The sequence below is a fragment of the Equus caballus genome, chromosome 18 (genome assembly GCF_041296265.1).
Source record: "Equus caballus isolate H_3958 breed thoroughbred chromosome 18, TB-T2T, whole genome shotgun sequence".
NCBI lineage: Eukaryota > Metazoa > Chordata > Mammalia > Perissodactyla > Equidae > Equus > Equus caballus.
Genome location: NC_091701.1, coordinates 72,912,228 through 73,479,311, shown reverse-complemented (window position 1 = coordinate 73,479,311; position 567,084 = coordinate 72,912,228). Strand labels below are relative to the sequence as shown.

The following is a 567,084-nucleotide window of genomic DNA, read 5'->3' as shown; positions in this document are numbered from 1 at the left end:
ACTATATACCCCACCTAATTCCAGGAAGATTTTTAGTACCTTGCTTTCAAATATTAATGGACAAACAAGAACCATTAGACGGTTGAGGAAGCCGTCAATGTGAAGGATGGCAGCAAAACCCAGAAGGGACCTAGAGGAAACTTAAAAAAAATCATAATTAATTAATATCTTAAGCAAGTTGAGGTCTTGTTTCCACAAAAGAAGGAAGCTATAAAAAAGGAACAAGTAGAGGCTGGCCCTGAGGCCTAGTGGTTAAGTTCAGTGTGCTCTGCTCCGGCAGCCTGAGTTTGGTTCCCAGGTACAGACCTACACCACTCCTCGGCGGCCATGCTATGGTGGCAACCTACATACAAAAGAGAGGAAGATTGGCATGGATGTTAGCTCAGGGCTAATCTTCCTCGGGAAAAAAAAAAAGGAACAATTATAAAACATTCTTGGAAATTAAAACTATGGCAAATATAAAATTAACAAAAAGGGCTGAAAGATAGAATTAAGTAAATCTAAAAGGCAGACCAAAAAGATGGACAATAGGAAAAAAGATAAATATTTAATACAAGAGGTAGAATGTCTAACTACTTAGGAATTGCTGAATGAGAGAACCAGAGAATACGGATAAGAAGAAATTATAAACACATAATTCAAAGAAGTTCCCCAGGACTCGAGGAAATGAGCCTGTGACTGAAACGGCCCACAAAGTGCCCCAGCACAATTAACTAATACAGGGCAACAGGGCAGATCAGCATGCAATTTCAGACTACCCAGGGCAAAGGGTAGATTTTAAAAGCTTCCAGAGACAAAGAGAGTGAACGCTATACAAAGGACTGGGAATAAGAATGGCCACAGACCTCTTGAGAGCAGCTCTGGATGCCGTTACAAGTCAGAGCTTCAAATTTTGTGGGGAAATTATTATTATTATTTCTGTGTGTGAGGAAGATTGGCCTTGAGCTAACATCTGTTGCCAATCTTCCTCTTTTTGCTTGAGGAAGATTGTCGCTGAGCTAACTTCTGTGCCAGGCTTCCTCTACTTTATGTGGGATGCTGCCACAGCGTGGCTTGACAAGTGGCGCTAGGTCCACACCTGCGTTTGGAACCGGTGAACACTGGGCTGCTGAAGTAGAGCACAAACTTAATCACTACACCACCAGGCTAGCCCCGGGAAATCATCTCTAACGTGGAGATGTATACTCAATCCAGAGGGAGTATAAAACGGTGACATATTCAGACATTCAGGGATTCTAAAAATGTAGCTCCCATCTGCTCTTTCTCAGGAAGCCACCAGATTTCCTCAACATTTTGAGAGTAAATCAAAAAGGAAGTCCAAAGATTCAGGATGACTGCAGGGGAGCCCTAGGATTACAGTTGCACAACAGCCTAGAGAGCGACCGGTTCAGACTGGAGCAGGATACAGCCGCTGCAAGTAACTGAATCCCTGACTTCAAGCGAGAAACACCAGAGGCCAGTCACCTCATGTAACCAGAAGCGCAAAGTGGACAACTACAAGGTTGTTCATTCAACTTTGGATGATGTTAGACTTTTGAGTCGACTTCTCTGGAATTATCTCGCCTCTTCCCTCTTGGTGAAAAGACGGCAGATGTAGCTGCAAACTTCATGCCCTCATGCAATCAGGCAAAAACCAAGGAAGAGAAGTTTCTCTTCCAAATTTCTTTCCACAGAGAGAAAAATCTTACCTAGCAGCCCCATCCCATCGGGCTTCCCCTCAGATTCCACTGACCAGATGCCACTTCAAGAAACGTTCCTAAAGGTGGTGGTGTTTTCCCTTTTACAATATGGAGAACACAGACGCCAAGTCAGTCCACAGGTCTTGGCTTCCACACTGACGTACTAGATAAAGCAACAGCAGAGATACTGGGGCCACAATGCCTGGGTTTGTATCTTGTCTCTATCACTTATTGTGACCTGGGTTCTCACCACACTTAGGGAACCTCCTGGGTCAAAGGGATGGCTAGACTACGGCAGTATTTGGGTATTCCTAGGCTCCCTCACCAAGATGCCATCTACACACTATCATAATACCAGCCCAGTTACATTCCCACCACTAGGTGAGATTCTAACCTAAGAGTCTTCCCATGGCATTTGTAAGCATAGCGCTAAAGCATAGGTTCTTATTTTCCATCAAATGAGTAGTACTGTACAGGGAAAAATGAAAGTATCTGGGTTTTATCTTTGCCATATTTTAAAAGCTTTGTTATTTAAAAGGTATATAATTATACACAAACTATCTATGCTCTGGGAAGATACCTCATCTGTAAGTGGGAAGACAGTGCTTTACCTGTGTGAAGCCAAAGGCAAGCTCCATGTGAGTAGACTGTATGAGTCCTGGCAGAGAGCAGGTACTCAAAACACATTTATTGAACAAAATGATGTAAACACGCCTTTATGTAGCAGTAATTATTGAAGCTCCTTGTTGATCTGAGGAAACAAAGTGAATAGCACTGTGTTCGAAAGGGCAATGCAAGAGGTTGCTGGGTGTGGTGTGAATGGAGGGAAGGAGGTCAGTGTCGACTAAAGAAGACTGAATTCTGCCCGGATTTGTTTCTGTGAAAGTGTTTTAAGACATAAAATGCTATAATTAACTTTTACTGTGTCTATGTAAATACACACTGAAACAATATAGGATTTCAATAAGCAAAATAACTGTACAAAAAAATAAACAAATTAACTTTATTAAGTTACAACTTCAGCCCTTACATTGATTTGTTTATAAAAATATCAGTCTGAAATATATTATTGAAAGTGAAGACACATAATAAATAGAAAATAGGGATGCATGGTGCTGGGGACACATCAACTGACTTATCTTCATCTGCTGCCCACTGTTACAGAAAAATCTGACACACAATGACCATTATTCAAAGAGCAGTCAAAGCACCTGTGAGAGAGTTGCAAATTGTGAGAAAAGTAGCTTAAAGTTCTGGACCACTCACCAAAAAAACTACTCACTTCATCCGAGAGCTAACCTCCCCAAAGCACTGAATTCTCTACTGCTACTCGTAAGAACAATTTAAAAATAAGAAAGGTGCCAGGGAACCTTCATTAACAGTATTTTTAAGTCAAAGTTTCTACTTTAAATATCTGATGATTACTCAAATACCCTAAGCCATGAGGCAGGCCCTATGACAATAAGTTATAAATAGTCTGAACTTAATAACTTAAATGTGATATGGTTAATATAATACATACTATGTGAGTATCTCAACTAACCTTTCAGGTAAGGTGATAATTAAAAGGTTTAAACTGACAGTTTCAATTTCTGCTCAGAAGAGTGATGTCACTATTCTAGCAATAGTGATCCCATTACTGTAAATACGCTAATATACATATTGCTTTGAATTACACTTGATTGAATTCTATGTACATGTGGTTCCATATTCCAAGTGCAAATGTTCCACGGTGCAGGTTTATAATCAAAGCTGGGTTTAACAAATGCTTTCTGACTTCTGAAAGCAAATGAAGAAAGTACTTCCTAAAAGTGAATAAACTAAAGTTACAAGCAGGTGACCAGTTCTTTTTCTCTTTATGTGTGATGAACTTCATGAAGCATTAATTCCCGAGGTATATTTGTTTCTGGACCATACAGCTTACAAGCTCTTCTTTCAAAGGCAGTTACCATCTGCTTTACGACTTCATCGAAAAACAACGTGGCAAGCTGAGAATGTAGAAGTGAGCGAAATTCAAAAGAAATCTGTAGGAAAATGTTAATAATTATTTTAGGAAGATCTTTCTTTTACTAAATCTCTACTTAGGGTAGTGGTGCTCACACTGTGAAATGGGCCCCTTGGCTCAGTATCTAAGGCAGAGCTGTGTAGGTATATCCAGCTGAGATTTTTTTTTTTTGAGGAAGATTAGCCCTGAACTAACATGTTTTGCCAATCCTCCTCTTTTTGCTGAGGAAGACTGGCCCTGAGCTAAGATCCGTGTCCATCTTCCTCTACTTTATATGTGGGACACCTACCACAGTATGGCTTGACAAGTGGTGCCATGTCTGCACCCGGGATCCGAACTGGCGAACCCTGGGCCGTTGAGAAGTGGAACATGCGAACTTAACCACTGTGCCACGGGGCCAGCCCCCCCAGCTGAGATTTTTTTTTTTTTTTTAAAGATTTTATTTTTTCCTTTTTCTCCCCAAAGCCCCCCGGTACATAGTTGTGTATTCTTCGTTGTGGGTTCTTCTAGTTGTGGCATGTGGGACGCTGCCTCAGCGTGGTCTGATGAGCAGTGCCATGTCCGCGCCCAGGATTCGAACTAACGAAACACTGGGCCGCCTGCAGCGGAGCGCGCGAACTTAACCACTTGGCCACGGGGCCAGCCCCCCAGCTGAGATTTTTAACATCCCTCAGAAGAGAGAGTCTTATTAACTGCAGTGAGCACAACCCTTTACAGGGACAACGAACTTAAGGAAGCCAGGCCAGTGAGTCTCATTTCAAGGCAAAGAGTCTGCTTTTATTAAGTTAAAGAAAACTGGAGGGGCCAATCCTGTGGCCGAGTGGTTAAGTTTGCACACTCCGATTCGGCGGCCCAGGGTTTCCCTGGTTTGGATCCTGGGCATGCACATGGCACCACTCATCAGGCCATGCTGAGGCGGCGTTCCATATAGCACAACCAGAAGGACCCAGAACCAGAATATACAACTATGTACTGGGGGCTTCGGGGAGAAGAAGAAAAAATAATAAAAATAAGATTGGCAACAGATGTTAGCTCAGGTGCCAATCTTAAAAAAAAAACAAAACTAGAAAAAAGCTTTGATGAATACCACTTTTATCATTCTGGCTTCTTATTAATGTGCCCTTTTAGATCTACTCTACCTCCCAAAATGAAATAAAGGAAGTGATCCTTCTGACAGGTATTCCCATGAGAAGTAACAGTAGGAAGATGATATTGATCCACAAAACAGAGGGGTAGGCGGTTTAACCTTACAGGAGACAGTGATTTAGAACTTTATTTGTATCCCCTCAAGATAGAATTCAAGGCAAATGGTTTGAGAAATAGTATTTTAAGGACCAAATAATCACTAACTTTTAAAACTTTTAATTTTTCATTTTGAAATATTTCAGATTTTTTAAAAAGTTGAGGGGCCAACCCGGTGGCGCAGCAGTTAAGTTTGCACGTTCCACTTCTCAACAGCCCAGGGTTCGCTGGTTGGGATCCCGGGTGCGGACATGGCACTGCTTGGCATGCCATGCTGTGGTAGGCATCCCACATATAAAGTAGAGGAAGGTGGGCACGGATGTTAGCTCAGGACCAGGCTTCCTCAGCAAAAATGAGGAGGACTGGCAGATGTTAGCTCAGGGCAAGTCTTCCTCAAAAAAGAAAAAAAAAAAAGTTGCAAAAACAGTACAAAGATTTCTCATACACTCATCACCCAGATTGCCCTATTTTAATATCTTATATAACCACAGCACAATTATTAAAATCAGGAAATTAACAGAGGGAGTTAATACTACTAGGTAGTAATGCTATTATCTAATCTACACAAGCCTTATTCAAATTTCCCCATTTGTCCCATTAATGTCCACTAATTTTATCTTATTATTTTTGGTGAGGAAGATTGTCGCTGAGCTAACATCTGTGGCAATCTTCCTCGTTTTGCTTGAGGGAGATCGTTGCTGAGCTAACATCTGTGCCCATCTTCCTCTACTTTATGTGGGATGCTGCCACAGTGATGAGCGGTGCTAGGTCTGTGCCCGAGATCTGAACCTTCGAACCACAGGCTGCTGAAGCGAAGCGCACGATGAACTTAACCAGTACACCATGGGGCCGGCTCCAATGTCCACTAATTATTTAATGAAAGCAACTCAAGAGATGAAAACAGCATACAGTAATAATCAAAATTATGACCATTTCTTAAAATGTAATGCTTGAGTTGCAAATACAGAAATAATTCGTATATTATCTGTTGGCAAAGAAAAAGCCACAAGTGGCTTTAAGTTTTTTATAACGAGGTGATGCGAATAAGAAAATACCATAGTCCCCAGATTCTTTTTTTTTTTAAAGATTGGCACCTGGGCTAACAACTGTTGCCAATCTTTTTTTCTTTTCTGCTTTATCTCCCCAAACCCCCCGGTACACAGTTGTATATCTTAGTTGCAGGTCCTTCCAGTTGTGGGATGCGGGACGCCGCCTCAACGTGGCCTGACGAGCAGTGCCACGTCTGCGCCCAGGATCCGAACCCTGGGCCGCCATAGCGGAGCGCGAGAACTTAACCACTCGGCCACGGAGCCGGCCCCTAGTCCCAAGATTCTAAAAACATATTTTTCCCCTTTGCACTTTATTTCTGCCTCATAAAGTACAGATCAATGTGCAGATTTCACTTGGTGTTAAACTGTTATTAAGCTGGTAGAAAGTCACAGCACGTGTCTTATTTATGGACTTGTAAAGATTGGAAAATAGAGAAGGGGGGCGGCCCCATGGCTGAGTGGTTAAGTTCGCGTGCTCCACTGCAGGCGGCCCAGTGTTTCGTCGGTTCAAATCCTGGGCGCGGACATGGTACTGCTCCATCAAGCCACGCTGAGGTGGCGTCCCACATGCTACAACTGGAAGGACCCACAACTAAGAATACACAACTATGTACCAGGGGGCTTTGGGGAGAAAAAGGAAAAAAATAAAAATATTAAAAAAAATTTTAAAAAAAGAAAATAGAGAAGGAACAACTATTCAAGGTTTCAAAAAACAGAAAAAGGGTAAGGTTCATTAGCATTCCTTCTTATAAAGTCAGTACAGAAAAAGTCCAATACTTAGAAATTTGAGATTTTTTAAAAGCGTCTTTCAGTAATTGCTATGCACCTAAGATTATTAGTTATGGCATCTGGGTTCTAATAAATAGATTATTCCTTCTTTCCCAACTTCACTTGATATTTGGAAGAAATCAAAGGCTTTATGAGAGACTTACTGAAAAATCCAAGGTACAAGTTCTGGGGTAGCCAGGAAGACCTGGGCTAAAACGCCAAACACTCTCCAGATGATTAAAGAGCCTCCCATCGGTACACGATGCCTAGAACAAAATGAAACATAAAACCACAGTGAAGGCCCGTTGGGACTGTCCAGAATCTATGACTGAGGATGATTTCTTCGAAAAGTAAACACTTTAACAGGTCAGACCACAGGTGATAAAGATATCCCATTTTTGGCTTAGTACCAGGAAGCGACCTCTCGCCAGTACAAGCCCTTTTCTCTTCTGCTGGGCTCCCAGGACTGCCAGTTCTCTCTTACACTGTCACCCACTGGGCTACTCAGAATTCTCTCCTCATGCAGCAAAACAGGGTGTGATTTTCTGGAAGTTTATTTCCAGCTCTGCCACTTATAAGTGATGCTGAACAAGTTAACTCCCTGTACCATATTTCCTTGATCTGTAAAGTGAGTATAATACCTATTTAAACTATCAGTAAGAGCTGGCTAAAACATTTATAAGGTATCTGGCACAGATCCCTAGCACGATGCTATAATTCTTCTTTCCTACCCGAAGATTTTTCTCTTGTCAATCATATTTAGTCTTTCCTTCACTTGCTACTCTTCATTTCCAGAGGCCTCTACGGTTCCAGCTTTCCTGAAAGTCTGGCCCTGACCCTTGTCCCCAACCCATTGCTTGCTGACCTCTAATCTCTGCAGTGTTCATACTTTATGTGTGTATACTCGATGAAACACAGGATTTAGCAATACTATGTGCAGTATATCTTGATATTTCCCTTTCTACATCATTAAAAAAGATGCTGACTGAGACCCACTAAAGAGTTGCCTCCTGCAGTGTGAAAAATGGTGGCCAGAATATAGTCACTAGTCCATTGTTAGGACTGATTATACCTTGAATGAAGTACAGCTTCTTTATTTACTAACCTAAGATGCCACCTGGGCCTTATTATCCTAGTAGACAACTGACCTCAAGAATACATATCACCTTCCCTCAGCAGCACACCATTTTCCAAATTGCTATTTCAAAGTCTATACTCCTCAATGAAGGCTTAAGTTTTCAGTTCTGCTGGTATATCCTGGGGCCAACAAATGACTTTAAGACGTATGGTATTAGGTCCTACAACTAGAATATACAACTATGTACTGAGCGGCTTTGCGGAGAAGGAGGGGAAAAAAAAAGATTGGCAACAGATGTTAGCTCAGGTGTCAATCGAAAAAAGAAAGGACGTATAGTATTGCTTGAACATTAAGTGTGGTGTTGGGGGTGAGGGGCGAGGGAGGTTGCATGAGCCTGTGAGCAGTGATAAAGCAGCTGACTGTATCCTGTATGTGTTAAGAAGCCAGGGGGAGAAAATTAGATTTTTTAAAGAATTCTTTTAGTTAGACACAGCATAATATATTAAAATTTAAGTTATAAGAGTTTGAATCCTAAGAGATTGAGGTGAGGGAATAAAAGACATTTTAAGATTATAGAGATATTCCTAGGGGTCAGATAGACTGAGCTAGAACCTTGGTTGTGTAACCTTGGGCAAGTTATCTAACTCTTCTAAGCCTTAGTTTGCTCAACAATGACATGGAGAGTAATAACATTTGAATCTCAAGGGCCTGTTGCGAGATTAAGTGAGTAATTTACATGAAGCACCACAAAGAACTCAATAAATGTTAGCTGGTCTAAGAGAGGCAGTGCAGTGCAGGAGGTAAAAACTCCAAAACCATGGTGAAAACATTCATTAGAAAGGCAAAGTCCCAGAGTGGGGTGGAGCCTTTTAAGCAGAATTCAAGTTTCGAGACAGAGACTAGGGTGGACTTCAAGGTCTTAGCTTCAGCGGACAGTGCACTCTTCTGGTATGGGAGCTGCATGTCCTTGAACGCCTGACAAAGAGCTGACAAAGGCATTTAGCTCTGGCCAATAACCAAGAAATGACATCACCACTAAATCCCGTGGGCACAAAACATAACTCAGCTTTTAGAGTCTTTAGTCATCACACTCTAGGAATTCAAAAGAAATGGGTATTACTCTATGGAATTCTGCCTTTTTATGTGTCTAAGTCTGAGTACTTTTCTATACGCATACCCTCCTCTGACAAGGGTAAGATGATTCACACAGTGCATGTAACAGTACCTGGCATTTCAGTACCTAGAACACGGCAGGATGCCCTCAGAAATGTTTATGTTCTCCACATTTACATCTTTTCTACCTTTCTTCATATCCTCTCACCATTTTCCCTTCCATAACTTCAGAAAAACTAGTGCAAACACTGAATTACAAAACTTCTCACTTGTGTGGCCCAGTCTTTCCTGTGGGTCAGGAGTCCTCAACAGAAGGAAAAAAGAAAGAACTTCTTATTGCCATATTCTAGTCAAATTTCTACTTGGAAAGAATAATGCTAATATTGTATAAAATAAAGGAGATATAATAAATGGTTTGGTTTTTTCCCTCCTCCTATTAGTTCAGGGAAATCTTTTCAAGCTATTATACTTTAACCCACTGGATAGGATCAATATTTGGGGAATATTTAAAATCAACAAAAAATAAAACTATTACCTTTACCAAATGTGGTTTAACCAAGGTTACTACTGATGTATAGCGCTCCAACACAGGTGGAAACCCAATTTCTAACCGTGTTTTGCAGTATCCAGATCTCTTTGATATCACATCTGATTTTTTGCACCAAGGAACAAAATGCTTGTAATCCTCCATTCCTGATACTACATCATACATTTCCTGCATAGAGTATCTTTAAAAAAAAGAGAAAGGTGTTAACTGCATCCAGTTACGTGGTATATGTATACTTCAAACTGAATATGAATAAAATTTATTGTGTATGAAGCAATAGATCATTTGGCACACATGCTGAGCCACACTCTGGAATGACTTCAAAGCAACACAGAAAACAAAAGGGAGCTAAATACACTATACAGTAGAGGTCGTAACTTGGCAGACCACAGCCTGGATCTGGCTTGCAGATCTTATTTTAAAATTTTAACTAGTGGCCAGCATTTAAAAACCGAGAGTTTGAGGGGCCGGCCCGGTGGCGGAGCAGTTAAGTTTGCACGTTCCGCTTCTCGGCAGCCCGGGGTTCGCTGGTTTGGATCCCAAGTGCAGACATGGCACTGCTTGGCAAAAGCCATGCTGTGGTAGGCGTCCCATGTATAAAGCAGAGGAAGATGGGTATGGATGTTAGCTCAGGGCCAGTTTTCCTCAGCAAAAAGAGGAGGATTGGTAGTAGTTAGCTCAGGGCTAATCATCCTCTTCTTCAAAAAAATAATAATAATATAAAAACTGAGAGTTTGAGAGAAGAAAAACTGGAAGCAACCTAAATGTTTGTCAGTTGATAGATGTTAATAAATGCTTAATATAATAAATGATCAGTAAATTATGATATATCCATATTGTGGAACTTGGTATCAGTTATTTAAAAGAATTAAGATCAAACATATACTTTAGAGCAAAGAGGTTTACAGTATACTACATGAAAAAAAGCACACTACAAAGCAGACAGGATATGTACGATTCTATTATCTATTTAATGAAAATTATAAGAATATACCATATTTCCTAAATTTTAAACATTTGGTATTTATTTTTTCCTGAAAGTAATTAAGTTAATAGGATGTCTGTAATAAAAATACATTTAAAAAGTCCTAGGACACAGATTAAACAATTAACAGTTGTTAACTCAGGAAAAAGAGGGAGTAAAGTCAGACTAATAGTATATATACATCTCTACTGTTAGATTTTTAAACAATCACGTAATATTTTTGTAATTAAAAAAATCGAAAAGAAACTATTCTAGAACACAAAGAAAGGAAACTTCATTCTTTTTATGAGCCAGCATAACATTCTGGCAACCCAAACCTGACAAAGAACGTACAAAACAAAATCAATAGGCCAACATGACTTGTGAGCACTGAGGCAAAATCCTAACACCGACACATGTAATCCAGCAATGCATCAAAAATACAACAATCAGGGGCCGGCCCCGTGGCCGGGTGGTTAAGTTTGAGCGCTCTGCTTCGGCGGCCCAGGGTTTCGCCGGTTCAAACCCTGGGCGTGGACATGGCACCGCTCAACAGTCCATGCTGAGGCGGCATCCCACATGCCACAACTGGAAGGACCCACAACTAAAAGAAAATAAACATCTATGTACCGGCGGGCTTTGGGAGAAAAAGGAAAAATAAAATCCTTAAAAAAAAAAAACAACAACAATCAAAAACAACTCACTTAAGGATGTATGGGAGGTTTAACACTAAGAATGATATTATTATAACCACACTGACTAGCCAAAAGAAGAAAAACTCTATCATTCCCTCCATAAATGGTCAAATACCAGAAAAATTCCTATTAGAGTTAAAATAAGACAAAATGCTGACTATCATCATTGTTATATAACATTGTTCTGAAAGTATCAAAGTAATTAAATCAGAGCATGAAATATGAGGCATCTGTGTGGCTGAGAATTAGGCAAAATTATCAATCACCAAGTGATATAACTATCAATTCCAAAGAGAATCAATTCAGAATTCAGTAAGGTAGCTTGTTACAAAATATATAAAAATTAGTATCTTTCCTATACTAACAAGAAGCATAGAAACACAAAATACCTAGAAATAAAGTGAAGAAAAACACTTTAGAGTTTAAATGAAAAAACAAACAAACAACAACAACACTCTATGGATACATGTAAAAAACCACTGAATAACGAGTCAGACACACGTTATGTTTGGTTATAAAGATTCAACACCGTTAAAACGCAATTCGCCTTAAAATGCTACAGTAATTTAAACAATCACACTCACAACCTAATTACAAAAGGGTATCTTTGGAATATGACAGAATGAGTCTTTACATGTTTAAAGTAATCTTCATGATCGTGAAATGAGACCTACAGCTGGGGTTGGGGTGGAGGAGCTCCCATCCCCAGGTTTTCAGACACTTTGAAATAAATGCTAAAATAAGTCCCATGGAAAAGTATAAAACCTAGTAGCCTGGAAGCTGATTACCCTGAAAGCAGTTTACAACGACTAAGAAAGCAGTACAGCATAGCGGGCAAGGGGACAGACTTCGTCAGAAAGGACTGTTCAAACATCAACTCTAAAACACAGTAACCTCTCAACTCCATTTTCTTCAACCGTATTTGAAAAATACCTCTACAGGGTTCTTTTGAGGGTTAAATGAAAGTTTCAGGGGCCGGCCCCATGGCCCAGTGGTTAAGTTTGCGCCATCCGCTTCAGCGGCCCAGGGTTTCGCTGGTTCAGATCCTGGGCACCGCTCATCAAGCCATGCTGAAAAGGCATCCCACATGCCACAACTAGAAGGACCCAAATCTAAAAATAGACAACTATGTACCCGGGGGCTTTGGGGAGAAGAAGGAAAAATAAAATCTTAAAAAAAAAAAGTTTCAGCATAGTGCACAATGCTTAATATGCACTTAATAAATGGTAGTAGCTGTTATGTGTTTATGCCAAATATGGGGGAAAAAAGATAAGATGAAGAGCGTTAGATTAGGCCAATTTCTAATACAAAGAATTTTAGCATGAGAAAGAATAAAGCAGCAAGTAAGAATAAGTAATTACGGTGGGGAAAATAAGCTTTGGAGTCACGAGACAATGTACATTATCTTTCTGAGTCTCAGTTTCCTCATCTCTAAAATGGGAATAAGAACATCTAGTCCACATGGCTGTTGTGAGAATTAAATGAAACAACAAATATGATGGGTAGCAGTGCCTGTCAAATGGCAGGTAAACAGTATAAGATAGTAGCAGCAATTCAAAAGCAAAGCAGATCAATTCACTATTTCACCTCTTATCTTTTCATTGCCTTATCTCATTTTAGCAGATGCCAGCTGTGGCAAAGATGTCTACCTAACCAAGTACTTAGGCTCGCTTGACATGGCGCTGTTGCTGGGAAGTAATTGCCCATCAGGGGGCTACAATTCTCAGTCCCCCTCCTGCATTTAGATGGTGGTCACATGACTACTTCTTGCCAACAACATCTGAGAGTAAGCACTGTGTGTCACTTCCAGACCAATGTGGTTAAGAAGCAGGAGTATCTTTTTAAGAGACTCTGAAGACTAAAGAATTACAAAAGTCACAACATGGATGGAGCCTAGGTTCCTGATTCCCTACTTGGGAGAATTGCTCCTTAAGGGTCTGGAAGGCCCCCTTGAATTTTAGATGAGAAAGAAATGAACTTTTGGGCTTTATCTGTATACCTGCTAGCATTACCTTAACTAATACAGTGACTAGCCAGTAATAAAGGTAACTTTAGTGACAAAAGCTATGAATCTGCCAAAAGTCCTTTACTACAGAAAAATCAGAAGGGGAAAAGCAACAGGACAAAATTAATTAAACGCACTTTTACAAGAATTCATGTAATACTTAATGGCCTGTTGGGATGTAAGATCCCCTTGTACAAATTCCTATATGAAGGGATGCTGTATTTCTGTTTTAGCAGAACTGCAGAGTCTCTATCCTCTGATCTAAATACCCCTTAATCAGTGGCCAAACCTGGCCCACTGCCTGGTTTTGTAAATAAAGTTTTATTAGAACAAAGCCACCCTTGTTTGTTTATTACATATTGTCTATGGTTACTTTTGGCCTTCAAAGACACAGCTGAGTAGTTCCAACAGAGACAGTATGGTCCACAAAACCTAACATATTTACTATCTGGCCCTTTACAGAAAAAAGTTTGCCAAGCTCTGTTCCTGATGGTAGGATGTTAGCATGTCTTTATGTACTTTATGTATGTGTGCATGTGAGGGAGCTATATAAACATGTTTGGCCCAACATCTCAATAATGTTGCCACTATAGAAAAGAACAGTGTATAAAAATGCAGGTCATAAACAGTTGAGTTATCTCCTTTACGTGTCAAGGTTCAAATCTATCCTGTAAAGTTACCATGTAATTATATTCATTCAACAAATATTTATGAAACAGCAAGGGCTATGTATGGAAAGGCCAACCTAGAAAAACCAGAGCTGAGTCATTAAGAAGAAAATCCAGGAAAAAAAGAGTCATAATGCTCTATAGAAAATTACGAATGTGCTCTTTTAGTAGAACTATTATTATATACAAACCCTATAATTCTCCTCTCTGAATATTCTTTTCTTTTGTTTATTAATGGTGCAGCAATTCTGAAGAAAGTTCTTGCATACATCTCCTTAGGCAACACCGAGGCATGAAGTGGAGGAGTTCTGCTCATCAGTATACCACAGGACGCTAAATATCTAAAAGACAAAAATCACCTGATTTAGAGTGACACTGAAAATTAAGAGGAAACATAAATTATAGAGATTGTAAAATAACTGGCACACTTTAGAACATTCCTGGAAAAAATACACACACACACAGGCACAGATACAGAGAAAAATAAGCTGCTTAAGCACCATAAAGAAAACTAAAAATAACAGTTTACAGTTAGGCTTAGAAGCTTCCAGCACAAAAGGTCTCTTTCCCAGAAAGTTGGCTTTCAGTCTGCAGTCATGTGTTACAACATATTCCTGCCATATGCTTGCTTGAATATTTATCATTTATTTTTCAACTAAAATCTCATCTACCCCGGTTTTTTGCAGCTGAATCCACAGAGATTCCTTAATTTCTTTTATTTCAACAATACATTTTTTGAATTTTTACTTATTTTTATTTTTAATTTTTTTGTAAGGAAGAGTGGCCCTGAGCTAACATCTGTTGCCAATCTTCCTCCTTTTGCTTGAGGAAGACTGTCGCTGAGCTAACGTCTATGCCAATCTTCCTCTATTTTATGTGCGATGCCACCACAGGGTGGCTTGACAAGCAGTGCTAGGTCCATGCCCGGGATCAGGATCTGCCAACCCTGGGCCACCGAAGCAGAGCACGCAAACCCAATCATTATGCCACTGGGCCAGCCCTGAGGTTCCTTAATTCTTAATCTACTCTATGAGACTTGAAACTAGGTCTCACTCTTGGTCTAGAGATCTGACGGCCCTGTCAGAACTGTTGCTCTGTTCTATTTTACCTTCCAATTTCCACTGCAATGCATATATGTAAAAACATATGTCAAGGTAATTTGAAGGTTAATTGTTTGGCAGTACTTCTAAACACAGATGCCAATGTACTCTTGCTCATCTAACTATTTTTAGCCCTTCCCTAATAAAACTATCACATAACTATTTTATACTATGATTCACACATTAGTTCACATCCTTATTGAGCTTCTATTGTGTACTAGGCAGGAAGGATATAAATGAATACATTTATTCATTTTAATAATACATGAATAAATGCATTCATGAATAAAACAAACACGAACCTTACAAAGATTACATTCTAGCTGAGGATTCAGAAAAAAGTGCTAAAAAGAAATGGGAGTGGGGACATGTGATTAGGACCTCCTTTACATAGGGTGGTCTAGGAAGTCCTCTGAGGTTATATTTCAGCTGAGACATAATGGATAAGAGGATTCAGCCACGCAAAGAGAGAAATAGGTATGTATGTACATAACAAGTGTGTGTGCTTATATATGTAATCTCACACACACGTGTGCCTACATATTTGGGAGGAGAGGTAGACCGGGGCATTTCAGGTAGTAGGGAATGAGCTTGGCAATATCCAGACACTAAACAGACTAACAGAAAAGCAGGGGTATAGCGAGCCAGGAGAAGAGTACCAAGAAATAATGTTGGGGAAACTGGTTGGAGCTGGATCATCCTGGAGACTACTGGCCAGGAAAAGCAATTTAAAATTTATTCTCAAGGAGAAGCTGTTGAAGAGTTCCAACTAAGAGAGGGCTAGTTCATTAAATCAAGTCTTCAAATCACTTTTTAAAAGAGGATTGTGGAGGCCCGGTGAAATCTCCTTATGTTATTATATATAATATTTAATTTATATAAAACATGATTTATACAGAAATAAAATTTCTTTAAGGACACTGAAACTGTACAGTCTGGCTGGGGAGGAAGAGAAAATCAAGTCAGACAAACAATGAAGAAATTTACAATATGCAGCCAGAAGATAAGGGATGTTATCTGAGAATATGGCTCCAAATTGTAAAAGAAAAGCCCAGTTAGAGACAAATTTGGGCTCCATAACACAAGAAACAACTTTTGAACAATTAAAACTGTTTGTAAAAATTGGATGAGCTTATTTCAGAGGCAATGAAACAGAGGTCAATGAAAATGGTTATGCTAAAAGCTGCATGACTATTGGTTAAAATGTAATGGAAAAGAATCAAACACATGAACTGCATGGATGGACTTACTGGCCCCTTTTAAGATTTTAGGATTCTTATGTATCCAGCTGTAAAAAACAACTTCAAAAAATGAGTAACAGGGAAAATATGGTAAAGCAAGATGGCTTTGTGAATTCTAGGGTTTCTGTAAAATCACAAGTTGTATTTGATTTTATAATGAAGGTAAGAGCATATTTCAAAGATATCTATGATATTCCTTTTTAGTCAAAAGATATTTTAGATAGATTCATCTATAGAGAATAAGAGCGTTGTTACATGTTCCCTAAAATCCTTAAAAACATGACTAGTTATGTGAAACCTATTTTAAAGGCAGAGAGAATGTTAGGAGAAGCCTATTGTGATTTTTTTTTTAAGTAAACCTACAGAGTTTGCTTAAAAGTGGGAATATACCAATAAAAATGAGTAACAGTTACTCTGCTAAATGAAGCAGAACAGTGCAAATAAAATAATTAGTTAATTTAGCTTCCTCCTTTAAAAAGAACCACAAAAAATAATTTAGGATCTCTGTTAGTCACATTGATTACAAAAACCAAATCTGATGTACACAATGCCTAATCATCTGTTTCCCTTTTAAGACATTCTTTGGGAGCCGGCCCCGTGGCCAGGGCGGTTAAGTTCTCATGCTCTGCTTCGGTGGCCCAGGGTTTCACCAGTTCGAATCCTGGGTGTGGACATGGCACTGCTCATCAAGCCATGCTGAGGCAGCGTCCCACATGCCACAACTAGAAGGACCCACAACTTAAAATACACAATTCTGTACCCGGGGGGGGTTTTGGGAGAAAAAGGAAAAATGAAATCTTAAAAAAAAAAGACATTCTTTAGATATCTTTAACAGTTATAAAAGTTTTATCTATTTTTCTCACTTTTTGTATAGATACGCTGTTATTCATTATGGGAAGCCAATTATGTGGTAGATACTATGCACAATTGTTAACAATTTTATGATAAATCAGTATCAGAAAAGGTAGCATCTCTGAGATAAACCTTTAGTTAAAAAAAGATAAGACCCTTGCTTCTGAAGAGGTGAACTGGATGCCTGGTTGACCAGGAAGCTTATGTATGTATACATATGTATGTATACGGTGTTGAATTTAGTACCAGGTTCATGTAAGACTGCCCACCAAACTCCCAAAAAGAAACCCTACACAATCTCATTATGATCATAAGGGAAAAATACCTGTGTTTAAAGAAAGCTAATAGTTTTCCTGATCAGTTTGCATACTACGGTTACAATACCTTGGACAGCACATCTATTTTCACACACTATCAAGAATAATATGAGGCCAGCCCCGGTGGCCTAGTGGTTAAGTTCAGTGTGCTCTGCTGTGGCAGCCTGGGTTGGGTTCCTGGGTGTGGACCTACACTACTCATCTGTCAGTGGCCATGCTGTGCTGGCAGCTCACATACAAAAAGAGGAAGATTGGCAACAGATGTTAGCTCAGGGCGAATCTTCCTCAGCAAAAAAGAAAAAAAAAGAGGAATATGTCTTCAACAGTAATATGAAGAGCCACACAGTCATACACATGGTTAAACCATGAAATGAAAACTAGACCAGATGAAGGACAGCTTTTTTGTCACAATATGACATCTCAAATACTCTGTTATAAGCCCTGAATCTAAGTTAATGCTTAAGCCTTGCAATGAACTCACCAACTCCCTCCCTGTTCATCATCATAAACAGTAAACATTTATCTTAGAATTTAAGCCTTAATTTGATGAGTAAAACAATCGTATTTGTTTTTTGCTCAAAAGTAACAGTTTTGTTTATTGGTAAGCCAACATTTTGTAAGAGTAATACAAGCAGATCTAAGGTATGGTGTGTTGTGCTTGGAACTACTTTTTCAGATTATTTGCTAAAACAGGAGTAAACGATAGGAGATGATTTTATTTCAGTTTCAACCAATATTTTTCTAAAAGGATTTGGAGCTGGCAGGGTTGGTGGTATTTTAAAAATTCTTCATCGAATCCAAATGTCCTGGGGCTCAATCAGATTTGTGCTTTCTCCCTCCATCCCGTACTGTTTACAACTGAATTCATTTTAAACACTAACTTTAACTTCCGAGCATAATTTATTACAATATCATTAGTAACAGGAAACTAAGTGGTGGAAGTATGAAATCCTTCATGCCTCTACCTCCAACCACCAAACAGAAACCAACCAGCAATTCTCGTTCAAGGTTAGAGGCCTCTGGCTACAGTGCAGTGTGAAAAAATCCAAGTGCCCCACTTCGGCTGCCTTCAGTTTTGAAAGCACAAAGGGCGGGGGCAAAGACCTCTACCAGAAGTTGGGAAGGCACGGCTGGCCACCTGGGACGCTGGAAGGACAGAAGGGGGCCACCGCCAGGCCACAAACTCCCACACGCCCAGCAGCCGGCAGCCCCGCGCCGCGGGCGAAACTCCGACATCAGCAGCAGGCCGCAGGGGAAGACACCGGAAGAGCCCGACGGCACCGCTCGCAGAGCGCCTTTATCAGCTGCTTCCAAACTCGCTTTGCCGACGATTCCACGCCTCTCGCGAGAGCAGAGAGCCGCGAAAACAGACGGGGCGTTCGGGACAGGCCGGCCAGCCTCCGCTCCGGGTGATGCGGGGCGCCCCAATCCCTCAAATGCCGAACCTCCAGCGACGCGGAAACGCATCCCGTTCGGCTTCCCTCACCCCAACCCAGCCCCCCGCCCCGATCCCTCTACTCAGTAGGCCCAGGCAGAAAACTACCCTCGTCGCGGCGCCGCGATGTTTATTACCTGACATCCCGCGCCGGCCCCTGCGCCCGAGCCTGGGCTCCGGCTGCCGCCGCCGTCTTCGGACGGCATTCCGACACCACCTTTCTCAGGGCCCTTTGACCAGTCCGAGCTGCCATGATCATCTCACTGAAGCCGGCGGCCACCTCCTGGATGGGGCCCACGGCACCGCCCTCCTCCGGCCCGGCCGGGCCGCCCGGCTCCCGTGCCTTCCAGCCAATCGGCGGGCCCCCTGAGCCTCCCGACACGCCCCTCCCTCCTTCCCGATTGCTCACCTCTGACGCAAGCTCCCTCGGGCGTAGGGCCGACTGCAAACTCCCTACGTCATCCTGTGGGCCAATCAGAGGGGGCGCAGGGCCGTCTGGACGCCCCCCCCCTCTCCCCCGCCGCCTTCGAGTTCCCGCCGCGCGCTCGGGCGCCTTGCGTGAGACTCTCCGCCGCCCGCCCCGCCTCCCGCGCCGGAGCTCTTCCCGGATTCGCCCACGGCTGCCGTGCTCTTGGGAGCTGCTTCCGCTTGCCAGGCCCGGCACGTGAGCCCCGCCCAGGGGCGGGAGGGAGCCCGAGGGCCTGGTTGTCAACCAGGTAACTCTCCGGGGTGGGTGGTGAGCCGCCCCGCCGTCGCTCCCGGCTGCGCGGTCTGGCCGCGGAGCCCTGCTGTGACGACGGCCTGATACGGGCCCTGCCGCGCTGGCCCTGGGCGTGGTGCGAGGGCCACGCAGGGTCACGCCCCCGGGGACGGGCCTCGGTGCCCTAGGCCTTGGGCCTGCGTGGCCGGCCACCTTGTTAACTGGAGTTCGCGGATGGTTTGCCTTTCCCTTATTCCCTACAAAGCCGACGCCTTTGCTTTGATTGACCCATTTTAGAAAGCAGTCAGTCATCAAGTCCTGATGTTCTTTCCCTCCGTTTGTTAACCTTTGTACAGCATAGCTTCCTGTAAACTGTAAAATGAGGGTAGCCATGCTACCTACTGCATACAGTTTTGAGCAGTAAATGAGATCGTTGGTTAAATGTAGTCAATAAATATTTATTGGGCACTTCTGGTGTTTTAGATGCTGGGTAGGTGAACAAAAGTCTTTACCGTCATGAAGCTTGTATTTTAGTGGGAAAATCAATTAGTATATAATACGGTGTCAGATAATCATGAGCTGTAGAAAAAAACTAAAGCAGGATAAGGTGGTGGAGAGGGGTAAGATGGGGTGCTGTTTTATATAGGGTAGTCAGGTGGGCCTCTGAGGAAGTGATACTGAACAGAGGCCTAAATGAAGTGAGGAAGTGAACTATGTGAATATTTGGGGGCAAAGTGACTTCAGGTAGAGGGAACAGCAAGTGCAAAGGCCCCAGACAGGAACAGTCTTGCCCTGTTTTATGCACAGCAAGGGCTTTGCATCACAGTGAGGGAGGAGGAGAGGGGTAGGAAACGAGGTCAGAGGTGGTGAGGGCTTTATCATAGTGCCTGGGAGGCAATGGGACCAACTTTGGATTGTATTCTAAGTGCAAGGGGAAGTCATTCAAGGTTGAGGGCAGAAGAGTGACTTGATCTGATTTATATTTACAGAAATTTTCCAGCTGCTGTGTGTATGTGTGATTATTATTTTCTACTCTTGCTTTGTTCGTTGCAGTCATCCCCTACTGGATGCTTTGTGGAATGAGTTGAAATCACCAGCTACAAGTTTTGTCAAACACTTTTCTGTATATATAACACAGGATGTACATGTTGATTGAGGTTATTTGTAGCTGCATCCAAACAATTCTATATCAGATTGCCTTCAGATACACAATCCCTGCTCTTCTTGCCTTAAATCTTCAATATTTTCAGTAGGGTCTTCCTTTAGAACTCATTTTCATCATATTTTACCCCTGCTCAAAAAAAACAGTGGTGGGGCCAGCCAGGTGGCATAGTGGTTAAGTTCGTGTGCTTAGCTTCAGTGGCCCAGGGTTTGTGGGTTTGGATCCTGGGTGTGAACCTACACACCGCTCACGAGGCCATGTTGTGGTAGCGTCCCACATACAAAATAGTGGAAGATTGGCAACAGATACTAGCTCAGGGCCAATCTTCCTCATCAAAAAAAACCAAACTACAGGGCTTACCAGTTGTCTACAAAATATAGGCATTACACTGCCACCTCCTACTAAATTCTATTTCAAACTATTGGTATTGTTAACTAAAAGGCTTGTTAAACATATTTTTCAGTACAATACATGACATACTTATGTACTTAATATAAGGCCTTCTTTTATTAAATTCACCATTTTCTTATTCAACTCTTCAGACATATGAAAACACCTACTGAGTTGAGTCACCCAATTGAATAGTTTCCAAATAAAAACATTTTTAAGGGAAAATAAAGGAATCTTTGTAACATGACAGTGTATAGTACTCATTTGACTTCTCAAAAGAAAATGTCATAAGCTTAAGGGTGATAAACTCTGGTTCAGTTTCAGTAGATGACACTGCTTCTATAAACTGGGGGTTAAAACGTCTGTCTATACAATATGAAACGATGGGTAGTAAAATTAAAGCCCAGCAGAGCAGAGACCTGTGGGAAACAGTATCTTAAGAGTGCAAACCAACTATACTGTCAAAAATATATTTGACACAACACTGCAAATTAGGCATTCTTGCCAAAATAATTGTATCTGAATCTGGTCAAGCTTTTAGATATGCCGGTTTACACCGGGGATAGAAAAACATATTACATGACACCAAGGGTCTACCATCTGCCAAATACAGAAAGTGGGAAATTCTGCAGGACAAATGACCCATTTTCTTCAACAAATAAATGTCAAGTAAAGAAGGAGGAAGTGGAGAACTCTTGTAGGTTTACAAAATTCAAGAGTCTTTATTTGGATTTTGTTTTGAACAAACCAAATATAAAAAGACATATACAAGACTGGGAAATTGAACTGAAATCTCTACTTCAGTAGAGATTCATACGGAAGATTTTACAAGTAAAATATGTCTGATTTGCTTTAAAATAATCCACTGGGAGTGGAAGAATAGAGTGGACGAAACAAAATTGATCATTTGTTGATAATTATTGAACTGAATTATGGGTACATGGGAAGTTTATAATAGTATTATATCTAATTTTTATGGATGTTTGAAATCTTCCATAATAAAACTATGTATAAATATATTTAGTTCCTGCCTTTCATGTGATCTTTCCAAATGAAATCCTCCTGATTGACTTCCACTTAGAATCATACTGTTGGACCTTTTGCTCACATCAGAACCCCAAATATAGACTGAACAAAACCAGAAAGGCTTCAGGTAAATAGAGATGGCTATGACTTTGTGTTAATACTTTTTTTAATCAACCCTATAGTCAAAACAAATACAGGCTGAATTTTAACCACAGAACAAGACCTTTACCTGAACATCACTTATATTTTTTTCCTGAAATAAAGCAAGCTTTTAAAGTTAACAGTCTCATTACTGGCAGCTTTTAGATCAGTAGAATAATCTTCCCAGCATGCTCAATGATTTCATACAGGGATTACCTTTGTGAAATGTTTGGTTGAAAGAACACCTTCCTTGACTGAATCAAGAACTAAGTTACAAGAGGCCAGTGCTATTACAGATGTTAGTTTCTGATAAAAATTGGACTACCAAAGGGGATTAACTAGACAATTTGCCGTTACTGAGTGGCCATGTCAGTCAGAGACCAGTCAGGAAAAGTACACCAATCATTTTAAACAGGAAATTAAATATAAGGATGTTCTTAAACAGGAATTGGAGAACTATCGTGACAAAAATGGGATACTGAGATAAGAAAGCAATAATAACCACAAGGAGTAGGTACCACCCCACGTACCCAAGACCACCAGTAGTTTTGATGATTTGCCAAGGATTCACAGGACTCAACATATAGTTGTGCTCATAGTTATGATTTATTACAGTGAAAGAATACAAAGCAAAATTGGTTAAGGGAAAAGGAGCATGTGGGATGTCTGGGGGAACCAAGTGCAACCTTCCAAGGGTCCTTTCCCAGTGAAGTCTTGGAATCATACAGGACATGCTTCATTGTTCTGACAAGTTCTGACAGTGTGTGTGAAATGTTGCCAACCAGAGAAGCTCATAGAGACTCAGTGCCCAGGGTGTTTGTGGGGGCTGATCACATAGGCACCCTCTACCTGGCACGTAGCCAAATTCCAGACTCCACAAGGAAAGCTGATGTTCAGCGTAACCTACATTGCTTGCACAGTTTAGGCACAGCGAGACAGTTCTGGGAATGGTGGCAACCCACCTGAAATTCAAGTTCCCAAATGTCAGCCCAAGGCCAACCTTGTAAGCAGGTCTTTCAAAGGATAGCTGGCAGGCCTGTCTCTTCCCCGCAACGCTGCTCTGGGCTGGGGGAACAAGGAAGAAGTTGTGGTTATTCGAACTTAGAAACTTGGTGGAGGGGTCCTGCAATGCTGGACCCTGATCTCTGAGGCGAGGGCATTGCTTGGCTGGTGCTAGTGCCTAAGAAGTGTGGAGGAGCACACCCCCTACTGCCAAACCCCACAGAGCTTGGACTCACTCTCTGAGGAGGAAACACTGGTTGATATGGGTGCATCTGAGGCCTGTTTGAATCAGTCCTTCAGCACACATTTACTAAGACCTTAGGAAACAAGTTTAGGAATGTTAAGCTACTTGCACAAACTAGCAAGCAGTGCAGCCAGCCAGTAAACCCTTGTTTTCTGACTTAGAGTCAGAATGCTCTTTTATGCTGTATGACTTCTTTTTTGAGGAAGACGAGCCCTGGGCTAACATCTGCTGTCAATCTTCCTCTTTTTTCTGAGGAAGACTGGCCCTGAGCTAAGATCCGTGCCCATCTTCCTCTACTTTCTATGTGGGACGCCTACCACAGCTTGCCAAGCGGTGCCATGTCCACACCCGGGATCCAAACCGGCAAACCCCGGGCCGCCAAAGTGAAACATGCGAACTTAACAGCTGCACCACCCAGCCAGCCCTGCTGTATGACTTCTTGAAAGATGTAGCAGCAGCATTGTAATACTGAAATATTACAACTGTTTTTTGAAACAGCTCAATTAGGGGCCAGCCCCGTGGCTGAGTGGTTAAGTTCACATGCTCCGCTTTGGTGGCGCAGGGTTTTGCTGGTTTGGATCCTGGGCGTGGACATGGCACCACTCATCGGGCCATGCTGAGGCGGAATCCCACATGCCACAATTAGGAGGGCCCACAACAAAAAATATACAACTATGTACTGGGGCGCTTGGCGGAGAAAAAGGAAAAATAAAATCTTAAAAAAACCCAACTCAATTAGAGTTAGTCCAAATTAGAAATCTGAGCAAGTGATTCAAACTGGAAATTTGATCATGAGAAAAAAAGATGATTGACTACCCTGGGAGGGCCAGAAAGGATGACAACATAGTTTAGAGGCTTTTCTTGGATTTCCAGACCCAGAAGTTTTTAGTTCAGGGCACTCAGAGTTTATCAAGAAAGCAGATTCTTCCTGGTTGTGTGACCAGCCTCTTATGTAATTCTGGAATTCCTCTTTTGCTACTCCCTGCCACCCACTGTGGCATCTAGCCCCACAGAACCGCTTCTAGATCCTCTACAGACACGGTGGTGTTTGTTGACTACACTGTCCTCTCACCCTAGGAATTAGACATAGGTAGCATGGTTTGATATTTCTGTACAGTCCTCCTAGAATACCACAAACATCTCTCTAACTACTCCGAACACTTTGTATTATAATTGCTTCTATGTGTCTTTCTCCTTGACCTGGACTATAAAGCAGCTGAAATATTGGAGTTCTGTGGGTTTTTTTTTTTAAGTGTATCACTGCAAATTTTATTCAGAAACCCGTCTTTGTTTTTTGCTTTCCGTTTTTTTCTGGGAAAGAATCACCCCAAGCTAACATCTGTTGCCAATCCTCCTCTTCCTGTCCTTTTATTTTTTCTGTTTTTTCTTTTCCCTTTCTTTCCCTTTTTTCCTCCCCAAAGCCCCAGGACATAGTTCTATATTCTGGTTGTAAGTCCTTCTAGTTCTTCTATGTGAGCTGCTGCCACAGCATGGCTACTGACAGAACCTGGGCCGCCGAAGCAGAGCACACCGGACCCCAACCGCTAGGCCATGAGGGCTGGCTCACTATGTTTTTTTTAAGATTTTGTTTTTCCTTTTTCTCCCCAAAGCCTCCCGGTACATAGTTATGTATTTTTAGTTGTGAGTCCGTCTAGTTGTGGCATGTGGGTTGCCGCCTCAGCATGGCCCAATGAGCAGTGCCATGTCCGCACCCAGGATCCAAACCGGCGAAACCCCAGGCCACCCAAAGCGGAGCGCGTGAACTTAACTACACAGCCACGGGGCCAGCCCCTGTGTTTTGTTTGTTTGTTTGTTGTTTTTTGAATTTTTAGTGAGTTAATGATAGGTTACAATCTTGCAACATTTCAGTTGTACATTATTGTTTGTCAGTCATGTTGTAGGTGCACCCCTTCACCCTTTGTGCCCACCCCCCACCCCATCTTTCCCCTGGTAGCCACTAATCTGTTCTCTTTGTCTGCATTTTTAAATTCCTCATATGAGTGGAGTCATACAGAGATTGTCCTTCTCTATCTGGCTTCTTTCACTTAACATAATTCCCTCAAGGTCCATCCATGTTGCAAATGGGACGATTTTGTTCTTTTTTATGGCTGAGTAGTATTCCATTGTATATATGTACCACATCTTCTTTATCCAATCATCTGTTGATGGACACTTAGGTTGCTTCCATGTCTTGGCTATTGTAAATAATGCTGCAATAAACATTGAGGTGCATAGGACTTTTGGAATTGCTGACTTCAAGCTCTTTGGGTAGATACCCAGTAGTGGGATAGCTGGGTCGTATGGTAGTTCTATTTTTAGTTTTTTGAGGAATCTCCATACTGTTTTCCATAGTGGCCGCACCAGTTTGCATTCCCACCAGCAGTGTATGAGGGTTCCTTTTTCTCCACAACCTCTCCAACATTTGTTACTATTAGTTTTAGATATTTTTGTCATTCTAATGGGTGGAAGATGATGCCTTAGTGTAGTTTTGATTTGCATTTCCCTGATGATCAGCGATGATGAACATCTTTTCATGTGCCTATTGGCCATCCATATATCTTCTTTGGAGAAATGTCTGTTCATGTCTCCAGCCCATTTTTTGATTGGGTTGTTTGATATTTTGTTATTGAGTTGTGAGAGTTCTTTATATATTATGGATATTAAGCCTTTGTCAGATGTATGACTTGCAAATATTTTTTCCCAGTTAGTGGGTTGTTTTTTGTTTCAATCGTGTTTTCATTTGCCTTGAAGAAGCTCTTTAGTCTGATGAAGTCCCATTTGTTTATTCTTTCTATTGTTTCCCTTCTCTGAGAAGGCATGGTGTCCGAAAAGATCCTTGTAATACTGATGTCAAAGAGTGTACTGCCTACATTTTCTTCTAGAAGCCTTATGGTTTCAGGTCTCAGCTTTAGGTCTTTGATCCATTTTGAGTCTATTTTGGTGAATGGTGAGAAAGAATGTTCAATTTTCATTCTTTTACATGTGGCTTTCCAGTTTTCCCAGCACCATTTGTTGAAAAGACTTTCTTTTCTCCATTGTATGCCCTCAGCTCCTTTGTCAAAGATAAGCTGTCCATAGATGTGTTGTTTTATTTCTGGGCTTTCAATTCTGTTCCATTGATCTGTGCACCTGTTTTTGTACCAGTACCATGCTGTTTTCATTACTGTAGCTTTGTAGTATCTTTTGAAGTCAGGGATTGTGATGCCTCCTGTTTTGTTCTTTTTCCTCAGGATTGCTTTAGAAATTCGGGGTCTTTTGTTGCCCCATATGAATTTTAGGATTCTTTGTTCTAATTCTGTAAAGAATGTCATTGGGATTCTGATTGGGATGGCATTGAATCTGTAGATTGCTTTAGGTAGAATGGACATTTTAACTATGTTTATTCTTCCAATCCATGTACATGGAATGTCTTTCCATCTCTTTATGTCGTCATCCATTTGTTTCAGAAAGACCTTGTAATTTTCATTGTATAGATCTTTCACTTCCTTAGTTAAATTCACCCTGAGGTATTTTATTCTTTTTGTAGCCATGGTGAATGGTATTGTGTTCTTGAGTTCTTTTTCTGTTAGTTTGCTATTAGAATATAGAAATGCTACTGATTTATGCAAATTGATTTTATACCCTGCAACTTTGCTGTAGTTGTTGATTACTTCTAAAAGTTTTCCAATGGATTCTTTGGGGTTTTCTATATATAAGATCATGTCGTCTGCAAACAGCAAGAGTTTCACTTCTTCCCTCCCTATTTGGATTCCTCTTATTCCTTTTTCTTGCCTGATTGCTCTGGCCAGGACCTCCAGTACTATGTTAAATAAGAGTGGTGATAGAGGGCATCCTTGTCTCGTTCCTGTTTTCAGGGGGATGGCGCTCAGTTTTTGTCCATTGAGTATGATGTTGGCTATGGGTTTGTCATATGTGGCCTTTATTATGTTGAGGTAGTTTCCTTCTATGCCCATTTTGTTCAGAGTTTTTATCATAAATAGCTGTTGGATCTTGTCAAGTGCTTTCTCTGCATCTATTGAGATGATCATGTGGTTTTTATTCCTCAGTTTGTTGATGTGGTGTATCACGTTGATTGATTTGCGGATGTTGAACCATCCCTGTGTCCCTGGTATGAATCCCACTTGATCATGATGTATGATTCTTTTGATGAATTGCTGAATTCTGGTTGCCAAAATTTTGTTTAGAATTTTTGCATCTATGTTCATCAGCAATATTGGCCTGTAGTTCTCTTTTTTCGTGCTGTCCTTGTCAGGTTTTGGTATCAGTGTGATGTTGGCCTCGTAGAATGTGTTAGGAAGTGTTCCATCCTCCCTAATTTTTTGGAATAGCTTGAAAAGTATAGGTATTAAATCCTCTCTGAAAGTTTGGTAGAATTCTCCAGGAAAGCCATCTGGTCCTGGGATTTTATTCTTTGGGATGTTTTTGATTGCTGTTTCAATCTCTTTCCTTGTGACTGGTCTGTTGAAATTGTCTGCTTCTTCTTGAGTGAGCTTTGGGAGGTTGTAGGAGTCCAAGAATTTATCCATTTCCTCTAGGTTATCCATTCTGTTGGCATATAGTTTTTTGTAATATTCTCTTATAATCTGTTGTACTTCTGTGGAGTCTTTTGTTATTTCTCCTCTTTCATTTCTGATTTTGTTTATTTGAGCTTTCTCCCTTTTTTTCTTTGTAAATCTGGCTAGGGGTTTGTCAATTTTATTTATCTTCTCAAAGAACCAGCTCTTTGTTTTATTGATCCTTCCTACTGCCTTTTTCGTTTTAATAGCATTTATTTCTGCTCTGATTTTTATTATTTCTCTCCTGCTGACTTTGGGCTTTGTTTGTTCTTCTTTCTCTAATTCGGTTAGGTTTAGTTTAAGATTGCTTATTTGGGATTTTTCTTGTTAAGATGTGTCTGTATTGCAATGAATTTTCCTCTTAATACAGCTTTTGCTGTAACCCATATGAGTTGGTATGGCATGTTATCATTTTCATTGCTCTCCAGGTATTTTTTGATTTCTTCTTTAACTTCTTCGATGATCCATTGCTTATTCAATAGCGTATTGTTTGGTCTTCACATCCTTGTGTCTTTCTCAGCTTTTTTCTTGTGATTAATTTCTAGCCTTATAGCATTATGATTGGAGAAGATGCTTGTTATTATTTCAATTTTTTTAAATTTGTGGGGGCTTATTTCCCAACATATGGTCTATCCTTGAGAATGTTCCATGCGCACTTGAGAAGAATGTGTATTCTGCTGTTTTTGGATGAAGTGTTCTATATATGTCTATTAAGTCCAATTGTTTTAGCTTTTCGTTTAGCTCCACTATTTGCTTGTTGATGTTTTCTCTGGATGATCTGTCCATTGATGTGAGTGGGGTGTTGAGGTCCCCTACTATTATTGTGTTGTTTTTAACGTTTTCCTTTAGGTCTGTTAATAGTTGCTTTATGAACTTTGGTGCTCTTGTGTTGGGTGCATAGATATTTATAAGCGTTATTTCTTCTTGATGAAGTGTCCCTTTGATCATTATATCTTGTCCCTCTGTGTCTCTCTTTACCTGCCTTATTTTGAAATCCGTTTTGTCTGATTTAAGTATTGTGACACGTGCTGTCTTTTGTTTGCTATTAGCTTGAAGTATTGTCTTCTACCCCTTCACTCTGAGCCTGTGTTTGTCCTTGGAGGTGAGGTGTGTTTCCTGGAGGCAACAAATTGTTGGATCTTGTTCTTTAATCCATTTTGCCACTCTGTGTCTTTTTATTGGCGAGTTCAATCCGTTTACATTGAGGGTGATTACTGATGCATGAGGGCTTAATGCTGTCATTCTGTCGCTCATTATCCGATTTTCCTGCGTTACCTTTGTTTCTCGTCCTGTGTGTTTTAGCCTACCCATTGACTTCTGCAATTTCTTATGCTGGGTTTCTTAGATTTTTCCTTATTTATGTTTTGTGTTTCTGTTCTCTGTTTTAGTTTAGTGGCTAGCCTGAAGTTTGTATTTAGAATCTCGTGTATAATATAGTGCATTTTCTGGTGGTCTCTTACTTACTTGGCCTAGACGGATTTAGTCCCTTTCCTCTTCCCCTCCAAAATTATTATTTTCATCTCTTATTCCAACTTGTGTTATGAGTTTGTGGTTAGAGTGATAAGATCGTCTTTGCTTTGGTGACTTCCTTCCCTTTATCCTAATGCTATAGTTGAATATTTGCTATCCTATTCTGGTTCTATCTATTTGTCTCCCCTCTCTGGTTTGTGACCCCTTTCTCCCTTTTTTTCTTTTTTCAGGTATGAGAGCCTTCTTGAGGATTTCTTGTAGTGGAGGACTTTTGGTTACAAATTCCCTTAACTTTTGTTTGTATGGAAAAGATTTAATTTCTCCCTCATATCTGAAGGATATTTTTGCTGGATAGAGTATTCTTGGCTGAAGATTTTTATCTTTTAAAGTTTTGAATATGTCATTCCGTTCTCTCCTAGCTTGTAAGGTTTCTGTAGAGAAATCCCCAGAAAGTCTGATAGGAGTTCCTTTGTAGGTTATTTTCTTCTGTCTTCCTGCCCTGAGTATTCTTTCTTTGTCATTCATTTTTGCCATTTTTACTACTATATGCCTTGCAATAGGTCTTTTTACATTAACAAATCTAGGAGATCTGAAAGCTTCCTCCACACACATTTCTCCCTCAATCCCTAGATTTGGGAAGTTCTCTTCCATAATTTCGTTAAGCACACTTTCTGCTCCATTTTCCTTTTCCACACCCTGCGGTATTCTGATAATTCTTAAATTGGTTTTCCTCATTGAATCTGCTATTTCTCGGAGATTATTATCATTCTTTTTAATTCTTAGTTCTCTTTCTTCCTCTTTCTGGAGCCATTCAGCCTGTCTATCTTCGATTATGCTAATTTGCTCCTTTATGGTGTCTACATGGCCATTCACGGAATCCGTATTCTGTTTTATCTGATCCATTGTATTTTTCATCTCTGATATTTCTGATTGATTCTTCTTTATAGTTTCTATCTCTTTTGTGAAGTATCTCCAGAACTTGTTCACTTGTTTCTCTATATTTCCCTTTACCTCATTGAGTTTTTTGATGATAGCTACTCTGATTTCATTTTCACTTAGTTTACCTATTTCCAAGTCCTCAGGACCTACTTCTGTGTTTTTATTGCTTTCCTTCTGGTCTGGAGCTTTTATAAATTGCTGGATGGTAGAGGAGCTGTTTTTGCGCATGCTGCTATTATTTGGTTGCAGTTACAGTCTGTCGCCCCTAGATGGAGGTTGAGAGCCTTGTGTTCTGAGCCCTCCACCTTGAGCTGTGATGGCGGGCATGCACTGTGGGTTGGGGGAGGAGGGTCACTTTCTCTCGCGGGCTGACCTGGCTTCCAGTCAGCTCTCCCTCTCTGGTCTCCCAGGGCCCCGGCTTGATGGGGTCCCTGCACACAGAAGCTTTCCCCAATTAGCAGGTTTCCACTGCACAGGCGGTGGGAGTCCTGGATGATCCCTGGACGTGTGGCCCCTCCCCAGCTCCTTCCCTCACCCGCGGCAGCGATCCCAGTCTCTAGGGGAGGGAGTGAAGTTCTCTCTTACCCTGTTCCAGCTCCTCCAAGGGCGGCTTCAGCCTCTCTGACCTCTGTCATTTTGCTGCTGTGGGTCTCTGACAATCTCTGTATTAGAGTTACTGGTTGAAATTCAGTTGTTCCAAGTTGTACTTGTAGTTTGGAGGGGAGAGAGTCATCCCAGGTCAGCTTACCCTGCCATTTCGCTGATGTCACCAATCAAACCCTCTGTTTTGTTTTTTAATATAGCTGTCTTAGTAGGGATGAAATGGTGTTTCATTTTAGTCTTGATTTGCATTTCTCTGTTGGGTAGGGATGTTAAACATCTTTTCATGTGCTTATTGGCCATTTGTTTATCTTCTTTGGAGAAATGTCTATTCAAGTCTTTTACCCATTTTTTAATTGTGTTGGGTTTTGTTGTTAAGTTGTAGGAGTTCTTATATATTTTGGATATTTAATCCCTTATCAGATATATGATTTGCAAATATTTTCTCCTGTTCTATGTGTGAGATAATAGAAATATATATTGGTCTCCGTCCCTGGTTCCTGGGTACAGAGCTCCTAAAAACACTTGTAAATTCCTAAGTGATAAGAGCACTAGGAGTATCTCTTGTTCTAATATTTGGTCTTTGACCCTGTCCCTGACACAGGATTTCTAAATCCCCTATAAATTCCTAAGCAATAAGAGCACTACAAGCATCTTTCATTCTATTGAGGCGACTGAGTGGGCTTCTGGATGGCTCCTCAATGGAGACTGGTCACCAGAAAGACCAAGCCATGATTAGAAGCTTGGGATTTTCAGCCTTGCCCTCCACTTCTCCAGAGAGGGGAGAGGGGCTGGAAATGGAGTTAATCATTGATCATGCCTGTGTGAGGAAGCCTCCATAAAACCCCAATAGTGTGTGGTGCAGAGAGATTCTAGATTGGTGAACACATCCACATTTATTTCTTTTTCTGACCATGGAACAGTAGGGATCTGTCTGCCTTCTCCCAGAATTCAGATACAGATGAGAAAAGAGGCTTTGATATGCGGTGCATGGTAGCAGGCCACTTGTAAAGAATTAGCAGCTCTTGGGCTCCACTTCAAGCTTCCTGAATCACTCTGGAGTTTGGGTTCACAGCCTGCACTTTTAAGAAGCTCCTCAGGGGATCTGGGTGCTCTTAGAGTTTGAGAATCTGCATTAGTGGGAGAGAAAGGAGGTTTCAGAACTGGCAGCACAGGCGTGTGCCCTCCCTATGACCCGTCCCCCCCCCCCCCCCCCCCCCGCCTTTCCCCCTGCCAAATTCCACAGACAGAGATTCCTGGAAAGGCATAACCATTTGTAAATTGCAATGAAGGAGAAAAAGAGACTTTAAAAGTTATTTTCAATTAGTCACCATTCCAAGAAAGCAAATGTTTTTTGAGAATTTTGGGAAGGGGCATTTGCCAACCCATGTGCTACCTATGTACTATCCATGTACTTGAAGGTCAAGAGAGCAGGACCAGTGTGTCCCTCACTCCTCACTACTGCTTCAAGACCACTGTTTACCCACCTTTTTGTTAAAGACCAAATTTCTTTGAGGTTTATATCCTTAGGGGATAGTGTCATCTCTTTCTGGCTGCATCACTGTCATCCCATGGAGACACTTGTGTACACTTGTAGTCGATGCTATATGGTGGGCTGCCCAGAGACCCTTCTTTCTCCCCTCATAACCAGAGCTGTTGGGAGTTCTGTCAAGGACAGCTCTCGGATGCATCCCTTTCTGGGGATTGCTTGTAGTTAAAAGAAAGCTGCCTCTCCCAAGGTCATGCCCTCTTCCTGGGGAAGCGCACACCCCAAATCTTATTGATATGGGAGTATAAGAGCCCAACTTTCTTGCCTCAGTTTAGGACAACTGTGAAGGGCCATCTCATCTCCAGAGTTCCCCACAGAATTGGTTGAGGTCTTTGTTGCAACTGTGGCAGGTCAACTTCTTCCTCTTCCTAGTTCTTTTTTCTTTTTTCTTTTTCTTCTTTTTATTTTTTTAAAGATTGGCACCTCAGCTAACAACTGTTGCCAACCTTCTCTCTTTTTTTTTTCCCTGCTTTTCCCCCCGCAAATCTCCCCAGTACATAGTTGCATATTTTAGTTGTGGGTCCTTCTAGTTGTGGCATGTGGGACAGCACCTCAGCATAGCCTGATAAGTGGTACCATGTACATGCCCACGATCCGAACCAGTGAAACCCTGGGCTGCCGAAGCAGAGTGCTTGAACTTAACCACTGGGCCACGAGGCTGGCCCTGTCTTCCCAGTTCTGATTCCTTCAGTGCCTTAAAGGTGTTGATCCTGAGAGGATTCCCTGACAAACTTATTGCATGCAGATCTCCACCTCAGAGTCTGCTTCATAGGGAACCCAACCTGTGATTCAAGAAAGAATACACTAAAATGGGGTTTTGAGATCTGGATCACGTGCAGTCTGGCTGGCAGTGAGGACCCTCTCACTGGTGATGGGCGAAGCACTAATAGCTCCTGTTGTGATCTTGGGAGAAAGACACTGAGAGCTTGGAGTGATTAATCACTAATTAAAAGTTGTGTAAAAGCTGGAGGGCATCCTTAGTAGCATATAAAGAGAGTTTCATTGTCTGCAATAAAAAAGCTGATGGTCAGGTCCAGGACTTAACATTAAGAGTAACAGAGTTCCAGGGGGTGGCCCAGTGGCGTATTGGTTAAGTTCGGCCTTCTGCTTTGGCAGCCTGAGGTTCACTGGTTTGGATCCCGGGCACAGACCTACACACTGCTTATCAAGCTGTGTTGTGGCAGGTGTCCCAGATATAAAACAGAGGAAGATTGCCACAGGTGTTAGCTCAGGGCCAGTCTTCCTCAGCCAAAAGAGAAGGATTGGCTGTGGATGTTAGCTGAGGGCTAATCTTCCTCACATACACACAAAAAGTAACAGAGCTCCAGGGACCAGCCCAGTGGCATAGTGGTTAAGTTCATGCCCTCTGCTTCAGCAGCTCAGGGTTTGTGGATTCAGATCCTGGGTGTGGACCTAGCACTGCTTGTCAAGCCACGCTGTGGCAGTGTCCCACATACAACACAGAGGAAGATTGGCACACAAGTTAGCTCAGCGACAATCTTCCTCAAGAAAAAAGAGGAAGAGTGGCAACAGATATTAGCTCAGGGCCAGTCTTCCTCAGCAAAAACAAAGAGAGAGAGAGAGTAATAGAGCTCCAAAAGTGGACAAAATTTCCAGCCTCAGCATGTCTCTTACACAAAGTGAGGGCCCTGACTGGGAAGGATTACAGTCCTAAGAAACAGGACAAGGACATCTGGGTCAGTGCACTCAAGAAACTTGAAATCCTAGATTCCCCTGAGTCCTCTGGGCCTACAGAAGTGGCCTAATCCTCCCTGTTACGAAGCTAGTGCTTCCTTTTCTGTTGAAGAAGATACAGAGACCTCTGACTTATAAGACAACAGGTGTTCCTCTCAGGAACTTTCCTTACTTTCCCTCTTGGACATCAGATCAATAACTGGGATTAAGTCATATATCAGTTGGCCCAGGAAATGCTGGGCCTACTAAGGGAGGAAAGGGACATCTCAAAGGAGCCGAAGGACCTAGCCAATATGTACCATCAAGAGCTGGAAGATGACATAAGGAACTAAATTCTGAGGGTCCTAGATCAGGGGGCACGGGTGGGTGGTAGAACATAATGTTGGATAGGGAGGGTTTATCAGTATGGGAGCACTATCCACGATATGGAATACCCTGATGAGGATCCAGGGAGGCAAGGCTAACACGCTACTAGGATAGCTCTTAGACACTCAGAGAAAGCAACAGCCCACATTAAGTGGTATAGAAACGGCAGAACTGTGGAAGATAGTGGAAGCAGTGATGAAAAGGCTCAGAGAAGTGCGTATGGTAGAGTAGATATTCTATGCTAAGGCTAGAAAACTTACCAGATGACTGTGTTCAACGGGAAGGCTCAGAGGACACTGTTCCCTTAAACAATAAGGAAAGTGAGAGGGGCACCAGCATCCCTGAACAGGACCGAGACTAGGGTTGAAGTGAGTGAGGTACTTACCTGAGGTGCAAAATTTAACGGGGTGCCAAAAAGCTCAGTAACTAAGATAAATAACATTTTAATATTGAAAAAAATTTAAATCAAAATTAATGCAGAAAAATTCACGATGAACACGACATCAAAATTTGAAATAACAACAGGATCAATATTGCTGATTTTTCCTTTTGCCTCAGACTCCAAAAAGGCTCAGCTCAGCACTGTCACTCATGGTGGCTGTCCTTTACAGGCCTCAGGTGATAGCAGCAGATAGTTACAGAGCTGAGCTCCATGATAGCAATGGGGATGATGAGAGTCCAAAGTGGAAGCCAAGTGGGGATGCTTAACCGTCAGAAGCAAAGTGGTCACAATTACAACCAGCACAAGGTCGGGATGTCTGCCCAGAGGGTCCTGACCTACAGAAAGATACGGAGATGGTTAATGCAACAGCGTGTGCTTAGAAGCAGGATTGATGGGCAGCCTATGAGGGTGTTGTTCAATCTATACAACCAAGAGAAATCAAGGATGGGATGGATGTTCAGGAGGTTGAAGGCAGCTATTCCAGTAAAAAAAAGATAGTGATCCTTTAACTAACTTTCAGACCTAGAACTATTTGATTTCAGACCATTTGATTGAAAGAGAAGCTAGGTCCCCTGGAAGAAGGATGATGTAACACCATGGTAAGTATGTGTTAATGAATGCCCTAGTACTTCCCCAAAGGCACTTGCTCTGGCAACTATATACTGGAAAAAGTGGAATAACCTAATGTTTTGAGGGCTGTGGACACAGTGTCCAACTTGACATCGATACCCAAAGTGTCATAGTGGCCCTTGTTGGGGTGTATATGGTCATAAATGGAGTCCTTACTCAGGTCTGGCTCCAAGTACCAAGTGTCATTTCCCGAGTTCCCAAATGTATAATTGGAATTAACATACTTAGGAGTTGGCCAAACTCCCATATTGGTTCCTTGGCCTGTGGAATAAGAACATAGTTGGGAAGGCTACTGAACAGTTCCCTCCACACCCTGCCAAGATAGTAAATTAAAAAATCATTATCATATGCTAGGAAATACAGCAGAGATTAGTGTCTTAAAGATCTAAAGAATGCAAGGATGGCTGTCCCTATCATATCTACACTGAGGTCTGGCCCTTACAAAGGCTACACAGATTCTGGAGGATGACAGTGAACTATCACAAATTCAACCAAGTAGTAGCCCCAGTTGCAGTTGCTGTGCGAGATGTGGTATCTAGAGCAGATTAACATGACCTCAAGTACATGGTAAGCAGATATTGATTTGATGAAAGAGCTGTTTTCCATCCCTAACGATAAGGATTTAAAAGTGTGCATTCTTTTGGGCTGGACAACAGTATACATTTTAAGTTTTACCCCTGGATTATGTTATTAACTCTCCCGTAAGATAGGCTAAAATAATAACTCTTTCATGATATAGTCTTAAGGGACTTGGACATACAGCTGACCATCTTATTAGTCTATCATATTGATGGCATTGTATTAATCACATTAATCAGACTAGATGACCAGGAAATGGTAAGTACATTGGAGGTTGGAAAGACGCAGATGCTCCGGAGGGTGGAGGGGACACCCAGTGAAAATTAAGGGAGCGCTCCATTAGTGATACTTTTAGGGCAGGATTTCTCAGTGGTGGCACTATTGACATTCTGGGCCAGAAAATTCTTTGTTGTGGGGAGCTTTCCTGTACAACATAGGATGTTGAACAGTATCCCTGGCCTCTAGATGCCAGTAATCTCTCCCTTTAAGTTGCTTTAGGTGTTAACAGTCCAGTTCAGGGAGAAAGACACATAGGAACAGTTAGAATACAAAGTGGTTAGAGTAGTTAGATGTTAGTGGGACTTTAGGAGCACAGCATAGCAATATCAAAGCATGCTATCTATATCTCACTCCTATGGTAAGATTTCCAGGGTAGGGAGACATCTAGTCAGTCTTATAGGATGAGAAGGAGTTAGCCAGGTGAAAGAGAGTAGAGGAGAGGAGGAGGGGAATAGGAAGGAGGACCCTCAAGGAAAAGAGGATATAGTTGTGATAACTAAAAATGTCTCTAGACATTGCCAAGTATCCCTGGGGGACAAAGTCACTTCCACGTGAGACCTGATTTAGGGGCATAGTGGACTGGGGCAGGCCTGGACATCCCTCCAAAGTAAAGGACAAACTATTGCACCTTATACTTCCCACCACTAAGAAGAAAGTATTAATAGGTCTCTTTGGGTTCTGGCCGGCATAAAGAACTGCTGGCTTTGTACTGTAGCTATTGTTGTTACTATTACTGCCAACTTCTCTAGGTTGATTCTGGTACCTGCCTACAATAGAGCATCTGTCACTGACCCCAGAACCCTAGTCTGCCCAACATCCCTTACCCTGTTTCACAAATCCTATTTCTCTGGTCATGACCATCCCACCTTCTTCACCTCCTACCAATTTCCCAGTTCAGCTAGTGACCACAGCCAGCTTAAGCTGAATCATTAGTGACAATATTTCCTGCTCTTGTGTTGTACATCTATCATTGAGAATCCAGTAGCAAAAATTCTGTGGCAGGTCTCTTTGAGAGGCAGTAGAAAGCAGGGAAGTTTGGAAGATTCCTTCATTCAACATTCATTCATTCATTCAACAGTGTAGTACTGCCAGGTACCACAGGTATCTGGCCTCATCTCATGCCACTCTTGCCCCTTTACTCCACTCTAGACACACCAACCTTCTTGCTGTTCTTGGAACACCCCCAGCTCATTTCCACCTTGGCACATTTACATTGGCTATGTCTGGAATATTCTTCCCCCAAATCCTCATTCCCTTACATCATTTAGTTATCTGCTCAAATGTCATCCCCTCAGATAGCCCACCTTTTCTGTCCATCCTGTCCTGCCATCCTGCCCACTCTCCCCTTATTCTGCTTTATTTTTCTTCATAGCACTTGACAGTACCTGAAATTATGCAAACACACACACACACATAGATTTTTAATCTCTCTCCTTCAAAGACTCTAAGCCCCATGAGAACAGTGTCTTGTTCAACATTGTATTCTCAGCATCTAAGATCTAAGATGGCAACTAGACTTTAGTGGTAAACAAGATGCAGTCTATACAGAAGTCGAAATATAATGTACCTTTGAAATGTATATAATATTATAAGCCAGTAAAAAACAACAGAAATAAATAATGTACGGCATATGATAGATCCTCAATAAATAACATTTTAAAAAATTTTTTAGTCAGAATTCTTTTTTTTTTTGAGGAAGATTAGCCCTGAGCTAACATCTGCTGCCAATCTTCCTCTTTTTGCTGAGGAAGACTGGCCCTGAGCTCACATCTGTGCCCATCTTCCTCCATTTTATATGTGGGACGCCTACCACAGCATGGCTTGCCAAGTGGTGCCATGTCTGCACCCGGGATCTGAACCGGTGAACCCTGGGCCACGGAAGTGGAACGTGCACACTTAACTGCTGCACTACTGGGCCAGCCCCAATAAATATTTTTTGAATGAATGGTGAATTTTCCCTTTGGTATTTGTATCAATCAGGGTTCAACTGTAGAAACAGACCAGTAGGAGATACATATTAAGAGATTTATTGCAAGGAATTTGTTTATGCAATTGTAGGCACTGTAGGGCAGGCCATCAGGCTGGAACTGTTGGGCACAGGCTGAAGCTGTGTCCACAGGTGGAATTTCTTCTTCATCAGGGAAGCCTCAGTTCTGCTCTTAAGGCCTTTCAACTGATTGAATCAGACCTACCCAGATTATCTAGGACCATCTCCTTTACTTAAAGTCAATTATTATGGACTTAAAACACATCTACAAAAGCGTTCATAGCCCACACCTAGATTAGTATTTGTGAGAATAACTGGAGACTGTAGCTTAGCCCAGCTGACATAGTAGACCATCACAGCATTCCAGGCATCTGATGCTTCTGTGCCACAACTCCCTTGGCTGTCTGAAACACCGACTCAGACTTGACTTATATGTGCTGTAAATCTAGCTATTTCACCATTGTGAATCAAGGAGAGCTCTTGGCTGACTTTTAACTAGAAAAAGAAGCTAGTTAATGAATTCACACTAAGATGTTGGTATACTGCTCTTCTGTTCTAGTTAGGCCTGGTTTAGCTGAAAGGAAGAGAAATCCACCCAAGCTAGCTCAAGAAAAGCAGTATTATTTAAAGAATGGGCCTTCACATGCTTGGAGCTGGAGGTGGTTCTGGATTCCAGGTGGCTGTGGGGACTCATTCTTCACTCTTGTCTTCTGTCATTAAAGTGACATTTTCCTCTGATTCTCTCTGTTTCAATAGCAACTGCCAAGTTCCTTTCATACTTCCAGTCCAAATTTCCAAGAGAAGGAATCTTGGCTCAGCCAATAACTTTTGTCATCTGTGGGCAGTGTGTCCTGTATTCTAGGCCAGGTTCTAGGTAGCCAGCCAGGTGCCTGTCTCTTCCAGGAGAAAACCCAGTGCTATTTCCCTGAGCAGAGTTTGGTCAGGTATATTGAAGCTAGAAGGGAAAGTCAGACATGACAGGCACATTGACTGACATATTCAGAACGTCATCTCAAGTTATCTTTTATTTAACTGAGTAATGCCTTACATTTTCAGAATTAAAACTCTATAGTTTTAGACTTGTAGGCATAACTGGTAGGCAGACGTAAATAGATTTTTGGCCTGGGGTAGATAGAGTCTGATATCCCTTTGATATAAGACACTTCTGGAAAACTCAACACTACAGATCAAGACTAAGGGCCATTTATCCCCTGACAGTCCTTCTTTTACCTCAGAAAAGAGGGCTTGATAAACTGTCACTGGTTTTCCTATAGCACGGAACTTCAAGGCCTTTATAGTGTCATCCCCAAAGGTAATTTGTGCAAGTTACAGCTAGCATTTAACATTCTGCAAAATTATTATATCTTGGTTTTTGTCTAGAAAAATTATGTATGCTTGCTACTTTGTAATATTTTTTTGAGACTTGGAAAAGCCAGCCTCCAAGTGCCCCTGATAAGAAAAGGAATGGATTTTTCTTTTAATTGGATGTCATCATTGTCCATTATCTAGGTCATAAAAGAGAAGGGGCCGATCATCCCTTCTGACATTTTTTTTTTAAGATTGGCACCTGAGCTAACATCTGTTGCCAATCTTTTTTTTTTTATTCTTCTCCCCAAAGCGCCCCAGTACATAGTTGTATATTATAGTTGTGAGCGCCTCTGGTTGTGCTGTGTGGGATGGCACCTCAGCATGGCCTGATGAGCGGTGCCATGTCTGCACCCAGGATCTGACTGGCAACACCCTGGGCCGCCAAAGCGGAGCGCATGAATTTAACCACTCGGCCACAGGACCGGCCCCCCTTCTGACTTTTGAAGCAAAAAACCCTCACTAGAAAAGGGTAGGAAACTCATTTTAAGTAATATCTCATTATTTATTAATATTAAAAATGGAAAGTAAAAGGTACTTATTGAAAAACCCTCGTTTCTTACTGTCTGAATGTCCAAGTCACTGTTATATTAAACACAAATTAGGGGCTGGCCAGTGGTGCAGTGGTTAAGTTCACATGTTTCGTTTTGGCGGCCCGGGGTTCGCCAGTTTGGATCCTGGGTGCGGACCTGGCACCGCTCATCAAGCCATGCTGTCGTAGGCATCCCACATATAAAGTAGAGGAAGATGGGCACGGATGTTAGCTCAGGGCCGGTCTTCCTCAGCAAAAAGAGGAGGATTGGCAGCAGTTAGGTCAGGGCTAATCTTCCTCAAAAAAAATTAAAATAAAAAAAATAAAATAAAATTGATCTCTTAAAAAAAATAAAGACAAATTAGTCTTTAGAAGAAGACTGAGAGAAGGCAGTCTCCCTTGATCTTTGTCAAAGTCTCTCACATCTCACTATCCCATATTTGCCCCTGCCCTACCAAAGTACTTAAAGCCTGGGAACCTAGAGAAGTATGCACAGAAGACAAAGTGGCCAGCAGGCGCAGCTTCTTTCTCTCCTGGAAAGACAAAGGACATGTGATACCCACTTTGCAGATGCTTTTTATTTCTTTAATACATTTTTTTCCTGTTTATAAAAATAATACATGCTTATAGCAGATTATCTGGAAAATACTAAAAATTATAAAGGAAAAAACACTCCTAATTCCATCATTCATAAACATCCACTATTAACGTTTTGGTGACTTTTCTTTGCATATATTTTTACATGACTGATTGCTTCATATATACACATTTATCATTTTTTAAAACATGAGCCAAGAAATGCAAAGTCCTTGTGATTCTTTTCATCAACATGTCTGGATTCTTTTAGTTTGTTGACTATTGATGGGTAATAAAAATATCCTTCACTAATTTCTTATTTCTCATTCTTTTTTCCTTTTATTGTTTTAAAATATGCTATTTTGCATATATAAAAGAATACATGTAATCTATGTGTAGGTTATAAACCAGATAAGGAATATCTATGGACCCTCTGCCAATCTAAGACCTAGAATTTATCAATAATTTATGTAAGAATCTACATGTTGTTCTCCTATCTCATCCCCTTCCCAAATATTGTTTAACCTAAATTAAAATAATCAAATCAAATTAAACATTTGAAAATTTTAACCCATCAAATAGTTTTTCATTGATGCTAATATAAAGCCCACTTTTTTTGTTTTGTTTGTGTGTGGGGGTGGGTTTTTTGTTTTGTTTTGTTTTGTTGGTGAGGAAGAGTGGCTGTGAGCTAACATCTGTGCCAGTCTTCCTCCTCTATTTTGCATGTGGGATGCCGCCACAGCATGGCTTGATGAGTGGTGGATGCGTAGCTGCCTGGGATCCCAGACTGCAACCCCAGCTGCTGAAGCACAGCACCTGAACCTAACCATTACGCCACCCTGGCCAGCCCCATAAAGCCCACTTTTTTGTTAGTAAAGTTTCCATTAAGTATTTGTGTTGTGAATTGACCACACTGCAAGGTATAAACTGTTTTCCTTGTGGTGGTTCTAACCTTGATCCCAACCTGTTTGCCTAGGCTGCTTCCTGTACCAGCTTCTAAATTCTTCTGTTCTGTTTCAAAGTCCAAGGCCAGTGTGACAGTCCAAGGTTTGCTAGTACTGTATAATTGATGCGTGGAAAAAAGAGACCGCCTGTATTCTGATCTTTTTAAAATTCTCGATTTAGGAATGACGTGTAGGATTAAGAGAGGCATTCATCAGTATTAATGCTGACGATCAGTGGTTTTCTAAGAACTCATGACGTGAAAAGGCTTTAAAAGGGTGGCAGAGTTCCTGCTCTGTAACTTAACTGTGTGACCTTGCACAATTTATACATACCCCCGCCCTAGTTTTTCTCTCATTTCTTAATAGGAATTACAACAACTTGCCCACCTTACTGGGCTATTTGTGAGGTTCAGTAGTGTTTGGGAGCATATGTTGTAAACGAAACTCCTACCAAATGGTAAGTCATTATTTAAAAAGAAAGAAAAATGCCCTTGAAGTACTGCGCGAAGGATGAGACTGTTCGGCCTGTTTCCGTAACTAGGCGCTGCCAACAGCTGAGACGCTCGGGAAAGCTGCTGTCTGGCCCTTAGGCGCCTTCCGTGAATGTGCAGAAAGGGGGTTTTCTTCTCGCCCCGAAACCGTAGTGTTTCTGACAGTGACTGTTCTTAACTGTCCCCGTGGAATCCACTTTCCTCCAAGACAAAGTTACCCACTACCGAACACCTAGTCCTTTCCAGTATCACCACGAAAATCGCCTCAGGATCGGACCGGCCCCTGGCTCCTCCCCCTACCCACAATGCACCTCTCCGTTCCCTATAGGTGGCTGCCCTGACTCGTGGCGCCCGGCGGAGCGCGCTCCCGCGTGGCGCATGCGCAGAGAGCAGCCCCAGCTGTTTTTCTTCGTGGCAGCGGCGACGAGCGGAAGTTCTTGGGAGCGCCAGTTCCGTCTGTGTGTTCGAGTGGACAAAATGGCGAAGATCGCCAAGACTCACGAAGGTAAGCGGTCTACCCCTAGTTACGCGTCTTCTCCGCCGCCCAGCCGGCTAAGACTGTCTTCCTAGGGTTCTGCGTCTTGCTGTGGTTGCTTTGGTGGGTGCCGAGCCCGCGCTTCGGGGCCCGGCTCGTCTCCTCGGCGCCAGCGGCGCAGGCCACTGCCCCGCGTAATGGCGTCCTCTTGGTACACCCCGACAGGCGCTTTGTTCCGTGTTGGGTGCCGCTGCTTCGGAGTAGCTTCTCGTCTCTGACCAGGGGCGTCGTTTACACGGCCGCTGGGGAGGCGTCCAGGCAAGGGCTCGGGAGGCGGGCGTGCGAGCAGGGTCACTGGTCTCTCAGAACTGTCGTCGGCGCAGTTTGCGCACAGGCGAGTCGGGAAGCTGTGGCGGCGGCCGCGCTTGGCAGCCCTGGGTCGGCTTCGGGCAGCCCAGGCCCGGTGCTCTTCGCCTCGGCTGCTTTCTGTGTCTTCAGGCGTCTAAGATACTTTCTTCTTCTTTTTTTTTAACAAAATGATTTGGGAATAAAATGTGGTAGTTTTTTCCTTCCTTGATCACTTTTAGTATAATTTTGGTCTTTTTGTTGGGATACTGATTATTGGTGGAAGAGGGAAAGGCACATTACTTGTATTAATGGTCAAAGCTTTCGAAATAGTTGATCATTTTATGGAATACGAAGTATACAAAATTAGGAAAATGTTGGGAAAAGGCTGGAGTCTATCAGGGAGTATCCAGAAGTGGCAGGAAATAGGATCACTTTTCAGAAAAGATGAGGCATGGGAAGTTGGAGCTGCGTTCCTTGATTTCTGACTTGGAATCTGAAATTTTCATCAAGCACGAGTTTTGTTTCACAAGTCGTTTCTAGGTGCACGGCTCCGTGTTAGGTCTGTGAGATGTAACAGAGAGTAAGGCCATCAAAAGTTTTACAGTCTAGTGGGGAAACAGGTTTGTGTACTTCTTCGTTCTTTTATGAGGCAAATGAATGCTTAAGTAAAAGTAGAAGCAGCATGTTCTGGGAACCTGGGTAACGGAGTGATTAATTTATGCTTGGAGTTATTTGTAGAGGAGGTGGCCGTAGTCTAAAAAGATCAATTGGTTTTAAATTAGGGGAGGACATTTGAGCCTGACGGAACATCTTGTATCAAGGCAGTAAGTGCTGAAATGTGTGTTTGAGTAGTTGGCTGTGGCAGGAAAAGAGGGTGCAAAGAGGGAAAAATTAGATGAATCTGGAAAGATTGGTTGGGACCAGAATGTGAATGGCATTGAATAGTTGCATAGCCCGTACGAATTGAAGTCCAGCTTTCTGCAACTTAGGAAACATGCTAATGAATTGGCGATGACTTTAATATTCTTATTCTCGTTTGGTGTTTAGGATTTAAACATTGGTTAAGCCACAAGCGTTTTTAGGTACTTCTTATTCTGTCTTTAGGCTATCTCAAACATACTTTCTGCAGAATATTAGCAAATGTAAAGATGTTGCTATTTTTGTTCATTCAGGAGTAGATTATTCATTTGGGGCATTTTTTGGCTTTGATTACTCGTTTATTGATATTTTTATGGTACAGTACTTTAGGACAGGAAAATCAAAGTTCTGATCAGTTTTCCTACATTTTATAAACCTAGTTAAAACCTTTGGTCTACAGAAGATTGCAATTCGTTGGCCAAGATGATTTTATTTGGGATTATGCATCAGTATGAATTAACTGATGCCATAAAGAAAATATTAGAACATTGAGTTTAACACCTGAGCACTATCTGTACAAGACACTGTCCATCCCTGTCAAGTGTAACACAGAGGGTGATAAATGTTTAGTACAAATAGACATAGTGTTTACATAGTTTCTTGCTCCCTTCCTCGTGACATTTTCCTGGAGAACTCTAGTCGTTCATGGTTCATCTCTGTTTTCACTAAGCCATCTCTGATAACCTGGAACAGAATTCGTTTCTTGGGTTTTTTTTGTGCTACTATAGCACTCTATAAATCTTTATTGTATTACTTAGAATATTCTATTGTATTAAGGTTTTCTCTTCCACTTTGAGATTATTGTGTACAGGAACTGTGCCTTAGTATCCCCGCTACCTGGTACATAATGGGTGATGAATATCTTATGAATATTTATTGAGAGATTATACTGAAAGTATTCAGAGAATTTCACAGAAAGAGGCACTTAAACGGGCCTTTGAATGATTGGGTAGGTTTGGGTACATCTCTTTGGCTGAGATAGATGGGAAGTAAGAGTTCTTAATATACTGGGAATCTCCTGAGCTGAGATGAAGAAATGTTAGGTAGTATCAAATTAGGGATGGCTTTGAATGCTGAGCTAGGTTTGACTTTGGCTTTCCAATGACTACAGAATAAAGTGCCCTCCTCCTTTTCCCAGGTAACAGGTTACTTCTGTGTTTTAGGAACGCCATTGGTTGTAGCATGAAGGATGACTTAGAGTAAGAGCAACCATTCTTCGGCTTTTGAAGTAGTTGAGAGGAGGACTTGAGTTTGAACCTCACTGGAACAACTTTTAAAAATGTGTAATACTTGTTTAATTTTTGTTTTGGAGCTGTCCATCATCATGTTGCTTTATTATATAATCTTTTCATCCTAAATGTTGCTGGTAAAGACATTTCTTTGTTGTACTTTGTAATTTATTTTTAAAGTTATGGCTGCATCAGTAGTTTGTAATTGAGTCTTGTGAGGGAATAATATTGATTATTATACCTTCCTATATGGTTCTTTTCTTGGGTTATTGCATGAGCCAAACTGATTAATTTTTTTCTTGCTGTTGTATTCCTTTCATATATTTCTGTTAGGGTCAGCCCTTGACATCCTCTTGAACTAACTCAGTTATTTTTTACCCTGGTCATTGTGCCTTGTGCTTTTCCGTATTGACGTACAAAAAAGAGCTGGACTTACTCAAATCAAATATAATCTTTTGGACCTTCCTGCATGTTAAATTGTGTCAAATGTATACAGTTATTAATGTGCATAATCTTGCCGTCCAGCAGTTCTTCAGGTATTGCTGACTTTGGCAGACAAGGGAACACACTCTTTTCTGTTTTGGAAAGGGGGAAATGGATTATCCAAAAATCACAAATATTGGCTTGTTTTGCCACTATTCTTTAAATGGATTTTTGGGGACATCACACAACTGAAAAAGTTTTTTCCCGTAATTCTTTGCTTGTAATATGGCTGGAATAGTCATTTTATTATTCTGCTTCTGAGATTTTTATTTTCCTGTGTTTGAAATAGCTATTGTTTTGGTTTTGTAGTCTTCAACTATGAATGTTGCTAGTAAAAATAAAAAGGGGGAGAAGTTGCTTAAAGATTTTGAAAAAGGTTTTTTCCTGTAGGATTATTTCAAAATTGATTTAATTAATGTTAGTTAGTAATTAATCATTTAGGAATTGTTGTCTGTAGTGTTCAGTAAAATGATTTACCACTATAGTTAGTTGTAATATTGGGGTTTTGTTTAAGGAACACACCCAGAGTTGGCATAGGGAATATACTTTCTATTTTTCTGGATCTTTTAGTAGTCTCATATTTGAGAAATCCTTGCTCCACATTTTGCTTCTGGCTGGTGGAGAATAGATGTCACTTATGGACCAGACTAAAAGGTGTCATTGTGTGTTAACATCTGAAGACCTCTGTAACACTTAAGGGACAGTGATCAGAACATTGCTACAAGCTGGGCTTAGCAATATCTGAGACACAAAAAAGAAAAGGTACAGAGGGGAAAGCAGTAGAGGGACAGAAATGGTGGGGATTAGGTAAATATTTCCATCTCTGTCAACTGTGGTAGTTTATCTCAGAGTTTGATATTTAGGTCTTAGTTTAAAATATAAACAGTAGGTTAGATGTTGTCCACTTGGAAAAAGCCCCCCAATTCTGCAGTACTTTTTTTTAAGAGATGTTATTTTTTTCTTCTTCTCCCCAAATCCCCCCAGTACATAGTTGTGTATTTTTTAGTTGTAGGTGCTTCTAGTTGTGGCATGTGGGACGCCGGCTCAGCATGTCCTGATGAGCGGTGCCGTGTCTGCGCCCAGGACCTGAACCGGCGATACCCTGGGTCGCCTGCAGCAGAGCTCGTGAACTTAGCCACTCGGCCACAGGGCTGCCCCAGTCAGTACTCTCTTTTGATATCAAATTCAATTCCCACATAAAACATTTGATATATTTATGTCAGAAAATCTTTGTAATTTTAACATTTATTACATTTTTCTGGTTATAAAAGTAATATGGTAATTTTTAAGTAAATTAAAAATGGAAATGTGTTTATTTTTTTAAAGCTTCTTTCTTGTGAGGAAGGTTGGCCCTGAGCTAACATCTGTTGCCACTCTTCTTTTTTTTTTTTTTGGCCTTCCTAAAGCCCCAGTACATAGTTGTGTATCCTAGTTGCAAGTCATTCTAGTTCTTGTATGTGGGATGCCACCACACCGTGGCGTGACGAGCGGTGAGTAGGTCCTGCTCAGGATCCGCCCCATGAACCCTGGGCCACCGAAGCTGGATGTGTAGACTTAACCACTCAGCCACGGGGCTGGCCCTGGAAATTTATTTTTTGACTGTATTGAGATTTCAGATAGACTAGTTCACAAATACATTTTAATCATTGATTCCCGTTGTTAAATAACATCTGTCTTCTAGGGAAGGGTTTATTCTCTGATAGTTGAAAGTATTCTTAGGCTCAGAATTCCCCTCCAGAAAGAGGAGTCTCAGTTGAATAAAGACGTTTTGTTTCTGTAGATCGTTGGAGCAAATTTAGTTTTTAAAATGTATGTTTCTATCTGACATTCAGAAGATTTTACATTACCATTAATTAGCAAGATCAGTAAAACCAGAGAAGAAAAAAGATGACAAAGATTCAGTGGTGTTGGAACTTTTAAGGTTAAAGGTATTACATAAAAGAGCTAAAAATTATTTTATGTGTAGCAGAGGACTCCATTTCGGAGAAGAGAGAGCTTTTATTTTCTGTTGTGTGGAGTCAGAAGTCTTGATTTCAAGGGGCTGGAAGAAAGAAGAACCAAGAATGGGAAAAAAAGGGTGAAACTTAAGAAAACCGTGCTTACAATTTTTTAAACTTTTTATAGAAAACTGCAAACATATACAGAAATAGAATAGGGAAGTGAACCCATGTGTTTTCCCCTCACCTAGCTTCAACAGTTGTAAACATAGGGCCACTTCTGTTTAATGTGTACACTATTCCCTTCCACCTTTCCCATTATTTTCAAGCAAATCCCAGATGTATCGTTTTATTGATTCATTTTTCAATGTGTACCTCTAAAATGTAAGGACTTAAACATACCATTATTGCATCTAAAATTAGTGTAAGAATATATCCAGTCCGTGTTCAATTTTGCCAGTTGCCTTATAAACATTTTTTTTCCCAGTTTGTTTCAGTCAAGTTCCACATAAAGTCTGTACATTGTAATTAGTCTTAAATCTTTATGTTCCTCCTCCATCTCTTTTTCTTTTTCCTTGCAGTTCATTTGTTGCAGCACCCGTGTCCTGTAGTTTCCCTCCGGTCTGGAGGGAAAGGGGGAGAGGGCAATAAAAACACCCAGGACTTCCTCTTAGACTCTCCCACCGCTACTGCTGCCATCAAGATTGTCAGGAGGCCCGCAAGCAAGGGAAGCTCCAAGAAGAGCACAGTTCTGAAATCATACCTCAGGTTTAGGTTGGGCTAGCCATGGCAAGGAAATCCAACAGAGGACTTGCAAATTCAGGTGCCCTCCCAGTATAATTTTAATGGCAGTGAATGTGCTTCTCACAGTTTTCCAACAAGCTTAACTGCTACCTGAAATACTTTTTTGTGTGAGTCCTACTGATAACATGTACCTTAAAATAGGAATACCAACTTAAGAAAAACCTCATTGTTGACAATTTACCCTCAAGGCTCCTCCTTTAGTGAGACTCTTGCAGGTGCTCTGGTAAATACAGGTCTGATACTTAACTAGTACTTTGATTTCTTATCTAAGACTTTTTTTTAACCACTTCCTGGCATAAACTGGAGATTTGAAGGACTACCCCTAACTTGAATTTTAGGATTCCGAATCTATTGTCAAAATAGAGAATTTCTGCTGTCTTTTTGTTTGTTTTCTTTTCTAGATTGGCGCCTGAGCTAACATCTGTTGCCAATCTTCTTCTTTCTTTTTTTCTTCTTCCAAAGCCTCCCAGTACATGGTTGTATATTCTACTTGTAGATCCTTCTGGTTGTGCTATGTGGAATGCTGCATGCCTCTCCATGGCTTGATGAGCGGTGCTAAGTCCGCATCCTGGGCCACCAAAGCAGAGCATGTGAACTTAACCACTTGCCCCTGTGGCTAGCCACCCTGCTGTCTTTTTAAATATTCAGCATCGGTAACCAAGAGTCCTACCATATATGCCCCTTCCCTTCACAGGTTTTACTGGAGATGTGGGTCAGGTCAGGTCAGCTTGGGTGGGGAACAGAAGGCCTTCATCTAGAAAGTCAGGTAATTTAGAAATTCATATTAGGTATTTCTGCCTCCTGATACCCTTTTGTTTAACACCATAAAATTGGAATTACTAATCTCACTTATCCCAGCTTTTTTTCATTTTACTTGTTCTCTTAATCTCTCTCTCCCGTTTCATCTCTCAGAATTTTTCTTGCTGTCTTGTTCAGAATAATTCAACTCTCTTCTGCCTTTAAACTTGTATAAGTAAATCCACCAAACGGACGTTCTAAGTTTCTTAAAAAATTAAATAACATTTACTGTTAAGACTCAGCAATCCTACTCCCAGGTATTTCTCCATATGGTATTAAAACCCATGTTCACACAAAAACTTGTACACAGATGTTTACAGCAACCTTATTTGTAGCCTCTGCAAACTGCAGACAACCTGAATGCCACTCAGATAGAGAATAAACACACTGTAGAACAATGGAATACTACTTGATAATAAAAAGGCACAAACTTTTGATACACACAACATGAAGACTGGAATATTTATGGATTCAGATGGATTAAAGACTGCCAGCTCTTGGCAGTTGTACTATGTGGCCGCTAGGAGATCCTTGTCTCTTCTTGTCCAGTTCCTAGCAGACTGTATCCATTTTTCTTTTATCGTCCATTTAAATATCAAACTACAGGGAGTCTAAATTGGAAAAGGATTAGGCAGGATCCGAGAATTTGTTCTTGTTGGTCATAATTGAAATAAGGAGAGGTTAACATATATCATGTCCTCCTTTCTCTGCTTCCTCGTCTTTAATATTTTGCACTTCTAGCTATTCTTTTTGGTATGTTCCCTCTCATTTCTTTTTCATACTTGCCAGTAAATCTTATGTGTTGATCATTTGTTGTCAGAAATTATCTATTTGCTCATCTTTAGTCAGTTCGTGTTTAAGAAAGTACATGAAGACCTACATATCAGTAGCTATAGTTTAGTGTTAGAGAGCTTTGAAAATAAGGAGTTAGAGATAGCATTTTTGTCTTTCCCAGAGATGTAAAATGTTTATAAAATTTGAAACTGGAATTTTACAAAACTGCTGGCGTGGATGGAGCGGATAAAAATATGGAAAATTACTTTTAATGATTTCCACAGATAGAATGTTGCCTTTTTATTATGAAATAGTATAACTTGTAGAAAAGTGTAGGAAAAAATATAAAGAACACAGTGTAAACCGTTGCCCAGCTTTACCAGCTCTTAATATTTTGCCGTGTTTATTCCACAGGTTTTATTTATTTTGGAAATGAAACATCACAAAGTTACCTTATTTATGAATGTTATGATATATTTGTTCATAAGCATTTGAGTGCTTTGGTATTTTGGCACATAGTTTGTTAAGAAATAATTACTGAATTTTCTAGTTTTTATTTATTCTTGCATAACAAACTGCTGAGTTTCATGGGATCTGTTGTCTTAATTTTGTGGATAACATGTTTGTGTAAATGTGCTGCAGTTTACAATGCATAAACAAAACCAACTAGCTTTTTGGACTTTTTGTCCGTAGTTTCAAGCAGATACAGAAACATTGAATTATACAGTGTGTAGAAATTTAGTAGTGAACTCCTCTCAGAATTAGTTCACTACAAATAGCTGCCTAGCCCCAGAAGACCTTGAGCTAGGTAATTTTGTTGCTAAATTTTTGTTTAATAGGAATCCAGTCATGATATACATAAGCTTTATACAAACACCAATTCAATTCAGTACATTCATAGGTAGAAAACTGTTGCTAATCAATAAGTACGTGAAATCAATAGGTAAAATTCAGTATATGAAGGTAGCTCCTGAATTGAATGTGTTATCCAAATAAAGGACTGGCCGCTGACAACTTAAGAGTGGAAAAATTCTTTAGAAGGAAAATAAGAAAGTTGTTTGTGATATATTAAGTGGGGGGAATCAAGCCGCACAATGATATGTATAGTATGACAATTATTGTGAGTCGATACCGCTTTCCTGTTTTTTAGTTGTATACGACCTAGAAAAAAGTATAGTGATCTTCTAAGTTGGAAATTTTGGTAAGGATGGGCCGGGTCTGGAAATGGAGCGGTGAAGGGCTAAGTACCAGTTTCCTGGGGGTATTTGTTAATAATGCAGAAACCTGGGCTCTTAAAGTGAACATTCTGACTTGGTGTTTCTGAGGCCTAGGAGTCTGTTCTCCTAACAGGTGCTTTCAGTGTAGGTGGTCAGTAGAATACAGTGATGCTGTAAAGGGAAGATTTCAGACTATTTGTCTGGCGTGATTCAGCCGTTTGTGTTTCCTGCCTGGATCCTGATGGCAGTAGCATTTGTGGTCCTGAAAAAGAACTTATTTACTTAAAAGTGGTACATGCACCTAGTGGTTTTTAAAAGAAGTGTCAAGCATTTCAGAAATGAAAATGTTCAGAAAGGAAAAAAAAGGAAGAATGAATCTACACTCACCCTTTAGCCAATCTTGCTAACCACTGAAAGAAAAGTTTCTTCGGTATTCCAGGAAAAAGAGGGGTGGGGTAGGGGAGCAAATATGGATTTAAAACTTCAAAAAAATAATGCTTTAAACATAAACAAGTAGAATAATAAAATGAAGCACCCAGCTCAATGAGGGTGTTTCTTTCTGTGATTAATAATGGTAGAGGCCCCTCGCTGCTTGGGCTGCTCTAACAGTTTTGAGGGAGCAATGCAGTAAAAAGTACTAACTATGGGGATGGTAGTGCTGTGACACACTAGAATTATTTTGAGATCTGGTTACAAACTGGGGCTGCTAAGTTCAGTAGTGAACCTCTCCATTATTTTAAGTTTCTGAGACTTCCTCCTGCTCTTACCAGACATTCCTGCTGTGCCTTGGACTGGACAATGTTATTACATTTTCTGCTTTAAACCACACTCATCTTGACGCATTAGGGTTTTCTCACTTAGCTGGGACTAGAGGTTGGGTATTTGCGTTATGCCATTTGAATCTTTTCCTTTTGGTCCTTGCAAACTAGTAAATGAGCTTTTTTTTTTTTTTTTAAAGATTGGCACCTGAGCTAACATCTGTTGCCAATCTTCTTTGTTTTCTTCTTCTTCTTCCGAAAGACCCCTGGTACATAGTTGTATATTTTAGCTATAGGTCCCTCTGGTTGTGCTATGTGGGATGCCGCCTCAACACGGCTTGATGAGCAGTGCCATGTCCACGCCCAGGATCCGAACCAGCCAAACCCTGGGCCACTGAAGCAGAGCGCAGCACTTAACCACACGGCCGCAGGGCCAGCCCCCGTAAATGAGCGTTTTAAAGTACCTGGTCAAAGGGTTTAGTTCAGTTGAAGGTAATGAGCTGGCGAGAATCGAAACATCTATTTGTTGGGCCACAGAAATCACTGGCAATAGAAACTCTTTGTTTCTTTACACACTTACATATTATTCAGATTATTAAAATGAAACATTAGTTTGTAATGTAAACTACAAACCTGTGGTACACAGGTACAGACAGGTAAACGCCTGTTACCTGGTGTTAAGAAACACTAAAAAAAAGTTGGAAGACTAGCCTTTATTTGAAAGAGATTAAAGAAACATGACAACTAAATACAATGCCTGGTTCTTGATTGGATCATGAGTCAAAAAGGGAACATCTATAAAGGATGTTACTTGGACAGTTGGGGAGATTTGAAGCTGGATAATATATTAGATGATATTGTATCAAGGTTTAATTTCTGAGCATGTTAGTGCTGTTGTCCTTACACAGGAGAATGTCCTAGATTTAGAAATAACATGCTGAGATGTTAGGGATTTTAAATGGTTTAGAAAACTTATGTACGTACATTTGCTTTATCTCTTACGTACAGAAACAGTTGATGAATATAGGTGAAGAGCATGTGAGTGTTCATTGTTGTACTTTTAAAATTTTTATTTAGTCTTGGAAAAATTCTAAATTCAAAATTGGACGGAAGTTTGGGAAGCACTTGAGAAGAGTTCATATGTCCTTCACCAAGTGTGTGTCTTGTAAATGTCAGTAGAACATAGTGCTTTGGAGGGTGAGAGATGGCAAGAGTTCATTTATTCATTGAGTGCTTGAAGTGTTTCATGTTCATTGTCTCATTTAATCCTTAAAAAAAACTTTATAGTTTAGGAAACTGAGACCCATAAATTAAATAACGTATTAATTAGTAGAGAAAGGGCCTTGATTTGAAGGCAGACATTTTGATGCCAGAGCTCAGACTCTTATTAAAACTAATGTGATGATGGTTTCCACTAAATTGTGTAGGACTCTGAATTCCGTGGTAAAGAATTTAGATTTTATCCTTTATTATTTTACTATTCAGAGTGTGATCTTAGATGTTTAGGACATCACCTGTGAGCTTGTTAGGAACGCAGAAACTTGGGTTTGATCCGGGCTTACTGCATTTTAACAAAATCCATAGATGATTTGTTGCACATTCAAGTTTGAGAACCACTCTCCATAGTACTGTTGTTTTTATGTTTCTAGTAGTGTTGAGTTTAACTAATGTTGAGTGTTGTTCTTGGTCCCTAATCAACATTGACAGTATTTTTTCAGTTGGGGAAAGATTTAGAATTCAACAACAATTTAATAAACTTCAGTAACCCACTCTGAAAGTAAGAGTAATTTGCAGTTGATGAAATATAAGCATCTCTTCTGTACCTGAGCATTGTCTGTTGAGGTGGAGAATGTATTAAATATATTAAAAATCAGTACTTGGTATAGTTCTACTAACTCTGTGTATGGTATAATTATTCTGAAGTTTCTGTATTTAGAAGAGTATTTTGATAATACCTAATAGAGAAATGCATTGTTTTGAGTGCTGTTTGGAAAATGAAATTAAGAAAGTCTGTATTAACTTTCTTACAGATATTGAAGCACAGATTCGAGAAATTCAAGGCAAGAAGGCAGCCCTTGATGAAGCTCAAGGAGTGGGCCTTGATTCTACAGGTTATTATGACCAGGAAATTTATGGTGGAAGTGACAGCAGATTTGCTGGATATGTGACATCAATTGCTGCTACTGAACTTGAAGACGTAAGTTACAAAGTATTCAAGAATCGAGTATTTTTTTGATGGAGAGCAAGAGATACAGAGGAATTTTGTGTTTGAGTCATCTGATTTAATCTGGCGAGACATTTTGGAGACTGGGAGATCTTTCTTTTGGAGGATAAAGCTGTTGAAGGTGTCCTTCCTCTCTGAAGTTCAGAAGCTTCTGGAAGTGCTCAGTTCTGAATCTTTATGTTAAAGCTAGTTTGTTTATCCAGCAAAGCACCTGCAAATCATTAACCATTGTACAGTAACTCCTGGTGTCACCTTTGGAGCTCTATCTGTAGTAGTCCATGTGAGAAGTGACTTCATTGTAATGTCATCTGTCCTTGTGACTTTTGATTTCTCACTTGTTCTTGATGATGTTTTTTCCCCTTTGGCACCTTAATATGAATGCAGTGTTTCTTGTTCCTGATATTAGTGGGATTTTTGTGCCAGTTACTCTGGAGGATGGTCACCTCATTTTGAAACACATCCCTCAAAGTGTTTCTTATATATTCCACGTCTTGTATTTTGTCAGACCATCCCACACATCCAAATTTGGTGAAATAGCTATGCATTTTAGTGTGATTCAGTAACAAACATTTTATCAACAGATAAATCTGTTTTTATCAACAGATAAAACAGATATACAGATTATCAAACTTTATTTTTATGAAATTCAAGCCACATTTTATTTTGTAGTTGGCACTTTTTAAAGAAAACAAAAAAGAAAAATTACAAAGTCCCGAAGGTAAAATTTCTAGGAGCCAATCAGACTTCTGTTTTGCATTATCATCCCGTAATGGTAGGAGACATTGACAGCTATATGTTCCAGAAACTGAGGGGAAGTTATTATTAATTTTTTTTACAGATTTTATTTTTTTCCTTTTTCTCTCCAAAGCCCCCCCGTACATAGTTGTGTATTTTTAGTTGTGGGTCATTCTAGTTCTGGCATGTGGAACGCCGCGTCAGCATGGCTTGATGAGCGGTGCCATGTCTGCGCCCAGGATTAGAACTGGTGAAATCCTGGGCCGCTGCAGCAGAGCACGTGAACCTAACCATTCGGCCATGGAGCCAGCCCTCATTTTTAAATAAAATAAATGAGGTATTAAGATCTTCTTGTGAGTTACCCACCGTTGCACATTTTATACTAGTAAAGTAACACCAACAGTATTGTGTTAAGACATGCTACTAACAAAGCAAATACATTTAAAATTAATTACATATTCTTTGTTTCTGTGATTAAATCATGTTAAAAAACCATGAGTTAGGAAAACAAGGAAACTGGAGACCTCTGAATAATCTGTTTGTAGTTTCCAACTTTGAAAAACAAATTTCATCATGCCTTCTGTGAGAAAACAAAATGCTCAGGTTTTTCTAGTCTGTACCTACTTTATTTTAATTAACTTCCACAGAAAGCATTGTTTAATATTTTTAAAAGAATGAAGAGAACTAAATTTAATGTCTTTAATAGCTTTTTGAGTTGAAAAGAAAACCCAAGTATTTATAAGTTTTACGAACAAGGATTTAGACATCAGTCACACTGTCAGTAAGTCTTTTGATTTCATGTAGAATCTTTATTCTTTCTAGTTTTTAAGTTCTGATGTTTTGTTTGTGGCTTTTTGGGGGCGTTTCATTGCAGGATGACGATGACTACTCATCATCTACAAGTTTGCTTGGTCAGAAGAAGCCGGGATATCATGCCCCTGTGGCATTGCTCAATGATATACCACAGTCAACAGAACAGGTGACTTTTTTCTTTTTTTATTAAAGCCAGAGTTTATTCAGTGAAAGAAAACTCAATGTCTCAATTCCCATGGAAGTTCTCATATTTTAGGAATCAAGTTATTAGAATGTTTTGAGGAGAGTCGATTTGAGAGAATTAGAAATAATAGTTTATTTTATAAAGGTAATCATTTCATAAATACTTAAACTATGGAAATGTGGACATGCATATTGTCTCATTTACACATACCTTATCTTTTCATATTAACATTTATCTATAAAATGATAGAGCATATTTTTTTATCAGTAGGTAGGCATTTATTAAACATTTTTACATGTTTTATAATGTTCTGGTTTTTGTTTATCATACTCTGGTTATTTAATAAAGTGAGTATTAAGTGAGACATATCTTTTCTCAGTATGATCCATTTGCCGAGCACCGACCTCCAAAGATTGCAGACCGTGAAGATGAATACAAAAAGCACAGACGGACCATGATAATTTCCCCAGAGCGTCTTGATCCTTTTGCAGATGGTAATTGTTTCCCACTTTTCTATAAGTATTCAGAAATTTATTTGTATTAAGTTGTCTTTAGCCCTTTGATTTTTTTTGGCATGCTTCTGAATTTGCTTTTCTTTTTTAAAATCCCCCTTATAGATTTGTATAGATTTGGTTGAAGTCACAGATGCCATATTCTTCATCTTTATAATGCAAGTTTTCTTTCCAGGTAGAAGGACAAGAAAATAATGAGCCAATGCCATAGAAACGCAAAGGGTTTAAAGGTTTTTCTTTTACTTTTGTTTTGGGTACGCTTTCTATACTTTGAACAAATGTGTTTTTCTGCTCAAAATGCTTTCAAATTATTGAAAGTTTCCATTCCAAATCCTAGATTTTTAGGATTGTTACTTTTGAGAAACTGTTTCTCACATTAGAGCTCCCCCCATATTGCTCTAAATATAGTTTAGTAAACGCACCTACTTTGCTTTAAGCATAAAGTTAAGACAAAAGTATGTATACAAAGACTTTGATATTTTTAATAGTTGGAGTCTGTTTTGCTAATTTTAGGGGCATAGTGAGCCTGATGGAAGCTTTCCTCAGGTGAGTGAGTTTCAAAATCAAAATTAGGTGCCTGTTTCTTAAAATTAGATTCTGCTGCAGGTTTACAAGTTAGACTTTCAGCCTGCATGAATTAGTAGGGATATTCTTTTTTTTACTTGCATAATTGTAATTGATTTAAACATGTATGTCAGAATTCACAGGCCCATACTAACTGTCCTTAATTTCTTTCCTACAGCAGTACTGCTATATGCCAGTCCTGTCTGCATTCTTAAGGGTGCAGTTCAACACATCCTCTCTAGATTATGGTGAAAAAGTATTCCAAAGGAAGTCTTATCAGAGCTAGTGTCAGAAAGAATGACACTACCAATTGGGCATGATCTTCAGCATAGGAAATGTCTTAGAATTTTATTATTTTTTCCTAAATTATGATGCTATACTACTTTGTATAGCTAATTATCACATTTCTAAAACTAGTGTGCCTCTGTGAATCGTGTTATATACTGTTTGGGCTTCTTTAAGATATTTTGAAGTTTGAAAAGCAAATACTGAAACTTTAACCAAGAGACTAACACATCTCTTTGTACACCACTTTTCTTCTGTGTGCATCATAATAACTGGTAGAAGTAATATATTTCAAGTAATATATTTCCAGTTGTAATTTATACTTTCTAAGAAAGTAAAAATATGTTTCTGGGTCAACGAAACTTAAAAAGCATGAAGCCCTTTTTAGTAACGTGACATCAGAATAAGATTATAGGTATATTTTTAAAAATCAGATTTTCTGAACTATAACTGTTTTAAAACATTGTATGAAGAACTTACCTAGTCATAGTTATTTGTAGTCAGGATTTTAACAGCTTGCAACAGGTAATGTTTTGAATATAAATATCTTTCCAAAGTGTTACTAATGGTAAAGAGATAATTTTCTAGGCTTCTATTCTGCTGCTTGAAGTCAGAACTGCTGATGGAGACAAAGGCACGAAAGTGTACGTATTCCGGATTAGCAACCCAGGAACCCATCACTTCTGAAGACTAAACTGTGCTGTCATTTTGTTTTTATATGCATTAAAATATTTGTTTTAAACTGCTGTAGATGTTTGTGTTCAAACAGGTTAAATTGATCAGCAAACTCAATAAAAAGTAAGATGTATAATTATTAAAGTTTTCCATCAAAAAGTAAATTAAATGATTATGGAATAACGTAATATTAGAGCAGGGCAGATAAATCACTTGAACCTAATTATCTTTTATTTATTGTACTCTTGTCCTGTTGCTGTTCTTTTCTGCAGGAGGGAAGACCCCTGATCCTAAAATGAATGCTAGGACATACATGGATGTGATGCGAGAACAGCATTTGACTAAAGAAGAGGTATGTGAACCTGCTTAATATTTTGATGGTTGTGAAAGAATGTAAAGAAAGTAGAGATTGAGAGACTTTATTTCCTTTTTATTTTATTTGTAGAAGTAATACTTTGATAGTATTAATAAAAATTGAGTTGAGAAAGAACCTTATCAAAATTCTGTCCCCTCCCAAATTAAACTTTTCATATTTCTATATCCTTTTCTAGTCCCTCGTCCCTTAGCCACGTATATATACATACTTATCTTATAGTGGATGTATAGTGGTGTGTGTCTGAAACCAGTGTGTAAGGGAAAAGTCATAGTTAAATCATTCCTTGAAAAACCTGTAATTCTACCCTAAGATTCAGTTTGGATATGGGTGGAGAATTCTGAACAATTCCTATTGGCCTACAGATTGCTCCATTTTGTTTTAATAGCCTCCAAACTTTATTGTGTATATATAATAGATTTGTCTGTTGTATGGATTAAATGGGGTAATGGATCCCTTCTTTAAAATCATGGCGTAAATTAAATGTGTTTGTTATGACTACGTTACTTACATAGTTATAGTCACTTTTTACCACTTTTCTATCTTGCTCCCTTGTCTTAATTGCTGTATGAGTTTTAAATAAAACTATTTTTCATTGAAAGTATTTTGATTCTCTACCGTTGACTGAAGATTTTACTTCACCAACTGTATAAAGTAGGGTGGTCTATGTTATAAATTCAGTCCTTGCTCATCTGTTGTGCAGAAAGACATTGTATAAAACTGAAAATATAGGGGCCTGCCTGTGGCTTAGTAGTAAAAGTTCAGCGCAGTCCACTTTGGCAACCCAAGTTCGCAGGTTCCAATTCTGGGTGCAGACCTACATTGCTCATCAAGCCATGCTTTGTCAGCAACCCATGTACAAAATAGAGGAAAGATTGGCATGGATGTTAGCTCATGGCCAATCTTCCTCTCACACACACACCAAAAAACCCCCTGAAAATACGAAAAAGAGAGGGAAAATAAGGAATGGGACTACCAGTAGCATAGAAAGGAGAATGAGTGAAGAATAAAATGACATGAACCAGAAATGACTGTACTAACGATATAAAAAGATATTGAAAATGTTTTAAAGATGTTCACTACTTATTCAAATGTTTTTCAGAGAGAAATTAGGCAACAACTAGCAGAAAAAGCTAAAGCTGGGGAACTAAAAGTCGTCAATGGAGGAGCAGCGTCCCAGCCTCCCTCAAAACGAAAACGGCGTTGGGATCAAACAGCTGATCAGACTCCTGGTGCCACTCCCAAAAAACTATCAAGTTGGGATCAAGCAGAGGTAATTTCTTATTTTTTATTAGACTATTTTTAATCTCATGAAGTGTGTTTGCTCTCATTGACATAACAAGATAGCAGAAACTGCGCAGCTTAAACAGACATTTATTTTCTCACAGTTCTGGAGGCTTAAAGTCCAAGATCAGGGTGACAACAGGGTTGGTGTCTGGTGAGAGGTCCCTTTCTGGCTTGCAGATGGCCGCCGCCTTGCTGTGTCCTCACTTGGTCTTTTCTCTGTGCTTGCGTGGAGAGAGCAAGGGAGCTCTGGTGTCTCCTCTCTTCTTATAAGGACATCAATCCTATGAGATAAGGGCCCTACCCTGTGACCTCTTGACTTCACTGAAAGGCCCAGTCTCCAAATAGGCACCATGGGAGTTAGGGCTTCAGCATACGGCTTTGAGGGAGAGGCAGTTCAGTCCATAACATGGAGTGAAAGAATGTTTCTTTTGGAATAATAAAGGTAGATGTGTAAGTATGTCACGTTGTGGAGGTCGAGGACAGTATAGTGAGTGGTCTTCCTCATTTTCTAGATGGATAATTTAAGCCTGTGACCACAGGTGTCAAATGGGCAATACTCCTGCATTTCCTTGGACAGTTTACTGTTTTTGAGAATTTCTTTGGGTTTTTTGGATTTTTTTATTTTGGTAAATTATGTATAACATAAAATTTACCATTTTAACCATCACTGAGTGTACAATTCAGTGGCATTAATTACACTCACAGTGTTGGACGACCATCACCACTAATTATTTCCAAAACTTTCGCCTCAAGCAAACTCTGTAATCCTTAAGCGATAACTCTTCCCTCCCCTTGGAGAACTTCTTTATGTTATGTCAAACCTGTAATACGTCCCTAGCTGCTTCCTTTTTAGTTGGTGACTTTGATTCCTGTTTTTCCCCCAAATAGAAAAAATAAAAAAAACTTACGCATGTTTCCTCTATGAAATTTACCAGTATGCCTCTGTCTGTTCTCATCTACTCTGCTTTCCATTCTGTTAAAATATGAACGGTTGGTGCAGGTTGACCATCTAAAGCTAACCCTTCCGCTTCTGTGCTGTTTCCCATGCCCTCTTACTAGTCAAGGGCACTCATGTAGCATCAGTTTTTCCTCTGTACTCTAGGTTATTACCATCTATAAAAACATGTTACCCGTTTTCTTTTCTTTTCTTTCTTTCTTTTTTTTTTTTTTTTTTACTGAGGAAGATTGGCCCTGAGCTAACGTCTTTGCCAGTCTTCCTCTATTTTGTATGTAGGTCACTGCCACAGCATGGCCGCCAACGAGTGGTGTAGGTCCACAGCGCCTGGAAACTGAACCCAGGCTGCTGAAACAGAGCACACTGAACTTTACCACTAGACCACGGGGCTGGTCCCCCATTTTCATCTTTAAAGAAAAACAAACAAAAAACTGCAGGAAACCATCCTTTGACTTTCACATCTCCTTTCAGCTGCCATCCCATTTCTGTCTCCTTTTGCCACAAAAACTCATGCTTTGAATCAGTTGTCTGTACTTGCTCTCTTGGCTTATCTAGTCTTTCGCTTGCACCACTCCACCAAAACATCTCTTGTCAAGATCACTCGACCTGCTTGTTGCTAAATCCAAAGATCAAGTCTCAGTCCTCGTATTACCCAGCGTATCAGTAGCATTTGACATTCCTTGATACCCTTTTCTTTCTTAGCTTCAGTCTCTCTTGATTCTCTTTTTTTTTTTTTTTTTTTTTGAGGAAGATTAGCCCTGAGCTAACTACTGCCAATCCTCCTCTTTTTGCTGAGGAAGACTGGCCCTGAGCTAACATCCGTGCCCATCTTCCTCTGCTTTATACACAGGACGCCTATCACAGCATGGCTTTTGCCTAGGGGTGCCATGTCCGCAGTTGGGATCTGAACCGGTGAATCCCGGGCTGCTGAGAAGTAGAACGTGCGCGCTTAACCACTGCGCCACCTGGCCGGCCCCTCTCTTGATTCTCTTAATATCCCTCACTGGCTGCTGTTCCTCAGTCGTGTTTGCTGGATATTCCTCAGCTTGCTTGACTTTGTGGTCTTCTAGGGCTCAGTCCTTGGACCTCTTTGCTATCTAAACTCACTCTGTAGGATCTCATTCCTGTCTTTGCATACTATCTCTGTCAGACAATGCCCAGATTTACAAATCTGCCCCCTAATTCTGTGTTCCTTGGACCTGACATGTTTACTTGAATGTTTAGTAAGTGTTTCTGAGTCAACATTTCTAAAATAAAATTACTGATTTTCTCTACTCATTCACCCCTCTCCACCCTACTCCCCTGTCTGTTGGCTCAAACCAAACCCTTAGGAGTCATTTCAGGGCCGTCCTGTACTCCTTTCTTAGTTCTCTTACCCCCTATCCTATCCATAGTTAGCCCCACCTTTAAATACCTTCAGAATCTAGCCACTTTTCATGACGTCTGTACTGTTCCCACTATTGACTCTAGCATGGCTTGACTACTGCAGATTTATTTACAAATCAGGAACAATCTGTCAGACCATGGCAGTATTTTCCCAAATCCAGAATTGGGAAGTACTAAACTTAATACATAATTTCCAAATAATTTAGTTTAAGAGAGTTCCTGAGGACTTCCCATTTGCTTGCTGACTTGTGAGAAGATTTGGTTCTGCAGAATATGAATTATTATTAACTTCAATTCTGTGGTTGACATTCAGCACTAGTTTTAAAAACTTGGGGGGCCGGCCCGGTGGTGCAGCGGTTAAGTGCGGATGTTCCACTTCGGTGACTCGGAGTTCATCGGTTTGGATCCCGGCTGTGGCCATGGCACCGGTTGGCAAAAGCCATGCTGTGGTAGGCATCCCACATATAAAGTAGAGGAAGATGGGCATGGATGTTAGCTCAGGGCCAGTCTTCCTCAGCAAAAAGAGGAGGATTGGCAGCAGTGAGCTCAGGGCTAATCTTGCTCAAAAAAAAAACTTGGAAAGAGAAGCTTGTCCTGCTGGTATCTGTTTAACTGTATGCTTGTGATAATTAGACGCAAGATAGATGTCTGTCTTATAAAAACTAGAGATTCAAACCATGTTTTCTTTTGTTCTGTTCATTTAACACAACTCTATCCTAATCATGACTGTGGGAATTACAATGGATAATAGGAAGAATTTATTTCTAACCTGATTGAATAGGAGGGGCAGTTGCCAGAAATGAGATTTTGAACAATTTATGTGCTTTACCCACCTAATTGAGAATTTCTCAACATTTTTAAAGAAAAAAATACCAAGTCTTAAATTTGTTCTGGTATTTATGCACATTTGCAAGCATAAAGTTAGATAAAAGTCTTGTGTTGGATAGAGCATCCAACTTTAAAACAAATACATAAAAGTATATTACAGGGGCTGGCCCCGTGGCCGAGCGGTTAAGTTCGCGCTCTCCGCTGCAGGGGGCCCAGTGTTTCGTTGGTTCGAATCCTGGGTGCGGACATGACACTGCTCATCAAACCACGCTGAGGCAGCGTCCCACATGCCACAACTAGAAGGACCCACAACAAAGAATATACAACTATGTACCGGGGGGCTTTGGGGAGAAAAAGGAAAAAATAAAAAAAATCTTTAAAAAAAAAAAAATATATTACAAAACCTATACTAATGAGTGTAGGTTTATGCATACTTCTATGAGCTATTATTTAAATACAAATTTTGTTTTGCTTACAGTAAATCTCCTGCTACTTTGCTATGACACTGTGCGGGTTCTTTTGCTGTCATGTGCTGTCTGATGCCCTACATCATGCTCTCCTTGTCTCTATTTGAACTGCAGTGGAAGCTTTGATTACTTAAATCCACTTTTAATCTTTTTTCACTAATTTTTCCAGCGTCAGTTAGAGTAATAGTATCACACACATGATTGTAAATGTAAAATATCAAGGATTGAAATCATGTGGCAGTATCTAGTTATAAAATAATTTACCCAGATCATTCAGAACATACCTATGTTAATTAAACACACTCAACGAAAACACAAAAATAGTTATTTCTTAGTGAGGACTCATCAGTATATGTCCCTATATTGGTACAATTAAACATTGATATAATTAAAGCTGAAATTCTTTGATTACAGATTACAGAGAGAAGCTGGAGTGATTTTCCCAGTTATGGAGCCATTAGTGGCATATCCAAGATTCATACCCAAAATACATTGTTTTGTATTTAGGAGTTTTTTTGTATCTAGAGATTTTTCACTGCTTCAGATTAAGACTTTATGAATTGTTCTTAGCCATAAACATATTTGATAGAAAGTAGGTATCTTTTAAGCAGAAGGATAATCTACTCTAATTCATAGAGACTAGAACTGAAACATTTATTTTTTTAGAATTTAACAGAAATTTTCTAGTTATTTTTATGTGAGTGTGTAGGTGTTTGAAATAATTTTGTTTTTTGCTTTGTTAAGACCCCCGGACATACCCCTTCCTTAAGATGGGATGAGACACCAGGTCGTGCAAAGGGAAGTGAGACTCCTGGAGCAACCCCAGGCTCAAAAATATGGGATCCTACACCTAGTCACACACCAGCTGGAGCTGCTACTCCTGGACGAGGTGATACACCAGGCCACGCGACGCCAGGCCATGGAGGCGCAACTTCCAGTGCTCGTAAAAACAGATGGGATGAGACCCCCAAAACAGAAAGAGGTACTTCTTGTGGAGTCTGAGTGTGTGTTTGGGTGAAACCTTGATTTGAAGAGTGGTATGTTTGTAGGCCGATAGCTTGCCCTCTTGTTCTGGGTGGACGGGTAGATTATATGCCTGTTTCTTTTCACTTTGTGAACATGTTTAAGATTTATTTTAGGAAGAACATTAGGAGAAAGTCAAGTTTGTAGACCATAACCTTTTGTTTTTTATTATGGTAAAATACACATAAAGTTTACCCTTTTCACCATTTTAAGTGTACAATTCATTGCCATTAAGTACATTCACAGTATTGTGCAACCATCACCACTATTCATTTCTAGAACTTTTTCATCATCCCAAACAGAAGCTCTGTACCCATTAAACAATAACTCCCCATTCCCTCCTCCTCCTAGTCCCTGGGAACCTCTGTTCTACTTTATGTATAAACTTGTCTCAGTGTCTTGTTTTTTGTGTAAACTGTCCGAAGCTGTATTTCATTACCATTTATGAGATTGGCTTTGGCAAGTTAAGATTTAATAGTACATTTCCTATATTAAAATTTCATAAAGAATTTTTAATGACATGGGAGAGTGTTTAATTTGTAATGGATGAAGGAAGAAGTGTAGAATTGTATGTGTAGAGTAATCTCATCTCTATGGGCAAATGAAAAGTGGCTCAAGATACATAAAGTGGCTATCTCTGGGTTGTGATAAAAGTGCTTTGTTCTATTGTCCTTTTCCTCAATGGCTACTGTGTATTGTTTTTGTAATCAGTGGAAAACAAACAGAAAATAGTGAAGGAGGATAAATATGAAATGAAACATTAAAACTTTTAATGGATCTCCATTTTAGATATCTCCCGTTTTTGAACTTGATCAGTTTGAGTATGTTAGCTGTTTGAGAGTAAACAGTAATTTTTTGCTGATTGTTAAAATTTTACACTTATTCGCTCTTTTTCTTTAAAGATACTCCTGGACATGGAAGTGGATGGGCTGAGACTCCTCGAACAGATCGAGGTGGAGATTCAATTGGTGAAACACCAACTCCTGGAGCCAGTAAAAGAAAATCACGTTGGGATGAAACACCGGCTAGTCAGATGGGTGGAAGCACTCCTGTTCTGACCCCGGGAAAAACACCAATTGGCACACCAGCCATGAACATGGCTACCCCTACTCCAGGTAGAAAGAAACTCTCTCCTTGAAAATAATATTTTTTTCCTAGAAATATTTTGAATTATTTTTTTGTGGTTTTCTGTGTGCTGTTAATGCCTATTTTTAGCAAGAATGACAGGATATAAAAAGAAATCTTGGTTCGAGTTTATGATATAAAAGCAGTTAAATATTAGAGTTGATCTTAACTGTCTTATATCCCAAGCACTTCAGTAAGGATAAAGTCTTGCATTATAGATTGTTACAGAAATTTCCTTTTTTGGTAGGCCACATTATGAGTATGACTCCTGAACAGCTTCAGGCTTGGCGGTGGGAGAGAGAAATTGATGAGAGAAATCGCCCACTTTCTGATGAAGAATTAGATGCTATGTTCCCAGAAGGGTATAAGGTAATAAAAGTCAATATGAATGTGGTAGTGTTTGGGGTGTGAATTTTATTTTAAATATTCTTTGAAAAATTAATTGGTCAAGTTTACGTTTGCCTTGCCCAAGTTTACTGCTACCATTCCATTCTTTTAGCTGTTTCCAAGTATATTTCAGTTCCAAAAAGTAATAGAGATGAAAAGAAAGGAATGACTTGAAGCTTTTATTACTTTTAGAAGGTGAGAAATCTCAAGGACTTCTAGGACCATATTTTGAGAACTGCTGCCTTAGGGGTATGGAATAGCTTGCTGCTTCAGTTTATCAGCACTCCCAGGGTTAAGCTCACATTAGATCTGAGTTATTTTACTTGGTACCTCACAAAGGTTTGTGTATTTAAGTTCATGGATTGCCAATGAACACAAAAGAATATTCTCTCTTTACCATAGCAGCTTGAAGAATTTTCTTTTGAACTATAAAATTTTCTAGATACCTGGGACTCAGGGACCATTTGCTGGTCTAAAGGTAGTCTGTGGTCATATAGCTGGTGTCCTAACCAGGCCTAGAACCTGAGTCATCTGATGGCCTTTACAGAGCCTTTTCTGCCAATTCCTATTATTTTTTAATAGTTTGTATTTTTCCCCCATTAGGTTTGTATTAGAGTATTTATTTCAAGTATGCATGAATGTCTGTTTATAACTTCTTGTAGCGTCCACACGATGCTGTGGGTATAGACACTCTGCAACCTACCATAATTACTTGTCGCTTAATGATAGGGATACATTCTCAGAAATGCATCGTTAGGCAGTTTCTTCACGGTGCACATCATTGAGTATACTTACACAAACCTAGATGGTATAGCATACTGCACATCTAGTACTCCTCTTTGGGGACTACTGTTGTATATGTGTTCCATCAGTGACGGAAATGTTGTTATGCAGTGCATGACTGTTGACTGCCTGAGTGTGTCTCAATTGCAGTCATTGATTTCCTTAATATAAATAGGAAGGAAATATCCTCCTTAGTGAATCTTTAATGATTTTTTTGCTTTAATCAAATGATGTCTATTTTACAGGGCTTTGGTAAATATTTTGGTTTTAGTTTTTATGCACTTAACTCATTTTTATAGAGTGACTTGAATATTAAGATTTACTTCTATAGTTCAGAAATTTATGTGAATGATTTTTCATTTTGTTATTAAAATATAACCTCTTATGTTATGTGCATTTTGTGAGCTTATTTCCATTAATATGACGTGTTGGCTCCCCAACGTGTTTATGTAAATTGATAGTTGAAAATGATCAGAATTTTATTAGCCTGCTTCATGTATCTCCTCATTTCTCTGCACTCATAATATACTTCAAATTTTAATTAGCAGATGAGGACTATGAGTATTTGTCATACATATTTTAGTCTTACAATTAACATAGAAAAATAGGCTTGATGTTAAGTCTTGTCTCCAAGCAAAAAGCTTCCTAGCTAGTAAACTAAAATATTTTAAGTGCAAATATTATTCATTATGTTATTCCTTACCTTATAAAGTCAAGACAATCCTAAACTGTCTTTTAATTGTATTAGGTACTTCCCCCTCCAGCTGGTTATGTTCCTATTCGAACTCCAGCTCGAAAGCTGACAGCAACTCCAACACCTTTGGGTGGTATGACTGGTTTCCATATGCAAACTGAAGATAGAACTATGAAAAGTGTTAATGACCAGCCATCTGGAAATCTTCCATTTTTGAAGCCTGATGATATTCAGTACTTTGATAAACTTTTGGTAAGTGATAATAGAAATAAAATATTTTTTATTTAGGAGTTACAAATCGTAATGTTTCAAGCTATCTTTAAATTTTTTTCTTTTTACTATTAGGTTGATGTTGATGAATCAACACTTAGTCCAGAAGAGCAAAAAGAGAGAAAAATAATGAAGTTGCTTTTAAAAATTAAGAATGGAACACCTCCAATGAGAAAGGTAAATACCAGTTAATTAAATCATCATGTTCTTTGTAATTCTGTTTAGAAATTTATAGTTAACCTCTTCACCTTTACCAAGGGCATAGAATGAGGAAAAGAAAGATGTGCAGTATGAAGGATTTAGCTTTTTAATCAAAGAATATTATGCTCATAAGGATGTTTAAAAATGAAAACATGCTGAAGGCTCTAAGACAATTAGTGGAATCATGCGAGGAAGTGTATTAGCATCATACGTGGCTTGAAGATGGGCGATCCTGTAGGGGAAGTTAAGAGGGTGTTTTATGTTACGTCCCTGTGGCTCGTGTTCTACTAAATTACTCTTTTGGAATTAACTGAAAATATTGAACTTCTGTCATAGGAGTTCACACTTCAGAGTAATTTTGATGGGAGCGAACTCGTGCTACTACTGTCTGTGAAGTTTACACTAAAATATTAAGTAACAGAAAATCATGGAGTAATTTGTTCATTCAAAATGCTTAATTATAAAGAAAGACACCTTTTACTCTTTTTTTCCCCCCAGGCTGCATTGCGTCAGATTACTGATAAAGCTCGTGAATTTGGAGCTGGTCCTTTGTTTAATCAGATTCTTCCTCTACTGATGTCTCCTACACTTGAGGATCAAGAGCGTCATTTACTTGTGAAAGTTATTGATAGAATATTATACAAACTTGATGACTTAGTTCGACCGTATGTGCACAAGGTTGGTTTGTTGTTGTCCTCAAGTAGAGTTTCTCATGGTTTGGTATGTTTTAATATAAAAGGAATTCATGGGTTTTTTTTTAATAGCTTATTTTGTGTATTTGTGAAATTTAAAAATTCTAAAAAAGTAATACCCGATGCTATGCATTCAAAATAAAAAGGGAAGTTTCACCCCCTTGTGCAAAACACTCAGAGTTAACCAATGTTAACACAGAGTTAACCAATGTTAAATTTACAACTTCTCCCAGACCTTTTTCTTTGCACAAGCGTGCATCACACATAGACAAACAGAAGTGTACATAGATGTGACCTTTTGCTGTCTTTACCATAATGGGTTTGTATTATTCATATTTTTCCTTTGCTTTTATTGACACTAGATTAGGATGAGAAAATGTTTCTACAGCATACCATTTAGTCCATTTAGTGTTAAGAACCATTTTTTTGCTTGTGGTAATTACGACTTACAGTTGTAACATGCGGATAGATGTGTAAGTTATCTTTTTTAAAATACTGAATATTTGTTAGTTTATGTGGTTAACAGTTCTCCCAAATTTTCATATGGAGTTTAAAATCGTATAATTAAAATTCTTAATTTGTCTCTTGATTAACAAAGTCCTGTAGTTATAAACTTCCTAGTAAAATGGTTTTGTATACTTGTGTTTTTAAATTACATAAATGATATGCTATGATAAGAATATTCCCTATATGTATTTAATTCTGTTACATGAGTATGGCGTCAGTAATTGTGTGAAAACATAGCTCCTTCTCTTTTTCAGATCCTTGTCGTCATTGAACCGTTGTTGATTGATGAAGATTACTATGCTAGAGTGGAAGGCCGAGAGATTATTTCTAATTTGGCAAAGGTATTTACGTTAATTGTATTTCTAGAGAAGAAAATTTTATATCTGTTGATGGGATTATTTGGTTATAGAAGGAAGTGGTTGAGGGTTAATGTTATCAGCTCATGACCGTGTCCTTTTTCGTTGGCCTTTCAGGCTGCTGGTCTGGCTACTATGATCTCCACCATGAGACCTGATATAGATAACATGGACGAATATGTCCGTAACACAACAGCTAGAGCTTTTGCTGTTGTAGCCTCTGCCCTGGGCATTCCTTCATTATTGCCCTTCTTAAAAGCTGTGTGCAAAAGCAAGAAGTCCTGGCAAGCAAGACACACTGGTATTAAGATTGTACAGCAGATAGCTATTCTTATGGGCTGTGCCATCTTGCCACATCTCAGAAGTTTAGTTGAAATCATTGAACACGGTAAGTTCTAATATAACTTTGTCTATCTTTCATAAGATAGGTGTTTTGAAATTTTGGCTGCTGATTTAGAGAAATGGAAAGGCTTTAACTACATAAACACCGTATAGTTTATGATGGGATTTGTAATATCTCCTAATAGGCTGTGGTTCATATGGGCTTTTGTTGAATTTTGTCTAATGTGCACAGATTCTGCAATTTGACTAAATGGTTAGATGTATTGCTAGAATTTGAATGATGTTGTGGCAGTTAGGTAACATTGCTTAGTTAAAACACCTGTGTTTGGTTTTCTAGGTCTCGTGGATGAGCAGCAGAAGGTTCGGACCATTAGTGCTTTGGCCATTGCTGCCTTGGCTGAAGCAGCAACTCCTTATGGTATCGAATCTTTTGATTCTGTGTTAAAACCTCTGTGGAAGGGTATCCGCCAACACAGAGGAAAGGTAGGTCCACCAATTCGATTTTATTTTTCTTTTGATGTCTGCTCACTGATGCTAAGGTGCCCTAAATGGAATATACTAAGGATATGCATATTTTATTTTGAAATAGGGTTTGGCTGCTTTCTTAAAGGCTATTGGGTATCTTATTCCTCTCATGGATGCAGAATATGCTAACTACTATACTAGAGAAGTGATGTTAATCCTTATTCGAGAATTCCAGTCTCCTGATGAAGAAATGAAGAAAATTGTGCTGAAGGTAATTGTTTCAAATTGTTGTTCATCTAAATTGGGTGTGTTTCATGGTTCAAAGAGAATTTTAAAGCATTTTTTAAAAAACGAAACTATTGTATATTAAATCTGGACTGTGTTTACTAATATTATTTTTTAATCTTTTAGGTGGTAAAGCAGTGTTGTGGAACAGATGGTGTAGAAGCAAACTACATTAAAACAGAGATCCTTCCTCCTTTTTTTAAACATTTCTGGCAACATAGAATGGCTTTGGATAGAAGAAACTACCGACAGGTGAGCTTTTATTGTAAAAAATATTTTCAGAAATTCTTTCAGCTGATTCTCTAGTCAATTTGAATGCATGTTACACATAATTTTTTGCCCTGATTACCTCACAGTTTGTATGTGCTTGATTGTAAAATGGAGATGGATTTTAGTCAGCAAATTAACTTCCATTTTGACTTTGCATTCTAGGATAAACACCCAGTTATGAGTTGAGTCTTTGTCTAGTAAATGAAACACTTGGTCTGGCTAAGTGAAACAGATATACAGTCTTATCTTGATTTTTAATCACCTTGATTTAGACTCACAGTAAAATCTTTTTCGGAGCCGGCCTGGTGGTGTAGTGGTTAAGTTCCTGTGCTCTGCTTTGGCAGTCCAGGGTTTGCAGGTTTGGATCCCAGGCACAGACCTACACACTGCTCAAGCCATGCTGTGGAGGCATCCCACATACAAAATAGAGGAAGACCGGCACAGATGTTAGCTCAGTGACAGTCTTCCTCAGGCAAAGGATGTTAGCTCAGGGCCAATCTTCTTCACCAAAAAAAAAATTTCTTTTTAGTCACTTTTTTCTTAAGGTTTTTCAAATTGGAGTTAATCCTTCTCATCTTACTAGCTGGATAGTACTTTCGAATGTTCAGTTTTTGTAATATCTCTCTATTTTCTTGAGAGAGCAATAAATTTAATACTTTTTCCTCCTCTCTTTAGTTAGTTGATACTACTGTGGAGTTGGCAAACAAAGTAGGTGCAGCAGAAATTATATCCAGGATTGTGGATGATTTGAAAGATGAAGCTGAACAGTACAGAAAGATGGTGATGGAGACAATTGAGAAAATCATGGGCAACTTGGGAGCAGCAGATATTGATCATAAACTTGAAGAACAACTGATTGATGGTATTCTTTATGCTTTTCAAGAACAGACTACAGAGGTAATGATACTAATTCTTATGGCAAGTTGCCACTGACTTTCATGTCTGTAAAAAAGCATATTACTTTTTTAAGCAAATATTGTCACTAAAAAGCAATTTAATTTGAAAGAATTTTTTAAATGCTCATGTTCTTACTCACTTGGCTTTGAGGAAATATTCTCCTACCTCAAAGTTTTAGATATGGTTTTGTTTAAAAAACTAAATATTAACATATTTCAGCTTTAGTCACAAACTGAATTCTAGTTTCCACTGAATGTAGTTTCTTAATTTAACTTAGTTTTTCTTTTTTAGGACTCAGTAATGTTGAACGGCTTTGGCACAGTGGTCAATGCTCTTGGCAAACGAGTCAAACCTTACTTGCCTCAGATCTGTGGTACAGTTTTGTGGCGATTAAATAACAAATCAGCCAAAGTTAGGCAGCAGGCAGCTGACTTGATCTCTCGAACTGCTGTTGTCATGAAGACTTGTCAAGAGGTAAACTTTTGTGTCAGATTCTTATTTCTTTGCCAGATGGTTTAATGTGAATAGTAACATTTTAACATTACTTGTTTTATTACAGGAAAAATTGATGGGGCACTTGGGTGTTGTTTTGTATGAGTATTTGGGTGAAGAGTACCCTGAAGTGTTGGGCAGCATTCTTGGAGCACTGAAGGCCATTGTAAACGTAATAGGTATGGAGTTTGCTGGTCACGTAAGAATTTGTTTTGTCTTTTAACTTTCTTTGGTTTTTGAAGGTAAAATACAGAATCATAATTTAGGAGTTGAGTAGTGATTTCTGATGCTTTGTTTTAAGCACTTGAAAATTTTAGTTAAGTCAGGGGATGTCACAAAAGTCTTGTCTCCCAAAATCCACTTATATTTTACTTTAAAAGAGAAAAGAGGGCAAATTTAGGACCTGCAAGAGAGGTGGGAATAGTCACAACTGAAAAATCTTTGAAGTCATAGAATAGAGGACCCTAACAAAAATTAGCGTCTCACCTGAAGCATATTCTGTGTAGATAGGGAGAAGACCGCTCATAAGTTTCAGGACAAAAGAGTAGATATTTACTCAACCTTGAACTAGTAAATGATTATCGCAGGTTTTTGTGCTTGATAATCAAGTTCCAGGAACATAACCAGGGAGAAAAAAGTAAATTGCTCAAGATTATCTTATCTTTATTTCTATCCAATTCCTTAAAACTGTCCATTCAGTTTTCTAACTCAAAGTAAGACGTGTATATTTCAAATGCTTTTAGGTTTGGAGAGCTAAGATTTTATTTTTAAAGGGCTTTATGATGAAGTGAACAAATAGTCTCTTGTGTTTAATCCTTTATTCTGATTGAGCGTGACTGTTGCAAAAGTAACTTCTGCAGAGTTTAGAGAGGGCACAACAACCTAGCAGGTCATGTAGCTGGCTGTGATAGCCAGTGTTTTTCTCATTTTAGCAAGGGGTTTTTATGCAGTATAGGAGATCTTTGAACCTTTGCATTTATGTATAATCCCAGTTCAGCCCTGTCCTCTACACTTGAAGATAGCTACTTGCTGGAAATCAGTTACGTGGCCACTTGTGGGGCTCTGGTTTGCAGGGAGTTATAAACCATATTGTTGGTCCAGGGAAACATGGGAAAAAGAATGGAGAGAGAATCAGAGCAAGCAGTTCTAGTTAGAGCAAGAGCCCCTGCCAGCTGCCTCCTTTTTTCTCTCTTCATAGGTGTAAATACCATCCAAGTATGCCCTGCATTGCAGGGAGACTGGAGATCTGTTTGTTTTGCAGTTAAAGGGTAAGGGGGCCCTTTCTGGAAAATTTTGCTTTAATTTACATGTCTACCTCTGGCATATATTGTTGTGTATGGCCGGAACATAAGCTGTCCCCATATTTTAAATATCAGTGTACAAATACATTTCAGAACCAAATAAAACTTTTTTTGTTGTTGAGTATCCATCATTCTTTAAATCACTTCGCTAATTTTTTTCATTTCTGTGCATAATCAGAAGTTGTTAATAAAACGTTAAAAACAATTCTGAGTCTGGTCAGAATCTGGGGCTTTTTTTTTTTCCATAGGCAGCTGTAAGTTTATATTTATGCCTAGTCATGTATATTACATTACTAAATAAAAGGTAAAATGAACAAAGTTTGCAGTTTAAATGTTGATAGTGTGTTGACTTCTATTAAATAGGTATGCATAAGATGACGCCCCCAATTAAGGATCTGCTGCCTAGACTCACTCCCATCTTAAAGAACAGGCATGAAAAAGTGCAAGAGAATTGTATTGATCTTGTTGGACGTATTGCTGACAGGTAAGCAGATTACCTAACATTTTTATAAGCAGTTTTGGTTTTCACATTGCAAATTTGCTTAAGGTTGCTAACCTAATTATATATGGTCAGGCTATCCAGTATTAGTATTTTCCATGAAATTTCTATTTGGGTGGTAATGGGGGAGGTGGCAATATAATTTTAAGACTAAATCATCCTTTCTGAAGAGGTAATAGTATTTTTACTTAATGCTCAAAATGAGTTGGATCATGTTTTGAGAACTGAATTTGCAAATTTGCCTTTTAAAACTTATTGTCACAAAAAAATTAACTTTTTTTCTTTAAATTAGGGGAGCTGAATATGTCTCTGCAAGAGAATGGATGAGGATTTGCTTTGAGCTTTTAGAGCTCTTAAAGGCTCACAAAAAAGCTATTCGTAGAGCCACAGTCAACACTTTTGGTTATATTGCAAAGGCCATCGGGTGAGTATTTACTTCCATATGTGTATTTTTTTACTTTATAATCAGCCCTTTGTGGTGTTGAAAAATGGTTCTGTTTCTGTAGAAATCTCTTTTAAGGCATGGTGTGAGTAATGCAGCTGAGAAAGCACTTTGTTTAACCACTGACCTTCAGCTTTTGAAATTCTCTTTTTAATTTTCAATTGAATTAAAATAGATGGGAAGTTGTAAAATTTTATTTAATCACACCAGATATTAACAGAGAGAAGCTACAGTTTTCAGAATAATTTCAAAGTTTTGTTGGTCCTTTTTTGAAAATTTCTTAAAACATTAAGGCGAGTTCTTAAAACAGCATAATTTAAGCCTCATGCTAATGCCTTATGTGTTTTTAAAATATTTTTCTAAAATTAATCAACAGACGACTGAATTATAGCTATTTTATTAGATAATCTGTGGTTATTTGCTTCCACTCCATCAGAACCACACTAGAAGAAACAGTCGTTGTAGAAAATGAGGTATTACACATGTACGTGTGGCTTAATAACAAAGGAAATGTTTTTAAGCAGTAAAACATAAAAGTCAGATTAATTAGTTGCCTCCTCCCCTTTTTGGTAGCAGTGATCTTTATTTTAGTGGTGATGTAGTCAAGAAATTGGCCACAAATAGCTGTTGTGCTAACTTTTTTAGGTCCTGTGTCCTCTCAGTTTGTGATAAAATAAATGCTTGAAGAAGGAGCATAGATACAGTAAAGGTGTATGGAAGGAAAGATAAGAAGAGGAAAATAGATTTGTGTGTTGTAGCCTGGAGACCACAGTTTGGGTGCTACTGTAAGGTTGCCTGGCTCTAGTGGCAATATGTTGACCACTCAAAGAGTTACTCGGTCTAAACATTCAATTTCTTTATATTTCAGGAAGTTTGCTAAAGACTGAAAATTACATTTGAAAATGAATCCATTTGAATTTTTTTCTTTAAAATGGGTGTTTTAATTTAAAGTTCTTAAGTAGAGACAATAATGGCTGGTGACTTGAAAGTATTGTATTTTATTGTAAAGTTACTAAGTTCCCAGTGATTGCTTACCATAAAGTTTCATTCCTTTGCATTTTTTCTTTTTCTTCCAAAGAAATTTTGACTTGTAATCTGTTTGCTGACACATTTGTTTTTTTCAGCCCTCATGATGTATTGGCTACACTTCTAAACAACCTCAAAGTTCAGGAAAGGCAGAACAGAGTTTGTACCACTGTAGCAATAGCTATTGTCGCCGAAACATGTTCACCCTTCACAGTACTACCTGCCTTAATGAATGAATACAGAGTTCCTGAACTGAATGTCCAAAATGGAGTGTTGAAATCTCTTTCCTTTTTGTTTGAATATATTGGTGAAATGGGAAAGGACTACATTTATGCTGTAACACCCTTGCTTGAAGATGCTTTAATGGATAGGTAAGTGACTTGCACTAAATGTAAGAAAGTAGTTACAGTTCTTCCTTTCTTTTAGAACTTATTGAAATAATTATTGTATGACCAATTTCTTGTGACGCAGGTAAAGAAGGGGAATACTGCCTGGCTTTTTATAAAACTGTAAATATGACTATAGTTATCTTCAAATAATATGTATGATATAGTAGTTCCCTAAATTTTCTCTTCCAAGTGCCCCCTCTTTTAGGCTAAATTCATTTCAAAAAACAGTAATCGATCAGCTTTTGTTTTAAAAATTAAAGTCAAATATAATTAGAGGAAATGATGAGCATGAACTTCTTGGTGTAGCAAAGAGTCCTGATCTTTCTACATTTTTGTCATTCAGGTGAAGCAAAAATATCTGTTAGGCTTTTGAACTATTGAACTTAGCCTGCCAGAGCCACACGATGCCATTGCAGGCCCCGTTTTTCAGATGGTGGCAGCCGATACAGTACTGCTTGAGTTATTTGACAGTCAGCTTCCTGATGTCTTTAACCATCTAGACTGACATATAGCAGTAAACACAAAAGTAACTGAAGAATGTGTAAGAGAAAGTTCGAGTCCAAGTAGTAAGGGAAAGGACTGTTTCGTTGGCTCTTTATTTTTCAGGAAAGCTATCAGGAAGATGTCTTTATCAAACATATCAGGAAGATTTCAGGAAAGATACTCAAGTTAGACCCCATTCAGTTACTTTTATCTACAGATTAAAATTACTCATTAATGACCTTTCAAAAGGGAGACTTAACAGGACTCAGCAAGTTATCACAAGGTATATGTGCAAGATATGGAAACAGAGTAAGAATTGTGCTTTGTAAAAGCCTATCACCTGGGGCCCAGTACAGTAAGAGTAAATCATACTCATACTCGCTCCGTATTCCTCACTGAGATGCGCCTCAGCATCATAGTGCAGTCATTGATGTATGTGACCTGCAGTTAAAACTTAGGTTCTGTGTACCAGTAAGCTGAGGGAGAAGCTCTGTCAAAAATTACCAAATGAAAAGAAACAGTACTTTATTTGGGAAATTTACTAGTGAAGAATATACTGCTTCACTATGATACCCAATAGATTAAACATTATTATGGTAAATAAGGAATGAAGATACCAGTAAGTTCAAGTATTTTTTTTTCTTACACCTTTAAGGTACTCTTACTACCTTTGAGGGCAAAGAGCATAAAATCATTTTTATACCCATCACAAACCCGTTATCTTATATTCATACTCACTTGAATAATTGTGAAATGAATAACTCAATGATTTGTAAGAAACAAATTCAGTTAACATGGGAGATGTTAAAGTTCTTATCTCTGTAGGTTTGAAAAAATTATTGATGGTTCTTCTTTTTCCCCAAATTGAGTTCTTCAGTGAAACAAAATTTACAAGGGAAGGGATTGAATTTTAATTTAGTTATCTGTTGTATACTAGTGTCAAATTACTTTCAAAGATTTAAAATGAAATATTGTTAATTATTGATATGTAAGAGTCATGTATCCCCTTTTTAGCAGCATACTAAAAGTATACTGCATAGGGCTCTCTTGCTCATATTCCTTTCAAAGGTTAATTACAAAATACAGCTTATTTTTGAGCCACGGTGAGGTTTGAGTCATCAAAGCAAAAATTCTCAAGTAGAATCCTAGTCATTCTAAAGGCATTTTATATCAGATACATGAGGTGTGAGGATGACTCTGAATCTGTTCCATGCACTGAATTTCTAACTTAGTTTCTAATGAACAGGCAAATATTTCCTATTAAACTAAGATTGTATCTTAACAAAGCATCCACCCTCCATTACAGGGACCTTGTACACAGACAGACGGCTAGTGCGGTGGTGCAACACATGTCACTTGGGGTTTATGGATTTGGTTGTGAAGATTCGCTGAATCACTTGTTGAACTACGTATGGCCCAATGTGTTTGAGACATCTCCCCATGTAATTCAGGCAGTTATGGGAGCTCTGGAGGGCCTGAGAGTTGCTATTGGACCATGTAGAATGTTGCAGTACTGTTTACAGGTAGGTTAAAAATTTTCAAAAGATTACTCAATGAAAAAAGTAATTTGGATAAATTAAATCCCTATTCCTAATCATAGTAGCTGTATTGTGCCATATGGGAAAACAGTTGTAGGGAGAGGGGGCTTAGATTTTGTCTTTGCCTACTGCAGTTTTAAGCAATTGTCAGGGCTGTTTTCTCTTAAAGGGAAATGTTTGGAATCATATCTTTATGGTTTGTTTGTTAGTTGTGTTAAGGTTATGTATGTTTTTGAAACTGAAATAATATAACCTCTTAATTATTTTAGGGTTTGTTTCACCCAGCCCGGAAAGTCAGAGATGTGTATTGGAAAATTTACAACTCCATCTACATTGGTTCACAGGATGCTCTCATAGCACATTACCCAAGAATCTACAATGATGATAAGAACACCTATATTCGTTACGAACTTGACTATATCTTATAATTTTATTGTTTATTTTGTGTTCAATGCACAGCTGTTTCACACCTTAAACTTGCTTCAATTTGGTGATGTAAACTTTTAAACATGCGGATCAGTGTAGTACTGGTCATAGAGGAAGAGCTAGAAATTCAGTAGCATGATTTTTAAATAACCTGTCTTTGTTTTTGATGTTAAACAGTAAATGCCAGTAGTGACCAAGAACACAGTGATTACACACACTATTCTGGAGGGATTTCATTTTTAATTCATCTTTATGAATATTTAGAATTCATTCCTTGTGTTTAAAGGGAATGTTTAATTGAGAAATAAACATTTGTGTACAAAATGCTAACTTGTGTGTGTTTTTTGAACATGACTTGTAAAATGCGGAAATTTGATAAAGTATTGGTTTGTGTAGAATAAGTGGCTTAATTTCATTTTCTGTCACTTGGCTTATAGAAAGTAGTTAGAATACAGATTATATAAAGTGATGGCATCTTTGTCAAAATTCCATTGTTCTGTTGATAATGACAATGAGAAGAGTAGCTGTGGGAGTGTTCACCTCAGACTAGCACAACCATTCCATCACCCTAGGAAATATAGCACCTGTGCTGAACTGTCTTGAATATTATTTTGCACTTACATAGCGCCTTTCATCTCTTGATTTCTCAAAATGCTTTATGAACACGTTTAAGGGAAGTGATTCAAGTCACCAGCTCTTAACGAGTCTGTGCTTAGAAAGTGGGGAAAGTATCTATTTCAAAACTGCCTTCTACCTATTGGGAGTGAGGCCACCTAAGTAATGCTAATAGAATAAGACAATCTTTGGGTTCTTTTCCGTGTCATAGGCCACTACTCAACAATGTATTTAGTAAATACCTGTTAAGCACCCACTGTATACCAGCCACTGTGCTTAGAATAGGGGATGCAAAGGTGCTTTTGACTTGCCCCTTGCCCTTAAGAAACGCAGTGTGATGATAAAGGGGAGATCCATCTAGTTACATAGTGCTTATGTGCTGTGATAGTACACAATGGCAGCAGCTAAAATGCCCACGTTTGCGTAGTTGTACATTTAGTAATTAGGTAATAAGTTGAGGTGTTAAGCATAAACCAAAATACCACTTAATTCTAGAGGAACCAAGTATTAAGGCAGTACTTAGATTTTTTGGTAACTATTTTATTTTCAGCTTTTCCTAATTTTCTGGCCACGAATTTCTTAGTTTTAGTCCTTTTACTACTAGCTATTTTGTTTTGTCTCCCTATGTTGGTACTTCTGTGAACTCTGACGGGAAATGAGATTCTGCAGCAGCGTAAGCCTGGGATGGCTCTGCCTCTGTAAGGAAAATGTTATACTGGGACTCGGAGGTTGGTTCTTTGAACTGGTAACGCTTGGGGCTCCCCGTTTGGAGGCTTACATGAGAAACAGCTTGTAATTGACTTCTACAAAATTGATATTGAGCATTAACTCATTCTCCAGGCAGAATTTCTAACTCCTTATTGTCCCTTAAGTGACATAACTGTGACATGCCAATGTGTACTAAAAAATTTCCAAAATCATGTTTCTATTAGAAGTTTTTATAACAGTATCCCCCATGCAACTTTAAATGTTGCTGTTCTCTATAGTTGATATGAAATGACCTTCAGTAATAACTAATCATGAAAACTGAAGGATATAATTAGATTTCAAAGTCAAAATTTGACCTCAAACCAGTCTTGGGAAAATTTAGTTATATTTTCACTTCAGATACTTGCGTGACTTCAGTGTTCTTGGGCCCTTGCTATTTATGAAAAGTAGCAAAGTGAAGGAGACAACTGCAGCTTACGTGACTTTTTACTGATTCAAATAATCTGAGGATAGAGATGTGAGAGAAATACTGAAGGCTAGAACCTTAAAAGTTGGGACCAAATAGAGGCTCAAAGATGTTTGGATTGTTTTATATGCTTATTGAATAAGGGAAGCATTTTGTGATATACTCATGTGAAAGACGCTATGTGAAGTTTTACCTATCTTTCAAGGACTTTTTCTTTCTCATTTTCTTTTAGTGTTTCTTAAAGCCAAACTAAGCAGGAAGAAATTAATGTTCTTAAAGGGACAGTGGGTGGGTTTTTCTGTGGGCTTTTGTTGGTTTTTTCTGTGGGCCCTCTAATGGAATTGATCTCTTTGGCTGTTCAATTTTTTCGTATTGTATTTTTTAAATTTGTTGTACGGTGCCCTGTGAGCATCAAGTACCACCAGATGAATAAACTTATATATCTAAAGTCTTAGCCCAGTTTTTAATCTTAGTTGACTCTGTTATTGGACTACACTTTGTTGTGGTTGTGCCATTTTAATATTGAGCTCTTTGGGTTGTTTTCCAAACGAGAACTTAATGTTGAAAAACCTAAGGACTTTTTTTATTATTATTAAATAAGAAACTGAAAAAGACAGTTGTAGCTAGAGTTTCACTTGTTTGGTTCTTTGGTTTCTAATGCTGCTTAAATCGCATAAGGTTAACCACAGCCGTCACAGGGCTTTTCAGTGGTCATTACTGACGTGTTGAGCCAGATACATCTTCATTGCAATGGCATTGCCCTGGGCGTTATAAGATGTTGAGTAGCATCCCTGACCTCTGTCCACTAGCTGCCAGTAGCACCCCCATCGCGGTTGTGAGAACCAGAAATATCTCCAGTAGTGTCTCACGTCCCTTGAAGGGCAGGCAGAATCTCCCTAGGTTGAGAACCACTCAGACTGTTTGAGCAGGACTCTCGTATGTCTAATAAAATTAAAGCATGATGTGTAAAGCGTATCATTTTAGGCAGCAGTTGCTTAGGAAGTAACTTGAAATACTATTTCGCAAATACTTGAATACTACCTTGGGTAAAGCTCTGCATCAGTCCTGGGGAAAGCAAGCTAAAAACATGTAAGATGTCGATGCTCTCTGGTCCTCAGAGCCTCTTGCAGCACAGTTGGAGCCAGGTGCACAGCGCAGGGGCGGGAGCACTGGTGGCTTGATGCTCCTTTTGGAATGCAGTTGTTCAGGGGCCTGGTTGTCACCTGTGAGGGCTGGGGTGTATGGTATGATTGGAGGAGGAAGGCAGGCAGGGCACAGAGACACTTTTAAAAAAACATGGATAGGAAGCCATAGAATTTAAGGCAACTTGATAGAGAATTTAGATTCGCAAGGTAGTCAAGATTTATAGGCAGGAGGGAGTAAGTTTAGAGTATAGGTCAGTGACATTTCTAGCATTCATGCTAGAAAAACTTTAAAAAATTTATTCTTAATAGTCTATTTTGTAATCTAAAAAGAATATAAAAGGACATACTTGCATGTTACGTGGGACAGATAGACTTTGTTTTTTATGGCCTAATACTAAATTTTTTTGGAAGGAGATTTTTAGCAAGTGAGTGAGAGGCTCTAGAGGGGATTTAGTCTGAAGTGTTATCCTGGAATATCTTTGTGCTAGGAAGAAACTTGCAAATAGGATCAATTGTTAATTGTTCCTATGTCTAACTACCCCCGAACTTTGTAAAGTTTTTCCAATATTGAGAAAAGTTGAAAGACTAGTACAACGAACACCTGTATATTCTCCCTCTAAATTCAACAATTAAAATTTTGGCTCATTTGCTGTATATATGTTTTTAAAATACTGTAATGAGACAGTTCTCTATCAGTATTACTGTAGAGAAATTTGGGGCTAGATGAAATAGAGGAGGCTGATGAGCGAAAGAAAGCAGGGAGCTGCTTGAATGAGCTGCTGATGAGATGGAAACAGGTAGAAGTCAATCCCTAGAGGGAGGGATTTTCTTCAATGGGAAGAGAAACATCTTTCTCCGAGTCTGAAAGGAAGACAATGGGGTGGGGGATGTAGGCATGAAAAGTTTGTCCGTGGCATGCCAGAGTCTCAAAACAGAAAAGCAGTTTTATTGCTACATTAGAAACAGACCTAGAGGAGGAAAATCAGACATACAAAAAATTCAAAACAATTGAAAACCCTGGTAAAGAACAACTGGTGTCTATAGTATGTAATATTTAGAAGATGTAATATGCAACTGAATGATCTGCATGGTTTTGATCACCAAAGCAGAATATAATTTACACGTTCGGAAAGAAAATCACTTAGCATCAACATGATCACCAAGGAAGAAACAGTTCGTGTACCAAGTGGTTAGGTGGTTGCTGCTCAAAGTGTGGTCTGGAGATGAGCAGCAGTGGTCTCACTGGGGGCTTTTTAGAAACACGTTAGACTCCACCCCAGACGATCTGCATTTTAATAAGATCGTAGGTGATTTATACGTACATTAAAGTTTGAGAAGCAGTAGTTTAGGGCACCACTCCATTCCCATTGTGGTAATGATATGGTAATAAAAGGGACAGAAGTGCTTGTTTAGGTGTGGAAGCAACTGGGCCTATGGACATAGATGGCCAAGAGGTGATCAGAACACTCCCAGGATGGTACTTTGCTGAAACCTGGGTGAAATCAAAATGGGACAAGAGGAGAAATTGTTGTATTAAATCAATTGCTTTTTCCCAATAAGGCTGTGCTTATGGACTGAATGTGTCTCCCAAAATTCAAAGGTTAAAACCCTAATTCCTAATGCGATAATATTAGGAGATGGGGTCTTTGAGAGGTAATTTAGTCACGAGGGTGGAGCCCTCAGGAATGGGATGCGTGTCCTAAGAGAAGATATAACTAGCCCTCTCGACTCTGCCTTGTCAGGACACAATGAGTAGATGGCCATCTGTAAACCAGGAAGCAGCCAGGCTCTCACCAGATGCTGGATCTTGCTGCCACCTTGATCTTGGACTTCTGGCCTCCAGAACTGTGAGGAATAAATGTTTGTTATTTAAGCCACCCAGTGTTTGGTATTGTTACAGCAGCCCAAACTGACTAAGACAGGCTGGTTAGGTCAATGTAGTTAATAAACCTCATAGGTGTTTATCCACATTGCTTCTCCTCCTACCTTCTAGTTGACATGGGTTGTAGGAGAACATTGGACTGAAGGGATAGAGGCTCACTCTCTTGAGCTGGTCTGAGCTGGACTGGGGCTAGAGCCAGAAGCCTGTTGAGAATCCTCTCCCTGCCGTTACCAAGCCCCAAGAGAAGAGTAGAACAGGGAGTCCAGATAGTACAGGCTTACCAGTTGGCTCTGGAGTTTGTCATAGCCAAGTCCTGGATTCATAACCTGGATATGCTGCTTAGTGGCTTTGTGACCTCGGGCAAGTTATTTGATCTCTCTATGCTTCAGTCTACTAATTTGTAGAATGGGGATAATATGAGTACCTACTTCAATAAGTGGAGGTCCTTGGGAAGATGAACTGAGATAATGCCTATAAGGTAAAATGCCTAAGCATAGTGCTTGACAAAGGTAACAGCTGTTGCTGTAAATATAGTTCATGAGAGAGGAGATCTCTGTTGTCATTGCTGAAATTAGAGGGGATGGAGATTGGTAAGTGGCTTGAGGAAAAGCACCCTGGAAACAACTCGAGGGAATAAGAGAAGGAACTCCTTGGGGACATTTAAGATTGCCTGATAATCTCAAGAAATTCCCAGGCGTTCTCTACTGTCGCTCGCCAGCCCAGGTGGATGGAGAAAGTGGAGGTGCAATAGTAGGAGCGAGAGGAGTAGGGGATTCAAGTTGAAGACTTGAAAGCGTAGATTTGCTGTTCAAACCTTAAATCGTTTTAGAAGGAACTGGTGTTATTCAGTGGTCAGAAGCACACTCCTCAAACTTTATTTCTCTGGAGATAGTGACATGATTCTGCCTCAAATACTTAACTAATGAGATTCGCAGTTCAACACATTTTCATTTTTGGATGGGCATTTTTACATTTTCATTGCATTGAATAATCTTGAACAAATGGCCTTTTTGGTTTATGAAATCATGCATTTAAGGGTATTTGTGAAATGTATTCTCAGGGGTGTAAACAAAGTATCTGCAACTTAAGTCATGAGGACTTCCTTCATTCACTCATTTACTTGACAAATATTTACCAAGTGCCTACCTCTTAAAGGTGAGCTGCTGTAGGTGTAGTTGACAAGGTCCTTCCCTGAAAGATAGTGGGGAGAATATTGAAGTAACAGTAATAGAGGAGATAATGCTAAAACAAAGCTGCAGGTCAAGTTCTCAGAGAGTTCAGAGGACAGCTTCCTTCATGTGGGAGAGGGAGGAGAGAAAGTGTGGTTAAGAGGGAGCTTGAGGAGGAGGGAGCACCTGAGCTTAACTTTTGGGGAAAAGTTAGAATTGCACATACGGTGTTGGAAGGGAAGGATGAAGAGCATTGACAAAGGAGTGGAAGCTTGGGTTGTGTCTAAGAAAGCGTGGACTGGGGGCAGCCCTAGTAATAAGAAATAGTAGAAGATCAGATGCAGCCCCAAGAAGTTAGGGCCAGTATGTGACATGTCTATTCAAGTCTGAGCCTCCAGTACCAAGTACGGTTCCTTTCTTACTGGGTACCCAGTACGTATGTACTGAACAGATGAACGAATGAGATGTACTTTGGCTTCAGTTTATGGAAAGCCTCCAAGGCTGTTCTTTATAGGCAATGGGTAACCACTGAGTATTCAACATTCATTTATTCAACAAATATTTATTGAAGGTTTTAAAATAGGGAAAGAGCATGAACGGAACCATGTTGCAGGAAGATCAATATCCCTAGTTCATTTCCTTGCCCCAGAGCATAGATTTGTACAAAGAGTTTATCCAGCAAGTGTTCTCAGAACAGAATTAGTTCCAAGAAGACACTCAGACTGACCAAATTGTGGCCCCCGCCCAACACCTTTCTCCCATCTCCTTAACTGTAACTGTGGCTTTGCTGGGTTTGGCCTCAGTGCTAGCCAACCAGTGCAGGAGAACATGGGCCAATTGTGGAGGGAAGCGATATCGAGTTGGTTTCATGTTCTTCAAATTACTTGCTTGTTTGCGTCTTTCCCTAAAAATCTAATCTTTAGGGATCTGGAAGGTATTAGGAAAATGATTTTTTATACCACAAAGGGATCTAGAATATTCTCTATTTTTCAGGGGAAATGGTTGCTAGTGAAGCTTCCAAAAGACCATGGCTGATTTGACGGGCAGGCCGAGGGGCTTCCTGGACATTTTCCACATGAAGACTTGGGATGGATGAGCTGTCAGTGTAGTTCCTGGTATATGGCATTACAGCACTCTGGCCAGCCCCCCCAAGAGACCATGTGTTCATGTCGTTAACAAGGTAAGGAAACAAGCAGCTAATGTTCTGCACATTTTCATAATAGTTCTTTGTTTCCACTGGAAATTATCCATGGATCCTACTTTTTAATATTTCTCTTAGAGGAAAAACAATAGCCTCTTCTTTATAGTAGAGAAAGGAAGTCTCTTCAGTAAATGGTGTTGGGAAAACTGGACAGCCACATGCAAAAGAATGGAAGTAGACCATTGTCTTTTGCCGTACACAAAAATTAATGCAAAATGGATTAAAGACTTGAAGGTAAGATGTAAGGCCGTAAAACTCCTAGAAGAAAATATAGGAGTACACTCTTTGACGTCAGTCTTAGAAGCATCTTTTCAAATACCATGTCTAATCAGTCAAGGGAAACAAAAGAAAAAATAAACAAATGGGACATCATCAGACTAAAGAGCTTCTGGAAGGCAAAGGAAACTAGGAACAAAACAAAAATACAACCCACCAACTGGGAGAAAATATTTGCAAATCATATATCCGAAAAGGGGTTAATCTTCAAAATATATAAAGAACTCATACAACTCAACAACAACAAAAAACCCAATCAAAAAACGGGCAGAGGATATGAACAGACATTTTTCCAAAGAAGATATACAGATGGCCAACAGACACACGAAAAGATGTTCAACATCACTAATCATCAGGGAAATGCAAATCAAAACTACACTAGGATATCACGTTACACCTGTTAGAATGGCTATAATCACTAAGACAAAAAATAACAAATGTTGGAGAGGATGTGGAGAAAAGGGAACACTCATATTGCTGGTGAGAATGCAAACTGGTGTAGCCACTATGGAAAACAATATGGAGATTTCTCAAAAAATTAGAAATACCATATGATCCAGCTATCCCAATACTGGGTATTTATCCAAAGAACTTGAAATCAACAATTCAAAGAGATTTATGCAACCCTATGTGCACTGCAGCGTTAGTCACAATAGCCAAGACATGGAAGCAACCCAAATGCCCATCAACTGATGAATGGTTAAAGAAGGTGTGGTGTGTATATATACAGAGGAATACTACTTAGCCATAGAAAAGACAAAATCATCCCATTTGCAACAATGTGGTTGGACCTTGAGGGTATTATGTTAAGCGAAATAAGCCAGACAAAGGCAAACACCATATGATTTCACTCATATGTGGAAGATAAAGAAACACATGGACAAAGAGAACAGATTAGTGGTTACCAGAGGGGAAGGGGGTTGGGGGATGGGCACAAGGTCAAAGGATAAAGGGTAGAGGGGTAAAGGGAAAGAAAAATAAATGGTATTTAAAGTTTTTTAAAAATAGCCTTTTCTTGCTCTTATAAGAAAAATTTGTAAATAGATATTAACGTTATCAATCACTTCTGTCCAAGAAATGTTATTAAAGGGATCAAGCTACCTAGTCCGTTGATGCAGTCAGTGGGTCCAGTCCACAGAGGTTACCAGGGCCTCCCTACCTGAGCTCTCTCTCTGTCTTCAAGGGTCCCAAACCATTTGGACTTCTGGGGGAAGAAAAAGTGGTCTGAAAAGGGATGGATGATAACTATTATTTAATATTTTCTTGGATAAAAAATAAAAAAGACATGAAGGAAAATCCTTTTTGAATGCAATGCTGGTTTCTTGTGTGCTGAAATTTTTATCTTGCTAGTTTTATAAGAATCACTTAATTAACTGGAGTCTAGCAAAGAGAAGAGAATCCTTCCTGGCTTTGGCAAGGTCCTAAAACAGTGAGATATGCGCAAATAAAGAATGTGCTCATGATTAGAACCTTGGTATTCAAAAGGAAAAATTATGAAACCTAATTCATTCGATAGGCAATTTAACAACATGCCTTACATATGGTTAGTGCCTTGTAATTTCTAAAACTCTTTATCTTCTGCTTGCTCATTTGTTCCTTACAACAGCCTTATGAAGTAGACGTTGGTTATGCCCATTGTATAGAGGAGAAAGTGAAGGCCCAGGGAGGTTACAGTGGCAGTGCCATTATTTGAACCATGGCTGGTCTGACTCCAAGCCTATACTCTTTCCACTGATGCATGTGTGTAGTGTTACTTTTAACCATTTTAACTATCAAAATTAGTTTTTGACCCTGTTATTCTGGACTAATGAGAAAATTATCATTTTTTTGGAGTAGTATCATTTTCTTACCAAAATCCTTTAGGACCGATAAAGTCAAAGGAGTCACCAGGAGACAAGGAGAATGGAAAACCTTATTATAGCGCATTGGAGTAAATGCATGTTTAATGTTTGATGGAGAGTGAACTAAAGGGAGAGAAAAAATTAAATGGAAACATTTTGCCTAAAGGCTGATCAAAGGGAAAACATATGACTCATTGAAAGATGATGCGCTAAATGGAAATGAGATAAATAATGGAAAACTGTAAATGATTAATGATTGGTGGGTGTGTATTCTGACAAAACTTCTTTCTGAGGTGAAGCAATATGCCCAGCACTGAGAGGAAAGAGGGGAAAGGAGCACTAAATTTTAAGTATCTCCATAGGTTGAGTTTTCAAATCCCATAGGTGATCACTGAGGTTTTTCCTAGGTGTTTCTTTCTGTTGTCTTGGAACAGTAGCTCTGATTATGTGCAAATCCTTATTGGCTCTTTAATGGCTCCCTTTCCTGATTCAAGTCTTAAGATGGCGGCTTAGTTAGCTAGCACAATCTTTCACCTCTCATGGATGTAAATGGAACTCATGCAGAACACAGGGCAGCTGGCTCGCACTTTCGTGAGATTTTTTGCTCAACTGGCCACCTTAGGAATCCCTTGCTCTCCTTTTTCTTCACCTGTGGTCTGGCTGTACTCTGAGGCAGTGAGATGAAGTGGCCCCAGGGCCGGCAGTTGTCAGGCAGAGGAATGGCAGCTGGGCTGCAGGGCATAAGCTCACCGCATAATTCACTTCCCCTCTTGCTGTGGCCTGAACTTGCCACCCTCTCCTGGGCTTCCCTGCCCCGGCACATACAATTGCCACTATCAGGAAAAGCCCTATGCTTCCTACTTCACTGGGCTGGCTCCTGCTCCTTCTTCAAGAATGGACTCCTTTCACTTGATTGGGAAACCACAGGCTCAGGTGCTGCATCCGTGTGCTCCCGCAGCACCTAGTACCCACATGCCCCTCCTTGCTCTGTGGTGAAGTCGCCCATTCGCTCAGGTGTCTTCCCCAGTGGTCAGGGAAAAGCAGGAGCCTGTGGGCTGGGCCAGCACCTGTCTGCTGCTCAGTGCCCATGGGCTGAGCGACTCATTGAGTGACAGCTGCCTGGATTATTTCAGGCAGATTGTTGCCACTGTGATTATTATTTCTTTTGCGCAAGAACTTCTAGGCAGCAAAGCAGACAGGCACATTTTTAAGCAAATAGTTCTCTGGTTTTAATTCACAAAGTGTGAGAATATCCTATTTCATCATGTGATTGAGGAAATCTTATAAACTGTTGTTTTGTAAAAACCTTTGTTCAAAAACTTCTATTTCCTGTAACACTCTTAGCTTCTGACAGGGGGCAGCAGAGCCCATGAAAACAAAAGCCAGCTCCTTAACTGGTGGCTTGCAAACCTTTGGAGCCAGTCCCTAGACAATTTTCGGCAGAAAACAGCCCTTGATACCTGACAAACCTCACTGTGGAATAAAGACTTTAAGCTAAAGGTGGATTTTGTTAATTTAATATTCTTTGAAGGCACCACAAATGATTTACTGGGTTTTTTTTTAAGGAAAAATAATTTATTATTTTTAAAATGTAAATAATCATCTCCCTCATTTTATGACTGAGAAGGAAAAACTCACTCTTCCTCCTTTTGTCTCTTTTACTACTCACACAAAACACTTCATTTCTGACACTTCTGGTTGCCAAATGTATGGCGGTTTTCCCCCACCGAGCCATTCTCTGCAACACCAGCTGGATGTCCTATAATTCAATTCAATGCTGACACTATCCGCCTGGAGATAGCTTCAGATCCCCCAGGTTGAAGGCTCAGTCCCACAAGACTGTCCCCCAAGGCTTCACTTCAGATGCCAATCTCAAGTCCCAGGTTGTCGCCTGTTCTTCTGACTGAGTGGCTATAAATCAGGGGTCCCACAACCCCCTCCTTGGGTTCAATAATTTGCTAGAATGGCTCACACAACTCAGGGAAACACTTAATATTTACTGGTTTATTATAAAAGAACATGATAAAGGATACAGATGAACATTCAGATGGAAGAGATGCGTAGGGCAAGGTATGTGGGAAGGAGCGCGGAGCTTCCATGCCCTTTCCATGTGCACCACTCTCCTAGCACCTCCACGTGTCACCAACCTGGAAGTTCCCCAAACCCCATACATTTGGGACTTTTACAGAGGCTTCATCATGTGGGCATGATGGATCATTAACCCCATTTCCAGCCCCTCTCCCCTTCCTGGAGGATCGAGGAGGGGGCTGAAAGTTCCAAGCTTCTAATCATGGCTTGGTCTTTCTGGTGACCAGCCCCCAGCCAGAAGCCCACCAAGCATCACCTCATTAGAACAAAAGATGCTCCTATCACCCAGGACATTCCAAGAGATATACGAGTTCTGTGTCAGGGACAGAATCAAAGACCAAATATCAACAGAAAAGATGTTCCTAATGCTCTTATCGCTTAGGAAATTACAAGAGTTTTAGGATCTCTGTGCTAGGTACTGGGGTAGAGGCCAATATATACATCTATTATTTCACAATTGCAAAGTCTTAAAAAAGATGGGTGCTTATGTTTTGCCAGCAACTTGTAAAATGATGCTAGGGCATGAGATATTTCCAGATGGTATCATCAGAGTGTCAAGATTTGCAAATTATTAGCAGATCCTGGGTCTGTCCTCCCCATCCCCCTTGGGGAAAAAAAGACAAAGTAAATAAGAGAAAAAAATGAAAGCAATTGAGATAATAACTAAAGCAAATAGCTAGAGCCGAACTCGTGCCTCCCTGCCCATCATAGCATGAGTCCTTGGGGTCCAGTCTCATGCCCTACACAGCTTTCTAAGGCCAATGCCCAGTGTGGGGCCTAGTGTGTGGCAGGAAGGTGCCCAGCAAATGTGCATGGAATTGAACGAACACCTCTGGCCTGATCACCTACAAGTTCTCCAGGGGTGTTCCCGAGTTGTATATCACATCTACTTGTCCCATCGGTGGACACGGGTGAGGAACTTAGGCATAGACTGTCCCAGGTCTAACTTCAGGGACTCTGTTAATGCTCCATGGTTTAAAATCATGCAGAGGAGAGCAGGCAAAAGGTAAGGGGCAAGATTCCATGTGTTTGCCTGGTGGGTTTGCGCGGGTAAGAGACCCGCAGCTGGGCTGGATCTGTTTGGCAGAAATTTGGCCCTCAGCCCACAGGGTCAGCTTGAAACCAGGAATACAAAAGAAGTCGGCAGAGTGTCCTCAGGTGCTCTGATGTCCTCCTCCTCTCAGTCTAGAAATCCCAGGGTGGTTCAGTCTAATTCCCTCCTGTCCCTCTTCTAGCGTTGCTGCAGTCCCTTCCTTCCGTGAGGCTTCCCATCTTTTTGTGTTGGTGGTTAGACCTCTGTCCACATCTCTGTCTCCTAGGTTCTGTTTGTACTTTTCAGAGGTGGATTTTAAAACTGGGTTCTTGGCAGTTAATAAGAGTCTGACCATTTCTTTGAATAATAACTCGGAACCTCTTACGTTGACTTCATCTTTTTTTGTTGTTGTTTGTGTAGTAGCTTCCTCCCATTTGTAGAGAGAGCAATTCCCTTAAGGGACAGGACAGGTATTAAGAAACCTCACCTAGCAGATAAGTTAGATGAGGGACATCCTGGGCCTGTGGGTCATCTTGATTGTTAATGACAGACTGCCATAACGGAGATCATGAGGCATCCTGGCCATGGGAGTAGCAGAGAGCATTAGACTTTCATTAGAGGCAAACGTTTCCGCAGAAAGAGAAATGGGGGGAGACAGAGCCAAGGACATGGGGATGAGGAGAATAGTCTCCAAAGGGGGCAGAGCATTGTGAGGTGTCTGTCACTGGGCCAGGCTTTATATGCTCTTCATATGCTTTATTCAGTTGCCACAACAACCTTGGAAGTAGGTATCATTATGCCCATTTCTCAGGTGGGATGACTGAGTCACAAGGAAGTCAACTAATTCCCAGGACAACTTCACTGAAGACCTCCAAGGACACTATTCACACAGCAGTGTGATTCACATGAAGCCCAGTGTAAGCAAAATGCCCTGGAATCATGTACTATCACACAGCTATTAGGAGACAGAGCCCAGATTCACATGTAGCCTCTCTGGCTCCACAGCCCAGCTTCTTAGCACCACTTCACAGTGCGTCTTCTAAGACAACCTTTTCTGGAACCCACCGTTGCCCAGTCAGGCCCTGATTCATGTTTGTCTCCAATCTAACGAGAGAACGTCGCACAGGTTATAGCTGTAGGGAAGAAAAATGAACTCTGGACCTGGAGTCAGAGGCCAGGGTTTGAGTCCTGGATCTGCCCCTGACTTGTGTGACCTTGGCCTGTCACCTCACCTCTTCACACGGCCATTTGTTTGTCTGTAATGTGAAGAGAAGGGTGTGCTTCTCTCAGGCTTAGGGTAAGGACTCTGCAAGATTAGTAAATGTGAAAGTGCTTTGTGAGCTGTGAAGTTCTGAACAAACGTAAGGGTTAATACTAATCAAGGGAATGCATGGGGCCAGCAGGCAGCCATTTATTATTTGGGCTGATACGTATGTGGAGTGGTGACTTTTTATGTCTCATTTGCTTCTGTGAAAAATGTACAAGTGACAGTGTCTTGAGTGTGCAAACAGAGGATGGGGCCTTGTGTGTGCGGCGGGGGCTGTGGGGGCTGAGGGAGGAGGCCAGGAAATGAAAACCATGTGGCTCGGAGTTGGGCCTTGAAGCTTTCAGCTTCCCCACAAGGAAGGAGAAAAAAAGTGTGCTAGATGTTCTTGGGTGATAACGATGAGAAATACGAACCAAGCCGATGCTCCTTGGCTTCTTGTGTTTCTCTGGAGCAAATGTTTCTGTTCCTTAGGCCGCTTAACAGCAAAATCACCTTTCATTTGTCAAAATATGACAAAATTGGGCAGAATCGGAGGCTTAGGATGCGGTAAAATGGGCTATAAAATTTAAATGTCTTAAGTGAATTGGCCTCAGGCATTTTCTGGAGTTACAAAGAAGAGGAATTGTGTGAATGTGGATCTTGCCTTTTGTTACTGTCCTCTACTGTGGTGGCCATAGTGCTCATATCTTCACTTCTAGCCTTTAAGGAGAAAGAGCAAAGAAAGTTCTTTTTAACCCTTCACCTTGTCTCTAACCCACCATTGTGAGAAGGATCCAGCTGGTTGTCGAGAAAGGCACATTCGAAAAGTTCCATCTGTGAGGATCTGTTGTCTGAGAGTTGTGAGGTGACCACATTTATCGGAGAGAATAAAGAACACAGGACGGATGCCTGTGAATCAGATGGAGCTGCTGGGCAGGACGGAAGTCAAAGGATTCTTGACCTCAGTTTGGAAAACTGAATTAGCCAGAAGGATGAGAACAAATGTGTGGGTGTATATGGGAGGGAGAGAGACAGACAGAGGGGCAGAGGTGGAGAGGCTGGGAGAGGAGGGCAATAGAGAAAGAGAATTTAATAGCACACAGGTGCTGTGGTCAGCTATGAGCAATAAGGAGCTCTGACATCAAAAGTGTGGAAGCAGAGCAGAGAAGTACCGATATTTGTCGTGAGAAGCTTTCTAAACCGATTAAAACCATGTATCCGATTGAAAGGCAGCTTCTCAAACACCTACTTTAACAGAGAGCTTTCATCCCAAGTGACTGAGATTAGCAACAAACCCCTCATAAAACCGAAGTAATGAGATGATCCCTGGTTATTAAGGAAAGGAACTGGAAAAAAGAGGGAAAGTGACTTTTCTCATAAAAACCGTCAGAGGTTTTACATTCAAATTTTTGAGGCAATTCATTGACTCTTAGGAGCTGGAACAACTTCAGAGATTCTTTCATCTGACCCCCTCCGATGAGTAAACTGAGACCCAGAGAGATTCAAAGTCTTGCCCAAGGCCCGCAGGGGACACAGGCTGAGCCAGTGGGAGCTCGGAGTCCTCTGCACCCTGGATAGAAAGATCAGGGAGGTTTCCTCCTGAGGCTGGCACTTAGGATGCAGGGGCAGTTGCTCTGGGATAAAAAGATGCTGCTTTTAATATTCCCTCATTTAAGAAGTTTGAATTTAACATCTGCTACAGAGAGAGGAAAATAAATTCCAACTGGCCTCCTTTTTCATTTTGTTTTATTTCTCATTTAAGAGTTGGGGTGGAAAGAGGGGCTGAAAGTTGAAAGACAGTAACGTGAGCCGTGAAAGCACTATGTGATCCACAATTAGAAAGCGAAATGCTTTACAGATGCCATGGAAAAAAAAGAAAGAAAGAAAGGAAGCAAAGAGAAAAAGGCAGTCTTGAACCAGTGTGCACCTCATTCCCTTCCACATCAACCAGGTAAGAGAAAGCAAATGCTAATAAGTAATAAGTATTTATTCACTTGGCACGAGTGACAGTAGAGTATACGTAACATATGTTCTGTATTCAGAAGGTTTCTGTACTTCTTTCTCCTAGGTCTGAGCTCATCAAAGTGGGTGTTCTTGTCCTGGAGGTTCTTTCTTCACAAGTCTAGAATCAGACTGGGAATTCCAAGCATAGAGACGGGCTGATATGCGACTAATTGCTGTCAAAGTATGAGGGCTTGAACTCGCCAACCTAGTCAAAGCAGGTGAGAGTTCATTCTGGAGTCTGTCCCTCTCTTTACACCGGGTACTCACTCCCTCTTCAGCCTGGCAGTAAACCCCCCTATAGTTAGCTGTCTTTCCCAATAGGCCATTATTATTTTTTTTTAATTAAGCCAGAACAAATCTAAGAGAAGCCTGGAAGTTCAGGATAGATGCTTTTTGATGATATTCTGAAGTTAGCATGAGTGAGATTTCCCAATTAGTACTGACTGTGGACAGGTATATTTTCCTTACTTTGATTATAAATGATAATGGTGGATTTTATTTTCCTAGAATATTGGTGATTTAAAGGGTCTCAATTAAAAATGTATTTGGCTGCTAGTAACAGAAAACCCAGTTTACAGAGGCTTAAACACATGAGTTTCAATTTCTTACTTAACAAGAAGTCTGGAAATAGGAATCTGATGGTGTTGGTCTGGTGGCTAAAGATGGTGGCCAGTGTTGTGGTAAATCTCTTGGCCTTGCCCCATGGTTGCAGTACATTGAATAGTAGCCAACATGCCCAAATATAGGGCAAAAAGAAGGAGGGCGGGGAGGAGGCCGGGTGTGTTCAACCCTTTTTATCAGGAAGGCTAAAGCTTTCTCAGACCACACTCCCAGCAGATTTCTGCTTATGCCTCGTTGGCCAGAAGTGGGTCACATGGCCACCTCCGCTTGCATAGGGAGATGGAAAAGTAAGGAAGGATTATCATGATTAGTTTAGACCAATTTTGATCCATGTGAGACTGGATACATTGCTTCTCTGAACCAAATCAGGGTTCTGTCAACAAGGCAGAAGGTGGAGGATAGTGGTAGGTTTTGAGTAATCACTAGCAGAGTGTGTTGTACAATAGAGTTCTAATTTAATACATTTACAAGTGTAATTTTTACTGTTAATAGCACACAAAGCGTATTTAAAATGCAGAGTTTTTGTTTTGTTTTGTTTTTAATGAGACGTATAGGTTTATTGGGAGTTATGTACAGGGAAGGTCCAGTGGCGGCCGGCTGGACAGCAATGTGCACCCGCTGCTGGCCCCTGAGAGAAGCTTGCTTAAGTGGGCAGAGGAACAAAGGCTGCATGCTTGCCAAGGGGAATCATTCCTGTATGACTTGCATTCCAAGGACCAGAAACCCCCGTCTACCCCACAGCCTCCTCAAGACCTTGAGGGTCTTTGTACCAATTATCCCACGAGAAAGCAGCTGGGGTGGCCAAGCCCAGGCCTGCTATCATCGTGAGTGTTGGCATGTACCCGGATAAGAAGCCTCAAGGACACATGGCCGTTAAAGGGGCATGCGGGCTAATGCCCCTGCACTCCACGCCCCATGTGCCCGAATGGCCCTTACAGTCTTATTGCGCCATTTTTCCGCAGCTTCCCTCGAGCCAGACACAGAGAGGAGCACTGTAGCGGGAGTCCACGACAGCAATAGAGAGCACAACATGAAAATAAAAGAAGCAGTAAAAAGACAAGGACACCAAAGAAAACATGTCGCCAGGTGGAGGGGAGGGATTGTATCCAAGCGGATGCTGGGTCGGTGGACTGGTTGTCAGTGGCCCGTACATGAGCACATGAGAAGGCCATTGCGGAGGAAATATTGTGGGCATAATCAGGGATATAAACAGCATTCTGCTTTGATCAGGGCACAGGTCCCCCCTTGGGCTGTGGTAAACATGTCCTAGGCCACATGTATTCTATTGTAACGCTACTTGTCTCATCCGGGAATTTCTTCATGTAGTAGAGTTATTGCATGTCAGGTATTATTCAGGGTTGCCATATGTTGGGCTAAGGCAGACACCTGCCATTCTACACCCATAGCCGCAGCCTGTGGAGAAAAGATGGCGACAGGGTAAAACCACCCTGCAGTATGTCAGACACGATGGCGTGCACGGACTGCCTCCCTCTTAGAAGGAAGCTGTTGAAGGCAAGACAGGATGCATGCAGGGATGTAGGGGCGCCCCCAGGTGCATCTGCTGGTCCAATTTTAGGGCAGACAGGGCCAGCTGTGGGCACCACAAGCCCACACCACCCCTGAGGAGAGGCATAGGCCCCCTTCATGGTGTTGTCTTGTTTTCCCAGCCACATACCAGTAGTAATGATAACTGTTTGATTACACATTGCTTTAGGTGTCCACCCCATATATTTTTTTTAAGACTTTTTTAAATCTCTTTTTTAAAAATTGGCACCTGAGCTAACATCTGTTGCCAATCTTTTTTTTTTCCTTCTTCTCCCCAAAGCCCCCAGTACATAGTTGTATATTCCAGTTGTGAGTGCCTCCAGTTGTGCTATATGGGATTCTGCCTCAGCATGGCCTGATGAGTGGTGACACGTCTGTGCCCAGGATCCAAACCGGCAAAACCCTGGGCCACCAAAGCAGAGTGCGCAAACCTAACCACTGGGCCACAGGGCCGGCTCCACCCCATATTTTTGGAAATACTTTTATTTGATGGTGCAGAGTTATTATGATGTTCAATGCACCAGGGAAGGGAACCTCTTAATTCTATTTGTACAGCAGTCAAACCTACACCATCAAAAATAGTCAACCATCCTACACCATCAAAAACAGAGTACCCCACCCTTGGAGTTATATTAATTTAAAAATGCAGAGATTTTTACTACATTATTTCCGCTTGCTTCTTTACCTCTGTCTCGATAGCTTTATAGTTTTCATGCAGTTTTCTTTGATATGGCCATTGGCATCTACTCTCTTTTTTTCATTTTTCTTGAGGAAGATTGGCCCTGAGCTAACATCCATTGCCAATCTTCCTCTTTTTGCTTGAGAAAAACTTGCCCTGAGCTAACATCTGTGTCAGTCTTCCTCTATTTTGTATGTGGGATGCCAGCACAGCATGACTTGGTGAGTGGAGTATAGGTCCATGCCTGGGATCCGAACTTGCAAACCCCAGGCTGCCAAAGCAGTGTGTGCCAACCCAACCACCACACCACTGGGCCAGCCCTGGCATCTATTTTCTTAAAAGAAGCATTGTTAAGACTAGCCCCAGCCGTTTGCCTCCAGGGCTCTGACATTAGCAGAATTACATTAGTTTCCTGGTACGTATATCTTCATGAACAGCTGGAAGTAATTTCCAACCTAAGCATTTCACATTTCATGGATGGGTGAACTTTACAATAACTTTTGAAGCGACTATTCTAAAGCTCATGCATCTTTGATTGGACACTTGACTAATCCCATCTATTTCACTGGTGCTGAAATATTTAAAAACTCTAAAAAGGTCCTTACCCGAGTTGTAAAAGAGATACAGGAAAGGCACACAGAAAAAGCTCACGTCCTCTCTGTTCCTCTCAGCATGTTCAGTCTATTCTCTGCCGACAGCCAAAGCCATCCTTCAGAGCAAAGCGTGGACTGTGTCCTGCTCCCGTTCTCAGTCCCCTGGGGGCTTCCAGTCATCCTCTGACAAAATCCAATTCCTAACTATGGCTTTCCAGGCCCTGTGTGACCTGGGCCCTGCCCGTCTCTCACATTTCCTACCCTCCTCTCTCAGCTGTGGCCACGCTGGCCTTCTTTTTTGTCCCTCAAATAAGCTGACCCTGTTTCCATCTCAGGCCTCTGCCTTCGCGGCTCTTTTGGCCGGGGGTTCTCTATTCCATGTGTTTGTGTGGCGTGCTCCTACCCTGATTCACGTCTCTGCTCGAATGTCACCTTCTCGGAGATCTCTTCTCTGACCACCTGTTTAAAGTACCCCCCACCCCGTCATCCTCTCCTCTAACCTGCTTTATTTTTCTAAAGGCCCTCATTATAAGCTGACATTATGTTATGTGTTTATTGTTGCCTTGTTTATTACTTGCTCCCTACTAGAATGTGAGCTTAACAAGGGTAGCAACTCGGTTTCGTTTACTTCTTTGTCCTCAGTGCCTAGAATGGTGTCTGGTCCCAGTAGGTAGGCAATAAATAAAAATTAATATTTGTTCGATGAATGAATGAAAGTTTAAAAAAACTGGTTCTATTATCATCTATTCAGAAGACTAATAAGTGGATCAGAGCTAGTTGGCAGTTGTTTTTTTCATGAGTACACTAGTATTTTGTTTAATTCATAAGGATAAAACTTAGTGAAAATGCTCAATTAAATGAAACTATTATTACATTGAAACGTGGTTCTTTCTTGAACCATTCATTCAATAAATATGTATTAAGTGCCTCTGCCTTAAGGAAGTGCCAATGATTTTTCACATTTAATGTGTTAGCTCTGTATTTCCCTATAGAGTAACTCTACATTAACTATTAATAAAACGGACCAGGAGAAAGGTTTCTAAGCATTCCCTAAGACTCAGTTTTTGGTCCTGTTTCATGAACATGTTTTACTGACAACATGAATGAAGCTATGGAAGTTCTTGGACCAATTTAGGAAATGATAGGGAAACACTTACCTCAGTGATGTTATAGAATCAGGATCCTAAACTGTCTTGACTAGCCTGAGGTAATGAGATATCTGCCAAAGAGAAAAAATCTGTTGATAAGAGGATATGCTCCAAGAGGGAAACTGAGGCTTAGTAGCAGCATATTGGGAAGAGATTTAGAATTACAGTCACTGTGACTCAGTGGTGTACCTTGGTCATCACTAAAATGAATACAAACTTAGATGGGCTAAGATAATAATATTACTATATTATTAATAGCTAATATAATGTATATTGTCAAATACAACACCAATCCGGACTTGGCAAGGAGATACTCATTATTAGGATGATTGCAAGGAGGGGAAAGAGACTATTGCAATAGGGAGAACACGTGGACCATAAGGTCTGCAAGCTTCTGAACAGTCATGCATGAGAGTTTCCCTTTATGGAGAGAGGGGAACAAAGACCTAGGGGAGGGGACTGGGAGGAAAGGGAGGCCTGACGGGGGCGGAAGAGGAGCGTGTTTCACCCTGAGGCTAGTCTCTGCTCCGGAGGGAGGGCTGTCTGCTGGCTCAGGCTGAGGTGGGCCAAAGGGCAGGGTCTGGAGGAAGGAGAGAGGCTTAACTAAAGTTTAGTTGGGAAGAGCAGTTCAGCTAATCATTTACGAGGCCAAGAAAGGGAATTTTGAGGGTCTGTGTTTGGCCTCGTAAACAAGGGGGGCATCCCTGAGTCTTATTGAAGCCCTGTGGGGAAAGGTGGTTCCTTTTTCCAGAACACAAAGAGGGGGAGCTTTCTGAACCTTCCTGGTTTCCCAGGATCACAGGGATCAGGAAAATTCAACATTTATATAATATATAAATTATGTAATGCATAATATACAAGTTATAATTATAATATATAGCTATTCTATATGAAATATATATTACGTACAACATGTATATATTATAGATACACACACACACATGTAATAGCTAGTGTAATATAATGTCAGCTGCCTCTTTACTGTCAGGGAGGTGAAAGTCAGCTTTACCTTCATCAGATACCCGGTGGCCCAGAAGGGCAAATACGGCTCTCGTGTCCCAATCTTATTTGGCTAGCAGGTGGGTTTAGAGTTTTGAATAGGAAAGCCTTAAGTCAGGGCTTAAGTCCAGCTCCCACCACTCCTGTCTTGACACTGCACCATAGCCACACGTTTACCTTTAGTTAGGGTCTGGTCCCTGGAAGTATCTGAATGTGCAACCCCTAATCAAGAGTAATGCGGGCTCACCCTTTGAAGAATATGGACAAACTGGATCATATTCAGGAAAAAACACACAGATGGCAAAGAAATGGAAACAATGGCACCATATGAGGAGTCTGGAGATTTAGTCTAGAGAAGGTGATGGGGGAGGGATGGGAGAGGCCATCATAACCGTCTCTAAATCCTAGAAGTGCCATCTTGTGGAAGAAGTGCACTTGTTCTGTTCGGTCCCCAGAGGGCAAAACTAGGACAAGTGGAGGAGGTTGCAGGGAAACAGCACGAGGAAGCGCTTTCTAACCGAGCTGCCTTCAGAGCGTAGGGCTCTCCTTGTCACGGTGGGTTTTGCTGCAAAGCTTCACGGTGGAGCTGATGGAGGGGAAGACTGTTGAATGGGCGTATTGGATTAAGTAGTTTTGACATTCCCCTCCTACTGTAAGACTCTGTGAAATAAAGTAAAACCTCATTATTTTGGCCTCCATTGATTTAGAATAAGTATAAATCCTGTTAGTGGGGTAGGATGAACTTTTCCTTTATAGCCTTTTATAACAGAATATAATTAATTATTATTATTTTATAATATTGAATAATTCTTTTCTAAAACATTTAGCAAAATGTTTTAACTACCTAAAATCAATGAATAAGGTAATAATTTATTGTTGATTATGGGCATAACAGTATTCTAAGAGTTTTGTGGAGCGATAACAGAATGTACAAGGAAGATTCATCCTCCAGGGGAAGACGTGATTATATGGGATCTAATAAACTCGTGGAGCAACAAGTGAGTCTGAAATTACGTTTATTTGGACCTTATATATTTACAAAATAAAGTGAAATTAGAAAATAACACTGTGCTGATTCAAAGGAAATCTCAGTAAGAGTAAGAGAGGGCCAGGTGAATAGAGTGTGGTTTATGACCAAAATATCAGGACACAAATCAAAGATTACTAACCAAGTATTTGAAATCAGACCATCTTAAAGAAGGCTTGTATTATCACTAAACAAACAAATTGAAAAGAGTCATCATGGAAAACTTCAAGTAGGAGAAAGGTCTTGAATTTGCCCTTGGATGTGTCTATGAGGAGAGCAACCCGGGCTGTGAGAGCGGCTTAGCGGTAGGAATGAGGAGGCTAGGGGTCAGGATGACGTGCAGATTGCCCGGCTGAGGGAGGATGTGTGCCAGGAGTGGAGGGGAAGAGGATTTGGGGATGGGCCCACTGGGATACTGAAAACCCGGCAGGATGTTTGCACTCAGGGCAGTAGGGAGCCAAAGAATGAAATAGGGTGAGAAATTTAAAAGAGCAGTTTGAGTTCCTTCACTAAACATTTCTTGAGCACAGACATGCACAAGATGCTGAGGATCGCGGTACCCTCAAGGATTTACAAACGAGTGGGTGAGAAGGGCAGGGAAAGAGCATTATGACTTCATGTGATGAGTCCTGGAGAGAGCACAGGGTGTGAACAGTGCAGAGGTGGGTGCGGGCGTCGGCCCACTCCAGGTCGGGGTTGGTGTAACGTCATGGAAGGCCTTCAGGTGAAGCAATATCTGAGCTGAGTTTTGAAAGACAGGCATGTGAGATGTGGGGGATAGGCTGCCAGCAAAGCCATCAGCGCTTGCAAAGTGACCTGAGGGCGTGGGAAGATGACAGGGGCTGGAGTACAGGACTCTGGAGGCGAGCTGAGGTGAGAGGTGGGCCGGGCCAGGTGAAGAAGGGACGTACATCACACCAATTGTAGAGAATTGGTATGTGCTGTTAGTTTTTTAGGGTAAATCAAGCTGCAGGGTGAATGAGATTGTGGAGGGACTGAGAGGAGAGAAGGCAAAGAGGGATGCCTGGGAACCCGGGGGTTTCCTTTTAGATTCAGATCATGCTCACCTAGTACTGAGCATCTGCTGTCAAAGCAAAACTCCAGGGGCTCTGCCAGGCGACACTGGGGGACCTAGCTTTAAGTCTTTGTACCAAGGCAACAAAATACTCATTTTCTTGAAGAGAAGTTTCCATGATTCATAGTTTTTTGTTTTTGTTTTTATTTTTACTACTTAGAATTGGTAATACTTCTATTTTAGGTTAAAATGCTTTCCGAGGATTGGTTAAATAAATTGTGGCATATCCTTACACTAAAATACCAGTCATTAAAAATGATGCCGTAGAAGAATATCTAATGACGTGGGGAATTGCTCGTGTTTCGCAGGTAAAAAAAAAAAAAAAAAGGCTCCTACAAAGCAATATTTATGATACTGTTTTTTTAAAAAAGAAAAACAAACCAGCAAAAAAGGTTAGTCATTCCTTCTTTCAGAGTATCATTTTCCTCTCAGTAAAATAAAGGTAATAAATAAAATAAAGGTAATACATCATGGGCTTTCTCCCCTCCATGAACAGCGATAGAATGGGATGAAACGTATGAAGCAGCTGTTTCAGGCCCTGGATTCGCTCCAGACAGTGCGGGACTGTGATCCCTGCAGAGCAGAGAAACACTAAGGGTGAGTCCCCACCTTCCCGCTGGCTTTCTGTCTGGGACATGTTCCTTTTTTTTTTTTTTAAAGATTGGTACCTGGGCTAACAACTGTTGCCAATCTTTTTTTTTTTTTCTACTTTATCTTCCCAAACCCCGCCTGTACACAGTTGCATATCCTACTTGCATGCCCTTCTAGTTGTGGGATGTGGGACGCCACCTCAATGTTACCTGACGAGCGGTGCCATGTCCACACCCAGGACCCGAACCCTGGGCCACTGCAGCGGAGTGCGTGAACTTAACCGCTCGGCCATGGAGCCGGCCCCATGGGACACGTTCTAGACTGTGGTGCACAGTCTAGACTGCGGCCGCTCTGTGGTTGAGAAGGTGACATCAGAGTCCAGAGGTGCTGAGGTGGAGAGACCTTGGGCAGCAGGATACTAAGGAAGAGGGAGCTGGGCAGGAGTGCCCTGGAGTCTGCACGAGAGTTCTCCTGGGGTTTTAAGCTGGTGCTGGATACTCACCCACAGGACAGACTCCACAGGGCCCAGTGGAGAGAGAGAGGTCTGGCAGTAAGGGTGGAGAAAAGAGATCGGACTGGAGGTAGGCAGTGCAGTGCATGGAGACACTGGGGTTCTAGCCAAGCCAGAGTGAAGAGAGCTCTCTGAACACCTGGGGTATTCAGTTAAGACCCAGAAATGCCATGCCATAGGAATAAGAACCACACTAGATTCAGGACAATACCAAAACAGTCCCACCCTACTGACACCTAAGATTAAATCTGATGTGACGGAGCAGATCTGGCAGTGATTTAACCACTTGCCAGAAACCACTCAACACCTCTAAAGGAAGATAACATATTCCAGATTCAAAAGGAGGAAGGGAGGGAGGAAGGTGTTAGATTAATGATGTCTAAGACCCTTCTAGTTATAAAATTCTGTGACCTAGAAAGAATATCTCGTTTTCCATTTGGCTTCCTGTGTATTCTCTCTTCTTCCTTCCCATTTTACAGATCTGGAAACTAAGCAAAGTTCAGTAATAAAATATTTAATTTATGTAGTATTATTTAATCTTTGAAAAATTCTGTTATATATGAGTAGGTTGTGTGATATGTAGATAGAAACATTTGAGTATTGTGTACTTAAAACTTTGCTAAATGTTAACAATTCTACAAAGAAACTCCACCTTGAAGGAGTTTATAATTCAGTCGGAAAAGAATGGAGATTCACAGATAAACTGGTGAATAAAAATGGTGAGCAGGGCCGGCCCCGTGGCCGAGTGGTTAAGTTCGCGGGCTCGGCGATGGCGGCCCAGGGTTTCGCTGGTTCGGATCCTGGGCTCGGACATGGCACCGCTCATCAAGCTATGCTGAGGCAGCGTCCCACACGCCACAACTAAAAGGACCCACAACTAAAAATATACAATTATGTACCAGGGGGCTTTGGGGAGAAAAAAGGAAAAAATAAAATCTTTAAAAAAAAATGATCAGCAATAAAAACAAAAACCAAACCATACCTTCCATCACCGCATAGAAACAAGACCAGAGAAGAACCCATGACCTTAACACATAAACAGATTTACTCCTGAGGTGACTTAGTCAACGGAGAAGGGGACACCTCTTCTACTACTACCACTGAGGGCCCCCCAGGCCTCCCAAAGCTTTGAGGTTCTGGGAAGGACGGCCGGCCATCCTGCAGGCTGACCCCCCCACCCTACGCGGATGGAGGGAGCTGGCCTGGCCTATAGGATGCTCAGTTTACCCCTCCTCCCTTCGCTGCTGTTCCTGCTCTCAACCTGCTGTCTCCTGGAAGAAGTCCTGCCTGCTGTCTGCCTCCTCCCAGCCTCACCCACTCACCCTCACTCGGGACACAGCCAGGTGTGGATGAGGGCTGCTGTGCCCTCCACTGCGAAGTGCTGAAGGATCTCAGGCTGTGGAGAGTCGTCGCCAATTTTTACCCTCATCAACTAACAGCAGGAAAATACTGGCAAGGTCTGCCCTTCCCAGGTCCTCTCCCTTCTCCCTTCCCCAAGGTTGTTACCTCAAGGTCAGGGCCTCCTTATTTATTCCTAGACTTGCTCAGAGGAGCAAAGATTAATTACTCATAGCTCATTCATTTATCTTGATTCCTAAAGTGGTAACCAAAATATTGTGGCCAGGTCTTGTTGACTTGTGCAAAATTATCTCGAATTTACTCTAAACAATATATCTGAAATGAAAACATGAGGACTCTAACTTTTTTCTACCAGACAAGATTATAATAGCTGAAATCTTTTTTTTAAAGATTTTATTTTTCCTTTTTCTCCCCAAATCCCCCCAGTACATCGTTGTATATTTTTAGTTGTGGGTCCTTCTGGTTGTGGTGTGTGAGACACCGCCCTAACATGGCCCGATGAGCAGTGCCATGTCCACACCCGGGATCCGAACTGGCGAAACCCTGGGCCGCCGAAGCAGAGCATGTGAACTTAACCACTTGGCCACAGGCTGGCCCCATTAGCTGAAATCTTAAAATACCCTCTCTATAAGATTATATGAGTTTTTTATTTGGATTATTTATTATAAATAATGTTTATTATATATATTTTTAAAGAATTCTTATAACTCAATAAAAATGTCAGCAGTGTATTGTAAAATGAGCAAAGGACTCAAACACAGTAGTGGCCCGCATGGTGAATAAGCAAACACAGAGACGCTTAACTAAAGAAGAACTGAAGAAATGCAGATTAAAACAATAAGATGACATTTCACCTACCAGACTGGTAAGGATTTAAATGTTGCTGAGACTATGAGGAAAGATAGTTTCATATACTATTGATAAAATTGTAAATTGGTAAAAACTTTCTAGAGGGCACTATATGTTCAATTAAAAAAATCTATATACCATTTATCCTAGGCATTCTATTTTTAAGAATTTCTAAGGAAATAATTAGACAAAAGGCACAAAGATGTAACCACAAGCATGTTCACTGTAATTGTATGTTAATAGTGAAAGATAGTACTAACTGAGCGTCAACACAAGATAAGGAGGCATATTTTAAAGACACAGTGCTCAGCTCACCCATTAGCTGTGAATTGTGATGATATTTTCCATAAAAGCTTTCCTGAGCATTAGATAATTGGGGCCAGAAAGGTCAGTGAGAAATGTCTCAACAGCTTTGCCATGGTGAGTTGACTGTGTAATAGGCACTTAATGGAAAGGCAACTTGCCAAAATAGATAGCTCTCTCCCATAGTGTCCTGGAGCCTACTATTTGTTTTTTAATAAAGCACATTTTCAACCCACTTAGAAATGGTAAATTTAGTACAAAGCTTTCAATTGTTTTGGTGGGGTGGAGGGCGGGGAAGAAACCCTAAATTGATTGGAAGAACACAGGAACTAGACTTTCAATTGAAACCAGATGTTCTCACTGTGGTTGTATTTTAATGGCTATCAGCAGTCAAACCCTAAAGCCCACGTCTTCAACATGGCGGGGATAATGTGAGTCATCCGGTAATCACTGGGCAAATTTTCTGGTTCCTTCAAGCACGAGAAACAGATAACGACCCCAGTAGCTTCAGTTTGCAGACAACTATGTGCTGGGCCCCATGCTTAAGCACGATATCCACCTTATCTCATTTATTTCTAGAAACCTTTGGGATCAAGTGTCTTCTCCATTAGATAAATGAAAAAGTTGAGACCATGAGAAATTAATGGCCTGCTTAAAGTGAGCAAGCAGGGACTCAGGCCCATGGCCGACTCCATAGCCTGGCTCTTACTCTTTATGTTGTTCAAGGAAGGAGAGACGGACAGGGAAGGAGAGATGGAGAAGAAAGGGTCGTAGCGGGGCTGATGGCCAACTGGTAAACACCAGTGTGGCCACAGTGATTTTCTAAATATCACAGTGTTTCCACACTAATTGGTGAGTAGCTGCTGCCCTCAGCCTCTTTCCACCCCCAGTGTTCTTCCACTGCCCTCCTTGGGCCTGCTGGCCCCAACCAGCCACTAAAGGGGTCACACCTGGTCCAGCGGACCCTCAGGAGTCCTTCCAGGGCCTTCTGTTTGGGCAGCATGGGGATTAAGTGTCTGCATGTGACCCCTGAGGAGAGGGACTCCCTAGTGGGTGTAGAGCAGAGGCAGAGTCAGGCAACTCTGTTTCATACATTCAAGGCTCCCCAGCACCTCAGGTCCGAGTCCCTCCCATGTTTGCTCTTCACTGCCACCCAGAGCCAGGTGCACGAGGTCTGGCCTGTCCCTACCATCTCTTCTTTCCTGGTGGCCTTCTCTCCACACATCCTGCTCGGCACTGTCAGCTCCAGGGCACAGCCTAACGTGACTGTGGCGTTCGGAATTTGGGGGAATTTCTTCAACTCTAAGATATCGCTGACTGTGAGGTTCATCATTTTATGTACCAGGAGGAAAGAAAAAACCTGCCAACTAAACTGTGACACCTGATAGTGCTGTGCCGTCATGAATCAGTCACACCGGCCTCTTGTGGCCCTGAAATTTCTTTCATCTATCCTGAAGGATTTGGCAATTTCTCCTGCCTCTGGCTGCCAGGATAGGCAATCCTGCCCATTTCTCCATAATAAAATGTAATGCAGATTCATCTCCCTGTGGGTACGGTTCTTGCTAAAAATATGTAACTGTGGTCATTCGTCCTAAGAGGAATATTTGCATCTTTAATACCAAATTCACATTCCACTGTTGTTTCCATTTTCTGCTGTAGTTTCCATTCAAGCTTTTCATGTCAATGTTGAATCATAATGTAATCATTCTGGAGACATTTTGAATGGTGATTAAAGCATGTAAACTATCAACAGTGCGTTGTAACTCAATTAAGGGGATGATAATTCGAGCAGCTAGGACCAAGTTCACGCAAGCACGGCCAGGGACAACTCTATCGTGATTACTGCCTGGCCAACAGTGATTGTAAGATGTATTCTGATTTCAAAGATTTTAAATTTGAAAATATGTGCATCTTAGAACTGATTAAAATGCACTTTATTTGAGGTAAATCAATTAAACTTTGCAGATGCAAAAACTGAGACTCAGAGCAGTTAAGCTCTTCAGGGTCACAGGCCTCATTACTGATGGAGCTGGAATTCAAGTCCAGGTCTGTCTGACTCCAAAACCCATGCTTCTTTCCATATAAGTTGATTATCTGAATGGGGAGAAAAGTAGGTCATATGAGACTATCGAGGATACTGCTGGTGTTTCGCCTTGTCCCCTCAGCAGCCTTTACCAGTTCTGTGTTCCTACCCACAGCTTCTAGGAGCTTCCCTCCTAAAAGCTTAAACCTGCAGCCTTCTTTGGAGAACTACCCTAGGGCTACTGAAGCGGCTTGATCGGGACACTTCTCAGGGGTGAAAGTACAGAGGCGTTTAACGCCTTCAGGGCAGCCACAAGGCAGTGACTGACTGATGCAGGAGTAGAAAGCCCAGCTCCCTTGCCTTGAGGCAGGACAGATTCTGTGGGGTAACCAACCTTCCAGAGTTTCCCTCAGGATCAGGCTGAGGCTGGGGCTTCACCAGCCTGGCTCTGGCTTCTTCCCTTCCCTATCCTGCTTCCCCACTTTCTTACTCCTTTCCTTGGAGCCTTCTTATCGCAATCACTTGCACACGAATCCTCATCTCAGAGTCAGCTTCTGGGAAATCTGGCCCAAGACAATGAAGAAATTAGTGAATAAGGCAGCATTATGAATGGATCCACAATGCTGATCGAATCTGCTAAGTGAGGCAAGCCCTCATCACTCTTCCAGTCTGTGAGCAAGTCCTGAGTCTCACTGTTACACTTCTGATCAAGTAAGTCTACTTGCATGTTCAAGTTCTAGGAGCGTTAGGGCTTGTTAAGTCCTGCCCCCTGTGGGTCCCAGGTGAGATCCCTTTGGACTCCTGCTCCTAATGATGACCTTTGCCACATTCAACATCAGCTCCTGGTCTGGAGGCTTTCTGTAACTGCCCCTAGGAATCCTGTTTTCATTCTTGTCACTATTCAGGCCCAAATCTAGATTATTCCAGCGGCTGTGTCCCTGGGCTTCACATTTGGCATCAGTAAAGTCTGGATTTTTCTTCTCTTTTCTTCTCATAAACATTATGATGGGAGTCACACAGTGCTGGAACAGGCAGAGCTCTGAAAGATCATCTGGCCGGCCAGACGGGGGAAGTGACTTGCTTAAGGTCAAAAAAAGAGCTGGGAAATGATGTCTAGAGACCACAGTTCTGTTTCTTGTACTGTCATGTCCCTAGTTCTGGAGTTAACGTATTTCTGAGTAAGACACAGAACAAATCTGGCTTCAAGGAGGAAAATTTCCTCCATTTTGTGTGATAAATTCAAATCCCATTTATATCTAAGAATACGAAGTTCTTCTCCCTTATGACACTCAAAGTCCTCAAGACCGTCACATGTATCTTTCCACGGAGAAACCTGATCCCTTCACCTCCTACCTGGGATGCCCTAGAAGCTTCCGTTTACTTCTTGGGGTGAGGACAGTAATGTCTCCCTCCCTCCCGCCTGTGTAGTGGGAGAGCTGCCTCAGAACTCCGTCTCTTTCCCAGCTCACTGTGTAGGGGCGATCACATGAGATCATTATGAGAAAGCACGTTCTTCTAATGTGTTACTTTCCCTTTGGTCCTTGCTTTCTGCTGGGTGACACTGGGCCTTTGTGAGTGCAGTTGGTAGACCAGTTTCCTAAACTTCAGTTGCTCATATGCCACCGTCATGATTTTCACCATATCTTCATACTACACATTCTGTTATCGACTTAACATTCATATTTAAATGAACTGACTAGGTAAATTTAAACATATTGTTTAAATTCCTAGGTAAGCCAATTTAAATTATTTTAAACAATAATATCTCTGAAAACCCAAGTTTGAGGTGATAGTTACATTTCTTCCTAATACATATTAAAGATAAACGTATAACTATTAAAATAGAAAAAGTTCTGCCTACAATCATCTCACTGACCCCCCAATAAGATGCATGCCACGCTTCAGGAAACGAATCTCTGTTGCATGTTAGCTTGCTAGGAACTCCTGGCAGTTCTCAGCTGGGTACAAGATGCAAGGTGCACCCTTCGAAAGACTAACATGGAACAGTGATTCTTCCTGGGATTCAGTGGACACATATTCATATGATGTCTGTCAACTGGAGTAGGCTGAAGGGATTGTGTGACACAATGTACAATGGCGTAGAGCTTACTATGGGTGGGATGTAAGAGGCATAAGGAAAAGTGCAAGCCAGTGCCTTCTGTTGCTTGGATGTGAGTCATAAGGTCACTGTCTTAAAAACGTATAATAGAGCATGGTTAGGCAGTAAAAGGGTCTGCTCAAATCGTAACACGGTGCTGAAGAGTGACAGTCTTAGCTGTGTCTGCTTTGACAGTCACAGTGACATTGTTACATTGTAGCATGATTGTACTGTAATTATTGCTAATTTGTTTAGTATCGTCTGAAGATGTCTTCCAAGTGTGACACTGGTATTCAAAGATGTCTGGCGGACCAAAAGGTTCATAACTGCTGACATAATGCTTTAGGCCAGTGACAATGCACACATCTGCTTAAAACAGAGGCCCTTAAGGGTAGTGTTATTGATGGAAATTTCTGGAAAACTTGCAGGCTGACAAGATATCAGTGTGAGAAAAAAATCTGCCTCAGTCATCGATAATCTCAGTCTGTAAGTCTTGTCTTTGAACACCATGGATAGGCAACTGGAGGAGCGTGGAGAAAACGACTCATTTTGCTGCTAAAGGAATTCCTGAATGCCTTTTCTGCCAGTTGCCCTAAACTGGCACTGAATTATTTGAGGGTAAATCTACTTTTTTCTGCCTAATTCCAGTTATGTACATGGTCTCTAACTTACTTACTTTCTTATTGAATTCATTTTGATGAGTTACATTTTTTATAGTCATTTATTCACTAAATCTGTTTTCAGGTTTATTGCCAAAAAGTTGTTCTTAGTACTCTTTTAGTTTTAAAACTCTTTGTTGTATTTATAGTAATGCTCCATCGTTGTTCCTAATATTGTCTATTTATGCTTTCTCCTTTTATTTCTTTACCAGTTTGCCACGGTTTTGCCTATTTCTTTTTTAAACCGGCACACTTATTGCGTGGCTAGTGATGGAAGTCCTTAAGATGAGCGGGATGCTGCAACAGCTTACCGTCTTCTGCCCATGCCTGAGTCTGCGGTATACAGTTCTGAGGCCACGCATTCGACCCAACGGGGTGGTAGGCCTTTGAGCCTCAGCACTCCAGTTATGCTTTCTCTTCCTGTTGGCGGGGTTCCTTCCACATCTGCCACAGGTCGACTTCTGAACGTGGTAGCCCTTAGAGCCACAGTGGCTGTGCAATGTGTGCACTGTATTGCGACGCTTTCCAAATGATGATGTTCCCTTCGTCATCTCGCTTCTGCAGCCGAGACCAAAGAGGCCGGAAGAGAAGTTGTCTATTTTTGTAAGTCTTCTGAAAGAGCGAAATTCTGGCTCTGTTGATTCTACCTTAGCCTCTTGATAAGCCATCGTCACACCGCATCCCTTGGCATGCACTGCAGCATTTGTATGTGAAAACTCCCCTAAGAACGCGAAGCTATTGCTCTGAATGAGTGAAAAGTCCCCTTATCTGGAAAAACTTTAAAAAATTTCCTGTGTGGGAGTATTTCCTAATTTTGTGTCCACTTCTCTAAACTCACTGTAACATTGCTCCTTCAGTTCTCTTCCTCTGGGCAGCACTTTCCCCAGTGACGGGTTTGTTCCCTCTCAGTTTTATTGCTGTTCAAACTCTGAAGCACGGTGAGAAAGTCCTGCTTCAAGGGCAATACGTGATTAGCTTGGTTCATTCTGGAAAGCCCAGGCTCAAGCTGAGCTCTGAAAGATGATTAGAATTTGCATATGGGGTGGGGGACAGTGGTATTCTGGGGAGGGTTTGAAGGTCATGTGTGTGGGCCACAGTGGGATGACCTCTCTACCCCTCAAAAAAAAAGCCTGGAGTTTCAAAGTAATCTCCTTCAACCAGCCTCATCTTGACCCTGGCTCTCTGGCTTTCTGTGCCCAGGGCTCAGACCATCTTTCAAAGTCTCAAATCTGCACTGCTTCCTCTTACCACAGGGCATTTGAATGTGCTCTTCCCTCTGCCTGAGACTCTCTTCCTTGTCCTTGCCACTTTTTCCGACTTTATTTCTATTCCCCTCTCAGATATCTGTTTAGCCTCTGTCCTTTCATCATGAATACTTTTCTGATTCCCACCAAAGAAGGTCAAATTCCCCTATTACAACCTATCAAGAGTACAATTTTAGATTAATCGTGAGATCCCGTAATTAGAGTTCCTCTCTCTCTCTGGAATGTAAAGTCCTTGAAGGCAAGAACTACGTCTGCTGTTTTTTCACCTTTGCCCAGTGCCTCAAAAGAATAGGCACTCAGGTAACAGTTGTTTAATTTTATGATTTGCTAATTAGTTAACACATAGCCGAACCATGTAGAGATCTACAAAGTCCATCTCTAGGGACAAAATGTCCAGACAAGAGCTACTTGACCCAAGCCTGCTCGGGATTTGAGAGGCCTAAGTTATTCCCATGTATTAAAAGAAATGAAGAAATGCAAAACAGACTGAGAAAAATTGTGCTGTTTTAAATGTTTACTTGAGGTAACTAACACTTTAACACGTACAACACATATAATATAATTGTGCTACTCACAAGACAATTTTAGGTTTATTAAATTATTCTTTCTTAGTGCATTCAGGCAGTGTGGCCTGGATTGGGTTCAAGCGTAGAGGCATACAATGCACATCTTTGTTTAACCCCGTTAGTGCGTCTCTTGGTTCTCCGAGCAGCCTCCTCCCCTCGAGGCCCTTTGTGAAAGTGATGCCCAAGCCACATCCCCTCCTGGCCACTCACACCTGGTGACAGGACTAGGCTTGACCAAGGATATTAACCCATCCAAAGAGGGAGCCAGGTAGAAGGAGATTTACTCAGCCTTGGAAAAAGGAGAGATAGGGAGACAAACTCTGGCAAGTTCTCTCCCGCACAGCATACACCCTGACCTGGGAACACACCTGTCTCACCTGTGTGGCAGGTCAAGCCCTAGAGATGAGTTGGAAGTGCCCAGCGATCATAGCTCCTGTGGCCCTGAGTTTCGAGTCACCAAATGACACATGATTATAATCAGATTTCCAGCGTTCATACGCTGTGATCCGGGTAATCCTCTATTAATGCCCCTGCTGAATTCCCATTTAGTGTCATTGGAATATTGCTGCATAAAATAGTCCCTTCTTCCAGCAATTCTGGAAATCTCTGAACTACAGACAATTTTTCAGTCACAAAGGTATATTAAGGGATTTAGTGCATATAAAAATTATTGTACAACACCTACTCCAAAAGTATGGGTGGATAGATTACACATGAACTATGAGAATTCCCGGGTTAACATGAATCTTTAATGGCTGTTCACTTTACTCACCTTTTATTCTTTTCCTTGTAGAGGAACGAGGAACCTTGAGATGTACCTGCCTTTGTGTTCAGCTTATATGTTGCGTGACTAGGAACAACGGTATTAAAGTTGAGTGTTCTTAGCCTCTTTTACCCACTAAATGGAATTCTGAGTCTGGAATCCCCACCTTGCCTTTTCCTCTGAGAGCTGAGGAAGATTTTGTCTTTGCTAGGTTGGTTTCTGGATTTTGTGATGTGGAATTGGGACAATGGTAGAAAACAGGACATAGAAGAGATGGGTTGGGGTATTTTCATAGAAAAAGGCCAAGATTTACTTACAAGAGAGAAGAAAGAGGGAGGATAAAAGGGGGAAAAGAAAGTAAAGTCCAGAACTATGAGGGCTTTGTCTTTTTTTAAGGAATTTTGTAGTTGAAGGTTGAAGGTCAAGGAGAGACAACATGGACTTGAGAAGCAGGTCTGTTCCGTGTGGAGGACACCGAAAGAGGTGGAGGTGAGAGAGAGGATTTTTTTTTAAACAGTGTTTTGTTTTGTATTAAAAATATACTTCCTTATTCTTGATGCTTTTCCAGAGAGATGATAGTCATGATTTTATTAGTGTTAGTTTGGTTGCTGGACTGTTGCTTTGAATGCCAAACTGCTCTGAGATTGGGCTTCTTGGGACGCCAGTTCTATTTGAGTTAGAATTAGATAGTGGAATATAGCGGTTATTTCCTCATTGGCTAGTCTTCCTTCTTTTCTCAGACTTTGGGTTTCCGTCCTGATTTGGTCAGATCATCATCTTCCAGGAAGTTGTCGGCCTGGAAGTAGCTTAGTGTCTTAGCCTGGGTCCTCCCAAAGCAGGTCCTGAGGCAAAGATTTGAGTTCAGGTAATTATTGGGACTGCGATCCCAGGGGACGTGAAACTGGAATAAGCAGCCACCACACGGTTGTGGACAGTTGAGGCTGGCACTGTTGTGGGTGGCTGGTGCTCGATCCCCTGGGACCTTCTGAGGAGCTTTATGACATGTGTCTTAAAACTGTCCTCCCAAGGAACCAAAGGGAAAGCGTTTGTCTATTGGTTCTGGTCTTCTCTTGGTCAAGCGTGGCCTCATATGCTTCAATTGTTCTGGGCTTTTGGCTTGAGCCTGCCTGAAAGTTGAGCAGTGCTAAAAGGTAAACTGAGGCATATTAAAAATTTTAAGTTTATCTGAGCAAAAATCGGTTAGAAGAGGGCAGCGCCAAACCAGACGTGGTTAGGAGCACTCTGCCAACAAGAGCTCAGGAAATAGATTTATAGAGAAGATGGGGAAGCAAACCAAGGAAGTTATTTGATTGGCTGTAGCTTAAAGCCTAGCTGGCTGTTTGTGATTGGTTGTCCTTCGGTTTTGATTTTGCAACCTTGAGCATTCACAGGCTTAAATTTTGGTTTGCTTGGTAGGCCGCCAGGGCGTTAGAGCCACCTCAGTCCAAAGGCCTGCTTGTTTAGTTAACTTAACAGAAGGTTCTCATGGACATCCTACTTCATGAGGTTAGAGAAGCCGCAGGGCATAAAGCAAAAGGCTCCTGGTGTGGAACAGAGACAAGGAGGCCTCGGGCTGCACTTGCCCAGAGCTGGTCGCAGTCTGCCTGGAACTGGGCATGTCAAACCGTGCAAGAACAGAGACTCCTTGGAAATGGCAGTGTGTCTGCCTGGACTGTGCATGTGAAGGAGCAGAGGGCGAGGAGAGCATTGAAGGAGACTGTGCAGCATTATGGGCTGAGCCAGAGAATACGGACTTCCTCCTGAGAGCAATGGAGAGCCAGTGAAAAGCTGATGCAGAAGAACGCCCCAATCAGATTTGTGTTTTAGAGAAAAACCTAATAACACCGGTCACGTTGCACAGGACGGCTTAACGGGGTGTGTGGCATGTGGGGTGGGGGGGTGGTGATGGCAATTGTGAGACCTGTTCAGAGCCGACAGGCGACCTAGGTGAGGTGCTGTGAGGATCTAAAATAACACCGCAGCCGGGGTCGAACAGGGAAAAGCTGGCCGTGAACTGGTTCAGTGAGGGGCTTGTGACCCAGGCTGAGGAGCAGTCTCATTCCCTTTGGATCACAAGCAGTAAGGATGTGACCCCAAAGCTAGTGGCTGTCTTGTTCTCCACCCTTTGGGGAGACGGTACCTGAGCTCTTTTTAAACATTTTGATTATTGTTGGGAAAGACAATCTTTCAATACCTAATAATTAATGTACACCATTGTTTTTGTTTAGTTTTTCTTCTGTAGCTGTGGGAATGAGACCAAGCCACATCAGATGCTGAGGGGTTCGGTGTGTGTGCGTGTGTGTGTGCGTGTGCCTGTGTGACTGTGTGTGAGAGACAGAGAGCAAGAGAGGGAGAGAATGACTTGATTCTGTGAGGTTCCCGCATCCGTCTACCCCGAGGCCGGCTCTAAACCCTACTTTCCATGGTTTGATGGTTTGTTTATATGAACATGTAATTTCCTCTTTTTGGCTTAAGCAGCTTGAGTTGAGTTTCTCATAATCAAGAGTCCCGACTAAAATAACATCTTTGTGCCTAAAGCTTATTTCTGCTTTAAGTCATTTCTTCAACATATATTCTTTTGAGAAAAAATAATAGGTCCAAAATTATCACCAATTTACACTATCTCCAGAAATGTAGAATAACTTATTTCACCATACTCTTGCAAGTACTGAGTGATGTAATTTTTTTAAACCTTTGTTAATTTTTTAGGTTAAAAAAATCCTGTTTAAAATTGCTTATTTGTAATTACTGGTGAGGTTGAAAAGATTCCAATTCTATTTGTTTTAGATCTTTTTTGTGTGAATTGTCTAGTTGTATCTTTTACCTATTATATTTACTGGGGTCCAAATGTTTTTGGTTTTTAAAACAATGTGTATGAATTCTCTCCAGCTAAAGCAGTCATGGTTATTTCAAATGTTTCCCCTAGCTTTGTTGCTGCGCTTCATTCTGTCTATTGTTCTTTTGGAGATAAAGAAATTGTAAAATGTTATGTAGGTAGGTTTGTGTTCTCTTTCACAGTTATTATTATTTAGCAGACAGTAAAGCAGATCTATTTTCTGCTCTTTTGCCTTTTTGTGTTGGCTACACATTTTTGCTTTTTTAAAGCAATGACTTTTAAGAGTAGAAATCCTCCATAGTTAATGCGGCAGTCATGGAGGGCCTGCCCAGAACTCCCTTGGAGAAGGAGCTCCCCTCTCAGCTGTGAGGGGCACGTGAGTGGCTCCTTTTGCAGCCCCTCAGGATCCGCCACAGCGGCCGTCCGAGCTGCAGCATCTCAGCTGAACCCACTCTCTGCCTAGGCAGCTCCCAGCCAGTGACCGAGCCTGGCAGCAGGACTAGGCCTGGCCATTCCTGCCAACACAACTGACAACCCTCCAGGAGCGATCTGTGTGCCAGAGCCCTGTTGGGTTGAGGGAAAGGTCCCCAGGGCTGCACTGCTGTCAGGGCAATTTCTCACCAATCTTCCTTCCCCTCTTCTTTCACTGGTGTCAGACCGACATTGCGTCTGAAGATTTTCCCTGCCTACCCCTGTTCCCTCTCCCCTCTACTTTTCAGAGGCATTATCTCTGGCACCTTTATCTTTGTTGTGACGTCTGCTTCCTAGAGGACACAAGTGAAAGTTATTATTAAACAATGAATTAGTTCGGAGAAGAACAACAGAGAAAAGAACAAATCAACTAAGTCCTACCATTTGAACACATCCTAGTGCACGTAAGTAGACGTAAAATAGTTGGGTAGGTGGCTGGATGGAGAGATGGGCCAGGGATGCATGTCCGTTCTGTTCTCTACATATCCTCACATCTAGGACAGTGTCTGGCATGTGGTGGGCACTGACATGCTTGTTCAATGAATGGACAGATTAAATAGTTTTCTAAAAATAGGATGGTACTATATTTTTTCCATTAAACAAAAACAATATTGAGTTTAATTTTACTTGAATTTATCAGAATGAAAAGCTTTAGTAAAACTTAAGGAATTTCTTTTCTTTTTTTTTTTTTGAGGAAAATTAGCCCTGAGCTAACATCTGTGCCCATCTTATTCTACTTTATCTGTGGGATGCCTGCCACAGCATGGCTTGATGAACGGTGTGTAGGTCTGCACCCAGGATCCAAACTGGTGAACCCCGGGCTGCCAAAGAAGAGCGCATGAACTTAACCACTACACCACTGGGCCAGCCCCTAAGGAATTTCTGAACTGCAGAAAAGATTTATCACCATGAAAGGTCATGGTTTCTAGTAGGATCACTCTAAGACATAAAAGTTTAAAAAATATTACTTAATGAATTTTGACATTTTCAATCATTTCCCTAGCCATGGAGAGCAGTGGGAGGTGAGCTCCTTCTTGAAGGGAGGTCGGAGCAGGACCTCCCTGGCTACCACATTAACTACATAAGATTTCTATTTTTAGATGTCATTGCTTTGAAAAACCAGAAATTTGGGGCTGGCCCCGTGGCCGAGTGGTTAAGTTCGCACACTCCGCTGCTGGCAGCCCAGTGTTTCGTTGGTTCGAATCCTGGGCTCCGACATGGCACTGCTCATCAACCACGCTGAGGCAGCGTCCCACATGCCACAACTAGAAGGCCCCACAACGGAGAATATACAACTATGCACTGGGGGGCTTTGGGAAGAAAAAGGAAAAAAATAAAATCTTAAAAAAAAGAATTATACCTCAATTAAAAAAAAAAAATTTGTAGCCAACATAAGGCAAAAGATGTTTGAATCTTGTGATCATCCCTCAAAAAATTCCCTGAGATTTAAAAAATGGAAGTGTGTTAAACCTCTAAATTTGTTTGTGATAAGTTGACATCCTTACAATATTCATTTTTAAATCGAAAAACACAAGATGTTTCTGCATTTAGGCAAATCTCTGTATCTCTTCGACTTGGATTTGTATTTAAAAAAAGTATACCATGCAAATTTTACATAAAAATATTCCTACTGCTAGCTATTTTATAGTTTGTGAGACGGTAAATACCATTTACAAGCAATTATATGATAATTTAAGACAACAGAGCCTGTTACCCGCATAAAGGACCCAGGGTGTGAGGACCACGGAAGACTGAGGGAGGTAAACAGCAGTTGTAGCAATGTGTCCTGGTCAGATGGAGTCCTGTCACCCACCCTGGGCAGCGTGTTCCCAGCTGATCCCCAGACCCTGGGCCTCATTTTTGATCAGCTAGTCTTCTCCTTGTTGGCAGGAGCATTCTTGCCACCAAAGAAGCTAAATGCTAGATTTTACTTTCCAGCCTCTCTTACAATGAGAACCTGCACATTGACTCAAACTGGCCTTTAAAACCTGCTGAGTATCTAGGAAAGATTTTTTTTCTCTGATAAAAGAGAGACAAGCAGGAAGAAAGCCCACCCCCTCACTTTCTTCCTGTCTTTGAACATTGATGTGTGAGAATGCAACGCTTGGAGCTGTGGCAGTCATCTTGCAACCATGAGGGGAAAACCAGGAGACTCACAAAAGCCATCCCAGAGACCTGATGTCATCGTGCCATCGTGTATATCAACTCTAGAATTGCCTATGGAAATACTGGAATGTTATCATTTGTGTGTCTCGTCACATGCAGCCAAAAGCATTTTAACTGATATACTGTCTGGATCTGCCTTTGCCTCCCTCAGCTCTGTGTCATACAAACCTTTTCTAGTTCCCAATCCTTCCACTTAGAATGTCTGGGTGGTCTAATTAATACCTCCAGATCTCTCCATTTCTAGCTGTCTGCCCTCACATACACTCCTCCTCCTACGTATAACCTCCCTGTTGCACTAGGAGCCAGCTCCATCTGCTCCCGTGGAGAGCCTGTTTTCTACCCTTGCTCTATACCCTTCCTGACCATTTGTCAAGAGCTTAAAAACAACCCCAATTTTACACATCATGGCTATTGCACACATATATTGTTTTTGTCTGCTCATCATTTCCTTCCTGCTCCTCCTGGGAGCAGTGTCTTGATTTCCCAGGAGGGGCTGCCTCTCCTTTACTCTCAGTTCCCATCATGTGAATTGAGTAGATCTCATTCATTGTGTTCCGGGTCTGGCTGCTCTTCCATCCTCCTAACCATCATTGGTTCATGCATGAGCAGTGACACAATTTGAGCTAATGAGCTCCAATCCTGGGACCTTTATTTTAACTAAATGGAGATAAACTTATTCTTTCTGCTAAGATTGCTAGTGTCAGACTGATGCAAAGCTGGAGCTTCTGGGGCCTGTAAAAAGTTGGGCTAAGAAGTCAAAAGAGAAAAATATCAAGCAGGAGATAGAGAGAGAAGAAACAGGCCTGGTGACACTGGATGAGCTCCTGGATTTTTCTATCAAGTGACCCAATGATTTTCCTTTTTTGCTTAGACCAGTTTGAGTTTGGTTCTTGTCACTTGGACTTGCAACCAAGGAAGTGCTGATCACTGGAGTACCTGTAAATTAAAAGTACAGGCTCAATGACCTTTGGGTGTTGGCAGCCTATTACCCTCAACTCATAATCCTAGGACCTTGGCACCATCCCCTCCCTAACCTCAGTGCCCCTCAGCTATTTCTCCTAGTGTCTCACAGACACATGCATCCTTCAGTTCCAGTCACTGGGGATGTCTCCTGCCCATAAGTCACTTGAGAGAGGGCCTCACCATTGTCTGAGCTGCCAGGGCCCTCCATGAGGGCCAACCACCCTACTGTATATTTTAAGTTTAGATTCCACTACAAACACAAAACAGCTGTCATGATGAGACGTTAAAGTGGGTTCAGTGTGTAGCCACATTGAAATCCCTTAGAGCCACAAGAAGAAAAAGTTTGTAATTTATTATCAAAAAGGTGCATTGCATGGAAATCAAATTTTAAACAATGAGATTTTTAAAGATATTGACTCCATGAACAAAAAAAACAGCATTCAGAATCAGTGAGGAAACCCACAGTAGTTGTGTGGTAAGCATTTTTGAGGATTCATGGAAACTTGCTAAAATGAACATATGTTTAAGCATCTTTAAAAAAAACTGTACAAAATGCTAAAAGTAAAACTTCATTATTGCCTTAAAAGCCAAGAATATCAAGCATATGTAAAGACCTACTACCTGGGGCTGGATTTTGTCCACAGTTTTAGTAAACAATTCAAAGTGACTCTGCATCTATTGTTAGATTAATGGTTTTTACTGAGGGCAACTGTCTAGATTAACATCAACTCAACTCATGGTTTCTTCATTTTAGGAACATAAATCCTCAGGAAATCTGTCAGTATAAAAGAAATACCTCAGAAGCCAATCTCTTCTGTTCTTTAAAAAAGTGCTTGATGACTGGTCCTTAATTTGTCAGAAGAAATAACTGTAGCAGTGGAAGTTACCCCACAGATTTTTCGTGACATTCCAACAAAATTAAGGCTTTTGACTTAACGCAAGATGGCACCCTGTGCAACCACAGTCTGAGCAAACCTGAGTTCCAATTTCAGTTCAAGGACGGTGTCAAGATGGCTGCGTAGGCAGACTCTGAACTCACCTCCCACAGACACAATGAATTTACAACTACTCTTGGAACAATCACCCCTAAGAGAGAACTGAAAACTGGATAAAAAGAACCCTGACAACAAGGGACAGTGCTGACTGAGGTGGAAGAGGCAGAAATTCCTTTCTGGAGAGAAAAAAAGCCATCTTTGAGCTGAAACACTTCATGGCCAGCCAGGAGTAATCCTCAGGTATGCAGCCTCCTCTGTAGGAGTGGGGGACCTGGGCTGGGGAGTGTTAACACAATGAGTGGCTTTTGGACTCAGCACAACTGTGATGAGTGTCATAATATCTGGCTTTGCTGGCTATTAACTACAACAGGGAATATCCCCAGAAAAGCCATCAGACATAAGGGGGGGACAAAAGGCTGCTCTTAAAGGGCCCATGTACAAATCTCCCCATTTTGGAAAGCCACCTAAAATCAATAGAAAGAAAGATGCACAGTCCTTTGGTGAAAACAGACTCATGTGATAGGCTCAGAGTGCATCTCAGTGAGAGGTGAGACCTCTCCAGGGACTGAGACATTGGCAGCTGTCAACATTGTGACCTAGTGCATGTGTGCTGACACAGACTCTGGCAGACACCATTGGAGTTCTTCCCCTGGCCTGTTAGCCCAGGGGTCTGCCACACCCACTAGAGCAGTGATTTAATCAAGTTCAGCCAGGGCAGGCAGCCTGCCCTAGGGACTGGCGCCAACCAACAACAAGCCCTCATGCTACTTGTGGGCCTGCATAGGTGGGATGCCTGGAAACTCTGGAATTGGGCAAGTGGGTCCACCTCGTGTGTGAGGGGTGGAACCATGTTGGTGGAGTGTGTGGGACCTCTGCAGTGGGGTGACTGGGTCCACTTCAGTGGGTCTGGGCACGTGCAGAGGGCAGGACTGTGTTAACGGAGTGTGTGGCCCTGCAGGTGATGGGACCTGACAGCTGCAGCAGGCCAGTGCTTCTCAAATAGCCACATTGGGGCTGGACCCATGGCTGAGTGGTTAAGTTCACGTGCTCCACTTTGGTGGCCCAGGGTTTCACCAGTTTGGATCCTGGGCACAGACCTAGCACTGTTCATCAATCCAGTCTAAGGCAGCATCCCATATACCACAACCAGATGGACCTACAACCAGAATATACAGTTATGTACTGTGAGGCTTTGGGGAGAAGAAGAAGAAGAAAAAAGAAGATTGGCAACAGATCTTAGCTCAGGTGCCCATCTTTAAAAAAAAAAAGAAAACCAGCCACATAGGGGATTGACCCCATCTTCCAAAGCCTGAAACAATCGAGTGCTTCCATGCCTGGACCCACTCAGCTGCAGTCCTGAGAAAGCTGACAATATCCTTGTAGGCCAGAGGCCTACAGCAATTATAAGCCCCCGAGCCTAGCAACCAGCCACACTGGGGGCCTACTCACTTAACAGAAAAACTGCAACAGGAGTGTGCTATTAGACATTGCAGCCAACTGTGCTGGGGCATTCCACACCTGACAAAGTGATTGAAGGGATCACACAGCCACACACAGTGGAGTGTTACAACCAGCTGGCCAAGTGGACAGCCTAACCTCCTCAGACACCTGCAGCAACAGCAACCCTGCCATGACAGAAGGACACATGTAGCCCATACGGGGGACACCCCTGGAAAATTTGGAACTGGTGATAAGAGGGAAGAACACTGCAGGGCCTCATAAAGCATCTCTTATATAAGGCCACCTCTCCAAGATTGGGAGACAAAGCTGACCTACCTGATACATAGATATAGCACAGAGAAAGAGGCAAAATGAGGAGGCAAAGGAATGCATTCCAAGTAAGGGAACAGGACAAAACCTCAGAAAAGAACTAAACAAAGCAGAAATAAACAATCTACCTGACAAAGAGTACAAACAAATAGTCATAAGGATGCTCACTGATCTTAGGAGAAGGATATGTGAATACGGTGAGAACTCCAAAGAATTGGAAAATATAAAAAGGAACCAATCAGAAATGGAGAATAAAATACTGGAAATTAAAAATTCACTCAATTTTTGAGTCCCTCAATTGAGAGACTCAATAGCAGAGTAGATGATACAGAAGAATGAATTAGAGAGCTGGATGAAAGGCTAGAGGAAGTCACACAAGCTGAACCGATAAAAAAAGAATTAAAAAGAACAAGGACAATCAAAGGGACCTCTGAGACAACATCAAGTACACTAACATCATGTTATAGGTGTCCCAGGAGTAGAGACAAAGGGGCAGAGAATCTTTTTGAAGAAGTAATAGCCGAAATCTTGCCTAACCTAAGGAAGGAAGCAGACACCCAGGTACAGGAAGCATAGAGAGCACCAAACAAGATAAACCCAAAGAGGCCCACACGAAGACACATTATAATTAAAATGTCAACGATTAAAGATAAAGAGAGAATAATCCTAAAAACTGCAAGAGAAGGGCAACAAGTTACATACAAAGGAAACTCCATAAGGCTATCAGCTGAATTCTCAGCAGAAACCTTACCAGCTAGAAGGGAGCAGCAAGATATATTTAAAGTGCTGAAAGGAAAAACCTACAGCCAAGAATACTCTACCTGGCAAGGTTATCATTCAGATTAGAAGGAGAGATAAAGTATTTCCCAGACAAACAAAAACTAAAGGAGTTTATCACCGAGAAACCAGCTTTACAAGAAATGCTAAAGGGACTTATTTAAGTGGAAGAGAGACCACAAATAGGAATAAGAAAATCATCAAAACAAAACAAAAATAGGCAATAATATCACTGGGAAAGACAAATATACAATAAAGGTAGCAGATCAACCACCTATGAAGCTAATATGAACATCAAAAAACAAAAGTACTAAAGTTATCTATTTCCATGACAAGAGGGTAATGGATACACATTCACAAAAAAGAGGTTAGATACGATATCAAAAACATAAAATGTGGGAGGAGGGGAGTAACGGAGCAAGCTTTTAGAAACAGGTCAAACTGAAGAGATCATCAACTTAATATAGATTGCTATATATTTAGGTTATTATATATTAACTTCATGATAATCACAAATCAGAAACCTATAACAAACATACAAAAATTAAGAGAAAGGAATCCAAACATAATACTAAAGAAAGCCATCAAACCACAAGGGAAGAGAGCAAGAGAAGAATAAAGGAACAGAGAAGAAGTACTAAAACACTCAGAAAAGAGTAATAAAATGGCAATAGGTACATTCTTGTCAATAGGTACTTTAAATGTCAATGGACTAAATGCTCCAATCAAAAGGCATGGGGGGCCGATTGGATAAAAAAACAAGACCCATATGTATGCTGCATACAAGAGACACCCTTCAGACCTAGACACTCACAAACTGAAAGTGAAGGGACAGAAAAAGATACTCCATGCAAATGGCAAAGAAAAGAAATCTGGGGTAGCAATACTTATATCAGACAAAATAAACTTTAAAACAAAAACTATAACAAGAGACAGAGAAGGGCACTACATGTTGATAAAGGGAACAATCCAATAAGAGGATATAACACTTGTAAATATCTATGCACCCAACATAGGAACACTGAAATATATAAAGCAATTATTAACAGACTTAAAGGAGAAATAGACATCAACACAATAATAGTAGGGGACTCTAACACTCCACTTACATCGATGGGTAGATCGTCCAAACAGAAGATTGATGAGGAAACATTGGCCTCAAATGACACATTAGACTATTTGGACTTAGAGATATATACAGAATTTCCATCCCAAAACTGCACAGAATACACATTCTTTTCAAATGCACATGGAACATTCTCCAGGATTGATCATATATTAGGCCACAAGACAATTTTAGGGGGCCAGCCTGGTGGCATAGTGGTTATGTTCGGTGTGCTCCACTTCAGCAGCCCAGGTTCATGGGTTTGGATCCTGAGCATGGACCTATGCCACTTATCAAGCCATGTTGTGGAAGTGTCCCACATACAAAATAAAGGAAGATAGGCACAGATATTAGCTCAGGGCCACTCTTCCTCAAGCAGAAAAGAGGAAGATTGACAACAGATGTTATCTCAGGGTCAATCTTCCTCACCAAAAAACAAAAATAAAAAAAATTTCAGTTCAAAAATGAGTTTGACCACCCCATCCAAGCATCTTCTGCAAAAATGGCTTTCCAGGGACTACTTGGACGGACTCTTTCTTGTCCTGATCTATTTCCATTGGACTTTAAAATTGTAGTTTAAAATTGCAAGGAAAAAGAGATGGTGGGTGGGTGCGTGGGAGCATTTGCAGTTTCAAAAAATGTTATCACCCAATACCAATATGTAGACTTTTGTCAAACAAATTGTAAAATAAATTTATGACCCTTATGAAATGATTGAAAATTTTAACAACTACCGAATATTTGATTACATTCAAGAATTACTGTTGATTTTTTAAGGTATGATAATGGTATTGTGCTTATGTTCAGAAAAGAGAGTCACTCCCTTTTAGGAGCCATACTGAAATGTTTGGGCACAGAAAGATAGAATGTCTGGGATTGCTTCAGAATAATAAGGGGAGATGTAGTGGATGGGGCTATGGAAGAAATACAATTATCCATGAGTTGATCATTGTTGAACCCAGGTGATGGGTAAGTGGGAGTGCACTTTGCTATTCTATTTGTTTAAAATTCATTACAATGAAATGTTAAAAATATTGTTTATGTCTTTTGGCAGCATTTAGGATAAGTTTCACCAAAGTATTATTTTTTAAGGAGTTGGAATATTGGACTGAGTTTCTTTTTTCCAGCTTGTTCTCCATTCTTAGCTGTTAGTTTTCCTCAGGGCCTCCTTCCTTTTCGTTCCTTTCCTGTTCCCTTTATTATCTCATTTACTGATGTGGCTTTCATTTTCAACCATATGCTGACAAATCTCAAATCTGAATCTCCTCCTTTATATCCAGCTCTGTCTACATATTTCTCGGCTTGAATGTCCCACAGGCGCCTGAATTAACTGAGCTCATCATCTCCATTCCCCAAACGTGTCCCTTTTCCTGAATCACTCTCTCAGTGATGCCGAGAATCATGAGTGTTTCTCTATTTGGCTCATGCCTGTTATTCTGGTTTTTACAATTAGGAATTGACTGTCTGATTGTCTAGTTATCCATTTCATGAATGAATTGCGTGTTTACTGATTGCCTGTCACTGGGCGTTCTATTATCCTGGAATTATATGTCTCATGACCTAGCACAGTGCTTGGTATAGAAGTAACTGTCAAAGAGCTCTTCTTGACAGATCCTTCTTTTTTTATTTAATGAAATATTTCAAGCCTTCGAGAAAAAAAGAGATGGAAGAATAATAAATAATGATCTGTGTACCCACCACTCAGCTCAAGAAGTAAAATTTTAGAGATAAAATTCAAGTCTCTGTATACCCTCCATGATCCCATCTCTCTCCCTCCTTTCCCAATTGCCCTCAATTTGATATTTATCATTCCAATGAAAAATTTATATTTTTAATACTATGGGGTATTCTTTTGAATATTTCAAACTTCATATATGATATATATGATGTATATTGTTATAGCTTTGTTGGCATAGTGTTACAGTTGGGGATTTATCCACGTTGATGCATGAGACTAGTTTGTTCGTTATCACTGTTGTACAGTATTTAATTGTTGTTTATTTATCCATTGTCTTGCTGATGAACATTTAGGTGGTACTCATTTTTTCACTATTATAAACATGCTACAATGAGTGTTTCTCCTCTTCACTTGTGAGAGTGAAATTGCTGGGTGGCTTTTCTAGATATTACCAAATGAGAAGTGTTTGTAATCCCAGGTGCAAGTAAGATAGTTCCTGTTGCTTCACATTCTTGCCAACATTTGGCATGCTCAGACTTTTAGATTATTTGCTCATCTGATGAGTGACTCTTTGGGGTTTTAAATTGCATTTCTCTGATGATTATTGAGATCAAGCATCGTTTTTATGTGTTTACTGGCCATTCAAGGTTTCCCTTTTTGTGTGTGTGAGGAAGATTCACCCTGAGCTAACATCCACTGCCAATCTTCCTCTTTTTTTGCTTGAGGAAGACTAGCCCTGAACTAACATCTGTGCCAATCTTCCTCTATTTTGTATGTGGCTCACCACCACAGCGTGGCTGACAAGTAGGTCGGTCCCCCCACCGGATCTGAACCTGTGAAGCTGGGCCGCCAGCTCGGAGCATGCAGAACTTTAACCACTAGGCCATGGGGCCACCCACCATGGATTCCTCTTTTGTAAATTATCTGTTTATGGGTTTTTAATTGAGAGAAAATATATATAACAAAATTTTACCATTCAAACCATTTTTAAGTGTATAATTCAGTGGGATTAAGTACATTTGCACTGTTGTGCAACCTATATATTTTATTAATTTTCTGTTTTAGTGTGTTGAAACTGTTACCCACTGTAAGAACTTTATTTTATACTGTCGTCCAATATGTTCACATGCAGACACACATACAGATGCATAACTGAAACAAAATTTCACAAAGTAATACTTATCTTTAATACGTGGTATGTGCTCAGATATTTTCTATTCTAATCTATTTTGTACTGTTTTGTTTTGTTTTTTTGTTTTTCTTTTTAAAGATTGACCCTGAGCTACCATCTATTGCTAATCTTCTTTTTTTCCTTCTTCTCCCCAAAGCCACCCAGTACATAGTCGTATATGCTAGTTGTAGGTCCTTCTAGTTGCACTCTATTTTGTATTGTTAACTAGTAGTCCACAACCCACGAAACTGATTTCAGGACTCACTCATGGGTCAACTACAGTTTTAGAAACAATATTTTATTGGATATTTCCTTATTTTTATATTTTATTTTGGATACTAAGCTTTTATTAGTTGCATGCTTTGTAAATATCTTTACTAGTGTAGTTTGTCTTTTAACATTGTTCATATTTTGATGTACTGAAATTTTCTATTTTAATGTAGTTAGCTATTTTACTTTTTGCTCTACGTTTTGGGCTTTTTTTGTGTCTTGTTTAAGAAATCCTTCCTTTTTTCATAGTCTTAAAAATATTCTCCTATATTGTTCTCTAATTTGCTGTAAATCTTTGATTTTCTACTTAGATATTTAATCAACCTGGAATTGATTATTGTGTATGGTGTGAGGTAAGAATATGACTTCAGCTTTTTACCATTCAACAACCAATTATTCCAGCATCTTTATTGAATAGCTAATCTTTACCCCACAGATCTGCAGTGCCACCTCTGTCAAACATCATGTTCCACATATGAGTGAATCTGTTTTGGGGTCCCTACTTTATTCTGTTGATAAATTTATCTATTTCCTTACTAATACTATATTGCCTTAGTTACTATCATTTTATAATCAATCTTGATGTCTGTTAGGTATATCTCTCTGCCTTCTCATGCTTCTTTGTAATTGTCTTGGCTATTCTTAGCTTTTTGTTCTTTTACAAAAATTTTGGAATCAAGTTGTCAAGTTTCGTGAAAAAACATGTTGGTATTTTGATTGGAATTACAACGAATTAATAAATCAATTTGGGAATAGTGAAATGTTTAAAACATTGACTTTTCTCATCCACTAAGATGGTATACCTTTCTGTTGAGATCTTCTTTAATGTATTTCAATAACCCTTTATAATTTTGTCCAAATAGATTTTGCACAAATTTTGTTAGATTTATTTATAAGTACCTTCTAGTTTGAGTTGCTATAGTGAATGGCACCTTTTATTTTAAAATTATGCTTTCTAATTTTTCATTAATGGTGTATAACATGAGTTGAAAACTATGGCCTGTGGGCCAAATCCAGCTTTCTACCTCCTTTTGTAGAGAAGAATGTAGCCACATCCACTCTTTACATATTGTCTACAGCTGCCTTTATACTACAATGTCAGATTTGATTACTTAGGATAGAAACCATATAGCCTTCAAAATGTAAAATATTCAGGGGCCAGCCCCGTGGCGGAGTGGTTAAGTTCACATGCTCTGCTGCAGGCGGCCCAGTGCTTCGTCGGTTCGAATCCTGGGCACGGACATGGCACTGCTCATCAAGCCACGCTGAGGCTGTGTTCCACATGCCACAACTAGAAGGACCCACAACTAAGAATATACAACTATGTACCGGAGGGGGGGCGCCTTTGGGGAGAAAAAGGAAAAAACTAAAATCTTAAAAAAAGAAAAGTAAAATATTCACTATTTGGTTCTTCATAGAGAAAATCTGCTGACCCCTGATGTACAGGAACACAATTGAGTTTTGTCTATCTTATATCCAGTAACCTAGCTGAACTCTCTTATTAGTTCTAATGACTTATATGTTAATTCTTAGATTGTTTACGTAAAGGACCATATTACCTATGATTAACGATAGTTTTTTTCCCCTTTATCTTGGTTCTTTTGATAATGTTGAATAGAAGCAGTAATAGCTGCCCTCCTAGTTTAGTTCCTGACTAAAGAAAATGCTTCAAATCTATTACCATTAAGTAATACTTCTGCTTCGAAGTTTTGCTAAATACCAAAAATCACATTAAGGAAATTGTCTTCTACTTTTTTCTTTAAGAGCTGTTTTTAACATCAATGGGTGCTGAGTTTATCAAATACTTTTTCTACATCTATTGAGCACCTGTTGACCATGTGCTTTTCTTTAGATTCTTTGGCCATTGTATATTATAGTATGGAGAATCATTAGAACAAAGAAAGTTTATTTATATTTTTCTCCTTGTTTGCTAATTTCCTTTTTCTTCCATTCTTTGACAATGAGACTTCAATTCTGTTCAACCAAAGAAAGTTATCATATTAAAAAGAACCTCTTGGCAATAACTATAGTGGATGCTTCTAGCCTATCTGAACTGAGATTAGCTAAGTGGTGTCAATTCACATTCCACCACAGGAAATTCTGCAAATGGTTTCCTAGAACCAGAGGTGAGAGAGGGAAGGGAGTGGGAGGAAGCACACTGCTTGGCCCCCATCCCCCGGGCCCATGCCATGGATGTGAACTCGCTGGAGAGAGGCATGGTATCTGCATCTCTGCATGGAACACGGCGCAGTGTTGGTACAGTGTGGCCTGAAGAGGACTCAATGGCACATGGCACATCGAAGGTTTTATAGGTTTGGGAGCACTGAAGACTGTGTTATGGGAGGACATTTTCTCTCTGAGCTTCAGCAGAACAATTGCAAAGCCTAGGGGGCTGGCAGAAGATTGTAGAAGCTCGGCAGACTCGGTGGATTCCCCGTGAAACACTGAGAGAGAGTAGCAGCACCTAGCGTGTGTTGATTTATCCCTGAACACTTGTGAGACACCCTTGTGACTTCCCAGAGTCACTTTGGGTCTGGAGTGGAGGAAAGGAGCACTTAGCCAGGAATATAGTTGGGTTTAAATGCTAATGTAACCATAGGCTGTTGGGGCTTGAGGAACTGGGGCTCTACAACCCTACCTGCAACATTCTGAGTGCTTGTTTACTTGGATGAAGTAAACCTTTCGCTTGTCAATAAGAGCTATTGTAGATCTTCCTTAAGGCTCCTAAAGACTTGCCAGTGAGCTACTTGGTGGATTTGATATTTGCCAGCATATTTTTCACTGTGGGCCAAGCACTGGTAATTACACAGCAGAGAAATAGTAAATGTAAAACACGCAAGTGCATTTTGAGAATCTTTGGCCTTCTTCTTGGTGGCTGCATCCAACCACCAAAGTGTCAGACACTAAATCTTAATTCTTTCCTGTTTCTACAAAAATTGAGGGTACTTTCCTATGGGTTCTACCATCACTGGTGGACAGCTATGCGTTCTCAGGCGGGATGGGAAAACCCAGCTGTATCATTTTGTCTCTGAATGTTAACTGATTTTCAGGTATTCAATGAAACCATGGCTAGACTTGGCCAAGCACTTTTCCCCCTGAGTTTTCTCAAATATGCACATTTGAAGAAATGTATTGCATGTGTTCCTTATTCACTTACGGCTAAAGGTTCCAGGTCTTGCATTGCAGGAGTTCGACACTATCCAAGGAGCTTATTGAACTAGTTTTGAAACTGCTCTTCTACAAAAACAGGAAGTCCCAATGTACCAGATGTCAAGTAAATTTGAACTTGAGAGGAGCTGGATTAGGTTCAAAACTTTTGAATTCACAAATTTGAGCTGGTTCTAAATCAGGACATTGATGAGTCCCCTAGTTTCTGGTTATTTTTCCTTTTTATGCTTGTGTGTGTGTGTGTGTGTGTGTGTGTGTGTGTTTATACAATGCCCACTTTGTATGGACTTTACAGTCCAGTGATGAGAAGAAGAAATTTCTCTATTTTGATCACATTGGACTTGAGGAGGGAAGAAAAACAATCCTGACGCTACGGACTTGGAAATTCAGAATGCATATTTAGTCCTCTATGAGCAGTGTGACTTTGGTCCTGTTCTTTGTCACTTGTTAAGGCCACTGAAATGGGGGACATTTACATTTAGCGATTCATTTTAAAGATATAGTTCACAGATAACTTAGCCTATCATTGAAAAGAACACCGTGCAGAGACAATTAAAAAGTGTGTATGGTGTGTGTGTTATAGACTGATCCTATCTTTTGTTTGGTTGGGGGTCAGGAGGGAGACTTGGAAATGTTCCAGGGCCGGAAAACATAGCAAAAAACTAACATGACCGCTATGCTCTGTATTTCTTTAGTGGATAATGAAACTGTAGAAGATAATTTAGACAAAGAAGTTTTGGAGTGTGAAGGCATTAGCTTCTTAACAATGTCCTACATGTTAGAAGAGGTAATTTTAGTTCAGTTAATAAAAATTTAACTGAGGGAGTATTATGTGACCAGGCACTGAGTGTTTTTAGGATACAAAGGTGAATTTGAACTGGGCCCTGCCCTTAAGGAGCTCACAGTTGAGTGAGAGACAATCAAGTGATTGATATTTAAGTGTTATGTCCTGTAGCAGGAGCATATATCAGGTACAGATATTGTATAAAGTGGGGCAGGATTAACTGCGTCTGGGCTGGTGAGGGAGGATGGTGAGGGAGCATGCAGCACCTGGCACTGTGCCTGGCACATAGGAGAGGCTCAATAAAGGTTAGTTCCCTTCTCCTCTTTCTTTAGATGTAACGGATTAACCTTTACGTGTAGAAATTATGATGCCACTGTGCAAACATCAAGGGGATATGGAGTTAGAATTCTTTCCTTGTGGAGTGGTAAGTTAGTACTGATTCCTTTGTGCTTAAAATTTTTTTATTCTTCTGGGAACTAGTGACCATTATTTACAAAAGTGCTTACCAATGCAATGGGCAAGCTAGGAGCAAAGAACAGACCCACAAATCAATACTCCACTACAACTTGATGTTAGTGTACCAGCCACATTTGCAGAAGGTCTTCTGTCTTTGTTTCATTTCAGCAGCAATGGAAAAAAGCAATACTCATTACACTTTCCCCAAGCACCCCCAGAGTGTAGGTGGGTAAAGACTTGCCCCTATGGCTTGGGAGTGTGTAGGCTTGGAGTGGGGAGGGAGATAGTGTGGCATAGTCCACTGTAAATACAGAATGTTTGAAGTCTCAGGTTTATGTAAAAGATGTATGCAAATGCCACCATCCAAACTATCACATATCTATTTGTTTATGAAAATATTGCTTCAAGAGACTTACCAAGTTAAATGATTTAACTCCCTGAATGACCAAGTACAATGAAGGCTCCAGGAAGAAGAGCTTTGTTTATCCTCTGATTTTCTGAGTCCTTCATACACCATTTTGAATAATTTGGTCTTAAAGACAGAAATACAATAATAATAATATATAAATATCACAGATTGTGTGACCAGTGAATGAACTGATATCGTGGCTCCATTACTACATTCCTCATTTCCCCTGTGTTCTATCTTTTGAAGCCTTCTGGCCACTTATTCTAGTTCAAGATGAGACACAGAATCTGGGCTCACGTCAGCAGCATAGTCATTAAGGTTGTTACCGCACGATATTGGGGTTCACTTGCCTGATGCGCATAAAGAAGCCAATTAACAATGGCATCAGCCTTTGGGAAAAGAGATCAGCTTTATTCTGCAAGATCAATCTGCAGGGAGGACAAGGGGCGTGTGCCCTCAGATCTGTCTCCCCAGTTCAGGATTTGGGGTGAAATTTAAGAGGTTAGGGAGAAAAGGCTGGCGTGCGGAAATGCTGGTGGGACCCGTTTTGATCGGTGGGCTTCAAGCATTTACGGTAAGGTTGAAACATTCATGACAGGGTGGGGAAGGAATTTTAACACCAGATCTTCCTGAATGAGGGACCCCTCGCTTCTGATAAGAGTCCGATTTTCCGGAGAAATGTTCTGATCTCCTTAGCCCCTATGGCTGGGCCCCGGTTCTGTTTTGTGATAGCTGTAAGACACCCTTTGGCCTCCTGCAGCTCAACACTTCAGTCAAAGGCCACAACAGCTTCAAAACAGGAGACTCTGTGCTGAGTTAGTGAGGGAACCTCATTCAGATTCTACCCTCATTCAGCAGTCATTTCCATAGCTCTGCTTGTGGGTTTCTTCTGGGCCAGGAAGGTGTCTGCTTTGTTTACCAACAGGGGATCAAGCCACCAGTGTAATGTGGGAATCTGTGATTGGGTTGCGCTGGATTCTTCAGGAGGCAGTGTCTAAGGTGGAGACTTGCATACTGAATTATTGGAGCCTGCCTTTGGGAACACCACCTGTGGGCAGGGCAGAGGGAGAACTCACTCTGCAGTGCACCTGCAGCATGGGCCTCAGCTGGTCCCAAGGGGCGCTCTGGAGCCAAGGTGCCCTGCATGGAAGCAAGGGGGTCTGGCCTTTGTACCCTTGCCCTCACTGGACATGAATAGCCCCCAGGGAGGGGTTGTAAGCTTGGGCGAGGCAGTTACTTTTGGCTGAGGGCAATTCCTGGGGTAGAGGGAAGACTCAACTTCAGGCGGTCGGCAGGCGACACTCCCAGCAGCGGGGGCATAAGGGCTTTGGTCCTGAAGGTGACAACTGGGTGGCACACCAGGGCATCCACTACAGTGATAAATATTCATATGTTCATATGTTATATATATGTAGGCATATATGTATACATATACATATACACACAGAGATATACAGATATATACAAACGTTGATATGTGTATTTATGAAATTTTAAAAAGCGTAAATCAAGTAAATAAAACCACCACAGTGAAATGTGCTGTAGTAACCTGGGCAGATTTATTAAAATCATAGGCTATGATCACTGTAGCGCAGTGGTTCTCAGGATTGCCCCTTAGGGACTATTTTTGAAATCTAAGGGGGCATATTTGTTTGTCGCAAAGAGTGGCATGTTCCAAGAATTTATTGGGTGGAGATCAGAGATGCCAGGTGTCTTGCAATATGAACTTTCAAATGTCTCATTGGATATTTATGTAGGTAAAAAAATCTGTTTGTAATTATCTTAGCCTAGAGCTTAACCCATTCTACATATAAACACAATGTTTTGTTTCATTTTGTTTATACAGTTTCAATATTCATGACTTTCCTTATTCTAGGAATGCAACTATGTTGTGTATCAGTCAGGATCTAGTCAGGAAAACAAACCCCAGAAATAATTTAACACGGGGAATTGCTTAACCAGGTGTTGGCGAGCCAGAGCAGCTATAAGGGAGGCAGTACCACCATAGGGCCAGGCACAAAGGGAAAGGTTAGGGTTATCGGAGCTACAAGCCCAGAAGAGAGGCCCCTTTTCTGGTGAGTCACATCTTCATTCCAGAAGAGTCTGAATCATTTTTAAGTTCCTTTAAAAAATTATAGTAGCTTTCTGTTAACTGTTATTATAGAACATAGAAGAGCTAAGAGGTACCACAGAAAATCCAGAACATGATGTCTGTCTCCATAGTCCTCCCTGTGCCCACTGGGAAGCAGAAAACCAATTTCCTCTTGGTAATTGGAACCAATCACCCCAGCCAGGATAGTAACCCCTTCTTTGCCTGATTTTTCCCATAGCTTGTAGGAGCCCAAAGTGGCCAGGTACCAGTCTCAACTTCTAATTTGCTGGATCCATACTTGTGATCTTTGGTGGAAATATTCCTCTCTTGGGAAGTTAAGACCTCCAAACCAGCAGAGTTCAAAGTTATAGGCACTGAAAACAGAAATTGTGTGAGTGGATTATTGAGTGTAATGATGAGAGGAATCACTTCCACTACCCCCACTCCCTTGATTTTTGGACCTGTGTATTTTGGGAGAAACAGTGCCATATATTGGCTGCTGACTCAAAGCATACGCTGCATCCTATAAGAAGGAACTTCAGTCTTTTACTGTGTTATTTCCCAACTGGCATCAGAACTCAGTAGGTTATTCCATCATACTTGCAGGTCAGCTGCTTCTGGCTGTTGCTGTATATGGCTGTTGATGTATGAGATAAGACTGGTAAATTCCATTTGCAGAGTCCATTGCTGCATTTCTTTTGCTATGAAATGAGTTCCTTGGAAAGAAGTAGTGTAGAATGTAATAGCCTAACAGTGAATAAGGGATAATGAGTTCATGGATGGTAGTACTATCAGAAACATTCTGGGCAGAGAAAGCAAAGCCATATCCATAATGTGTGTCTACTCCAGTGAAGATAAATAGCTGTCCCCTCCATGATGGAAGGGCTCCAGTATAATCAATCTGTTACCAGGTGACTGGCTAGTCCCTCCTGGAAATGGTGCCATATTGGAACTCAACGGGTGATCTCTGATGTTGGCAGCTATAAGCCTTCGTATGGGGAAGCCAGTGTTCTTTAGCCCGTGCACAGCCTTTATTGCTGACTCCACGGCTGATTTGTGCAAACACTGTAGTAGGTGGAGAAAGAGACCAACTCTACCAAGTGTGTCGTGTCCCTGTTTATTGAAAGCCCTCTCTGAGTGGATGCCCTTTGGTGAGCATTCATAGGGATCACAAATATCCTCACACTTGGTGCCCACTCTGGAAAGTGCATCCATATAGCTTTTCCCTAGACCTCCTTGTCATCAGTCTCCCAATCCTTTTCTTTTCAAGTTTCTAACCATTCAGGAAAACCATCAGCCATTGCCCTTGAAAGAGTATAGATGTATACCTCTGGCCATCTCTCAGTCCAGACAAAGTAGACACGTAATACACTGCTGGAAATTCCTTGCACTGAGAGAATTTCCTTTCAGCACTATCGTCAGGGTCATTCCTCATGGGAGTTGTAATGCTAGAACAGACCACCTCCAGCTTGTGCCAGTACATTGAGGAGAACTGTACGTAAATCAGTTAACCGGTTGAAGAATAGGAGGAAATACACCGGGAGTCAGTATCAAAGGAATCGGAGTCACCTGCTAAGACAACGTGTGCTCTCTGGACCTGCTCAAGCTCGGTCTCTTACATACTATTTCCGTTTGATGAGGGATTGCTCTTGTGTGTGCTTAATCTTATGGGTTGATGGGTCAGACAACAGCCAGTTCATAGTGCGAGCTGAGGTTGTGTATTTACTTGATGTCTCATGGCAAGTCATTCAAATTCAGTAGCAAGCTAGGTACAGTTTCTCAAAGGGAGTATTTTGTCTGCAGAAGAGGGCATGGCTTCGCTCTAAAACTAAGGAAGTCTGTATTGTGGCTCTTCCATCAGAGTTTGCCAGAGGCTCTATACGATATCCCTATTTGCCACAGACACCTCAAGTATCATTGGGTTCCTCTGGATCATAAAGTCCTGCTGCAGACTTCTTTTTCTCTTATTCCTGATAAAAAATGCCAGCCTATGGGCTACTAGGTAGATGGGGCAGAGCACCACACTGGTATATATTGCTTCTAAAATCCAAAGTCCCAACAAGTATCCTGTCTCATTTCTAGGGGCAGGTGGTGGAAAGGGCAACAATCTCTCTTTCCCTCGGAGGACTCCCTTGATGTCTTCCAGGTCACTGGACCTCCAGAAACTTCACTAAGGTGATGAATTTTCTCAGGGTTTATATCCCACCCTCTGGTTTGCTTGTGTCTTATTAAGGCATCTGAAGTATTTGTTACTTCTTGTTTATTAGGTCCAATCAGCTTGATGTCTTTAATATAGTGATAAAGATCTCTGCAGACTAGATCATGGCAGAGAGCAGAAGAGTTTATATCCTGTAGACAAGACTGTAAAGGTACACTGCTGGCCTTGCCATAGAAAAGAAACCACTTTTGGTGCAAATTGAAATAGATAAAAATGCATTTGCCCTATCAGTTGATACACCACTATCTCTATACCTGGTATACACCAGGTTTTAAGGCTGTGTTGATTTGCTGCAGTAAAGATAGCACATACAGAACTGCAGTTGCAGCTGGCATTGCCATCTGGTTTGTTGACAACAACTCCTAGTTACTGTCTAAGATGCCTCTGCCTCTGCACAGGCCGGACAGGTGATTTAAGTGGGAAGAAGTGATAGTTTCACCACTTCTGCCTCATCCACCTCTTCCGTGGTGCTACTAATTTCTATATCTCTCCAGGGATGTGGTATTGCTTTTGGCTTTCTATCCTGGTGGCAAGAGGAATTTCCAGAGCCTTCCACTTGGCCCTTCCTACCACAATAGCCTTCACTCTGTGGGTCAGAGAAGTAAAGTGGTGACTCTGCCAGTTATTGAGTATGTCCATTCTAATTATCTACTCAAGAACTGAGGCAATAATCACAGGATGGGTCTGCAAACCTACTGGATCCATGGTCATTTATCCTTGGGAGAAAACTCCATTTATCACCTGACTACCACAAGTCTCCACTTTGATTCGTGGACCCAGTGATATTTTGGATCCTCAGGAATTAGCGTTACATCAGAAACAATATCTAATAATCCCTAAAATATCTGGGTATTTCCTTTTTCCCCGTGCACGGTCACCCTAATAAGTGACATCAGGTTCCTTTGGGGTAGGCTTAGGTGAAGATTTGTAGCATATATTAATGGCAATGCTGCAAGGTTCTTCCTCAAGGGGCCCAGCCTCCCTCTCAGTCAAGGGGCTCTGTGTCTGTGAACTGGCTGAGGAATGGAAACTGGATGAGAAGGATGACTTTTCATTTGGCTCGAGTTGGGTTTCAGGCAGCAGACCTAGAGTTTTGCCTGTTGTAAAGATCAAGGAATATTTCAGAAGTCTGCCCAACTGCTTCATTCCCAGGGTCACCTAGGGCATTACCAAATACCCCTGCAGGGCAAGCCCTTTGAGTACTACTTTGTCCCTGCTTCCCATTGTAGTAGATGTGTCCACCTTGTCCCTGCCAGTTAAGCACTGCCACTCGGCCATTGCCATCCCCGGATCCTACTCTTACAGAAATCAGTGGGCCATCTCAATGGAAGCATCTCCCACCGTCATATCCAGCTACTGCAGAGCTTTTCTGGTGCTCCTCTTACTAAGATATTTTAAACGCCTTACTGTCGAGACCATCAGCTGGGCCTCTAGGGCTTTGTAGCTGTGGTTGCGCGCACAGATTACACATGATAAAATCACCCCAACATTCCCATCTCCACAAACCTTTGGATTTCTTTCTCTACATTACACCAGAGACATTGTCATCTCGATCTCATTGAATATAGAACTTCACTGAGTCTGAGGTTCATTTCACCAATGAAGCAAATCGTTGGAGTCACTTTCAATGCGGGAGCTAACACATTAAATCCAAACTTTCTGTTAAATGCACCTATATCAATACATTTAGCCCAATTCTTAGCTCTTTATTTTGTTTGGAACTTGACCAAGAACTGTTCAAACTTTCACAAAATCCTGTCACCTATGACAACACCAATGTTGATATTTGAGTTGCTAATACAACACAATCATCTTGGTCTGCATTTGTAGCTCTCTCATTCACAGTGGTTTTACATATAGGTGCAAGCATCTTACTGTTTGTCTTCTGAGTTGTGTTATAGCATATATTTATTGAAATACACATTAATTACAAATTACTTTCCTTTTATTTTTCCTTTATTATACAATTAGGACATTATATTGACATTTTTTGGAAATTTGCATAGGTAGGTAATATTACCTATGAATTTCATTTCAGGTTAGTAAGGAGGGTGTTAAAAATACTAGTTACAAAGGGGATGGTGGGTTTGATAGGGTTGAGAACTGCTTGCTCCTCCTTTCACTTGGGCCCCAAGAACTTATGTGTAGCCATGCCCCTGAGGAACCAAAGTGGATCCTGAGTGCATCTACCAAATTAAATCATTTGTTGTCCCTCTTCTAAAAAACAGCTCTGTTTAAGTAGAGAATCCAGTGACCTATTCAGTTTACTTACAAAGCCATGCAGGATGATATTATTAAATAGACATACCAACAAGAGCAGGGAAGAACTGCCTCATAGATGCGATGAAAACAGCCTATTTTGTTTTCCAGGGAAGCCTTGGAGACAGCATTTTTGTCTTTGTGCATCCCTGACGATAGAGGGGGGAGCCAGGAGAGCGCTTTCTTGGTTTCTCTTGTCTGCACGACCGGAATCACAATTCCATGGTTAGATGATACATGGAAGGATGCTATGCAAATGCCACCACTCCCTTCTCTCCTTTCTCACGTGGAATCTTCCGGGAGGCTCTGAAAGTGGGGAGGAGGAGTCCACTTTGGGTTTGTGAATGAAGGGTAGCTATTTGGTCTGGAGCCAGGAACTCTATCTCCGGTTTGCTGCTCAATGCCACCGCCTGCAGGTTTGCTGGATGGCATGCCAGCGACACGTGGGGGCTGCCTGGGAGCAAGACCCCACCCAGTTGCCTAATTAACTCTTCCTCCTCCAGAATCTCAACTCTTGTCACCTTCTCAGTGAAGCCTGCCCTCCCCTACCAGGCTGGTCCGGTTCCTTTGTCATGGATTCCTTCAGAAGCATCTGTCCCCTGTGATGCCTCATCTCAGTTGTAATTACATTCATCAGTGGTGACTATGTGGTTTATGTCAGACACCTCCTAGGAGTTAGGGATCTTGTCTGTTTATGCTCCCCCTTTCACACTGCGCCTAGAAAGTATCTCACACAAAGTAGGTACTCAGTATACAGTTGTTGAATGAATAAGTGTTTGCTCCAAATTCCAGAGATATCAGCACTTACAATGATTATGAATGTTACCATTGTATTTGTATCCCATGCTATTTGACAGCCAAGTCTTCTATCTGTTGGAAGCATGGTAACTGGATTTTGTACAAACGAGTGAGTCAGGACTGGTGGAAACACTCAAAAGCCCCATTTATAATGTCTTCTCCAGTAACTCCACTCCACCTCCACCCTCCCCCAAGCAAAACCCAGTGTTTGAATGTAACGGTGGGGTCCTCTGTGAGTCTAGCTGGAAGGTGGCTGGAGAACAAGGCGAAAGGGCCAGAACCCCTGTCCCCCACCTCCCAAGTGTGTGACATACACTCGCTAAAGAATTACAATGTGTCCAGGGCCTCTCCGCAGCAAACAAAAGAGAGCATCAGAGTTATGTCCCAGACTGAGGTGGGATAATTCGGGATGCTGGGCAATCTGATTCTGGACCAGGAGGAGAGGTTTAGGGGAAGGGGTGCGACTCGGTCTCCCAGGTTAAAGTTGGTGGCATGTGAGTGGCAGCCTTTCTTGCCCGTCGGGGTGTGTCCGCACGGGCTCGCTCATCAGGTTGTGCGCGCGTGTGTCTGTGCGTGTGAGGCGGGGCTGGGAGGACCCCGAACAGCCCCGGGGGCGCCTCCAGCCGCGCGCGCCCCGGGGCCGGCGGGCGGCTCGCCGGGCGCAGGGGGCAGGTGCGCGAGCAGGCGCGGGGCGGCCCCGGGGCGCGCGGGGGGCGGGCGCGGGGGCCGCGGGCTGCGAGGCGCGGCTGCGGGCGGCAGGCGGCAGCGTCGGCCCGGGCTCGCGAGCGAGCGCGCGGTGATGTCAGTGGCGGCCCGGCTGGCAGCGGCCGGTACTTCCTGTATAAAGGCGGGCGGGCTCGGCTGCAAACCCCACTAGCCAGTGTCAGCCTCGCGGCGGGAGGAGGCGGCGGCGGAGGAGGAGCAGGGGGAGGGCTGTCAAATTCGGGAGCCAGATTTTTTCCCTTCTCCTGGCAGTCCCTTCCGCTTCCCCGGCTCCTGGCGTGACATCTGCGCACCGGGGACCTGTATGTGTGTGCGCGCCGAGGAGCGGAAGAATGGCAGTGCTCAAACTCACCGACCAGGTAGGGGGCGGCGGCGCCGGCGGGCGGGACCGCGGGGCTGGGGGCGCGGCGCGGAGGGGAGCGCGCCCGCCGCTGTTTACTGGCGGCCGAGGGGAGGAGTGTGCGCGGCCGGCGCGGCTCCGAAAGCCGGCGGCGGCGGCTCTGCCCCTGCGCCGTCCCCGCCCTGGGCCGTCGGCGCTGCGCGCTCGGCTCGGCGCCCGGGGCCGGGGCCGGGGCCGGCGGGCGCCAAGCGCAGGCAGGGGGCTGGTGCGCGCTGTGCGCCGCTGTGTCGTCCGCGGGCCCGGCCGGGCAGGGGGAGGGGAGGCGCGAGGGGCTCCTCCGGCTCCTCCCGTGCAGCGCAGCGTGGGCTCCCCGGCCCGTGCCGGCCAGGGGAGGCTGGTGCGCGCCGCCGGGAGCAGGACGGCGCGGGGAGAGGGAGAAAGGATCGCAGGCTGGGACCCCTCTCCAAGCCAAGCCGGAGACCGGCCCAGACCTCGCCTCTTGAGCAGTCGGGCTGTCTTTATCCGTTTGACATGACATCCTGACTTCCTCTTTAGTAGCTCGAGGCTCTGGGTGCGTGGTGCGCGATGGGGACCCTTGGAGGCGGCGCTCTCGACTCCGGCCCCATCTCTCCCAGGAGGAGGTGCAGTCCGGCCGGGGGCTCCACTCACAGGCGGTGGGCTACCCTCAGCCTGTGTCTGTCAGCTTTGTTGCTTTCGTTGCCGAGACACCACACAGGGCAGCTCTCGAGTCCTGGTCCGGAGAGGTGGGGTTACGTGCTGAAGCGGTTGACAGTCCTTACTGCAGTTCTGTGGAACAGCAACACCCCACCTTGTCGGACTCTGCTGCTCTGAGGACATGGGCACTCACAGGCGCCCAACCAAGTTGCAGGACAAATTCTTTGCAGCTCTTTCCACGAAAGAAGGAAACAGCTTGCTCTTTTTTCTCCTGCCATTTACTCATGGATAGTGACATGAACATTGTTAGGTGGAGAGGCAGTCTTGACTTTGACACTCGCGGTCCAACATGCCAGTCCTTCGTATTAAACATCTGCTTCTCCAGTGGGTCGCATCTGGTGCCTTGCTGTCTCCGGTTAACATCCAGCCGGAACATCCTGCGACTTAAATACAATCAATCACTACAAGGATTTGCTCTCCTGCCTTTTCGATTCAAAGTTTTGGTTTGTTTGCCCTAAGTATTTATAGGCTTTTTTCTTTTCTTTTCTTTTTGTGGGGTAGGGATCACCAAATTAAAATTCATGTTATCATTAAATTTAGCAGGAGGAGCAGCTGGTAATTGTGGTGCACCTACCTGTTCCCATTGGTTCCAGAGCATTTAAGTGTTTGTAAGTTGTTAGGATTCCCTCCCCCTTTTGGTCACATAGTTCGACAACTCTTATACATTGGCTTGTTTTAAATCTTCCAGGGTTAGTCTGTCTTGGTCTTGACATCTTTGCCGGTGCAAGTTAATTCCTAAATCTTCAAAGTACAAAAAATGCTACTCATAAGCATTACTGTTATCATCACCTACACAAAAGAATTTCACATAGAATTTTAAAGTTGTAAGGGATGCCAAAGCTGATCTTAGCCCAAAACCTTCATGTTTTAAAATGAAGAAACTGAGATCCGGGCAAGTAAAGCCTGTCTTGCTGAAGGACCACAGCTGTCGGCCAGCACAGTGGAGACTAGCTCCTGTCTGCTGCCTTCCAGGCTCTTGTGTTTTTTACTAGAGCTTGTAAGATGCCTCCATCTTCTCATTGGATTTGTTGAAAGGGCTGTAAGAAGGCAGCCTCTCCTAAATCAAGATCAACACTAGTGAAAAGTGTATTATTTAGTCTTAGAAAGGAAGTTATTCTTTAGGACTTAACAGAGTAGGGCTTTCAAAGATGTTTACCTTTAAAAATGTTTCTGAATACATCCCTTCTCTTCTCCCAACAAACTAGTCTTACTGTGGAAAGAAAGAAAGAGTTGCATAACCTTCATTTGGTTCCATCTCCTGATGTATAAAAGGAATCTGAGGAGTTCTAGGATTCAAGAGCAGCTAAAAAGTGTCAGCCTGTCTTACGGCAAAGCCACGGGGAGGCTGGCTGAAGAGGTGGTCTGGGCGGGCTGGGGTGCAGCGTAAGCAACCATGGTTTCTGTGGGGCTTTAGGCCCAGGAAGTGTGTGCTCTTTCTTGCCTTATATAGTCTTACCTTTCAGCTGGAAACTAAATTCTTAGAAGCTGGTTCCTAACGTCACCAGAGGCTTAAAAACCCTTTGCTAAACCCCCAACTCAAGAGTTTTGCCCCATCGTTGTGGGTGGGGGGTCACCTGCTTGGAACCCCTGTCTTAGAGTTCGTGGGGTACTGAGGTCTCCATCCAGCTATTTGTAAAGCAATCACTTCTTCATTCCTCCCTCACCTGGTTAATGCCCTATTTGTGAAGTGACTCTTTTTGCCAGGGCTCTTGGATTTTTAGCTTGAGGAGATATTCTTGCTGTTGATCACCTGAATTACCAGTTGTCATGGTGGCCGATGGAAGGAGTGGAAGAAGACATTTCCTGTGCTGCAGAAGCTGGGTGCAGGAGCTCGTTGGGTTGATGGTGGCCAGCACATAACAGACAGTCCTGCATGACGTCTCAATCATGCATGAGGAGGAAAACTCCTTTTCTGAGCTCTGTTTTGGGAGAAAAGAAAGGGGGAAGGGAGAGGCAAGTGTGGTTTTTAGTTTTGTTTTTTTTTTACTATCAGAAGGAACTAGGAGCTATTTCTACAAACAAACAAACTTCACATTTAGCACTTCTGCATTTGTAACTGTGTCTCTTCTGTTTTCCTCTTCACACACACATCATTTTTCTTGCAGCGTTGGGGGACCAACCATCCTGGTTTGCCCAGGACTGAGGGGTTTCCTGGGAGGTGGGACTTTTGGTGCTAACACTGGGAAAATTTTAGGCAAACCACGTGGAGTCAGTCACCCTGTGCAGCACAGAACACACTCACCTATGTAATTAACATAATAGTGTAATTATTTCCTCACAGATGGACATTAGGAGGTTTATTTTTATCTTTGGTAAATTGAGATAATTTTAAGTTTGTGAAAGAAAATTCTATTACATAGACATGTAATGTATTTTGGCTCAAGGTGGCCATGAAACTCTTTGTAGTTTGATTTGAGATTGAACTTTTGGGGGCTGCTCGTTCTGTCGTATAAAGACACTACAGTGATTTTAAGTGTGTGGTCATATGTCTTCAGCCTCACCCCCAAAGCAGTTTCTCAAAGTTACAAAGCAAGAATGGTAAGTTCTGTTGGACCTCTGAAATGTTCACTGTTCTTATCTGAATTTGCTGGTGACAGCAGATGCCCCCTCCATCTCCAGGGCTGCCTGTGGACAAACTGTGTCAGCAGGTGGCCCTTTTTGGAGCTTCCTGCCCGGAGGCCTTCTGGTTTGGTGTCCCCTTGCCAAGTCCTAGCTCACACTTGAGTCACCCATCTGCCTGCCAAAGGCAGTGGCTGGCAGCTGTGGCAGTGGCAAGAAAGTAGAAATCCTGTCACTTTGCAAGCGGCCTTTCTAGCCCGGAGCGTGGGGCCTTGGGATGCGTTGCATCTTTTCCTGGGCTACCTGGCCTTCATCGCTCCCTCCGGCACTGGGCTTACAGTAGATGCTGTGCTCCAGTCCTGCCTTCACCAGAGAAGAAGGGACAAGAAAGGCTTTATTCTTAGGACCCTTCTCTGGTTGATTTGGGATCCAGTTACATCTAGCTTGGGGAGTGCCCTCGAGCGCTGGTGTTTCACGGCGGGGACCTACTAATGGCTTACGTTTATTGTGATCTGGTTGTATACTGGGCCTTCGAGGTGCATCATCTGTCTTCATCCTCACAGCCATGCCAGGAGGGAGGTGTGATTCCTATTTTATAGATGAGGAAACAGGAATAGAGAAGCTACTTGACTTGTTCAAGGTCACACACCCGGTAAGTGATGGAGAAGCGTGTCCTGCCCTGACAGTCTGATTGCGCAGGTGGGGCTGCAGTCACAAGGCTGTACTTTTAGCAGTTGAAAGGGCAGTGCCGTCCTCGGACTCAGGGATGCCTGCTCTTGTTTCCCGGGCAGCCGTCGGGTGAGCCACGCTCCTCCCAGCTCCTGGGGCCGGACCTAGTTCTGTCAGAGTCAGGAGCTGCTCTGGAGGCCTCTGCTCCTGTCAGACTTGTGCCTGGCTTATCCCGTTAGCCTCTCTACCTCCCCACCCTGGTGAATGACATGTGTTTTGCTGATTTTTTTTCTTCGTCATTAACAAATAAACTGTGATCGTTGTAGAAAAATCAGGAAGCTAGATAAACAAAAAGAAATAGTTAAAACCATCTGAAGTCTCTATCTTCAGAGAGAACTGCGCTTGACATCTTGATTTAGTTCCTGCCAGTCTTCTGTCTAGGTAACCAGGTGAAATGTTTAAATTTCCTGCATGATAATATCACTGTCTTTCTCTTGAGCGCAAAACTGCTATCTATGCTGTCTAGACCAATGACTTTTCCAAATAAACTGAATTTATGCTTCTCTTAAATAAATGTTGGATGCTCTGGTGTAAATCCAGCGGTGACACACAAGGTCTAACCCTGGATTGATTGAAACTTTTTTTTTAAGATTTTATTTTTCCTTCTTTACCCCAAAGCACACCGGTACACAGTTGTATATTTTAGTTGTGGGTCCTTCTAGTTGCGGCATGTGGGATGCCACCTCAGCATGGCTTGACGAGTGGTGCTAGGTCCGCACCCAGGATCCAAACCTGAGAAACCCCGGGCCGCCGAAGCAGAGCGCGCGAACTTAACCACTCGGCCATAGGGCAGGCCCCTGAAACGTTTTTTTTTTAAAGATTTCAACTTTTACTTCCTCTTTTCCTCTAAACAGAGAATAAATATAAACTCAAAAAGGCACAGTTGTTTGTGCCAGAAACAAGACTGAAACATTCTTTAAAAAGATTTCTGTTTCAACAGTATAATGTGAATTTTTATAGGCTCAAGTATAACGTGAAATAATTTAAAAATAGGCAGGAGCTACAGAGATCTGATAATCTTGTGGTTTTCAGGCTTGCATAAGCTATGGCTTTCCTTGTTTTCCCCAAAGAAAATTCCATATGGAAGCTCAATATATAAAAGAGATTGGTGGCAGCAGGGGTCCCTAAGGCCCTTTCAAAGATCATTTGGATTTAGTGTTCTCTGAAAACCCCTTTATATGCGAAAACTACTGGTGAGTGGCTCAGTGGTTTTTCCTGACACATCATATCCTCAAACAAACAAACAAACAAACATTTATAAATGTAGGTGATGAGGAGTTGCATGGAATTTGGATGACCATATCATTTTGATCCAAACTGGGACAACTTTGAGAATGGTAGGGTGCACTATTAAATATTAAGCTGGGGAAACAGATGCGACACAGGACTGTCCCATGTCAACCTGGATCTGTGGTCACACTGCATAGGCTCTGTGTTTGCTCGCCTCAGGCTTGACGGCAGCAGTGAACTACTTTGACTAGCAGGCTAGTCCGTCACTTTCCAGGCAGGCTTACACTGCAGCGGCATTACAGAGGTGGTGTATGACCTTATGCTGGTCCGGAGTTGCAAAATGGCTTCCATCGCATGCAGCGGTGCTGACCAGGTGGTTGGGGAGCTGCAGGAGCAATATGTCAGAAACATTCTGGCTCTTGCAGCCCGGGAGCGGGATAAAGTGATGACCAATGATCACTGTTTGCTGTGGGTATATGATAAGGGAGAGGCCGCATATGTTGTGCAGTAGCCAACCCTGGGTAAGTCAAATTAACCTCTGTGGGCCTCAGGCTCTTCTTTGTCCTCAGGCTCTTCTTTGTAACGAAGAAAGTTTCGATGGCTGTCTTTCCTGTGCCTCGGTGCCCCCTCTCGCTCTGTGCCTCAGCCCTGCAGCGGAGGGTGTGCTCTTTACAAGGTTTGCGCTGTGGTCTTCCTCACACAAGTGGTGGTGCAGGGTGTGCTGGCAAATGAGCTCGAACTTAGCTCTCCAGGTAACAAAGTCAAACACTTAATTTCAGATTCCAGGAGAGGGTTTTAACCAGCGTCAACCATTTAGGAGCCGATTGCTGCCCTGCCCCCCTTCATTTATAGATAATCTTGGATTATATCTGAGATTATTGGATATATCTAAGATTATTCATTGTACAGAGTAGTGACTTTATACATTATTCCTTTACTACCCAACGTCGTGTTTGCCTTCTGCCTGCCATCAGGCTAGGGGAGCAGGTGTTTTCTCTGATCAACGTTCATGCTTGTAAAAGAGTCTATAGCCCAAAAGGTTGAATGAATGATTCACGACTCTAGTTTTTATTATGATATTCATAATTTTTAAGGATGTTTTCACTTGTCTCCCCTTTTGAAAACTGAAAATTTGTCTAGTCCTCTATTAGTTGGGCCAAGTCAGTAAGACGTATGCTGTTCATTTTTGGGCTGTTTCAGGCTTTACAAAGCCAATGTTTGCTCGTATTTCATGGTTTCGTGTATCTCTGATCCCCTCAGTCCCAGCCTCGTGAGTCATAGCATCCCAGTGCAACCTTCCAAGGTATCTTTAGTACCAGGAGACCATTTTGCCCCACGGGAGCCTCCAGAGCTCCTAGTAAAATTAGAGCCATTTGGGGGCTGGCCCCGTGGCCGAGTGGTTAAGTTCGCGCGCTCCGCTGCAGGCGGCCCACTGTTTCGTTAGTTCGAATCCTGGGCGCGGACATGGCACTGCTCATCAGACCACGCTGAGGCAGCGTCCCACATGCCACAACTAGAAGAACCCACAACGAAGAATACACAACTATGTACCGGGGGGCTTTGGGGAGAAAAAGGAAAAAATAAAATCTTTAAAAAAAAAAAAATTAGAGCCATTTGTAGACACATCTGGGGCCTCGACATGCAACATTTAATCCCAGTTCTAACTTGTCTCTGAAGGTTTCAAGGTTAAATTGCTCTCGTTTTGCTTTAGTTTATTTTTAAAATAACACTAGATTGAGAACCCGAAGACCTGGATTCTACTCATGGTTCTTTTTCTAATGGTTGTATGGGTTTGGGCAAGTCCCGGACTTAGTTTCTCTCTCTGTAAAATGGGAGGGGTGGGTGGAGAATCCTCTGAATTCCTTCAAGCTCTGCTGTTCTAAGAGAGCACCCCGGGTATCTCTGTGGCAACCTCTTCTCAACTCCTGGAACCTGGTTTCAAAAGTATCTGCCTTCCGTGAACCTCTGAGTTTCCCCGCAATGTGGGGGTGGCAGCGTTAGAGTTGATCGGATCTGAGAAACACACACTGAGCTCTGCCCCAGCGTCAGGGCTCTGTTCCCTAAGAATGTGGTCTTCTAGCATCTCTAGGAGCTTGGTTTCGGGGCCACAGAATCCCTGGGGCTGTTCCAAGCGTTGTCCTTGAGAAATCCCCTTGAGCCTCTTGCAGGGCAAGGGGAGCAAACCGTGCAGACCCATTTGTCTGTTGTGAGCTATGGGGAGCTGGGGCCCACCCTAGCCTTCCTCTGAGGTGCTGCCCTAGCGAACGGCCTGGGTTCTCCCAGGCATAAGCCTGTTTTAATGAACTCCACAGTAGCAGCTGCATCTAGCAGGTCTGTTTCCCAACTGTTGACCCCAGAGATTGGGTGCGATTGACACAGTGACCACAGACTTTCTCAAGAAGGGAATTCTAGTGTGCAGTCAACAGCCTCTGTGTGTGTAGATGCGCGCCGTCTGTGGAGGAAGCTTGTTTTGCTGTTGAAGACTGGCAAGATAAAGAGAAAGATAGGAAGTGAGCACGGGAGAAATGTCAAGACAGAAAGCCAGGCAGAACTGCAGGTCAACTGGGCCAACTCAACCCACCAATTGTTGTTAAACAATGGCCTCCAAAGTGGTGGTAGGGGGACAGCTCTACCATAGGTGCGAGCAAGATGGCTTATTGAGTTTGGGAAAGTAAATATTAGAATTCATATTTCTTTTAAATAGATTTTTTATTTTTGTGTATTTTAAATATACATTCTATACTAGTATATATATAAGATCCTCTTAGCTCTACTTTTCACTTTTTACTACCTGGCCAGGCCACTTGGATTACTGCAGCAGGCTTCCCACTGGCCTTCCCCATCCAACCTTGGCCCCTACTCGCTACTCTCAACGTAGCCATCAGAGGGATGGAACTCAGATCACGTCGCTGCGCTACTCAAAACCCTCCCATCGCACACAGAGTAAAAGCTAAAGTCAAACAGCGGCCCTCCAGGCTCCCTCCACGTAGCCCCTCCACTCACCTGTCCAGTCATATCTCCTCCTGTCTCTCCTGGCTCCTTGGCTGCAGCACACTGGCCTCCTCACGATTCAGTGCACACGCCAGGTGCACCCCTGCCTCAGGCCCCTGGCTGTCCCTGCTGCCTGTGAAGCTGTTGCCCAGATAGCCGCAGGGTCCGCCCTCACCTCTGTCAGGTCTTTACTCCAAGGTTACCTTTTCGAGGAGTCCTTTCCTGACCACTCTATTTAGAATGCACACTCTACACTTCCTGTCCCCCTTTAAAAATGTTTCCCACATAGTGCACATCCCTCATATCATATATTTTATTTTTTAAAATAAAAGCTTATGTGTAGGAGAGATGCAAATAGCAGGGGGCACAGTTGTTTTTTCTTGGTTAGCTTGGTTAATTCACTACTATATCTTCAGCACTTAGAACAAGGTCAGGCACATGTGAAATGCTCAGTAAATATTGGTTAAGTGAATGATATAAAGATGTATGTGTGTGTGTGGGTATATGTACATGTTCAAATATTTTTCCTGATGAGGCACTCAAACAAAAAATAGGAAAGACTTTTGTAAACAGAGCTTTCATCTGTACACCGGAATATTTGATTTCCCTTCAAAAAAAATTCAGAGAAATTTTTCTGCCCCATCAAAAGATGAAAGGTTACATACTGTCTTCTTTGCTGGTTCTATTTCCCCTCCTTTTAAATTGGGCTTTTGGTGGTGGGGATGGCTTACACTGTAGTTAGTTCTGAGCCAGTTCCATTTCTTTACAGGGGAAGAACCAGGGGGACACTAGGGAGGGGGAGATGTCTACCCTAAATGTTATGGGAAGGGACACTCACCCCCATGGCAAAGTGGATCTCCTGTGTATTCAAGCAATCAAGGAGGGTTTAATGAACTCCGTCTCCATGGCAACGACTCTTCGGGAGTCTTCTGCTCCCCCTCTTTCCACAAAGGAATGAACAGGTAAGAACAGGTACAATGAAATAGTTAGAAACCAGACAGAACTAGGAATGAGGGGACAAGACAATACTCATGCTTTATGTGATTTAATCCTAACAACATCTCTGTGAGAGAGGGGCTATTATCATTCCATTTTGCAGATGAGGAAAATGAGAACTGAGAGATTCGGTAATCTCTTCAGGGTCCATGACTCTGGGATTCGTGTATGGCCAACTTGACTCCCGGGTGCACATTCTTAGCTGTTCTTAGCTGGCCTCCTGGACTAGGCATAGAATCACAAGAGGCCCTTTTCCTCACGGAGCTTATGGTCTTGTTAGAGATGATATTGAATGCCTTGTGCATGGAAGGCCCTCATCAAATCTTTATTGAATACACGTGGTGTGTGGAACAGCTCTCAAACCAGGTATAAGGCAGGTTTAGACTACATTTTGGGGTACCGACGAGGGACTCCAGGAGTCCAGAGGTGGGCAGAGTTATTGAGAAGGGCTTCAGGGAGCTGGAGGGCATCCAGCTGATCCTCGAGAAAGGGAATGATGTAGGCAACAGATGGGGGTGGAAGGCATCCCAGATGAGTGGCATCCATGTACCGGTCAGGTAAGCTGAGGACTGCGAATTTACTGAAGCAATACTGTGTATTTGGAAGGCAGAAGAGGACAGGAAAGAAATATTCAACAAGCTAACTCGGTAGGAGTGGTGTTTGTACATCAACCAACCATCTTTCTCCTTTGAGTTCTGATGGGGACTAGATGTCCTCTCCTGGAGACATAAATTAATGGGTTTGTACTGGACAAAACTCATTGTTTCCATTTGTTGCTTGGGCTTGATCTTTTAAAAATTTATTCATACCCCTCCTTGTTCCAAAAAGTATTGAAGCATAAAGTGAAGTGTTACCTTATGGGTCCTTCTGTCTCCGTGATACCCACTCCTTGAATAGAGTGTTGCGTAAGTTACTTGTCATGGCAACATTTTGCGGACAGACGAGTGTCCTGGAGCAGCACTGACTTCATTGAAAAGGCTGGGTGGTCTTCATGGTGCAGGACATTGATGGAGTAATGTAGTAGGTTTGGAGATGGCCTGTTTTTAACCTTATAAAAATTTTTTAAATAAAAAGTTACTTAAAAAAATCCAAACTATGGGGAATCTACAGGAAAAAATAATCTCATTCCTTAAAAAAAAAAATCAATTGTAAGAAAAAAAAACTGGAGGGGAAATATATGGATTAAATGAGAATTAAGGCTAGTTGGATTCTGATTCAAACAGACTTAAAACACACACTTGTATGAGACAGTTGGGAAATTTGAATACTGACTGGATATTTGATGATTTAAAGTATGAAAATGATGTTGTGGTTATGTTTAAAAAGAGAGTCCTTATCTTACAGAACAAGAAAGCAAAAGCACAAAACCTTAGTATTTGCCCAGGGCAACTAAATATTTTAGTGACTTACTCTTTTTGGAAGTTATTTCTCTTTCTTTTTGCTTCTTCCTGCTCCCTTTGTGCTCCTCCTGACCCATCCACTCCCACTTGATAGAATGTCTTCAGCGGAGTTGTTAGAATCCTTTTTTATTGTTTGTCGGAAAAGCATACGATTCTGCTAGTTTTCTTGCCTAAAGAAATACGCTTCTGAGTTAGTTGTGAGGTTCACCCACCTATTGACTTAAAGTGCCCCTCATAAGTCAAGGCAGATATTTGAGCATCTCCCTTAAAATCACGTCTTGGGCGCCTTCAGGAAGACCTAGATCTGGCTGTCCTTGTACAGTATTTTAGTGTAAGGTATTTCCAGGGGAATTTAGATATTAGAGTTGCCAAAAATCACTTTGTTACATTAACTTTTTAACTGTGTTTCAATTAAAACTGGGTAGATTTAATTTTTTTATTTTTTGCTTGAAGAAGATTCACCCTGAGTGAACATCTGTGCCACTCTTCCTCTGTCTTCTACGTGGGTTGCTGCCGCAGCATGGCCCCTGACATGTGGTGCAGGCCTGTGCCCAGGAACTGGGCCCAAGCCCCTGAAGCAGAGCGCACCGAACTTAACCACCAGGCTACAGGGCCAGCCCCTAAACCAGGTAGATTTTGAAGACGGCAGGCAATTCCAAGGTCTCAGGTTCAACGACCTCGTGCTTCTCCTCTTACCTGAGCAGGAAGTGGGTGGTGGTGTTGCCCTCAAGGATTTTGGGTTGCTCCAGGCAGGCTGAAATATCTTCCTTTATTCCTGCAAGTGTGAGAATCCTTCCATACCCTTCTTAATGGAGTCCAGATTTAAGAATAAGCTTGAGAAATGGCTAACTGCAACTTGAGTAAATGATGTTGTCACGAGTAATTTAGAAGCCAAGTGGTTATTGGGTTTTGGGTACTTTGGGGCCTTGCTGTAGTTGTGTCTGGGGGCCCATGAGGCGAGTGTAACATTTAGTTGCTAATGTTCCTTTTCTTAGCAGCCAAGAAGAAACAATCTTCTTTTGAGGAGCTCTGCTCTTTAGCAAAAAGTCTTATATCAAGGTTCCAGGATATTTTATTACTGGATTGATAACTTTTTTTTTTTTAAGATTTTTAAAATTTATTTATTTATTTTTTCCTTTTTCTCCCCAAAGCCTCCTGGGACATAGTTGTATATTCTTTGTTGTGGGTCCTTCTAGTTGTGGTATGTGGGATGCTGCCTCAGCGTGGTTTGATGAGTAGTGCCATGTCCGCGCCCAGGATTCGAACCAACGAAACACTGGGCCGCCTGCAGCAGAGCGTCCGAACTTATCCACTCGGCCATGGGGCCAGCCCCGATTGATAACGTTTTAACCTACTGTGGCATCTCACTGAACAGTTTCCAAAAATATTACATGGGAGTGGTGTGGTTAAGAGGGTACTGAAGGTGATGTCTAGAGATCTGGGCCGTGGACACCTCTCTGCTCCTAACTAGCTGTGTCTATCTTCCTGTGACACAACTTTCCTTTATTGTAAAATAGCAATAATAATACTTGTTTTATGGGGAAGTTGTGACACGTGGGAAAGTCTTTGTACAGCAAGTGGCCCATGGAGGTACCCAATAAATACTCCTTGAATCTCTCAGTGGTTCCTCATTTGTCATATTAAAGAGACTAATTCTCTAGGATCAATTTCAGCTCTATGAGAATACGATTTTAATTATTTTTTGTTTTCAATTTATGCCCATTTATCTGGTCTTCTTTCTAACTTAAACAACATTGGTAGAAAGTGTTTCTTTTGATCTATTTTTGTGTGAAGTCTCCATCCTTAGGTTTGAATTGTAGCATTTTTGGTTCCTACAACTTTAGGAGGTGCATTTTTCTTTCACTTCGGGTTTCTTAAATCAATTGACTTAGTTTATTTGACTGAAGAATCTTAAATTTAGAAAGATCTAGGAGGATAAATGTGTGTTGAAAAATTCTGAGGAGTTTGCAATCATTCTGGATTTAAGTTGTCAAAAAGAACGGAAAATTACTTATAAGAATGCCACTTCCTCTTCACAGAAGTAGAAAACCATGTCTTTTTGAGGAAGTGTGTAAGAAGAAAATAGTTGATAGGGCAGTTTTCATAAAAAATCATCATGGCAGGGGCTGGCCCAGTGGCGTAGTGGTTAAGTTTGCCCGCTCTGCTTCGGTGGCCTGGAGTTTGCTGGTTCCCATCCTGGGTGTGGACCTACGCATTGCTTATCAAGCCATGCTGTGGCAGGCATCCCACATATAAAGTAGAGGAAGATGGGCACAGATGTTAGCTCAGGGCCAGTCTTCCCCAGCAAAAAGAGGAGGATTGATGGCAGATGTTAGCTCAGGGCTAATCTTCCTCAAAAAAAAAAAAATCATGGCAGAATTTCTGAAAAGCGTTGGTGTAAAATTTCAAGCCTTGATTGAATATTTAACAGGATAGAAAACCATAAATCTCTCTAAAAAAATGTGATTAAGAAAATCAAATGAAGGATTCTTTGTAAAAAGTCACTTTAATTTGGAGTCTTCTTTTTTCCCTCTTCAGACTACAGAATACCGTTTAAAGAGGAGGTAAATTAAACAGCATTGGCTGCGTGTGTGTGTTTTAATTCTAAAATGTCCTTCAGTTTGAGGGTATATCCAGTTAAGATGTAGGGCAAAATAAAAAGGATCACATGAAAACGGAAATGAGAATCAGTGCCAAAAAACCCCCTCAAAACCCAGAGTAGAATAAAGAAAGAAAAATAGGAGAATAGGAGGAAAGAAACATTTTTATAAAAGAGAGAAGGAGCTCGGAACAGGAGGGAGGTTGACCATGTTACTTTCTGAGGGGAACGTCAGAGATGCCCTTGAACTCTAAGCTGAATTGGTCATCCCTGCTATAGTCCCCTCTTTAAAATAATTTTTAACATTGGTCACTGCTCCTCAACCGCATTGACACTTATTTCTTGGGGTTCTAGGATTGGAATACCCAAAGTGGAGGTTGTAACTTAAGCCGCAAAAAGAAATGACCAGAGTGATGTACCCAGAAGGCTGGAAAGAATCGGGCTGATGGTTATCTGGCTCATCCAGCGGGCTCCCGATGCTGGTACAGAACCTTCAGAATCGGCGTAGGGACCGTGGATAGTACGTTATTTTGCACGGTGGGAAGGCAGGTGTTGGAGGCTCCGGTGACTCGTACCTCGTTTCCTGGGACATCTCTGGTTTTAAGCAGCCGCTGCCTGTCCCCGTGAGTTGAACTCTGGGAGGCCTTTCCCTCATCCCTGCTCTACCTTTCCAGCTCGCCTTTCCTGAGGTCTAACCCTTACCCCTTTCTGCCATGAACTGGCCTGAGACCCTGGCCGTGACACCTCTCTGGGCCTCAGTTTCCTCTGGGAAATGGGGACACTGGCTTAGCTGAGCTTGCAGCTTCTCCAGCCTGCGATGGCTCTAACCCAGAGGTTGCAGACCACTGTCCACAGGCCAAATCCTGTTTTTATATGGCCTGTGAGCTAAGAATAGTTTTTACATTTTTAAATGCTTGAAAAAGATCAAAAGAATATTTTGAGACACATGAAAATGATATGAAATTCAAATTTCAGTGTCCATAAATACAATTGTATCAGAACACAGCCCTCCCTCATTTGTTTGTATATTGTCTGTGGCTGCTTTCGGACCATCAGCGTGGAGTTGAGTAGTTGCGACAGAGCCTGTATGGCTGGCAAAACTGAAAATGTTTGCTCTCTGGCCCTTTACAGGAAAACTTTGCCAGCCCTGCATTAAGCCGAGCCCAGACTGGGACCGTGCTCTTCAGAAATCGAGTGCTACACTCTTACAGCCTTGGTATTACCTAAGCTGCACTTTGATCTCGATTTAATTAGATTGCGCTGGGAATTCTTGGTTTTATTATTTTCTCCAGGAGAAAGTAGAAGCTTAGTTAGCTTTCTTGGTATGCTTTTAATTAAAAAAAAATCCTTTTTAAAACAATAGTTTGTTTGTACTCAGACCTTTTTTGTTTCCCTCTAGGAATCACTGTAGAGAAGGAGGCCATATGTTTATATTTTAAATCATTTGCCTTTTAAACTGGATTTTTAAACTCCAGATGTGGACTCAGAAACAGTTAAAATGAAACAGTCCTTTTGATTCTCTCAAAGAGCCGAGATCAGGGAGGGGATCTTTACCTCTTGCATTTGAAAGTAAGACAGAAATCTTGATATTTTCTGTTTCCCATTGTGTGCTAAAAGTACTATTTTTAGTTTCTTTGAGTAGAGACTCTAGATTAATATGGGGATGGAAGTGACTTAAATTTTATGGAGAGCCAATTTACACAATTAAATACATTTTAAAGATACACAATTATTACAAATGGAAATTATAAAATTAAAAAATCTCAATAGTATCTACTTGTCTAATGTTTCTCATTATTCTAGAAAGTTCTCTCTGAAGCTCAGTCTGGTAATTTCCGTGTGAGTTGTGAGTGGGGGTGAGTGAGTGTGTGTGTGGTTTCCAGTGTTCATGTCATAATTGTAGAGGGAATTTGCTTTCTGCTCTCGTGCTTCCAGAGTCATTTGAGTTCTTCTCAAACCCCTTCTAGGCCTGGAGTTCTTTTGATCTTGGAAGAAGATGGGCACCTTGAGCTGGTTAGTGAGGGGCAAAAGGGAGGTCAGTGAACACATGCCATCTTTCATTTAAAAGTTAGCTTCGTTTTTCTCTTCTGATCCTCCAGAGAAAAAGAATTAAGAGTGAAGATGCGGGGCCGGCTCCGTGGCCGAGTGGTTAAGTTCGCGCGCTCCGCTGCGGCGGCCCAGGGTTCGGATCCTGGGCGTGGACATGGCACCGCTCGTCAGGCCACGTTGAGGCGGCGTCCCACATCCCACAACTAGAAGGACATGCAACTAAGATATACAACTGTGTACGGGGGGGTTTGCGGAGATAAAGCAGAAAAAAAAAAAAAAGATGGCAACAGTTGTTAGCCCAGGTGCCAAGCCTTAAAAAAAAAAAAAAAGACTGAAGATGCTTGTTGATAAAGAAGATTTGTAAAGAAATTCGTGTAGTGTGTAGCTTTAGAAAACCTTGGCAGCAGCTCAGTACCGAAGCTCTCTGACGACTGAACAACATGATAAATTCTCTGGGGAGACAGGAGGCAAACATGAGCATCTCCATTTTTCAGAGGGAAACACTGAGGCCAGTGGTTGTCATTTGGCTTGCTGACTCTTAGTGGGGTAGAGCTCTTGTTTTTCCTGGCTCAGTCTGATGTGCATTTCATTTGCCTGTCCTGTTCTTAAACAGCACTTGTAAAGTCACGTGTCATCTCTACAGTTATATTTAGGATCCAGCCTGAAACACTGTATAAACACCCTGTGATAGATTACTGAAGTCGGCCGCCTGGGTAATTATTATGTGGTTTTAGTATCATATCATCTACCTTATCCAGATTAGAATGTATCACCCGCTTCTAAGTTGGTCTAGGAGAGGGAGCCCATTGGGTGCTGGGCCCAGGGGACATTGCCTCCTGGCTCCCCCGTGGGTGAAGAACCTTGTGTTACAGAGGAGGCCGTGGCCTTCATTCTTGTTTGAAAACACTTGTCACTGGTGAGAGTGCTGAAATACTAGGGCTTTTCCATGTCCTCGCCCCCAAAATACCTCCACAGTGTGCTTTGTTTTCTTTTTTAGAATTTCATGAGAAGTATCTGGAACTGCCATCTGAAGGGAATGTTTGTCACAGAACTACTTAATCTTTAGACGTGTCTAAATACAGATGTATTTAATGAGCACTTTCATTTTCCTTCTTACATGGAACGGGGCGAGTGTCTTCACTGAGCCTCTCACTTCTGGTTTTAATCCATTTTTAGCCCCTTGATTACCGTGTGGCTTGGGGAGGTTGGAGCTAAGCCACTTATTTGCTCTTCACTTCTGGGGGGAAATTTTTGCATCCCCGTTTTTCAGCATGCAGGGCTCCACTTAACCTGATGGTAGGTTAGCAGTAACTGTTGAATGAACGAAGGATCTGGTGCCAGTTCCTGCTGCTGTGTTTTCTCCTTCCATTTACCTTCTTTCCTCCTCTTGGAATCTTTCCCATGAAGATGGGGAGGACAGGACGTGATTTTTTTGTTCTATAAATCGCCCTAATAAAAGGATTGGTGGCAGAAAATATTGCCAAGTTTTTTGGTGGATTTTTTTCTTGGCACCTTGTTAAACATGTATGATCAAGAATTTTGCGGCTGATAGCTCAGTATGTCATGACATGAACAGATCTGAAACAGCCCTGCCTCTGCCCCCACCCCCAGTCAAGGAAAAAGTATGGGAAGAAATGTTTGGTTGTCATTTTTTTGTATTTGCAAGATTTTAGACAGGGTCAGCCCTTTAAAGGGTTGCACAGGAAGTCCCTGTTAACAAAGGGTTTTGTGGTTTCAAGTATCTAGCCTAGTTGGGCCTAAGGGAGGCAGATAGAGTCCCTCCGTGATCCTGGGTGGACCGAGGGGAGGGCCAAGCTGGGCCGTCTAAAGATGCCCATGAGCAACTCTGCAACATTTTTACCCCCAACTTCCACCTCTAACAGATGTTTTTCAAATTATGTATCCCCTTGCATGTTTTTTTGGGTTGACATCTAAAGTTTTTCATCGTAACGTTAGAAAGATACAAAGGATGTAATTCCTGGCATAATATAAATGTTGACTTTTAAAGTGAAAAAGTTATATCACTATTTAAAGCGTATTGAATGGAATTTAAACACTGTTGTGATTTGGTGTGCCTCATCATCACTTAAAAAATACCTGAGCAAGCACTCTTTAATAGTTGAAAATTTTACATTTTCTTTTTCTCCTTGAGCTCATACTTCCGTTCCACTTCCTCAAGCAGAATTTTATCCAAATGTAATACATTAAAAAACCCTGGTTATCCTATGATGCTTTGCAATAAAAATATGATCCTAAGGTGCTAAGAGTTAAATAAATTTCTGGATTCAGTTTATCGTCCCAATAATTTATTAACAAACAAGTTATCAAATACTTGATAAATTATTAATAAAACCTGTAAAGTAAAACATTCTTATTTGAAGTGCATTTCTTAATCTCTCCATGAGGCTTGGTTTCTTGTTTTAAATCAGTTCATGTGTTTATGGAGAGCATAACTTTTTGCTGGAATGATAGGGAGGTGTTAATTAAAGGAAGTTCTCTTGACCTGCGGTATTTTGAATGTGCCCTTTCTTGGCACCAGGACGTTTTCACACCTCGGGGGCAATTCCCTCATCAGAATCAGAATGGGCGAGAGTGGGAGAAGGACGATTGTGGATTGTGGAGAGGGGAGTGTGAAAGGGCAGTAGCGGGACTGTCAACCACAAGATGCTTTTTAGGAATGTGTACATATGGAAGCTGAGGATCTAGAATGTGATTCCCTCACAACAACCTGGGCCTGCAGGCGTCTCGAAGTCTTCCCATACTCCAGGGGTGCAAGACCCCCAGCGTGAAGCCCACTGCTGTGGAGAAGCAACCGTGGAAGAGCTGATGTCATCACGGGGGCGGCCTGCATTCCCGTGCCTCTGGAGTCCCATCCGTTGGCCAAGTCTGGGTCACTGGGTCACCTCAAGTGTGCATGACAGACATATTAGTCAACTCTCATAGGCAATACAGATCTCCTTTGAAAGCCTGTGCCTGTGATTTTGAAAAACCAACCTAGTATGTGTTAAAACTTTAACTTTTGAAGGTGAGGTAGAGGGATATGTGATAGGTCTTTACATATGTTCTCACTTAAAAGTATTTTAAATTAATTAACCCACATAACATTTCTTTCATGATCTCTGTATTTCTGTAGGACAAGTAGATACTTGTTAAGTAGATACTTGATGAAAAATCGGTTTTGTGTGTGCAACTATTTGATAGGCAACTTCTCTCTCCAACATTTGAAACTATTTGATGCTCATGAAGTTTCCTCTCAGATCTGTTGAGTCAGGTCTCCGTGTGGCCCTCCTTATATTCCACTCTCTACAACTGATTGAATAATAGCAGGATGTTACTAATGGCGTTACACATTAGATTTTAAAATTTAGTTTAGAATTTGATGTATTTGAAAGCTGATTTCTTATATTTAAAGACCCAGATCCTGCTTTTATAACTGATTTTTGTCAAACCAGTTGCTTGAGGGAGTACCTCTGGCAGCTGCGTCGGTTTGTTTGTCAATTCCTGAATTAGCTAACCAGTTCCCTGATTTCCCAAATTGAAAACAGATATTATATCTGGGTAGTGACTTTACAAAAAATGAGTTGAGATATCTAGATATAAAAATCAAAATGATGTATGGTGGTCTGTGCGTGTGGAATGGATTCGTCTGGCTTTGTGTGCAGTGTTTCCACAGCATCAAAACGGTTCTTCAGAGAAAAGGCTGCTGATGACGCGTGTTGCTGGTTCCTCTCGTGCTCGTCTCTAGACCAAACAGAAACACGCATCCTCTCTGCCAAGTATTCTGTGAAGTCACAAAGCAGGCCCTGCAGCACAGCCGCTTTTTCTTACACTTTTCCTTTTCTGGCTGCAGGAGATTTAACCTCTTCCTCAACTATTTTTACCCACTTTTTTCAGTTGGAGGATATATGCTATTATTTAGTACGTCTAGTAGTATAAATTCTTTTTTAAAAGAATAGATTTTATTTTTTAGAGCAGTTTTAGGTTTATAGCAAAATTGAGCAGAAAGCACAGACTTCCCTTGTACTCCCTGCCCCAGCATACGCGCAACCTCCACCGCCGTCGACGCCCGGAAGCAGACTGGTGCAGCTGTGACAGTCAATGGACCTGTGCTGACGCATTGTCATCCAATCCATAGTTTACATTAGGGTTCACTCTTGGTGCTGTACCTTCTATGGGGGTTTTGACAAATATTTGATGACATGTATTCACCATTGTAGTATCATACAGAATAGTTTCACTGCCTTAAAAATCCTCTGTGCTCCATCTGTTCATCCCTCCCCTGCAACCTCTGGCAACTACTGATCTTTTTATTGTCTCTATAGTTTGCCTTTTCCAGAATGTCGCATGGTTGGGTAGATACTTTTTGTTGTTGTTGTTGTTGAGGAAGATTAGGCCTTAGCTAACACCTGTGCCAGTCTTCCTCTATTTTGTATGTGGATCGCTGCCACAGCCTGGCTGATGAGTGGTGGAGGTCCGTGCCTGGGATCCGAACCCGCGAACCCGGGCCACCAAAGCAGAGCGTGCAAACTTAGCCACTGTTTCACAGGGCCAGCCTCAGATAGATTCTTTTTAAAAGAGATATAATAGGATAAGAGGATTTTGGAATTTTAAGGATCTTAGTTTCCATTCTGTGTCCTTTTCGTGCTTACCAAAGTTGTATATTTTTCAACACTTTGAATAGAAACCAACTTACTTATCTTGACAAACAAAAGAGTACTTTGCATTATGTAAAATCAAGTTAAATATTTCTGGGAGAAGTAAAGAGAAACATTAAAAAAAAATCAAGGTTGAGGAAGTAGAAAGACATTCTTTCTGTCCTTGAGAACACAATTCTTAAGCTGACTTTGGTTGCCATTTTGATAGCATTTAGGGAGATCTTTGCATTAAATAGAAAGAGATTACTTTCAGATTGAGAGAATGAGTATTAAATAGAAATATGCTCAGTTTTATTGCAAGGTGGAACTGGAATCTATTGAGGTGAAAGGTATTTGGAAAGGCTAACGTGCTTTACTAATGTCTTGGAGAACTCTTGTAGAGCAGTGAATGACTGTGTTGGCCAACCAGCTGCAATGGCCAAGTGGAGATGTTCTCTTCTTTGTGCTAAATTGGCCGGCTTGCCCCTTTGCTTTATGAGTTGGGGGTGGGTAGCACTATCATAGCCGCCCAGAGTTAGCTCTGGGGCTCAGGCATTTTGTGTGGGAGATGGAATGGTTGAATTACTTTCACTGGCGCTCAGTGATCCAACTGGCAGCCTTGATTTGTCAGAGGGTTCTCAGAGGTGACCACACTGAAATCTCTTCCTTTGTTCTGAATCTGACACTATATCATTTTATTGATTTCTTTAAGCTGCGTACAGGTTCTGTGTCAACCACAAGTGGGGTTTTGTGTTTTCTTTCCTTTTTGTTTTCTGTAGTCTGTTTAACCAGGGTCTGTTTTGCAGGAACTTGTGACGGGGGGCAAGCTGAGTCTTTAGGGCTGTGACACTAGGCTGTTAATAGCTTAAGAGGCTCTTGGTTATGAAAGTAAGTCATAAAGCCACAGAAGGATTTAGCTTTTTGAGAAAGTAAAAATCTACTTAGCATGTTTATGAGAAAGGAGCGAGAGTCATTACCCCATTAGAGCAAAGCATTAAAGCTCCAGCATCCAGCCAGAATATTTCCCATAGTTTGGCAAGTCGCTTTAACCCATGGCTTCCCACACTTTGAACCTGTTTCCTCCAGTTGCTCCATCACATGCAGGCTGCTACGTACAGATCACAACCCAGGAGAGGAACAGGTGAGAGCTCGATGCCACAGGTAGCATTTTAAGGCATCAGACAGGCCCCATTGACTAGCTCTTGGCCGCCATGGTCCCAGCCACTTTCCTGCAGCAGGAGAGTGTGTGGAACTCCTTGATGGACATTTTGCAATGTGACAGGCCTTCTGTAACTCAAACTCCCTAGCTTTTCATCACTTCCTGCAGAATGTGTTGTAGGTAGGCCGAGGGATTCGACTAGAGACTAGGGGGTGATACTCAAACTTGCTCATGGGGTGAGGCTCCTGGATGGTCTTCAGGGTGCACATTGCTCAGAGTGCCACAAAATAGGAATATCACTACTTCTGCCATATGAAAAAGGTCCTGCTTAACTAGCCGGAAATATATTTGTATTGTAAGTAGTGCAGGTCTTTGTATCTGAAAATTTAACAACTTAAAATCGTTTAAAGAATCATATTTCTAGAATCTTGTTTGAACACACACACGTAGTTTTTGACTACCTGTTGCCTTAATTTCTTGTTAGATCATGTGGTGGTAGGTGCTAAGGTTTTAGAGAAATTGATGGAAAAACTTATGAAAGAGTAAATGTCCTAGGAAAAGGACTCCGTTGTTTGATTTGCATGGTGAGGCAACTTGGATCTGGTCATAGAACATGGATGACCTGGGGCATGATAGTTGGAAACCTCTAGACCAAAATGCAGGGAAAACTGAGAAATCCTGGTAGCCTGCCAGAGGCCTGAGGGACCCTTGCTAGTTCTCTGTGTGAAGTTGCCTGACGTGGTTTGCAAATGGATTTCACTAAAGCGAGTTCCATCTCTTAATGTCACTAGGTATAGATGTCTGCCCATCTTTGCAGGCACTTTGGGAGATGATCTTCTACCAAATGGACGTGCTCCATGCTTGTTTCTAGGAGGCCTGATGCTTTATTTTCTGCAGAAAAAAATGTAGATATTTCAATATGGTAAATTCTTTTCAAGCATTTTGGCTTTAGTTTCCCTGTACCCTCAACCCAGCAAAGAGACAATGTCCTGGGTTTTATTGGGAGATAGTTGTCCAACTTTCCATTCATTTTCTTCCTCTTGGCAGAATGGGAGTTACTTTGCTTAATTAAAACTGGAAAACCATTGTCAGCCCTTGTATAAGGTACTAACCCCTAGGTCATTGACATCAAATTTCTTTTGAGGTGATAATTTCCAAAGCCACTAATAAGATGTGAAGTACCTCTTTGGATCAATCTAGCAGCAGATGTGTTTGGAAAATGCGGAAATGATATTGCTAACTTGCTAACTGCTTTTTGAGGGATAATGTAATGGGGTGTAGTTTGATGGGTATTTCCTCTAATAAAGGAATGCAGGCAAACTTTTTTCCTTGGAGTTTAAAGTGTATATATTACTCTAAAAGTCTCCTGGGAATTTGAAACTGCTACTTGCTTGCTTATAACTTTCTGTCATTTTATTCCCAGCAGTGGAAGCAAGTTTAAATCTTGTTTAAATCCACAGCAAACTTTCTATATTCTGAGACTCGTCGGTAGGTGCTAACTCTGAATCAGTGTTCTATGTAAAACCATGTGAAATGATTCTGATACAATATGGAAACTACAATGTCTACCATGTCGTCCATGATATTTTTTACTTGGAGGCACCAGAGAAAGAAGACTGAAGAGGGGTTGGTGTGGGCAGTTGCTGATGGTGTGCGTGTATCTTGAATGCTAAACTGGGTAGTTTATATTAAAAGGCTGGTGTGTGGTGTGTGGGAGTGTGTGTCTAAGCGTCTGAGGATGAGTCTGGCATTTGGACACAGGTGGTTTAGTTTAGAGGGTTCCCGCTGAGCTGTTGGGGTGGATTTGATGTGGCGCGATGGGGCCCTGGGAGTGTATGGCAGATGTGAGGGCCACCTTGGGATGCTGAGAGGGGAACAGCGAGGAGGCATGAGGTTTGGAATTTTAGAAGGTTGGGAGGAGAGGGATCGAGCCAGGCTTTTTACCTTTTTTACGTTTAGGAAGGGTGAAGAAATATTTGAAATGGAATGACCAATAATTGAATAATGATAAAAACTGTGGAAGTGGGTGAGTTCTCCAAGTGAGAGGAGAACTCAAATGGATGCTCAGTAAAAGGACCACCTACTTTTGCAGGCAAAGACTACACGATAGGACTCTGCTTTTATGAATTAAAAATACAGCAGATTCCAGAGTATTCCTTGGCTAAAGTTAACTAGTGGTGTTCTATAGATGTTTAGAAGCTTTTCTTTCACAATTCTTTTAGAGGAGTTTCCGTAGATTTTTTTAGAGAAGGAAACATCATAGGAATACTTCTATGGAAGTGAATTTTTGTATGAGCTTCTCAGCGTCACTTAGATTGCCCTCTACCCACAGGATAGGTTAATTTCTCTTGGCAGCACATGGAGACTGGTGAGGGAAGTCGATGACCTCTGTCTTTGAACTCGGTTGCCCTTCTCTGACACAGCCCAAGTGACACCAAACCGTACTAGTTAAGTTTTCTTTCAGTGAGGGCTACTAAATTAAAAAAGCCCATTGTGATGAATTCCCCTTGGAACAAACAAAATGGAATACAATTCAGTTTTCCACCAATAAATGTTTATTGAGGCCTGTAAAATTTCATGTCAGTCTCTGGGTAGAGCCCTCAGATACGTCTTTCAGTACCTGTTCTACTGATTTTTCAGGGTAAATCTTGGTGTTTCCATATAAAGCAATTCAAGTAAAAAATTAATAGTGAAATAATTGCTGGTATGATGTGCCTTTTTGATTATAGTAAATATTTAATGTTTCCCTGTAAAATAATTGTATTCTTGATAGAAACCCAACTATTGAAAGTGCAACAAATTAAGTACCTGGATGACAATAATTATTAAATAAATATGTATTTTAATAATTTATGGCAATGATTTCTCAAAAAAGTTTAAAGGAGCAATGAAGTCACTGGAATCCCTGTTACCAAAGTGGATTTTTAAAGTTGCCTATCCCGGGCTGGCCCCATGGACAAGTGGTTAAGGTCGTGTTCCACTTCAGTGGCCCAGGGTTTTCCCAGTTTGGATCCTGGGCGCGGACATGGCACCACTCATCAGACCATGCTGAGGCAGCGTCCCACATGCCACAACCAGAAGGACCTACAACTAGACTATACAACTATGTGCTGGGGGGCTTTGGGGAGAAGAAGAAGGGAAAAAAAAAGAAGATTGGCAACAGATGTTAGCTCAGGGGCCAATCTTTAAAAAAAAAAGGCATTTCCCTCTTGCATCCATGTTTATAGCAATAAAGGAGCAATGACAGGGGGGAGGGGCGGTAAAGCTTGGGCCCTGTATCAGGCCTGAGTAGGTCGGGGTAAGGTCTGATAAGGGAGGCGTTCGGATTTGGTGTGCAGAGATTTCCAATATCGCACTGTTTCAAAGAGTTGCTCAGTGATCTCAGTCTTCTGTTACTTAACCGGGCACCAGATGAGGAAGGGTTTTGTAGAAGGAAGATCACAAAATCATTGTCTTTCTCCCTCTTGCAGCATCTATCTATGGATGGTCTGCTGTATCCCCAATTCATCGAAAGGAAGGGAATATTATTCTTGGAAACATTTTTATGAGCCTAGAGAGACAATGTTGTGAACAGAACCAGGGCTTAGGGATATAATGTAAAGAACATTCTAGTAGTCAAAGACTTTTTTGTTTTACTAAAGAAAAACAAAATCTTAGCTGGGAGGGTTTAAGGAAATAGCAGCAAGATAGAGTAATGGGGAAAAAAAGGACTAAATATGTTGAGAATTGATTGGGAACATGCGACTGATAATTGGTAAGTTAATCTGGTAATCAGTGATTGACTAACAGGCGTAGCTGTGTTGATCAATGATCATGATACCCCTGGGCCGCTTTTACTTTTCAGCAATCAAGTCAGTGCACGATTCCTTGTGGCCACAGTGTCATCAGCGAGGCTCCGCAAGACCCTGAATGTTGGGCAGCCGTCGCTCTGCCCTGACAGACTTAACCACGGAGTCAGCTGAAATCTCTCCATTTCTTTGTGAAGTTTGTGGTTCAGGCACAGGTAACTGAAAACAGATGTGCTGAGTGAAAACTGCTGGTTTTTTTATTGAGCTTTTGGTGGTGGGGGTGGGGAGCGGAATCCGCCTTTTACAAACCCTTTGTGCTTTTGTTACATGCACAGCTTTCCGATCTCAGCACTATTTACCCATATTCCACCAGATGCTCTCTTTCTCTTGGAGGGCCCGCTGCCTGAGGTGGAGGGCAGCTGTAGCCCCCTGTCTTTGTGTTCATCTCTGTCTCCCGCTGCCCGTGTCCTGCTCCTGGGCCTGCGGGACCCAGGCTGGTTTTTCCGGCCTAGCAGTCACCTTGTAGGGGTCTTCTGTTCAATGCTCACTAAGCTCTTGGACAGCCCTAGGGACAGAGTGAATTGGCAGTCCGGTCACATGCTCGGGAGAAAAGAGAGGGCAGTGATTGGACGGCAAGGAAGAGAAACAAGGAGCTTTAAAGACAACTATCTCATAAACCACAGTCCCAGGGAGGACCAAATTCTTACTGTGGTGACCGCAGCAAACCTTTCCTGAGCATCCACTGTGCGGGGGGCGGCAGGTGAGATCCGGGGGAAGCCAGGAGGAGGCATGGGGCCCAGGAGCCTCACAGTTCAACTGACTTGAGGTTGGGTGGGGGCATATGGCAGTAAATAAGCCATGATGCAGGGCAGTCCCTGTACGGTGCCAGCGGATCGCTACCCTGGCCACTCAGTGGGGAGAGAGCATCTAGGGCAGGAAGTTTCCTGAAAAGCAGCTTTGTGGAGGTTATGTGACTGGAGCTGGGTTTTCACTGCCTCATGGACGGAGTTTGACAAACTGGGAAGAAGGAGGAAGAGGGTGTTGGGGCAGGGGTCAGCAAAGCAAGAGAGAAGGAAGCTCTGCGCGGGGTTTCCAGGAGCAATGAGCCAGCGTTAGCCTGGAGCAGACGGTTTGCACTGGCCGCGGGGAGAGGGGGGCTGGATAGAATGGGCAGCAGTTTGTTGAGGCCCCTGAAAAACCGCTAAGGAGTTTGGGTTCTGTGGGGAGCCACGGAAGACTTTTGATCAGGGGTAGTGATGTTTGCCGTACTGTTCCGCAAGCCATCTTCCAGTTAGAAATGCGTTTTTTACTGTGCACAGGCGGGCTGTTGGCATTGTATTAGAAACTGACCCTCGCAGCCTTGTTAGTTAGGAGAGGAAAATGTTTGATCACGGGCTTCTTTTAAATCCACCGGGGCGATATTTTATCAGTCTTTGAAATGTGGGCTGAATGATGGATATGCGATTGACTCTTAAATACTGCACTGCTAAGCTCAGCACTGCAATCCTGTGGGTATGAAATATTATCCCGCCTGAAACCATAAGAAAAAACCCTCTTAGTCTGACCTACTCACAACACGATCTGACAACCTAACCTTTGAAGGGGTGGGAGGAAAACTGGAGAACCGCTGACCGCACGAAATGCAAATGAGAATTCCACACGGAGGGCTTCTTCTCTCGGAGTTTTTGGTATTTTCTTCTTTTGAAAGTTTGCTCCAGTCCACACCACCTGTTTCTGCTCCAAATGTTTCCAAGGCCAAAGGTCTCTGCCTCGGAGATTTGAGGAGCTTGCTGCTGACCCACATGTCGAACCCAAGAGGAGGGAAGAGGATGGATGGGCAGAAAGTCCTTTTGGTCTCTTCAGTTAATAAAAGCTGGGGCCACAGAGCAGTGCTTTGATTGGAAATCTTCATCCAGAAGCGTCTAGTCTCCTGGCAATGTACCTGGAAGTCGGGGGAGCTGTGGGACCAGGATGTGATCCATTGGTGTTAGTCTTGCCCCACTGTAGCAGAAGAAATTCTCACCACCCACAAAGCGTGAATTGGCCCTGCCTGACCTGCGTCACCTCTGCCAGGTCAGCGTAAGTAAGGCTGGTCCAAAAGATACCTGAAGTTTGATGTTCACTGGTTGCCAGTGGGCGCTGACTGTGGGTGATCACACCAAGATTCCATTCATTGCAGAAGACTGGACCTCTTCCAGCTCTGGCCCCGGGGTTATCAGTCTGGTGAGAGCGCAACTCGATAGAGGGAAGGAGTAAGGTAGAGCCAGTGAGTTTTCCTTAGGGTCCTGCACGCAGAGAAGGGGCCCACTCAGCTGTCTCTCTGACCTGGGACCTCTTGTCCCCTGTGACATCTCTGACTTCCCCTTTGATTACCGGTCTCGTTTCACATCCGTGAAAAGTGGAGGACTCCTCTGTCTTCCTTCTCATTTCGTTCCCATTCTCTTGGACATGTGGCAGCCATTACATGACTGCTTATAGTTATAGACTCTTTATTTAAGAATAAAGAGAATGAGAAACAAAGAGTGACAAATTACTACTTTAAGAAATACATGGAAGCTTCCTTGTGTTATCAGGGGGACCCTCCATTGCTTGCTGAGATGCCTCACTCCCTATCCACGCTCGCAGCTGCTCCTTCATCTCTTTCCATCCCCTGCTGCCCTTCCAAGTGGCTTTTGAGACTTCCTGAGCAGGTTCTCAAAGTGTGATCCCCAGGTTCGTAGAATTGTCTTCCCCTGCAAACTGTTAGACATGTAAATTTCAGGGCCTACGCAGGATCTCCTGAGTTGGGAACTCTGGGGGTGGTCCAGTCATCTGTATTTTAACAAGCCCCCTAGAGGATTCTGATGAATGCTAAATTCTGAGTGTCTGAGTTTGAGAAACACTTGTCACACAACGAGTGGCTTGATCTTTCCCTTTATAGAGATAAAAATAAATTTTATATCTACCTGGATGCGTGTCCGGGATGCAGGATAAAAACAGAACCTGATGCATTTCATCTTCATTTCTATTCATTGTTGACAATTTCTGTATGAGAATGGGGAAGCTTAGCAGTTTGCAATTTAACAGCTAGTTAAACACCACTTAACCCCTTAGCACTATCCAATTGCTTTTCCTCCGAGTATGTTTCCATCCTGCCCTCCCCACCAATACCCTCCTGATTGCTGCAGCGGTTCACTATTAGGCTAATTTGCTGCGCTGGGAGACAGTGTTAGGGTGGCTCTCTGATTAGGTGGGAATTGATTAAGCAGAAGCTGCTTTATGTTGTTGCTAGATCAGTGGAAGCAACGAGAGAGCTCCTAAATCCAAGCCTCCTTCCATTTTGCTGTTGCCTCAGTTAAGTGACTTTTCTGTGATTTGTGGCTTATTAGTATCCGTGACTCCTCAATGCCTGTTCTCATCCTCCAGTCTTTTTAGCCATATGTGAATGATATGTGCTCAGAATCCCTCCTAGTGGTGGTTTCCTGTTGTCATCGTGAATGTTGGTGACAAGGCGAATAGCAAGATGGAAATGCAGCTTTTGGATAGAAATCATTCTTCTGAAACTCCCTGGGCCTCTCCCACCCCTGCCCCCACCCTCTTTCCTCCTGGCCAGGTCCTGATATAGTGGATGGTTAAGCCCTGTCCTCTGGGGCTGCAAGACTTGAAGGTACTTGACTTCTCTGGGCCTCAGTATCTTCTTCGGAAAGACCTGGACAGGGATGGTATTTACCCAGAGGGCAGCCGTGAGTTTTGACGGAGACAAAGGCTTTGGCGTATGTCAAAGGCTCCTGCAGTAGCGCTCCCCAGAGATGAGGCTCCTGCTCTCACTGTTGTTCAGATCCCCACTCCAGTGCGTCCTCCTCAAGACACCTCTGCCAGGCTGGCATCTCCCTTCCTTGAATTCCCATAGCACTTTGTTGGTGTTGCTTTCTGCCATTTGACAACTATGTGCCTGACATATGGTTACACTTTACCCTCCCCTTTTAGACTGTGAGCACCTCCTGGCCAGGCGATGGCTCGGTGTCCCCCCCATCCCCCAACTTCTCCATAGCTGTGTCTCTCAAGCCTGGATGAGCATCAGAATCACCTGGGGAAGGTTGAAAAAATAAGGATTCCAGGGTTCTAGCCCCAGAGAACATTCTGGTGAGTCTGGGTTGGAACCTAGGAGCCTAGATTTTTCTTGAGTGCTGCAGATGCTTCCGCTGCAGGGGAACCTCAGACCCCAGTTTGAGAGTCAATTCTGTAAGGCAGTGGTTCCAAATCCATCAAACCCAACATGCCCTTTGTACGTTTTGTAACATTCTCTTTACTTCCTGAAATGAAACTCATAGATAATAGAACTCATTTACATACAATACTAAAGAAAAACAACAGAATACTCTAACTGTAATATAAAGGAGAAATAACATGAAAATAATTTATAATAAAATAGCTGGTACTTCAATATGTGCACAGCTACTTTAGAAGACATAATGAAATTGATATTTGCTCTTATAATAAATTAGTTTGGATTCAAGAAATATTCTACTGAATATTATCATTAATCTTATATATAAAACCTTAGAAATAAGGGCTAAAAAAGTCTTTTTATGTATATCTCTAAGAAGAAGACAACTACAAATGTAGACAACACAGGTGTGTTATAAGGTGTCTCATTGATCGTGAGTGACTTTTCTGAAGCTGTCATGATTTTTGGAAATGGTGAAAAACTCTTGGTAAAGCTCTGAATTGAATAAAGTACACCTTCCCCTCAATTTATAGGGTAATTGAGTTCCTAGAAAATTCAGTGTATTAAAAACTGAACGAAATATTTTTATGAAATGCAGAGTTAAGATCTAGACTCAGATAATTATGTAAACTTTTTTTTCTGTTTTCTGAATCATGTGGGACATGGGACAATCCATCCTCAAGAGGGACCTTCTGTACATTGTAGGAGTCTAGCATTCCTGCCCGCCCCGGACCCCCCCTGCCAAATGACGGCAGAGCCCTGAAATCAGTGCAACCACCAGAGGCCCCTCACCCAGTTCCAGAGCCTTAAGGGGCGGTGCCAGTGCACCGAGAACCACAGCAGAGGAGGCCTCGTAAAGACATCAGCCCTGAACTAGGACCATCGCAGAGCCTTCGTAGCCCCAGGAGGCAGTGTTCTGTACATATTTGGTGAATATGAATGAACTACCAGACTTTGAATACTTGAAATAAATGGCTCATATGCAAAAGAAAAAAGTTGATGAGCTTGATTTTCTTTTCTAAACTAGGATTGGCTTCTGCTCGTTGTCACATTTCAGAAACCCCAAGGTACTTAATACTGCCAAAGGGCTGTGTTGCAGGTTGGGTTCTCTGGAAGCAGATGCCAGCTTGGAGTTTGGGGTGCAGGATGCTCACTAGGGGCCAACCCCGAGGAAGCGAAGGAAGCAGGATTGGCCAGAGGAAGGGGTTAGAAAGACCTCGGCCAACCTGGTGGGAAGCCCCAGAGTGAGGACTTGTGGTCATGGTGTCCTGCTCTGAGCCACAGTTGCTGGGCCTCAGTCACCACATTGTGCAGGCAGCAGGACCGGTGGTCTCAGAGGGGTGGCTCTCTGCCCTTGAGGCTGACCCCCAAGGAGCTGGTGGCTGGAGGCCGCATGCTGACGGCACTCCTCACAGCTGGGTGGAAGTCCTTCCCAAGAGGGGGATCTGGGCAGCTCACCTCCGGTCCCTGCCAGGCTGTCAGGTCAATCCTCACTTGTGCCTCACAATAACCCTAGGAGACAGGCACAATTGTCATTCCCATTTCACAGATGAGGAAACTGAGGCTTAGAGAATTTTCACTCATTTCCCTGGTTTAAGTATCTAACTAGTGTCTCAGTGAGGACTGGATTCCAGGCCTTCCAAATGTCAGGTCCCCTCAGTGATGTCCGCATGGGTTTGATGATTCTCATTCATTCATTCATTCCCAGTCACCTGGTGTGAAGTGCTGTGCCGCATGCCGTAGTAGGACTGAGCTACTGAAGCCTGTCCCATTCATGTTGTTTCATGGTTGGTTGGGTAGCTTACAGGTTGATTACCACAGTGAGGTAGAAATGTCTGAGTCCTTTTAAATTCCCAACTTTTATCACTTGATCAGCTTAAGGAATTAATTTAAAAAATCCTTGACATGACTGAGAGCTGCTTGTTTTGTGATAAGACTTCCCGTATAGGTTGTTTCTGGCAAAGACAAGGACATTTGATTTAGGGCCTCTTGAAAGGAGCGCCTTGGGCCTTCAAGATATCACTTCTCAGGCTCCAGCCAACTGGACTTTGCCGGGAAGCGGCGGCTGGCAGCGGCCCCGGAATCTGACGCGGACACCAGGACATGCGTGCGCGTGCCCGCCGGCCGGCCCCTCACCGTGCCGTCCTCCTCTGCTGGGCAGCCTCAGTCTGGGCTCTCAGTGGCCCATTGAAAAGGCGTTCAGATCATTTCCAGGTCCCCCAGGGGGAACTACTGTCTTTAATCAAAGGCAAGGCATTTCTGCTACTGGGTGTTGGAATAAATTTGGCTTTTTAACAAATCAAATGGGAAATGATTACTAGGCTATGAGGTTGGCCATAGGCAAGTCCAGGGAACACTTCGGATCGTGAGCCTTATTAACTCCAGCAGGTGAAATAAACACTACATAAACATGGTTCTTCGTACGATAGGTTAATATTTTTGAGGCCAAGATTCTTTTAAAATAGTTTAATTTTTAAAAATTACGAAACATACTCTCCTTTAGCCCGTCCCCTCCAATGCCATCCTTCCTTCATGGTCATCAGTGGGCACAGCTGGCTGAGTTTCCTTCCCTACCTTTCTCTCTGCTTGTCCAAACATGGACAAATATGTTCACCCACATTTTTTCCCTTCCTTCTTAATAAAAATATGATTCTAAATATTTTATAAATTGCTTTATTCATAAAACAATGTATTATGGACTTTTCCCCCCAGGTCAGGGTACAGCGTCATCGTATTCCACGGTGTGTGTGTATCATGATTTATTCAACCATTTCCCCTATTGATGGACATTCAGATTGTTTCCAGTTTTTGTTATTAGAACAATGCCACCATGAAAATCGTTAGTCTTAATAGAGCCTCTACAGGCACCCCAGGGCTGGAGGAGGGAGGTGAACAAGAGAGAGAGGCTCCCTGCTTCCTAGAAGTTTCCACTGCAGTGGGGGAAGCTGTGGAGAAACAGGTAAAACAGCTCACAAAAGAGGAAACAGTAGTTAGAGACCAGGGCTCTGAGTCCAGTAAAGCGAGATGCTGTATTAGGAGAAAGGCCTCTTTCAGGGGCACATTTGCGCCGAGACCACAGGACCCCTGCAGTAAGAGGGTGCGGAGACGGAGGGCCCGTTCTCGTCCTGGGCTTGTTCGTGGAGCCTGCCTGCTGATTCACGCTCCACCAGCACTGTCTCGGGGGCCCTGCTTCCCCACAGCCTCCTCAGCTATAGGGATTACTAGTCTTCAAAATTTTGCCAATCCAATATGTGAAAAATGGGTGATTTCCCCGAGGGTTAATGAGGTTAGATGGCTTTTTATATGTTCATTGACCTTTTCACATTTCTCTTCCTTGAATTGCTTATTCATTGACTTTGCTGTGAAAAAAAATTGGATTATCTAGCCTCTTCTGCCCATTTTGTAGGAGCTCTTTGTCTATCAGAGTCCATCGCCTCTTGTGTGTCCTGACTTATTTTCTCTTTATCTTTCCACTTCTGGGACTTCTTCAGCCCCAGAGAGGCACAGCCCTTGTCATCCTTAGGAATTATGGACCTCGGGCCTTGGGCCTATGAGCTTTTCAGAGGCCTAAAAATATGTCTGAAATCAGAAAAAAAAAAGTTTTCGTTTACTTCTTGAATACTAAAAGAAAATTGCAAAATCGAAGGTACTGCATATTAATCAAATGCCCATAAAACATAACTTTATGTCAACTAGTCATTTACAACTCAGTTCCATATATAGTTATTTATAATTCAAATCAAAGTAATGTCTATTTAGTGTGGGAGGTGGATATATTTTTACCTGGTTAATATGGTGTGGGGTGGGGCTTCTAAATGAAAGAACGGTTGGTGGGTTGGAAGATTTTAAGCCACCATCAAATCTCTCAGAATTCTTAAAAAGAAAACATATCCCCCATTCTGCTTCTCCTTCCACTTCCTTGGGCTCTCCTTTTCTGTGCTCAGTCTTCGGTGTCTCTGTTTTGTCGCCTCCTGGTCACTTGGGGCTCTGCATGCAGGCTTCTGCTCCCACCGTGCCACGACTGATCTAGCTCATTCTCTGATGGCCTCGTGACACAGCTCTCGCCTCAGCCTGGTATTCTCTGGGGCTGTTGACCTCATTGACTACTCCCTTCTGGAAGCTCTTGGGCTTCCTTAATTTTGCCCATTTTCTCTTAGTTTTCCTTCTATCTTTCTGACCATTTCTTCTCAAACCCCCTCAAATCTCCCAGCTTAATTTTGGTTCCTCAGGATCTTCTCTGACTCTCCTTCCTTAGCTCATGTCAGCAATTCCTTTGTCTTCAGCTACGTGCACTATTTGCTGTGAAATGCCTCCAAACCTTTGTAGAGGAAAAAGAATATAAATGTTTAAAAGAATCTGCATGCCCCTTCCACCACCACAAATAAAACAAATAAACCTTTAGTATTGACTTAACCCGAGAGAGTATTTTAAAACTGTGATTTACAACTCATTGGTGGGATGTGAATGTAATGGGCTGACTAGATTTAAAAAATAAAATAGAACAGAAAATATAATTTTATATCACATGTAATAAGGTAGATATTGTTTCATGAAATTTTTGTTAAAGGTGTGTATTTGTGTGTGTCGGGACTGGTCTCATAATTTGAGGGATCCAGTGCAAAATGAAAATGTAGAACTCTTTGTTAAAAAATTATTAGGGATTTCAAGATGGTGACAGCAGAGCACCTTACCAAAAGTGGGGCCCTTCTGAGGTGGGGCCCTGGGCAGCTGCACAGCTTGCACACCCGTGAAGCCAGCCCTGGTGTGTATGTATGTGTATGACCTGGGTTGAGATGTAAAATTATTTTCTTACTGTGTGTCACAGGCAAATAAGTTTGAGAGCCATTGCTCTAATGTGTGCCAAGATTCGCATGAAAGGGGGCTGTGGACACCCAACGTGGGGCCGCTGGTTCAGTCACCCCTACTCTGCTCTGCTCACCTCCACCTTGCCAGTTGGCCCACTTTCTCCATTCCTGCCAGCGCCCAGTTGCTGCCATGTGGGTGCTTATGTCCGGCTCTGTATCTCAGCTGTCTGGTCTCCAGTCATCCTCTCCCCAGCTTGTTTAGCAAGTCTGGGAAACAGGCCTCCTGGGGGCGCTTGGGGAATGGCTTGGACACTGCTTATAATTAAATGCTAACGTTGCTCTCACTTCCAACTGGGTGTCTCTCCTTAGCATCAGTCTACTTATTACTTCTTAGAAATTCCACTTGGATGTCCCTTATGTGCTTCAGACTCATTTTCCACCTCGCCTTTCCATCCCCCACCAAACCCGCTGTTACTCCTATATTCATCACGTTGGTTTAGTGCCACTACTGTTTACTCAGTCAGCCAAGCTTAAAACTGTGAGGGTTATTCTTTCTTCTTCCATTCCTCCTTCTTCTCCACCTCCTCACATTCAACGAGCTGCCAAGTCTTGTCTGCCTGGCCTCCTACGTAACCGCTTGGAGTCCATTCTCTCTTCCCCGAGGCTGGCAGAATCTGGCTCCTTGGCAGGGCATGCAAGGCCCCCACTCTGGTCCTCACCTGCATTCGCCTCCTCAACCCTCACCCTCTGCCCACCGACCCCTGCTCCAGCCGCGTATCTGTTCCCCTAAGTCTTGGGCTTCTCAACTGCAAGCAGTAGCGCCCCCCTCCCCACATTTGGAAATGTGGGGGGAGTTACCTTAGTATCATAATGATTGGGAGTTGCTGGCAGCGATTAGTGGGTGGGGTGAGAGATGGCGAATATTCTGCGGTGTGTGGGACAGTCTCTCAAACAGGGACTTGTCCCACCCAGAGCTGCAGGGAGCCACCGTGTCGAGAAATGGAACGCTGCCGTTTCGTGCCTCTGTCCTGTGTACCTGCTGTTCCCTCGGCCTGAGGTGCCTCTCCCTGACCGCCACCTGGGGAATTGCTATGTATGTGAGTTCCAATGAAAAAATGCCGCCTTCTCTCAAGCCTCCTGCTCCCCTTTTCACACTGAGGTTAGTCTGTTACCCCGCTTTGTTCGCGGGTGCTTGTGCCTCCAGTGGAGCACTTCTCTGAGTGCGTCTTTCCGGCCAAAGGCCCACTCTTATCCCACTTTGTACCCCCTGCACCGAGCATGGCGCCGGCCGGTGGGGGGTGTGGGCGAAGTACAGAGGGTGGAAGGGCTGAAATGAATGAGACTCATAGCCTTTCAGCTACCCAGTTCTTGGATTGGGCTTTGCTTGTTACACCTGAATTTTATCTTGTCCTTCCCTCCCAGCCCCTTTTTTTTTCCCTCTCTCAATTGCAGCCTTTCTAACTCTGGCATGCTCTTCTTCATTACTACAGATTGGCTGTCTTCCATAGTTACAGTCATCTGCGGTTCTTCGAGGCATCGAAGAATTGAAATAGATCTTGGCCATCTTTGCTCCCGATGTGTGATTGCAGTAGTTCCATTCCCGTTTCCAAGGCGACAGCCTTCTGGTTACGGGTGGAGTGCTTCTCCTAGTGGATCTGCATTAGGAGAGAGGAGGCTTACGGCTTCTATCTCCATAGACTTTCCCTGCCTTGTTCTTGTTAAAGGCCAGTTTACGTTAGAATAGGGCAGGGATAAAATATTACTCTGCTCTGGCAATTTTAAAACTTTATTGAAGCATCCCATACATACTGAAGAGAGCACATATAGTAAGTGTATATATATATATATATCACCATGAACACAGGTGTAGGTAGCACTCAGATCAAGAAACAGCACGCCAAGGCTTAATGGTTTTTCATGGAAATGTTGGATATATTTTTTTCTAATGTACATTCCTTATTTTATCTAAGAATCACATTTCTTTCCCAAACTGACTTTAATCTAAGATCCTGTGAGATGGGGCCTGATTTAAGACCCCTGGGTAATCAATGCACAGATTGGCTGGGAGCTTTAGACCATTCCTATTTAAAATACCGTTTAACAATGGGAGTTCCCAGCATTAGGGAGGTTCCTGTGAATCAGCTCCCCCAGTCTGATGGACTCGCTCTGTTGTTTGAAAACAACACATTCTGGGAAGGCCTCAGTCGAGGCTGATTGTGCAAACCCACGGGAAACAGACACATGCAAACACCCAGACCCCTCTCCTCGCCCCATCCTCCCGTTATTTTTTTAAGATATAGCTCCTTGTATGTCAGTTGGTGCAAGTAGGATTTTGGAGTTAGATCATTCCAGAGTGAATCCCACCCGTCATCCATACTGTGTGACCATATACAATCCCTTTCACCTCCCTGGATCTCAATTTCCTCACCTGTAAAATGGGAATAATATATTCCTCCTGCAGACTTAAAGTGAGGAACAAATGAGATCACGAATGTGAAAAATACTAGCCTTGTTCTGGGTTCACAGAAAGTCACAACAAATGGTAGTTTCTTTTCTTTTCTCACCCAAAGTTGAACATCGTCAGAGCCTCCGTCACATTATTCCTGGGTAATTGTTGTCCCCTACCTGAGCTCTTTGCCTCCTGCTTCCCCTGCCCCAATCCATCTCCAGTGCTTGTCCCTCCAGATGTGCCTCCTTCCTGAACCTATGCTTCCGCCTTTGCTAGTCCCTTCTCAGAAAGCCCAGTAGATTTTCCGGGCATGCCTGCTGAAGCCTGGCATGGGAGGACTCCTAGGTGGGCTCAGGGGCCTCTGGCTGATGACCTGTAACTGCCACAGTGAGAGCTGTGCTATTTCAGGGAAGAAATATGTTGCCCACACTGTAACGCGTGCAGAGAAGTGTTTGAGACACATATGCAGCCTCCTCTGGGCTAGCCACTTGTCTCTTTCCTGCTCCTTATGTCCTTCTGCCCCTCTACTCAGCCAGTGGCAATGCTCTCTCATTGGTCAACCATTTGGACATTTCAAACACAGAGGGCACTTTGCCCATTGGCCATGGAGAAGGTGATGCCCTTGGGCCATGGAGCAGGGAGTAGTTGGCAGCCCTCTGCCCCTCTTTTCCTGTCATAATTGTCTGGGTTCCTCAGCCTTGCCACAACCAGAGACTTTTGACCCCTACCTGGAGGTGCTGTCCCATTGTGGCTCTGAGGGTGGAGCTCCAGCCTTAACTCTGGGACTCTGTGTCAAGTCAAGTCTAGCTCTGTCTTTGTGTTTCAGGTTGGAAACTTAGGTTTTGATTTTCTTCCCAAGTGGTAATTTCTGCCTTGTGCCAGATTCTGATGACTCTCAGTTCTTCCCTTGGTGACTTATGTGCCCCCAGCCCCTCTGGAATGGCTTCCTCCCTCGGAACCAGTGCTGAGAATGGGATCTCCACTCCCTACAGACAGACTTCCTTGCACTCCTGGTGTCTGTTTTGGACACCCCCACGCTAGCCCTAGACCAGCTGCTTATTTACCATCAGTTGTCTGGGACCATACTTTCCAGTCCCCCGCCTCATGGAACAGTTGCTTCTTAGCCCCTGGAAATGTCATGCTGAAATAGCGTGAGTTCATTTAGTGTGCCCTCTTTGGAACTTGGCTATCTGGCTTCTTACCTATCCAGAACAAGGTAGAGGACTGGGAGCATCTGAAAAACAGAGCTTGTGATCAGCCCAGCGTGGATGTGGCAAGGTCTAAGGACCACATTCTTTACTCTCGGGAGAAGGCCTCCAGCCCTCTCTTAGAGCCTTGTATTCTTACTTTTGACATCCTATTGAGAAGTTGTGGCCAATTGGCTTGCCAGAGCACAATAAATTAGAAACAGCCAATTGTAGGCTGTTTATAGTAGGGAGAAATGACAACTCAACAGAAAGAGAAGGGTGGGAAAAATGATAAAAACATACAGCTGAAAAATTACGTAAAAAATTATGGAGTGATTTAGTATTTAAAGCACCCTAAGAGCATCTTTAAAACATAGGATGAGCACAACGGTGACCCTTTGCTATTGGCAAAACATATGATTATGGTCCTTATAATTTTCTCGAGAAGGTAAGGAAGAGTGCTACTACGCTTTTTAAGGAAATTTCTGCCTGAAATGGCTAAATAAAAAAGCATTCCCGGGGCTGGCCCCGTGGCCGAGTGGTTAAGTTCGCGCGCTCTGCTGCAGGCGGCCCAGTGTTTCGTTGGTTCGAATCCTGGGCGTGGACATGGCACTGCTCATCAGACCACGCTGAGGCAGCGTCCCACATGCCACAATAGAAGGACCCAGAATGAAGAATATACAACTATGTACCCGGGGGCTTTGGGGAGAAAAAGGAAAAAAATAAGATCTTTAAAAAAAAAAAAAAAAGCATTCCCACATTTATATGGGCTAGACCTGTATTCATTCATTCATTCATCTAACACTTACTGAGCAACAGTTATGCGCCAGGTGCTAAAGATATGTTAGAAAGCAAAACATAAAATCCCTGCCTTCTTCGAGATTGATCTAGAAGACTAGGCTATCCAGAGCAGGTAATTCTCCATGACCTGGAGGGTCAAGCTTTTTTTCTTTATTATTTTTAATAGATTATTTAGGGAGTTTTTCTTTCTTTTTTTTTTGATACCACCTATCTGTTTATTTATTTTTGATGAGGGAGATTGTCGCTGAGCTAACATCTGTACCAATCTCCCTCTATTTTGTATGTGGGATGCTGCCACAGCATGGCTTGACAAGTGGTGTAGGTCCACACCCGGCATCTGAACCTGTGAACCCTGGACCGCCGAAGCAGAGAGCGTGAACTTAACTGCTATGCCACCAGGCTGGCTCCTGAAGGTCATTTTGCTATAAGGATATGTCATATGCTTTGCATTCTAGACTGACCTTTAATTACCTCAAACCAAATATGCTTTAAATTTTCGCCCTTGCAGGATGTGATAAAATACTTTTACTACTGGACTTCAATTTGTGAAAACATAGGTGGTTCCTGTTAGAATAGTTATGTTATGCTGCTAATAAAGCCAAAGGGTTGCATGTGATCAAAAACCTTTCCTGTATCTTCCTTTTTAATATCATGGGATTTTGTGCTCTTTCAAGGTTAAAGAGGAGTGATATCCATTGGTTTGTGGTATTCTCATGGCAACATTTAATGTGCTCTGTCGTAAATGGTCTCAATTATAGTACTCTCTGCATAGGAGGAACCCTACACTTAGGAGTTAAAAGAATCACAAAACAAAACACTCAGTCATTTTTATTAGACAAGGCAGAGGCAGTAAAGAAAAAAAGAGACAACTCAAGCTTTTATTTTTAAAAAGCTTTTACTTAAGGAAGTACATTAGCTTTTCTGTGGTGAAAATAAGAGAGAACTACCTGGCATGCAGAATGGGGTAATGATGCGTTTACTCCTATTTGGGTTTTTGGCGAGAGTGAGATTAGGGGTTGAGACTGGACAGAGTTCTATGAGGACTCAGTTCTGCGGGAGCCTCCCTGGATTTTCTCAGTGTTCTTGGCTGCTGACTCTTTCATCATTCTTGTCATCGAAGCTGCTATCATTTTCATTCTGTAAGTGGGAATGACTATTAAAAAATTGAGATAGTTGAGTGTCTTTTAAAGCAGATTTAGGATTCTTCTTTTAAAAAGACTTTCTTCTTTTTTTTTAATTTTATATATATATATTTTTTATTAATGTTATGATAGATTACAGCCTTGTGAGATTTCAGTTGTACATTTTTGTTAGTCATGTTGTGGGTACACCACTTCCCCCTTTGTGCCCTCCCCCCACCCCCCCTTTTCCCTGGTAACCACCGATCAGATCTCCTTAAGACTTTCTTCTTTTTAGAGCAGTTTTAGGTTTACAGCAAAACTGAGAGGGAGGTACAGAGATTTCCCATAGACCTCCTGTCCCCACACATAGACCTCCTGTGCCCACACATGCATAGCCGCCCCCACTATCAACTCCCCCCACCCAGTGGTACTTTTGTTACAATTGATGAATCTATATTGACACATTGTGATGTAATTTTTTTTTTTTTTCAAGGAAAAAGCTTATGAAATCTGACCTGGTAATTTTATCCTAAGTATTTTGTCCACTTATCTGGAGTTACGGATTTTGATTTCCTGAACTAAAAAATGTGATTTTCTCTTCTCCCTCAGGGGTCTGGGAGAGGTTCAGATAAGGTTCCCATTTTATAAATGATGTGAAGGCTTCCAGTGCCCAAGTATGTCCTGCCTCTCTTGGCGGAGGGATGGTGAGGACAAGATGAGATCTTTGTTGGATGGGTGAAATGGATGCTGGGCAGAAGAAAAGGCTTTCTCCTTCTGTGAGGTTGCCTTGAACAAAGGGTCGGAAAGCTACTTCTTGTTATGGATTGCTTATTTTAGATCCTGATTTCAGGGACTGTGAAAATTGATACTGACAACCCCCAAAGATTGATGTTAACATCAAACTAACACCCAACACTGACAATGGATGCTAGAAACATGGTGAGAAATTTCCTTCAGGAAATCCAGGGTGGTTTCTGTTTAAGGAACAGATATCAAAACAAAAGTTGAGTTCAAAGCACCTCAAGAGAAGCATTAGTTAGGATACTGCTTTGGTCAAAATAACACACAAGTTTATTTTATTCTCACCTATACTGGTCTGAGCATAAGCAGACCAGGGCTGAGAAGAGGCATCTTGATGTTGGGGATAAAGGTTCTTTCTCTCTTATTACTATCTCTATCACACATCTTCGACCTTCCCACTAAGATGGTTGCCCCAGTTTCTATCACTGTGGCAAAAAGGAGTAAGAAAGGAGAGGGCAGCCTCCTTTCCTTTTAAAAACATGACCTAGAAGTTGCAAACCTCACGTGGCTCATATCCATTGCCCAGAACCAGTCACATGACCACTTACCTACAAGGGAGGCCAGGAAGTATAATCTTCAGATAGGCGGCTGTGTGCCCAGCTCAGACTTCTATTTCTGTAGAGGAAAGGGAGAATGGGTGTTGGGGAGACAACTGGGAGCCTCTGCCACACAGAATAGTAGCATACGTTCTTCAGTGCTCTGTATTACTGTGGCTTCTAGGCAAATTCAGACTTGACAGTCCCCCTTTTAAAGAGGCATGATCATAACTCACGAACACCACCAGAAGATAGCATGCAATGTTTATATCTTACTTAAATTGCTCAGATGCCCGTGTTAGGTAAGTAGATTTTGAATGTATTGTCATTCTTAAGTTAAAAGTGATTGTGCTTTCTTTAAACATTCTTTTGTGGGACAAATGGGCTCATTTTGGCAAGTTGGAATTTTCACACAGAATTTCCGTTAGCACAAATCCATAGGCATCAAAATGAGAAAAGGCTTCAGAAAGGGCAACCTCCAGGGAGTAGGTCAAAATATTTCCTTCTGGATGGGAATTTGATTCTGGAGTTGTCAGTGGTCGGTAATTAGGGATGACTTTATGATGTTGATTCTAGGAATGGAGCCAAAACATTACAAACTCATTTCTAACTCCTCCCACCCACTGTGAGTAACCATATTAATGAGTAATTTTAGGGTCTGGGTTCTAAAATAATTTTGTTAAAATATAAGAGTGAGGTCTCTTGTTTCTCTACAAGGACACTGTGCCAGAAAGCTCTGCCATTTATTCTTTCCTGCTCCTTCCTGTCTGGACTTTGTTTACTGCTCTCTGTTCAGAATACCCTATCAGAGGGAACTACTGTATGGCCACGAAGGTTTGTTTGTATAAACGTATGTGAATATTCTGTTCTGGTTGTAGGAAGGGAGCTGTTGCTGATACTCAGAGTCTTGTTGTAAAGCCTAGCATACGCCATACATTATAGATTTTCAGTTGAGATTTCTAGCTGTGTGAGTGTTTGCATTTTGCCCTTGGTTTTTCTCTTATCCTGTCACACACAGCAAAGATGATTTTGACATCTGTGCTTTTTCAGATCCTATTTTCCTCGTAGGGGTGAACTAGACTTGCCGGCTCTCCCCTCAGTCCATCCCTGTAGAGCCAGCAGGCCCTATCTCTTGTTTAATAGGAGGCAAATGTTCTTGTTGGCTTAGTAGTATGTACTGTGTCTCCAGCGTTGTTGTGGTCTTTTGTTTGGCAATGAAAAGTCTCAGATACTCTAGGGTCCCTCTTGTCACTCTACCTTAAACATTCTTCAGGAGACTCGGCAGTAATGGCAGCTACTACAGAAGAGGCAGGGTGTCAACTGTCATCAAAGCTTCATCTTTGGTATAGAGACTTGGGGTGAAAGTTTTTAGAAAAGATTGTCTGTTTTTTTTGGTTAGCGAGAAAGCCTTTGATGAATTTCCCTTTAAAAGATCATTTGGTTCAGGTCTCTGCTTCCAGGAAAGTTGTGGTGACCATTCTTCAGCTGAGGCACTGAGCTGAGTGATTTTGCTCAAGGTCCTGTATGGCCGTGTGGCCTCTTCTCTTTACTGCACCACATTGTTGTCAGTGAGGTGTAGCAAGTGACCCTCTGTTCGGAGATGAGCACAGGGTTATGAGCCCCAGGAGATACTGCAGGATTTTAGATAGACTAAGAACCTGGAGAAGGCAGACGCCCTCCATGGCGAGCCCTTCCTGCTGGTGTGGTGGTGTCTCCAGTGCCAAGCTCAGCCCCGGACACACAGCACGTGCCTGCTGCCTGTTCATTTAACGACTGTGAAATGGAGCGCAGCTTAACAAAGGAAAAGGGAGAGAAAAGATTTGAAAGAGGACTTTTCTCAAGCAGCCTGAGGAGACTGGATTAGCTTAGGTGGAGAAGGAGAAGAGAGATGATTTGCAGGAGTTTGGGAAATCCTGGTGGGCTGGAGAAGATGAACCCAGACCCAGAGACTTTAACAAGGAGATGTGGCACAACTGGACTTCCAACTCCAAGATCTTTAAGTGTCCGTGTTTGTCCTTTCTTCTCAGGTTTACGAAGTTATTTTTACAACGAGGAGGTTGAATCTATTGCTGTGTTGTGTTCTCACTGTGTAGCTCTGGGAGGGGTGCGAGAGAATGCACGCGTGCACATGTGAGCAGGAGCTGCCCAACCAAGGCCTCAGGGAGGAGCAGCAATGCCTGACTCAGTGGACCGGCTGCACGTCCCAGAGCCGTGGGACTGTCAGCCGTGGGACTGTCCTGCTTGTCACTCACCTGGCTAGTTAATCTCCTTAGACAACAACACTCACGTTCTTGGCAATATGGAAGGACTGCGTTTAAGGCTGCTTTACCTGGTCTTTAAGAACCTGGAAGGAAACTTTTAGAAATATCTTTTATTCCCAGGCCTAAGGTTTTGGCACCTGGTTGAGACCTAGGTGATGAAAACTTTGGCTTCTTAGTTGTTGTGTTGGAAGCTCTTTTTCAGAGCTCCCAGAACCTTTCATGAGTATCTACTTAGAGCAATGATTACGTTTCTATTCTGTGAAAAGGGATACTGAAACAAAGCAAAAAAGACATATTTTGAAACACCATTTAAAACAAAGTGGAACAATCACGGATCATTAGGGAAATGCAAAATCAAAACCACAGTGAGATATCATTTCACACCCATTAGGATGGCTATTATCAAAAAAACAGAAAACAGTAAGTGCTGGCCAGCTCATGGAGAAATTGGAGCCCTTGTGCATTGCTGGTGGGAATGTAAAGTGGTGCAGCTGCTGTGGAAAACAGTATGGCAGTTCCTCAAAATATTAAACATAGGATTACCATTTGATCCAACAATTCCACTTCTGGGTATCTATCCCAAAGAATTGAAAGCAGAAATTTGAGTAGACAGTTGTACACCTATGATGGTAGCAGTATTATTCACGATAGCCAAAAGGTGGCAACAACTCAGATGTCTATTGACAGATGAATGGATAAACAAAATGGGGTACATACATACAATGGAATATTATTCAGCCTTAAAAAGGAATAAATTTCTGATACACGCTACAATATGGATGAATCTTGAAGACATTATGCTAAGTGACATAAGCCAGACAGAAAAGGGACAAATATTGCAAGGTGCCACTTATATGGAGTATCCAGAGTAGTCAAATTCATAGAAACAGGAAGTAGAATGGAGGTTCCCAGGGGCTGGGGGAAGGAGGCAAGGGGGAGTCATTGTTTAAATAGGTACAGAGTTTCTGTACAGGATGATGATAAAGTTCTGGAGATAGTGGTGTTGGTTGAATAACACTGTGAGTGTATTTAATGCCACTGAATTGTACACTTGAAAATGGTTAAAATGGTAAATTTTATATTATATATATTTTACCACAATAAAAAACGATTTATGCAAAAAGTAAATGGTTTTAAGAAACTAAGAAAAAGAGATGGAAAATGGAACTGAAGAGTGTCATGACTGTTTTTTCCCCAAAGATTTATAATGATCAGTAAAAAGCTGAATAGAACTGTGTGTTGGTTCTGAGTTTTATCAAGTAAAAAGTCTTCTGCCTTCAATTTGTTTTTTAAAGAATTCTTCTTAAAACTATTGTCAAATCATATTGAACTAGCAAATATGCAGCTTTCCTAGGTGGGTCTCTATGGTCCCCACATTTGGCCAACTGACTTCCTTTGCGGAATGACCTAAAAGAGAGCTGATCACCTTTACTGTAAAGAAATCTCATCAGTTTTGGCGGCCACCTCCAAGAGAGTCCTGGAATTTGCTTAAACTCAGGCACCTGCATTTTAAGCCCTAAACCTGTGCAAGCAATGTGCTTTCTTCCTAGGGGTCGGATTTGGTCACCTATTCCTCCATTTTTATGAAGACTGGCTGCTTTTAGAGATTTGCATACATCTACTGACTTCTCTCTTTTCTGCGCCTCCTGAGGCCCCTGCAGCATGAATCCAGTTTTTCTTCCTTCTTCCCTTCGTGTAGACTTTGCTTTAATCTGTGATCTCGGAGAAGGGCGAGGCCCCTCACAGCACAGTTGACTATTTATGGGGATACATAGGAGTCTTGGACGAGGGTCACGTGGCTGCTGGAATTTCAGAGGAGGTGGTCGGCTTCGAACATGAGCCTCCTGCCTTCTGTTCATGGGCAGAGCCTCACATCCCTTCTTCTCCTGTGTCATTTTCTGAAACACCTCGGTCTTTTTAAAAAATCTATTCTACAGGAGATTAATGTGTTTGTATAGACATGATGTCTCTTCAGAATGAATCTTAAAGTGTATTTTTTTTTTTTTAAAAACTTAAGCCTGTAAGGTAGATGTTTAACTTTAGGTTCAATATGTATAAATATTTCCTCTTCATCTTCCCCGCTTGACTGACTGCCTGATGTAATGACTATCCTGTGCTTTGGGTTTGTTACTTTGATGTAGAAACTCGTCTTCAGATTGTCTTATCTTTTGGTTCTGCTGTGCCCACATGTACCTTTTGTGAAACTGTCAGTATATGGAGAATATCTAAATTTTGGAGCCTCAAAGTTAAAAGGTCTTTTAAAGGCACGTAGTCAAAGATGCATAATAGAAGCGCAGGAATCTTCTCTGCTAATGCTCCTGATGGTTAGGGGGCCAGTCCCAACGGTTTTAAGTTCACACACCTAGTGATTTAGAAACCAGCCTGGTCCGCTGTTGGACATTTGCTAGAAACCTGTTTGTTTCTGCATCTGAAATGTCTCCCTTTTTAATTTCTTTCTCCATTTGTCTTAGTTTCTGCCATCTAGAGCAATAAATGAAAATGGTATGAATTCAGTGACACTATATCTTAGCTTTGAAAATGGGTTCAAATTATAGATCATCTATACATTTTATCTCAAACCACATGTACAAAGGACAGCCCCTATTAAAAAAAATAATTCAGAATATTATAGGAATCTCCTCTAATCATTTTTCTAGATTTAGACCAGATGGATTAAGATTCCTTTTTTTTTGGCTGAGGAAGATTTGCCCTGAGCTAACATCTGCTGCCAATCTTCTTTATTTTTTTGCTTGAGGAAGATTAGCCCTGAGCTAACATCTGTGCCAAGTTCCTCTATTTTGTATGTGGGTCACCACCACAGCGTGGCTGACAAGTGGTGTCAGTCCACACCCAGGATCTGAACCCACGAACCTGGGCTGCCAAAGAACTTTAACCACTAAGCCACGGGGCCAGCCCCCGGATTTCTCATTATTTTTAAACTGCACTTAGTAATTTCCCGTTTCCAAGGTCTTCTGCAGTGTACAGCACAGATGCATGAGTGAACATTTCTTTCTTTGGTGGAAATCCTTGTATTAAGCGCAGTGTCCTGCTCTGGGTTTTGTTATGTGACTAGAGGGTGCGTTGCTACTCTTTGTCAGGGCTCCAGTCCTACTATCTCCCGCTTTCTTGTCCTGGTGGATGTGGAGCTGTCTGTGGTGGGGCAGCCTCCTTCCACACTGTCAGCGGTGACAACAGCAAAGCAGGTAACAACCTGGAGAAAAGAGAAGTTCACAGTACTACTAAGGACTAAAGACAGGCCTGCAGTTCTTTCCCTTCTTCTTCTTTTTTTAGACCCATAACTTATAATTTACAGATTCTCAATTCCAAAACCGTGACAGTTAAGGTAAGGCAGGTTAGATTGGTCCCTTCTTGCTAGGTAGGAAGTATGCCTAGTTTATGTCCAAATAGGAGCCTGCATGCGTGTTAATTTGGTTTTGCTGCCCTTGTGTCTTTTTTCGTTTTTTATCTCAGAGTTGTTGGGGCAGGATTGTACCCACAGCAAAAGCAATTCACCTTCTGGTGCACGAGGCCCTGGGTGGCTGTGTGGTGCCTTTTTCCTCACTCAGCTCTTGTTTCTCAGGCTTGAGTTCTCTGTGGTGTGCTGGGGTCAACTACCAACTGCCGTCAAACTGATGGAGCCCAGCTGCAGAAGGACGGACCCCCAGGCTGGACACCTGAAGTGATCTGGGCAGCATTTGCATTCTCTCCATTCTCCATTTCCAAACCTCTCTTCTCTACTTCTCTCTGAATATCTTCTTCATTCATTCCCTTTCTGAAGACCATCTTTCTTGACTCCTCAGACCCTGTAGTGGAACACGTAGCTATAGGTCCAGCCAAAGGAAGAGACCTCTCCCTCACCCTGTCCTTATGTCCCCACAGTCCCTGCGTAGGGAATCTCCATGCTCCCCGAGCTGGGCCTTCCTTGTTCAGTAACTATGGGAGGGCCCAGGGCAGCACGTTGCACAAACGGCTCCCAGGAACTTGCTTTGTGGACGTGTGTGTGGTTGGGAAGGGGAGCATTTTGAATAAGGCAGACACTCTGATAGGTATGCACCCCACTGGGTATATGAAGTGCTATAATATGTCTCATACATCCCCCCGGAGTATCTATTTTTCCTATACTTTTAGAAGAAATATTATTTTGATATTAAAGCAAATGCATAAATATAATATATTTATTATAGATTTATATAATAAATACATTTTTATCTCTAATGGGACTCAGATGGAACATATGCAAGAATTTTTAAGATAACCACAAGGGAAAGTAATTTAATTTTGCTTCTGGGGTATGCTCCTCTGCTGTTTGCATACTTTGGTAGGATAGTTCAGGAAGCACCGAAATTTCTGGCCAATTGTAGGATGGAGGTGGAAGTTTAACATGAAACCCTGTAGTAAGTTATTGAGTGTTTTTGCCTGTTTTGGTTCAATTAGGCCAGAAGATTTGCTGCCTGTGTGTTATAGAATTGGGTACAGAATACTCCCACTGGGGGTGGCTGAGCTAAGAACCCCAGACTGGTTATTAATGTTGTTTCTAGAATGAGGCTGAATAATAAGACTTAGCCAGTTCTGGAGCCACAGTGTACTTGTAAACAGTTAACTCTTTTACTTGTTGACTGCAAGACGTACAGAGTTGCCCGTGTCTCCTCATAGCCCACTTCACATAGCGTGACTTTCTTTTCTGGGCTACAGAAAGAAGATAAAACTCTAACCACAGGGCCTTCTCCCCACCCAGTTGAGGCCGCAGTGAAGTGCTTTTCTGTGATTTAAATACCTACATGGAAATACCCTGGAGAGTTAGTAAAGCATTGATTTCTGAAGGCTTCTACATTAATAGCTTTCTGGTTTTTGAGTTCATCCAAGTTTCTCTTTATACGTATTATTACACACATATGTGGAATAAATACATATAAAGTAACTCATATTAATAGAATAATGCATAAATCAGCGTTATTGAAGACATTAATAAACTATCTACTGTGCTTATTGACGTCTTAGAATAAGATTCCAATAATGCCTGATAGTGAAGAGAATTCAAAAGCGACCAGAGGCTAAATTGGGAATGCCACCCAGGATTTCTATGAATCTGCTTTCAATTTTCCTTGAAGCATAAAAATAATTTCCCCAAAACATTAAGGAAAAGTCTGAAAAAATAAAATTACTCATGGTTGCACCACCCTCATAGGAGAGCTTTTGGTCCTTTCTAAACAAACAAACAAACAAATGACAGCAGCGACCTCTTTGTAATAGGATGAAGGATCCTGAATGCTTCCCTTCAGGGGAGCGCCCAGAGGATGAACTGGGGGTGTTGGTCCTGGATGCCAGGTGGTCCTCACTGTACCATTGCAAAGAGCTAAAAGTCAAAAATGTTTGTGTCTGGCCTCTGCTCGTTCTTAGGTAAAAGATGGAGAGTGTGAATTGTGCTATTTTCAAAGCACTACAGAAGTAAATACAGATCTCTTGCTTTAAGGATTTAAAAATCAAATTTAGCCTTATAATTCTTGTTAAGATTTAGTTTAAACTGAGAATTTTGCAGCTAAAATATTTGGAAGCTTGGGGAATATTTTAAAAGCATAGATTATTAGGCTGCAACCCCAAAGGTTTTGATTTGTTAGACCTGTGGTGGGGGTGGGGGGCAGAAATCTATATTTTTATAAGTCTCTCTTAGGGATTCTGGTCTGGGAATAAATATTTAGGTAACAGAAGGAGATAGGCAGAGTGGCTGAGTCTGAAAAAGGGTGTAACAATGTGACTTATGCTTTCTCTTTTCTGCTCGAAGATCCGAGAATTTTATTGTATATGTTGTTTTGAGGAGGTGTTTTTTCTACTTAAGGAAAACAAAATCTGAAGACATTGTTTTTTCTCCTCTGATTTTGCACCTACTAGCAATTTCAGAATAAAAACGCAAAAGATATCTTATAATGGCTATTACCGCACGGTAAATGAATAATCCTTTATCTACAGACTGTAGGTGACCATGAAAACAAGGACTGGCGTATAAATGTTACTACTCTTAAAATTTTTGAGAATAGTGAGCTTAATATGTATTTTGGGGAGAAAATTAAGCAGTGGAAACATTCCTGTTCATATTTTTATCACTAAGATTGACATTTATTTCTCAGTTGTTGAAATCTAGGAGTTTTGGGAAGCAAGCTGGAATTTGGGTCCGCCTAAGTGTAAGTCTAGACAAACCCGTCGTTTAGTCTGCATGCAGTTTGCTGAAATGAAATTAATCCAACTTTGTTTTGAAATATGTAAATCACAACAGCACTGAGACCCAGAAAGATTAACAGGCAAAGAATAGGAGCAATTTTTCACAGGAGATCCTTCCAGACGTGCCGATGGAGAAACGCTCCATTCCAAATCACAGAAACGGAAGTCAAAAAAAAAAAAAAATGAGAAACCTTCTTTGGCTATTAAGTTAATACAAATATAAATAAAACAAAGCTGACGTGACCTCAGAAAATGGGCATATTCTGACATTTCTGGCAGTGATGCTAATGGCGCAGTCCTCTTGGAGGCGCATTGGCAGTGGATGTAAAAAGTCATACAAACGGTCAGGCCCTTTGACCCAGTCATCCCACTCCTTGGAATTTATTCTAAAGTAAAACCTCTAAAGAAGAAAAGAGCTACAAGAAAAAGGACGTTTATCGTATTGTTATTTCTGATGGTGAAAAATTAGAAAGAATGTAGGTGGCCAACAATGGATAAATAAAATTAGAATATTTTTTCACTGTCTCAGATGAGATACTAAGGAATACTGTGGAAGCAAAGAAGAAGATTTGGAAGAAAGCAAAGTAAAATGTATATACATATATTATAATGAAATGTGTAAAAATATCGTCAAGAAATAAACAATTTGATTATGGTGTTGGCAATATATGTGAATTTTAAAACATAAAAAAATTTTGGTAATAAATAAGAGATATTTTAAAAGGAGCATTATAAAGTTTGCTATACCTGGAATAATTTTCCTTCCTTCTTAGCATAAAAATGTTTTGATTTGAAATTTGAAGCAACCTTTCCTCTTTTACCAGCTTACCACCCAAAATGAATTTTCTAGCCACCTCAGTTGTCTTTTCTGCTTTTAACGTTTTGTAGCCACCCAAGCCAGGTCTTCGCTAGTTTTGGGGTCAGACTGTCTGAATTTAAATCCTATTTCTACCACTTATAGGTGTAGGTCCTGGACAAACTATGTGACCACTCTGTGCCTCAGTTTCCTCATCTGCTACAAAAAAAGAGAGAGGTACAGGGAGATACACACTCCTTACCTCTCTCTGACCCCAGCTTTCCTACTTTGGACATTCTTGTGTGCTGTGTTGTTTGCAGCTGTTGCAGCCATTTTGCGATCATCAGGGAGTGCTTGTCGACAACCAAGGATGGCAGAGCAAAAAGATGGAAAGAGCCTGGTTCTGTGATGCCGTCACTGAGCCACTGAACTACTCAGCCTAGAGCCACAGAGGGTTTGTTAAGAGAGAGAAATAAATGTCCAAATTGCTTAAGCAACTTTTAATTGTCTATTCTGATACTTGCATCTGAAAACATCTTGACTGGTAGGTAAGGCAGATTTAATTGTCATTGTCTAATGTAGCAATTTAAAAATTCTGCCACCAGAAGAAATTATTTTTCATGAATAGATTAAAATTTCTGGGATAAATCAGCATTCTCCTATTAGTCTTTCACCTTAAATGTAAGATTTTCATTATAGAAATAGTACTTTGAAAATTTAACCTTAACGGACACCTGTCTTGTGTATTTGGAGCCTAGGAACTTCTCTGAAAACTACTTAGATAATAAAAGTGAAATGTAGATGGACTTGTATGCTTTTAATTATCAACATGAAAATATTCTCGGATAACAACTGCAGTGATGGCGACATTTTGATGAGAGTGCGTGTCAACCTGTAACTCTACGATTGATGGTCCAGCTGCAGCTGTGATAGGATTAGGGCGTAAATATTTTGAATATCTGTTTAAAAATAAACTTTAGTGCAGCTGATGAAGAGATTATGTGTTTTAATGGATGTGTTTGCTGAAATCACATATCTAAAATAAATAGGAAGTTGTATTTTCCCTTTGCCCTGTCATAAAATCTTTTTGCTCCCCAGTGTGCTGTTTGAATAGAGTCTGCTGGCGGCCACCAGATTCTTCCACACATGGAGCAAAATTGCCAAGTTCTTCCTTTTTTATAATGTGAATCTTGTCCTGTCTGAAGAAGGTTAAATTGATAAAAATTACTTGTCAGATGTATTTTATAGTGGGATTTTCATAACCAAAGTGAGCTTTATACCACATTTTTTTGCATATTATAGAATTTTCTCTGCATAGCTAAAAATGTTAGCTCTCCCTAAGCAGAACTTTTACTCAACTCTAGCACCCCCACCATCATTCCCCAAAGTATGTATCCTTCAAGACTTCCCTCCACGTGGACACCACACGCTGCCTCTGCTTTGAGCAGCTCCTTCTCATCTTCCCAGAGATCCTTCTTTATCTGTAGCAAAGATCTGCTCCCACGATATTTCACTATTGTGAGTTCGTCCCCATATTAGTCAGGGTTCTCCAGAGGAACAGGACCAATAGGAAATATTTGTAATAAGGAATTGGTTCACATGATTATGGAAGCTGGGAGTGTGGGCTGGCAGGCTGAAGACCTAGGAATGCTGATGCAGGTCTCACTGGAATGGGTGCAGTACCAGTCCCAAGGAAGTCTGCTGGAGAATTCCCCCTTCCTCAGGGAGGTTGGTCTTTTTGTTCTAGTCAGGCCTTCAACTGATTGGATGAGGTCCACCCATATTATGGAGGACAATCTGCTTTACCCAAAGTTCACCAATTTAAATGTTAATGTCATCCAAAAACACCCTCCAAGTTGATGCATAAAATTAACCATCTCAGGGGCTGGCTCTGTGGCCTAGTGGTTAAGTTTGGCACACTCCACTTAGGCAGCGCAGGTTCAGTTCCTGGGTGCGGACCTATACCACCTCTCAGCAGCTATGCTGTGGTTGTGACCCACATAAAAAATAGAGGAAGACTGGCACAGATGTTAGCTCATGGCAGAGCTTCCTCAGCAAGAAAAAAAAAAATTAACCTTCACAGTTCCCTCTGGGTTAAAGGTAATTAGATTCTGTTCTCTGTCCTAGTAGCAGCATTAGGCTGGAAGCCAGGAGGGACATTGTGGGTATAGCTGCATTCTTCTTCTCTGCTTCTGGGTTATTCAGGTATTCTGGGGGGGTTGAGGAGGGCGGGAAGGGGAGGGATGAGGAGAAAGAGGCCCTGTCCAGAACCATTTCTTATTGTGTGGAGTTGATGGAGCGAGTGCCTTAAGCCCACAGGAACCTGGACAGAGGGCCCTCTTCCAGGCGTTTCCCAGTTCTTCTTGGGCGTCTCCACTCCTTGGCTTGGGCTGTTGGTCTGAGTCGGGCAGAGCCCTTCCTTACCATGGAACAGGCTGTGCGTGTGGGGCAGAGTCTGAGAGAAAATGACTGCTCTGCACAGCTGGGGCCCTTGGGCTGGACTTCGAGAGAGAGCGGGCTTCTTGTCTTCGCTCCGCTGTGTGGTTTTGGCTATGTTATTTATCATCTTTGCACATCAATTTCCTCATCAGCCAAACGGGGAGAATAATAAGGCTTCAGAATGTTGCCGTGGGGATTATGTCCGAGATCGTGTGTAAGTGGTTTGTATCCTATAAAGCATTATATGAATTAAGTTTGGGTTTTTACTTAATTTCACTTGTTGCCACCAGACAAAACCCAATTTATATAAAGCAACCGATTTTGCTCTAGGTACCCAGGACTTCTTCCAATATGATTGCCTTGTGATAGATTTGCCAAATTTTTCCTTCAAGGAACAAAAGGGTATATAGTAAGGAATTTGTTTCCTGGATTGGGGAGCTGTCTTTCAACAACCTCTGCCCGGCTACCCTGCACCCCCACCCCAGTGTGACTTGTAACGCATCTGGGATGCAGATCCCTTAGCTCTGCCTTGCTTGGAGGCCCCTGCTGACAGTGAGGAGATGAATAATTAACCTAACAAGTTCTTATGCAATTTCTTTGTTGCCTGGTGTCGTGTTCAGAGATTAGACTTCCTGGCAGAAACCGAAACAATTTCTTTTTTCCTGTGGCATTGAAAATAAAGACCGTGCTTGAATGAAATAAAAACTGTTAATTCATTAGCCTGGATGTTCATTCAGTCAACATGTATTCATCGCAAGGAGTGCATCGTGAATGGCTCTGTGCCAGGTAGAAGGAAGGAAGGAAGGAACAAAGAAGAAGAGACGGGGAGAAGCCTGGAAAGAGACAGAAATACTTGATCGCCAGGCTGGAGAGTTTGGATTTTATTCAGGTGATGTTAAAACATGCAGATTGCGGGCATTGCGCTTGGAGTTAGAGCCCTGGGCTTCCAGGCCTGGCTCTGCTAGGTCCTAGCTGTGTAGTCTCGGGAAAATTACTACACCGCTCTGTGCATCAGTTTCTACCTCTGTGAAATGGACAGAATGATAATCTTGTACCTCTGTCACGGCATTGTGGTGAGGATGAAGGAGAGAATGCACAAAAGCCGCTTAGAGTATTGCCTGACCCTGGGGAACTCTGTAGGTGTCGGAGCTGTAGAGAATGTGTGTCAGGAAACAAATCTGGCAGCAATGGGAGGGCATGGTGACCACAGTAGGTGGCAGCTGGGGAGACTGTCGCAGTACAAGCAGGATACTCAGCAGCACCAGGGGCCTGGGAATTCCAGCCCCTTTGTGGGGATGGCTGGGCAGAATGATTGAAGAACGTGGGGGTTATTGATGGCAGGGTAGAGTTATTCGTGGGCTTCTAGCTGGACTCTCATCTTTGCCCATCTCTTCCTTCCATTTCCTTCCTCAGCGCCTAGCCTTCATCAGGGCTCGTGTGGCTGCATGGTGCTCATGTTCCTTAGGTCATTCTCTGGTTTGCGGACAGGATGGAACATTAGGAATGGGGCATGTGGGGAGAATCCAAAATACCTCTCCCTTTTCCCATTTTTTTTCTATCTGTTTTCTGCTTTCACTTCAGTGAGATAAAAGAGGTCGCTTGATATCTGAGCACTACATTAGGGAATGTATGTACATTTTTTTCTCCTGCCTCCTTAGATTTTAAGAATTTTCTGGAAGAATTTGGGTACAACTTTGATTTGGTCAGCTTCACTCTCCTGTCCTTTTAATTTTCCCTGAATGTAAAGATATTCCAGTGTCCTTAGGAGTCACAGTCAGTTGTGGTGGCTCCAGCTGCTTACCGGCCTAGAGTGCACGGCTAAGGAGTCCTGGCCCCACAGTGATTCTCATGTGATGGTCCAGCAGTTGCTACCACTCTTAGGGAAAATTACCCCACAAATAGCTTTGCTCTCAAGACTCCCCTTCCCCTTTACCTGACAAAAACTGTAGCAAATGGCCTTTTTATTTTGTAAGGTAAATGAACACCCTCAAGTTCATCTGCTCTGTAAGTTGAAGTTTTCATATATTTTCCTAAAGCACGGGGTGTATGTATACCTTCAAGACTGGCTACCCACAGAGCTACCCATTATCTGTGTGTTTGAATGGAGTGACAGAGCATCCTGATAGAGCAAGGAGTCAGCTCAAGAGTTGACTGGTGTCACCACTTGAGATGGACAGCTGGCGCTAAGAAATCGTCAGACCAAAGCGTGGCTTTAGTTAGAGTTGTTGGGGGTAGAAAGTGAGTGGTAAATCATCTTTGTAAATGCTGTAATTTTCCCCATCTTCCGTTTTCCTGTCTCCCCAGCCACGATTTCAACTGCCATATGAGACCCACGTGGCATTCTGTCCCAACTCTAGCCTGACATCTGCTTGGTGACAATGAATAGAAATGATTATTAGCAAATAATATTAAGAACATCATAAATGGATAATCCTTCAGAAAGATAGGGAAGTAAACAAAAATTTCTGTCTGCTGTTTATATACTGACCAGTCCAGAGGCTGATACCTTCTTCTTATTTGCTAAATTAATAAGAGAGCGGGAAGCGATTTTCCTCTGACGCCGTTGTATTCTGTGATGTATGCATTTATCTCAATTTCCCCATTTCCCCATGGGTAGTTGCTTAACGGAGTCTGGTCTGAGCATTTAAAAAATTACTCTACTCTTTGTGTTGCTGCTGCTATGAGCTATTAAGAAACTTGAAACTTCCACAGCAGCTGTTTCCCCTGTCATTTATAGCCGCCTAAGAGGGTTTGAATTTCTTTGCGCTGTTGAGGTGTGGCTGCCATGTGTGAGGAGTGTTTGGTTATTTGGATATTTTTGTTGTGGAATATGCTGGCTATGACTTCGAACTCTTAGACGCAGGTCATTGCGTGTCTGTGTTCGTGGGTGACATAATAGTTCCATGTTTATTAGTATTTGATTTCCATCTCCCTGGTTTTGGGCCCACAAATCTTTCCTGTGTCCTCTTTGCATGTTTTCTTAGCCTTCACTTATGTTTTAAGTGAAGTTTTTGGAAGGCCCAACTAACTTGAACTTATTAACACTGATTTTAATCAACATAAAATTTAGAGTTCAGGCCCAAGTTTCCCTTATTTGTAAAACATTTTTCTACTTTTGGTCTTAAAATAAAGCTTCTGTGACACTGGATGCCTTGTTCCTATGGGTCCTTAAAAGTTCTTTTGAGCTAGTCTGAAAGTCTTCCTTGCAGCTCTTGGCTGGAATGGGGACATCTTAAGACAAATTCAGCAGTGTGAACTAGAAACATATTGCATATCTGGGGAACATATGTGTACAGTAAATACTAAAACATGGTAGACTTTTTAGTTTTGTTTTAATTCTTTGATTTGATTTGTGGAAATTTATTCCTTGAGATAAAGAGCTTTTCTAATATAGTTTTTTGGGTCCACTTTAGTCATTAGAACGCTTGCCCAGTGAGATTGAAGGAAATCTCAACACTTTCTAGAAACTCAGTTCCAGCAGAGCTGTGATTGGAGCAGAGCATTATAATTTCCCTCAGTGAATCAGTTTGCTGCTTGTTTGGCTGGTCAGAAAACTTCGGCTCTTTACTCAGGTCTGGAAGCCAGGGAACAGGTACTTATTTGTGGCCCTTACATCTGGCTGCTGTTAGCCTGGCAAAATGAGACGTCCAACACTTGGGCTTTCAGCTGACATAACTTCTCTAGGTTTCTCCTCTTTGAGTTGTAGAGAGACTAGTCGGAGATCTTCTGGTCTCATCTTGGCTGTTGAGGGAAGTAGAAGCCTGTCCTCTGTGTCTCTTGAGAGGCGAATCAAGTCCCAAACTGCCTACCTTAACGTGTCCTGTTGACTATTCTTGACCTTTGCCCCCGCACAAAGGAAGGAGGCCATTCCCAGAACTGTCTGAGATTTTTGCATGGGGAGAACAGCCTAGTGGGGTGAGAAGAAGAGTTCTTTTGTTCACGGTGAACCTGGAGAGGTGGCTGTTTAGTCACCATGGTTGCAACTGGGGACAGAAATGCCTTAGCAAGAAAGCGGCTTGTAGACATGCTGAAGATGGACTTTGATGTCTGGCTTCTCCTGTCTCTTTTGCAAAACCTGGTATAATGGAATTGAAATTTTTTTCCTTTTGCCAGAATTAGAATTTGATTTCATTTTTCTAGATAGTCCAAGTTACTATGATTATCAGACTGAAATTAAGTAAGACAAAGCAACATGTCATATCATCAAACATTTGCTACATAGATCTCTTATAGCTTTAGTTTTTCTATGCTGATTATTTTCTTTATCATTTTATAAACAGTATTAAATTTACTTAGATAACTAGCTACTAAAATAAGTAGTCATGAAGAAGGATCTGTTTTCATGGAATTCTCCAAGAATAATCACATTTCGTGGCACATAATAGGCATTCAATAAACTGGTAAAAGAATGTATGAGAGTTTAAAGGTTTGTTGATAAAGTTTTATTTACAATGCACCCCAGTAAGTTTTTATATTTAGCATCCTATTAAAAGCCTGCTCTGGTGGTCTAGTGGTTAAGACTTGGCTCTCTCATCATCGCGATCTGGGTTTGTGTCCCGGTCAGGGGACCACAGCACCTGTCTGTCAGCTGTCATACTGTGGGGGCTGCGTGTCGCTGTGATGCTGAAAGCTCTGCCACCAGGATTTCAGATACCAGCAGGGTAACCCATGGTGGACAGGTTTCAGTGGAGCTTCCAGACTAGACAGACCAGGAAGAAGGACCTGGCCACCCACTTCCAAAAAAATTGGCCCTGAAAACTCTGTGACTAGCAGGAAGCACTGTCTGATAGAGCGCTGGGAGGGGAGAGGATGGCGCAGAAAGCCCGGGCAGGTTCTGCTCTGCTGGGCGCAGGGGCGCTAGGAGTTGGAATCGACTCAATGGCACTAACAACAACAAAAACTATTAAAAGATAAATCAAGAAGCTAAACCTAAAAGAAAACTCTTAAAAGAATAGGCAAGGGAAAAAAGCACGATCGTGTAAATATATATTTTTAAGATTAATATTGTATAAGTATTTTTATTATGTTTGCAGGCTTTAGTTTATTTATAGTAGTGGGAAAATCTTTAAAGAGTTTCTTTTCCTCTTTTAGGGCACTGGCACTGTGTAGTAAAGCATCAAAATAAATTCTTCCTTTTTATTACTTGTATTAAAATTAGAATCTGGCATTCTGGAGGCATATAATAAATATTAAAAGACAATAAGCCCCTCTTTCTTATAAGAAAGAAAAATCTTACCTTCAGGTACTTCTGAGTTTTAAAAATAATAGAATAAAATATATTCAAATATTATTTTTTCTTTTATCATCTGTAACTTTTTCCAGATGATAAAGGCAATATAAATTCATCATTAAGAACTTGGAAATACAGAGAATTAAATTACCCACAAATTTCAGTATCCAGAAATAGCCCTCTTTGATTTTGATGCATTTCTTTCCAGTCTAGCATCTTGCCTTGTCTGTTCTACAGAGCACTTGCCATATAAGATGAACAAGTGTTGAATTAGAAAATCTGTCTATCACGCCCCTCTTGGAGATCTGGAATGCATATTGGCAGCATTAAAGGCTCTGATAAAGTCTGTGAGGAAGAAAACTTTTTCATTTTTAATTAGCGTTTCCCAAGCTTATTTTACTACTAAGCTCTTTCTGTGTGCGTGAGCGTGTGTGTAGTACTTATTAGCATCCTCACACTTTGACAAATTTAATTCTATTTTCCTCGTCTCCTTTTAAGACATTAGCTTGTCTGAGAGTCTGCTTTGCCTATGGGAAATTCCCCTTTACATTTTCAGGCCTGATCTCTTGGTATACCTCGGAAAGAGGACCAAGATTCAGAAAGAGAAACTTTGCCCTGGAAAGGAGGAATAATCTTCAAATGCATGATTACTGTGGGCGGCATAACAAGATTTTGCATACTTTCGGTCCAAAAATCAAATTTATTCATGGTCAATAGGATGCTTCTGAGTCTGCCAGCTGTGGATTATGTATCTGGGGAAGCCGATGGAGAGACCTTTGATCACAGGCTGGCTTGTTGTAGAATTTCCTGACTGCAAAGAGCAGACAGTTCCTTTTAAGAGAGGATGGGTGTGTGTTGGCAGAGGGGCGGGGGGCGGGGTGTGCAGGAGAACGGGCTGCGAAATTGTGAGGTTTGGTTGTTATGTAGTATGCCGTGCCCTCGGGTCCGTCTTTCCGGGGTGACTTTCATCCACAGGAAAGCATGACCACACGCGGCTGTAGTTGATCAGAAGAACTTCCCTCAGCACTGCTGCAGCGACACTGAGTCTAAACTGGCGCGGAGCACGGTCACCCCCAGAGAAGGGCTTGCAAAAACACGTGAGGTCGCATCTCCAGCAGTTTTGTGGGGGTTTCCCTTAAGCTTCTAGCAACTGTCGCTCGTGTCACTGGATTGCTGTTTTTGGAACAGTTTTAGGGATTTCCATCTTGCTTCCTGCCCAGCTCTTCCTCTTAATTTCAGAAATGCCAGGTTGCTTAGTGGCTGAAGTCTGAAACACTCTTTGTTTTAAAGAAGGTGTCAATCTGATTTGACCTACCTCTTGAATATGTATTTCTATGTAAGTTTTCTTCTGTAAACAACAATTCAACCACTGGTACTTTAGGAAATGTAGAAACAGTATGACCCAAAATGCGTATATTATAAGGGAGTGTGTTTGAGAGATTTGCAGAAACATGAAAAGCTCGTCATCTGACTGAAAACCTCCGTTAGCCATTTGAGAAGAATCAGACTGGGGGCATTTGGTTTTTACGTAAGTGTTCCCCTGGTCACATTTTCACCTTTCATTCGGGTCTGCAATCCATCCAGATGTTGAAACTCCCATAGGTGTGCCAGAGAACCAGCCGGTATATAAAATGTGAAACTTCGTCTGCCTTCCGGGACAGTGTAAATGGAAATGACGTGTAAATGTAAATTATGAAGTTAGAAAATAAAGTCAAAGCAGAATGAAAAGCTCATTTCAGCCCTTGTGTGACGGTGACCCAGGCTGTGTTACGTGGGCACTGACTTGTTTGCTCACGTCAGGGCTCGGGTGACTTCGCACGGTTGAGCAGGCACTTTCCTCCTCCCCTTGCTTAGACAACGTCCACTGGAGGAGAGACCTGCTATTACCAGGAACAGCAAACTAGGTTCCCAAGAATATTTTTTGTGATCTGTGGCAGAAACTGCTGATTGTCCCCCAATATCCAGCTTTCCTTAAAAGTAGTAGAAGCTTCTCCTGGAATAAAGACTATTTTCTAGCTTCCCTTGCCACAAGGTGTGGCTGTGTGACTACATTCTACCTAAAGGACTTAAGTGGGAAATTTTCAGAAAGGGGGAATATCATTCTTTTTTACCCTTTTCTTTCTTCCTGGTGCCTGGAGTTGGATGGGATGGCTAGACTTGAGCAGCCATTGTGGATCATGAAGTAGATGCTGAGGAGACTTTTGCAGCAAGATAGTTGGAACCTGGGTCCTTATCACTGTAGAGTACTATACCAGTCCTGGGTAATTTCCTATAGACTTTGTTTATGAGGAAGAAATATATATCTATCTTGTTTAAGCCACTGCTATTTGGGGTTTTCTGTACTATGCTGCTGAACCTAATTCTTCTATCGTATTGTTCTATCCTTAGAGCTAAGCCAGTTCTTTTCAGTGTCGTGATCATAGCATGGACCAAGATAAGCCAAATTCACTGAAGAGAGTCACCTTACTAGCACTATGCTGAGACAGTTGACCAGGTAGTTTTCAGAACCGACTCTTTATCTTCTTCACTGCATCCTTATTGTTCTGACCATTTACTATGATAGGGTGTCAGGACATGATGGGGTTTGCTTATTAATTTATTCAGCAAATAGTTGAGCACCTACTATGTGCCAGGCATTGTGTTAGGCTCCGAGAATCCAGTGAGAGCAAAACAGCCAAAGTCTCTGTCCTGACGGAGCTTACAGTCTGGTATAGAAGATGGATATTCATCAAAGAACCATGCAGTTATATAATTACTCTACAAACTGTGCTAAGTGCTCTGAGGGGAAAGTCACAGGAAGCTACAAGAACCTATATAACAGGGGAATCTCATTTAGATGGAGGGTGGGAGGGCTAGTCAGGGAAGGGGAGCTGTCCTGGACAAGGGGCTTTTGAATTGAGATCTGAAAGGTGAATTGGACTTAGCTAGGTGAGGAAGGGTGTATAGGATGTTCTAGAAGGCGGGAACTGTCTGTGCAGAAGGTCTGAGGAAGGAGGTAGCTGGTGCATTTCAGGAGCGTAAGGCAGCTGCTGCATTACTGTGCATTACTGAGTGCACAGAAAACAAGGGAAGCAGTGGAAATAAGCTAAACTTATTTGGCAAGGATGTCGCTTTTGTAAGGAGTTAAGTGTTACCTTTTATTACAAAATTATTTTAGAGAATCTGGTCATTTAATTCCAAATCTGTCACAAAAATAGATAAAATAGTCATACCTTTTATATCTTTGGGAGACACGCTCTGGGACGTGAAATTCAGACCCAGGTTTCTTGTGAGATTCTCTTTCGTAGTCATTTACATATTGCATGTCAGCTGTCGTGTGAACGTTTGCACAGGTGGACAGTGGGCACAAATGGAGCCAGTATGAAAGACATCGCACAAATGGAAGCTTCTAGCGAGAACGTTAATGCTGGGAAATATTTTTAATAAGCGCATGCTGCCTGGGGCAGAGCCCCATTCCTGGAGAAAAAGAGTTAAGCAGAGTAGCTTGAACGCAAGTGAGATCGCGAGTCTCATTTTCTGAGGAAAGTATAGCTGAAATGGTGCCTTTTAAGATACTGCTACAGAAAGTAAAAACAGCAGAGGCAGGAAAATATTTATTTTCCAAACATGTTTTATTTATAGATTGGTGAGTTCTTAGAAAAGATGATTTAATAATTGATTCCTTCTTTGTTTTGCACAAATATAGTATTTTGTGCCTTTCTTTTCAGCGTGGTAACTAGTACGGAGACATTGAAGAGTGCAGTTCTCTATGAGAACAAAGGTCTATTCTCAGGGAAAAAAAATAATACAGTCAGCTATTATGCATGGCCCACAATTGATGGTAGGCGACTTAGAGGAGTTGAGTTTGCTGTACGAACGAGTCTTTGCTGCCTCTGAGCAGCTCTGATCTACGCCGTGGCCAGCCCGCGCTGCCGGGGCATCAAAGAACACTTTGTTTCATCTCTTTTCTTGACTTCTAGTGAGGGACAGACAGCAACGTCTTGCTTCTCCCCATTTCCCTCTAATATCTCTGAGAGCTGAGACGCTTTTGCTGCTTCTGTGGGAGTCAGTTAAAGACAGGATGGTATTCAGACCTTCCCCTCCTCTGTGTGCTCGGTGCAAACTTGGACCTGACCTCCTACACTGGTGCTCTTTTCTCAGTAGCTACTGTAAAATTTCTCTCTTTCTTCCCCTTCCAGCCATCCTTCTTTCCCTCCTTTCTTTCTTTTTATAGTAGTTTGTTGAGGGGGGAGATTGGCAGTTTTGGGCTTCGATCAAGACTATGTTTGTGATAAACGGAGAAGGAAAATTGTAACTTTTTTAAAAGCTCTGTAAAAGGGATAAACAACAATTCTAACCGGAGAGTTGAAAGAAACTACTAGGCCCTGTAGACCAAAACAAACCTCAACGTTATAGGAATAAGTTAAAACCAGAAATTTTTTATAATATCCTCTTTTTTATTATCCTACAGAAATATGCTGTTGTCCCTCTGTGTATGAGTTCAGGCTCTACCATTGAGCAGCTGGGGGGTGGGTTCAGGACCCCCTGAGTTTGAGTAGATTATTCAGACACTTGTGTACCCGTTCAAAGTAGGGACCATGCATCTTCTTTTTTTTTTTTTTTTTTTTTTTTTTTTTATTTTTAAATAAACCTTTTATTGTGAAATAATTGTAGAGTCACATGCAGTTGTAAGAAACAATACACGGAGGTCTTAAGTACTCTTCACCCAGTTTCCCCAATGGTAACAGCTTGGAAAACTATAATACACTATCACAATGAGGATATTGACACTGATACAGCCCAGAAACAGAGCCATGCATCTTCTTAATCTGGTCTTAACTTAGGCAGCAGACACGCCATAGACGCTGAGTGATGGTTTTTAATGTATTTATACACAGTCAGCCTTCAAGAGAGGGAAAGCGCCTCAAACTTAAATTCTCATCCCTCCAAGAAGGCTTTGCGGGACGCCCTCTGCAGCCTGTTTGGCCTGCAGAAGAGGTAGGGGTTGGGCGGTTCTTGCCATAGTTTTGGGTCTCTATTGAGCCTCTGTGTGGCGTCCATGGAGTTTTTACCTCTTGGAGCATTACTTCCTCTGGTCCTACTCTCACCAAATGTGCCGTTGTACTTAGACACGTTTCCAGGTGTCTCTTACAGTCTGAGTTTACCATTTTATGGTCATGTAACAAATCGCCCCATCCATTGACCCTGTGTTTTAGCCCTCACTGCGGTGCTGAGGGCCCTATTACAATGACTTGCTTGATGTTACATCCCTTAATTTACTGCCACTGAGAGCTCCTCCTGGAGCACTTTATTGCCCGTATCATTCATTTGCTCACCTAATCCAGGACTACTTTGCATTGTTAGTTAGCTGTTTCATTCATGTGAACCTCATCTCCCCACTGTTTTATAGCTTCTGGATGGCAGCGGTTAGATCTTATACTACTTTTGAGGCCCTCTCAGCACATAGTAGGCAGTCAATGAATATTTGAATTTGGAAATTCCAAGTGGAGATAGTTTTGCTCTTGTAGAAGATTCTGGCAATATCATTCTATTTGGTTCTTTTATAGAACCCAAGATCATGCTTAACTGGGTAGACAATTCCTTATAGAGTGCTAAGATTTTCATATGCATGCCTTCTTTCTTTGATCTTAGCGTTGTTTGGGTGTGAGTGAATGTGTGTGTGTGTGTGTGTAAGGTTGAAGTTTGTAATGCCTAACACAGAAAGCCCATAGGTAGAAACCCATTCTCTCTGCAGATAAAACATAGGATGGATTAAACAAATGCTATTAACAATGATTATGGAATGCAGTTTGAACGGTTTAGCATTGAATCTAGACTGCTAACCCTCTCTTTTTCTTTTTGGTTTTCGGTAAGGAAGATTGTCCTTGAGCTAAGGTCTGTGCCAATCTTCCTCTCTTTTGTATGTGGGATGCTGCCACAGCATGGCTTGATGAGCAGTGTGTAGATCCATACCTGGGATCCAAACCCGTGAACCACAGCCACCAAAGTGGAGCACGTGAACTTAACCATCATGCCATTGGGCCAGCCCCTCTTTAACCTTTTCTTAAAAAGACTTTATTCGGGCTGGCCCCGTGGCCGAGTGGTTGAGTTCGCGTGCTCCACTGCAGGTGGCCCAGTGTTTCGTTGGTTCGAATCCTGGGCGCGGACATGGCACTGCTCATCAAACCACGCTGAGGCAGCATCCCACATGCCACAACTAGAAGGACCCACAACGAAGAATATACAACTATGTACCGGGGGACTTTGGGGAGAAAAAGGAAAAAAATAAAATCTTAAAAAAAAAAGACTTTATTGAGTTCACACTATTTTCAAAAATACTTCTACTTATTACTGGGAGGAAGGGGATATTAGAAAGAACTTTACTGGAAGTGGATTTCAAGTGAAATTTAGAGAGAGGCAATCAAACAGAATCTATTAGCAATTTAACTTTAAAAGTTTAGCAAAGCTTTGTGATTTTGGAAACTGGGAATCACCAAATTTCCATCAATAGGGTTAATTAAAGTTTGGGGTATTTACCTAATAGAAAGCCATATGTTATTAACAAGAATGAGGTAGATAACATGCACGACATGGGAAAATCTATAGTCAAAAAAGCATGTTGTTGAACAATTTGTAAAGCATAATCCTAATTACATAACAAAACAAAATGAGATTTCTATATATATGCACATATAGTCAATTTGCAGAAAGAAGTCTGGCAGGATGCAAGCCAGACACATTGATGGTTGATCACCTCTGGGAAGTGAAGATAGGTGGGGTTTTCTGGTTTACTCTGTGTATTTTTGTATTGTTTGAAACTTTTAAATTGAGAATATATTTATATATTATTTGGTTATTGAAAAAAAAAAGAAAAATACAGCCAATGGTCCATAGACATTCCCCTGTCTTTCCAGCTTTGTGGTGTCTTATGAGAGAACGCTGAAGGAACAGTTGAACAGTGCATAGTTTCAAATTGTTTAATTGCATTACTTTTGTTGACCAAAGGTGAGCATAGTTAAACTTGAGTTACTGCTAAACAATGAGAAGCTGTGATATGAAGTATAATTAGTTTCGGCTTATTCTCTTTGTTAAGTCAATTTAGAAGTCATCAGATGTTGGTTGAAGAAAAAAGTACAGCGCTTAGTTTAATAATATCCTTTATGTACTGTAATTTCTATTTCCTAGCAGTTCTACCCTGGTTAGAGACATTGACTATCTGAGAGGCATATTGATCATTTCTGGGAAGAAGCTATGACACCACATTACAAAATGCTTTTGCATATTTTATCCCATTGGATCCGTTTAAGAGCAACAGGTGAAGTAGGGCAGGCTCTATTAGTTCTGTTTCACACAGAAGGAAACGGTCCTGAGGAAAATTAGTGACATAAATCAAGTCATAGAACCCATAAGAGAGAGGGTCAGGAATTGGATGGGGCCAGGCTCTCCAATTTCAAATTTTTTTCTCTTTCTCCCCAGCATGAGGGTGTGCACCATAGCAGAGCTGCCCAGGGTAGATGTGCTGGGACAATATTTTGTGCTGGGAAAGCCTCAAACCATTGAAAGGTGTTCTGAGAGGACATTAGGCTTGAAGGAAGAAGATAAGGGTCAAATAAAATAACAAATATGAAAGAACTTTCTTGAAAGCCATTTTACAAATATGCAGCGGTGTTTTGGATATCGGTAGTGTAACAACACATTCCATCTCTCCTTGGCATGCTTGGGAGAGGTGCCCAAGGGCTCTGCCCTCTTTTAGATTGGAAAGCTGATGCAGAGGGAGAGAAGCGAGGAGGGAATGGATCCGGGAAAGGAATCTCATAAACTGACTTTCATTTGGATCAAATGGACTCACCACCATTAAGAGAAGCTTCTTTCTAGGAGGAAGTGGCCCTATTTCAGGCTTTCAGGGGCTCCTCTTCTCTTGTCTGGACAGATTTTGAATGGCAAACATTTTTGGGATTGTGCCCATCCCCATGTACCATGGCATTGGAGCTGGGATAGTGGATGCATGTATAGGGCTTAGATCAAATGGAGTTCACCACGCTGCTGCCACATGGGGCCAACCTCCTGTGTCTTTGGGTCTGGATGAGGTTTTGTGACGAGCTAACTTATGAAGGTGAAGCTTTCTTCTGTATCACCAACCTCTAAGGTCTCGTGCTCCTTGAGCACTGCATTTCTTCCGGACAGACTGGATTATCACCTCCTTGTAGTTGTTTTGTAAGGTTTTCAGAATGGCAGTCTTGAGAACCAAATACCTTCATTTATTCAAAAGGTCAGAGCATGGGACACAGTGGTTCAGGGACAAAGTCATCCATCCACTCATTCGATATGTATTCTGTGCCTGATATGAGTGGACACTGGAGGATGGTGATGGATATGAAAACTGATCCTGTTCTGGCACTGTAACTCATAATCTGGTGGGGAAGAGGAAAAAGAAACATGGAAACAACTATTCCATTACAAGGTGCCAAGTGAAGCACTGGGCACATAGTAGGTACTCAAAAATGGCCCATGACTGGCCCTGTGGCATAGTGGTTAAGTTCATGTGCTCCACTTTGGTGGCCCGGGGTTTGCCAGTTTGGATCCTGGGCACAGACCTACACACTACTCATCAAGCCACGCTGTGGTGGCATCCCATGTAGAAGAACTAGAAGGACTCACAACTAGGGTCTATGACTATGTGCTGGGGCTATGAGGAGGGGGAAAAAAAAGAAGAAGAAGATTGGCAACAGATGTTAGCTCAGGGGCAATCTTCCTCACCAAAAAACAAAAACCAAAACAAGAAAAAAATGGCCCATGAATGGAAGTGTTATAATAGATGTGTGAACAAGGCCCTAGTTCCACGGCCTAGAGCAGAGTTTCTTAACCTCGGTGCTATTGACATCTTGTACCAGATAATTGTTTGTTGTGGGGACTGTCTTGTGAACTATAGGATGTTTAGAAGCATCCCTGGCCTCTGCCTACTAAAGCCTATGTCTGTGGCACCCCTCACCCAGCTGTGACAATCAGAAATGTCTCCAGAAATTGCCAAGTATCCCTTGACAGGGCAGAATCGCCCTGGGTTGAGAACCTCTGGGTTAGATGAGCAGGGGACCATCATACCACTTTTGGCAGGGCTGGGGAAGGGTGTGCTTAATTGATTGAGGATTCAGTCTCAGCTCAATTCATCCCCAAGAGACGTGGCTGCTGATAATGACTTAGGTAAAGGCACATCTGTCTGTTTTTGTCAAAATTTGGATTGATCTCCTTCCTCCTCTGCATGGCAGAGATAATGTTATATTTCGTCAAACCTTGTATTCTTTCCCTTCTGGGCCCATTTTCCAGGCTTCTTTTCACTTGGGTAGGGACAGGTGACTGAGTTCTGGCCAGTGGACTGGGGCCACTTCTGGCCTCATCTCTATAAAATCTCCCTCTCCATCCTTTCCTTTGTCGCTCCTGGTTTGTTGACAGTAAGCACAGGACCCAGCAGAGGACCTTGAGGCCCTGGGAGATGATGCAGTCGTTGGAAGAAGAGGCCTGAGACCCCGACTGACTACCTGGAACCCAGCCCTGTCCTGATGCCAGTCTGCATTGGACTGTAACATGAGAAAGAAACACACTCTGACTGTGCTGTCCCACCAAGATTCAGGGGCTGTTGGGTACCGTAGTTAGCTTTCCTGGTTAATATACTCTCTCCTGCTCCCTCCCCTCCATCGGGCACCTGTCATGTGTCATGAAAATACTTCTTAATGTTACTTCTCTTTGGTCACTCTGGTGACATGCATATGGTATAACCTAGGCTATACACTATCTTAGCAGTGCTCATGATAGAATTAACTATGTGTACCTTCCTAGCGCACATGAGTTTCCTTTGCAAATCTTCCTTGAGGTGGATGAGTGATGGATCTGCCTGTAGCTGTCCTTTGAGACTGCTGGGACCCGCTCATGGAATAAGGAGTTTTGGTTACAATCCAAGCAGAAAATTCTTCCTGAATGCTGAGCTCATAGTAGCTTTGTTCCTCACACAGTTCAAACGGTGACATTCTTAAGGCAGAGGAAGCAGGAGGACAGTCAATCCTTTTATTTAATTTTGGCAAGACTGCAGATTATAGTGCTCTGGGGAAATGCAGCCACAGATGTATCAACCTTTTTAAAAAATTCTTGGCAGTCTAACCTTTAAGTCATAAACCTCAACCCAGATAGCACATCCTTGAAGAAAACTTGAATTGGCTCCATTTGACACTGATGTCCCACCTTCCAAGATCATCCTTCCATCTTTGCTTGTGAAATGCAAGTTTTGTTAGTTATTTTAATGCTAGATTATTTGGGTGTGTGGTGGCTCCCGCGTGTTGGACAGTTTTAATATTAGCTCAGCAATCACTAGACGACACATCATTTGCTGCCAAGTTGTGCAGAAACACAAGGGAATTTGTCTTTCTGATTCTACAGTGATAAGGTTGCACCTCTGAGAGGCGGCAGAGCAGAGTGGTTAGGAACGTGGAGGCTGGAGCCCTCCTGCCTGGGTTCTAATTCCAGGTTAGCATTTGACCCACTGTGTGACCTTGGGGCAAGTTGCTTGACTTCGCTGCGCCTTGCTCTCAGGAACAGTAATAGTACCCACTTCACAGAGCCGTTGTGAGAACCAAAGGGGTTAATTGGTATGTGGACTTCAGGTGTGCGCTGGCATAATAGTGCTTTATAAATATTATCCATGAGTATTTAGTAATACCAGGCTCTATGTTTTCATATATTTTAATTACATGGTAAGCAAAAGGAGAAACTAGTTATCATTATTTAATTCATTAGATCTTTAAACCTAATGCTTTTTGAGGACTTAATTGGCCAGAGTTATTAGAACTCATTTTTGACAAAGTTTTTTATTTTTATACATACATAGGAAAAAAGGATGAAAGAATGTATACCAAAATGTTAATAGCATCATCTCTGGCAGGCTAGATAATGGGTAATCTTAAATCATGCAAAATTTTCTCATTTGCATTTTCTAAATCTCTGTATATGAGCTTATACTACTTTTTTTTGAGAGAAAAGAGAGCTCAACTAATATTTTTGACATTTCCAAAGAGAATGCTTTTTGTATTGTATTCACATGTGATTTATATGAAATTTCACATTAGGTGAATGTTTTTGGCCTTAATGTTTTGTGATTTTTCCTTCTCTGTTTCCTCCATTCGAATGAAAGCATTGTGACAAAAATTGCCATCACAGAGCCTTCTAGAACATAGCTGCACATTTCATGTGACTTCACTGCAAGTGGCTTTTGTTCCTTTGTTTGTTTCCCTTGCCCATCATGGCTGGCAATTAGCTAGATTCCTGCCAGCCACCCTGATTTAGCTGTGGATCAAGTACTCTAGGACACGGAGCTAAAACAAAGGGGCTGCTTCCTGTTGAAAAAAGCACTTAACATCTGGGTCCCCGGGGACAAACAGTACACCTGTGACTGAAGTGTGACGCTGGTTAACTAGAACCCTCACAGTCTGCCTGATCTTTCTCAGAGCCTGCAAAGAATTGGACCAAGCCAAGAAGAAATCTCTTGGTGAGAAAGGGGAGAGTTTGACAGTGTGGCCTTCACCAATGTTTCTGGCTCTGTCAAGAGGGAGAGCTGGCGACTCAAGTAGAGTAACAACAACCATCTATTGAACGTTTCCTCGGTGCTACCACTTTGCACATCTGATCCCTAGTACCCACCACAGCCCTGTGAGGTGGGGGAGTAAGGACATTAACACCATTACTATCACAATAATCACCAACAGCTGACACGTGCCAGCCACTGAGCTAAGCTCTTTATGTGATTGTTTCGTGTCAGCCGTGCCTAGCCTCCAAGAGTTATGCGCTGTCATCATCCTCATTGTATGGATGAGAACACTGAGGCTCAGAGAGGTAACTTGGCAGAGCTAAGCCTGGACTCCAAGTCTGTCTGACTTCGCAGTCACGGTTGTTAATCATGACAGACTGCTGAATTGTTCTAGACTAGTTTTTTTTTTTTAGGAATTCAGTACTCCTGAATGTTTTAACTTTTTATCTGGTGATATAAGTTTCTTTTCACCTCCTTTGTTCTTCCTAGTAATGCCCTCATTTATGTGCAGTTTTATGAGGATGTTTTTATATAAATTATTTCTATTTAATTATCTCTCCATTTGGTCTTCATAACCAACCCATGGGGCAGTCAGGACAGGAGTTATCCCAACTTTGCCTATGTGGAAAAGAAAGCCCTGAGAAATGGACTTGCCCAAAAAGAAATGGACTTGCCTCAACATGTGCAACCAGTAAGTGCAGGAGCGGGGCGGGAACTGAGGCCTTGGGACCCTTGGTCCAGTTCTCGTTCAACTTGGCTGTGGTTCTGACTCCTGTTTCTCATAGGTCAGCCATCTTTTTCTTCCTGCCCCAGGAGGATTACTTTTTACCAAAACAAAAACCATCTTTTGGTTATTTGGAGTAGTTGAGCAGGATTGGGACGTGCGCATGGGATCAGGCAGGACAAGCAGAGGAGGTGGCCTTCCAAGTGTTTTCACACCTTAAGTTGTGCGTATCAGGCCGTGTTCACTGAACCCGGTGGGTTAATTGTGCTTATCCCTTTCCAGAATCTGGAAAGGAGCCAGCGATGCAACGTGACCCCCAGTACTTGAGGAGGCTGGCCCTTTCCCAGCTCTCTGCGCTGGTTTCTGCAGTCCCGTTTGCAGTTGCCCCTGAAAGCGAAGCTCCAGACCACCTGTCAGCAAACGATTCCTTTCTCAAGGAGTTGCCCTGAAGCCATTTCTTTATACGAAGCTTTTAGTTCATTCCTACACTAGAAATTCAATTTACCACCAAATGAAGTTTTTTAGAAGAGGTTGTTATTAATTCTTTTAAAGAGAAGTATCAGAGGACAGAGGTTGCTGGAAGCAATAAAGAAAACCATTAATATAGATTGCCAATTAGGCTGCTGTTGTCTGGTGAAGATGGCAGGAGGGGGTGTTTCCATCTCACAGGGTGACTGGGTTGTCGTAACAGCGGCAAACCGCCAGGGCTCAAGGTGGCGGTTAGACTGACTGTCGTAGAGCTGGTCTCTGGAGCTCTCAGGCAATTGGGTCCAAGTTGAGGACCCCTTTTGGAATCAGATTCTGAGATCCAATTTCATAAGGAGAAATGCAGTTAAAAAGGAGGTGATGTACCAGAGAAGAAATAATCTGAAAACCTGGTTCCAACCCTAGCTATGGGACTAATTACCTCGGTGGCTTTAGGAATGTCACTTAACAGCTCTGGGCCTCAGCTTCTTAGCTGTAGAATGAGGTGTTTGGACCAGATCTGTGGTACCTGACCCTCACTATGCAGCAGAATCACCTGGGACCTTCGACAAAATACAGGTGCCTGGGCCCCATCCATAGAGGTTCTGATTTAATTGGTGTGGTGTATGTCCTGGTGTGAGTATTTTTAAAGGCTCTCCGGGGGATTCAAATGTGCAAACTGGTTGAATTGACTCTCAAATTTCCTCTAGCTCTAACAGTCTATTTTAAAATATATATAGTTAGTCTCTTACCAAGGGATTTATAAACTACACAACAGCTTGTAAATGGGTTTACTGTAATGAAGAACACTGATGATTTTTGTCTTGGAAAACACAGAAAAGTTATTGAAGAGTTATTGAAGGTATTCCATTGATTTGTAAGATAATTCTCCGGGGGAAGTCATAAAGGTTTTCTTCTATGCGACATTCAAGATGGGAGAAAGTTAGAGAGTTTAATATATCCAGAAAGAGGAATTGTTCATTTTTAGGTAACTGAAAGGGTTTTTCCTCAGAATTTTATCCAAAGAGAATTTGTTCATAGTCCTAGAAGAGAATGTTTGGGTTGCAAACTATTTTTAAGGTAAGCACAGTAATTTCTAACCCACACTACCTTTGAAGTCCAAAGGGAGAAAAATCGTATTTTTATAAATGCCAGATTATTAGGTCTGTTTTTGGGTCAAAATTCCAGTCCTTGCTGAAGCAAATTACTCTTCCGTGGGAATAAAATTCCCCCAAACCAGATTTATTTTTAAAGGTAATGCACTGACAAACATAAGATTAATTGAGTATTCTTTTTATTTACTTAATTTCAAATTATTTACCCTACAGGAATTGGGCTGAATTGTTTTATAGTTTATACTTGGATATCAAAAGAAAGAGGAAGATGTGTGGCATAAAATTTGATACCGAAGTTTTCCTGGCAAGTACTTTCTGCTCAAATCTTTGGTCCCTCAGGTTCCCAAAGGCTGTTAACATCCCACACATAAGCAGGTCACAGTAAATCCGAAGCCTGAGGTCAACTCCCTTCCCTACCACACACACATGAAAAGCTTTGGCTGCGTAATCCTCTTTTGTATCAGAAGAATCTAGGTACGAGTCTGACCCGTTGTTCCTTCCAAACTGGAAGTAACCCTCTATATCCGTGACAGACTTCACGTTTGTTTTGAATTTAGAGCCTATGATCTATAAAACAATTCTGGACCAGGAGAGTGGGTCGTAAATGACCTCAGGCCACATCAGGTACGAGCAGATGTAATTAGACGAGAGGTGCTTTTAAAACAATCAATGTTTAGACTCATTACTAGCCCTTCACTCTCTTTCCTGAAAATGCGAAGAAAATCAAGTTTCTATTTTAAAATCCTCTCAGGCTTAAAAAAAAATACTGGGTATTAGTTTTTTAAGTACAGAAAATCATAATGAAGAAAACAAAAATGGCCTCAAATTCATGACGTAGGTAGTCCTGGAAAGCATTAGAAACGTAAATGTCCAAAAAGGGCACCACGGACTGCTCCCTAGATATCTACTCTTAATAGAGAACCTTATTTTTTAATTTCAAAAATGAGGCTAGAATGTAATAACAAATATTTTTGACCATTTCTTATGTGCCAGTTCCTGTTCAAACATCTCATTCTCCAGCAACGATTATAAGGCAGATGTCATTATTATCCTCACTTTATAGACACTAAAAGATGCTAAGGAATTTGCCCAAGGTCATGGTTCATATGTGGCCGAGTTGGGATTTGAACCCAGGCAGCCTGGCTTCCAAGGGCCAGCTCATAAACCATTTCTCTGTGCTGCTTGTTAGAGTGTTTGGGACTTAAACTGTAGAATGTCTTAACTACTCTTCCTGGGTAGCCGGACTGCTAGGAAAGTCGAAAACTATCATCTTAGGTTTTTGAAAACCATCTTCTCCTTATTCAGGCCTACCCTTTGGAATTGGTTCAAAAAGCAGAATTTGGTTTTAACAGTGATACCTGAAAGATTATGCAATTTTATATGCTGTATCAGATTGAAATTATAATGTTTACAAGGAGGAAAATGCCACTTGTGGGTACAATTTATTTCAAGTGATTTTCCTGTTTCTCCTCCTTCTTCCCTTTGCATGTGTTCAGTTTTTTTCTTGCTGAGTATCTTCAAACTATGGTCAAGATTTAAGCTGCAGAGAGCCGCTTCCATTGGAGCAATGGGAATGGTAGTGGTGAGGTTTCTGACACCCTGCCTGATGAAGCCTAGGACTTGAGTTGCCTTCTAGAATGCAGAATGTCCTCAGGGAACAGTTTAAGGGACCAAGATTCTTTCTCTAGTTGTAATTAACACTTCAGAAACCAACATTTTATAAATATAGATAGAAAATTCTTTTCCTAAATGCATCCTATTACACCTATGGAAGAGTGCCTACCACTTTTGGGGGCTTGATTGTGTATTTGTGGAATCATGTATTTATTCATTCATCAGTTTTTTCTTTAAATATTTTTTGGCATTTAAAAACTAATTTCTAGTATATGTAATAAGTGAAAGCACTCAACAAATAGATATAAACATCATATTTACAATAATTAAAATCTGAAAATAACAAATGGTGCAGAAGATATAGGAACTCTCATACACAGCTTCTGGGAGTGTAAATTGTTTCAACCATTTTGAGAGTAATTTGGAGGTAGTCAAGTTAAAGCTGTGCACACCACACAACCCAGTGATTCCACTCCTGGGATTATACCCTTGGGAAGCCCTTGCATCTGTGTATAAAGAATCAAGTGCCAGAATTTTCACTGAATCATTGTTTGCAATGAAAAAACAGATGAACAAGCCAAAATGGAAACAAACCTAACTGAAATGTAGAAATAAATTGTGATATTTTTCATGCAGTGGAATACTATACAGGAGTTAAAAATGAATTAACTAGAACTACATGCTCCAACATAAGTAAATCCCCAGAACATAATGTTGAATGGAAAAGGAGAATTCCAGAAGGATATATACACTATAATTACGTTTATACAAACCTTTAAAACACTACATTGTTTATGGTTGTAAACACATCCAGTAAATATTTAAAAACATGTATGGGATTGATAACTACTGATATCAAGGTAGTGGTTTACTGTGAAGTGGGAGGATGGGCAATGGTTCTGGGCTTTCCTTATATCTGTAATGCTTCATTTCTCAAACTGGGTTATAGGTACAGGGGTGTCTGTAGTATTACTATCTAAACTGTTTTGTATACTTCAAGCATTTACAGTTTAATAACAGAAAAGAAAGCAACTATCTTGAAACCCTGTTGTAGTTTTATCAAAATAACAGTAGCAAAAAAAATCAGGAATAAGAGAGGAAATCTGATGGAGTTACATGAGATGCTCGCTTTGCTTAGGGACACCTGTTGAAAGCAAACAGAATGACCAGAGCACTAGATGGTGAGGATGATGCCCTTTCTTCCAAACTTCTCCCAACCCCAGAACCTAGTGAAAACCAAAGAAGGGAAAGTGGAGGAAAGAGGATGCCTCCCTGGGCTGGAGGAGGAATCTAAACCTTCCAGAAGAATGGGAGCCTGAAATGTTTTTAAAGCTACATGACTCACAGGTGATGGGCATCTTGAAGGTTTAAATAAAACCTCCATCTTCATGAAAGTTTCCGATCCTTAAGGAAATGTTTAGATGTTGTTACTCACCATTCTCGGGAGCGCTTTGTTTGTTTGTTCTGTCTCCTGCCTAAGGGGTGTCAGCTATGGCAGACGTTGAGGAGCCTCCTTCCCTGCCATCTTCCTCTCCTTCCTGTGTCTGTAGTAGGCACTTTTGGTGGATAATGAGAAATAAAGGTGCAAAGCAGATGCTGCTGGGCAGTCACAGCACACAGAGTTAACATCGTCCACCTTTGAAGACCACGCTCTTGTTCTGGAAACCTTCATTTATTCTTTGCTTTCCACTCGGTGCTGTTCTTAGCTAGAGCAGAATCACAAAATAGAGGATTTTAGTCCAGAAGTATTTTAATACTGGGATTGCAGTATAGGAAGAGATCTTAGATATGCAGCACAGCGTTCTCCTTTTACAGATGGCAAAGGCGAGAGTCCCACGTATGGTAAGTAGCGTGACCCAAGAGGTGGTCCAGCGAGAGCAGAACCCCGCTCTGCCGCCCTTCACGCTAAGGACATCCTGCTGCTCCAGGTTGCCTCTCTGCATCCATCTTGCTTTCCAGGCCTCAGCTTTGGCTGAAATACCTTATCTTTTCCCCCTGTGTTCCAACTCTCACTGTAGGAATTTTTCAGTTTATCACCCTGAAGAGAGACAGATTATAACATTATGTTGTCCTTTTGCTAACGACTTTCAAAATGAGTGAAAGATGACACTGAGGGTGGTGGAGGTAAATGTGTTTATCCCGAGCCTTGCTTGGCCTCTTCACATCCTCAGGGAGTTGGTCCCTGGAAGAGATGAACAGCTCAGCAATCTGACTTAGGCTTTGCTCATAGGAATGACTTTCCTCCCCAGTAGAGGCTGAAGCAGGAGTTTGAGGTCAGGCGTGCTAGTCAAAGAATAACCAAACTGTTCCATTAAAAAAGATTTCCTTATCTAGCAGCCGCGTTTTACAGTAATTCAGATTATGTAAATTTAGGAGAAGAATACGTTCTCCCAATTGTTTTTGGGAAAATAACTTTCACGTCAGGTAATAGGTCTCACAAGCAAGCCATCAGTTGTAAGCCTACCTACTAGTCCAAACAGAGCGGGCTCCTGCTGTCCCTTTAATGAAGGCTGTAAGTATCTCAGAGGTTCTAATGCTGATTTGTGTTACCAGGTACGTTTCTGAGGCAAGATTCTTCTGAGACTGAGTGCTGTGGGCAAAATAAATGTTTTAGCTGGGAGCTTGCTTATAATCCGCGGCCCCCAATATAATCAGCCTGACACAGCAGTCAACTGAGACATCCGTGTTCTGACTGTGGAACCTCCTGGCCAAGGTGAAGGGTGTTTGTGATGGAGCCTGGCCACCAAGCAATGTCCACCTATGACAATTCTCCGTCCCGTTTCTTTCCCCAGGGCGTATTCTTTGTCTCAAAATACACACTGACAATACTTTGATGAATGGAGAAAAAGGCAGAGAAATAAGGAAATCCCGTTAGAACCCATTTTAGAGGCTAACAAACATGATACCAAGAAGATAATAGTGGCTAATCTAACTCCTTCTTGGATCATAACACTGTAAGATTTATACTCAAATATTTAGGCATATTCATGACAGAAAATTTTGCTCCTGGAGAAAATGGGAATATAGTGTTATTCAAATTTAAATATACGATAAAGGAGAAGAAGTAAAAGCTGTGAGGGAATTAAGGCCTGCTATGAAAAGGGATTGCGTTGTGACTACTGTTGTTTTTTCAACATTTAAAAATATTGTATCCTTTCATTCTTAAGTCGGTTTTCTAGACTGATTTCAAAGTAATTTATGTCACACAAGATTTTCTGCTGACCTGAAAAAAAGTGGTCCTAGGATATTCCTCCGTTACCCTTTTAGTAAGTTGTCTGTATATGTAAGGACAATATGGCGAACAGCTTTCTAAAGGTTGTTTAAAGAAAGGGAATCTTTTTTGCTAGATTGTCCCTCTCTTTTGTTACTTCCTGCCATATCTCTGAGGCTTCTCTCTGCCTCAGGAGATTTGGTTGTTTGGCTGGATTCTAATTTCCTCTGTAGAATGTCTTCTCCCCTTGGGAGATGAGAGGCGAGCTTCCTCTGTGCATTAGTGCTTTCTCCTGTTACAAAGATAAGGGTAAAGAACGCATCTTTAGTCATTTACACCTCATGATCCATTTGGTTAATTATCTTCTCATCTTCCCAGACCCCAATTATGCTCAAGAACCTTAAAAGATGGTCTCATTTGCTTTCACAGTGCTGAAAATTTTTGCTTTATGTGTTGTTTTTATCACAGCCCTCGTACCCTTTATGAATTTCTTATATTTACCAATCTATACTCTCCATTTATTTAGTAGTCAGGATTTTGTTGGATGCAAGTGACAAATCCCACTCAAACTAGTTCAAGCAAAGGTGATGTTACGTTCTGGAGATGGATGGTGGTGATGGTTGCACAACAATGAGGATGTACTTAATGCCACAGACCTGTACGCTTAAAAAGAGTGACTTTATGCGCCCTCTATTCTGGGAAGTCTAAAGGGGCTTCAAGAAACTCTGTTTTTTCTCTATCCTTGGACATCCAATGTTTAACTTCTTGTCATTCCTTTCTTAAGCTCCAGAAGTGCATATTTCCTTCAGTCAGTGACAGAGTTATGTGGGAGGCAGGGAGTGGACTGTGGGATGGGTCACAGGTGGCTTCATGGAGAAGCTGGCTGTTGAACTGTGGTTGTTGGCTTGGGAGCAATTAAAAGAACAGTTCTCAAAGTGAAGTGACGAGCTTGAGCAAAGGGTGAAGATGGGAAAACGAAGGTAAAGAGTTCCCTCTGGCTCTAGAACTCCGTGCACAGTGTGTACAAAGTGAAGTGCAGTGACAGCTAAGCTCAAGAAAGGGTGACTGGGAATAGCAGTGCGTCCCCCTGGTTTTCCAGACATTCCCGGAGTGTGGAGGGGTGACTCTGAGCATCAGGAGCGTGGCTCCTCATGCAGAAAGCAGAGAGTCCTGCTCTGGGGAATTTGAAACGTTTTTCATTCCTTCCACTTGAATGTCTTTTTTATCCTTTCATTTGCAGGGTGGTCTTCCCATCTCTCTGCCCTTTTATGGAACCTCTCCTAAGGTCTCCCAAACAAATAAGAATCCATCCTGTTCTGGTGTCCCGATCTCAAGAATTAGTCTTTCCTTCTATCTCATTCTAGTATTTTAACCCTGCTTATAAGCGTTCTTATTTGTAAGCTCAGCCCTCGTGCTATTGCCAGTCTTATACTATCCATCCATAGGAAGCAGAACGATTGTTTTAGTCCAGGAGTGAAGGGCTTTGTTGCTAAATATCCTTTCCTCTGGGGCCAATTACTCAAATGTTTTTCTGGAAATTCTGTGGGAGTTGTGTATTCTGAGCTGAACTGTAGACTTTTTAGATCTGGAAAGGACCTAAAAAAACAAAAAGCATGCCATCCAACCCACTCATTATTTAACAGATGGGCAGACTGCATCTCACCGTTGTTAAGGAACCCTATGGTACTTTTATTACCTCAAAGGATAAAAATTTCAAGGGTGCACCTCGAGGAAGAGCAGGTGAGTGATTCAGAGCCATTATTGCTCTGCCCCAAAGTGGAAAATAACCTCTTCTGGACTTGTTACCCAGCCATTTTCCTGTTGCTTAATTTCTCAATTGTTTTACACAGCAGTTTCAAGTGTCTTTTCAGATACAGAGTAGAGTGTGCTATTTTTGCTGCCTCCCTCCAGGAGAATCTGTTATGTCATCCAAGCAAATACTAGTCTTTCTCTAAGTGGAACCACTTGAGTTTGGTGGGCTCTGATGACACCAACATTTTCTATGTTAAAGAACACTAACGTGTTCCCCATGGAAGTGCGTTTGGGGAGCTCTCCAACCTTAGATGAATCTGAATCTCTGGATGTTTTGAGAGCCTTTGCATGAAGTCCTGGTGGTGTTTACATCATATCTGACACCCTCCATCTCTCTTTGTGTCTTTATGGGTTTTGACTGACTGAAAAAACACATGAATCAGTCAGGAAGCAGGAGGTAGTTGTGATTATTTAGATAACCTAGTAATGTGGAAGATCATTGGGCCATGAAAAAAGTGGAAAGTAAATGAAATGATCTCTATTCATCAGTAAAACCAGGCTCACTTGGCAAATGGTGATGAGAAAAATAGTCAAAACTCCTTCGTCTTCTTGCTCCTCTTATGGGCACACGATCTTCTTTGGGAGCTTTTACAGATCAGCCAGCTCTGCCTTTTGTTTGTGATGGTAGTTGAGTCCCTTTTTTTGTTTTTTGTTTTGCCAAAGGAGTGATTTTGGTTGTTTTTCTATTAATGTGCCTGCTTACAAGCCAGCCACTGGCTGCCTTAGGTTTCCTGCTTTTTCAGGGTGGTTAGGTCCTCCTTCCTATAAGTTGATGCTAGTGAGACGGAAATATTTTTCTGCTGGAAAAAGGCCAGAAAAGGTCGTTATGTGTGGGCTGATGTTGGTGCAGGATGGAAGGTCTGTTCCCACCCAGGTATAGAAGGGGAAGAGGAAGATGGTGCGGTGCATCTTCACTGGGTATCTTGGAGAGAGGTCTCCTCCCAGGATCCAAATCAATTCCTAAAAAAGAACTCTGACTGGTCAGCCTGGGTCATGTGCCCGCCCTGGTGGTGAGGAAAGCCGAGGGACGTGTTTAAATGAACAGTTTCATTTGAATCACAAGGATGTAGGAGGACAGTTCCTAAAACGGAGGGAGGTCGGATGGACTAAGAAGTCACAGATTTCCCCTGCAGCGACATTGATCCCTTGGAGCGCATTGATTAGTTCACAGTAGGTACTCCAAAGAACTTGTGGGATCACTGACACAATGAAGCATGGGGGAAATATTGCTGTTCTCCCTAAAGGAGAGACTTTTAGGGTGAGACGTCAACTCATTTCCTCCTTTGAATAGAAGCACCATTCTTGTAAATTACTTCCACATTAGGACAATAATTTTTGAAAACCATACCAAACACTCTATATTTTGAATGACGATTTTGTACTCTGTTCCTTCACATGATTTGCAGCCAGAAGAGGTAGGTGATGTCCTCTCAGTTTTATAGATGAGGAGACAGGCACCAAGGGGCGAAGTTTCAGAGCCGGCAAGGGGCAGAGCAAACCCCTGGGCGATTTTGGGTCTGGGTGACTTTTTGGGTTCTTTCCTCTACAGTCCAGCTGCTTGGGAGGGAACCGGGCAGATGCTGCTGTTAATCAAGCTTGTGAATTTGAATACAAACTGGGAAGGAAACAGCATCATAAATCCTGACACAAAAGATTGAGGCTTGTATCTTCAATAGGTCGTGGCTTTTAGGATCTCTCTGTTGCCGTGTAATTAGCTCCAAAGTCCTCGTTGCAGGTTGATTTCTAAAACTCCGTGCCCCTGTGCCAGCAGGATGTGTGTGAAACATTTCCTTTAATTAAATGGCTGCTTAGTGACAGGGCTTAATATATGTCTTTTAAAGTATCAGATTTTTTTTCAGATACTTGGATAACCAATAGTGCATTTCTTCCTCATTAGCAATACATGGAAATATTTATTTCAGTTTATTGAAGCCATTTGAGGCCATCAGAAATTATCTGCGTAGATTTGCTCTAATCCCTGGTTATAGGGATGTAAGGTTAAGTTGGCCGCTGTGGATTCATTGCCTCACACTTTCCCGTTTCGAGTGTTAAACTGAGGTATTGGTACAGGCTAATCCTCTGCACCGAAAGAGCCTCATGCTGCCAAATCCTTGGACTTCTGTAGCCCAGCCAATGCCGCACAAAATAGCCTTTTCTCTGCAAAAAGCAAGAAAAAGCTTCAGTTGAAAAATTGGGGCTGGCTATTTACTTCTTAATGTTTTTCAGTAAACAGAGGAAAATAGACTAGCACATTTTGCTTAGATTTAATCTATCATCCCAAGCTAGAAAATTCTGATATAAAACTAAACATGAAGTATAAACTTGCTTTTTGAATACAGCTATTGGCTCTCCTAGTCCTTGAATTCTGGTTTGGCCCAGCTCCGAGCATCCGTCCAGGAAGAAGCACCTGTGGCCTCTGGTCCGAGGCTTTGCTTCTGCCGTAGCTGTTGGTAACGTCAGCTTGTGTGTTCTAGCTACTCTTTAAAAATCCCATTTAACGTACAATTTCATTCAGACTTCTGTTTTCACATTTAGTTTTTATCATGTTTCTTTTCTCTTCCAACTATATCAGTGATGGACATTAACTGGAAATTTGGAATATACACATGAGAAAAAGAAAAAAAGGAGAAAATGACTCACCTGTAATCTAATCACTAAGAGATAAATATTCTTGACTTGTTGGTATTTTTCCTCTAACTCTTCTCTTTGTATTTATTTACGTATGTGTATATGTACTTAAAATATAGACTTGCTATCTCATTGTGTATTACTTAATGCGACAAAATTCTTTTTGCACATCCACTGTGTGCCAAGCCTTGGATGTGGTTTTGTTTACTTTTTTTCCCACTTAATATTATCTAGCAAATATTTCTCCAAGTCTTTAAAACTTCTTTGAAATGTCATTTTTAATAGTTGTGTAATACTTTACCATTTGGATGTGCCATATTTTATCTCATTACATCCTTAAGATTGCTAAGAAGATTTCAATTATTTTCTGTAATGAACAACACCCCAATAAACATCTTGAATATAAATCTTTGTGCTCATCCCAGATTGTTTCTTTAGGTCAATTTCCCACAAGAATTACAGGGATAAAGATTGTGAAGATGGGTACAGCTCATTTAAATGCCCCCCTTCAGCTGCAGCCTCCATCTTATTATTTAATTCTTTGTCCCTTGAAGTGACTTGATTGCCTTAAAGTGATCCTAAAATTCACACGGCATTAAACAAATGTAAAATATGTCTTAGGAAAGATTCTATACTTCCAAAGCTACAACCATGCAATCTCTTAAAGTGGCTGTGGTTGAGATATGTATTTTTCTAAGAAGGAACGAAAGAGTTCTAAGCTTGTTTACTCAAAAAATCTAATAAAACAGATCATTAAAAGTGTTAGAATTGTCTTGTTTATGAAAACTTGCAGTTGGTTTAAATTGGCCGTTTAAAGATTGGATGACTCAGTTGCCTAGAGCTTAGCAATGTACAGGTCCAATTCCATTATTTGCTCAATAGCAGTTTTATGCTTAGGGCTAGTGCATAAGGCTGATAATTGTGGCGTGATAAGACTGCATGAGAAGTGCTCAAGTGTTATAATAAGCCCTGCTTAGCTGGAAGAGAGAAATATTTACCAGTGCTCTGCTAATGAGCTCTTCTTTATATCATTTAATTAGCTAGATTTATTTTAGCTAAGGTTAAACGTGTTTAATATATTTAATAGAGGTCTTGAAATAACATGTGTTGAAATCAATGAGAAGAAATGCAGAAAAATTCTAAGCAGGCTTTCTGTGGAATAATTACCAAGCAGATCTTATTTTGGTTCATCTTAGAAAAACCAGAAAGTTGGTTGGAAGAAGATACACTGAATCGTAATCATGCCAAAAATAATATTGTCTATATTATAGACACTTCTTTTATAGACCGCTTGTGTAAGCAGATGCACAATCCTCTCCTTTGGAAGGTACTCCTTAGTCGACCTAATCTTGTTTTGGGTGATGTGCTAGTGTGGAGGGTACAGCTTATGGAGTGGCTGGATTTGTAAGTCTGTATACGAGGCAGAAGTCATGTAGAGTCAGAATTACCCTGGAGAATCTCTTTGGAAGGCTCCACCTTGGAGGCCTACGCACTCTCTCTCAGTGAGGCCCACACAGCCAGTTTTGCCTGCAGAGTTGGAACAGATTGCTGTTTCTTTGAGCACCAGATAAGCAGTTGGCTTGTGTGTAGGGGCCAACTTGTATGAAAAATATGTTTCTTTAAACACTAGAATCCCACTCAGCTCTGTGAGATGGCCACACTGTGAGATGTTCACATTGTGAGAAGTTCGCTGGAATGAGACCGATTGAGGGAGCTGGGGAATCCTGCTTCCTTCCCTTTTCTCTCTATCCTGGGGCATGAGGTCATCGAGTGGGATGGCTGGTGTGTCTCCCCTCCCTCCCTCGTGGTGGGTGTTACTGAATTCTTTTGAGAGAAAGCATGTGTCGATCTGATGCCACAGCAGTTGCTGTGATACAGTATTTTTACCCATGCAGAAGTTCTTCTGGGAGGCCCTACAGTGACCTTATTGGTTAATACATGACATAAAAGCAGAGTGGAAGAGGCAGGGTGAACAAGTGTGTTATTTTGAAACCAACTTATAATGATACTATAACCTTCCTTCCCCTACATTTAATGAGCAGAGATTTACTGAGGGCCTACTATGTGCCAGGAGTTAGGGACATGGTGGTGACCATGGTGGACCTAATCCCTGCGCTTCTGGAACTTAGGGTCTTGGTATGTCCCCAAGAATTTGCCTTTGCCTAGGCAACAATGGTCTCACTAGATAGCCATTAAGTCTATAGTATCTCAAATATTTGGTGCAGAAAATGCTTATTTTGGGTTCTTGATTTGAGACTGTATGATGAAAATGGTTTTTTTGAGAACTATCAATTACCTAAGCTCACATACCTACTGGCTTATAATAACCAGCCTCAGCGGCCAGCTGACCTTCCTATGAGATGCCAGCATGCTCTCACTGGCTCACCATCTCCCTGGTTTTAAACACTTGGTTCTGGTACTGCCTGATCTGTGGCGTCTTCTGTATCCACCAGCACCAGCACCTTCCTGCTCGAGTTCCTCCTTCTCAGGATCTGCATGCCTGTAATATCTCCTCTCCTTCCCCCAAAGTGCGGTGGTGGGATGTGTGTGTGTCTGTATAAGTGAGAGAGAAACAGACTCAACAAAGGAAATTCCTATGCATGAGAATTTACTTTTGATTACTAATCCGTCATTGTTAGTGTTGGTTGCAAACCTGGAGAAGAGGGCAAGGTGATTGGGTCCCCAGTGTGTGTATGTCCTTTTGGCTCTCTTGGTCTTGACCTATTGACCTTCCATGGTGCTTCCTTGTGCTGTGTCGTCTTTGCTTGCTATCTCTCACTGTTCCTTTTATCTGAGCTGTGGGTTAACCTCCTGCCTTTCTTAATGAACATATGCAACCTCTAAAGTTGGTAAAAGAAGGAGACTCTTATGGCGGGGTGGGGCAACAGTACTGTATGGCCCTGACTTGGTCCAAGATTCTTGTGCCCTCAAGATGGATGCCCTCAAGGTGGGCCAGGGTCTGCATAATTCTCTGGATTAACATGATTTATTTTTCCAGACAATTTTTTTCGTCAGTCAACTAAAAACATTATTTTTAAATTGAAACAAACATGAATAACTTAAGGCATAGACTGAAAAATTTACAGGAATTTTATTTTAATAATTTAATTTGTTAATTAATTTAATTTAATTTTAATAATTTAAAGAATTATTTTTGAGGCAGATGCCCAGAGGAATACATTTTCTCCTGTCTTCTGTTACAAGTGCTTGGGAGGAAGGGTTTCAGAAGGCCTGGTGGAATCCTGGCTCCTTGGCCAGTCGTCTGAGAAATGTAGGAAACGCGCCATGCGTGTGGGTTACCCTCCTCCGCTGCTCCCCTGCGTGGCACCAGAATGGGAGGCATGTGCTTGGAGAAGGGGCCCGGGGTCTGGCTGGCCTGTTACCCTCTCTTGGCATACAGGTGCGCAGTGGGGTCTACTGTGAGGGCGTGTTTGTTGTCCCCAGGTAACCCGCTGATGGAACAGGACAGGATTAGCTCATAAGCTACAACACTCGCTGGAGCAGATTCTGCTCTAGATGCTCTGGCTTCATCAAAAGCTACAGGAGGACATTTGTCCCTGCAGCCTTCCCCTCTCCTCTGTGTGGCACTGAGGCCATGCTCAGCTTCTGTTTCTGACCTCCTTTGAAGCTGCATCTCTCCACGAGGGAGGAATGACATCTGAGCCAAAGGAAGCCGACACATGCCATTCCAGTCCATGGCTCCTGGCCCCCTAATCTTGCCCAGACAAGATGTTCCAACAGATGGGGCGATCCTTCTCCCCTAAGGCTTGTCTTGCAAGAGGAGAATTTGCTTCCTTCCTAATCTCTGGAAGAAGGCGATGGGGTTAAGACAGGCATCAGCCTTAAGGAAAATTTCTGAGTGTGCCAAGTGTGTCTTTGATGTCTTCCCAAAGGAGCCACCTCAGTGTCAAGTCAGTGTAGACAGATCTGGATCTGGATCCAGCCTCAGTCCCTTGCTAGCTTTATGTCATTCCTGAGCCTCATCTTCCTCATCTGTAAAAGGATGACATTAGTAATAACTCATGTTAGTGGTGAGGTGGAAGCTACATGATGTATGAAAGTGCGTAGCATACAGTTGCAGCTCAGTAAATGCTCCTCACGGCTGCTCTACATCCTCAAGCCCAGTGATGGATCCAAGGGCCAGGGTGGCCCTTCTTAGGAGGCTCCAAATCAGATTTATTTTCTTTCCTTGTCTCTGTTGAAAAAACTTATCCTCCCCTTGCTGCTGATCTGTATTTAGGAATCAAGGAAAAACACCGCCTAAATAAACGAATTCTCCTTAAGATGTGACTGAGATAATCTAACTCGCTCAGAGGTGATTTCAGCCTGAAGGGGAAACTTTAACTCAAAGGAATTTCTGTGACTCAGAGAAGTCTTTTCAGTAGAAGGAGTGGGTTTCTGAGCAGTTTCGTGCTTTGCCCATGTCCCCAAGTGAGGCCCCACAGTGCCCTCTCTCCCCACAGCCCTTATCTTCTAGCCGTGGCCATGTTTGCCCTCCCTCTTAGCTAAACTCTTGCCCAGATTCTTTGCTCTCCCGATTCTGAGGCAACGTGTGCCTTGTGCCAAGGCAGCGTGCTTGTCTGTCTGTCCTACAGAAATCAGAAGCAACTGTTTTAGCATTTAACCCTTTCTAGCTTTTCATGGCCATTTCCATCAACTATTCCAGTTCTTGGAGGAAAATAGAATAAAATAGTTAAATAAAAGACCGATCAACTTTTTATGTTTGTAAATAACTGATGGATCATGTCGGTTTCTCTTAAACTAGAGCAGCAAATAGGCCAACTGTTCTTGATTGTTAGCTGTTGCCTGACATACTTGAGTGTTGAGAAAGCTTCTGATGTTGTGTCTATGTGAGATGGAAAAGAGTGTCATGCTTGATTAGTGATGTCTGCTAGAGGCACAGGAAGGGAAGTGGCAGCTCTTTGTCATATTTGTCATGCCTTTCTCCAGCTCTCCAGCCACTAGTCATTTCATCATTTTTCTCCTCATTTGCTCTCCCACTTGAGAGCAGTTGGGGAATCAAAGAAGGTATTTTCAAGCTAGGTTTACTCTGGTAAATGATTTAGTAGGGCTGAAGCATGACATCAACTAAAACTTGTTTTCTGTAGATTTCATATTTATCCTATTCTTGGTGTCTATTCACATGAATAATTAAGAGTTGTTATGAAGTCAGGTTGTTGGATCCAGAGATCCATAAACAGCATCAGAATTGAGTCCATTCGAAGAAACTACTCAGAACATCTTGCCTTTTCATCTCTGAAGAGTCGTGAGCATGTGAACCGTAGGCAAGAAATGAATTGCATTCATGAGTCGCTTGAGCAGCACAAAGCAGAGCAAAGAGCTGCCTCTAATGGTATGGGCTGTTGTGTCCGCTTTGCCTTTATTCTAAGTGCCTACTTTTCAGATAGCCTAATGGATGAATCACACTATGTTCTGAGAAAGGCAGACAAACAGCCTGGAGAAAATGGGTCACTTCCGCGGGGTTTTGGGTTATTCTTCTCCAAGGTTACCATTAGAACCCATTTGAAAGCATTAAAGTGAAAGCTCTTCTTGAAAAAGAGACACCCGGTGTGTGGCCAGCGGGCTTAACTTTGCCCACTCACCTCTCCCAGTGGGACACTGAACTAGTCTTTGGATGTTGAAAGTGGGGGGGGGCTAACAGCTCTTTCCTCCAGTTTTGTTTATCTTCCGTTCTTCCCTGGGGTTGGGGAGAGGAGGAGTGGATAGTCTGACAAGTTTTCCCAACAACTGAGGCGAAGCCGGCTAGCTCTCTCGCTGACCTCCATTTGGTTCTGGCCCCGTTGGCATGCGTGTGGGTTGTTATTGGCACCAAGTGTTCTCCACGAGGACACCTCTGGGCAGGTTTAGGTCACACCTTGGTTTTGAGGGTCTTCTGTGCAGTTACATAGAGAGAAAATATCTAAAATACTTAAATGAAAATTGAGCATCTCTCTGAGCATCCAGAGTAAAGCATATGTTTAGAAAGTCTGAGGAAAGCCATTTTTTAAAGCTCATCAGTACTGTCCAAGATTCCTGTAAAACTATAACCCGATAAAAGCAACCAAAGCCCCCATCGCCATTTGGCATCTCCTCTTCTTTCCTTTCTGTACAATTTATAAAAGGGCGACTTGAACATTTTACTTTTAGGAATCTGCTACACTTATTATAAGCCGACTCTGTTTGGAGGCTGACTCGTTAGTACCCAGGGAATGTATACCTCTTCCTCGTTTCTGTTTTTCTCTGATTTGCCAAATGTAAAGGTTAGGATTATTCAACCGTATAGGACATGATTTCTTTCTTTCTCTAACATTTTTGGGAAAGCAGATTTTGACTCAGTACTACCAGCCTGTGGGATGTGCTCCCCTTTGCTGGTGCACCAGAGAAAAGTGTACATACAACACCGTGAAAGATCAGCATGGCAAAAGAAGAAACTAGAAGAGGGCCTTTCTCAGTGACCTGAGATCAGTGGTAATTACGTGAGCTGGTGTTGTATGAGGCGTGTTTCAAGTGAAGAACGGAAAGGGGAGAGAACAAGTTCATTTGCTAACGTACTTTTTCTTTTGCTGGCCATTGAGATGCCGGAATGATAAAAGATCAGAGACATCATCTGAGAGGTCACAAAGATCACCTCTAAAAGAGAAGCCGCTTAATGTGCCAGCCACAGGCACAGCTGTTGAATGGGGGGGGACTCTTAACTGGGAACCACTTTACTGGGATCAAGGAAAGGAATGAAAAGAATGTCGTGGCTGTGACTTAAACAACAAGGGCTCGGGGAGGGGCGTCGCGCGTCGCAGCCTCACCTGTGACCTGCGGCTGAGACTGAATGGAGTTACTCAGAAAATGGAATAGTGCAGACTTCTGCGATCAGATCAGAGCACGAGGCGCCCCCCGCCCCCCCCACCCTGCCCCGCCCGGCCCCAGGCCTCTTCAACGCTGCAGCGAAGACCCTTCCGACACCTGCCGCCTCCCCTCCGAGGGGAGGTTCTCTGGTTGCTTGTTCCGTGGCCACTTTTTGGGTGAATCCGAACCTGTTCCCAAAGCCGCTAGCAACTGTCCCAAAACACAGCAAGAGGAGTTTTCATTTAATTTAGTGTGAGGCCACATTTAGGAAGTTTTTAATAATTCTTCTAATTTATTAATTTAATATCTCATCCCCATTTTTTTTTTTTAGTCAATCATTCTGTTCAAGGAATAATGAATTACAATGTAGGCACATCCTTCTTAGTTTCCATGAATGAAATATACCAAGAGCAGGCAGTCTGATTTGCATTCTCGTATGTGAATATTAGGAATATAACTCTGAAGAGTACTGGCCTTATTAGGAGATAACTTTCAGGTTTACCTAATGGGGCTTTTATGCTTAATGATTTTCAGAATTAATGATGGAGGAGAGAGGAGCCAGCCCCCTAATGTTCTTTACCTACTGTATTATTATTGATGACATAACCAACCAGCAATCTTTTTGCATATTATTTAATACTTTTGAAAATACTTCCACAAACATCTATTGCCTAGCAGAGGGCGAACTCCATGACAGCAAAAACTGTGCTTGTTTTTGCCTGTCTTTATGTCTAGGCCTGGCAGAGTGGCCAGCACATAGTCAGGGCTCTGTAATATTGTTTATTGAAGGAGGGAAGGAGGGAGGGAGGAAGGAAGATCATGGGTCTGTGTCTCAGCATCTGCCCTGCCACATCACTGTGTGGATGACCATCCTCTGTGAGCTGAAATTACTGCCACAGCCTTCTGTATGGTCCCCCTGCCTCCAGTCGGTCCTGGCCTGCTGTCAATTTCTGCACCCACAGCCAGTCTGATCTTTGTAAAATGAGATTCTGAATACATCACTCCCTTGTGTTGAGCCTCAACTGCTTCCTGTTTCTTTGAGGATAAATAACAAAGTCTTAGCATGGCACATGAGTGTTTGGGGCTCTGCCCTGCCCACGTTGCCAGCCCCACATCTTGTCACTCCTCTCCTTCTCTCCTTGCACACCGTGCTTCAGCCCCCCTGAGCTGGTCACATTTCCCCACACATGCCAGGTTCCCTCTGGCCTCTGGGACTCTGTAGATGTTGCATCCTCGGGCTAGAGTCCCTTTTCCCTTGTCCCCATAGGGCCCGGGCTTTGATATTGTCTCCTCCCAGAAGCCTTCCCTGATGCAAGGCTGGGTGGGGTGACCTTCCTGTGGGACCCACGACTTCTTACTGTGATGTAATCGCCTACCTTTCTGCTTCCCACTAGATTCCTAAGCTTCTTGAGGCTGGAGACTGTCTTAATCAATCATGGCTGAATCCCCTCCACCTAGTGCACTGCCTGGCTCATCAAGGGCACTTGAGAAATGTCTGGTGAAAGGGTGAGAAGAGGGCGTTGTGATGTAGTTGGACTAGCGTGTGATTTGGAGCCAGAACGATCTTCTCAGCGCCTGGCGGTAACCTTGGGCCATACTCAAACTCCCCAAGCCTTAGCTTCTCTCTCTAGGAAATGGGATGGAAGGCATCACTTCTGACCTCACACATGAGATGACATAAGGAAAGCATTTAGCACAGGCCCTGCTCCATAGTGAGCTCCAGTACCTTGTTCTTCCTTTCTTCCGTCTCTCCTTGCTTACCCTGCCAGTTTGGTAAAACCATGGACTAGAGCAGTAGAATTCTGCCTCCAAGTCAGAGGTTCAGTGCAGTGGTTTAAATCACCTGCTGGGCAGGTGAGCCACATTTTAAGAAATACACATTCCTGGGCCTCACCCCGTGGTTGTAGGATGGGGTCCTGGAATCTATTTTTTTCCAGGTTTCTGATGCTCTGCCACAAATGGGAGCCTTTGACCTAGTCCAATTTCTGACCAAAGCAGGAATCTTGCTTATATGACCTTTGCTGGAACACCTCGGGGATGGGCAGCTCGCTACATTTGAAGTCTCCTATTTATTGCTGGACAGCTGCTCTAATAGTTAGAAAGCCTCCCTTCTCCACTGGGCCCAGTTCTGCTTCCTGACAATGCCCGGGCTTTGGCTGGGGTTCTGTCTTCTAGAGACATGAGGATTAAGTCCACATGGTCTTCCATGTAGCCATTCTTTAGATATTGGAAGTTACTATTGCGTTCCTTCAGAGGTTTTCTTTTCCAGGCTAAACATTCCTGTTCCTATAAACTAGAGTTTGCTAACTGGCGCCTGTGGGCTACATCCGGTCCACACATGTGTTTTGTTTGGCCTGTGGGGTTTGAAAAATATGGAGTAAGTTGCCAACGTTTAAAAATCGGGCATTTCACTGAAAAGTCTGAAGCTCCAGCATGTCTTGAAGACCCAAAAGATCTGGATTCATAATTCCAGCTTTGGACAGGACATAAATTCTTCAAATTGTTGCACAGATTTCCAGATTGTTGATTCAGCCACACTATAACATTGTCTACCCCACCACTTAAATGGTCACGTCACGTGTTTTTTAGACCTTTCGTTATTCTTGTCTTTTCCTATCTGAGCTCCGAAGTGTCAAGTGGTCCCATCGTTTTAAAAAGTTGTTTATTTTTATGATTACAAAAATAGTATTTAACGATATTTGACAATAAAAACTGTTATGGAAAATTGGGGAAATTACAGAAAAATATGACAGAAAATGTATCTGTCGATAGCCCTGTTTAGCATTTTTATAAATTTCCTTCCAGTATTTGTTTTTCTGTACACGTTTATATATTATGAAGCTGGGGTCACACTGTAAGTTTTGTAGACTGCTTTTTCTCCATCTCATTAAACTCTCTCAAAAGATCAATTTTAATAACTAAAGTATTCTGGTTTATGTATTTATGTAACTTTTTAATGCATTTTATGTATTGTATTGTTTTATGTATTATAAACTTTTGCATATTGGACTTTTCATGTATTGTATGTATTGTACATGTACATTTTATATATTGTACATTTTATGTATTGTAACTTTTTTTATTCTGGTAAAGTATATATAACATGAAATTTACCATTTTAACCATTTTATTATTTTTTATTTATTAATTTTTTTAGAAAGCTTAGCTCTGAGCTAACATCTGCTGCCAATCCTTCTCTTTTTGCTGATGAAGACTGGCCCTGAGCTCACATCCATGCCCATCTTCCTCTACTTTATATGTGGGACGCCTGCCACAGCATGGCTTGCCAAGCTGTGCCATGTCCGCACCTGGGATCCGAACCAGCGAACCTCGGGCCGCGGAAGTGGAACATGTGAACCTAACTGCTGCGCCACTAGGCCGGCCCCTTAACCATTTTAAAGTGTACAGTTCAGTGGCAGTTAGTACATTTAAAATGTTGTGCACCCATCGCTATAATCTACTTCCAGTATGTTTTCATCATCCCAAAAGGAAACCCGTTATCCATTAGGCTATCACTTCCTGTTCTGTCCTCCTCTCGCTCCCTGGCAACTACTAGTGTGTTTAATGTCTCTATGAATTTGCTTAATATGGGTACTTCGTGTAAATGGAATCATACAACATGTGGCCTTTTTGTGAGTTTTGTGGCTTCTTTCACTTAGCATCATGTTTTCAAGGTTCATTCATGTTGTAGCATCTATCACTATAGTCATTCCTTTTTATGGCTGAATAATATTCCATTGTGTGGTTAGACCACATTTTGTTTATCTGTTCATCAGTTGATGGATATTTGGCTTGTTTCCACCTTTGGCTATTGGAATAGTGCTTCTATGAACATTCATGTACAAGTTTTTGTTTGAACACCCACTTTCAGTTCTTCTGAGTATATAACTAGGAGTGGAATTTCTAGCTCATATGGTAATTCTATGTTTAATGTATTGAGGAGCTGCCAAACTGTTTTCCACATTGGCTACACCATTTTATATTCCCATCAGCAATGTTCCAATTTCTCCACATTCTCACCAACACATATTTTTTGTTTTGTTTTGTTTTAGCCATCCTGGGCTGTCTGAAGTGGTATCTCATTGTGGTTTTGATTTGCATTTCTATAATGACTGATAACGTTGAGCATCTTTTCATGTACCTGTTGGCCGGTTGTATATATTCTTTAGATTTATGTATTGTAATTTATTTAATAATTTCCCCAGCTTTGACATTGGTTCCTTTCTAATTTTTGGGGTCATGAATATTGTTGTTATGAACATCTCTATACAAAAATTGTCTGCATGTCTAGTTATTTCTATAGGATAGCTTCCTTGATGTGGGATTATGAGGTCAAAGGTATAATGTTTCTAAGGTCTTGATGTGAAGGATCAGATTCAGTACTGCATGTTTGAGGAGCACATAGAAGTTGCCTGGAAATCCTCTTTAAGCACGTGTGCTGGGATTTCCATCTCTGTCTTAGCATCTCTGACCCAGACTCAGCATAAGGCTCATTGGAGTGGGACCCAATTTCCCAGGAGATTCTGATATGTAACCCAGCTATGAACCATTAGCCAAATTTCTTCTGCACCCATGTAGGTCTTCCAAAAATTAAAAGGGGGCAATCCAGAACTGCACATATTGATCGTCCCAGCTCTCTGACCAGTTCTGAGCAGGTTGGTCCTGCTGCTTCCACTGCCACGGGCAGCGTGCTTGGTGGCCCTGCTGTTCTCCCATGGTGGGCTTACTTGGACCCCTCCGTGGGCTTTTTCCTCATAAAATCTAATCTTCCCCTTCTTGTTCTTGAGGAGTTGATTGTTCTGAACCCATCTTTTCTGGTGAGGAAGCAGAGGTTTCTGTTAGCTTTGTGACTCGCTCTGGTTTTAAGATACCTACTGACCCCGTCTAGAACAGGCCAGGGTCTCCTGGGTCCTCAGATAATTTCTTTCCACTTCTCTCAGTGGCCTTGTTTCAACACTTTTGATTGGTCTTGATTCAAGAGGCGAAGTGTCGCCACACATGCCAAATGCACTCAGAGCACTCTGAAATTGAGAGCAGGCCTCGACATGTCCCGGCAGGCCGTTTCTGTCACACGAGACCCTGGGGTTCCTGCCTTTGGCCAAGCCAAGTTCTGTCCCTGGGAGGAGGAAGGGCAGCCCAAAGTCCCCCTTCGTCGGGACAATAGGACCATGATCTTGAAAGAATAATGACCGCAGTGCACATTTTAAACCAGTGGAACGTTGCGCGTTGAGTGGGTAACAATTGCTAAGGGTTTTTTGATGTTAGGTGTGTAGCATGGATTCCCAAATCTACAGTTAACCTGCAAAGACAGTAACGGGGCCTCCACACCACTTAGAGCCAATGGCAGGGAGAGGGCGGGTGAGGAGAAGGGGGCGTGGAACCTCCAAGAAGGGAGCCACCTGTTCTCGTCAGCTGGGCCACAGGAGACATCAGAACACGGGCTCCCTCCCTGCCACCCAGGCTCAGGCCTCAGGCCCTCCATGTTTGGGCTGGTGCAGCGGAGGTCAAGGGATTTTTTTCTTCCTATTGCTAAACAGAAACAGACAGCAAATTAGGTTTCATTTAAACTCAGTAATTCCCTCTCCTTATTAAAAGCCCTATTTTCTGCAATGCGACTGTCAAGATTATGTCTTAACTTGGCGTTCAAGTTAACAAGCTGGGAGTAAATTTGTTTTCCTAAGTTTAAAATATATGTTGAAAGCTAATTTTAGACTGGGAAGGGTGGTGGAAAAGAAGAGAATCTTAGACTTCCCTGTGGTGCCACCTCAGTTAAAAATCAGATCCAATTTTTAGATCTCAAGTCTTTGAGATAAGAGGCACGTTAATTTGCTCATGCCGAATTCCTCTTCAGGACTTTCTCACAGAGTGACATATTTTCAGTATCAAGGCAGAATATACCTCTGGCAGGTACACGGAGCCCTCAAATCTTGTTTACCAATATGACAGTTTAAAACTTGTTATTAAATATGTTTTATACTTCAGTGGGCTTGGTCAGTCTCACACACAGCATTGCAACGCACAGTGAAACACCAGTACTGCTGGGGCTCGTTTATCAATACTAACGTTTTTAACAGAGTTTTTGATTCCCAAAAGAGCCCAGTGTTTTGGTTAAGTTACGATCACTTAAACTTCATTATTACTTTCCTCCATTTTATTCATTTTATTTTCCAGATGGACAGGAACCATGTAAATGAATGCTATTGTTTAAAGAGCACAGAACAAGGTGGTGTGTGTGTGTGTGTGTGTGTGTGTGTGTGTGTGTGTTGGCAGGGGCTGAGGTCGGGCTTGGGAAGGATAGGAGGGAAGAGACTTGGGGAGTATGCTGGCTGGAAGTAGTGCATTTTAAATCAGGGTTAGTGTAATCCTCTGCGTCAGCTAAACTTGGGCTTCTTTTATGCCTTTAAGCAGAGACTGGGTGGGGGTGGAGGAGTATGAGAGGGACTCTTCGGAAATGTGGTGATTTGGGGAAGGGACTGCTTATTGTCACTCTCCTGAGTCTAAAGTCAGTGCTGTGCCTGGGCTCATTTGTCACTCCAAAATATAATTTTTTCCCCTCCATCCATCTAAACCATTCTCAGGCCTCTCCGTTCAAGTCCTGCCTCTTCCACACACACCACTGACTTCTTAGCCCTTCTTGTTTCCCCTTTTTCTGAACCAGAGAAGGCCCCTGGAGTGTTAGGACTTAAAGGACCTCCGAGCTCTGTCTCTGGTCTGCCTGTCATGGTGCTGAAGGAAAACTTGGCATGCATTTGCGTGAAGTCTGTAGAACACGGTTCAGTCCTGTCTTACACAGTTTAATTGTTTTGTGTGGGTTAGGCTTATTTCCCCAGCTATATTTGGCAGTCTCTGAGGAAGGGACTATGTCACACATTTCTTTTGTATATTCCATAAAAATAGCATATAGTATGCGCTCCAAAAATGCCTTCAGCTCTGGTAGCACTTTTCTGTGAAATGCACCAGCCAGGACAGATGCCGATAGAGGCTTGTTTGTTGTGGCACAAACTAGAAACAACCTGAGTGCCCAACCAAAGTGGAATAGTTGAACATATTGTGATATACCCATATTATGGAGTATTATATAGCTATTCAAAGAAATGAGTTACTCCTACATCTAGTGCCCTGAGGGGAATGCCCTCAATATATTATTCTTGCAAATAGCAAAAAGGGAAATAGTAAAATTTCACTTTTGTGATAACAGTGTAACCTCTCACTTCTGGATCTGTATTTCTACATATCAGCAGAAACATAGGAAAAGATGTGAAGGATACACACTGAGGTGTTAACATTAGAGGTGGGAAAGGTTATTAAGTTTCTTCTTTGCCTTGTCTTTGTATCATTGCAACAGGGAAACTATAAAGATTAAAAACCAGCAAATGGGGCTGGCCTGGTGGCTTAGTGGTTGGAGTCACGCGTTCCGCTTCAGCAGCCCGGGGTTGGTAGGTCAGGATCCCAGGCACAGATCTGGCACTGCTCGTCAAGCTGTGCTGTGGTGGAGTCCCACAGAAAATAGAGGAGGATTGGCACAGATGTTGGCTCAGCGACAGTCTTCTTCAAGCAAAAAGTGGAAGATTGGCAACAGATCTTAGCTCAGGGCCAGTCTTCCTTACACACACACACAAAACAGCAAATCAAAGAGAAAGAGAAAATGTGTGGAGCTTTTCAAGCTTCAGAAAGTCCCTTTCCCATAATTCTTCTTTCTGCTTTTCAAACTTTGCATGATTGGAAAAAAATGAGTTTTCTCTTTTGACTAAATTGTAGAATTAGGAAATAAAGATAGCATTATACTTGGATTAGGTTTTTTTTGTTTGTCCGTTTCTCAGCTCATGACATGAAGATAAGATGATGTGAAGTTAAGTTTTCTTCTGACCAAAACTTACACTGTGAAGGTAGCGCCCACCCCGAAAGCCTTGAGGCTCTGGTTTCTGTGGTGGAGTGGAGAGAGAGCAGCAGATTGAACAGATGCAGGATGCTAACTGACTTCGGAGCCCGAGTAACTTCCTGTCCCAGAGCTGAACAGAGCAGAGTAATCAGCTGCAGGGCCTTGCACAAGTGGAAAAGCAAAGAAAGTGAACACTGCAGAACTTCCTCTGCTGATGGTGGGGCCAGCTCTGCTCCAGAGAGCCCTGCATCTCACGGAGGAAGTTGGTGAGAGGCTTTCCGCATGTAGGCAGCCATGCCTGAGTGGGCTAGCTCTTGCTGCATTAAAGGTGGGGAGAGGTCACTTATCTTTTAGATCCACATCTTGGCCATGAAGAGTGCTTCCCTCACAACTCAGGGACACTCCATCCTCAAGCCCTCTCGCCCAGACTGTTGTTGCAGTCTCCGAACTTGTACGACTCGGGTCTTCTTCCAGGTCGTCATACAATCCATTTCCAGAGTGATCATCACTCCCCTGCTCGAGAACCAAGCGTGGCTTCCCAGTTCTATAGAAGAGCCCAGATTTCTTAGCCTGACACTCAAAGCCGTCTATGATATGACCCCTCTCTACCTCTCGCCCTGTCCCTTCTCTCATGCTCCAGCCAAATGAAATTGTTCCCTGTATATGTTCATTCTTCCCACCTTCTGCTCACATTCTTCTGAGGTACGACCACTCCCTTCCCATTCCATCCATCTCTACCTGTTTAAATCCTCTCCAGTCTTCAGTATTCATGCCAAAGGCTGCGTCTTTCAGGAAACCAGATGTGCTCTCTCATTCTTCTTCCTGTACTTCTCCTGTGGTATTTACCTTACACTCAAGTTGTGTATAGTCATTCCTCTTACACCTTGGTAACTCCATCAAGGGAGAGACTGACTATAACATCTCAGTGCCTGAATTTCTTACGCTTGGTAAATTTCTTTTGTTTAATCAATCTTTGTTGGATTGGGTCAAATATGTTTATCTGAAATGTACCAGATTAATTTTTTAAAAACATAGATTTCATTTCTTGTTGGCAGGGTGCTATGCAGAGACATAAAGGAAATATGAACTGGATTGCTGTCTCTGCAAAGAAATATAATGTGACCATCCTTTTTAGCAAAATTTCCCATTTTGTATTATCTAATGTTTTTCAGCCTCTTGGACTCCTCTCTTCCTGCTGCCTTATCATTTCCCGTTGACTTCTGTTGCTGAATGCCCTTGCTATGACATTGGGTGGGGAAAGTGAGAAGATGCTTCCTGGAAGACTACACTGAGAGAATCCCTAATAGATTTGACTTTCTCGTGACTTTCCTGTTTTTGTGGGCAGCAGGGGACCCTCCAGTCATCTCAGGCAGAGACTAATAGAGGTCCTGGTCAACCCCCTGCCTCAGATTTGGGAGTGATTTGAACAGCCCAGGCCAGGGCGGTGACTCAGTTTTGCACGTCTCCTTCATCCCCCATCTGGCCCCCTGTGGAGAGGTGGGGAGAGCTTAACTCCTGTCTCCCTTTCCAAGGAATGCATATGGAATTCAAAGGAAGTGAACTGCAGAAAGGAAGGAGATTTAAAAGAAAACTCTCCCGGGCATTGGAAAGACTTGGTTGGGCAAAAAGTGCCTTTTGAAAGAATCCAGGTTCTAACAAATTTCAGACAAACCCAATTTGGAGTTTGTTTGAGCCTTGAATGACTTTATGTGATTGAGTTAATCCATATATCTCATACCTGGTACTTCCATCCCCCTCAAATATAGCAAGAAATTGCCACCTTCCTCATCAATGCCTTTCATTTCTGCACATTGATGTGATTGTTGTTGTTTTTGAAGGATGCTTGAATTACATTATTTAGCTTCTAATTTCCAATAATTCTCAAAAATTATAATTACTTTAGGCCATAAGAAAATATTACTGTAGTTATAGATCATTTTCTATCATATTTTTTCTTTAGGAATACTATCTTATTGTTGCCCTTATCATGAAAAGGGATGTACATACGAGATATTAATAAAAAGTTGTGTTTGTACAATGCATCCTAAGACTTAGAACCACTTTCTTTATCTAAACAAAGAAATTGCACTGAATACACTTATTACCCTGATAATCATCTAGCTGTATAATTTTTTTCCCACAAAGGTCACTAAAGTGGCTTATATTGATTGGCATTATTAAATAACCCTCCATATTTGAAACCACATGAATTCAATATGCTATAGGATGCAGTTATACAAAGAATGTAACCAAAACTAAAATAGGAAATAAAACTTCTATAACAATTTTTCAAAACAGGACACTGTTGTGGAAGTATGTTGTTGTCCTGTTTGCATTACACTGATTTCAATATTCTCTATGAGCTAACCTCTTGGATCCGTTGTGCTCTTGCTTAAACTAACTTTCTTTAAAAGTTAACTCCTGAGCACCATTTAATTAACTTAGCTAAAGTTGAGATTTGATCTCAAGCCATTTGAAACTAGACAGAGCGAAAAAAGATGTGGGTAGTTGGCAGCAGATCCCAGTAAAAATATGGCATTTGGCAGAGCGCGTTGGCCTTGTTTTGCTTTGCTTTGGCTCTTTATGGATGTGGCCTATTTTTGAAATGCTGTGATTTAAATTCAGTGATCAAGTGACAAGTCTGACAAAACAGAACTTACTTCCGTGGAGGTTCTGTGGGGGGAAGAATGGAAGCGTTCCAGGACCTAAAGGAAGTAACCTCGATTTCACCTGGAAACATTAGTGTCTTGGGGGCAGGAGATTTGGGCTATATATAAAGAGTGAAGGAAAGTGGCCAAGACGCTGAGCCAAACTTGCATCCAGGAATAGAGCAGACATCAAAGAACTGAAAACTGTGTGTGTTGTTTCCACTCCGTTCCTGTAAGTAGCAACTGGGGAGCCTGAGATAAAGGAGGATGGGAGAGTTCTTTCTGTGATGCCTTGGATCGATTGCGGTAATCGTCTTCCAACTGGCTTCGCTGGCTCCATTCTCTCCTCCTCCAAAGCTCAGCGCACACTGTGGACAGATTAAATGTTTGCAAAAACCCTCAGCCGTTTTCTTGCTCAAGACCCCAGTTCCTATTTGCCCACAAGATTGGGTTAGGACTCCTTCCGCTGGCATGGCGCTCCCCCGACCTAGTTATTTACTTTTCCAGCCTTTTCCTCTACTCTTCTCCAACGTGAAAGATTTATTCCAGTGTCATTCTTCAAAATCCAGCTTAACACCTACCTTCTCCATCTTTTTGGTAATTCGAACTCACACTGAGCACCCCTACTTTGAAAGATTATAGCTCTTTGTCTTCTATCTTTTGGCAAGATTGTTTTATTGTTAGTTATTTTGTTGAGAGTAATGATGCCTAGAAATATATACACATATAGAGTGACTATATGATGTAAATATGTACATCAACATGGAAAGGATATATATGGTGACATATTTCCTTAGTGAGTTATAAGGTATATAATATTTCTCCATAGGAAGTACATTGAAACTGAGGCTGAATTCCTTAGTATAAAATATATATAATATATTATATTTATTCTATATTCATCATCTTGTATTGTATTGTATTGTATTACCTGACACACGAGAGAGAATACTGAACTGGGAGAATCAGGAAAACTAAGTTCTTGTCTCAACTTGGCCACTACCAGGCAAATCGTTAGACGCTCCTCACAGCTCCAAACAGGGAATTCATCTCCTTTATGACCATCAGGAGATCAAAAAGGAAAAGTATAACTGTACACATGTGTGATAACCTTAAATATTAAAATTATGATTTCATATTCTCATCCAGAGGACATGAATATGTGCACCCTTTGATGAATCAAAGAAAGATGATGTATTATTCAGGTGAGTTGCTATTATTTTGACTTTTTATATTAGACCACTGAGTACAGAGAGGTTGCGTGACGTATTTGAGGTTGCCAGTGTGACGGAGGCCAGCTCAGGCTTGGTTTGGTTTTGCTCCCCTGCCTGCGAAGGCTTTTCTCCCACTGTCATTGGCCCTTCGGCTTTGTAGGTGGTGTTGAATGGATGATAATCCTAACTTGACTTATTTGCTCTGTAATTTTTTAGGAAATCTCCCTCAGTCCCTTATTTTTCCTCTTGTAGGATGGATGGACTTACATGCACTTGTCTGTGAAAGTTTTTGAGCTTGTTAACTCAAAATCAACACTAATCACTATTTTTATAGATTATACATAGGCATCCGGCCTTGTACAGAGGGCGTTGCATATATTATGTCATTTCTTAAACACATCTTGTAAAATGGCCATGATAACCCCATTTTACAGATGAGGAAACTAAGGCTAGGATTTAATCCCAGGTCAGTCTGATACCCTATTAATCTCCCCACTATGGAAGAAAAAGAGAGAGAGATCTCAGGTCTGTAAAAATGAACATTGCCTCCAGATTTCAATTTAACCAATACTGTTGTTTCATCATTTCCTTTTACCTATTGTGAGTGACTAATAGCAAAGTTGGCGTGCCTGGGTTTCATTTTCCCTTGGGGTAGCTGTCCTCTGGTGAAGGCGCTAGTGAGTAGCATTAAAGAGCAGAGATGCAGCCAAGGAGGAGCTCAAGAAAGCAAGGCGCAGCAAAGGATGTGAATGTTCCCCAGACTGGAGAGTTGGTCCTTGAACAACTATTTCATAGTCAATCCCATGTATTATCTTCATTCTAGAAAAGGTTAGATAATAAATTAATTTTTCCGTTTTCTGATTAAATATAGTCCTTTTTTTTTTTTTTTTTACAGTGTTTAAGTATAGAGTTAAGAAATAGCTACATATAGAGAGGATATTACTGATACTTGGAATTTTATGCTTTTTTTGTTTTTAATAATAATTGGAAATATTATAGACACTGAACGCTGAAGCATAGGCTGTAGGAGACATTTTCAGATATGTAGTCCTGTATTAAAAAAAAAAGTTTATGAGGATTCAGTATATTTTGTACAGTTCTTAAGGGAAACAGGTTTTGATTTTATGATCATCATTACGTTTCTGTGATGGAGTGAACTTCTCCCCAAGTAAAGAGTGCTCTGTATTCAGGGAGCACTTAATGGCATCCTTTCAGCAGATCACACAGCAGGACCCACATGAATAGAGCTAACAAGTTTTGTCCATTAAGTCTAGTGACTTGAACAAATTTTTATTATCCTTTTGTAAAAATCCAAGCACTGCCTCATACAAAAACCGGTTGTTACCTAATGAAGTGTTTCAGTGTGTTCATATAAGTTGATGGTTTTATGTGGCCAGATTATTGCTGCATCAGCTATAAGCTACTAATAACGTGCTCCCATCTTGCATTAATGATGTACTATACTCAGGATGCTCAAGTATGGACAGATGTTTAGCAATATCATTTTTTGCTCTTGGCTATTGATTGATTCCCATCACCCGTTCCTGATTAGAATGCAAGATGTTTTCCTTTAGATTTAGAGTCTTTAATTACTCAATCTAATCAAAAAAAGACAAGCAACACCCCAGGAGTTGGAATGACATGCTGGAGCATCTTCTTGGACTTACCATTGGCTGTAGTTACAGATGCTCAGTGACAGCCTCTATCACTCTGCTTATCTTCCAAAGCCAGTTTTTTCAGTCAAGAACATGCAGCTCCCACAAAGGGAATGTGAAGTGCACTCTACAAGGTTTTAACAAAAAACACATTGGTGGTTTCACTAGGGGATTTTGGAGGAGGGGGTGGGTCCTCTCAACTAGCTGTGCTCTCACTGTAGGACCCATGAGGTACTTTACTCCTAAACTAATGGCATGTCTGGTGCCCCTAGTAGCACTTTTTGAAAGTAGAATTGAGGGAATAATTGAATTGGGTTTTGCAAATGATGAAAATGATACATTAACACCTGAGTTTTAGATAGCTTTATTCTTATTTCCTAAAGACCTGGACCCTCGGGGATCAATAGGGAAGGCTTCTTGGTTTTTTTGTTTTGGTATGTACACAGGGTATGTGTTTACTTGTTACTAAGAACTCTCTCAGAAGCCTGAGTTCTTCTATGTCTTGAATAAAGTGGATCCCCAGCTTCCTTCTTTTAATTACACAACCTGAACATTCACTCTTATCTCCCAGGTAACAAATTACCATCTTGCTCCCCCTAGTGGAATTGTCGTTCTACTTCAAAGTTTGAGAATACTGTCTCAGTACATATTTGATTTAGTGTCTTACTTTTGGAAATCAGATATTTTCCCAATTTCTTTTCAAAGACTGAGAATAAAATAGAAAAATATTGTGTTGGATGGGCTGATAGGGGGATGGGTAGAGAAAGTGGCTTGTTGCTGATAAGCTTTCAGTTCCTAATGTTAGCAAGGTTAGCTACATAACGTATAATGGCTGCCAAATTCAAGGGGCCCCTCTGCTCTGCACATCTGTCTTAGAGGGGTCAAGTGTCATCAGCCTGGCAGACAGTCTCCTCCAGAAGGCAGCTGTCAACACTCCTGGCAAAGATGGGAAGGTGCTGGTATTGATGATGTTGAAAGACAGAGACAGGTCCTATCCTAATATTGAACCCCACTTGTGCCGTTGGTAAAGTAGCCCAGGAAGTGTCCTTCTGCCTTCTGAATCTATGTGAGGGACTGTGCCAATATCCATGCACATGGCAATCATTTCCAGTTTACAGTTGCTAAGCATGTCAATAAAATTTTAGTAATTGAAGCTGAAATTATAGCATACCTTTCTTAAGAATTTAAATTTATTTAGGGAATGATAACCAATGGTTTCATGGCATTGGAATCTCTCTCTCTCCTTTTTTTCTGCCACTATTTGTTTTTCACAACTTTGACCCTTGTTATAAATTTGTGTTTATTTAACTTTGTACCCCGTTGCACACTAAGCACCCTATTTTATATATGCTGGTGTCGAAGTGTGTGAAACTTCAAAAAGAAATACCAGTACTTGCCAAGGCTTGGGACTCTGCTCTTTCGCAGGTAAGACTTATCAAGTTCAAGGCAAAAGCTGCAAAAGATAGCATGGTTGCCAGATTAATGGTCAACAGAGTCAAGTACCTGATACCTATGAGCAACAATATTTAATTAGAATGTCCTCCCTTTCTTAAAATCATGTAATAGAGATAATATTTGGATATGTCTTTTTCCAAATATTTATTCTCAGGGTAAGTGTTTATCTAGGGAAAAATAAAACAGCAGGATTGTGTTAAAATCCCCACAAAAGGGAATGCCAAAGTGCTCTCTGGGCATGTTTTATTTGGGAGCGTGGAGAAAAAAGGAAACACCCGTAATGTTTTTTTAGAAAATACTACTTGCTCAAGAGTCACAGTAATTTTGTTCAAGAATTACATCCATGCAAATGCAGCTTCTTTTCAAGCAAAGAGTGAATCTGTGATGCTCTGGTTTGGAATCCCGTGATGCTTGGATTCACAGTGTGAAGATGATGTCGTGTCAGCCACACAGCACAGCTGGGGCTAGAGATGTCCATCTAGCAAGGCTTTGGGCTCTGGAGAACAGACCCTTTTCTATTCCACAGACAGTGTGAGGGATTTGTCTGTGAATCAACGTGTATCTCTGTGCATACACACATGAGTGTAAATACAGATGTGTGTGTACATTTGCAAATGTAGGTGTGTACATGTGGGTATATGTATTCCACACGTATAATAATAGTTCAGCTTCTTCCCAATGGGTGCTGGGAATTCTGTGCATTGGCAATACTCTCCAAAGCAGCTTCTGGCAGAGCCAGGCCTAGAGGTGCTGGGCAAGTGTGCATACTGGGAATTCTGTGTGTTGGTGAGACCCTTTAAAACAGTCTCAGGGACTGGGCCTGGCATGTTTGGGAAGCCCTACACACCACTCCCTGCTGAAAGACTGTGCTGGCGTCCTTGTCTGGCAGCTTCATCAGGGTGGCTCTCCTTGGGAACATTCCAGCCGTAGCTTGGAACTCTTGTCTTTCTTGAGAAGTGTGAGGACCGAATGTGACAGAATATCTGTACACATTCCTTACACTCCTGAGTGATGAGAGGTTTGCTTACCTAGCTGTGTTCCCTTAAAGTGACTAACCTGTGGTGCATTAACTCCTGGGATATGTTTGTTCTTCAGAATCTTAACTTCTCAACTGTTGATTGATTACTGTTGATTTAACATCAAAGTCTTGTCAGACTCTGCCTCTGCTTGTCATCCTGTGGTTATTGGGCTTTCATATTTGTTTTCTCTTAAGATTCAAAAAGGCAGAAAAGTACACACAAGTGTTTGGCCACCAGCACAGCAGATGGAGAATTATGAAACGGATAAACAAGTTTCAATATTTTTGTTGAAATCCTGAGTTTGTATCTGACTCTGTGTTTTCTATGAAACACAGTCCTTGCTACAGGGCAGATAACCTGGAGACCTGGTTGGCAGGCTGTCAGCAAGCATGTGGAAGGATCTCCTTGTCCTTAGGCAGAACAGCCAGCTGAGACTGAACTGGCAGAACACTTGTGTTCTTCAAGGCTTCTTTCCTGCTGCTCCATTGTTGGCAATTTGAGAAACTCTCTCTGAATCACACACCTCGGCAAGGAGGTTGAATCGAGAGGGCATTTTGAGTAAAAAAGAGATACATCTGTCCACTTGCTGGAAACTTTTATGGCAGAGGGGAACACTGTGGACAAATTTCTGGCATATTGGAGTATTTATCTGCTATTTAACATTTTTCATATAGTACTGCCTCAAGTCCTCATACTATATCCGACTGACAATATTGGTCCCCCCAAATAATAATAAACACTGTCAAAACCCATAAGGCAACAGGAGGTTAAAAAAGAGAGAAGGAAATTTATAAGGAATATGAGGACTCGGATTCTCAAGGAAATGAACAGAAGAGAGGTCAGGTGAGGCTAATGATTGTACCTTAGGCCGGTGTTCACCAGTTCCGAAGATTAAGTGGGCTTTTACGAAAAATCTGGATTCACAGGCCTCTACCCCAGATACAATAAATCGGAACCTGCGGGGAAAGGATCTGGGAATGTTGGCTTCACAAACATCACAAGTGATCCTTATGGTCAGACAAGTTTGGGAAATTGCCATCATCTAATTGCCTACTAGGATTTATCTTCCAGCTGTGTTTCCATCGCCCTTTATAAATCCTCTGCTGTATGTTGGGTCTCGTTTAATGGATGTGAGTTCAATGATAAGCGCTCAGGAGCTAATCCTAGTATCCAGTAACTAATTGCCTAAAGTATTTCCAAAATTTGTGAGTGAATGTGTGTGTGGGTATGTGTGTGTGTTTGTAATCGCCAAGGTTTTTCAAGTTTGAAAAAAAAGAGTCAAATATTCCATACTGGCATCGTTAAACATTTCTTAATGAAAACATCTGTTATTTGTGTAGGGTTGTATGGTCAAAGAGAGTTTTCCAATATATGAACTCATTTGTTCCTAATAACAATCCTATGAGTGATTGGGCAGCAAGGTCATGCTCACACCCCAGATTACACGTGGGAAGGGGGCTCACATGTAGCCGGCGGTGGTGGAGCTGCTTTGAGCAGGACCCTTCACCAGGTGGGGCAGGCCCAACACCAACCCAGGAGCCCACCAGTTTTCCTTTTTTACCCCACACTCTAATCACCAGGTTGACGACAGCATTTCTAATAGATCGAGTTCCTTGCGTATCCACACTTTTGCACACCCTGATCCCTCTGCCTGGAATGCCCTTCCTTCCCTGTCTGCAACGCACACTTATTCATTAAGACGTCTCCCAGGAAGCGTTTCTGGATGCACTCTTCTTCTCACCCTACCTGCCACCCAAGCAGAGCTAGTTTATCTTCCAGCTGTGTTTCCCTCGCCCTTTATAAATCCTCTGCTGTATGTTGGGTCTTGTTTAGTGGATGTGAGTCCAATGATAAGCACTCAGTAACACCCCTTCTTGCTTTGCACCCTGCCATTATATTTTGAGCAGGCAGTGGGATGTAATCCCACCTTAAACACTCAGTGCTTGTTGGCTAACGTTATGGGGAACGTTTGGGAATGATTTCAAGGGTTTTCCAAACATTGACAAAAATGTGTTCAGGTGGTCAGAACATGGCCATTTCCATCTTTTAGGAAGGGAATTGTTTGAGGGTACTGCGGAACATTGTCTAAGAAAAAATGGGGGAACAATGGGGCTGTATGCACAAGACCACAGATTTGGGAGTTTCTTTGATGGAGAATTTAAGGGGCTTTCAAGGACATCCTCAACTATGAGTGATGTTTATGTTATACTCATAGCCCCAGCTTAGATGTGATTGTCATGGCTTTTGAATCGTATTATAGTTATTTCTTTGTGCAAATATCTCCCCCACTAGACTTCTAGTGAGGGTGGATCTGAGCTACATTTATCTTTGTCTGCCAATTGATAATTGTTGAATAAACTTTTGGGGAACAAATCTTTTAGCCATCTGCATCTGAATGCAATCAAATATATTTAATTATAGTTCTCATTCAAATTCTCCTGTGTTTGCAGCCACCACTGGTCCAAGCAATCTTCAGTGGTGATCCAGAGGAGATACGGATGCTCATCCACAAAACTGAAGATGTCAACGCTCTGGTAGGAGATGCTATGGTTTTGCCCACTCAGGCCCTCTTCCCCTTTCCTGTACCATGGACTTCTTTAGTATCTGGTGAAAGCTCTGGACTGCTTCTCAGAATTCTGTTTTTAAATCCACGAAATAAAATCTATAGGGTTAGAAGGGAAATCAATTATATTGAAATATAGTTATCAAATTGTTAAAAATCAAATGTGTGATGTAATAATATATATGTTTCTTTGTTAACACATTTAAATAGCAAGATACAGCAGAAGATCTAGTAATGGCCATAATTTAAAAATAGTGATGAGCATGATCAATATTTTGAGTTATGTGTGACTAGTATAATGGGGTATGAACATACCTGTGATTTCTGTTGGTGACCAAATCACAGTTACTGCTGCCACTACTGAGGTTTGCTGCCTACATTCGTAATGGATGGAAACGTGAAATTTCTATTAGAAGTTAGTGAAAATAAAGATGTAGTGTTTTTACACCTAGAACCCATGCCCTACAGCAGGGGTTGACAGACTGGTCCATCACCTGTTTTTGTACAGGTTACCAGCTAAGAATGGTTTTTATTTTCTAAATGGCTGAAAAAAAATGAAATGAAGAATCATATTTTGTGGCACATGAAAATTATATGAAATTCAAATTTTCATGTCTGTAAGTAAAGTTTTCTTGGCAGACAGCCATGGCTGCTTTCACTCTGCAACAGCAGAGTTGAATAGTTGTGACAGAGACTGTATGTGGCCTGAAAAACCAAAAACACTACTGTCTGGCCTTTTAGAGGGAAAGTTTGCTAACCTCTGCCCTGCAGGGCCTGTGAACCTGGGATTCATGGATGAACTAGGCATCCTGTGTGCGCTCTGAAATTGTATGTAAGGTACATGTGCACTTGTGGACATATATTTTTTTCTGTGAAAGGGTAAAGGCATTTCATTAAATTCTTAAAAGGATCTATGACCCCCAAAATATTAAGAACCACAGGATCTGGAAGTTCTTGAAACAAACAAACCTGCAAGGAAGAAAGGTGAAAAGAGTTAGTCAATAATTTACCCTTTTGATAGTTTTTGAGACCTAGATCGAACAAGCAATTATATGCAGTATATGCTACTAATTCTCTTAATGTAACTCAATTGCCTAACTGCTCCAGTCCATCAGGGAGAAGAGCTCTCTTTGAAATCTCTAGTGTTAGGTAGAAACAGCAAAAGAGTCAAACCCATCTCAGTGTGAGAGCTTTGCCGGGGGGAAATGAATTATGTGCAAGGTTGTCTCTCCACCCGGTCGGCTGAATGCTTTATTCACAAGGTGAGTCATTTGGTGCAACCCTTGTTCTGTGGCCATGCAGGTTGATGTGGCTTTTTGAAAAAGCTGTTGACAGCTTCTCTCCAGTAGGCCCTGAAAACAACGGGGCAATGTTTTGTGACATTTTTGCAAGGTAAGCACAGAAGAGGCGAGGGCCAGACTACTCAAGCAGGCACTTGGGCATTTGTCCAGGGCCTGTGGGGCGTGACCTGTACTTCTGAGAGGAGGCAAGGCAAGGGAGCTGACTGTCCAGTGTTCTGACAGCGCTGGAATCTGCCCAGCCCGTTCTGTGGCTGTGGCTCAAGCCCGGGCAAGCCCAAGGCAAGGTTGCTATCTTTTCCTGATCGTGAGCAAATAGGACTTTTGTTCAGTCATACATACCAAGTGAGATCGTACTGTCTTCTGAATAGCCTTTATTTCTTCTTAGGAAAGTGACAAACAGTTGTTGGCTGGTAAAGGGTAGGAGAGCTTAACTTGAGTTGTAACCCAACTGTATTACTGAATTAGGTAGGTAGGTTAACTACTGTAACATGTAGACTCCTAAATGTATCATGGCTCAAACATAAGAGAAGTTTAGTTCTCTTACGAACAGATAAGAACAGAGGGCCCCTTTTCCACGTAGGGTCCCAGGTATCATCCTTTAAGGTCACCTGAGGGGTCTGCTTCCAGTTCTGCCAGCCACAAGGGAAAATGGAGCATAGAGGCAAGGCGCGGGAGGATTTTTATGGGTCAGCTTGGAAGTGGCATCATCACTTCCACTCACATCCCATTGACCAGAACTCAGTCACATGCCACACCTAACTAGATGAGAGCCTGGGAGATTAGTGTGGCTGTGCCCCGAAAGAGTCAGAGAACACGGACTTTGGTGACTAGTCAGCAATCTTGACCACACCAGTTTTTCACCTTACAGAATTCTAGGGAGTTTGAGCGGTCTCACTACTTCTCTGTGCATGTCTTATTCACTCAGCAGTTGTTTACAGAGTTCAGACCTTGTGCTAAGTGCTAGGGATACAGCAGTGAGAAGACAGCTTTTACCCTCATGGAGCTTACAACATGGCGAGAAGGCAACAAAGGGAAACCATACTGCGGTGTGTTTTTGAAAGGGAAAATCCAGGCCCCTGTGTCAGGGCCTGCGTCAGTCATGAAGGACTGGTGAAGGGTTGTGTAAACTGAGACCTAAGGGCTGTTACTGTGGAAATGGCTTTGTGTTTGTGGTCTGTTGGATGTGTGGCAGCAGAGAAAGGTGGCATAAAGGGAAGGAGAGGAATAAATGAATGAATGAGTGGTTGAATGAGTGAATGAACAAACGCAAGGAGGGGCTGAGTTCCTTAGGTTGATGGAATGGCTCTTCGAGGCTCCCGGTCCCTTTCCTCCACTGTCGCCTCCTCAGACTCCCTCTTCAGTCCCCTTTCCCTTCCCTCAGGTGAGAACAAGAAGGTGGTTTGATCCCCTGCCCTAGTGTCAGGGGTGTTGGGGACACTGAGGTGGCCTCTTCAGGTCCTGCTTTTCTTTTGCCAACACTAATGAGCGGTCAGTCGCCTTGACTATTTTGCTGAAGGTGGATTAGGCGGTTTAGGGGAAGTGGTTGTTAACAGAGGGCGTAGGGGATGGAAGACAAATAAGGATTAGAAATCTCAGCCTGGAGACTCATTTTAGGAGGGAAGAGTGGCTGCTAACCGGCACATTTCAATGTCAAGGAAGGAAAATAAATAAGGAGGAGCCTCCTGTTGGCGGGAAGCCAGTATTTGTCTTCTTCCCTTCTCGCTGTGCTCTTTCTCTCTCTGCCCCTATTGATTCGCTTCCTTTTTCTTTCTGTCCTAGGTTCTGATCTGTGGCCTTTCTTCTTCTCTCCCACCCTCGCTGTGTCTTCTGATGGGTCACAGGTTATTTGGTGTAAATACGCTTTGATTAGCTGATGCTGATCTAGGAAGGAATCTCATTCAGCTTTGCCTCTTGTGTTTTGCCAAACTTTATTTCCCACTAATAGTATTCATGAACCCTATGCTTCATCCAAACCAAATGACTCAACCCATTGGTATTTAGTCTTCTCTCACTTCTCCTCTGTTCCAATCCCATCTGCCCTCCAGACCTACTACTTCCCCTATTTTTTTTTTTTTGGAGAAGATTAGCACTGAGCTAACATCTGCTGCCAATCCTCCTCTTTTTGCTGAGGAAGACTGGCCCTGAGCTATCATCCATGCCCATCGTCCTCCACTTTATATGTGGGACGCCGGCCTCAGCATGGCTTGCCAAGCAGTGCCATGTCTACACCCGGGATCCGACTCGGTGAACCTTGGGCCACCGAAGCGGAACGTGCGAACTTAACCGCGGCACCACCAAGCCAGCCCTTACTTCCCCTGTTAATTCTCCTAATTCTCACTTCCTTTCTGCTGCCTTCTCTGCCACCTTCCAACTCAGCCAAAGAAACCCACCTCTTCTCTCAATTCCCAAAGCTCTTTGTACCTCACTGATCACTTTATTTGAGTTATTTATACCTGTGTTTTAGTTTTCAGGGACTATGTGTTTGATGACACGATCGCTGTCATTCATTCTCATTTGCTCAATAGCCCAGTCCAGTTCTTGAAACACATGTCGAGTGAGTGACTAAACTTCGCTTTATTACTTAAGTGGAGCCAATGTGTCGTGGCCTATTTTTCATTTTTGTCCATGAGGATAAGTTGTCAAACAGTGCCTGACTTAGTGTCTCTCGGGCTTCAGTTGTGAGATTGAAAATTCTCTTCGTAAGAATGAAAATCTGTAGATGGGTTTGAGGAGACTCTCAAGGCTGAGGAAGGGTACTCTGAGTTTTTTTGTGGTTTCTCTGGCTAGTGGCATGTCAGGACCTGGAAATGTTGGAAGACAGTTCTACGCTCTGAGGAATCCATTTAAATTCACCCAGATGTGGCTGATAACAAGAAAGGTTTTAGGAGGCTTCCTCAGACTAACCAAATTGGGCCCAAGGTAGAGCATCTGAATTCAAAATGAACACAGCGATTCTAAAAACAAAGATTTGAGTTCCCTAAAGGCATTTTTGGGATTATGCTATGACACCATGACATTAACAGAGAGTTTTATTGTGCCACGCTGGAGGAGAGATAGCGACAGACCGGCGCCTGTCAGTGGTGAGTGGTGAAGACAGGGAGGGAAGCGTGTCATGTGAGGATTGATTGAAGAAACTGGCGATAGACTTGGGAAGGACAGGAGAAGTGTCCCACATAGTTCAAACACTGTCAAGTTAAAATGGAACCAGGCTTACCATTATGTCATGTGGTTGTAAGCTGCAGAAAATAAGATTTCAGCTCAAAATAGAAGAAATAAGTAAATAGACAGAGCTGTCTAAAGAAGTAATGAGTTGACTTGACAAGTAATAAGCTCCCTGAAAGACCACTGGACGGGAGGTTCTGAAGGCACTGACAGTGGCACGTATGGCTCCTCTCTCCTGTGTGCCCTCAGCCAACGTTGCTAATGGTTCATGACATTTTTTGAGTCTTAAAGACCAAAATTTCTTCTCAGGACAGTGCTATTAAATTGAAATTGGCCTGTTAATTGAAACCTCCTTCCCATGGCTGGGCTAAGTGATGTTTAAAGTCTCTTACAATTGTAAAAGATGACAGTTCCAAGATTTGTAAGTCCCATGTGATAGCAAACCCCTAATACTTATTTCTTTTTTTAAAGCCATCACAAAGAGAATGAATACACACACACACACACACACACCACACGCACACAGGCGTGCAACCATTATCATACCAAATAAATTAAAAATAATCTCTCAGTATCATCTATCCAGTGCATATTCGATTTTATTTTGTTCCAATAGTCTCAAAGATGTCTTTTTACACTTGGGTTGTCCCCAAGTTAATTATTTTAATCCTTCTATTTTATATAAAAAATGATTTTGTCCAGCTGTTAATGTTTGTTATTAGCCCTAACAGGATTTGGCTCAAGTACATTGGTACCTTTTGCTTAGTCTCTCCATTTCCAAGAAGGAAAGGGATGATACGTGAATATAATAGTATAAATCTTGGGGTGAAAAACTTATGTTGGCAAAGAACTTATAGTGAGACAAAGGGGAGGCAGCTAGTAAAGCTGCAGCTCTTAACTGTGGGCATTGATTCAGGTGATGGTAGCCTGCTAGTCCCAAGATCCATGTGAGAAGAAAGAAGCTGTGCCAACACTGTATGATGAGGGTTTGTAAAAATGAATGAGGCAAATTATCAATAGTTAACTGGTTCTTTGTTCTTGTGTGTTTGCATAGAGATGTTGCACTATTTCTTTTTTTGGTATGTATATATATTGCAAAATGGTCACCACAGTAAGTCTAATTAACATCCATCACCATACGTAATTACTTTTCTTCTTGTGATGAGAACTTTTAAGATCTGCTCTCTTAGCAACTTTCAAATGTGCAATACAGTTTATTAACTGTAGTCACCGTGCTGTACGTTACATCGCATGACTTATTTATTTTATAACTGGAAATTTGCACTATTTCTTTTAAAAATAGAATGTATTTTTTGAATCTACTGGGAAGGGTGCAATATGGCTCTACCTAAAGAACTTTGAGTGATAAATTTAATATCTTCTCTAAATTTTTCTCAGCTTGATTCTATCATGTCAAATGCCTTAGAAATACAACCTATATAGCACAGCCTTTTAAGCTTCCAGGTTTTTGTGTATTTTCTCTCACCTACATATATATTACTTGATTTTTCTTTTTCAATAAGGAATTTGGTATGAGGATAAAGACTTGAGATGTTTTGTTAGCTTTGAGACCTAGGTACCCTCTAAATCAGACCTAAATCAGAAGCTGCTGGGAATAAGGAAGCTGCAGGCGGGAGTGGCAACCTCAAGTCCTATAAATGATGGACGTGCATGGTCACTGGGCCTGATGACCCACTCGGCTCTCACCGAGAGTTGCTGCATAGGAATGCAGGCGCAGTGTGGCCCAGACTTTTTAAGTTTTTAAGAGAAAATACAGGAAATCTCTAAATTGTTAAATGTTGGTTCCAAAAAAATGATCCAACATTGTTCGGGCCAAAGAAAACACATCCCTGGGCCAAATCTGGCCTGCAGGCCACCGTTTTGCTAACTGTGAATGAGATCAGCAAATATACAGCAGTTAAGGTTTCTCTGGCCACCTGCCTCTGGAAATCTAAAGCATGGTCCTGAGGCCGAGGGCCCAGTGTTCTAGGGAGAGAGTGGCCTGTGTTCTCCAAGCGTTGACAGCACTTCTGGCTCACTAGGCAGCAGGGAGGCTGGTGGTCCCTTCACAGCCCTGGGAGGGTGCTTTTTGTCCTGAGGGTAGGTGCCAGTCTCTCAGCACATGCCGGCAATCCTGTCACAGCCTCTGCTCCTTGCTGGCCCACTGCCCAGGGTGTGGGGCTGTGGTTTGGAAGCTATGACCTGTGTCCTGTAGAGAATGATTCACGAACTCCAGACGGCCCTGAGCAGGCTGCAGTGATGTGGCTTCACGGCCATTTAAAGTGTGTGAAGGCGGGTCTGGTTAGCATCGTTCCTAATTATCCTCCCGGGGATGCTGAGCAGTTTGAGGCCCCATTTCTCCAGCCCTGGCCTTAGAGGTTGGAGAGCCATCCTCCGTGAAGTAGAAATCTTACAAGGCTATGTGATTTGCACTCTCTAGATAGAGAGGTGGGTGTTTTGGAGCTGTGGAGACATTAAACATAAAGCATAATGGCATTAGTATTATTTTGCAATTGCTGGACATTTTTACAGCACAAAGAAAAATCTTGCAATTAAAACGTACACTTCGTAAATAGCTTGAGAATGTGAGCGTCTCTTGGATAAAGGGCTATGGCTCTTTTCTTCACATTTGACGTTAAATTTGGGGAGAGGATGTAAATGTGAGGAAATGAGCTACGTTGTTCTTAGATGAAAAGAAGACTCAATTGTTTGAAAGTCGTGTATTCGTTCAGTGCAGTTGAATTGGGTGGTAGGACTTGGGGTGGCAAAACTTGACAAGATCGTTCTAAACTTTACCTAGAGGAATAAACATGTGAGAAAATTCTTGAAAAAGAAAATCAATGAGGGGAGAGTTCCACAAATATATTAAAACAAATTGTAAAAGTATAGCAATTAAAACAGTGTGTTACTGGCACAGGAATAAACAATCAAATTAGAGGAACAGATTAGAGAGTCCAGAATTAGACCCAAGTGTATGTGGACATTTGGTATAAAATAAGGACGCGTTAGAAACCACTGGGACAAGATGGATTATTGAGTGAATTGTGTTGAGACAACTGGCTGGTAAAAAGCTGAACCTTCCCCTAATTTCTCGTACCAAGATAAACTTAGAGGTAGAAAATTAAAAGATGAAAGTAGTGTAATACAACAAGGGGGGGATATTTTTTCAGTGTTGGTATGGGGAAGGATTTCCTAAGCATAATGGCAAAGATAAAGACCATAATGGAAAAGTAAATACCTTTCAACATATAAAAACTGTAAACTTTTCTATATTGTCGCTATATACAAGGCTAAAAGATAAAGATATGTATAATATGTGTGAAAAGTGTTAATGTTCCTAATATATGAAGAACTCTTGCAAATTATTTAGAAAAAGATAAATAGCCAAATAGAGAAATGGGTGAAGACCATGCAGAGGACACTCACCAAAGGAAAAATGGAAATAGCCAACACGTATGAAAGGGTGTGGTCCAACCTCACCTGAACTCTAAGAGTTCAAATAAAACAGCCGCCCGTCATCTGTACCCGTCAGATCAGCAAAGGTGAAAATAGGCTCTCAAGGAGGGTGTAAACAAAGGGATGCTCTGAGGCCTATGAGGGGAGTGTCATTTCTACCAGCCTTTGGAGGGCGGCTGGGCGTCTATGTCAACATTCCGATTGTGCACACTCTGACACAGCAACACCACGCCTGGGAATTTGCCCTCAGGGAAATCACTGGACAACTATATATGTATAAGAAGGTTTGTTGCTGTGTGCTTTATAATAAGAAGAAATTAGAAGTCACCAGTAGTTTATTTCTTAAATTTGTTACAGTACATCCATATGTAGTAATATCACACTATTTTTTAAAAGAGTGGTTTGTATCAATTTTTACTTATTACATATATTCATTGATAGGTAAGATCTTCAAGATATATTTTTGAGTGAAACAGCCTGTTGTTAAACAGTATTTATCATGTGTATATATAAATATAAGAAGAGATCTAGAAGAATGTTCTCCAAAAAGTTAATTAAGGTTGAATCTAGATAGTGGGATTTTTGCTTTTTTCTTTATCCATTATGTATTATTAATATTTTTAACAGTGACCATATATTATGTTGATAAGTGGTAAAAACCAATACATTTATATAAAACGCATGTACACAGTAAAGCCAAAAAAACCAGGTTCCAAAGTTGCCCATATTTAGTATAAGGATATAACTTTTTTTTTAAAGATCGGCACCTGAGCTAACAACTGTTGCCAATCTTCTTTTTTTTTTTTCTGCTTTTTCTCCCCAAATCCCCTCAGTACCCAGTTGTGTATTTTTTAGTTGCGGGTCCCTCTGGTTGTGGCATGTGGGATGCCCGCTCAGCATGGCTTGATGAGCAGTGCCATGTCTGTTCTTGGGATCCGAACCCGTGAAACCCTGGGCCGCCGCAGCGGAGCGTGTGAACTTAACCACTCTGCCACAGGGCCAGCCCCAGGATATAACTTTTAAAATGTACTTATTGTATTTGTCTGAATAAGTGTAGAAAACACTTGAGTGGCAAGGTGCTTATTACCCATACTGTGTGCTGCCATCTTTTATCACATGACGAGGGCCTTTCTCGTGGCTTTAGCCGGGGCCTGAGGAAGTGGTGGTGGGAGCTGTTCCATCTCAGTAGAATCCTTTCCTTCTACCATCATGCTCCCCCTTTTTGGAGGAATTTCAGGGGGGACCTCCTTACCTGGTGTTGAAGACTGAAAATGTGTATGGATGAGATTCTAGATGGCAATATCGTAAAATTTAATGTATTTTTACTTAGGAGTATGAATCACATTTTATCTGATAAATTATGGAAAAATAATTTTTGATTGTTTTGATTAGGATAAAAATCAAGTAAAGGTTTCCAGACATGTTTTTGGTTTTCTTTGTTTTTTAATTTCTTTTACAATGACAATTTACTTATAATCAGAAAATTTTTTAAGCTTTGTGGAAAAGAGGTAACTCATTTTTAAAATGAATTGGGCAGATATAACCACATACCCAGGTTATTCCTGAAAGACATGCTTAAATTAAAAGGATGTAAGGCAGGGGCAGGCCAGGTGGCGTAGTGGTTAAGTTCACACGGTCTGCCTCAGTGGCCCAGGGCTCACAGGTTCGAATCCCAGGCCCGGACCTATAGCACTGCTCCTCGGCCCACGCTGTGGTGGCATCCCACATAAAATAGAGGAAGATTGGCACAGATGTTAGCTCAGGGCCAATATTCCTCAGACACATACAAAAAGATATAAGGTATATTTTAGATCAATTGGTTATGCCAGCCCTGATTTTTACCAAGGATGTATACTTTCAGTTTCAAATGTTAAATAACTATATAATTATGACAACCAGAAGACTTTCCAAGTGTAGTTTTATAGATCTGTTATTATTACAACTGACTTGAAAAGAAAGAAATGCCAAGAGCTTAAATGAATGTTGCTCAGTTAGGGTGGAAGCCTGGGCGGGGAGGGGGTGTTCCCTGGGAAGTTGCATAGCTGGTTATAGTCATGTCACTTGCCAACTTTCTGCTTAAAGGATGTTCCTGCAGTCAGTCTAGGACGCCTATGGGTTTCTTGCTGTGGACTTTCTGAAGTCACGCAAGTGTAACGCAGGTCACCTTCTTCTTCATCGGCTCCCTTTCTACACTCCTTCCAGGCTTTCCCCACTCCCACATGTGCATATTCAGAGCTTCTGATATAACACCTTCACAACTAAACTTTGTATGTCTCTGCTTGATCTCTCTTATTTGTTGGCATGTAATGCATATCAGTCACACCAAAATGCAAGTATGGCGTAGTGAAAGGGACACTGGGCTAAGCTCAGAGGCAGAAGCCTTGGCTTCTGTGTCCTTGAGCAGTTAATCTGCTCTGGCCTCACTTCTCTGTCTACAAAATGGGCATGATAAACTTTTTATAAGATTATGATTAGGGAGATGAAATGATATACCTGTATCAGTTAGGATTAGTTTTGGCTGCGTTAGACAGAAAACCAATAACAGTAAGAGAGTAACTTTTAGTAAAATAGAAGTTTATTTTACTAAAATTTAATAGTTTTGAGTAAAGTAGAAGTTTACTTATTTCCCACATACAACAAGTCAGAGATAGGCTGTCCAGGAGTAGCGTGATACTCCACAGTGGGACGAGTCAATCTTTTTCTCTTTGTGCTGCCATCCTTGGCATGTGGCTTCCAAGTCATTGTCCAGAATGACCACTTGAGCTTCAGCCATCGCATCCAAATTCCAGCTAGCAGGAAGGAGGAAGGTGGAAGAAAGATATGCCCCCTCTCTTTAAAGACACTTGCACTAAGGACAGTATTTCTTTTTTTTTTTTTTTTCCGAGGGAAGTTAGCCCTGAGCTGACATCCACTGCCAATCCCCCTCTTTTTGCTGAGGAAGATTGGCCCTGAGCTAACACCTATGCCCATCTTCCTCTACTTTATATGTGGGACGCCTGCCACTGCATGGCTTGATCAGCAGTGCGTAGGTCTGCTCCCAGGAACTTGCAAACCCCAGGCTGCCGAAGCAGAGTGCGCAAACTTAACTGCTACACCACCAGGCTGGCCCCAGGACACGATTTCTTATATTTTGTCCAGAACCTCATCAGATGGCCATGTACTCAACTAAAAATCACTGTCTATTATGAAGGAAATAGAGATGTTGGAGCAAACCAGCAGTCTCTGCCATGGTAGGTAAGAGATTTGTGTGACCTAGGAAATGCCTAAGTACAAAAAAATATCATTTATGTATTTTGCCATGAGGCAACCTCATCTACATTCATCCATTCACCAAAAGTTTACTCATACCTCTGGGGGTGTATAGCGCTAGAGCTGACACTCATTATCCTTCCTGGTGTATTTCTTAGTCAATTTATGTTATCTCCAAAAGAAGCCTTGAGGGATTCATGTAGCTGGGCGTTGTTTTTCTCCTGCTTGGCTGAGTGTGTGGGAACAGAACATCACTAAGGTACCATATCCCTTTCTTTGGGAGGAGAGAGGGGGAAGGGTGATACTGGAGCAGGTAATAATGGCAGCTCACTAGCTCCCCAGTACAGACACTGTGTTGTTTTTCCCTCCAGCTCCTAGAGATCCTGTCTTTTTCATCAATGCTTCATGTTGATTTGCATCTTCGGTCCTCACTTGTCTTGTATATATGCCTCTCCCCCTATTTAAAACACACATGTTGGACTGGCTTTTCATCTTCTGCCTTTCTCTCTCTCAAATAGGGGACACTCAGTGTTTGAACAGGTATGTATTTTATTTTGGAAGCAAAGATAGATGGATGGGTGGATGGATAGATAGGTAGGTAGGTAGATAGAGATAGATAGATAGATAGATAGACAGACAGATAGCTAGATAAAGAAAGCATGTATAACCCAGTGGTCAGGCAGCATTGTTCACTACTGGCTGTTTCTCAGGGGGCCCAATATGTGCAGGGCTCCTAAGGAAATAGGATCTCTAACCACAGGCCCAAGATACTCCATGTAGAAGGGATCTGGAGATGTCCGACATTCTTTCTCCCAATATTCCTGGAATTGATGGTAGTGGGCCTTCTTCTTTTTAATCTTCTTGTTTTATTATGAAAATTTTCAAACATTCAGAAAACAACCATGAGCTCACCACAGAGCTAACAAAAGTGTTAACACTTTTCCATATTTACTTAAAAAAACAAAATGAAATTTTGTACATGTGGAGGTTTTTCCCCACATAAACACACGCTTAGTGTCATTTGTGTCTTTGAATAAAATACCACCTTATCTGGAGCTTCCTGTGTCAAATAGCTCCCCTCTGTCAGCCTCTAACCTCTTCTTGCTGGCACTTTTCACCACCTGAGAGACAGTATATTTATTTGTTTGTCTTCTGAGCATCTCCCTCCACTAGCGTGTCAGCTCCATGAGAGCCGGGATGTGGCTTTGTTCCTGTTGACGCCTCCTGGGCTCCAGGGGGGCTGGCACAAACTGGGAACGGATGAACACAGCTGAAGCCTCTTTCAGGCTTCCTGACCTGTCACCTCCCTCCCTGCCTCTCTGCCCCGGGGGAACCACTGTCCTGAAGTTTTGTCTATCCTCCCCATCCTTGTCTTCATAGACTCTAATTTTACTTATACCTTAAATCTGTGTGTGTGCATTGGGTCCATATGTGCTGGAGCAATAGATGGTGTTGTGTATCTGTAAAAACATTACATTTGCAAACACTCTATCCTCTGTAACTTGCTGTTTCTCACTCAACGTTATGTGTTGGAGATTTATCCATGTGGATATATGAGCATTTTCTTCATATATTTCATATTCCTACATTAATCCTTCTAGGATTTTATCACAGTGGGTCCATTCTTGGCCAGAGACTTTTAATCATGGCTATATCACCCTTCTGTCAGGGACTCTATGAGTCTGACCTGTGGTAACAATTGTAACAGACCTAGAAATGGGTTGGAAAAATGAGTAAGATGATAAATTTTATCACAGTGAAAAATTTTAAGAATTTATCAAATTGTACACTTGGAAAAAAGTAAGTTAGAAGGGGGACCAAGTAAGGGTATTCAATAAGGATCGTTCTCTTTGTAAAAATAAGATCATTGTACGTGATATTTTTACAGAGTGAATTTTACTCTGCACCAGTGAATACATTTAACTGTAAAATTCTATTTTTCCAGGAATTGTCATTTTGTTCTTGTCACCTTAGGAAATAGAATTTCCTCAAGGAAGACATACAAATGGCCAATAGGTGCATGAAAAGGTGCTCAACACCGCTAATCACCAGGGAAATGCAGATCAAAACCACAAGGAGGTATCACCTCACGCCTGTTAGAATGGCTATTAGCGAAAACACAAGGAACAGCAAATGCTGGAGAGGATGTGGAGAAAAGGGAACCCTGTGTGCTGTTGGTGGCAATGTAAACTGGTACAGCAACTATGGAAAACAGTGTGTAGGTTCCTCAAAAAATTAAAAATAGACCTACCATGTGATCCAGCTATCCCACTTCCGGGTGTAAATCCAAAGGAAATGAAAACAGGACGTGGAAGAGATGTCTGCACTCCCATGTTCATTGCGGCATCACTCACAATAGTCTAGATATGGAAACAAACTAAGTGGATGGATAAACAGATACATAAAATGTCGTGTATACACAATAGAATATTATTCAGCCTTAAAAAAGAAGGAAATCCTGTCATTTGTGGCAATGTGGATGAACCTGGAGGGTACTATGTGAAGTGAAATAAACCAGACAGAGAAAGACAAACACTGCATGGTATCACTTACACATAGAATCTAAAAAAAAATGGGAAACTCATGAGGTGATAGGTGTGTTAATTCGAAAAATCATCACATTGGACTCTTTAAATATCTTACAATTTTATTTGTCAGTTATACCTCAATAAAGCTAGAAAAACAAGAAGATAGAATTCTTCTTCTTATATATTTCAATATGCAGTTCTCTTGTATTAGAAAACCTTTAATGGCTCTTCTCTCAAGGAAGGAAATCTAGAGAATAAATATGTTGAGTTGTCCTAAAGTAATAATCAGAATTCTTGGCTTTCAACAAGATTCTAAATGTCAGAGAAGTCTGTTTTTGCTCTAACATGACATCTTGACTTCAGACACAGAATAACAGCAGTGCCTGGGTTTTCTTTAGGACACACTGAAATGTCTTCTTTCTGAGCTTCCTAGTGAAAGAATACTTGAGGACGAAGTTTTATGGATAATGCTTTTGGTAGATTTTGTAGATATAATTGAAAAAATTAAGGAAGATTTTACCACCCGTAATTTTGAATAATGACTCAGCAGTCCTTGGCTAAATATAAAACTGTTCTAGAAAGATCCCATGATTGACCCTGTTTTGCATTTTGCTCATAAAAATCCACCAGGGCTGTACAATGACTATCTTGTTTCTAGAGAGAGAGTCAGACTCTAGTTAGCTATTTAGCAATTTCAAAGCAGGCTTTGTTACTGCATTTCTTAAATTTGATTGGGATATTTCCTCGAACCCTATTAAACTTGAATATTTGAAAAGTGTATTTAACACATGCGGCAGTTCAGTGAGCTATCTGACCACGGCTGTTTCACATCGTCTGTTCAGTCGGCAGACATTTAGTGAGCATCCACCATGTTCCCAGCACTGCGCCCGGAGCTGGGTCTGTGGGATGAATAGGACAGGGTTCCTGTCCTCCTGGACCACATAATCGGGTGGCTGAGACAGATGTTTAACCAAGTTATCAAAAGGAATTGTCAGTGCTACAATAGAAGTAGGAATGTTCTGTCACTGTACCCTCCCTGTGTGGCCACGAGTCCTAGAGCAATAGAGCACTGCCATCAGTGACACTGTCAGGAAGTGCGGGGGTGGGGGTGGTGGGGGAGCTTTTGAGCCCACCCACCATCTTTATCAATCTCCTTCTCCAAGCTACTACTACTGCTAATGGTAATGATAATAACAGTAATTTTTTATTTGGGCAGTTGATGTTTTCTGAATCTTATATAAAGTACGACTAAAAACATCTTTAGAAACTTTGAATTTTATTGAATTAAAAGAATAGACTTTATTTTTTAGAGCAGTTTTATGTTCACAGTAAAATTGAGCAGAAGGTCCAGAGATTTCTCATATACGTACAGCCTCCCCCATTATCAACATCCCCCAACAGAGGGATACATTTGTTACAATCCACGAAGGCACATTGACACATCATTGACACAAAGTCTGTTGTTTACATTAGGGGTTCACTCTTGGTGTTGTACCTGGATGGGTTTTTTTCCTTTTTTTTTTTTTTTTTTTGAGGAAGATCAGCCCTGAGCTAGCTACTGCCAATCTTCCTTTTTGCTGAGGAAGACTGGCCCTAAGCTAACATCCGTGCCTATCCTCCTCTACTTTATATGTGGGACGCCTACCACAGCATGGTGTGCCAAGTGGTGCCATGTCCATACCCGGGATCCGAACCGGCAAACCCCAGGCCACTGAGAAGCGGAACATGCGAACTTAACTGCTGCGCCACTGGGCCGGCCCCTGGATGGGTTTTGACAAATGTGTAATGACATGTATCTACCATTATAGAATCATACAGAATAGTTTCACTGTCCTAAAAATCCTCCGTGCTCCATCTATTCATCCCTCCTCCTGTTTTACTGAATTTTACGTACAACCTAAGTAAAAAGTTTGCCTGAAATGTGAAAGCGGCTCCAGCTAGACTGGGACGCCGAAGCCCTCCCAAACACATTCTGGAATCACCACTGAATATGTTGGCTCCTTTGGTTATCCCTGCCTCTCTGTGAGAGCTGCTCTGTTTAGCACAAATGCCCAAGGTTTATGTCAGGCTCTGTGGCATTAAATCCTGCAGTTTCAAAACCAATGAATGTGTTGGATGTGTTCACGGCCAACTCATTGGTCACCACCCTCCCTCTCCGATCGCACTTTGACCGCCTTCATCTTTGCAGAAAGGTCGGAAGTCCCCAAACAGACCTGCCTCTGTGCTCGTGAGGGTTGGGGGTCTTCTGTGCTCCAGATGTCAGATCACAGCACAAACAGACCTATTTGCTTTTAGGAAAGCAAATGTTTTCTGTGTTCAACTGAGCTTGTAAAATTTCATTAAGAAGCTAATCATTAGTCCTGATTAAGTAAACACTGGATGTTTGGCATGAATATTTTAGCTTCCTATTTCCATGCTGGCTCGGCCTTTTCAAGGTTACTGATTGTTAGCTGGGACCAATAATTTTTCAGTCACCTGTGCAGTTCTCCACTTCATCATCAGAGAATCCCACCCATCCCCCCTCCATCAACTGGGGAAGAAAACCAAGGCTCTCCCAGAACCCCAGACATGAAGCTGGTTCTCCGATGCTCATTGGAGGACTGAACTCTGGATAGTGACTCTCACTCCAGTACAGGACAAGAGACTCAACTCTGCTTCTCTTTCTAATTCAACTTGAAATTGCCATCATTTTCTATCCTTCCATATTTGCCTTTATAAACATTTCAGGCTTTAACAAAGATCAGATTCTTTTTACCGATATTAAAAATATATATGAAGACGTGCTTGGATATTAAGCACTTATTTTCCAATCTAGGAAAGAGCAAAAGAGATAAAGATGCACAAAGCTTAAAGCAGTTGCTGCCAGTGACTCAGACATTATTAATATCTCTTGTAGGCACAGTGAATTGGAAAGGTGTTAGAAAGATTTTCTCTGGAGAAGAATACATTAGGACAACATTTCCCAAAGTGTTTCTCAGAGTCCAGAACAAATCTGACAAGTGTTTAGAAGAGGGAGAAAAGAGATTTCATGGCTAAATAAAATTGGGAAGTGCTGCTGCAAATTTCCCTGTTTTAGGGTTTACCATGAATATTGTCATATCAAAGGCTCTGAGAATTCCTGCCATAAGGAAACCTGTTCAACTTTCTTGAACAAGTGTTTTCCAAAGACATTAGGCTTCGAATGCCTATGTCTTTTTTTTTCTCTTTCAGTTTTAACCTGACACCTGGAACTGTCCCTCAGAACCAGTGGAATACACTTATACTTTGGGACAGACTGTCATCGGATAGGAGTCTCTGGAATAGTCTATGGGCACGGTTCTCAAACTTGAGTGTGCATCAGAATCCTGGAAGTTATGAAAATACGGATTGCTGGGCCTTGCCTAGAGGTTCTGATTTGGGACGTCCGGGGCAGGGCCTGAGAATCTGCATTTCTAATAAGTTCCCAAGTGATGCAGATGCTGCTGGTTGTGGACTACACTTTGAGAACCACGAGTCCATGGTCGGACTGGAAGGAAAACAAAAGTTCGGGGGCTAGGGGTGGTACTACAGGGGTGCTGCTATACAGTGTGCAGGTTAACGTGCTCGTTCCGCCTATACTGATTGAACCTGCTGTGTGCCAGGCGCCAGGCTAGGTGCTGGGGGTACACTGGTGGGGGACGCAGGCCTGGTCTTTGCCTTCAGGAGCTTTCAGTGTAGTGAAGATACGGGCAGTAAACAGGTGAAGGGAGTGAGTCACTCGGTCCATCTAAGTCGAGAAGACCGCTGTGAAGGAAGCCCACCATGTGCTCTGATCCTGAACAGAAGGTGGTCAGGAAAGATCTCTCTGAGTGGCAGTGACATTTAAGCTGAAACTGGCCATGAGAAACAGGGGCCATGAGAAGATGGGGTTATGTCCAGTCTGGATAAAGATACGAGCAAAGGCCCTGAGGGGTGGGGGGGAGAGAGTGGCAAGTTCCAGGAGATGAAAGAAGGCCATTGTGGCTGGAGGACAGTGAGTGAGAGAAAGTGGAAGAAAAGGAGTTTGGAGGGGAGACAGGGCAGGGCCAGGTGATCAGAACTGAAGTGAAGGGCTTAGATTTCATTCTAAATGCAAAAAGTTCTGATAAATACTTTAAAAAGTCACCTTGGGTGTTGGGTGAAGGGAGGATTGTGAGGGAAGGGTAGAGGCTGTGAGGCCAGCGGGAAGCCCATAGCTGGAGAGAGGGTGGAAATGCCCAGTGTGGAGCAGGGCGGTAGCTGTGGGCAGGGCCGTGTGCATTCATGAGCTCTAGGGGGCGCCACTCCGTGGATTACTTGTATCTGCTAGAGGTGGAGAGGCGGGGGTTGCTTCCAGGTGTATCATGGGGGTAGCACATACAGGATTTGCCGATGGGTTAAATGTGAGGGCCAAGGAAGAGAGAGGTACCCAGAATGACTCCTGGGCTCCTGGCTTGAGCAATAATAAATAGAGAAGGGAAGAGCTGTAGGAGGAGGAGGAGCCAGTTCATTTCTGGGAGAGGGAACAGAATTCAAGAACTACTTTTCGAGGGACACTGAAGTGACCGTAGCCACCATTATCCTGCAAATATAGTATTTGGCCATTTACTGGTATACAAAAGAAATGATGTTGGGATTTAATAAATATTCTCATTTGAGAGTTGCTCTGTATATCGTGTATGAATGGCTCCCTGGTTGCCCTGAACTAGAAAACATATAAGGCCATTTAACACTAAACATAATGTTGTCTTTCTCTAATAATTCAGAGAACACTTCAGAATCTCACAGAGACTGTTACTATTGCTGTGTGACAAACCACCCTACCATTTAGTGGCATAAAGCAGCCATTTTATTATGCTCATGGGTTCTGTGGGTGAGGAGCTCAGACAGGGCATAGCTTCTCTCTGTTCCATGATGTCTGGGCTCAGCTGGAAAGACTTGTCAGCTGGGGGGCTTGACAGATGGGGCTGGAATCATCTAGAGGTGTCTTCACTCACATGTCTGACGGTTGATGCTGGCTGTTGGCCTGCACACCTGCTTGTGGCCTCTCCACATGGCCCGGCTTCCTCACGGCTGGGCACCTACAGGGTAGTTGAACTTCTGATGTGGCAGCTCAGGGCTCCAAAGGCGAGTCCTCATTGCAAAGATCTTGAATCTCTCAATTACACCGACAGGTGGCTGAATTCGTGTTCTGCTTAATAGAACGCCAGATAAGAAAGAGGTTGCTGTGCTCAGCGTGATGCCTCGGGGATAATTTGACTTGTAGGGAAGAAGAGCCTGTAAAGAGGAAGAGCTGGCTGTTTTGCATTGAACCAGATGACAGAGATGTTCTCACTTTGGCTGTGAGCCAGTCATGTGGTAAACAAGTACTTTTCCAGTCTCTTCCACTTGCCCAGCCCCGAGAGGTGAAGCAACCAAGCATAGTTCATGCTTATCGGATGGTAAGAGGATGTTTATAAACTAGGACATATAAGAACAGGTTGGAATTACTTAAAAACATTACCTGGACACAGATTTCCCCGAACCCCTACTTTTAGATCCATTCTGGTGGGCTTCATCCATGAAGTGGTAATGCACAGTGTAGAAATTATTCTTGATGTGGATTTTGCGCAGCCTTCAAAGATTGGAAGATGCCAGTCTGAGTTGCATGGTCTAGGCCTAAGGTAAGATCCTTGGTCTAAGGCAGTAGATTCCAAAAAGGGGAGTATAGGCATCTCAGAAAGTGTGCAAGGTGATCCGCTGGGGGCCATGGAATACCTACTTCTAGTTCTTAAAATAATTTTAATTTATATTTTTGTGCATATTTTATAGACTGTTAAATATGATAATAAAGTAGTGAGTTATGAAATTTATGAATGACTAGTTAAATAAATAATTTTGTTTGTGCTCAAAAAATTGTTTTTCTGCTGACAGGGCAGTGCTTGAAGGCAGGTCTTATCACATTTATGCCTTGAAGCTAGTGCTTTTCAAACTTTATTATGCATACAAATCACCTAGAGAAACTTGATTGTTCTTAGCTCAGTGCAAGAGTGATTCGACTTTGGGGAACTGATTTGCGCTGTCTAAGCTCATGAGAGACTGATTTATAAACCAAAATGCCAAATTTATTAATTTCCGTTAGCTTGAAAACTAGACCTATTGTTTATGCATGTTGCGCTTATATTCTTGCACAAAGTGATTTCTCTCAGGATACTGAATGTCAGACAAGAACCTTGAACTAGAAAGAAAGTTTTTGGTTCCCACGGGATATTTTCAAGAAACCAGTACAGTCTAGTGGAAGGTTTCTCCTTGGGATGCAGCATAGAATATGGCTAAGAGTGTGAGCCCTGGTGGCCACACTGCCTGGGTTCCAGCTGTGGCTCGGCTGCCTACCAGGTAGGCAGCTGAACCCACAGTGTGACCTTAGGCTAGGTAATTAACCTCTCTGTGCCTCTGTTTCCACATCTGTAAAATGGGGCTACTCATAGTTCCTATCCACTCTGAGCATAATCCATGGAAAATGCTTAGATCAGGGGCTGGCACATATTAAGAACTCCATCAATGTCGGTGATTCCTCTCTAAGGATGTTTCTTTCTAAAGAATTTAATTTTTGCCTAGAATCAGCAACTCCTACTTCTCTAGACTTTTCTTCTCACATAACATCCTCTTTTTGGTATTCCTCGATTTCACTTGGAGCCTTTGTCAGTTCAGTATCTGAAGCCCTTCTAGAATAGGGATGCTTCCTCCTTCATCTGTGAATGATGGAACCTGCCACAATGCCTGGCTCTCAAACCCACCCATAATATTTATGGCATCACCTGTGCCTCAGAGCACGTCTCTGGATTGCAGTTTATTTGGTCCAAATGGTACTGCTTTTGTTCAAAGGCTTGTGCACACTTAGAAGGAAAAGTACAGATCCCAGTTGTCAACTCAAAAGTGTTCAGAGTTCAGCAAGTGGTGCCAGTGTGTAAAGATGGGCGGCGGGGGGGGGGGGGGGGGGGGGGGCGCGCGGGCTGTGCTGAACTGGAGCGTTAGTGCCCCAAGAAAGACATTCCAATTTAGATTTTAAAAACCTCTGTGCCAGCCAAACAGAACATCTCTGTGCAGATTTGGGTCCCATTTTGAGCCCTGGTATAGATTGAAACAGGTGTAGATGACAGCTTACACATGCATGTTTATTGCCTTTACTAAAGCATGAACTTAAGGGCAAGAACAGTTTCGTTTCTCTTTGTCTCAAACCCCTCTCCCCAGGCCCTTATGAAAATTATTAGAAAATCCTGTTTATTTTATAAAATAAGTCAAATCATTTCCATTATCACTATGTCATTTTAAGTGTATTATCTAAAATAAATCCAAGTTTAAATGCTGTCACATATAAATACATGCTCATCATTAGTATTAAACATTTCTTTCATTGGTTAGGTTTTAGGGTACATGGTTCCTGATGCTATATATGCCGGCACCTTCTCTCATCAGTAACCTTTCCACAAATTGTGTTTTGTGGTGGGTTACTCCTGGGAAAACTCCAGCAGTCAGCTAATGTGTCCATTGTCTTTTAGACACAGAACTGCGTTTTCTGAGCTTCTCTGGTGTTCCAGGGCTCTTCTTACTGGTCTCCTGGTTACCAGTCTTTATTCCTAGCTGCTCACAGATGCTCGCCCACAGGAAACGAGATGCATCCTGTGACCTACTCACTGTGGTCGGTCCTCACTCCACCTTTCTGTCACCCCAGTAATTACAGGTGGCTGTGGCAGCAATTAGATTTTGTTCACCAAAGATGAAAGGCTTGTCCGGTCAGCTCCTCTGTCAGGTGACACCTCCCACATTGTTGAGCATATTTTGATTTTGTTCATCTGATCCTGAGCATCTCCAGTCACAGGACCGACTAGAGAGAATGTTTATCCGGCCCTGGGACATAGGATTATCTCCAATCACAGGACTGACTAGAAAGGATGTTTATCTGGCCCTTGGACATATTTTCCCTCCTCCTGTTTGGATGGCGCTATCTTGATGACCCTGGAATTTAGGTGAGACTAAGTGGACACCAGATCCTTCCTACTCCTGTGCCCACCCTGGCTCTCTCGCTCTTTCCATAAGCCCTCCAGGATGGGCATGTTGGGGAAAGAGTAAAAACATGCATTAAATCATACCAGCCAGCCTTGTTGAGCACTGACCATACACTAGGAACTGTGCCAAGAGCTTTGTTAGCATCATTTCATTCCATCTCACAAGTCCCCAGGAGGTAGGTACTGTTATTTTCCCCATTTTACAGACAAAGAAACAGAGGCTCCGAGGAGGGTCCAGTAACTTGCCTGAGGTCATATGGCTCTAGGTGGCAGGGCCAGGATTTGAACCTGGCTCTTCTGCCTCCAGGGCCCCCTAGGTTGTCCTGCCATCCTCAGAGGTGGCTAAACTCAAGGCAGAATCAACTAAGTGTAAACCAAGTCAGGGGCCACGGAGGGAGGGACTGCTAATTCTGAGAGATGTTGCTGGGAAGGCGTTGCTGGGAGGTCCTGGGGGAGGTTGAGGGCTGGGCCTTCTAAAATAAGTGAGACATCTTAGGGGTAGAGAAAATGCGGAGGAGGAGGCAGTTCTGGTTAAGAGGCAGGCCTGACTGAGCAGAGGCCTGGTGCCAGGAAAGCCAGTGCTCTGGGGCTGGGAGGGGTCCCTTGGCGGGGGATGGGGTTGAGAGGGATGGGCGGTAGGAGCAGTAGGAGGTGCCAGAATCCTGTCGCAGGATGACCTTCCTCCTCCCGTAGAAAATGGACAGTGATCATCACCGCGCATGCTCAGTGTGGAGGCACAGCCCGCCCTTCTTTCTTCCAGTGAAGAGACAGTGCTGTGGGACAGGCCTCTCCTGAGAGCTGCTCTTCAGCTGGGGGAAGTGCATGACCTTCCTGACCCCACAGTGTGGCCTGGAGAACAGAGGGAAAAGGCTTCTTGTAACAGGCCTTCCTGGGAACTGCAGGAACACACAGCTGCGCTTTCCTCCCTCCACTCCAGCCCCCTCATCCCGACACCCTTGACCTTGTGCTGCCAGAGAGGGGTCTTGCTTCCCAGACACAGCTGATAGCATCGGAGGCTAGGTGTGAGCTGAGGAATGTAGAAAGTTTCCGCTCAGGCAGGTTGGAAATAAAGTTGTTTCTCACCTTCTGGATAGAATTTTCCAGGAACTCTGGTCCTAGCTGAGTGACTTGGCTGGTCTGGGATCTGGATTCTCCAGCACACCTCAACCTCTTTGGGAAACCCATCCTTCTGGGAAATTCTTGAGGGGTTGAAAAGAGTTAGGTAGCACCTGTGACCCTGCTTCCTTCTCTTGTCCTTTATAAAGCACTTTGATGGAACCACTCTCCACTGTAATCTCATCAACCCTCTCCTTTTAAGAAATGATGTTGGTTTTCCCCATCACCAGCCCCCTCCCCAGCACTGGGCCTGCACTGGCCTGTTAATAAAGATTACCAAGACGCGCCTTCTACTTTCTATGACTGTTCCGACATCTAGATTTCCTAGGCCTGGAACAATTCCACACTAGTAGTTTCATCTTAATGAGAGCCTCTAATCATTTCATACACAAGTTTGGGCTAGCCAGAGACAAGGAAATAAATGTTCCACATTAAAAAAAATTCATTGTTGGTTCCCTAGTTCCACAAGCCACTGAGTTCCCAGGAGCTGGCATTTGTAGACTGGCCCTGGACATTAATGTCCCTCTCTGGGTCTTACTGTAGGTGAGGTCTTAGAGAAACCCAAACTCCACAGCAGACAGCCGTCATTGGAGAGGTCGCAGGTGAGTTTTCTTGATAAGGAATGCTAACTGAGCCTCATAGCTTCCTGTCACCAGTTTCTTAGCAATCTTCTCACCCTCTGGGTAAATAAGGTACAAAACCAAGACCCCAGTTGAAAACAACAGAATCGATAGTAAGTCTGATAGGGCTGAGAGTTCTGCGAAGGTCAAACAGCTTTGAAACAAGGCCAAGCCCTACCTGTGACGGACTTATGGGATTTCTATGTTCAATGAAGGTTAGAGATGGATGAGAGCCACAAACAACCATGGAACCCACCCATCCAGACTCTTTGGCATCCATAACCCCTTGTAGATAACCAGTTCTCTGTCTCACCTCAGAAACCTGCTGGCCACCCTCATACAGACCCGTTTGTTTTATTGGGGTGTAGGTTTTGATAAAGAGTCTAAGATAAATCAAGACGTTACTCCTTTTTATTCTTCCAAGAACCATATATTGAGCACCTACTGTATGCTAGGTTGATACAGAGATGAATAAGACTATCTCTGCCCTGAGCCTACAGCCCAGTTAGGGGGAGGCAGGAAAAAACAAGGGCAGATAATCAGTTGTGATGGTGCCATGACAGAAGACTGCAGAGTGGAGGGGGAGGCGTTGGGTAGAGGTTTCAGAAGAAAGGACATTTGAGCTGAGTGTGAAAAGATTCTTCCAGGTGATTCAAAAACCCCAAATCAGGGGCTCCCTGATTTGTGAATTTAAAGTAAAATGTGTCCTTATGTCAAATGTCCCTGCTTCTTCTCAAGAGGAAACTGTTGAGTGTCTCAAAGCCTCACACTTTTGCATTTCCATCCATCTGCAACTCGCCTTTGGTCAGGAGGTCACCACGGCCAGCAGTCTTTGCTTTGGTGAGGAGATAGTAGGAGAAGCTCATCACATTCGTGGCAGGAGGAAATTCGGATTCTTAGAAATAAAATGTGCATAAGAAGGGGGCCAAAGTTCACAGAGCTCTGCTGTTTTGTCCAAGGCCATTCAGGGAGTGGAAGCCTAAACATCTTGTCACGGTGAGGATGCGGAGAGAAATCATGGCAGGACAGTTATGCTTAAAACCTAAGCATATCTTCTTAGGGCTGAAGTTGGGAGTGATCTGGGCTAGCATTGACTTATGGTTTGTAGGGAGGAAAATATCACATACCAGAACATACTGTGGGCTAAGCCATCTAGCCAGGTGGATCACTAATGGTGATGTGGTCTCCGGGGGGATTTCAAGGCTGAGCGTGAAGCATGAATCAATGATGGCTGGTGGATAGGAAGTAGGTGATGGAGTAGCCTCTACAAGCCGTGAGATCGCGGCAGGGTGGGAGCTAGTAAGTTGCCCTATGTATAGGAAATAGAAGGCTGATGTGCTAGTGAGATATGCCTGGGTCTGTTCCATCTCGAGGTCAGATTGCCCAGAGAGGGACACGAAGACCTCAGGTCTAGAGCAGCCAAGAGGTGATGCCCCAGGACCCTCATCTGATTGAACCCCATCTCCTCTTTTGATTTCTAGTCATTATTTTATAATTCAATGGACAAAATAATCAATTTTACACAATGTAATGTGTAGACCTCTTTCAGAAATACATATGTTATGTAAAGCAAGATACATTTAAATTGAAAATCATTCCCTTCCATGAATACATAAGCTCAATAGAGAAAAGATAATACTTTTGGTAAGCAAGCAAACCATCCAAATATATATTAGTATTTAATCCATCAGTGGAAGGTCAGATCCGCCTGTCCTCTCTGGTGCTGAGTACATGGTATTTGCGATCTTCTGGGGAAGACCCCGTTCTTGCCTCCTCTATGCTCTCCAAAAGCAGATTGTTGAGTAAGGATCCTAAGTGCTCTTAACCCATGTGAAAAAGTACTAGTTATCCCTGAAAATACAAAATGATTTAGAGTTGGGCTGGGGAAAAGTATCTCTTACAGTCCAAGTTTATAAAGGCCAAGTGCATCCCTAGTGACCATTTTCTCTGATGGTTGTTCTTAAGTGGTACAGGTTTATTTGAAATTGCCCTGGAGGTGGAGAGGTGCATTTCCCATATCCCTTGGCCCCAAGGAGTGCTGTTATGTAACCATCTCCAAGTTCTGGGGCCGCTCATGTCAGTCTGCAACTAAAGATCTTGGGAAGCCTGACATTTTGCAGTCTACCCTTGCTAAGCAGAATGCTCTGTGTGGAATCGCAGCCGGTGCTTGACTTTTATCCCATTGGCTCAATTTAGAAAGGTCTTGCTTCTCGATGTAGAAGGTGGTCCCCTCGTTATCTTCCTGAGGACCTCTAATGAGTCTGTGGTGGCTTTGCTTCTAATAAATTAACAAGGGGGACTCTTATTGATAGCATAGGTGCCTTTGGTGGCAAAACTCTCTTGTGAAGTGCTGGAAAGTTTTGGTGAGGGTATTCTAGCTTGGGGATGCCTGGTTTGAAGGTTTTTAGCTTTGGGGGAGGAGAGAAAGGGCTTAGCATCCAAACCCCCAGGGCAGCTTTTGTCTGTCCAGGTTGCAACCAGATCTGACTCTGCTGAGCTACTGAGACTGGATGAGAAAGGAGGGCTTCACGGCAGCAGGATTACAGTCTGAGCAAGGGTTTAGAGCTGCTGAGGTGTCCGTGTTCCAGGTGGTTCTGTGAGAGGAGAAGACTCCACTGTGGGTCCCATGAGGTAATGGATGACTCATGCAAGGCCCACCTCTGGATCTGGGAGAGGTTCCCGTTACCTTCGGGTTGAGGTAGGACAGGATGCAATGGCCATGTGCAAGGGGGTTGACTGCTTCAGACCAGAGAGGAGGTGGGCCAAGCACTGCTATGGGCACTTGTAGGCAGTGCCAGCCCTTCTATTGGTAAACAAATAACATTTCTTAGTAGTAAAACTGTTTCTCCAGAACTGTTCTGAATCTCCTTCTTGTTTTGTCTAATCACCAAGGGAACTGAAAAACTCAGGATAAGCCACTAAAATATCCATAATAATAATAACAACACTAGAATGGCTAATTGGGCATCTAGATTTTGCCTGCAAGGGAAGTGATCCTATTTTCATTTCACAGAAAAGGGAAATGAGTCTCAGAAAGGTTGCTTTATTTGCCTAAAGTCACACAGCTCATAAGCAGCAGAGGAGGGATTCAAAGTCAGGTCATTCTGGTGCCAGAGTCTATGTTCTTATGGCCACTTGCGGCTGCCTCTAGTGAAAGTGTGTCTGTCCTGCAGGTCACTTGACAGGAAAGATCAGAGTAAGACCAAAGGCCTCCAGAGTGCCCTGAGGAGGGTGGACCAGGTTCTTCTTGGAGAGGAATTCTTACCGATTAGTGAGGCCCTCGGTGGTGTTGTGAGAGAACACAGAGAATGTGGAATCAGGAAACTGTCACCAAATGTTGGTGTGTGACTTTGGGCAAGTCAGTTCATTCCCCGAGTCAGCCTGGGTCCCGCCCTGTGAAATGGGGACGATGGTGCCTACTTGATCGGTCCCCTTGGGTTTTCCCAAGAACCAGGTGAGGAGAGTGCAGGAGAGCGCCCTGGCAGCTCTATGGGGCGTCTGCAAGTTCCAATTTTCCCATGCTTCGTGGAAAACATAATGTTTTGTCATTTGCAAAGAAACACATTCACATAACAATTATTTACAGCCTACTACAAGGTTGTGAAGGCTTTGGACAGGAAATAATGTCCAGCGCTTTACTGTTTCTATGTAATTACTTAAAATTAGCTTTCGTTAGAGCATACCTGTTGTGTTTGCTTTTTTAAAATAGGAAAGTCTTCTCTTACTTGCAAAAGGAATTTTGTTTTCTTGTTTCTAAACTTCATTTCATCCAAGTCTTGAAATAAAGGCAAAGAATGAAGAAGGTAAATACCCATCAAATTCTCCACCCGGAGGTAATCATTGTTCACACCTTGGCACATCGAGCAGAGCCGACCTTGGGTCAGGCTAACTGCATTGGTGATTTTTATTACCAGTATTACATTTAAACTCTATTTCCGAAATATCCACCTGGAGGCTGAAAAAGACTTGTAAAGAGATACTAATCAGTTCAGTTAAGGTGATTTTCTATGGAGCACAGAAACTGTTTTTATAAGCTTTTGCTTTTAATCCACATCCTTTCACGCCGTGCTTCCTTCCTGTTTGGCGTTTTCTGACGCTGTGCGTGGTGTGTCTGCTCTTTGCTGGCTGCTGGGATTACCCTGCCATTAGTCCACTGTAGCAAATAGCCCACTGCCTGGAGTCAAGAGAGCGAGATTGTCTGAGGCTCCATGAAGGCAGGGACGGAACTGTCTCTTGAATGCTACTGCATCCTAGGACTGAGCATGGGCACACAGTAGGCCCCAGGAAGTACTTTGTCATTTGTATGAATGAGGGGTTCCACCACTGCCATTAACAGCTGTGTGACTTTGAGCCAATCGTTTAAACTCTTGGGATGTCTCTAGTACTCTTCCAGTTCAAATATTTTGTAATCTAGGCTTCCTCTCCTGAGCTTTTGATTCTGACACTGTGCGGTCGTTTATCTGATGACAAATTTTCCCCACTGCTGTCCCCTTAAAGCTGTGAAAAACCAGCAGCTGCCTTCTCTTCACCTTTTCATTAACTGGAGATAATTTTCCAACCGATTATGTTATTGTCTTAGTTATCCGCCTCTCCTAAGCCATTTATGTTTGTTGAATAAGTTGGCTAATGAACTAATTAAGAGAGACAGTGAGCCTGGCCGGGGTGGGGTCCTGAAACTAGACTTCTCACCTTGCTGGGTAGCTCACTGGAACCGAGAGCAGCTCCAATGTGTGGGCTCCCTTAAATATCCTTAGCAGTAAAACATTCCCACTGTGTATAGGAGAATTATTGTTTCTTCATGAAAAGCTACTAAACAAATACATTAAAGTTAAAGACACTGCTTCTTAATATACTTGGGATGCTGCACAGAGCAACTGTGAACATTAGCTCCTAGGATGCAGGGGAGGTGGTGCTCTCCAGACCTGCATTGGGTTTCATCAGAAAGTCCTGATGATTGTCTTTGTAGTGAGTGGATGTATATTCCTCTTTCATTGGCAGCACAGCACAGCATCTTGGCCGGTTTTCCATTCTGTAGACCTAGAGGAGTGGAACCCTCTTGCATGTTTTGTTTCCACTGACTTTTAGGAAATGTTTCTGGCCAAATGATATCAGGACAATGGAACAAATAGTTGGTACTCCATCAGCCTTCCCATGCCAGGCTGCTCTAAAACGGCTTCCGTCACTTGGGAATTTCTGAGCACAGTGGTAAGAGCCCCAGAGTCTTCTGGCAAGACACTGCTGACAGGCTGCAGTGTGCCCACAGGTCAATCATAAACCATTCACCTCCCCACTTGGACTTAATTTTCTAGATTTGTTTTCTATATCCTTACTCAATACAGATTTGTCAAAGGTTTTGTTTAGGAAACATAAATGTTCTAGGGTTTTAAAGAGAAATCTTACTTGTGCTTACTTTTAAAGCATACAGACTTTAACCCAATACCCCATTCTTTTGTAAGAACTTCTCTTTTATGACTATACATGAGCAGGACGTGAGTTGCCTCATTTCTTTTCATGAGTTTGCCATTTCTTTTCTCCTCTTAACTGAATTTATCTTGTTGCCTGGCTGTATTTTTTTAACTCTTACATATGCCCTTCTTTCCATTATGTAAGATAGAGAATGTTTTACATGCCTAGTTATGTATTTTAAAAACAGCTTTATCGAGATATAATGAGCATACAATAAACTAGATGTACTGAAAGTGTACAATTTACAAAATTTTGACATGTTTACACCCATGAAACCATCACCACAATCGAGATAATGAATATATCCATCACCCCCAAAAGCTTCCTGCCGCCCCTTCGCATCTCTCTCCCAGCCTCCTCAGGAATCACTCATCTGCTTTCTGTCACTGTACATCAGTTTGCATTTCGTAGAATTGTATGTAAATAGGTTCATACAGTATGTATTCTTTTTTTGCCTGACTTCTTTCACTCAGCATAATTATTTTGATTCATCCGTGTTGTGACATATAGCAGTAGTTCATTCCTTTTAATTGCTGAGTAGTGTTCCATTATATGGAAATACCACAGTTTATCCATTCATTTGTTGATGGAAATTTGCATTCTTTTGCATATTTGGCTATTACAGATAAAGCTGTTATGAACATTCATGTGCAAGTCTTTGCATGGGTACATGCTTTCATTTCTCTGGGGTAAATAAGAGTAGAATATCTGGATCGTGTGGTAGGTCTGCATTTATCATTTTAAGAAATTGCCAAACTATTTTCCAGAGTGGTTATACCATTTATTCCCACCAGCAGTGTATGAATGTTCCAGTTTCTCTACATTCTCACCAACACTTCATCTTGTCAGTCCTTTTGATTTTAGCCATTTTAGTAAGTATGTAATGTGACTTTGATTGGCGTTTCCCTAATGATTAATGATGTTGAGTATTATTTTGTGTACTTGTTTGCTAACTGTATATCTTCTTTGGTGAAGTGTCTGTTCACATCTTTTACCTACTTTTTAATTGTGTTGTTCGCTTTCTTATTAGTGAGTTTTGAGAGTTTTTTGTATATTTTAGGTATAAGTGCTTTATCCAATATATGCTTTGAAAAATATTTTCTTCCAGTCTGTGGCTTATCTTTTTCTTCTCTTAACAGTGTGTTGCAAAGAGCAGAAGTTATTAATTTTGATGAAATATGGCTTATTGATTTGTTGTTTTATGGGTCATGCTTTGGTGGTGTATCTAAGAAATCTTTGTCTAATCCAAGGTCACAGGGGATTTCTCCTGTGTTTCCTTTAGACATTTAATAATTTTAAATTTTTCATTGAGTTCTGTGATCCATCTTGATTTAATTTTTGTGTAGGGCGCAAGGTATGGGTCAAAGTTGTGTTATTTTTGCTCATGGATATCTAATTGTTTCAGCACCATTTGTTGGCAAGGCTGTCCTTCACCAGTGAATTGCCTTTGTACCTTTTTTGAAGATCATCTGTGGTATTCGTGTTTGCGTCTTTGCACCAACACCAAGTTGTCTTGCTTACTGTTGCTTTATGACGTCTTAAAGTTAGCTAGTGTTAGTTCTCCAACTTTATTCTTATTGCCTGCTTATACTTTTTACTTGAGAGAATTTTTTCCTTGAGTCTAGAGTATTAGAACAAGAGTACTGATTATAATAACCAATAACTTTCATTTTGTTTACCAAGGCTCATAACTATTCAGAGTCAGCAAGAGCATGAACAATGGAATCAAGATCTGGTTCTGAATCCTGGTTCTATCACTTACTAGCTGTGTGACTCTGGTCAAGTTACTTATCATCTCAGAGTCTCAGGCTCCTCAACTGAGGATGATGATATTTAATATCATAGTTTTGTTTTAAGGAACAAATTAGAAAATACAAAATCTCTGATATAACTTTTGCTTAATATGAATTATTTTAGTTTAGAAAACTGGTACAATAAAAATATCCAGTGTTTAGTTACCCAAGGCAGATATAATCAAAATGTCTTTGGCATCCTAATTTCTCTTATTCTATCTCATTTTAAAGTCTTTTGAGTGATTCTTGTTTAGTTTTAAAAATTGGATATAGTTTTGAGGTTTGAACGTATAATTTGAACTTTTTTTAGATATAGCAAAAGGTACTAGTTTTCTCATATGTCTACATTACGTTCAAATGGATGAATTAAAATACCAACAGAATGATGGTTGAATAAAGTTGTTTGATCATGGAGGTGTATAGGGACAGAGATTTGCTATCAGCTTTGAGGCGCAGAAAGTTCTAGCCAAGGAAAATCCAGCTCCATGAGATAATGTGTGCGTGAAAGATGAATAACAATTGTAAATCTAAATTTTTCTCTTACGGTGACATAGAGGAGACGTTGATCCATCTCTGCTACTTTCATTGAAAGTAGAATTAAACAATATAAAGAGAATCTCCATACATCATAAGAAAAAGATTAATAACTGAGTTTAGAAATGGGTAAAGGACATGGACAGGCAGTTTGCAGTTGAGGAAGCCAGAACTTTAAATAAACATATGAAAAGAATCTTAACCTCACTTGTCTTTAGTGAAATGCAAATAAAATGACAATGAAATACCATGTCAGGCACATCATATTGGCAAAGAGTAGTAAGGTTGATAACATCAAATATTAGCAAGGGTGCTGAGAAAAGGCACTAATATGTGGCTGATGGGAGTCTAAATTGGTAAAACTATTTTTGGTTTTTTTGAGGAAGATTAGCCCTGAGCTAACTACTGCCAATCTTCCTCTTTTTGCTGAGTGAGACTGTCCCTGAGCTAACATCCATGCCCATCTTCCTCTACTTTATACATGGGACACCTACCACAGCATGGCTTTTTGCCAAGTGGGATCCGAACAGGCGAACCCTGGGCCGCCGAGAAGCAGAACGTGCAAACTTAACCGTTGTGCCATCAGGCAGGCCCCTGTAAAATTATTTTTGAAAGCTATTTGACAATACCTAATAAAATTGAATATGAATATACCCTAAGATCCAGCACTTCCTTTTCTTGGTATCTGCTCTAGACAAATTCTCATACCTAAGCAGAAAGAAACATGTACAGAGATGTATATTGCACCACCATTTGTAATAATGAAGAATCGAGACAGCCTAACCTAACACACTCTCTCTCTCTTTCACACATACACACACACACACACACACACTTCAAGCTATTTTCCGAACCATTTGCAAGTCACAATCCTCATGGCATTTTACCCCTAAAGTTATATTTTAAGACAGAGTTCTGAAGCGGATGTAGAAAAATGTTAACATGTTTGGTTTTGCTGGTGGAAATGTATAGTTTGTTATTTTCTGCACTTCTCTGTATTTGTGAGATGTTAAAACTTGAAAGTAAACATGAAAATTTTAAAAGGAAACATGATTTTGTTTCTCTCCTTTGCTTTCTTCTTTACAGCTTCCTTTAGTGCTCCACCTTAAGACGAAGGATCTTTCCCATTTTGCGTTTTGTTTGATTTAAACCTGTAAACATGTCTTCGGCTCTTCTCCTCACATGATTTGAGGTACCTCCAAGGTACCTATTTTGTGTTCAGAGTTTCTTTAGATTTCTCCTTGCTTCTAGTGATCTCTGTTCAGTATCACGTTCTGCTTATTGGGCCTAAGTTGTCAGTTATTTCCCTGCTTCTATGATATTAGTGGGCGTTTGGAGTGACGATTGGAACTTAACTTCATCTTTCATGACAGGAAGGCTTTGCAGGGCCTGTTTTCCTAACGTTGCTCCATCTGCCTGTCTTGGAATGTGAGATATTTATATGTCGGGAGGGATGTTTGTTTTAGGGTATGACAGATACTTATAATGAAGATTAGCTCACGCACTTCTAGCTGAGAATTTCCAAAGCAGGTAATAAACAATTCTTAATCTTAAAAACAGAGGTTTGGGGTGCCTCCTCAGTCTGCCTGTCTACACAGTAGTTTTAGCTGCCAGAACAGCCTCTCTGCCATGTCAAGCTCACTTTACATGTACGTAGTGCAAGTTCCCTATTTTCTTTCATTTGCTTCTTTGGTAAACAGATGACTGAAACTTCCTCTGCCTGATCTCTCTCTGACTTACTGCAAATGTAGCTCAGACGCCAGCTGGCTGTGTGTGTCTTTGGCTATTCATAGAAAGGGAGGGTTTACCTTCCTTCCTCTAGAGAAACCTGGGTCTTTTCATGGGTCTGCATCTGTTTGCAAAGGGCTATTTGGAATTGGAGCTACTGAGTAATGGAAAAACATCTCTCTTTTTGTGGTACACTCCCCCCCTTCCCCGGCCCCCCCCCCCCCCCCCCGCTTATCTGTGGCGGATACGTTCTAAGACCCCCAGTGGATGCCTGAAACTCTGGATAGTACCAAACCCTATATATATATCATGTTTTCTCCTATATGTCCATACCTATGATAAAGTTTAATTTATAAATTAGGCACAGTAGTTCTGCACTTCATCCTCTGCCCGAGGAGAAGGCCGCTGTGCTTTGCCATAAGCTCGACAAACGGAGCAGGAGACAAAAAGGGAGAAGAAAAGGGGGAGGTTCCGGGGAAAAGAGAACATGAGTAATACTACTATTAAAAATATGTTCCAGGTGGGGGCCAGCCCCATGGCCGAGTGGTTAAGTTCGCGTACTCCGCTTTGGCAGCCCAGGGTTTCACTGGTTCGGATCCTGGGTGCAGACATGGCACTGCTCATCAGGCCACATTGAGGCGGCGTCTCGCGTGCCACAACTAGAGGGACCACAACTAGAATATACAACTATGTACTGGGGGCATTTGGGGAGAAAAAAGCAGAAAAAAAAAAGAGATTGGCAACAGTTGTTAGCTCAGGTGCCAATCTTTAAAAAAAAAAAAAGGTTCCAAGCCAAGGATCCTCCTAGGGTGTCTAGAAGAAGAAACAAGACCTATCTGGTAATTATGGAGTGCTAACATAGCTAACAGAGATCCTTTAATTATTTTTTTCAAAATGTCTTTTTGTTTATCCTACTGTTTGAATCCACAGCATCCCTATCGGGGGCACCCACCTTTCAGAACTCTGTTGTTAAGTCTTATTGTCACCACTTAAGAGAGAGAGACTCTGAGCCCTTGGATAGGTTGCATGACTTGCCCAACGCAGCAAACTGATGTCAGAGAAATGGGTGTCCTGGCTCCCAACCTGAAACTTTTTTCCTTATAAAAATGGAAGCAAGAACATCATCTTAGAAGTTGCCTTGATAGTCCAAAAACCTTTCCGTTGTACTGCCCAGATATTCTGGAAAAAATGTGACAAACATATAGTAAACATCTTTCTAAATGAACTAACAATAAATGAATAGTGTGGGGCCAGAAATGAAGAGTAAACTGAGAAGCAAATCTGGAAGCACATGAGCTTATACTGCAGGGAGAAGTCAATACTCCAGGGCCTTGGCATCCAACACTTGCTCGGGGAGGGGAGACAAGGTGGAGAATGGGAACTGAGACCCTCACGTAGAGAAAGACCCTGGAAGTGGTCTTGAAGAAAGATGCTTGAAGCGAAATGGTGAGCTCGAAAAAAAGCCAAACCCTCCACAAGCAGATGGCACAGCGATGCATTAGCCTAGATTCTTGGGGGGGGGGGATAAAAGTGTCTCCACTGAGCACTTGCATCACCAGAGTCTGCCCTCATGTGGTTTGGGGTTTTGAATTCACAACGTCTGCATAGTCCAGGAAATTTCAAGCTGAAAAATAAGCATAAAAATTCCTTCTAGGCCAAGGATACCCCTAGGGTGCCAAGAAGAAACAAAACCTATGTGAAGAGATGTGCCCTCAATTCAAGGACTCAGGGCAGCCACAGATTAAACCTCCACTGAATATGAGCGGAGGCCTAGGTCCCAGACCCAGGTGGAAACAATTCACCATAAGGAAGCGTAGCAGGCATGACAACCAGCAAGAACTTGAGATAATGGAAGCATCAGATAGCAATATGAATAATGTTTAAAATCATCTAAACATGAAGGACAAATCCCAAGGGAAAAACAAAACATTATTTTTAAAAAATGAACAAAAATTGAGGGAAGAGTTACGAAGGAAGAGGTACAGGAAGCAGTATGAACACACGATGCTAGAAATCATCCAGGACTTTGGTCTAACAGAGATGAAAACGAGAGTCAACAAGGAGAGGAGAAAGATAAGAGAAGTACAGTGACTTAGGGATATGTTTTACAACCATTTATTCAGCCGTATTTTCTAGACATCGACATTTATTGAGAAGTTATCATTTCCCAGACGTTGTAGTAGTCGTTAGGAATACAAAATTTCAAACACCCAGTCCTCGCCCTAAAGAGACTTACAGTCCACTTAGCAGTGTCCGAAGTCAGGACATCAGAACAAAAACAGTAACGGGGAAGTGGGAAGTAATGACATTTGTGATGTTAAATGATTTGCAAAAATGACCAAATGCAGTAAGACAAATGTCTTAGTGAATACTGCCCCGAAACCCATCCAATTCTGAACTGCCCTGAGCAGGAAGTCTAAACTGACAAGACAAAAATCTTTTCTGAAATGGGAAATAAACACATTTTGCCCAGGACTGCCTGGAGGCCCTATTGGCTCCAGCTGATCTGGGAATATTGGAAGCGCTGGGCCAAACTTCCAGGTTAGTCACAGAGCACAATCTATATCGTCTGTCTACTTAAGCGTAGTTTCTGGATCCAAATTAGAATCCAGGACCTGGCCAGGACCACAATAGCATTCGGGCACAGTGGCTGAGCTCTGGGCCGTTTGCATTCACTTCCATCTGTTGCCCAAGTGGACTCTGTGATGACCAACAGCTGATGAGTGTCATGCAGGTCTTTACCACACCCACGGATTCAAGAGGAGAAAATAATTCAAAAGCCAGCACGGTAAGATCAACACGTATTGGAAATGGGTCACCAGAGAATTCTTCTGTTTTTTGTTTTTTAAAGATTGGCACCTGCACTAACAGCTGTTGCCATTGTTTTTTTTTCTTTCTTTTTTCTTTTTTTTCGTCTTCTCCCCCGGTACATAGTTCCATATTTTTTTTTTAGTTGTGGGTCCTTCTAGTTGTGCTATGTGGGATGCCACCTCAGCATGGACTGATAAGCGGTGCCATGTCCACGCCCAGGATCCGAGCTGTCGAAACGCTGGGCCGCCAAATCAGAGTGCGCGAACTTAACCACTTGGCCACGGGGCTGGCGCCCACCTGGAACATATTTTGAATAGTAGTATTACTCGTGTTCTCTTTTCCCCGGAACCTCCCCCTTTTCTTCTCCCTTTTTGTCTCCTGCTCCGTTTGTCTAGCTTATGGCAAAGCAGAGCGGCCTTCTCCTTGGGCGGACGATGAGCTGCAGTCTCCTGGCTGACTTCCCTGCCTGAGTATGGTGATTACTGTGGCTCTCTTATCCACCCCTCAACACATGATCCTGTGCATCACTCAGGTTCCTTGCTAGAGAGCGGGTGTTGGCCACGCTTGGTCAGTAGTGGAAATGCATTGTTATTTTAGTTAAGGTCTTAATGGCACATGAGGTTGTTTATGTAGTTCTGCTGCTTTGGAGAACCAAAGGACTCCCGCCTGAAGACATAGCTTCTCTGCAGTTGCCTGTCCATGGCATGTCCCTGAGGGAGAGTACCAACTGGCACAGTCATTCTGGAAGATACAGGAAACCTTAAGTGCATATTTACAGAAACACTGGGATTTACAATTGAGAACTTACAAGATGATCTCACATACGCACATTTTATATTATAAAAACTTCACTTTGAACAAGCCATATCATAAAAGGGGCCACATAATCAGCAAAACCAGTTATATAATGACGGCTCAACCAGATTTAGACATTGGGGTTTTCTTGGCTTTTCATTTGAGGCCAAGTTCTCAAGCAGAGCACTGACTGCCCTTCAGGTCAAATGAAGTCATAATTTGGGTGGGGTTAGTCCTTGTTTAAATCACTTAGGTAAGGTTTAATTTGTTGAACCAAACCCTGGAACCAGGTCAATTCACAGAAGAACGTATAATTATATAACTTTTATCCCAAGATTCAAGGGAAAGTTTTCAGTAGGTATAGAGGAGATTCAAAGGGAATATGAGGCTAAAATGGAAAGTGCTTGTAGAGCTGTCAATAGAAGAAACAGAAACAGAGAACATTGGTGAAAGTCCGGTCTTAGTTATTTGTATAGTTCATTGCACAAACTGACACTTGATTCTCAAATAAGCAAACGTTCTTTCAAATACTGAGCCTTTATTTTCACAGAAAGGGTGATATGGCTATAAGAGGGTTAACCATGGTTGTATATCTTACTAAACTCTCCAGGGGATACCATTATTTTGTAGGGACTAGTCACAAGACTGCCCTATTTCCACTTATCTGCAGTAATTACCTGCAGCATACGTAGACGACATAAATTCCCAGCTAATTCAGACCCCTCTTTTTATCCACTTAAAATTTAGTTCATCCTTTCATAAAACCTATTTACCAGACCTCCTAACAAATAGACTGGTTTGAAGATCAGTTCCTGTCATGTCCCCTGCCTGCCATCTGTTTTAGATGTTAGTGAGTCATAAAATGCCTAAAAGCAATATTCTGAAAGAGACTGAGAAAAAGCAGAGGGCCTGAACTGTCAGAAAACATAATCATGTCCTTGGGCTAATCAAAGGTTGTTATGTGGCTTGTATAATCAAGTGATAAGAGGAATGATGGTTAAAACTAATGGTGAATCCACAAATCTCAAAACTCAAATGTGTGCTAGTTTTGGGAGAAACCTCAAAGACAGCGTTTTGCTTCCCATTGCTGTGGAGCAGTCGATGGCAGTTTGTGGAAGAGATTATGCGCATAGAGCAGCTCAGTTTGGCCAGTTTATGCTAAGCACCTAGTCTGCTGCTGCTATGGGGATAACGGGGAGTAAGACCTGTTCTTTACCTTGTGTGGGTTCTCACTCTCGGAGGGAAGATATCACACAGCTGTCCATGCTGATGACAACAATGGCTATGCACAGAGCCCTTGCTATGCATGGGCCAAGCTTCAGGCCTGCCTAGGGTTTCATTTACTTACATTATTTTGAGTTCTCCTTTCAGTTCTCTAAGGTAGATATTATTATCTCCAATTTATAGATGGGGAAGCAATATTTTTCCCCCTGCATGCCATTGTGCAGCTCAGCACAATGTGGTAAGTGCTTTGCCAAGACTTAGACTGGAGTCTGACAGGCAAAGGGCCAGTCTTGATGCTGTTATATACCTGTGGGGTCTTGAGGAAATGTCTTCGTTTATTTGAGCCACAGTTTTCTCATCTATAAAACAGAGATAGTAATATCTACCTCAGCTCTCAGCTTCAGTGTCAACATCCTTAGAAAGGCCTTACCCGACCACTCTAAGGAATCTTACTCCCATCACCCCAGTCATGTGATCCCGTGACCCTTCGTTAAACTTGTTATAGCCTTTATCACCGTCTGAAAAGGTCTCCTGTGTCATTGGTTCACGTGACTATTGTCAGCCTCCCCCACTTGAATGTAAGTTTGTGAAGGAAGGGCCTGGGCCCATTGCTGTCACCCCTCTGTCCCCAGAATCTGGTTCTTGGCATATAGTAGGCACTCAATAAGTTTTGCAGGGGCTGGCCCCGTGGCCGAGTGGTTAAGTTTGCATGCTCTGATTCACAGGTGCGGATCCTGGGCATGGGCATGGCACCACTCATTGGGCCATGCTGAGGCGGCATCCCACATGGCACAACCAGAGGCACTCACAACTAGAATATACAACTATGTGCTGGAGGGATTTGGGAGAAGGAGGAGGAAAAAAAAAAAAAAGAATAGTGGCAACAGATGTTAGCTCAGGTGCCAATCTTAAAAAAAAATAAGTATTACGTAATGGGCAGTGGTCTAGGCAATAGTTAATGGGAATAGAAAGGAGAAAATGACTATACTTATGTTTAATGTCCTTGTGAACAATTCCACTATGTTCCCTTAGAAAGAAAATAAATCATTGAAAGCTTTGAACTATACTGTTAAAGTAGATAGAAAGGTTTGAATTTTTTTAAACCATACTGAAGGTTTGAGATAAATTGAATTTCATCATCCAGTGCATGACAGTCCATCCTTGACCTGAGCTGGCCTTCAATAAAAGGAGCAGGGAGGCAAATACGACACACAGACAGAGAAAATGGGATCTTTCGTATATGTGACTGTGGGAAATGCTCAGAGAAATGGCCAACCGGAACTCACCTGAGTGGGTGTTTGGCCTTCAGTCTCTCCCATAGGCATTAACCTCAGAGAAGGTGACACATCTTACTGTGTCTACAAAAGGCCCCTCAGCTTTCACTGACTTGTTTATCTTTGCTGTTCCAGGATTCTGAGAAGCGAACTCCGCTTCACGTGGCCGCGTTTCTGGGAGATGCAGAGATCATTGAACTCCTGATTCTGTCAGGTAAATACCAGATGTACTTAAAAACCAACTGCAGATAAAAATTTAAATGACCACTTTAACAGACTGACTACTACACTGAACCCAAACAAAATTTCTTTATTGTGCTCATGGAAGTTTGTCTGATCAGCGATTTTAACAGTAGACAAAAGACTATGCAAGAAGCTGTTCTTATTGAAAAATGGCTTCTCCAGGAAAACTTTTATATTGCTTTAAAAGTGTGATTCCTGACTGTCTAATCAAGCTCAGTATTATAGGTGAATTCGTACATTTAGATATCTTTTAATTTTTTTCATTGAAAAAAAAGAGAACAAACAAGAAAACTGGTTCCTTAAAGTCTACATGGAGACGCACAAATATGTGTATTTACATATATGGAAATTGCACTGCAAAACTACTATGTTTTGTTTATGGATACAGGACTGTGACTATGAAATCAAAGCGTAAAAACATGGAAGGAAAGGAAATGTCAATTTCTAGATTGTGGTTACCTCTGAGGAGGCAGACTGAGTGACAGATGTCTTCAGGGAAGGGTAGAAAAGAAACTACAACTCTCAAATATTTTATTTTTAAAAAATTGGAAGCAAATATGACAAACGTGTTAAATTGGATTTGTGTGTACACTGGTCTTTGTGATATTGTTCTCTTTATTTCTCTGTGTATTTTAAATATTTCATCAGATTTAAAAATGCCAATGCTTTCATTTTGGAAACCTGTGTGCTTGGTACATCTCACCAAACAGGTTTCTAAAACCAATATGCGCTTTCTTCCTGGAGTGTTTGCAAGACAAATCCTGGGAATGAATCTGAGCCCATGCACGTCTCTCGTCTCTCGTCTCTCTCTCGTCTCTCGGTGTGGACTGAATGCAGACCGACAGGCTTTCCTCCTCTTCCTCCTCCTTTTTGTTTGGGGAGATTCACATCTGGAGGAAATGCTGCTGCATACAAACTGCACCAAAGGCCTATCAGAAGTCTTGCCTTTGTTTACAGTAGTAAAGGGAAACAGAATTCCAGAGTAAGCTGAGCAAAGGTAGGAGCTGATAGCTGTATTCAGGCAGATGGGGAGAACGTTGTGGAAAAGGAACAAGGATTGTGCCGTGATACGCAGGAAGATTCACGTTGTCCTTATTTTTGTTGTGTTCATGTTCTCGAGGTGAGTTTTCCCAGGGAACAAGTGTTCTGTGCCGTAAAACTGGTGCACCCCGTGGTCCTGACGATCGCGTGGGGCTTAGGGTAGATTTCGTGTGGCGTCCCTTGTACTCTCGAGTACAGCCCTTCCTTCTGACAATTCTAAAGACGTTCCAGGGCTGTGTTTTAAACAAACATGTATTGTCTGGTGCTGGCACAGACTATGGCTAAGGGCCAGCGCACACCTGGCCGGTTGCCCCAGCAGTAGAAATTTTGCCCATGAAAAATTGTGGACAGGATCACTGGGGGTGTACAATAAAGAATTTTGTGGTGTGACACCTAATGGTCCCAACTATAACCACCATCCAAGTGTTGTGTTAAGAGACATCTCAGAGTCTCAGAGGAATGTTTGGTTCATGAATGTGCAAGTTCAAAACTTTGTCTTAGACTCCCAACTTTGTTTTTTGTTTGTTTGTTTTTCCACATCTGAAAGGGAAGGTTTTAATTCTGCAGCAATGAACTTGATGCATCTGTTTTCCTCAGGCATCTGGGGGCTGGTGATTGTTTGAGGAACTTGGTTTCACATCCCCTTCACGTGGCGTGGAGTCCACCAACCTCTGGTAAATGGCGCTCATTCAGCGGAGCCAGGAGAAGCTGTTCTGTGTGTCTTCATCTGTACACCTGGCTGGTCTTGGAATTACTGAGCTGTTAGCTTGTCTAGTATAATTTTGGGTGGCACATGCTATGAAATTTTCTTCCTCCCCTCACCAAATTAGGAAGAGTTAGGGCATGGGAGAGCATTGGGAAAGTTGTTTAGAAATTTTACTCAATTCTGGAAGCTCAGGCAAACTCTTAGAATTTGCATGGCTTTAAATCCCCTGAAAGGTCTTTTATTCAATTTGTATATTATATTCTTAAAGAAATATCATTGCAACAGTGTGATGATTTCGTATCTGAGCTTAACTCTGGCAGCCGGCCCTTTAGAGAATCCAACCAAACTGTTTTCCAATTTAATAATGAATGAGGTGCTAATTATTCCCATGTTGGACAAATAATTTGGCCTTGCTGGACTAGTCCATTACAGCCGTGTTGTCCGTTGTGTTAACTTACAGGGCATAGTGTAACCCAAGCCCCCTAAATTCCTGCTGACATTATCTCCTGTTAGCCAGGCAGACTGAACTCTGAATGCCTCTGAGCAGACGGGGAGGAATTCAGGCCTCACAAATTTCCCCTTCTTAAAACTGCCTGTCCAAATTCTGGCTTTATTTTCCCCCTGCCTCTAGCTTCTGTCTGGGAACTGGCTGAGTCAAGATCAAAGCAGAGAGAAGGTCAAGAGCTTGCTAAATCATTTGCCTGGAGATGCATGAACAAGATCAGTGTGCACCACTCAGTGGCTAAGGGTTAGGAGATTTGGGTTGAGATACAGGAAGCAGGGAACACAGAGAAATGGCCACAGGACCAATACCCTGTCGAGAAAGCCTGAGGATGCTCAAGGTTTAGAGGGCCCGGGCTGAAGGACGCAAACTGGAAGTCCCCACCCTCTAACTTGGGAGTGTTTGTGAGCTGTAACTACTAATTAAAAATCATAAATTTATTAGAACATAGAACACCAGACAACTGGTATTCCTGTAAAATTATTTCCTGCGACTTTCCAAAATGTAATTACCACTCCCCATGCAAATGGCCTCCACAGCCAGTGGCAGGTGGTTCTTTTGATTCTCTTATGCGTGACAAATATTTGTCGTTTGAAGTTGGATTTGATATTTCTTTTTGGTCTGGTGAAAGAGGGGTGATTAAATCAGGCAATGCTGATTTTGGCCCCCAATGTGATGTGATTTTAAAGTAATGAGCCGATTTCTGGTGGGTGTGTAAACTGGCCCTGAAGGCAACTCCAAGGGGAGTTTGAAAAATGTTTTGAGCCACTGCCACATACATGGAATTATCATGCACTCTTCCAAGGTCATTGCTTTGAAGGACAGTGCTCCTAGGCTGTAATAAGATTCGGTCTGTTTGTTAGAAAAAAAAAAAAACCAATAGCAAGCTGATCTCATTATATTATAATCATATTTCATATGCTCTTTCTTTCACATTTGTTTCTTTCTACAATTAAAAGCCACACTTTGGATAAACCAGCCTCAGGAATCAATTATTCTCTCTGGCCTGTAAGAATGTTCAGTCACTTTGTCTACCTTTCTTTGTTCTACGTCTTCCTACATGACAGGGCTAAGAGAATGGAAATATTGCCTCTGGAAAAGATGCTCAGAGTTCCCTTTACTCCTGATCCCTATGAAAATAAAATCAAGTAGTAATAGGGATAAGAGGAAGAATGTGCTTAATTTGAAATTGGAGTTTGTGCCTGATAACTTTTAGTTGGGTCTTTGTTTTTGAAGATTCAGATAGCCTAGTGCTTTTTTTTTATGTTTAAGCTTTAAAATGTCCTTGGGTAAAAGCATTTGCCTTTAAATCATTAGACATGCAGACTCTGTGTCCTTCAGTGCACAGTGGCGCCTGACAGGCAGGTAAATAACATGAAGCTTCCTTTAGAAAAATCAGTTATAAATATTCAACTCCAAACCAGCTGATGTCTTCCTCTGACATGTAAACAAGACTCTCGGCGCGTTCTGAGGAAGAGGATGAGGAAGCCAGTGGCACGGGATGACACGGATGAAATGCTGCTCAGTCCCTGCTCAGATAACTCTGCTTTTGTTATAATCATTTTGTTGTTTGGCGAGAGGAGGCTTTCCTGGCAGCTGCCTGTTCAACCTTCTGGAGGAGGCGGAGTGGAGGGAGGGAGGTCCTGCACAGTGACCGAGAGAAGCTACTTCCTAGGTTTCTCATTATCTTTCAGTTCCTCAAGTGACTGTGAAGCTGCCCAGAAACAACGCTGATGTTGTTTGTTACGGGCCGGGTGTGTTGCTTCGTGATGCTCAGCAAGCTCAGGGTCATTTTCCTCCGTGAAAGAATTTTAATACTAAAAGCCACATTTGGATCCATGTAAGACTGAAAATTTTCAGAATATATAAGTAATAATGTAATAACAACATGATATAAATATATAATTGTAAATTATAACAAAAAACAGTAATAGGAAAATAGGGGAAACGGCAAAGAATATGAACAAGCAGTTCTCAGAGAATGAATTACAAATGGCCACTAAACGAGCTTATTAGAAGATGCCCACCTCACTGGGAAACAAGAAAACACAAAATCGTGATACCATTTTCTTCCAATCAGACTTGCAGTATTTTAAATGACTGATAATATCAAGTGTTGATGAGGATGGGGAAATTGAGCAATCTTATACACTGTGAGTGTGTAAATTGGCACACTTTGGAGGCTTGAGAATATCCAAAGCAAAAGTGTGCATGACCTATGACACAGCAAGTCCATTTCTAATTGTCTATCCTAGACAAATACCTGCACATTTGCATAAGGAGTCATTTTATGGATGTTCATAGCAGCAGTGTTTGAATAATGAAATACTGGAAACAGTTGAAATATCCGTCAATAGAGAGAATGTCTAAAAAATGGAATGTATTTATATGTTGGAATACGTGTGTCAATGAAAAGGAATGGGCTCATTCTCTAAGTATCAATGTGGATAGATATACAAAATATATAGTTGAGTGAAACAAGCAGATTCAATGTTATTACAATATGATACAATTTATGTAAAAACATGCTTATGAAACAATGCTATAAATTTTTAAACATGGTTTGTAATATTTTAAATGTACAAAAACATATTATACTGACCACTCAGCTTAATTACCCCGATTTTCTAGGGACACATGTATTTGCATCTGAAGGCATCAAAGAAACTGGAAGCTTATGTACCAAACTCAGAGCAGTGGTTTTCTTCAGAGAGTGGGCAGAGGCCAGCATTGGGGATGATACTCAAGGGGACTTTACCTAAATCTGTAACAATCCATTTTTTTAAAGAAGAATGCGTTCATGTATTGCTCATATGATCAAAACATGAAATAAAATAGTCTGCTCCTGTTCATTGTGATAGGCACATATTCATAGCTCCAGGTCAAGCCAGTTCAGTTGAGGAGACATTGCTGGATCTCTCTTTTAGTCAGAAAGCATCCTTCACTTGGCAACTATTAACTGAGGTCTGCCCTGGGCTTAGACCTGTGCTAATGGCAGGTGCCCCCTAGTCTCTATCCGTTTGTCCCTAACTCTGCCTGTTAATAGTTAGCAAGCAATTACATAGTGCTTACCATGTGCCAGGAAGTGATCTCAGGGCTTTTGTGGTATATCCTTCTTGACTGTTCAATGTTTTTACAAAAATGGGCTCATTCCATATATAATGTTTTATTACTTGCTTTTTTCACATAACAATAGTTTGTGAACATCTCTCCACGTTATAAGCATTCTTATAAAGCATCACAGCCTTGTTGTATGGCTATACAGTAATTTATTTAACCAACTCTTCTTTGTCTAATACCAAAGTTGTTTCTGCTTTTTACTTTTATGACTAACCTTTCATAAAACATCCTTGAACATTAGTGTTAACATTCATCCATAGTTATTTCCTTTAGAAACAAGTTATAGGGCATTCTCACGCACACACGCACAAATACAGAAATGAGTTGTGTATATGAGAGAGAGAGAGAAAGCAAGAAGAAATGGGGGAGGGAGAAGAGAGAGAGCAAGGCTGAAGGTAAGATTCGGACTTGTGGTGGCAAAAGTGGGTAGACACAGCTGTGGGCATGTACGTCACACATGCACTCTCCCCTCGTCACTGTCCTGGTGGTCTGGCTGGTAAGAGAGCTCCTGGGGTGAGATGCTTAGATTCAAAGTGTGGTCATAACAAAATGGCATTTGGAGAGACAGCAGAAGATCCCCTAAGATCTTAGAGTTCTCCCACCTCTGGGTGGGCATGGACCTCGGTGGTCCTGCCTTTCCTGGGTGTGCTTACCTTGCCACTGTTCTGCAGCTGGGGAGGCTAACTGTGGGGTCACTGATAGTGTTTCTGGAGAGGGGAGAGCATGAGAAAAAAATAACAAGACCAGTGAGTAACACATCGTTAACATGAAAATTTCTTTTCAAAGTGTTCTGTACAACCGAGATCAACTACAAATCCAATAGGAGTCTCGCTCCCATTCTTACACCCCTGGGGTGAGCCTTAGGAAAATCCTGGGAGAGACTGTATGGTTGGGCCACTTTATATGGAAAAGATGGAAGTGTCATTTTTCTATCAAGGAGAAGGGCCACTCCACTAACAAGAATAAATTGTGTAAGAGAAAGCAACTTATTCCCCACTTCCCAGTTTTATTAAGAAACGTAAACTTCAAATGCACTAGCTTTCTTAAAAATATTTTATTAGAAAATATTTCAAACTAACAGAAAAGAATGGAGAATAATATAATTAATACCCTTCACACCAAGCTTCAAGAAATCTTAGCATTTTCCATATTTGTTTTACATCTTTCTTTAAAGGAAATAAAACATTGAGGACACAGTTTTGCAGCCCATTAGGCATACTTACTTCATCCTTTTCCCCACCCTCCCTCCCTAGAGGCATCTCTGTCTGGACTTGATATCTGTTTTCTTTAGCCATATTCATTACTTTTATCTCATGTCCGTGCATCTATAAACAATATGTAGAATTGTTTTTGCAAATTTGAAAACCGTATAAAACTGATATTATGCCACAGGTACTAGTCTTCAATTTCATTTGTTCGTTCAGTGTTATATTTTTGAAGTGTATCTGTTTATATACAGATCTTCAGTCTGTTCATTTCCATGACAGTGTAGCATTCCGTCGTGCAAATATACCACAAGTATTTATCCCCTTTCCTCTTGATCAACATTTGAGTCCAGTTTCTTGCTGTTACAAATGGGCTGCAGTGAACCTTCCTGCACATGTGTGAGTTTCTCTAGGGTGTACGATTGGGGTGGAATTGCTGGGTGGTAGGGCAGACACATCATCAATGCTGCTAGGTAGCAACAAATTGTTCGCCAAAGGGGGTCGTACCAGTTCACATTCCCACAGCTCTATGTAAATCTTCCTGTTGCTCCATACCCTTGCTTACTCTTGGCATTGTCACACCTTATAATTTTCACCAGTTTGATAGGCGTGAAATGGTGCATTAATGTTGCTTTTATTTGACTCTCCCTAATGAATTTTGAGGAGAAGCATCTTTTCATATGTGTCTTGCCATTTGGGTTTTTCCCTCTTGCATTAGCTTTTTAAGTTTACTATAGGCAATGCAAAATTTACTCTGTTAAAGACTATAAATAATAAAATATGGGCTCTGCCACTTAGCATTTAGATCTGCACTGTCTAATATGGTAGCAACTAACCAGCTGTGGCTATTGAGCACTTGAAGTGTAGCCAGTTTGAATGGAGGTGCATTGTAAGTATAAAATGCACAAAGCATTCTTGAGAAAGAAGAACAAAGCTGGAGGCATCATGCTCCCTGATTTCAAACTGTGTTACAAAACTACAGTAACTAAAACAGTATGGTATTGGCATAAAAACAGATACGCAGATCAATGGAGAACCCATAAATAAACCCATGCATATATGGTCAATTAATTTACAACAAAGGACCCAAGAATATACAATGGGGAAAGGACAGTCCCTCAATAAGTGGTGCTGGGAAAACCAGACAGCCACACACAAAAGAATGAAACTGAACCACGGTCTTACACCATACACAAAAATTAACTCAAAATGGATTGAAGACTTGAACATAAGACTTGAAACCATAAAATTCCCAGAAGAAAACTTAGGTGGTAAGCTCCTTGACATCAGTCTTGGTCATGATATTTTTTAATCTGACACCGAAAGCAAAAGCAACAAAAGCAAAAATAAACAAGTGGGATTACATCAAACTAAAAAGGTTCTTCACAGCAAAGGAAACCATCAAGAAAATGAAAAGGCAACCTCCTGAATGGGAGAAAATACTTGCAAATCATGTATCTGATAAGAGGTTAGTATCCAAAATATATAAAGAACTCATACAACTCAATAACAAAAAACCAAACAATCTGACTGAAAAATTGACAGAAGATCTGAATAGACATTTTTCAAAGAAAACAGACAGATGGCCAACAGGTACATGAGAAAGTGTTCAACATCACTAATCATCAGGAAAATGCAAATCAAAACCACCATGAGATATCACCTCACACCTGTTAGAATGGCTGTTATCAAAAAGACAAGAGATAATGAGGGTTGGCGAGGATGTGGAGAAAAGGGAACCCTTGTGCACTGTTGGTGGGAATGTAAATTAGTGCAGCCACTATGGAAAACAGTAAGGAGGTTTCTCAAAAAATTAAAAATAGAACTACCATGTGATCCAGCAGTTCCACTTCTGGGTATTTATCCAAAGAAAACAACAATGCTAACTGGAAAAGATATATACACCCCCATATTCATTGCAGCGTTATTTACAATAGCTCTGATATGGAAACAATCCAAGTGTCCATCGATGGATGAATGGACAAAGCAACTGTGGTATGTATACAATGGAATATTATTCATCCATAAAAAAGAATGAAATCTTACTGTTTGTGACAACATGGATGGACCTCAAGGGCATTATGTTAAGTGAAATAAGTCAGACAGAGAAAGACAAATACTGTAAGATCTCTCTTACATGTGGAATCTAAAAAAAAAACCCCAAAATAAAAAATATGCTCAGCCAAGCTCACAGATATTGAGAACAGATTGGTGTTTGCTAGAGCAGAGAGTAGGGGGTTGGGAGAAATGAGTGAAGGGGATAAAAATTCTTATTTCTTCACGACTGATTGGAGATTTCATAATTCATTTAGGAGAATAGAAGTTTTATTCTCATCTCAGGGGACTGAAATCAATTTAACACAAGGGTTAGATTTTAAAGTCAGTGTACACAATCAAAGCTTTATTATGAAAAAAGAACATAGGGCTGGCCCAGTGACCTAGTGGTTAAGTTCACATGCTCCACTGTGGTGGCCTGGGGTTCACTGGTTCGGATTCCGGGCACGGACCTACACTCTGTTCATCAAGCCATGTTATGGTGGTGTCCCACATACAAAGTAGAGGAAGATTGGCATAGGTGTTAGTTCGGTGACACTCTTCCTCAAGCAAAAAGAGGAAGATTGGCAACAGATGTTAGCCAGGGCCAATCTTCCTCACCAAAAAGGAAAAAAAGGAGAAGAATATAAAATAAGTCTAATAATTTTTAAAACTCGATTACATGATAATATTTTGGATATATTGAGTTGAATAAAATATATTACTACAATTAATTTTCCCTGTGTTTTATACCCTTTTTAGTGTGGCTACTAGAAAATTTAAAATTATATAATTACCTTACATATCTAATTGCAAAATTATGCTAAGTGAAATGTCAGACAGCAAAAGCCAAATATCATATGACTTCACTCATGTGTGGAAGATAAAAGGCAACAACAACAAATAAACACATAGATACAGAGAATAGAATGCTGGTTACCAGAAGGGAAGGGGCGGGGCGAAAGGAGTGAAAGGGCACTTGTGTACAGTGACAATGTCAGTTAGACTTTGGGTGGTGAACACCATGTAGTCAACACAGAAGTTGAAATATAATGATGTACACCTGAAATTTATATCATGTTATAAACCAATGTTACCAACAAAACCTAAAATAAAATTACGTACTTGGCTCACATTATATTTCCGTATTTCCATAATTCCAACACTGAGTTAGAGGCTCTGAGTCAGAGCTGACATGCTACCCATAGCAGGTATCACGTCAGACACGTGTGGCCTGCCTTCCTACAGGTATACTGGAGGAAGGGGTGACAGCAGGTGAAAATTCAAACTCAGGCACACAGGGACTTGTGGCCATACGTTCTCCATCTCAGAAGACTGATTGACATCCTGACATGGAAGTCCCTTAAAAGTGGATGGGGAAATCTGAAGGGTTGCCTTGAAACAGCCATGCCTACCAGTAGGGAATGAGACTGAAGCCAGTCCTCCAGGACTGTGTGAGAGCTGGGTGATATTGGTGACAAGACCGCCAAAGAAACAGCCTAGAAATAAATATCCAATGTGCATTTGCCTTACTGGAGAGAGTAAAAGGTCTGTCTTCTGACATGCAGGTATAAACACAATGTGGCAAAATATACATGTTTTTTGACCCAGGTAAAGGCCTCACAAAAAAATGGATAATTTTAGATGGGTTGAATAGCTTCTAGAATGTTGGAAGAGGAAATACATGGGCCTGAGGGGATAAATGCTATTTGTTTCTGAACCAAAAAGTTCGGCTTTGTGACAGTCATCTGGCATTCTCTTGGAACTGAGACTTGGGAAGGAAATCTAAAATTTCTTTCTGGTAGTGGAAATTTTGTTTTAAAATTGACAGTTTCTTCTGTTCTTAATTACACTGGGTTTCCTCCTCCCCATTTTTTTCCAGCCCTCAATTGAGTCTCTCGCTCTTAGAAAGATACCTGTTCGTGCACTCTCCAGGGCTGGGGCTTTGTGTTCTTAAATCTCTGCATTTGACTTGCCCTCTTTTGAAGGGCAAGGACTATGCCTCTCACTTCCTTAAAAATCTGAGTTGTAGATTCAGAGGTGATTGAGCCATTAGAGGGGATTCAGAAGTAAGAACAGCTCATATTTCTCTAGTACTTTGCAATTTACAAAGCACCTTCACGTTCACTTGATTGCCCCAACCACCCAGTGAAGTGGGCAGAGAAGTATTATTATTGTTGTTTTTGTTAGCCTCATTGTACAGATTAGTGGCTCTTGGTCATGGCCAGAAGGTGCTGAAATGAGAACTCAGATCTGGGTCTTCTGCCCATGAATCTCGCTGTGCTTCCAAGACCTCGTTGATTTCACTTTGGAGCATTTCGCCCAGGGCTTCCTGCTACGGGATAGAGATTCTGATTCTTAACATGCCCAAACTGATTTTATTTGATCCTTATTGATGTGAGGGGCTTGAACCTTCTCAAGTAAGCTGCCTGGATGGAGTTGGTAGCGTTAGGATTCAAATAATTTTAAGTTTGATAAACTAGGCAACAATTTATCAGTGGCTCTCAACATTGACAAGTTACAATGTTAGATGTTACAATAGCCTTGGGTCCTGGGGATCTTTTGAAAATACTTGTGCCTGGCTCCATCGCAAACCAATGAGATCAGAATGGGGGGAGGGAAGACATCCTCTTTGTTTTAGGGATTATTACGTTCTTGTTTTCTGTGATTAATATTGTTGATGGTATTTACTCTTCAGTTAAAGAGGAAACATTATCCAAGTTCTATGGTTTGTTATTTCCTTTAGCTGGTGCCTTAAACTAAGTTTCTAGCTCCCTTTTACCCACGAAAGTCTCCTGCTGCCCTTTTTGATTTTTTTTTTTTTTTTTTTTTTACAAGGTTTCTGTTTTTTAGCTGTCAGCTGGCCTCTGCCTCGCAGGCATTAGTCAGCCTCTGCTTCCACTTGACTCGCTTTCTTGGCCTCTGTCCCAGAGGCACCTCCTGGGCACCTCCCCTCCTCTGCATTACTTTCTAGTTTCTTTCATTCATCCCTCCACTATTCTTCCTTATGAGCTTCCTTCCTTGTTGTCCTAAGGCTAAAATAGGCTCCTCTTCTTGTATCTACGAAGATAGCATACATATTTTCTCCTCCTCCTCCTTTGTAGCCCTTTTATAAAGCTTTCCGTCTCTGATCAGAAGACTGATCAAAACCCTGAACCCCCAAAAAAGGGAAGCTCATATTGGGTGTTTTAGCAGTTCAGCTGCAGACGCAGTGGGCTCGCGCTCTTGGAGAATTGTGAGGGTGTCATGGAAAGAGGGCATGCTCAACTTCCTGTGAGCCCTCTCATACAGAGTTTCTGCTCCCAGATGGTGATATGGCTCCTAGAGAGTCGAGCATGAGGCGCATCCCTGAAAGTGAGCTGGTTCTGGCTGGCGTGGGAGCCTGTCTGACCGCCCCGTAGTGTGAGGGAGCTGTGAGCAACCTGCAGACGCTTCATGTCCTGTCTGCCCTAAAGGTCATGGAGGTTGGCTTCTTGCTGCTGAAATAGCTCACTAGTCCCAGAGAAGTCATTGGGATTCTTGGATAAAACAGATTTCTGCTAATCCCCTCAGCCCAGATCAAACCTTGTCAGAACTCAACTTTACAGTATTTGTTTGAAATCCAACTGGCCTTTGATATGTATTTGTTGGAAACCTGCTCATCCCTTATAGTTTGCCATGAAGGGCATCGTGTGCCCTGTGTGATAAATATACTTAATGACTAAAAATAAAATAATATATATGATTATCTATTTTATATTCAGGAATATATATTATATTTGGGAACATACACACACACACACACACACACACATACGTGCACACCTGAAAGTTCTTCATTCTTCAGCACCTTCATTTCCATAGTCCTGGAGAATTTCAGCCTTCTTACAACTGTATCTCCTACCCAATGAGACACTGCATCTCTCATCTGGACTTTGCCCAATTCTTGTGACCCCAGATCTTGCTTCTTCTGCTGTACTGGGTGTGTCCTCCTGTCTGAGGCAAAGAAAACAAAACAAAACAAAATGTAGTACTTGTACCAGGCAAATGAGAGCACGAGATAGAACATTTGACTTAAGATCAGTGGACCACCCCCCCTCCCCCCAGCAATGCCGACTGCATTGTGTCTCTAACCTGTGCTGTTTGGTTCCAGGAGCTCGTGTAAACGCCAAGGACAACATGTGGCTGACCCCCCTGCACCGGGCTGTTGCTTCCAGAAGTGAAGTGAGTGATTATCTTATTTAATCTAGCACCTCCAGTCCCTAGAAAGAGAAAAATGCTTTTTGCTGAATTGGGGATTCTCACTGGTGAGCAAAAGGCTTTTACTTCTCACATAAGAGGGTTACCAAAATTGAATGGCTGTTTATTTGAGCACTCCTCCATGCCAGGCTTGGTGCTGGGGGGGTGACTGGGCTATTCCAAGATGGACAATGTGATCCTTGACTTCAGCGAGTTCTCAGTCTGGAGGGGGAGGCCGCCAGGGAAGTAAATTAATGCAGTCTCGTAACTGAATTAGAGGAAGAAGCAAGTAACTATCTCCTTGAATAGAGGAAGGCTGCCAAGAAGAGACGTCATTGAGCTGGTCCTTAGAGGATGGGTAGGGACTTACCAGGACAGGAGAAGGAGGGAGGGCTGAGGCAGGACGATAAACATGCTAGAGGACAAGAGGCTTGAAAGTCTACGAATGGCGGGTTCAGTTGGATGTAGCTGGAACACAGGATTTAGGGGGAGGTAAGTCTCATAGTAGAGGCTGAGTAGACGGCAGAGGGCTGGGTGTCCTCTGAGCAGGGGGAAGTGGTCACAGCAGAGCTAGGTGTGAACCTGACAGAGTTGGAACCTTGTGAGGATGAGGTGGAAAGGGAGCCAGAGGGTGAATGGCGACACCGTTGACTAAGAAGGCAGAGGCAGGGGAGCAGGGTGGGGAGCCCATCAGTCCTGCTTGAACGTGCCCAGTTTGGCAGACCTGTCACTGGAGTGTAGCTCCATGAGGGCGGGGATCTGTGTTTTGTTCCCTGGTGTGTCCCAAGCCTGGTACATTGTAGGTGCTCAAGAAATAATTTATTTTGAATGCTGGAAATTTAGGTGAAGATGACTAATAGGTTATCTGTCATTATTTATACAGGTCTAGAGCTTAGAACAGAGAGGATGGTTATTGAAACCATGGCAAATGGATCAGCTGGTTCAGGGAAAGTGTAAGAGAATGAGAAGACCAGTGTGGGGCAGGGAGTGGCAGGGAACCCTAGTGGAGCCTTGGAGCCCGGTCAGAGAGGATGCCCACCGTCCAGGGCTACTACTCGGTGGCACTTGACATTGGATGACTCACCTTTGTAGCTGATTTTACCAAGCGAAGCTTCTCCTCTGCTTTTGGAGAAGGTGCTGTTCTCCGGGTACACTCAGGAGCAAGAGATGTTGCTAAGAATGCGTACACCGATGTCGCAGGTGTCAATGGCTGTCATCAACATTGGCGTTTCGCCTTTGGCAGCTATCTGGAAATTTCACAGTATACTTGGTAGACGACAGTTAGGTTAGTGCTCATAACCTTCCTTCTGTACTGTGTGATTTGAGTGGTTTTTGTAAGAGTTTGGTTGTATTTTCTTTTTTAACAGCCCACATGGAATGAGGGAGGTAATGATTCCCAGCTGCCAGGATCAGACCTGGGGGAATTCAGAATCTTTGCATGGTCCCACGTTTCATTACTATTCTGCCTGGGAAAGCAGGTGCAGTGGGCTGTTTGAGTTTGTACCACCAGCTTCATGAGACTAGCTCCTTCACAGAGGGTTATTTCCTGGTCTTTTAAGACCACTTGATCTTCAGTAAATTTATTTTTCTTCTTCTTTTTTTTAACTTTTTTTTTTTGGTTCGTGAGGAAGATTGGCCCTAAGCTAACATCCGTTGCCAATCTTCTTCTTTTTGCTTGAGGAAGATTGTCCCTGAGCTAACATCCATGCCAGTCTTCCTCTGTTTTGTATGTGAGGTGCTGCCACAGCATGGCTTGATGAGCAGTGTGTAGGTCTGTGCCCAGGATCCGAATGTGTGAACCCTGGGCTGCCGAAGCAGAGTATGTGAACTTAACCACTATGCCACCAGGCTGGCCCCCGGTAAATTTATTTTAAGTATATTTTGAAAAATATGGGTTTGTTTCCTCTTTTAACAAGAAGCAGGTCTTTTTAGTTCAAAATAACATTTACTAAGCACTTCCTATATGCCAGGCACTGTGCTTGCCGGTGGAGCTAGAAAGACAAATAATTCCTCTGCCCTTGGGAAGCATGTCGGCTGGTGGACAGAAAGACACAAAACCAGAGATTTCAGTACCATGCGACTTCTTCCAAGCGTTCGCCACCTGTGTAGCTCAACTGGCTGCAAAGCCCTCAATCCTCAAAACTTCCATTTTCCATCCACCACCAGCCCACCTTCTTTACACAGCTTTAGTGTGTTTGAATTCAGTCAACCCACTGATGGATGAACCTTTGTACCTGAGAAAGGCATTTGTTGCTTCTCTAAGAAACCAGCTCCCTCTGCAGGTTTGCTGGGGGAAAAAATCCCTTGCAGGTGTCTCTTGCTAGGAAGGAAGCAAACCAATCCTGAGTTGTAAACAATCAGAGTCATATATAAGCCAGCATGAGAGTATGTCTTCCTGTTAATATCTGTCATGGCAAGTTGAAACTTTCTTGTGAAAACTGGAGTCTCTGTAACTGTTGTTAGAACTGACTGTAGGCATCTTAACCCCAAGCACGTTGCTGTGCTGTGAAAGTCCTAAATTCAGATTCCCTTCTTCTTTTGACTTCAATATATTGCCATTGCTTTATGCCCACCCCCTCCGCACCCCCCCCCCCGCCCCGATAATAGCTGGGGAAAGGGAAGATAAACTGACTTGAAGCTTGCTTATGGGAGTGTGGCAAAAGAAGCCAGTTAAGCCACCAGAACCCGCAAAATCAGGACGACTTTCAAAATTGCATTGCAACACAGATATCAGTACAAGTCAAAATTTCTGAGCCTTCTTTCCATCCAGGCAAAATTTATGTTCCAATTTCTGTGCCTGGAAAAATAATATTCCTTGCGAAGTTCATTTCCTGAGCCTGTTGTAGCAATAGGAGTATCAGATCATAATATTGATTAAACGTCCACCCACGCCTGACATTGTAAAAGCTCCTCCACAGACAAGAACGTAGATCAAGACATGGTCACATCCCTTGAAAATCGTTCAGCATAGGTTGGGTTCCAGAGATAAACCTTCAAGACTTGTTTGGTACTCACGAGGCTGTGTTGTGGGCCCCGCTAGGCCCAATCTTGCATCCTCCTCCCCTCTCCACCCGACATGTGGAATTCCCAGGGAGGAAACAGCCAAACAAATAATTGGACCAAACAGCACTGTCTCCTTATTGACCCCCTTAGGGCTTCACTCATCCTCCTCTTTCTCCAGCTACTCCCACGGCTGTGAAGAAATGAAGATAGTCTCTTACCAAAATATGAGGGAAACATGTTTTGTAATGCTGGCTAACAAAGATGAGCAAGATTCAGGGCTGCCAGGAGGAATTTTCTGAAGTGTTGTGAATTATTTCGGATCGTTTCTCCTACTTAGCTTATTCTTGCAGCTTTTGTGTTTTTCTTTCTTGGAAAAGAGTAGCTGTAGGGAAAAGGAATTAAAGGCATACACGCCTGGAGAGTTGAACACACGTTTACTGAAGGCCACTCAGTGGAAGGCACTGTTAAGTGTGCTTTGGGGACCTTGAGGGGGTAAGAAGTGTGGCTTCTAGGACGTAGTGTTTAGGACAGACAACCAGGCGCATAGCCCGCTGTGGCCTGTGTCCAAAGGCAGCTGGCCTTCATACACGCCTTTTCTTCTGTAATGAGCTGAGTGGCACCAGAGGCAAATGGCTGAACTTTTCACTTCCCTGTTCTAGAGGCCGTCTTTTGGTTAGAAAAGTGAAAATGATTGTGTCCTGTCTTTAGGGTACAGAATTGAGGGTGTTGTCTCCATATATGTATTGTCACTATGAACACTTATTGAGCCCTGACTCTGTGCTAGGCAGTGTGCTAAGCGCTTGCTGTGCTTTATTCCATTTTAACCTCTGAGCCACCCTTTGAGATTGACACTGTTCCTAATCCTAATTTAGGAACCGTGATCTCAGAGAAGGTAAGGAAGGAGTCTGAGCCGCCGCAGCCAGCAAGCAGGGGAGAGTGTGACTAGAGAACCTGCTCGCTAACCACTGTGCTCCCCAGCTTCCCTCGAATCACAAGAACGCCCTATGGATACTGTTCCAACCGATCAAATGGATCTGTTTTTGGCATCTTTGCAGACAGAAGTCCCAACGGGTATAGAGATGTTTCTCAGAGCTGAGAGAGAGAAGCATTTTATTTGATAGCTTAAACTTTAAAAATGCCTGTTTTCCCCTTTTCTCTAAAAAAAATTTTTCATTGTTGTGGGCTAAATGCTGGTAGACAGGAGAATTGGAAGAATTATGTGGAAGACTAGAATGTTAATGCTTTCTTTAAACTGTCTTTATGGTTATAAAAAGATGTTTGTGTGTAGAACATAGGGTGTACCTGGGATGGGAAGCAAGTAGCATTTGATAACCTGCTCGTGAGAAGGCGGACGAGTGTTCTCAGATTCCGTGTGCAGCTCATCATCTGGGGTGCTCGGAAAAGTGCCCGTGCTAGCACCCCGCCCCCAGGGATTCTGACGAAGCCTGTGGTTGGGCCCAGAAATCTGCACTTTAAGAAGGAGCTTCTGATGCCCGTGGTCCACGTAGCACACTGTGAGAGCTGAGGCGGGAGACTGGGCATGCTTTCGTCTCTGCCTTCCCCGTATGTAAATCCAGCGCTTCTTGAATGGTTTCCTTGGAATTCTTTCATATCCCCAAGTCTCCAGGGAGCTCCTTTTGTACTACTAGTTCTTAGAATAATTGTTCTCTAATATTAGTTGAAATAATAAAGGGGGAGTTTAGTTTAATAATGAGTATGTTTAGAGAAAAAAATCCGATTAATTGGACAAATTGGTTGGGCACCAATTTATACAATTCTTATAGAATGTGAAATTGCTATAATCCATACAGAATAAAAGCCTCAAATAATTACAGTAACAGTGTAAATGCCTCCAGGTCTTGAGGGCAGCCTCAGGGACGTCAGCCCACAGTAAATGTCCTGTTGACACTTGCATATTATACTTAGAGAGAGTGCTAATCCTTATAGCAATGTATTTACTCTACCCAAATTTGTTGAATATATGCTACGTGCAAGGCACCTGCCAGGCTTTGTGGAGAGTGCAGAAAATTCTATAAGACTCAGACCCTGGTCTAAAGCAACTTGCAGTTTATAAAATTTGACATTTCTTCTGCCCGCAAGGACTATGGGTAGTCATCCACAATTACTTTTCCACGAACAGTATATGAGACTTAAATTCAAGGCACATTGGGAGTAAAAAAACAAACATTAGAGGCGATGGTTTTTAAGACACATGCTTCGTCTTTCTTCTCATCTTTTCCATGCGCCACAGTATGTGTTTCTACTTCTTCTTGCAGAGTCGGAGTGGCCTTTTGTAAAGAGAAAAAGTCATAAGTACAAATACAGTGACTTCAAATGCCATCTCCAGTTCCCTCCTGTGTGACATCCCGTGACAGTTCCTCCCTCCGCCTGTTGCTTCTGTGTGTCCTGTAGGGCAGCCTCCTACGCAGGGTAGGAACAGCAGCACCTGCAGTCCTGAGACCTCGTGGATTCGGCTGATTCCTCCATGCAGGAGAAATGCCGGACTCCTCACACGTGCTTGTTCCTTCAAAAAGAAGCAAAGGCTTTGGGGCCGGCCCAGTGGTGCAGTGGTTAAGTTCGCACGTTCCGCTTGTCTGCAGCCTGGGGTTCACCGGTTCAGATCCCAGGTGTGGACATGGCACCACTTGGCAAAAGCCACGCTGTGGTAGGCATCCCACATATAAAGTGGAGGAAGATGGGCATGGATGTTAGCTCAGGGCCAGGCTTCCTCAGCAAAAGGAGGAGGATTGGTGATAGCTCAGGGCTAAGCTTCCTCAAAAAAAAAAGAAGCAAAGGCTTTGAAGGAGCGCTGCTCCTGGTGTGGCCTGTGTGCTGGCCTGAGCCCGGGGGCTTTTGTCGTACCTGTCATGGTGAGAGAACAGTCAGTAACCTTCAGTAACCTTTTGAGCAATTTCATAGAGTCATTTCATGCCTGCGAGATTTAATCATAGAATAATTGAGTTTATCATTTGTCATTGTTTTTTTCATTTTGTTATTCTACTATTTACTTTTTATTGTATTTACAAAAGCATTGGCTCATGATGGATTTGAAATAATAATTTTTAAAAAACTGGTCCTTCACTGCAGATAGTTTAAGAAGCGTTGTTTTTAAATTTTTTTCATTTTTTATTGAGGTAAATTGACATACAACATTATGTTAGTTTCAGGTGTACGACATAATGATTCGATATTTATATGTTTCAAAATGATCCCCACACGAAGTCTGGTTAACATCCATCACCATACATGGGTACGGAATGTCTTTTTCTTGTGATGAGAACTTCTAAGAGTACTCTCTTAGCAACTTTCAAATATGCAATACAGCATTACTAACTAGCGTCGCCAGGCTGTACATTACACCCTCATGGCTTATTTATTTCCTAACTGGAAGTTTGCACCTTTTGACTCCCTTCACCCATTTTGCATCCCTCCTCCCCCAACTGGAGAAGTTCTGTTTAAGTATCTTTTCTTGATTCAGAGAGTGTTCAGCTTCCCTTCTCTCACATTAGTTTCTTTTTTACCTTATAAATTTTTGTCAGGGCAAACTCCCAGATATTAACTTTTTAGCCGATGTGTGATACAGGAAAAGAGAGACTCCTTTTGATTACAAAAATCATTAATTCCATAAATTAATTGGCTTGGTTTATAGGTCAGCTCTCCCCTCCTCTCCCTTAGCCTGCTGACTCCTCCCACCCAGAGGCACACCTCTGCCCTGGGGTGCAGGGCCCCGTCCTCTCTCCTCTCTGTCTGTCCTTGCCTCTTCCTTCCTGCCGAGCTCTGGACCTCCCCCTCCCAAATTCCCTATGGAGCCCCCACTGCATAGTAAGGGCTGAACACAGCGGCCTCTGACTCTCTTAACAGGACCTGCCGCCTACCCTCAGAAGACTATTTGGGTTTAAAACAGTATTTTTTCATACTGGTAAATATAACAAAATTTTATTTTAACCAGACTTGGTAATTTGCAGTTTGTAGTAATTCCAACGAGGAGCTAGACCAGGGGGTCTGCAAACTTTTTCCATAAAGAGCCAGATAGTAAATATTTTAGGCTTTGATGTCTACATATGGTCTCTGTCGCAGATATTTACCTCTGCTGTTATAATTCGAAAGCAGCCATAGATAATACGTAAACAAATGAATGAGGCTCTGCCCCAATAAAACTTTACAAAACAGACCAAAATTCAGCTGTGACTAAAATATTTTTAGAAGTATTACCTATTTAAGAATACAGGTCCCCCCCCGACTCTAAAAACACTTATTTATCTGTAAACTATAACTGGCAAGTAAATATATATTTTCTTTGCTTAACTTGTTGCTTTGTGTGAAATGCAAATCATTCCTAAATATTCATTTAAAGATGGGGCCTCTCCTAGGTAATATCTCATTCACCTAGTCTGAGTTATTCTAATAGTAATCACATTGTCACCTTTAAAAAACAAATTTCTCATGAATTCATTGGTCTTATCTCCAAACTGTAAAAATTTGTGAAATGTTCCCACAAATTTTCTGTTTTGTTCATTAATCCTGAATTTACATAATATTTATTGCAAAGCAAGAATCTGCATAAGTACAATAAAATAACACACAAGGCAAAGATATGGCAGTGTCAGAATGTATTGTTTGCTGTGAATGTGTGAAAAGGATGCTATCCCATTTTTGTATAGTATTGTTTTGAGACGGTTATCTCCAACTTTTTTGTCCATATATCTGCAAAACTTTCAGCATCCATCTTCAAAACATGCATCTCATTTTATGTGTAAGTTACGTAGTATAGGACCTACTATCATTAGCTAATATTTCAAGGCGCAATTATTTAGGGTGAGGCTTTCCATTTATCATGGTCTTCCATAACCATGTAGATAATAGACTTCTGATGATTTTTCTCTGTTTTGGCCAAGCTCTTGTCAGATCTGATTAAATCTGTCATTATTTTTACCTTGTAATGTAGGTGATAGAAAGCTTTTGCTGGGAGTAGAAGCGTCAGCTCTGTGACTTCCACGTTATTTGTACTTGCATTGGTGTTATCATCTTTAATCTGTGGGTTCCTTGCATAAATCTTGTCCATTTTAGGATGTTTTTAGTTTAAGGTTACATATTACAATGTGTAACTCGACTTGGCAAGCCCATCTCTGTACATTTCAGCGCACTCAAAGCGAATGAATGGCGAGGGCAAGCCCCACCCACTCTGCGAGGTGGACTCTGCTCTTCCCTGAGGCAGGGTCCTCTCTGGAGCTGACTGAGGGCACAATGCCAACCCAGAAGTTAAATACCGGCTAAAACACTTTCCTTTTTAGGGAAAATAACTATAAGGGGAGGTTCCAATATTTTCTTCCCGCATCACAGTGGATTATCTATGCATCTACATAAACCTCACAATGTTTGAGACCAAAGTTGATAAAAATACTATTTTTTCTTATTTAAATCTTAGCGCTTATATTGTGATTTAACTTTTCTTTTGTTTAGTTTTTGTTCAGCCCACTAGTTTTGAGATAGAGCCTGGCTAATGTTTCTTTCAATCTTCCATAGTTCTAGCTTTGTTTCACACATAGTAGGTGGGCATTAATAACACATGTACACATTTCACTCTGAAATGGGCCAAGGAATGTTTAGTAATCATTACTTTATTGGCAGTCTTGCTGAGGGTGGGTGGCATATATCTTTTTTTTTCCTCCTTGGTAATCCCAACAAATTGTTTGTTTAGTTGGCTCTGTCAATTTCTTGCTCTTTATTTATAGCATCTAAATGGAGTACACCATTTATTTAAACTATGTTCTCTAATTTACAAAGTTAATTTCTTTTTGCTCTCATTCTACTGTCCAAGTTAGCCATTCATCTCAATATGATGCTACTACTGATTCATGGAGCATTCTTTTTATTTCATCATTTATGTCCCTGACAAAAGTGTGAATTTTGTGAGTTCAAATCATCTACTATCTGGGGGCACTTTTCTTTACCTGCATAATAAAGTAGATTGGACAGTCCAGGCCTGTGGGGATGAAGGTGGACAAGGCGGGGTTTGGTCCATGAAGGGTGGTAGGAGTGTGGTACTGATGCTTTTCATTGGCTCATTGATGCCACATTGACAAGATGTCCATAAAGGAGCCCCACTAACTGGTCCAGGAACATGTCTAGAAGTAAAGGGAAACAACAGGCAGCCATTCCCTTCTCTTTTTTTTTTTTTTTGAGGAAGATTAGCCCTGAGCTAACATCTGCCACCAGTCCTCCTCTTTTTACTAAGGAAGACTGGCCCTGAGTTAACATCCATGCGCATCTTCCTCTACTTCGTATGTGGGACGCTTGCTACAGCATGGCTTGACAAGCAGTGTGTAAGTCCACATCCGGGATCTGAACCGGCGAACTCCTGGTCGCCGAAGCGGAACATGCGAACTTAACCGCTGCTCCACCAGGCTAGCCCCAGCCATTCTCTTCTTGAGAGAAGCTATATCATTCACTTGACTGAACAGAAGAATGTTCTTATTCCTGACTGTACAACAAAGTCCCCAGCGAGTTTTACAAAAATTCTGAGGCCAGTTAGAATCTCTAGGGTGGGACCAGGCATCTGCATTTTTTTTTCTTTTTGGTGAGGAAGATTCACCCTGAGCTAACGTCCATTGCCAATCTTCCCTTTTTTTTTTTTTTGCTCAAGGAAGATTAGCCCTGAGCTAACATCTGTGCCGGTCTTCCTCTGCTTTGTGTGCGGAATGCCTCCACAGCATAAGTGATGAATGAAGTAGGTCCGCACCCGGGATCCGAACCCACGAACCCAGGCCACCGTATTGGAGCACGAGGAACTTTGAGGAAGTTTAACCACTCAGCCACGGGGCTGGCCCCAGGCATCTGCATTTTTAAGAGCTCCCCAGGCAATTCCATTGCACAGCCAAGTTGAGAGTTATAGTGTAAGAGGCTGATAAGCTGATTAGGGCAATAAAAGGAAACTAAAAAGTGGGAGACTCTGTAAAGGTGAAGAAACTCAACAGTAGAAAAGAAGTTACCCCATTATAACATGGAAAAGGCTGGGAAGAGACGGAACAATTTTGTAGCTTCAAGCTGACGTAGTAACAGTCATCCTCTTCCCTTGACTGCTTATTGATCGCACAGTGAGGGTGAAGATGCTGGCTGAGAGAACCAAAGGTGTATAAATTGATCCAAGAATGTCTGAAGGGCTTTGAGGCTTTTGGCTTTGGAAGATGGAGGTTCATTGACAACCACCTCCAACCTTAGATGACCTTTGTGGGCCTTTTGGCTTCTGGGTATTTTACCCTGGTGTGCACACCTGCACATGAGTGCTCTCATCTGGCCTAAGGATATTTTATACCTTATAAAGAAACCTTATACTTAGAAGGTTGACTTGGTTTTGGAGATGTGCCACGGCTCTTGGCCTAACAGAGAAAGGGAAAGCGAATCTGCTTTAACCTGTGCTACCCTTTTGATCTCTATCGTACGTTACCTTGCTTGTAGAAGAACATACATCTTGTTCTTGAGCCAGCCTCTGAGGGCAGGGAGCCTTCCGTTTCCGTAGTTCCAGGGGCTGGTCAAGCATCTTCCAGTAAGTGTTGATTGAGCATTTCTCAGTGACCCCTGCAACCTCTGCTTTTGCTGTAGGAAGCAGTGCAAGTGTTGATTAAGCACTCGGCTGATGTCAATGCGAGGGACAAGAACTGGCAGACCCCCCTGCACGTGGCAGCAGCCAATAAGGCCGTCAAGTGTGCGGAAGTGATCATTCCCTTGCTGAGCAGCGTCAACGTCTCCGACCGAGGGGGACGCACGGCCTTGCACCACGCCGCTCTGAATGGCCACGTGGAGGTGGGTGTCCTCGTCACTGGGAACAAGAATCCTTGCTGCAGACCCTCTTGGCCCCAAGTGGAGCCTTGCTGAGACTTTTAGAGAATATGATGGTAATATTTGTACAGCAAACCTTAGGCAATCACACTTATTTTTAAATTTAGAGCCACAGTGAATTGAAAAAGGAGCCATCACTTCAGTCTTTTCCTCTGACACACGTGTCACAGAGATGGCTGTGACGTCGTCTTCCTCATCTATTTGAACCCAGATCTCTGACTTGCCTTTAGATTTGACGTTCATTTGGCTCAGATCACCTGCAGGTGGTAAGCAGCCCTCACCATTACAGAGTGTACACTTGGTTTCATTGTTGGTTATCTTTCAGATGGTCAATTTACTCTTGGCCAAAGGGGCAAACATCAATGCATTCGACAAGAAGGACCGGCGTGCTCTGCACTGGGCAGCGTATATGGGTAAGGATTCCATGAATGGAAAGCAAAGTACAGATAAACTTAACTGAAGAGGCCGTGGATCTCTCCTTGACCATGTGGGTTTTCTCTTGGGCGAGTCTAACTTCTTTTCAACCTTGGGTTTCATTTGAATTAAGATTTGGTCCATTTTACTGGCATGCATGGAGCACTCTAGTTGGGCGGTTGCCTTGTCAGAGATTTATTAATCCTACAAAGAGAAGGAGGGATGAATCATGACCTGCATCTTGTTGAATGTGTTTCAGTCTGGATTGGAAAGCTGCACAAATTGTGCTTATTTTAACTTGTTATGGGGGCAAAAAAAGTTGTTTACAAAGAAAGAGGATTGGCTAGCCAGGCAAGGACATGAATCCCATTTGTCTTCTTATTTATAAATATTTTTGAAAGAAACAAAAAGGAAGGAAGAAAGGACAACCCCTTGACTGTTATGTAGTTATGATGTAGGTTGAGGAGACCAGAGTCACTGTGGATGCTGCGCTGTTTCACTGCCAATAAACTGGGACTTGCAGTCCTTGAGTTGCCAACTCGGGTCCGGGAGATGAAAGAAGACGTCACATTTCTACGTTTTTCTCTTTTAACTTTTATTGGCACAAATACCATGGCCAAATGATAGACCTCACAGAGTTTATTCTCAGTGTAGACTTGTGGGAAGTGAAGAGCTAAGATCCTTCCTTTGTGTTTCTAATTGGAGAACATCCTGCAGCTAGAAAAGTAGACAGGATTCTATCAGCACCGAGTTATAAACAACCTGAATGCCCATCCACAGGAGATTGTGTTGGTAAATTATGGAAGATCTACACAATGGGACACTGTGCAGTAATTCCAGTGATGATGTCATTAGTATTTATGAACATAGAAAGATTCTGTGATACGTTAAATGAAAACAGAGCATAACACCATATGAATAAGATAATCCTCATTTTTGTTGAAAAAATCTATATAATAAAAGCAATCTCGGATATATTATACACTGAGATGCTAACTAATTATCTCTGGGGATTGGGGGTTGGGGATGGTTTGGGTTTCCTTTTAACACCTTTTTGCCTTTTCTGAATCCTTTTTAGCAAGCACTCATGCCTTTTATCATCATAAAAAAACAATAGCAATTGTAGGGAGGAAAAAGAGAGTGGGCTGGGGCAGGGATGAAATAAATGATGTGGCTAGAGATGGGTATGAATAATTCTCTTGGTTTAAACAACCAGAATCCTAAGATTTTTGCAAGCATTATCATTTTTTAAGGGGACGTGACTTTTGAGTTGACTGAGGCAGAATGGATGGCTGCCTGGTACCTGTAGGACTGGAGCCAGCGAACGTTTGCCAGATCCGTGTTTAGGCAGAGCACACACTACGCTGGTGTGAGACGGGACTCAGAGAGCCTGGGGTTCCGAGTTTGTTCTTTGCTGATGTACAGTTAAAACATTTGTGTAGACTTGCTTTAAAGAAGTAAAGTCATTATTTTGTGTGTCATCAGGATACAAATAGGAACAAATATATAGATAACCATCTTTAGGAAATAAAGGACAAAATGGGGAGAAAAGATAGCACCACTTAAGTTTAAGATAGCACCACTCAGAATTGAAAATAATTTTTTCTATATATAAATCTTGGGGGAAAAGAGTCAAATTTTAATTAAAGAAAGCCAAGCCCAAACTCTCTGTCTCTGTCTCTGTCTCACACACACCGACACACATTCATCTCTCTCTCTCTCGCTTGCATACGCACCCACCCCTCTCTCACACACACATTCTCTCCCACACACACACCCCTCTCTCTCTGACACCCATCTCTCTCTTTCTCCCACACACACCTCACTCTCTCCCCCGCCCCACACATCTCTCCCCCACACACACATCTCTCTTTCACACACATCTCTGTCACTCACACACTCTCCCCACCACACATACATCTCTCTCTCTCACAAACACACACACACCTTTCTCTCTCCCATACACACACTACACACAGTGCGCACACACATTTTATACTGGAGTCAGTACTTATCTTCTACCCTTCAATTATGAACTGTGTTTATTTAGAGGTATGACCTGAAGCATCGAACAATCTTCAGTCACAAAATAAAGGTCAAATACGTTTTTCAGACTATGTTTAGTGAGATAGGGAACAAAGGAAAATATTCTAGAAAATATGCCAACAGGACTTGAAACTAGAAGGGTTTTCTGTTTAGCTGGTAATTCACAAGAATACTTTTAAGTTGAAATGGTCATTTTTTTTTAAAGATTTTATTTTTTCCTTTTTCTCCCCAAAGCCCCCTGGTACATAGTTGTATATTCTTAGTTGTGGGTCCTTCTAGTTGTGGCATGTGGGGCGCCGCCTCAGCATGGCCTGATGAGCGGTGCCATGTCCACGCCCAGAATTCAAGCTGGCGAAACCCTGGGTCACCACAGCGGAGCAGGCAAACTTAACCACTCGGCCACGGGGCCGACCCCTGAAATTGTCATTTTTGTGCATTAAAAAATGGTCAAACAGCAGCAATTTCATTCGGTTTAACGATAATCTGGAGTCATTCTGATTAATTGATCTTTCTCCTTTCATTAGTTTTCCAAACAAATTGTCATGGTTAGACTTTTCAGTGAGGAATGGCAACTGATTTCAAAAGCATTGCTTCCATTTTAACATATTTTTGGGGGGCTGTGGTACTAGCATGTCAGCACAGACCTTGTTAGTATTCACTTGTGAACAGTGTCACTTCCGCCACATGGCCTTGAAGAGAAGGCCTCCATATGAATCATCTTTTTTTCCCCACAGAATTGACATAAAGTCTGACACATAGTGGGGCTCCCTAAATATTTGTTGAATGTTTACCATGAACCAGCTTTTTATAAACAGCTCAGCAAAATGCTGGTGGCAGTAAAAGCTAACAGTGATAATTTAGGTGGAATGAATCGTCAAATTGTCCTATAAAGGTTAACGATGTTTTCTGCTGCTTTGTTTGTAAAGGCCACCTGGACGTGGTGGCATTGCTCATTACCCATGGCGCAGAAGTGACGTGTAAAGATAAGAAGGGTTACACCCCACTGCACGCTGCAGCTTCCAACGGGCAGATCAACGTGGTCAAGCATCTCCTGAATCTGGGGGTGGAGGTGAGCCGGGGATAATGCATCACCCCATGGTGTGACTGTGGGTTTTCTGTTATTCTGAAATGAAATCCTGTTTGCATTTTTAACTCAAGAGGAAAAAATCCCTCATTTCCTAGCATCCTGTCTTTTTGGGTTTACGTGGGCAACTGATGAAGGGCAATGGGGGCATATATTTAAGTAGTGGAAAACCAGAAACAGACTAACCTTCTATATCAACATAGAGAAATATTTAAACATATATATTATACATAATACATATTGACCAGTCATTTTTAAAAGACTGGCTAGAGTTCTTCATCCCATCTCTGGAATCTAGCCTTCTAAATTGTGGCTTACAAGCAGAAATGAATGAATGGCCGCGACAAACAGCAGAAGTGTCCAGTGCTGAGCTGGAGGAATCAGCCTGACCCCGCTCTCCTTCAGTTGGCAGACCAGGGGCAGTGGTGAGGCTCTGGACCATCTGTGTCCCTGGACGAGAGGAAAAACCAAGTTGCCATCCTGAGACCATGGTGGTGAAACCCAGCAGCCGGGACAGGCCTGGGAAAGCAAGAGAGAGCCATGTGCTGATGCCCAGGACGGCTTCTTGGCTCTGCTCCTGGAAAGCGGCCTTGTGAGGTGTCCAACCACAGAGAGAAGCCCAGAGCGGCTTCTGAGCCCAACTTCTGAGTCTGGGCTCCACAGAACCTCCCTCGGGGCTCTTTTCTCACTCCCCTGATTCAGATCGCCTCTGGCATTTTGAGGCAGCCTGGCCTTTTACTTTTTCCCCTTTCCTAGCCGAAAATGCCTCTCCACAACTGGAGACCCTCACTCTTCCTCCCCGTTCACTTTTTGTCACATTCACTTTTTGCTGATCTTTACCTCTGGGTGACAAGCATTCCCAGGTGACAGCTGGGGCAAGAGTAAGCTCTGAGTAATTACGTTGGCAGATGGATGTTTCCTTTTTCTGGCTCAGCCGTTAGGCTTTTTGTGAAAAGTGAGGTAAATTGGCTTCAGTGATTTTAATGGCCCTATGTTGGACTTACTTACAGATCGATGAAATCAATGTGTATGGAAACACGGCGCTTCACCTGGCCTGCTACAATGGGCAGGATGCCGTGGTCAACGAGCTGACCGACTACGGTGCTAACGTGAACCAGCCCAACAACAGCGGGTTCACCCCTTTGCATTTTGCTGCTGCGTCCACACACGGTGCTTTGTGTCTTGAACTGCTAGTGAACAACGGGGCAGATGTTAACATCCAGGTATGACACTCTTTGTCTCTCTCAATGTTCAGTCCCTTTGCATTAAGCCTCTGTTTGAGCACAATCGACTGCTGTAAATTAGGTCATGTTTTAGTGAATTGTACTTCTGTGAACCTTGACTCCCGCAGCCTTATCTTGTATTGGGATGCTCTAGAAACTTAGCTGTGTTGTTTCTGCAGGAGTGGAGGGACCAGCTGGAAGGAACTGAAGTTCTAGCCACATGTCCTAGGTAGCTCAGTGGATGTTCCAGAGCAAATACTAGGTCTCAGGAATGTTGACTTGGCCGAGATTCTAATACTGAAGTGGATGTGGAGCTGATAGGGCAGAGCTGCTGAGCATCAAAAGGAACACCTAGTCTAATGATCTCAGATCTGTTCCCAATCCTAGTGTGGCCCTCCATGGAGTTTCTCAGATGCCTTCAATGATGTAACATTAACCAGTCCTAATGGTGATTCCTTTATTTAGAAAACTTACTGAGAACTACCTAGTGCCCCTGTGTGGTACTGGGGGAGTGCTCCAAGGTGAGATGTGATCTCCGCCCTCAAGGAATTTACAATATGGTAAGGAGATAGTGCACTCAGATAATCATGAGGCAAGAGAGAATGGGATGAGTGACATGAGAGAGTAATGAAGCATTGCAAACTATAACAAGCAAGTGTTGACTTGCTTCTTGCTTGGGCATCAAAAATGGAGATTGCTCTTGAGCCGAGACTCCGAAGATTGGTATCAGACAAGATGAGGAGGGACCAGAAGGAATTCGAGAGAAGGCATTCCAGATAGAGAGAACAGTGTGAACAGAGGGGTTGGGAGTTCTGGATAGGAAAAGCTCTGGGTGAACTTTAGGTAACTAGTCAGCTCACGTAGCAGATAACCAAGAGGAACGTACGCACGCAGCCTCCATGGTCTGAGTCATGTCACTTGAATGCATTTAGATTGCAACGGAATATCCTAACCTGCACCATGTGCCCTTACTCATCCTCAGCTTCCCTTCTCCCAACACACGGGAATCCTGAAGCAGGGTCCTGTGTATTCCATCTCTACTTTGAAAAATTATTATCTCCAAGATTCAATTTCAAGAATATTGGATCAATCTATTTTAATGACTTTCTCTATTCACTATTAAAATATGTTAATGTTTTTTCTTGTAATTTCTAATAGTGTGGAAATATGGGACAGATTTTCAGAATAGCAATTTATTGTGATCGAATGGAGTATAAATTGTAGAAAAGAAAGGAGCCAGAAACAAGATGAGCTGTGACCTGACCAAGGGACAGTGCCTATCTACTGGCTGAGGAGTTTGGGCTTCTAGAGGCTGTGGGGACCACTAATCATTACAGAGGTTGGGAGACCAGAGCTGAGCATTAGAAACAGTAATCTGGCCACAGAACACCAGAGACGGAAAGCATAAAGGAAAAAAATTGTTTATATGATTACATAAAAGTTTAAAACTTTTGTATGGCAAATCAAAATAACAAAAAAGCAAAAAAGCAAAAGCCCTAACATAAACAAAACTGAAAAGATGAACAACTCTGGGAAAAATTTCTGCAATATACACGGTAAGCAAAGGATTAATATGTTTACTATGTAAAGAGCTCATGGAAATCAGTAAGAAAGAGTCTAATAACCTACTAAAAAGTATGGACAGAGATGACATGAGAAAGAATGAGATATCCATTAAACCTACGAAAAATATTCAGATTCACTAGTAATTAGAAAAATGCAAACTTGTACATTCATAATACAAATACATTGATATTTGCCTTTAAGATTGGCAAGTATCAAAAAGGCTAATAATACCTACTGTTGTCAATGAAAAAAATTAAAATGCAATAAGTAAATATGATCCAATTTTTTAATTTTAAAAAGTTATGTGTCTGTGTGTCTGCATAGAAAGAGAAAAATATCTGGAATAAACACTGATATGCTAGCAACACTTTGCTCCAGAGAGGCAAAATTGTGATTTGGGTTTTTAGTTTCTTTTGTATATGTTTGTTTTAATCTTCTGATTGTGATGCAATGATTATGTGTTGTTTTTATATCTGTAAGAAAAAACCCTATGAAAATAGGGTTTTCCTTTTTCTGAAAATAAAATTCCAGCAGAGCGGGCCTAGAGAGAGGACAAGTAGTGGAGAACTGGAAGTCAGTAAAACTGGTCTGGCTAAGAGGGATGAGGACAGGGGAGCAGGACAGCCAGCAGAAGGGAGGGGCTGTGCAGAGAGAAAACCAGCAGCATTTGCTTGGACAAGAGACTGGAGAGTTGAAGACGAGTGTAGGAATGGAAATCTGGTTAAGGAGGTAGTGCAGCCTAGTGGTTAAGTGTTTGGTTCTGGAGCTAGCCTGCCTCGATTCCAATCCTAGCCTTGACTTTCAGTAGTTATTTAATTGTAAACAGCCTCTCTGTGTGTCTCAGTTTGCTTATCTATAAAATTAGGGAAACAGCAGTATCTTCTTCATGGACCTGTTGTGAGGATTCAATGTAATATCTCACATAAGTTACTTAGAACAGTGCCCGCCACGTGGTAAGTGCTCAATAAATGATTACTGTTTTTAGGAGGGATGTTGTGAGAAAGAGTAGCCTTAGGAGGTAAGACTGATGAGTTTAGTCTTTGAGAAGCTGATTTTAAGCCTTTGGTATAGCCACTCTGAGAAAACCAATAGTGGAAAATATGATACTCTAGCGGGGAGAGCAGCAGGGAATAGGAGAAATAATCTCGGCTGCCACATTCACAAAACTGGGAGAAAAGGATGAGCTCATCTGAGGAGAGAGGACGTTATAGCAGGAGGAGAGGAGGGAGGGAAGAATCCAGTGACCCTTCATTCTTAGGATCAGGAGGAGGAGGAAGAGCCAGAGAATGGAATGAGAAAAGAAGAGTCAGAGAAGATAGGAAGGAGACCGAGGGCAGTGTGGTGTCTTCATGAAGGTGGAAAGCAGGCAGAAATGAAAAAGTAGGATGGATGAAGAGAATTTCAATGTTTAGGTCTTGTAAGGGGAGCCATGCAAGCTCCCATGTGGCGGTAAGATGAAGGTCTTCGCTGGCATCGAAGAGACTAAGGTAGGGAAAGAGTCATCGTGTGGGCTTGAAGTCACAGATGACGGTGGTGAGAGGACGGTGGTGGTGGGGGACAATTGTCAATATCGCCAAGACTTGTGACACTTGTCTTGACATCTGGTGTCTGAGGGACATCCTGTGAATCCTCCAAATGAAGGAAAATTATTGAAGTTAAATAAAGTGGCGCTCTTCACCAGCCTCCACTTAATTAATTCACAGGGTTGTCTGATGCTCTCCATTACCTCTGAGAAACGTGCCCATTGATGCTGTCCATGTCCCTGATACTGGAGCTAGAAGGCCACTTTCTGGCACACCTGCTTGCTTCTCCCAGGAACTGACTAGTGGGCAGTTCGGATCGGATAAGTGGCTTTGATATATATGGTGCATTAATTTATGGCAGCCTTCTCTTCTCCCCCACAAATTAGACATGGAAAGCATAGTTACTTAATTTCAATATTTCATGTTTTCCTGTGGACTGCTAATCATCAGTAGACTATAAGAAACACCATTTTAAAAACCTGAGACTTGGATTTATATATCATTTAATCTGTGTAAATGGGATTTTGAAGCAAATCTAGCCTTCTCCCTCAGTCTCCCTTCATATACTCTGTCAACATCCCCCGATTTCTTTTCTTGAACCCTTCTTACTTACTCCAGATGCACTCTGGATACACGGATAGTCAAACATTTCCGGAGAGCCATTCTGTCTGACTCTGGAGGTAGCTTTCTAATTGAAGTTGTTATCTCTCCATGCCACATTGCTTTTGAAAGTGTTTGTAGATTGCAAGACAATTTGTACTTGTTTAGATTTTCCAAAGTTTGAGGGAAATAGCATATTGAAATGTAGCCAATACACACATGTCCACTTTGTTTTCCCCTAACCTCACAAAGCACTAAAATTGATGTCTTCATGAGCAATTAGAAGATGGCGGAGAGACGTAGAAGGATATGTGTCCTGCTTGCATGTTACAATCTCTCATTTTGCTTGAATTGACCATGGCCCTGTCGTTGACTTTGTAATAGTAGTTTAATTGTTCAAGTGATAAAATTGATAGAAGTTTAGTTGATAAAATAATAAAGACACAATACTTCATAAAATAATCCATTGAATGTTCACTTGTATTTTGCAAATGGGAAGAGCATGAGAAAAGCAAAATGATTTTTCTTCTCCATTACAGACCACATTGTAATTTCCATAGCGTATCAAGGCTCTTTTTGGAGGCATTCAAAGTAAGTGTTAAAGAAGGCACTAAACACACAAGCAAGCTGGATGTGACTTAGAAAGATGGATTCAGAAATTACCATTGCCAGGTTTCCTACCTCCTCGTCACTGACATTCAGCCTGCCCGTGGTCTCAATTCTTTTCTGTCCATGGGCCCTGAGATAATTTAGCCCTAAGACACTGGAGCTGAAGCCCATCCCATGTCTACTGAAGTAGACCAGCTCCCTTCTTTATAGGTACCAAGACCACATTATAGAATGGAATGCACTGCAGAGGTTGAAGGTGAAAACTGGAATAGGCAGGAATAAGCAGTGACAGGGTCGTGGCACTTGGAACTTTAGAAAGGAGGTGAGGAAAGGAGAGGACGGAATGAGACAAACTTGTACCATCTCCAGCCTTTAGAACCATTAAAAACAACTGGACTATGTATAAAAGTATATTGGCTCTTTTCAAACCAGGGTTTTAGATTGTACTTCCATTGAACTGGGAAGCCCTATTGGGTTTTTTACTGTATCTTCCCCCTCTACAGGGTATCAGGCGGGCCCTAGTGTGTCCTATAGAGGCTTCATTGCTCCCCAGTAGGGACCCTGAGCTGCATGACTCCAGGAGGCACCGTGCCACAGAGAACACGATGCCGCCAAGTTCCTGTACGTTTAGGGAAGGTTTGTGGGATGTTGGAGGCTGAGGAAAGAAGGCATTAGGGGGAGAAGAAAAGAATGAATGGATTTCTGAGGAGAATGGTGGTCAAGAAAAGGGAAAAACTCCAATTAGTTCAAGGATTAACCTTCCTTGGATGATGTTGAATTCTGCCCTGAACGAGTACTAATATTTGTCATACAATATTCTCAGTCCTCATTAGTTTTCCTTCATGATTTATGGCTGAACGGTGCCTAAATCTATAGAAGAGCTTCTTGCTTAATTAAACAAATTCTCAAAATAACAAAATTTTCCAAGCCCTAAATTTGATGGGAAAATGCATCTAGAAATTGAAAAGAGCCTAGAATTTTTTTTTTTTTAATTATAAAAGCAAAGCTTCGAATAAATGGGAGAATTGGACATAGTCTCTCCTTTGAGACTGCAAGGAATGTTTTTTCTTTGATAAAACTTCTTTGTCTGAAGTTCTAGAAACATCAGCAGCTGCAGCGAGTCCCCCTGCATGAAACGTTTCTCAGGCAGATAATGAAACTCGCTAGGGTCCCTCATCTCAACCTGAATATTCTGAATTCTAACTTGTAAAGGCTGAATAAGAAGTATTATCCTATGACCTTCATTGGTTTTCAATGGCTTTTTGAAATAATGAGTTATTTTTATATCCATACCATATAAATAAAGCTGCCCCCAAATGGCTGCCATGATACTCTTAATGCTTCCTGTCCCCACCTCCCCCACCTCCCCCACCTCCCGCCACCCACATCCCTATGAGAGAAAAAAGAATCAGTTAAAGCTGGGCTTCAGTGGAGGATGAGCCCAGGCCAGGATCTGCAAGGATAGATCTGAAGCAAATATCACCACTGACCGGAGAGCCATCCTTTGCATTTTGCCTAAATTTGGTCATCTCCATTTGTTTGTCCCTTACCAAATGCACAGGCACTTCAAGGGAGGAAAGGGTGTGGTATTTCCTATCCCTGAAATGCGACCAGCTCTGTAAACTGCACACCGTAGAAACTGGTTACTTCTGCTTTGGCTCTCTGGCTGCAATTCAGGGCGTGACCACCAGGTTGGTGGTTGATTCCTCGGTAAAGCCTTTAAACTCTTTTCTAGGTGTGGAAAAGCGCTCAGCTAAATATTTATAAAGATATTGTCTAAAGAATGAAATATTTATGGCTTTATATATATTTAACAATGCTAATTAGTTATGTTTTCATATTAAATTTCAGAGAAAATATTGGAGCAAAATTTAAAGAGATAGCACCACCTAGGGACAAGTTAATGTCAACTCGGCATTTCTATTTTCTCTCTCCTTAGCAGTCTCGGACTGTCATCACTTTTTTTATTGGAGGAGGTATGTTTTGAATCCTTATTCCTAAGTAGTTTCCAGGCTTTTCAGTCCTTTGACATGTCTACAGCCCTGACAGCCGAGACCCGGGCTCTGGAATTGGATAGCTTTGAGGAGCCCTTCTCCACTGTGTGTCTCATGGTCAGTGACGCCATGGAATCCTCACTCTTGATTGCTGCTCCTTTTCCTCCAAAATTATCATTTCAGTAAAGCCTCAAGCTTGCTTCCATGTTCCTGTCTCAGTCTTTTCTGATTCAAGTTATAAACATCTAAGATGGGGAAAAGATCCTATTCTTTCTCTTTTTTCCCCCATTTACCTGAGACCCTTTCATGATAAAGATTGTTTTTTCAATCGAGATGCAGGTACTGCTCTGATTAACTCTCCCCTTGGCACAGATTGTGCATAAATCCTTTCTTCCTTTCTAAGGAATAGACTTACAGGATATAATAAAAATTCTTCTGTTAGAAGCTTGTGGTTTTAGGAGCTATTCCAGCCCACTGTCTAAAGCAGGGGCTCCTAAACTTGAGTGTGTTGTTCAAATTAGAAGTGGGGATCCCTTTACCCCAATTCTGTTTGGGTAGGTCTGGGTTAGGGCACAGAGTTCACAGTTTTAACAAGAACCCCAGGTGATTCAGATGCAGGTAGTCCTTGTTGACACTGAGAAATACTTAGTATTTAAATAGGTATTTGTTTTCCACTGTGGAGTTTTTAAAACAAAAAGTTGTTTTAAAGTACAAGTATAGGGGTTTCATCACAAAAATGAACTTGCATTTTTGAAATCTTATATTTAACCTCAGGCTTAGGAAAATGTTTTTCCTGAGAATTAGAAAAATAGCAGTTACATAGATTTCTTCTTCTTCCTCCCCCCTTCCCCTCCCCCTCCTCCTCCCCCTCCCCTCCCCTCCTCCCCCTCCCCTCCCCTCCTCCCCCTCTCCCCTCCCCCTCCTCCCCCTCCCCCTCCCCTCCTCCCTCTCCCCCTCCTCCCCCTCCTCCTTCTCCCCTCCTCCCCCTCTCCCCTCCCCCTCCTCCCCCTCCTCCCCCTCCTCCCCCTCCCCTCCTCCTCCTCCCCTCCCCCTCCTCCCCCTCCTCCCCCTCCTCCTGCTCCTTCTCCTTATTTCTTCTTTGCAATTCCTGAATGAAAGAATACGCTCTCTCTACTGGGGATACTTTTGGTCTAAAACAACAGTAATATTTTCTTTGGAGTATTACTATTTTAGTAGAAATCCCATTAATGACTGTTTCTTAGTTAAATGTGTAAGACTTTGGTATTTGCTATAATGATGATCAGTATATAGATTCTGTACATTTTCCATGTTTTGCCTTAATCTGTGTTAGGAAGTTCCATCATTTATATCTTGAATAATAGAGAGATATATAAATTCCTCACACATTTCCAGGTGATCATTAAAATGGTAATTTGCTAAGCCTTTGCGTGTCTTCATCCTGTGATTTCTAATGAGTTAAGTGAAGCAAGCGTTTCCCTTTTGGAACTATCAGAAGTGTTATTTTTCTGTGGAGTTAGAATGTAGGGAATGGTGGCAGGTTCCAGGTCACTTTTGAGAGTTGCAATGATTTATAGCAGTTTGTCAACTTCAGGTCAAACAAGGCCAAACAAGTAAACACAGCGTTTGTCTTTTTTCATGCACTGTAGACAAAAGTTGAAAAAATACCTTGAAGGAAAGTCTTCTTCTAGATCTCAGGAGAGGAAAAAGATTTTGGATGATTGCCTCAGTGTGAAACAGGGCACTTTAAAAATTGTCAGTGTAACTAGAAATTTGGTATTTTTTCTGTAAAATAATTTTCACTTCTCTAAGCTTCTTTAAAATGTGATGAGGGGTCAGCCAGTGGCGTAGCAGTTAAGTTCTCATGCTCCACTTCAGCAGCCCAGGGTTCACTGGTTCAGATCCCAGACATGGACCTACACACTGCTTATCAAGGCATACTGTGGCAGGCGTCCCACATATAAAGTAGAGGAAGATGGGCATGGATGTTAGCTCAGGGCCAGTCTTCCTCAGCAAAAAGAGGAGGATTGGTGGCAGATGTTAGTTCAGGCTAATCTTCCCCCCAAAAATAAATAAATAAATAAATTAATTAATTAAAAAATGTGATGTTATGTAGTAACTTGAGATATCATAGGTACTTTATCTTTTGTTTTCAAAATTATCTTTTGCCTATTGTAATGTTTTATCATACTTTTTAAAAAATTTAAATTGATATTTTCAGGGCATTGCCAGCAGTGTCCATAGGGATGTTTCAGATTGATATCACTGGTCCATTGTTTCTTTCTCTCTCGTTTTTTAGAGTAAAGATGGTAAAAGTCCACTGCACATGACAGCTGTCCATGGAAGGTTCACGCGGTCACAAACCCTCATTCAGAATGGTAAGAGAGATTCACCCACAGTGTTATTTGAACAGTTTCCTGGCATGACTGAGTTTGGCTGTCAGTCATCTGAATGGAAAGATGATGCTCTGTTTTAGAATTTATTAAGCTTGAATTTACACCGTCCTTTCACTGTCACTGTCCATCTTAGGAGTGAGAACATAGAGCCACTAAGTTTCACAGTCAATTCCCAGTAGTCAATGAACATGTGAGTTCTGAAGCTGGAAATGATATTCTTACATAGGCTCGAGATCTTCCACTTTTCACTCTGAAGCTGATAAAAATAAGTATCATACATTTTCTAGCAGCCAATCTGAATTATTTTTAAATTTTAGAATTCAGCATTGTTCCTTAAGTTAAAACTCATTAAGCTTCCTGGGCAAAGGCAGGAAAAATGAGGTGACTTAGAGGAAAAGCAGGTAAGTACGTGATATAAAGGATCATAAAATCATAGGCTTGATATAGACCTTGGAAAGTCACATAATCTAGTAATTTTTCAGATTGAACCATTGGGTTGTGCCTCTAACCAAAGTACTAGGGAGTGTCCGTTCACATCGTGGTCCACCTTACTATTATTGGGTCATGGCCAGCGTCTGTGAGTGCATTGACCTTGACAAGACAACTTGTGCTATCTTCGCAAACCTTAGAGACAATTGAAAAAAAACAGGCTTAATCCAGATTTTATGCTGACATTCCAGGTGAACTCAGCAGTTTCTAAACTATCTTTAGTTGACCCACATTTCTACTTCTCAAAATTCTGGCATTCATCAATTTTCTTGGACCTATCCTTTTCTCATCTGTAAGAGTTTTGAACAACATACACTTGAATTGTTAGTGGTACTAAGCTGTGTCTTAGGCACTCAAGTCATAAAACCAAAAAGTCTTTTGACGTTTGGATGGGAGACCAGCCAGGGGAATTATGTTTAGGGAGCAAAGTACCTGCAGCAAAGCAAAGCAAGTTTGTAAGAATTTCAGTGAAGCTATAGGGGAAAGGAAATCCTAACGAGTGTGCAGTGAGCAAAGGAAGGTGAAGTGAAAATTAACTGCATAGTACCCACTAATTCTAATTGGAAATAGGCGGCATGCCTTTGACATTCACGTTGTTGAAAAGGCCACTTTAATTATTTTGTTTTGCTTGAAGTAAACAAAAAGAGGTAGGGAGTGACCTTAGTGTCTCTCCTTTGCACACTTTCCTCATCCCACTGTATTTCTCAATTGTTTTTCAGAAATAGTGTCTGCTGGCTTAAAAACAAACCAAACTGGGGAGATATTTGATACCCATTTTTTAAAATTTAATGTGAATTTAATCAACGGGCCTTAGCTCTATGGCATAAAAAGCTTTGTTCCTTGTTAAAGCAATTTCAAGCACCAGTGAGCAGATCAGAGAAAGAGCAGTTTTTCTCCTTGTAAGCACTGCCTTCCTATAGATCCACCCCCATGGGCCAGACCATGCTAGCCTTCTCCTTGGAATCAAGGCCGTGACCCATCTCCACTGTGTCATGCTAGTATGCTTGCAGCAGTTCTGGGGGTGCTGCTGGCTGCTTTGACCTCTCCAAAAGCCATCCCTGTGGACTTGAAGACTTTTAGGCCCTCTCCAAACATGCTTACTAGACTTTTGAGTTGGGACAAGGCCTGAGAGAGACCCCATTTCTTGTCCTCTGTGATTAAGGAGCTTGTATCAGAGCCTGTCTCATTCTTGGCTGGCCTGGCATTTTGCTGGTGGGTTGAGTGGGATACAGGAGCCTGGGATGATGAGGATATAGTGGCTGTAATATGTAGCACATTATGTATAATGATAAGGCTAACATCGATGGGGTGTTGACGCTGTGCCAGACACTTGGCCAAGCACTCCACGTAAATCCTTTCAACCACCGTGAGAAAGAGGTGCTATTACTATCTCCATTTCAGAGATGGGGACACTGAGGCAGAGAGGTTGTCCCTTTTTTGGGGATCTACAGCGGGTATGTTGAGGCACAGAGACTGGAACTCAGGCAGTCTAACATTAGAGACTGAACTCTTAACCACTACACTTATAAATGTGTTCTCTGGACGAACGACAACATGTTAAAAAAGTTGTTTTAACTTGAATCCTATTTACTCTAAGAGTCACTTATATTTGGAATAGAGTTCTCCCTATAAAGGGTGATCTGGCATTCTCTTCTCCCAGCTGACAATTCTTTGAGTTCATAACACATGTGAGAACTGCGAGTTCTTCCATTTGACATTTTTTAAAACGCCCTTAGGGAGAAGAATAGGAAGCATTTTCTTTCGTCCTGTTTGTTGACTTCCTTCTGGGTAAAATCCAGAGGCTCACACCCCCAGGACCGGTGTCCATCCTCCAGAGTGAGTCACTGCCCAGCAGGACCCGGAATGCCGGTCCTACAGGGGACATCGGTTGGCTCCCTAAAGTAACTGGACGTGCTACTGAGGAACATTCTTTGTGTTCATTTATTTGTTTTCTTAAGTCGTTCTGGTGTTTGGGCCTTATATGGCATTTCTGTTCTTCTCTGACTGCTCTCCAGTCAGGGTTATTAGTTCTTCATAATAATTTTTTTTGTCCAGAATCATTCAGTTTTGGTAAGACAATCGTTAAAAGAAAAACGAGAAAAAAAAACCTCTTTTCTTTTTTAGTTAGTAAGCAAAGACTACCTGTGCTGTTCGATCCCATTGTTTGTCATCTGAAGCTGTGTTGTCACAGTCAGGGTGGGAAAGAACTGAGTGAAGATACAGTACGACTTCGGGAGGCATTTGAGCCGGCCATTTGCTGTAGGCAGCTGCCTCAGACGCTGTCTAGCAGGTTACAAAAGTTCAAAACTGATGTTTTTTTCATAGAAGCTTTAAAAATAAACAGAGCTTGAAAAGGAAGAGCAAGTGATAGGTTAGGATGATTCATTGTGAGATTTTTGACCCTGTGGTTCACAATTCTTCCAAGGCGACTTTATAAGATGACCATTCTTGTTTGTGCAATGAAAATCTAATTTCAGATGAATGCCTAGATAATGCTGCATAAATTATCCCTTCTGACACACTCTGCATACTTCTAAATTCACAAATGTTTATTTTCCTCACTAATTATCAATGATCGATTACTAGCATTTAACTTGTGACCCATGAACAGAAAAGATATTGAATTTGCATTCCAAGCAATCAGAGATTTTCAAGTGAAAGTGGAAAGGTTTGGGGAGTGACTATAAAATAGAAATTCATTCATCCAGAAGTTCTTCAATATAAAATATATTTCTGAATAACAACAAACACACAGTCTCTCTTTTCTTTTTCTAATAAGTTATGATGTTTTCCTGAAATATATTTTAAGTGGCAAATGTGGAAGCATATATGGGAGGTAATTATCTGTATTTTTATAATTTTAAGTTGACTTTTGAAATGATAGTAAGAACAACATGAAGAAACTTTATCAGCTCAGCCCCTTTTCCACTCTTTCCAATATTTTTCACTGTTCTCTTTCCCTACCCAATTTTTGGCATATTTGAGGCTGGTAAACATGGAAGCCCTAACATTTGTTAAGAGAGGTTTGGTGGCTCTTGGCTGGGAAGGATGTGGAGAAATGTAGTGTTTGTCCAGGGCAAAGGCTGCTCTGAAGTCCGGGGCCTCTGCCTTCCCAGATCAGCTCCATGCGTGGACATTCCAGGCCAACCACTGTGGGCAGTTCTTAGACAGATACGTGTACCCCAGATTGCTCTGAGGTATCCATGGAGACCAGGTGGCTGCCTGTCCCCAAGGCTACCATCAAATCATAAAAATGATCTAAATTGGATACTTCAGATTCAGATCATAGTGAACTATCTTTTGATTCACTAGAAGATTGCAATAACTAATTTTATTTTATTATTTTTCTTGATTATAAAATTAGAACATGCTCACTGTAGAATAAAGTTAAATCATTAAAGACATCCTCCATGATCCCCATCAATGTGTTTCCGCAGTCCATCTCAAGAATTTCTGCTGAAAATTTGGCGAAACGTCCAGATTTTTCTATGTAGTTAAGAATGTGTATATAAAGATATGTAATTATTACTTTTACTTTTACAGAAATGATCATAGTCTATTTATTTGAACAACTGGTTTAAAAATAACTACTGTACCGCAGAAACAAAGATTTGAGGAAAGATCAGTGTTTGTATTCAAGTTGCCATTTATATTTCTCTGTCACAATCAAAGTAAAAAAAGGATTTACTTTTTTGTAAACAGCTCTTAAGTTTCAAATCCCAAATATGCAAATTTATTGGCAGATTGATTTTTCAAGTTAAACTCTACATGCAGAAGTCTTGGCTGTAGAGTGAAGCATCTTAAATCCTGTGTAAACATATGTGCTAATCGTAGTTTTTAAAGCATTTGCCCTGCTACAAAGCCCCTACATATTTGGTAACTATTTCACTTTGTAGCAAAGATTCTTACTCACTAACTGTGTTTTACCAATATACCCGGCTAAGAGAAATATTATTTGCTGAAAATAAATCTTAGAGAGTTGATGGTCATAACGATCAACGGTAGGATTCATTAGAATGAAGGGCCATGCGGATATTATTGTGAAGATTTTATAATGGTCCTGTTGTAAGAGATGGTGTCTTAGCTTGGAAGTTAATGTTCTTTCCCCAGATCTGAGAAGATTCTCGATAGCTTCCTTTTTGGTGTAGTGCTCAAATATGCTGCTAATGGCAGCGCAAATGGGCACAGCCTTTCTCAAAAGCGATTTACCAGTGTCTACCAAGGGCCTTCAAAACATTCATACTTTTGACCCAGTAGTTCTACTTCTAAAAATGTTGCTGAAGGAAATTATCTGAAATGTGAGTAAACATTATTAACAAATACCGCCAGTCCTGTGTTTTTCTTAATGGCAAAATTTGGGAATAGCCTAAATGCCTAGTAATTGGAGACTTGCTAAGTAAATTCTCTAAATATTGATGTCATCTAGCGATTTACAGTTACATTAATGAAACAAATTAACGACTTGGGAAGTGTTTGTGATATAATGTTAATGGGGAAAGCAGGATACAAAACCTTTCTACCCTATGATCTCAACTATTAGAAATTTGTACATACACACACTCCCAACTGGAAGGAAATATTCCAGAATATTAATACTGACCATCTTGGATCATCAGTGAATTTATAGATGACTTATCTTTTCTTCTTTGTATTTCACTGCATCTTCTAAATTTTCTACAAAGAGAAAATTACTTTCTCAATCAGAAATAAGTTATTTGAAACAAATATATAGTATCTTCCCAGATTAATCTAAGCCATTCATATAACCTTTATATTCTCAAACTAAACATTATAATATTCATATATCTGATAATGGTATATTTTAGTTTTAAAATATCAGCTTCCTTTAGTTCAATATAATTGATAGTGAGAATAAAGCTCAGGATTTGAGGGAAATATGTAGAATATTTTGTGAAACAAAATTTTCTAATGAGACCTGCTCTAAAATACCTGATAGCTGAGCATGTGATCTGACAATTCGGTAACTTACTGCTTTCCATAATACCGCCGAGGTGTGATTCTGAACAGGAAAGCCGGGAAATAAAACCTCAAAAGAGCTCACATTCTGTGCCCCCATAGCCTGGGCGCTTTCCTTGATTAAGGTAGACGTGCGTATTAGCTTACATGAGTACAAGTACGCACTGCGTACTTTCTTCTTCTTGGTGTACTTCCTTTTCCTTCACTTCCTCACCTTTTCCTGTAGCTTTTTTCAGGCCCTTCCTTTTTAATTTGGATATAATTCACATACCATAAAAGTCACCATTTAGAAGTATATAAGTCAGTGGCTTTCAGTATTTTCACAAGGTTTTACAACCATAGCCATTAACTAATTCCTGAACATTTTATCACCCCAAAAAGAAACCTCATATCCATTAGCGGTCACTTCCTATTCTTCCCTCTCCTTGATTCTTCCTAATTGGTTGATTTTCAAGGGTTCTTAAAATATTTGGGAGATTATCCACTTATCAGTAATACATGTTGCAAATATTTTCACATGTCAATTTCTTTATTGCCAGGGGGTGGGGAAAGCCTTTCTAATTACAACTCAAAATCTAAATACAATAAAAGAAAAGACTGATACATTTCCAAAAAAAATTCCAAAGTCAAATGAAAATCTAGGGGAAAAATATTTTTAACATGTATTACTGATAAATGGGTAATCTCCCAAATATTTTAAGAACCCTTGAAAATCAAGGAATAGAAGACCACACACGCACACACATTTAGAAAAATGGGCAAAAGTCAGGAACAAGTTGTTCATAGCAAAAGATAAACAAATGGTCCTTCAATATATGAAAAGATGCTCCACTTCCTTATCAAGAGAAATGCAAGTGAAAACTACACTGAGATACCAATTCTTACTCATCGGTTGGCAGATACTCAAAAGCTTGGCAAGGCTGAGGGGAAAAGGCACTCTCAGACGTCGCTGCTGTAAGTGCAAATTGCACAGCACCTGCAGAAGGAAATTTGGCAAAATCCAGCAAAACCACATATTCATTTACCTTTGACCTAGAAATCCCCTTTCTGGGAATTTAACCTGAAAAAACACCCAACACGTACAAAACAACATACTTATGAGATTATTTACTGCAGGGTTCCCAATAATAGCTAACTAATATTTGCAACCTAAATACTCGTCCATAAGAGGCTAGTGTACTAACTAGTACATCCATGCAAGGGAAAGCCATAAAGCTGTACAAAAATGGGGAAGGTCTCCAAGAAGTGATCTCTAGGAGTGAATTCCAGGAAATATTGTCAAGTGAAAAAAACAAAAGCAAGGTATGAAAGAGTCTATTTGCTTATTTTTGCAGAGAAATGCAGGAAGCATAAACCAGAACTAATGAAAATGATTACTGTAGGATATGGTTGAGGATGAAGTGGAAGGGATGGAAATGAGAGTGAGGCTTTTAAAAAATATAATTTGACTTTGGAAACATTTAAGTGTTTTTCACATTAATAAAATTAAATCAAAACCCAGTAAAGATTTTGAAAACAAACAGAATGAAATGAACGTAGCTACAGTGTGTGTATTAAATTGATAACATAAGGTCACAAAACAAGGAATCCAAGTAACTTTTGAACAAAGTACTCCCTGTGTATCCTAAAATAATTACAGAAAATTTGTTGAGAAATAGGATATTCGCAGTCTCAAAAGATCACCCCACAAATTGCTTGTTAATTACAAAGGGGAAAAGACATTTTTGCAATAGAGAATGCTGGCAGGCATCACCTTAACCAAGTAATCAAACCTCTTTTTTATTGTGGTAAAATATACATAACATAAAACTTGCCATTTTAACTATTTTTAAGCGTACGGTTCAGTGGCACTAAGTACATTCACGTTGTTGTGCAACCAACACCACTATCCATTTTCAGAACTTTTTCATCTTCCCAAACTGAAACTCTGTACTCATTGCAAATAATTAAACTTTGGATCACCCAGTAATGCAATAACTTGACCTTCTGTGTGTGCCGAGAAGATGCAGTGGGTGTGCACGTCGATTCTGGGGGATTCTTGCCAACATGTTTAGCCTGAATCTAATAGGAAATAAGCAGTCAGTTCCAGAATGTAGGACATTCTACGTGACACTTGGCTTGGCCTCCAAAAATATCAATGGCATGAGAGACTAAAAATAAATAAATACATACATAAATAAAAGGCAAGAGGGTTGTTTTAAGTTAAAGGAAACTAAAGAGACATGATAACCAAATGCTATTAGAATCTTTGATTGGATCCTGAAATTTAAAAAAAAATAGCTATAAAGCCCATTTTTGGGACAATTGGAGAAATTGGAGTATGCACTATTTATTACATAAAATTTTGTATCACTGTTAAATTTCTTGGATATGAGGATGGAATTATGGTTATATGGGAGAATGTCTTTGTTCTTAGCAATGAAATGTCATGACATCTAATTTATTTTTAAATGGCTCCTCAAATAAATGGATAAATTGACCAATTATATTTGCATATATGTCTATATGAAAAGAGGAGAGAAAAAAAGAAATGTTGTAAAATAAGAAGTTGGGGATAAGGAAGGGAAAATAAAACCAAATAAGATGAAAATACCATATTATTAAAAGGACTGTAGATGGTTAATGTGATGGTTTTTGCAAATATGGACATTTTTGGTCCATAGTTTATGCTTTTACTCATTCATCATATTTTAAACTGGAAAAGCAAACTACATAAAATATTTTCCTGAACTCTGTATTCCCTTTGGTTCTTATGCTTTAGTATAAGATTTACACAGGTCTTTAATTCAGCAGGTGAAATTGAAATTGTGTGTCTTCAGAAGTACGTTTTATGGAATTTGATTACATCGTTCCTTCAGAGCAGAAATCTCTGCTGTTGTAAGATTTTAGATCCTTAAGTAAGACAATATGGAGAAATTTTCCAAAAGCCTTTCTAATAGACTTCCCTCTGTGCAGATTTAATGATACTCCTACTTCAGACGGTGACTTGTCCCCTTGAAAAGCATTGTTGTACTTCAGAACAGAGATGCACACAGAGTAGAAAAGAAATCAACGTTTGGTCTGTGTGAGTGACTAGTGTAGAATGCAGTATCTGAATCAACTTGAATCCTTATGTTATTCTGTATTCAAACATCTCTTTCAGGAGGTGAAATTGACTGTGTGGATAAGGATGGCAACACTCCTCTCCACGTGGCTGCAAGATACGGTCACGAGCTTTTGATTAACACCTTAATAACCAGCGGAGCTGACACAGCCAAGTAGGTTACTGCGAAAACATGGCAGAATAGTTGCCGCACGTGGGAATCCTGCCACAGGGATTCTGCCATGCAGTGGATAGTTCCCTTTTATCCAAGCTAATGTGGATCCGTACCAGTATGCTAAACACAAATTGTTTGAACTAAATTGACTTTTAATGACAGTTGCAGGGAAGAACCAATTTTATTTTTCAGCTGTAACGGAAAGAGACCTATTTCAGTGGTTTTAATTAAGGAGATTTGAACTTTATTCCTAATTCTGCTTTCTAATATCCTTCTGTCCTTTCTGATGTTCAGGGTTAGTTAAGCAGGAAAAGTAAAACATAATTGGTCAAATTCAGAATTTATTCAGAATGCTTGCTCAGTTTTAGTGATTATAATTATAGGGTACAATTGAGTAAATCTGCTGCGTAGGGAAGGGAGACCTGACTTCATTTTACACTTCAATTCAACAAGAATTCATAAACATCTGTATGAGTCTGTCATGGTGCTGGCTGCCGTGGGAAATTTCACAAGTAAGTTACCTGGTTGGTACCTTCAAGGAGCTCATCATTTTGTTCGAGGTCCAAGTCCCTCTTAAGACAAAGAACCAAGCAAGATAGTACATAATAAAGTTCTAAATGCAACAGGTATTAAGTGGCAAAATGTTTTGTGTGACCGTATATGCCATAGAGTGTAGACAGGAAGGAGAGAGCTCGAAGATAGCCAGAGTTTTCAGAAAAGCCTTCAAGGAGCAGGTGAGTTTTAGGCAGACTTTGAAGGATGAGAATTACTTGAGTAGAGCAGAGAGTGACAGACGTCCCAAGCAGGGAGGAAAGCAGGAGCAAAAGATGAAGAGTATCATTCCGGGAAGAGTTTGGCCTGACAGAGCAGAGGGTGTGTGACGGTGCCGGCCTTGCCCAGAGGCAGTATCATGTCATGGGTTGGGAGCCCACGCTTTTGTGGGCATTACCTGGGCTCCAATCCAAGCTACCTTGCCCGTGAGCTAGGTGACCTTGAGCCTGTTGCTCAATCTCTCTCTGCTTTGCTTTCCTCATTTGAAAAATGGGAGTAATATGAGTACTTATCCATAGGTTTGTTATGAGGATTAAAGGACTTAATTGCATGTAAAGCTCTCAGGTCTATGTTAAGATCTATATGAGTGTGAGTTATATAAATATATCTGTTAAGATTGTTAAAGAAGGTAATCCATGTTCACAGCTCTTTGAACAGTGCCTAGCACATAGTAAGCTATCAATAAATGTTAACTGTTATTTTATTACTTAATACTATGTAGTAGAACCAAGTTAAAGAGGACCTTAAATGCCTGAATAAAGGGTTTAGCCTTGATCACAGAGACTGTGGGTAACAATAACCAAAGTTTCAAGAGAAGAACAATATGAGGGCAGTGTAATATTAGCAATTCTGTTGTGTTTGCCCAGAATCGAATTGAGAATCTTGCTTGAGAAAAGCCAAAATTTAAATGATCCAGGGAAGGCGTGGTGGGTTCCAGTGACCTTCTGGGCCCTCAGTCTAGTGGTGGAGACAAGAGCAACAGCAGATGACTGCAGCAGTGTGAGGTTTGTTATGACGGGGTTTGGAGCAGCCTGTGGAAACCATTAGGGAAACACTGACTCTCTGGGTTCCACAGATTAGCTGACAGTTCAGCAAGGAGTTTGTCAGGTGGACAGAGTTGTAGGAGGTAAAAATATAGAGGGGGAAGAAAGGAAGGACATTCAGGCAGAGGGAAGACTATTTACAAAGGCACAGATGTGTGAACGTGTTCAAAGCAGCTTCCCAAGGCTGGATTATCTGATGTGTGTCGGGGAGGGGGAAGCAATGAGGTGGGAAGGCCAGAAGAGCCACATCTTGAAGGACCTTGCATGTCCTGCTAAGGAGTTGGATTCCATTTGGAGGCATTCGGCAGCTGTTAAAGAATTCTAAGTGAGTGTAGAGTAGGTTGTGTCTAATGACCCCACTGGTGTGTAAGAAAGATCGCTCTGATAGCAGTCCAGACATATTGGAGGTGGTCCAGACTACAAACGCTTGGCAGCCTCTTGCAAATGTCCAGGGGAGAAGAGGTGAGGGCTCAGGCTTAGGACAAGGCTGAGGGCAACAGAGGAGGAGCATGCTGACAGAGTAAGAGCAGTGAGGGGGTCTCCTTTCAGAAGGGAAAGGAATAGGTTCAAGCCAAAGGACCTTTTTTGACCGGGACTTTGCAAGATAAAAGCAGCAGCTCAGCTTTTGTGGAAAGAGCACTGTGCTAGGATTCAGGAGGCTTGTACTGGACTCTGGAGTTCCCAACCACACCCTGGCTGCCCAAAGCCGGAGAGCATATATGCTTAGTGTTCATTTAGTAGAAGTAAAATATCAAGGCACAGACCGGCTTCACCTGTGATGTGTTAATATTTTCAGGGGTATTTTTCTTTCAACTCTGGGTTACTTGGGGAGTTTTAGCCAAATAACCATGAATTTCTGATTTTCTTTCAGATTTTAATCAGTTTGAAGGATATAGATAAACTGGCCCCAATACTTAACTTAAAGTTTCCAAAAGACAAATTTAACTCAAACAGCACAAAGTTTATTCCCTTGTAGTTATTTTGCCTTCAGTTTATGCAAACACATAGCATGTGGCAAAAGTGCCTTAGAAATGGCGTTGTTGTTCAAGGAGCCTTTCCTTCCACTGACTGTGCTGTGTCCTGCAGATGCCGAGGGGGGAAGCATTGTCCCAGCCTCAGAGCCACAGCTGCTCTCTTTTGTCACGACATATCTGGGGATAAGAGTGTAACAACAGTGGTTCATTAGACAGCAACCGTGTGTGTGTGCGCGCGCATGCACATCTGGCTAGAGTATGGGAGGGACATCACCTAAGGAGAAAATACCAAAATGAGGCGGAGGAGATTAACTTTGCTGAAGGACCCCCAGAACATCACTGTTCCCCTGGCTCCTTGTAGATCTGTGTAGGGTAGCTTGTGAAAGAGGAGAAAAGCAGGCCTTTCCTTCTATAAATAAGTGAATGAATAGCATTTATGAAAATAACCCATATTCATTCATAAACAATGTGGCCTAATGTATTTTAAAAGATCTCTGTATGACAAGTTTTATGGTCACTACTTTATTATGAGTTTATTTGAATCTTACTCTCAGGCCTTGATGAATGTTCTTTGTTACTCTTTTTGCTTCTCTCAACTTTAAGTCAGAGAACTTTCTGCAACTTGGCTCAGTGCTCACGCCACTTTATGTGGTGTCAAGCCCTTTGGGGTTTCTTCTTTAACCTTTTCAGGTTGGGGCCCTGTCTCTAGGATTTTAATCTGTCTTCTACCTTACCGATTATGCTCTCACTTCTTCTTCTGCCTCAACTGCAGCAGAATTAGGGTATTGTAGTTATGCAGCCAACTGGTTCTAACATTCATTCATTCACTAAATGTTGAAGGCCTGTTAAGTGTCACCCACTGTGTCAGGTTCTGGGGTTACAGAGGTCCCTGCCCTCAAGGAATGTGTAATCCACTGGGGGCAAGAATTAAACAAGCAGTTACACTCATGCATGCTAAGTGTGATGCCAGAACAGTCGCTGGGTGCCACTGGGACACAGGAGGACGTATCTGGGACATAGCAGGGTAGGGAGGGCGTCTGGGAAAAGCAATGGTTAGTGGAGACTGCAGGGTGGGTAGCGAGTAGTTAGGTCACGGTATGGAGAGTCTTGCAGATCCCCAGTTTAGACTTAAATTATTTTTATTATAATGTTACTTGAATATGTGTAAACATAAGACTACATAGAAACTCCTTAGGCTTTTGACCCTAATATATCAATAAATCCAAAAAAACCCCAAAATGCTTGCAAACAACATTCATGTTAACTGCATAGGTTAGCAATAGCAGCAAACATTCGTGAGGGCTTTCCCATGCTAGGCACACTCTGAGGGGTTGCATTTAACTGTCACAGCACCACAGGGTAAGTGTCATGATTATCACCATCTTACAAGTGAAGTAAATGAGGCACAGAGAGGTCCAGTTACCTGCCCAAGGTCACAGAGCTAATGGGGAGTGGAAATGGGACTCTATCCTTGGCCATCTGGATCTGGAGCCTCAGCTCCTGAGCACAAGACTTGCTGCCTTTCTATGTAATGGGTGATGTGATAGTCTGTGTTTTGCCAACATTAAATCCCCATTTACGTGGCGTTATGGTCCTGGTGGCTAAGGTGCTGACTCTTTAGAGTTCAGTTCACATGTGGGAGTGCAGGTTTTGCAGTGGCTTAAACAACGTGGTGGGACAGTAAACTCATCACACAGCACAAAGGCCTTTATTCCAACTCCTGCCAAATCATTTGCATCAGAAGGCTCAGTGTACTGCGTTTTCATTGGCTCTCCCTAGGTTCAGATATCATTCGTGTGTAAGCCCACCTTTATTCTTTTCTCATTGGTCCCTGCCAGTTAAAGTAGTACACAGCACCAGTGCGATCCTAAATACAGACATGGGTGCGGCAATTGGCAGAGGGACGTAATGATGAGGCAGTTGTTCAGATGAGTCAAAATATGCTTTTATGCCAATTGCTTTAGATTGTCATCAAAGGAAAAGACAACTTAAAAATTCTCACAGAGAACTCCTGAAAGCCCAAAGATATTTCAGCGACCCTCTGAGATGCACTAGTTTGAGAAAGGCCATGAGGAGCAGGGGAGAAAGAGAGTTTCAGGTGGAGGGATCTGCATGTGCAAAAGCTGGGGGCAGGACAGAGCCTGGCTTGTCCAGGAGGAATGGACAGAAGTTCACTGGGATTCTAGAATATGTATAGGTTAAGCAACAGCCAGGTCCAGAAGGGACGTCATAAGCCATGTCAGAGTGTTTGGACTTGATTCAAAAGAAACCCCTGAAAATGTCTGTAGGTTGCAAAGAGCAAGGACCAGGCCTCGTTGTTGTGAGTTACACCTGAATGCCTGTAACTTAGGGGTGCATAATAAATACTTGAACAACGTAGAGAAAATTAATAAGAAATTGATTTTTTGATTTGGGTTGATCGGTTGAGTAAAGGTCATAAAATCATTTGATGATCAAAGTCATCAAATAATTTTTTCTTGTCCACTCAGTGGGCAAAACCAAACGAATGTCCCTATCCCCAGGAGAGTTGTGAGATCAATATTGTAAAGGATTTTGAAGCGTAGAAAGATACCAGACATGCCAGCTGATCACAATTCGTCTTGGCTTTTAAGGAATCATACATCTAAGTTTAAGGAAGCACAACCTGATTACGACTTCAAAACTCACAGACTGCCTATTACCCACCTAAGCTAATGATAATCACAAGGACAATAATACGACTAATATGTGGTAAAGGCTCACCATGGGCCAGACCCATGAATTTAGAATTTAGCACTCTGTGTGCATTATTTCAATTAGTCCTTACAATTTCTCCTTAAGATCGACACTCTTATTGTCTTTGTTTTCTGGATGAGAGAACCATTATGTACTTGCTGAGGATCAAATTGCTAATAAGTGGCAAAAGTAGGACTCAAAACCAACCCATCACCTTAACCACAGTGTTCTTTACCCTATGGCCTAAGGGATGGCTCTAGAAAAGACTAGATGTGGGAAGGGCGGCCGTGTCTCTCTGATGCCAAGGGGAAAGCCTAAAAGAACCTGTATTCTAATGGTGCAGACGCCCTTCACTCCCCTTGGATAGCTCTCTACAATTTATTCTGACCTCATTTATTCTGAAATAACTGGGTTGGAGACGCCAGCTAACAGCTAAATTAGAAATAGCTAATACAAATGTGTTCCATTAATTTTATGACTGGTCAAATAAATGTAGTAATTTAACTGGAATTGGTCTCCTCTTTCCTGTAATTTATTCATTGTTAAGTTTAGGGTTATCTGACGTCTTAATTCTTGATCTCCCCTATGTATACCTGACAAAGTAAAGGTGCTGCTTCTTATTTGACTGAGAGAGTGAAACCCTAATATTCCTGCTAAAGGTTTTATGATCCTTCCTTTATAAGTAGTCTTACTTTATAACAATAAAGGAGTAATTTTGAAATGCATGAGTCATTTCTAAATTGATTCAGAGATTCTGAATTTTGCTTTTATTCTCTTTCCAATCTTGGACTGATCTTTAGTCTTCCTTTTGAACCGTAGCGTCGTATTCAAGTTCAAATGCCAATAGTACTTCAGTCTAAATTAATATGTTTTCAAAACCTACACTGAGGTGGTGACTTTTTATTAACTATGAAAGAAGAGTATATATCAGGCAGCTTTTTTGCTAGACCTTTTAGAGTAGTTCTACCTCCCTTATCTTCTCAGGTTTATAAGTAACAGTGAAAAAAATGAAATAATTAACTAATGTAGAATGTGATGAATTATCTAAGGACAGTGGTGTTAAGGTGGCAGAGTTGATGAGAAGTATTGATGATGAAGGTTGTGGAATATGTTCCAATACTGTTACTGTTACACTATCAGTTATACTTTTTATGTTTTTGCTGATTGGTTTCTTATAGAGTTGGATGCTATTTTCTCTCATTCATTTGCTTGTATCATTTTATATAAAGATATAGATTTTATGTATCTTTATAAAATATATATTATATACTGTGTGCATATATACATATATGTGTATATATGTGTGTACATATAATAATATGTACATAATGTATATTATATATAAAACTTTAACATTTATTTTTTCATATAATATGTATTTGTGTGTATATATATGTGTGTAAGTTTATTTATATATGTATATATATATATATATATATATATATATATATATATATATGTAAAGAATGAATGAAGAAGTCTCAAAGAATTCTTGAGAAATCCAATCCTTGATTTCAGGCATGTTGTTTCAGAAACTTAAAACTGTCCTAGAAAATATTCTATCCATTTTCCTCTTTCAAATGTCCAAAGATATTTAATCATATATTTTTACTTTACCTGCCCAAAACAAATAAAATGGTTAGGTAGAATCCCATTAGCTTAAAGTTCCGTTTAGTGAGGAGCTTTTAAAATATGTAATACATTTAAAAAATTAGTATGTTTACTAGCATCAAGAAAGAGTCATATAAGTAGCAGCATAAATAGAAAAGCTCCTCTCCCATCCCCCAACTCCCTCTTCCTTTTCATGAGCATCAAGGTTGTCACTGAGGCAATTGCTTTCCAGAATTTTTTGTAAATGATGAGGGAGGCAATTACAAGCAGTTCTCCTCCGCGTGGCACTGCCCGGAAGACGGGCAAATTGCGTCTCTTGATGGATGCCAGCTATTATACGCGCTGGGTTGGAAATCTCCATATAGGGAAAGGAAAATGAGCAGAGGGAAGACTAAACAAATACTCCAATAAATAGGAAGGAGTTTTCATGGAAAGAGAGAGGTGGTTAAATGCTGGCAGACTCAAATTTTGCAAAACCCTGAATACTGTGAAATATCTATGCATATGTATATACATTCACACATTCATGTGACTTCACATACGAAGTTATTCACATCGTAATAACTTTTGATATAGCAAATAAAATTCATGTATCTGAAGCTTAACAAATTCAAATCATATGTGTTTTTTTATGAAGCGTAGAATCTGAAAATGGGCCACTTTGTGTTGGAGAAGGAAATTAGGTAATTAATCTGCAGATGTAAATAGACATACTTGCTTGTGTTATGCAGAGGATTTACAAAATCTGAAATATATTATTTGAATATAATGAGATGTTATGAGAAGTGATCACTAACATTATAAATGCTTGTAAGTACACAGGAACCTCCCGATGATGCTGTTTGTCATGAACTACAGTTCAGCACACAGCTTTGGGTCCTTGTTCGAGCAGAGGTGATAGGCAAGAGGAGGAGGATTTAGTTCTGAAGGCAGAAAGCACTGCCGTCAGAAGGCTGCCATCCCCTAAGCGTTCATCCTGGGGACTGTGTTATGGTGGGGGATCAGTCTAAAAAGTCCTTTTCTAGATTCTTTCTCTAATACTGTTAGGGAAAACATATTAGATTTCTGAAATGGATGCAAGGCAATGTTTATTACACCTAACTGCGTTTTTGTGCCTGGTATCTTGATGTGGGTTAATGTGCAATATAAAAGTCTATTAGGAAGCTGAGTTTCACCTGCACAAGGTAAACATTAGTTTTTATTCTCATCCAAAATTTTATTTTCAATAATATAGTCATTATTAACTCTTAGCAAAGTGCTTGGCACATAATAGGTCAATAGTAACTATTTATTTATCAATTCCAGGAATAAGGTTGCTTTTGAAAGTTGAGAGTTTGTCTTGTTATCTCTGGCACTTAGGGTAGTATCTGATGCTTAGAAAGTGTTGAATAGATGAATGAATGAATAAGACACAAAATTGATGAGCTGAAAGAAAAAAGAAAGGGAAATTAATTTTAAATGGAAAGAGTCACTGTTTATGTGAAACATTTTCTTAAAAATATACATTCCTGGGGCTGGCCCCGTGGCCCAGTGGTTAAGTTCGCGCACTCCGCTGCAGGCAGCCCAGTGTTTCGTCGGTTCGAATCCTGGGCGCGGACATGGCACTGCTCATCAAACCACGCTGAGGCAGCGTCCCACGTGCCACAACTAGAAGGACCCACAACTAAAACTATACAACTATGTACCGGGGGGCTTTGGGGAGAAAAAGGAAAAAAAAATGAAATCTTTAAAAATATATATATATACATTCCTGTTGTTATTGGCTTTAAATTCTGGTTTAGGTTGAGGGTTTTATTATTTTAAGGTGGAAAATGATTGCGTAATTATTTCTCAAGTGGAAAAATTACCGAATTATTTCAGCCAAGAGTTCCTAAGTGAGGTGTGGTGGATTTAATTTTCCTCTGAGAACTTCTAGAAAGGTAATCGTCCTTCTGCATGTGTCTTGAGATCTGCTACTGTGAGCTGCTCTGTTTTTCCTCCTCAGGTGTGGAGTCCATAGCATGTTCCCCCTACATTTAGCCGCCCTAAACGCTCACTCTGACTGCTGCAGAAAGTTGTTATCATCCGGTAAGTAACTCCATCCCACAGCTGAGGCTTCCTGGTCCTGTAAACGAGCCCCTTGGCTTCCAGTGTCTGGTCAGAGTGAGCGGCTGCCTGCACTTCATGTCATTCATTACCCGACTTGGCAGGATGAGTTGCGTCCACAGCTAACTGCATGTGACAGCTCCCAGCAGTCCTTGCTGTTGAAGCTGTTTGCATGTCAGTATTCCTGCCCCAGAAGGAGAGTCTTGTCTGCTTTTCAAGTTAAAGTTTTGGGTGAGGCAGAGTGAGAGGCAAGCAGAGATGGCCCTGGCTTAGAGGAAGTTTGTCACAGGAGAGAACATTGTTGAGGCTTAAAATGGTGGCCTAACATTTAATATTTTTAACAAGGGAAAAAGGCCAAATCCCCCATGTTTCAATGGTGGAAAATGTCATGTTGCCTTCCTACTCCGTGGGCTCTGACAAATCAATACAGTTGATCCCCTCCAACTAGGTTTAATTTTTACTTTTTTAACGCGAGGCTATTTGGAACCAAGAAATTCTTTCTGGTGTGGCGCTTTGCTAATCTTTCTTATCACGGCTTCTGCCAACCTCCATGTATTAAGAAGTTCCTGGATTTCAAAGATGATGGAAGTCTGCAAGGCAAAGATTGTTTGTGAATTAATTCAACAGATATTCTAGAGGCATTTTTTTCCCTTTAAGTACTTTACCTATTATTGATTCTGCTTTCACTGCTTTTGGCATGTTTAAAAATAATCCCTGCATGGAAGCATGTTTCCCAAATCTTAAGCCAACTGAAAGATAATAACACACTTAAGAAAATATCTATTCCAGCATGTGAAGATTCCTCCTCTGCCTTCCATGTTTTCTCCATGTGTTCTGTCTGCCTGTCTATTGCCCTACTTATCTCAAATTGGTTTCATAAATTTCTATCCTGGGATTGAAATATGGGGCTGTGGTTCACCCAGGGCTGAATGTGAAAATAAATTCTTCTTGACTTCACGGTTCTTCCTATAAAATTGCCAAGCTTGAGCAGTTACCATTTGTTTCCATGACAACCTCTGTCTGACTACAGTTGCTTGCGTTCTGGTTTTTCTACTAACTGATTTTTCTGTCTCTGCAATGTTTCTTGTGGTTTAACTAGGACAAAAGTATAGCATAGTATCCTTGTTTAGTAATGAGCACGTGCTGTCTGCAGGCTTTGAAATAGACACCCCAGATAAATTTGGACGAACGTGCCTTCATGCTGCTGCTGCAGGAGGGTGAGTAGTGAGCAATTTCATGACTACTAATTCGTCTTGATTGACTCAAGTTGTCTGTGAATCAAAGGCAACTTCCTTAGTAAAATGAGTAAGAATCATTTCTGCCAATACCAAACATGACTATGTTGCATTTCTAGATCACTTGTGTTTTTGTTCTTCCAAAGAAAAATTGTTAGTCCATCTCATATAGAAAATAGTTTTTCTTTGGTTTTCTTTTCTCTCTTTTCTTTTTATTTTTTTTAAATTTCAGATTTTCAGCCTATAGACTATGCATCTGCGTGGTACCTCCTTCACCAAAAGAAAATAGAGATTTGTTCCTAAATTTTTCCTTTTTGTTGCTGGTAGGTAGGTGATGATCAAGCAAATGCAAGATTGAGTTAATTCCTGTTCACTTACAGACATTTTTGTCCCTATTTCAAAACTGATTTTTAAGCTTTTCTAGTGACTAAGTGTGAACCAAGGTCAAGAAAACCCAAAGGCTAGGCAAGAAGTGGCTTAATCCTTCTCTTTTTTTTTAAGTTGTAAAGATAGTTCTTCATCAGATACTCTTTTCCATATCAGCAGTTAGATTAAGGCTCTGATCAGTGTATTGTTGATTTATGACCACACACTGACCAAACATGGCCTCTCTCGGATGACCTTGTTTGGGTAAGGTGTTGGTTCTTAACCAATTTCCTAGTCCGTAAGGAACAGCAAAGCTTCTCCATTTGTCATCTGTATGTTACCAAAGGCATTACCTATTTATCAGAGGTGGATTGACTGTGAAGCTGTGAGGCCCCTTATTTGCATGGTTCCCTTCTGAAGTCTGGTATCTAGTTTTTATTCATAATTTTGTATTTTTTTAAAGACCCTCCATCTCCCTATCGCATCCCCACAGGTCGTATGAGCTTTATGAGCCCCACAACCTGGATCTGTCTCTGCTTTTGATCCTTTAGCTTCATTCAGTAAGAGACAGGTGCTCTGTGTCAACCGGCATGCTACACCAACACAGAATGGTCTCAGAGAGTTCTTATATTTTATGATTGAACCAGCCAGGTCTCTGAGAAAGGTGGCCATAAAGGGTGCATGTGGGATGGGGAGAACCCTGCTCAGGTTTATCATTAATGAAATCATTTCTCTTATTAAAATGATAATAAAACAGTAAGTCCTAGGCCACTTCTTAGCATCCCAAGTTTAGAACAATGATGGCTGATTGTCTCTTTTTATGGCCACATTTTAAAAAATATCAGACCTGTACAGAAAGTGGCAACACACTATTCTGGATTCATGTCTGAAACTCCCATTAGAATTAATGTTTAGCTACATGCCCTTCAGTAGGAAAATTTACTTCAATAGGTCCTTTTCTCTCCACTAAACGTGATTTATTGCTTCTGCAAATGACAAGGAAGCTTTGGAAGATCACTGTGCTCCATTACATCATTCTCAGCCCTGGTTCTGCACATTTATTTACCTAGATTAAAAAGACAGGGAAGTGCAGCTGTTCTATTTTCCATTAAGGAGAGTCTGGGTCGAAAATGCTTATCATGGTGAATTCATTCTGCTGTGATAAAAGGTAATGCTCATCCACTCTGGCTCATTGTTTAAAGGTGACATGAAATTATTATAGCTTTAAGGGGTTGTTTCATAAACTCTTGATGGTTTTGAAAGAAAATTTAGGATAAATGATGAAACCATCGCTGCAAAGTTTAGTCATGTAATAATCATTACATTCCTTAGTCATGGAATGAAAATATTTCATCAAACTCTTTAATGTATTGATTTATTAGCTTTGAAAAAATGGACTTTGAAACTTTAGATTCTTACAGTATGGCGTTACTCTTATATGTTCATGTTATTTTTTGTGCTGGCAGAGTTTAAAGCTGGAGCTATCATTTCCCCTCTGTCTGCATTCTGCAAAAAACAGCTCCTTCTGAAGATAGCCCAGCGCTTGACCTCTACCATCTTAATGATGTTTTCCCTGTCTTTCTAGTAATGTGGAATGTATAAAACTCTTGCAGAGCAGCGGAGCGGACTTCCATAAAAAGGACAAGTGTGGGAGGTATGTAAACAGGGAACTCTGCTTCAAATGCCTAAATAAAAGGGGCAGGGAACAGTCTATCTGGAATCATGTTATGTTGAAATGGTAAGCAGGGAAACTAGTTGGGGGAGCTCCCATCCTCAGAAGGAAACTCCTTCTTGTAGGGAAAGCACTAGCAAAGCAGGCACGAGCCGCCAGGAAAGCATCTCCTCTCACAGCTTCTGTTAGAAGGGCCAGCGGTCTCTCTTCTCCTTCCAATTTTTGTTTCAATATCCTACATGGATATAGTTTTAAAAATTCTATTTGTAACAGAGTAGAATGCTTTAGCCCACCTAACCCAGAATTTGGTCACAAGATCTGGAGCATTTTATTATATTCATTGAACATTTGATCTTGGGATAAATCTTTAGACATGTTTACAACATTAAACATACACACACACACACACACACACACATACATAGCTAGTAGCCCCTTTGGCTATTAGGCTGGGTCATAGAACTTTTATTACCTTAATGGTCCTTTGCATAGCTAAATCATGCCATAATACTTGCTGGTCCATGGATATATATATACATTTTAAATTTAATTTAATTTAATTTTTCCATAGCATCTCTCTAACCCTCCCGTCCACGTGCATCCTGGCTCTTGGAGTTGCCACAAATTTCTCCTCTTACCAACCTACCTGAGACAACTGCTCCTCCTATTTCCAGATTTATGTTGAGAGACACCTCCCTCCCCTCTGACAGGGCTGCCCTGCTCTCTGCTGCCCTAACACCCTCCGTACTCCATGACTGCAGCACACCTCACACTGTCTCGTGGACTCTGTTTGCTTGAGTCTCTCCTCACCTGACTGTGGGTGAGGACAGGGACTGGTCTCATTTTCTCTTTGTCTCTGGGCTCTGCCGCATTAGGTTGATACCTAATAATTTTCATACTTTTAATTAAAACATAAGCAATCCAATATGTAAAATACTCATAATTTGCTTTTTTTGGATGAAAGAGGAGAAAATCAACTCCTAAGAGAGCGCATAAATTGACTACTAATATAAAATAGTGGTACTTGAAAATTGAGAAATAGTTCTTGAGATAAAGTTACTTTATTTCTAGTATTCTATTTGATTATTAGTCTCTGAGTATTGGCTAGGCGTACCAGATAAACTGTTAAGTAATCGAGGACTAAAAGTAAGTAATATAAAACAAATTACTTCATATTTCTGCAATGCCTTCCCCTTGACAAGGTGCTTGTAGTTTCCAGATATTACTCACTTGGGTTCTTCCGGTAAATCTGTGAGAGATATGGAGATGCTTATTATCCTTTATAATAGATGAGAAAGCTGAGCCCAGAGAAACTAAATAAGTTATATATGTACGCAGAAGTTTAGACCCAGAATGGACCTTAGGGGACAGCTGCTCAAAGGTCCTTATTGAAATAAAGATGAGGAACCCCAGGCCTAGGGAGTGGACCTGGTTTGGCTCAGCTTTCAGGTCTCCCCAGACCAGATCCCAGGGCTTCTAATTCCTTGTGCATTTTTCTCCCAAGTAACCTACATCCCTACCTTCAAGATGCTTTCAGTTCAGTAGAGAAGATGAGACAACACCAATAAAGTCAAGGCAATGTGTGATGGGAGCTCAAGAGAGACCCAGACAGGAGCCACACAGTCTCAGACAAAAGAGAAAGAGAACTTCTAGAACTTAGGAAGTTTTGGGGTTTTGGTGGTGGAAGCTTTGAAGTTGGTGGGTGGAAGTGGTTCAGGAAAGGGCATTCCAGGGAAGAAAACGCCAGAGGGAAAGGTAGAGGAAGTGTGAACATGCTCAGGAAAAACTCATTCAGTTTGGATGCAGTAATGGGCTCAGCTAGGGGAGAGAGAGAGACTTTATAAAGATAGATGGGGACCAGTTTGGGAAGGTCTTCAATTCCGGACTACAGAATCAAGACTTTGCTCAGTGGGGAGGACCGAAGGTTTTAGAACAGGGTTGTCACATGTGGGTACTGGACCTTAGAAAACCCAGTTCTTCATTCATAACAACTAGAAATTCTATGGGAGTTTGATTAGAGCTAAGGAGGCCAATAGGGATGGTATTGCAATAGTCCAAATAAGCAGTAATGTAGACCTGAACCATGATAGGCCCTAGGAATGCAAAGAAAGGATAGATCTGCAGGTGGGTGGCCTTGTCTGAAGCCACTATCTTTGTAGCCTCAGTTCCGGCTTGTAAAGTCAGAGGAGGGCATTCCCTTGGCCTCCATACCTGAGAGCTGAGGAGCTTTCCACACCCCTAGGGGTACTGCTGTTGATGCTAGTGCTGATGACAGGTCTGTTTTTCAGGCCGAATGAAGTAATAAATTGCTGTTTGTTTTTCAGGACCCCTCTGCACTATGCAGCTGCAAATTGTCATTTCCACTGTATTGAGACATTAGTAACCACAGGGGCCAACGTTAATGAAACAGATGACTGGGGACGGACAGCTTTGCACTATGCTGCTGCATCAGACATGGATAGAAAGTAAAAACAGCCTTGCTCATGTTTCCGCTGGGGGTAGGGCTGGGAACAGGGAGGGTTTGCTCATTTTTCTTCATACTGCCTCGCAGAAACTGTGGATAAAGAACCTCTCTCACCCAGACCCAGAGGAGTTGGAATTGCTTCATCCCTAGCCCCAGTTTTCCCATTCTCCTCTCTTTATGTTTGATTATTACATCTCTGCACAATTACTCCCCTTCTCTGTTCTTTGGGTTGAATGCCAAGTGGAGATGTCAAGCTCAGGTCTTCAGTTCATTCAAAATCTGTTGTAATTTATCTGGTCATATAAAGCAGTTTTCATCATCACCACTTAAATGCTTCATTTGCTGTAAAACTTACATTTGCTGATATATATGTCATGCGTCAAAAATATTCATCTATGCATAATCCCAATAGCCTTCAAGCGCAGCATCACTTTGTGTAAACTAGGCACTATTGTTCCAAACTGGGCGTGAATGCTCTTTCAGGAGCTGGAGGAGAGGGAGTTGGTTGTCCTGGACACGTTTGGATTCTAGGTGGGTAGGAATGGAAAACAGAAATAAGTGAACCAGTTCAGGGGAAAAGGTAGGAGAGGCACCCACAGTTAATGAGATTGCTCTCAGAGACTTAAGGAGCAGGGCCCCCTTCATAATAATACTTTTTGATAACCCTGTTTGGAGAACTGTTGAGTTATTTGCTGCCCTGTGCTGTGGAACTGATTCTGGGGCAGTGCTAACTCCTTTTCTCATAGAGCAATGGCTTTCAAACATTTTAGACTGTGACCCACAGTAAGAAATACATTTTGCATCGTGACCCAGTACACATGCTCCTCATGTGTATGTTTTATATATATGTGTGTCAAATGGAAACAAAAATTTCCGAAAGCCATGTATACTTTTACTATGTGTGATGCATTCTGATATTTTCTTTTATTTCATTAAAAAATAATACTGACTGCAACCCACTAAATTGATTTCAGAATTCAGTAAAGAATTATGATCCATATTTCCACAGTTTGGAAAAAACACTGCTTGCTTTTCTCTTCCTATTTATATAATATTGGCCAGTCCGATGTAGCATGCAGGATCCCATAGCCATGCAGGTGATTAACTCAACAAATGCATACCGAGCATCTTCCATGTGCCAAGCTCTGTGCTAGTCCCTTGGAATAGAATGGAGGGGCAAGTCTCCATCTGTTAAGAGCTAGAGAAGGAATCCAGGATGATGAAGAATTACCCTGGCGGATGAGGGGTGACTAGGACCCCATTCCTGGATAAATGGCATGCTGAGCTGCCAAGGAGGCAGCAAGGAATGTGGTAGGAGTCAGAGAAGTTTGAGCTAAATTGCCTCCTTTTCACTTCGGGAGTTTAGGATATTTATGGAAGGATGGACTACTAATTTGTCATCTAAATCGCTGATACCTGGGTGGAAGTTTTAGGGAAGTCATGTTCTCAATTGGATTCCTTGGGAGAGAATATATTTACTGGGAGACCTTGGAGAGGACCAGGAATATCCTCAATGAAAAATCAGTAGTGCTCATATCTTATGGGTTGGGAGAAAAATCGCTGAGATATAAATTGCACCCAAGTCGTTAGCAACTTTGACATTAAAAAAATTAATTGTAGGGCCTGGCCCTGTGGCCTAGTGGTTAAAAATTCACATACTCTGCTTCAGCAGCCCAGGTTCACGGGTTCAGATCCTGGGTGCAGACCTACACCACTCACCAGCCACGCTGTGGTGGTGTCTCACATATAAAGCATAGGAAGACTGGCACAGATGTTAGCCCAGGGCTAATCTTCCTCAAGCAAAAAAAAAAAAAAAGAGGAAGATCGGCAATGGATGTTAGCTCAGGACGAATCTTCCTCAGGGAAAAAAAATTAATTGTAATTTTTTTCTTTCCCTTATGCTGAGAAGTAAGACTATCTTAGGAAATGCCCATGAAAATTCAGAAGAACTTGAAAGAGCCCGAGAACTGAAGGAAAAGGAAGCCGCATCGTAAGTTTCTTCTCAGCTTAAGCACGAGGTGCACGTACTGATGCTCTGTCTGCTTCTCTGGGTTGCCATGTGGGCCAGCCTTACTATTTTTGGGTTTCACTTGGGGTCTTGAGGAAGTGATGTGGACTTGCTTTAATGAAGAAGAAACTGTTCTTTTAATACATCTTTCAATTATGCTATTTTCACACAGGGAACTCTTTCTAAAATTGTAAGCTTTGCCTGGACCATCACTGTGATTGGTCAGTGGTTTTTAGGACCAGGTGTCTTAAATATCGTTTCTGACTCTGCTGTGTATCATGTGCCTCAGAGGACATAGTAAGCCTCTTCTCAGGGCCTTAGGCTCTCCTTTTATGGCCTGGGGATAACTATTTAGCAGATTCTATAAATAAATGTTTTGAGATTTTAGTGTGAAATGCACCAGTTGTACTCTCCCTCCCTCCCTAAAACACACACACACAAAGCCACGCACACATCAACTTACAGATAGCCCCCTGCTTCCTGCAGACAGCTTCTGTGGCTTCTGACAGGGGCTTAGCTATTACTGTCATAGGGGCTGGAATGACTGCCATCACCCAGGGGTGTTGATACATGGGGAGCTCTAATGCTTCATCCTCTGAGAGTCCTTCCTGCACCACAGGTCACAGTGATGTCAGTGCAAATAATCTATAACCAATCTAGAAATCAAAATTGGCGTGAGTTTATTATGAGCCAGATCTGAGGACTATATAGCCTGGGAGAGTCCTTTCACAAAGGAAAGGAGCACTCCAAAGAAGTGGGAGTTGACAGAGTGGTTATAAACCATCAAAGAGTATGTGTCACCTGTGATTGGAATGTCCCTTTCACAACAGTCATGAGACTGCTTTGCTGGCGTAGTATTTCACACAGCAGTTGATGAACACAGCAGGTAGCGGGTCTGTGGTCTCGAGCTGGGTGGTCACAGGGTGCAGCAGGCCAGCAATCAATCCTTAGTTTAGGGAGATGCTTATCCTTAAGGAAATGCCACTGTGGGGGAAGTTACATCCTTATCTTTAAGGGCATTCGTTCTTGTCTTTGGGACATAGTAAATACTTAAAACAGATGTACAGTGCATGCTCAACGCCATGTCAGGCCCTTTTGGAAAAACAAGTTCAGGCTAAATTAGTTTTACACCGAATGACTTCCTCATATACTCCAGTGTAGCCTATTGCTTGTCATTTGTTTATCAGTGCTCTGCCCGGTGCAGTGCCTGGTGTGCAATTGATGTAACTGTTTCCTGAGCAAGTGAACAAGTGAGTGAATGGTGCCCACACTTGGTGTCCTGCCCCTGGACCCGGTGGATGTAGTCTCTAAGAGTCTGCACACACACTGTCCTTGCTTGTTTATTCTCTTCTGTGGTCAGAGGAACCAGTTTCTCTGTGACCTGAATGCTGTGTCTACTCTGGGTCTTCCCGCTGCTGACCGGGCTCTCCTCCTGTGTCCAGACCATTGTGGAAGGGTGTGGTCAGATAGCGTGCCCCAGTGCAGGTTGTGGGATGTAACTTTGACTGTTGCCAGGGTGGGGGCGGGAAACACAGCTGTGAGTAAAGCAGAACGACCAAGGTTTTGCCCTAATACTCCAAAATTAAAATAATGATATCAAAAGACTAGAATTTTAAGCTACCTCAGAAAATGCTCCCTTCTCCAGGAAACTGCAAGCTTGCCCTAGGCCAGAGCAGCCCTCTGAGGGCTGATGGAGAGGGCAGGAGAGGCAGGAGGAGGTGGGGGCCGGTCTGTCTGGGAGCTCTTCTCTGCAGAGAGAGGCTACTCCCTTGTCCAAATATTCCCCTGACCTAATGTGCATTTCTGGATTTTGCAGCTTAGGTGCCAAAATTGCTAATCAGGGCCCTGGGAGGAGAAAAGATAAGCACTCCCACTTAGAGCTGGAATTCATTTTCCTTTAAAAAGAATGTGGAGAATATTCAAATTCTGCAGTACCGTTGTGATTTCTAATAGTACTGTTGGTAGTATAGTGCAACTCTATTCTGGGTTAACCGACTCTTTGGGAGCAATTCCAAGTGTTTTCCAAATTACACATTGAATGTGTTAACTGGTTTTTAGAATGTAATCCCTTCAGAAGCCGGGGATTGTGTGTCCACTAGAAAGCTATTTCTATTGAATGATTTTGTTTAAGGAGCCATATTTGGTTTAAAATGAGTCACACCTGGGATCCTGTCCATGGGCATTTAATTACCAAAATAAAAAAGGACTTCCTTATAAGGTGGTATCAGCACTCCAATAATAGTTTGATTTATTATGGAGCATTTTATGGATAAATCGCGTGATATGTAGGTATTTGGTATGAGAAATTTATGCCTTTCATCTGTTTTTCTAGAAATAAAATATCTGTTTTAATTGTCTTTATATGGGATTTGTGATATGTCTTTGTATGTGATGTATTACCCCTCTTGTCTTGTGCCAAAAGATAGGTAAATGTCATTTTAAAGTTTTTGAATAAACTATAGAAATTTTCCGTTGGGAAATCTTATTTACTGTACAGGCTTATATTTAAAATCTTAACATTGTGATTTGAGTATGAAATTGAATCAACTTGGCCTTGTAAAGGACGTGCTTGTCCCACTGTCACAGAAATAAAATGGAACTTACGGAGTACGGTGCCTCGTCATTCCTTTTGTACCAGCAGGATTCTTCCATCTGCAATAGCCCGGAACAGAACTCATTACGTCCCTGAGTCCTTGTGTCCTGGGGTTTGGGGCTTTTTAGCAAAGGTGGAGCCATGCCCCTTCCTCTAACCTATTGCAAAGATTGTGGCTTTTTCTGAAAAAGTACAGCAACTTTGTCAGAAAAGGCTTTTAAAAGTTATTACTTAGTATTTTACTCTAGTCTATATTCCTAATGGTGCAATTGAAGCCTCTTCCTTCATATGTGGTTCCTGAATTAATCTTTTATATTTTTAAAATGTTTATCCCTTCCTTTTATCTTTTATATTGTTTAGGCTATTCTTGGGTTCTTTTGTTTTCTTACTCTTTTTAACTTTCATTTTCTAATGTTTTGATCTTAGAGTCTCCAACAGCAAGGTTAAAAATAAAGCCCCTCTCTTGGGGTTTGCCGTGTTGCAACGGCCTGATCACGTCTTTGTTACATTTGAGACTTCATCTTTTGAACATGTAGCTCTGTCTAAAACTTATTATTCAGTAATCTTGATGACAGATATGTTCTGTACCTCAGATGAGAAGGAAAAAACCTCAATTACCCTCTTATTCCTAAAGCCTTTCCTGAATTCTAGAATAGCTATTTTAAGCTGAAATAAAGAGTGCTACAGAAAACACACATAAAACTTTCAGTACATAAAACCTCACTGCTGTAGGATTTTTAAGGAAGCACTTAAACTCACAAAGTGCTTTGTGGAGCGTTCATAATAGGAGGAAATTTACATTAATTATCCCTTTTGGTCCAGAGATATTTCTAAAATAACACCTCATCTTTCTACTTACAGCTGTCTAGAGTTTCTACTTCAAAATGAAGCAAATCCGTCTATCCGGGACAAGGAAGGCTACAATAGCATACATTATGCTGCCGCCTATGGCCACAGACAGTGTCTGGAATTGGTGAGTTATTTTGTCTTGTTTTGTTTTCTCTAACACACACACACACCTGTACCTAAACCTGGAAATGCTGGTCGTATTTCTCAGCAAGTGCCCTCACTGCCTAATTAAGTCTCCACTAGAAATCTCCTTGAAGATATTCTGTGGTAAGTGATTAAATTGTTTCACTTTACCATGTGTAGGTCTCTTTGTTCCACTTCTGTCCAGCCTAATCTCAGAGCTGACAGACACTTAACTCTTTTGTACATTAATTTGAACTGGGAATGTTAGACCTGTGTGTGGACATAGTTTGGGTTTTAAAGATAATTTGGATGTCTCAAATAAGCTCAGTATGTATTTCCGGCAGCATGCTTAGCACCCCAGTATTCGATAACAGTGTTGTAAGATGAGTTACATGGCTGTTAGTGTATGAGTTTGTCATGGTCCCACATTTGTAGTCAGGGACAGAAGTTGACAAGGGTACCACAGCAGAATTTACTGGAAATTCCAAACCACTAATAATTTCAAACCTATAGTGATCAAGAAACACCTGGAGTGTTTCAGAGGAGTCTGAAACTCTAATTCAAAGGCCAAAAGGGACCATAAATATAAAGTAGATGAATGAAGTGAGCCCAGGTATAGAACAATAGGGAGTGGTGGGGATTGTGGCAAATAGGAGGACATGTTCTGTCTAAAGGGAGAAACAACTAGTCAGTTCCAGCTGCTTGGCCGGTGGAAATGCATACCCAGGGTTGCCAGATCTCCAGTGTTTCAAGAGAAGCTAGAAATCTAGACTTTTTTATGTGAAATTTCCTGTTTCCAAAGCACTAGGTGTGCTAGGATGAACAAATGTGGGCTTGTGGCTGAATCCTGCCTGCAGGGCACAATTTGCCATCTCCTGGGCATCGGCCTTGGTTCAGCTCCAGCAGGATACATGGGGTATCCCAAAGTCACTGTCTCTCGTCCAATGGTAGGCACCATCTTTGCTGACGGGACTCCAGTTCTTTACCTTGTCCCTTTAAAAGGAGGAATCCTACTTTTCAGGGTTACTTGAACGTGTGTTTGGGGAAGCACTTGCACTTTATCAGCTGCACAGTCTGCTGAGAAAGGCATGAAGCAGAAAGTCGATGAGCAATGGTGTCAGTGCCCACGTAGAAATGACTGATGATGCCTGAGCTGTTTCCTTTCCCTTTGGCTTTGCTACTGCCTCTAAGTGGTTGCACTTAGGATCATTCTTACTATATTTCTTTTAACTATGGATGTGGGAAAATGTTCATAAAGGTCACCCAACTTGGAAATAAAAAGGTGATCATTCTAGTGTTGTTTTTATGGCATTCGTTGGTGAATCATACCTACCTTCGTCATTCTTGAAGACTTTGAAGTCTTCTTTTCTGTGGTTCTTGTGGATGCTAAGGATTTCCTTGTTTGACCTAGGGGATGGCATTTTTTCCCCCTCTCGTTTTGATTCCATCGTAGTTCCTCTTCCAGTTACTGTGGCTGCGTAACAAATCACCCCAAAAGTAAGTGACTTAAAACAACAGTAATCACTTATGAGCACTCGCTGTTTCTGTGGGTCCAGAATTCAGGAACGGCTTAGCTGAGTAGCTCTCGTTGAAGGTCTCCTGTGAGACTGCAGTCAGACAGTGGCTGGGGCTGGCATAATCTCAAAGGCGTCTCCACTCATATGTCAGTAATCTGGGTTGGAAGATTCAGACAACTGAGGTTCCTTGGGCCCCTCTCTCGGTCTCTATATGGTTTCTTTATGTGGTTTTCTCTAGCATGGGGGTTTCAGAGTAGCTGGATATCTGACTTGGTGACTAAGGCATCTGCCCAGGAGAGAGGGGGAGAGAGCAAGAGTGAGAGTAAGTGAGAGAAAGAGACCATATCACTTTTAATGATCTAACCTTGAAGGTCACACAGGGTCACTTCTGCTGTGTCTCTTCATTGTGGCAGTCACAAAACCAGAGAGTGCGGTAGACTCCACCTTTCAAAGGAAGAAGTGTCAAAGAAGTTGTGGGCATATTTTAAAACCACCCCATTCCATGGAAAGATGTAGGAAGCCAGTGATTCATAGCCTCTATAAGATGGATTTTAATGTAGAAGCACAAGCGGCCAGGGGGCAGTCCCTTATCTTATCGATGAGCAAAGCAAACCACAGGCGTATTAACTGGTGTGTCCAGTCATGGCTCTGGTCTGTGGAAGAAGGAGGACCATGAATCAGGATTCCTGATTTAAAAAAAAAACGTTTACGGCACCATGCTGCCTTCCATTGCAGGCTTAAGCTCCAGCACCACCCAAGGCTTTTCAACATAGAGCGAAAGCTTGGTAGGAACTGGTTAAGGTAGAAGGAAATATCACTTCTGCCTTGCTGTGGAAGCAGCATTGCTGTGGAAGTTGATTAGACCTATAAGCAAATAGGACTTTGTGTTTAGATGCCACATAAGAAAGGTTCCTCACAAAGTGTGTGTGTGTGTGTATGTGTGCAGCAATCAGTGGCAGAGGGAAGGTTTACTACCGTAACTCCCCATTTGAGCATGCATTCCAAGACGTGCGTAAGACTCGGCTGTCTTTAATCCGTTTTCACTATGAAAACTGTATGTTATGCTTAGACGTATCAACTTTTATTGCAAAGTTTGCTTTTATAGCCTTAATAACTTGTGCTGTTTTAAAGTACTTTGATGAGTTATCTTTAATCCCATAGTACGGTAACTCTGAGAATCATTATCATGTAACACCTTCTTTCTATGTAAATAATATACTACTCATTATTTTCGTTTTTCAGGAAAGCCGCCTCAGGGCCGTTATTTCTGTTATTCAATGAAAAGGTTTTCTGTCCACAAGATTTCACAGGTTCTGTCTCATAGTGAAATTACTCCTGTGATTAGATCAACACTTGCCCTGTGTAATTTACAAAGAGATGATTATTCTTGGCAATTATAAGACATTCAAAAGCAAGTAGGGGGAGGTATTAATTGATCCTAATTTGCACCGTCAGCAGAAGGGCACCAGATTGTCAATATAAATTGGTAGAAATGTCACCATTGTTTGCTTTTAGGAGAGAACTTCAGTGGGTCATTTATAACACAGATGGAATGGAAATTCTCATTTTCCTGAATGATTATAGTTGGATGGAAAGTTCCATGTATTTCCATTTTGGAATGCATCCTAAAATTCCTCTTGGGCGTAATTCAACTAAGCAAAGATCCTAAGCAGGCTATAAGCATTCATGTACTCTACCCCTTCCCAACCAAAACAAAACACGTTCCTGGGCTCTCCCATAGGAGTGGCGTCATAGAGCCAGACCGTTGCCAGTGTGTTATCCCCACCGCTGGCTCACCCAGCTGGGAATGGATTTGGGAGTGGAGGGGACCATCACCAATGGCATTTACTGCGTGTTCACCACATAACAGGAATTTTGCATACACTACACCCTTTAATTATTTTTTTCTTTCAGTTTCGTTGAGATATACTTGCCTTACAGCACTGTATAACTGTATGACTTGACTTACATATATTGTCAAATGATTACCACAATAAGTTTAGTTGACATCCATCATCTCATATAGATACAAAAAAAAAGTTTTTTCCTTGTGATGAGAATAAGGCCTCTCCTTGATACAAGAAGTGAGTTTTTTGAGGGGCATCTTTTCAAATTTATATTCTCTCTCTAAGAACACAATGCCCACCTATTCCTTAAAATTCCCGTTTCTTTGGGTACTAGACATTAGGAAAACAAACCAACTAACCGATACGTCCTAGGGGGTACATTTCTAAGACTCACCACTGCCATACCAATCTTCTCCCCCATCTCATGATATAAATACCCCAATCCACATCGAGGTCCTCCTTTTAACAAATTAGAAGAGGATGGGTGGCCATCAGAGCCAGCTGATTTGTGAGGCTGGTAAAATTTGTCTTTTGCCTCTCTTTCCATCTACTTGAGCAATTACTGTAATTATGATATCATTAAATATGTATCATTAGTTTTGATGCATATTTTGTTTGACATTTAACTTGGTATGCATTTACTTGGCGTTCACGGTTTGTGGGTCTTCTCTGTGATCATAAGCTTAGAATTTATAAACTGTACTTTGTGTTCAATCTGTTTTGCTATAATCAAAAAGAAACAGAAATTATTTAGTTGTTTTTACTCTACTTCTCTTATATAAACTTATATGGAATTTATTCCATGAGCAAAAATCTTCTGGAAAGTAGTATGAACCCCTTAGCCTTGGTAGAATAGCCAAGGATCAGAATTCTGGCAAGTCTGCCTACTGAGGCCAGTATTCTCAGCTGGTCTTGATCAAAGATGTATGTACTATGTGTGCAAGCAAAAATCTGCCCACAAATGTATGCTGAGAGCTGTGATCAGTCATATTCAATTGGGCTCAAAATATCAAAGCAGAATGGAGTAGACTTGGCTAGTACAGCATCTTGTGTCTGAATAAAATTTATGTTTGAGTGAAGTGAGGGAGTTGGTGAAGGAGAGCTCTGTGCCTCCCTTTTCCTTTATCTGGAATGCATTCTTACTGACTCAAGAGAAAAATCAGAGAATCATGCCCCTATTTGGAATTTGTGAGTTTATATGGGCATGCTACTTTTCTTTTACAATATTAAAGATTTGCCTGTGAACATACAGATCTCTGTGGCTTTGTTATTGAAATGGAAAAATGTATTTGCCAATATAATTACATAAATTGCCTATAAAAATTTAGAAAGATTATTTGAAAAATGTAGGCCTCTGATAAAATTCAGTCCGGGAGTTTACAGTGCCAAGTCACTCGGAATCTGGCTGCTGCCCTGGGATCTTCCTCCCCTTTCACTGTTATGAGCTAACTTGAACTTCACTCTGAGAGTACGTGGGGGTGACAAATGCCCCTGCATGTGTATTCTAGGAGTTTCTGGGGTTCTCTGAAGACAACTATATCTTGGGCAACTGAACACTGAAATTATGCCGATTTCAAGCAAACTATTCAATCTTCTGGGTTGTTTCTTGTGTTTATCACAGGACTTTAGGAAACCATTACCAGTTGGCTCTGTATAAGATGTACTTTCATTGGCAAGGTCTAATTAAGCTTCTCAAGACTAAGACAGCAGGATATAGAAGAGGAGTTAAAAAAAGGAGAGAGCTACTAAGCAGTCTTCTGAAGATGAGAAGATGAAAACCCAGAAAACTTGAACCCCAGCCCCAAACAAGTCTCTGATGGCTTTTTTCTGTCCCCAGAAGTGCCACTAAGAGGTGGACCTAGGGGTGCACACGGCCTCCTAGCAGGCAGACTTCCAATGGGCAGTGGAAACCTCAACAATGCTGGTCTTGTTTTTTCTTCTATTTAATTCAGCCAAAGAGAAACAAAATCTTATGAGGAACTCTTATTAATGGGGGGAGCAGAGGGGTGGGCACAGATATTTGATGCTGCTGGCAGCCTACTCACTGCTACGGATATAAATATAAGCCCAGAAATTTTGGATCAGAATTTGGATGTTAGTCTATGCTCAGAACAATGGGATAGACAATATTTTATGACAAAATGTTCCATTTATTTCTTTGTAATATAGCAGAAAAAAAATTTTTTGGCTTTACCATGAGTGAATTTGGCAATTGATGAAAGAACCATCAAGAGGATGTATTAAAATAAATAATTTCAGTTTTACATTCAGTTGGGAGCCCAGGGCTGTGGAGCCATTGTTCCTACATGTCGAAGTATGACACTAGTGTTTCAATCCATGGCCCCCTTACCCATTTAAGAAGTTGAATATCAGAGGGCAGCTTTCTTTGGAGATAGCTCTGCTGAGAATCCCTCCCACCCCCCATGCTTCCCTGCCCCCATAGCAGGGGAGAAAGGATGCTTTCTCCTGATACCAAGCCCAGTGAGAGAAGTTTCAAGGAGATTGCTTGGATATCTGATGTGTGTCCCACGCAATGAAGGGCCAAGTGGACTGGCATGTGATAAATCTAAAGACTAAGTGGCTCTGACCAGAGCTTGCCTGCCAGGAAGTTAAATAAAAAGAGGGCTATGTTTGAGAAATACTCCACCCCCGCCCCACATGGATGGGTCAAAAGTGTATGTTTCCCAATGTCCAAATGTGAGCCAAGGCAAGAGCTGGCCTGGAGTCCTCCTGGATCCCACGCAAGACGGCTGCCTGGAAGAGTAGGGAGACCAAGGATGCCTAGTGGGGAGAGGGGAATGTAAACAGAGAGGTGCATTCACCAAGGGAGAGGGTACTGCAGGCAAATGGCCCCAGTGATGGCGGCCTGCCGGAGAACCTAAATAAACATCCCAGAGAGACAGTTTTAAACATCTGACCTGGTCAGAGAATATCACTGCCAGAAAGTTGCCAGTCACTTAAGACCATTGTCCCTGTCCCCTTCTCTGTCCTCCTTTCCCTCTCCCCTTCAGTCTTAGGGGGAGCAGAGGCAGCCAATGAGGGGAAAGGAGGAGGAGAAGCCCTAAGCTGGGGAACAGGGAAGTCAGCCTTGTCTCCTTCCCCGCTGCAGCCTTTGGGGGAAGCAGAGAAAAGCTTCACCATTAAACAGTGTTCAGAGTTTGTGATTACTGTACTAGAATAGACCTATTAGCTCCTGACATGAAGTTAGGTTTGTAACTAAAGTGCCCAGAGAACTTTCTATTATTTGTTGGAGATTTTATCAGAGACGGCCTAGGGAAAAGGAGAATAAGGTTATTGTTTGATTACACCCCACGATTCACTGGTTCAGTACAAAGTCACACACGTAGAGTCACGGTTTTAGGAAAGATTAATGCCGAGTTCTGAAGAAAAAGAAACTATTATCCTTTAAATATATGTGAGTTTAAATATCAGCTTTACAAGACATAGGTTCTAGTAATGCCAAGCATTTATCAGGTGCCAAAAATTGTTGAACAAGTGAAATACACTTGTGATGATTAAGCCTGATAGTGGTCAAACTTAAATGCTAGTTTATACGTATTGTGGTGACTGCCCTGTTTGTTATGTAGATATTTCATAGAAGACAAAGGAGAGAGAGGAAATGAAAATTTACATTTCTGTGGCTTGACCTTTTCTTTAGATTTGATTACTTCTCAACACCAATTCGTTTTATTGCAATCTTTCCTCCCATTTTTTTTCTTCTTCAAGATCTAAAAACCTATACTAAATTTGTCAAACTGGTATGAAGACATCCACCAAATTAAAACCACACATGCACATTTTCTGTAATTTCTTCCAGATAGATAGTGAGCATTAAGGGGCTCAAAGAAGAGGAGTTATTGCTCCTGATATAGGAGCTTCTAAGGGCTCGATACAGGAGAAAGGGAGATTTCTTAAAGAGAAGGTAGTTTAAAAGTTAGCATTAAAAAAAAAAAAAGATAATCTGGCCTTCCTTCCCTCTTTTTGTCCTTTCTTCCTTCCTCCCTTTCTTTCTACTCAGTTACAAACCCATTAGGCAGGTCTGAGCAGGGCAGAAAAGCAGTCCAGATGGGGCTGGAGGCCAATGAGGAAGATGTCAGGAAGGCAGCCCAGTAAAGAATGGAACCCATTCAAGGAGAGTGTCCTAAGTGTGTAAGCACCAAACAATGAGCTACAATATATGGGAAGCAAAAACTGATAGAACAAAAAATAGAGAAATCCACAATTACAGTTGGAGACTTCAGCACCTCTCTCTCAACAGCTGATAAAACAACTAGACAGAAACCCATCAAACATATAGAAAAACTCAATAATACCATCAAACAAGAGGATCTAATCGACATTTAGAACACTCCACCCAACAACAACAAAATACATATTTTTTTCAAGTGCCCATGGAACATTCACCAAGATATCCTGAACTAGAAAATGAACCTCAACGAATGTAAAAGAATTGAAATCATATAGAGTGTGTTCTCCCACCACAATAGAATAAAACTAGAAATCAATAACAGAGAGATACCAGGAAAATCTCCAGAAGTGGAAATTATATAGCAGACTTCTAAATAATCCGTGGGTCAAAGAGAATATCTCAAGGGAAGTTTTAAAAAAAAACATTGAACTGAATGAAAATGAAAATACAGCAGATCAAAATTTAGCAACATGGTTTAATTAGTGCTGAAAAAAATTTATAGTGCTAAGTGTTTACATTTAAGTTTCCATCTCAAGAGTCTGGAAAAAGGAGAGCAAAATAAGCCCAAAATAAGCAGAAAAGGGAAATAATAGAGATGGAAGCAGAAATAAATAAAACTGAAGAAAGAAAAACAATGGAGAAAATTAAGGAAACAAATATCTGGTTCTTTGAAAAGATCAAAAAAATTAACAAATGTCTACTAAGACTGACAAAGAGAGAGAGAGAGAGAGAAAGAAGATACAAATTCCCAGTATCAGGAATGAAATGGGATATCACTATAGACCTCACAGACATCAAAAGGGTAATAAAGGAGTATTTTGAATAGCTCTGCACGCATAAATTTGACTCAGGTGAAATGGACCAATTCATCAAAAAATACAAACTACCACAACTTATCCGTTGTGAAGTAGATCTTTTGACTAGCCCTATAACCATTTAGGAAATTGAATTTTAAAAACTCTCCCCAAAGAAATCTTGAGGTCCAGATGATTTCACTGGAACATTCAACCAAATATTTAAAGAAGGATTAACACCAATTCTACACGATCTCGTCTGAAAAATGGAAGAGGAGGAAACACTTTCCAGTGCATCTATGAGCCTAATACCCTGATACCAAAACCAAAGAAAGACGGTACGAAGGAGAAATATAGACCAATATCTCTCATGAATATGGGTGCAAAACCCTTAAAATATTAACAAATAGAAATCAGTAATATATACGAAGAATTATGTACTGTGACCAAGAGGGATTATTACAGGGAAAGCCTATTTTGATATTTGAAAATCAATCAATGTAATTCATCATATTAAAAGGCTAAAGAAGAAAAATCTCATGATTATGTCAAACAATGCAGAAAAATATTTTGACAAAATTCAGTACCCATTCAAGATTTTTTTTTTAATTCTCAGAAAAATAGGAATAGAGGTCCTCAACATGATAAAAAAAAAAAAAAAAAACACCTAACAACTTGAAAAAGAACAGCTAACACTCTACTTAATGGTGAAAGACTGAATGCTTTGCCCCCAAATCAGGAACAAGGCAAGGATGTCTGTTTTCCCCATTCTTATTCAACACTGTGCTGGAAGTTCTAGCCAGAGCAATAAGGGAAGAATAGGAAATAAAAGGCATAAAAATCAGAAAGGAAAAACTAAAACTTTCCCTATTTTCCGAAGACATGGTTGTCTAAATAGAAAATCCCAAGGAATCAAGAAGAACTCCTAGAACTTGAAGGTGAGTTCAGCAAGGTTGTAGGATACAAGATAAACATACAAAATTCAATTGCATTTTTATTTACTGGGGGTGAACATGTGGACATCAAATTAAAAATACAATATTATTTACAACTGCCAAAAAATGAAATATTGAACTTGTATGCTGAAAATTGCAAAGTGCTGATGAAAGGAATCCAAGAAGATCTAAAAAAATGGAGGGACATTCTGAACTCTATGTCACCAAACTTCATGCAACTTTGATGAACTATATGAGGTCATCAGACCCTCATTCCTTAAAAGAATCAATCCCTTAAACAAAACAAAACCCTAATTCAACAAACCCTAATTCTCTTTCAGAGTCTTTTCTCATAGGGGAGAAATATGGCAATCATGCTTCAAGTCATAATAATGAACATTTATTGCAAGCTTGTTGGGCTAGGCCCTGTGCCTGCATCATCTCATTTAATTCTCACAGCAACACTGAAGTAACTCCTATTTTTATCTCTATTTCACATACAAATATCCTAAAGTACAAACAAATCACATCGCTTGCCCTGGGTCATACTGCTGGTGTGATGTAGAACCAGAACTCAGACTCTTGTTTATCTGACTCTAAATTCCAAACTTTTAACCATTATACCTCACTGTCTGGAGGACTGCCGAAGACAAAGCTGCGCAGAGCATCAAATTCCACGTCAACCAAGACAGGGACATCCAACCAAGATGTTACTGAGATGAGCTGTCTTTAAGCTTTGTCAAAGAGAAGCAGGAGAACCTCAGATAATACCAATAATAGTTATGCGTATGTCATCCATTTCTTTGGAAAGCCTTGTCTTGACTAGCAGTCTGCATTTTCTTTTTTGTGAGGAGAGCACAACCACCTTATAGCATTCCTCGCCCAGTGAGGGGTAAAACAACCCAGCTAGAGCTCTCAAGTACATCCCAGTTTGAAATCTGCAGCGCCAATGCCTGGACTTCTGTGCATATTTTCATAAAAGCACTCTTACGTGGACCCAGCCTTCCTCCTGAAATCTGTGTTCAGTATTTTTGTAACAGCTGCTGTTGGCTTGGCCTCACTCTCTTTATGATAACAGCTGCCAGGAATGACCCCTTCCAGCCTAGAAATCGCGGGGGAGGAGGGACTTCCCAGCAAGATGGTTTCTCCAAAGATGGTTTATCCTTGCAGCTGCCAAAGATTCCTCACTTGTAAAGTCTAGACCGAGTCCCTTTGATAATCCCTTCCCTTCTTGCTCTTCATTCAATACCAGGAAATGTAGAGGCTTGAGCATTTTATTAGTCAGAATAAGAGCTCACACACACACCTGTGCTTCAGGTCAAGGGGTTGTGATACTCACAAAGAACAAAGAGCCTTTCTAAGATTCCAAAGGAGGGTAGAGGCCCAGCCAGCTGTAACAGCTAAAAGGAGATATTTGGAAAAACCGAATAGCTCAGCAATAACTGAGATTTATTTTCTCATAAGAGCAGATCCCTATAACCTAAGTGGTCCACTGGATTTAAATTCTGTGGACCCTTCAGCACTTGGAAAACTAGTTTTGTTAGTACCAAACAATAAAATTCACTCGGTCCCTGGGAAGGCAATTTAATATACAGTCACAACTTCATAGCATTTTTTTTCTAGGAGAAATTTATAGTTTTCCAAACATATGATTTATTTCACACAAAATATTTTTTTAATTCCATAAAGATTTTTTTAGTTAATAGCAATCTTCTCTGGGTCTCAAATTCCTCACATTGATATGAGACAACCTGTAGTAAGAAATAACCCAAAGAAATCATTCAGACAAGCAGTATGGTTTTGGGATCATTCTCCCTGAAAATATATTTTTTAAGTGAAAGGAATATTACAGTAAAGGTGATACTCCTGTATTTCTTGTGTTTTGGTCTTGTTCAGGCTCTGCTGGTAGTAGCAATTGGTGAGGTTGGAAGTCAGGGTCAACATATCAGCTTTTACAAGTTCATAAACTTTATTAGTCCCCATTGTCAGTGATATTACTTGATAAGCAAGAACATCCTTTATGAATTTACAGTGAAAAGTCCAACTGCTAAGAGAACTGGGGATTCACATCATTTGCTACAGCTGCATTCCCTTCCAAGTAGGAGATCCAGTCTTATAAACTGAATAAAGATTGGAAGTTTTCTTCCTGAATAGAATTAAAATCAAAGGAATTGAGTAAAAGTCAGTGAACTCAAGCTCTCATGTTATCCTCTCCTACTCGAGACTCAGCAATCAGAACACCCTTGGCAGCCTGTCCAGGAGTTCTCTCCCCTGGACAAGGCTAGATAAACCCTTACCACTGGTACTATTGTTCCTAGACTCCATGGAAACTGACCTGGTAGTCCACTGGGACAACTTCCAAGGCGTGACTTCTCTTACATTAGCTGCTTCTAGGATGGCTACTCTGTGGAGATACAGAGTAAATTATAGGGCAATGTGCTAGAAACCATGGCTGACATAGAAATATATTAAATATGAATATTACTTTCCAGGACATTATAATTTAGTATGGGAGATAAAACATGCTATATGAATATTGGCTCAAAATGTCACTCATATTTCCTAGTTCCCCATAGGGTAATAGTAGGATTATAATAACATCCCCAAATTGTTTCTCTTGCCCTGTTCCCACTTATCCTGCCAAAGCTTTGGCTTCAGTTCCTTCTGAAGAGTTTTGGGCATGTTTCTCATGTGTTCTATGTGCTTCTTTGGCTCCCAAGGACACTTGCAACTTTCCTCCTTTCCCCTTCTTACTTGCTGTAGTGTATCTCCCACTACTGTTAGCAGTCAGAAAGCTGTTTGGTCACAGGTGTCCAGGAAAGATACTGCTCCCACCGCTGCCCGCAAATGGCGGTGCAGAGGCTGCCAACGGCTGTGCCCAGTGTGTGGAGTCTGCACTCAGCCACCTCCTGCAGTGCTATGGACCATTTCCTTAGACCTCCCACCCTAGGACTCAGGCCAGAGCCTACGGGAACTGGGCCAGAGGAGGGCCTGTGTGGTGTGGTTGAAAAGTCAAGGACTTTCGCATCACATAGGCCTGGGTTGGAATGCCAACTCTGTCGTTACCTACCTGCAAGGTCTTTAAGCATTTTACTTCACTTCTGTGAGCCTCTGTATCTTGCCTAATCTGTCAAATGGAGATTAAGTTGTTCTGAAGATTAAATGGAATAATGTAAGCGAAGAGTCTAGCACAGTGCCTAGCACGTGGTAGGTACAAGTAGCAGCTATTATTATGTATGCATTTAATGTATCTCTATCTGCTGGGCACTATGCTGTATGCCAGGTCTAGAAAGATGAAGAAGCTGCTCCATCCGGGAGTTTACTGTCCAGTCATGGAAATCAGCATGCAAATAAATAACAGTGATAAAGTACTATAGTTGCTCTATTAGAATTCTGTGTTTCTGTTATTCTTATCATTATCCAAGATAAAATGTGCTGTTCCAGAAGAGGTACAGGTGACACGCTGTGAGAGCTCAGGGAAGGGCACGTCCCATCCTGGGTTTAGTGGTTAATGAGAGATTGACTGACACTCGTCAGCATAATGTGTTTGTCTCTTTAGATTTCTTGTTTCATCACCCTCCATTCGTGTGAGTATGGAAGGTAGACCAAACCTGAAATGAATTGAATGATGGAGAATGCGGGTGGATGTTTGGACTTGGTTTGATAAATTGACCAACACTCTCATTTTCAAAATATCAGACAACCTGTTTTTGTGGTGGTTTCTTTCCCTTTGGTAATATTTGCATCATCCACTAAATAGGAAAGTTGTAACTGACATAGTACCTTGGAAAATGGATGCTGTATCTCAAATTGTGCTCCTGAATCCATTGCCATCTGGGATCAGCCATTCACAAAAGATTAAATGTGAGGCAGGCACATATCTGAATACATGTGTGTCAGTCTCTCCCATCTGGTTTAATTTTGCTTAAAATAATAACAGCTTTCTTTACCCACTTACTTAAATCTGTGCTGATTCTTTTAATGTTCATTAGCCAGAAGTAGTCTTTGTGATGTTTAACTAGCGTTTCAGAAACCCACCAAGATTAGCTTTAATTGAATCAGTAGAAATTTTCTTTAAAGCTGTGTATTTTATTGACTGGGCTAGAATCTCTAAAATGTTAATTGATGCTTAGAATGGGAAATTTATACTATAATTTAACATTAAAAATGGTCTCCAAAGAGACGTGTATGTTGGCTTGCACAGCTTTTACGGAGAATAAGACCAGGTAAGCAAAATGCCTTTCCAAAGCAGAATACGTTTTCTGTTGCATAATTTTTTAATTATTAAAAAATTAATAATTTTGGGGGCTGGCCCAGTGGCACAGCAGTTAAGTTCGCACATTCCGCTTCTCAGCAGCCTGGGTTCGCTGGTTCAGATCCTGGGTGCAGACATGGCACCACTTGGCACGCCATGCTGTGGTAGGCGTCCCACATATAAAGTAGAGGAAGATGGGCACGGATATTAGCTCAGGGCCAGTCTTCCTCAGCAAAAAGAGGAGGACTGGCAGTAGTTAGCTCAGGGCTAATCTTCCTCGGGAAAAAAAAATTAATAATTTTGTATTCAAATTTATTGTCTGCTTTGTTCTCTTTTTCTGCAATTTTTAAAATCCTATTACCGCGTCCCTCAGCTTCTGCGTTCCTCTCCCACCTACCTCTACTCCTCAAATAAACCTCTGTTGCCCCAGGCAAATTTCACCTTGTACCGTGGCAGAGAGTAGATTAAGATGATGATAATATAATTCAGGGTAACCTGAGAATATCATCTAGATGAAAATTATAGTTGATTAGAAGAGGTAGCTCTTAAACTTGAGAATTGCTCTCAGAAGTCACCATGGAAACATGAGGCAAGTATTATTGTTTTCCTGGCAATACACAAAGAACTGTATATGCTCAGCAAGTGGAATTGATCAAATGTAACACCCATGGCCCTGAATATTTTACAGGGTTGACTACCTGTCACCATTTCAATATGTCTGTTATTTAATGCAATCAAGTGTTTTGCGGTACAGAACTTCAACTGAATTAGCTCTCAGACCAGGGCTTTTGTTGATAGCTATGTAGATAATGGACAGGGGACTGATACATTTTAAATAGCACGAAATCCAGGAGGCCTGCCAGTTTATGTCTTAAATGCCAACTTATAGTCGTGATTAGGCCCCAGAGTTGTATAAAGACTCTCTAATAATCAAAGCCTTTGTGGATGCCATTCACATTTTATCAATGAACTAATAATGGCCTGGGAGGTGAAAAGTTAAACCAACTGACATCACATCTAAGCTTCTTTAATTTTCATTAAAATTATCCATTATTTCTTCTCATCTTGTATGATGTCACTTCTCTGCTTAAAAGGGCTTTAATTTTCAAAACACAGAGGAATAACAATTCAAACCTTGCTAAAATAAAAATGAAAAAGATTCACGGTCTGAATGTAGAGAGAACACCCATCTGAATCTCCCAATTCAACTCTAGTGCTTTTCTCTGATAACTTTGAGACATATTGGTTTAAATATTTGGTGACTTTGGGGACCTGCCGTGTCAGGAGTAGGATGAAGGAGTAAATAGTTATTAGTATGTGCAGTTACTGCAATCCCAAGAGATTTTTCTGCATAGTACTTAAAAAGAAAACATTCTTTACTATTGGAATGTAAAAAGCAGACTGTTACCTACAGTGGCACCATCTACTGGTTTCATTTTTAATGTCACTGCATGTTTATTAAGAAGATATAATGTACTAGGTATTGCTCACTATATAGTAGACCCAGCTCCATCCTGATGGACTCAGGATTATTGCCAACTGTCAAAAATGGAGGAAATAAATGAATGGGCTTGTCTGTTGGAAATGTATGGTTCCTATAAGATTCTTTGTCTTGTCCCAACCCCCAGATGTGTTTCATTTCATTTAGATAAAGAAATCACAAAAAATTTTAGATAGAAGCAAAAAAAGCCGTTATGTGGTTAGATCAATGTGGATACATTCCAGAAGATTTTAAAGTGCTTGAGGATAAGGATCCACTCTTTTTTCAATATAATCTACAGTTCTTATATTGTTCAAGGTAGAACAAAAAAGAATATTTTTTAAAATTGAAAGCATCCATCCAAAAGTACTAACAATAGTAAACAAAATATTGGCAAATTAAGTGCAACAGTATACTAAAAAAGGTAAAGTATCACAGTTGAATGAGGGTATTCCAGGAGTACCAAGTAGTTTAACATTAGAAAATTTATCAAGGTAATTTACCACATTAACAGAAAAAGGAGAAAAGTATCAGATTAACATCTCAATCAATGTAGTAAAGGTATTTGGTAAACCTCAATGCCCATTTATAATTCAAAAAAAATTCTTAGCAAACTAGAAATAGACAGGAGCTTCATTAATCTGATGAAGATTATCTGCAAAATATCCATGAGAAACAGCCTACTTAATAGTGAAGCATTAAAAGCTTTTTTATTTACAGTGAGAACAAGACAGATATGCCTGCTATCTCCCCTGCTATTCAGTGTTGGACTGGAAGTGCTAGCTGGTGCAATAAGGGAAGAAAAAGAAATAAAAGTGTGGTGGACAGAAGGGCCCTCCAATCATGGCCACACCCTAGTTCCTGGAACCTGTGAATATGTTACCTTACACAGCAAAAAAGACTTTGCAGATGTAAGTAAGTTACAGACATTAGGAAAGGCAGTAGGTTAATTGAATATGCCTATAGGGAAAAATGAATTTTTTTCCTCTCCCTCACACCACGCACAAAACTTTTTGCCATGAGATACTATAAAGCAAGTAGAGAGTGAGTGGTTTATAGCTACACATAGCAACATGGATTAATCACACATACATAATGGCAAGCAAAAGAAGCTAGATACAAAAGAATACATTCTTTTTTTTTTTTTTGAAGATCGGCACCTGAGCTAACAACAGTTGCCAATCTTCTTCTTTTTTTTTTTTTCTGCTTTATCTCCCCAAACCACCCCGTACAAAGTTGTATATCTTAGTTGCAGGTCCTTCTAGTTGTGGGATGTGGGACGCCACCTCAACGTGGCCTGACGAGCGGTGCCATGTCTGCGCCCAGGATCCGAACCCTGGGCCGCCGCAGCAGAGTGCGCGAACTTAACCACTCGGCCACAGAGCCAGCCCCCAAAAGAATACATTCTTTATGATACCATTTGAAAAGAGCTCAAAAAACAAGCAAAACTAATCTATGGTGCTTGAAGGCAGCATAGTGGTTACTCATGAAAGGGATTAACGATCCCAAGGGGGCATGAGAAGAATTCTGAATCATTAGTCATATGTTTCTTGATCTGTGTGCTGGTTACATCGAATTCTTGCTACTGGAGTGATTCCTCTGGTTCAAGGTATTGTGTTTCAGTTAAACTGAAAATTAATTTCCTGGAATGAAACATATTACTACCTGCTGGCATCTTAGGTCAGAAAGAGCAAAAGCTTGAGAGAATGAGAAATACAACAGGTAAATTTTGCTCTGTGAGGGAGATTGTCAGTGTAAGAGCATTGAGTGGACAAGGGATTATTGGTCGAAAGAGCTGTCTGTTTTCCCAGGTCTACCTCATGTACATGCTACCTGGGACCATATCTTTTCCATATTCTGTGGCCTCAAAACATCTACCACCATAGCATCCATACAGAAGGTATTCTGTCAGTGGTGCTTTAACAACAGAGTTACTAGACTATCATTTTAAAAGAGCACTTAGAATATCCGTAGGGCCCTGTACTCGTCAGGAAACTGTCATAAATCAGATAGGAATTCCCCAGTGGCTAACAATGTGGAACTGGAAAAACTAGTGGACAAGACCACTTACCTGCTTCCAGGATCATTGTAGCCGTACTTTATTTCTCACTTGTTGACTTATATCAAGACAGCCTCATTAACTGAGTGGTAGGCACAGGGATTTTCTTTATTTGTCCTTATACAGGAATTTCATTATCTTTTGCATAACTATCTAGACTTTAATTTTAAGAGGATGTGTTTCTTTTCCATGGTAATACCTATTGATGTTTGATGTGGCTCTGCCTTTGAACCTGAAATAGTTGCTGACTTTTTTTTGAGGTGTAGTTTTCAACTCTTGCTTTGATACTCATAAGTTCGGTCATTTGCATTTTCTTAGGATTACAGTAAAACGAATACTTTCTCTCAATTCTTTGTTGACCATGAAGTTAAGGTAAATCTATGTTCCCTCAAATATTGTGGGAATTTTTTGTGCTTCACGTAGGCCAATATCAGGTACCTTATGTTATCAACCTGCCAAAGAATTTCGCTGAACATATTCATTGCCTACAACTTCAGACATTGAGCTTAAACATAATTATATTTCAGGTCCTTTTCAAGGTTTGAGCCTTATGTCTTCAGCATGTCCTGTAACTGGCCTGGTTGTGACCTGGTATCTATGCTCCTCTTGCATCCTTTCCTTCTAACTGTACATTGATAGAACATAAGGATATGTATACTCTGGAAGATAGAATTTGAGAAGTCCTTTGATTTAACTGATTTTTGAGTAACGTGTTAACATGTTACCCATTAGCAATATGTCATACAGCCAGCTATATCAGCAGGTAATACTGGTTGAGATTTTGATCTGGTTAGTATCTATGACTGGTTATCTACCCTTTGTCAGGATAAGCACTCATGTTAATATTTAAAGGATAGCAGTGTAGGTAGAACTGGATTGTAATTAGGGAATGGAATAGAAAGACAGAAGAGGTATAGTTACCCTATTCCAGGTTGTTTTCTGATTGTAAAAATACTATGTGCTTAACTGTAGAAATTTTGGAAGCATCATAGAAATATACAAAGAAAATTGAAATCTCCTATATCCCCACCATTCAGAGATGTTTAAATTTTGGTCTATTTTCTTCCAGTCTTTTTTCCCATATGTATGCGTATATGTGTGTGGGTGTGTGTTTGTGTGTCAGAGTAGATTTTAACTATCTCAAGGTCTTCAAAACAACAGTAACCACAAGACAGGAAATCATAAAAAAAGAAGGAATTAATTTAGATTCTTACTCAGGAGTAGGGCAGTCAGGCATCAATTTAATTTAAACTTCAGCGTAAGGAATATTTTATTTGGAACTTGGCTAAAAGAGACAAATTGGGGCCATCTGGTTTTAATCTCCCCTCTGCCAGCTGAGCCGGGCAGCTCACCTTCTCCCCAACCTCCACTTCCCGTGCTATTTGGCAGAGCTGTGCACACCCTGGCATGATCACCAAAACAAATTAATGCTTCTCGAGTCTGCTTGTAATTAATAACTCCCGACAGAACATGAGTCTTCTGTAGACTTGGAATCTTGCCTAATTTTCTCTAAGATAAGTAATTAGATGCTGAGGACCTATAAGACTCTTTCCTCTGAGCATCTGCCAAACAGCCTGCATCTGTAATACGGGTAAGATGATTAAAATCTGAAAATGGCTGGAGGTTTTCTCATGTGTCACAACACTGAAGATATTTATTGTACCCCGTCCCCCAAGCCCAACACTTCCCAAAACAAAAAAAGATTTAAAATGGATCAAAAAAGGCTATACCTAAAGTCATTTAGATGGCTTGGTTAACATCTGTTTTCTATTTTGTTCTTCATTCAACTCACCAATTTTCTATACAGTTGAATTAAATGTGAAGGATGGGTTTCTCACTAGCTGTGAATATTATCAAGTTGATGATTCCACTTTTCTCTGCACCTTGGTCTGTATACCGTTGGGTTCATGTTTACTAAACTCCTTTATAGGAATATATTGGGACACTCCCATCACAGGGCTGCTGTTTGGCAACTTATCTTCCTATTAGGAAATTGTAAGTCAGAGGTCTGTACTGTCTGAGTAGTAACCCTTTCCAAAGGTTCAAAGGGAATAATTTTCTTTTATCTACTTTTATTCCGTTTCCTTAAACAAGATTTCTCAAACTCGGCGCTATTGAAATTTTGAACAGGATAATTCTTTGTTGTGGGGGGCTGTTCTGTGCATTGTAGGATGCTTAGTACCTTCGCCAGCCTCTATCCACTAGGCACCAGTAGCAACCAGTGCCCCTTCTAAGTACTGACAATCAAAAATGTCTCCAGACATCGCAGATATCCCCCAGAGGTTATAGTCACCCCTGTCAAGAACCTCTGGCCTACAGAATAGTATTCACATCTCAGTGGTGACCCTATGATAAAGTAGACCTTTATTTATTGCTGAGATGTAGCTGGGATGCCAAGCTAGTACTGTTCATTTATCTCTTCAACATAGTTCCTGTTAAGTAATTCAGAAGGCACATGTAGAGAGCAGTTGATTGAACACATACTCTGATTTAACCAAGCTGGTGCCTCCTAGAAGCAGGTTTTGGTAGATGCTTATAGTTTTGAAAAGGTTGGGTCCTGCTGTTGGTGAGTCATCAGCACTTTAAAGGTAAGAAAGAGAGGCATATGAGTAATTTCACATGTAGAATTGTTCATCCCAGGGGCTTAGCACTGCTTCTGAGAGTGCTGTGCTTGCTCAGAGCCCAAGCGCAGCTGGGGATAACTAGGGTTTATTTACAAGGCTCTCAGTAGGCAGGAACTTTCAAAAAATAACCTGGTGGCTTGCCAACAGAAGGAGGCTTGAATTTAATTGGCCCAAAGTAACTGTAATTATTTGAGGAGAGAGATTTTAATTGCAATAAAGGATGTTGTGAATTTGGAATGAGAGAGAAGTAGAATGCTGTGTTATTGGTGGTCAAGGGATGTCGTGGCCAAGATAAAGAGAGAGGCCACTGGATTCTTTTAGAAGGAAGAGTAGTATATGTTAAAATAGAAAAAGTACCCCAAGAATCTTCTTTCTTTCTTAAAATCGCTATTAAAGTCAAATTCTTGTGGTAGGAATTTAGAAGAGCATCTGATTATCCTAAGACATATATAAAGCATGAAAACTTGAGGCATGTTTGACCTGAAAATATGCAAGCTAAATAAGCAATGAGAATGTTCCCTCAACAGCATAGAACTTAAATATTAGCACCTGGCTGTGTGGATGCTCTGGGAGGTGAAACTAGGATTTAAATATTAGCACCTGGTTGTGTGGATGCTATGGGAGGTGAAACTAGGATTTCTTGCCATCATGCGCATATTTAGAGGCCCCCAGTTGCCCTCTATAGGTGGTGTCCTGTGAACTAGTAAAAGCTATGGAAAAATCTTTTGTGCATAGCTTATTAGAAGATGAAAAACCTTTAATGATTGCATATATGAAAATAGGTCTATTTATAAAAGCACAATGTAAAAAATAATTTCATAATTTGCAGGAAATCCATATAAAATATTTATTCATATAGCTAAAAGTAAAGTTTAAGATTTAAATTCTTAAAGGAGTAGCAAATAATATTCCAACAAAGAAATTGTGGACGTGTAGATTTTTTTTCTCTGCCTGAATCAGATATTTTTAGTTCCAGAGAGTATTTGTTACAGGCATTCAAAAAATTCCCTGAAGTCACTCTTAAATTCTTAACTCTTACCCTGTTACCCCAGCCTCAGGGACCCATCTGGAAAAGGTTGCGAGTCCTTCTCTCCTAAGTTCCTTATAAAGCGTGAGTATCTCTGTCATGACTAGAAACATCGTGGGACCTGTCCTATAAGATGAGAAATCCTTTCTTCATTAATTTATAGTGGTTGTTAGTAAAACGAACAAACCATTTAATCAAGTGATTGCTCTGAGCCCAATCTGTATATTTTCCAAGAAGAGTTAAGCCTAAATTTTAAAATCCAAGCAGACCATTAGATGCCATATTATTTTGTGTCCACTCACGTTTGTAGAGGAGTGCACTTTGATTATCATCTTAAAAATAGCAATTCTAGTTCCTTTATTTACCAACTGGAGATAACTGTGTAAATAAAACTTTCATAGTCTTCTAGAGACAGTTACTCATAGATAGCTATAAGTACTTTTTTTTTAAAGAAAGGCTAACTTTTTATTCATTCCTTTCTTACAAGTTAAAATTCATTTTTATTAAACTAGTGGAAAAGACCGGGGTTTTTTTGGTTTGAGTTTAAACATGAATGAATTCATATTTTACTTCACTTATTAAGGATGAGCACAGTAAGGAGTTTAAAAGTGGTAAAAGTATAAGATTCGTTTTAGAAAATGTGCTTGCTACTAGACAAAGAATTGAACAGCATGTACGCTGCTCCAGCTGGGCGTGGAAGAACAGCTGGAAATGCCCATGGAGCTATTTTTAATGAAGGAGAAACAAGTTTCCTGTTCTCTTTGAGGGTTCAGCAACCAGCTCCTTGGAGAATAACTGCTTTGATGAGCCTTGAAAATATCCAATCAGAGACAGGAGTGAAGAGTGTTGGAAATGATGTACTAAGACTTAGCAAAGCATATCTGCAGGCACCATACCTCAAGCTGCCCCAAAAGTTGATCTATGTTACTAAAAGGATTTTGCCAGTTACAAATCAAAACCCTTGATATTCTGCTTCTTGCAATTTATCATCAGGAAGTCATCATGAATATTCATAAAGATTCAAACACACAAATGTTCAGAAGGGGACAGCCTGAAAGTTCAAAAATAGGGGGGAAAGTTAAATTGTTGAGACATTATTGCACTGACTTATTGGAATGCTGTGTGGCCACTAAAATGACATTGCAAAAGAATATTTAATATATGCAAAAGTATTCACTACACTTTATACACAAGAAGAAAAGTTATAAAATAATACATACATCATGATTTATGTGCGTTTATGGGCTGTCACATGACCAGGGAAGCACATACTAAAATATTAACTGATTGTCTCTGATTGTCGCCATTATTAACTAGGGACCACATTATTCTGGTGGGTGTATTTTAAAGATTAGTTTACAGTTCTTTCATTTTTTAAATTCACGCATTAAAACAAATTTATTGAATACCTTCTCTGGGCCAGATAGTGTTCTAGAGTCAGGCATCATGTTAAATAATGCATGCCTTCCTGAGTATATCTTATTTAAAAATTATATTTTAAAAGTCAGTGGGAAAAAAAAGTTGTCAAAAATTAAAAGTTCATTTTAAAGGAAAATTAAGCTTCTCAGAGTGACCAGTGGTGTTTAGAAGAGTAAGCTTGCAGGCCTGTCTTTGGACAGAGAAGCAATAAGAGCCCCTTAACTTCCAACTCTTTCTCCTTTCTTCCTTCTGACGATGGTTTTAGGCCCCCCGCTGGGGAAAATGAACACAAGGGTGGAAATAACACAGTGCTAGAGGTGGGATTATCTCAGAGTTACGGAGGAGGAGGTTAAGTCTCTGTTCTTAATGGTTGGGTCTTTTATTAAAAATAAAACGCCTTCAGAGTAGCTTAGGTTGTGGCAACCTGACCTCATTATTGTAGCAGAGAAAGCACAACAGGACAACTTCTTTACTGCAGTCGAGGAAGGAAAGTACAATGCAGACAGAATTATCAGCATGTAGAAAGGATGAAAAGAAGAGTTCCTGTCTATTCAGCAGAGTAAAGAGAAGATGGCTGTGAAAGCAATGCAGGACAGGCGTACAGCGCCCCACCGCCAAAGTTCTCTGCCTTCCTATCGCCTAAGAGGAAGAGCAGAGAAGAAAAAGGAAAAGAAAAAAAATCCAAGTTAACAGTTCAAGCTGTGTGACTATTTGTGGAATTATCAGAACCTTTGATAATTCTTTTGGCATTTCAATAAGATGCACCATTAATATTTAATTTTAATAATTTTGAGTTAGTCTTTCCCATCCAGTGCTCTCCCTGAGCATGAACTCGGAAACTTTTTTTAAAGCTGTTTCAGCAAATAAATGCTGAAATTAAGCTATATTTAAAATGTTTTGCTTGGGCATAAAACTTCCTTTTTATACCTCTTTTATGGCATAGCTAGGAATGTGTATGAACTATTTACAAGTTGATGGCTTACTTTAATATTTTAGGACCAGGTGAAATCTCAGTCTGTGCTTTAGTATGTTTGGGCGTTTATCAGGATCGTGTCACTTTTCAGGCATATGCTTAAAAATTGATCATCATAAATAAATGCAAAGCATCCCCTTGAGAACAGCATTCATTATAGGGCAGACTTGAAAACTGGAATAGGCAACTGGAAGCCACAGGAGTTAGTTTGCAGTTCAGCACTGACTGTGTTTATCACCTGTTCAGGCAACTTCAGAATAATTCGGTATTTAAGAAAATTCTGAAAAAACACCTTTCTGTTGTGATGACATACAGAGAAATCTCCCAACATTTTTCTGCAATTATGTGCATTGCCATTTTTATTAGTTACTAAGTAAAATTCCAAGGCATATACTGAGTAAACAAAAAGAAATCCTGCAAGTTGTGACTTTGTTTAAGATATTTTTTCTTGATTTTAATCTTTGATCACTGATCCTCTAATTTAAAAAAAAATCGAAAACTGAAAGCACACTTCTATTACAGTTACTTTTATTTTTGGCACTAGATTTTGTAAATGTCATTCTTCTCTAACTTTCAGCAATCTAATTTATGAACGTGGTACTTAGAAGTGAAATTAGTGCTTTGTTTCCTCGACACTAGATTAAAGAATCCATGATGCAGTGTGGATCCTCAAAGTGAGAAAACAGGGTCCAGATCTGACAACTGTGCAACTGTATAGCAAACAAAGCTAGTTTAGTCTCAACCGTGTTGAGCCAATGGCATCAGTGCCTATTTTTTAAATGGAACTCTGAATTTTTATCAGCTGCTTTTCTGTTGCACACTGACATGTTCAAAGTTCTAAATTTTTAAAAATTAAAACAGAACTGCATTTAAGTTAGATTTTTCCATAGTTTTGTAGAGAGTGCATATAAAGTATTTTTTTTAATATGACTTTTTTTGAATAAAGCCTTGTTAAAACCAGGGCAGTCATTCGGATAGATAATTGGGAACCATCAGGAAACAACGTTGCAAGAGTATAGGTTTCTGTTAAGCTGCTCTTCTGAGTGACATGGAGTTACACAACATTGTAAGGTTTTCTTTCATTGATAGGGATGAGGTAGTGGGGTCAGTCCACCAGTGATACAAAAACTTAATTTTAGTGACTGGTTTCGCCTGCCCTCTTAAACCCTTCCTTGAGGGTATCAGCAGGCCGTGAGACTGGGCACTGAGAATTGTGAGCACCTTCGTGATATACTTTATTACATTAAGTACCCCCGCCTCTTGCACCGTCTGTTCAAAGAGCTAATTAACAGCTAGAAAGAAAAGACAAACAACAGATGGGGAAGGAGGCATAGATACTCCCAAACTGGTGAGAGAACCTCTGAATACCATGAGTGAAATGGCCCTAGTTGCATCCCGGTGGCCCAAATTCACAAACTGTAGTGTGTTTTATATGACGGACACTGTTTGCTGAAGATGCTTCATTCTTGTTCTCAGCTGAACATGACTAACTTTTAGAATTGCTGTGTTTGTGAAACTAAAAGGGAGATAAAATGGTTTAGGACCTGACTTTACAACTAATTAAATTCCTGAGTTATCCGTGGGCTCTCAGGGGTTGTGATGGCAAATTATATTTTGTGTTGTGGCAGGTAGGAAGCAGGGGGCACGTGCTCCCCAAGAGACTAGTAGTTATTTGCTTACATGCCTTGGAGGCTGGAAAGGATTTTGCTTTTGTTTTTGTTTGTTTGTTTGTCTTTGAGGAAGATTAATCCTGAGCTAACATCTGTGCCCATCTTCCTCTACTTTATATGTGCAACATCTGCCACAGCACAGCTTGATAAGCAGTGTGTAGGTCCACACCCAGGATGCGAACTGGCGAACCCCAGGCCACCAAAGCAGAGCGCGCAAACTTGACCACTATGCCACCAGGCCAGCCCCTTTGCCTTTATTTTTTGATAGTGGAGGGGGAAGGTGTGGAATGGGAGAATGAAATTGGAAGGAATAGGAATTAAGTCCTGCAGAGAGTGTCCTTTTCTCTCAAGAATTCTGGCTGCTCTGGAGGGAAAGGATAGATATTTCCTGTTCACAAAAGACGAGGGACAAGAAAACAGGAGTCAGGCTAGGGCGGGTGGATGGCCTACCACCTCGTAGAAATTGAACCCAGGAGGCCTGGATTTACCAAAATGCCAGCCTGTGAGCTGGCTCCCAGTAACCTCTCCCATTAAGGAGAGGCATAGTTATCAGGGCTAGAGTGTGCAGCGAAGGTGGGTCCACAGTGGAAAGACCAATAGGAGGAACTATTTGTTGAACTGACTCAAAAAAAATCAGGCTTTGGAGCATCGTAGTTTCATTACATTAAAGAGAATAGAACTCTATGATTTTTGTATTTGTTTTATCTTTTATAAATCTAAAACCTCATTTCTCTTGTATTTTCATAATTCTGTACCAATAAGATAATTATGGCATAACAATCATCTTACATAAATGAAAACATGATTTAATGAAATGAGATTTTACGAGCTTTGAGAGAAACAATTCTTTGAGTTGTCTTATTTAGCTTAAATTAAATTAGTGTGTTCTTGCTTTCAGTAGTAAATGATCTGTGCTTTATGGTGTATTTCATTTTCTTCTGTAGTGAGGTTTATTTCTGAAGAGCGGTGAGATGGAGGAGGAGAGAGGGGTGTGCTCCTTAGGCTGTAGGTGATCTGAGATTTAAGTCCCGTAGGCGTCTGCTGGGGTCAGGGTCCCTGCAGTTCTGCTATGGAATCTAAATAGGGAAGGAGGCCAGACAGAAGAGATGGTGCACTGTGAGTTCCCCCTGAAGTGTGCTGAGTGAATGTGGCCCTTGGAGGCAGACCTCCTCTCTTAGAGTGGGGGAGAGAAAAAGGGTAGTGTTGGTATCTGGAAACTCCTGTTGGTTCCTGGGAGAAAAATAAGCAAGTGCAGGCCAGAGGGCTTCAGCTCACATGAAAAGTTCTTGGCTATTACCATGATCCTCTGGATAAAGTAGACCCTTGAAGAGGGGAGGGGAGCCCGGGATTCTTGAGTGTCAGAGCCTGGGAAGAGTTCATTGGAAATCCAGTGGGATTGGTTTTCTGATCTTGGGACAGGATAGTCTGTCTGCCTTAACTCTACACAAGTTCCTTTGGAAGGAGAGGAAGGTACCCTGGGAATTCTGTCAATGTTCCCATGAAAAGAGTCAACTGTGGACAAACATTGAAGGGAGGAGACTGTTACAGGCATTTCCAAAGGCCTTTTGAGGGCTTGCGTTTGGATTGGAGCTGATGGGTAGTGTCAAAGTATTTATTTAAAACAAGATTCTTATACATGTGTTAAAGTTTTTCTAATCTCTTTAGGTAATGATGGAACAGGTAAGATGCTAAAGCTTCTTCAAGGAGCATTTGAGGAGCAGGGCATTTATAGGCACTTTAATAACATAATGTTAGAATAAGATTGCTAGGTTAGATACAAAATTGGTTAATGTCCTAAAGGACAAAAACTATAACCTCTGGAGGTATCTTTTCTCCTACACAGAAATAATTTGTCTCTCTGCTGGAAACAAATCTACAAGTAAAGATGTAACTTCATAGAGACTGAGCCCTTAATTAACATTATACTGAAAAATCAGTGCTTGGGTGGGCCTGTTAAAACAATTCTTCGGTATGATTTTGAAAGGACATGGAATTATCCTGTTTGCCTTATTTATAAGATTTGGATCATTTTTCTTAACAGTAGGGAATCTGTTGAGTACCTCTTGATGTTTACCCCTCTTACTCTTTTTCCTAAACTCATGCAGGATAACGGTTGATTAACACAGACCTTTTGCTTTCGTCTTCCTCTCCTCTGCCCCTTCACACACCCCAGCGTCGCCACCACGCACACATGTAGTGCAGGGATCCGAAGAGAAAAAGAGAGTGAAAAAGAATCAAGTGACTCTTCCACTGGTAGAATACACCAATATGTTGAGCTCACTGCTGATATAGAAGGGTGAACTTGACCTTTGAGTTACTCTGCAAAATTCAGGAGGCAAGTAGGTGCGGTCTAGGCTAATTCCTTTACTGTGAATATCAAGGGACTAGCCAGTGTTTTGTTGTACAGAAATTTCCTTGCAATGATTATTGCCAGATCCAAGAAGACTTACAGTACTCATACTCACATCCCTAGCAGATATGGTAAGGGGATACAAGGCATACTTTGCTGGCATCAGCACCCAAGGTGTACGCTTCGTATCTGAGGTTGGTGCTTCTGGAATGTGCTGGTGGCGGCAGCCTGTTTGTGTTCTCTCAGAGATTTTCTCAGAGGCCCTTTTCAGCTCTCTCTCTTTTCTATCCAAGACATAAACATTCCTTCCCTCTTTTGGCTCACCACTCACACAAAAGAATGAAACCAAATTCAGATCTCAGAAACTATGGCACCAAAGAGAATAATTTCTTTATTAAGATGAATTTCCAATTCTGTTTAACTCAGATATAGTAATTTTATATTTTTATTTTGCTTGTGAAAAATCGAATTTAAGAATTCTGAGCATTAGTTAAACCATTTAAACCCAAAGCTGCTGTGGAACCTCCAAAATACTAAGGGAACACTGCTGATTTTCTCCGCCTTTGGGACGGCTTCTACAGTGATTCTCGGCCGCTCCTTCGCTTAGTTAAAATCCTTGTCCCTCCAGAATCAGATGTGGCTTCTTCCAGCCTTGGATCAGCCCTTGTGTTTTCCAGAACCAGGATGCCTTATCCCTAAAGATGATGACTTATTTCTTATAAGTTAATCTTAATACTCTCCCTTCTCTGGAACGCCTGTGGCAAGACGCGAAGAACCATACTGTTTTGTTATTTCAAAAACATATTGTCTGACTTTTTCTGAACTGATTTAGGTATTTACATACTATCATACTTTACTGGTATCTACCTTCTTCATAGTACTGGTCCATCAATCTTATCAAAATTTAATTTGATATTAGTCTTCTCTACCTTCTTATGATGGAAGAACAAAGGGTCACCTCATGATGAGTTATACCACTACCTGGTAATAGTAAGCTGACATTGCAGTTTAGAAAGACACATTTATCCAAGGGCATTTTCCACTTATAAGACCCTGTTCTGTGAAAGGTCAGGTTTGTCTGTTTATTTGTTTGTTTTGCTGGTTGGTTGGTTTTTTAAATGTAGCAAGGAACATGTTATTCAAATTGTTTTTATAAAGGGAAAATCCATCCAAAATATAAGATACCAGCAATGTTTTTGGTAGTTCTGCAGACAGACCAGCAAATGTGTTATCACTCTGTAGTTGATTCCATTAATGCTTTCTTGTTCATTTATCAGATCTAAGTTAAACTCAGTGAACATTTATTGAATGCCTACTACATGGTATAGGGAATTTGCAGTTTAATGGACATGAAGGAATGTACTCACCAATAATAATACTATCCAGACTGGTATTATTGCTTTAATAAAGATATAGTAGTCATGGTCATGAAAACATTGACTCCTTAAATTTTGACTGGATACAATGCAGAATATAGCTAAAGAGACCTTGGGAATGATCTGGCTTCAACATCTCACTTTTAAATAGAAATTGATCTTATTCTTTATTATATTTGTTATTTATTATATTTTATTTGTTATTTATTATGTTTATATTATTTATTACATTTGTTGTAGAAAGCTTAGAATATGGAGAAAAATGGAAACAAGAAATCAAACACCCAAAATCCCACTACCCAAAACAATCATTATTAACCTTTTGGTATATTTCCTTCCAGTCTCTTTCTCACATATTTTATTTTTTACAATATGAGATAATACTAAATAATGCAATTTTGTGCATTGATTTTTTTCCCCATAAAACATTATGACAATCCTTTCTCAGTGCTATTAAAAACTCTTGGTAAACATTTTTTAATCTAAATAATGCTCAGTTATCGGATCACCCATGACTTAGCCATTCTTCTACTATTTAGGTTCTTTACTCTGTTTCACTATTGAATGGCTTTGTGCTTAAAACTTTCTCAGGAGAGGGTCTCTGAAGTAGGTTTATGGGTCAAAGTATATAAACATTAAGCCTCTTACAAGATGGTTTTGAACACCATGCCTTTCACATCTTGTGTTTGGCTTTATCTTCACAGCAGGTTTCATTAGCCTTCCTTACACATACTACAGGGTCTTCTGCCTTTTAATTGGCAAGGAAATCACCAGGAACTGAATACATACTGGAGGGAGGAGATAAGCAGAGTAATCGAAATCAGCTCCCAGGAAGAAATGGAAGCTTAGTCTAGCTGGGCTTCTAGTAGCACCCTCCTTAATTTGTGCTATCTCCTTTTAAAGTTGCCTAGACCTTGACTTACACAAGTGTAGAAACTTAATGCTTCCTTACTTATGGAATTGGGGGGGGGGGGGGCATAAATTAGATTAGATTCATATGTTTCTAGAAACCACTGAGTTTCTGGTAATTGTTAATAACAATTTCAAGCAACACAGCTTTTTCTAATAGCTGTGAAGGGGCGTGAGCAGAATCATGAGAAACAGATAGTCCCTGCTGTTGCTAATGTGCCATCATGAGGAAGATAGTTTATTTTGGGCTAGGCCCAAAGGCCTGGGGTCCACTGAAGTCCACTGTGGCCTGGAACATCGTATCAGTTCTGAGACTGCAAGACCTGCGTGATCCTCACTCTCTAACCTGGGCCCCTGGAATCCTCTGAATCAAGAGTATTGAGCCAGGCTGGGTGGTCTGAAACCTCTGCAGGCCCAGCGCCCCCTTCTGGACTCAGCCAGAGCCGGGTCGCAGCACAGTTGACTCAGGAGTGGCCATGACGTTGCCATTCTCAAGAACAGGCTAGTGGAATGTGAAACAATTTCTGACAGAGGTGCCAGCTTTCCAGGGGCCTTGGCCTGCTCCCACCCCTTCACAGACTCGAAGACTCATAAATGTGCTCTCAGTCCTCACTGCTAAAAGATAAATAAATTCATTTTTAAGCCTTCCCTCAGAGCACCTCCTTTACATGGTCCCTGCAGATATTTTCTGATGGGTTTTCTAGCTCCTCCTCTCCCTCCTAAGTTGTGGAAACTAGCTGTGTAGTCAGAGTCTAACCAGAACCAAGAAGAGAGAGGGTTACCTCAGAGACCCACTGGCTGAACTTTTCTGTTTTTACAGCCTGAGCCATACTGGCTTTCTGCTTTCTTAAATAGCACATTTAAAGACTGGTTTACGTCAGCTCGAGGTCTCTTAGGATCCCTGAATTTTTTCCTGCCATGTTTTCAAATAGCCAGTCATAATCTATACTATTTATAAAGTTTGGGTTTCCAACTCAAGTGTAATATTTATGAGTTTCCTCACAATTTTGGATGATAAGATTACTGTTTTGTTAACCCAGTGGCCAGTTGGCTTACCACTGAGTTCATATTTATTCTTGGTGTTGTTATCACAGATTCACTTTGTAGAGAAAGAGGCTTAAACTTAGCCTCCTTATTATTTTGTTTCTTTTAAATCCAAGACATTGCAATGCTCTTTGTGTGAGTCCCCCAGTGCTGTGGAAATGCGCTCCAGGTTCAGAAAATGTCCTATGAATTGCTGTAATCTCAAATACAGTAATTTTCTCAGGCCCAGAAAAATTATAGAGCATCTCAGTCACCCCCAAGTTGAACAAGAGTGTTCATGTTTCGCAAATAAGATGGTTGAAAAGTCTGCTTGCTCCCTCCTATTTTCTTTCTCTGTGTTCCTACTGCCGACACCCATTGTCAATGGGGGTTGGAAGTAGCTTTAATCCCAAACCTTCTATTTTTTTCACCCAAAGAGAGTCTTGGCAAATACGATGTGGTAGGAGGAGACCGTGGGGGAAGAAGTGGGGTCATGCAGTGCTAGACTCTATATACAACTTCATAAATGATTGATCAACTGAGGAAAGAAGCAATTCTGGGATTTTGGCAATGACAAGAAATAATATTGAGTAGTCCAGATAAAGGTTTTGTATAAAGCAGGCATTTCAATAGCTTGTTTAGGCAGACGACCAAGTCAATCCTTGGAATGAGTGCCAATTTTTTATTGTGCCAGTAGAAGCCTATGGCAGCATACTGGCTGTGGACATTGGATTTATGAGTGTAATTCAATGTGAAAACTAGCATGTGAATGCATGGATGGTGTAAATGTTGATGATAAGCATGAGGATATACTAATTGGAAGCAGTCTTAAAAGAGAGGAGGTTATAACTGGTTTGCTTTACATTATACATATCAAACTGTATCCTTTGATTTATAAGTTTTTACAAGTTTTATGTGCAGAACTCATTGCTTTCATCATGCCGCTTCTTTGGCATGTATTCTTAGCTATAACTGTGTTTCAAAAGAGCCATTCCATTTCTGATTTTGACAAGGTAGATTGAGGTTGATCTCTGTAGAGCCATGTTATTTTCCAGTAATATTGCAGACCACAGGCTGAATCATGAGTTTGTACAACGAGTCATGGTATACGCTCTCTGTGTCTCTCTGGCCCCCATTCCCCCCCCCCCGAGACATTTATGCAGAATTGCCTATCTGAGCGGTGCTGCATATCTGCCTCATCCCTTGGACTTGATATGTTTAGGACCAAGTTTTAAATTGGAAAGGAAAGTTAAGTCTAAATGTAAGTGCCGGTTTTGAATGACTTGCAAATTGCTTTGCCCCCCACTTTTTCACATTGTCTTCTTAACTAACAAAGAAGCATCACTACAGGGTGAGGAATACTTAGAGGAGTAGAATCCAGTTAACGTCTCCTGTGAGTGCTGTGGAGGGAAGATGAGTGCTTCCCCCTCCTTAGGAAACGAGGAGCAAATTCTCAAAGGTTAAAGGAAGCCATTGAAGTTAGAGACATAAAAAGACCCACATACTTTTAAAAAAACAAAAACAAAAAACAACTCTCCATGTTTCCTACCCTCATCTCTACTGCTTTTTGTGAAATATCAGGGAAAAGTTTCAGCTTATCAGTCGATTGAAAGGCATTGCTGCGTGGGGTAAATAACATGGGTTTTGAGTTAGACCTGGATTCAATTCCCTGATCTGTCCTTTATGGGCTGTGTGAACCCGAGCAAGTCACTTAATGGTTTACTGGAGGACTGATCAAGGTGATCCATGTAAGGCCTTATGTACAGTGCTTGGCTCATAGTAAGTGCTTAATAACTTTGGCTGTCAGTGAGAATCTTCATCGTCATCATTTATCACTACCACCACCTCATTACCTATCATGGCAATCATTGCCACCACCGCCACCACCATCATCTCCCTCTCCTGGCTTTCCTCCTACCTCTCTGTCCACACCTCAGCCCCCTGTGCAGACTCTCTTCCTCTTCCAAACCCTTAAATGCTGGGGTTCCTGAGGCTTATGTCCTATGCCATTTTCCCTTTTCTCATCACACACTCTCCCTGGGCAGTCTTATCCACAGTGGGGGCTTCGTGTAGCAGACATTGCTGATGATTCGCAAAGCCATTACTCTAGCCCAGATCTCTCTCCTAAGCTTCAAACATTATATTCATCTGTCCGCTGGTCATCTCCCCTTGTATGTCCCAGCAGCACTTCAACCCAAAACTCAACACATCTTTCCCTCCCCTGATCTTGCTTCTTTTCTTTGTTTCTTATCTTAAAGAAGTCATCACCATTCACCCTGTTACCAAAACTAGAACACTGGGTGTCATCTCCGACTCTACCCTTTTCCCTTCCTCCACTGTTCAATCAATGAATCGTGTCCGTTACACCTTAGATTTCATGTGGATAGAGACCATGGTAGAGCTGCAATCTCCCTGCCTAGCACAGGGCTCAATAAATAATTATTGAATGAATGAAGTAATAAAGATGTGAATGAAATTCTTGAATACACCCACTTCCTTCCATCTCCATTGCCTCTTCTCCAGTTCAGGCCACCATCAGTCCTTACCAACTTAATAATTCACAATTTTGAAATCCTATAGTTGAAATATGCTCATTGATCTCCCTCACTGATATCTTCTAGGGTTGCAATCCCCACCCTCAGCACCACTGTGGTTCATTTTCCATACCGGAACCAGAGTGATTTTTATAAAACCCAAGAATTTGATCATGATCATGCCTCGTCCCTGGTTAAAGCACTTCAGTGACTGAATAATTATCCTCATTTGATGGTCCTGGTGTACATCTGTTGTCCCAGCACAATTGTCACCCTCAAAAATGTCCTAATTGGACATTTCCAGCCTCATTGCTCCTCATTCCTTCCTCACCCCTACATGCTGCTCTAATATTATTGAACTTAAAGTTTCTCAAATTTATTGTACTCACTGCTCTCACACGCTCTTCCTTCTACCTGGAAATTCCCTTCTCTCTTTTTCTGGCCAACTCCTACCATCCAGGTCTCAGGCTAGACCTTCTGTTACAGAGGAGTCTTCTCTGACCCCAAGTTGATGAAAGGTAGCTTTTTGTGTTCCCACAGCATCTTGCACGTCTCCATCCCAGCTCTTACCTCACTGTTTTCATTGCCTGTTAACTTCTGTGGGTTCCCCACTAGCCTGTAAGCTCTCTCAGGTCAGTGACTGCCTCGGCTTGCTGCACAGTTGAGTACTGGTGCTAACCCAGGGTCCTGTGCAGAGATGACACTCAGCAAATGTTTGGACAATGATTGAAGTAAAACATTTCATGATATTAGAATGATCGAAGTACATGTGTGGAAAAATCTTACTACACAATAAATCTTCTGGCAACATTCCCAGTTTGTGGCTATAAACAATATATTGTCTTCTTGCCTCTGTCCATCGTGTTTGTGATCATGGTGGAAATGATTCTCTGTTCCTTTGATGAAAAGTTCATTCTAGGACAGGGTTTGGAGTTGGTACACACTGTCAATTCCAGGAAGTCTTGCAGGTGATAATGTTGCAAAACAAAGCAAAGAACAGATGTTTTCTAGCCTTTTCAAGCACTTTAGGCTCCTTTTATTTCAGCTATGTAAGGCAGATTGGTTTTAAAGTTATTTGCTTTGAAGTTAAAATTAAATTTACTGTCATCATTCTAGCACATCCTAGTTTGTTTAAGTTCTAAGTTCTATTCTCACACTAACAAAAACAAACATAAAATGTCTCATACATCCAATATAATTATTTATATTGCATTATTTGCAAACTTGAAGTTGTGTGGTATTAGATAGTAAATTTTACTTTGTTATTTCGTCTGCCAACGAATCTGAATATTATAGTATTTTGTTCCACGTGCATTGACTAGAAAGGAATTCTGGACCTTTCTAGGGGTCTGTCGACACCATTCTATTAAGTGAAAAGGAAGGTTGATAGCTTTTTTCCAAAGAGAAATAGCTTAGTGTTTTTGTAATTACACAAACAATATACATTCACTGTAAAAAAAAAAATCAGGAAAGATAAAGAAGAAAATAAAAATTATCTATAATCCCACTTTTAGGTTACTGTGTTAAACATTTTAGGGTATGTATTTCTAGGCTTTTTTTCTGCATATATTGTCATGTCAATACAGATTTTTTTTTTTTTGCCATGAAAATGGTATCATTACACACATATGGCTTTAAAATGTATTTTCCACTTGACAAGTTTGGGACCTTCAGGGAGAAAAATGGACAAAGTAGATTTTTAGGGAGTTTTGCTTTCTGGGGTATTGAGTAGCGTAATTTCCCCTTCGCCACCCCCATTAAGAAAACTTCTATCATAATCTGTATTACTCTGAATCAGAGTTCATTTGAGGGAAGCAGAAACCATGCTAGCCATTTTAAGGAGAAAAAGATTTGATTTTTAAAAATAGACAGTTACAAGATTGTTGGAGGTCTCGAAGAGGGGACTTGAGCTGGACCTCCAGAAATAAGGCTGAACTGATGAGCTGGACTGCCAGGGCAGCTGCCCCTTCCCCCATCATGAAGACAGAGAATCAGAAAGCACCTCCAAATGGCTGCTCCGTAGACACCTCACCCTGGTTAACAGGCAGGGACAGACTTGTCACTGCCACTATTGTTGGCCCTAGAATCATGCAGCATCTGCTTGACCCACAGTGCCAAAAAATGGACGTCTTGCTTCCCTACCTCACTAAGCTAGTAGGCTATACACAGGAAACTAAAAGACAGACAAACAAACAAAGTCTCCACTACTGTTCTCGCTATCGGAAATCACAGAGATCTCCTCAGCCTCACTTCTGTCTTCAAAATTTCAAGTTAGTGCATCTACTTAGCAGAACCTAAATCACATCTGGAATCCTAGCTCAAGAGAGTATAGGAAATGCAATTTTTAGCTGTCCAGCCTCTGCAGTATAGGGTAGCCCAAACCCATCAGTCAGGAGGCTGGAGTAGACATTGAATGCCGCCATATTCACCACACATCAAGGCTTTGGGTATTGGGTTTTCATTCCTTTTCGATACATCACTGTATAAGGAAGAACGTAAAGGATCACTTCTCTGAAGGGGTGATATATACCACTACAATTTATTTAACCCATCCCAATAGCTAGTTATTTACTCTTTTTCTATTTTATAGGCAGTGTATTGATTAGTGCTCTTATCAGAGTCACTAGGAGCCTCCATGTTGCTAAACCCAGTGGTCAATTGTCAGGCCTCATTTTACTTGACCTATCAGGGCATTTGATATGGCTACCTGTTCCTTCATTGAAACTCTTTCTTCACTTGTTTTCCAAAACCTCATGCTCTCCTTCATTTCCTTCTAGCTCACCTGCTCAGTCTAACTTTCCTTGCTGGTTCCTCCTCATCGCTCCAACTCTCAATGTTGGGTGCCCCAGGATTCAGTCCTGGGAACCAGTTTCCTCTCTGTTTACTTTACTTCCTTGCTCATCTCATTTAACCTTTTGGCTTTAAATACCCTGAACTCCACACCCATGTAACCAACAGCTGCCCGGTTAACATGCACTTTTGGATGCTTTATAAACATCTAAAACTTAACATTTCCAAAACTGAACTTCTGCTCTTCCCCACTACGTATAATCCACTCACAGACTTCTCCATTTCAAGTCACGGAACGTCCATCCTTCCATTTGCTTAGGACAAAAACCTGGGAATCATTCTTTGTTTCTCTCTCTCTCTTACACTGATGTTCAATCCATCAGCAAATTCTGTTGATTCTACCTCCAAAAATATCCACAATCCAACTACTTCTCTCCATCCCCACTGCTCCCTGCTGGTCCACGCCACTGTACTTTCTCTCTTAGACTAAAGCCCCAGCTCCTCAATGGTCTCTGTGCCCTCCCTAGAGTCCTGAAAGTTAAAACATGTCACCCCTCTTCTCAAAACACTCCAGTGAAATTCCACCTCACTCAAGATAAAAGTAAAATCCTTACAACAACCCACAAGACTCTGTATGACACCATCACCCGTACTGCCACTATCTCTCTGATTTCCTTTCCTGTCATTCTTGTCCTTACTCACTTTGCTCCAGTCTCCTTCATATTCTTAAGCACACCTGTTCCTAAGGGACTTGGCAATTGCTGTCCCCTCTGCTTGGCATGCTTTTCCCCCGGATATACACAAAGCTCTCTCATTGCCCTCAAGACTTTGCTCAGCCATCACCTACTCAGTAAGACCTGCCCTGATCACCTTATTTAAAATTGCAAACTGCCCTCCCCTCCAGCCCTCCAAACCCTCCTTCTCTGTTTCATTTTTCTCTGTAACACCTACCACTTTCTAATTAACTATAAAACTTCTTTCTTTTATTGTCTGCCCCACCCTTCCATGGGAAAATGTGTTTTTTAATATATTGTTTATTATTGAATTCTCAGTGCATGGAACAGTGTCTGGGCACATTGGTTATCATTCATCAAATATTCATTGAATGAATAAATCTCTTTATGTGTATGTTGTTATGCACTTGGCTAATTATTTATTGGGAATTAATTCCTAGGGTCAAAGCTAGGCACAGATCACTCAGAAAGGTTTTAACAATTTGTTCTTTCACCAGGAGTCCATGAGAATGTCTTTTTCCTCATAGCGTCCCAGCATCCCGTCCTGATCACACTGTCCTGTCTGTCCTTGAACTCACCATGTTCGTCCCCACTTGCATTTTCACTGACTGCTCCCTTCTCCCAGACTCTCCTGTCATACCTTTACTGGTTTAATCCTTCTTCTTATTCACATCTCCCTTTCACTGTCACTTCCTTGGAGAGGCCTTCCCTGACCATCAGCTAAAGTAACTTCCCAGTCACTCCATATCACATCACCCCATTTTATTTTCATCTTAGCATGTGTCACTCCCAGGTATTTTCTTATGTGGATGCGTATGTGTCTATGCTTTCTCTCTCTAGAATGTAAGCTCTGTGAGAACGGGAGCTTGGTGTGTCTTTTTCAACACTATCTCCAGTAAATGTGTGTTTCCTAATGGAATAAACCCTGGGTATTGTAATTTTTTTCATTATTACCATCTGCCAGGTAAAAAGTAGATTTAACATGAATTATTTTTCTGGATTGGTGGGGCTGAGCATTTTTTCAAGTATGAAAGCCTTTTTTTTTATTGTTTCATAATAGTTTACAACATTGTGAAATTTCAGTTTTACATTATTACTTGTCTGTCACCACGTAAGTGCTCCCCTTCACCCCCTGTGCCCACCCCCAGCCCCCTTCCCCCGGTACCCACTGAACTGTTCTCTTTGTGTGTTTGTTTCTCTTCCACACATGAGTGAAATCATATGGTGTTTGTCTTTCTCTGGCGGTGAAAGCATTTTTTAAATAGCAAATGCTGAGATGATCTAGAAGTTGAAATATTCAGTTAACGTATTTGTTTTAGATATGCTCTATCAGATTTCTTATATTGCTGATAAGTTTCATAATTTCTTAAGTTTCTGAAGCATCCTTTCTCATTTATGCCAACATTAGTATCCATCAAGTAGGATTCCTTTTGCAAATTGCCCTTACATGCTGTTTTCTTTTCGTCTCCACAGCTTTTGGAGAGAACCAACAGTGGTTTTGAAGACTCAGATTCCGGTGCTACCAAGAGTCCGCTCCACTTAGCTGTAAGTGAGATGCTGTGGGCAGCTTTGCCTGTTACAAAAAGAACCTAAATGTTTCTAAAACCTGGCTGCTCTTGACATGTAAGCATAGGAAGGTAGTCAGAAGTAATAAAGAAAATAGTACATGGGTAAATGTGCATTCTGCAGAGAGCAAGGCAGCCTTGACTTCTAATCCCAGCTTCACCCGCTGGTGACCTCAGACACGTTACCGACCCTGTCTGAGCCTTGGTTTCCCCATCTGTAAAATGACGGCAAAGGAAAAGAGATGATTTGCATAAAGCCCTTACCACGGTGTTCTTAATACATGATTGGTACAAATTTAAACAATCTTTAAAATTACTATTATCTAGTAGTTAAATCAATAAACTGAGGAAATTCAAAGAAAACATTTCAGTTTAAGAGATTTATTATAGACAACAATACACAAATATTCAACCTACAGATAATCCAGCACCACGTTAAAAACTTGTGAGAGATTTAAGCACAAACTCGTGAAAGCAAGATGAGCACATGCATATTTGCAACTCTGCTCTTTCTGCCTGGGCTTGAAATCTGGCTCCCGGAGGAGGGTTCAGGCTCGGAGTCTCGTCCTGGAGGGAAGGGAAGAGGAGGTGTTCCGTCACCAGTAAAGCTTCCTCTCCATGTCCCAGTAATTGAAGGGAAATGCAACAGTTCGGCGGCGATCCTCAAACCCTCCACGGGGCGGGGGGACCAAGCTGGGAAGCTCACCCCCAGTCTGTGTCAGATCGTGTTCTGCTAACAGTTGGCAGTCAGGAGCCATTCCCTAAGAACCTCTCTCAGATTGGCAGCCACAGCCAGCAACAGCCAGCTCACCTGCCCAGCTGGCTGCTGCATTGTGAGCCTCAGTCCACGGCCACAAAGATGGTGTTTGGATGCACCCAGAGGCTGGACGCTGGGAAGCGTGGGAAGGGGCTGGGTCTCTATGTGTAACTGTTAGGACATTCCACTTAATACGATGCACACGTAAGCACTTCGTCAATGTCATTCTGCCGAAATACTGAGATGGAGATTTTGGAGAGCAGGTAGGAGCATTTTATTAATGGGCATGCATAAGCGTTCAGGCAAGGTGAGAGGGGATGAGGCCATCCCCCAAGGATTGGGATGAACCAGTCACACTGTGTGGAGCCCTCCCTCCATTGCCTGTCTCCTCACATACTCATCAGCACATTTGCTGACACTCCATTCACACACCCTCTGCCACACACACCAGCGTATCTACTACACACCCACTGTCACACACTCTCACACACACACACTCACACTCACATACATACATTTTGAGTCCAGTGAAATCAGGCTAAAATGTGCATTAATTTTTGTTCCCGGAGATGAACTTAGAGGGCAAAGTGGATGGATGGTGGGATATTCATATATATAAACCTTCATACCAGTTGGCTCTTAGTACAGGTTGCTCCCTGGAATCTCTGCCCAGCCATCTGCCATGTCTGGGGTCGTTACCCCAAAGCTGAGGGTTCACAAACAGCGTGAGCTGTCCCAGCGAGGCCTAGGTGGAAGGTTATCTCAGAATCCTCCTGGCCTCTGAAAGTGGCGTTGATTGCATTGCCAAGTCTACTGCTAATCTGAGAGGAGACTTGCTTAGCTTCCAAAAATTCTATCATCTCTCATTCTTTTTTTTTTTCAAAAATTATTGTTGAGTGCTTACTGTATGCTAGGTGCCCTGGGTGGTATGATATTGGAAAGGGTTGGGCTTTGACAGTTCTGCGGCTGGCGGGGACCTAACAAGTACACACAAAGAGGAAGTCCCAGCCACCAATCTTCTCATTAGCAACTCACCTGGACATGCTTTTCCCACCTGTAAATTAAAAGGAGTCAGTTAAGAATCCACAAACCCTTTCCAATTTGATAATTTATTTGTTTGTTGTGTGATCTTGACCAAGCACCTAACCTCTTGTGTCTCAGTTCCCCCACCCATAATATGGTAGAACAGCAGTACCTCCATCCTAGGGCCATAGCGAGTGACATGAGTTAATGCACGTAAAGTTGTTAGAACAGTTCCTGGTATGTGTGTGCGATCAGCTAGCTTCATAATCACTATTATTCACATTAATATCGTTCTTTCATTCAACATAGACTGACTGTGTATGTACTAAGCACTGTTCCAGGAGCTGGAGATGTTGCAGTAAACAAAATCCAGCTTCTGTCCCTGTAGAGTTTCCAGTCTAGGAGAGACAATAGGCAAGTCAATATATAGCGTGACCGACGGTAATAGTGCTGCGAGTGCTAGAGACAGATCAGTGGGGTAGAGGATTGAGATGGTGGATGGGACGTATTTCACAGAGCAGAGAATCTTACATTTGAACTGAAACCTTAAGAGCTGGCCATATTGATATCTGATCGGAGAGCATTCTGGGTGGAAGGGCAAATTCCCTGGAGTAAGATCATCCTTGGCATGTTCCCAGAACCACAAGGAGGTCCCGTGGCTGGAGCAGCGTGGTGAGGGGAGAATGGTGGGGATGAGGTCATGGAGGGTGCAGGAGTCGGGGGAGGGCCTCGTACTCCATTGTAAGAGCTTTGACTTTCACTCTGAGCAAAACAGGAAACCGGTTGGAGGGTTTTGAGGAGACAGATGATATGATACGACGTTTGTTTTGAAAGGATCACTTTAGCTTCTGTGTTGAGTTTAAACTGTAAGAAGCAAAGAGCAGAAGCAAGATACCCAGGCAAGCAAGGAGGATGGTGACTTTGATGGGGTAATAGCAGTGGGTTAATTCTAAAACTACTTTATTCTTGCCCTCTGAATGCTGACACTTTAAAAAATATTATTTGCTTCAAAACCCCACAAGTATGCCCGTTAGCCTCTCCAGGGGCCTCTGTAGCAATTAACTTGATGAAAACCCAAGGCACATGATTTCTTCCCTGGAAGCATTCTAGCAATGAAATAGAACCAGATGCCCCCAAACCTTGACTGCCACTGGAAACCTGACCTGCTTTGAGTTACTCTTTCCTGGCTGAAGGATTCAAGTCTCCAGGGTTATCAGCCCCAGTGAATTTCATAAGCATTTCATCTACTTGAAAAAATTAAATCAAGAAACAAGGGTATGCAAATGAAAGGCTCCAGCTGTCAGGATTTCCAGATGGACCTATTGTTTCATGGATTCTGTTGAGATCCCGAATTCTGTCTCCTCGTTGCCCCCAGCTCCTATCCAAAAAGTTCAAAGTAATTAATTATTTTAAAGAATTATTTGTTACCTAATGAGGTTTTTTTGTAAAGATATTTCATAAAACAAATTTAAAATGTTTGATTGCTACCTCTGGTGAAGGCTTAAATTAGGTTGTCTATTGGAAGCCAAAATATTACATGCTTTTTGAACCAGCATATTTGGTTTTATGTGTGATTACTTCCTCCTATAGTTATTTCAGAAATTATTTGTGGAATTACCCACTGAAGACCTGGTTTAGGATGGGCGTAGAAGGAGAAACAGGACAGTTTTCATCGTGTGCTACTGACATGAGAACAATCTCCTTTCCTGACTTGAGTCTCTTTCAGAGAGTTTAAAGCTTTATCATATACTTTTTCGTGTACTCCAAGAACCATGTTAACTGCCTAAAGACAGAATCATGCCTCTAGCCACAAAACAGAATTCCACATTATACAGTAGTTTGTTTCTAGGGTTAAGCTCTGAAGGGTGAATGTAAATGACAATTCTTGTATTATTATTGTTCCCCTCAAATTGCCCTTGAAGTTTAGTATACATAGTCTTACGTCTTCCAATTCTGTATAGTTACCCTTATGCATACCAAGATTTGACAGCTGCGGGCCAGACTACAGGAAGAGACAAGGGGATTCTATAGGTAAATCTGGCCTTTCAATCATTCTATCTTTAAGAGAATTTTCAAGTGCCTGGTGTGGAAGAAAGTAAGGACTGGAATTCTGAAGCTTTCCTAATTTCCAGCAGGGTTCACTCCATTTCATTTTAATATTCAGCCTCTTTAACTTTAACACATGCTAATGAGTTTACTTTTTGTTGTGAGGATTAAAGGAGAAAGTGCAGGGGTCTTTTACAGGCTAAGTCCTTACCCTGGTGCCCTGCGAGGTGACCCTGTGGCTCTCAACAGTGCTCGCTCCTTCACACTGGCCTCCCTCCTGCGCACGTTTCACTGTCCCCTGTGTCTCCTCTTGATTAAATCTAAATATGTCAGCCTTCGTGCTTTGTAGATATGCATGCAGCTTATAAGTTGCCAATTCTGTTTTCCTAGACCCTGGGAGAGCTGGCTAACATCTCTGCCTTTCGGTGTCCTCATTGGTAAAATGGGAATAACGGTAGAATCCAAACCATGGATTGTTGTGACAATTAAATGAGGTGCTACATGTCAGTGCTGCCTGACATACAGCAAGGGCTCCATTAAAGTTAGCTACTGCTTCAGAATTTAGGGTAGACTCAACGCTTGCAATCCTCTGCCGGTACGGTTTGTATAGCAAGTACAAATCAGAGAAGTAGACATACAAGAATTTATTTTCCTGTCTCAAGAAAGGCAATATGGGGGCTGGCCCGGTGGCATGGTGGTTAAGTTCACACCCTCTGCTTTGGCCGCCTGGGATTCTCCAGTTTGGATCCTGGGTGCAGATCTACGTACCATTCATCAAGAGTAATGATGTGCTGTGGTGGCGTCCCACATACAAAATAGAGGAAGATTGGCACAGATGTTAGCTCAGTGACAATCTTCCTCAAGCAAAAAGAGGAAAGTTGGCAACAGATGCTAGCTCAGGGCCAATCTTTATCACCAAAAAAAAAAAGAAAAGAAAAGAAAAGAAAGATGATGTGTGTAATAAAAGAGCAATAGTCTAGAAGTTAGCCCAGAAGAATACCTCCTTGCCTCATAGTTCTGTCAAGTCACTTTATCTCCATGTTAAGTCTTCTAGAGAAGGGGTTTAGGTTTCTGATTCTATATTTGTTATTCTCCACGAATATCACATCAATCTATACTCCCACCAACAGAGTGTAAGATGGCTTTTTTCACCATGTCTTAACTAATCCTGGACATGACCAAACTTAATCACTGCCAATCTGATAGCTGAAAATCGTACCTTAAAAATGTACATATTTTTCCATAGGTTGATTGGCCTTTTATATTTCTTTTTCTGTGAGCTGCCTTTTCAGGCCCTTCCCACATTCTCCTAGTTTTTAAAAATGGTTTGTAAGAGCTCTTTGTGTTTTAAGGAAATTAGTCGTTTGTCTATGCTAAGCCTTGTTTCAAATAAATTGTGCCTTGAGTAGTCACTGCAGTAGAAGCACACGGTGCAGGAGACATGAGGGGACAGACTTGCCACCATCCCTTTCTCCCCCTCCCAGCCCCCATATCCTTATCCCTTGTCTCGCTTTTATTTGTATGTCCTTTGCCTTGTATGTGTGTATACATTTTTTTATCTTATAGACTTAATAAAAATTATCTTTCTGGCTTTTAGTTTTGTTTCCTGGTAGTATGAAGACTCTTATCCTTAACATAGCATAGGAACTCAAAGTAAGTCTGAACTTGGCGCTGGTGCATGGAATATATTTCCATAATTGTTTCTATGTTTTCATTATAATCAATGGAAGAAACAAAGGAGACAGGAGGAAGCATCCACGATGCTCAAGATATTACGCAAAGCCTGTGCAATTTTATCTCTTTTCATCTTCCCTGGGAGGCAGCTTTTGTTGCTATCATTTTATAGATGAGGAAACAAACTCTGAGTGAAATTAAGAAACTCGCCAAGTCACGTGCTTAGAAATTAGTACAGTGCTGGACTGTAACAGAGGGTCCGTATGCCTCTGTTGAATTACAAAGTCCACAATGTTTTTTTTTTGTTTTTTTTTAAAGATTTTATTTTTTCCTTTTTCTCCCCAAAGCCCCCCGGTACATAGTTGTATATTCTTCGTTGTGGGTCCTTCTAGTTGTGGTATGTGGGACACCACCTCAGCGTGGTTTGATGAGCAGTGTCATGTCCGCGCCCAGGATTCGAACCAACGAAACACTGGGCCGCCTGCAGCGGAGCGCGCGAACTTAACCACTCAGCCACAGGGCCAGCCCCAAGTCTACAATGTTTTTAACAGTTTCTTCCTCCAGGTTTAAGAGAAAAGTCTCCTGAAAAAATATTCTGATTATGTCAATATGTTTAGAACTGAACTGACAGATATAAGAATATATTAATTCATACAGCTCCTAGTCTGTATTAGATTATTTGATCAATAGATATAAATATAAGAATACATTGATACATTTAGTGCCTTATGTATTACTTTTAATTAGTGGAGCGAATTATTTGACAAAAGAGAAAGAACATGAAGAAATTTATATGTAACTATGAGGTTTATGCATTATAATGTTTCAGTCTAACTCTCTGGTTTGCCTGTGTTTCAATAATTATCCCAAGCATCTTTCTGACGTGTTCTTTGGAGTGGTCTCCATCTGTGACCTTGGAAACTTAGCCCCTCATGTGGATTGTTGTGGAATTTGAGTCACTGATTTCTTTTTTGCAGGCCTACAATGGGCACCATCAGGCCTTGGAGGTCCTTCTGCAGTCACTGGTAGACCTGGACATCAGGGACGAGAAAGGCCGCACTGCTCTGGATCTGGCTGCCTTTAAGGGACACACAGAATGTGTGGAAGCACTTATCAATCAGGGCGCATCCATCTTTGTGAAGGACAATGTAACCAAAAGAACCCCACTTCATGCCTCAGGTAGGTCTTGTTAAGAGTCTGGTTACCCTACTTTTGTGGCCTACTTATAAGTTTGAGTAAAAGGATGTCAGCGTCTTCTTCTCCTAGTTTTTAAAATATGCTTTCTTTCTTTATCAGATATACTCACACTCTTCCAAAATGCTTTTGGCCTACTATCCACTTGGAGACGATTGATGTTCTCTGGCCACACAGGCTCTGGCCTTCTTTAAAGACTTTGTTTTTTCAGATCAGTTTTAGGCTCACAGCAAAATTGAGAGGAAGGTACAAAGATTTCCCATATACTCCCTACTCCTACACATATATAGCCTCCCCCTTTATCAACATCCCTCACCAGAATGGTACATTTATTGCAATCAATGAACCTACATTGACACATCATATTCACCCAAAGTCCATGGTTTACACTGGGGTTCACTCTTGGTGTTGTACACACTCTATGAATTTGGACAAATGTATAATGACACGTATCCATCATTATAGTATCACACAGAGTATTTTCACTGCCCTAAAAATCCTCCGCGCTCCATCTGGCCTTCTTCTTAGCTCAGAAGAGAGGTCAGAACATTTGACCAAAGGCTGTAACAAAATTCCTGAAAAAAAGGCCAAGGTGTAATGTGATCTTCAGATAAGTCACATAGAACAAAATCATACAGCATTTTAAAGCATAAAGTTATTGATATTTCAGGGCTATTTCATAAAAGGAGTCATCAGACAGCAATCTAATCAGTATCTCATTCTGCCAGCCTAAATGCTGCTTGTTAGCTTTTGCTTAGCTTGATTCTTGATGCATCAGGTGTAAAAATAGAGACTCTTAAAAAGTGCATGTATGTATCAAAATGTAAGTAATTGCCTTTTCTGGGATTTTTCTTCAATGCACATGAAATAAAACTGTGTCAAGGCACTTCCAGACATATGCACAGACATAAAGGCAATGCGGAAGAGTCCTTAGCTCTGCTAAGGCATGAATACCTTTGGGATCAGGAAATTCAAGGACCAGCCTTTGATCAGGATGGTAGACAAAGTCTTATAAGGAGAAATAACTGTCTTACACGGTGAAATGATGGGTGTATTGAGGAAGCAAAGGTGTGAAGACAGTTTTGAAAAGACTTTATAATTCTTGTTACTTGGGAAAATTTTCTCAGAATGTTAGACCTTGTGGAAGTATTTCCATCCACATCCCTGAATTTCCAAACCACTGAAGAAAAACAGTATAGAAATCAAAAAAACATGGTGTTGTCTAATTATCTGGAAATGATTGTTCCTGGAAAAAACTTGAGCCGTGAGGTCAGCAATGGTTGGTATGGTTAAATTACAAATTCTTATTTCCCATCACGTTTAATCTTTTTGCTCCCTAGGCATTCTTGGTATTATTATAAAGTTCAAATTTAGTTCTCTTTTTAAAGGTTAGTTGCCTATTATTAGGGCAAGCATCCTGCTTTAGTTATCATGTACTTCCTGACAATCGCAAAGGGCCTTTTTGATTGTGGAAAATCGCCCTTGTAAACAGATAAACAATGAAAAATAATCATTGTCGCTCATTTACTGTGATATAGGTTATGGGTCAATGGAGCCCCCTAGTGGTCAAGATGACTCACTCCTTTTGGATTTCCCTCCTGTCATTCATGAAAGAGGCACAGCAAGCTGTGGTTTGACTGTTCTCCACAAAATGTCTTCTGTACAGAAGCTGTAGCCTGTGCTTTGAGGATCTGCTTATCCAGAACCTTTTCCAACTCACTCGAGAGGCCAATTTTTTTGTTTCAGATCCTGTGAGGAGCAGGAGCCAGGATGGATCCTAGAGGTTTTGGCGCAGATAGTTGCAATGACGGTTGTGGTCATTGAACAGCATGAAAAATGGCTGTCTGTCACTCATAGCCAGGGAGAGGCTGAGCTGAGTCTGAGACAAAGCTGGACTCGGTAGGGCGCAGCTAAAGGAGATGTTCGCATCTTTTTGCTAGAAGGCAATTGGAAAAGATGTAGCGTGTGAGAAGCCAATGAGAATTCTAGTTTGGCTATACTTTTACCATAAGGGGGAATTATATCTACCTGAGGGCTATTTGCTAAGTTCAAAAAGCTACTGTACAAGCCTGCCCCCTACCCCCCTAAAAAAAGTGCTACTGTAGAAATTGATTTGCTCTCTGGCATACTGGGTGAGTGAGATGAACTTAGACGATTTTCCCCCCTTTTTCTGTCTAGCCAAAAATCAAACGTCCTTGGAACTATTATGATTATGAGTACTTAAAGAATATCACATTAATATAGAAAGAGGAATCAATCAAAATACATTGTATCTGCACTTTCATCAACCCATCACTGTGGTATTTAGCTGCCACTCCTCTGCAGTCGTTTCCTTTTAAGCATGCATTAAACGCCTTGCATATTCTACCAGTAGTGACAGATTTAATGTGACTTTCAAAACAAAACAATAGCAACAACAATACACTGTCTGTATTCCAGTCCACAAAATTTCCTCCTGAGATACATAAACGGAATGTTGCTGACACTGGGCTGAACGCAATGGTCTACCGTGTGGGCATTCTCCCTGTAGTTAATCTGAGTGGTGTCTATGAATGTGAGCTAATTCTAATATGTATCGTGCCTGAAAAATGTGTCGTTGTTCAATTAGCATTCTCTCACGACCGGCACGAAATAAAACGGACTGTAAAACGCAGATCTTAGAAGCGCTTTATCAACCTAACAGAGCCGCCTCTATTCCCTTCTCTCTCCACATCCACAGTGAGGTAAATGCAACGCATTTGATGGTGTTCTCATTGTTCAGAGAGGAGAGAAGGTCACGTTTGGAATTTTAAACATATTTGTTCTTATCCAGCTCCCTGAGCGGAAAGCCATGTCTTTTGTAAGACTGTGGGTTCCGTTCAACAAGCTGAAGGAAAGTACCTCACCCCGGGGCATTCTCATTCTAGGTTTGTTTCCCAGCCCCGGTGGCACCGCAACCTAAAAGAAGCACCTTGCCTGGTGCGCACATGGCGTGCGCACGTGGTCCACCCCAGTCGTTCACGGCCAGCCCCGCTCTGGGGCCGCATTTCCTGCCCCTGGCTAGCCCCCGGTGGTCCGCTGCCGGAGGGAGCCAGGGCAGGGTGAGGCCTGGGAAGGGGCGAGGAGGGGCCGAGTCAGAGCTCGGCAGGGGAGGGGAGGGGAGGGGAGGGGCTGGGGCGAAGGAGATGGAAGAGTGGGAGGCCACCGGAGCGCCGCCCGCTGCAGGCCGGAGACGCTGGAGGGCAGAGAAAGCCCGGGCTGTGGTTTGAGGAACTCTGAGACTGAGTCCTCCTCCAGCCACAGGGGCCATCTGGGAGTCTCCTGAGAGTGCCAGTCAGTCGATGAGCAGGAGCCCGCGGCTCAGTACCCCTTTCCGGCTTGGGGTTTTGCTTTAAATCACCGCTAATCAGTCAGAACTATTGCTGAAATGTCTCCCTCAGAATGTAAAACGACCAGGAAAAGGAGACAAAACTTGTTTTCTCTTCCTTCCCTCCACCCCCCTCCTCCCATCCCATTCCTGCTCCCCTTTTGCTCCTCCTCTCCCGTCTCCTCCCCCTTCTTCCTTTTTAACAAGGGCTGGAGGCAGGCTGGACCAGGATAGTTGTATGGAATGGGGACTCTCTTCGAGGAACAGAAAGGGTAACTGGCAAGTGGGGAGAGATTCTCAGTCCCATCCAAGGAGATAAGAAAAGATGCCACGTTCAAGAAAAAATCCTCAATACAGGAACCAGGAAAAAGTTAAGTGAGGACCAAAGTGCCCTGAGAGGAAGAAGGCATCAGGTGGATTGGTGGCATAAACATTGGAGAGAGCTGTGCCCAGCAGCTGGTGTGAATTGGAAACCTGGGGACGTCCGTCACCAACAACTGAAACCACTGATTTGAACTCCAAGTAAATCTCACTTTGGAGGGGTGTGTGCATGGTTGGTCTGTTAAAAGAATGTCCATTATTTTCCTTTTCAGTAATTAATGGTCACACACTGTGTTTGCGGCTGTTACTAGAAATCGCAGACAACCCGGAAGTGGTTGACGTGAAAGATGCCAAAGGACAGTAAGTGTCTCACGCTTGGCCTGGGGTTGATGTTTCAATCACAACAGGTAACTCGTTAGTCTCTTAAACAGGGAGGAGGTCTGACTGCTGAATTCTAGGTTGGGGGTTTGCATTTGGGTGAAATTCGTGGATGAGGGCTCTGGAATAATGAGGTTGTTTTGTGCTGGAGTATATGTCCAAGAAAAGTATGTGGGCCATGTGCGTGTATATCTTGGTGAAAAAGAGTCAGCTTTTTATGTCTGTGGCCATGTGTCCTAGCCTTTTTTTGTTTAATATTCCTTCCTTTGTTCCTTCTTTCTATCCATTTTTACCCTCTTCTAAAGCTGCTGCATTACCGGTTTTTTCAAATAATAATGGCAATAGGACAGACCTCAAAAAGTTCTCTCTATCATAAAAATCCTTCATATTTTTATCCTTCCTGAATCTGTTTTTCTGAAGTATTTTCCATCTGTTAGCCCATTTCCCCACCCAGTCTTCTCTTACAAATAGGAAATGCAGAGCAGAAAAGCACTCATGACTCATCCCAGGTAGATGAGTGAGTGTTGAAGTCAGACTACAACTCCCCCTCCTGGGTCGCAGCACCCTCTGTTCGTTCCTCTAGACTTTCGGACTTTTCTTAAGGCAATGAAGCTTTGCTCAAATGAAATCTCGAGCGGAAGTCCAACATAGAAAACTATGGAACTAGAACTATTCTGATAGAAGCATCAGAATAAATACACTCACTTCTATATACACACACTCCCTACTCAATTGATAGTTAGTAAATGCTACATAGCTTTGAGAATGATGGGATTAACGTGACCATTCTGAGAAAGAACCTTCTCCTGCCCCACCTGTATTGATCATTCCACTGACACCTTTCCATGTGGCCGTTAGAGACCAGAACACATAGCTTGCTCCATGTGGCGTATAGCGAGCTGGGGACACTCAGAAAATATTAAGTAATTGTTAAGAGGGGAGAGAGAGAGAGGTGTCCTCCCACTGGAAGTGATGAGTATGTTTTTTAAGCTTCTTTTTAAAAGCCTAATTTCTTTCTTTCCCTAGAACCCCACTGATGCTTGCAGTAGCATATGGACACATTGACGCTGTCTCATTGTTACTTGAAAAGGAAGCAAATGTAGATGCTGTTGACATCATGGGATGCACAGCTCTACACAGAGGGGTACGTGCATCTTCTCAGCTTTAATCAAGCAGTTTTGTAGTGAGCTTGTCTCTTTTTTTCCCCATATGAATTTTTAGTAAAAAGATTTGTTTCCTAAGGTAACCAATTAACCTCAGTTAGTGAAAAAGAAATTACAAAATCTTTTGCAAAGGTGAAATAATGGCAGGTACACTTAGGTCCTGCTCTTGCAATTTCATGTTAGATTGTAATCATAGATGTATGAACTCCTACTTTTGGTGGAATTGGTTCTGCTTTCTGATTACAATATACATGCACATCATAGAAAATTTGCAAAATATTTTTTAAAAGCACAGAGAAGAAAGTCACAATCACCACTAATCCTACCTCCTGGAGATAACTACTTTTTGGTATATATATCACCAACCTTTTTTTCTCTGTATATAGATTTGTTTTAAATTTTATTTTGTTTTTGCTTTTGAGGAAGATGAGCCCTGAGCTAACTACTGCCAGTCCTCCTCTTTTTTGCTGAGGCAGCCTGGCCCTGAGCTAACATCCGTGCCCATCTTCCTCCACTTTATATGTGGGACGCCTACCGCAGCATGGCGTGCCAAGCAGTGCCTTGTCCACACCCGGGATCTGAGCCGGCGAACCCCGGGCTGCTGAGAAGCAGAACGTACAAACTTAACCACTGTGTCACCGGGCCGGCCCCTGTTGTAAATTTTAAAAAGAGAGAATACGGAAGACACTATTTGGAACCTGCTTCTGTTTCTCTTAATGTGTCAAGGACTTTTTCCATGTCACTAAATATTTTTCTGCCCCATCATTTTTCAGTGTGCCATTATTGTGTGCAGGTGTCATCATTTATTCCAATGATTATGTAGTTTTGAGTAACCATGCTATTTCTCATTGCTCTTTATTACAAATGTTGGCCCATGTATTTCCTGCTGAAGTATGTATTCTGTGGGCAATTCTTTTACACATCTGCTGAACTGTTTTTTAAAGCATGTCAAATAAACTAACTGAAACAAAAGCAGAAATCATAAAATTGCTGTTTGGGGATGGTGCCAAACACCATGGTCAATGAAAAGAAGAGGAACTCTGAGTGGTCAGTGTCATACCCATAGTTCTTATTTCTTGGGTACTTCCTGTGGGCCATGTAACAGGCTGGGAGCCTTTGCATGCCTTATCCCATTAGTCCTCTCAACAACCTGTGAAGTCATTATTACCAGTCCCATTTACAGGTGAATAAAATGAAGCACAGGCAGGCACATTGACTTGTCCAAGTTTTATAAGGGGAGCCAGGATTTTCCTCCCATTTTCCTGATTCTAAGGCTGATGTTTTCACTATATCATGATACCTTTTACGGTTATGTTTGGAGAGTCAAGACATGTCTCCAGAATGCTGGTGTTCACACAGACTTCTCCATTATGGATCTTGCTGGGGTTGTTCTGTTTCTCTCCTCTGGAGTGGGGTAGAGTCGGCTTCCCTTAAGGTCCAGGCATATGTCCACTTACTCTGAGCCAGCCTCACTTAGGCAACTGCTTCACTTCCCGAATTTTCTGCCATTTTGAGAATTGTTTTGTGTTTTTAATTGCAATGCATCAGATTATGACGGGACACGAGGAATGTGTGCAAATGCTGCTGGAACAAGAAGTGTCGATTCTCTGTAAAGATTCCAGAGGGAGGACCCCCTTGCACTATGCGGCGGCTCGCGGCCACGCCACATGGCTGAGTGAGCTGCTCCAGATAGCACTTTCCGAGGAGGACTGTTCTTTCAAAGATAACCAAGGCTACACGCCGCTGCACTGGGCTTGTTACAATGGTGAGTTGATTGTCCTTTGACTGATTCCAGTAGACTTCCTCCCCCAGCACCACTGTGATCTCAGTGGAGGTGAGAACACAACATATGCTGTAAACTATGATTTCCAATCTTTCTGCATTTAAGAGACTTCTTTTTTTTTGTTTTAATATTTTTCCCTTCATGGCTGCTGTGATGCCTCAGTGGAGTAAAAATTCACTTTCCCCCTGTTTGTTAATCAGTAACACATAAGTCCTAATCAGAACTTCAAATGAGCTGAAATTACAAGTTTCAATCAGGGTTTCTGATCTACATGAGATCAGCAGAGATCCTACAAGAAATTAAAATAATACAGCTGCAAACAAAGAGAATATGATGTAATAACCTGTCACCACTGACTACGAGTAGATGCATGATTTGTCTTTTGGCATTTCTTTTTCATATCTCAAGTCTCCCACTTATTTTGTTGCACTTATTTGAGAGATTTAAAAATTTTTATTTCACTTAAGTGAAAAAGAAATGCACGCTAATCGTAACATTTCAAAAATACTGAAGTGTCTAAAGTTGTTTCCGTGTCCAAACTCACTTTCTGATGTAATTTGGTGTGTGTCTTTCATAATTTTTCCCTTGAGACTATAATTAAATACAAATATATGTGCATCTATGTTTTTAAACTAGAATCGTGTAACATAGTTCTAAAACTTTCTTTTATTATTATTGTTTGCTTAGCATTCTATTGCAGATACCTTATAAGTGAATATGTATCAATACAGATTGATCTTTTTCATAGTTGTATTATTTCATAGCAGATAGATAGATGGATATAGACGTATAAATGTACCAGAATTTATTATTTATTCAACCAGATGCCTGTTGATGGACATTTAGGTCGTTTTAAGGGCTTTTTTCCTTTTACAAACAATGCTGCAGTGTATGTGTTCATATTATGGTAGCTTGAATTGAGTCAGATAAGTTTCCAGAAGTGAAATTATTGAAAAGAGGGCATGTATATTTTTAAATGTTCATAAATCATACCATATTACTTTGCAAAACAGAATATCATATTTTATGACTCTACCAAACATTTGTATAAAACTTACTATTTCCCCAAGCCTTTGCCCACCCAGGATGATATCTATTTTTGTCAATTTGAAGGGCAAAAAAAGGGTATCTCATTATTTTAATTTGTATGTCCCTGTCTAATTGTGTATTTCTTTGGGTATTTGTGTTTCCTCTTCAGGAAATTACCTTTTCCATGTATTGCTCCTTTTTTTTCTATTGAGTTATCTTTTCTCATACTTTTGTTGGAGTACCTTGTCTTAGAGATATGAATCCTCTGTGTGTTTTGTGTGTTGCAAATGTTCTCTCTCAGTCTGCTGTCTGTCTTTGTTCCTAATTTGTGATGTCTGAACTTTGGAACTTTTATGTAGCTGAATCTGTCAGATTTTTTTTTATGTATCTAGGTTTCCAGTCTTGTTTAAGAAGGTCTCCTACTCTTAACGTTATATGGATATTTTCCTGTATATTTCTTACTCTGCTTCTATATTTTTCCATTTTCAATTCTTCTATTAAGGTTTTCACTGAGAAACTATGATTGTTAGATCCAGAAAGATTGTCTTGGTGCTGTAGCGATAGTGATTTAAGACCTTTCGTTACGTTTTCGTTACAGTCCTCATTTTGTCATTGGTTCTGGCCTCAATAAGAACCGAATTTTCTGCTCGTTCAATTGGTTTCACTCTCTCCATGCCGCTGGCAGATTGTGATTATTTTACAAACGAATGGATGAGGGCTCCCTAACCCCCACCTGGATCAATCTGTGAGATCTCTCTGGCACCGGAAAACCTTCAGGAAGGGAAGACACACTAAGGGCGTTGATTATAATGGCAGGCGACAAACCTGCCACAGACCACCTCCTCTCACCCGGAGTTGGGTGGGGTGGGGATGCCGTCTCTCTGTTCTTAGGCCTCTCCAGGTACAAGCAGGGGAGGAGCAGTCCTCCCCTAAGCAATTTACTCTTCCAGTGCAGTCTTCTTCTAGGTTCGAGGTTCAAGCTCCCTTGTTCTCAGAATACCCTTCACTGAGCACTTTGAAATATTGAAAGTAGCTCAAGGATCCCCGGTCCCGCCTACACAGACCCTTAGACTGAGATTCATACAGTCTCCAAGAAATGGTACGTGCAGGTGCTGCCCTAAGCTAGGTCCTTTGCGGGATTCATACTAATAGAGGGGTCAGGTGTCTGAGACTTTTTGAGTGAGGGTTGGATATAGCTGGAAAGCTAACAGTATAACTTGCATTAAATTAGGGGATTTTTATATTCGTTACTTTATATGCTTCTTAATCCTCCTGAAGGCAGTTTCACCATTTCTCTTTTTGGGGCAATAAAGGTTTGATTGTATTTTAATACTTAACATTGTCCAATCTATGTCATTCTGAGGTAGATATTAAGGGAACTCTAACGAATTTAGCACTGAGTTCAGCCAAGAAGAGGTTCCAGGATAGCAATCTGTGTTCCAAAGCCAAGTGGCTTTGTCTTCTTGCCTTAACAGTTGTACCTCACTTCACAAACCACGTTTAGATCCTTTACCAAGCAAAGCCTCCGCCATCCTGTGTCATAGATAGGGCAGGTATTCCTAATCTGATTTTCTATATATGGGAAACTGAGGCTCACAAATCCCAAATGTGTTGCGTAAGATCACAAGCAGACAGAGCTAGGGCCTTACTTAACTCAAATTCAGTTGATTTGGAAACTACTTGTCATTTTATTGAAAATAATTCCTAACCTTCTTTCCTCTACTTATTAAAAAATTAATTATTGGACCCATACTATTTGCCACAAACTGTTCTTGGTGCCATTTTAAACACTTATATAGTGTTTTACAGTACATAACTTCACCTGCCTTATTTCAAATACTATTTTTTTATTAAGGTTATGAAAGTTAACATCCTTGTAAAATTACAGTTGTACATCGTTATTAGTCATGTTGTAGGTGCACCACTTCACCCCTAGTGCCCTCCCCCCACCCCCCTTTCCCCTGGCAACCACCGATCAGTTCTCTTTGTCCATATGTTAACTACCACCTATGAGTGGAGTCATACAGAGTTCGTCTTTCTCTGTCTGGGTTATTTCACTCAACATAATACCCTCAAGGTCTATCCATGTTGTTGTGAATGGGACGACTTTGTCTTTTTTTATGGCTAAGTAGTATTCCATTGTATATATATATACCACATCTTCTTTATCCAATCATCAGTTGCTGGGCACTTAGATTGGTTCCATGACTTGGCTATTGTGAATAATGCTGCGATGAACATAGGGGTGCATGGAACTTTTGGAATTGCTGATTTCAGGTTCTTAGGATAGATACCCAGTAGTGGGATGGCTGGGTCATAAGGTATTTCTATTCTTAACTTTTTGAGGAATCTCCATACTGTTTTCCATAGTGGCTGCACCAGTTTGCATTCGCACCAACAGTGTATGAGGGTTCCCTTTTCTCCATAACCTCTCCAACATTTGTCACTCTTGGTTTTGGATATTTTTGCAGTTCTAACAGGTGTAAGGCGATATCTTAGTGTAGTTTTGATTTGCATTTCCCTGCTGATTAGTGATGATGAGCATCTTTTCATGTGTCTATTGGCCATCCGTATATCTTCTTTGGAGAAATGTCTGTTCATGTCCCTTGCCCATTTTGTAATTGGGTTATTTGATTTTTTATTGTTGAGTTGTGTGAGTTCTTTGTATATCATGGAGATTAACCCTTTGTCGGGTAAATAACTTGTGAATATTTTTTCCCAATTAGTGGGCTGTTTTTTTGTTTCAATCCTGTTTTCCCTTCCCTTGAAGAAGCTCTTTAGTCTGATGAAGTCCCATTTGTTTATTCTTTCTATTGTTTCCCTCATGTGAGGGGTTATGGTGTCCGAAAAGATTCTTTTGAAGCTGATGTCAAAGAGTGTACTGCCGATATTCTCTTCTAGAAGACTTATTGTTTCAGGCCTAATCTTTCAGTCTTTGATCCATTTTGAGTTTATTTTAGTAAACGGTGAAAAAGAATGGTTGATTTTCATTCTTTTACATGTGGCTGTCAAATACTACTTTATTTCCATCACATCTTCTCCCCTTCATGAGGATGCATAACTATAAGTGAACCTATTCACATGGATGAAAGAGAAATTGTAAATTGGACAAACTGGAATCAGTTAGCATCTATCTATCAAGAGCTGAGAGTATCAAAGAATCTATTCTGCTTGCAAATGAGGTCTCTTTTCTATCTCTTTCTTTCCATCAGACCATCTGGCCTTCACTGTTTTATTTCTTCATTATGTCTCAGAACACCTGTGAGCATAGTTAATAACATTTTGGCATTTTGTGAACTTTATTCCATGGAGAATGAACATTTAGCTAATTCAGGAAAAATCATAAGCCAGAATTTCTTCAACTTAATGAAAAAAATAGATTGTGTTGAACAAAATTTCTTTCTGGGAAACTCTCTAAATTCTTTTGATTCCTTGCAGGTAATGAAAACTGTATAGAGGTACTTTTGGAGCAAAAATGTTTTCGCGAATTTATCGGTAATCCCTTTACTCCGCTGCACTGTGCAATGTAAGTAGAAATTCTGGAAGTTAATGGTGTTGCCTTCATTCTTTTAACTACACATGGAGAAATTGCCTTTTAAGGAAGGAAAAGCTGTTAGATTAGAAATAAGACTAATGTATTCCATTTTGGTGCTAAAGGCCAATAGGTCTGATAGCAAAGTGTGGTCCCTAATGTTAATGACTTTCCAGAAGCTTTCTGTGAAATGCCATGGTTCCAAGGAGGCTCACGTACCACCTTAGGGCAACTACATGAAGGGGTGGACTGAGGGGCACAGTACACACCATGTGAAAAGCTCTTCAGATGTACCTCACATTTGTCTGCCAAATTCTAAAAATAAGTTGGGGTTTACAACCATATGCTTATGGATGATTAGAAAGACATTTTATACCAGGAAGACTTTTCATATCTTATAATTCTCCAATCTTCATATCTTCTAATTCCAATCTTCTATGTTGTAAGTTGTTTTTTGGTAAATGTAATTTTGCTCCAGTCTCAGAATGTGAGCTGTTGTTCAGAGAGTACAGTGACTTTAAGGCAGACTTCCATGGTCAGCCTGGGGGCCCTCGTCTGAGTGCTTTGTCTTTGCATTGTCTTTGGGCTTCTCGAGAAGCTGGGTCATTTGACTACAAAGATATTGGAGGCATAAAGTGGATCAATAAAGAAGGGGTAGGAGATAAAGAGTAGGAGTGATTTTAAATCTGAAGGAACCATGTCTTTTTCACTTTGGTATTCCCAAAATACCTGGGATGATGCCTTGTGTAAGTGGATGCAGTAAATTCCTTTCTGGACATCGGGGTTCTGAAGAAATGCTGGAGGCTACAGAGTGTGTGCCATTAGACCTGTTAAAACGATTAAAGACAATTTAGGTGATATAAACAAACTTTATTTAACACTTAATGAAGCAAGTAGTCTTCACTCTCAAGAGTTCAGAGAACTGCAAAGTGTGGCAGAAGGCAGGAAGCTTTTCCAAGATAAAGAATGGGGAACAAGGAAGGGAAAGAATAAAAATATCTGATTGGCTGGGGTTACATATCTGGCGTTATTTGAGGTATCGTAGGAATGGGACGATCAGCCGTGTAACTTGGCAATCACAGCTTGATTACGTAGATGGGCTGACTTCTGGACAGATGGAACATTTACAAAAACATGAAAGCTAAAAGTTAAGTTTCATTTTGCTGACGTGGTTTCCCAGGATCAATGGTGCCCAGCTTACTGAGGAAAGGTTAATTTGAGATCAGTTTGACAGTTCCCACTTTTTGGTCAACCTCTGGTGAAGCAAGAGGTTTGAGCAAAGATGGTATTCCAAGTTACTCTCAGTGACCATTGCTTCTTCAGGTCCCGGAATATATTTCACAGGAGACGATATCAAGTTCGTTGTTCCATTTGGAAGGAGACCATTTGTTGGCTGGCTGCTGGCTGTGTACACACATTTAAAACTCTTGAGAGAATGCAACAGACCAGGGAGATTATTATTATTATTAATAGTAGAAGTATTCCTAAGGTTTGCAGGATGCTCCTGAGCCAAAGTTCTCATGAACCAAACCAGCTAGAATCAAATAAATCAAGAAATGACCCCAAAGAAGAGGATACTTCTTTAAGCCGTTGGCCTTTTGATATATTTCGTGTACCTGTGTCTCCACTTCCCCAGAAGTGTTTATCTAGTGAGCTTGTTTCAGAGAAACTGAGACATTAGAAATCAGAAAGAAGTCTGTGATTGGCGGAACTACAGGATCACCAGCATTGTAGCAAGTCCAACAGTAGGTTAGAGGTTGGATTATCCTCCTTTGCAATGGCCTGAGATATATAAACAGGTCGGGGCAAGGCAAAAGGTAGACAAAAGAATCATAAAGACCTTCATGGTGTAAGAATTAGGAAAAGGATGGCCAGAGAGGGAAAGAGGAAAGTAAAGAAACATTCTCGATCTGACGTCTTGGGAGAAAGCAATCTACTTCCATGTCAGCTACTTCTTTTCCTAGGGCATTTGATTTTGAGGTCTCTGGCATTTACACAGGACTAGATGTTAGGTGGAGCCTTCTACAGTTGTGAAATAGGCACCCAAGGTTCAACACCTGTAATTTGGCAGCAGTATCAGTGGTCAAGAGTACTTGGTAGGGTCCTTTCCATGAATCTCACTTATGCAAAAGCATCAGAGTAAAACAATAACTGTCTGCAAATAACGAAAGACTTAAAAATCCCTATAGTTAAAAATCTGATGAGAGTTCATTATAATTGAATTGACAAAGGACTTTGGTTATTTCTGAGACACACAAAATTTAAGATGATAACTATAATTATGACTGATAATATTATACCAGGATATATCAGTTTTTTAGGAATTTTATACAATTTCTGGAACATATTAATGACCCTACAAATATAACTTAAGAAAGGTAGTTAAACATCACTTTTTATTTGATGCTTCCTATGTAATTTAACATCAAATAAGCCTAATTAGCTTAACATTTCGTTTTATAAGGAAAAGAGAACAAATCTTTTGAGATGTTCCAGGAGCCCTCTGGAAAATCCCGAAGTTAGTTCAAGGTCAAAAAGACTTCATTTTGAATTTAATTTTTGGGAAGTTTGTAAAAAAATATCAAAAGGTTTTAAAACACTTGATCAAGTAGGATCATAGGTCACTGTGAAACAATACTTAGTTATCCATTTAACTAAAGTGACAATTGAAGACTAAAGATTAAAGATTAAAAACAGCAACAGCAACAAAACCCCTTAGCTCTTTTAATGTTGAGAAGACTGGATTTTCTTAAGTAATGAAAGATCTGTTAAATACAGCATGAAGCACAGTAAATTATTTTGGTAAGACACTAAATCTTTGCTTTCCAGGCAGATTAGTTAAAAAGTAAAGAAAAACCTTTGTTTACAATTTCTTATTGAGCAGACCGATAATCTAAAAAAAAACCTTAGTCCTTTCAACAAAGAGAAAATCAAATTTTAATTTTGCACTAGTTTACTTTTCATATTAAAACTCATTTTTTAAAAACTTAAATAAATCCATTCCAATCTTGGCTACACATAAAATTCCTTTCCCAAGATTCCTTTTCCACAAACCTACTACAACTTTTTTATATCCATTCAGATTTTGTCCTATTTTTTCCCCTCTCTTTCTCATTCTGGAATAACCAGTAATTTTATTTTAGGAAAAAATTACTTTCTGTTCTCCCTTAACATCAACAACAAAATAACATTAAACAAAAAATGTGTCCTTCTTACCTTTTCTTGTCCAAAAATTGCAGTCTACTTTCCTTACCTATTTTTCATATACAGTTGTTTTCTTTCACCCTTATTATTTCTAAATAGTTTCAATTGATTAGAATTCTTAACCCTTAGACTCCTTAATTCCTAGTGCAAACTAAGAAGTAAGCAATTGTGTACTGTCTGTAACACTAGCAGTCTATGGATTGGCAAATTTATAAATACATATCATAATTTCTAGAAGTATATTCTTCCTCATAGTAAATTTTTCAGTGTGGCACAAAACATGTTCACTAATAGACCCAAATATCTTTAGTTCCTCTGTAAAAGGAAGTCAAAAGTAGATAAACCTATGTTCAGTAATTCATGTTTCAGTATTTTATCATATTTGCAAATGATCTAGATATCCAATGAATATTCATCATTTAACTTATCTCAGTATAATTTTAAGGTTTCAAGTTACCAAAAACATATTGGAGGGGCTGGCCCGGAGGCATAGTGGTTAAGTTCACACGCTCCACTTCAGCGGCCCAGAATTTGCAGGTTTGGATTCCAGGCACAGACCTAGCACCACTTGTTAAGCCATGCTGTGGCGGCATCCTACATAAAAATAGAGGAAGATTGGCACAGATGTTAGCTCAACGACAATCTTCCTCAAGCAAAAAAAGGAAAAATTGGCAACAGAGCTAATGCTCAGGGCCAATATTCCTCAAAAAAAAAGAAAAATTTGAAAACTATTTTTAAGTAGACATACCATAAAGCATAATTATTGTTGGAAAGTTTATACTTTTATCTTCCTTACATCTATTTAATTCACTTGTTCTTAACAATTATGTTTAGATTACACATGAAAATTTCATGAGATATTAAACAGCTAACCATTGTCTTATCTTTCTTGCTGACAAATTGTGTAACAGAGATAAATGAGCTTATTTGACTTTTAGTAAACCTAGGTAGAATAAGAGTTGTATGTTCACGTTATATTTAATGCTAATAACTTTGAAGACATACCTGTTTTAATGAAACCAACAAACTTAAATTAGTTTTTACTTACCGAAGATTAACCTAGATCATGTGAACTTGTAAAATATTTGTGTTAGTTTCTATATTTCTGAGAGTATACTTGATTTATATAAGTGCATAATTTTCTTTAAGCCAATTAAATAGAGCTCTTTACAAATTAATTTTAGCAGTACCATCCAGAGGTAGAAAAAAACACTTATCTACAACATACATACATAGACATATGTAAACATACAGACAGACATAGAAAGAGATCTTATAGCTTTTAAAATTTTAGCCATGAGACAGGTATGATAATGCAAAACTCGCTAGTTTTAAAAGAACAGTTGGATCCAAATTATGTTTCTGGTAAGAGAAATAAATTAAAGTTAGCAGCTCAGATAGCTTAAACTTTTTACTAATATTTGGGGAGAAGACTTTTAAGATTTTTCATCCCTCTAGATTTTAAAAAGCCTTTTCTTTTTTCTTTCTTCCTTGTGATAAGAATTATCTCCCTGAAGTTTGCATTTCAAAGAGATGGTTCTCAGTTCCTAGAGAGGATGAATAGAATATTTACACCTCAAAGGCACAGGGAAAGAATCCACGTTTCTCCAAGAAGAACTTTTTTTTTCCTAAGTCCAGAATTTTTACAATACCTCTAAGCCTTTTGAGATGAATCAGGGAGGTTTGGGGGTTTGTAAAAAGGTTAGGTGGGCTTTTTCTGTTCTTTAAAGACTCAATTTTTAAGACAAGAACAGTTGATTCTAATTCCTCAAAGAAAGGAGTTGACTCGCCCATCCAACTACATTATCTTCAGTTTGCCTCCTTATGTAAAGGAGAGGATTAGTCCTTCAATTAAGATAGAAATCAAAAGATTCCTATGTTCTAGATTTAGAGCTGTTTGTCTTTGGAATGTCCCCTCCACCACCACCACTCCAGGTACATAATTTCATTTTCAATTAGGGGAAAAGGCCTAAAAAGAAGTTCCTATCAGGCTCTGAATATCAGCTTCCAATTTGGCCAACTTCTGACCATAGAGCTTCTTTAAAAAAAAGAAAAAAAAGTCTTTCAAATATCTTGTCAAGTTTCAGCTGGGACAAACAATAAATATTCCTGGCAATATTGAACAATCCCATGGATGCAAGAGGCATCCACAAAGATGGTACAAAAGATACTACCCTCCCAAGATCCAGAGTCACTCCCAAAAATAGCCAAAAGAAAGGACTTAGGACAAACAAGAAGACAATAGCTGTCCGTGGAAGAGAAAAGGATCACTAACCAATGGGTATCTCAAAACCAAATTCACAATAGTCTGATTTTGGAAAGGAAGGGACAACATGAAATTTACCTTTCTCTCTCGACTGGGCACTACAGAGATCTGGGAGAGCTGACTCTGGTAGGAATTCTCACCCTTTGCCAGCTTCTGCTGGTTTTCCCAGGATCTCATCTGCAGGCTCCAGAATGAGTGGGGCTTAAAGTAAAGTGTAGCCCTGGTATCTATCAGAATTTGGCAAGGTTTTTCCATTAATTTTAATTTTAGTTTCCCCTGGGCTGTTTAAAGGAATAACTGGTATCACTTTACTGGAGAACACTGTGGAGTCCTTTCAACCCTGGGAGGGGCCAATATGGAGGCTCTCCTTTGAGGGTATTTATGGGGCATTTGAGTTGGTGCCAAAGGATTTGCACAAAAGCTTCCGGGACAATCTTTTTTCCAGTATCCCAGTTGATTTCAAATGACCAACTTATCCTAGCACAGGGGTCTTGAATTTAGGTGGCAAGAACTCTAATAGCTTTTAAGTGCTCGACCTGTGCCCATCAATTTTGCAGATTTGGCTCCCGGGATTCATATTAACAATAGGTCTATTACTCCTTTCATGAGAAGATTTCTCTATAGTGGAGGACGCCCTAATGGCTTTTAATGGTCCACCTTGTGCCCATTTAGATTTTGAGGTGCCATTGGTCAAAACAGTTTGAATTTCTTGTCTTGATTTATTTCCCCAAGTCCCATAGTGGTTTATGTTCTGGACCTACCTTGAGGTCCCTGTTAGTCCTTTAGCTGCTGCCACCTGCTGTGGAACTCTCCTGGAACATTTCCCGGATCCCAGAACCTTTCTGGGAACTTTAATAAACCTCTTTCCTTTAAAAAATTTTGGATCAAGTTTGTTTGGATTAGAGAGCTCCACGCAAGGAAGCAGAGTTCAAATCTGAGTGTGACTTCCCACGGCGCTTGGTAACGATGAGAGGCATGGTGAACTCAAAGACTTCGCTGGGCACGTTGCCCATGTGTCTCGTCCCACAGGCCATTAGTAGTCAGTTTCAGATCCCATCCTTGTCACCAAAACTCTTAAAATGATTAAAGAAGACTATTTAAGTGACACAAACTTTATTTAATGCTTCATGAAGCAAGCAGTTCTCCGAACTCTTGAGAGTGGAGACTACCCACTTCATGATATATTAAATTAAGTTTATTTGTATGACCTAAATTGTCTTCCATAATCATTTTACCAGAATATAGACCACAGATATTTGCATCAGGTTTTTTTAATGCGTTGGATTGTTAAATATATAGTGCATAGGAAGATGGAGTAGGAGGGAATATAATTTTTTAAAGAGAGAGATTTTAAAATTTAAATTCAATTTTCATTTTAGAATAAATGACCATGAGAATTGTGCATCATTGCTACTTGGGGCCATAGATTCCAGTATTGTCAATTGTAGAGATGACAAAGGGAGGTAAGTGATCCTAAGATGGCATGCTTCTTGTCTTGATGAATCTTCTTGTCTTGATGAACCACTCAGCTTTGCTTTGTGGTTGCAGAGTAGCCATACATCTATTTTTTTCAATTGAAAAAGTAGTATATAAGCATGGTTTTTAAAAATTAAATACAATAAAGGGTATATAATTAAATTACCCTCTTAACCCAGAAGCCCTAGCCTCTTCCACCGTGAAAGCCACTTTAAACTGTTCTTTCCAAATTTTTATATTCTCCCAAATATTTTCTATTCATGGCTACAAACATATATAAAAATATGTATGCTTATATTCTTTTATGCAAACAGGAACATTCTATAGCAAAGTTCTGCTTTTAGTATATGTTGGAGTCTTTCCATGCAAGAACATAGAGATTCACCATATTCTTCTTAAAGCACATATTATTGCATTGAATGCATATACTATGATTTAATGAGCCTGCCTTATACTGAAGAACATTTAGGTTGTTTCCAATGTTTTGCTACTTCAAAGAGTGATGCGTGAACAATCTAGCACATGTGTCTGTTCACATGACCAAATATATCTAGGAGATAAAGCTCTAGAAGTGGAATTACTTGGTTAAAAGATTGACAGTTTTTAATTTTGATAAATAATACCAAATTGTCCTCCCAAGGAAATCAACTATCCACATTAGATGATGTGGGCTTGTTTTTTTAAATTTAAATATCCAATTACCTACAAATTTAAGGTTTAATTTTCAAAGTATCTTTATCAAAGATGAGAGAGAAGTCACTGGAACTCAAGATTAAAGGGTCAGTAAAGATGCTAATTTCATTATCAGGGCCACCACTTACACCTCCCAAATCTAGGGGGTGCCATTCACATAGCTGACACTTCAGTGTCCACCCTGAGTGGACTTAAGAGTGGGCCTGATCATTATCTCTGTAAACTGGTAAGTTTTAAATCCCTAGGATGACACCATGAACATGTTTCTCGGGCATGTACAGAAAGAGGGCGTGTTACCTTTAAAGGAAAATAAAATCCTATTTGTTTTAAATTGTTAGGACACCGCTTCATGCTGCAGCTTTTGCTGATCACGTGGAGTGCTTGCAGCTTCTTCTGAGACACAACGCTCAAGTGAACGCAGCAGACAATTCAGGGAAAACAGCGCTGATGATGGCTGCTGAGAATGGGCAGGCAGGCGCTGTGGGTATGTGCTCGACTTGTGGCCTTCACATGTGTGCCTATCCAAAACTAAAGCTGTGTAAAGTTGAGATATCAGTTATTATCTTGGTATATACATGTAAAAAAGACCAACATTGTCTTTAAGCCACCTGATTCTACTTGCTAATTGACTTCAGTCCCCTGTTAACTTGATTAGTGGAGGACCTTGTCAAAGTGAGCCAAACTTTCTGCAGTGAAATCTTTCAACATTTAGAAACCAAATATAACAACAGAATCATTTACCTAAAAATAGCAAAACTGTAAAGACAATTCAAATTAATGCCTATAGCCTTTGCATTTGGATAGAATAAATAGGACAATAGATTGCTCCTTTTTCTTTAAAAACATTAAACATGATTATGTGAGCTGTACTAATTTAAATATGTTATTGTTTCTCTAGTGACTTCCTCAGCCTGCGTGTAATTAGCGTCTAGTCTAAGTAACTCTCTTTTGGCTTTTCCTGTAGATATTTTGGTGAACAGTGCCCAGGCTGATCTGACTGTGAAGGATAAGGACTTGAACACACCCTTACATTTGGCTAGTAGTAAAGTATGTAAATGAATTTGAAACAGTGTTACTTAGTGTTGTAATAATAATAATGCCACTTAAATTCTGTCTGTCTGTCTCAGTTGTGTGTATCATGGCTCTTAATTAAGATATGCATTTTCCCAGGATGTTGTCAACTGAGTGGAATGGAAGGGGGAGAAGCAAAGGGCAGACCCACACGGGGCAATGAGGGTGTGCCTGTCATGGCATTGGCCACTTGCGTTCTTGCTCCAATCTGTCTTGGTGCTGCCACTGTATCTGTCTCCATGGTTGTAGTACCACATTTTGGTTTTAAACACAGGTTAGGACTTTAGTTATATGGCTTCGAAAATATGTGCGGTTCCACTTGTTTTCATTTTGTTCCATTTGAAGACATTGTAATAACACAGTCAAAAAATACTCTTCTATGAGGCAAATGTGTTCATGTGCACTTCCACCCTCTCCCTTTTTTTCCTGGTGCATGGTTCAATGCAAAGAATGTGTGGGGTTTTTTAATAGCATTGTGTTCACATGTAGCTCAGTGTTCCTGCTTCCATAAAGGATAAATGATATGTGTAAAAATATATGATTTTACAAAAGTGGGATCACACTATTTTATAACCTGCTTTTGTTACCGAATCATATACTGTGAATATCTTTCTTGTAGACATCCTATTTTATAGTGTTTTAGAAGATGTGCACCATTCCACCTTAGGAATGTGGCATCCTTTATTCAACCTATCCCCTATTTTTAGACATTTGCTTGTTTTCACATATATGCTACTATAAATAATGCTAATTGTAGAGAAATCTCTATTTTAAGAATCTTTACTCATTCCTTTAAAATAAATTCCTAAATGTGAAATTATTGAGTCTAAGGCAATGATCATTTTTAAGACCACATCTCCCCCTAATAAGGTCATAGCTGGTTACACTCTACCAGCAGTGTATCAGAATCAAAACTCCATGGACACTTCTAAAATCGTATTTAAGGGTCTTCCTTATAAAGCGTTAAGTATGATGCCACTTGATACCAGTGATGGTGGGTGGTTTATCTCAACATAGTTATAGTATTAAAGGTGTTATGAATACCCAGTGGTACCGGACATCTCAGCTCTTCCTTTCTTTGGTTGCCTTTTCTCACTTCATGCTCTGGGAAGCCCATGGAAACCACAAAAAGTGCTCAGTTTCATCAAGTTCATTTCAAGGTGTAGTGTTTTTGTGAGTATATGTGCAGTGCTTTTCAAACTTTATTGTGCAAATAAATCACTTGAGGCTCTTGTTAAAATGCAGATTCTAATTTAGTAGGTCTGGGGTGGGGCTCAGATTCAACATTTCTAACTCCCAGGTGATGCTGCTCTTCTGCGGGCTATACTTTGAGTAGCAAGGATTTAGGAAGCCATGACTCCTTAATAGGGCCTAGGCCTGAAATCTTGAAAGGGTCTCTGATTGATCAATTGATTTTTTTTTTAAAGATTGGCACCTGAGCTAACATCTGTTGCCAATCTTCTTTTTTTTTCTTCCTCTTCTTGCCAAAGCCCCCCAGTACATAGTTGTATATTTTAGTTGTGTGTCCTTCTAGTTGTGGCATGTGGGATGCCGCCTCAGTGTGGCCTGATGAGCGGTGCAGTGTCCACACCCAGGATCCAAACCAGTAAAACCCTGGGCCGCCAAAGGGGAGCGTGTGAACTTAACCACTCAGCCACGGGGCCGGCCCCTCAATTGATTTTTGAAAAGTTATCAATCATCTGTTGTCATAAGATATAGAGAGATTTCCCCCCAGAAGGGGGAGGAAGAAATGAATGAGCTTTCATGAAAAAGAGTCTCTGCATAGTGTAAGGCGGTAAACGACTGTGAGTGATACAGGTACGAGGTGTGATGGGAATCCCAAGGAGAGATGGATCACCGAAGTGCTATTTGAAGGTTTGAGGAAGGACATGGGACTTGACTTATGTTTAGAAAGTAATGTTGAAGGATTTAAGGGTTTAAGAATCTTTGAGAATCTGGGGCCCTTTAACTATTTGCTTTTTGCAAGAAAAAAGAATTACTCAGAAAATAACCTTATAAAATGTTTTTAGGCAGAGGATATACATTTTAAATTTAAAGCATAATGAAGTGACTTTTCTGAAACTGTTCTGTGTCTCTGTCCTATGTTTCTTATCATTATTTTTCTTTATTAGGGTCATGAAAAATGTGCCTTGTTAATACTTGACAAGATACAAGATGAGAGCCTTATTAATGCAAAAAATAATGCACTGCAGACGTAAGTGTGGCTCCTGAAGTTTGACTCAGACCCAGATTCATAGTCATTTATTCAAAAACCATTCAGAGCTTGCTGTGTGCCAGGCTAGAGCTGGGGAATGTGGTGGTGAAAGGCACAACCTGGCTTCTCCTTCATGAAGCTGACAGTCACACAAATGCTGACCATGCTAGGCATTTCTAGTTAGAATGTTTATTTTGATATGCCTTCATAGAAATTTGTGAAGCCTGTGTTTTTCTTTGCTGGTATTCCTATGGTAATATTAAAAATTTAGTGGGCTGTTAGAAAATCTTACGAGATGACATATTTGGGGAAACTATTTGTATGAATGTATTAGCATTATGTATTCTTACTGGAAAATGACAGTTTTATAAATCAGGTTCCCAGAATATATTTGAAGAGTTTCTATGCTATTTGTCTTAATTATATTTTAATATAATTCAGTGTAATCCTCAGCGTGAAAGACCTAAAAGCTACTTCATTTTCCATTTTAGGAAATTACTTACACATTTGTTTTAAGGGCAAAAGAATATTAAGATTTCTTTTTCATTAAGATTCTGAAGTAATGTATAAGCAGAAGAGACTGGGTTTGACATTCGTTAATTTCTTTAACGAATTCTAAATTCAATAGAATATCATTCAGTGCATTTAGTAATAATAAAGGTTTGAGATTACATATATCAGTATTATTAGTACCACTTCTATTGATGAACTGTGTGAAACAGTGATTCAAATGCTGGAGTATTTGAAAGCAAGGGGTAAAGAACCTTCTAGAAAACACACCAGAGCTTGAGTTCTTCCTCCGGCTTCCTATTTACTGTCAGTGAGGTTTTTGAGATGCAGACTATTTGTAATATCTGCAGAGAAATCTGGGCCAACACCGGAGAACAGTTGCATCATTGGCACCTGGAAAAGATCTGGTCAACAAATATCTTTTTTTAAAGTAAAAAGATTCATGTACCATTTATAGGTTCTTAAGTACTTTCTTCCTTTTAGCAACGCAAAATGACACACTCTCACACAAATAGGAATCACAAGTGACGCTTGCTGTTGTCCTTTCTCAGCCCCCTGCACGTTGCTGCCCGCAACGGCTTGAAGGTGGTGGTTGAAGAATTGCTGGCAAAAGGGGCCTGTGTCCTCGCCGTGGATGAAAATGGTAAGTGGAAAAATTGAATAGTCCCAGCAGGTGCCTTCCACATGCTGTGAAGCCAGAGGAAAATGAGAAAGATAGGCGCTAGTTAAAAAGGTAGTAAGGATTCTCTCCCCTATGGAAGTTCCCCGTGTGTGAGAAATCAAACAAGATGCTTTGTTCTGTCTGTCTTCACAAAACACACAGTCCACCTGTAGCCCACCGGTGCCTTCCATTTTGCATGTAATGTCAGCAGCTGGTCTCTAACTCCTCAGCTTGGTGGTTAAAATATTTTAAACACACTAAAAAGCTTTCAACTTGGCATTCGAAATTCTAACTGCATACGCTGAAGAGTTAGGGATCACACGTCATTAGTGCATGCTCCAGGGCTCAAAGAAAAGCCTAGGTCTACGTATTTCAGTTCATTCTGAGATCAAACCTTTTTTTTTAAGAACAGATCAGAACTCATCTTCTTAGTATGGATATTTAGGGAACATGAGTAAACATTTTTAATTAACATCTAGGCTTGAAAGCTTCTCTTGATCTATATATAATGTGCCTTTTCTAAGTGAACTAACTCTTAACAGAAGCTTTCTACTCTGCTTCCTAAGAAATTTTGATAGTTAATGAACACTAGAATTGTATGAAACTACCATTTTAAGCACAATGCCTATTAACCTTGGGGAGCAAAAGAGGAACTTCTGGATATTTATGAGTTAAGTAATTTTTTAAAACGTGGCATTAATTTTGGCATTTAATTAAAGTATTATAATAAAATGTATTAACATAACTCAATTAACTGCTTATTACAGGTATTGGAATTAGCAGCTCATGCCTATTTCTCGGAAGTAAGCAGCCACATGACATCAGTAGCTAACTCCTATTAGTTTTGGTTTTGCAGCCCCATTTATCCTGGCATGTACCCTGCTCTGTCCCCAACCTGACTCATCTAGGAGGCACAGAAAGTTCTCTATTTCTCCGTCTTCTTTCTTCCCGCCTTACCTTCCCATACCCTCTGATCACCACTATGTAGATCTTAGGCATACAGAGGCCCACAATTTTTCTCCAAAATGATCAAACAGACCAGAATAAATTAGTTTTGCCTCTCTCCTGTATAAGTCTGCTGCATCTGAGGCTTGTCCAGCCCATGGTGACCTTAGGAACAAGAGCCCTGGGCCATGGAACTGCGGCCTGTCTCAGAGCTTAGCTGCACCCCAAGGCCTGCAAATATTTGGGGCCATTTTGTACAGCATACAATCCTAATGCCTTTACTCATCACCGACCTCTGTGGAATGGAGTGTTAAGCTCTCTGTCCATTCTTGTTGGTTTTCAAACCAGAGAGAGGAATAATCTGTTAAGGGGGGCATGGCGAGGGTCAGGTGCTAATAAACAAAACAACAAAAAGTAAAGGTTTTTTGAGCCAGTTCCTCTGAATAAATGAGTGAGTGGGAGTAGGAACTGTGGTCAGCAGAGAGGACAGCTAACCCTTTCAGGCCAGTAGAACAAAAGGTGGATACGGGTAACAATTAAATGAAAGAATGTACCTACCTCCCATGGCAGGTACTCTATGCGTTGAGATAGCATTCTTTTCTGGACCAGACGCATCAAGTCTAAATGAGAGAGAATGACATAGCTCTACGGCAAACATAGCAATTTTCTCACATCTGTTCCATTGAGGACTGGGGACTTTGGTTGGTGGTGTTGCTATTTTTTTTAAATTCTGTTTCCTTTAAATGGGAGTACATTTTTAATTACAAACAGCCAGTGCCTTCCTGTGTCTGATCTGCTCACATGATTCCATTTTTCTAGAGCAAGTTAATTGGTGTATACTTTATATAAAGTACATATAAAGTGACAAAACTGCCTGACTCACTTTTACAGACATCTGGTTTTCTGTGTCTTTTCTAATCGGACACACGATTACCTGCAATGGAAAGTCCTTGTTCTCAGAATGAGAGTGCCCTGGCCCCAGCCCCAAGTGCACCACGTGCCTGTGCTCTCAACTGGAAACACCTTCCTGGTTGTCCTGTTGCTGTTTGTTGTGGAATTGTGTCCCACCCCCAGCCCCTCGTGTCTCTGTTCACTAGATGAAGACTGGAATCCTGCCTAACTTCGGACAATATAGTGCTTGTTGTTGTCGTGTAAGCTGAACAAAACCCAAAACCCCTCCATAAAATGTCTCCCCCCCAACCCCTCCAGCGTCACCCCCAGCATGACTTGTGGAAGTAACTCTTCCTTTTGCCTGGCATGATTTCTAACTCGACATACATCTCCGCGTGTGAGGTCGTAGGAGATGTACTGTGGAATGCTCACCCGCCTCTGGATTTCCTGAACTAACCACTGCCTTGTCTGCATTTACGCCCAGGTCATACCCCGGCCCTGGCTTGCGCTCCTAACAAAGACGTGGCTGACTGCCTGGCCCTCATTTTGGCTACCATGACTTTATCTCCTTCCAGTGCAATGACGGCTGTCAACTTCGTTTGTTTTAAAAAAGACAATTTGAGCAGGACGACCCTCTCCAATCTGGGTAGCATGGTTAGCCTCTGCAGTAACAACGTAGGCTCGGAGGATGGGTACAATGAAAATGATTCTGATTCCGAAACGTTTTGACTTTGGACTGTAGAAGCTTTTCCTTGTTCAACCATGTTGGAGGAAGGGAAAGAAACTTGAATTCCAGGTTTATGTTGTATTCAAGTATTATTATGGGCCCAGGCTTCCTCTAGAAGCCAGTAGAGAAGCAATTAATCAAACTGAAGGAGGGCAGCTAGGCTGGAGGGCAGAGCACTCACACAGACGGGCCCCGATTTTGATTTGTTTCATGTTTTCCTTAGATCTAAGATGCTCCTGTGAAAGTCTACCTCTCACTTTAAGTAAAGAATAAAAAATGCATTTAACTCTTTCTCTTTGGGGATAATGCACCGAGAGGGAGCTGTTCTCTATAGATATTTTTTTCATGTACTCACTTGGCAGTGAGTTCTCAGAAGTATATCAGTGTGACATTCCTGTCCCCCCAGCAGGGGACGGGTGGATAGGGAATGCCGCAAAGCTCTTCTCACTTTGATGTTTACCTCCTCACTAGAAGCCAAAGGTAAAGAGGTGTTCATCTTCAGAAATAATGCCTGTAATAATCTTTTTAAGGGAGTCCAATTATTCATATCCTCTCTATAGTAAGCACTTAAATATCCAGAACTTCTTTCTGAGGATTTGTGTTAAAGGTGCCAGATGAAGAGAAAAATTCATTGAAAATGGAACTTGTTTTTTTTTCATTTAACACACATATGGCACCCAGTGCTCCCCATAACAAACCTGTGACTAATTTTCACCCGAGTGATTGAGTCCAAATCTAATAACATTTCAGATGAAAATTATATTGCACCAAGAGTTTGAGACATGTGCAAATTTACTATGAAACTACCCTTTATTAATTCGTTCTTAAATCAAAGTACTAACGTTTAAAAACATCAGAACCATCAGCATTGTTTATCAATAGTAAAATGTTAAATGAGCTTCTCAGTCAAGGTCATGCCAAGTGAGTCAAAGTGTGACTGCCAAAGGGAAGAAGGAAAGTGAAAGCAGGAGGTAGAAATGGGTGACATGGAAATTAAAGCCAATTGACGGTTGCTTGATGATGAAATCAACATGGTGAATACTGTGTCTGCTCCCTCTGCCAAAGCTTCTAGGTCAAATGGACCCCGTTCTGCACCTGGAATAGCTGTGCAAAAAGAAGAATGAGACTCTCTAAAAATTATGCACATATACACGCACACATATATGTATATATATGTCTGTCGTTCATCAACCAGCTATACATGAGGACCAAAATGCTTCAGTCTAAAATGGAAGATTCAAATGGTTTTCCTTCAAAATGGAAGTGAAAACTGAAGTAGCTTTTCTATGGAGTTAAAATGTAATCTTTTGCGTAACAGTCTTTGTTGTATTTTATATTTCTTATGACACAGATTTCTAGTTGATGGCTTAACATTTGTAACTGATGATGTGTTGACCACGGCTTATTTTTTTGCCAAACTAGAGAAAATGTTCATATACTTTTGATGTAAATGTGTTTCTATTTATTTGAAATGAAACAAATGCTGAGGAAACATCCATTGTTTGTTCTCTATTTTAATTGCTATGTGTCTTACTTGGAATAACAAAAAAGCAGAAAAATACACAGGACCCTGCCTGGGCTGGCCAGCAGTCCTGGGGCCAAGCCCAGTGTATCCACTGCTAAGGTTCCAGCCAACCCTCAAGCTCTTCAGATACGTTGGAGTGAGGTACAACACCCATCCATCGGTGAGCCCCAGGCTGTAGCCACCTTATAGCTTCGAGGACACTGCAGTACTTACGCTCTTGTGCAAGATGAAAACTGAAGTGGATCATGTGCACAAAGGTGGCCCAAAGAAAGATACAGAAATTATTCTAAATCCACTGAAAGTCTCACATGGTCTCGGTAACCCAATGGGAAACTATGCCTGTGTGTGGGCACCTATACCAAGAGGAGAAATAAAAATCACCAGCTCAAGTGCTATTTTCCACTTTGGGGAGAGACAAGAAAGAAACAGGTTGCTTTAGGGCAGTTTTCTCTGACGTTTTATAAGCAGTTCTGTTTTCCTCCTGGAAATTGCTATTTTATAGTGTGAGATTTTTAAAACAGTGTTCTATCATATCTGGATCAAATGCAGATACAGTATTAGATTTTTCATCTAACTGTAAAAGACTTTAATCTTACTCTTTTAATATCCTGGATTTAACTAAAAACTCATGTTGGGTTCTTCACAAATGAGAACTTGTTCAAAGGACTTATAGAATCGGTATTAATTTCACTGAAAATTTTTGACACTGCTACCGTTGTTTTTTTAATTCTTGGCATTGTGTTCCTCTCCTTCCTCTGTCCTTTTTGTTTAGAGACAGTGAATTTTTTAAAAGTAGATAAATTGCTGATGAGCAATAATGACCTTATCTTTACCAAAACACTGAAAATTAGGGAGATCCAGTGCTGAAGAAGCATGGGATACTGCGTGTCTTTTTCTAGAAGTGATTGGAAATCTTGCTCAGTTGGCATTTAAAGCAGCAAATGAAATGCCTGCTTTAATGGTAAAGCAGTGCTAACATTTCTCCTGTAGAGTAGCACAGAGAATAAGGAATGTGGCAGCAAAGCAGTGACGCCGGGTGACATTGTCTCCATGGAGCTGCGATTTGATTCCCCCCGCCCCACCCCGCTGTCTTACTGATAGAAAGGAGGAGGACAAAGGAACAAAATGAAACCATGCCCACTAGAGAACCGTTCGTTGAATCCAGCTCTCTCGCTCTCTCGCTCTCCTGCTCTCCTTCTATTTCTCCCTACCCCCAAGACCAAATTTTTCCTTTAAGAAATGACTTTAAAAACTATGAGTTCTGTGTTTTTCAAGTACATCTCTTAGAAGTAAAACTAGATTGGCAACTTGGCTTTCTAAGAAAGAAAACAGAAAAAATTGTGCTTTTCATTGAGTCTTGTTGTTTAGTGCTTTTACCAAAATGTGTTATTTTTAGATTGTCTTTTAATCACAGCCACAGGGATCATGTTTCATCCACTTACCTGTGCTCTGTGTCTGCCGATCCTCGGTAAATACATCACTATCTCCAAATTGCCTAAAATCTGCTATGATTCTACAGTAAATAGCTCAGGGGACTTCTATTTATCACTACTAAAAGGGCACCGTAGTATGTTTTGGTACTTTAGGCAGCAAACAGCTGCTTGATTTCTTCTCTTGTTATGAAGCTAGAACAAGAACATCGAATGGATTTGCTGCACTAGTCATTCTCTGTACTGTTGAGCAACTTGGTTTGCTGATCTGTTGCGTTGGTTGAAGAACTCATCCCTTTTTTGTCTTGTGATATGAAGTTAGAGTGCCTTTTTATATTTGTATATTCTGAAGACGTTCTGTGAAATGTTTTGTATTTTTTTCATTTGAGTGTTATCAGAGCAATATGATACCAGTGACTTTTCATTTCGGCCTTTCTTTGAAGGTATAAAGTGTCTTTTTTCCTATTTCCCCTCTTACCTGCTTTGAAATGAAAATGAAAATGCTGAAGTTTTTTATAGGAATTATGTTTGATATTGCAGTGCTAAAATGCTTTCTTCTTACCAAACTGTAAACCATAGGTCAGTGTTATAGGGGAAAAGCGTTTTAAGATAGTGACAATCTGAGTGTGTGTATAAAATGTAATTCTATGCGTTTCTTATGCAGTGATCTAAAAATTCAATGCAAATATCATTTCTTTGGTAGTTTTGTCTGCGTATTTTATGCTTTAGCATGTGCAATATATCTTTGCGAAGCACGATGATACAAATCCGGTGCCAGTGTTATATTTTGCATAACATATTTGTAACAGCATAAAGTATTGTTTGATGATTTCAGTGGGATTTTGTCTGTAATGTTTTCTTATGTAAATTGGAGTTGAATGACTCTGGTAAATGTCCTGACTGTAAAAATGAGGAAAATGATTTTTAGTTCAGTGAGTGACTTTGAACCAGTCTGAATCTTCTCAAGCACAGTTTAATACTTTTTCAACTACTGAATGCTAATAACGTAATGAAGTGCATAACTGTAATATACTGCGGAAGTGCATTCAGATGGTTATTTTTACAAATAAAAACGGTACAAATATTGTTGCAATTTGTGTTGCCTTTAATTTTTCCAATTTATGCTAATTTTACCAATTATTCTGCTAATTTAAATCTTCATCTCCCGCCAAACCCAAATTAACCTTAAATTTTGAAAATATATAATCAAGATAGAAGCGTATCTCCAGATTTGCTGTTTCTGTTTCTATCATCGCAATTAGAGAAAAAATTTCAAACTTGTGTGTTTGTGTTTATTATAGTTATACCTCCAACTTTCTCCATGAAGGATTTGGACTGGCTTGCAACAAAACACATGATAAACTACAGGTAGAAAAATTAGGACAGGAAAAAGAATACAAAAAAAAATATGGGAACCATAAAATTTAACACAGTGACTGTGACTGAACTTGAGTTTGCTCTAAGCTTCCTTGCAGCCAAAGTAAGAGGGGAAATGCGACTAACTGTATAAATCCCATATATCTGAAGGAGGAAGCCGGCTAGGGCCTCAAAACGGTGAAATCAGCCATGCTTATCTTTGTTGCTGCCACCACTACCCTTCCACTGGTTCCAAGCAACACAAGATTCTTGTACTATTTTTAAAGTTATCCACAGAATTTCCTCTCCATCTGTCTCACCATTCACAATTTCTTCCCTTTAGTAGTAACCTCAGGGACAGTTCCTAGAAGCACTAAGGAACAAATTCCTCATGATGGAGTTGCCAGCTGATGAGAAAGAGATTTTGGGGTGGGGCCTTCCTGAGTCCCTCACCTCACAGTGTCATAGAGTGTTAGCAGTTCTGAGAGTCTAGCCCAATCCCATCACCATATTTTTCATCAAGAAACGGAAACCCAGAGAAATTATACAACTTGCTGGAATTTGTATAATTAGTGATCTGAATACACAACTTGTGCCTGTAGATGTTCTCTCCCCTGTGCCATCCTGCCAAATAGTGTTTTGTGGTGGTTGTTGGTTTCTCCTGCTAGGGATGTTCAGGGAGCTTTTGCACTGTGCCATGTCTCACTGTTTATTCAAATATACAAATCTGACTTCTCACTTTTGAAGACTGTAAAGCATGAATCATACCACAGGTGAGTGCTTCCCATAGTTTAGAGCAGACTGGACACATTAGATATCTAATGCTGTATAACAAATTACCCCAAAACTTAGTGACTTAAAGCAGCAAATGTTATCTCACAGTTTTTGTAAGTCAGGAGTCCAGGCATGGTCTAGTCAGGTCTCTGCCACAGCGTCACTCACCAGCTGGAATAATGGTGTCCGCCAGGGAAAGATCCATTTCCAAGCTCACTCATATGGTTGTCGGCAGGATTCTTCATGGATCGTTGGACTGAGGGCTTCACTTCCTCAGTGGCTGTTGGCTGCCCTCAGTTCCTTGCCAAGTGGGCCTTTCCCAAGGACAGTTCTTGACAAGGCAGCTTGCCTCATGAGAGCCAGCAAGCTGAGAAAAGCCAGAGAAAGAGCAAGACAGAAGTCACAGCTATTTAACTGAATCTCGAAGTGACGTTCCATCATTTTTCCCATATTCTATTCATTAGAAGCAAGTCACTAGGTCTGTCCCATATTCAAGGGAAGAGGATGACCAAAGAGTGTGATACCAGGAGGCAGGAATCACTGGGAGCTGTTTTGGAAGCTATTTACCACACTGAGTCTACCACAGTCCTTTGAGAGTAGAACATCATATTAAGATAACTTCCTCCTGGCCATTGCTAAGGAAATTGTTTACTTTGACTTCCTAAATTCACCCTTTCAAGAAAAACAGAGAGATCCACTAATTTCAATTGTGCTCTCATAAGAAAGCAGAAAGGGGATAATGGCCTCCACCGCAGTAATGATACTGGTGAACTTCGCTGTGGCACTTTGCCTCCAAACTGCTTGTCAGAGGATCCCTCTCTCACATTCCATTCAGTAGGTTTAGATCCCTGTGCATCTATCCCTCACTTAACACACTTAATGTGTTCCCGAATTAGCTTGCAAGGCACAAAAGCATTAAGCTAAAAGGCTATTAACATAACACAAAAATACCGTGGGTTAAAAGTGCTGTATGAATTGTCTCTTTAGCAAATTTCATACTGAAGGTACATTTGCTGTAAAATATAAAGCAGCGAAGATAATGGCTGTGCCACTGATTAATTTTCAAGCACTCCAGGGGGTGATTGGAAATGTGTGGGCATTTGTGGCTAGCACAATGACAGGGGGCGGGAGGGGTTGCTACTAACATTTACTGTACAAGTATTTACTAGGCCAAGGATGCCAGCTGTCCCAGCCAGCCTAGTGTACGACACCCCACCCTCAGCACCAATGCACCCTCACCTCACTGCTCATCTACTTCCTCTCCTCGTTTCCGAATCATTTCTTCATCAATTTGTTATTTGTACAGCCAGCCATATTTCAAAATCTATTTTCACAGGGAATTGCATAAACATGCTCTAATATACATCCCCTCATAAAGAGCACCTACAAGCCTAAGAAAAAGAACTTCAGAAGGAATTTCGAGACCGTGTTCCCTGGTTGTGTGTTTTTCTAGGAGAGCTCACATTCAGGTGAGTGGTGAAGAGAAAAGTACTGCATGGATTTGAGACAAATATTTAATTTTCTTGTTGTTAAACACACAAACACACACACGCACATGTACATTCCTTGTCTTAAGCCAAGGATGATGTATCTACTTCACAGGTAGGGAAACCCTGCTCACAAGGATGGGGCACTTGGCTCACAGTCACATAGCAAGATCTGGCGTCACAGCAATGTTGTCTCACATGTTTCTCTAGGCGCTGGTAGACACTATTACTAGGATACTATTTTCTACCTTTAAGTGCCAATTTAATGAAGTATATTTAAATTCTAGAAGATTTTTTATAATTTTCAAAAGTAAAAATGTTGAAGCAGTACTTAGAGCACAAAAAACTTACCTGTGTTTATATTCAGTTGATAAAGCACCCAGCAGATTTGAGAACTTGAATAACTAGTATTTCTTATAGTTGGGTTTGCAAGAATTACAAACATCTAAGCTTAGATCTTAATGACAAGAAGTTGCTAGCCATATAAAGATCAGAGGAGAGAACATTCTAGGGAGAGGGAACAGCCAGTGCCAACAACCAAAGGCAAGAATGAGCTCGGCACGTTCCACAAACAGATGGGGCCAGTGTGGCTGGAGACGTGTCGGGTAAGGAAGGGATAGTATGAGATGAGATAAAGAGCAGTCTGAGGCCAGATCTTCTAAAATTTTGTGAGCCAGGGGAAGGAGTTTCAATTTTTTTCTTAATGTGATAAAAATCCACTGGAGAAATTTAAGCAGAAAAATGGCTGTGGTCCTGTTTCATTTTTAAAAGATCACTGGCTGCTGTAGGAAGGCAAAAGAGGAACCCGAGTGACCAGTTAAGTGGCACTGCAATTGTCTAGACAAGTAAACACAGTTGCTGGGATTGGTGTGGCAACAAGGAAAATGGAGAGAACGTGGGACGTGTCGGTACTCTTGAACATTGTGGGTGCTCTTGAAGGTAGAGTTGACTGAACTTGCTGTTGGTCTAGGAACAGTCTAGAGTTTAGGGGAGAGGCTGGAGCGGGGGTAACGTGAAATTATAGACGACCAGAGGAAACTGCCTTGGAGTGAATAGACAGAAGACCCCTGAACTGTGGGCACGCCAACATTTAGAGGTCAGGAAGAGAGAGGATCTAGCAGAGAAGACCAAGAAGGAGTGGCCAGTGAAGGAGGAGGAAAAGCATGAGACCAAGATATCTGAGAAACCTGGGAAAGAAAGAATGTTATGGAAGAAAGAATTTCAGTTGTATCTACTGTCTCAGTTGCTTCTAGGAGGTCAAATAAGATAGGACAGAGATTGACCATTGGATTCGGCAACGTAAAGTTTATTAGTGACCTTTGCAAGAGCAGATGCCTCAGAGTGGTGGGAGCAACAATCCGAAGAGGATGATTTGAAGAAAGTGAAGGGAAGACGAAAAGCAAGGCAGTAAGCTGGAGGAGGATATGGAGACCAGAGAGGGTATTTGTCGGAATTCTAAGATAAGAGATGCTATAGCATATTGAGGCTGAGGGGATGTCTGAGAGAGAGCAGAAAGGTTTGAGAAGGGATGGGAGAGTGATTTTGTTCTTTTTTTTTTTCTAAAGATTGGCACCAAAGCTAACAACTGTTACCAATCTTCTTTTTTTTTTTTTTTGCTTTTTTCGCTTTTTCTCCCCAAATCCCCCCAGTACATAGCTGTGTAGTTTTAGTTGTGGGTCCTTCTAGTTGTGGCATGTGGGAGGCTGCCTCAACATGTCCTGACAAGCGGTGCCATGTCTGCACCCAGAATCCGAACTGTCGAAACCCTGGGCCTCTGAAGCGGAGCCCGAACTTAACCACCTGGGCACGGGGCCGGCCCTGAGGGAGAGTAATTTTGCAGAGAACATTTTAGAGCAACAGAGGAGGATTGCTGAGTAGGGCTTAGTACATCTGAGATTTATGACCATGCATTTAAAATGATGCCAGTCATTCTGGAGGATTTTTTCATCAGATGTTTGGGTACAGATATAGTGGAATTTAAACAGGGATAGAGCTTTGCCAGGTGAGTCCAAGGGGAGCTGTGGAACTGTGGTGCTTTCGATAGACATGATTATATAGATCATGGACTCCAGGCTGGGTAAGAAGGAAGTGAAGACATGAGAGAGTTGATAGATAGTAAAAAAAAAAAAACAAACGGTGGTACAGTCACTGGATTGAAGGTCTTGGTGAGATAGAAGAATTGCTGAGTAGCACCACAGTTGGTGAGCTGGACGTGGGGTGTGTGGAGTAAAGATTTCGGAGGTGGTACAGTTTTGGTGATGACAAAACCATTGATATAACCACAGAAATGGATGGTTGAGGATGATTGAAAAAAAAACATTGGCGGTGAAGAAGTCAAAAACTGAGGAGGCCAATATAACAAATGGCTCTAAAGCCGTTTAACATAGAATTTGAGCAAAATTGATGCAAAAACTTGGCCACTTCAAGACATCTGTTTTTCAGGTATTTTATTTTAAGTAGATGCGTCCTCAGAGCTGATTTATTATCAGACTGAAGTTTGGTTCCAGGATTTAGGATAAAGCTTTTAAAGAAGTAGGAATGGTCAAGTGCATTTCTGTTAAAAAAAGAACAAAACAGACTTTGACTATAATGCAATGACAGGTTTTACAACCATATGGTTTACCCTAAATGTGTTTATGAGGTTCTCCAGAAAACAGGACAGATGGCTAACAGCAGCAGAATGAACAAAAGGAGTGTGCAGGGCGAATGTCTTAGTGATAACAACGAAAAACTGAATGCTTCCCGCTGGGCCTTCCGCAGAGGACAAAAGGCTAATATCATTGGAATTCTGTCCTGCTCTTTAAGTGAAAACGAAATTTGCTTAAAATATCAACTTTTCCTGAAATCTCAATTTTTACCAAAAAAAAAAAAAAAAGAAGCTAACGGGTTTATAATTCCCTTTTGAATTTCTTTTTTCAGAAATGATTTCTCCATTCCTAAGTCCATGCCGTGTTTTCATTTTACATTCTTCTTCAGGCCTGAGATTTACTCCTTGCTATTTTATTATTACTTAAAATCTGCAAAAATTTTGTTAGAGGAATGTTACCTGAAAATTGATTGATTTTCTGATTAGCTTCATTCATGAGGATCTGTCTATTAGCATGTAAATTTTGATTAGGCTGCTGGGCCCATTTTGTCTTGGCATCCCTGCTAAAAAAGCTGATAAAGGGCTCAGTTGATGCCATCTGGGAGTTTGTTTTGTGATGTCACAGCTAACACTAGAAATTAGATTGAGAAAACTAATTAATTTCCCACAATATGTTTCAGATATTGAAAAAGAAAAGGGTTTCAGGGTTCTAACAATATTTCCTAGCCATAAGAACATATTTTCTAGTATATTGATGATCCATCCTCATTTTCCTTGCTGCTAGTCTCGTGATCTGATAGTGACCTGGGTGGTGCAAAGCAGAGGACCTCTGTTAAAATTCATATATATGTTTATAGGTGTCTATATGTTGTATGATCATGGACAAAGACATGGCAGGACTTACCCCATAATGTTAAAGGAGAAGGGTATAAGGAAGTGCTGAAATTGCAGTTAAATGGGAAAATGTACATGGCATAATGGTAGGTGAAAATATAAAATGTGGAATATAAAAATTGTTTTATATCACAAAAATGGGTAAAAACTGAATATATTTATGAACAAGAACTAGAATGTAACAGACAAATCAAAACTGATTTAATTAAGTGACAGAATTGTGGGCAGCTTTTGCTCTGAATTTATGTTGTTTACTGTTTTGCAATAAGTTTTTTGAAAAGAAAAGAAACTGGAATGCATAAATAGAAACTGGGAGGTAAATTAGTCATTCCAGTTGGTGCTAGGTTACTACTGTTCATTAAAACCGGCTCCAAGCTCCATAGTCAAAGTGGAATGAAGAAAACTTGGAGATGCTCCAATAAAAACCACAGACATATTAAGAATTGAACGGTACATGCTTTTAGGAAAAGTGAGAGGAACTGAACTTACCTTAAAGGTTTCTTCAACTGTAAAATATGGAGATTTGAATCCGTAGTTTCTCATATCCTTCCAGTTCTGACATTTTTTATTCTTAGACTAGATCCATTAGTCAACAGAGTAACTGCCAACAGCCTGCAGCATCTGAAGTGGAGAACTAGGCATATGCGTATGCTTGGGAAAAAACATGGTTAAGGCTGACTGGACCATTAGTCCTTCCACCATAAGAAGAATTTCCTCCAGACAGAAGAGTTTAAGGAGATATGCCCTTCCTCCTCTGACCAAGAAAATAAATAGGCTTTAACCACAGCATGACAAGTTTAGGATCATGAAAAGTTATCTGAAAAATGTGCAGTACATGTAGAGGTGGTTAAAACAGGATGGATTGTAAAGTCCCTTCACCGGAGACTTTCAGAATTAAGGTTGCCACTCATCACTCCAGGGTGGTGTTAGAAGTCACGTAGCCAGTGTTGTCCATAGCTCAGAACTCTTTCAAGCGCTGTGTGCACAACTAGCTCCACCAGTCTGTTGTTCCATAGATACTCAAATACATTTCCTCTCTCTCTTGAATGACCTAGAGTAGCCATCATATTCAGTAGCACCAGAATTCATCCTGTGTCCCCAAGCTGAAAACCAAACAGACATCCTGGACTCCCTCTCCTTTGCTCTCTTATCCAATTGGTTATGAAGTCCCGTTCCTTCTGTGCCTTTTAATTGTCTTTTGGATCAATTAGCTCATTTTCTTACCCACTACTCCTATTTCAGACCTTCATCATAGGATACTTCCATTACTGCAATAGCATCCTAACTAATCTCCTTGCCTACATTCTTGCTCTTCTTCAATCTTTTTTCAAAATTGCTGCCAAAAACTATATGTTTTTAAAAGTTCAAACTCTTTAGCCTGAAAAAGCATCTGCCTCATCTCGTCGTCTTCATTTATCATCTCTTGCACCACTCATCCACACAAACTATAGACATTTTGGAAGGACTCAAGTCTGCCCCTTTCGTATACTCCTGCCTTTATTCATGTTAGTTCTACTTAAATGACTCCTCCCCTTTTATACCTCTTGAACTCAACTTTTCAGACCCACGACAAATGTCGCCTCTTCTCAAGTGTTTCCTAAACTTTAATTTAAAAACAAAAGGCAGAAATAATTGTTTCTTCCTCCATGTTTCCAAGCACCCTGAATGTGCCAATAGCAGTGTTGATCATATCACTTTCCATTGTAATTATCTGATTACATGTGTGATGAAGATGAAATATTCTTGTGTCTATGCTTCTCACTCCCCACCTCCTGCCTGCCACATGCCAAAGGACAGTTTTGATCTTTTCTGGGTGGAAGAACAAGGGATGGTTTAAAAACAAGGATAAAAAGGCAGAAGAAAAACATAAGGACCTATAGAAAGCTGCTAAATCTATCAAGAAAGGGAGTGTTGTCACCAGGGCTGCAAAGGTTTTGCGGGGATTAACATATGAGAGCCTCTGGGTAATCAAAATCTCTAACTATGGGGAATTGAGTTGGAACCACTTTAATATTCTTTGAGAAAACAAATAAATATTGAAGTATATTTTTAATTACTACTTGGAAACTAGATTGTGTTTCTCACACACAGACTAAGCCACGTGGAGCCCTAGGATTTATTTAGCTTACATACATCTATTGCCTCCTTTTCTACTTCGTGTTGATTTCAGTACTTAAGACGGTGCCTGGGTGACTTAATAAGTGGATGTGTGACTGGCACATGTGTATGAGTACGTCATATCTGGCCCTTTCCAAGAAAATGCCCCAGGTTTCCAAGTTAACATTAACGCATAGCGTTAATTAATTATAATTGTTAATGCATAGCATAAATTAATATGTCCAGATGGTGTCACTTTGTGGAATGCTCAAGCACTAGTGGTCCTTGAGGCCAGGTCAGCTGATGAAAGAACTGCCCACAGGTTGGAATATAGGCCAAAGGCCTGGGCGAGAGCTCAGAATGGAAGGACAGTAATCAACGTGAGGAAAATATGTGGTAGTCAAGAGGATAGCTATTAACGTGATGCTAAGAGAAAGACAAGGCAAAAGCTTAAGAGTGAAATAAGCTGTGAGATCAGTGGCCAGGCGAGTCCAAAGGATGGTATCCGGGTCCAAGTGCCAAATGAGTGAGATGTGTTCAGAGATCTGAGAAGGGGATATTCTTCAGAGCGTGTCTCTTATTGGGGCAGGTGCAGCAGTTTAACGTCACTGAGTCAGGCTGTGGATCATCTTCCTTTACGCTCCTCCCCCACCGAGCAGGGCAGTCCGGAGTATCCAAGGCAAGTTTTATAGTGGGTGAAACCTCTGGTGCCCTAGCACAAATCATGTTAGTATACTGGTATCTTACTGGTAGTCACTATATTCTACACCATCACGCGCAGGGAAAAAAAGATGATGCAGTCACAGTTATCTCTATAGTAAGACACATACTCCCTGGTTTTCCACTTTTCCAGCCCACGGCTCTTTGTGGGACCAGTTCCTGGGAGCAATTTCAGTAGTATCCTTGAAGAAATCAAATATTCTCAGTCAACCTACTCTATTTCTACATTTGGTCTTTTCTATTCTTCGTTAGTTACTTTTCCTCTTGGGATAAATCTTTTAAATTGCTATTGTCTTGGTATAGGAAACAACATAAAACTGTGAGAATTATTTTTCAGATTCTTTATTTTAGCGCTTTTATCTGTGGAATTTGTTTTTCAATATATATAATTCTATTGTAGGCTCAGCTTTTGTTGCCATCGTATGAAATTGAGTCCTACATTGTTTATTGCATACATTTATCTGTGTAGCTCATTTTAAAGATACAGTTTGTACCAATTTAAATCACGGACTGGTGTCATGTTTCTGAAATATTTTCCTTATTTGAGCACTCCCCCTCCCCCATTTTGAGAAAACCAACATAATTGCACTTTTCCCCCCCTTTTCTTTCCTTCTTTTTTAAACAGCAACCCAAGCTGTTAACCCTTCAGGATCCAAGAATATGGGTCAGCTGCAGAGCAGGAGCCCTGAGGGGCCAGTTATAAATCAGTGTGCTTTATCCCAGCCACAGAAGGCAAAGGGTTACACTGCCGAAGCTGCAGGGGCTGCGGTGGGGGAGGGGAGAGGTTTTCCTGCCTGTCCGTGCTTGGGAACACTCAGCCTGTATCTTCCTACTGGAAGCAAGGTACCGGAAATCCCCCTTCCACTTATAAAATAGAAGACAAGGGTGCTTGCTGTGGGAATTAGAGAGAACTGGGTAATATTTCTAGAGCATATTGGAATTCTTTCAGGGTAAGTGTTATAAGAAAACAAGTTATTCTTTTATTGTTAAATTATGTTCCTGTCATCAATAACTCTCCAAGCGAAGCCTTTTTTTATTAAAAGTCTCAACGCTGTAAATCACTAAGTAACGAGAGAACTTTGCCATGCAATGAGGGAGGAGTCAAAGGTGTACAGAATCAGCCTCTGATTAAATGAACTTTGTCTCCCTTCTCTCATCACATGTTATGGTATTCTGCCTGCTGGACAGGGGAGAGGGGAAAGGGCGGATGGGAGGTGGGAGAAATCATTCACAATGTGAACCCCAAAGCTCACATTGAAAGGGAGGGGAGAAATCAAGTGTGATGTGGAGACAGAGCGACATGTCTGATGGAAATGAAGTCCACAGGGTGGGAAGGAAAACTAAATCCTGTCCTGAGTTATAAGACAGGAAGGAAGTCAGAAAGTGGAAACTCAAGAAGGACTGTGGGAAAGAATTTGGTCATGTTTTGAAATGAGTTCTGGGCCGTACAAAATTAAAGTACCACATTTTGTAGTCCAATACTAAAGAAAATGGTGTTCTCTCTCTCCCTTGTTTCATTATCCAGATTATGTCAAATGTAAAGAATTAGCTCCGGGAACCCCATGTTAACTAATTTATACTAAGTTGTTCTTAAATAAATAATTAATGACAGTCACATTCGTGGGGCTATAGTGATTGGTACCCCCTTTTTATTTGCTACAACTACCCACTTCCAAAGATGGATTCCATTTAGACCTCTCCCTGTTCCTGTAACCTAAGTGTGTATAATACACAGTCGGACACTCCCCGTTCTCCCATCAATCTCAGTTAAAGGCCCAGGTCCCTGGATTTTATCCCCTCCCAGCCAGCCTCCCCCACCTTACTCTTTTTCTCTATCAGCTTTTCTCAAAATGTGGTCTGCAGATCCTTGACAGTCCAGGGACACTTTCAAAGGGTTCATGAGGTCAAAAACTATTCATAATAATTCTAAGACTAATTGTCTTCTTCACTCATGGTGCAAAAGCAAGTTTTATAGTGTATAAAACTGCTGGTGCCCTAGCACAAGTATCAGTGTATTGGAACTGTAACCAGCTGTCACCGTATTCTGCACTGTCACACACTTGCAGTAAAAAAAAATAATGGTGCAGTAAGAATTATCAATTTTATTAAACCTCAGTCCTTGAAGAAACGAAAGCAGGCATAAAGCACTCATGCTGCACATGAAGTACCGTGGTTTGAGTACTGCGATTCTGAGCTGCTGGCTGAATTAGCTGCTTTCTCATGGAACACCACTTTTACTTGAAAATACAACTGAGGAGATGAACTATGCTTACTCAAACATGCGTATTTGGAGTAATTTTGAAAATAAATGAAGTGAAGTGTTTTCAAGAAAAGCAAATGACAGTATTTTTGGTTTTATTTACTTATTTTTTTTGAAGTCTTTATTTCAATTGTGGGATTTTTTTTGGTTTTTTGGGGGGGTTTGAGTGACGAAGATTGGCCCTGAGCTAACCTCCATTGCCATTCATCCTCTTTTTACTTAAGGAAGATTGTCCCTAAGCTAACATCTGTGCCAATCTTCCTCTATTTTGTATGTGGGCTGCTGCCCAGCATGGCTTGATGAGTGGTGTGTAGGTCCGTGCCCAGGATCTGAACCTGCGAACTCCGGACTGCCAAAGCAGAGAAGGCAAACTTAACCACTATGCTGCCAGGCCGGGCTGACAGTATTTTTAAATGAATTAATGAATAAATATTTTTTTAAATCTCTCAGAGTTAATTTTCTAATGTGGTTAATATCAATTGATATAACGCGCATAAACAAAAGCTCTTTGGGGTCCTCACTGATTTTTAAGAGTGTCAAGAGATCCTGAGACCAAAAGTTTGAGAACAGGTGCTCTATCTAAATGTTTCCCAAAATGTGTTCTTTGGAAGTTTGATCCCTGGGATGCTCAAATTCTGCACTATCCAATATCGTAGCCAGTAGCCACATGTGGTTATTTAAATTCACATTGAATAAAACAAAAAATTCTGTTCCTCAGTCACATTAGCCACATTTTAAGTGCTCAGCAGCCAAACGTGGCTATCAATTGATAGCCCATTTCCATCATGGCAGAAAGGACCCTGCCTTCAGAGGCTTGCACACACCCTCTCCTCTTCTTTGTTCACCATGTTCATTAGCAGCTAAAGCCTCCGCAAAGTGCCGAGAGGAGGAAATTCTCTGCCATTTTGTTTAAGCATTTCTCAAGCTTATTTGAGCACAGAACCTTATTTTTCACATAACACCTGTTCCCATTCTATGAAACATACTTTGAAAAATGATGTTCTGCCTTTTTCCAATATTCTTAACTATTCCACTGAATGTGAGGTTTTGTTATAAGCAATTTTTGTATCTCTTTTGGGAGTAATTAGATATAAGTAATACATTAAATTATAGAAACCTATCCTCTGAATCTAAATTCCATTCCTTTGCTAGCTCACAATTGGAATTTCCCTCTATCAATGTATATTCCAGTTCAGATTCCTTTTCTGATTATTTCTGAATTTTTAGTCTATGTAATGTTTGCCAGCAGGGTATATATTTGGGTTTCCTACATAGCTTCTTAGAGACTGTATCTCTGATTGGGCATCTCTGTGATTTCTGAGTATCCCCTCCAGTCAATAAGATTTTGTAAGCTGTAGGGTTTTTTTTTTAAAAAATAAACTTTTAAATTTAGAAGAGTTTTAGACTTACAGAAAAATTGCAGTAGTTACAGAGAGTTCCTAGATACCCCACACCCAGTTTCTCCTATTGTTAACATTACTATGGTACTCTCATCTGCAAGTTTTACTTTTAAAGTTTCTAATGTAAAAACAGTAAGCTTATTTATTTTCCAAATTAAAAGCATAATATAGAATATGCTTTTTTAAGCCACCAAATGCCAACACCGCACCATGAGAGTCAATAGTCCAAGTTCCCTTGAGCATAGCTAGCTGAGGCTCCACATGGTTTGTGGTCTTGTCGATTAAGGCCAAAAATCTCCCCACACACACTTATCCCAGGTAGGTGAATGGCTGGGCTGGTGACCTTGGAGCCACGGCTGTGAGCACACAGTGCTGGCTAGAAGCTGTGGGGCCACGGGAAAATAGGGACATTGAAGCCCTTGCCTCCAGTGAGGGTCAGGGAGCCAGGGAAGTAAAAATATGGAGTCTGTAGAAGCTCCCAAGTAAAAAGTCAGCCAAGGAGGACGGGTAAGACAGGGGCAGGAAGCCGAAAAGACTAGAAGGAAAGGAAATGCAGAGAAGTCGGCAGCATGGATCGCCTGCAGATAAGTTCACACGTTGAGAGGGGTGGTTAAGGACACTGAACTGGTACGGTTGCATTATGCATTTTCTATAAGAAAATAGTTTATTAAAATAGTATGCATATTGACTAATTTACACGCTCCTTTAACTTTTTTCTCTTGTGAAATCAATTCATGTATATTCATATTTATGTTTGTGAATGTATATACGAAGACAGTCCTGAAGGATATATACCACACTGTAAACCGAGATTCCTTCTGGGAGCAGGTGAGAGGGTGGGGGACTCCAGTGAGGCGGCATGAAAGGAGTCTCACTTCCCTCTATACTTCCATGGTGTTTCAGTTATTTGCAGAATATGTTAATGTATTACTTAGGTAAACCAAGAAAACAAAAAGTAGAATATGTGTTTGTTTACAAAATTGGGAAGTATTGAAAACCATATAGAAAAAAATTTAAATTATTTATATTCTCACCACCCTGTGATAACCACTTCTTTTAGTGACTTTCTTCCCCATCCCTACCCTTTCCCCATAGTATTTTAGATATATAGATGTGGCCTATAATCTATGGGCTGTAATATTGTTCACAAATCCTTGCTGCCCTTCCCCATCCTGTTGAACTCAGAAGAGGTCATATGACTTCCTTCAGCCAATGAAAATGAGCAGAAAGGATTTGTGTCACTTCTGGGCAGAAGGTTGAAGAGCCCACTCATGCTTCTGCAATTGTGGAAACTTGTCTCAAGATGGAACCTCTGTCATCTTTGTGGGTTCCAGAGTGTCTATGAAGAATACAGCAACCTTGGTGACCCAGCATGGAAGGCAGCATGAGGGAGAAATAATCTTGTGGCAATTTTCAGTTTGTTACTGAAGCATAGATTAACTTAGCCTGACTGACAGAAAACATAAATAGATATCTGTGTATAAGTGTATGTAAGTGCAATTGTGTGTGTGTGTGTGTGTGTGTGTGCCTGTGCACAGAGAGAAAAATATACACAAATATATCAAATGTAATGTCACTATGAAGGTGGTTTCATACTGTATATATACTTTGTATACTCCTTTTCTGACTTATTGTTATAAAAATTTTCCTACCTTACCATATAGTTTTTGGAAAATACTATTTTAATGGCTGTGTGTTTTTCCATTTCATAGACTTACCATCATCCATTTAATTTACCTTCTATGGGCAGACGTTTAGGTTTTTCCAGTTTGATTCTTATAAATTATCAACAAACATATTTGTCCACAGCTCTGACTTAGGATAAATTTCATACTCAGGATAAACGACAGAAAATGGTATTACTGTTAATCCTCGAGCTGATTCTGACTCTCACCCTCTTGGCTTCCTATACCTACCCCTTCTCCATAGGGCTCACGTAGATCAACAAGATGAAACAGTTCAGCCTCACTGACCCACAGGAACACAGGCACTGAGCTTCCTGCCAGTTTTAAAAGATGGGATAAAAATCTCCTTATCTTTTCCATTTCCCCTCGGTTCAGCAAAGTCAAAGTTGAGATTTCTTTGACTCAAGAATTTTTTTTTAAATTATTTTATTGAGGTCATAATGGTTTATAACAATGTGTAATTTCAGGTATACATTATTATATGTCAGTTTCTGTATACTGCATCATGCTCACCACCAAGATCTACTTTTCATCCATCACCATATACGTGTGCCCCTTTACCCCTTTTGCCCTCCCTCCCCTCTTCCCCTCTGTGCTCCTTATCCATGTGTTTGTTTATTTTCCACATATGAGTGAAATCATTTGGTGTTTTTCTCTCTCTGTCTGACTTATTTTGCTTAACAAAATACCCTCAAGATCCATCCATGTTGTTGTAAATGGGACAATCTTGTCTTTTTATGGCTGAGTAGTATTCCAGTGTGTGTGTGTGTGTGTGTGTGTGTGTGTGTGTGTGTGTACTACATCTTCTTTATCCATTTATCAGTTGATGGGCACTTGGGTTTCTTCCATGTCTTGGCTATTGTAAATAATGCTGCCGTGAACATAGGGGTGCATAAATCTCTTTGTATTGCTGATTTCATGTTCTTTGGATAAATACCCAGTAGTGGGATAGCTGGATTGTATGGTATTTCTATTTTTAATTTTTTTAGAAATCTCCATACTGTTTTCCACAGTGGCTGCACCAGTTTGCATTCCCACCAGCAGTGTATGAGGGTTCCCTTTTCTCCACATCCTTTCCAACATTTGCTATTTTTTGTCTCGGTAATTATAATCATTCTGACCAGTGTAAGGTGATATCTCCTTGTAGTTTTGATTTGCATTTCTCTAATAATTAGTGATGTTGAACATCTTTTCATGTGCCTGTTGGCCATCTATATATCTTCTTTGGAAAAATGTCTGTTCATATCCTTTGCACATTTTTTTATTGCGTTGTTTGTTTTTCTGTTGTTGAGTTGTATGAGTTCTTTATATATTTTGGAAATTAACTCCTTATTGGATATATGGTTTGCAAATATTTTCTTTGAGATGGCAGGTTGTCTTTTCGTTTTGTTGATGGGTTCCTTTCCCTTGCAGAAGCTTTTTAGTCTGATGCAGTCCCATTTGTTTATTTTTTCTTTTGTTTCCCTTGCCTTAGTAGACATGGTATTCAAAAAGATGCTGCTAAGACAGATGTCAAAGAGTGTACTGCCTATGTTTTCTTCTAGAAGTTTCATGGTTTCAGGTCTTACATTCGAGTCTTTAATCCATTTTGAGTTAATTTTTGTGTGTGGTGTAAGATAATGGTCTACTTTCATTCTTTTACACGTGGCTGCCAGTTTTCCCAACACCATTTATTGAAGAGACTTCGCTTTCTCCACTGTATGTTCTTGGCTCCTTTTGTGAAACTTAGCTGTCCGTAGATGTGTGGTTTTATTTCTGGGCTTTCAATTCTCTTCCATTGCTCTGTGTGTCTGTTTTTGTGCCAGTCCCATGCTGTTGTGATTACTATAGCTTTGTAGTATATTTTGAAGTCAGGGATTGTGATGCCTCCAGCTTTGTTCTTTTTTCTCAGGATTTCTTTGCCTCAAGAATTTTCATTAAAAAACTAATAGTAAAATGAAACTATATTTACAAAATGCAACTTTCTGCTGCTAACATAACTCCTAGTCAAAGATTTCCCTTCAAGGTACCCCGTCCTGGCCTTTTCCTCACTTCTTCTCTGACTGGACTAGATTCGATAGTTGCCTGGCCCTCCCAGGACCATATTCCTCATCCTCTCTGCAGTCCTCATCCTGAGTAATGCGTTCTACTCCATCGTTTGTGGGGCGCCCTGCACTAACCTGAAAGCAGCACTTTCCCGCTCTATTGTAACTTGCTTTCCTTTGCTGTCTTTTCCATTAAGCTAGACTGTGACCTTCTTGAAGGCAGAGACTGTATTTCATCCTGTAGCAACAATGATTAGCATGGTACCGAGAACTTTTCAGACTTAGGGTAAATATTGGGTGAATGCTTGAATGCAAGCTGGAACTAACACATGGATTCATGCATACATGAGTAAATGAATGAGTGAATGAGGAGTCATAAGGAGACATGCAGAATTATCTTTCCATCTCTAGGATCTGAAAGGGAGCATCTTCCTGCCTCAGGGTGTTTACATTTTCCGCCTAGATGAGCAGCTTATCTGTAAGGTGTAGGTGCTGATAAGATAGGTTTTCACAACTTGGAGGGTGCTTGTATCTTTGAGGAACATCCTGAAAACCAAACAAGCATATTCCTTTTTTCCTCTCTTAGAACTAACCTTCAGTTATGAAAAGTAAAGAGAAAATAAAGGAAACTTAAGAGTATGAGGCAAAGGCTTCATTGCCATTTCTTTTTGAAGTGAGAGACACATTCTCCGCTTTCACTAGTCAATACCTGAAGACAAAGTGCGGGAGCAGGTAGAAAAACAGGCATGCTTGGTCATCACGGGTGGGAGTGGAAATTAGTGCAAACATTTTAGGGGTAATTTGGGGGATACTTGTCAAAATTCTAAATGCATATACTATCTGACCAAGCAATTCCATTTCCAGGGGTTTGTCTACCAGAATGCTTGCTTAAGTGTATAGATATGAATGTATAAGGATGTTAATTGCAGCAGTATTTGTAATAATAAAAAATTGGAAATAATCCAAATTTCCATCAATAGGGGATTGGATAAATAAATAATATTACATCAATATATACAGGACTTTTAAAAAAGGAGATAGCCCTTTATTTACTGACATGCAAAGGTATCCAATTTAAATTATTTAGTGATGAAAGCCAAATTGTAGAACAGTTTACATAGTATGATTCCATAAGCTAGATAGAAGAGGTATATACTTAGGAGAAAGACAAGGATATACTGCGAATTTAACAGTGGCTGCCTCTGGGGAGTGGGAATGGAGATAGGAGAGGAAAACACCTTTTTTAATCTCGTATATTTACTCCTGTATTTAAAAAAATTATTTATAACAAATATATATTGCCTTTTAAAAAAATTTCTTTTTTGAGGAAGATTAGCCTTGAGCTAACATCCACTGCCAATCTTCCTCTTTTTTTTCCTGAGGAAGATTGGTCCTAAGCTAACATCCATGCCCATCTTCTTCTACTTTACATGTGGGATGCCTGCCACAGCATGGCTTGATAAGTGGTGCGTGGGTACACACCCGGGATCTGAACCGGTGAACCCCCGGCCACCAAAGCAGATCGTGCGAACTTAACGGCTGTGCCACCAGGCTGGCCCCTGTATTGCCTTTTAAAAACATTTTTAAAGTAAAAATAATAACTAATTGCTACTTTTTCAAGTCCTAGGCTGAGGATTTACCTATTCTTGGGTCTTAGAAGACTTTAATGATTTTAAGTACTTCCTTCTGAGGTTATTTAAATGATGGAAAGAATGAAACTGAGCAAAATACCAGAAATTTCAAAATTTGAGCTGCCTGCTCCACACTCCAGTAATAAATAGTTTCTGGTGTCAGGTGTTATCGACTTCATAGCCCTGTGTTGGATTCTTCTTTACAGTAGTTTAGAGACTTTTGAATTAGACCGTCCTTAGAATACTCAAGGCTCCAGCGGATGCTCAGCCACATGGCGGGTCAGACTCCGTGCAGTTGAATTTATTTTCATTCATCCTCAGCCTTCCCAGAGCAGACCCCTCAGTAACCGTTTCTGATTGGTCTGGTGTCTGACTTTTGTTTGTTTGTTTGTTTGTTTTTGTTTTGTTGCCCTTAGAAGTTGCCACATGTTCTTCCTGACAACACAATTTCTCAATATTTTAGGTTTGAATTCTTTTTCTGACCACGTTTCCCACTTTGCTTTGGATCTTCTAGAGACAACCATACCAAGCCGTTTGCAATTCCTACTTTCAACCCAGTACCACACCCAGCTCTAGACAACCTCAAGGTCCCTTTTATTCATATCTACTGTCAAATAATTAAAGCACTCTACACCAACATCTGCCCATATCAGCCTGTACTTTGGGAAGGCTAAAGAATGGACCAAAGTTCACTGACAAGCTATGTGCTTTTTTCCCATAGCTCTGGGCAAAGTCTTCAAGTGGTTGCATTTTATATGCTACATTGCTGGCCGAGCTTTTGAAGTATGCTACATAATGCAGCAGGCCATTTCAGTTGGGGTTCAGACACACCTAATGCGAACACAGCCACCAACACCTAGTAAATGTTTGCTCTCATTGGCAGGCCTGGTGCTTTAGTTTGGTAACCGGGGTGAGGAAAGAAGAGAGGGATGATGAGGATGGTGGAGATGAGCACGTGACACTGAGCCTCTTGGACTGGTTTTGAGCCCCTAGAGCTACAGAAAACTTTTTTTCATGAAGCAGCCCTGCTTTGGGGCCCAGATGTCAAACAGTGAAACAGAATTGAGAAGGGCCATTTTCTCTGGCTCCTCGTGGAATCCAGCATTCTTCTAACACATAAGGTCGGAGGCTTTGGGGACATTGGGAGACAGAATTCTTAGCACCTTCGTGATCAAGTGTTTCACGGTGGACTTCCTCAGCAGAGGCAGTGGTAAAAATTTCTTCCAGCTGCTTGTTAGCAATGAATGTTGACGAATGTGAACTAGAGCAAATCAGGAAAAATACCATGGCCCCCAAGACAGCCAGGACAGAAACGTCTGTAAGATTCTACTGTGTCCCCTCACACACGGTGTACATATTAAGTGAATGAATGAATGATGCCGTATAGTGATGAAAACTGAGCAATTGGTTTGTGAATGTGGGGAAGGCAATTGATTGGGGACTCCCAGAAATAACCAGGATCATTTTGGAAAAAAATAGCTCCTGTTTAAAGAGGATGGAAGTTAGATCCACTGTAACTTAAGCATAGCTATGCTGTGACCACATTTGTATCTACAGGCTGGTAAAGACAGGTGAAAATTGGGTTAGGAATATTTTCTAAACCACAATTGCTAAAATAACTTTTATTAAATATATGATCTCCAGGCTTTTTGTTTTTTTTAGGAATAACTTTATTTCTAAAATTGGGCAGTATCCATGGTAGTGGTCTTGATTAGATGTTTCTACGGGCAATAGAATCTGTGATTCCAGGCTGCAATTATCCTGCTTTCAAACAAGCAGACACGCGTAGGAGACAGAAGTTGTGTGGATACAATGTAGCTTACTGAATGTTTTTGTCCTCTCTGGATTTGTTGAAACTGAAGCCAAATGTGGGACTACGTGTGACTATGGGTGCTTAGATAAAAAGACTTGGGATAGTTATCAGTCTGTTAAAATGTAACTAACAAGCTCCCTTCTAGTTCTTAGACCTGAATTATCACAGAAGTTTGTGTTTGCATTTTAGAATTTATTTCTAGACCATGTCTTGGCTAAGGGGGAGAAGGAAGGACAGGAAGGTAGATTCTGTTTGGCTTTTAAGGTTACGCAGTCAATTTGGCAGCTAAGCTTATATAACCTTTAACTTCTCCTAATTAGAAGTTTTCAAAGTACCTGGCTCTCCCCAGGATACCAATTTGCTAGAGAATCTGCTTGCAGCCTCCTTGTGAGAAGTCAATTTGAAGCCTTAACCAACAAAAATGACAAAAGCATCAGCTCCACGAGACAAGTTATCCTCCACTGTTTGCCCAGCTCGTTGTGAGGTTGGGTTTTCACCTGACTTACCCTCATTCATCTTAATTAATGTGTACCCTATTCGATCACATCCATTCTCCTACATACAGGTCAAACTTTCATAAACCTTCAGAGGGAAGCCAGTCATAGAGGAGATGTTTTTTCTTCTCAGTGGTGTCAGAAGGTGACTCTTTTTAACATTAATTTCCAGATAAAGGTTTTAAAAATAGTTAAACTTTCTTATTCTTTTAGTATCTGATGATCACCCTTGGATTAAATTCAAGTTAACATTAAATTGAATATTGGCTGCGATAAACTAATCATGTATGCTTTAAACAATAAAAAGGAAATCAAAGGGAAATTTCAGCTCATATTAAAAAGTTTGGAAGCTCAATTTATTTTCGTATAGAATTTCAGGATAATATGCTGGAGAGTGAATATGCTCTAGATTTTACAACTTTATGTGCTTGTCTCCATCCTGTGTAACTTTATCCTCTTCTGTAGCTTTAATTACTATGTACAGCCTGTCTGAAACTGCATTCAGTAGCTTTCCTTCCAAATCCGTTTGTCTTCCTTTATTCCCAATATTAGTGACAGGCACCATCAGCCATTCAGTGCCCTAAGTGAGATATCTAGCAATCATGCTACAGTAATCTTTAAAAAAAAAAAGCTTTAATGAGATATAGCTCACATAACATAAAATTCATCTATTTAAAGTGCATAATTCAATGCTGTTTAGATTATTCACAGAATAAGTGAGATTGGTCTATAATTTCCTTTTTATGGTCAGATTTGGTGTTAATATTATAATCATTTCTTAAAGGATTTAGCATCTTCATACCCTACGGTGGTTCCAAAATGCAAAATCTGTGGAAGAGTATCACCAGGAGTGGGTGTGGGAGGGGAGGGCCTTCAATTTTTTTTTTTCTGGGCCCACACACTAGAGAACTGGGGTAGGGCTGAGGACTCTGCATTAAAGAAAAAAAAAAAGGTAGGGGAATTCTATCAAACCATAGAAGATGAGATCATCCCAATGCTACGTAACCTTGTCCAGAGCACCAGGAAAGAAAGAAAACCAATCCCACATGTGAGATGTAAAAAATCTTAAATATTAGGAGAAAACCAACAGCATATTTTAAAAATAATATATATTTACAAAGTATATTCCAAGAATACAAGAGTGGTTCCATAATAGGACATCAATTAATATGATTCATCATGGTAATAAAGCTAAGGAGAAAAATCAGATTATTGCCTTCATAAATGCCAGAAAGGCATTTGATAAAACTCAACATCCATTCATGTTAAAAATACTCAACTAAATAGGAATTGAGGGGTGCTTCAGCCCATAGGCCAGCTTCTTACTTCATGGGAAAACATTACTAAAAGTGGGAAGAAGACAAAGATGACCACCACATCCAGTATATTTGACATTGGAAACAGAAGCATTAGCCAATGCAATTAGACATGAGGAATCATTTAATTGCACAAGAGTTGGAAGGAAGACAAAAAACTCTCTCTCTTTGCAAATAATGTGATTATATATCTGGAAAACAAAAAATAAATGGAAAAATTAGTAGAAATTATAAGATTATTTAGTAAAGAAGCAGGATATAAAATTAATATAAAGAAGTCAATGTCCTCATATAAACAAACAATAAGCAGATAGAAGAAATAATGGAAGAGCGGACCCTATTTAGAAGAGCAAAAATATAATACTGGGGCATAAACTTAATAAGAAATGCATAAAATCTATATAAGAAAAACTATGAAATATTACTGATGACACAAAAATAGATTTAAAAAGATAAAAAGATATATTAATTTTTGAACAGGAAGATTTACATCATAAAGATGTAAACTCTCCCTAAATCAATTTATAAGTTTAATAAAATTACCATCAGATTTTTTTTTCCTGAATCTAGATGAATTGATTACAAAGTTTATCCAAAAGTCCTAACAAAAAGAATAGTCAGAAAAGCTCTAAGAAAAGAACTGAGGGTGGGGAAATTCCCACGAAATATTAAAACATATTGTAAATCTGCATAATTGAAACAATGTTGTATTGGTACATGATGAGTCTATCTAGAAAGACCATGGGAAGGGGAAGCAAATCCAGAAATGGATGCAAGTAAAGATAGAAACTTAGTAAATGACACAAATTGCGTCTCAAATCAATGCAATATGTAGATCTTATTCGGATCCTAATCCAAACGAATAAAAGTAAAAGACATTTTTTGAGATAATGGAGAAAACTGCACACAGAATGAATATTACATGATATTAAGGAAGTGTTAATTTTGCTTTGTATGATAATGGTATTGTGGATGTATTAAAAATATTTATCTGTGAAGGATATAAATGGGTTTATTAGTGAAATAGTATTCAGTCAGGGTTTGTTTAAAACTTCAGCACAAAAGGGGAGCCTAGAGCGTAAAATTAAGAAAGGAAAATGTTACTAAAATTGTTGTAGCTGGATGATTAGAATATAGAAGTACACTATATTATTTTCTCCACATTTGTATGGGTTTGGAAAACTCTGTAAAGCAATATTTTTAAAATACCAAGTTCCATAACTGATAAGTGACTTTTATGTATTACATGTGTGTGTGCACAACACTAGGAAAAAAAAATACCAGACTCCTGAGGGTATGACAGAGCTTTTTCTGATTTTACAAACCTCAACTAAATTTTAAAGAAACGTATTGCTGAGATATTTTTGTAGTATATTCTATCAGGGGAAAAGCATTCCACAGGTGAGTAAGATTAAGTGATGAGGTGTGGAGGTGGAGACAGCAACTTTGACATTTCATCTTATAACTTTCTGTTTGAATTATTAACAATAAGTTGCAAAACTTTTTAAAAAACGAGTTTGTAATAGGACTAAGAATAACTAATAATGTTTTTTTTTAAGTTTCCAGGGGATTCTGACGGATGGACTAAAATGCAAGACATTATTAGCATGTAAGTCCTGGATGGTCTGCAGCCTCCAGACTCACCTCCTGCCACATCCCATCTCACATCCTGTCTGCCAGCCCAGCCCCACCTAACTGCAGATTCCTGGCCCGGCAGGTGATCTCTCGGCTTTGTGCATGACACACTCTCTGCGGGGCAAACATGGGAGGGTGTCTCCCTTCACAGGCACACTCACAGAAGCCTCTCCACCATCCTCCTCTCTCCAACCCCCACCCCCAGTGCCAAAGAGAACTGACTACTTTCTTCTTTGTATCACTCTGTGAACCTTGCTCATTTCATGTCTGCTTCATCCAGAGAGACTGTCTTAACTCCTTTCCAAGTGTACTCCTTGCCCTAACGTATCTGGTCAATAAATTGAGCGAGAGAGAAAATGTTTGGCTTAATTACTTGCCAGTCTCTATCTTGATTTCTAGAATAAGAGACTGTATATGTCCCTACTCTGGTTCTCCTAGCCAAAATATTTGTCAAATATCATGATGGTGAGTTAGTTTTAAAACATACTATAAAAGAAATATTCATATATCTTTGAAGTAAAAAATACTTCCTTTTTAAGTCGTATCCATTAAAACTAAGAGGTAGGAAAGGTACCATTCATATATGATTAAACAGATTGTCAACTTTTGCAATTGTCCCTATAAGTTAAAGGCACTTATGTGCACAACAGTTGTTGCCACCTCTGACTCTCTGCTCCAGAAGAAAGCTGCAGCTTGTGTGTCCTGAGAGGTGTGCCCTCCAGTGCCTAGCATGCTATCAGTGCCACTGTAATCCAATTGCCCAATCCCCAGTCAGCAGGTGGTTCCCATGGAGTGTGTTGTTACCCTCCCACAGGGTCCATCACTACCTCATCCACCACCGTAGATAAAAATTTTGTCCCCAGTTCCCCAAGAATTAGCTTGAAAGTTCTAGTATAGAGCCTGGGGGAAAAGAGGAATGGTCTCTGCTGGGATTTTGGAATGGGGTGAAATGGGGGAGAATTAGATACGTTTCTGATAGTCTCGGTTGGAACTTGAAATACAATTTAGCGTAGAAACCATGTGATTAAATGTGTTAGATTTGGGGCCCGCCCGGTGGCGCAGCAGTTAATTCGCACAATCCACTTCAGCAGCCTGGGGGTTCGTCAGTTCGGATCCCAGGTGCAGACATGGCACCGCTTGGCAAGCCATGCTGTGGTAGGCGTCCCACATATAACGTAGAGGAAGATGGGCATGGATGTGAGCTCAGGACCAGGCTTCCTCAGCAAAAAAGAGGAGGACTGGCAGCAGTTGTTAGCTCAGGGCTAATCAGGAATTTATCATGTAGTTTGAATTCCAAAGGACTTGCAAGCAAATTATGCTCCAAAACTTCATTTGTAGATTGAGGCTTTTGTACTCATCAAATCAAGAGGAAAGGGCAAATGAAATAGAACATGTCTCTGATGATATATAATTAGAAAAATAAGTCTTAAAAGTAATTGCCAGGTTAGGGGAGAGACTTTTCACCATACACACTGTATACCCTTTGCATTTTGTACCACATGCATGTGATAATTATTCCCCCAATAAGATTTATTTTAATTAAAAAATAACTGCCAAATTACATATTTAAAACATATCTCTAGAGTGCAAGTGAATATATACTGTTTCTTTTAATTCTGGTGTCTTTCTCTGTTCTACTGTGAAACTTGAACCAGATTGATTATGGTGCCACGAACCTCAAGTAATCTACTGTTGCTGTAAAAATAACCATACTATTGTGGGGAAAAATTGACCACTCCAAAATGTGTCTCTTTGGCTTGATTTTATTTATTTATTTATTTTTGCTGAGGAAGATTTGCCTTGAGCTAACATCTGTTGCCAGTCTTCCTCTTTTTGCTTGAGGAAGATTTGCCCTGAACTAACAGCTGTGCCAATTTTCCTCTATTTTGTATGTGGGCGACCGCCACAACACAACTACCGATGAGTCGTGTAGGTCTGCGCCTAGGAACCAAACCCAGGCCACCAAAGTGGAGTGTGCCGAACTTAACCACTAGGCCACAGGCCAGCCCCCTGATTATTTTTAAGAATAAAAGACTCTGAAAGATGGCACCAGCCTGGTGGTACAGTGGTTAAGTTCCCGTGCCCTGCTTTGGTGGCCTGGGGTTCACCGGTTTGGATCCCCAGCTCGGACCTATGCACTGCTTATTAAGCCATGCTGTGGCAGGTGTCCCACATATAAAGTAGAGGAAGATGGACACAGATGTTAGCTCAGGGCCAATCTTCCTAAAAAAAAAAACCACTCTGAAAGAAACTTTGACCTTTCCCCTAACTGCCTAAAAGAATTTAAGATAGACGTCCTGTCCCAGGACAGGCCATCACTATAGATAACTCTGGGTATGGTAGGCCAGGATGATCCTTGCCAAACCCATTTTTATCAACATTTTCTCTTGGGTCACATTGTCTGTAAATGGCTCAGCAGACATTTATTTATCAACGTTTGCTTTTCCATCTCCATGTAAATTACCTTCCTCCCCTTTGAAGTTATAAACCACTACCCACAACATCCTCCTTTGTTCTTAGCTGAAGATGATATTTAAGGTGGTGGCTTCAGACATTTTGGCCAGTTCCTCAGTTTTCCTGGGTTTCTCTCATGTATACATGTTGTTAAACTTTCTTTGATTTTCTCCTGTTATTCTGCCTCATGTCAATATAATTCTTAGATAAGCCAGAAGGACCTAGAAGGTAGAGGAATGTGTCTTTCTCCCCTGCATTATTTTGCCTTAACTATAAAATGTCTATCTTTAGCAGGAACATGTATTCCCCACTCCTGGTGTTTTCTTCCAGTGGAAGCAACATTGATTAGCATAATCCTCTCCATCCCTACATTCTACTCTGAGAAAGAGAAGTGACCTATCTGATCATGAATTTAGGAGCAGGAAATGAGCAATCAGAGCCCCACTCTTCCTCCTCTCCTCCTCTTGGGGGCCAGCTGCCCTCAGGAAGTATCCGTGTCTCCAAGCCACAGTGTTACAAAACTAGCCCCTGTAGGCAGCCAGTGGTAGTCCACACCTGAGAGGGTGTGTCAGTTTAATTCTGGAGTTCAGTATTGCTCACAGACGTAAGCCCCATTCTCTAATACTTTATCAGTAATTACTTTATCAGTAATCATGTTATTGTGATTACTTTATCAGTAAATCAGTAAATTGAGGTACAATTAAAAGCTTCCTTAAGAAGCAAGAAACAGGAATTTATCATGTAGTTTGAATTCCAAAGGACTTGCAAGCAAATTATGCTTATATTATGAATTATGAATTATGAATAACATGTCAATCGCCATCTGTCTCACTCCATGCCTATCTCTTCAAACCTCAAGCAAGAAAAGCAGGGTGTTATGCTTTTTGCTACATGGATGAATGGATATTCAGGGATACATGGATATCCTGCCCCTGTGGATATCACCCGCCATGCCTTTCTTCAGTGATGCCCTAAAGAAAATCAGTTGGAAAAACAAAGATACAAGTAAGATGCATTGAAAGCATATTGATAATTTGGAAAAAATATTAAAGTGAGGAAAATCTAATTTCAGACTGAATTTCCTGTGCTTTGTTCCTTTGTTTCTTCCTATTTTCGTCTCCTCCTACTATTTCCTGGCTCTACTTCCACTCTTATTTCCGTATTCAGTTGTTCACTCACTACTCCTTCATTCATCCATGTAGGAAACATTTAATTGACTTCCACCTTCCAAGCACTGAGGACACAGCATTCCGGAACGACTAAAACAGAATCTGGTGGGAGAGATAGACAAACATATTGCCAATTAAAGCATAATCGGATGAGTACAGTAGCAGAGAAGTGCACAAGGAATTGTGGAGGCATCCAGCCAGGGGCAGTCAGAGAAGACGTCGAACCTGAACAGCAGTTTAAAAGATGAGTGGGAAAAATAAGTTCTGTTAAATAATTAAAAAAATTTTTATTGCCACTTTTATCTCCGAGTGAATTTGCACAAAAGACATTTAAAACAAGCAACCCATGCACCATGAGTGTACTTTTCAAATGTGTTGCCTGGCTGTCATGCTGATGGTGGGGAGGCTTTGGCGCACCCTCGGCCCACTTCTGGTTTCAGCCACAGCTGCGGTGGACAGTTCCATGCACGCCTGCGGGATTTACTTCCTGCGCCACTTCATGCACACTTTCTGCCTCTGCACTCCCTTGGAAGCCGTGAGCCTAGTCCAAGTGCAGGTTCACCCCAGAAGGGTTGGGGAGTTAACACCCCCAGGAGCAACTCTCAACCCATGGGGACAGCAGCTGGTGAGTAAATGCACAGTCTCCTCTTCTTCAGGCACCACTTTGGGAGGCATTCTATGTGATTCTCAAAGGTTCTAGTGAAGTTGAGCCCCTACTGCCTACGGCAAAGACCTCAATAGCACACAATTTATTGGCTTTTCCTCCTTCCCTGTATCAGCCTCTCTGCTTCTGTCTCACAATCCTGCTTCCTGTTATCAGCCCTGGAATAAACTATCTGCTCCCAAGTCCGCATCCCAGGTTCTGTTTTCAAGGGAACCCAAACAAAGATATTAGTCATTCAGAAATAAAGAGCAGTGAGCCCCCCCCCCCGGCCCCCGTTCATGGAATGTGACTTCTATTACAGAACTGAGCTCTTATCTCAATCACGTCAGCTAAAGGATCTCGATAATTTACAATCTCTGTTGTTCTTTTACTTTGACAAGATCTCCTACTGTGAAGTATTTCATCTCTACAGAAGAGTGCATGCAGTGTGAATGTACAGCTTAAAGAAGAAGAATAAAATGAACACTCATGCATCCACCACCCCGCTTAGGAAATAGAGCATAACCAGTGCCTTAGAAGCCCCTTATGTGCCCGCACTCTTCTTCCACCCTTACAGAGGGAACCCCATCCAGAATTTCGTATTGCTTGTTCTCTTACTTTTCATCTTAATATTAGCATATTTACATCATTTAGTTTTTTACCTTTAATTAATTAATTAATTAATTTTATTGAGGAAAATTAGCCCTGAGCTAACATCTGCCACCAATCCTCCTCTTTTTGCTCAGGAAGATTGGCCCAGAGCTAACATCCATGCCCATCTTCTTCTACTTTATATGTGGGACGCCTGCCACAGCATGGCTTGATGAGCAGTACATAGGTCTGCACCCGGGATCTGAACCCATGAACTCTGGGATGCTGAAGTGGAGGGTGTGAACTTAACCACTACGCCACCAGGCCAGCCCGTGTTCTGCATTTTATATAAATTATTTTATATTCTTATTTGACTTGCTTTATTTTCCCTCAACATTGTTTTTCAGATTTCTCTATGGTGATACATTTAAGGGTAGTCCATTCATTTTCACTGTGTTATAGTATTCCACTGTATAAATATACCATACTCTATGTAACCAATTTAGTGCTGATGGACAATTAGGTTGTTTCTATTTTTTTGCAGTTACAATGTTACTGTGAACATTCTTGTACATCTCATACTGTACATGTGCCAGAGCTTCCACTCTCTAGGAGTGGAAATGCTGGGTTATGGTATGTGCATGATCAGCTTTTTTATATACTGCCAAGTCCTTGTCCAGTTTACATTCCCACTGGACCAGTATGAGAGTTTCCATTGTTCCACATCATTTCCAATATTTGGTATCGTCTGAGTTCTTGATTTTTGTCACTATGGTAGAAGTTTAGTGGTATTTCATTGTGATTTTACCTTACATTTCCCAGATTACTAAAAACTTGAGTATTTTTAGATATATTTGCATTCCATTTGTGTTCTCACTTCTTATGATAGTACCTTTTTATCCATGAGCATCATATATTATCATTCCATTTTTATTTAGATGTTATTTAAGGTTGTTCAATAAAATTTCTTAATTTTCCCGTAAAGGACTTGCACATCTGTTATGAAGGTTTATTCCTAGGTATTTTGTCTTGTTGCTATTGTAAATGGTACTTTTAAAATTAATTTTTCTAACTTGTTTCTGCTATTTAGAAATGCAACCTACTTTTATATGTTGATTTTTTTAATCCAGCACCTTATTAAATATATTAAGTCCAATAGTTTATCTAGAAATCTTTTGAGTTATTCCATATAGGAAATTATATTATCTGCAAATGAGAGTTTTGTTTTTTCCTTTTTGATTCTTATGCCATTTATTTCTTTTTCTTATCCTACCACACTAGCTAGGATCAGTGGTTCAATGTCGGATAGTCATGATAGTGAATATCCTCGTCATAAAATAGAGAATATAATAAAAGTTCTGGTAGTGGATATGCTTGTATTGTTCCTGATCTTACAGGGAAGGCTTTCAAAATTTTGGCATTAAAGATAGCATGTGTATGTATCTGTAAACAATATGTCATTATACATATAACGATGTTAAAGCAATCTTTTGTTTCTGAAAAAAACCTAATAACATATTTTTTATACATTGATAGGGCTTTTTTTAATTGTCGTTTAGGATTTTTGCATCTATGTGCATGGATGAGATTGATCTGTAATTTTTCCTTTTCTGGACTAGATTTCATATCACAGTATTTTAATATCATAAAATGAACTGAGGGGCCTTTATTTCTATTCTACCGAAGCATTTGTGAAAGGATTGAAATTATTCTTTTTAAGTCATCTTTATCATTATTGATTTTTTTTCTGCTTTATCTATCAATTATTGAGATAATTGTGATACTCTTCCACTAAGGTTGGATTTTTTTCTCTAAATTGTTGAGTTTAGCGTGTTCTACATATATAGTGAGTATTGAACATGTGGCTTTATTCTTAGCTTACTACATTGTGTTTTTTATTTATCCTGTTTGAACATTTGCTAAAATATGCCTGTAAAAGTTTTCTGGGCATAATGCTTTTCATTTTGGAGCAGTTTTTAAATTCTGCTTTCATTTCTTTAAAGGATATGAAACAATTTATCCTTCCTCCTTTCTTTTTGAGTCAATTTTGTAAGTTATATTTTTCTAGGAATTCACTTATGTCATATAAGTTTTCAAATTTATTGTATAAAGTTGTCCATATGACAAAACTAATAAATATTTCTTGAGTATTATGTACTGCATTATGTACTGTCCATTTGTGGTCTAGATTCTATTTTTCTTTTTTAATGTTTTTTAACAGCTCTTTTGAGATATAGTTGACAGACCATAAACTGTATTAAAGTATACAATTTGATAAGTTTTGACCTATGTAAACATCCATGAAACTATCACCACAATCAAGATAGTGAACATATCTATCACCCCCAAAAGTTTTCTCATCTCCCTTTGGAATCCTTTCTGAGTACTCATCCAGTGCCCGCAAATTCTGAGATTTTCCAAACTGGCTAGTGGTAGCAGGCATACTCTTGGCCCTTTGTGAACTCCTGGCATCCTTCCCTTAAAATGCTTTCAGATGTTCTTTTCTCAGGCCTCAGGTAGTTTCCTCACACTCGTGCAGCTGTCCCGGGTTCTCTCTCTGGGCAGCCTTCTCAAGTCAGGTACTCTGTCCTGCAAACTTCAGCTTCTTTGCTTTCTCTGGACTCTCAGCTCTGCCTTCTCTGAGAAGCAACTCAGCAACTTGCAGAAGCTGCTGGGCTCCACCTTGATTCTCTCTCCCTCCCTGTGCCATGGCCCAGAAATTCTCAAGACACTAAGTTCAATCATAGGGTTCTGCTCATTTGTTTTCCATCTCTTAGGGATCATTGTTTGTTCCCTGATATCCAATGAAAGTTGTTGTTTCATATATTTTGTCTGGCTTTTCAGTTGTTTTAGGCAGGGTGATAAATGTGGTGCCTGTTACTCCACCTTGGCTAGAAGTAGATCATAATATCCTTTTATCTTTTTAATGTCTACTGCATCTCGTCTCCTTTTTCAACTCTTTTATTCCTCCTTTTTTTCCCCTTTGATTAAACGTGCCAGAGGTTTTTCTAGTTAGTTATTTTAAGGAACCAACTTTTGTTTGCTGATCTTTCCTTTATATGTGTATTTTCAATTTCATTAATTTCAGTTCTTATTTTTATTTCCTTTTTTTCTGTTTCTTTATTTACTCTCTTTTTCCTAACTTAGATTAAAAATATCAAGTCCCCTTTATTTTCTGGTGTAAGTGTTTAAGGCATTTAAGGCAGTAAGTTTCCCTCTCAGTAACACTTTAGCTGCACCTCATAAGGTTTGTTATGTATTGTTTCATTGTTCAATTCTAAAGAATTTCTAAATTTTACCATGATTTCCTTTGACTCATGAATTTTTAGAAATGTTTTAAAATTTCTATGTGGATTTTTCCTAGTTCTCTCTTTATTATTAATTTCTAACTTAATTGCATTGTAGTCAGCAAAAGTTATCTTTGAGATACAGTTCACAGATGATAAACTGCACATATTTAAATTGTATAACTTGATAGGTTGTAGCATATGCAAACACCCATGACACCATCCCCACAATCAAGATAATTAAGTTATCCATCATTCAAAAGATTCCTCATGTTCCTTAGTAATCTCTCTGATTGGGCTTCAAATAGATTGGGCTGAGTAGTAGAATTTTTTTTCTCATTAAACTTTCCTTTAATGGGTCCCAAAATTCTGTGACAGAATTTGGTCAAGTTGTTTCCATTAAAAAGTACTGATTTTAAAAACTAATACCTAAAACTGCCACACACAAAAACCACAAATGGTCCACAAAAAATTCTCCTTTCCTTCTGAAGGTTTTACAATGCATTGTTATCATTAACTAGTCTTTTAGTATTAAACCTAAATGGCCAATTGAGACAAACAGAGCTAAGACCATTCTTCCACCACTGATTAAGACTGGGGCGGAAGGTACCAGGGATGATATTCACTTAGCCATCTGAGCTTTCTGGACAGACTTGGTGACCATGCCTGCTCTAGCAGCCTGCTTCTTCACTGCTTTGATGTCACCCACAGTAACCATCTGCCTCATGTCATGAAGAGCAAAACAACTCAGAGGAAGATAGTCAGAGAAGCTCTCAACACACATGGGCTTGCCAGGAACCATATCAATGACAGTAGCATCACCAGATTGAGGGAATTTGGGCCCATCTTCCAGCTTCTTCTCAGAACAGTGACCAATCTTCTCCTTCAGCTCAGCAAACTTGCAAGTAATGTGAGCTGTGTGACAATCCACAGCAGCTGCATATAGAACACTGAAGCCAGCTGCTTCCATTGATGGGTCATTTTTGGTGTCACCAGCAATTGGTGAGATTGGTGACATTGGTTCATTGCCACAATGAACATCTTTGACAGACACATTTTGACATTGAAGTCCACATTGTCCCCAGGAAGAGCTTCGCTCGAAGCTTCATGGTGCATTTCAACAGACTTTACTTCAGGTGTAACACTGACGGAGCAAAGGTGACCACCGTGCTGGGTTTGAGAACACCAGACTCTGAATACTTCCCCTAGTCAAGGATTGGTATCATACAGATGACTTTCAGGATAATGTCTGCAGGTAACAGGAAATCTAACTTAAAATAGGTCAAACAATAGGGAAACTTTACTATCTTACTCAACAAAATCCTGAGGAATGGTGCCTCTAGGGTTACTGAATTCAGCAGCTCAGTGACATCACCAAAGCTCTCAGGATTTTTATATCCTTCTATCCTTCCATCTTTTAGGCTAGCTCCCTTCTTAGTTACAAGATGGCTGCCCCTTATCCCGCTTCAGATGCAGATGTAAGCCCACCAAAGAAAGAACTCACCTCCTTCCTGTGTGCCCCTTTTTAGAGCAAGGAAAGCTTTCCCGTATGTCCCCAGCAGACGTCCTCTTATTTTGTCATAGCCAGAATTGTGTCACAAGCCCTTGTCACATGCCAATCTAGGATAAGAAATACTACCCTGTCCCCCCCTTCACAGAGCTGGAACTGGGACTGGCCTCCCTGAGGCATATGGCTAATGTGGAAGAGAAAGGACCGTTCACAAGGAAAGAAGGAAAGGATTACAGGTAGCTACTAAAGATGTCTACTACATGAAGCCATTCAAGAGACACAATAAAAAAAAGAGCCATTAAACAACAACAACAAACTCTAACCCTTAGAGCACATACCCCAATTGTGTGTCCCTGGAGAGTGTGCTTATGTAATAGAACCATATTGGAGCTTATCTTCTTAAGTGGCAGGTGCAGGTGGAAAGGTTTGCATTCCCCTAAGAGGTTATAGCATATAAACTAGCCTTGAAGCCATGACCTTGAGTGTTCCTTTGTGATATATTTAAGAGAAATGATTAACCCAATCATTTATCAGCTACTATAAGTACATCCTCAAACATAAGAGAACTGGAATTGGTCGTTTATTTGTTTCATTGAAATTAAAATTCTTTTCCCAAATTAATAATCTTTATTGAGTTTATAGATAATGAAAAATTGCATTCCATCCTATCAGCTAGCTTCAGATTTTCATCACAAATGAGAAGACAAAAACCTTTTGCTTTCCTTGCTACGCTTCTAGCACACTGCTGTGAATATAAGATATTGAATAATATTGCAATCGCAAACTAATTAATTCACTCAGGAAACCTCTGGAGCTATCTTTCTCCCTCTCTAGCAACCACTGGAGGAAATACTCAAGGATTAAACATTTCTATAAAGGCAATATGGGTCCTTATACTTTTGCCTATAAATTACCTGCCAGAGGATGAAGTGGTTTCCATGGTAAGTTGGGAGGATCAGTATGTCAGGTTATTATCTCGGCTTTGTTCCTAATATTCAGATTTCAAAAGGCTATACACAAGACGAGTGAAGAGGTAATGGAAACTGGTACAAAAATAGCAGAGATGGATGGTGGGTTGCCAGAAACAAATGCCTGCTACATTTACCACGTGCCGTGGTACTGTGCTAAATCCTCTACATGCATCAATCATTTAATCTTCCCACAGCACCATTGGGTTGGTGCTACATTATCCTAATTTTACAGATGAAGAAAATAGGGTATAGAAAGGTTAATAAACTTGCCTAAGTGCATACTGCTAGACAGTGACACAGTGCAAGTCTGTCTTTCACACTCTTACCCACTGCATTAAGAGACCAAATGGCGGACAGGGTCTACCTGGATTTAAATATTTCCAATACAGTCCCTTACTACAGTTCTTGATTTGGGGTTTCTTTTTAAGCATTAGAAAAAAAATCCAAACTTACCCAACCAATCACCAATATACTATACCTCTTTAATTCTACAGCTGTGGTTCTCACAGTGTGGTCCCCGAACCATACATATCTGGCATCACCTGGGAACTTGTTAGAAATGTGAATGTTCAGCCCCCAACCGAGACCTACTAACGAAGAATCTCTGGATGAGGACACAACCACCTTGATTTTAATGAGCCTTCCAGGGGATTCTAATGCACACAAAAGTGGAAGGAGCACAGTTCTAGAGAGTTTATGTAGATGTTGTTTAGGCCTCCTTTCTCCTCAGAGGATTACAACAGCTCACAGGTCAAAGGGGCTGAGGTCCATGCTCAGTTTTTCTCACGAGTCCTGTTTTGTTCCACAAAATCTTCTCTGCTGAGCTCTTCTGCGGACAGATTATTGCCCCTTAAAGCGTCACAGTCCTTGTTGCTGCGCTTGCTACCGGGGCTTCACGGACTTCAGTAGAGACCTATGGCTACGTTCTCCTATTTTTCTTCCAATTTCACGTTGCTTTCCACTTTTCATTTATGTTTTCTCCATTTCCCCCTTTTTCTTTCTAGATTTTTCCTGAGCACACTGTCCTAATCTACCCTTTTTTCCTCTTCTGCTGTCTCTCGTAGTAGGATGGGCTATTAATTTCTCCTCAGGAAACTATCATTTTGGCAGAAAAGTACTGGAATATTGGTGGTGCCAAAAGGAAGACACTTCCATTTGTAAGCAATTCCTAAAAATTCCTGAAAATATATTTCTATACTTTCTCTTTCCTGAAAACAAGAATCATCAGATTTCTCACTAAACTGAAAATGCTTTGAGGACAGAATTCATATATAATTCACACCATTACCCATTGCTATGAAAAGTGATAATCCTCCAAGGCAATCACCCCGTTTTTTATTTATTTTTTAATTTTTATTTATTTATTTATTTTGAGGAAGATTAGCCCTGAGCTAATATCTGCTGCCAATCCTCCTCTTTTTGCTGAGGAAGACTGACCCTGAGCTAACATCCATGCCCATCTTCCTCTATTTTTTATACGTGGGACGCCTGCGACAGCGTGGCTTGCCAAGCGGTGCCATGTCGGCACCCGGGATCTGAACCGGCAAATCCCAGGCCGCCAAGAAGCGGAATGTGTGAACTTAACCGCTGCACCAACAGGCTGGGCCCATCACCCCCTTTTTTAAAAATTGTGGTAAAATGCATATAACAAATTTCCCGTCTTAACCATTTTTTAGTGTTTTTCAGTGGCATTAAGTACATTCACATTGTTGTGCAACCATCACTACCATTCACCTCCAGAACTCTTTTGTTTTGCAAAACTAAAACTCTGTAATTAAACAATAAGTCCCCACTCTCCCCTCCCCCACGCCCTGGCACCCACCATTCTACTTTCTGTCTCTATGAACTTGACTACACCAGGCAACCGCTCAGCAGAGAGGACTCATAGAAGTAGAATCATATAGCATTATCTTTTTTGTGACTGATTTATTTCACTTCGCATAATGTCCCAAAGTTCATCTATGTAGTAGCATGTATCAGAACTTCCTTTCTTTTTAAGGCTGAATAATATTACACTGTGTGTGCGTGTCAGTGTATGTGTGCCACATTTTGTTTATCCATTTGTCTGTCGATGGACACTGGGGTTGCTTCTACCTCTTGGCCATTGTGAATAATGCTGCTATGAACATAGGTATACGCATATCTATTTGAGGACCATCACCCACTTGTACACGTCATACCAGTACTGTTAATCCATGAGTGCTCCCTATATTTAGGATGGAGAGGCAGATATTAATGAGGAAGGGTAACAGACATGCTCAAAGGAGCATATCCGGGACCTCCAAGACATGCTCACATCTGACCACAGTGGAATGCTCTATAGCAAACTTAACTACAAATGTATTTTCAGTTCCTTTGTTCTTCTCGGTCTGCACCACTAGCAATCATCTTCATTTTATTCCTTAGACTCTGGTTCTCTCCTTTGCTTCTGTTCAGACTTGGAGTCTCTGGTTGTTGTCTTGGTTACTAACTTTGTCCTGCTCCTCACTCTGCTTTTGTTGACTAAACATTGGCAACTAGTCACCTCCTGTTTCTGACCTCAGTCTAGCTCCTGCTGTTTGGATTCTTTTCACTGCTTGACGGGATCCATCTCAGCACCACTTATGAGAAAGGAGGAGCATCCATCATCCTCCATTTGGTGAGGCATCAGGGTAAGTCAGGAGCACTGAGGTAGGACCTGCTGGGCTACACTGAGCAGACCTGCAGGCCAGCACACACCTGGCTGCTAAAGCCCATGGCATGTGACCCACTCCCAAGATGCAGGAAGAGTAACAAGAGGTTGAAAATCAGGCCAACCCCTTCCAGACAGACTCTCTGCTGGCTCTGGCTCTGCTCAAAGTCATGCAGGACCTCTCAGAGGGGAGCTCCTAGAGCCTTTATAAAGTGACTTTTTGAATTGAGGGTTTTGAGAACAGCAGAGCCAGGGACCCTTCTGTGTACCCATCTTGGCATTGGCCTGTGCAGCATCCAGCAAGCGAGCCCAAAATCTTCCCATGTGTTTCCTTTCTTGGGGGCTTCGGCACCAGGCAACTGCTCAGCAGAGAGGACTTAAGAAGCACACCCGCAGCTGGAGGTTTGCAGTAGGCCTTGCAGTAGCAGAAGGGAAAAGGGTCGCACAGCTTTAGGAAGAGCCACTAAACAGAAAAACACAAACATGCTGGACAGCTGCCTCGAACCATAGGTAGGACAGAGGTCCACAATCAACCGGCCACGGAAACTCTTGACTGAAATGTGCTTCCCTCGGAGGGGACTCCCTGGTCCCTAAAAAACTAACAGAGAGTGAATCTTTCTGCTGCCTGTAAGTAAAGTGTACTCATCTCTCCTTTAAGGACTTCCCACCTTTTTTAATTGTCAGTATTTCTGACAATGTTTGACAGAATGTCAATTTGGTGCCATACATCATGTTAGCCTCTTTGACAGATAGAAAGCTGATGGTCCTTGTGTTCAATGAACTGTTAGTCTTTCCTTTTTCTTTTCCTTTTGGTACCAGGAAAGTCTTTTTACTCTATTGGGGCAAGTACTAGTTTTTCTAAATAGCTGATTGCTATGAAGCTCAGAGTAACACTAGCTAGTTTTTCTGAGTGCTTATTACCTATCAGGCGCTTTACACAGATATTTGTATTCCCAGCAATCCCCAGGGTAGAAATATTCTTTCTATCTTGCAAATGAGGAAACTGAGGCTCAAAGAAATGAAATAACTTCTCAAATCATAGAAATAATGAATCAGGGTTAAAAATTGACCCAAGACTCCTTACATCATGCTATTAGTTGAGAAAAGTTCATTTTGGAGTTTGAACTCTTGGGAGCTCCCTCTGTTTCAGAATTAAAAAGTTAACTAATGAATGAAAACAAGATACCCACAACAGTTCTTCCTAGAAATGTCCACTGGCTTCCACCATCATTCCCTTTTTGCTGAGATTGTGTCTCAAACAGGCATTTGTCCCTTAAGTACAACTGAAACCTTCTGCTAACCCTGTTTTTAGCATAAAATTTTTTTACACCTGATTCTTTTCCTCAGTGGCCTAGCTCCAGGACCAGGGAAAGCACAGGTTAAGAATTTTTTAAATGAGACACATAAGAAAGGCAGCTGAGTACTTTGGGCAGGCTTAGCTTTCTGATATCGCTTTCTAATTGTCCTAACATATGAGTGACCATTACTTTGGTCCCTAGCCCTCTAAGAGGAAACTTAAGATTCTTAAAAATTAATAGTATTTATTATGCCTTAATGTTCCTTAGAGAGATTTCCTATATCCATATATGTTTGAATATGCTTCATAAAATATATTAGGTAGTTATTTAAAATGGATCCATTAATAAAATTAGTCATAATACTACATCAAGCAATGTCACAATATTTCATATATATGCACAGTGATACTAAATAGACAGAACTCTGGTTAAATTGATGCGCATTTAGCTAAAGTTTGAATTATACTTAAAGCCTAGGTTTGTCTGCTATCTCACCATTAGTCATATTTCTTGACCAATGTCTAACAAGTTTGAAAAATCAGAAAATCCATGTTGGCTAATGTTATCATTCACTATAAAATATTGAATCTGGAATATTGAATTAAAGATCCTTGAGTCCAGGGATCAGCAAACTTTGGCCCACAGGCCAAATCTGACCCAGTATCTGTTTTTGTAAATAAAGTTTTATTAGAACACAACCACACTTGTTTACCTATTGTCTATAGCTCCTTTCACATTACAACAGCAGAGTTGAGTAGTTGTGACAGAGACCTTACGGCCCATCATGCTGAAAATTTTTATCTGGCTCTTTACAGAGAGTTTGTTGATTTCTGATTTGGTCCAACTTCCTCAATATATAGATAAGGACACATTTCCAGATCCTTTGCTAATATTTTCAAAGGTCTTATCAAGTTCCACACTTTGCTTACATATAAAAATATGTACATTAGCCAAAACTCACCATCTTTTCCTATGTGCCTTACTGTTCTCAAGACAAGTACATATTTGTTTTACATGTTGGTATTCTTTTTTAATATAAAGTCTTTTATGTTAGCTAAGCTAATTTTCTGAATTAATATTTTACTCTTCAAGTCTTTTTCATAAACTTTTTCAAATATTAAGAGTTGTTTTACAACAGTCTGTCTTGGCTATTAGTGTTTATAACTAAAATGTGTTTGAACATCACAAATTTTGCATTTCATAGTAAAAGGCCCAAATGTAGCTAAAACCTTTAATTAAAATATGGAGTATTACTTAAATAAATAAAAAACATTTATTCAAAAACATTCATGGAATACCTCCAGTTACAAGGTCCTGTACTTGGTTTAGGTATTAAAAATGACCAAGACCCTCTTAGAGCCCATGCCTTTGAAAAGCTGGAATCCTTTGGGGGGAAATAGACATATAAGCAGAAAACTGATATAAGGCATACTCCAAATAATGATTACATTAATCATTCTTTCCATTAGTGTTATTATCTGAATTTCATTATTCATTATCTGAAAATATTGATATGCCATCTAAAGCCTCTTAAAGTGTACTTCTATTAAAGCAAGTTTCTATTATCCACTTCATCCCAAAGAGAATCCTCTGGTTTCAATTAAATTTTTAAAATAGAGGAATACAGGGGCCGGCCTTGTGGCCGAGTGGTTAAGTTCACGCGCTCCACTTCAGCAGCCCAGGGTTTCCAATGGTTCGGATCCTGGGCGCAGCCATGGCACCGCTTGCCAGGTCATGCTGAGGTGGCATCCCACATAGCACAACCAGAGGCACTCACAACTAGAGTATACAACTATGTACTGGGGGGCTTTGGGGAGAAGAAGAAGGAAGACAAAGTAGAGGAATACTGCTTTTTTTCTCCCACTTTATTAAATGTCATTGACACATAACAATGTGTAAGTTTAAGGTGTAAAATGCTGATTTGAGAGGAATACTGCCTTTACAAAATACATAGCACCACTAGGTAATATTATAATGCTAAACCGAATTTGTTATCTACAGCTGTTATTTTTCAGGATTGTGATTTTATCCATGGTAAATACAAATCTGTGAAACAAAGAACAATGTTAGACTGGTATTTTGCTCTATTGAATGGAAATCCAATTATTTTCCTGTTGACTCCTATCATTTTTTTCATTGTCCTATCCCTCTTTCTTATTCCTTTAAATAAACATTTCATTCTAGAAGTCTTTATCCTTTTCTTATAAATTTCCATTACGTTCTCATATTATTCCAAAGAAATGTTAAATCTGAGATTCAATAATTTAAACATTTGACAGTTTTGAGGTTAAAACATATTAGGTTATTCAGCAAATGTACATAGTGCTTATACGTATTCAAAAGGTATTCTCCATCCTTGTGAATGAGTTTAACTCTCTCTACAAGAAAACCAACATACAACCCAAGAGATTAAATTTTTTGCCTGGTTTTAATAGTGAGAGAAAGCACAAACAGAATTAAAAATCTAGATTGCAAGGCTGAGGTTATGTCGGCTTTCATTTTGCAGGAATGGAGACTGAACTGGTGAAAAAAGGGTAATCAGGTTGAAAATCCTTATTTTGTTTTTGATGATCTATTCTCTGTTTCCTTGGAAACAGAGCTGGCAGCCACAGAGTTGCTGGCATTATGTTTTCTTTTCTTTTTAAGCTTTGAAGCATCAAAGAAAAGGTGAGCTTTTATGATTGTAATCTGTAGAATCTGACTTATTTTCAAATAAATTAAAAACAAATATATATTGAATGCCTATCACATATAAGATACCAGGATGTAAAACTAACAAGCTTGAGAACGAGCTTTAAACCAACTGAGTGGAATAAATTTTAGTTTCTCAGAGCCAATCTATTAGAGATTTGTAGAGGTTTTTTTTAAGAAAAAGAGAAATTAAAGCTTATTTAAAAACATATAGTGTGAGGGTAGCACATTGAGACCAGCATAGTTCAGTGAAATTAATTTTAGAAAACAAATAGATTCCTACACCAGACAGCATGATTCCTTGTTCCCCTGCACAAAAACTAGGTAATAGGAGGGCGGTTACTCTGTATTGAGAAGACACTCTTTGTCTCCAGTAAATGAAATAAACAAACAAAAACTAAAGGGAGCTTAAACAAACCTAGAAGGTTTTCTGAAAAACTGATATATTAATAAATTTACTAAATATTTCGGTTGTGAGGTGATTGCCAAATGACTATAAAATGGTCTTTTCCTTTATGAAAGGCTGCATTAATCTAAGTTTAAAAAGCCATATCTTTAGGAACGCTGCTGAGATGAGAAGGCAAGAGCTACAGGTGATAGCTGCAAGGAGGACGTCTCTTTTTTTAAATTAATAAGATCTAAGCATATTTATGTCCTTCGGGGGACGGAGGATAGAATGGGAGAGATTGACAGAGACTTGAACTTGACAGAACTAATTTTCTGAAGAGAAGGGAGGGGATGGAAACTAAAACACAACTAGAGGGATTTGCTTTTGACATCCTCTAAGGACAGCAAAGTACGCTAATAATGCTTACTATGTGCCAGGCATTGTTCCAAGCATTTTAGATATATTAACGGAATTAGGACTGGATGGAAATGATGAACCTGGGAATGAAGAGTTGAAGGAATGTGCACCCCAAAATCAAAATTCTGTGAATATGAAGATCAAGTTATGTACTAATAATCTGCTAAAAGAGAAAGAAGAGATAGTGTAGGGAGCTTAAAAAGAGGTGATTTGAAGAATAGGAGAGAAAGTTGACCAGAAACATGTAGAAGTATTTCTGAACAGTATTCAAATGATTGTGTCATTTTCTCCAGCCGTGTGCAGATCCACTACTGTCAGAGCTCAGAGCCCAGACTATACTGACCCAAGGTTGGAAATTTGGAAGCACAGTGGGAATGAAAGACAAGAGTTCAGGAAGTTGACAGGCCTGGCAGAGGGTGGTTAAGTGATGCTCAGGAGGGTTAGGTTAGATATGAAAGGAAGTGAACCCAGGAGGCAGATAACGATGGACAGGAAAAAAGAAAGTTAAAAAAGTAGGAACAGCAAGATTGCGAACATAGAGAGTCCATTGTCTTCTATCCCACTCCTTTCTGAGCAGACAATCAAGGCAGCAGGCTGCCACAATTCATGAAAGCCACCAGAAGAGTAAGCTGCGTCATCTTCAAATTCACGATTTTCTCCAAGTAACAGAGTCCTCAGGCAGGACAGATCCTTGCTACCCAAAGTGTAGTCCACTGACCAGCATCACCAGCATCTCCTAGGAGTTTGTTAGAAATGCAGAATCTTTGGTCCCACTCCAGGACTACTGAATCAGAATCTGCTTTTTTAACAGAATCTCCAAGCAATTCATATGCATATTAAGTTTAAGCAGCACTGGGATAGATACATGAGAAAGTGTAGATTCACTCTTGGTTTATTTGTGGTTGTCATGATATGCTAGGAGAAACAAGGAGCAGACATTCTGTCTGTGATGTTCTCCAGTGCCCAGACTCAATGTATACCCTCTTTTATGTATAACTTAAATCCTTTCCCAAGTGATTTGTCATCCTTGGCACTAACTCCTCCATCATTCCACCCCACACCCCAGATGTTCTCACATCTGAACATCAGGGTATTGCACAAAATAAACTATAAGCTTCCTCTCAGCTTTAAAATTCTTTGATTTTTATGTGTCATAACCAAACTTCCTCTGCACAGAAGAAAAATACCAGAAAATCAGCCCAAGTGAAATGCAATTTAGTCAGTGCCAAAAATAATTCTAAGAAGACTTCTGTAGTTAGCCACACACACCATCTGCTCTTGGGTTAGCTTTAAAGATAAGGTGTCTTTCTTCTCCTAACCCTCCAGTGTTTTGAACGGCTATACGTGATAATGGTTTTTGAGCTGCTTTTTACCCCCTCCTTTGTGCAAAACCGAACTGAAATTCTTCAAAATTAATTAAGTCACTTGAGAGTCTGAGTGGCAGCTTGAGCGAAACTGCCTCCTTGCGTTAAGGTGGCATCAAGTCCCCAAGAGGTGTAGGTTCTGGGGAGCAAGAGGCAAGTCAGAGTCAAACCGATCACCCACAAACCTGTTGGGGGAGTCAGTGTTAGTGGAAATTTGGGGAGCGTTTTTTAAGGACTAACGATGCTTTTTGTGATTCAGACTTTCATCGTATACTAAGAACAGAAGCTTGTCGACCTGCTGGTGGTTTTTTATGAGCCGGTGCTTGTAAGCGCTGTTACCTACTGGGCCAACGTCGGCAGTCAAAAAAAGGCGGGGTACAAGCCATTTGTTCTCTTCTCGAGATAACTGGTCCAGAGAGCTGGGACTGTGCTCTCTCACCGCTGGGAGAAGCGAAATAGCGGAGGCCTGAGGCGGTTCAAAATTGCACAGGAAGGGTTTTTAAACTGCGCAGGGAGAGGTGTTTGCGACGTGACAGCTGACGTCCCCCTCCCCTCGCCCGATCAGCTCACCATCATTAATCGCCTCTCCAGCTCCTGGTTCACCCACCCGACGCCCACCGGCCCTTCCCCCTCCGGCCTCCAGGGCTCCCGCGCTCCGCCCATCCCTCTCGAGTCCCCCCGTCTCTTTCCTCTTTCTCTCCGGCCTGCCTCTCAAGCCCTCCCCTCCCTTTTCCTCCTTTTCCCTCTCCTCGCCTCCTCCCTTTTCTTCCCAGCCCGCTCCCTTCTCTCCCTCGTCCCTCAGATTCTCACTCCCGCTCCGAACGCCGCCTCCGCTCTCCCAGCTAGACGCCAAGGCGGGAGGCGCAGCGGGCCGGCTGCGCGCAGGCGCAGTGGCGGCGGGCGCGCGGGCGCGCGGGCGGGCCGGGAGTCGGCGCAGGCGCGCGCGGCTCGGGCTGCGCTCCGCGAGGGCGGCCGGGCGTCCCTCTGCTGGCTCAGTCCGGGCTCCGGGCCCCGCGGCGGCGGCGGCACCATGTTCCTCCACTCGGTCAACCTCTGGAACCTGGCGTTTTACGCCCTCATGGTCTTCATGGCCACCCTGGGGCTGTGGGACGTCTTCTTCGGCTTCGAGGAGAACAAGTGCAGTATGAGCTACATGTTTGAGTACCCGGAGTATCAGGTGAGGTTCCGCCTTCTCCTCACCTGGGCGCTCGAGACCGGCCCCTCCTGCCCGGCTTTCTGTGGGTTTCCCCGGCCTTGGCTGCCCGCGCCTCTCCGGCCCCCTCATCCCATCCTCACTTCGGCTTTCTCCGCCCCGGAAGAAACTGCTGGCTTTGCAGACCCTGCTGCCCCCGCCCTCCCCCCCCCCCCCCGGCCTTTGTGTCTTCCCTTCGTGGTGGGGTGTTTGATAGATGGTTCCTCAGCATCCTCCCCGCCCCCCTCGCAGCTGCTCCCCTGTCCCTCGGCCCTCTTCCCGGCCCCCAATCCCGAGCACAGTCTTTTGACTGGCCGAGCCCAACCCCCTTTACCCACCGGGGACGCAATCTCATCCCCTCTCCCTAGACCCAAATCCCATCTTCCCTGCGTTCCTGCCTAACAGGTGCCCCTGGACCCTGCTTTGCTTCCCACGCGCCTAGATCTTCCCCTCCCACCCAGTGATATGCGCGTCAGCTCCCGCTTTTCTAGAAGGGGACCGAGCTTCTGCAGAGTGTGTATCGGTTAGATAGTTCCCGAGGCTGTGTTAGAGACTCCAGGGGTTTTACCTCTGTGTGGAAGGCTAACCTGATGAGTAATTAAATGGAAAACTGTTGCGGTTCCCTCCCGTACAGATTGCGGATCCTCCTGTTGTGTAGGTTCTGGGTCCGTGCGTGTGCATGCATGCCTGTGTTTATGCATGTCGCCTCTTTCCAGTTGCATACAAAATCTATTTCATGGTCTTACTTTTGTTTTCTCACTGTGTTTGCAATTTAAGAGAGACCTGGCCCTTCTTTCTCTGTCTCTCCGTTTTCCGTTCCATTTTGAGTGTTTTCAGTCACAGTTGCTTCATCGGAGTAGAATCTAGAATTTCATTCATGACCAGCTGTAAAAAAGAGATGGTGACAAATTGCACAACTGTCCAAAGAAATTTCTTCCTAATGATTCTTTTATTTCTAAACGCATATCCTAATTATGGAATACATATTATAATGATAACTCCCTTCCATAAAAAGTGTATGTATTATAATACAAATTGATAAAATGCATTTTTAGTATACTTTTAAAGCTATAGCGGATGTTTTTTTTAAGGTGAAAGATGCAGGTCGTGATTGCTTCTGTGTACAGGTCCTTATGGAGGAGCATGTATTTGATAATGCTGCTATTATTCAGATCTTAAAACTGCTTAAGATTTAGATTACTGAGGTGCATCCTTTCCCATGGACAAAATTCTAGTGTAGATTTCATTTGTTTTGAGATCCTTACCTTGCTTTTGCATCAGTGCTTACAAGGGAGTGGAAACATTTGCTGTCAGATGCTATTGAAGGAGAAGATTTTAACGTGTTATTGTTGTCTGTTAATTTCTAAGGGAATATGCTGGTTTATGTTTATCAGAGGCTGTATATAAATACGTGGGCTTTTAGTTGAGATTTTTTTAAAACTGAAGATAGAGCCCTTATCTCTTTTCGTTTTTCTATGGCTTAATAATTAGGAAACTCCCCATAGATTGAAGTAGGTCACTTTGGTTTTGTATTGCACTGAAGAGTTTGGTTAAAATAAATTTATTTTGGAACAATACAGTACTAATTCCTGCTTATTTTTAGCCACATTATTGAAGCTATTTTAATATTTGCAGTAGTAGAAATTGCTTAGTGTTGGGAACAAAGCATATGGACCTCAACAGATGCATTCCGTGCCTCGTAAAATGACTGGAAAGAAAGAGAAAATTAGTGTAGCTAATGCAAAAGAGCTGTTTGGCTTTTTGTTGTTGTTGAGTAGTTTGTATTCAATTATTTTGGTTCACATTGCCTTTTTGAGGTTTTATACTTCTGTTAATGATTTGTTAGTACAGTAATAATTACAGTGGCGGAGTTTGTGATCCACATTTTTAGTTTTTATTTTTATGATGTAAAAAGCTGTGTCAATTCACTACAGTATTTATACTCTTAGCCCTTTGTCTCTTAGTCCTTTATTTTGCACACTGGGTCCAGTTATTTTACAAATATGGTTAAAATCTGACTATGGAATCATTTTGAAATATAGTAAGAGATTTCTGGATAACTGAGGTCATTCTATTAAGAATCAATGGTTTTTAATGAATAAAAGTGTTCTAAACATATTATGTTGCTTACTTTTAATTATATTTTATAGTAAGCTAATTGTTCACAGGTTGATAGCTAGCCTATGGGATGTCCTAGTCATTGGATTTTCTTCTCTTTCTTGATCCTTTTCTTATTTTTTTACTGCTTATTTGCATATTCTTTATCTGGCCAGCAGAGGAGATGAAAAGGTAGTTGAAACATGCTCAATTTTATTCTCCCATTTAAAAAATAAAAAGTGGGACAGGAATTTGAAACTTTTTGTAAAAATGAGGTTTTGAATTTAAAATTGTTGGATTATCTCTATCATTCTCTCCCTCTGGTTTTCCTAGATTCACTTATTCAGACTTAACTGGGCATCTCAGGAACCTAGCAGGCAAAACACACGTTACGCTTTAAAGCTTCCTGCCTTATTATGAAAGGCAAGCAAGCTTTGATTTGGTAGCAAACAGTTTTAGGCAAATTGTAGAATTCGAGAAGCATCTGTCTTGTTTTCTCCTGTACAGTAATTTGCTTGGCTGTCTTCAGATATGTGACTAATGGTTGCTTTCTGAAAGGAAGCATTAATATTGGAAAATGTAAATCATATATTTTATTATTAAGTCTGATGTTTATTTAGCGGATCATTTATTGAATGACTACTCTGTGTCAGCTATATTCTAGATGCTGGGTATGGATGAGAGGGAAGTAGAGATGAATCAGACCTTGTACCTTTAATTTGTGTCTTTATAATACAATGGGGGAGACAGGAATGTAATGGATAGTTAAAATATAGTATGCTATATGTTGTAATTTCACTGTAAGAGAGTATGTACAAGCCTCTTCAGAGAGGAGAGCATCCAAATTGGTTTTGGGTAGTCAAAGACTGTAGAGAAGACGTAGTGAATTGGGACATGTTGGGTGTATGGTTCCTGAAGTGCAGAAACAAGAAAATTGCAGGCATAAGGAGCAGCATATGTGAAGGTGGGAAGGCACCAGGCCACATTGCATAAGCAATATGTGTAGTATGTCACCATTTATGTAAAAAGGAGAAAATTACTTAGAAACACATTTGCTTACATGTGTAAAATATTTCTGGAAGCACACGCAAACTGATAGTGTTGGTTGCCTTCTGGATAGGGAAGTGGATGACTAAAGGACCAGGGTTAGGAGAGAGCCTTTTCAGTGTTTACCTCATTGAATCTTGAATTTTGAAACATATTAAAAATAAATTTTAAAGCATAGCATGTGTAAGTTATGAGAAAGTAGGCAAGAATAATTAGAGTCAGATTTTAAAGGCCCTCTCTCTTAAGCCTTTATCATCTGTATATGCAGTGAGGAAACGTATAAAGGTGTGTGTTTTAACAGGTATTTCTTGACAGCAGTATGGACTGTGGGTTGTAGCAGGGAGATTATGACAGGGAGAGAGAGCAGTCTGAAAGACTCAGTTGTGCCTAGGTCTCTTTATCAAGCTGGAGTCCTCAAGCGTATTCGCAGGGGTGGGGTGTGCAAAGGGCTGACAGCTCTTTGTAAGATCTTTAAAATGGTCTGCGTTCGTTTTGATCAAAATCCTTTTTTTTTCATTTTGGTCAGTTCCTTTGGCTCAAACTTTTATTTTCCAGTTTTAATCGTAAGATAAAGACTTTAGTTTCTTAAATCAGTATTTTTCTAGCGCTTGGAAATATATTAGAATTTTTGTCTTTTGGAAGGGGTCTGGGTGAGAGATGGGAAGGACCCGCACTAAGGCAGAGTCAGGAGAGGGTGGACAACAGGGGCAGGATTGTGGAGATATTTTCAGTGTAAAGCTAATTAATTGATCTTAATCAAAGATCTTTTAGGGGGAGGGCTGCTCATTTAAAACTAATCTATTTAAAGTAATTTAAAATATATTGGAGTTCTGTTGCTATAAATGGTTTCTTTTTAAATCCTTTGACCGTCTTCCGTTTGTTCGGCAGCATCCTTTTGTATGCCTGTACCTTTTCTGTCCTCAGTCTGGTCAATACCCTTCCTGTCTCTTCCTGCTGCTTGTTCCCAGCTTGGACTCTGTCTGGAAATGCAGCTTTACCATTTGCCTACAACTCCCACTCTCTTTTTGTTCTACCTCTTTTTCCATCTCCATACTTTTTTCCTTCATATTGTATGCATTCATGTTTTTTTTAAATGTATGCCTTTTCACTACAAAATTGCTTTCATAATAGTATTTTATGAAAGATATCAAGTATATTCTTTTGCTTGTTTTTTTGTCTCCAGAAAATTAAATATTTCTTTTTAGATATATTTGATAATTTCCTCTTCTTACTTTCCAACTAGCTCAAAACTTTGTTTAGCTACTGCCCTAAAAGGAATAATGATTTAATATGCACATACTACTATATCAAATGGTGTACTAAATTGGGAGGAGTTAAGAAACTTTTTCTTTGTTCTCTCACTTTTTTTTTTTGCTTAATTTGTACCTAAAGAAACAAAATATTGCATCACTTTAATTTTTGATTGTATACTATACATAATCAATATTGGGACTAATTTGAGTTGAAGTACATGTACACACATAAAGAAAAAACATGGGGTCGGTATTTCTGTATTTTGATTAATCATTTGAGGAGACGAAGTTGCTAGTATCTTAAACAATATGCTCACAGTCTCTAAGGATGTTTTCATAGTGTTACTGGCACAGATTGTTTATGGTAATGTCCTCAAAGGAATGTTCAGGAATGTGCATCAGTGATCAGATTCTGCTTTTTAGAACAGTGAGGTTTTTCAGTAGTCATTACCATCTTCAGTTTTTAAAATTCATTCAGTAATTAAAATTTTTATCAAGCGCATGGGTAGCACTGCTAGATCATTAAATCTATTGATGTTTACTTAAATAAAATCTACTGTTCATGTAACTGGTTTCCTTTTTAATGGCTTCTATCCTGAAAAAAAAAAAGGATCAAAAGAAGAGCTGGTACTTAACTACTGCTTTTATAGATGTCTACCTTTTTGGGATGACATTAAGACCTAATTTATATTTTGTTGAAAAAAATTTTAGGTGAACTACTGGCTCGTTTGGTATGCAATAATATGAATTGCAGAGAAGTTTAAGGCTTGCTGATAAACCGTGCATCTGGCCCATGAGAACTGAAACAGATGCTAATTCATTGGAATGTTTATGATGAGAAGAGTGTATGGTGTCTTGACCAAGACATGGCTATAAGGTTCAGATTAATTTGTTAAGCACATTTTAGGTCAAAACATACTAGGTCGAGAGGTCAGAAAGCTGCATTATAAAACAAACTTACTTTCCTTTGAATGACGTAACAGCTAGAATATATCATTGGGCCTCAGTAAAAGGAGAGACATAAAACAGTTTAAAATAGCAAAAAACAATTGATTTGGTAATGGAAGGCTTTTATCATTTCTAAGTATAATTGACACTGATACCAAATTAAATGCATTTCCAGTTGTGGTAACATGTAACTTGCTGACATATGCCAGTGTTTTTCTGCCTTTGTCAGTAGCTATTTTGAGTAGTTTATATTCAGTAGAGTTTTCAGGTAGTTCCATTTTATGCTTTCCTGAAGATTGCATGGTTCAAAACTCATATAATTCAAGACTAATTCTCTATATGAATAAACTAAAAGTAGAACTTGTTTTGTGTATTAAGTGCAGTTTTATTAGTAATATTTTTATATTGCACTATTTTTAATTTGTAGAATTCAGAATTGAGTACAATGAGGCTGAATTGTGTTAATAAAATTGATTAAAGTGAAATTGCATTTTTTTTGCTGTAGAAAATAGAACTTCCAAAGAAACTGGCAAAACGCTATCCTGCATATGAATTATATCTTTACGGAGAAGGATCCTATGCTGAAGAACACAAAAGTCTCCCTTTGACAGGTATTCCAGTTCTCTTTCTTCCAGGTAACGCTGGAAGTTATAAGCAAGGTAAGTCTCAGAAGTGAATTTTGAAAGCTACAAAATTCAGTTGAAGAGTTTATCAGAGACATACTCTGTGTTAAGTACTGTGCTAGGCATGCTGGGAGACATAAATATGTGAGATTTTGTCTGAGAGAAAGTACATAAAAAAGTATAGTTGAAGACCACTTTGCAAAGAGTAAGAAGGAGAAAAAGAATAAGATGGAGTGGAGTGGGATAAGTAGATATAGGGATGCAGGAATCAGCAGGAGAAAGAGGTGTGTGTTGGAAATGGAGGTTACAGAGAACAGAACCTGAAGCATTGATTAGAGAAGTAAATCAGTGGTTCATGTTATATTGAACAAGAGAGGAGATTGGCTTCTTTATTTTGGAGCTCTTTAAGTTAGAGAGATCTAGAAGTACTGAGGGGAGTACAGAAAGGTGAGGGTGGGAAATTAGATGTACAGATTCCAAAATGAATGTTGGCTTGGAGAAAGAGCAGTTATTTCTGTTATAACAACCAAGTAATCTGGAAATAACTTCAGCTAAAATCTGCTTTTCTGGTTATTAAATGGTATATTTTTTTATATAATGAGAAAGGAATTATTTCAACATTTAATTTAACTGCTTACATGTTTATTTATCTAGCAGGTATTTATGGGGTACCTACCATGAGCCAGGCGGTATTCTAGGTGTTAGGGATCTAAAACAGACCAAGACAGATAAAGTCTCTCTCCTCATCGAACTTACATTCTTGTTGGGAAGACAGCCATCAAATGAATAAGACATTAATGTTAAAAGCTAGAAAGGAAAATAAACCAGAGTAAGGGATAGAGAATCAACAGGGTCAGGAAGTGGCTAGTTTAGATGAAGTGGCCATGAAAAGCCACTACGAGGAGATGACATTTGGGCAGAGGCTTGAATGTAACAAGAGACTGAGGTACGTGACTATTTGGGGGAAGACCCAGAGGCAGGAAGATGCTGGATGCATTCGAGGCCACTGAGACTAGAGAAAGTGAAAAGAAATGAGGATGGAAACGTAGCCAAAGGCTGTATCACATAACTAAGGGAAATACTTCAAATTGTGGTCTAAGTGTGTTGGGAAACTGTTGGAGGATTTTGGGTAGGAAATGATATAATCTGATGTTTTTGTTAATCATACTTGAAATGTAACACACATACAGCAAAACACATAGAATATTTGGTTAAAAATTATTATAAAGTGAATACCCATGGAAGTAAAACCCGCGTCCAGGAATAAAGATTGTCCCCTGGAAACTTCCTGTATAACTCTTCCTGGTTAAAACTACCTTCCCTCTTTCTAGATGTAACCACAATCCTGACTTTAAGATAGTAATTTCCTTGACTATTCTCTATAGTTTTAGCAGCTAAGTATGCATCTCTAATACAATCTACTTATTTGGGGCTGTTCTTAAACTTTGTAATATAAATATAATCATGAGTTTGTATTCTTTGGCTTCTTCCACTCAATGTTGTTTTTAAAATTCATCCAGGTTGTTGTAGGAGCTGTGATTCATTCATTCTCCTCACTCTATATTATTCTGTTGTATGACTATACCATAGTTTAAACATTTTTGTCTTTGGACATTTGTGTTTACATTTATTGGCAATTACAAATAATGAATATTCTTCTCATCTTGGAGCACATAAGTCCATTGTTTCTGCAAGATGTATAGCATAAAAGCATAATTCCATGTCACAGATAATGTGTATCCTTTCATTTTTACTGGTTGTGGTAACATACTCCCAGAAACAGTACATTATACTTCCCTTTGCTCCATATCCTTGACATTGGAACTGTTAGATTTTTAAATTTTAACCAATCTGGTGGGTGTGATTTATTTTTAAAAAATGATCACTCTGGTTTTGCTGTGTAGAGAATTTGCTGAAAAGAGGCAAGAGGGGTAATAGGAAAGATAATAAACATCATTAGTTATCAAGGAAATGGAAATCAAAACCACAATGAGATTTCATTTCATACCCAATAAAGTAACTACAGTATAAAAGACAGATAATAACACATGTTGTTGAGGATGTGAAGAAATTGAAATGCTCATACATTGCTGTTCGGAATGTAAAATGGTACAGCCTCTTTGAAAACAGTTTGACAGTTCCTCAGAATATTAAACATAGAGTTATATGAGCCAACAATTCTACTCCTAGGTATCTACCCAAGAAAAATGAATACATCCATCTACATAAAAACTTGTATGCAAATGTTCATAGCAACACTATTCATAATAACTGAAAGGTAGAAACAACCCAAATGTCCATCAACTAATGAATAGATGAATAAAATATTATATAACTATATAATGGAATATTATTCAGTAATAAAAGGGAGTGAATTACATGCTACAAAGTGGATGAACCTTGAAAACATCCATATGTGAAAGGAACCAGTCATAAAAGACCACGTATTATATGATCCCATTTATAAAAATGTCCAGAATAGGTAAATCCATAGAGATAGAAAGTAGATTAGTGCTTTCCAGGGCTTAGGAGGAGAAGAGGAATGAGGAATGATTACTCATGAATACTGGGTTTTCTTTTGGGGATGATTAAAAAAAAAAAGTCTAAAGTTAGATTGCAAAAATGATTGTACAACTCTGTGAATAACCTAAAAATCATTGAATTGTACACTTTACAGGGTGAGTTGTATAGTATGTGAATTATATATGGTTAAAAAAAATTGAATGGCAAACAGAGATATTTTGTTGGCTAAGCCATACACCGCTATTTTTAGTGCTAATTTGCGTAATCAATTCACAATAAAGCCCGTTAAAGAATTTATAAAGCAAAACCTAAACCAGTGGAAGCACGGAGGCCAGTTAGGAGACTCTTAGTGCAGGCAGGAGTTGAAGGTGCTTGGATTAGGGAGGTGGTGGTGCACATGGTGAGAAGCCTGGAGCAGGTAGAGCGTGACAGGATTGACTGACGGGTTGGATGTCATGTGTCAGAAAAAGAGACAGATCAAGCATGAGTATCTAAACTATGTTGATGAGCAGACATTTCTTGTAGGAATATTCTCATTCTTAAAATCCTCAAGTGTGACAAAATTCTTATTCTTTTAATTCTTCAATGAATCTGTCTCTCTCTTTTAACTGTTATTATCCCTAAAAGGGAAGCAGGTAGAGAATGACCTCTTGACTTTGTATTTAATTTAAAACAATATTTAGGGCACAGGACATATAACTCCTAGGTTAGTTTGTTCTTCTAAATTGATACTATTAAAGGATTTCACCCTGAAATATGTTGTGTTTATTTAGGGTGTGGGATAAAGTTATCTGTTGAGAGACTTTGAAGCAAGAATACCTGAAACTTCTAAACATTTGTTTAATGTGCACTTTGCCTTTTTCCTCTGCAGTTCGTTCTATTGGCTCTATTGCACTTAGAAAAGCAGAAGACATTGACTTCAAGTACCACTTCGACTTCTTTAGTGTGAATTTCAATGAAGAATTGGTGGCACTGTATGGTGGAAGTCTTCAGAAGCAGACCAAGTTTGTACATGAGTGCATTAAAACAATTCTCAAACTCTATAAGGTAACAGATAAGCTTGCAAATCAATAGTGATCAACCTGTTAGCATCTCTTTTTTTTAATAAAGGACTCAGCATATTTTAAATCATTTATTTGTTTATATGGAAGTTGAGGCGAAGATGGCACCAAGTGTTTTTTTGTGGGAGTCTGTTGTTTTGAACTTAATGGTGGCTTTTGAAATTTCAATTGAATTTACAAGAAAACTTTCTTTTGAATTTAGGAAAAAAATTTTTAACTTTGTATATAAATTAGGAGTGCAGTATGTTACCTAAAAACCATTAGTATGGATTTCTGCCTCTAGTTATAACTAAGTAACTGGTCCTAGAGTAGACCATCTGCATTTGTAAACAACTATAAAACTAGTCAAGATAGCTGAAGCATGTTTTCAGGTATTGGACAACCAAGCAGTAAAGGACCATGACTCCTGAAAGAAAGAAAACATGTGAGGTGAGCTCCATGATCACCCTGGCTTTCTGCCTAGAAGCATTTTCCAGGCCATGGGGCAAGCAGGTGGAGATCATGTAGAGCATATTGATATCACTGAGCTGAGGAAGGTGGAGATTAGAATTTGGACTACTGAAGTGGCTAAATTTCTGGGGCACGGTATGAGAAAGAAGACAACTAGGCAGAGATAGAAGCTCTAGAAATTTGCACTTTTTGGTCTTTCCTATGCTGCATATGCACAGGTCACCAACTAAAGGCAATGGCATAACAAGGAGGAAGTGGGTGGGATGTGTCCACTTCAGGTGCAAGGACTAGGGGAAATTTAAAAGAGCAGTAAAACAGGCTAAATCATTCTGTGCCAGCAATCCTGAACAGTGTCAGTAATAAAATACTACTATCTACTGGGGTGAGCTACTTCTTCCCTTGGCATGCCACTGTGCATGTCCTGGAAAACAACACCTACTGGGGAATTGTGAGCTGGATTGGGATTTCAGAGGCCACATAGTGCTGGGAAACAGGAGTTCGGACCAGCTAGAGCAGAAAGACCTAACACATCGGGCATTCATTTGAGACCCCAGAAAGGACGTGATAGAGAAGTAGGACTACTACAAGCCCTAAAGTAAGAGCTTCTCTAGGATCCACCTTAACCATGCTTAAGAATAAGCCTCAAAAATACCAAAATTGGGAATTTAAAGAAAAACATGCACATAACAAGAGAACAGATGGAGAATCTCAGAGACATGAAAACTATTTTTAAAAAAAATGCAAAGGAAAATCTAGAACTGAAACAGTACATATCAGAAATGAGAAATTCAGCAGATAGGCTTTAAGCAGATTGAACATGACAGAAGAAGAGATTATTGAATTTGAAGTTAGGACAATAAAAACTACCCAAAATGAAGCACAGAAGATAAAAGGATGAAAAGGATAGAGCCTCAGGAACTTGTGGGACAGTACTGAGCAGTCTAACATATATGTAATTGGAACCTCAGAAGAAGAGAGAGAAATAGGAGAGGAAAAAATATTTAAAGACCTAATGGCCCCAAATTTTCCAATTTTGATTAAAAATTTTCAACCCACAGATCCAAGAAAGTCAATGAATGTCAAGCAGGATAAACACAAAATCACACTTATGTATATCATAGTCAAATTGTTGAAAACCAAAATAAAGAGAAATCTTAAAAGCAGCCAGAGGAAAAAAGACCCTTTACTTATAGAGAAAACAATAAAAATTACCACTGGTTCCCATTAGAAATAATGAAAGCCAAAAACAACAGAACATCTTAAAGGTATTGGGGGTGGAGATGAGGGGGACTCTCAACCTAAAATTGCATATCCAGTAAAATTATCCTTCTAGAAGGAAAGAGGGAAATAAAAAAATTACCGGTAGGTGAACAGCACAGTAATTGCTGCAGACACGATCTATACATGGATGCTAAAATTAGTGGGTGAAAAATTGAGAAAAAGGATATTCATATGGTCTCAAAGTATCTTTTCTAAAATTATTATTGACTACCAAGGGAAAGAGTAACTTTATAGTGGAGAAACCTGGCAGACATCATGTTAACCAAGGTTCGCATCACCAGTAATAAGAGAATTTGACATCATTAACCCCCTTGACATGCACGGAGAAGGATGCAACATAATTTTTGTAACGTTATTGTCAGAAATGCATAACCTCGTTCTAATCATGAGAAAACTTCAGACAAACCCAAATTGAGAGACATACTATAAACATAACTAACCAGTACTCTTCAAAAGTATCAAGATCATAAAAAACAAGGAAAGACTGAAGAATTGTCACATATTAGAGAAGACTAAGGAGAAATAACAATAAATGCAAGGTGGGATGCAGGATGGAATCCTGAAATAGAAAAAGTACGTTAGTGGGGGACACTGGTGAAATTTAAATAAGGTCTGCAGTTTAGTTAATACTATCACACTAATGTTAATATTTTGCTTTTGATGTTTGTAGTATGGTTATGTAAAATGTTAGTGTCGAGGGAAGTTGGGTAAGAGCTGTATGGGAACTCTCTATGCTATTTCTACAACTTTTCTCTAATTGGTTCAAAATAAAAGGTTAAAAAAATTGTTTAGAGCAAAAGAAGCATTATGAGGGTTGTAACTTATTTATAAGGAAAATACGTGATAGTGGTGAAAAGAGTGGGAAGAGGAGAAAATAGGATTATTCCACTATGGTAAGAAGTGGTGTAATATTAAGTCACGGTAGACTAAGTTAAGGTTGCATGTTGTAATTTTTAGAGTAACAGCAACAAAATAGGAGATATAGCTAAAGAGCAAATGAAGGAGAAATACTCAATCTGAAAGGAGGAAAGAACGAAAAAACAGATAGAACAAATAGGAAACAAATGGCAAGATGATAGAACTAAACCCAACAATACCAATAATTACTTTAATTGTAGATGGATTAAACACCAGTTAAAAGGTAAGCTTGTCGAACTGGATTGAAAAAACAAGACCCACCCAACTATATGATAATCTCTCTACTAGAAAGTAAAAGCCACTTTAAATATAAAGATCCTGATAGATTAAAAGTAAAAAAATGAAAAAAATATACATACAAACAGATCATATGAAAGTTGGCATGGCTATCTTAATATTAGTTAAATAGATTCTGGGACAAAGGATGTTACGGGGATCTAGAAGACATTTCGTAATGATAAAGGAGCCAGCTCACAAAGGAGGCAAAACATTCCAAAGTAAGTAAGCACCTAATAACAGAGCTTCCTGACTCATGAAGTGGAGACTAACAGAACTAAAGGAAGAAATAGATAAATCCACAGTTAGAGTTGTAGAGTTCAACAATCCTTTCTCAGTAATTGATAAAATAAATAGAAAGAAAATCAGTAAGGTATAGAAGATTTGAACACTGGTTAATAACAGCTTAACCTACTGACATTTGTGGAGCACTACACCCAACAACTGTAGAAACTACGTTCTCTTTAAATGCACATGGAACATTTACTAAGATATACCATATGCCGAGCCATAAAACAAGTCTCAGTAAATTTCAAAGGATTGAAATCATAAAGGATATATTTTCTAAACAGCAGAATTGAATTAGAAGTCAACAACAAAAAGATATCTAGAAAATCCTCAAATACTGGAAGTTGCTTCTGGGTAACCCAGAGATCAAAAAGAAAATCACAGATGAAATTTGAAAATGTTTTGAACTGAATTAAAATAAAAACACATCATCAGAATTTGCAAGGTTAAAGTAGTGGTTAGAAGAAATAGTATAGTCTTAAATGCTTATATTTGAAAAGAACAATGATCTAACCTTCCAACTTAAGAAGCTAGGGAAAGAAGAACAAAGTAAAGTAAATAGAAGTAAGGAGGCAATAAAGATGAGAATGGAAATCAGTGAAATGGAAAATAGGCAAATAGCAGAGAAAAAAATTGATACCAATGGCTGATTCTTTGAAAAGATCTATAAAGTTGATAAATCCATGGCTAGACTGGTAAAGAAAAGGAAGGGGACACAAATTAACAAAATCAGGAATGAAAGAGGGGACATCAGTACAGAGCCTACGCATACTAAGAAGCTATTAAAGGAATATTATGAACAACTTTACGCCAAAAAATTTGACAGCTCTCAGATGAAATGCACAAATCCCTTGAAACATAAATTAGAAAACAGACACAAGAAGAAATAAAATCTCTGACTAGCCCTGTATCTATTTAAAATTTTTGAATTTGTAATTAAAAATGTTACTGCCATTGGGGCTGGCCCCGTGGCCGAGCGGTTGAGTTCGCGCGCTCCACTGCAGGCGGCCCAGTGTTTCGTTGGTTGGAATCCTGGGTGCAGACATGGCACTGCTCATCAAACCACGCTGAGGCAGCGTCCCACATGCCACAACTAGAAGGACCCACAATGAAGAATATACAACTATATACCCGGGGGCTTTGGGGAGAAAAAGGAAAAAATAAAATCTTAAAAAAAAAAAAAAAATCTTACTGCCAAGAAAAATCTAGAGCTAAATGACTTCAGTGTGAATTCTATCAAATATTTAAGGAAGAAATAATACCCATCTTATACAAACTCTTTCAGAAAATAGAGGAAGAGACAACACTTAACAGTTCATTTTAAGAAACCAGCAAACTCTGATTATCAAAATCAGATAATGACACTGTTTGACAAGAAAATAGAGACCTAGTATCCCTCATGAGCATAGATACAAAATCCTCAACAGGGGCCGGCCCAGTGGTGCAGCGGTTAAATTTGCACGTTCCACTTCTTGGCAGCCTGGGGTTCACCGGTTCAGATCCCAGGTGTGGACATGGCACTGCTTGGCAAAAGCCATGCTGTGGTAGGCGTCCCACATATAAAGTAGAGGAAGATGGGCACGGATGTTAGCTCAGGGCCAGGCTTCCTCAGCAAAAGGAGGAGGATTGGCAGTAGTTAGCTCAGGGCTAATCTTCCTCAAAAAAAAAAATCCTCAACAAAAAATTAGGCTATCCAATCCAGCAATATTTTAAAGTATAATACATCATGATGAAATAGGATTTATCCCAAGAATGCAGAGTTGATTTAATATTCAAGTATCAGTCAGTGTAACTTGTCATAGGATCATCTCAGAAGATGAGGAAAACTTATTTGACTACATTCAGCCCCCATTTGTGATTTAAGAAAAAACAAGACAGAACTCAGCACAGTAGGAATAGAAGCAAACTTGCTCAATATGAGGAGTTAGGAGTATTATGCGTAGTATTATGGGAGGAAACAAGCCATATTAGGTGAAGGACCATTTAGGTATCTGATAAGATATCTACTGGATAAGATAAATAAAGTGTGATCACAAAATGAGATTTCCATAAATGTTATTCACAATAAACAATCAAATGTCTTTAATGTTATGTACTAGGTCGTTCTTTTCCTCCATTTTTCAGCTTCTGCTTGCTCCCACCACCCCTGTTCAACATTGTGCAGAGATCCTCGCTAGTGCAATAAGGCCAGAAAAATAAATAATAAAGATTAAAAAAGAAGAATTAAAGTTGTGTCTGGATTCACAGATGACAAATATACAGAAACATTTTGAGGAATTTACAGAAAATTATTAGAATTCATAAGTGAATTTAGCGAGGTCACAGGATAAATGATCAGTATTAAAAGATCAATGAACAAATTGAAAGTGAAATTTTAAAATGCGTTTACAATGGTATAAAAAATGCAATTCTTATGGGTAAATTTAATGAAAGTGTCTGAGATCTGTACACTGAAAACTGCAAACCTTGCTGAGAGAAGTTAAATCCAAAATAAATGGACAGACCAACTTCATGGATTAAGATGTTGATGCTCCCCAAAATGACCAATAGATTTAATGCAATACAAGTCAAAATACCAGCAGGTGTTTTTGTAAAATTTGACAAGCTTATATGGAAATGCAGAGAACCTAAAAAAGCCAAACAGTCTTGAAAAAGAAGAACAAGGTTGGAAGACCTGCAGTGCCCAAATTCAAGACTTAACGGCGAAGCTGTGTTCATCCAGGCGGTGTGGTATTCCTGTGCGTCTTGAAAGTGAAATTTAGACATCATGATTCTTTGCATAAGCCAGGATTTTAAAATTCATTCGACAGCAAGTCGTTACTGAGCTTAAATCTACCCTGATTATTATGAGAGGAAACAAGCCATATTAGGTACAGGACCGTTTATGCATCTGATATTTATTGGATGAGATAAATAAGATGTGATTGCAAAGTGAGATTGATTTCCATAAATGTCATTCACAATAAACAATCATGTCTTTAATATTATACCTTAGGTAGTTTTTTTTTTCCTTCTCTGTTTTTTGTTTTCAGATTTTCTCTAATGATGAAATATTAAATTTACAATAGAACTAATAAACTTTCTTTTAAGTTGAAACTTTTAGAAAGTAAGATTCCTGTTATAAGCAAGTACAGTAGGAGGTAGAGAGAGACAGCTGAATCTTGTGGAATGGATAGAATTTGGATGTGGGGAAGTGAGAGGACATTTTTAGATGGAGAAAACCTCGTTCATTCATCAGGAGTCTGCGTGCAAATTCGGCAATGAATAAAACATAAGTCTAAGCCTTCCTGGACCTTATGTTCTAGTGGGGAGAGGCAGAGAGTAAACATCATAAATAAGAAAAATACATACTATCTTATATGGTGATAAATGCCAGGAAGAAAAATAAAACAGGAAAGGGAGATAAGGAGTCAAGGGTAGAGGACTACAATTATAAATAAGGGTGCTCAGCGAAGACTTCTGTTGAGAAGCAGACAGTTTAATACAAATTAAGGACATGAGTAGTAGCCCATTTGGATATCTAGGAAGAGTACTCTAGGCGGAGTAAACTCATATATGAAGCAAGCGCACGCACACTGGATTTGAGAAAAAACAGGGAGACTGGTATGGCTGGAGCAGACAGAATGAGTTAGTAGAAGGAGAGGTTGGGGGAAAGGCAGATTATAGAGCCTTGGAGGCAATTTTAAGAATCTTGCCTTTTATTTGAAAAAATATTGAAAGCCACTGCAGAGGTTTTTGAGCAGGGTGACATGTTCTGATTTAACAGTATTATTCTGGATGCTTTGAGGATAAACTGAAGGGACATAAGCATGGAAGCAGAGAGACCAGTTAGGAGGCTATTGCAGGACTTCAGGCAACAAATAATGGTTGCTTGAATCAAGTTGGTAGCAGTGGAGGTGATAAGAAATGGTCAGATTGGTGTTCATTTTAAAGGTTGAGGCAACAAAATTTGCTGGGGGATCAGATATGAGGGGCAACATGAGAGAGAAAGAAGAGTTAAGGATGACACCCAACTTTTTCGCTGAATAATTAGGAGGATTGAAATGCCGTTAACTGAGGTGCAAAAAAATGTCAGATAAACAGATTTGGAGGAAATTAAGAGTTTAGTTTTACACAGGTTCGATTTGAGATACACATTAGACATCTCAGGTGTAGCTAGTATGCAACTGGAGTTTAGAGTTCAAGAGAAGAGGTCCAGTCTGGAGATAATAACTTGAGAGTTGACAATATATAGATGTATTTAAAGCCATGAGATTGGATGACATCACTAATAGGGTCAAGAAGAGATCTGAGGCCTGAGTCGCTCCAGTATTAAGAGATGAGGGGAGATGGGAAGGAACCAGCAAGAGACTAAAAAGGAGCAGCTACTGAGGTAAGAGGAGAATCAGGAGAGTATGTTGTCAAGGGAACCAAGTAAAGCATTTCAAAGAGGAAAAAGTGATCAACTATATCAAGTGCTGTTGATAGTCAAGTAAGATGAGGGTGGAGAATTGACATTAGATTCCTTGATGACTTGATAAGAGCAGTTGTTGGGACAAAAGCTTGATTGGAGTGGGTTTAAGAGTGTATGGAAGTTGAGAAAGTGGAGGCAGCAAGTACTGTATAGACAACTGTTTTTGAAGAGATTTGCTATAAAGAGATATAGAGAAAGATGTGGTCACTAAGGGGAAAGTGGGAGTAAAAAGAGTTATTTTTATTTTTTAAGGGAGAATAACAGTATATTTATATACTAGTGAGAATAGTCTGGTAGAGTGGGAGAAACTATGCAAGAAGAAAGTCAGAATTGCTGGAGTGAGGTACTTGAGAAGGCCAGAAGGAATAGGTTTCAGAGCACATTTGTAGAGTTTGTCTTTTGCTAACATCTGATGTGTGTTGGGGATCACCAAGACCATCCCCAGGCTTCATTCTCCAGAAGGACTCAGGACTCAGCATATAGTTATACTTATGATTTATTACAGTGAAAGGGTACAGAGCAAAATCAAAGAGAAAAGGTGCATGGGATGAAGTCCAGAGGAAAACCAGATGCAAGCTTCCAGAAGTCCTCTCACAGGGGAGTTACACTGGATGCATTTAATTCCTACAGCAGTGAATTGTGACATGTGTGAAGTGTTGTCTACAAGAGAAGCTCCTTAGAGACTCAGTGCCCAAGAGTTTTACTGGGGGCTGATCATGTAGACACCCTCTGTCTAGCACATACCAAAAGCCCAACCAGAAGGGCAGCAGGGTTCAGCATAGACCATATTGTTTGCAAAACAGTTTCAGCACTGTGGGCTGTTCTTATCGTTCAGGTAAGGATGAGAACCCCTGAAATCTAAGGTCCCAGAACCAGCCTCCTATGCAGTCTGTTCTAAAGATAGCAGTCTCAGGCCTGCTATGTTAACTCTTTTTCTTCACAAGGTCCAATTTATTCATAGTAACAGGAGAAAAGACTGACATGAAGGATCACCGTGGAGGGTGATGAGCAAGTTTGGTGGTGGAATTGAGGATACTGCATGGAGACAGAAAAGATATTTCAGAAAGGAATATTTGGTGAAAAAATGAAATACATAATTGTCAGTGAATAATGTTATGAAATGCTGGGGGTTTTTTTTTTCAACCCAGGTGCACAATAGAGAGGAATTTGATGAGATAATAAGTATCAATTTGATGAGGTAGTATATTGCTGTGGCAATAATTGTTCCGGCTTTTTTGTAATGTTTCCAATTTTAAATAAATGACTTCTTGTATTCTATAAAATCTCATATTCTGATATATACCAAATATAATTACATCTCTTACATGCAATGTAACAAGTGATAAAACATGATTAGCTAGACAAGGTGTTTTGATTTTGGTTTAGAAAACCAAAGCATAGCTGTTAAAAATGTTTGGCAGAACACAAAATAATATGTATACACTAATCACGAGTATATGAAAATGTATTTCTCTATCTTGTGATGAGAGGTTGTATGAATAGTTTAATTTTCTTTTTTCTATAAAATTACTCAGAGAGAAGTATTTAATATTTTTATTGTGATACTAAGCCTTAATTATGCCTTGGTGAAATTTTTTTTAATAGGGTCAAGAATTTGCTCCAAAAAGTGTGGCAATAATTGGTCATTCTATGGGCGGCCTTGTTGCAAGAGCATTGCTTACACTAAAAAATTTTAAACAAGATCTGATAAATCTCCTTATTACACAAGCCACACCTCATGTTGCTCCTGTGATGCCATTAGATCGTTTTATTACGGGTGAGTACTGTTACATAAACACCAACTGACCTCCCCATTGCTGTTCAGGATTAAACAGATCCTTGCAGCTGCCCTCTTTAGAGTGTGCTACAGATTTATCCATGTGTGAAGTGCTCAGTTTCAAATCTGCCACTCCAATTCTGAGCATCTCTCTTTGTAACTTTCAACTTAGGCTCATAATTGACACCGCTGTTAGTTTTCTTTGTCCATAGCATCTTAACATGGATTGCATGTGTCTTATAATCCCTAGGCACTTTGACTTCAATTTAGTTATTCTTGAGGATAACTCCTGGTCTCTTAAAGTGTGTTTATACCTCCTATGTTTTGTTAACTCTCCCAGTACCCCTCAAAGTAAGGTTATACTTAAGTAAAACAGTAGAAATGTCTTGTTTTAAATAAATAGGTCTGCTAACACTTTTTATAGTGAGGTAGAATTGCTAATATTTATTAAGCTCTTACTGTCTTTTGGTGTTGCGTTAAGGTGTTTACATGATGTGTTATTATGTCACCTAATCTTTACAGCAGTCCTTTGAGGTAGGTACCATTGTTATCCCCATGTTTATGGATAGACAAAAGAGGCCAAGATAAAGTTCTCGCCCAAAGTCACATGGCAGGAGAATAGTGGAGCCGGTATTTGACTCTGGCAAACTTGTTCCTGAGCCTGTGCCCTTAACCTTTGCGTGCTCTACTGCCTGTTAATTGAGGCACATTACTATAACAGACGAAATCAAGTTAGGATTAATTCTATGATGTTGTAGGGAATTTTGAATAAACTGTGGGAGTTTATGATTGCTGTCATCTAATCAAATAGTGATAATGTCACAGAATAAGAATTAAATGCCTGCCATGTCAACTTTTTGTTAAAGAAAGTCAAGTATTATCTTTACTGCTTATTGGAATATTTTATGAGTAGAAGAAAATCTTTAGAAAGAGATCATTCTTTTCAGTAAATTTGCACAACTTCCTACCCTATCAGAATTTGCATTATCTTAATTGTGATGAAAATTTTATTTATAGTTATCTAAAATATATCTTAGTGACTCCAAACCAAAGTGGTTTTCCAAAGCGCTGTTCTTAACATAACGTTGCCAAGGAGTAACTTACTTGCTGGAATATCTGGTACATCAGTACTTACTGTGAAGTTTGATTTTTTTCCTTATTACATTTAAAACTTTGCCTGTAGAAATCTTTTAATAAAAAATTTTAGTTTTCTTATTGAAGTTGTTTAAATCTGTTTTACTAATTCTAATAATTATTAGGTTTAGGAAAAAAATTAAAGGCATAGACAAGTCATAATACTTGTTAACACACAAGAGAACTCTTTCTCTTACTGTGTTTTATATGGTGTATGTAGATGAGCCATGTGGATTAAATTAGTATTACGCAAAATACATTTTTAAAAATTCATTGAGGGGGCCAGCCCCAGTGGCCTAGTCATTAAGTTTGGCGCACTCCACTTCAGCAGCCTGGGTTTGGTTCCCAGACGCAGACCTATACTGCTCTTTTAGTGACTGTGCTGTGTTGGCAGCCCACATACTAAAATATAGAGAAAGATTGGCACAATGTTAACTCAGGGTGAATCTTCCTCAGCAAAAAAAATTCTTTGAGGGAAGAATTTTCAAGAAAGTCAGGTTTTATTGTTTTGAAAGATAGTGATGATCTGTCTCCAAAAATCTCAGACTGAAAGTGATTTTTAGGATCAGTGTGCTTTCCCCTAATTAAGCCTCTTTCCCATTTATTCTGTATTTATTTTTTATTGCATTAAACCAGAATTAGAATGAAAAAACAAAAGCTCATGGGTTGGTGGATTTTAGGTTTTTAGGAGACAGACACTCATATTACCTCTGGAAGTAGATTCCCTGTTCATACTTGGTGGAAATGCTGCCCTTCAGTAGGGGAAATGAAACCCTACAGTGGGCTCTGCACTTTGGAGGGCCCTGCTCTGGTGCTGCCATTCCCCACAGGGGCAGGAGTGTACCGGCCAAGCAGCCTCCCCACTGGGAGGCTGTGCCTTTACTCCTAGACCATGGTTCAGGTAACCAGGCCTCCAGACTTTTCTTGCCCATATGCCCATGCCCACTTCCAGGGCCTATATGGGCCTCTTACCTGAATCTATCCTGGAGGCAGGTGTGTACAACCCTAAGCTTGAGTTTTGCATGAGGAACAGACAGAGCTTGGATGTGCACACAAGGTCTCTGTGATGCAGGATGGAATTGAGGAGGGAAGAGAGGAGGGTAGCACAGTGATGGGCCAGAGGTCTCCTCTCTCTATGCTGCCATGATCCAGCGAGCAACTCCGAGGTGTCCTAGAATTCTCAATTTGAACCTGGTTTTCCAGGTTATTTCAATGATATATTTGTCAAGGTAGGCAGGGAAAATATATTTGATTTAACATTTTGTTAACTGGAATTTTGACTTTTAAATATTTAGACATATGGCCGTATGTACCCCATTGGTACTCTTGTTCTAGGCCCTGCACATTTTAGGAATGGGGCTGCTTGTTCGCAATCTAAGTAAGTATTGCTGAGATTTTTAATGGGAAGAGTTTGCTACCCCAAAATGTTTGAAGCCCTCAATGGGTTCAAATGCCAGGGTCAAAATGCATTAAGTTTTGAAAATCAGAAGAGGAAATGAGAACTCTCCTGCCCTGGCCTCAAATCTTTGACACTAAAATTTTCTCACCTTCCATAGGTAAAGTAGAAAAATTGTCTGCAGATTCTTTCCTTTGAACTACTTGTTACAATAAATGGGTAGAACCTCTTTAACCCTCAGATTTTCTGTAGCAGCATATGTCAAGACTAATGTAAATGTCAGTGTCTTGATAGATTGTATTTTCAGAACTTAAAAAGTACTTTGGTCATGGTGAGCTGAAGTGGAGAGCTGCTAAGCCTTATAAGCAGGGACACTGGCATGATTAGGAACATCTGCAGCTCTTTAATGTAATAAACTCTTATCTGTGAAAGAATTTTAGTGTTTTTTCTTCTTGCTATGTTGTATATACTGTAGCTCATGAATAAGCAGCATCCTCGCGGAATGTAGGACTCACATGTGGGCTTATCAAAGCTAATAAAATTTGGATATCTTTTTTCTTTATTGATACCTTTGTAACTCATAGTATTTGTGCTCTGATTTAATAGGGAAGGCAGAATATATCTACAGAAATTGTTTTACTCAAAATGGAGAAGTATGAATAACATTGTTTATAGGTGATTCAGATGGCTTACACAGAAATTCAGTTCAATACTAGTACTGTAGATAGCTTATTGTTGCAGAGAATGACTCCTAATTTTTAATGTGTGTCTTTTTTATTTCCTACCAGATTTTTATATGACTGTAAACAATTATTGGATTCTAAATGCTAGACACATAAATTTGACCACGCTTTCTGTAGCTGGAGGATTCCGGGATTACCAAGTTCGTTCAGGACTGACTTTTCTGCCAAAATTAAGCCATCATACCAGTGCCTTATCTGTTGTGGTAATCTTTTTTAGATTCTACTCAAATCGTAATATGATGGACACAGTGAAGCATGAAAGGAGAAATAATAAGTAGTAGCTGCTTGGAAATGACTGCTGCGTTGATGTAGTACTGCTCTGTGTGCATGCGTGTGTGTGTGAGAGAGAATATGAAGGAAGGAATGGGACTATGTTGGGAAGGCAGAGGCATGGATGCTTATGTCCACAGAAAGTGAAAAGGATCTTAGAAGCTTTGTGAAAATGGTCTTATTTATGAGGAATAATTATTTCTTGTTCAAAGTAGTTGCCTATCCGTTGATTAGAGTTGTAAGTAAAAGAAAGTGTGGGCAGAAGTCCAAGGGCCTCTTGTTATATCTGAGTGGTATGCTATATACAGTAGTAGTGGAATATCAAACGTACCACATACTCCTGATTGCTGAACTTGAGTCAGGTTTTACCAATTTTAAAATTTAAAAATTAGCTTTGAAAATATAAACAGAACCTCGATTAATTAATTTTTTAATTATTCTTCCCTGCTAGGACATCAAGTATTTAGTCTTTAACTGGGATACATAGCCTCTGTAAAGTGAGTTCAAGTTTCCATTAGGACTTATTATTTCTTAGATATTTAACCTTGAAGTCTTCAGTTAAGATCTTAACATTTTAACTCAGTGTACACATCATCTCCAAATATAGCTTAATTTAATTTCTTAAGAGAAAATCCATAGAGTTCTTTTTGCTTTTTAGGAGATAGTGTTTTGTTTCATAGTTGTTCTCTTCATAGATACTCCTTTGCTCAGCTCATCTACTATTGCCCCATCTTAGATTGCTGTGCATTCATTAAACAGGTATTTACTGAATGCTTACTACACATAGAACAAAAATTATTAAGCTATTCTGCTGTTACCCACCATTTTCTTAAAACTGGAGGAGTTATGGTGTGGCCATAATAGCTTTGGAACTAGACTGGTAAATCTCTTAAACCTCATTATTGATATGAATCTTGTTATTTGATTTTAAATATTGTTGGCAGATATTTGCTGCAAGTCCTCAAAACACTAAATGTCCACTCTTTAGTAAACACAGATATTTTAGTCATGTAAAATTGGATGTGATCATTTCCTAGACTTGGTCTGGAGCATGATGCTGTATTGATACCACATCATGCAGTTTATCTTTCAAGAAACTAGTCTTTTTAATCGTGTGTGTGTGTGTGTGTGTGTGTGTGTATGTATGTATATATATATATATATATATATATATGTATGTGTCCCTCTTTTCTAATCCATTTGATAATGTGTTGCTTTCAAGGCAGCTTGTATTTTCGATGAAAATATTTTACTTCTTAGGGAATTTTCTCAAAGCTGGATATTGTATAATCTGAGTTTTATTCACTTTAAAAAATAATTAGAAGTAACAGTTTTTAATGATTATCTCAAGAAAAGCAAAATGACATTTACGCCTTTTGGGACTAGAAAAATTATTTAAGTTAGAGACCACAGTTGTATTAGGGTAAGCTGAACTGCTGTAATATACTCTAATGAAGGCAACGGCACTCAAACACAATAGAAGTTTATGTTTTACTCATATAACTGCCCTAAGTGTGTAATTAAGTTGATGGGTGGTTTTTGAAGGAGTCCCATTAAGGGACCCAGGCTGTCAGTAGGCACCCCCTTCTTGAATGCTTTACTTCCAAGGCTGCTCTCATCATCACTATTTCTACCATGAGAACGGGGAAAGAGCATGGAGGAGAGCAGTCAGGCCTGGAAATGGCACACATCACTCCTGCTGTCATACTGTTAGAGAAAACTTAGTCACACCCTAGCGTAAGAGAGGCTAAGAGATGTAGTCTAGCCAAGAGTTTAAGAAAGGAAGAATGGATTTTGGTGGACATTCAGCAGTTTTCACCACAGAGATCATGAGCAACTAACTTTATTATTTGTGATGCCTTTCCCTTTTTCAACTCTAGCACAGATGCATTCATTACAGTGAATGCAAGTAAACCAGTTTTGTGTCCTTGGTAATGGTAAATGCTGTCTCCTCTGAGTTCTTACTCTACTGAGCAGCTAATATAATCTTAGAACCACAGTGAACTCTGGTTGTCTCAATTTTTTAGTAGACTGTCAGCAGTAATTGCTAAACATGAGCTCTAACGTTTAAAAGTTCAACACGTAAGATCCCTCTTGCTTTAAAGCCTGGAACCCAAGTACACATTGTTATTTGCAGAGTACAAGGGTGACAATGACTCCTTAGAAGTTATAAATCCCTACTTTTTTTCTTTTTTTAGCTCATTTATTAAAGAGACGTTTTAGGTTCTGTAAATTTTCTTGCATCTATGTTGTTAGTTTCCTATTTTCGTTTTGTTTTGACAGTTTATGGTGAGGGCAGCTCATTGTGTCTTCGATGATGCAGAGAGAGAGATTGTGAAAATAATATCAGATTTATTCAACATTCCCCTGTTGTATGTAAGATGCTATTCACAGGGAGGTCGTTAACCTGGTATGAAAAGGAATCTAGTTCTTGAAGGGTGCTGTGCCATTCTTAGGAAGCCTTTGCAAATAGTTATGTTTTTTAGTATCCGTTGTCCTTATGTCTCTAACCAATAATATATGTCCTAATCGTCTAGGGATTTTTTTTCAAAATAAGTTTGGACCTCACTTGTAAGAGTCTGATTTGGTAGGTTTAAAATTGTCTCCACACATATTTATTTTGAAAACTTCCTGGCCTGGGAATTTCATGGGCACATCCTGATTAAGAAGTAACATCTTAAAATTTATCAAATAGTAGTCTGGTCAGAACTGAAATTACTAAAATATCTATAGTAACTTACACATAAACTGTGATTTATTCAAGAATCTTATACTTAGTTCCTTATTACAGTAGTAAAGAGTTAGACATTAAACTTCAGTGAAGAATCTATGGATAGCTTTAATAAGTTTTAAAGGGTGATTTAAGCTTGACTGAGCAGTAATGACAGAGAATTATGTTATTTTTTGCAGGAAATACCTTAATATTTTTGGACCACTTTTTGTAAGAATGCAACATTTAGAAATGTCTATGCATTATAAAATAGTAAAACTAATGTTACATGTGTCTAAATATTAGCTTGTAAGAATTTCAAACCTTTCAGAGAATAACAAATGTGCTTTGACTTTTGGCTTTTTTCCTTTCCTTTAGAGTTCAGCAGTGCCTAAGACCTGGGTCTCAACTGACCACCTCTCCATCGTGTGGTGAGTTAATATAGCTTATTTTGGTGATTTGTAGTGGTCCTCTTTTCTTATCAGTGCATTGATTGGTTTGTTAGCTTTCTTAGAGCTTTTTCCGTAAATAAATAAGGATTTGTGAGAAAGATTAACTTAGGTACTTAGAACTCTAACCTTGGTTCTTGTCTCGGTTTGATGAAGGTTCCTTTAACAACTCATAAAATCATCTCCCAAAGAACCAGTAGCATTAGTCTCAAATGAAGCTAGTGTTAAATATAAAAATTTTAGAGTTTGTCATAGTTGGACAGAATCAGTTGCATTTGTGGTAGGACTTTCTGAGCCCTTGGCCAATCACCAAACTCAGGGACTTGATTAATGCAGCGTTGACTATTCTAGGCAGCAGCACATGGAAAACTAACTAGGAATTAGATTTACCCTTAATATAAATAAAGAAAGAAATAGCTTAAATATGGGTCAAGAAATACATAGGCCCTATTATTTTCTCTCTCTGTTTTGGCTTAAAGATGCTGTTTTCACCTTCTTCTGGCTGTGCAATAAGTGGTGCCTGCAAGAACCACAACAGTTCAGGCATATAAAGATGGGCCAACAGTTCGTCAATAGCTGGGGTTAGACAAGGAGATCAAGGGGAGACAGAGGGAACCTGACAGTTCTACTGTCAAACATCCAGGAAGATTTAATTTGCTTTATTTTATATGTGTCAGCTTTAAGGTAGATGCTTAATAATGATTTGTGAAATAATTTTAGAGGTTACAGCATTAAAGGAAACTCAGATATTCTGTTAAATAATAGAATTGTGTGTGTTTGTATCAAAAGTGTATTTTTTAAAGAAAGTTTCATTTGTGACAATTTTAATCTTTAGGTGTAAACAGTTGCAATTGACTACAATTCGAGCGTTCTTTGATCTTATTGATGCTGATACTAAACAAGTATGTATTTTAAACTAAAAATTATTTCAGTAAAGTAAAAGCTTTTGTTACAGCAGTGATAGATTTAATACTTTTTTTTTACTTTGGTGAAAATAGAAGCCTACACCTTATATTACTGTAATTAGACTCAAAATATCTTTATTTTTGTCTGCTAATACTTTGACCACTGTTAGTAATTGATAGAATGCAATGAAAATGAAAAAGTGAAAGGATATCTTAAATGTTCCCCCTGTTCTTCCCCTTTATTATTTAAAATTTTATATATGTCCTTCTAACTTCTTTTAACTTAATAGAAATACTTATTACAAGCTATTTTATCATTTTTTTAATACGTTGTAGACTTATGATCTATCTTATTATTTTTAAATTTTTTAAAAAATATCTTTATTTTTCTGATAGGATCAAAATATCTACATTCATTGAGTAACCCAAGCTTACCAGACTTAGATTGTGTACTTCTAGAAGCTGAACCTTTTCTGTAATGAGATTTCACGTATAAAGTCTCCAAACTAGTGATTTTTCAAGTTCTTCAATTAGCAGGAAACCCAGAAATCATAGTGCCCTTTATAGGAACATCATATTTCTCTTTTATCTCTTTCTTGTCTGCTAGCAGATAAATAGTAGTGGGCACCAAAGATTTCAGCATAATTCAGAGAATTCTATCCATTAACAAATTTTTGTTTTATCAATTGGGAATATTTGCTGTTACTCATCTTAAGTAGCCTTTCACCTCAGCTCTTGCAGCACGTCACTGTTCCATAGAAACACGTTCTGTGAACTATGGCTCTGGCCTTTCCTTGTGGAGAAGTTCCTCGTGTATTAGGCAATTCTTTTCATTATGCAAAGCATTGCAACCCAGATATTTATGGATTCTGTCCCCTGAAGGCTCCAGATCTTTGAAAGACTAGTACATGTGACCTCTTCTTCAGTAGATCTCTAGGCAATGCTCTCCTTATCATCGTGTCTTTGAATCTTGCTCCTGTAGCCTTCTCTCTTGGGAATGGGATAGTGTCTGTATTTTTTTCCTTAACCCTCCAGAAAGCTGCTTAACTACTAGTAGAGGGAATCATAGATACATAGCTCTCTCCTGAAGAATGCAACAAAAGAGAGACCCAAATCGTTCTGTGTTTTACCACATTTTAAGCCATAAGGTACCATATTTAAGTTAGTATATTTATTAAAGTAAATCAGCTTCGTAGAGTTATCACTGTGAATTGGTCATGGAATGCAAACATTTTTCATTTTTCAATGTTGTTTTAATTGTGACTTCCAAAGGGACTGAAAAGATTTAGTGGATCTGGTCCTCACTGTCATTTCTTTGTCATTCTCTCACTTTGTTGTTGAGAAAATCACTTGCCTGTTAGGACCTCAATGCTTAAACTAGAGAATTGAATAGTGAAAATTCTAAATGGATTTTATACCCCAGTACATTTTTTTTTCAAAGGGAAGGACTGATACAAGGTTGCCAACATTTATTGTGCTAGGATGTTTTAGGACAGACAATAGAAAAATCCCATTGTCTGCTTTCATTTTCATTTCATGAAAGAAAGGATATTGATGGAAGGAAAGTAAAAAGGACAGAGTAAAGGAGAATATTTTCCAAGGAAGGACAGTTGGCAATTCTTGTTTTCTCTAGTGACCAGGAATTCTTTGTTGTGGGATTGGCCCTGGTCTGAGCTTGGAAACTAGTGTGTTGGAATCACTAGACTGGAGGTTCTCTTAAGTTCTCTTCTGGTTCTGTATGTCTTTATGTGTTTTATTCTTAACTGTTACTCGAGAGGCACTATTGCGTAGTGATTGAAGGCCTGGATTCGAGCCAGACTGCTGGGTTTGAATCCTGGCTCAGACTCTTAACAGGAGTGTGGCCTTGGGCAAGTTCCTTAATTTCTCTGTGCTTTAGTTTCTTCATATTTAAAATGCAGATAAAAAGGTTATCATCCCCTAGAGTTCTTATAATCATTAAATGAGTTAATAACATCTTAAGCACTTAGAATAGTGCCTGGCCCAGAGTAAGTAACTTTTTGGCTCTTATCATTATTACTTGAAACAAAGTTTCATTGAACTATCACAGTGGATATAAAAGGATACAGAATGTATCACTGTTCTTTCTAGATAACTCAAAATCCTAAGAAGAAATTGTCAGTATTGAATCACCACTTTATAAGACACCCAGCAAAACACTTTGAGGAAAACCCAGCAATAATTTCTGACTTAACAGGTTGGTGATAATAATATGTTTTAATTTTAAGTGCAGTTTTGATTATTATTTTTGGGTAAATTTGTTATTAGCAGACGAAGTCTGAAACTGTGGTACTTCAGGTACTATAATCCTATTATATTAATTTCTCTATAATGGTTTCTTATGAGATTTGGTTAAAGAAGGGAAAAAATAGAAAAGCAGTTTTTAAGATGTTGCTGATAAAAGTTTTGTCCTGAAAATAACATAAATGGAAAATTTTTAAAGCTGGAGTTAAATGTCTTCATTCTCCTGCAAGTCATATTTTACATGACTCTATTATTTATGTACTCTGTTATTCTTTACTTAGTTTCTCAGTATCAGTCACTCTTCAGTCTTCTTTTGGATTAACACCTTATTTTCATTGGTAAATTTTGCTTTTAAATATAAAACCTGTCATACTCTACTTAATTACTTGCCTTGTCTGGAAAATAAAATATTAATTTCCATCTGTTGATACTTCCTTAAGAGTTAAAGACATCATTTTAAATCAAGTAGATTTAAAATGCTTAACTTGATGTGATTGCTAGTTGCTGATGAGTATACAGAGAGCATCTTACTAGATTTTCTATTTTAAAATAGTCAGTGTTCCACAAACCACTTCTTTTTCAAATTCTGTTATGATTGAGAAATATTTCACCAACATTCAATAAAAGAAATTGTGTAATTTTTTTTTTAAAAAACCCAAGCAAATCAATTTTTTTTTACTTTAGGAACATCTATGTGGGTTCCAGTAAAAGTGTCCAAATGGACGTATGTGGCTTACAACGTAAGTAGACCACCAGTAGGTTTTTTTACTTAAAAAAAAAAAAAAAACCTGTAGTATTTATTTTTGAAAGTTAAAGACTCTAAAAAAGATAACCACATATCGTTTTCCCCACATTAAAATAATTTAATAATAATTCCTTAATAATAAATATCTAGTCAGTGTTCAATTTTCCAGTTTTATCATAACTGTCAAATTTTTGTTGTTTCTTTGTTTTTCAGTTTGTTTGTTTAAATCAACATACAAACAAGGTCCACAGGTTATTTGTTGATGTCTCTCATCCCTCTTTTAATCTCTAATGCTTCCTCCCCTCCTTTTTATTCCTTACAGTTTATTTGTTGAAAAATACAAGTCATTTGTCCCGAAGAGTTTCAAAGTCTTGATTTTGCAGATTGCATTCCTGTAGTATCATTCAGCGTATTCATTTGCCTGCTTTCCTGTGACTCAGTAGTTGGATCTAGACACTTGATCAGATTCAGGTTTTTAGTTTTGCTGGACTGGCTCTCTTTTTATGTTGTTAGCAGCTATTGATGAAGAATGCCTGAAGTCATTAACTCATTTAAGGGGATGCAAAAATGATGATACTGTAATTTGATTATTCCTTCTTCATATTAACGGGAACACTATATAGAAAAATTTCTCATCTGCTAAATTTATCAAAAGTGGAACAAATCATGAAGAAAAAAATGACAGTTGCTTGGATCTTTGGGTCTCATATTTTCTGGTTTTCAGAATAGTAAGTCGGCTCACAAATGTCCTCCATCAGTGACTGTAAGAAGTTTTAGGGTTATTTTTGTGCGGTATTATTATGAACTCATAGATTTAAACGTATTTGTATTTCCATCTAAACTAAAATACTAAAAGTGTTCTACCTTTGATACTAAAGTTGATATTAAAATTGTTTATCTTTGACCCATGGAAGCCATTTCAAGTTAGGCTCCTGAATCTTTTTGATATAGCTGCTCTTTAGCTGTCTTTGATAGTTTCCTCACTGTCTAGTGTGAGAAGATATTTCAGCTCATTTTGTAAATTTCCTGCCCCAGTCCTTGCATCAGCTTTTCCTATAAGGAGCTCTTTCTATTATTTGGGAAACGATGTCTAAAAACCATAATTTGGGCACTAGAAATGTTTATGGCTAATAGGTTAGCATCTCTAGGCCTTTTCAGTGGACAGAGCTAAGGAATGTATTTTATCTTGACTGTGAGGTCAAAAACCAAACCAAAGCAAAATAAATTCATTCACACTCATAGTTCTGTGACATATTCAGGACTACATGGTTTATACTTGATCTCTCTGCCTTACATCTGGATCTTCTTCCCATTCCCAGAATATTGGTTCTCAACAACACCAAGAATCATAAAATTAGGACAATTATTCATTGCTTCATCTGGATTTTTGAATGATGAAATTATCCACTCTTATGATAGTTGTGTTGTGTTTTCCCTCTTTTTTTTAGGAGTCTGATAAGATCTATTTTACATTTCCTCTTGCAAATCATAGAAAAATCTACACTCATGTTTATTGTCAGAGCACCATGCTGGTAAGCTAATTCATATATTTTATGTCAATTTAAAAGGGTAACTATTGTTCAGTTTTCACATTCAACTAATATCTAGTAGATCTCATCTTTAGCTATAACTATTATTAAATCTAATTAGTTGAAAAATATTTGATTGAAAAGTATTAATCAAAATGTTTTCCATAACTAATAATACACTATTAAATTACACCTTTGGCTCTAGTTGAGGTCTTCCGCCCTGTCTTTCTACCTTAGTTTAACTATGTTTAGGATGAAGGAATTCAATTCAAAGCTACTTTACTTCTAAAGTTCTATTAGTACTTTAAAGAATAGACATATTTAAGCAAAGCTATATTCTGTAGGAATTTTATAAAGTAAATCCTGTTTTTCCATTGGCTTTCATACTAAAATTTCTAGTACTTTTATACCAAATATTCTCTAGAGTAGTTTAGTAACTGTTATCGTTATTTATACTTACAGCATCAGAGTGATGATTTTGTTTGTGTATTTTTTAATGAGTACCTACTGTGCTAGGCATTGTAAAAAATGTTAGGTGCTGTTGCATACTTTTGTTAATTAAGAATGTTTAAATAGGGGGCCGGCCCCGTGGCCGAGTCGTTAAGTTCACACACTCTGCTTCAGCGGCCCAGGGTTTCACCAATTTGGATCCTGGGCACAGACGTGGCACCGCTTATCGAGCCATGCTGAGGCAGCATCCCACATGCCACAACTAGAAGGACCCACAACTGAAAATATACAACTATGGACCAGGAGGCTTTGGGGAGAAAAAAGGAAAAATAAAATCTTTAAAAAAAAATGTTTAAATAATATTTTAATCACTTATCAACATTTCTTACTTTCAGGAATTTGTTTCCCAATTTGGATTCTTTTCTCTCTGTTCTGATTTGTTTTTGGCATGCCCCAGGATTCTTCACTTTATTTTTGCATCTTTCATAGTTTGAGTTCCTCCTTCTCCCTTTTTTAGGGTTATTTCTATTTTTTAGAACTAGGATCTAATGTATCTCTTAGATACATGGTAGATGCTGCCATTTGATATGTACCAAAGTTGGGTTTTTTTTCTTCTGAGGAAGATTAGCCCTGAGCTAACATCTGCCACCAGTCCTCCTCTTTTGCTGAGGAAGACTGACCCTGAGCTAACATCCGTGCCCATCTTCCTCTACTTTATATGTGGGACACCTGCCACAGCATGGCTTTACACGGAGTGCATAGATCTGCACCTGGAATCTGAGCTGGTGAACCCCAGTTCGCTGAAGCAGAACGCAGGAACTTAACAGCTGCGCCACCAGGCCAGCCCCCCAAAGTCTTGAGAAAGGATAATAGGCAGGCGTAGTGGACTAGGTGCTGATGAATACTGATTTTAGTGAAATTAGTAGAGTTTTGCATCTCTCACAAAGACTAGCATCTCTCAGCCTAAAATCTAGATGGGTAATTTATCCCAAGAGAATCTGGCCCTGAGAGTTATGGCTTAAAATATCTATACTCATTACTAAATTTCAAGTCATGATGTCAGTATTATATTGAGAAAAATCCTTGCCAAAGTGCAAATTATCCATTTGGCTTATTGGAGGATCTGTTTTCTGTAGTTAATGTCCATGGGTATTAATTAGCATAAGATCATGTGGTGAATTTTTTTAAATCTTTTCAATTTTTATTATAGAAGTTTTCAAACATACAAAAGTAGAGAGAAAATACAATATTGAGTTCTCACGTAACCATCACACAGCTTTAACCAACATTCTGCCATTCTTACTTCATTTATCCCTTCCTTTTTTTTTTGACTGAAGCATTTTTAAAGCAAATTCTAGGCATTTTATTATTTCATCCATAAATACTTCAATATTTTTTAACAGATAAGAATTATACACATTCCCATAATACCGTTATTTTATCCAACAAAATTACTATTTCCTTAATATCAGGTAGTATCCGGTTCAGTTTTCCTCTGTTGGATTAAATTTTACGTTAGCTTATCTGAATCAGAATCCGCAGTGCACACACATGCATCTGCATCCGCTGCATGGATCTTAAGTCTCTTTTATAACAGCCCTCTCTTCCTTTCCCCAGGCCGTTCATTTGTTCAAGACAGTGAGTTATATGTTCTATAGAATTTCCCACATTCTGTGTTTAGCTGATTGTGTTGTTGTTGAATCTTTAGCATGTATTTCTATCCCTCATGTTTTCTGTAAACTGGTATTTAGATCTAGAATCTTGATTAGATTCAGATTCGTTTTTTGTGGTAGGAATGTTTTATAAGTAGAGCTGTGTACTTATCTCATCAGGAAGTATGTAATATCTGGTTGTCCCACTTTCAGAGACATAAAGACTTACCAGTGAAGTCAGGTGGTATCAGCATGATCTAGCCATTATAAGATTCCTAATCAATCTTTTACCTAAAGATTTTAGCAGCTATCAAGGGCATCATTTTTCACTTAGACAGATTTTTGTTTTAGATCTATAAATTTTATGATCAAGTAGAATTTTCTTTTCTCTGTAGTTCAGGAATGAGTTGGCAATTCCTGAGTGACTTTTTAAAAAGATTTTCAATACAATTTTTGTAATTAGTTGAGTTAGGGGTGTTTACCAGATGAACTGAAATTGTTCTTTTTACACCTTCTAGGTTATATCAGCACAATGTTTTAGGGTGGGCTTGAATAATACTTTATTCGATCTGTTGATGAATTAGTCAGAATTCCCTGTACACCGAAGTAAGTAGTGTGGAATATTGGCAGTTTTCATAATAAGGGCTATCCTTGACGATAGGCTCCCTTAGTAGCTTCAATAACCTATTACAAAAGTGGGTTGGATCTTGAGAGGCTGCTGGTTCTTTGTCTAGGCTGTGCAGATCTGTTCTGTTGCCTTGCTTTATAATGCCCCATTGTTTTGGGAAGCAAAGGCAACTGATACCAAAGTCTCACAAGTATTTCGCCAGCAGTGGAGAGCAGAGAAAGACCACATTGTTTTTTGTTTGTTTCTTTTCAGCTTTCTTTTCTGTGTTCTTGAAAAATGTCTTAAAATTTTATTTAAGCTCCATGAAGGCAGAGACTATTTCCTCCTGATTCATGATTTTCCTTGAGGGCGTAGCATAATTCCGTGGCCCTGGAATAGACTTTATAAATATCAGTTGAATGAAAGGATTGATTCTTTTATTGTCCTACTGTATACTAAGGACAAGTTTATGTAGCTATCTGAGCAGTGTTTCCGATCCTCTTAGGCCCTGGTAGGGCTTCAGTAGTTGGATCATCAGATCATGGGGTATTGCTCTCACTACTTCCTTAAAAGTTGGAGTGAAGTTGTTAGGTCATACTGCTCCTAAATGACTGAAGCTAAATTTATAGTATTGTTAAAATATCACAACCATCTCTAGCATTCCTGTGCTGCACTGATAAATAAGTAACTAGCTTCATCTTTAGCCCTTGGAATTATGCTTCAATACACACACATTCTCAGTTGCATAGAAGTTATCTGCTTGGTAATCAAATTAGAACTCAAATGGTAAACTAAAAGGCTTTATTTTGATTAATTGTTATTTTTTATTACTTGGCTCTAGATTGTTTACTGTTTGTATAAAAGTCCACCTGTAGTTGTTCGTTCTTCTATTTTGCTTAAAATATGGGTTGCTTACTACATAACTGCTGAACTCTGAAAGTGTTGTTTCAAACTCTGGAAATGCTTAGGCAGTATGCTGTGAAGTGACACCCATCAGGTCCCTCCTCCTCACACTGCTGCTCTGGGTTACTTGCTTACCTATGTTCACATTAGACTTCTTTGCTTACCTTTGATCTCTTTGATTTTTCAGAACTCCTTGGATACATTTTCAAATAACAAGTTGCGATTTTGTGTTTTCATTGTGCCCACTGACCCTGTCGTATAAGAGTAAAATGTTGAAGATGCCTATTTTATATAATTATTTTCTACAATATTTGTGTGCTTTGTTTTGTGTTATTAATCAACAGGATACAAATAGTTGGATTTTTGGCTGCATAAACAGCACGTCTATGTGGTAAGTCCTTTGAACCTAAGGCCTTTTCATTGTTCATTTTTCTCAACATAAACAGTCCTCACAAATCACACTTTTAGAATAGTTTCATACATTCCTAAGCTAATTTTGCTGCTATACTAAATTATATTTATTTTAAAATGAAAATTAAAGGAAATGAACACACCAGTACTTTTTGTAAACATTGGAATAGTTTGTTGCTAGGAAAAAAAATTTTTTGTTCCCAAAGGGACTATGTGGATAAAGTATATTGATTTAGACTTCAGTTCATTAGAACGCTCTCTGAAGGGTCTGTACATGGTTTCTTTTTCCTCTGAAGCTTACTTATAATTTACAATGCTTTATATTTTTGTCCTTTAATTCTATTTTCATGTTTATTTCAAAGCCGGCAAGGAGTTGATCTATCATGGAAAGCTGAACTACTGCCAACAATTAAGGTAAATTATGGCTTTAGAATTTTAATATGCAGGTGGAAAAATGCTTGAGCCTATAGGCATTTTAGAATATGTTCTTTTATTAGTTCATCTTGGTATTAAATAAACTTAAGATTTACTAAGAGATATTTTAGAAATATTTTCTCTAGAAATTTAATGGAGAATAACATGAATTTTTTTCTTTTTGGCTTTCAGAGGTAAAAAACTATATTAATCCTCTAAGTAAAATTAAACCTATATGTTATAGTATCATAACAAGAGCTAGATAAATTTTTTAATTCATTTTGAGGGTATGTTTGGAACGATCTGTCTTAAAATATAAGCTGAGTAGTATACTCAGAATTCATTTTGGGAGAGGACCTACAGTAGGGAAGTGAGCATCTCAAAGAGACACAAAGTAATTTTGCAGATCAGCTTCAACACCACTTTGTGGTCAAGCACTTGGATAACTATCTACTTTAGCTAGTACTCCACAGGATTTATTTAATAATTGTTAGTGATTTCGTAAAGGGACTCTAGTAGATCAGCAAGTCTTTATACAAAAGGCTAATTTGCAAACTCTCAAAATCTATTGTTGAGAAAATAAAACAATTCTAAAATTTGATAAAAATATCTCTTCTAATTTCCAAATTGTGTTTATAACTCGTAATCTTATGCCATGATTGATAGTTTTTAGTCTTCAAGTAAATCTGTACTTTAAAAATAAAATATATTTTTCTAATGAGTACTAGTCTCATAGACTTGAAGTCATCTGGTTGGTCCCAGTCATCTCCCGCTCCAATTCAGTTATTTGTGCTCATGAATGTTTATTTATCTGTATTCATAGTCAACTCTGTACTATACCAACAGAGAGGAATTATGACAGGATGAGTAATTGTAAGTCACTTACACTTGACTTTGGAATGGTTGCAGTTACTTTTCTGTCACCTTGGTCAGTCTTTGTGCGTATTCATTCATGTGGCTTTGTGTTTATGAGACGAATATCATAGGGAAGTGATTTGACTTATAAGAATATCTTTAAAGTCTTTCACTGATTCTGTCCTAACCTTCTAGGCAGGAGCAAAACAAACAAAAGTATCAGGATATACTTACTGATCAATCATTCATAAGATATATTAAATATTTTCTTGAATTTCCAGCTTGGATATCCTGTTCAATTTCTAAGAGTTAGGAAGAAATAAATGATTAAAAACTTGATACAATTTGACTTTGCTCCTATTTTTAAAAATTACTTCTTAAATCATAGAATCCTTGTATATTTTTTAGTCTCAAGGATTAAACAATGTATTCATCCAATACTAGGCACCTGTTTTGTTTGTTCTTAATGTAAGAAATAGCTGGCTGAACAGCAAGAGAACAAGCTATTCCAGCTGCTTCCTTTTTACAGTGAATGCTAGTAGATTGCCAGGCAGCGTTAAAAGCCTACTGGAATTTAGGGGGGAAAATGGAAGAGAGAAGTTAGAAAACAAGGATTATAATATTCTGCAATCTTAGCCGTTCTTGGTTGAAGAGGATTGTAATTATTAAATGTAAATAAACTTTTCTATTATAATGAAAATCAAAATTATATATATAATATGTGTTATGCGTTTATAAAAAGCACAAAATTATTTTGCCATGAAGTTGAAGGGGTAGGAAAGGTTAAAGTAAAAAAACTTGCAGATTTTATTCATATTTATATCATCTCAACAAAAGTAATGTCAGATGAGAATCATATCATTTTTGGCATCTCTATTGACTGAACTGTTAATAGATAAATGAATGCCTCCAGCCAAGCACTTGTAAAAATTGAATTTAGTTTTTAATACCAATCACATGGAACTTTTCTGTCATGGTTACGATGAAGAGGTTTCTAAAAACACACACAAAGCACAGCAGGCCAAGAATTTGGTAAGCCCAATGGACTTACTACTAAAAACAAACAAACAAAAATTAACTTTCATAAGAAATCTAAGTTATATGAGAAAAATTACCTAGTCACTATTTTGTCTAAATCATACTTTAGCACCATCACAGCAGAACGTGAAGGGTTTCTGACATCTGACCGCTGATGTTTGATTTCCTGTGTTTGTGGCCTCGGCATAAAAGGGCATTTTACCTTTGCAGTTTTACTAAACTCTGAAAAATTCCCAAACTTCAGTATTAGCCTTACCTGTCCATGTAATGATTTCATGAATATTGTTATATTGTCGAATGCCCACTGACGTTATAACTATATGGGAACTTAACTTTATAAGGAAATGTATTTTGACACTGATATCTTTTTAAAGTATTCTGATCCTAAAAAAAATTCTCAAGACAAAAATTATTCTTGAGAATAAATAACAAAAGCTATTAGAGTGGATAGGTACACAGAGTAACCATGGTTCTTTCTAGTTAATTTGTCTTTCACACTATCTACCATCTGTCTGGTTGATCTCAGTTGCCTGTAGCTGTTGTTTGTGTGGCCCCTTTAAGCTCCCTTAATTTACATTAGAACATAGAATTCTGTTGCGGAGACTTCACTGAGTAAGTTGAAGTGCAGCCCAGGAGTTTAACAAGCACTCCCAGGGGAATCTGGTCCAGGTGTTAGAGGGCCTCTCGTTAACAGTTCTTTAGCATCCGCACCTCTGTCCAGCTTGCCCACATGGGTGTTTCTGAAGAACAAAGGAGAAAGTTAAGTGTCTTCAGAGATTTCTTAATGCGTACAAAGTGTTACAACACGTAACTACTTCCACTCCCACATCTACTTCCAGAAAAAACTGGACTTAAAAGCTGTATTTTATTTGGTGGCTTGGCTTTTCATTCATAGACCAGTCTCGTATCTACTCATTTCTCAAAGTGTGGACTATAGGATCTGGTCTTAATTTTTAGAAGAAAATAGATGTTCGTCTGGTGAGGTGCATCATAAGCTTTATTGTGTCTTCTTGTCATTTGCTGAGTAAGTTCCAGAGGGTGATATTCATAGACATCATTAGCCAGCAACTCTTTACTCCTTGGGCTAGATCAGAGTCATTTGAGATTAAGTTACAGCTCTTCCATCATATTTAGCATCCATTTATTCTTCAACCATTGCATGTTCTTGGTCATATACTACCAAGATAAATGTAGAAATCATCCTATAACATTATATGAAACAGACAGGTTTATAAAAGACACCGAGTCTGAAAATAATTCTGTAAAAAGTGTTAAATATCATTTGTTTTACAAGTAGGGATACATTTTAGGGAACTTTTTTGGCAGTCCGTATTTATATAATATTAGGAATTTGACTTTCAGCAAATTAATTGACCTGATTAATTGACCTGAAAATGTAAACATGGGCATTTTATGAACTACTGAATATAAAGTTTGAAATTTAATTTTTTAGTAACTTCTTAAGTAAGAAGTAAATGTTTATAATTTATCTTTCTTTTAACATGCTTTAAGCTTTATATACTCTAAGAAATATCATTTTTTTATTTTCATCTTTTTTTAGTCTCTGACGTTAAGACTTCAAGACTATCCATCTTTGTCTCATCTTGTTGTTTATGTACCATCTATTCATGGAAGTAAGGTAACAAATGGATTAAATGGTTGTTATCAGAATGTTTTGGGGATACTCATGCTAAATATGTAAGTTATTTTTTGATGAATTCTTCAGCATAGGGCTTATCTAAAACAATGGCCAGTTTGGTGATCCACCTAAGATTGTTAAATCATTAGGATCATACTCTAACTTGAACTAAGCAGAATAAACCTGAGTCTGTTTATTCCGAGTGGGAACTATTTCTACTTTATCGGTCTTTCAAAACCTATTAATTTTTGAGTATACTTTTATGTGCAAGACTCTGGAGGCACACAAATGAGGAGGACACGAACCCTTTTCTCAAAAAGTTACATACTGTCAGGTAGGGAGAGAGAAATATATTTGGAAGCAGGGAGGAGAGTGAGAATAAAAGAGATACCCCAAAATATATAATGCAAATCAGAATATAGCAAATACATGAAAAATGTGAAACAGGGAAGTATCTCTGATTGATGGAATCCAGAAAAGCTTTTTTATTACAAAGTAATATTTGAAATTACCTTAGAGAATAGTTAGGGTGTTTATAGGTAGAATGAGCATCCTAGACCTATGCTGTCAAATGTCAGAGCTAGCAGCATGGGTGGCTATTAAAATTAATTAAAATTAAATAAAATTAAAAATTCAGTATCTTAATTGTACTAGCCTCATTCCAGATGCTCAATAGTAACATCATTGCAGAAAGTTGTAATGAACAGCATTGTCGAGACAAAGAAACAGTGAGATCCAAGCATGGAAGTGTGAAAGTATGGGGGGTCTTTGGAAAACAGTGAATAAGTAAATAGTAATTTTAAAAAGATGCCCCCTATGTGTAGAATAGTAGGAGAAGAAAAGTCTAGAAAAAGTGGATCACAGCCACAATGTGGAGGGCCTTGATTGGAAGATTCAGGAGTCAGTAGGGAGCTGAAAGATTTTTCACCATAGTAGTCATGGAATCAGAGCTATTTAGGAAGATGAATCTTTTTATGGTGTAGGAGACTGGGCACCTCCTAAGGGGTTATGAGGGCTTGTACTAGGGAAGTGGGAGTAGGAATAAAAGCATAATGATTTTTGAAAGAAGTGGGGGAAAAGGAAGAGGATGGAGGCAAAAGACCCTCTACTCCCCTTTCCACGTTTCACCCGACAAATTTATCCTTCAAGATCTAGCCTACGTGTCCTCTGTTTTCCTTTTCCAAGCTCCTCAGTAACCTCTTACTCCCGTGATACTTTGTTTGTTTATAACTTCTTTGAGGAATTTATTACCTGAATTATAATTTGTATGTTTATGTCTGTTGCCATTGCCATATTGTGAATTCTTTGAGAGTAAGGACCAGATAGGTTTTATTCTACTTTGCATCTTCAACCTTTAGTGACTACTGCATAAATACTTAAAAAAAAGATTCTTGAGTGAGAAAGTTGATGAAATTTGGGGCCATAATTACTAGGAAAATTTAAAAGGAAAAGGAAAAGGGGGATGTAGCTGGGAGTCATCTCAAAGATCGAGTCTCACAAGTCCCTTATAATGGATTCGTTGTTTTGTTTTGCTTAGCTCAAGTGAGAGGTAATTCAGCATCTTCAATACTAAAGCTCTCTTTAAGGGTTTTTCTGTCAGGTAAGTTGGTTTTGAATGAATTAACATCCTGCCCAAACTTGGAAAGGCCCTTTTTGATTATTCCAAGAAACTACTGAGCCTTTCGCAAATAGCCAGTCTTAGCAGCCCTGTAAATACGTAATACGTCATAATGCTCTTTGGAAAGTAACACTGCTGACTACTGTTGCACACCCAATCTCCCAAGGATGTTAGTTTAGGCCTTCCATGATTTCTACGTCTCGTAACCCACCATCAGAAGGATACATATATTTAAATAGGCAGTTTTAAAATGTTTTGAGTCAACTGATAATATATTTTTTGAAATGCAAATATGGAATTATCTGCATTTTTTGATGACAGAAAATAAAATAATAAAATCCATTAGAAATGTACTTATCTTGGATGTTTCAGGGACAGACCTTTGAATTTTCTTTCTTGGGTAGGAGTTTATTCCATAAAAGGAATAATCAAATTTGTAAAACAATAATAAAAATTATATTATTTTAAATACCTGTACAAAGCGATTTAAAACTGCTTCCCTGTCTCAGTGTCTCACCCAAAAATGCTTTGTAAAAATATAATGAATAATCCTGTTCAGTAAATGATTGCTCTAATCTTGTAACAGCTATTTTCTATAATGAAAATATCGGACAGTGTTCTTTGCCTCATAAGTAAAGAGGGAGAAACAAAGGCAAAGCCCCTTATCAAGATTTTCCTTTTATTCCCTCATGTATGTGCTACAGTGTAATAGCATTTTTCCTCATCTGTTTTTCACTTTCAAAAGCAATAAAAATATCCACCCAAGAGGCAAGCAAAATAACTCTGCTTCAAACACAACCCAAGGTGTAGTTATTGGAAAAGCCTAGGATAGACCCTGCTGGCTTTCTGCTTTCTGTAGACAGCAAACTACTTGCTAGCTACAGTTAGGCATCAGATTAATTTCTTCTTCAGCTCCTGTAGATCAAAGTAGTTCGGTTGCATTGTGGAGATTATTTTAATAAAACCATTCTCATTGCAGACAGTTGAGAGCAGAGTTCCTTATGCCTTTGTAGGAAGTACTATTAGAAGAAAATGTTGTTACAACAAGTTGTAATGATGCAGATGTCTTATTTTAGTTTTACTTTTGTTGAGAAAGCATTTCTTAAGATAGCATTTCTTTTTCTTACTTCATAGTTAATAGTATACCTTTTTTCTGTTTACTGTAAACACTGTTTAGCCTGAAATAATCTTATACAAATAACATAGCCATCTGCAGATGAAAGCAGTATGTCTCCAAAAGCCTTTTGTAGTCTAATTAGACTGTAGATACATAGTAAATGTGGGATTTAAAAAAAAGTAGCAAAATCACGTTTCCTTTTGACTGTTGAGGTATTCAGAGATAAATTCTCTAAAGGTATATTCTCTAGTTAATTTTGAGTTAACCTTGGCTCTTAATGCTTTGTTCCATCCGTTAAGGTCCGTCTTCTATAAACACCTGAAACTACAAGAAAACTTTGTTATACTAATCTGTTGTTATAGAAATGACTTTCTAATAATTTATCTATTAAATTAAATTAAGCTCATTCATCAAAATTTTTCAGCCTAGCATCTCTCCTTGAGGAATTCTTGCCATCTAAATATAGCCAGAGTTAGTGTGATAGATAATACCTTCTCCAAAACAGAAGTTTATACACTTTTATTTTCCACTCAAACATCAAGTGAAGATATTTTACTATGATGTTAATTTTATTTTTCCCTAATAAATTAATGTTTTATATTTCAGTTTGTTGTAGATTGCGAATTCTTTAAAAAAGAGACGAGATCCATACAGCTGCCTGTAACTCATCTGTTTTCCTTTGGTAGGTACTTTGATTTTGAAAATCTTAAGAATGGCTTTTATTTTTAGCACAGTACTGATTTATTTTGCTAGGTAGTCATAATAAAGCAGAGCCTTGTAACATTAAATATTGTTGTGTATTTCAAGTGTAGTTCTTAGAATAACCGTATGATGTGGTTCAGTGATTAGGTTCTTATTTAATACTGGACCAGCAGTCATCTTCTGGAGTGAACTTTAAAAGGCGTTTCTCCGTGATCACATACATTTGCGGGTAATCGTGTTTGTGTGTGTGTGTTCTCATGTGAATTTATAACACATATTGGCCCTTTTTATAAAAGGTTTATTATAAAGTATAAATTTCTGTCTGACCTATGAAGGTATGAAAATTTCTCTAAATTTTTTTTATTCTGGTAAAATACACATAACTAAATATTCCTTTAAATTTTATTTTGAAATAATTTTAGACTTACAGAAAAATTACAGAAAGAGTACGAAGTTCCCATATGTCCTTAACTCACCTTAACATAAACAATGCAATTGTCAAAACTAAGAAATTAGCATTGGTACAATACTGTTAACTAAACTGCAGGCTTTGTTTACTTTCCATTGGTTTTTCACCAGTGGTCTTACCCTGGTTCCTATGTTGTATTCAGTCTCCTCTGATCTCTGATAGCTCCTGTCTTTCCTTGTCACCATAGCTTTGACACCTTTGAAGAGTACTGACCAGTTGTTTTGTAGAATACCCCTCTATTTGGATTTGTCTAATGCTTTCTTATGATTAGATTGAGGTTATGCATTTTTGGCAAGGCTGTCATAGAAGCAATATGTACTTCTCAGTGCAGCGTATCAGAGGATGCATGATGTCACTAAGTCTAATTACTGGTACTGTTAACCTTAATCACTTGGTTAAGATGGGGTCTGCCAGGTTTCTCCACTATAAAGTTACTGCTTTCCTTTTTTTTTTCTTAAAGATTGGCACCTGAGCTAACAACTGTTGCCAATCTTCTGTTTGTTTGTTTTTTCTGCTTTTTCTCCCCAAATCCCCCCACTGCATAGTTGTATATTTTAGTTGTGGGTCCTTCTAGTTGTGGTACATGGGCTGCCACCTCAGCATGGCCTGATGAGTGGTGCCATGTCCGTGCCCAGGATCCGAACTGGTGAAACCCTGGGCTGCCGCGGCAGAGCGTGTGAACTTAACCACTCGGCCACAGGGCCGGCCCCTTTCCTTTCTGTAATTTATAAATATCTTGGGGGAGATACTTTGAAAATGTATAAGTATCTTATTTTTCTTCAAAATAACCCACTAAATTTAGTATCCAGTGGTGCTAGTCTGAAGCAGTTATTACTGGTATTCAGTATTTATTGGAATTCTTCCTAAGGGAAAGTTGTCCCTTCTCCTCCATTTATTTATTTACTTAATTTTTATTTATGTCAGTATGGACTCCTGGATATTTATTTTATTCATTGGGTTATAATCCAGTACCATTGTTACATTTTTTTGCTTAAGTTGTTCCAACTTTGGATATTGGGAGCTCTTTTTGGGTTGGCTCCTGTGCCCTTTGGCATTCCTCATCCTTTAAATATTTTGTTTTATATTCTGTTCATGAAAAGAATCTTTGTTACTTGAGAGAAGAAACTTAAGATTTTTTATCCCACCCCCACTGCTTTTTTTAGTAGAAAAATACTCAGAACAATACAGAAATGAGAACTCTGAATTGCCATCTCATTGAAGATAGCAAGCTTGTAAAGTAAGAGATCTACCAAGAAAGCATGCCTTTTTGAAATTGGAATATGTACTTTATTTTTTAAAACACATACCTGTGATTGAAAATCCTTATAAATGTTTTTTTCGGAGTTTATTCAAGGAGGATTGGATTTTTAGGAGTTTACTTCTCCATACCAGAAGCGAAAACCTGTGAACTCTTTTTTCATAGTAAAAATCTATTGGCATTATTTAAACATTGTGTAAGTAATCAGTACTTTTTTTTGTTTGTTCTTTACTATTCTAAGTAATACAGTACTTTTAATTCAACAGGATTGTCATCAAGGAAAGTAATATTAAATACAAGCGGCCTGTTCTATAATATAGAGCTCCTGAACTTTGGACAGGTAATTATCCTGACTATAATGAGGATTTGATTTTACTTTAGTTTTAGTTAAACAACCAAATAAACTCTTGTTTTTTTTCTTTTTGTGGTCAAACTCTATTAGATATACCAAGCTTTTAAAATCAACGTAGTAAGCAAGTGCTCAAGTGTCAAAGGTAAGCGTATTTTCTGGAAAAATAGTATTGTCATTTGAAGAATCAATAGGTCTTCAGTTGAATTTCCTATAATATTTATTCTTCCGTATATTTTATGTGAATTAAAATTAAATATATGATAATATAAAAGCTGTTTATATTTCCAACAAATATAATATAGACTCCTTCTTAACAGTAAGCATCTTCTGTTTCAGTTTAAAAATCCAAATTTTAATAATACTGTATGTCATGCAGTCTTATTATAGAGTAATTCAGATTTAGCTGTTTAATGTTTTTCTAGTTTCTTAGTACTTCTCATATGCTCTAATATCTTTTGCAAGTCTAATTAAACATTATTATTTAATAATCCTCCATAATTTCTTATTATGTGATATAATTCTTACTAATTATTTTTTATGAAATGAGTGTGTAGTTAGGTATTATAGTAGCTTATATAAGATTTAGTGTAATATAAGGTTAGTAATACATATTTCTTTTATGTTTTCACAGAAGAAATAACTAGTATCTATAAACTTCATATTCCCTGGTCTTATGAAGATTCACTAACCATTGCACAGTAAGTCTATGAAAGAATTTACCTTAAAATGGTGTTTTTGAATAATACGTTACATAATTACATTGAAGAATACATGTCTTGAATAATATTTTTTTTATTTAAATCATAGTGAAATTATTAAAATGCCTCTTAGTAAAATGTAGGTATCCTTTAGGTAGCATTATGCCCATAAGGTAATATATGATAAGATAGTACATTATAAGATAATGTAAATCTTATTTAAATGATCTAAAATTTAAACGTTACTTGCTTGAAAGATGAACCCTTTCCCACCCTCTCCCCCAACTCCTCTAACTAGAGGGAGCGTTCAGGCAGCTGTGGTGCGACTGGAAAAGTGTCCATCCGTAATAATGTGTCTGGCATCTAGCTTCCTATACATTATTTCATTGTGTTGTGCTGAGGATTGACTTAGCCATGGTTATTTCACAGCATTTTGTATTTGAGAATTGATATATATCTTTTCAGGGCACCGTCCTCCACAGAAATTTCTCTGAAACTGCATATTGCTCAACCAGAAAATGATAGCCATGTAGCATTATTAAAAATGTACACATCATCAGACTGTCAGTATGAGGTAAGTTGTGTGTTTGCTTAATCTTTAAGATTTAGTTATAGAATAAATTGAAAATATATTCTTATATTAGCCTCAGATATATGATGATGTGGAAGTCATTAAATATAAGAAATAGACATTGATAATACTTTAAATATTCTCCATTTTGCCTATTTGTACTACCTCAGTATTTCCTTAGCTGGGCCGTTGAAAGTACACATCTTAATAAGTAATAGGAAATAAAATAAAAATTGAAACTGTAGCTTACCCTTCTAAATTTGGAAGCCCAAAGTCCACAATCCTCTATAAATTGAAGAACATAATGAAGTCAGCTGACGTGGCTTTACTTCAGTGATCGACATGATGCATATTTGTTTCTAGGCCTACCAGATAAGTTTAAGGATCTTCTTTCCTTTTTACTAATTATTTTAAGCTCTGTTAGTCATTAATATGTGCAATTTAGTGCCTCTTGTATTTGTTTTACAATCGCAGTAGATCTCTTTGAGCTAAGAGAAATAAGGGAAATAAACTTGAGAGTAATATTTTGTTTACTTATAGATTGGTGAACTGAAAGTGTCCCTCTCTGTATCAGAACGTGCCACGGTCTAAGGATTCCAGATTTAAGTGTTTGAAGTACTCATTTCAGTGGTGGAGACATCACAGTTTCTGATTTATGTTAAATATCTTATTTCTACTCAACTGCTTTAAAGCAAGCTTAAATATTGGGATTCTTTATTAGAACTAACTTTCTTAGGGTAAACTAGGATTGGTAGATCAAATGAATCTGTTCCTACAACCAAATTTCAGTTGGACCAATATTGTGAGTTATTTTATGGAGTTTATTAATGCTTTGATATCTTGCTTTCTGTTTTAACATTGAAGGATTTTCCAGGGCTGCAATGCTTTTTAACTTGTACCTTCACATTTCTAATATTACAGAGATAGTAAGAATTGTGTTAATAATTTGGCACCAGATACTGCATACTCTCAAAATGTCCAGTTTTTACAAATACTTTATATTTTCAAAAGTCTATATTTTGACAAAATATGGTCATTTAATAATTTCCCTGTGAAATATTTATTTCCTTTTCCCATACTTCCTAATATCAAAAAGGTATATTTATAGTAGAGATAATTAATGATGAATTTTTTAAAAAATACTGTTTTGGCTTAAATTTTATTAAATATGTTCTGTTTGTTCCTGGTCTTATGTGAAATCTATTTTTATGAAATGTACTCAGAAGTGGTTTAGCTTAACTCGATTTAGTGCTATACAATTGTAGGTTTGAGATTTTAAAGTACTGGTTATATAGTAGGTTGATCACTTTGTGCTTAATTTTTTAGCAAACATATATGTAGCTTCTGGACTCAGTCATTCAATAAATTCCTTTAGCTTGCATGATTTGCTAATAAGATATTCTGGTTAATCAAATATTCTTGTTAGTAAAAGTTTACCACGTGTACCATAGCATTCATCCAATTGTCAAAGACTTAGGATATGGGGAAAATACCGGACAGGAAAATTAGACTTGATGCAAACTAAACATTGGTGGTTTGGAGGATTTCTTTTAAGATCTTGAGTGCCTTTAGGTTTGTCCTTATAAAAAGTTAATGATTATTTAGGTTTTTCATTATAAAAAAGTTAATGATTATTTTGGTTTGTCATTATAAAAAAGTTAATGATTATTGCTTAGAGATATGCAGAAGTGTTCAATTTAATAAAATGTGAACTAGAGGAGTTTAGGGAAAATAACCTTTTTTTAATGGTTGTCTTAAACTAGGTGACGGTTAAGACTTCCTTTTCACAAATACTTGGACAGGTAAGAGAGACTCCTGGTTGATTCTTTATTGCCTTGTGAATAGATACTATAAGGCAGGGGTTGCAAACCTTTTCTGTAAAGAGCCAGATAATAAATATTTTAGCAGACCACATATGGTCTCTAGCCGCTGCTGCCATGCTACAGCTGCTTCTTTCTCCTTTTCCCTTCTTTCTTCCACTTTAGTAAAATCTAGAAACCATTTTTGGCACACAGGTCATAGTTGGCCACCTCTGGCTTTACAGTGACACTTTCATGTTTGATACTTCCTAGAAATGAGAGCTGACTCTGGTTCCCAGCAAGTTAATATTTTTGACTAAATGAAGGTCATGTTAAGATTTCATGTTGGCATACTATGTTATAATTCATAGTCCAATAAAATCTGTGGGCTCTGTCATGTAAATGAACATTTTGAAAGAACTTTTTATGTTGTGTATGCTCAGTTTGTAAATGATAAACATGTTGAAATAGTTTATAAATTCATTTGGGGGTTATCTGTCTATAATTCATAGACAAATAGTGTTAGAAAAATAATTTATTAAGTACAAGAACTACTATAATATATTATTCGACATTATAATTTGCATAATTGTACAAGCTGTATGTATGTACATAATATTAATTGGTCAGAGAAATTATATAGTTTTAAAATTCACTAATATTTTTATTATATCTTTTATTACTTTCACTTTATTTTTTGGTCTATTGTGTTTTGCAATCCAGGCATGGTATAATTTTTTTAATTTAAGTCATTTAATTCTATAATTGTAATAAAACTCACAAATCAAAATTAAATTGGAAAATTTTTTTATGCCTTGTGTCATTGGATCCTCACGACAACCTGGTGAGAACTAGATTGTGACTTTTATTAAAGTTGTGAACATTGGAATTAATGTATAAAAATTTCATGCTACATTAGAAAGAGAAGATTAAATGTAGGTATAAATTGGAAAATAGTATCATAGTTATAATAAATACTATAAAATTTTAAGGTACCAATTATTAAGAAAAGTTATCTCTGGAATACAGGGGAAGAATTCATGCCATTGTACTTTTAGTATGTCTAAAAGGCATGTTACTGTGCACAGAGGTGTGGGCTGAGGATTATGACATACTCTCTTATCCATATCATCTCTGGGACTCATAATTCAGATTAGTGACCAGAAAAGTCAAGTTAGCTTGATACTCTATAGTCAAGCATAATTATACGTACACCAAAAAAAGACAGACTAGTATTCTTGTTTAAACATGGAAATTTTTCTAGAAAATGAGGATGTGTGGGTGTTACAGGATCAGAGGTAGGTACTTTTTTAAATGTTGAAGAATTTGTAGTAATTAAGTCCTTCTCAAATTATTAAAAAGATGTAAGATACTCTTCCTTCATATTTGTTTAATTATTTGGCTTAAGAGCAGTAGGAGAATGAACTGAACTTGGATATCTTATTTGTCTTTTAAAAATAATACATATTTTCAATGTTACTGATTCAGTCAAAGAAGACTGGGAAGAGGAATAAAGAGAAACCACTTGGGGAGAATCTTTAGCCTTTGATTAGATATTTTTCATAAAATTAATACTGTTTTCAGAAAAAGAAAAGAAAATATATTTACATATTCTTTAGTTTACTGTTATGAAAGAGAGGGCAAAAAATAAACTGCAAGTTACTTTTCTCAAGAGAATTATATAAACTGTAGTAAATTATTTCCATGTAGGAATGAAGTCCAATGTTGCCAGATCTTTAGATTTTAAGAGAAACTGGAAATCTGGATTTTCAGATAAAATCTTTTAATTTTTCAATGTGGGCATCTAATTCAAAATGTGAGGAAATACTGTGCCAAGTACTAAATCAACTGAAGTGCGTCTGCAATTTGAATATGACCCCTGGAGGCCAGTTCATGACTGTTGATTTAGTTGTATCTTATGTCAGCTGTATCTGTGGCCCAGTGTAATACTTAATACTCACAACAATGACACTCATTTATTGACAAGAAATTTTTGTTCAGAAGACTGTGTAGGATCTCTTACCAAATTTCTAAGGACAATGAAGGGGGTTAAAAGAATAATAGCTAATATTTTCTGATCACCTACTTGTGCCAGTTACTATTTCAAATACTTTACACAAATGACTACATTAAACCTTAAACTCCCCGTGAGGTAAGTGCAGCTTATCTCCATTTTACCATAAGGGCAGAGAGAAGGAGGGGGGAATTGACTTCCCCAAGGGCGCAGAGCTAGTGAGAGGCAAAGCTGTAGTGGAAACAAACCCTGGAGTCTGACTCTGAGCCTGCTCTGCTGCTTGACATTCCTTCCATACTCTTGATAACTAAGGTATGCTGTACATGTCCTAGCACATCATTAAGCAGGCAGAGAGTGTCATTTGGAAATAGGTAGAAAAATTACCTTTTCCCTTTCAACTCCTCTCCCTTCACTCAAAGCTGTAAACGATAAATCATGACTATGGGCTATAAGTTTTTTGAGTCTTTCTAATCAATTTTAACCTGGGAATTCACAGAGGAGCTGCAGGGAGACCTTGAACTTCCTGAAATTTTACGCAGCATTTCATATAAACATGTATTTCCATAACTTTCATCAGATTTCCAGAGGAGTCTGTACGTTTTCTAAAAAATTCTGTGGAATGGAGAGCATGCTTTAAAAAGGAAATTTCCATGGCCAGCCCAGTGGTTTAGTGGTTAAGTTTGTGTGCTCTGCTTCGGTGACCCAGGGTTCACAGGATCGGATCCTGGGCATGGATCTAGCACCACTCATCAAGTCACGCTGTGGTGGTGTTCCACATAAAGTAGAGGAAGATTGGCACAGATGTTTGCTCAGTGGCAATCTTCCTCAAGCAAAAAGAGGAATATTGGTGCAGATATTAGCTCAGCAACAATCTTCCTCAAGCAAAAACAGGAAGATTGGCAACAGATGTTAGCTCAGGGCCAATCTTCCTCACCAAAAAAAACAAAGAAAGAAAAGAAAAAAGGGAAATTTCCTGGGGACCAACCCTGTGGCCTAGTGGTTAAGTTTGGCATGCTCCACTTTGGCAACCCGGGTTTGTACGTTTGGATCCTGGGCGCAGACCTACACCACTCGTCCACCATGCTGTGGTGGTGACCCACATACAAAATAGAGCAAGATTGGCACTGGTGTTAGCTTAGGAACAATCTTCCTCACCAAAAAGAAAGAAAGAAAGAAACTTCCTTTTGAAACTTAAAAGAAGAGCTTAATGCTTTGTTTTTGTTATATGTGTGTTTTTTACAGAGATTGGATCAGCTAGGACAATGACTTGAGACACTAACGTAATGGTTATGAATTTAGGCTCTGAGTTAAATCCCATTCCACAAGATTTCCAAAGACAGGGAAGGACATAAAAGCCTAATAATAGCAGCTAATATTTTTTGATGGCTTGTCATCTTCAAGTTAACATTCTAAATGCTTTTGCGCAAATGAACATATTTAAGGTATTGCTAGAGGTGGTTGTTAAGACCACCTGGAAGGTAAGTACTATTACTGCTCCCATTTTACTGATGAGAACAGAGAGAGATAACAAGTAAGTGAGTTGCTTCTCTGTTATGTTTTTAATTGTGCAAGTTACTTGGGCTCCCTGTGCCTGGATTTCTTCTTCTGTAAAATAGGAATAAGAACCATCTCAGAGGATTTTTGGTGGAGAGCATGAGATAATGCATATGAGATGTTTAGTGTCATGCCTGGGACATATTAAATGCTCATGAAAGTGCCTTGTAAGAAAGTTAGTAGCATATGCTACACAATCATGCATTGTCTTTAATGCCTGAGACACTCAGATAACATGTTTCTAATAAGCTATGTGTTCTTAGCATTTATTTCACTTGGAGTTTTGATACCCATTACTTGAGGTATCTTTGTGCCCATTTCAGGGAAGGTATAAAGTGAAGAATGATGTTTTTTATTTCATGTGAAAGTGCATGTATTTCATTACCACGAATGCTGAGAAGTTTCCCATCCATTTGCCTGTTTTCTAGGTGGTTCGATTTCATGGTGGAGCTCTTCCAGCGTATGTCATATCTAGTATCCTTCTTGCCTATGGAGGACAGTTATACTCTCTTTTCTCAACAGGTAGGAGTGTTTCTATTCCCTCCCTTCTGCCTTCCTCAATGCTTCATCACTACTTTTTATCCCACATGTGGCTAACAAAGAGACATCAGTTTCTTGAAAATTCACACTCTCTCTCTCAAGTTTAGAGGGGTTGGAGAGCCTCTAAGTTTTAAGAGATTCTCAAGAAATTCCTTACTGTTTTCTCCATTTTATACCCTTGTGCTTGAAGTTTCTTCCCTCTATTCTGAGGCCTCTTAAGAGGTAAAGTTTCATTGATGAAGATCTTGTTCATTCTGTTCCCGGTGCCTAACGTAGTGCTAAGCACGTACTAGGCATCCAGTGTAATGTAATTTTGGGCTGTACCAACTGTATCAGTTAGGTCCTGGCAGACTGAATGGAATAATTTGAGAGAGTTTAATGAAGGGACTATTTCAAAGGTGTGTGTAGGGTTAGGGGAAACCAATAAGAAATGATAAAGCACCAGGTTACCAACAGAGCCATCTGATGCTCTTAGGTACCAGGGCAAGGGAGGGAGGAAACCTAGGGAGCTGTGGGGAGGGCAGCATTACTGCAGCTGCAGCCTTGGATACGGGAATGCTGCAACCACTGTCAGCCTACGGCTCAGCAGAGAAAAAGGCTGGGAAATAAACACGCCAACTTTATTTCCTCCTACCCTCCTAACTGCCAGTGCCTCTCATTCACTGAACCCAACTGGAAGCCAATTCACAAAAACCTCCAAGAATTCGGAGTAAAGTAAAGAGTGGAGAGTGGGTCTGGAGAGGCAAGTGTAGAATATGTAGTACCCTGGACAAAACCCTCCCTAGAGTATAGCACGTAGAAGAGTTTCCCAGGAGCCTAAACTGTGTAAGGCTCTCACACACTTGTTGACTTGGACAGTAATCAAAGGAGGCAAAAGATAAGAAAAGAGTCAGGCCAAAATAGATAAAAGCAGTCCAGAAATCCCCGCCACCATTTCCGTCTTGCCAAATCCTTCCACAGCTACTCTTTCCCTTTCTATGATTTTTTTGCAATTTTAAATCTGCCTTTAGTGTTCATTTTAACCTATATTCTAGGACGAAGGGAGCAACGTTCAGTGTGATCTTCCCAGATCCAACCTTTTAATTAAGAGATTATTCTGGCAATATGACATCAACCATGCTTGAATATAAATTATTTTTTAGAGAGACACCTCATTCTTCTTAGTTCAAGTGGCTTGATAATTGATTCTCAAACATACAGGATTCATATCTAGATAATCCACAGAGACCCCAGGGTTATATGACATTGGTTAATCTAGAGGATTTAAGTATGAGATTATGTCTCAAGCCAATTAAAGAAGCAGTTCTGAACCAAGGACGCTTATCAGAAATCACCTCTGGATTATGCTTACTAGAATGCTATAATAAAAAGATAGTAGCAAGTGTTAATGAGGGTGTGGACAAATTGAAACCTTCGTACACTGCTGGTGGGGATGTTAAATGGTGCAGCTGCTTTGGAAAGCAATCTGGCAGTTCCTCAGACAGTTAAGCAGAGTTACCACGTGACTCAGCAACTCCACTTATAGGCCCCAGAGAAATGAAAATGTACACCCGCACTAAACTTGTACACAGATGTTCATAGGAACACTATTCATAGTAGCCAAAAAGTGAAAACAACCAAAATGTTCATCAGCTGTTGCATGGATAAATAGAATGTGCTGATACGTGTTATAACATGGGAAATCTTGGAAGCATGCTAAGTAAAAGAAGCCAGTTACAAAGGGCCACGTATTATCTGATTCCATTTCTATGAACTGTTCAGAAGAGGCCAGTCTGTAGTTATAGAAAGTAGATTAGTGGTTGCCTAGGAATGGGGAGGTGTTGAAGGTGACAGCCAAGGGGAACAGAGTTTCTTTTGAGAGTAATAAAAATGTCCTAAGACTGATTGTGGTGATTAATGCACAACTCTGAATATACTAAAAACCACTGAATTGCATACATTTTAAATGGATGAATTATTTGATATGAGAATTATATGTCAGTAAAGTTGTTAAAAAATTCACTGTGGAGTTTTGTGAAAATACAGATGGTGAAACTCCGGCCTTGGCTTCCTGAATTCATTTTTGTTTCATAACTGATTGAATGTGTATTCTTATATAAGAACTATTGAATTCTAGTAATTTTTAATCTTTTGAAGAAAGTCTCTGTGATTGTATTGAAGGTGCTTGCTGTCTCTGACATGAAATACGTTGCTCTTAGAGACAGTGCAGAATATAATATGTTTCATACTTCATTACTTTGAATGCTCTACTACGTATGATTTTTTTTTTAATCGCCAGGTCATTGCTTAGAATACGCTGCTATGTTGGATAAAGAAGCCAAACCATACAAAGTTGATCCTTTTGTAATTATGATTAAGTTTCTGTTGGGGTAAGTTTTATTATCTGTGATAATGATTTTGATTTTGTTTTATATGTAAAACATTATGTTTGGCTCCATAATGGAATATAAATTTTCATACAAATATGGCAATTGACTTGTTTTAGTAAATGGGATTTTCCTCTTAGGTAAAGGCCTAATAAGGATATCGACATTTACTTCAATAGTATAACCATTTCAAAAGTAATTATTGAACTTATATGTATCAATCTAAACTTGGACTGTAAAATATACCAGGCCTTTAACATTTGTAGGAGGATGTATATGGTCCAAGGTCTTTGAGTACCCCAGATTCATGAACACAAACCATTATAGGATACTAATGAAACAGTGCCTCAGATCACTTTTTCTTACTTCCCATGCAGAGTGTATTTTAGGTCTCTCTACCCTACTTAACATTCCGTTCTTAATGTATTCACATTTTGTTTTTTGATTAAGCACCATTACTTAGATTTCTTCTGTCATTACAACTAGCCATTGGCTTTCTAACTTAGAAAAAAAGATCATATTTTGTTACAAAGATCAGTAGAGAGCAGTAAAGCTCCACTGAGATTCAGGTCCCAGCTCTTGGAAGATCAGTAGAGCCCCTTGGAAGATATATGACTGGTTCCTGACGAGGAACTGAAGTTTGTTTTTTCAGTATAATTATAAATTAAGTACTGTATCATGGACCTTTGGGGACTCTAGTGTGTGGTGTCAAACACTGCAAATATTAAACCCTTGAATGTCAGTTGTTGATTTTTTTTTTTTTTTTTTTTTGCTTTTACTGTATGTTTTCTTTTATCCACAGGTATAAATGGTTTAAAGAATTATGGGATGTATTGTTGTTACCAGAATTGGATGCCATCGTTTTAACTAGTCAGAGTATGTGCTTCCCTCTTGTGTCCTTGATTCTCTTTCTGTTTGGAACATGTACTGCCTACTGGGGTGGCCTCCTCTCGTCCACATCTGTGAGACTCCTTTCTTCCTTGTGGCTAGCTTTGAAAAGGTAAAGAATGAGTATATGAAAAAATTATATTCTGATAGGGAACTTTAAAATTAATTTGCTTTCACTAAATTGTAATTTCTAAGGAAAGATGTATAACTCGCAAAAATGGGTTAGTGTTCAAAGTTATGTCTTTGTCAAAAATAATTATTTATTGCAGGTTAAGTGCTACATTTGATTTTGACCTTAGTGCTCAAGAGTTAATCAAAAAAGTTTGACAAACTACACAAGTATTTTTAGGTTTCACTGTTGTAAATCTTTCCGAGGGCAAAGTATTTCTCTGGCAGTGCTTTTATGTGCTGACTTTCAGTCAAACCTGAGGGCAGGAGACTCCAATCACGATATTTAGGATCAGATTAGAGGAAACATGTAAGAGCTCCAGAAACATAGCCTAGAGTTTTATTATAGGCCCCAAGACACAGTTTAAAGTTGCTGGTAAACCAGTGATCTGGTTTCTGTTGCCGTTGCTCCTCACCAGACCTCTTACGTGATTTCCTGTCACAGAGGATTGTGGTGTGGTGCTGCTTCCTCCACCCTTCTCAGGTGTGCCTGACACTAACACCGTCACATGCCTGAGTGATCTGAGACCGGAAGAAATAGGAAGCTGTTCCCTCTCCTCTCAAGAGTGGAAATGTATGGCACAGGGCCTATAGTTAATGATTATCTTGAGCAACATTTTTTCTTCCTTGGTACAAATATCAGCCATAGTGTATCTAAATGGAAGAGGGGCTATCGCAGTGTATTACAGAACTTGCAAATATGTGTCATCCATTGCCTTTATTAAAAAATAACTTACTGTTTACTTTATAATACTTTCGTATTAATATGCTGGAGAGGCTGAGAGTATTGTATGGTTCTTATATGAGGCTGTATGAATAACTGTTAATATACTTTTAAAAGCTTTATTCTTATTATTCCAGGCCCTCTGAACTTCCTAAAGATATCAAGATGATATCGGCAGACTTGCCCTTTTTAACAGTTGTTTTGATCATAGTTAGTTGGACGACTTGCGGAGCGTTTGCCATACTGCTTACTTATCTTTACTATGTGTTTAAGGTATGTCGAGTCAGCACAGTCAAAATGGCTGGGCTTCATAGCAGGCGGGAGTAAACTTTCTTGTAGAAGCTATTAACAAAAAATTTAATTACTTCTGCAGTGAACTTCCATTACATAACAGGTTTAAATGTAAAGGTTTTTTTTTTAACGTCTTAGTTATTTAAAAGATAAATAGTTAACTGTAGAACTCAAATTATTAATCTGAGTTAGGTTTCTTTGTTAAAAAAAAAAACAAAGGGAGGGGAGAAGATATGTTTCACATTGCTTCATGCTCTTGCAAGTAATGTTAACTTTTTATAAAACGTTTTACTAGAGCAGTTTTTATTCACACCTCCCTTTGCACATGGGTAATAGATAAAACAAAAAGTTTTATCAGTGGGATCAAGCTGTCAGTCATGCTGATATAACGTAGAATGTTACAAACGTTGCTGAAGAATCAGAAGACAATGGTAAAAGTAATTGGGCTGATAATTTTACTGAGGAAGTGGAAGACACTTCCAGGACGGCCGACAGCTGTGCAGAGAGGTCTCGGTTTACAACGGCACACTCTCCACGTTAATCTTATGTAGACGCAGTTGATACCAGAGTGGATAGCTATTATTTTCCCTTTTTTAAACAAAGGTTTATTTTCATCTACATTTAACACTAATACATACACATTATGGATTACTTGTAGTTTTCAAAGGAAGTTTATGTCCCTCAGAAAAAACTATGCTGAGCTACTTCGATTTATAAATGAGATATTTTTGGTTTTCTTAATTGGATATTTCAAACAACTGACCCAATAAGCAAAACTTTCTCAATACTTAAGGAAAATTAATAAATTAAGCTTACAGATTTCTTCAGGTTCTTGTAAACATTTCACCACTGCATGTAATTGAGTTCAGGTTTTCAAAGATTTAGAATATATAAAACATGTTAAACTCTTTTTACTTTACTGAGTATAATCAGATTTTTGACTCACAAGGCACTTTAAGTTGCTAGAGCAAGGCTTCATCCAAACCAAGGCTCACAGAATGTAGAAGATATAGCAGTATATCATGGCCCCAGCATACTCTGGAAGTTGGTATTATTTTATTTCTTTTTTTTAGTTCAGAATAGCAAGCATGGGTAGTCATTATTTAGCTTTTCTAAAAGAATGTTTCTAAATGTTTAAATGGATTTTTAGTTCAGATTTTTTAAATTCAAGATTACAGTGCTTCTCAATTTTAATAAAAATGGTTTTTTCTTTCAAAATAAAAGGAAAATTAAATAATCATTTCTTTCTCCTAGATTGTTCATCTGCAAGCCAGCCTAACTTCTTATAAAAATAGCCAGACTGTGGTAAGTTATATTTTCAAAACTCTACATCACTTTAATATGAAAGAACATGGGAAAATATGAAAGTGTGTTTTTTTAAAAAAAGGTTAGGATTTTATAGTGTTTAAAAGGTATTATGAATTTAAGTAAGTTTAAGAATAGTGAACCTAATGAATATTAAAATAGGCTTAGATTTTCTAAGTTTAACTTGATCTTTGTCAGTACTTATGTTGTTTTTATTGTTACAAATTATCTTTTAAATTTTATTTCGAGTAATTACTTAGAAGATATATTCTTAGCAGGGGAAATAGCAAGTCAAAGGAATAAAAGTGTTGTAACTGCCTTAAAGTACTTTTAAACAGGTAATTTCAGTATTTTATTTAAATTTGGTAATGGGAATCTGTATTTATTTAGCTGTTGAGTAATTGAGTATGATTTTCAATAAAATAAAGTTGAATTTTACTTAGTGTTTTGATGTTTTTACTGTCTTGCTTTACAGAATCCCAAACACTCTAGAAGAAGTGAAAAGAAGTGCAGTCAGCATAAAGACTCTGCAGCGCACCATCGTCGTTTATCTGCCGGCGACGCTGAGGACAGCATCCGCATGCACAGTACTGTGATCAACCTGCTCACGTGGGTTGTGTTACTCAGCATGCCGTCTTTAATTTATTGGTTAAAGAATCTTAGGTGCGTTTTATTTATGTAATTGTGATTTATGTGGTTCAAACAATACATATCTCTACATAGATACTTGCTAGATTCCTAATGATCAATAAAACTTCCTCAAGAATAGGACGCTATGTATCACCTGAAATTTATTTTCAATACATTCACATTTTCTCCCTTACCATAAGAATATAAACTTCCCCAAAATCTGCCCCAAAAAGAGGGAATTATATTTTGTTCATTTACCTTTAACCTTCTTTGAGTCTGGAAATATGTGAAAATGTGCTTTATTTTGTTGGCTTAAGGTATTCATAATCCTAGTACTTTATGTACTTTTCAGTTCATGATCAACTTTATGTTTTCTTAAATTTGGGGTGAAGGAAAATGCTTGCATTTAAAAATATTAGAAATAACGAAGGAAGTTTGTACTTTTCTAATTGTCCCATAATAAAGTAAATGATCCGCGATTTTACTACTGAAAACTGTTGTTTGCTTTGCTCTCTGCTAGGTGTCCTAGGTTAAATGAGAGCCTAAAATGCCCTCCACGATTGTTTCTAGAATATTTAATTATTGTCAAATTACTAAAAAAGTAATAATAATAAGCGACCTTATCCAGTAATAGGTGAACCTCTACTCAATGTAATTTTCAGAAATGACATAAAACTTTCAGATTATCTAAATACTGGAAATTTTTAAGTCAGCAGAGCCAAAATAAGCTTGACAAGTTAAATCACAGGTTACCAGATGTTAATATCCTTCCTTTGTCCCTCATTTTAGTCAAGATCCAGATTTTTGTTCACAGGTTTAGGTAGAAAATTACTTGAGCACAAATTTCTGATTCTGAAAGGCTGTAGATGTCCCACAGTCTGTAAATGCAAGAGATGAGAATTTGGGTTTTAAAAAGATGGGGGACAATTACTTTAAACCTTCATTTTTTTCATCTTTTTTAAATACAGCAGCCTTAATATATTTAAAATAATTTGTTTTATAAAAGCATTATTTATATATGACTTTTCAGGCATATGCCTATTATAAAAAAGAAGTGCATCCATATTGGATATTTTCATTTCCTTTAGTAGTTTCTGAACATAATTCTCCATATAAAAGCTTGAGTGTATTATATGTGGAATATAAACAAGTACTTGGACAAAGAAAACAGTTCAGTAGTTACAAGGGGAAAGGGGCTGGGGGGGCACGGGGGTGAAGGGGAGCACTCATGTGGTGGCAGTCAAGAAATAATGTACAACTGAAATCTCACATTGATGTAAACTATTATGAACTCAATAAAAAAAAACCTTGGGTGTAAAGATGGTGTAGAGCAAAGATTATTTATCAAAGATTTCATGAGCTGTTTGGGGATCTCTTATATCCATATTGTTCCTGGAATGTTTTCAAATTTATATGATTGATTCTGATAATTTAAAATGATCGTGTGCTTTGTTGAGTTATGTTTTACTTTTTCTTTTTGTTGTAGGTATTACTTTAAACTTAATCCTGATCCATGTAAACCTTTGGCATTTATCCTTATTCCAACTATGGCAATTCTTGGAAATACTTACACTGTTTCAATAAAATCAAGGTATAGTAGTTTAATCTTTCTTTTTCTCACATCTGTTCCTTTATCACCCTTTCTTTTGTGTCTGAAACGTGCTCCTAATTTCTAATTACTTTGACTATTCCTAAAGGTAAAGCCATAATAGTAAATATGGTTTATATGCAAGTATATTATACTTATTTTCTTAATTATGGGTTTTACGTGTTAGGATATAAGAATGATTTTTTCTTTAAAACATTAACCCTTAAAAGATATGATGTCTGGGGCTGGCCCCGTGGCCGAGTGGTTAATTTTGCGCACTCCGCTGCAGGCGGCCCAGTGTTTCATTGGTTCGAATCCTGGGCGCGGACATGGCGCTGCTCATCAAACCACGCTGAGGCGGCGTCCCACGTGCCACAACTAGAAGGACGCACAACGAAGAATATACAACTATGTACTGGGAGGCTTTGGGGAGAAAAAAGGAAAAAAAAAATCTTTAACAACAACAACAAAAAAAGATATGATGTCTAAGATTTGCTTCCAAAAAGTACAGGAGGAGTAGAAGTAGAGAGGAATATAGGTGGAGTAAGATTGGCCATGACTTGTTAATGTTTGAAGCTGGGTGGTGGGGACATGAGATTCATTCTACATTAGTCTACTTAGTATATGTTTAAAATTCTTCATAATAAAACTTGACTTTTTATTGACCGGTTCTTTACTCTGGGAGCCTTGTTGGTTGATTCTGGCAGATATTTGCAGATATTCCAGAATCAGGCAGACCTGGGTTTAAATTTAAGGCTCTGTGTCCTTAGGTGAGTTTCTTAACCCCTCAGTTTCTCTATTTTCAGAGTAAAAAGGTAGTATTCTTTCCTGGTAGTCTTTTTCTTTTAAAAATGTTTCTTTCAAAACTATTCGATGTCTTATCTTTAGGGTCCTATTAGGAGTTAAGAATGCTTCCTTTTTCTTTTTTCTTTTCTTTTTTTTTTTTTTGAGGAAGATTAGCCCTGAGTTAACTACTGCCAATCCTCCTCTTTTTGCTGAGGAAGACTGGCCATGAGCTAACAGCCATACCTGTCTTCCTCTACTTTATATATGGGACGCCTGCCATAGCATGGCTTGCCAAGCGGTGCCATGTCCGCACCCGGGATCCGAACCAGCAAACCCCGGGCCACCGAAGCAGAATGTGTGTACTTAACCACTGCGCCACAGGGCCGGCCCCAAGAATGGTTCCTTTTTTATTTGGTTGAGGTGTTTTTGCTATATGAACAGGGTTAAAATGCGTATTTCTGTGTAGTTATGTCTTAGTAAACATTATTGATTTTTTTTGTTAAGATGAATTTCTAGAGTTAGAATTGCTGAATAAAAGTCCAACTAGTATTTTTCTGTTGTTAAAATTTGAAAGACTAAGCAAAACTGATTATTTACTTAATAGAGATTTTTTTCTCCTTCCTAGGCAAAACATGACTTATATTGATCCTTTTCAAAATTATGGACAATTAAATTCATTATATGAAAAATTATTTCATCTAATAACACTTTCTCAAAATGACATAAAAGACATATTCCATTTTTGCTCACAATGTAGATTACGTAGTAATGTATATTTCTGTCTCTTTACAGTAAATTGTTGAAGACTACGTCACAATTTCCACTTCCTCTGGCTGTTGGTGTGATTGCTTTTGGGTCAGCCCATTTATACAGGGTTCCATGCTTTGTCTTCATTCCTCTTTTACTCCATGCGTTATGCAACTTTATGTAAGATTGGATTTAAGGAATGATAAAGATGATTTATGCCTTTAGGGCCAGTAATAAGAGGGAACGCACAGATCCATCAATGTGGACAGCAAGATCTTTTGGAGAAGACAAGTCTATTTTTACAATATTGGAAATAGGAAATTAGTTTTGTAATGCTTGAGGAAAGTAGTTGAAGCATGGTTTTGTTTTGTGGTATGGCATCTGTGTACAAGTCATTTTGGAAAATTTAGTAAAAGGATGCAGTGGCCGCTCTCTGAGGACACCTCTGCATATCAGCTTGTCTGCTCGATTGGCCATACCAGGGATCTTCTCCTAAATGCTCAGTAAATGTAGCATTGCTTGTAATTTCACCTCAGGCATTCTGCTCATTTCATCAAACATTGTTCTGAAAAGTGGGTTACTTTGTATTTGCTACAGTATACTTATTCTGAAATACATCTTAAAAGATTGATGAAATTCACAACTGTTTGGTTTCTCAAAAATGAAATAGCCACTACGAGTCTTTGGCAGCCTCAGTGAACAAAGCAGATCTTTTTTCTTCTTACATCTATGAAAATATAACCTTTAATTCTAAGCAGACATGTTTTCTTGGTAACAGTACAAGATTGATGGACGGAAACATAATTCAAATTCAAAACTTAATGAAATTTTCTTATTACTTTTCAAATATAAATCTTATTTTGTCCTTGGCGAATATCAGGAGACTATTAAAGAGATTTATTGTTAAATTTAAAGAAAATTCTCGTAAATATTTACCTACTGTCATTGAGCAGTTCAGTTGTTCAGTCTATATCATTTTACTTAATTCATTGACCCCCGTGGCTTACAAAAGTGCCTCAGGTCATGATGGATTGTTAAAATAACTAAATTCTGGTGGTCAGGAAAAACTCTAGGTATGCACAGTTTTTGTCTGTTGTGGAAAATAACATGATCAAGTGCAATACCACCTTTGATGTATAAAATTATACAATAAATAGAACAAATATAAACATAAATTGGAGGCTTAGCCACTAAGTGGAATCTTAATTTGCCGTGGTGATTACTGTTTGGCAGATAAGAGTAATGTTTCTATGTCATTTGAGATTTCAGCTCAGCTTTAGCTACAAAAGAGTAGCAAGTAGGTAATGGAGCTAGGCAGCTTTGCCTTAAACTAGCATAAACTCAGGCTGAGGCATACCTGGCTCATGAAGTCCTTCCTTTAGATGTGGATGCTGTGAATACCCAAACCTCCAAATCAAAGTCCTTGAGTCCCAGTAATTCTGCATTTGCTCCTGTAAACTTGTATCCTTGTTAGTGCCCAGGATGTCCTAGAATACCAGGTTCCTTCTGTCTGCCACTGCATCTGGATTCCTTTACAACCTCTCAGCTGTTACTGTCTGTAGAGGGTTCCCCCACTTCTCTTCTCACTCGTTCCTTAGGTCCTTGCTGTTTTGGCATCAGTTGAAGCCGTTCTTGCTGTCATCTCTGAGGGTTTAAGTTTGTTTGATTTCCTTGTCATCTTTCCCAACTTCCTGCCTGTTGTTCAGTATTCATGCTTTCACTTACTGAGACATTAAAGGGAAGTAGTAACCTCATACTAGATATGGCAGACATACCAGGCTCTTGTTTGTTTGAGGGACGTAGCAAAAGGGATAAAATACAAAATGATCGTGTGTTCAGTATCTAAAAGGAAAGAGAATTTATTAGAATATAGACTTATCCCATGGCATACCACATATATATTTAAATAAGGACGCGTCTGCCTGTGTTTAGCTATGCATATACTCATAAACAACTTTTGTACATGTGGTATCTTTTGTTTTTTCCGTGATATTATAGTTGTATTTCAAATTACAGGTTAAATGTGTCATTCAGCTCTTTCTGAATTTGAATTTAGGTCTGTATACAGAAAGAACTTTAGAAAATTCATTAATTCGGATCTTCTATTGACAGCCATAATCATTGTGTTTATGTGATCTAAAGTCTCATTATTTAGTCAGTATTGCTCATGAATAAAATGTAACAAGCTTAAATTTCTCATTTGTGAATAATACATTAGCTTTTAAAAGCAGCAGACTAGACACACTAGTTCTATATTTTCATGAGTGTAGTTAACATCAAGTCCTAAAGTCTTATTTATTCCAACAAAATATTTCATTTTAGGACTGTAAAACAGATTCTAATTAAACATTTTAGAAGCAACATTAGGTTGGATCTTTAGCCATCATATGCATATAGATATATAAAGGCATGTATGTATACTTACATTTTGACGGGGTCTTCATCAAGTCCTGATGCACTTTAAACCCAGATAACCACCAGAGATGAGAAGGTAGGCTCTGTCTGAAGATGAGCCAAACTAATGTTTCTGTCACTTGAGAAAAGGAAAAGTCCTTTTGCCTTTAAATTACACATTGTTTCTGTCATGCTTACAACCTATATTATTAGCTGCTAAAACAGCACAGGTTTATTAGCAATGTTACTAAAAATGAAATTGTTTATTGGTAGTTAGGATTATCTAGTTCAGCAGACTTCTGAGCTCTACTGTTACAACATTTTTATTTAGAATTTGTTGAGTTTTGAGTAAGTTTTGTGCTTATAGAAGTTACTCCTGGGCCCTGTTGTTGATAACTGGATCAAGCGTAGACTGGGCAGAAAAACAGTGAGTGCTTTCAGTGTTTCTGAAGCCCCCTGCTCTGGAGTCACGACTCTTATAATTTGGAACTGATACTATGATAGAAATCATTAATACTCATTTTTCTAGATCCTTTTTGTCCCGGAAATTAAACAGGTTCTGCTAACTCTTTTCTTGGTTGTCACCAGAGTGAAAATATTCAAAATAGCAGTCCTAGAAAAGCCATTTGTGCCTGGTTAACATTGATTTTGGATCTCTCAATGTATATTGATCATGTATTGATTAATTTTTTTTATTATTTTGGTTAGATGAATTCAGATGTATGTAATGGATACCTTTTCTTGATTGAACTACAGTGTGATGTCTACAGGAGTATACAGTAAGGAAAAAGAAAGAACTATAGTAGGCCTAGCAAATGTTTGTTGTTGATGATCCTGTCACTCATGCAGGTGGTGCGCGTTTCCACCACACACATGCTTATATGGTGCAGATTACGTGATTTGTTCATTATCTAGTTCCTGTGCTTTTCTTAACTCTTCAGACTTTCCGTTTATAGCCTACTTTGTTCATTTCACCTCATTGCTCATTAGCACCTGTTCCAGAAGGTGATCAAGGGAAGTAAAAGGAGAGAAAGCTCAATTTTCAGTTTAGTTCTTGAAAGCTCTGGTGAGAATGAGGGAAAAACAAAGATTATGAGATAAACTAGGGCTGTTGCTTCCTGAATCCCAGATAATTCAGTTGGCCTGTATTTTCATCTTAGGCATTAAGTCTAAATTAGTATAATGTCTTGCTTTATTGTGAGGTTTAATGCAAAACTTTACAGTGCTGAATTTGCAATTTTAGTAACTTGTTATTAAAATCAGTTGAGAAAAATCAAAAAAATGTGTTGGGACCTTCTATGACTAGGCATTTGTTGGTTATTTTTCATCATCACTTTTTGTTTTCTCAGTGTTTTAGATTTATATAGCTGCACATATATATCAGAGGAAACAAGATATCTTGTGAAGTTTTTTGGGGAAAGTCAATTTGGAGAGCATGACACTCCCCAGGGTAAAGGAAGCAATAAAAATATCTTTGTGTTATAAAATTAGACCCTGGCAGAAAACTTCCTTGCCACATAAGGTAAATGTATAAGATAGTTTTACAAAATAGTAAGATGATTGGGAGCTGAAACTTTATCCCAGTCTTTTTGAACAAAGGACAACATTTCAAGTTCTGTGAAGGACTTTTATTTATACATATTACTCATGCATTCTTTCACAGTAGGTTTTAACAGGCTGAGGAAACAGAAAGTCTGTGAGGCTGCTTGTGTTCTTTGCTTTTAATAAGGATGATAGGAGGGAAAAGTCAGGTCAGTACTCCAAATCCGGATATGTGTACTGTAAATGCTCAAGAATTCACTTTTTTTTGGGATACATTATATTATGAGTACAAATGACTGAATTTTGTATATTAACTTAGTTTTAAGAATGAAATAAAATTTAGAAGTAGTGAGACTGGACTATTATTTCATTAATAGTATAAATGTAAAAGTACACCTGAATTGATAACATAATTTTCAAAAGTTCGATGATATTCTAAGCTACATCTTGATTACATTGTCTATAGCTGAAAATTTTTAAATCAAATACAGTACTTTCTAAAAGTGTTTGGCATGTTGTGCTGCAAAAAATGACTATGTTTTGAAATACCAAGTAACCAGTTAATTTCTGATGACTTTGTATAGGACTTGATATATATGAGTCAGAATTATTCTGTACATTGTAACTTTGAAGACTTATGAAAAACTGTCGATGTATTTTGATTAATTAGTGTAAATTTGTTTGCATATTTGAATCCTAGTCTTAGTTTAGGACGTCTAAAATAGCCATTTTTGTAAAGTTCATATGCTATTTTTTTTAATGTTATTTTGGGTTTTAGTATTTATATAGTAGTAATGTTACCAGTAAAAGATTTATAGACAAAGCATAGAACTATTAACTATTCAAAAGCCTAAAAGATAGGCACATTTTGTATTTCATGTTGCACCTGTTATGTTTCATACTGGACTTTTTACATCCCTTTTTTAGGAAAAAAACACATTTGAGTTTTTTTAGCATAAAACTCTACATTGGAAAAGATAACTGTATTCATATGGTTAGCAAAACACACTTTGCCACCAAAGCTAAATGAAACTGTAAAATACCTCCAGATATTTGTGCCAATGAACTTTTCTTAGCATATTGGGATTAAAGCAAAAATACTCTTTTCAGTATTTTTCATCTAGGACTTATATTAAATATGTAAATCATTAAAACTTATAGTCACTACCCTAATTTTTCTTTACAAATATATAAGGCTTATAGTGCAGGCTTATATATAGGCTTATATTCTATTTTGCCTGATTTCTGGAATAATATTCTCTGATTTTATTAAGTAAAAGGTAATTACCCAATAATGATCTTTCAGTAATTAATTGAAGTAATCATTTGAAGTAATCCTGCTTCAGATTCATTCTGTGCTGTAAAAATTGAAATTTTGTTGCTCAGATCATTTTTGGTACATGTCTCATTTATGTAATAGAAAGTTTACTGTGGAGTTTCTTTTTTTCCTGTGTGTTTTCATTCAGTCTGCATAAGTCACATGTTTCATAGGAGGAAATTATCCACCAGAACCTAACATAGTGCAGTTAAGTGAACATTTTAAAATGCATATCTTAAAGGAAAATATTATAAAACAATCAAGATGTTAATGCTAAAGTGTTAACATTGCTGTGGTGTTGTACTCATGAGAGAAAAGTAGAAATATGATAGAAACTGTTGTGTGTTTCTGGTTGAAATTCTTTAATTTCTCCACCATAGAAATTCTCAAAGGGAATTTCAGTCCCTCATAGTGTAGTTTTCCCCACCATTTAAGGTCAGTGAACTGTTTCTCTGCCCAGAAGTGTGATGCAGTTTGCATAAGTAGCCTTGAAGGAAAGAGGCAGCAGAGAAAGCCGAATAGTAAAATGTTTGGCCTTGATTTAGTGACAGTTTATCCAATTATCTGATGGGCACAGTGGACGATATGAGGACAAAGATGGTATATAAATGTACAAGACCTAAAAATTCACTGAACGTTGTTTCTTAGAATGAATTTGTCCTTTGTGTTGAATAATTTTATGCGAAGTAGGAGATACCTGTGTTTAACATAACCGTGCTTTCTACGTAATCAAATATGTATTTGTTAGAAAGTTGGTAGAAATAACCTTCTCTTTCTCCACTGTGGAGGAGAAAAAACCTCCAATTTTTAGTGTATATAAATTAGGAAATTGTATTGTGTATTTACATTTTAAAAAATATAAAAATGACTTAAATATATTATTTTGAAGTGATTGTATTACAGTTTCTTAAACATAGGACTAACTATAAATGTAGCAGCGTACCCATGAGAAACCAGACCAAAATTGAATGCATATAATCACTGTGACCTTGAACTTATAGTCGTTTGGGATAAAACAGACTGTGCCTTAAAATGATGAAGGAATGCCCTGCAATTTTATAACTGTATATTTTATTATGGGTGGTCTTCTCAAATTGGCCCCAAAACCTTTACTTTGAGGTTGGTGAAATAAAAGTTTAAAATGAAAGTTGACCAGTATTTCCCTTAGTGTTTGCAGAACCATTGCTCTAGAGGCCTCCCTTAGTTTCCAGGGTTCTCATTCGAATTAAAAATGTCTTACACCTTATAGACATAGAAAATTAAGTTTGGCTAAAATTTCTGAAAATAAATTTATTTTAACAGCAGGTGGTGGCACTTCTGTTCTGAACTTTTTGCACATGGAAAAAATTAATCTTCGAATGTAATTGTTTGTCTTTTAATGAATAATCTATCAAAAGCACGTATTCTTCCCTAAGACCTATACTTGTTTTTCCTCAGATTATCAAGGCTTGTATTTGTATATCAAATAAAGTTAGTTTACCCGATAATTATTTTTCCATAATTAAACTCGGATTCATGTAGTATATTTTAAAATATTATTTTCCATTTTTCTTTTTTTCTTTTTCCTTCTTAATTATTTTTAAGGTATCAAGAGAGAACTGGCTCCACTCTGGGGGGCTTTTTTTAATGTAAAGACTTGCATTTTTACTCTGCTTATTTGAAATAATGGATATAATTTCTATTAAAACAAATTATTTCATCCGTAGGACATTCATGGTCTCTGCTAAAAGCCATCCACATCTCTGTATACTCAGAATTTGTTGTATGTTTTTCAATATCAACTTTGGACATAAACTCAACACCTGTCTTTCTTCCTATTTCATCTCCACTACCTCCCTCCAAAGTCAAAAATACAGGTTTCTCTAAAAATATGTTGAAAGAGAACATGTCTTTCCTTAAAGTATGGTCAAATTGAGATGGAAGTAGTTTGGGCAAGGGTATGTAATAAAATACATGGCTGTCTTCTGCATCAGTTTTTATATTATAGTTAAAAGTTTCTAGAGAACAAACAATTTGTTATGCTGAGGTAGACTCAGTAATCATTTATTGGAAAATTGATCATTTTGTTCTCATTGAGAAAACGCAGTGCATAGTAATAATACTTAACAGTGCAAAGGAACTTGCCTATCGTGTATGCTGAAAAGTGACTGTCACCTTACAGATCTTTCCATTTAAACATGCATGATTTTGTCCAGTACTTTGTACAATGTATGGTGTACTGAATACACTTAGGTGTAATTTTGTGTGTATTTTTTGTATGGTATAATTAACATTATTACATTTAACTGGTTGTAATTCACAAAAAGTGCTATTTATTGTACTCTGTAGAGTGTTGTGAATGTTTTTATCTGTGTTTCAACATTATGGTGTAGGGTTTAATAGATGAATATTTGCCTTCAGTCTCCGCTCAGGTATTAATGTGTAGCAATTTTTGGTGCTTTCTTTTTAATCTGTCATAATCTGATGTTCTGAATGTTCAACAATAAATTTGGTGGACAAGAACACGCAGTGCAGAGATTGCTTACCAGTTCACGTACTCTCCACAACACCGTCTCAGGAAGAAATGCTTAAAAATGGTTTCTTTACAGCATGTGTAGCGTTTCAGAAATTTGGATGCGCAAGCATGCGACATGATAAACAGAATACATCATAGGTAAATACTGGAAGCAAGATAAATTCTAGCTTCCCACATGCATTTGTGTGGACACTTTATGGCTCACATTCTGTTTTAAGGAACTATACATTTATATTTTTCCTAGGGACCATGCTTCCCACCTTCTTTATGCTAACATGATATATACTCATGGGTGCCCAGTTTCCCAAATTAAATGAGAATGATGAGAGAACGAATGAGACGAGTAAAATGGGGTGGGCCATCATCTTTTGAGGGATGAGTATCTTACAGGTTGATTAGAACGGTGTTTTCTAAACTACTTTAACCAGCATGTCTAAATATATGAACAATTATAGACTATCTGCATATATTAACATTCTGTATATTATTTAAAAAGTAAATTTTTATTTTATTTATTTTTGTTTGTTTGTTTTGAGGAAGATTAGCCCTGAGCTAACATCTGCCACCAGTCTTCCTCTTTTTGCTGAGGAAGATTGGCCCTGAGCTAACATCTATCTGTACCATCTTCCTCTAATTTATTTGTAGGACTCCTGCCACAGCATGGTTCAATGAGCAGTGCATAGATCCGTGCCCAGGATCCATACTGGCGAACCCCAGGCCACCAAAGCAGAGTGCACAAACTTAACCACTACGCCACTAGGCTGGCCCCCCAAAAAGTAAATTTTTAAAGATGAGAAATACGCAACTAGAAGCTTTAATATTTTCCTTGGATACTTAGAGGATTATCTTGTGATCACCCCAGTATGGAGGCCACTGGAGTATACAACATGAAACCCGCATAGACTTTTCCCACTAGTTTCTCTCTCTTTTTGCAATTCCCACTTGATCTTCACTCACTTTCCAAAATATACATAGTTTTTATTGCTGCATAGCAAATTAAACGTTCAGCAGCTTAAAACAACACCTATTTATTTACTCACAATTCTATAGGTCAGAAGTCTGGGCACAGACCAACTGGGTTCTCTGCTTAGAATCACACTTTTGAAATGAAGGTATCAGCCAGGACTACTGTCCTATCTGAGACTCATTCAGGTTGTTAGGGAATGAGGTTCCTGTCTTCTTGGTGGCTGTCAACCAGAGGCTGTTCTCTTCTGAGCTCGCTGTGCCATTCCCTGTACGTAGCCCTCCACAAAATGGCAGGTGCACCTTCAAGGCCAGCGGGATTCCTCTTACATTTTGAATCTCTTAAACTTCCTCTGTTTCTGACCCTTAGACCCTGATTTAGAGGGCTCATGTTAGTAGCTCAGATCCACTGAGATATTTCCTTTTTGATTAACTCAAGGTAAACCTTAGTTACATCCACAGAATCCTTTTGCCATATAAAGCACATGATCATTTTCCCCTCATACAAGTTCAACTCACACTCAAGGGGCCTGGATAATACAGGGGGCTACACCAGGGCGTGAGAATATGGGGTCATCTTAGAAGTCTGCCTACCATGCATATCAGGGAACTAAAGTCTTTTTTGTAACTGCTATACTTAAATAATATTTGATTCCCTAGTTTTAATCAAAGGAGCTGATAAATATAAAATGTTTCAGTGAAAGAAAAGCCCTTCAATGCTTTGAATTTTATACAGCCCCTAGAAGAAAACAGTCTTCTATCTCTGGGTTATTTTGCGTGCGTGCATGTGCGTGTGTGTGTGTGTGTGTGATTTTGATTACTTTAGAGATGGTTTTGTTCTTTCTTGTTTGCATTTAATGGTCAGAACTTGGATTAAATTAAAGAAGAGAAGACTAGTGGCCTGAAAATTAAAGAAGAGAAGACTAGTTGGCCTTATCAAGTGAATGGAAACACTTTACTTAATAAGTAGATATAATTTCACATTGGTTATGGGTCACGAATAATGACTCTAACTCAAGCAAAATTATATAAAATCAGATTCAACTTTTAAACATGCTTCTAGTGATTTGCTTTTCTCTTGAATACGTTTGGAGGAAGGATGAAGTTTCATAGACTCTGTAGGTGTGCTCAGATCGTATATACCATGTAAACGAAAGCTTGAGGTTCTGCAGATCTGTGTGCTCAGTTGAATATTCTATGTGTCAATCAGCTGAGCCTTTAGTATCAAATAGTTGTGTAGGGCGTGTGCATGTCAACATGTGCTCAGCAAAAAAGACTCCATCACCATACTTTTTACCTTTCGTATTTGTGCCTTTCTGATCCAGAAAGAACTAGAAAAGGTAGAGAAAAACAGCTAGAATGATCTAGGGTTTTGTGTATAAAGTTCAGCTGAAGCAATAAAGGCCTCTTCACTCTGGAACTGCAAAGATTTAGCTAGAAGTTATTTAAAGAGGCAACTTTATGATTCACTCTCTCTTTTTGTTCTGTGGCTTGCATTTTATTCTGCAGGCATTACAGAGAGTGTTGCCCTAAGAAGGTGATATAGGATTGGGATGGAGAGGAGAGGACAGAGTTGACTTCTTTCTGTATAAAGGTTTTGACCTACTGGAGGAAAAAGGAATTTAGTGACCCAGCCCTGACAGCCTAGTGGTTAAAGTTCAGCCTGCTCACCACTTCAGCAGCCTGGGTTTGCTTCCCAGGTGTGGACCTGTACCACTCGTCTGTCAGTTGCCATACTGTAGCAGTGGCTCACATGGAAGAAATAGAATGACTTACAACTAGCATATACAACCATGTACTGGGGCTTTGGGGAGGGGAAAAAAAAGGAATTTATTTAAGAAAAGAACTTGGTTTACCATTTTTAGGAAAGCAAAGTGGGGGCTGGCCCCGTGGCCAAGTGGTTAAGTTCACACGCTCTGCTTTGGCAGCCCAGGGTTTCGCTGTTTCGGATCCTGGGCATGGACGTGGTACCGCTCATCAGGCCAGGCTGGGGCAGCATCCCACATGCCACAACTAGAAGGACTCGCAACCAAAATATACAACTATGAACTGGGGGGATTTGGGGAGAAACAGCAGAAGAAAAAAAAAAAGATTGGCAACAGTTGTTAGCACAGGTAACAATCTTTGGGGGAAAAAAAAGAAAAGTATGCAATATAGTTGCATTTTAAACTAGGACTGTGTAACATTCACTGAATTTAAAAATCTTTGTTGTAACTAGTTTTCAAGTAGAATTGGTTAGGGGCTGGCCCCGTGGCTGAGTGGTTAAGTTCACATGCTCCGCTACAGGCAGCCCAGTGTTTCGTTGGTTCGAATCCTGGGCGCGAACATGGCACTGCTCATCAAACCACGCTGCGGCAGCGTCCCACGTGCCACAACTAGAAGGACCCACAACGAAGAATATTCAACTATGTACCCGGGGGCTTTGGGGAGAAAAAGGAAAAAAATAAAACCTTAAAAAAAAAAAAAAGAATTGATCAAACATTTAGTTATGTTTATAAATTACAGATCCACAGAGTACTGTAAAAGGAAATGTGATTGTTTTGGACAGTGATCTCCAAACCTTTTTGATTGCACACCCTGATCATTAAAAAAAGTTTGAAACTTCCCCCTAAGCATGCTACTACTATTTTTGTTATTAACGCCCTCAAGTAGATTCCAACTCTAGTGACCCTGTGTACAGTGGAGCGGAACCCTCCTGGTCTTTCTGCGCCATCCTCTCGCCTTCCAGTGCTCCATTAGACAATACTCCCCGCTGTTCACAGGGTTTTCTTGGCCAACGTTTTCAGCAGTGGGTGGACAGGTCCTTCTTCCTAGTCTGTCATAGTCTGGAAGCTCCGCTAAAACCTGTCCACCATGGGTGACCCTGCTGGTATCTAAATACCAGTGACGTAGCTTGCAGCATCAACAGCAACACACAGCCACCATAGTATGACAACCAACAAATGGGTGATGTCGTTCCCTGACTTGGAAATGAACCCGGGTTGCAGCCGTGAGATTGCCAAATCTTAATCACTAGACCACCAACTACTAGTTTACTAATATGCACATAGAAAATGTAGAGAGAAATGATATATTTGTAAATGTCTTACTAATTATGATATCTTCATAATATCAGTAGCTGATATCTCAAGGCAGAAAATATGTTTAGGGCAAAAGTGAATATAAATTGATTTTTCAAATAACCTTGATAATTTTTAATAGTGAGGAGTAACTTCTTGTCAGATCTGATAAAATTATTGTTTCTAATTCCTAGTGAGCCTGACAAGAGTAGAAGTGTCAGTACTGATATTTTGTTGGTTTGCACTTGCATTACTGATACCGCCTTCAACTTTTTGTTGTAAGGAGTAGTGTCTTGTGAGGAGTATTTTCAAGCTGTTTATTTGTTTTGTGATAGTTATATTAGTTAAAGTTAGATAATATGATAAATCTTAGTAAGATAATCCATGACTCCTTTAACTGGCTTACATATACTGCAATGTCACAATCTGCTTAAAGTGAGCACATGAACAAACAGAGCAGGAGGTGCCCCATCATCCTCCTCCGTGCTGGAGAATTCCCATTCCTCTCAGAGCAGACCCCACACCCTCTGTGTGATCAGCTATGATAAAGGCTGAGTGGGGTCAGTCCATCTGCAAAATGCTAGCACATTAATTCGTTAGATTAGAAACATGAGAATGAGTTATGTTTTCCTCCAACATCCCAATATGTTGTCTTGCACACCACTTAGGATGTACACAATCTTCTTTGGAGAAACTTAGTTTAGGATATATTTTGTAACCCTTTGAGGTTGTCTTTGATAGGTTTTTAGCATCTATATTTATATTCTGAAAGCAAACAAGTTTCTGGATCAGAAACGGACCTATTATTACCTAAAGCAGTAAGCACATCAGTTCCCCTTGCCCCTTCTTCCCCCTTGAGGGCCTTGTGAGGAGAGCCACGTGAACCCAGCATGTGCAAAAGGGGTTTTCTGTTCTGTTTTGCACCACAGGAGAGGAACCCCAAAATTACGAATTTGGGAGTTTATATAAGGTACACACGGCCCTCCTCCCCTCCTGGGAGAGAAAAAAAAGGCTTTGCTCCCAAATGTTTTACAGTGCTTTAGAATGTATACAGGTGGTTCCAGGTTTCATCCCCCCCGAAAATGTAAACGTGTGGCTCCACCAAATAGGAGGCAAGGGGAAGAAGAGCACGAAGAGCAAATGTTTCTGGGAAAAGGAGACATTGTAACATGCCGATTTCCTGTGCTCAGGACGCCGAACTAGACAGAAACATGAAAATATTCATGGAGCATTGTTTCCCTGATAGTCTTCATGGGGTACAGAAATAATACCTCTCTCTCGTGCTATTACTGCTAAATACATTTAATTACCAAATGAATTGAGTAGGGTGGTTTCAATGTCATGATTTATAATCCTTCGGTCGTGATCTATTGGGTAGAATAGGCAGACGTGAAACCCGTGGAGCCTGCATTGGGGAGTTCTTCTAAAACTGAAGTTAGTAAAATCTTTGTGTTTAAAAAAAGATTAATGGGACTATAATAAGCAGGATAGAAAGGAAGTGGGGAGACAAGGAGAGGGAGATCATTTATAAGGCTGCTGTAAAATTTGGAATACTAGTAATGATCAAAACTAGGGTGGGACAGACAAGAAAAGGAAATAAAAGGGATCCAAATGGAAAAGAAGACATGAAACTGTCACTATTTGCAGATGACATGATTTTCTTTATAGAAAACCCTAAAGAATCTACCAAAAAACTTTAGAAATAATAAATGAATACAGTAAAGTTACAGTATACAAAATCAACATACAAAACTCAGTTGGGTTTCTATACGCTAGCGACAAAGTTGCAGAAAGAGAAATTAAGAATACAATCCTATTGGGGCTGGCCCCGTGGCCGAGTGGTTAAGTTCGCGCGCTCCGCTGCAGGCGGCCCAGTGTTTCATCGGTTCGAATCCTGGGCGCGGACATGGCACTGCTCGTGAGACCACGCTGAGGCAGCGTCCCACATACCACAACTAGAGGAACCCACAACAAAGAATACACAACTACGTACCGGGGGGCTTTGGGGAGAAAAAGGAAAAAAATAAAATCTTAAAAAAAAAAAAGAATACAATCCTATTTACAATTGCAACAAAAAGAATAAAATACCTAGGAATAAATTTAACCAAAGAGGTGAAAGATCTGTACACTGGAAACTATAAACCATTGTTGAAAGAAATTGAAGAAGACACAAAGAAATGGAAAGATATTCCATGCTCTTATACTGGAAGAATTAGCATAGTTAAAATGTCCATACTTTCTAAAGCAATCTGCAGGTTCAATGCAATCGCTATCAAAGTTCCAATGACATTTTTCACAGAAATAGAGCAAAGAATCCTAAAATGTATATGGAACAACAAAAGACCCTGAATAGCCAAAGGAATCCTGCAAAAAAAGAACAAAGCTGGAGGTATCACACTCTCTAATTTCAAAATATGCTACAAAGCTACAGTAACCAAAACAGCATGGTACTGGCACAAAAACAGACACACAGATCAATGGAACAGAACTGAGAGCCCAGAAATAAAACTGCACATATATGGACAGCTAATTTTTGACAAGGGAGCCAAGAGCATACAATGGAGAAAGGAGAGTCTCTTCAATAAATGGTGTTGGGAAAACTGGACAGCCACATGCAAAAGAATGTAATAGACCATTGTCTTACACTGTACACAAAAATTAACTCAAAATGGATTAAATACTTGAATGTAAGACCTGAAACCATGAAACTTCTAGAAGAAAACATAGGCAGTATGCTTTTTGACATTGGTCATAGCAGCATCTTTTCAAGTACCGTGTCTGACTGGGCAAGGGGAACAATAAAAGACAGATGGGATTACAGCAAACTAAAAAGCTTCTCCACAGCAAAGGGAACCATCAACAAAATGAAAAGACAACCTAACAATTGGGAGAAGATATTTGCAAACCATATATCTGATAAGGGTTAATATCCAAAATATATAAAGAACTCATACATCTCAACAACAAAAAACAAACAACCCCAATAAAAAATGGACAAAAGATCTGAACAGACATTTCTCCGTAGAAGGTATATAGATGGCCAACAGGCACATGAAAGAAGTTCAACATTACTAATTATCAGGGAAATGCAAATCAAAACTACAATGAGATATAATCTCACTCCTTTCAGAATGGCTATAATTAACAAGACAGGAAATAACAAGCATTGTGGAGGATGTGAAGAAAAGGGAACCCTCATATACTGCCGGTGGGAGTGCAAACTGGTGCAGCCACTGTGGAAAACAGTATGGAGATTCCTCAAAAAATAAAGAGTAGAACTACCATATGATCCAGCTATTCCACTGCTGGGTATTTATCCAAAGGACATGAAAACTTGAATGGGTAAAGATATGTGCACCCCTACGTTCACTGCAGCATTATTCACAGTAGCCAAGACTTGGAAGCAACCAAGTGCCCATCAAGGGATGAATGGATAAAGAAGATGTGGTATATATACATAATGGAATGCTACTCAGCTATAAAAAAAAGATGAAATTCAGCCATTTGTGACAACATGGATGGACCCCAAGGCTATTATGCTAAGTGAAATAAGTCAGAGGGAGAAAGTCAAATACCATATGATCACACTCGTAAATAGAAAATAAAAACAACAACAAACAAACATATAGAGACAAAGATTGGATTGGTGGTTACCAGAGGGAAAGGGGAGACGGGGGAGCATGAAGGGGATGATTAGGCACGTGTGTGGTGATGGATTGTCATTAGTCTTTGGGGGGTGAACATGATGTAATCTACACAGGAATCAAAATACAATGATGTACACCCAAAATTTGTTTTTTTAAAAAAGCACTGGAATACCATTGCATGGATGATGGGGCTTGGAAATTAATAAATGGTAATGTTTGTTTAATAAATTTTTTTTAAAAACTAAGTTGGGAGGGGCCAACCCGGTGGCGTAGTGGTTAAGTTCCCGTGCTCCACTTGGTGGCCTGGGCTTGTGGGTTCCGATCCTGGGCATGGACCTACACCACTCATCAAGCCATGCTTGTGGCAGTGACCCACATACAAAATAGAGGAAGACTGGCACAAATGTTAGCTCAGGGACAATCTTCCTTACCAAAAAAAACAAAAAAACAAACTAGGGTGGGAGCCAGAAAGGAGTAACCTACGTAAGGGTGACCCTAAAGTGCTGGACTCTTTAGGGCTTAGCAACTAATTGAATGTGGTAGACAAGCCTTTTTCTGTTAAGATTTGACCCAGAACCTTGCCTGACTCCCATGATGTGGAGGATATGAACCCAACTAAAATTTCTCACAATGCTGCTAGCCAACAGTCGATCTTCATTTTCATTATCCCCAGGATGTTAGGTAGCATAACTACAAGGGAGGGAGTAGAGAATGGATTTTCTGAATCTCCATTTTGTTCTTTCTTCATCTTGTTGCAATACCTTACAGTTTTAACTTTTTTTTAAAAAGATTTCATTGTTCTGGTGAGACTATAATGCAGTAAGATTTTTAGGTGCCAAAATGCAGCTAACTGGAATCCTTAATCAGAAATACATGCTGTAATTCAACTTCAAAGGAAAAGAAACAAATCATGGGAAAATTAAAAAGTGTAAGCCGTTTCTTTTAATAAAAACACTCCAGACCATACTGTGGGGATTGTACGGACTGCCTTGTCACCTATACTGTATCCTTTTAGCAGACATTCATTGGTTACCTGTTGTTCTAGAATCCATGCCAGACATATTCACATTCAGCTCCTCATTTCATTCTCCATAAAAACCTCAAAGGGAGGGTTGTTATCCCCACATTGCAAGAAAGGAAGTAGTCTCAGAGAAATTAAGCAATTTGCCCATAGTAGAATGCAAACCGGATTGTCTAAGAAATGGAGTTCTTCCACTGAAGACCTGCAATATGTCATAATCAATATTAGTTCCTTCCTAATCTCTGTCAAAATCTTTTCTGACCATACTAGTTGTTCCTCTTGCCTTGAAAACAATATTTTCAGTGACCAGCCTGCAGTTTCCATGGTACTCTTTCTCTATTTTCCTTCAGAGGTTTCATCCAACTCTATGACTTCAGTGTTATATTGGTGGGTGATTCACCAGATTAGACAGAGTTGCTCCCTCGGTTCCATATCTAAGTATCTCTGATTCAAGAGCAATACATTTAACCCCTCTGAGACTGTATCCTCATCCATAAATCATGGCTAGTAATATTATCTTACAAACCCGGGGTGAGGATTAAATGAATAATGGACCAACCACACAGTTCCCGACACAGGCTGTTTCAGTTAAGATTGGTTTGCAAGAAACAGGAAACCTGACAAACAGTTGCCTAAACAATCAAATCTTCAGGTAGAAACTCCAGAATAAGACTTGATGACATCACCAAGAACCACAGCTCCTTCTGTCCCGCTAGTTCTCCATCCTTAACGTGTGGCTTTCCTAATACAATGGTGGCTGCATCGTATGTGCATTCCAGGAGGGAGAGGGAAGGAACTCAAGGAGCTCTGCCTTTTATTCAGAAAGGATTTCCCGTCTCTTCTCCCTTTCCCAGCCTCAGGGACTTCCATCCACAGCTCACGGGCCAGAATAGTATCTCATGGCCACTAAGAAATGCAAGGGAGGCTGCAGAAGCAAGTTTTTAAGCTAAGTGTGTTGCTACCCGAAACAATGACTAAGAAGAAAGGCGTGTTAGTCCGAGTCGGCTGCTGTTGCGCAATGCCACAGCCTGAGTGGCGGCTTGAATAACAGAGATGTATTTTTCACAGTTCTGGAGGCTGGGAAGTCCAAGGTCAATGTGCCAGCTGATTGATTGCCAGCTGAATCCTATTCAACACAGGAATTTGGGGGGACACAATTCAGTCCATAGCAAAAGGGATAAGGGGAAGCAATGAGCAGAGTCTGCCCCACAAGCAAACTGGGCTACTGCGTCTCCTTTGAGCGCCTCCTCCCTTTTACTGCTTCTCTGCCTTTGCTCAAGAACTTCTTCCACCCACATCTCTGTTGTCAAAATTTTCTCCATAAAAACCTACCAGTTGCCACAGTCAGGACTGATCTTTGTCCCTACTTCTAGCTCTTACTGTCATAGTTCCGCACCCTATGGAGTCATGACATTAGGTCTTATATGCACTTTACATGCAGTTCTTAATAAGAGGGACATTTATTTAGCATCTACGTGGCAGGTGCTGTGCTAGACCCTTTATAGGTGTCATTTCTAATTCTTGCAATGACAGCATAAAGTAGGATTACCTCGCAGATGAGGAAATTGAGGTGCAGAGAGATTAAATAATATTTGCCCGAAGGAATGACAGAGCCCAGTTTTGAACATGGTTGAGTTTGGTTCTGAAGGTCTTTCCACCACACCGTGCTGTTTCTCCAGAGAGGTTGTCTGCTTCTAGCAGGGAGGGATCATGTCCCTTTCCATATACCTCTTTGTATTCCCACACTTAGCAGTGATTTTTTTTTTTTTTTTTTAAGATTGGCCCTGAGCTAACATCTATTGCCAATCTTTTTTTTCTTCTTTTTCTTCTCCCCAAAGCCCCTCGGTACACAGTTGTATATTCTAGTTGTGGGTCCTTCTAGTTGTGACATGTGGGACGTCACCTCAGCATGGCCTGATGAGCGGTGTCATGTCTGCGCCCAGGATCCAAACTGGCAAAACCCTGGGCCACCGAAGCGAACTTAACCACTCAGCCACAGGGCCGGCCCCAGCAATGAATATTTTATGTAGCAGAAATTTGTTAAGTATTTTTTCGAATAAATAATAATAACAATGACCTCAAATTCTTTAAAATCCTGATTTAACAAATGACAATTTTGTCCATAACAAAATTGCCTATGTGTTGGTAATTGTTGAAGCTGAGTGATAAGTACATGAACTTGCATTATTCTGTTCTCTTTACTATTGTTGATAAGTACATGAACTTGCATTATTCTGTTCTCTTTACTATTGTATATGTTGGAGTTTTACATGAGAAAGAAATCTTAATTATGGTCCGATTATTACATATATTAAGTAGATTAATACATTTAGAAAAACTTTCAGAAATAACTGAAAAAAGCTTTTTTTTTTCAGTTAACCCTAGCTAATTCCAAAGGATTGTTACATGTGGTTATCCATATGTATAAAATTACATATTATAATCCCTAAAGCAATGGCTAAAATAATAATACAAAGAGGTACAGCTAAAATGCCAATGGAGAAATTAAAATAGAAATTTTTTAATATTTTAAAAGCCCAAACCATAAAAGAAAAAATTTATGAATTAGGCTTCATCAAAAATAAAACAAAAAATAGTATTAAGAAAGTGAAAATACATTTCACAGCTGGAAGAAAGCCAACACATACCTGATAGGGAAACTGTAACCAAAATATATAAAGAGCTCTCAAAACTCAGTAAGAAAACAAACAACCCAATTTAAAAGGGCAAAATAATTAAACAGACACCTCATCAGAGAAGACACATGGATGGCAAAATAAGTACATGAAAAGATAGTCAACATGGTCATTAGAGAAATGCAAATTATGGGCCCACCCAGTGGCATAGTGGTTAAGTTCAGTGCTCCGCTTTGGCAGCCTGGGGTTTGCAGGTTCAGATCCCAGGCACGGACATACACCACTCATCAGCCATGCTGTGGTGGCATCCCACATCCAAAATAGAGGAAGACTTACACAGATGTTATCTCAGGGCTAATCTTCCTCAAAAAAAAAAAAAAAAAATTGCATATTATAGCCACAATACCTAAAATAAAAATTTTCAAAAACAGGCAATACCAAGTGCTAGTGAAGATTTGAAACCACTAGAGTTCTCATACATTGCTGATGGGAATGCAAAATGGTATGTCACTTTGGAAAACAGTTTGGCAATTTCTTATGAAGTTAAATATAATTTACTATATGAACGAGCAATACCACTCCCATATGTTTATTCAAAAGAAATGAACACCTATGTCCACACAAAGACCAGTATGCAGATATTCATAGCAGCTTTATTAGCAATTTCCCGAAACTGGAAGCAACCCAAATGTCTGTCAACTTGTGCATAGAAAGAAAAATTGTGGCCCATCCATAAAACGGAATATTACTTTGCAAACAAAGGAGTGAATAGCTGATACATGAAATAATACCAATGAATCTCAAAAGCATTCTGCTAAGTGAAAGGTGCCATACTGGATGCTTCTGCTTCATGACAGTCAGGAAAAGGAAAAGCTGTAGAAACAGAAAACAGACGAGTGGTTACAGGGGGATTGACTCCAAAGGGGCTTGAGGGAATTTTAGGGGAGGGGTGATGGAAATGTTCTAAATCTTGATTGTGGTGGTGGTTACATAACTATATACATTTGTTAAAATTCATGGAATGGTTTACTAGTAAGTTACATATTAATAAACCTGACTAAAAAGATAAAAATTTCCCACAAAGAAAACCCCAGGCCCAGATTATTTCAATGGTAAATTCTATTGAATCATAGCGTCGAAACATCAAGTGTTGTACAACTCTTTCCGAAAATAAAAGAGGCGGGACCACTTCTCAAATCATTTTATGAGACAAGTGTAGCCTGCTACCAAAGCATGACAAAGACATTACAACAACAGAAAGTTACTGACCAGTATCCCTTGTTGTCGTAGGTCTGAAAGTCCTTATCAAAATACTAGCAAATCAAATCCAGCAATATATAAAAAGGCCTCAGGAATGACAAATCAACTAGTAGGACTAGCAACTGAATATAGCAAGGTCACAGAATACAAGGTCAATAACAAAAAATATTTTCTATATACAAGCATCAAACAATTATAAAATGATTTTTATGAAATGCCACTTATCACACAAATAAGACACTTACGAACAAATTAAAATATCTATAAGATCTCTACACCAGAAACTACAAAATGTTGCTTAGAGAAAAATTTAAAGCCCTAAGATAAAAAGAGATATAATATTTATTGATTATAAGACTCACTATTTTTAGGATGCCATTTTTCACCAAAATGATATGTAAATTGAATGTGATCTCAATCAAAATCCCAGCAGGTGATTTTTCTAAATATCTATAAGCTGATTCTAAAATTTATATGGAAAAGCAAACAATTTTGAATAGTCACAACAATTCTGAAAAAGAATCACATGACTTGATTTCAAGACTTACTATAAAGCGACAGTAGTCAAGGCAGTATAGTTTGGCGAAAGGGCAGATACACACATCAGTGGAACAGAACAGAGTTCAAAAATAGACCCACACGTTTATGGGTCAATTGATTTTCGACAAAGGTGCCAAAACACTCCAATGGAGAAAGAAAAGTTTTTTCAGCATATAATGCTGGAATAACTGGTTACTCATATGGGGGGGAGGGATATAAACCTGGCCCCTTCCTCGCATGAAGCACAAAACTAATTTGAGATGAATCATAAGTCTAAATGTAAAAACTAAAGTATAAAGCTGCTAGAAGAAAAATAGGAGACTACTTTGTGACATGATGGTAAGCAACGGTACTTAGAATAAAGAAAATAACAATGATTTAAAAACTGCTTAATTATGCTTCATCACAGTTGAAGACTTCTCATCAAAAGACATCTTTAAGAAAATATACAGGCAAACCACAGACAGAGAAATGGATTTCTGACAAAGGATTTGTTTTCGGCATATGTGTAATACTTCTCTAAATCAATCATAAAACTTCAAGTAACAGAATGTTTAGAAGTGGAATTTTTAAAAATGGAAGTCAGCAGGTAAATTTTTATCAGAATCCTAGAATGTCCCCACTGCCACTTGGGGTTATTTTGGAGGATTAAGATGAAATCATTTCTGCTCCTGAGATTTCCTGGGGATTTTTCCAGGGCCAGACTTACAGAATGCACTTTTGAAGGGAAAGAGTCAAAGTCTGCTATTTATTCTACTTTGTTTAAAATAATTGGATAGCATTTTATGCACCTGGAGTACTAAGGAGCTCCAAGAATATTAAGAACTAATAGTCAATTTTGTGGGAGCTGTTTTTGGTTTTGTTTTTTGAGAGAGGGTTTATTGTTTTTTGTTTTTTTAGCACAAAAGCTCGCTGGCTCTATTTCACAGCTCAAACTGATGAATATCACTAAGAAAGAGAATCATTTGCCATTATACCCAAAAATATCCAAAGAAATGCCCATCTGAATTGCCTTCAGTTTTCCCCTTCTCTGAAACTCCTCCCTTTTGTCAGACAAAATATGTGCCTGGAAATTTGGGTAATATTTTAAGAATGATTTTTTTTCAGATACTTAAATAATTTTGTTAAAAGACTAAAATGTGTGGTTCATTACAAAATTGTATGACTCATGGATGGGGTCTTATCTAATTTAACAGTCTAAGATACAACCTTTTCTTATCCCTTTTGTATCAAAAAAATTTTAAAGTAAAGTTTTACTCACATAAAATTCAGGTTTATAGTAGACATTTCAATCCAAGTCCATTTTGTGTTGTGAACTGGATGACAGAAGAAGCTCCACCTTTCTCAAGGGGGAGGAAGAGTTTAGATCCAGCTTCTGGGTCTGTCCATGGTGCCATGGATTCAGTAGAAGCCGAAGCAGTTGTGGTGAGCTACGGGTCTTCCTCCTTCATGACTGGCCTACCATCTTGACATTCCCTGTATTAGTTTTCTGTGGCCACTATAACAAATTACTAAGAAGTGGGTGCCTTAAGACGGAAATCTATTGTCTCACAGCGCTGGAGGCCAGGAGTTTGAAATCAGTATCGGTGAGCCAAAACCAACGTGTGGGCAGGGCTGCACTCCCTCTGGCGACTGCAGGAAAGAATCTGTTCCTTTCTGTTCCAGCTTCCCGTGGCTGCCCGCATTCCTTGGCTTGTGGCCTCAACTCCAGAACAATTTAAATAGAAAGGCCTGTGTGCTTATAACAGTGCCACACTCCCCCAATCTCTATTGGTTTGTGTGCAACAGCTAGATTGAATATTAATTTACACTTTACTGATCCATTGACTATTTGAATGAAATCAACGCATATTTATTGGCCACCTAGAGTTCTCTATTTCCTCTTTATTAAATAAGACAGTAGGTAGATCTTTAGAAGAACAATACAAAATAGAAATGTAACAAGATTCAAATTTCAAAAGAACATTATAAAAATCTAAGCTCAAATTTTACCTAAAGAATTCATAATTCCATAAACATTTGTGATCTGCTTGCCTACCCTCTGCCAAGCATTATGCCAAGCTCTGAAGAATCCATGATAAAAAAAAAGGCATGGTGCCTACTTCAAGGAGCTCACCTTGTAAGCGATGAGACATGTGGAAGCAAATATAGTCATCCTAAATCAACAAGGTAAAAGCTGTTGAAGAGACTAAGTGGTTTCTTTTTCTCAGAAGTGACATTTGAAGCGAGCCTCGAAGGACACGGAGAAGTTCTGATGTCACCCAAGGGTTGGAGAAGGCATTCCAGGCAGAGGCAACAGCAAGTTCAGAGGCACAGAGGTGCAAGTGTGGGTGGTGTTCCCTGGAGAAGTTAAAAGGCTGGGATGGTAGGATTGGGTCATATCGAGGGCCTTTACACCTGCTTTACAAAAACAGACTGCCTGCTGAAAAGCTGTTTGCAAAGCCCCAAGAAATGATTTAGCCTTCTATAGCTTAGGAAAATGCCTTTACTCCTGTATTATGACTTTGGAGGTACCAACACGGCCTGAGATGACAGGGGATTGGGAACCTGGTTCTCAAATCCAGGCTGAGAGAGCAGTTTCTATCTCAGTCACCATGTGAATCGAGATGTCCACTTTCTTGCTCTATTTCTCCAATCTGGCTTCAGGTCAAGTGTGATTGTCATGATTTTTACCTTTTTTTTGCCTCTACTCCTTCATCTTAGCTGCAGGAGAAATAGCTTGAATTTAGGGCAGGATTGAAAGATATGTGTTGGCTGTCCCTTTCTGACTTGCCCAAATTACGGCATTTGCCTTTCTCGAAAGCTGGTGGTGAACATGGAGCAGAGGAGGGACCAAGTGAGAAAGAGAGGCTGGTGCTGAAGCCCCAGTGGATGATAACAAAGACCTGGTGAGAGCAGAGGCCATGAGGCCAGGCTGGGCTTGAGAGCAAACACTCTCAAGGAAGAATGGCCACCCCACTTTGCCCTTGTTCTCCTTCCTTTATGGGCCCAGACTTCTAGAACTAGAACTTGTTTACCCCCGGCCTGAAGAGGTACAAACAGCTGTAACATATTTTAAACAGAGGAAGATCTTTTTTTTTCCTCTTTAATATACCCCTTTAACATTTTTAAAACAAAACAGAAGACAGCAAAGAATAAAACAGATTTCTCCCTAGTAAATGACTAGAGAATTCCGAGGGTCAACTCCATACAGAGTTGGTCAGAGGTACTTACACTGTATTTGATATCGAACCTGAAGTGAGTTTGCTCACCCGTTGCACAGCAAGCCAATCTCTGACACCGAGTGTAGTGGAAGAAAGTAGGAATTTCATTATTGCATGGCGCTGAGCAAGGAGAGAGGGCAGCTAACGCTGAAATCCAAAACTCCCAGAAAAGCTAAAAGGAAGGGTTTTTATTTGGGCTTTTAGGTAGGGGAGGGGGAGCATATGGCCCTGCTGGTCAGCAGCTTTTCCAGCAGCCTGGATCTCTTTGTGGGGAGGAGATAATGAATCCAGGTGCTTGTCCTTGGTGGTGTCTGTCTCCATGGAGGATAGTGGATTCTGGAGCCAGGAAGCCAGAGAGTAAGCAGGGAATGAGTGTTTTGGTTTTAACCCCATACATGCTGAGTTTAATGTAGGGAAACTGATATCAGGGTCAGTATCATATTGATACTGCCAAAAGGGACGAATGGTTAACCACAGCATGGAGGTGCTCAAGAATGTCATGGGTTTTTTTAAACCAACTTTGTCTGACTCTAAGCTCCTATCTGAATAGGAGGGTTGGGAGGAGATCCAATTTCAGTGGTTTCTAAGCCTTCCCTCACCTCCCCAGGGTCCCAGAGGATGCGGAAGCTTGATGTGGCCCGAGGATATGAGGGGTGAGCCTCTCCTCTCCCATCCATCGTGGTCACTGGGGGTCCCCCTGACCACAGCTGTTTGCTTCTGTTCTGTGCATGGCAGGAGGAGTAGCTCCTTTCTCGCCTCTTCTCTTTAGTCTGCTTTCAAACTGAAATCTGCCCACGGCCACAAGAAGCAGTTCTGACCCCTACGAGCAGAAAGCTGCCCAGCTTACCCTCTGAGTCACAGCAGCAAGCTTCCGTTATCGCTGAGGAAGTGGTCTCTAAACAATTTCCCTTCCCTTACTCAGACCAGGAGGAGAAAAAGGAGGTTAAATTCTCCTTCTGTTCACAGTACAGCTGATAGCTATATCAGCTCTGTCTTTTTTTTCCTAATAAGAGGAAGGATTGGAAGATTTTCCTAATCTCCAGGAAGGATTTGAAAAGTTATATAGTCCAACAGAGAGAGTTTTAACCTTTCTCTCTGCCTCCCACACTGTCCTCTTCATTTAGTGCCCTTTCCTCAGCTTTACCGTTACATTTGAATTTAAAATCTCATTCAGGTGTAATTCAATCAACAGATACTTATTGGATTTCCTTTATGTGTGTAGCCCTGTGCTGAGTATGCTATTTTCCTCTCAGTTTCTAATGGAGAGATGCCAATAGAGCCCTCATTCAGATGCCTCTGGATGTGGAAGAGCATTTTTGCCTAGAATATCTAACTGCTACTTTGACAAATGCTCTATTTAATGGACAGGCCAATTGGGATAATTTAGACCAGAAATTAATGGTTTGGGAAGCTGAACTGTCCTGGGTTGGTGTTTTTTATTCTTTTTGAGGAAGATTAGCCCTGAGCTAACATCACCACCAATCCTCCTTTTGCTGAGGAAAATTGGCCCTGAGCTAACATCTGCACCCATCTTCCTCTATTTTATATGCCTGATGCCCGCCACAGCATGGCTTGATGAGCAGTGTGTAGGTCTGCACAGGGGATCCAAACTGGCGGGCGAGCCCCAGGCCACCAAGTGGAGCATGTGTAGGGGAGGAAGACATTTCTTCTTCCCAAATGGGGATTCATCTGGCCGGAGAACAAACTAAATTCACATGAGACAGATAGCAAGAGAAAATTAAACAAAGCTTTATGAGGAACCATGGTCCGGGGCCTTTCTTCCCGAAGGAAGAAAGGGCACCGAAGAAGTGGGGTGCACAGAGTGGTTTTATACCCCCAAACAGGGTGTTTCACATGTGATTGAAATGTCCCTCCCACAATAGTCACAAGATTGCCCTGTCGGCACAGTGCTTGATGGACACAGCAGGTAATGGTCTGCTATCTCGGTGGGCGTAGCAGGAGGCAAGTCTATAGTCTGGAGCTGGGCGGTCACAGGTGAGCACAGCAATCAGTTGCTAGCCTAAGGAAAGATGCTTAATCCTTAAGAAATGCCAATGTTGGGAGGGGGAGAGAAGTCAGTTACAGGAGGTTACCAGACTAGCACAATAAACAAATGCAGATTTAAGTCCTTGCCTTTGGCATTGATTAAGAGTTTCTAGAGAGAAGGTCATCCCCTTTCTTCTTCCTGGTACAGAGGGGGATATCTTTACAGATGGAGATTTCCTTTACAATGTAAATGTCTCCTAACAAAGGGCAAGCAAGTTCCACTCCTCAGAGCCTCCTTCCCTGTCCCAGTTTATCAAAAGCAATCAGCCCAATAATCCTCATGCCAAAGAGACATATCTTGGGGTGGCCAATTCCAGTCCCCACTCTTGGTACCTTCAGTCTACTGCTCCTTTGAGAAACTATAAATATTTCTTCAATGGGGAGCTCTTAAAAGGGAGAACAAATGAGTTGTATTTTTAGACAAATGGAACTAAAGTTGGAAATTATTCACAGACAAATGGTTATGAAAATCTATTCTAATGTCTTCAGTCTTTCCCACTTAAAAAGTGCACTGTCTACACCCGGGGCTCAGTGCCAGACAGCGGGAAGGTAAGAGTGAGCATTGTCTGGGGAGTTTTTGGTGAGTGACGTGGCAGTAGTCTCATTAACAGTGTAATACTTCCATATTACCACGTGCTTTAACTTCAGAGTCCTGGAGTTTTAAGTTGGTGTAATGAAATCCCAGGGTATTCACTTACTCTCTTAACCACTAACATTTAAACAGACTCAAGCCTCTTCCATTAAAAACAATGACTACTCCACCTTCCCCTGACTCCATCTCCCCTCCAGCTACTGGCTTCTCTCTCTCTCTCCACAGCTAAACTTTCCACCTCTGGATGTGCTCACTCTCTCTCTTTCCTCTCCATCCGCTCACTTCTGATCTGACTTTCACCTCCATCTACCAAAATAGCGCCAATGCTCCACGAACCCTTTTCAGTCCTCATTTTACCCAGTTTGTCCCTTCTTGAAACACTTTCTTCTCTTGCTTCCATATTCTCCTGGTTTTCCCCCACCTCCCTGATCTCTTTTGTATAGATTCCTGTATATGGCTGTTCCATGTTAAGATTTCTCAAAGCTCAAGTCCTAGGCCACGTTTTCTTCTCATTTTCTAATCTTTACTGAGGCAATCTCATCCACTTTTTTTTTTAATTTTTTTTTAGGAAGATTGGCCCTCAGCTAAATCTGTTGCCAATTTTCCTCTTTTTTTTTTCCCTCCCCAAAGTCCCAGTACCTAGTTGTAGGTCATTCTAGTTCTTCTATGTGGGATGCCTCCACAGCATGGCTTGATGAGTGGTGTGTAGGTCTGCACCTAGGATCTGAACCGGCGAACACTGAACCACCAAAGCAGAGTATAAAAACTTAATCACTCAGCCATGGGGCCAGCTCCCTAATCTCATTCACAAAACTCTTCTCTGTCCGTTCTCCCTAGGTTGCCTAGGTAACTCTATGCATCTGCCAGTTGTAAGGTCGCTTCTTCACAGAAGCCTTCCCTGACCCCTGAGACCGAATCAAATCTCCCATTCTGCAGCCTCATAGCAGCCAGTGTCTCATCATAGAAATTATCATCATTTATGTTTATACATTTTGTTGTATAATGATTTGGTTAATGTCTGTCTTGCCTACTAATCAATTAGTTCACTGAGGGCAAGGACTATAGTTATTATTCTTACCATTTTATCCTCAAAGCCTAGTGCAGTGCCTGGCACATAGTAGGCACTCAATAAAAGTTTCTCGAATGAATGAACAAAGGCATGAACAAATGAAGATCATAGTGACTTGCTCAAGGTCAAGATGGCAAGACTGAGACCAGAGCCACGTATTCTAATTTCCACTTCAGATTACTAGCCTTGTTACAAAGAGCTTGTCTAGATTGTTCTGAGTTGTTGGAACCAAAGCAACTTCACAACTCATCAAGTCCAATTTCTCAACCCTACCATTTTCTATGGATGGCATTTATTCATGGAGGGGATGCTGTAGGAATAGTAATTTTTCCTTTTTTCTATGAAACATGTGCTATCTTGTTGCTCTATTTTGAAAGTGTGTTATGATAAACCATGACACTATTTAAAATTTGTAAAGCTTCTAGGGATTCTCAGAAGAAATATAAGGCATAGGTCACAAAGAACAATTTTGTCTCTTGCAGTAGAATTTCCTGTTCAAAAAATGCTGCTAGTTTGAAAAGCTGGTATCTCCAAAAAAGTGTTCTATTAGATGGGATAATCATCATCATACTCCCAGCTGCTGTGTATACACTTCTCTTAAGAGTGAAAATGGAGAAAGCCACTTTGCTGTGGGGAAGTGCCTTGTGTGTTTTGTAAAATGTTCGGTGGTTGGAGGAGAGGCCGCTGTATTTACGAGACAAATTGTTCACTGTTACCCCTGAAGAAGCTTGAAGAAGTGATTCTCAAGGATCTTTGTGCCGTGGATGAAAATGGAATCATTATTTTTGAACTCCCCCTGCTCACGTAAATGACTCCCACCTACAGCTGATCCACTGGTTATAAGTAGCCATGAATCACCCTGCAGATTGTAGGCAGGGTAACCAACCAGGGCTGGCTGAAACCACACTCCTGGTAAGCTTAATTAGCCCTTTCTGTGTGTTTCATCTTCATTTCGCCTTGGGGTGGGAGAGAATCTCTTCTTACGCTGGTGTGGTGTGTGTCTGTCTCAGATGTGTGTGTTAAACGCATTTCTCAGTTTGGGTTTTTTTTTTTTTTTGAGATTGCTCTCTAATACTTGAGAGTAATTTAAGGTTAGTTTTTTTTTTTGTTTTTTTTTTTAAGAATTACACTTTGGAGACAAAGCACATTTTCAAAGATGAAAAGGTATACTCAGGCTTTCTAGGTCATATTATTAATTGCTTTGCTTATCACTCTATAATGTGCTCATCATCATGGACTCCTTTAAGCTAATCAACTGGATTTGGGGGGGGCCTCATTTGCAAACGAATCTAGGAAAAAAGGGCTGCAAAATTCAGGTCAACCAATGTACTATTTCTTTTTCCTTGTCTCCCTTTAAAAGTGTTTCCACTTTCTTTTTTCTACTTTTGCCCTCCCTTCTCCTCTCTCTCTCTCTCTCTGTGACCGTTGACATTTCCCCGATCCTTCCTTTCACTCAGCTTCATTCCACCATGCCCAAAGCATGCCTGCTGCTGTGTGTTGCCCTGGTGCTGCTTGGGCTTGTGCATGGAGCGATGCTGAGAAATGAAGAGAAATGGAAGTCACTCAACAACCCCAGAAACCGAGATCTTGTAAGGACATACACTGGGACGTGCTGGGCTGCAGGCTGGATTCCTACTCACTGCGCTCTGCTAGCACACGGTGGAGAAGAGGCCACCAAGCGCTGAGAAGATCCCCCAACGGGACCAGACAAGAGCTTTGCTAGCCTAGTCCTATTGGCATCTTATTGTTCCTCTGGCCCATTTACATCTGTTTCTGTAAGGAGAAACAAAATGATGTTTAGAAATTATCTTATACACACAGAGCACATTACATTCGTAAATGGTCTTATATACACATGGACTTTATAGCCTTGATCTCTAGTACATATACAACCAGGAGTGTAACAGGGAATTGCTTATTGCACAGCTTAGGTGGAACTGATAATCAAAGAGAGTCTCATATAACCAACACTTGCAAAGCTCAATTGCAAAAACAGAAAGTTGACCTGCATTCTTATCAATTTACTAGGCATTATTTTCAACATAAAGTTATCTAGGAAATAGAATTCAGAAGATCAGTAAAAATTCTCTTTTAAAAAATACACCAGATACAGTAAACATGCTGACATTACTATTTCAAAATATAGTTTTCCTAAAGAAAGTGATGTGAAACATAACCACATAGGATGAAAATGACCAAACAGCACTGTGCACAGCTTTTGTACATTCACTTCCTAAAGGAAAGCGGAACCCCCGTGTCTGAAAAGAAACTTGCAGAAGTCAGTGACCGAGATCTGTGTCGGGTCAGTCAGGGAGGAGGCGCCGAGCTCTGAGCACTGTGGGCTTCCTTTTAAAGTCTCGGGCTTCGGCACTCAGAGATGGACGATGAGCCTTCCGACTGTGGTGCTGTCCATAGCCGATATTCCTCTCTCGATTCACCAGTAGGACATTATCGTGTTAAGGGTTGCAGGGGCGGAAAGAAGGCACGGTGGAGGATGATGGAGGGGAGGAGAAGCAGCAGCCGAAGTTGGTTTCTGAGTTTTCCACCTCCCGCCTCCTAGATTAGCCCTAAAGTCAACTCAGGGGGAAAACATTCATTTTTGGTGTTTAATTTATATATGGCATTGAACATTCTTTTTCTCTATTCAGTTTTTCAGAACCCTTCAGGCATATTTTAAGGGAAGAGGTCTTGATCTTGTGAGGTTTCCAAATACTTTCTCCGTGAATGAAAATCCCAGACCACTCTCTTTCCGGTCAGAACTTATTGCTTCTGCATTTGCAGATTATGAAGAGCAGAAAAACTCCTTTCCCGATTACCTCAAGGCTGAAGTTTCTCCTCAGCGCAGGTAAACTTATCTCTTTGTTCCCAGGATCTGTCCCAACATACAACTCAGTCATGAAGTCATAAAGAGATTTTGAAAGCATTTATTTGAAAAGTGATTTTATTTCCTGATATAAATATGTGCTCAGTTCTGACGATACTTGTGGCTGTTAATATTTGGATTTGGTTCAGGTATTTTATGGTCTGGTTTTAAAAAGAAATGACAGTTAAGATTTTTTAAGCACAGTTTTCTCAGGAGAGATATGTTAATTATTAGAATTATCAGTCTTTTTTTTTTTTTTTTGGTTAAGAAGATTCACCCTGAGCTAACATCTGTGCCAACCCTCCTCTATTTTGTATGTGGGATGCCACCACAGCATGGCTGATGAGTGGAGTAGGTCCATGCCTGGGATCCAAACTGCTCAACCCCAGGCCGCCAAAGCAGAGCATGCAGAACTTTAACCGCTTGGCCACGGGGCTGACCCCTAGAATTATCACTCTTAATAGGATTATTAAGTATAATGAAACACCACACACTTTTTTTTTTTATTGAGGTCATAATAGTTTACAACATTGTGAAATTTCAGTTGTACATTATTATTTGTCATTCACCATATAAATGTGCCCCTTTACCCCTTGTTGCCTCCCCCCAACCCCCTTCCCCTTTGGTAACCACTAAACTGTTCTCTTTGTCCGCGTGTTAGTTTATCTTCTACTTATGAATGAAATCATACGGTGTTTGTCTTTCTCTATCCGGCTTATTTTGCTTAACATAATACTCTTAAGGTCCATCCATGTTGTTGTGAATGGGACAATGTTGTGTTTTTTTACAGCTAAGTAGTATTCCATTGTATATATACACCACATCCTCTTTATCCACTCATCAGTCGATGGGCACTGGGGTTACAGTGAATACTGAAGCAATGAACACTGGGGTGCACAAGTCTCTTTGAATTGTTGACTTCAAGTTCTTTGGATAAATACCCAGTAGTGGGATAGGTGGGTCGTATGAAATACCACACACTTTTATTACCTCTCTCTTTTTTTTTTTTTTATTAAAGATTTTTATTTTTTCCTTTTTCTCCCCAAAGCCCCCCGGTACATAGTTGTATATTCTTCGTTGTGGGTTCTTCTAGTTGTGGCATGTGGGACGCTGCCTCAGCGTGGTCTGATGAGCAGTGCCATGTCCGCGCCCAGGATTCGAACTAACGAAACACTGGGCCGCCTGCAGCGGAGCGCGCGAACTTAACCACTCGGCCACGGGGCCAGCCCCTACCTCTCTCTTTTTTCAGACCAGGTCGTGCAGCTAAGTTATATGGAAAATCATATATAAAAAAATATGTCGGATTGTGCAGTTGGATTGAATGGAAAGTAAAAGTTAAAAGAATGGTTCTCTTTGGGGGAGAAAGTATTAAGCATATATTTGAGCTTGAACTTCCTCACCTGGGGGAAAAAAAGTAGAATATAAGTAAAGATGACATTTTTCTCACTGAAAAAAGTAGAAATGTATTTATGTTTAAGATTTGAATTTTATTATTCTTATTACTTTAGTATTCCTAGCAAATAAACACCTACCGTTTAAAAAGGAACAGGTAAGGTGCATTCCAAGAAAATACATTTTGCTTCTCATCTATTAGCTTTTTGTTCAGCTGAGTAATAAAGGGAAATGGATCATAATTAAAATCTACTCTCATTCTTCCACAAGCATACTGATGAAATTGTGAGAAAGCATAGCGTTGTTGCATTTCATTATGCTTGTGAAAGGATTTTGATTATTAGTTCTTTTAAACGTGATGATTTTTTAAAGATAATGATTGTTATTCTAAAAAGAAGATGCAACTTACCATGTGGCGTATGCACTTGAAAACTGTCCTACAATGAGAAAATAAAACAGGATTAACAAAAGGATGTTAATGAAAGGTTCCCTTGACTATTTGTCACACTTAGGCCCTACAGTAGCAGACACTAAAACAGAGAATACTTATTAATACCACAGTACCTACTTCAGTATGAGACAGTGTTGCATACAAATTGCTTACCTGTTCATTTCTTCAACTATAATTTGCAGATACTAATCTCTAAGTCATAGAAAGTGTCAGAGAAAACATCGAATACCTGCTTTCATGTGAGTGTGGACTGAGGTAATGTTTCAGGCAGGGAACAGAGAAAGCACCCTGTGGGTGAGATTGTAATTTAATGGGAATTATTCAACTTTGTGAAAGAAGCGCAGCTCCTGATTTGGAGAATATTTCATAATTATGAGCTCTCCTTTCCTGACATCTCTGATTAGAAAGTGAAGACAAAGGGAGTTTTCAGTGAAATATGTTGATCTCTGGGTGTTTGTGTTAATTGTGAGTCTTCATTTTCTATTTCATTATAACATTTTCTTGTTCTTTTAGGCGTCTGGCTATTTTCAAACTACCGATGAAGCATCTCATTAGAAAAATTCAACCATGGCCATGGCTAAACTTTTGTGTGATTTTTTTCCCCTCCATTTTTTTGTCAATTTGTAATGATTTTATTCTGATTTCCAGATTTAGATATAAATGGCTTGAGCTGTGGGACATATGTGACTTACGTGCATATGTTTGGTGTTTTTTTCCATTCTATAACCATAAATACTGATGGAGAGCGCTGTGTATATTTGCAAGAGTTACAAAAACACCGTAAATTTAAAAGAAATGAAGAGCTTCTAGATTACGTTTCCTTTTAAGCTTGTCTTGTATGTTCATTACCTTTTATCAATCACTGTTTTCATTTGCTCATTTTTGCTCTAGTTTATTATATGTAACAGGGATTTGGGTTTAACATATTTATCTTTTTCCTTAAAAAAGATGCATTCTCACTGTCAACATACGCTGTTGAAAGACCTCACAGTCTTATTTTCATAGCAAGGGAAAGTGATAAGCATCCGCAATTAAGTTAAAATGGAAGGCAACGAAACATGAGATTCCAGGAGTTGCCAGGGTCTCTGGGAGACGTTCTCTGCGACTATGTCCAGAGGTGGACATTGTGCTACACCAAATATCCTAGCCACGCCTCTGCTCTGGCTCTCCCACACACAACCTCCTCAAGAAGGGAGAGTGGAAATGGGTGGATTTCCCTTCTTTTACAGCCAACCCTCACCTCCACCCCAGCTCGGGCCAAATTACTCTGATTCTCATGTTCTCACTTGGAAGAGCCACGTTCCTGTGTCTTTATGGAGAGCTGCATTGTTTTCTCTGTGATTCCTGCGAAAGGAACATTGTACTAGAAGCAAACATCAGTGTCTTAATGACACATCTGTACATTCCAAAATAGTTTTCTGTGGCTTTTTTGTGGATGACTGATACTGAATATCAACAATAAAATATTTATACAAGATCAGATCCTGTGTCTAGTTCAACATGTTTTGTTGTAATTAGTTGTGTATGTGTCTGATTTCCCTGGAGGGTTGTGAAGTCTTTGTGAGCAGAGATCATATCTAAGCCATTTTTATTTCTCCAGCAACTAGCACAATGCCTAGTTTGTTCAATGAGTACTTGTTGGATTGAGGTAAATGTGTGCCATTCTGCTATTTTCACACAGTAATGGAAGTTGCTTCTAGTTAATGTCAAGAATATATATATATATTTTATCTTTTAAAAGATATAAGTGGGGCTGGCCTGATGGCGCAGCGGTTAAGTTCACATGTTCTGCTTCAGCAGCCCAGGGTTCGCCAGTCTGGATTCCGGGTGTGGACCTACGCACTGCTTGTCAAGCCATACTGAGGCAGGCATCTCACACACAGAGTTGAGGAAGATGGTCATGGATGTTAGCTCAGGGCCAGCTTTCCTCAGCAAAAAGAGGAGGAGTGGCAGCAGATGTTAGCTCAGGGCTAATCTTCCTCAAAAAAAAAAAAAAGATATAAGTGATACATAGCCTATTCAGCTAAATGGCAGAGTGGTGGGGAGTGTCCCACCACTGTCCTGTTCCACTCAAGTACAGTGCTTTATTTTCCTTTTCCCTTTTACCACCCTGCTCTGGAGTCAAGAGGAATACTTATCAGTTTCACGGACTTTGAAAAGAAAGGGCATCCACACAGGATTTAACTATGAGCTTGCAATGTCTCAGGGTAGGGGCATGCATCGTTCTGCTGGAAAATTCCTCACAAGTGGCAGGTGGCTGTTGATGGAAGGCCTACACTCTGCACTGACTAGAGTTTCTTCACAGTGATGCTGTTGGCAGTTGGAGGACAGGTCTTCACTGTGTGTGACACTTTAGCAAGCCTGGTCCCCAGACACTATCTGTTAGGAGTTTCCCACCCCTGCCGTATTATTTTGACGACCAAGATCTCCCTACACACATCCCTAAAAGCCCACTGGGGAAGTGGAATGTTTCCTCCAATGCAAATAACTGTTCTGCAGGTGATCTGGGCTCTCAAGGGGTCGGCAGTACTTCTCTACACAGGTCCTTGACAGCCTCTCAACAATGACTCTGATCCTCTTTGATGAGCACCCAATTCCTCATCCCCAGGCATGGCCTCTTGTCCACTGTCCCAGATCTGGGGTGGTCAAGAACTGTTAAGGATACGAGGTTTTACCCTACTTGCAAGTGACACGCTAGCCCACTACAGCTTCACAGATGCTGGCAGACACCTGAGACTCCTGGGTCTGAGGCAGCGGACTTATCACTCATGGCACAGCAGGCAGCATGAGTTTTACATTCTCAATGGTTCTCCTTATCCCCCAAGTATCATGGGGGCCACGAGGAGGTGGGC

The 567,084-nt window shown here is 40.5% G+C and overlaps 5 protein-coding genes, 2 long non-coding RNA genes and 1 pseudogene across 29 annotated transcripts; 6 read left to right on the top strand and 2 right to left on the bottom strand.

Moving 5' to 3' along the window:
- Positions 1 to 2,668: 2,668 nt before the first annotated feature.
- COQ10B (coenzyme Q10B) lies at positions 2,669 to 19,446 on the bottom strand. Of its 2 annotated transcripts, none has more exons than XM_023622283.2 (5): positions 19,168 to 19,446; positions 14,005 to 14,154; positions 9,470 to 9,662; positions 6,908 to 7,009; positions 2,669 to 3,703 (listed from the first exon to the last, which is right to left on the bottom strand). In XM_023622283.2, the coding sequence occupies exons 2-5, from the start codon at positions 14,127 to 14,129 to the stop codon at positions 3,536 to 3,538; spliced, it is 588 nt and encodes a 195-aa protein (XP_023478051.1). In that variant the 5' UTR covers positions 14,130 to 14,154; positions 19,168 to 19,446; the 3' UTR covers positions 2,669 to 3,535. The 2 variants fall into 2 exon arrangements, with proteins under 2 accessions (XP_023478051.1, XP_001502687.2); XM_001502637.5 differs by having other exon boundaries at positions 18,896 to 19,174.
- On the top strand, positions 19,281 to 78,675 carry SF3B1 (splicing factor 3b subunit 1). Of its 5 annotated transcripts, XR_011428329.1 has the most exons (27): positions 19,343 to 19,474; positions 42,752 to 42,928; positions 54,195 to 54,361; positions 55,998 to 56,102; positions 56,500 to 56,614; positions 58,429 to 58,508; positions 59,632 to 59,802; positions 64,197 to 64,434; positions 65,378 to 65,590; positions 65,848 to 65,969; positions 67,519 to 67,716; positions 67,810 to 67,911; positions 68,434 to 68,613; positions 69,389 to 69,475; positions 69,608 to 69,878; positions 70,170 to 70,315; positions 70,422 to 70,568; positions 70,709 to 70,834; positions 71,528 to 71,749; positions 72,041 to 72,223; positions 72,309 to 72,420; positions 73,440 to 73,509; positions 73,906 to 74,026; positions 74,334 to 74,465; positions 75,608 to 75,880; positions 77,688 to 77,904; positions 78,189 to 78,675. XR_011428329.1 is itself a non-coding variant. In XM_001500168.6 (26 exons), exons 2-26 carry the CDS (start codon positions 42,802 to 42,804, stop codon positions 78,345 to 78,347), a joined length of 4,014 nt encoding a protein of 1,337 aa, XP_001500218.3. In that variant the 5' UTR covers positions 19,281 to 19,474; positions 42,752 to 42,801; the 3' UTR covers positions 78,348 to 78,675. The 5 variants fall into 5 exon arrangements, 2 of the variants coding, with proteins under 2 accessions (XP_001500218.3, XP_005601719.1); XM_001500168.6 differs by lacking the exon at positions 73,440 to 73,509 and having other exon boundaries at positions 19,281 to 19,474; XM_005601662.4 differs by lacking the exons at positions 19,343 to 19,474; positions 42,752 to 42,928; positions 54,195 to 54,361; ... (1 more) ...; positions 56,500 to 56,614; positions 73,440 to 73,509 and adding an exon at positions 56,654 to 58,125.
- A 22,607-nt stretch (positions 78,676 to 101,282) lies between these two features.
- On the top strand, positions 101,283 to 450,152 carry ANKRD44 (ankyrin repeat domain 44). 18 transcript variants are annotated; one of them, XM_070241459.1, is made up of 30 exons: positions 101,283 to 101,504; positions 102,203 to 102,303; positions 165,068 to 165,226; positions 246,135 to 246,218; positions 285,461 to 285,539; positions 298,309 to 298,379; positions 308,997 to 309,197; positions 309,559 to 309,646; positions 312,620 to 312,762; positions 313,788 to 314,000; positions 322,571 to 322,649; positions 331,276 to 331,390; positions 340,270 to 340,352; positions 341,524 to 341,587; positions 343,557 to 343,625; positions 345,968 to 346,108; positions 348,017 to 348,097; positions 351,570 to 351,681; positions 389,659 to 389,730; positions 396,228 to 396,429; positions 400,384 to 400,471; positions 401,516 to 401,633; positions 403,201 to 403,417; positions 407,903 to 407,990; positions 414,846 to 414,929; positions 415,974 to 416,119; positions 416,600 to 416,682; positions 418,839 to 418,921; positions 419,983 to 420,074; positions 449,708 to 450,140. In XM_070241459.1, exons 4-30 carry the CDS (start codon positions 246,183 to 246,185, stop codon positions 449,722 to 449,724), a joined length of 2,865 nt encoding a protein of 954 aa, XP_070097560.1. In that variant the 5' UTR covers positions 101,283 to 101,504; positions 102,203 to 102,303; positions 165,068 to 165,226; positions 246,135 to 246,182; the 3' UTR covers positions 449,725 to 450,140. The 18 variants fall into 18 exon arrangements, with proteins under 18 accessions (XP_070097560.1, XP_023478046.1, XP_070097559.1 ...); XM_023622278.2 differs by lacking the exons at positions 101,283 to 101,504; positions 102,203 to 102,303; positions 165,068 to 165,226; positions 449,708 to 450,140 and adding exons at positions 139,801 to 140,161; positions 423,721 to 426,703; XM_070241458.1 differs by lacking the exons at positions 101,283 to 101,504; positions 102,203 to 102,303; positions 165,068 to 165,226 and adding an exon at positions 139,841 to 140,161 and having other exon boundaries at positions 449,708 to 450,152.
- On the top strand, positions 153,754 to 155,153 carry LOC138918685 (uncharacterized). The gene is made up of 2 exons (XR_011428328.1): positions 153,754 to 154,004; positions 154,513 to 155,153. It is a non-coding gene; the product is annotated as an uncharacterized lncRNA (long non-coding RNA).
- LOC138918684 (uncharacterized) lies at positions 286,279 to 290,667 on the top strand. The gene is made up of 2 exons (XR_011428327.1): positions 286,279 to 286,688; positions 287,207 to 290,667. It is a non-coding gene; the product is annotated as an uncharacterized lncRNA (long non-coding RNA).
- Positions 450,153 to 458,549: 8,397 nt separating the features above from the next.
- Positions 458,550 to 469,900, bottom strand: LOC138918635 (elongation factor 1-alpha 1 pseudogene; annotated as a pseudogene).
- Positions 469,901 to 470,147: 247 nt separating this feature from the next.
- PGAP1 (post-GPI attachment to proteins inositol deacylase 1) lies at positions 470,148 to 539,477 on the top strand. Its single transcript, XM_023622272.2, has 27 exons — positions 470,148 to 470,414; positions 476,280 to 476,433; positions 479,792 to 479,967; positions 489,253 to 489,424; positions 492,743 to 492,900; positions 496,056 to 496,108; positions 496,962 to 497,028; positions 499,141 to 499,246; positions 499,978 to 500,033; positions 501,487 to 501,570; positions 505,524 to 505,570; positions 505,953 to 506,004; positions 509,459 to 509,536; positions 512,878 to 512,953; positions 514,967 to 515,040; positions 515,143 to 515,194; positions 515,684 to 515,750; positions 516,216 to 516,324; positions 518,085 to 518,123; positions 522,117 to 522,210; positions 524,507 to 524,597; positions 525,397 to 525,594; positions 526,512 to 526,647; positions 527,920 to 527,970; positions 528,446 to 528,633; positions 530,087 to 530,191; positions 531,767 to 539,477. The coding sequence occupies exons 1-27, from the start codon at positions 470,268 to 470,270 to the stop codon at positions 531,903 to 531,905; spliced, it is 2,769 nt and encodes a 922-aa protein (XP_023478040.1). The 5' UTR covers positions 470,148 to 470,267; the 3' UTR covers positions 531,906 to 539,477.
- A 21,518-nt stretch (positions 539,478 to 560,995) lies between these two features.
- On the top strand, positions 560,996 to 565,119 carry C18H2orf66 (chromosome 18 C2orf66 homolog). The gene is made up of 3 exons (XM_070242096.1): positions 560,996 to 561,115; positions 562,175 to 562,371; positions 564,746 to 565,119. The coding sequence occupies exons 1-3, from the start codon at positions 560,996 to 560,998 to the stop codon at positions 564,969 to 564,971; spliced, it is 543 nt and encodes a 180-aa protein (XP_070098197.1). The 3' UTR covers positions 564,972 to 565,119.
- The last annotated feature ends 1,965 nt before the right edge of the window (positions 565,120 to 567,084 follow it).

Coding starts and splice junctions, on each gene's coding strand:
- SF3B1 (XM_001500168.6), top strand. CDS start 42,802: ATGCGCAGAGAGCAGCCCCAGCTGTTTTTCTTCGTGGCAGCGGCGACG. Junction 42,929..54,194: donor GATCGCCAAGACTCACGAAG/GTAAGCGGTCTA, acceptor ACTTTCTTACAG/ATATTGAAGCACAGATTCGA. Junction 69,476..69,607: donor TTATTTCTAATTTGGCAAAG/GTATTTACGTTA, acceptor TTGGCCTTTCAG/GCTGCTGGTCTGGCTACTAT.
- C18H2orf66 (XM_070242096.1), top strand. CDS start 560,996: ATGCCCAAAGCATGCCTGCTGCTGTGTGTTGCCCTGGTGCTGCTTGGG. Junction 561,116..562,174: donor ACCCCAGAAACCGAGATCTT/GTAAGGACATAC, acceptor TTCTCTATTCAG/TTTTTCAGAACCCTTCAGGC. Junction 562,372..564,745: donor GAAGTTTCTCCTCAGCGCAG/GTAAACTTATCT, acceptor TTGTTCTTTTAG/GCGTCTGGCTATTTTCAAAC.
- ANKRD44 (XM_023622273.2), top strand. CDS start 140,135: ATGGCAGTGCTCAAACTCACCGACCAG. Junction 331,391..340,269: donor AGCGGAGCTGACACAGCCAA/GTAGGTTACTGC, acceptor TTTCCTCCTCAG/GTGTGGAGTCCATAGCATGT. Junction 351,682..389,658: donor ACAGACAGTGTCTGGAATTG/GTGAGTTATTTT, acceptor TCGTCTCCACAG/CTTTTGGAGAGAACCAACAG.
- COQ10B (XM_001502637.5), bottom strand. CDS start 19,017: ATGATCATGGCAGCTCGGACTGGTCAAAGGGCCCTGAGAAAGGTGGTG. Junction 14,155..18,895: donor GGGCCGGCGCGGGATGTCAG/GTAATAAACATC, acceptor TTTGTCTTTTAG/ATATTTAGCGTCCTGTGGTA. Junction 9,663..14,004: donor TCAGAGAGGAGAATTATAGG/GTTTGTATATAA, acceptor TTTTTTTTAAAG/ATACTCTATGCAGGAAATGT.
- PGAP1 (XM_023622272.2), top strand. CDS start 470,268: ATGTTCCTCCACTCGGTCAACCTCTGGAACCTGGCGTTTTACGCCCTC. Junction 492,901..496,055: donor CCAGTGCCTTATCTGTTGTG/GTAATCTTTTTT, acceptor CCTTTCCTTTAG/AGTTCAGCAGTGCCTAAGAC. Junction 501,571..505,523: donor ATTGTCAGAGCACCATGCTG/GTAAGCTAATTC, acceptor ATTAATCAACAG/GATACAAATAGTTGGATTTT.